This window comes from Aquila chrysaetos, chromosome 23 (genome assembly GCF_900496995.4).
Source record: "Aquila chrysaetos chrysaetos chromosome 23, bAquChr1.4, whole genome shotgun sequence".
NCBI classification, from domain to species: Eukaryota; Metazoa; Chordata; class Aves; order Accipitriformes; family Accipitridae; genus Aquila; species Aquila chrysaetos.
This window is the reverse complement of record NC_044026.1, coordinates 17,320,146-17,835,881: the sequence shown is the minus strand read 5'-3', so window position 1 is coordinate 17,835,881 and position 515,736 is coordinate 17,320,146. Positions and strand designations below refer to the sequence as shown.

The 515,736-nt window shown below is 42.3% G+C and overlaps 2 protein-coding genes across 15 annotated transcripts; one reads left to right on the top strand and one right to left on the bottom strand.

The window, feature by feature from the left end:
• Positions 1 to 907: 907 nt before the first annotated feature.
• Positions 908 to 24,676, bottom strand: MSL3 (MSL complex subunit 3). 5 transcript variants are annotated; one of them, XM_029999004.2, is made up of 15 exons: positions 24,442 to 24,676; positions 23,109 to 23,218; positions 20,372 to 20,454; positions 19,705 to 19,800; positions 19,308 to 19,419; positions 19,031 to 19,131; positions 17,994 to 18,085; positions 17,058 to 17,180; positions 16,426 to 16,586; positions 14,243 to 14,401; positions 13,507 to 13,769; positions 13,016 to 13,125; positions 12,726 to 12,825; positions 12,134 to 12,218; positions 908 to 1,820 (listed from the first exon to the last, which is right to left on the bottom strand). In XM_029999004.2, exons 5-15 carry the CDS (start codon positions 19,310 to 19,312, stop codon positions 1,721 to 1,723), a joined length of 1,299 nt encoding a protein of 432 aa, XP_029854864.1. In that variant the 5' UTR covers positions 19,313 to 19,419; positions 19,705 to 19,800; positions 20,372 to 20,454; positions 23,109 to 23,218; positions 24,442 to 24,676; the 3' UTR covers positions 908 to 1,720. The 5 variants fall into 5 exon arrangements, 4 of the variants coding, with proteins under 4 accessions (XP_029854864.1, XP_029854865.1, XP_029854861.1 ...); XM_029999005.2 differs by lacking the exon at positions 19,308 to 19,419; XR_005931203.1 differs by lacking the exons at positions 19,308 to 19,419; positions 23,109 to 23,218; positions 24,442 to 24,676 and adding exons at positions 10,461 to 10,612; positions 22,453 to 22,651 and having other exon boundaries at positions 1,748 to 1,820.
• A 41,556-nt stretch (positions 24,677 to 66,232) lies between these two features.
• On the top strand, positions 66,233 to 407,254 carry ARHGAP6 (Rho GTPase activating protein 6). Of its 10 annotated transcripts, none has more exons than XM_029999031.2 (14): positions 66,233 to 66,881; positions 82,330 to 82,386; positions 338,329 to 338,488; positions 362,463 to 362,534; positions 373,784 to 374,040; positions 378,045 to 378,240; positions 382,211 to 382,266; positions 386,025 to 386,175; positions 387,275 to 387,423; positions 390,766 to 390,945; positions 396,244 to 396,341; positions 402,527 to 402,789; positions 404,338 to 404,418; positions 405,156 to 407,254. In XM_029999031.2, exons 1-14 carry the CDS (start codon positions 66,372 to 66,374, stop codon positions 405,860 to 405,862), a joined length of 2,937 nt encoding a protein of 978 aa, XP_029854891.1. In that variant the 5' UTR covers positions 66,233 to 66,371; the 3' UTR covers positions 405,863 to 407,254. The 10 variants fall into 10 exon arrangements, with proteins under 10 accessions (XP_029854891.1, XP_029854893.1, XP_029854896.1 ...); XM_029999036.2 differs by lacking the exon at positions 66,233 to 66,881 and adding an exon at positions 78,874 to 79,516; XM_029999033.2 differs by lacking the exon at positions 82,330 to 82,386 and having other exon boundaries at positions 66,234 to 66,881.
• Positions 407,255 to 515,736: the final 108,482 nt, after the last annotated feature.

Genomic DNA, 515,736 nt, shown 5'->3' with positions numbered 1-515,736 from the left:
AAGTAGATTTTGAGGTACTTGGATTCTGCTAGAGATTCAAAACTTCTGTAATTTGAAAAAGACTAAAGCTTACAAATGGGTTTTTTTGGTACAACAGAAATGCATTTAAAAAGAGTAGTACTACTGAAAGGTTATCTTTAGAAATAACGATCACCAAATCTGCATGCATCCATGCCAAACATTAACTAGATTAACAACCACGAAGTTTAACAGACTCTTTACAGCAGCTTTTCTAAAAAGCAGAACCTGAATTGCTAAAAGCAAGGTAACCCTTACCTTTTCAGTTCAAAAGCTTTAACACACCAGCACACTCTGAAAAGTAAGTGACAATGAATGCCAACAGTAGATTTCAGATTTCCTTTGACCTCTTCGACTAAACTTGCCATTTACATTTGAAAGATGACTCCTGCTAACTACAGGTTTCTGCAGATCTGGGAGGAATGTGTTGAGTTTTGCATTAGGGCAAGTGTTCTAATGGAAGTTTTCTGAACTAGGAAGGATTAGAGAGTGATTAATGCAGTAGTCTGTGAGCCTTGAGTCCTATTTTTCTCCCAGTGCTTTTAAAATCTGTGTCTGTCTTGACATAGCAGAGGATTCTGAAGGCCAGAGTTCTAAGTCATAGACAAGGTTCTGATGACAATCAAGACAAGAATTCTATTTCAATTACTGAGTGTGTTGTCAGATTTCTAGGAACTCCATTCTCACTGAATTCCTATTTCCAGAGCTAAAGCATTTAAAACTGTCTAAACAGACATTCTTCAAGTTTGTAGAAGAAAACCCAATGATACTGAAAGGGCTTCTCTCCCTGTGTTGTCAGTGCTCCCACATCTCATTATATGCACATTTAGCAATCTCAGAAATACTAATCAAGCACAAACAAGACATTTTAGACAGTCAAAATCACACATTTACACAGCAGCCACTGTGAACTTTATTAAGAAGTGTTTGCCAGTTAAACTGCCATCACTTTATTGACTTCTCCGCTTACTTGTAGAAAATCAGTTCTTTCATAATGGCTCTGGAAATAATTTACTGCCACGTAAATGTTGAATCACTGGCAATATACGCTCTCCTTGGAACTCTGGCAGCCTTACCATGAAAAGAGCTATATACACCTTTGCAAAATGCAAAGTAAGCAACACATCTTTCATTCAATCAACAAAGTCATTCTTGAGGCAGATGTCATGCTCGCCAAACAGCAAAACCATCTTTACATTAAGCAATCTTTTCTATCACGACAGTTCCACAAAATGAAGTGCAATTTGTGAGGAAAAAAATCCATAAGATACCAGTTATGCATTTTCTTCATGTAACTGTGTAGTCAAGTCTTACTTCTCAGGCTGGAGAGGTTGAGCTAAAATAAAACACAGCATGATGATCTATCTTCATGAAAATGTCCTGTTGCTAATGCATCTGCTTTTGCCTCCTTTCCTCTTTAATTGTCCTATGCAGTCCTATGCATTAGAAGTCAGAACAAGGCTTCTTCATTCATCTGGAGTCAGAGTTATATTCAATCCTCTAAGTAACTCACAACGCAGTCTATACATGTATCTGAAAAGTTCTCCATTTCTAAGTAATCCAACCATCGCAGAAGATATTTCCCTATTTCTTCAACTCCAGAAGTTGCTTTAATTCCTTTTTCATATTCATCTTGTAGCCACGTGGCAAAATAGCATTGTCATGGGCTACATATAGTAGGATTTAGTCTTTATTAAGAGCTTCAGTAGATTGCCCGAGGATTTTTAGTACTGTAGTAGGCTTCACATGCAGCTACATAAGCAGATTCTGGGAAGAAATCATCATGGTATTCCGCTAAAAACCTGAGAAGAAAGCACACCAAAAAAAGAACAGAACATGAAACATTTAAGAGAAAAGCTATTTTCAAATTAATTTTTAAGCTCAGCAAAACCACAGCCTGAGAATTAAGAATTATTATACTTTGAAATTTGGCATACAAAAGACTTGCCCTATTTTTACAAGTTTTACATAGTGAGAAACAGCCCTCCCCTATCATTCTCAAATCCAAATAGCATTAAAAAAAATTTGCACTAGCTCAGTAAAAAAAAAAAAAAATCCAAAAGTTGAAGCTACACTCAGAAAAGAATGCAAAGTACTATCACAAAAGAAAACAAAAAGCGAAAGGATCTTTCTGCAACTTCTGTCAGTCACCTGCTCAGCATACTCTTTTCATTTATGTCAAAACCAGGATTTTCAGTTATCACTATGTCAGTATCTTATACAAGCGGCCAGTAACTATTAAGTCAAACTGTATCTTTTAAGGTAAGTAAAGCTATGATTTGTTCTTCCATGTGCCTATGCATTTAGGGTCTCCACCCGCCATGAGTATCTGATTCAAATATGGCTCTCAAAGACAAATACGCATCTTTTGCAAAACCAGTATTTTATAATGTCTTCCTGCTCTGCTAACATGCAACTCTTTCTTTGGTTTAGGACTGAAAATGAAAATAAACAGTGTTGCTACTAACACCAGTAACAAACAGCTAAAATGACTATAAGCTCTCCGCTCTTTCCTTTGTATACAAACATACCAGGTATACAAATGGGGGCAAAAGGGCAAAACAGTTCTTAAATCCTGAAGTACGCAATCAAGCTGTACTTCAGAAAAAAAACACAGACCTTCAAAAATACCTGGATATTAATGATCAGCATCAATAAACATGGCAAAATGTTAGCTACAGTTTCTCTGAGTTAGAGTAGGAAGCAACAGAAACAACAGCAGTGTCATTTGCAGAATCTGGTTTCTCTCAAGAACCACTGGCTAGGGAGATTACTTCCCTATTGGAAGCTAAAAACACCAGTTTTGCACAGCCAATACTCTGGACACAGAAAATCCAAACTAAAAAAAAAATAAAAATGTACAGGTGAATACAATAAAACCACAATGTTTACCCAACCTTACAGCTATACTGCCTGATCTAGGCATGTCCTTTGATCTTGAGAGCCAAAGCATCAAAGAACATTGCCAAGATTCTCTAGGTAAGGCAATCTAAATTTAATCAGGAATATATTAATTGCTGAGAGCTCATACAGAAAGGTTACAGCAAAAAGCCACATATAAGTGAAAAAAAGTTGATTTCCCCGCCACCACATACTTAAACACAGGCATCAAACAAGTGCTAAACTGGAGGAATAACTGGTTACATCCTACTAATTCTAGGAAAAGCAGTGAGAAATGCAAGCTTTTTTAGAAGAAATCAATGCTTCAATGTGTCACCACTTATTTAGAAGGCACTTTGTCAACTTCCTCTGTACTTGCTTATTTCATAGCAGTTCTATTAACTGTACAGAGGGACTAACTTATTACTTGTACTAACAATTAACAGTACAGAGGGACCTAGGGTGGTTTCTGATGTAAAACATTTCAGGTTTAAGACACCCAAGAGAACTGGCTGGACAACCAATACACATTCAGAAGATGAAACAGCAGCTTGTTTTTGTTTTTAAACGTTACCTAAGGAATTGAGCAGAAAAGGCTCTGTTACATGACCGGTAACAGCGTCTAATCAAGCACATAATTTCTGGCAATATTCAGCTGTGCAGGTACTGCCAAAAGAGAGAAAGATCTCTCTTGTATTTAAAGCACAGATCCAACTGGCTCTGCCACAGAATGACACCACATAAGCTATCATAATAAGTGTGTAAGAACTAAGTAAATTTAAAGTTTCACACAGTCTTCATTCACGCAATCCTAAGTGCATTAAATACCTTAGCATACTTTTTACTTAGAAGTATTCATACTGTGCTAGTTTCTCATTGGTCCAACAGCAGCTTCCAATTTTATTAAATAGCACAAAGCAAAAAAGATTACGTAATTAAGGTTGAGAGATAATTTTAATAAAGCTGCTATGAAAACTATTTTGCTAAATGAAAAAAAATGTTTTTAATATTACACTATGTTAGTTGCATTATACCAATTTCCTATTCACAGAAATAAAGGCATTTAAATAAAAGAAATAAAAACAGCAGTGAAAGATTTTCCCCTGAAAGAACAAAAGACAGTCACAATCAATGCAAACAACTAAGCAGTGAATCCAAATTAGTTAAAACTTTGGCAAAAGAATGAACCAAAAAAAACCAGTTTTATTCTTTTCTTGAACTAAAAACACAGGACAAATCTAAATTAAAACCACCAATATTTGATCAATACACTGTTTGAACCCCACTACTTAGTGATTTACTAGCCCTTGTCATTAAAATCATTGACCTACTTTTCTAGGCTTACCAGGCCATAAATAGCTCTAATACTTTATAAAATGCCTTTTTTCATGAGATAGAGATACCCCTTAGAAAATAAGCCAAAGAAACACAAAAACAATTCACACACTCAGATCCTTCTAATCCTCACTGAAACATGTCGTTCATTTGCACTACACACACACATTACTCTAGGACAACCACTACAAAACAGTACTAAAATTATAGCAACTTAGAAGCTAATAAAATACCCGAGTCACCAACTGCTATGACCTCTATAGTTAGCGACAAATCACTTTCTGGGATACGTGCGGTTGGTATGAAGCTGAGTGTGATAAGGCCTAAGACTTAACAGACTTGAGTCTAACTTTTAACATACTTAGATTGTACAAGATTAAGATGAGCCACAAATGGAATTTAATTAACAATTCTTCATTAACATGCGTTAATGACTTCAAGAGACAAACAGGGAGTAAAAACTACAGGGGCCAAGCAAATTCTTAGTGTGCTGGCTAACATTCTGTAAAACACAGTACCAAGTGCTAGATCATACCAGGCAGTATGTTTTAAAAGAACATCAATAAAACAAAGGAACCTGTAGAGGACATTGGGTAGCTGACAGTTCCAAGAATTTTAAGGGCAAGTAATGGGAAACAGGTTCATTTTCTCTTACAAATTTCCTGACTTTTGCTTAAGATCATCAGTCATAAATGCCAGTTTGGTTCAAGCTAAAGTGACAGCTGGTGAAGATGAGAAATTTTAGCGGAGATGCTTGTGGCACAGCTACAACTAATAAAAAAAAAAATAATAAAAAAAAAAAAAAAAAACCAAAAAAACCCGCAGGCAGAATGCATGCAGTCAAATGTACATCTCTCTTCTTAATGTAAGAGCTGTGAAAAGCAAAATACCCCAGAGCTAGCAGATACAAATTACTTTCAGCAAAGAAGCAGGAGGAAACAGGCAAAAGAACACAAGGTCAGTTTCTGTCCCAATCCCTTGTATATCTGTATACAAAGAGCAGTGGCCCTTCTAAAGCTGCTTTCTATTCAAACTACATCGCAGTGCAGAAAGCTGGCACAGAAATATTAGGAGTCTCATAAGACTCTTAGCTACTGGATATTTCACTAACGCTTTGCTCTTGGAACAGCTGAAATAGCACAAAGACCAATTTCACTGGCACCTGCAAGTCAAGAGCCAAGATTTAAAAATAGAGGGAGCTGTACTTAGCAAGCAGAGCCAATGTTCAGCTATAGATCAGAAAGCACATTGCTATTTATCTATTCAGAAATTGTTTCATTACTTTTAACTTATAAATCTGATAAATTCAGTCACCTGTTGCATTATTGCCTTTTTCATTTTTGTATTTTTTACAGAGTTCATATGCGTACTCTTATGCAATTAAACTGCTTACAAGTAACTGAGTTTTGAGATGCACAGTCCACACAAACATCCTGATGTAAGACTGCACACTTTTTTCTCATCATGAGCATCCACAAAAAGAATACTTACGCTTTACACTCCTGCTCAGAACATACATGTAACAGGACACAATGCAGCTATTTACCTCTCTACCACAGGTTCCTAGAAGAGCAACACTTCAGAAAGGAGTAGAGGGGATGGAGACAAGGGAAACAGACATGTGGGCAACCTAGCTTGAAGAATTCCTATGTTCTGATCTTCAAGTGTAGCAGCCCATAAGCAAGCTTACCTCAGGTGACTCCAAGCAATAGCCTCATAAATATACTACCATCTGGCTGAGAGTTACGCAGGCAGATCTACCAGTAAGAGGCATAGAACTATCGTTATCCACGTTAAAAGGCCACTTGACATATATATGTCAGGAACATTTCTCAACAGAGCCACTGAATTAATATGAGCTTTAAGAGCGTCATCTGGTAGCAAAAATGTCCTTGTCTTGGCAGCATCAACACAACCTATTACCCGAACAGTCTCTGCATGAAAAAACACACTCTTCTAAATGTCAGCTACCATCACATGAATAAACTCCGGGATGTCCTGAAAACTGTGAAAATTATGAAGAAAGGAAAACCTTAATAATTTTAAGAAGGACAACCTCAGCCATAAGGTATAAGAATACAGAGTTAAAATGAAAAGTTTCCAGGAAGGTGACGTCTTAACACACTTTCACTACAGCTCTGAGCTCTAGCAGGTAAGCAGATGCTTTGATGAGATCAGTGGCCTGGGCTAGATGCTGTTTGAAAGGCAACTGTAACGATCTATCTAAAGGAATTTGCTTAAAGAGCGTGATGGGTCCTGACTCTGTGAGTCACCTCATCAAAAGAAATGTCATTTGCAGATTAAGCAGCTATCTCCTTCTCCAAGACTACTACTCAAACGCAGGAGTTGAAAGCTAACAGGCTTAGTTTCACACAAAAGCATATGCCACCACGTGCCCCCACCCCCTCCAACTGATAAGCACGTCTCCACCTGCAAGGCTGTTCAGGGCAAAAGCTCACCAACAGAAGTTCGTCATAACCCCAATGCGGTCAACACAACAAGTGAAGTGAAAAGTTTCAGATGTTTATTCTGATATCCAGTGTCTCAAGAACCATGCCAAAGGAACCAACAGGCTTGTTTTGTTGACCGGACTCCCATCACTCATCCGCATACAGAAACCAAGATCGTTTTCCTTGGCCTTTAAAGACCAAGTGCAGAGAACTCTGAAGATGCCAGGTAATCAGGCTGAGTGAGTGAAAATTAAATGTGGTAACTTCTAGTAGACCTTTTGGGAAAACAGTCCCACAAGAGCTCAATACAGGAGTCCTTGGCTGGTCTTGAGGATGAAGACCTACTTTTGGCAAGGCCAGCATAGATCCCAGAATCAACTCCTAGAGCTGCCTTCTAAAAAAGCTACCATAACACTTAAAATATTTTGGGCAACCTCTCACTTTAGATGCATGATCCAAACCTCTACTATTATGATTAGGAATATGCTCCTCCTTCAAATACCCAGGCATCTGATGATTTGTTAAGTAGAAGGAAGAGAAGCAATCTACATGGTATAGTTTCAGGAAGTATTTTTGGCAAAGCAATCAAACCTTAGTCAAGAACATTAAGCACGCACCACCAGATTCTGCAGACCAACCAGACAACTAAAGACTACTGAAAATAAGAACCTGGACAATACCAGGTATTCACTAAGAAGCTTTCAACAAAAAGGTGCCAAAAGCTTGAGACGACCCAAAATGGCAGTTACCTTTCTACCCATTCAATGAATACAGCAAAGCCCAAATACAAAGGTAATAACGCCCTAAACTAAGGCATATACTGTGCAAGTAGAATTCCTTCATTTCAAAGTCTTCAAAACTTTAAAAAAAAATAGTTCCTTTACCTTTTTGTGCCTCTAAACCCACATTTGTCCATTGACACTCAGAACCCTGATTTTCTCACATTTAGGCTCCAATTCCATAAAGTTTTCTAGTATGTCATAATTGCTATGCTGCACAGGTACTTTTTGTCAAGTAACCAGTTAATCCCAAAACTGAGAGGCAAATAAAAAAGCCCTAATCAATACAAGAAACAGTATTAGCATTGCATTCTTTGTGATCTTCCAAAAAGTTATTTTTAATCAGTTGCCATCTTGCAACTTTATAATAAAGTCGCAATGAGCAGGAACTCCGTCACAAGCAACTTCACCCAAATAAAGATGTTTTCTATCCCATTCACCATGTGCAATGCTTCATTTTTTCATTCTCAGAAAGCCACTAACAACTTCTCATTAACTGCACATTAGCACAGACTAGTGGTCATAATTCACCACTGCAATTACATATCATAAAATGACTACACTCAAAAAACGTTGTGCTATCAAAACCAGAGATCTACTTCTTAAGGATACTTCAAACAACTTGTCATCTTTCTATATACACATTTTATTATCACAGGCCTTTATTCTGGTCACATTCTGATTTGGCTTCCTTCTCATAAAATACTTAACAGTATCAAAATACTTTTCTACCTGTGGAGCAGAGTTGTGCAATAAATACAAGCACGTTGTAAAACATCAAGAAAAAAATGAGATCTAAAATGAAAGAGACAACTTACAGGATATACTGAGTTTGAAGTATCAGTGGGTTTTTAACAAAACTAAAGTCTTTGACCATTAAGAATGTAGTTTTCCATAATCTGGAATACTACATATTGGCCTCATCTAGAAAAGTATATTAGAAATTTTAGAAGCGTTATTTTAGAAATACTTCATCACTTGCTCATTCTTCTGTATTTCATGAAAGCCAAAATAACTATGGCTTTCTGAAGTGCTGTACCATTTTGTTTTGCTTTTTTTCCTAAAACGCAAATGACATTGACTGAAATTACCTCAGTGAAGATGGGTCATGCCTTTCTAAAAACAGACATGTTATAATCTCCTGATTTTTAAGTATCTCCTATTGGTCAACAGTCCTGAGAAGTAACCTCTCTGATCCCAAAACAGTTTTCCAAGTCAAGGCTGCATTCAAATCAATGGAAACAGCAACACAAAAGCTGGCATCTTCTTGCCCATCATTTCTCACCACTTAAGCAGCCTCTGGAGGCATGCTAGGCACCTCACAATTCAGAGAAGTTGTAAAATACAGCACGTACAGCATTTCATTAAAAATAGGGCTGAAATAATGGACTCAGTTAAAAGGCAATACTTTATCTCAAAAACTATCACCAGGTAGGAAGATTTAATCTGGGGTCTTTTGCTAGTAAGATTACCAGTTAGTAGGCACCAGTTACTGTGTTAGCTTCCACTGCTTGCTCCTGAAGACTAAACTCAAATTGTAAGTGAAATTCAGTGAAACCAACTGGTGAGTTTGTCACTAACATCCATTTCAGACTTATTCTTCTGCAAGTATTATGAATTATTTCACAGCTAAATAATTTGAAGTGAAGACTAAGAGTTTTGTACTTAATTTGAGAAACTAATTTTCTTTACTTCTGCAAATTTTATAATTGAGAAATCAACTTTCATGTTCTGCATGAAGAAATTTCCATTACGCACACTTGTAGAAAGCCACACTAAGCACAAAGGGTACAGCTTCTACTTAATATGGAACTTAAAAAGATGTATTTCATACATCCCTTAAAAATGTAAGTTGTCTGGGAAACTGAGATCAATCTTGTCTAGCAGCAATCTGAGGGCATGACTGGAAAACATTACCTATGTAGCATTTCAAAGTGAATTTAATGCATCTATCAAGTACTGAGTAAACTCAATAAAACAAGCTTCTAGAAAAAGTGTTATATTAAATAAGTCTCAGTTTCTCAGCCCACATGAGATTAATAGTACAAATGTTAAATGAAACTGTAAATTTTAGCCATAAACTCATAATACAAAATTAAATCAGTCTCTATGCCAACAACTAAGTCAGTTGTGCACCACATGAAAGTTTCATTTAAAAACACATAAACTACTTACGCTTGGACTACTCTACCTAGAATTCAAAGAAGATTCAGGAAGTTTTACTAATGTGAACAGACAGCTTCAATCCCTTGTCTGCTATTAGAAAAATAAAGAAAAGGAGAGTACTTCAGCTTGTCACTCAAGAGCAATTCACTAAAAGAAATTAGGCAGTCTTAAGTAAACTGGCTGCTATCATCTAATGCACACAGACTGTGTAGGACAGTTCTTACCTTTCAAAAGGTAAGCCAGAACAGAACTGATAGAAAATATTTTTAATTAACATCCATTAATCCTTTCCTTCCCAAAAAGGAAAAGACAGAATGTGAAAATTGAAGAACTAGTACAAGATGTCACCTCAACCTCAAGTTTTCTCTTGTAATGAGAAACAGATAATGCAGAAGTATTTCTGTGATAAAAATCAAGTCTGAACAAGTTTCTAGAAAATATAATTGTTTGAACACTTTCAATGACATATGGGACAAAGAAATACCCAAATGAAACATGTCCTAAAGTCCCATGAATACGTGTTGAAAAAAATCTCATAATTTGCATTGGTTTCTATGTTACTTATTTGAATACACAGTAGCATATCTGGTAAGGAAACTAGTCTACGAACACTATTTATGACAAAGCTACCTAAGATCAAATGCTTCCTACAGCAGTAACTGTAACTTGGAAGCTTTTTCAGGAAGGCTCTCAATTTGACCACTTCTGACAAAACCACAGAAATCATTTCAGCATAGAAACGAAACACCAAGAACAGCATCAGCAAAACATACATGACACTGGCTTAGAAAGCACTTGAAAAAACACACAGCCCTCGAACATTTTGTTGTACCAGATACGCAATATCCACACTATGCTTGCCTTGGGGGGCTCATTTTGGTTTAGCTGTAGTCTGGTCTTGAGGACTGAATGCCCCCTAGTACTGGAGCACACTTCTGGTTAAGTGTTTTCCAAAAGGAATCCAGCTTGTGTACTCAGAGCACTCTGCAATGCAACACAAAGCATGGTAAGTGGGAACTACCGAGAGATTTGCTTCAAAAGCACAGTTCTGTCTGACCTAAAAATGCTGATGTGGAAACATCTTCTAATTTTTTTTTTTTTTTCTTAATTTCTATTTATAGATGACTATACACTTCAATGAGATGAGCAAATGAAAAAATAAGACATATGGATACTACCAGTAGAACTTTCAGTTTAATCACCTCCCTACTTGTATTGGGGGTGGGGGACGTGTTTCCTCCCTCCCTCTATTCCACTCCACCACAGCTCATCCATAGAATGGGTATGAAGAAACTGCATTTAAGATGGTAAGAGCAGAGACCTGCTCTGACCAACACAGAAGAATGTGAACAGGCAGAGGTCTGATAAAAACTGATTTGACCCACAGTGAAGTTAAGCACCCTAAACAATATTCACTTCAAGCAAAAACAGGTTTTCAACAATAAGCACTAATGCTGTCCTGTTTAACTTAAAGGTACTTTGAATACTAACAAGGGTCTGACAAAATAGAGATGTAAAAAGGAATCAGTAACACTTAAAAATTAAACGCTTCAAGAGAGAAATTTTGTATTGTAGAAACTTTGACATTTGAGCCATCTTTTACTCTCAGTAAACAATTAAAGTAAAAGCATTTTAAAGCTTTCATCTCCCTGATCTCTAACAGAACTTTTGATATGCTAGTGCCACATTATGTTACTTTTCAGTATGTGGCTACTTAAGAGTCTTTGGCCAAAATTAAGTTAGGGGTTCCACATTTGTTCCAGATGTTTACCATTTACAACATTTTCTCCTGTAAGTTTTCCTTGGCAAACTTATTTTCCACTGTATTGATGCTGCACAATACAGTTCCACACTAGATATCTAATTACCAGTATAATGTCATGCAGAGATACTAACTACAGTACCTGACAAACAAAGCTGATCATGGTGCAGGTATGACCATACTGACTCCAGCCGTGGAGCCAGTGTGGCCAGAAAGAGTTTGGGTACCTCTACAAGCCACTACATTGCATAACAGAGAAATCTTTCTGTTCAAAGCTCAATTAGAATAGATTTTTCTTTAAAAAAACTACCATAATTGAAAACATGTTCTAAACCACAAGTTTCTTGCCCTGCTAATATTGATGCAACATCAAAACTCTCAGATTATGCTCTCAAAAATAACAATACAGAGTTTGTATCTCTTCATAAAACATGCTTCTTAACCAAGTCACACTTGTCATTCTATACATGCTAGCAAGCAAACTTCTACACTTCAGTTCTCTATCATTGTGTTTATCAAAACTTTAAGTAGGGATTTCAGGTTCCCTTCAATTTGAACTACAGAATCAAAAATCTTCTACTAATCCTTATTCTATTTGTTATTATTAAAATCTTTTATCAATTTTATCATATTCTTGTAGTTCTAGAAAATGAACATCTTATTTTAAAAACCCTTTGTCATTCCAGGACACTTAGATCTATGTAACAATGCAAACACTGCTGTGGTACATTGTGTCACATTACCTCAGAAACATTTCGAAGTGTTTTACTAAAGCCTTTAGGTTTTTGTCAGGAAAGCACATCTTCCCCAGTATTTCTGGTAGCTTTACTGCAAATAAGAGAAATAATGTTTACACCTGTTCTTTTACATGCAACTTCTAATTACTTTTATCCATTACACAGAAAAGAATATAAACATTTCTTCTCCCTGCAGTCTCCACTTTTCTTTGCAAGTTACTCAGTGATCTTTCAAAACCTTACTAAAAAGAAACATGCTGAGAAAGGGAATGCTGCTTGGTTTAATGATGTTTGACAGCGCATTGGAATTAATGCTTGCTTACTTTTGTTAAATGAAGGCTTACAGAGCCAGTAAGACATAAGCAATTTATGAACAGCCTAAGAGTTTTAAACAAATTAATATGTACACTTCTCCAAGAATAAAACTAAATGTGATAAAGCAAACAGAAAATCACATGGTCACAGAAAAAAAAAACCAAACAAAAAAAAACCCAACAAAAAACCACCCCCAAAAAAACCCAAAACCAAAACACCAAACAAACAAACAAAACCCAAATAAAGCAATTTCGATTCAGCACAGAATTTTGCATCAGTTTACCAAACATCCGTAGCAAATGTTGAGATCCATAGATATATGAGGGAGGTGGTGGCTGATCACTTGGTGGATAATTCTCTGGCATCAATTTCCAGGACAAAACCTAAGCATAAGACATGAAAATGTTGGTTATAAAATCTTTATAGCACCATAAATAATTTAGTCTGTGCAGAACTTCAAAATCAAAGATGAAATAAGTAATACAAACAAAACGTTTTCTTACACAGCCCTACTGTGAGGTCAACGAAACCCTTAATCACTGAATCTAGGATAGTAACATAAAAATTTGTTACCTCATTCAATTCATTGTTTCTTCTCCCTTCAAAGCCAGTAAAAACTGCACTCCCCTCTTTGCTAGGAGTCAAAGTTATAGGTGAAGATGATCCACTATGGACAGGGGTTTCTTCAAAAGGGAAGGAAAAACAAAACAAATTAGCCATAAGTTTTATTATCTGTTTTATGGAACTGTAAGCCATTAAACATAACTAAGGCCTGCTGCTATAATGTTTAAAGTCTTAAACACTGGAATTCAATAAATGTTATCCTAAAGCAGGCTCACAGAAAAGCAGCTCCTTGAATTCTGTTGAGAAAGAGAGTACCAAAGTACTAAGAATACTGCTTTGTATTTCTCCCTTCAGTATAAGCTTCAGAGATAAATAATTGATACAAAAAGTAATTAATTCCTACTTCAATCACTCAGTTCACCACCCAGATGACATTAAAAAAAAAAAAGAACAAGACTTAAAATCTTGTTTAGAGCAACAATTTAAAGAGCAAAACCTACTTTTTTCCAGGTGCAAGAAGAGCTTTGGCATAGAAGCTGGGGTCTCAAGATGCCGTCGTTTAGGTTGCGGGGAAGCACTGCTTTCCGATAACCTGTCGCAGTTAGAGCTATGGCGCGTAGAACGTCTCAGCGACTGCAGAATTTCAGGTTCAGCTTTTCGTCTTTTTGGCGTGGCTGGCTCCCCTGTTGTAGGCTGGCTGTCAGTTGACTGAGGCGTTGGTGGATTCAACAGAGGAGGACTTGGGGAAAGCTCCTCCTGATTTCTAGGAAATAAAGGCAGCTTTACAGAAGTGAAGAGATCAGGGCTCTTCTCCCAAAAGAGATCCGTCTAGTTCCATAATCTTGTTAAATACTTACTCAAATGAGACAGTCTCCTCTCAATAACTACCAAAGTGATGAGGCCTCCTTTTAAATACCGTTTTCCGGAAGCAGATTTATTTTCAAATTTAAAAGTTAATGAACACAAATTTACATTTCAATGTAAATTTTTTTCCCCACAAAGTTGCAGCATAACTCTACACCAGTCAGTACAACCCCCTTTTGAAGTTAACCAGACAGAAATTCAGAACCTGAATTCTGAATTCAGGCAAGCAATTCACAGAAAAGTTCAGCATTTTATCAAGACAATTTTTAAGTCAAAGTCTGTGAGAAATCATCCTATTCTGAACACATAACCACATTCTATTGCATTTTCCTCAGGAGATAAGCAGTATTAGACTCCGTATACCCAACCTACCTGTTAGTATTTGTTGAGTTTTCTTTGATGGGAAGAAAGAATTTTGATGAAGTCACCTTCTTAAATTGAGCTTGTTCATAAGGATAGAGCAAAATTAATGGAAGTGTGAAGTCAAAGGTTATTCTCAGCCCATCTACCATCTCTTTACATAGCTCAACACTAGAGGAAAAATAAAAAAGCATTATGAATTTCAAAGTTGCATGTCAAAACTTTTCAGTGTAGTTGTAGGAAATTCCCTTTTAATACAGATCACCAACATCTTAACTATGATACGCTGACTTCATCACTAAGTAATGATAAGTGATGAAAAGCATACTTAAAGAGACAGTGATTGCTGTTGGTAACTTCAAACAAATACAAATTTTAAAAGTCTGCTTAAAAAGGTCAAACAAAATCCTACAATTATTCCATTGTATTACTATTTACTGGATTAATAAAATCTACTTTACGGTAAATGAAGTTAGTTAGTTTTTCGTGGAAGCATTATTTCGTTTTTTCCAAGTTTACTAGGCTCAAAAACAGAAGCACCTGCCAGAAAAAGTAAGTACTTAATAGACTGAATCTCTGTCTAAACGGCATATGCAGAATTTGATCTATAGCCTCTAAGATGCGGTTAAGGCTGTCCTTAAGAGATATCCAGTGAACCAACAAAATCAGACACATTTGCATTGGAGATCAGTTTCCAATGGCCTGCTCCTGGTAACCAAAGCACTACATTTAGAGGCTACTAGGAATTTCAGGTTTGGGCTTGTGTAAAAGACTCACAGTGCTAAGCGGTGACTAGATGTGCTGTTACAAGCAGAACCAAGAACACTGAGTCCAGCCCATCTCCAACACCTCTCACCTCTATGAAGGTATTCATCTCTCATGCCTCAGGTGCATGTATATGTATGCTAACAGTAATTTGATTCTGCTACAATGACCCACGTTAGAAATTCCATACCTCCTATTACCATTCCACACCACTTGCTAAAACTATGCTTTTTTTTTTTTTTTCTGTTTTTAAAACACTATATATAAAATGGGTCAGGGGACCACCACGTGCAGAAATTCTATCCCATCCAAGAAGGTCAATTACCTTCTGTGTTAGTGCAGTAAGGGCAATACAAAAAAGTTGTCAGCTGAATCTCTCCTACTTAACAGATCACTGAAATTATACATAAATTCCTTATTAAAACACCTTCGTTACTGAGAAGGTCATGTAGATACATACACCTTTAAAAATCATAATATGCGTACAACCTTCTGTTTGTATTTCTGATGTCTCATCTAACTTCTTGTTTGGGAGATTATATTACAAAGTAGGAAAGTATCATTAATCTGTCAAATAATGAATGACATCAATATAAACCAAGACACTCACACAGACCAAAATATTGCAAGGAACAGCATAATTATGCACTATTGAAATAGAACATGGTAACAAAAGACAAGATTTCTCTCCAATAAAATACAAAATTTCACCCCAGTGTAGACTTAGGTAAAGAATCAGTCTCATCTAATATTGAGAATCTTTAACATAAAAGAAAAAAAACAACCAACCAAAAAAACCCACACTGCAAACGCAGGGTTAACACACTGCATTTGTAGCGTGGTAGAATATACAGCCTAGCTGAGAAAACAGCAGCTAAGATGCAATCAATTTTAATAAACAGGATTGGTGCTACTACACACATTGTTTCCCTACATATCAACTCCAGGATTTAAGATATGTCAATTGGAGGGGGGAAAAAAAAAAAAAAAAAAAAAAAAAAAATCACTTGCACTTGGAGTTCTCTAGAAGTGTTTATATAAAATTTTTTATCCTTTATAAAATTTGAACCTGTTCAGTTTTATTTAAGCACGGAATTCTCATACCAGATACTCTCTCAGTGGTCAAAAAATTCTTCACGTAGACAATAGCAACACATTCTTCCAAAACAGGTCACAATATTCACAAGAACTTAATTGAGAAAAGGGGATATTGATGCTTTTGCATAATGACTTTTCAGATAACAGGGACTCTCTCGCTGATAAACAAATTGTCAGTGTTACTCTACTATAGGGATCTGTCAAATATTTTAAGGCCCATAAACAGACATACATCACAGTATAAGTTCACAGAAGTGAACAGCCTTGAAACAGAACACAGAATCCAAGGTTATTCTTCTTGTGACAATAGACCTGGACTAAAGATTACTTACTTCTTCTCTGGTGGCACATAATGAAGATTCATATTAGCGTGTGGAGTCATCTGATGGTGCCGAGATCTTTCATTGGCTGAAAAAGCAGCATTAATTGCAAAATGTTTCACATATGACTCCAGGATGGTTATTATATTTGTCTGACAAGGAAGCTTCACTAGCTGAAAAAGAAATAACAAATCAATGTCTTACAAAAACAATTAGTAAGTATACCAAGCTAAAACAGGAGCTTGTAATGTATTGACTAGTTTAGTAAGTCTCTATTGCATGAAGTTATTTCAGGAGTCATTAATTTGAACCCTTAAACTGCATTTTTTGATCAATCCTTTATAAACATCTGGAGAAACAAAAATATGGTCAGGTTAACAAGCTTACTACATTTCCAGCTTCAAAAAATGAATCTGCACTCCAAAACACAATTGTGTACTGAAATGTTACATTCTTAAATATAATGACAAGTCACTGTTTTAGCTATAGAGAATTCTCCTCCCAACACTCTTTTTACTCTTCCTTATACTAAGCTCACCTTTGCAATAAAGTTCAAAAACCCAGGAGCTGTTACATACAAGAACTACTTTTCATGCCCTCCCCACCCCCCCATGCACATTCATTTCATAGCTTTTACTTCATACCCGTTTTCTTCTATTAATATAGTAACAGTCTTCCTCAAGCTTCTTTTTCAAGACTTCAGGAATTTCTATGCTTATTGCTCTTTCTTCCATGTCCCTTTTTGTGTGAGTGTCTTGTTCTTCTTTCTACAACAGATCAGTGCAAGAAACAATATGAATTGGTTGTGCATATGAACATTAGTGAAAAAGAACTTCAATAGGCAGGGTACAATACAACAATCAAGTTTAGTCATGCAAAAAAAATATAAAGTGTAGTAAATATTTAATAGTAGCCTTACTGTAAGCAATTTAACAATACTGCTTTGAAGTCATCTGTGAATTCATTTTTTAAAAGTTTTTTTTTTTAATTTAGCATTCACTTAAGTATTTAACACAGAAGAATGAACAGAAATTTGTTCAGTTTCGCTGCTTCAGATCACCCACACTGTAGTAGTTAGATTTCACAGACCTTCAGAACAACTCTTTACGCTGTACTTTCTTTTCAATAATGGAGAGAAAATAACTGTTTTTTCTTGAAGTTAGTCTTCTACATTTTAAGAACAGAGTTGACATGCCCATTTCACAATAAAATACAAAAGCCAGAAAGATCCTGCTGCTATTAGGATTTGTCCAACCTGCATAGACCAGTAAAATTTTACAGCACCCAAAAATCTGGATAATCTAGGTTGCCAAGTTTTCTCCACATAAGCCTTATGTGTAGAAAGAGAAGAAAAGGAACAAATGTCTATTTTTAGATTAACATCAAAGATTTCTACAAGAATATGATGTCTCCTACAATTTTCAAAAACTCAACTACAGTAAGCACCAGGAGTAAGAAAATTATGCTTTTAATTCCATCTAAATAACCAGCTGTGGCCTGTATTTCATCTACTTCATTTTTTCTGGCATTTCAAATATAGATGTTTAAATTCTATCAAGTTAAGGAGCTCATGAATATACCATTTCTGTTCTCTCTTCTATGTCACTTTCTTCACTCTTTATTTCTTCATCTGTTCCTTCATCACTGTCATCAGAAGAAGAACTACTTATAGCTGTGTAAAAGAGATTTCACATATTTATCTCAAATTATTACATTGCAGAGGTTAAGACCAATTTCAGGCCTCAATGCAAAAAAGACCCAAAACCCCCAAAAAACCAACAAAACAAAACAACTCACAACTAGCTTGTTATATTTAATGAGGATGAATAATTCTAACTGCATTAAACACAAAAGTATTATTTACAGCACACTATAAACTTTTAAAATATGTTAAGACAAGAAGTTTACAGGAAGTGTTCTTGCATCCTCTCTAATCGAAAAACACTCACTTTTAAAAGCTCCCTACATTTCTGAACACTCACAGGTCTTTTCAATTTTTATTGGACTTTAGTTCTGAACAGGGGATTAACATATTAATAATTCAATCAGAAGGTCTGGATCTGTGCAGCAACAGTTACCAGAACATCCGTTAAGTACCAGCCAGTGTTCCTGCTGGTTTTCAAGCTACAAAGAAAAATGCTATGAAATGAAAGAGCTGGCTTCAGAGTGAAATCAGCCAGTCACCTGACAAGAAACAGACCTTTGCGCCAGGCAGACTGGGGAAAAAGACAGTCTTATTGCCCCCTAAAATATGTAGAAACACTAGCAGGGAAAGCATCTTGTTTCCTAACACCAAACAAAGAAAACTGAGGGCTTCTTGCACCTGGTAATACTACACTAAACAAAGTAGCATTAAGCTCTGAAATCACTGATGAGAATAGTTGAGTGGAAGTGACACAAGGAAAAGCCTCTGGAACACAAGAAGAAAGGAGATAACTTAATAGATGCTTAGCAGGAAACATAGTGCTCACTCTTCATAAGACTGCCTCCATATATTTCAAGCAGGACTGTGATACTCTTGTGTCATCCTAATAGCAAGTTACAGCATGCTCTGTATCCCCATCGTCAAAAAGTTAAAGGCATCGTGCCAGCTGTCAAAGAATGAAAACAAGCTCACAGTTTTCGCTACTCTCATCATTTTCTTCGGCAGGAAGGCTTTTTAATACAGAGTCAACACCAGGCAACCTGCAACGTCTCTTCTTTCTTCCCTTTCTTCTCCTACAGAACATAAAATGGTTCACTGAGATTTGGCTAATATTATTTAATTTGTTTATCCTAGCTAATTACATGCAAATGCACAGGAAACATATGTTTGAGTTATTTTCAATAATTAATGTTGAAATAATTTGGACAATGCTTATTTGAGAGTAGATACCTTAACGTCCGTACATTACCTCATATTCGTGTTCTCAAGCAGATCCTCAAGCCATGGCCAACCAATATTAGATTATTGCCTTTGGCTGAAAAATACTTCAGGTTTTCCTAAGTTATTTTTCAAGTACATTTCTTTGGGAAGATGTAGATCCAATACACAGGCATTTCGCAGCAATAGTTAAGAATAACATAGTTATTAAGTGTTAAGTCATTTAGAGTGTCGTTTAATAACAATATGTAGGTATCTACCTTAGTATGAGAAGAGTAGCTCTCTAGAATGCACTGACTATACTGAGTAGATATGTACCATCTACAGCATGAGCTTAAAGGCCAAGCTCACTTGCAGACACCTGGATGTACCTGTTTGAATCTGAAAATGAATCGCTCATTCATTTTGAGACCAAAAGGATTTCTTACATGCGAGCCACAGCCTTCCGTGCCAATTTACGCTGTAATCTGCGGTTTTCGTCTGTATCACGAAGAACATGATCTTCAGCTGCCCATCTATCCCAGCTAAGGATAGGTCAAAAGAAAATTATTAACGGCTATGAATATATGCCACTCATGATTACTAATGAATTAACACACATTAAATCTAAAAAGCACTCTTTTAGTGTCATTCAGAAGCAATACCTGTATCACAAGGTTTGCATCCTTTTGTATTCCCATGGCTTCAACTCTCACGTTGCTATCTAAAACCTCTCAAACCTTGACTTAACATGCAATAGTGTTTGTAGCACCAACACATGCTATAGATCACAAGAGACTGCACTCACGTACTGGCCTTGATAACCAAACAGTCCAGGTCTAGATTTAACATAGCATGAACTCTTTTATTAACGGAAACCTAGGAGCCACAAGTATATGCCAAAGACAGATACCTCAAAGTTTAAACTCACGGCTATCAAACTGATCCACTGAAATTAAGTGATACAGACCAACATGAGCAAGTATATTAAAGGCATTCACAAAACCAAAAATACTCATGCAAACATCAAACTCCTTTGATATTCTGTGCAATGCTTTTCTTTGCAGAATAAAATAGAAGAAATGAAGAAATGAAACCACGCGCCCAGGTTCTTACCTTCTGTTCCAACCGTTAAAATGGATCAGATATTCTGGAATCTTTCTGCCTTTCTCATCTTTTCCAACAACAATATCAACAATCTGAAACAAATATTGAATAGCATGTATTAAAAAGCTTGAGAAAAAGTGAGCTTTCCGGTATTTAGGGAATTTACACACAAAGAAAAAAATGTTTATTTACAGATGTGAAATATACCTATAATTTTTCTAGTAAATATTGGAAGAAGATATGGATTATACTAAATGGTCAGAAAAACTAGCTTTATTATTGAGCACTTTTAAAGTTGGGGACTGCTAACCATCTTTGTCCCGTCCTCAAATGTCCCATGCTTTCAAGACAAAGGGGGACGCAAAACAATGCAGTATCACAATATGGACTGCAGATATACATCTGGGCTGCTAACGTTTTCTCCTGTGTGCTGTCTCTGCATGCCCTCAAAACATGGGACAACAGAGGTTTATATACATATATATATATATAGATATATGTGTGTGTGTGTGTAAACCTCAGAAACGCTGCTCTCTTGAACAACACTGAATCATAGCCACAAAACATTAAAAGGCTTTGTGAATATCTGAGCACTTCTTTTCTTCCTCTCTTTCACACAAGTAAAACGGGCAAGTCTGAAAGGGCCTGCACCTCAAAAGACATGTCAGGTGGATCATTAAGAAGAGCATCAGGACTAGTAATAACAAAGGAATCATTCTGCCTGCACTTGGACCATACATCTCCAGATGCACCCAGCTACAGTAATGCAGCACCTGCTACAGTGATGTTTTAACTTGAGAGTCCAGAATTTAATAACTATTGATGGATTCAAGGACAGTTATGCTGGAGTTTGGGGTACGTGAAAGTAAAGAAGAAAAGGCACTGGTTTTTTTTGCACTCAGGTTACCTCTGTGGCTGGCAATTAAAGCCGTTGGGGTGGTCAGAACATAGGAATACACGTACAAACAAGAGAGCAGCCCAAAATATTGCAGGAAGGTGGGGTTCCTGATCAAAGATGTTTGAAAAACACTGATCTACACAACTAACAACCTTGCAGCAAAAAGCATGAATTTGATCGGGAATCCAGTTGCAATACCTCCCTTTTCACCCCTCTCTGTAACAAAACAGAAAAACAGAGCTCTGTTTGCAAGTTAGGCACAGACGACTTCGGAATGAAAAATTATCTCGCGTCCCGCTGATAACCCAAACCGATGTTATATTTACAAGCTGTAGGATCGCTATCGCTACCCTTAAGGCCAGGCCCCAGAGAGTCGGTCACTCTCACCGCAGCACCCACGGTCCGCCACTCGCTATCCCCTCTCTGTGTGCCCTCCTGCACCGCCGGTGCCGCTCCAACCCTTCCGAACGGCACAAGGGCGGGCAGTAAGGGCTAGGAGAGCAGGGAGGTGGGGTGGGGGGGGACGATAACTCAAGCTACGCTACGAAAGTACAGGGATGAAAGTAAGATTTCAGAATTACTTTGCAGGCGTTCAGCCGAGAACGGAAGGCGGGAACCGAGTCCGACACTTCCCAGAGCCCCTCGGCGGCCTCGCTCATCTACCTGACGCGAGAGGAAGGCCCCGACGGCCCGGGCTCCACCGCCCCTTTGTCACCGGGCAGCGGGACGCCTCCGCCCCGCCGCGGGGGAGGGAAAAAGAAGCCGAGGGGCTCCCACACGACCGCTACGCGCACCCCCGGGGGGGGGGGGGGGGGGGGCGGAGGGCGATGACGGCGGCACAAGGACGGGGAGGAGAGGCCCTGGCGGGGATGGGCACCGCCTCGCTTTGTCTCCCAGCACCGTGACGGCAGGGCGGCGGCGGCGGCGGCCGCCTCCTCGCTCGTTCCCTCCCTCCCTCCTCAGACCGGCGGCCGTTTACCCGCAACAAGTGCTGCGGGCGGAGCCGCCGCCCGCCCGCGAGCGTTAACGGCAGCTGCGGGCCGGGCTCCGCCCCCCCGCGCGCGCGCGCTCCCTCCCTCCCTCTCTCCCCACCCCTCCCCTCCCCTCCCGCCTGCCCGCCCGGCGCGTCTCGCCGCTGCCCCGGCGGCCGGGACGGGCGGGTTAGGGCGGGGTGTCGGCTCGGCCGGGTCACCTTGGCATCATAGAGGACTTTGGCTTTGGTGGGGTCGGGCTCGAAGCAGAGAACTCTCTCCCCACGGTGGAACTTAAATTTCATTCCCCGCGAGGTCATTTGCTCATCATGGCGCAAAGGAGAGGAGCCCCCGCCCCCTCCCGCGGGGGGGGGGTGGGGGGGTGAGGGGGGGAGGTGCTGCGGCCGGCCCCGCCCCTCCCCTGGCCCCGCCCCTCCCCTGCTCCTCAGGCGGAGGCGGGCGGGAAGGAAGGAAGGAGGCGGCGGGGATACCGCGCCCGGTTGTCCCTGCCCCGGGCGGGCGCTGACAGAACCGGGCTGCCCTCCTGTGCCCGCCCCGCTGCCGCCGGTCACGCAGGGCGGGTGGGACGGGTGGCTGGGAACCGGCTGCGGGAGGGAGGGAGCGAGCGGCGGTGAGGGGACACGTCCGTCCGGGCGGGAAGGGCGGCCGCCCGCCGTGAGGGGACACGTCCCTCCGGGCGGGAAGGGCGGCCGCCTGCCCTGGGCTAGGGGAGCCTGGGCTGGGTGAGGTGCTGGCAGGTCACCCGGCTTTGCTGCCCCGCGGTGTGATGGGGAGAGTAAGTGCACCCCGAGAACAGCAGCTGGCCTTCTCTCCGTTACTGCTTCCCCTCGACATCACCACAGTTCCCATTCCTTACCCCGTTTCTTCTCCACTAGAAAAGAACCGCCCTGTACTCCCAAGACGGCTATTTATGCATCATAACCTCCCTCAGGGCTTCTTTTCCTCTCTCTTGTTCTTTCAGCTTTCCTGCAAGAAAATAAACTAGAAATAAATAGGGTGTCGGACTAGAAACTCAGTTACCTAGAGTTTGATTTATCTTTCCAATGTTCAAATTCTTCAAGTCTCAAACAGGATGCAAATAGTGGAAACAAGCAAAATCAATTCACATGTTTCTTGCCCGCGTACTTTATGCTGACCAGTGCTTGGAAGGGACGGGGTTTCAGTCGGGGGAGTACTGCAGTTTCCCACACCATGCTATTAGATGTTCCCTCAGGCCGTTACATTTTTGATGCCAGTTCTGCATTTCTGATTTACACAAGACCATGATAGAGCCAGGAGGCCTGGGCTTAGCCAGCCTTGTAGAAAGACCAGTTAATTTGTGATCATTTAGCATTTCTGAAGTCGCTTTTCTGTAAAAGCTGTTCAGGAGGTGGATGACTCTAAACGGAGAGAGGCAACTGAGCATACCCTAGTCCAGTGCTAATGGGAAGAGAAGTTTAAATCCTCCTTTCTTTCAGTCTCTGAGGCTGATAGCAAAGCTGGAAACTGCCAGGAATGCCATGGGAAAGAACGGGGAGCTGCTAGTGTATTAGCAGAAGGTTTCTGAAGGGAAAAGGCGATAGGGGATGCGCAGAAAACAAGATTCTGAGAGGGTGACTGCTCCCTGGGATAGGATGGACCAAGTACTCAATTTCTTTTGATTCAAAACTTACGTATTTTTTATAGTGGGGGTGGTGGGAAAAACCTGTGAACTTGCTGCTAAGACAGGGTGGAGTAAGAGAAGCCAATTGATCAAAGAGAAAGAGTGTGAGGAAATTAAGGAAGAGTTCCTGAAATTGTTCGGAGCTTACCCCTGCTTAGGTTAAGAAACAGGCTCCAAAAACACATGGGTGCAATGTCAATTGCAGAAATTGTTACTGAAGTTCCTTTTTTATAAAGAAAAGGGAAATGGTGCTGGACACTTGCTGAACAAAGCTGCTTCTGAGGGACTACCATGCTTTAAAAAATGGAAGAAAAAAAAAAAAGCAGAGGAGAGAGAACAACAAAGCTGTGCTTGCGTCCCTGCCTCCAACCTGGCATTAAGAGTACTCATGCAAGAGGAGCCTCCCACCATTTCTGCACAAACAGCCTTATGTACTTCCACACTGCCTCCCAGATTCCCCCTTCCTCTTCCTCCCCACTGGCCTCCACTTCCAGACTCCGCTTCTCGTTCGTCTCGTCTCAGCCTCTCCTAGTTCACCCCTGCCCACCCTTGTGGCTCCCACCCAAAGCTACTCCTCAAGCCTTTTTTGACTCAGATTTCTTCTCGCTTAGGTTTCCTCACACAGATGTACAGCTCTCTGCCATAGTGTTTGAGGTCCCTTTGCTGCCCTGTCTCCTCTCTCCCTGCTCCCACACTCAGATACGTGCACACGTGCATCTGCCCTTATCTCCCTGAGCCACCTTGCCGTAGATGATCCTTGCCAGCAGATCGTGGCCTTGCCAGATCTCCCACCAAGGCTCCTGCTCCAGCAGGATTTTTAAAAACCTCTGTGTGGGCTGCACTTAACTAAGATCCGCCCAGAGGGAGCCCCGAGAGCAGAAAGGCTGCACGTTTATGAAAAACCAGCCCTGTGATAGTGCTACCCAGGCAACGCGTAGGTCTACCAGGAGATTAAATGCAGGACATGGATTTTTCAAAGGTACCGAGTTCTCCATAGCGAGGACTGCCAAATGCCTGAACAAAACCAAAAAAAGAAGAGCAACAGCCACTTGAAAAATGGTAGCTGTGCGCATGCATGTACGTACTGCCAGTGCAACGCCTGTGATGAGTTGTACCTGCCATGTAGTGCATATAAACAAAAGGTCCAGTGCCAGATATATCAGATTTAGCCAAGCTTGAAATATAGTTCCTCGCTCGTATCCAGCAAGTCTGCTACAAGAAGAAATCAAAGGCAGCGGGGCTCTGTCAGGCGCAGCGTCTTTAGGTTCAACGTCCCAAATGCCGAGGAACGGGGAGAGGGGCGAGGGCTGGGAGCGACCGGCAGCAGGGCTCGTTCAACATTTCTGAACCAGACGAGCTGACCCGCCGCATATTTTGAAGAGATTCCCAGGACACTACATCGCTTCCAGGAAAGAAAAGCAGTTTTACAGCTCCTCGGGGAGACAGAGCGGCCTGGGACAGGAGACCCCCAGCCTGCTGTCAAGCTCCCCCTGACAGAAGTGTGCCCCACCAGATCATGAGGGCTGAGGCTTTCTCGAGGAAGCACCCCAACTGCCTGCCTTACTGCAGCCCCCCCCCCCCCCCCCAAAACCACACTGCGGACAGCTCCGCCGTCACGCAGCTTTTATTTAAACAACGCAACCACCGGCGTTTGTGGAAGGGAAAAGGAGCGGGCGCCCTCCCGCCCGGCTCTCCGCCTCACAAGATGGAGGCGGTGCGGGACTCCAAGGCATGCTGGGAGTTGTAGTCCGGCGGCGGGCCGCCGGGGCCGCGGTCGCTCCCTCGCCCCGCGGGGAAGAGGCGGCAGGTTGTCGCTGAGGGGGATATTTGGGGCGGTTTCCTGCCTTTTCCCTTCCTGCGCAGCGGTTTGGGGAAAAACGAGTCTTAGGCTGGGCGGGGAAGAGGGGTGCCCGCGGCAGCAGGCGGTGCCCGGGCCCGTGTGGTGAGGCAGCGGGAAGCCGCGGCTCCGGGCAGGCCGCGGCGCCGTGGGCCCTCCGGCGGGCCGTGGGCCCTCGCCGGGGCCGCGGGCCCTCGCCGGGGGCGGCCGGCGTGAGCCGTGGTGTGCGGCTGGGAAGTCACCGTGATCCTTTGGGTGGCTGCTAGGCGAACGGCCCGGAGCCTGCCTACAGGCTGCTCTGCGCGGGGCTTTCACTGCCGCAACGTGTGTAACCTGCATTTTACCCCCGTGTCTGCTGTCACTAGGCACCAGGTTATACTGGTAACTTCTTTTCCACACCCACAGGCAAAAAACCAAAGTGACGGCACCTTCAAATATGCCTTCAATACCCAGATACGTTTGCGATGTGCAAAACCACACAGACTGATTTTCAAACAGTATTAGCAGTTGAAAATGGTCAATAAAGTTTGTTCAGGTTGCCACGGAAGAGTTTCCAAGGTACTGCTGTTCAAGTTGACTGTTAAGGATGTAGTGACGGTCTTGTACATCTAGAGCACAAATAGCAAAAGTGAACTTACAGAAGCAATTGTAGACACGTGCACACGCATTGCTTGTAGTTAATAGTAAATTATGCAGTAATTATAGGTTGGTCTAAATCACATAAAACCGTAGGATGTAGCTGTATCTCTAAGAAGACGATAAAGGTGCTTCTCAAACACTAGCAGGTCACCAGGCAAAATACGCATATTTGCAAGACACGTACTGGCTCAGGGGTTCACTACCTATTTCATCAATGCTTGCTTTCTGTCTGGAGAAAAAAGTACTACATAAGACATAAGTGAGCCCTATGAATATGATTACATCTCAAATGAAGAAGTCTAGAGGGAGCCTCCCCAACAAAGTCCTGGCTGAAAGGATGCCTAACGCAGTGATCAAAGATGCAATCTTCTGCCGTGTTTGAGATGTTGAGTGTAATAAACAAACAGCTTTGCCTCTAAGAAAGACCAGTTCTCTCAACAGCTTCTCCTGAAGTGAACAAACTGCATTATGCTAAATACTGGCTAACTGCTTGGATCAAAAAGAGGCAAGCCATTTAGCAGAGATCTGTTATATAGGGATATTTTTAATTGTTGAACTTGTAATATCCTAAAGACATACCCAGTTAGTTTGACAAGACATAATATGCATGACTGAGTTAGTTGTTGTTGTTTGAATCCTCACTGATTTTCATTATTTTGCCTGGGATCAGGCAAAATGGCAGGTATATAGTTACCTGGGTCATCTTAGCTGGTCCAGTACTTAGCCCACACACACTGAATGGGAAGGCATATCAGTTGAGGGCAGTAGAGGCAAATGGTGTTTGTATGAACTCCAGCAACCACAGTGTTAGTATGCTTCTCATAAATGCTGGTGAAACTTCAGCTCAGTTACACTTAAGCAATCAATAGGGGGTTTATCCCTGCAATGAATTTTTCTTTAAAATTCCTCTTTCATTCTTTCGGGCTGGAAACCACAAGCAGAAATTTTTAAGCATTCTGAGGGTATTTTGGCTTCATGAGACTCTCATCACATTGCTCAGATTGGAATCCCTTAATATTGTGTAATTTTCTTCCTAAATCTTTATTTAACAGCCGTCACCGGCACAGGTTCTGTTGTATGTTTTGTTTGTTAGAAAACAAAATTATTTGGTTTGGAGTTGATCGGGGGAAGAGAATACATTTGTTTTGGCAGAGTGACATTCTTCCTTTTTGCCCACGCACTTTTGCACAAGTAATTACAGCCACTAGTTTTAGTATTAGCATCATGGAAATTTTCCCACTAGTATTACAGGACACTCGCAGGAAGCAGAGGATGTCTACAGTGAGCAGAGGAGGCAGTTAGAATCAAAGCACAGCTCACAGGAAATAGACAATAACCCTTTGAGATATTTTACTGCATAAAAATCTTGCTGGATTGTGATGCACAGAGAATACAATGTCTGTATATTTAATGAAGTAATAGCCCAGTTGTCCTCTCCCTGAATTTAATAAAAATTAACTTGAGCACCAACATAGTGCTATCCTTGATTCTTTGAGGTAATCCTCAAAAAGCTCAAACGGTAAATGTTTAATAGAGGAACACTTCTCCAGTATCTCTAAATTATATAAACTAATTGCTTCATTTTATTAAGGCAAACCCTGTTCCTTTCAAATCTCCTAAAGTTAATCCCCAGTGCTTATGCTCATTTCAGCTGTTTACATTGGCTTCATAAACCTTCAGCCTAAACGGAGAAAAAGAAGTAAGGATTCTTCCCATGAAACAGCTCTAGAGGGAAATCTAGACATCACTTAAATGAAGCGTATTTCCTGCTTCAACATAATTAAATTGTGAGATCTTAAAAACAAAAAAATCCCCACCCTAATTTACTGTAAAGCTACAGACATCTCTGGGATAAAAAAGGGCTTTGCTTCCATATGCTAAAAATGGGGAGATTATCGTTACCTATGAAGGACATTCATCCTGATGTTCTTGTTTGGGTGTCTGTTTCAAAATGAGAAGTTTCAGCCAAGGCAATTGTCACTTCCATGGACAAAGCTAACATTTGTTCTGCTTAAGGGAAAAAACCAAAATATCTTTGCTAAGACCCTCAAGTATTTCAGCAGGATGGTGGCCTTAGTGTCACAAGCGTTGCCTTCTGCCATCCCTGTGAAAGTAAAACCAGATTCTAGCAACCGGGCTATGTTTATAACACCAAATAAAACAAGTGAAGGACTGCTCTCTGACAAAGTGCCGAGACCAGGCCACATCCACCTTACAAAGCAATCGCTTCCCTTCCGTGGACCTAAGACAGAACTATTAGTATACTTGTGCTTTTTTTGTCGGCTGTTTCTTTTAAGTTCATGAAAAAAAAAAAAGCTTATTGGAGCAATGTTTTCGTAGTATGAAGCTGAGAACATGTACGCCGTGCCCTGGGGAGTCTGGGGGTGGTGAAAAAAGATGATGCTGGGCATGGGAAGGGGAAAGGAAGGTGGCTGATGTGGCGTGTGCTTGGTGCCTGCTGCCCGCTGGAATGGGCTGCGCAAGCACCATCTCCTGGTCTGCACGCTGTCTGCGACAGCACTAGTTGACACGAGCCAAACCTTTTCCAGGACACATGCTTGCAGTTAAGCATAATGGGCAATTAGCAGTCCGGTGCTTAAGCTCGTTTCCAGGCCCTGTTTTTTCTAGTGCTGTAGACATAGCTTTAGAGTCCTTTGGGCAAAAACCATTATACTGCACGTGATCTGTAGAGCTGTCTTTAATTTTAGAAGGTCTCAGGCCAGGGTTCCCTGAAGCAGCTTAAGAAGTTTCTGCTGCTGGCTGTTTTCTCCCGCACCACCGTCAGATGTCCTGGCACAGCTGTGTGCGCAGCAAGGAGGCTGATCTGAAGATGGGTTGAGACCTTATAGCTGTAGCAAAATTGAGCAGAAGCTTGGGCTGAAATACAAACAATATATACTAACAAACATTCTTTAAAAAATATCAAGACTTAAATAACTCCAGGTGGACATCCCAATTACATTTGACTTCAATATTTTTGCCTTGGTTCCTGTCTTGTAAAATGATAATAATACTTCAAGCCACCAGGGAACTAAAGCTAAAACTTTCACACCCTTCTGGTTTAAATGGACCATGAAGTAATCATGGAGTGTGAAACGGTGCTGGCATCATGGCATGAAGCCTGCAGGCGTCCAGGCAGCAGGCTGTACAATCCTTAGGCCTTCGGTTGTATTTGTGTTTTATCTTCAGATTTGCCTTTCATTGGCCCAAGACTCTTGGAAGACTCTGCGCACACTTACTCTGAGAGAAACTTGACCACAGTAGCAGAGTGGGGTCAATGAAGCTGCAGAAGTATTTGAGGGGGAAAAAAAGGATGAAATATTCATAATCACAAGTAATTCAATGGGTGTTCATTAAGGCTTTACAAATGCTCAACCCCATCCGCACGGAATAAATATAAGGAAAATATACCAAATTTTGATGTTTTCCTACAGGGTCTGTCATTATTTTATATTGCTGTGGAGGGCAAAAGATTGCAGGGGACGAAGTAGAAATAAGGTATTTATACATACCACATATCATGGAAATGGATTGCCTGTAGTAGAAAACACACTCTGGGCATTAGAACGGTGCATACTTTTCTTGGGAAAGAAATGGCTCTCTTGGAATGCAAACCTCCCTTATTCTTGGCCTTCGCACTGCGGCATCATAAATAATGCAGTAAGCTGCTGCCCCGAAGTCAGGAGCTTGGAAAGGAAAAAAGAAAATACAGACCCTATGGCTGCCTTGGTGTCCAGAGAGTTGCTGAGCGAGGCAGGGTGTAAGAGGCCATGTGCGATTCGAGTGGGGAGGGAACAGCAGGTCACTGCAGGAGAGCTAGGTGCACGAGCGTTTCGTGGCTGAGCAGACACAGCCTGTGCCAGACAGAGCAGAGGGCACCCCACACCCCCAAACTGAGGGCAAAAGCAGCCGTTTTCTGGATATGTGGAGCACGGCCGGGCCACGCAGCAGCGCGCATCCCCCGGGGCAGAGCGGGTTGCTCAGGGTGTGAGGAGCACAGCCTTAGAAGTCAGCCTTTTCCATTCTGCGGTGCCCACAGCACATAAGAGCGGTTTTTTGGTTTCTTCTTCATAAAGCCACTCCCTGGGTATTGATGCTTGCAGGGAGACAGTCCCTTCATGTAGTCTGCAGAAAAGTCCTCAAGTTCAGGCAGCTACAGAGACTGAGGTGAAATCCTTGACTTTTGGAGGGGACCTCGGGATGTACACATGGCTCTTGTTTTCTTCTTTAATATGACCTCTGTAACACCAGCAATCCTGCGCTTCTCCACCTTCCGTTTCCTATTTTAAAGTTTTTGACTCTTTGCCCTCTTTCACTGTATCATTTTTTGTCCCCCACAACCATTTGGTTTTCCTCAGGTCTTTTTCCCACCCATCTCCCGTTTTTGTGGGGTGTGGAGAGATGAAATGACATTTTGTTTTATAAAGAAATGGGCTGGTATCTCTCCCTGGCATGGAAGATCAGTGACAAGATCTACTTTTTCACTTAAGCCTCTTTTTCATTCCCATTCTGCTTTCCAGATAAGAAGCTTGAGAGCACCTCCCTGAGGCTTTCTAGTAATCCTCAGGAAAGACTCGCAACAAAAGAAATTCCATGTAAACAACTTCCACTCCGCCAGAGCCACAGCTTCTGGTCTCTTCTTGTAGCCTGCAGCTCCCCACACCTCCCGCTCACTTGGTTGGAGCACAGGTTCCCATTAACATTCTTTGGATGTAGGGGGTTTTTGCATGACTCAGAAACGCAAGGGTGGGCACATGCACAGGGTCGAGATTTTTCCTCGTAGCTATAAGAGTATAAATTGGCAATTCATTAAAGGAAATGGTGGCTGATACAAAAAATCTGACCCTGTGCACTTGTACAAAGAGTCAGAAAAGTTGATACGAAGTAGAGGTAAGCGAATTGCACCTTCTCTTGAACTACAAAATCGCCTTTTGCAAAGAGAGTCATGTCCTCATGCTGCCAGACATACTGCATACCTTCACCTGATAGCTGATACAGTAAAGTCTTTCTTTTCGCATGTCCATTCTTTTGCTAAGCTTTATTTTTCATGGTCATCTTATTCCAAAGTACAAAAAAGAGGAGAAACTTTAAAAAATAAATACCTGAGATAACAAGATACGATGGGGTCTTTTATTCACTCACTCAGTAAGGTCACTCAGCCTACACCTTCTGTTCCTCCCTTTGTTTCTGTACCCGTACACTGAACGAATCAGACAAAGCAAAGTTTCGGAGTCAAGGTACAGAGTATCATTGAAATATGATTTAGCATTCTTGAAAGGGTTAGCTGTCTCTAGTACAACAGGATCTGGACTATACAAGTTGTGGGACATCAATGTAAAAATGTTACCAAGGTAACCTTTGGAAGACACAAATAACAATGCCTGCTGTAGTGAAGATATATTTCCTTGGAGCATTCTTGACAGTTTTTCATCTGACATGACGAGTACTTCTGAATTATTTCTAAACCAACTGACATTGCAAAATCCATATTTAGGAAATTGTTTCTTAACTTAATGTACTTTTATTCTTTTCATTAAAGAAAAAATGGTGGAGGTAAGGCCGATTTTGAAGTTTTAAGTTCACATTTTCACATGTTTATAATTTGTCCAGTGGTTTGATATTTTTCATGCTTTATTTGACCCCTGTGCTTTTAAGTGACCTTTTTTTTATCATTCACAAGAGTTTCTTAGGCATCTCCTGAGTTACCAGTTAGACCATGAACATAAATTTCTGTAGTTAAAGCATTTTGGGGATGTGTATTTTCTTTTCTTGCTTGCTTGGATAAACCCAAAATAACTTTGGCTTGAAACTTGGCATGTAGTAACTTTGGAACAGAATGTCATATTTCTGAGGGCTCAGAAAGAAAATTCTCTCTGAAATGGTGAAGCCCTCCATGCTCTTCCCCGCATGACACGTATTTGCAAAGGAGTCCTTTAGTTTGGAGTGGTGGTCCTAGCTTCATGGGAAATAAATAACCATGAATGGCCTTTGCTATCCTCAGAGAGAGAATCTGACTAATGGCTTTTGGAAAAATAAGTGTAGGAAGGGGTGGTGTTCTGGGAGCAGTTATGTGTCTTTCCACATTTTCTTCCTCTCTTCCCAAGCTGAGACAAATTATTGTGGACAGACAATAGCCCTGGCTACGATTATAAAATGAAGGATATTTTTCATGAGGTAGAGGTCTGAGGTGGGCTTATGAGTCGAGGGCTAAGAGTGGTGAGCAGCAGATGGTGTGGGGAAGAATTTGTGGAGTCAAATCCATCTCTGTGAATTGTGCCTTTCTGGTGTGAAACCCCACCCTCTCAGTCCTTCCTTTGCTTCCAGGCTCTGAGTGACTTGGAAACCAGTTCAGAAATATAGTGCACATGTTCCCCATCCCTTCTGCCCACTCAGTCCATCCTAATTAAGTTACAAGGAAGGCTACGCAAACCAGCCTGAAAATGGGAGTGGAAAAATAAAGCTTTTGTTTTCCCCACTCTCTCATTGCCAGAGACTTTCTCCCATTTCTTAGAATACCACCCAACGTTCAATTCATAAAGTTCTCCACAATGAGCTTCCTTCAAGCTTCTCTTAATATTGTTTTCAATGTGTATAAATACTACTGTGAAAAAAAGGCTAAGTGATGAGGAATGACTGTGCAGATTGGTGGCTGGGTCCTTCCCCCGGGAGGTAGGACCTGGACCTACCCCTGCTCCAGTCAGTGTTTAATTATTCACAGAGAATGAAAAGCGTCAAGAGGAAAAATTGTCAGCCTAGCCTCGTCTAGCAGCTGGTGACCACAGCGGTTCCTCAGATATGGGGAGAGGTGGATTCAGATGTCTGAGGTAGAGAAACTACCATAGCCCTGGTCTACCGCACCTTAAGTGAGTTCGCTTCAATGAACTGGGAGTAACAACTCTCTTCCTCTGATAGTTCTGTGATTTTTTTTTCCTTAATGAAACCTATCTAATACCTAATATTTAAATTAATTTCAGAACAACTAAAATTATTTTCCCAGTTAATGGGATTTTTTGGCTTTCTTTTCCTTTGCTCAGTTTTAGGTATAAGCTTTATTATTAAACATTAATAACATAAATGTTCTCACTCTGTTTTATTAGTAAAATTCAGGGGATTGTTTACGCTAAATTAAAGCGATTACTTCTTCTTGTCCATTACTCAGGCTGCTATCACTGGTACACAGAGAATTAAAAATGTATTTTCATACTCTTTCATTACTCTTGAGTAATTCCTTTCTCAACGTATTTATTTTGTGCTAAGTGAATGCATCTCTGTTCTTTTTTGTTTCTTCTGCCTTCTGGTATTAGTCAGTGTGCTCTGGACTAACCAGCCTTTCCCAGGGAAGAATGGTTCAGCTAAAGAATGCACAGTGCAATTTGTTTATTTTACCATTTGCATATACAACTAAACAGAGGTAATGCACCCTGAAAAGAGAAAGCAGGAAAGCTTCTCAGATGGTGGGCTCACCGATGTTCTTTGGTTGTTTTGCTGGAGGCTGAAAATTCAGCAAAACACGTAATTAGACCATGTTTGAAATTCCCTGTTTTGTTGGAAATTAAGCACAAGCTAAACTCAGTTCCTATTCAGCAAAGAGTATTAACACATGCTGAAATATTAGTATCTACTTCAGCGTCTGGCTTAAACTGTGCCTAAATCTTTAAGGTTAAGACAAATTCATCTTTTATAAAGAGAAAGCTTCTTACCTGTCCTTCTTGTCATTATATGTGTGTGCATAATTTGGAGAAATTTAGGTGGAAAATAGGCTATACATATGCCCTGGTTAATCTAGATTTACAGGAACTCTTTGATATGGGTCCATTTAATGGACTCGTTAGACTAAAGGCAGCAGGGGATCCTCGAACCATGGGAAAGAATAAAAAACTTGGCTACAGGACAAAACAAAATACAGAGGGGAAAAATGGATTTTTGCCTCATAAGAAGAAAGAGAAAGCACGGAATTATTTTCTGGTAAAGCCTATTGTTATTACCTGTCTTTTTAATAATGAGTAGATCTTGAGAGAGAAGAGTGAGCTACACGCATTAAACTTGCATTGATCTAGAGCCCCTCGTAGTTGCAGGCAAGTGAGCGGGCCAGTATAAACTGACATTCAGACTCATGAGACTCGTGAAGTTTTGAGGCAACAGCACTTTAAATCACATTTTTATCTGCAGGCATGGCTTTTGACTTTAAAATGGTGCAGATACCTAAATGCCCAACTCAGCAAAATAGTTTGCAATCATCTGCTTGAAAAATAAGTGAGCTGGTAAGATACAGTAAAGGTGCTCAAGAAATGACTGCCTGGAGTTGTACTGCTAACCGATGGATGGCACCAATGAAATGCTTAATTCATCTTTAGCGAAAGCAAGATCTTTTCCATTGGTTCTTTTCCGTAAGCCCTGAGCACAGAGCCCTTCACACCGGTCCCCAGGTGATGCCCTTCTGACCAGCAAACAGCCAGTTCCAGTGGCATCTTCCACTGACAGCATGCATCACTGTGGCTGCTGTAGGAATAAAGGGACCTGGCGTTCAAAAGGGAGGCCAAAACAAAAGCTGAGGAAAATAATGGAAGTCCTGGGATCACCAGTGTGACAACGCTGAGGGTGTCTGCTTTATCACATCCAAAGTCAAGAGGTGAACATCATCCCTGAATACTCTACCGTTTCTCCAGGGAGCCTCTGGGGCTCTTCAGGGCAGGAGAACAGAAATGAGGATGATGCCCAGACTGGAGGGGACAGGACAGTGATGGTGATGTGGGAGGCTTTTGGTGTTCTGCTTCTTTCCGCCACAGGCATCTCAAGACGCCCAGGGGTCAGAACAGCCATGCTAATAGGCACAAAAGACAGCTTGAAAGGTCTTTTGCTCATTTTGTCTGCTTGGGGTTTTTTTCTGTTTGTTTTGGGGTTTGGTGGTGATAGTGGTGGTGGTGGTGGTGGTTTTTTATGCTAGATCTTGTGTGCTTTGCCACGAGGAAGTTTGGTGTTGCCTGCTACGTCTTGTGCTCAGCCTGCCTGTGGGATTCAGTCCCTCGCACTTCTGTCAAGTCCAGGCACGGGCGTGCAAATCTACACTTCCCTCACCTGCCCCGTTGTGCCGGCTGTGTCCTCAGCAATTCATCTCACGCCTCACATGGCAGCAATTTTAAGAAAGCGCGTGCAGATACAGATATAACCACTGCTTTTTTATCGGTTACGTATCTGGGTCTGCACTTGTTTTCTTAATTTCTTATTAAAAAAAAAAAATTTCTGTGGTAAACTAAAAATAGGAAGGGCCCCTTTGTTCTCTCCGGCAAGTGCTTATCAGTCCTGCTTTAATCCATACATAGTGTACTAGGGGCTGGAAAACCGAACTGAAGGTATTCAAGGTATCCCCTGACATCTGATGGCCCTGTATAGGTTGCTTTCTCCTGTCCATAAGTTCAGGCACTGGTGGATACCCTGTGCTTGAACAGCATCAGGGCATATTGGCCTGGATTCCCCTGGGCTTGAGTAAGATGCAGGTTCACTGATTAGAGTAAAAAGAGTCACCAGGAATTAAATGATATGTCCTAATTAAGTCAATCACAAGGAGTGTACCCCTTCAACAAAGCTATATTTAATAGGTGCTGTACTAATTAAGTGGGGAAAGGAGAAATGCAGTCAGTATACAGTCAGTAGGTGCTTTGGGGAGCCCAAGGCCAGGATGAAACTTGTCAAAATCAGTGGACCCAAGTCTGGGGAAAATGTGAAAATCTTCTTTGATGATGATCTTCTTGACAGCCTGCTAGAAAAAAGGAATAGATGAGATATCTTGCAGCCGACTATCAAGTGTATAAGATGTGTTATGCTTATTTTCCTTGCACGGGTCAGTTAAGAATGACTAAAGGTGGCAAACCAGAGGCCTTCAAGTCCCCAGAGGAGTAGAGGTCCTAACCCCTGGTCCAGGTCTGCTCTTGTGATGCCCAGCATCTCAGTGCCAAGGGACCCTGGCGGGGCTGCAGGATTCTCCTTCATCAAGCATCAGACAAAGGCTGCCTTGGGAGTTTGTGACAAAACCTGCAAATCCAGGAGAGCTGCTGTTGGCCAGAATCTTCTTGGTGGGCAGCAGGGACTCATCTGAGTCTTGGGGTCTTCTCAGATTGTAACATAGGAGGAGAGCTGAGAAAGGCTGAATAATCTATGAAGTAGATCATTTCCAGCAGCCTGGAAGATTGCTCTTTCCAGTGCTGACATTGGAAAGACAGGATGTTGGGATTACAGAGATGCTAGTGGGACTAAGTGGCTCATTCCCATCCCATATTAATACGGTATTTGGCATCCAAAGGATGACATTTTGCACTGAGATTCCTGTGTGAACTAAATCACTTTACATGACACTGTTGTTTTTATATTTCTACTTAATTTATTTATTGAAGGCAGTTGTTTATATCAGACTACTCATGCAATGTCCAAACTTCTTTGGATCATGTATACTAAGCCGTTAAGCAGAATAGCCTTGGCTACTAAAAGTGGCGTAGATTTATATCTCGAACATATCTGAGAATACCAAAGACTAGAAAAAAGTTCCTGAGAAATTTCTGAAGTACCTTTTGAAAAGGAGATACAAGAAAAATTACTTATACCTATAGAGCATCATATAAACAGAGCATAATATATAAGAAACATACGGTCTATATATAGAGCATGAACTTAAAAATGAAGACTGAAAGACATTTTACTGATTGAGTTCCAGAAAAACTAACAGATGGGAAAAGACATGGTTATTTAAAGGCTGAGAAACCAGCACAAATACTATTAGACTCTGACTATATTTCAGTGAATAAACAAATGCAGTCCTTACTCCACAATAACATAACATGTGATTCCAATGCTAAACACAGTCCGAGGTAAAGGAAAATGCTTCATCTGATTGTTTTATGGTTATCTCCCACATTTTAACGATACATTGAAGTGAAATCTAAGTGTGGGCAAGGAAAAAAAGAATATACAGCCATTTACAATTTAAAAGAGGCTATGAATTGTTATAGTTTACTTCCAGGGACGTACTGAAGCCCATTCATCTCCTAACAGGCCAGCTGAGGGTACTGCGGTCTCGGCACCTTGCTGGGGATGCTGTCACTGACTGTGGGCACCACAGCTCTACCCGGCCTTCCTGGCAAGAGGCCACCGCCGAGCCCCCTCCTCGTGCGGGGAAGCAGGACTTAGCAGATAACCACAGCTTTCACCTGACTTTTCTGGGACTTCTCTGTGGCACTGTTTTTCTTCTTGTTGGGGGGGGTTGACCCTGGCTGGACGCCAGGTGCCCACCAAAGCCGCTCTATCATTCCCCTCCTCAGCTGGACAGGGGAGAGAAAATATAACAAAAGGCTCGTGGGTCGAGATAAGGACAGGGAGAGATCACTTGCCAATTACCGTCACGGGCAAAACAGACTTGACTTGGGGAAATTAGTTTCATTTATTATCAAGCAAATCAGAGTAGGGTAATGGGAGATAAAAACCAAACCTTCCCCCCCCCAGAACACCTTCCCCCCAGCCCTCCCTCCTGCCCGCCTCAGCCCCACTCCCGGTTCTCTCTCCCTCCTCCCTCCGGCGGCGCAGGGGAACAGGGGATGGGGTCAGTCCGTCATACCTGGTCTCTGCCGCTCCTTCCTCCTCAGGGGGAGGAGGACTCCTCCGCACTCGTTCCTGCTCCGCCGTGGGGGGTCTCCCGCGGGAGACAGTCCTCCACCAACTTCTCCAAGGTGGGTCCTTCCCGCGGGCTGCAGTTCCTCACAAACTTCCCCGGCGTGGGTCCTTCCCACGGGCTGCAGTCCTTCAGGCACAGACTGCTCCAGCGTGGGCTTTACCACAGAGTCCCGGCCATCCTGGGGGGCATCCATCCCCCTGCTCCGGCGTGGGCTCCTCCCCAGCACACCTCCTCCGCCACCGTCTTCACTGACGTTGGTGTCTGCAGTTGTTTCTCTCACATATTCTCACTCCTCTCTCCGGCTGCAGTTGCCGTTGTGCAGTTTTCCCCCCTTCTTAACTCCGTTCTCCCAGAGGCGCTACCACCTTCGCTGATGGGCTCAGCCTGGGCCAGCGGCGGGTCCGGCTCGGAGCCGGCCGGCATTGGCTCCGTCAGACATGGGGAAGCTTCTAGCAGCTTCTCACAGAAGCCCCCCCACTACCAAAATCTTGCCACACAAACCCAATACGCTTGGGCAGTGGTTAGTTTTCCTCATTACAGGAAAGCTCTGTGGACTGTTAACATGGATGCGGTAACGTGTATGAAAATGTCTTCGCTCCAGCTTGGCATTGCCTTGCCATAGCTCAGGTGCCAGGAGTTAAATGATGTTCTGCCCTAAGTTGGGTTCATACAGATGATTTCAGGGTAAAGGCGCAGCACTAAACTGATTATCAGCTTACATTTTATTTGTTAAATATTTACTGCCCACAGCTTACAGCCTCTCTGGAGACAGATGATTACATTTTCCACCCTGTTATGAAAATAAATCTTCTCTCTTCCTCAGGATGCCTTTTCCATTTAAGCAAAATTAAATCTCTGATTTTTTGAGAGACTTGCTGTGGTTAAATCACTGCCCTATATTTCCTTCAGTAGTGATCTCAAATGAGTTTGGCAAGATAACAAAACTTTCTGTAACACACTGGTTAGTCCTCTTAATTAACAGGGCTGAATACAGCCAAAAATACAGTTTCCAAAATATTCAGCCTCAGACCAACACAGTTCTGTGTTGCTTCAGGTGTCATTTAAGCATGCCGTAATATTCCCAGGAACTCCGACTGTCTCTTCGCAGATGATGTTATTACAAATAGGACAGCATTTTTCAAATAGATAATTTCTGGTGCAAATGATTTGCAAAGGTGTCCTTGATTTTTGTGGAGGCATATGCAAACATTCTTCCTGATATTTGGCTTCCTCTATTAAAGAGCCAAGTAAGGGAATGAACAGTGCTTCATATTTTAACAGCAGGAAAAAACACTCTTCTAGGACATGTCCTTTTCATATTTCCAGGTGCAAAGTGTGCCTCTGGTACTGCTGAGAACCTCTGGACCTCTTGCTACACGAACCTCTTGAGAAACCCTGGTGCAGAGATTGCGCAAACATGTTATAGCACCAGTGTTTGGATCCCACCACGCAGAAAACTTCATCTTGTTTAATATTTCCAGCTGAGGGTGGAAAGATATCCTTCCAGCCTGGAATGATTTCTGGGGTATTAGCTAAACATTGGCAAGTTTATGGCCAAACTGAAATGTGGAAATCATGGATTAATGCCCCTTTTGTGCAACTTCTCAGCTCATTACTTAATTCTGAGAAGATGAGGGGTTCCCCTGACCACGCGTGTGTTTTCAGAGGAGACTTCAGCTGCACGACTGTGCTTGTAAGACTGAAACTTTGTATGAAATAGCTTGTTTTATTATCTGCTTAAGCTGTGGTTTGACAAGATGATTTAGGGTGTCTCGTACCTTATCTAACAGGCATGGATTGCAAAGTGCTAGACAAACTCACTCTGCTGGTTTGTACTGGTTCAAAAAATGTAGGTGGGAAGTATGACTTGTTCTAGAGACTTGCATAGTCTGTCTGAATTGTTATTATATAAAGTATATGTAAGGTATTATATAAGGTATTATAACACCTTATTTTGGCTGAGGTATTGTTTGTCCTCCTGTGGCTGGCATAAAACCGACATATGTAACATATTTTGCACTCTGATTCAGAGTACTGCAGAGGTGTTCACATCTGATATCATCACATTTGTGCTGCCAGGTGATCCAATAGCACAGCTTCTGTATCCATGACCATGACTTATGTCACTTTTTACAGAAGAACCTAATCAAAAAATCAGCAAAACTCCCTCTGAAGTCAGGGAGCTTTGGATCAAGTCAGTCTCTCATTTGCTTTGCTCCCCCCCAGGTGGAAACAGACTGGATAACTTAATTGGTTTTAAAAGAATGCTTCATTTCGTAAGAGAATGGCTTTGACTTAATCTCATTCAGTAAAATGCTATAAAAGTGACTTTCCCACAAATAAGGAGCAGTAAATTAGCTTTTAAGAAAAAGCATTCTATATTTAACAGCACCACAACTTAACTAATTTTTAAACTGAGGTACCTGTGGTATTTTTTTGAAAGAAATCTTCAGTGTAGTTACTGTCTTGTTCATGTATTAGCCCTGGGGAGAAGAGGGAAGGAACGTGTGATGTGATGTGATACGTGTCATGAGATCACCCCTGGCTTGAAAATGACCTCAGCCTAAGGCAGATGGCTAAGGCATCTAACAGGAGTATCTGCTTAAGCTACAAAAATTAGACATAGTTCATATTTCTAAGGCTTCAAAATACGGGAGTGTTTCAGTATGGCTGTAGTTTTTGCCCGGCTTAATTACAATGCTCTGTTAGCACAGTCTGCTGCTGGTTTGTTTCTTTTCCCAGTAGCAAGTCTGAATGCACTCCTAGTTCTCTTGACAACGGTCCCGTTCCCAAAGTCATACCCATGACAGGGCTTGTGACTGAAGGAAAAAAATAACAGCTGCTCACAAAGCTGTGTCTCAGACCTTTCAGACCTGTCGTTGGATTCCCAAGATAGGTTTCTCTCCGTTGTCTTTCAAAAGGTGGGCACGTGCCAGGCCGAGCAGGGTTGGCCTTATCAGTCTGGTCACGGAGGCCGGGAGGTTTCAGATCGCGGGTGAAACCACGTTACCTCATCTTTCCAGATGCTCATTCACCTGCTTACACACACGCTTCTGGCTCACAGCGTGAGACATGCTGAAGTCACGAAAAAAGGCTGTAGGCTGCGGTGGGAGTAGTTAACATCGGAAAAACCAGTCAGCAGATGTTTGTGGCGTTTCACATGGGTTCCTGCAGTCTCTGCTTCTCTGGGGCTCGGTGCAGCCCCAGCGCTCCACACCGTTAGATTGTAAGTGAGATTGCAGAGGGGATGAGTCGTTGTTTTGGCTGGGTTTTTTTCTGTCCTGTATCTGCTCCTGTAATGAGGCCACAGTACATACTGGGAATCCTACATGCTAGAGCATACAGTAGCAACTATGATGGCAGGAGAACTAGTTATGTCAGTCAAGTTAACTCCAAGCTATTTTTTCTTTCTGCATAGGCAGTGCTACAACAGCACAGAACTACTCGGAGTTCAGCGTTTGCTCAAGCCAGTCTTAGGCAGTGGCTTTATTACGCTGCGCACGCTGAACATGCATTTTTGCAAGGACAGGTAGTGTTTGGGAGCAGACTGGAGAGCAACAGCAACACAGCGCATTTCTCTGGGGGAGAGAGGCTGCAGCTAATTGACTTCCAGGCACGTGAAACAAAAAGGGCTGCTTTCGGAGGAAGGGGAATTACAGCTTGCCCAACAGAAGTTACAACGATTGAGCAAAAGCAACGGGTTCGACAGAGAGTTTCTAGTTTCATTTCTTGAGCACAGGGGCCAGGGAGCCATAGACCTGAGAGCTGGAAAGTGGAACGGGAAGAATTAAGACAGTTTCAGTAGTATTATGGGCATATGGGACACACCGAAAAAGGAGATTATTGAATGATGGCAGTAGCGATTAACAAAAATTGACTGCAAAATTGAGTATCATTTGCTTCATCCGTCCTCCTTATTCCCATAGTGTATCATCTTACCTTTGAGGTTTCTATTAGGACAAGAGTATTTCTGCCTTTTCTTTGCTGATTAGAGCCATGGAGAGCCTTAAAGGTCAATTTATTTATTTATTGCAAAAACAACACCCTGTTTTTAAGCAGGTCCCAAGCTGCTGAGTTACGAGTGTCAGTGGGTGAGAAGGAAAACAAAACAGCAGCAGGAGCAGGAAAGATTCTCCTAGTTCGAGGGCCGAGTCCGGAGAGGGGCTCCGGAGCAGAGTGGAGGTGGGTGGCAGGGATGCGAGGACCAACAGAGAGTGAAAAGCAAATTCATGGCACTCAAAGGTGTGGGAAGGAAAGAGCAGGTGGGAGGACGTGCAGAGCCTCGGGCGAAGGGAGAGAAGCGGAGGATGCTGCTGTAGGGAGATGGGGGGTAGAGAGGCTCTGGCATACAACATGAGGAGACAGTCATAGGAAACTGGGTGCATGGTGAAGGGCCCAGCCATAAGGCAATGGGAAAAAAAAGTTCATGGGGGTGTTTTTAATCGGACTCATAGTAAAAATTTTTTGAAAAAGCAAGGATAGATAGACAACAGGGGAGGAAAATAGCAAACACCATAGGGACTATGTGTAAAGAATAGAAAACTCAGAAGAAACTTTAGAATAGTTCAGATTTAATAATTAAGCCTGTATTGTAGGCCTGTATTGACAAGGAGCAAATGGTGTCCTTGAAAGGTGCCTTCTCAAATTATGTCTCTTCCTTATCAGTAAGAAATAGGGCTAGGTCTATTAACCCACTCCAGCTTTCTCTAAAAATGTTTTGTTTAATCTGAAAAAAAAACCCCATATAATTTTTCAGAAGAATAAAAAGTCAGCTCAAACAGACTGAGAGTGGTTTTTCTTTTAATCTTTTGGTTTGCTTAAGGAGCTGAAAAATCAGCCTGAGGCTCAGCCAGAGCAGTTACAGGTACTTTGCAAGCTGCAAAAATTCACCCCCTCCCCGGGGCACACTAAAATGCATCTCTTTGCAGGGCAGAGTAGGAGCTCGCACAGAGTTACTCACCAGCACTGCACCATAACTCACGGACACGACTTGGAAATGTGCCTTATTTGCATTGCTCGGCTAAGGATTCGTTCAGCACATCCCGAAGAGAATGACAAAGCGCCTTCGTACCCATGGGCTGCTGCCAAGCTGATCCCCAGGACTGTCCTGAATTACGCCGCTTTGCAGTAGGGACCCTTAAGCCAACAACAGGCATATTTCAGCAACGCGCTAACCGTGACCTCTTGCTTTCAGCAGGCACATCTCTGACGCTGGCGGGAGGCCACGCGAGTGCCATATAGGGCCAGCTTTGCTGATTCACATTAGCCATACATCCTCCCGCACCGGTGAAATCCTCAGCTGACCTGTGAACAACACAAAGGAGGATGGATCTATCCCTAACGCTGTAACTCAGAACTCCTCAGCCTAGTTTTTATGACATTAAAATCTTAGAAAATCTTATCAGCGGTGAACTGCAGGATGGGTCTATATGGCTAAAATTGCACGTTTTCAACTTGAAAGCAAAATGAGTATCTAAATGTAATAGGAAGAAAAAAGATTAGAATTAACAATACATCAAATTAACCAGTTCAATGTATTGTCCATTGGTTGGCCAGGACTCGTTACAGTATTCCTGCTTACACTGAAAATACAAACCTTAGCTGGATGTGAGCATGCAGGCAGTTAATGGAAAGGATGGGCGGATTCTGCATGTTCTTTCTCTTGATTTACAATACCAAACTACTGCACATGCACGCGAAGAAATACAGTTGAATTCTACTTTCCACTTTGGGCAGATACTAACTCACCATTTCCATTCCAAATGTTTATTTATTTTGTTTATCTCTTTCCATCTTTTTCCCAGGATACATGGTTGTCCTCAAAACGAATTCTCCCCCCTAAAGGTCTGCAATGTGTTAGAACTCATTTCTCCAGCCAGAAGGACAAGCTGTGTAATAATTTTCTGCGTTATGAAAACATACCATCTACTAAAAGTTGGTAAAAATCAAAGTACTCATTCGTTATTTTCTCTGTAGTCTGCTGGGAGATCTAAAAGCAATAAATGAAAAGACTATCAGTGCCTCGGGAGGATAATGGGAACTTTTATTGCCCAGGAAAGAGAAGTTTATATTGAAGCTTAGTGGATACCAACCCTGCGCATGTGAAGATGCATCCTGTTTTAAAACAAGACAAATATTTTTCTGATGGTGGGAAATTTTCCTGGGATACAAGAATGATGCGCACCAAGAGAGCAATCAAAAGACACGGTGTCTTACCAAGTGTTTGTGATCTGGTTTTCTGTCCTCACTCTGCTTACCTAGACTGGTCCAACAAGAGGTGCCTTGAGTTTACGTGACAAGCTCTGTGGTGCACTGGTGAGGTCGCAGCTGCCCCCTGCCAAATTTCAGACAGGGGCTGCTGTTGCAGTTAGTGGATGCAACACATCCACAGCTACTAGTAGTGCAGCACCCGAGGTGGATGACTTCGCGAAGGGAGATTCCCTCTCTGCTTGAGAGCTGGGAAAAGTCTCATGGCTCCAAGAGACATTCCTGAATTGCAAACATGGGTTTGAATAAAACAGACACATGCGGCCATTTATTTATTTATGCTTAGACCATGGACATTCATTTAAGACTTGAAAATGAAATTAGCTTTATATTTACATACGTGGTTTTTATGTATTTACATAAACGTAGCTTTATATTTTGGGGGAAAGAGGAGTAAAGGTAGCCAGGCACAATGCTTTGGCCTCCCGTACAGCAGCTGACAGCATTAAACTTAGTCACACGCGGGTCTAATCATCGCCGCAGTTCGGACTGGGGTGACTCGGATCCAGTGCTCTCATGTGCTTAGACTGCTTTGTGAGTAAAGTCCTGGCTCTGTAGCTCACACTACAGAGGTGGACATCTGCCTCGTCCAAAAGCAACAGATCAGCAGCGCTTCCCCTCCTTGGTGTTTCCGTCTCGCTGAGGGCACTGTTTGTAGCGAGCAGTTTACCACCGCGTCGGGACTTGGACTTGCCAGACCTACGTTACCGGGATGCCGCCGTGGCTCTGCGGTACCCAACGCCAGGATCGGCTCAGCCGTCTCTGCACCGAGCATCCGCCTCCCCCGTAGTGACAGTGAAGCTGCTTGGTAGTCTGCCGTGCCAGTGCCACAGTCAGACACGTGCCATGGGTTCAGCTTTCTCTCCTTGGCTTCTCGTCTGCACCTCCAGGGATTTTTCAGGTGTTTCTTTTTGTATCGGTATTGGGAAGGCTTAGTATTATTCTGCTTGCAAGTCTGGATGAGAGAAATTCGGTGCAGCATTACGGAGGCACGATACAGCCTAACTACACCAAATGCCTGCCGAGAGTCAGCGTGTTGCGATCACGGGATGGCTGGTAAAAGTTATGTCTTGGGAAGAGCCAGGACAGTGTCTGAAGGAAACAATCCAACCATCTGGAATCACTTGTATGAGAGCCCATCATTTCTAAATCCCTAAGCGCTAGATCCTACAGGCCGCGCACACCCAAAAATACGATTAGCATTGACGGGGGAAATGGCTGCATCGAAGAATCTTGAAATGAAAGCTTATTTGTGTTAAACACAGATTAAAATCCAAGTTTAAAGCGGCAATCGAGCTTTTTAATTGCTCCTTTCAGCTGTGGTTTTGTAAGAAGTAGAAAATAACTGCACAAGCATTAGTTAATTTAGAAAAGTCTACTCTGAAGGGAGATTTTGCAAAATGCTAGGAATAATAAAACTAAGCCATTTCTACATTGTGCCAGAAAAAACTCCAAGTTAAAAAAAAAAGTCTGGCTCCAAGACGGACCACCAAAATAGAAACTAAGCATAGCGCTACAAATATAGTCCCAGAAATTGCTTCACATCAATTTGGTTATCCTCTAAGTAAAAAAAAAATGAGGAATGATTAAAAATTTCTGATTTAATAATGCTCTGAAAAATCCCACTTGTATTGCAGGCCATCTCCATTAATGTAAAAGCCAAGACTCATTTTTTTTGTTAGCACACACACCTTTATGTGTTAGCAAGTTGCACGGCAAGACGATTATAACGTACTTCCAAGGCTTTGCACTAAATTGAGAGAAACTGTTGTGCAAATTCCTAGGTTAATCCAATTTCCTTTCATGGAGTAAAAAGGAGCCAAAATATCTTAAAATAATTGAGATAGGAAAGGTATTGAAAACCTGTTTTATGGAAACTGCTGTTTTTCTGAGAAAAAAACCCCAAACAGCACAACATTTCCGACGCTGCAACTTGTTAAAATAACTGCTGCTGAACATAAGGGGTCCATCTGCTGAGAAAAATTGGAGTAATTTTTAAATAGTTGCAGTAGGAGCTGTTTCACTTTAAACAAAAGGGGTTTAGAGGTTTTTTTTGGCATAATGCTGAATCTAAGGTCAGGTGGCTAAGCTTTGTTTTAGAAATGCAGGAAGTAGAAGCTTCTACTGTAAAGAGCAGCATGGTGTCTCAGAGGACAAGAGACGCGACACGAACAAACTAAACTCGAGGACGCAGAAGTTGACCTTCTCTTACCTGCTACCTAGCAGAGGTATTTAGAGACGTTGAAAGCACCTGCATCCAGAAGAAATTAGAAGGAGTGCTGGGATATTTTAAAATCATGCAGCCTGGATAGTCTATCTTTAAAGGAAATGCTGAGACATTGCAGAGGGACCTGGCAACTGTGGGACTACCCAGAACAACAGTAGGTAAAATCCAGCGAATATAAAAGCGAAGTAGCACGCACAGAAGGTAAACCATGAGTGTATCTCAGAGGTAAACCATGAGTGTATCTCAGAGGGCTCTCAACAGTTTCTGCTCAGGGCATTGCCACTGACTGTCCCCTGGGAACTGGGAGTAAAAAAAAAAAAAGGAAAAAAAGGAATTCCAGGACAAAGACTGGAGTAGAAACTGCAATAGGAAATATCACAGTGAAGAAATATTCATATGCCACACTCAACAATTTGACCCAGACAACACATCTTTATAATTTCTGACCGTCTCTCAGTATTGACTGTCTTCAGCATAACATGCAGCAAAGTCTGACAGCCTTTGCTGTTTCCTTACTGCTTGAAAGAGGCTTCCAAGTAAAGAGTCTTTCCCGAAGTTTACTGTTGACCGTGTTTTCTCCAGCCTCCCGTAGCTCCGTAGCCACAATTTCCAATGCTTACACACAAATTCGTAAAACTCAGCTTTTCCAGACATCGACTAAATTCCTGCTTCTCCCAGCCCTGGCATCACAGGGAACCGGGGTGGTGGACTGACCCCTTCCACCCACCAAAGCCCCGGCAGCAGGCACGGCAGAGGGGGATGGAGGAGAAGCGGGGAGTCTACAGCCAGCCCCAAACTTCGTCCCTTTTCTGGAGTGCTGTGTAGCTACTAGTGCACGGTGTGCGCGCAGGTGTGTTCCCTACTTCCCCCAAATCCTTAAAATGGACATCATAGATGAAGGTCATTAAATATGAAGACAAGTCTCCCATCCTTAGCTATCGCAAATGGCTCACTCTTCTCCGCTGGCCCACCAGAGTAATGCTGGCTTTTTTACTCTGGTCCTGCCTGTTTTCAAAGGGTGCAGCAACAGAGAGGGGAGGATTAGGTAAATGGCACTCTCTACAGGTTCCTGAATAACTCTAGCCTTCACCTTGAGGTCTGAAATCGCTCTCCTCTTCACAACAGCATTTGTCCCACCGACGGGGCGGGGGGAAACAAATCAGAAGAATAGATCCTTTGCTGCTTGTTCATAAAGTAATTAATCAATACCACCACCGGAAACCTGTGGTGGAACTTCACAGGCATCAAAGCAGCAATACAGAAGTTAATTTAATTGCCAGTAGTTTTGAGCAGAGCAAACTAACAGACGAAGCTGTCTAAAGCTAACATTTCAAAGCTTTCAGGTTCTTGCTTGACCAAGCCCAGCATTTGCAACACTATTTTTAAAACACTCACTACAACGAACAGGCACACGTGCTCAAGGCAACATCCCCATCTCAAGAAAGTCACTTCTGCATTCTGAAAGAAAGGCAAAATATGTTTTACTTTCTTGTGGCTTGCCAGGTTAAGCCACAGAGTCAGCCATCTCACCAGGACACATTTTGTCAAATATTTTTTTCCTCCTAGCACAGCCAAACCATCCCACGCCCATGCCACTCTGCGACGAAACACAGGGCTTGCTGTCCTAGACTGCTGGCAACGCAAGCCGTAGCAAGAAGCAGGTTTATCTTTTCTGGTCCTCCACCACTGTGAGATACAAATCAAGCTATAACCAACATTTCCCACACTAAGCTTAGTAGCATTCATTCCGCTTTTCTTACACGCACAAGGAAACATCTCTACCAGCCCTCCTCACCTTTCTGTTGCTTGGCGAGACCCTCTTGCAGCAGCTTCACAGAACAAGGTGTCAGGACTGATGCTGCAGGAACACCAGAAAAAAAAAAATAAACCAAAAAAAAGAAGTTTCTTCGTCTCCTGTTCCACAGAAACATTCAGAGACTGGGCCGGCAAGATCAGGAGAAGCAAAAAGGCACTGTGTATCTCGGAGCCCAGCAGTTCAGCCGCTGTGAGCCAGGGCAGAACCTGGTGACCTGAGCTCTTGTTCTCAGCTTCTCCACTTTGGGAAGCACTCCCCACTAACAGCTTCCTCGTACGAGAGGCAGGTAAAGGATATGTTTATCCAGTCCTCTCCCTTCTGACGGGGAACAACCGAGGTTACTTACACCTCCGTGCAGTACAGGGCCACAAGCAACTTGTGCTGCTCTCAACAGTGTCGTAACGTGCTAAAAGTTTGCGTTTTCAATGTTTTGAGCGGTGATAAAAAAGAACCCTAATGTTTTTAAATGCTTGCTAACAAAGCTACAGAACGTTTTAAGTAATCTTAACACACTGGTAAATTGTATTGTTTTCTACCTTATTTGTATTGAAAGAGTCAATTTTATTCCTTTTCATTTGCATGCAATCAAAATGTTTAAAATAGAAAATGCATGTTTTAGGAAATGGTGCATAGCAGATACCACCCACTCTCCTCTCAGAAAGCATTTGCAACTGTAGCTTATGTGTTGTTGTTATTTGTTGCACATTCCAGTTATACAATGAAAGTACTTTTTGCGGGGGTTTGGGGGGGTGTTGTTGGTTTTTTTTGGTTTTTTTTAAGCATGGCAAGGCACAAGAAGCAGTGATCTTTTAAGCTCCCTCCCTGAGGGGCACAGCTCCGTAACCAGTTGCATGAAGTGCCCTCACGCCCGGTGGGTCAGCATCACGGGCAGCTTCGCCGGCTGGACGGCGGTAGCGCCTCTGGGAAAAACAGATTTAAGGAGGGGAACCTGCAGTGAGTAGGGAGGTGGGATGTGAGAGCTGGAGCAGGGGCCGAGTGCGGAGTCCTCCTCCCCTGAGGAGGAAGGAGCGGCAGAGACCAGCTGGGATGAACAGACCCCAGCCCCCATTCCCCGTCCGGGGGAGGAGGGAGAGAGAACCGGGAGTGGGGCTGAGGCGGGCAGGAGGGAGGGCTGGGGGGAAGGCGTTCGCAGGCCGGGTTTTACTGCTCAGTGTCCTTGGTTTGGTTTGATTGGTAGTAAGTTAAATTGATGTTGTTCCTTCCCCAAGTTGAGCCTGTCTTTTGCCCGTGCCCATAAGTGGTGAGTGATCCCTCCCTGTCCTTGTCTTCACCCATGAGCTTTTCTGTACATTTTCTCCTCATCCCACCGTGGCCTGGGAGGAGGAGTAAGCGAGCAGCTTTGTGGTGCTTTGTCACCAGCTGGGTTTAAACCACGACACACAGAAAGAAGGAAAATGAAATGCTTCTCCCCCCAACCCAGAGCCCTTCCTTCGAGTCCCTCATTAGCTGCAGTCACACCGAGTGCACCAAGATACACACCTGCATGCCCTGAACAAAGGCACCCTCAGAGATTTCTCCACCTCGCACTGATCTTTATTTTATTCTTAAGAATCTGGAGTTGCTAACATTTGTAATCCTCACACCTCTGTTAAGTACTTCTATAAACTTCATTCCGCAGCTTTAAGGGGGAAAAAAACCTTTTCGCTTAGCACTGCATGGGTCATCCATGGGAGCATATGTATATGGTGGGGAACCACCTGCATGCACGGGTGGTACTTCTTCCTTCCAAGCACCAGCATGAATGACATTTGACTGTTATGGAGTGAAAACAACAGAGGAGATGAGGGAGGTGTGATGGAAGACGAATGCCAGAACACCCAAGCAGAGGGTAGAAACTTTAGGCAGAGGAGGTACAAACTCTTGGCCCATGTTACACACTTTGAGGAGCTGTCTCGCCTCTGTGCCAGGGACATCTATAGGGGAACACGCAGTCCAGGTCCTCTGCCACCACGTTGTCTTGCAGCTTATCAACTAAGCAGCCCCACCAACTAACGCCAGCACACCCGGCCCTTCCACTGCCTACGACTGCCTCTGCAGAACAAGCCACACGCAGTCACAGACTGAGACCTCATATAGCCTCCTAACTTCGTGTAACCTCGTATTTTGGGATAATATAGGGCATTTGTGGACACTTTGAACATCAGCAATGCAGATGGCACTTATAATATCTGAAGCCGGTATAAGCCATATTTCTGTTTTTAAAGACTGCCATTTTAAGTGGCAAGTGGCATTTTCTACACCCGCTGATGTGGGTGCAGATACAATGCTCGTATTACATGGCTCAGAAAATAAAAAAACCTGAAAACTGAACGTGATCCGAGTTTTAGACTTTGCACAGAACCAAAGAAATTAAGCTGAACAGTGACTGAGTTTTGTGGAAAGGATTTTATGGACACAAATGTTTGCAATTAAAAAATTCAAAGAAAACAGAATTTGTTTGGATGTAAACATTCCCCTGCTGCCCTGGAAATACTAACACAGCAACACTGCACTGAGACATTGGGAAGAAGAAAGTGTTCTTTAAAGTAAAGAAAGAGCAACAACCACCAAAAAAGGTAAAAGTACTTCTTCAAATATTTCAAGTTTACAAAAGTGTAAGATATTGTAAACATGTTCCTGCTTTTTAAATCTCAGCTGCTGTTTAGCCGATTGCCCAGTAAACTGACAAACTGCAAAGATGCCAACTGGTTTTGATGAGAATTCCTAGGGGAAAAAAAAAACAACACCAAACAATAAAAAAGATAAAGAGTGCTGTATGCAGAAGATTACATGGATAAAAATTTATGTGCTGTATTGGGCCGGACTAATACACACTGAACTCCGTGATAGGGTAAAAGTCAAACCTGAGTGCCAAAACGAGAGAGGAAAAGTAAGATCTAGCTTTAAGATTTCTCCAGACGAGTTTTCAGGGACATAGGATCTTTGTAGAAAGAACTGCCAAAAGCACTCCCATAGACATTATCAATTGTTGCAGTCCCCGTTAAGCATATGACCTAAAAAAAAGTTTGATAATTTCACTAGGCAACATTTCCACAAACATCTAGGCTGTTAGCACTGACTCACATCCCTTCCCTCAATGGTTACAACAGTCTCCGGGCTTTTGGTTTTGATTTTACCACAGGAGTGGACAGAAAGACCTGTTGCCAATGCCGCCGGCTTCTCAAAAACACAGAAGCCTCGCAAGCCAGCCGGGGAGGCTCCCACGTGCGCTCCCGTCCAGCGACGACACATAAACACATACCAGATTTCTTCATGCTAGACCAGACCAACCTGGCAGAACTACCCCACACGGGGGTGACAGGCTCCGCACGTTCAGACCGTGCGGTCAGACGCTGCCTGATCCCACGGCTGGCCCTCAGGACACGCCTGCTGCCTTCACCAAATTTTTATAAAGAAGAAAACAAGTTGGTGAGATGATGAGAGAAAGAGGAAGATGGGAAAGCAACAGTTTAAGCTTAAATTGGAAGTCACACTGAATAACTGACAGGATCTCAGCAGAGCTCAGAAGTAATACTTTTGCTCAACTGCAGATGCAACAGGCTACCCCACATGCAAAACGTTCTGCTCTCGTCTTTCCTTGAAAGACACATCATTATACTAGTAAGGCTAAAAGAGTAGTAACATTGCCTCATTTTTTCAGATGCTCCAAATATCTCAAATCTAACTAACTGCTGCACACAGGTGGAAGTTAGAAATCCCATTTATTTTACTCTACTTTTGCTGAAGCTCAACTCTAAACTCCCCAGCCACTTCAGCTTGCTCAGACTTACGTGTTTTAGTCTCATCCCTAAGTTGCAACGCATTTTGTGCTGTCAGAGTCACATTACACTGGTTTTAATTTGTTCTTTGTAACAACAATGCGTATCAATCCAGCACATGAAAAAATCACATCTGTGGAAAAAAAAAAAAAAAATCCTGTCTTGCTAGAAATCCCTAAAAATAAACTTACCTGAAATTACTCCCCCAAAGTACATGCTACTTAATTCTAGTCAACTGACAGAAAACAGTTTTTCCATAAGATGCTGGGGTCCTCACAAACAAATCAATCCCCACACATCTTACAAGTATTCCCAACTGGAAATTCCATCAGTCTTGGTGAAAAGCTTTGCCGCAACTTTGTACAAATGCTCAAGATTTTTTGAGAAAAGCGTAAGAAATTGCAGCAACACTGAAGACATCCCCCCATGCTAAGTAATAGGGCTTACAGAAATAGTATAATTCCTGCATATCACCGATTTCCGCTGCAGGTCACAGTTACTGAAAGAGTAACAGAATCGTGATTCATTTCAACGCTAAGCCTCTCACCGACCACGTGCTCTATCTCCACGCATCGCTTCTTTAAAGGGTTATCCTCAGTGTCTGCTTTCAGACAGCAGGCATCTTCAGCATCTCTGTGGTACCTGCCATACCACGTAAACGACAGCAAGTTTAACTTATAATCACCGACAGAAATCTACCCATAAATCAGAGATGAACAGAAGATATGCAATTCTCCACCACCCTTTCAACACAGCCAGCACACTGACTCGACAAGGACAAGACAACATCAGGAGCTGTAAAGGCAAAACCACACAGAAACTAACTGCTGGAATTTGAAGACACCCGTTTGAAGTCTGACACATTTAATAAGAAACTAATGGCCAAAGAAATTTCACGCAGAAGCTTACAGCACAGCAAGGAGTGGGGAAGCACACGTGCAACAATAAACCCGAAGCCAGGATGCACAAGTACCACGCTGAAATTACTGGGTGGCTCAAGGACAGTGATGAAGGCCGAGATTATGAAGAAGGGTTAAAAAAAAAAAAAAAAAAAAAGTGTGTGTGGGGGGGGGGAAGTCCCACATGCCATAAAAACACCACCGCTGATAATTTGAAAGGCAAGTTTCTTTATGAAAGCAGGCAGCAATTTTAAAGCAGCCACTGACACTGGAGAGCAAGGCAGAGCCCCAGCAATTGCCTACAGCAGACACAGACGACAGGGTGGTCCAACCCAGCACCAGTAGCAACCAGGAAACTGGGAGGTGACAGAGTGCCAGGAAGGGCACCAGACTGTGTGAAGGCTGGAGAGAGTAACAAACAAACCCAACGAATTCTTGGCAGAAGGACTCGGCAAAGAACGTTAGGAAGTGTTTCAGACTCCAGCTGGGTACGCTGCTCCCAAACAGGACAAGAGGAACAGAACTGTCGCTGCTCTGAGTCAGTAGGTTAAGACCCGCGCTTGAGCAATCCGTCAGTGGGACTGAGGAGACCAACGTCTGCTCATCCTTCCTCGCTCCACAGCCCCCCTCCCCTCGCCTCCCCCCAAATCCTGCCACCATCACGGCACCTCCTCCGGAGATGCCTCCGGTGGTTCGTACGGAGCAACGATGGTGAAGAAATGCAGCACGGACCAGCGAGTAACCCAAATTCTGGTTTCTTAAGAAAGCAGGACAAGGGAAAAATGGCACAAGTGGTCTGATGATGCATTGAGCTTAAGCTCCTTCTCAAAAATGAAAGGTATTTTTATAACTTGTAATTCCATCTGTAAAAGTGCTCTGTAGTCTACCGTACTGAAGGCAGATACCTCAGCATTCACTGGATCAGAGTCCCAGTCTGGAGGCCATTAAAACACTGGTATTTCAGTACAGTGGCTATTTCATTTTCAGACAGATCGAGGCGTGATACCCGTCGTCGTCTCAACAACTGGCCGAGACGAATAAGCTACGACAACTACAGTTACAACATTATCAAGCCATTATGCAAAATATTGAAAGCAAATTTCAAAGGCTGATTTGTTTTCTGTCGAGAGCTAAGATTTGGTTGTGCTTTAATAACTGAACAACAGAAATATTGTAAAAGGTCAGGTGATGGAAAAAAGCGATTACAAAAGGGGAAGTGACAATATAAGAACGAGGGAGGGGAAAAAAAAGGCTAAGCTTAAGAACAGCATTTATATATAAAAATTTATTTAGGTGAAGTCACAAACAGTTTAATATCAATTTACAAACACTTCATGTTATGCATATTATTGAAACTATCAAGAAAGGTAAAGGAGAGCAGATAATGGCAGCTTTTTCCTGAAACAACTAAAGGCATACCCTTACCATCATGCGCGTTACTGGATCATAGTATTACCTTGACCATACTCCCTAGTATGCAAGGGAAAAGGAAAAGAAAACAAAATACCGAGATGTAGAATGATTAAACTGTGAACCAGTGAATATGATTTTCATGAACACCAGACTACAAAGGTCTAGTCTGATGCTCAGGATCTTAAGTATTCTACGAGGATAAAAACCAAATAATAATTTAGGTCAATTATTATACTTGATCAAGAATTTTGTAATGCACTATTGGGCTAAAACTGATTTCTGGCAACGACAGCAATGGTTAATGCATTTTTCGGAGAAGAACGGAGAGGCGATATCGAGCCTCACAGAATAATTCTGTTGACAACCTGAGTTATTATACCAAGTGTATGATACTGTTTCAAGTCAAATATACATTTATGTTGCAGATACTCTCAGTGAAATGGTAAAAATAACAGCTGTAACAAGACAAGTTATGATTTATTTTTTTTGAAACAAATATAGTACATAGGTTTTTGAAGTGTCCGGTTGTGATCTGCAAAGATCCAGGATTGCACACAAGTTTGCTCAAATGAGAAGGGTTAATCTGCGCATTAAATTGGCTTATACTTTCAAAGTAGTATTTTAGGGCAGGGTTCTCCTCCAGGAGACTGTTCCTGACCTCATTCAACCAATGTTCAATTTATTCACCTTCCTGAATCTTTGCCCTCTTTGGATAGTCTGTGACAAGTGCTGCGCTGCAGGAATTCCTGTTTTCCAGCAAACTGGCTTGCTCTGCAGGTTTGTAGTCCATTGTTACAATTGCTGATTGGGTAAAATGAATTTCCTATGTCTTCTCTAGCACAGCTTGCAACGCAACAGAAGCAGAGGTAAAAGAATGCACTAGAATACCAGAGCTCCACTTAAACACCAACGGAGTCAGGCTGTTGGCACCAATAAGAAATTCTGTATTTAACAAATCTGCAAATATTTAAGATCCAAAGTTAGTCAGTTTTATAAATAAACTCACCCACTTAGTCTGACTGCCATCCCAACTGGCCTTCTGTTTTCATGGAGTCTGGGGAAAAAAAAAAAAAAAAAAAAAAAAAAGAGAATTGTCTGAAGTTATACATACAGACATAAATTTGCAGGAATTTCTCTCAGCTATCCTACATACGCGCCCCTTATCGCACTCAAACTAAAACTAGGGTTTCTCACTTTGTTCTTTCTGTGTAAAGCAAAGTTACAGCTCTTCACTGGCGCCTTAGAAAGGACAGCTAGCTTCAAACACGACACTTTGTTTTCCTTTACTTTGTTTTTCCTGGTTAACCTTCTGTGGAAGCGCAGAACAGAGATACAGGCACTACATCAAGCTGAAATTTAAGGAGCCTTCAAGTGTAAGGGGAAATGAAATCCAGTCAGGCTACCTAATGCTATCCCTTGAAATCATGAAAACAAAATCAGCTCAAACAAACAATCCGGAAGAAAAGGCCTTTGTAAAACACCTCCTCTTCCTCTTGACAGCATGAACGTGGAAAAGCTTAGGTTCTGGCCAAAGCTGTAAGCCCATAAAAAGCTATCCTCTTCCATTTCAAATCTCTGATTCTTTTGCCCAAACGCGAAGTCACGTCTTGCTTCGCTGAAGGAGTTTTACACAACCCAATTAGAGCTTGCAAGGAGCTGGGGAGGTGCAGGGGAAACCCACAGGTCACCTCCAAGAGAGCAACATTTCCTTGCTGCTGCCTTGCCAGTATGATAAACTCATACTTTGTTCTAGGCCTCATCTACATTTAACAGCTGTTCAAACCATTACTTCAGTTAATGACATTTTTAAACAGTTATAAGAGACTATTAGAAAGGCGGCTGAACCCACAGTGAACAACTGCACAACTTTTACTTTTGCTTTTCACCGTGCTGCTGGAACACTATTGTTTTTACAAACATTAAACTTTTGGAATTTTGTAAGTTACTTAGTTAAAATAAACATGTTTAATTTTTCTTTACACGATTTCTGGGGGAAAAAAGAAAAAAAAAATTATCAATGCCACTACTAAAAATGAACTGGGAAATTTCCACGAAACCAAAGGGGATCGAGACCTCCGGTGCCTCAGCAGAAGGCAGCGCGATGCTCTGCACTGACAGGCTGGCTGCTGTGGAAGAAGTTACAAGTCTGGTTAACATGACGAGCTGGAGATCCAGTCTCAGGTGAGCTGAAAGCTCTAAGCCACTGCCCATCTGATGCTCACATAACACCCGCAGCAAAACAAGAACTGAGCTGTTGTGCTTGCAAATGGAGAAACCTAAACAGAGATATCAGAAAAAGTTGCATAAATCTAGAGCGTCAACCACAGAAGGCACCAAGGCCACAACACCTGCACCAGGACCTGTTTATCTACATTACTGCGTGGTGTTTGCTCCCTTTCTTTGTCATAGGTTGGCCCAGAGAAGTCACTTTTGATAGGTACCAAAGTCAGGACTTGGTGTGACACACCAGACGCTTCCAGATGCCCTGAAAAAGGCTCCTCCCTTTCCAGACCAGGCTAACAGGGTCGAACAATTTAGCCACTCCTCTGTGCTGGCAATCCCTGGGAAGCACAGCATCTGATGAGCTAGCAAAAACCCTTCAGGAACGCAGAGGTTCTTCCTACGGTCCTAAAAAAATTGTTTAGAAATAAATAGAGCCAATATAACAGAACCTCCCTACCATCATTCAGCTGGCAGGAAACTCAACATTCAGTGTTTTCTGTGCTGGGGATTTGAGACTCCAGCCACCAGCGTAAGCGAAAGCAGCACAACCCCTGCTACAGGCAGGCAGCCCTTTGCACCCGTGGAGCTCGCCGTCACGGCTCAGGCAGTGGCAAGGGTAGATCTGCCTCTGCGCGTTGCGGCTATACCAATTCAGTGACACTCGATGCCCACGCTGAAAGCCAAAACCTCACCATACACGAAATCCTCCCTGCTTCCCCTAATCACACCCACCACCTTTTCCCACAAACCAGGCCAGAATTTGTGGATTAAATCTACTGAGTCCCAAACCAGGTTAAATCTCCAAATCGCAGTGAATTTGCAAGCTGTAGCCATTCATACTTAAGTTTATCTTTATTCACATCAATTTTCTGGCCTCCCACACAGCCTGCAACTACCACATGCTCCCATAGTAACAGGGGAGCCCGTACTCTTTGTTTTACGTACGCATAACTGTATTGCTGAGAAAGTTAATGCTTTTAAAGACAACTCAGAGGAAAGAAAACAAAGCAAACCAAAACATTTTTCTTCTAACGCCTTGAGGAAAACGCAATTCTATACCAGGGGAGGGAATTAGCGGGGCTCCTAATTTCTGGTGGCCAGAGCGATAAATGCTACAAACAATCATTTGCTGAAAGCGTGCTTTTCGTTTTTTTTTTTTTTCCTCCATCAACGCCCACGCCTCCCACGGCGGGCGGCCAGCTCGGGCCTCGCCAGCGGACGCCACGGCCCTACGGCTAGCACGAGCGAAGAAGGGTCGGCTTCGCGAGGCGGGAGCCGCCGACCCCCTCGAAGGGCAGCCCGGCTGCCCCCTTCTTCTCCTCCTCGTCCTCCCCTCCGAGGGGCCACCGCGCCGGGCCAGGGGAGCGGGGAAACGCGGCGCCGCGGCCCGTCACACCTGGCTTTTCTCCTCCTGCTTGGGACTCTGGGAGGGCGGCGGCGGCGGCGGGGCCGGCGAGGCCTGCGCCTCGCCCTCGGCACGCGGCTGCCTGCTGACGAGCGACTTGAGGGGTGCCATCCACTTCATCCAGAGGTCGAGGTCGACGTCGCCCCAGGGCAGCGTGGGGTCCTTGGCCGCCCGCCGCCGAAAGTCCTCGTCGTAGCTCATCCAGGAGGTGCCCCCGTACGTGGCGTGCAGCTTGCGGATGGTGTCCAGGTACTTGAACATGGCTCCGCAGCGCGCCGGGTGCTTCTCGCACAGCACGCTGGCGTACACCAGGAAGGCCGAGACCCACTGGTCCAGCGTGTCCCCCGGGCGCGGGCCGTGCTCGGGGGCCAGCTCTGTGTGGAGCAAGGAAAAGAGATCAATGAACTCCCCCCGCCAGATCCGCTCCTTGGTGGCCTTGGCCAGCTGGTAGCCCAGCGGCCGCCGCAGCCCCACGTAGGGGGTGGCCGCCGCCGCCGCCGCCTCCTCGCCCTGCCCCGCCGCCGCCGCCGCCCGCCGCCGGGCCCCCGGCCGCGCCGCTCGCCGCCGCCGCCGCCGCCTCGGCGCAGGGGCTGGCCGCCGCCGCCGCCGCCCCCAGCGCGGCCTGCCGCTCCAGCCAGCGCGGGTTCACGTAGACGGTCCGCAGGCGCGGCGCCGACCCCGCCGCCGCCGCCGCCGCCGCCGCCCGCGCCGAGCCTCGGCGCCGGGCTGGAGGCGCAGCACGGCCAGGGCGGCCGGCGCGCCGGAGGGAAGGTCGCTGCCCTCCCGCCGCGGGGCCGGCTGAGCCGCCGCCGGCACCTGGAGCAGCGAGGGAGCCGCCCAGGGCGGGGAGCCGCCCCTAGGCCCGGCCGCCGCCGCCAGCGCCTCTAGGCCCGGGAGGCCGAGCCGCGAACCGGGCGCCACCGCGCCGAGCACCCATCGGGTCTCGGCGAGCCCGCCGCGGTCCCGGGGGCTCCGCGACCTGCCCTCCTCCCGGCGCCCGGCGAGGGCCGTCCCCAGCGTGAGGGGGGCCGCGGTTCCGGCCCGGCGCCGACGGCGGCTCCGCCGCCTCCCACGTGGCATCGGCGCGGCGGCTGCGGGCGAGGGGCGGGGCGGGGGCGGGCGCGGCGGAGGGGCGGAGCGCGGCCGGCCGGGGCGGGGCCGGGCCTGCCTCCCCGCCCTTCCGCCGCTCCGCGCCCCCTCGGCCCCGCCCCCGGGCCCGCCCCCCCCGCCCCGGCCCCGCCTCCCCGTGGGGTTTGCGCGGTTCGGCGGTTCCGTGGCGGGCTCGGGGCGCGGAACGCGCCCGTGTCCCTCTGTCCGCGGATATACGTGTATAAAGATAATACCTATGTGGCTGTATAGCGTGGATACGCACACCCGCGCTGTAGACACACACCGTATACGCACACCACATATATAAAACATACACTATGTAGTGTATCTGTACACGCGCCAGATAACTGCATACGCGCTACCGTGTAGTAGGCATACGTAGCAGTCACTGTTGTCATTGTTGTTGCTTCAGCACAGAGAACATTTGGAGGAGTAGTGACGCTCCGCCGCTTTCCCCTTTAGGTATAAATAAGCCTCTTTTTCCCCCCTCGCAGAAAACGGCTTTTTTTTCTCTAAGGGTGCTACCACACTGATGCAGCTGTCCTAGCTAAGCACTGAGTAGCCAATCTGGGCAAACGCTTGCCAAGACTCCTCAGCGTGTCTCGGCAACTGACCTGCAGGATCCCACCCCCGGTAAGAAACAGGGGAAACTTGTGACTTTACGGGAGACGCAGCCCGACAGGCAATTTCCTTCCTAGTCACGTCAAAACACTTTTCTGTGTTAGCATGGCACAGCCATACGCGTCTTACCGAGGTCGCTGCCAAGACACTCGGTGGCCTCTGTAAAAACAGGACCAGGCCATCGCAGGACTTGGTCACCACCCAGGTGAAGGTCACACACCGCGGGAGCCAAGGCTGGGTGCTGGCTCCTCGTCTGCACTTAAATTACGCACCTACTCCCCAGCTGCTTCCCCAAACGCTTCCGTGGCACTTTCTTCTCTGGAGAAGCAGCTTTGAACGCTATGCTGGAACGCCTATAGATCACTTCCACTGTGATACAGAGAAAAGTTCTGTGAAAAAGCCTAACAGGTCTTCTGTCCTCACAGAAAAAACTGGAAGAGCTAAAATTCAACTATAAGTCTTTTTGTCCAAAAAACTGAATCCCAGGAATTCCAAAATTAGGAAATCTTCTGTAAGAAAAAAGGTAAAAGAGTGGCTTTGCTTTCCTTATGCTTAATAAACTCTGAAGAAATAGTAAGAGTAGCAAAATGGTCCTACTTTCTAATTCACCGTTATTTTCAGAGATGTGTTCATAGGTCTGAATAGACTTTGCTTAATTCTTGAGATGAATACACACATATTTTGATAATTATTTTTTCAATGCTATCAAAACAAGTGCAATTGTGACGAGCTGTTAAACATTTTGACTTTAAATTCTGTCCAGTATCTCCTTCTAATTCCAGATTAACGGGGTATTAATAACACCAGCAATCATTAAAAGTACAGTAACACCATAATTTCTCTAAAATGTGCCCATGCAGCAAGGTTGCTAGTAAGACAGGTGATGCACATTTACACGGTATCTCTGAAAATTTTCAACCATGCTTCTGTTGATGCAGCCCAGGGTGCTGTTAGCCTTCCTCCCTGCCTGGGTTCTCTCCTGGCTCACGTTTGGTCTATCGGCCACGGCGGGACCTGGGTCCTTCCCATCGGAGCTGCACCCCAGCCTGTCAGTGCCTAGCCCACAGAAATGCGGGGGGTTAGTCCACACTAAGTGTGTTTGTCCTAGCTGACTTTTGTTAAGATTTCTGTTTTCCCGTTCATCCAGCCTATCTAGGCCCCTCCGAACAGCAGCCCCGTCCTGGAGTGCATTGACTGTACGCCTTAATTTGATGTTGTCTGCAAACTGGATGAGAGTGCACTCTGCCTCCTCCTCCAGGCTACTGATACAGATATTAAACAGGACGGGTCCCAAGACAGACTTCTGAAGAACTTCACTTGTAACCAGCTTCCAGGTAGAGTATAAACCATGAATCGCTATGATCCAATCGGTTTTTCCCTCACCTAATTGTCCCAACAAGGAAGCTGTAGGGGAGTGTGCCGAAAGCTTCCTATCCACTGCTCTCCCATCATCCATGGATCAAGGCAGGTGATCAGGTTGGTCAGTGTCGTGGTTCAAGCCCAGCTGGTGACAAAGCACCACGAAGCTGCTCGCTCACTCGTCCCCCCCAGCCATGGTGGGATGAGGAGAAAATATAAAGAAACGCTCGTGGGTCGAGACAAGGACAGGGAGGGATCACTCCCACTTACGGTCACGGGCAAAAGACAGGCTCAACTTGGGGAAGAAACAAAATCAATTTCATTTACTGCCAATCCAATCAGAACAAGGATACTGAGAAGTAAAACCTGACCCGAGAACACCTTCCCCCCAGCCCTCCCTCCTGCCCGCCTCAGCCCCACTCCCGGTTCTCTCTCCCTCCTCCCCCCGGCGGCGCAGGGGAACAGGGGATGGGGTCAGTCCGTCATACCTGGTCTCTGCCGCTCCTTCCTCCTCAGGGGGAGGAGGAGTCCTCCGCACTCGTTCCTGCTCCGCCGTGGGGGGTCTCCCGCAGGAGACAGTCCTCCACCAACTGCTCCAGCGCGGGTCCCTTCCCCGGGCTGCAGTCCTTCAGGCACAGCCTGCTCCCGCGCGGGCTTTCCCATGGAGTCCCGGCCATCCTGGGGGGCATCCCCTCCTCTGGCATGGGCTCCTCCATGGGCTGCGGGGGCATCCCCTCCTGCGGCACACCTCCTCCCCTCCTTCCTCCCTGACCTCGGTACCCGCAGAGGGGTTCCTTTCCCATCCCAATCCCCACTCACCGCAGGTTTCCCCTCTTCACTCCGCTCTCCCAGAGGCGCTGCTGCTGTCGCTGAGGGGCTCGGCCTGGGCCAGTGGCGGGTCCGGCTCGGAGCTTCCAGCAGCTTCTCACAGGAGCCGGCCCTGTGGACCCTGCTACCAAAACCCCACCATTCAAACCCAAACCAGTCAGGCACGATTTACCCTTGGTGAACCCATGCTGGGTCTTTCCAGTCACCTTTTTCCCCTCTATATGCTCAGAAATGGCTTCCAAGAGAACTTGCTTTCATGATTTTCCCAAAGTGAAACTCACCAGCCTGTAGCTCTTTGGCTCGTCCTTGCTCTTTTGGAAGATAAGGGGCAACACTTCGCCTTTCTCAGCCATTAGGTACCTCTCCAAATCTCCATGAGCTTTCAAAGATAAAAAGTGGCATTGCAGTGACATCGGCCAGCCCTCTGAGCACCTGGCTGGTTCCCCAGACTTGCACAGGTTGGGATTTCTCAAGAGAAGGTCCCCGACTCAGTCCTTTTCCACCACTAACAGATTCTCTTCTCCTTGAGGAGCAAAGGGCTGGCAGATTCTGTTGGTGAAGATCAAGGCAAAGGTGGCATTGATTGAGTACCTCAAGCCTTGTCTCTGCCTGTTGACACTAAGTGACCTGCTGCTTTCAGCAGAGGTCCTGCGCCTTCCATTTGTATTTTTTCACTGCTCCTGCGGTGGTAGAAGCTGCTCTTGTTGCCCGTTGATATCCTTTGCCGGTTACACCAACAGCTGAGCTTTGGCTTCCCAAGCGCCATGCCTGTAAGCCCAGGGAATGCTTCTACACTTCTAGTCTGTGTGCTAAGACTGAAGATATTTCAGAATGGAACTGATGACTGGAAAGTCGTAATTGTCAAATGCATTCTTCCCTCAAAATGTTTCTCTATTTTTATTGCATTATTGATCCCTATCACTACTGCTCGCTTTCAGAAATATAGACTTGAAAAGTTGGAGAGACCTTTCACGTTGCAGTAAGTCAGCCACGACCGCATAAGGCAGTGACGGGCAGTGAGACAGAACGAAAATAAACATCCTCACCACTGGATTTAAGCTTTCACTGTAAAAAAAATACGACAGTGCGAACTGTCAGGAAAGCCTTTCCAACTCCAGCAGTCAGCACACCCACTGCCTATACCGCTACTCCCAGCTCCAGGGAGGACTGTCCAGTTCCTTGACTGCTTTTGCAGCCTTACGGGCAGCAGTTACATGAACAGCTTTGCTCCAGAAGAGACAGGCTGATGAGCGATATCGGACCAACTGGTATTGTCTGTCTCGCTATTCCTCTGCTTGTATGGCTACACTACCGATATCTTTGGCTGGAGGTTAGTGCTAAGGCTGGAGGACTAGGACTGTCTTTTTGTTCTGTACAGCGCGCCCCAGAGCCCGGGAGCCTAGCTGCATGGGTGATGCTGCCAGGTCTCACAACAGTGCAGTTAATAGTGATAATAAACAGCAACTTAAAAAATAATCAGTAAGTGCTTATATCGCTGTTGCCCCACAAAGATACAGACAGCAGCAAAGACAGGCAGTGAGGTTGTCCACACGAAGCATCTCTAGGCGTATGCTAGCTTTGCTCACTGAATTGCCGCTGTGATGATTCTCCAGGTCTCTGCCTCATGAAATCTATCCTCCAATTTTTCACAAGGGCTCTCATGGAGACAACCAGCTGGGCAATAGTAATACCTGGGCTGAAGTAGGTGGAAATAAGAATGCTTTGTTCCCACTTCATTTAGAGCAGTTACTTGTAAGCTGACGTATGCTCCTAGCACTGCACTTATCTGATCGTTTCCATCTCCTTTCACAGGCTGTGTGTGCGGTGCGTAAGGATCTGAGTCTGCACTTGGAGGTTTGTCGGATGGCAGCTGGCTGTGGCCAAGAGCATCAGCTCTTCTAAGCGGCCAATGTACCTTACTGAGAACAGCAGGAACCATTTCCAGTGGATTTTGGAGGCAGGCGTGATTGTCCTCTCTGCTCCTCATGGGATTACAGCTCTGAATTTCCCCCCTTGCCTTTTTCCCTCCTGTCTTCTTGTCCCTTCACGTTCCGATGATACGTTTGTAGAGGACCAAAGTGAACACTCGGAGCCACATGACTGTACAGCTGTATTGTAGACACGTCTCTCTCAACCAAATTGCTAGCATGGGCACAGAACCACAGAAACAAACTCGGATCATTGTTTTACGCTTCAGACCTTCTTTTTAGTCTCAAGCATGAGACCTTATTGAAGGCATTAATGAGGAGGCAGAATGAAGGTTTAAACAGAAACAGCTGCGACCTCAGCTGTGGAGGAACTAGCAGGCTTTGGAATTAGGCAATAGAATGGTTTATTAAAGTAAGGGGGGAAAGCTCCTTTTCAGACAAAAAAAGAGAAAAAAAAAAACCCTTTGGAAACATTACATAAAACTAGAACACCTCCCTTTAAAAGTGGATGGGCGAGTGTGCCGTTTCTCTCTATGAACCTTAAATAATGCCACAAAGGAAAGAACTGTCTACTCCCTCTATTGATGAAACTAGAAAATGCTGCCATGGAGCACACACGCACCTGCACAGGCTCCAGGATGCCTGGGAGGACAACAAAACCCTGCACTAAGGTTTGAAGAGAAAAGGCAGCATGAGGAGAAAACAACCCTTCTGTTGTGCTCGAGTCCTTTTTTTTTTTTTTTTTTTTTTCCAAAATAGCCAGTCTTTTTCTAAGGAATTTTAAGAGTTGTCTGCAATACTTTTGGGGAGACTGTGGAGATGGTGGTTTCTGAGGTCAAAAGAAGGATGCCCAGGCCCCAGAGAATCATCAGTCTGATGGTGATTTCAACTGAGACAGGGGAGATTCAAGACTTGCACTGGAGCTCTTGCCTAGGTCTCTCCCTAGGTGTCTTCCACTCTCTCCACAGATGAAAGTATAGGTCTGGAAGCAAACCAGGATTTGGCTTCGTGTGTTTTGCTTTTCATCTCGAAAAATGTAACAGCTGTATTCCTCACTGACAAAAGAGCAACAGAGCTGAACCCACCCATGAAGCTAATGGTTAGCTGCAGCTTAATAAAGTTGAAACAGTAAGTAAAGGATGGTGCAGGGCCTCCAGAAAGAACCTTACAAGCATCGCCCTTGAACTGCTTCCAGTGAGGGGAGGACTCAAGCGTTCCCAGCTGGGAGAAGGGGGCAGGAGTCGGATCCCGCAGCTGAGGGACTGCTTCCCCCACTCCAGGTGGGGAAGGAGCTGGCTGCCTGCCTGCCAGCCCTCCTGGGCTGCGTGGTATTCCTCCTCCGCGGATGCTCTGTTCCTGCGTTTCTTTATGGTTTTCGCTTTCCCAAGTTTGTTCCTTTCTCCTGACAAAGGTTTCCTCGTCTATGCTTGGAGAGCGAGCAGAGAAAAAGCCTGCAGAGCATCAAGCAAGTTTAGCTGTTTGCCCTGAGGAGGCTTAGCTTCATCGGTCCCACTCCTTTTTTTCTGCTGCTGCCGCCGTCCCAGCAGAACAGTTACAGGTCTTGGGTTATCCGTGCTGCCCGTGGGACTGGGGTCTCCGTGGGGTTGCTCTGCACAGGCTGGCAGACAGGAGTAGCAGCACGTGAGCTCGAAGTAGGTGTTTGTTGTGGTGAGATATGTAAGACCACCTTCTCAAACTGGCACAAAGAGAGACTTGGGTCTGAACAGAACCGCTGGTCGAGCTCCTCTGAAGAGCCGGTAGCCCTGCAGCCGTGTGCCGGACACTGCGAGCACCCCGCCGACGGCTGGAAGCGTTCCCTGAAGGCAGCGGCTCCCCCCGACGTGGCCGGGGAGGACGCGGGGGTCCCAGACCCAGCACCTGCACTTGGCCGGGTCCGGCCGGGGCTTTCCCCGGCTGCGCCTCCGGAACGATCGCTCCAAAAAACGACTGCCCCTGCCCGCTCGATCCCTCCCCAAAACGCGGCCGCGGGGCTCCGTCGGGGCCGCGGGTGGAGAGGGGACACACACACCCCCCCCCGGCTCCGGCTCTCCCCGCCTCGGGGAGGGAAGGCAGGCGGGCCCGGGGACCCGGCGGGCTGGGGAGGGACGGCGAGCGGCTCCCGGGCGCGTCGCGGCCGAGGGGGGAGTGACTCTGGCAGGCTGCGGCGAGCCGAGATAAAAGCTCCGCCGCTGCCTCCTTCCCTCCCCTTTTCTCTCGTAACTTTTTTTTTTTTTTTTTTTTTTTCTCCTTCTCCCTCCCTTCCCTCTCCCTCCCAGCAAAGTGACCGCGGCGGTGGCGGCGGCAGCAGCCCCGGACGCCGCCATGAGCCCCCCGGTGCCGCCGTCGGGCCGCGCCGCCGGGGGCTGAACCCGGGCGCGGTGTGTGTGTGTGTGTGTGAGGGGACGGGACGGGGCACACGACGCCCCGAGAGCCGGCACCGATCCGGGGGGGGGCAGCGGCCGCCGCGATGTCGGCGCAGAGCCTGCTGAGCAGCGTCTTCTCCTGCTCCTCCCCGGCCGCCGCCGCCGCCCCCGCCGCCAAGAACCTCTCCAAGCGGAGGCTCCGCCAGACGCGCAGCCTCGACCCCGCCATCATCGGCGGCGGCCGGGAGGAAGGCGAAGGCGCGGGCCGGGCGCCGCGGGCGCGGACCACCGGCAGCCCCCCGGGGGAACGCCGCGCTCCTCGGGGAGCCCCGCCGCCGTCCCCCGGCGCTTCTTTCTCCACCCCCAGCACTCCGCTGGAGCGGTCTCCGCCGGGCAGCGCCCTCTTCGACGAGGAGAGCCCCCGCGGGAAGCGGAGCCCCGGGTGGGAGCTGCCTTTCCTGGCGCGCACCCCCTCGGCCTCGGCGTTGAGCGGTCCCGCCGGTCCCGCCAACAGCAGCATCTTCTCCTCGCCCCGCCGCTGGCTGCAGCAGAGGAAGGGGCAGCCCTCGCCGCCCGGGCCTCGCCCCGCCGCCTACGTCGTGTGGAAATCTGAGGTAAGGCCGGACCGGGCGGCCCCACGCGTGTCCGCGGGAGGGCCGGGGTGTCCGCGGTGGGCACGGGGGACGCGTGGCGTCGGTGGGGCGGACGGCGGCGTGCGACGTTGCCTCGACGGGCTCCGTCTCTCGTCGCGCCGGGCGTCGTAAAACCGTCCCCTCCCGGTTTCGCACCTCGTAAACCGGAGCACGCGGCGGGTTCGAACAAGATAGGCGGATGGTTTTTAACGCGCGCACCCGGCGAGCTGTGATTTATTTGACAGCGCACATGTGTCAAAACCACATGAGGAGGGATCGTATTCCAAGAGAAATCCAACTTTGCGACGCAAATGTTTCTTCGTTTAACTTGGATGTCGTCGATCTTGGGCTGCAGATACCGTACCATGTGGACGAATGTATTCAAAGACTGTGGCGTTGTTTCTTGATAGCGATTGCTCGGCGAGCGGGTTAGGCGCAGCCCTTTGTAGCAGAAGAAGAAGAAGAAATTTTTTGTTTGAAGACATTCTCCATCCTGTTCGTGGCAGTGAGGTTTCCCGCTTATAACTGTTCAGTCGTGCCTCCTGGAGCTTTTGCGCTGGGGTCGGAAGGCAGCCTTTTCCTTTTATTTCCATTTCCATTTCAAATGTATTTATTATAAATAGCCAATACTAATTGGATCTATCAACAAAACATCCCCGTTGTTTCAGTGGGATGAAGAAGTCCTTGAAAAAGCGTTACCTTACACAGCGATCTGGGATCCAAAGCCAAACTAGGCACCGTGACTACAAAAGTATTTTTTAAGGGCAACGGCTGCCTCTCGCCCCGAACGAGCCCCCGCATCCTCCCTGTTAGCTTGGGGGATAAAAGTTGCCAACATCTGCCAGTTGGGATGGAGCGTCAGCGCTTGGGTGGTGACTTCAGGCACGATGCTGGCTAATATTGAAAGAGGCGGCAAAGGTTTTTAGTGGTTTTCGAAAGTGGATTATTATTAAGTCTTGTGATCAGAAGGTACTCTTACCAATATTTCATCTTGATGCTTGAATTTTAAGATAGTTAACAATTAGTCATTTCAGAGAACTTTGTGGGAGTTGTAGTGTCCGTGACTTAAAAAACTCCAGGGAGACAGACAGTGGGTAATGACCTTTAGATGCTCGCACTAATTAAGTTGTCTGCTTATCCACTCATGATTTGATAAGGAACATCAAAAAAGTAGAAGATATTTAAGATTTCCTGTGCAGGGTTTCCAAGACTCAGAGCGTGGTCTCTGATCTGCAAATGTAAGCGGGTCTCCCTTTTTTCACTGAATCCACACAAAGGTGTCGGACACTTGGGGCATTTTTTTCAGGTCTGTATGTCATCAAACCGTGTAGCACAGCACATCTTCAGACTGCAAATTCAAAAGAATGATTTTTTTTTTTCCTAATTTGCTGTGTATCTAGCATTTTTAAGTAGCCGAACCTTTTTTTTTGGGGGGGGGGGGGTGTGTGTGTATTATATTACTGATAACATGATTGCAGTATAGTGATGTAATTTATAGTTAAATTTGATTCAGTGCAGTTTCGTGTGATGTTACAGCGCTGTTCTCTGAGAAATTGTTGTTTACTTGGCATTTGAACCTGGGTTAGTATCTTTCATACATTTAAGAAATGGGTGTTTACACTAACAAAGTGTGGTCTTGTATTTTGGAGCCATCTTTCCTATCAGTGAGGCCTGATTTTTACAGTAACTGAGACATATGTGTGAGTGTAGTTTAAAAAAAAAAATCATGTTTACAGTAGGAAAAAAACCCACCAACATGTGATTCTGTTGTAAGAGAACAATTTTGGGAAGGTCTGAGCCCGGTGCTGTCAGGACAAGCGAGTAGCCGTGTCTCTGTGCCAGGTCCCTGTGTCCGGGCCGGGGAGGTGGCCGGGCCACCCCTCTCCACGAGCCCTCGGTTGGGCGCAAGTGTCGTCGCAGTCGCCGTCCCAGCCGTCGCGGTGGTGGGGCTGCGATGCTGCACCTGAAGCCGGGCTCCCGCGGCGAGTCAACATTGTCACTGTGAATTTGTGGCACCGAATGTCAGTTGCCATATAACCTGATACTGGCTGGTTTCAGAGTTTCTATTTTCAAGGTGTTCTACACATATTAACTTAGTTATAACTATCAGCAATGACACGTATAAATCATTTTAATCTATATTTTAAAAGAAACTGCACGTGCATAATTTTGATCGTATTCCCCCTCTTATTGCAGGCATGCATGCTAATGGTCTTCCAGTTTGGTTTTATCTTAAAATACCATTGTTCATAAAGGATTTAGTTGTTTGCTTCCTATTTAATCTTTATTTGAAAAGTACTTGTTCAGTTTTTAGTACTTGTTCACTTGTTCAGTGAAGGATTCTCTGTCTCTGGGGCTTCACCCTAGCTGTGGCAAAGTTGAGTGTGCTAGAGGAGGTGAAAAAACCCACATTTTATTGGGTGAAAAGGAAATAACTGTTTATAATATTGTAACTTTAAAAGGACCCATTATCCAAATTATTGCATTCTCGGTAGGAAATCTGTAGTTCTGGTTTTTTCAACTTAGAAAATGAAATACATCATGACGATGATTTTTCTCAGCTGTAAAAGACAACTAAATAGATGACTGCAAGCTGCAAATGAGCATGGAAGGTTTTGGGTTGAGCACTTTAAAATTCCCACCCTTTTAGCTGGGGAATAAAAGAAGTGTTCATTGCAAAACCTGTTTTCTTTACTTTCATTCCAACACCTTCAGTACAATTGCACTTTTTGGAAAATACTTCTCTAAAGCCACTGTGCAAGCAACAGGGTTATGTGCTAAAAATAATACTTCAGGAGATACAGGTGGGAATTATTTTCTTCCCCCACCTTAATCTCTAAAGCAGTAAAGAGAAATAAAAATGCCATGGAGGTATTCTCTTCAGAACCCCCCAAAATAACAACTTCTGAGCAGGACCTCCTTTGCCTGTCCCGAGCCGCATCTCTGCAGTGATGTCCGGAGGGATGCGGTGAAGATGCGGTTTGCAGCACGCGCTGGCGTGCGAGCTGTGCAAATCCTGCGCCGGGGCAGCCCGCGGCTTCGGGGCAGGAGTACCTTGACCTAGCCGTATTCAGATTTTAAAGCCTGCACTGCACGCTCCCTTACCAGCTGATCTGCGATTTCTGTATATGAGGCCAAAATGTCCGTAACAGCTTTAATATGAGGCCAGGAGAAGGATGGATTGTTTGTTTTACCTTTTTTTTTTTTTACTGTAGTTCTTTGACTTCAGCATTTTCTACCGCAGCCCTGTCGACTGGCCTAGGGAGGGAAAGGTTGCTGCACGGTTCACGCGGCCATTCAGAAATGATTTTTAATGGAATGCCAGAGTGCGCAGGGAATTTCCAGTTTGAGCAGCAGGTCGCACCTAAAGGCTTTACGCAAAGAAAGGTGTTAGGCCTATATTCTTGGATCCACAGATTTTTAGATATGAAGCATCATGTGACAGAGGTGTCTCACTCGCGGGTGATCTGGCTCTGCTTTATCAACATGTAATTTTATGCACAAGAATATTTTACAACCGTAAAGATTATTTTTAGTAGAGCTTTACTTCGCTGACAAGCGTTCCTTCCCTGTCTGTTATCTGCTCATGTAGAGGCTGCTTAAATAAAAAACCTGTTCCTGGGTCTGTGGAAATCAGTGACAACATTTCCAGTGGTTTCAGCAGGGCAAAGCCAAGTGGGGGGGTTTAACTAGGGATACAAGAATTCATCCCCAATTCCTGTCAGATCTCAGCTGTCCCTTTAAGCCATTTTCCTTAAAGAAAATTCACTTCCACTTACAAAATTAAGTCTGTTATGACTACTATGCTTTCATTAAATGCTTCATAAGGTTAAGTGACTCTCTAAGTAAATTAAATATCATGGACAAAGGTGCTAAAAATATGTAGAGATACCTTAATGCCTTGATTCTGCCAACGTTGAGTCATACATTTATGCTTAAGTATGTGAGTAGTCCTGTACAAGTTAAGGATGCAAGTGTTTTACAGTGACTGGCTGGAATTTGTTTGCCATGTGAAAAGTCCAAAATAGCTCAAAACGAATGGATCTGTGTGAAGTCTGAAGTTGTGTTAATTCCTTTGCTTATTTTTCTGTCCTGAAGGCGGCAATGGAAAGCCACAGCATGTGTATAACAAATACGGCAAATCATGTGAATGTATCTGAGTAATCTCTTTGTTATGATAAACCAAATCTACACACTTAAACTTATATGGCCTGAGTATTCTGCTATCCTACTCCATGTGTTAGTGACTCATTAAACGTTAACATCTCCAACTAATAAGTTTTTTTGGGGGGAGAGCTGTTTTTAAAGCAATGGTGGCACAACGTCTGTAGCCTTCCCGCTTGTGTGCCTGGCCGCCGGGAAGCAGGAGGCACCATCCTGAGTTTGCAAGTTGCTCCTCAGCACTGTTGGGTTGCCGCGGGCGGTCGGCTCAGTCCTTCCTCACTTCATCCTCCTCCTGGTGCAGCCTGTGATCAACCGGCTGGCTTGCCCAGGGAGGCGTTCTGTCGAGCACAACGGGGCGAGGGGTTTCCCATGGTGCGGGAGGGAAGGTCGCCCTGGTTCCTCACCAGGTTTTGGGGGAGAAGCCAGGAGTCGTCCTGGTGTCTCCTGAGCTGCCGGCCCGCCAAGCTGTGGCTAGCTGCAAGGATGTTCGAGATGCTCGTCTGCCATATCAGAACAACATGAGGTTAGCTAAATTATTTTATAACTTCTGTTTGAGTCATACGGAGTGATAATTTAGGGCGTGGCAGTCATAAGTAGTGAACGCTCACGACACCATTTTCAGCTGATGGGGACCTTGGGAGGTCAGCTTCCATAAATTCACTTGCTTGATACTTTAAGAGTTTAAATCTATTGGGAAGGCTGTCTCGGATTCCCTCTTTCTGTATCTCCTTGCTTGCCAAAGTCCCGCCCCCCCCCCCCGAGCATCACTGGCTTTTGCAAATTAATTTTAACTCCATTTTTCCAAGTTGCTGTGAATGGCTAGCTTACTTCTTTCTGCTTTCTTACAGCCAGCGCTTGTTTCAAAACTATGCTGATGGAAGGACATAGATGAAAAGTACTTTCAGAGATAAAGGGTAAAGCAAAATTCTTAAAAATTGGGCAAACCAAGAGGTCACATTCCCATGTGGATATATATCTTTGGGTGCTTAAATGAGTATTTTTCTTTGAGGTTAGCAGGACAAGCTGTTTTGGAGAGAGAAAGGACTGATCGCATAATCACGTTTGCAGGAGCAGAACCTGTTCATTGTAAATTTGGAGGAGGGAGAGCTTTTCATTATTTTTCCTTCCCCTATTCAACTGGTAAGCAATGATTGATACATATTCTGAAAATTGTAGGTTACCTACAGAAAAGAGGGAAAGAAGGCAGTTTTGTCCTGTTCATTAGGATGCAAGAAGAAAACGTGAAATAGAAATATATGTACTGCATCACTTTCAAAAGATCTAGCATGAGATACGTAAGGGAAGACATCCTTTCCCCAGTTTTCACTAGGCATTGCACTTCAAGTGGTGCTGATGTGACAGCGTGTTTGTCAAACCAGGGGTTAAGCTGAAGCTTTCGAGGTGTAAAAGCAAAGCTGCTGGGCTTGGAACTGGGGATAGGGCTGAAGGCTGCAATATTTCCCATCGTCTAAAGGTCAGTACTCCCCAATAAACTAATGTAATGCTATACATTCAAATATTTTAATGGAATACCCCCTCAACATTTAGTCTCGTGACAATGTCATATTTATTGCTCTCCACTTGCCATAGTCTTACAGGCTTTATCTTCGCTGAGCTGTTAGCCTCATGTTTTTGACTTCATTGCTCCTGCATTTGCCTGTGTTTGTGTGGCTTGTTATGATGAGATGCTCTAGAATTGTTTCCCCATCAGATGGAAAATTTGTCCGTCTTTGGGTAGGAATCACAGGGAATGCATTAAATTGCTGTCAGCACTAGTTGATCTTTTTGCCATAATGATCTCTGAAGAGTGATGTGTAGCTGAAGGGTGAGCTCAGTGTCCGTTACACTTATCCTTAAGTGCCTTGATACCTAACCCAGACATTTTTCTATAGGGACGGAAGAGAGGTTTGAACATACTCCTGCGCAGAGCCCTGATTAATTGTCCAGGAAGCAAAAAGGGGGTCTAGCATGTTTAAACGGCTTTTTGTTACCTTGTTTTTCTGGTCTTCCTCCAAACATTTAAAAAACTGGACACTCCCCCATCCCCAAAATTGCTAACTTGCATTTTTCTCTTTGAGGGGGGCTTTTTAATGAGATGTGTGAGAACTGTGTATTGGAAGGTTTTTGTTTTTGAAAGTAAAAAACTTTGTGTGCTGTTATTTACCACTGAACTGCACTGCTTCATTTTCTTCCATAAGACACCCTAAAACACTAGACACACAGACTAGTTTCAGCCTAAGTCTGTCCCGTTCAGTGCTGTAAGAGTTCTGTAATTGCAAGATTTGGTGGGCAGAAATCTTGTGGGTGTCGTATGAAGAGGAATGCCATTAAAAATAACTAAATATCTCCAACATTTCTGAATTTGGCAAATGCAGTCTTCCCATTCCCAACTAAATTACGTCTGAAGACATTTGGTGAAAATATGCGAGTTGACAGCTAAGACAGACAGAATTCTCCCCGAGTGTGCATTGCTTAAGTAATGGGAAAGGAACTTGTGAAAATAATAGAAATGAGACCAAAAAGTAATTTTGAGCAGCCTCTAAAATACCAGTGACCCAGACCGCTGTCTTGACTTCAGGATGGAGCTGCGGCACATTTAGCTTTGCAGACTCTCTTTTATGACAGGAACTGCAGCTGTGACAATTTGCAGGTGGAGAACTTTTCAGGAGTCTTTTCACTCTTCTGTGGTGTTGTAGCTGTGTAAGCATATAGGTATTAAGCATGTTTTGTGCGATTTTTTTTCCTTCTGGTTGTAGATACCATAATGGAAACCAGCAGGGAGTTCTGAGCAAGTAGGGCTGAATACTCATGATGGCATAGTAGTAACTAGATTGTGTCAGTGTCAGAGTTGCAGAGTTGAAATCTTAACGTAAAAAGGTAATGAAAATGAGGGTTATAATGGCAATACTATCTTAGTCTCATTAAACATGATATAATGCTGCTCATATTTGATTTTCTGGCTATGTGGCGTAGTATTTGAGAATGTAAGGGTCACTGGAATTAAGCTGATGTCTTAAAACATAGCTTTTGTACATCCTGGGTTACACTGGTTTTTAACTGAACCAGGTGTCTGGATGGTGGGAGAAGTGGCCAAATATTCCATTCAGCTTATGGAAGCTGGAAGGGGGGCAGTGAGAAGGTAAGGGCAAGATTCAGACTTCATTGGAATTTGACGTTGCGACTTATCGTCCAATTTTGCAAGGTATTGAGCTCTCAGACTTCAATCTGACAAGAGTACTCAAGTGTGTGCTTTACTTTTGGCGGGTGAATACTACTAGTCAAAACAGAGTATCCGGTAGGAAGCAAAGCCTTTAGGTATCATTCAGTCGTAGGAATTTTACTTACTTCACCTACCTCTCTTTAAAACTTTTCTATCTGTTGTGCAGATGTTTAAGCTGTGTTTGTTCAAAATAATTTCTGTTTTTTTTATCTATTCTTATCCTGTAGCAATAATACATATCAATGGAAATGTATGCGCAGGCTTTCTGGTTGAGTTTCAGCTTTTCCTAGATGTGTACAGACTGGCTATTTCAAGTTACACGCCTGTTCCACTCCGGGTGTCAGCAAGGAGTTACTAAATCCCCAGGAGAGTTAAGAGTGTTTTTGAAGGATTTGATGAGCTTCCAGTGCTTGACGGTCGCCACATTGTCGTACTGGAACCAGATGTTGGGTACCACATGTTTGTGTTTTTGAAGCTAAGTAGGTTAGGTACTGTGTCTCTGGCCCGTAAAAACAAACATCAGTTTCCCACCCTAAAGCTCTCATCCCTGGGTCATCATCCTCACGATCCTGGCTATGGGAACAGCTTGCGTCAGCCTCCCAAGTTGTGAAACCAGAACTGTCTTTTCCGGATCTTCCTACTCTCTCTCTTCTGTAGCCTCTCAAAGACAAGACCTTCTGATTTACGATATTTATCCATCAGGATTCTTTGACAGTGTAAGGTCAAAAAGAGATTTTTGAGCATTGCACTTAATGAGGATGCACATGAGCACTCAGTCCCATGCAGAAACTCTCCCTGTGGCTGCTGAGAACCTGCTAGGACTTTGGGTAGATCTTGCTTTTCTCTTTCCCCCCCCGTTCATTTATGAGTTCCTGTACCATGTACTTGGACCTTTTCAGGTTGGGCTTGCCTTTTATCCATTTCTGGTTGTCCTTGTTGTGTTTATCTTCAGTTATCCTCCATGGCAAACATTAAAAAGGAAGATAATATGCATTTTTCTTGCTTTCATCCCTTTAGTTCATACTAAAAAAAAACTGCTTTACTGTAGCTGTAGCCTATTATTTGGGTTGGCCGAGTCAAATGTTAATGAGTCCTTTTGTTCTCATAAATTATTTGTCTCATAAATGGACAAAATGGTTTTCAGCAAAGTACAGAGTATGATGCAGACTTTGCTAACAAATGAAAGATTCATTTTTTTATACTGTGATTAAGATTACTTTTGCACTGCCTCAGAGTCACGCTTCTCCAAAGCACTGGCTTCCTGGATTTGGTTTTCAGTGATGGGACTGTACCTCCACTGAATGTCTATAACTGATTTTGTAATAGAAAGACTAATACAAATTTTCCATTGCTATTTTCAGGTTTTATTTGCTTTATCCCTTTGTTTTCTGCCACTGTTGTAATACAGCAAGATGTTTTTTGAGCACTGTCTTTTTCTTTTTTCTCTAAAGGGTAATTTCAGTTGAGTTGCACCCTACTGAGAGTAATGTGGTGAGAAACCAGTTGGCAGTGCTCTGTTCGGTTTTCATTTGCCTCTCTCTCTAAAAGGCTAAAAATATTCCTCCTACAGGAAATGTTTTTCATTCTGTTATGTCTTTTGCTTCCCGTAGGAGGTATTTCTTTTAATTTATTGAATAAACCTTTCTGAATTGTATTCCCATAAGAGTTTAGGCACAATAGAGTCTTTGGGCAAACTGTCCAAGAGATCTCACCATCTTCTGTTTTTAGAAGATATGCAATTGTTTCTTTGTACAGTGCTGTCAAGCTCGGGGACAAGCTGACACTTACATGAAATGGGAGAATTTGAAGCTAAAGAACGTGAATTAACACATCTGCTCTAACTTCTCAAATTTTGTTGTTTTTATCGTACATATCTCATATTTATCCTTCTTAAATCATAAAGAAATCCCTCATCTCTTTTCCCTGCCCTCGATTTTAAAAGGATTCTGGGCAATATTTCGATCTCCATCTCATTACCACAATTTCTTTTGTAAGTAAGTGGATGTGTATATAGGAAGGCTAAATCCTTGTAACATCCTGGTTGGAAGTCAGCTATGTTTAACTGTTAATTTAACGTGGATGACAGTGCAGACTGTTATTTGAAAGGGGTGGTGGGGAAAGAGAGGCTGGGATAGATTACATTTTCATGCTCCAAAATAAGACCCTATCTACTCTATCCTAAATTAGAACAATATGGCTGAGTTTTCTTGTGGCTATTTCATAACATTCCTGCTGACAAAATATGGTGTGCCTTTTGCTCATTGCTTCACTACTGTTTCTCAAGCATGTGTTCGTGTCTGTGCATCTAGTGACAGCTCTTGTAGCAGCCTGCCACAGGGACACGTCTCATAGGTCTTTAGAAGGGGACAGCGTACTCGCAAATGATACACAAAGTGGGCTGCGCCAGAGAGCGGGTACCAAACCATAGCGAGCTGGGAGAATTAGGCGGCCAAATTACTTAAATAAACACAATTAAAGTTTTACTTTTTTCTGGGATAACATGCCTTAAATTCCATATTCACTAAAGGAATGTGATTTAATTGGCAGTCAACCTGTATGGAGGGCTTTAAAGCAACTTTTTAATAGAATAATTAGTAAGATTTACATTGGTAAATTTGCATATTTTAAAAATCTCTGGCACGCTGTCCAAAACGCTTCTTGATCCTTTTCTTTGCTTGAGGTCTGAGCGCATACCATTTCCATGCTCCGTCGAGGCTCAGACGGAACCTCTCTGTTTCATAAACCTCAACAGAGGCAGGATGAATGTGACAGCTGAGCATACTTTTCCTTCTTGGACTGAACTGTGTAACAGAGCCTGCCGCCTGTTTTTTAGCCCAAATGCAGCTAAATTACACCACCTCACATGGATGAGAGGAAAACCCGTTAGATAAGTTAGTGAGCGGTGGAAGGTGCATAATGTGGAGAACAGGATGGCTGCGTAACGGGTTGTATGGGCAAAAAAGGTAACCGGCAGGCCAAGGGAAGTGTCTTCGCCCTCATGAGTCCACATCTGGGCTCCTTTGTACAAGGGAGGTGTTGACAGACTGGAGCGAGTGGAGTGGAGGGCCATCAAGACGGTTAGGGGATGAGAGTGCTTAATGCACAAGGAAAGGCTGAGATTTGTTTCAGCCTGGAGAAGAATAAGGGGGGGGTGTAATTCCACTTTTTACTACCTACATGGGGACTAAGGAGAAGACGGAGCTGGGTGTTGTCAGAGTTGCACAATGACAGTCACAAGTTGCAGCAAGAGGAATTTTGAGTAGATCTAAAGAAAAAACCATTCACAGCAGGAGTGGTTAAGTGTTGAAATGGGTTGCCCAGAGAGGCTCTGGAATCTCTGTCCTTGGAAATTTTCAACCCTTGACAGGGCAAGGCTCCAAGGAACCCAATCAAGTTTTGAAGCTGGCCCTGCTTTGAGCAGGAGATTGGACCAGATGACCTCCACGGTCCCTTCTGACCTAATTTTTTCTGTGATTCTGTGACTTTTGAGTATCATTTCTTTCCACAGTAGAATGAAAACTCTGCTGTCTTCCCTTGTGCTACAACATACCTTTGATGGAACAGAAGCTGCTGGGTTACTGCAGAAAGTATGATGCTCTCCAGCATCAACATTGGAACCAGGCTTATAAGAAAAGTGATTTCCTTCATTGCACCGTTCTACAAAGTCGTTGCTGTGGTACCACTCTGTGAGGCATAGCCTGCCATTACACTGCAGCTACACTGCTGGTGTCTCACAAATGCAAAGAAAGCCAGGGTGGTTTTCTTAAACGTCAGTAAAATTAAAGAAAAAAACCAAACAGCCAAATTCAAGTGTTTCGCAGAGACAGCTTGAGAGTGCTCTAGCAGAACTTCAGCAGGGATTTGGCAGGAAAGTTTCAGTAACTACTTGCCAGGTAGGCTTCCTACCAGCTTGTTTAACCAAGCCTGCCTGCATAATTCCAGCATTAGGGAGCCCAGGGTTTGCAAGGTATCTACCTTCAGGCCAGTGTGCTGTTGGGACAGACCTGCTCTGAAGTTGAGCTCCATCTGCTTTTGTGGGTTATTTCACTTTAGGTTTAAAAATATTGAACATTTGGCAAAACATCGTTATCTTTTCCTGCCCCATTTCATGGTGGTTCAGTGTGCTCATGACAGCCCATATGATGTGCTGCCTAAAACACTTCCATTCCATGCCTGTAGTAAAAGGATGGTACAGAACCATTCCTGTCAGTTCAGCTTTTCTAACTTCCATATTTTGTCATCTTCCTGAGTGTATTATAAAAGTAAAAATAATCTGGGAGAGAAACGGAAGAAGAAGGAAAAAAACTGAAGAAGTATGCAAAAAGGAAAGGAAATCTCCTGCCGAGCTTTGGGCTGGGGATTGCATCAGATACACAGAGAAATAGGTGTGGCAGTAGGACAGTTCAGGCTTTGCCTATATTGTCTTACACAGCAACAGTTTAACCTGATCTTGACCTTACAACTTAGGAGCTTAAGGGTACAGTTATGTAACTGGGATCAGTCAAAGCTAAACTAAACTGGAATAGGCAGATGGGGCCACAGGGCCCGGAAAAAGCTGGTACCAAATTGGCTTCCTGAACTAAATGCTTCCACGCTGCTATTTAAAAGGAGCACAGGTCATAATTTGCTGCCATTTACAAGGCAGTAGTGGGCTTTTTTGAGCTTCTGGAGTACATTGGTCAACATCTGATCTCCTGTGTCTCTTCTCCTTGCTCTTGAGAAACGGTTTTGGCAAGTCTGCATTTACTGGCAGAGGTTTTGTCAAGCAGGTGCAGCCTCCAGCATCGAATATGAAATTGGGCTGATAGAAGGATCTTGCCCACAGTAAAACAAGGCCTTGATGGCTCGGTGTCATAACCTTTTGCGGTCTCAATAAGCGCTCTTCTCCTTGAATGGACAAGAAAATAAAAAGAGAAAAATGGTGACTGTGGATTACAGCTGTGTGGTTCAAATAAAAGGAGATACGGAAGGGGAGAAGACCGAAACAGCGTAAGAAGTGAGTAGCTAAGTAAAACGTCATTAGGGCTGGAAAACAGGATTGCCACTGAAGTGCCACCGCCGCTGGGAAGAGGAGAGCTGTGACTCCAGCTTGGGCCTCCCTGCCCCGTCTTACTCGCGGTGTGACGTCCTGGTTTCCTCCTGGAAAAGCTGCGCCCAAGGTGCCGTCCCGGGGCGGCTCCATGCTTCGGGGGAGAGAAGCTCCCACCTCCAGAGCGGTTTGGTAAGATGAAAGGTGGGTGTTGGACCCAGCGGTGCGTGGTCCTTACTGGCTGCCGTGGTGCATTGCGCTCCCTGAATAGTTCTTGCCATCGTCTCGAGCGATGAGATTTTCTGAAGCCCCTGACTCGCTTTTGAAGATGAACCTCAAGCTCCTAGATAATTTAGATAGTTTTTGAAATCTTGTTTTAGATCTTTCATATCCTTACTTTTTGTTATAGTAATTAGAGCCTCCTTCCTTTCTTCTTCCTTCCCAGAGGAGGAGGTCTGTAATGTTGAGGTCTTCCACACAACTGAATACCATTTTTTAGCAGTGAAAGGGGTCTTATGTCTTGTCCATATGCCTTCTTGAGCTGTTTCTCTTTTTAGTAGCATTTTCAACTTGTCTCTCTAAATATTGTTTGCGTTTTGTTTGTGCTTGTTTTGTGGCAGTTACTGTGTGCTTTAGCACAACTTGCTATATTACATTTGCCTTCTACTACCGTTTTTTGTTTTCAGCTTGTGACAGGCTATCTGCTTGTTTTTTTGTAACATGTCTTGAGGCTGTATCAGTGTGTTATTAAATTTCAAATGTATGCACTTTATTTCTTTAATCAAGTAGCATCCAGCTTATACACTCAGATGGTAAATGGAAATTCTGATTGCTGTAGAGTGCGGGATCTGGCATAAGTGCCAGAATTAAAAAGAGAAGATCTGCTGTTCTTTGATAACTCCTTGGGTCCTTGTGATAGCTGGCCTGGAGGGGACACTGGGGGAGCTATGCTGCAGTGCTGTATTTGTCAATCAGAGCTTCCTCTCTGGGAGTCTTTTGAAAACAAAGCTCCCTGGTGTTTAGATGCTGGGTTCGAGGGCTTGGTTGTTTGGGAATCTCTCTGACAAACTGGCTGGAAGCTGGATATTGTCTTGCTTTCATTGGGGGAAATCCTTCCTGTATCCCGAAGGCTGCTGAAGGCTGCAGCCTCAGCTGAGCCAGCGAGGTGCCACTGCAGGAGGAGTGGGTAGAGATAATGGGGCATGATCCGTATTACCTGTGCTCCACAAACGCCAGCTTTTACACTGTGCCTTCCGAATCCCGATGGCAGGGGTAGGGAACAGAGAGAGCGCTCATTGCTTGACAGGTTGAAGAGCTGTTGTGCCCTGGAAATAGAGACATTGGGAGCAGCGATGAGCAAATCTTTATGGCAGTTGTGGTGGCTACACAGTTTGTTATGGTCTCAGGTTGCAGGACACCTTTCCTAAGTGCTTTGAGCTCTTGGAAACCCTTCTTCTGGACCAAGTCCAGCTACTTGGACTTACCATTCAACATGAGATTTAGCCATAGATCTTTTTTGGAGCTGAAGATAGCAGGCTTAAGATGTCACTTGAATTACAGTTGAAAAGAGAGATTCCTGCAGTGAATTATTTATTCCTGGCCTCCTTACAGTTTTTTGAAATATGCTCCTTTGGTTGAGATAAAGGCATTTGATAACCATATTGCTGTGCTAGAGGGTGACTGGCCGCTTTAATTAAAATAGGACCAAAGCATGTGTAGGAAAGCAGGAGGTCTTCTTGTGCTGGATCTAATTCAGACAGATGGAGTGGAAGCCAAGAAGCAAGGAGAAATATGGTTGGCAACATCTGGGGCAAATCAAAGGAGAGCTGGAAGGGAACAATTAGTTGGGATGTTCCCAAGGAGAATGTGGAAGATGCCTGTAGAAGGTAGATAGCAGGGGGAACTACAGAGGGGCTTGCTTGCTGACCCCTCTTGAAAGAAAATCCAAGGCTAGAGGAGGCTGAAAGCAGAAAAGGAAAGGGGAGTTTGCTTGGCATGTTCCTTGGGGCCAGTGATAAAGGGCCTGGGGAGCAAGGGAAGGGGTCTCCTTCCAGGCTTGAGGACTGGGAATGACGGTGCAGCAGAAGCAGCTGCTGCCGAGCTGTTGAGGGCACAGAACAAGCAGCATGTGGGGAGCGTAATGGGACCTCCCATCAAGTCCAAAGGTTATTTTTTTTTGTTATTTTGGTTATTTTATAACCCAGCCTTTGCAAGCAGAGAGACTGAGGAGCCCTGCTGGGAAGGGCATGAAAGATTTGGGAAGGACTGGGATAGCTGAAGAGAGATCTGGTGACCGCTGAACATAGAGGGAGATGAAACCGGGGTAGTTGTTGTGTTGTGCGCTCAAAGTGCCATGTATATTTTGGGATAAGCGGTTGAGTTGCTGGGGCTTGTCTTATTAGCGAAGATTATTTTGTGCAGTGGTGAAGTGTTCTAATTTGCTTTGCAAGCCTTCATGAAGCCTGGAATTGAACCCCTGAGGAGGGAAATAGTGAATTGCATCTCTACGTTATCACACCTTCTGTGAGGGGTAGTTGCCCTGGAGAGCCAGACTGCAAGTAGTTGATGCGAGGAAAGGGAAGAGTTTAGGAGCACAATAGGGGAAAAGGAAACTAGAGGTGCTTTTGGTATTATGAACTGCAGGGGTATTATTTAATTTTTGTGACAAGATGTATTGCCTGTAAAATATGTATATTTAATGCATATGTTGTTTCTTTCTTCGTAAACTTGCAAATGTTTGCTGTGTTATTTTTTTGCATGGAAGATATTCTTTGTGGCTGGGTCTTTCTCTTCCATGAAGCATTGCCACATGGAAAAATGTTAGTTTAACCATTTCACAACAATCTAAGTACATCTGGAGTCCAAGTTACTAAAAAGCTGTATGTTACTCGTACATTGAAATTTTGTATAATGCCAAGGAAAAGAAAAATCATGTAAAATGTACCATTTCTTAGTAATGTACATCTCTCTGTTGTAAGACAAGGTTTTATTGTCCATCTCTTTCTTTGTTCTGTCAGGAAACGTCTCCCAGCTATGAGATGTGGTTTCCTGGAGATGAGGCACTGCAAAGCAGGGTGAGTGAAGTTCGTAGCGGGTAGAGCTGAGGCTCCTCAGACATGTGTTTGAAAGCCCGGTGTGGTGAGTCAGTGGGATATTGCTTGGCATTCCAGCACAGCAACTCCACGGTTGCGTAGGCCACCACACCAGGGACCACCATGCTTGATTCAGATGACATTAGGTGTCCCTGCGAAACTCCTCCAGATGCCTTTTACTGAGGAGCTTCCAGAACAAGGAGGCATGTGAGCAGTTGTGAGATCAAATAGTTGGAGGTCACTTGCCTCCAGAGAGAACTGGAGGGCTTCTGCCTTTACTTCAGAGTGAGGAATTGGTGATTTATGCTCAACTGGCGCAACATCAATGTGTAGAAAAGGATGTAACATACTGAATTTGGAAGAAATGAAGCATTTTTTTTTTTCCCATGCTTTTTATTAGGATAACTCTGGAAATACTCTGTTTCTGGTTTGCTTTTGTTCTTCCCAGCTTTTTAGGAGATACTTGTACTAAAAGAGTTGAGGCAGTGCTCAAGACCATTGAGGATGAAATTCATTTACCCAGCTTGGAAAAGGATCAGCTGCAGATTTTACTGCAGGGACTAAGAAAGCTTTTGCCCTTTCCTTCTTCCTCCGCTGGTACTATGGATTGGGGCTACATCCACTCTATAGAACAAATGTTTTATTTACAGTATGCACAGTTTAGATGCTTCTTAGAGTGATCTTTTGACTTCCTCCGGAAGAGTGAGACAGAAGCAGTGGGCAGGCGATCGCTGGGTCCTTAGGAGCTGCCTGGGGGTGGCTCGTTGAAGCACCGGGAAGGGACAAGGCTCGAAAAATCAGATCTGCAGATGAGCCTGTGGATTTGATGGCTAATCCACGCAGGAGCATGGGAAGCATCTGCTGTGAGGGCTAGGTCTCTGTGCCACATGGCCCTGCTGAGTAGGGCAGTGGGGTTGGGTGGGATTTGGCAAGTGCTGCTGGGTGTTTCCCTGATGGGGGGAAGAGGATGCAGCATTAGTTATTTCTGGAAACTACACAGCCTAGAGAAATTATATTTAGCTGTTAGATAACTGGTTTAAACGGGGATTATGCCCAAATTAGGGACGAGACAGTAAAGCTGAGTGATAAGAGTATCTGTTGTTTCTTCCCTGACTGTGGGAGGTTGAGGGACAGAAATGGGCATCTGACAGCGTGAAAATCGGCACAGAATCCAGAGGATTCGTGTGGGCATCCCTGCACCACGGGTTGCCTTGCATTGCAGAGGTGACTTTTATATTACCATAGTGTCTTGGTAACCTATTTGTGGGTTAGGACATCACTGTACAAGGTGTTGTATAAACACAAAAGACATTTTTTTTTCTTCCAGAAATTTTACAGAAGAGACAACAGATAGACACAGTTGCACCAGGAATTGTACAGAGACTGTTATGTGATATTTAATGGCCTCGGCAAACAAATGTTTTGCCCTTGCTAAGTTTTAGAGAGTCTTAAGTCATGGGAATAATAGGTTAGTAGTACAGATATTTAGGGGTAATTTCTTCAAGAATGAGGGGAGAAGGCGTGAAGCTCCCAGTACACAAAACTGGGTAACAGAGACCTGACACAGTGGAATGAATGTAGGCAGTAGCTGAGGGTGATGGAGAGGATGGGACTAGTTAGGGGGGGATATGTTTAATGTTTGATTTAATAACAGGCTGAGATGCAATGGAAGGCTACATAGAAAAAAGCAACATCATCAAAGCCAAATAGTCTTTGCAGAGCATTCTGGATGAATATAAGTAGAGCAGCATTGTGTTGGAAAGGCGAGGAAAGAGAATGCCAGAGCCATCGAGAAGATAGAAGTCGGTGTAGGATTTCTAGGTGGGTTTTGTACTGCAAAGGCTGTGTATTGACAATTTGTGTATAAATATAACTTCTAGCTCCTGGCTGAAGGTAGGTGATAGGAAGAATACTGCATATACTGACCTTTGTTGTTTTCCTGCCTCCCTTTGCACAGGCATCAGATTTTCCCTGTGTCCTGGAGAGTATGTCTAGATGCACAGTGCAGTGTGGTGTAAAGATCTCTGGTCTATGCTGGGAAGCCAACGTGGTGCAGGGCTGCTGCGCTGGGTCTGCTGAGGTCCCAAAGTAGTGCAGCCATGATTCCGCAGTGACTAAGCTAAGAAATCTAATAAAACCTAGTAATCTCTTGAGGAGAGGGTGCCAGGTACTGGGAAACTGCAGTAATAATACATGAAAAGTAAATGAATTTAACTATCAGTCTACTTTTATCTCTACAGTATCTAAGTTTGTTTCATTAGCACATGCTATACCTTACTGGGGTATTGGATCATGCTTGTACTGTGAAAGGAGTTTGACACCCTCTACGTGTGATATTACCTGGAGATGAAGCATAAACCCAAGTTCAGCTGTTGCCCCTGTAGTGATTGATACCTCACCACCCCACTTGCCTCCTGTCCCAACTGGAACCTGGCTGGCTCTCTGACAGCCCCTTGCCTGGGGCATTTTTATTCCCCTTCCCAAGAGGTGTCTTACGATCTTCTTTCTTGATCCCCATGAGCAGTGTTGTGACGTGGGGACGGTGCACCTTATCAGTCACTTACCGGACACCTGTGGTGGCTGTGGAGGTACCACCCCTGTGGTGGGTTACTGAAGCCTGGTGGCTGGACAAGAGGCAGAGGCATCATCGTCAGAAAGGGAAGAGGTTATGTCTATGGTTTTAAGTACACAAATTTAAACTCTAGGCAGAAACACCTTTTTTTTTTGGTAAGAGCAGCAAAAAGAAGGTCTTGATGAACAATACCAATAGGCTAAGTAATTCCTTTTGTTTGAAAGTTATTCAGTTTATTCCAAGGACGTTTTGCAATGTTTTCTTTGCACATTAAATGTCTTAATGGAGAGCTGGCATCTTGCTGTGAATTATTAACACTTACCTAACACGTGTTTACATATGTTTGCCTTGAAACTTAGCTCTGTAATGCTATCTGAAAACACTGAGTTTTTGATGCTGTGCTTTAATAAAGGTGCAGATGAGGTAGGAGAAAGTGGCTGCCAGTTGTTCATACATAGCAGTTGTGCTGAGCCTCCTCCAGTGTTGCTAACTCTGAATTTCTGAGTTTCTTGTTTGTTATGCCCACTCAACTACTTCTGAACTGTTACTCTGTCAGCAGCAGTAATTGTAAGCCTCTTCTCTAAATAGTTTCTTTATTATTTCTCTCTGAGAAGGGCAAACCAACCTTCAACCGTATGCAGTACTCTGGAGCGCTTCATTGCCTGGAGCCCCATTCCTGCCCATACCCAGCTGTGGACCGCAGCGGCCGGTGGGGCACACACCAGGGCACAGCTTTTGTCTTCTTCAGCACCTCAGCCCCCTGACAAGGAGAGGGGCACCCCGAAGCGTGACACTATCTTTCATTTGGATGGGTGTCTTCATATTCTCCATTCCATACCTTTTTGGAGACAGACTGTCAAGTTTCCACCTTGTATAATGGTTAATAACGTCTCACAAGGAAGTTGCTGGGCATTATAGCCAAGGTTGCATGGTACAGTTCCTGGTCCTGATCCTGGTGCCCTCCAGAACTGTATCACTGTCCCCAAACCAGGGATGACTTCTGTGAGAACTTGCTTTGATGGGAGGGAAACTTACTTCAGTAAAAATTGGTTTTGCAGTGGCCACTTCTTAGTACTGGGAAAAAAAGAGACAAAAGCACAACAAAACCACCAGAAGCTGAAGACCCATTCTCCATGTACGAGGCCAAATATCTTACTTGGAAATGCAAGTTCAGGAATGTGACTTGAATTATCGGTGACCTTGTCACTTGAGAAGATGAATTGTTAGCTTTTGTCCTGGAAGACGGGTATTTCTGTGCTTTGATTAGATCTTTGTATGAGAAGTTGAGAGCAGAACAGGCAACTTCTAATCTGGGGTTCAATAATTCAGCCTTGTTAGGGCACCGATGGCTTTCACAGAAGTCCTTGCCCTAGTAGTTAGCCATTAGCAAGCGGAATCTAATGATTTACCTTTATCTGAACAAACATCTTGTAAAAGGACAGCACAAAAGATCCAGTGGCAGATGCAGTGAAGCCTGCCCTGACCGCTCTAAATTTGTTGTGTTGGAGGCAAACACACAGAAATCTTCCCTGTGCAGAAGTTGCAGGTGATGGGGCAGTTCTGCATGCCCAGGCTTTGCCACCAAAGGGTTTCTCTGCAGTACTGGTGGCACTGGTGAGACAGCCGAACGTGCCTGGCCGTCCTTGGGTACGTGCCCCCCTGCCCTGCGGGATGTCCCCCGAAGGGCCCGCGTCCACTGCGTGTGCCGTCTCACCTACGGGACCTGGCTTGAAGGTCCCTTCATCGGAGGCGGGTGTGAGTAAGGTACCCGTTACGCTGCTCCTCCACCTTTTTCCCCAGCTGAGTTGTAAAGGTGTACATCGCGTGGTGTTAAAATCAGGAGGAGGTGGCTGGGCTTTGCTTCTGAAGTAGCTTATTTGACTGAAAGAGTGGAAGTAGTAGAGTTCTGGACATCCAGGAAAATGGTAGGTTTGAAATTAGGGAAACGGGAATATGCTTTAAGCATTAAGACATGTAAAAGCACTTTTCACTCCCCTTCTCTTAATTACGTGCAATGCCATAAACAGGACAAGAAAAATGATACTGTTCAGTGAGTGTTTAATGTGTAAGATTTTAAATCTTTTCTTTTTCAATCTTTTCATCTTAAATGGCAGTTATCAAGGTGAATCTTAGAATTAACTACAATATGTATTTCATCTTAATTGATGACTCTCTTTAAACTACTTGAAAAAATAAGAATTTCAATTTTAAAGGCATACAGTTGGCTCTGCTTAAAGGCATGTATATCAGCTTTTGGTTGATTTCTGATCCTGGGCTCCAAGTCTGCTCATAGACGTAGCAGGAGAGAACTGCTCACAGGCAGAATTAATTAATATTTATGGTGCCTTTATCTTGCTAGAATGTGCTAGACTTCAAAGTGCCATGCTTTGATTGTTTTGTAAAAATGCAAGGCACTAGTCTGTAGGAGAAGTATTTCTAGCCAGAAAATCAGAGATTTTTGTAGCAAGTTCTGCTATTTTTATTTTTTTTTTAAACTGGAGAGTTTTGTATGACTGATGAACATGAAGCTTTATCAAGCAGCATGCTGATTTTAATTGGCATGGTTTCTTTATCAGTGGTGGTCTTATTTAAAACATGCCTTAACATCTTATGGAATTAATTAAATATTACTTTGCAAATGGTATGGTGTTTCAACAGATGTGTAAACACCATGCTCCGCCTAACAGGAAAAGGTCACAAATAAGTCAGCTTTAAAATTAGGGTTGGTCATGTAATGCTCATGAAGGAAGTAGGGTCTTTTATACTGAAAAAATAGAGGGTATCCTGGTTCCTATTTTGGGACTGAAGCAGTATCATTTTTTGTCAGGGAATCACAACACATGGTCCATTTTTAATACATGTGTTTATTTTAATAAAATGAAAACTAATATTCAATCAAAAAAGCTATAGTGCAATGCTGTCAGTCAGGACTCTGTTGTGGTCTCCCCTTGACGGTATTTATTTCTGTCTGTGATTGGGGTTTGTTTTTTCAGTTAATTTGCCTTCCCGTAGTAGGGAGGACTGTATTTATTAGATCTTACCATGCCTAATCTAACATGAACACCTGCTGGGAAGCTGTAATACAACATCAACTGCAGTGGTGAGATAAGGACCTGATTTGTTTTTACTTGACACTGTTTCATATTTACTGTATTTCTTTAAAAAACATTTTGGAAATTTTGGTTTGGTGTGCATATTTGTTTAAGCTGTCCCATCAATCACTGCTATGTTTTACTTCCATAGGCAATGCCGTGTCTGACTCCAGTATGTCCCTGCACGAGTCTCTTGATAATCTTTTGTGTAAGACATGATCTGCCTCCTTCCAGACTTCCTACATCCACAGGCTTATTTAATTTTGAGACTTTTTTTCGCTTCACTGTTCTTCTTTGTTCTGTAGATGACTCCGTACTTCATGGCTTAGAAAGATCTTCATAGAGGGACTCATTCATATTGCAAGAGGAGTAAGCAACAATCATTTAGAAAGTGTGTTGCTCCTATGACTTAATCCAATATACTGAACGGGAAAGAAACAACGAATGTGTATGATTATTGTCATATCTGTTATGCTGTTTGCAACCAGTGAATTAACACATGAATACATTTATAAGATGGTATTTGTGACAAAATATTTTTAATTGGTTTTGTATGGGGTATGACATTTCTTTGCTTAGATGCCTTACCACATCTTGGAAGGAGACAGTTGACACGTCGTTCGTGTTAGAAGTAGCATTCAACAGGATATGAATTATTTCGTCCTTATATATATGAGCAGTATTATATTCTGTCCCCCTCTGCTCCCAGGAGAAGGATAAAAACCAGATAAAATTGATATTAAGAGTGTATATTCCATGCATATCCAGAATGACAGAACAAGTCAGTGAACTGAAGATCTGTAGGGCAACACAAATTAATGAGCATATTTTATCTGTAAGTGCTGGGCATTTATATTGATGCTTTATAATCTGATTTATGTGGATGTATGTTTTTAAATATCCCTTGAACTGAAGGACATCACTCATTTTGATGTTTCCCTATAAATATAATTTCATCTATATATGCTGAGATCAGAAACAAATATGCAGCTGAAAAGATAAGATTTAAAAGAACTACACCCATATAACATTGCAAATATATTTCTCACACATGTGTATGTTTCTGTATAGTTTTGTGCATGAATAATTTATGTACGTTCAATAAAGGACAAAAAGTTTCCCACATTTGGCTTTGGCAGGCCGAATAGTATGTGTGAAAACTGGACAAAAATAAAGATTCATTATTGGCCTCACATCTGAGGAAGCTCTAGAGCATAATATTTTCCTCCAAAGTCCTCTTTAAGCTTGTGTTTAGTAAATTTAGTAAAGCACCATATAACTGGTTTTATTATGTGACTTTCACAGGTGCTTTTCATTCTTGCATGTGATTGTGTATCCACTGCTTGTTCCAGCAACATGAATATGTTTAGAGTTATAGAAAAAAATGTGCAGAGCATCATGCTAGAGAAATTTGGGGTGACTGCGTAATTAATGGCTGCTTCCCGCTTGAGTTTAGAGTCAAAGTTGTACGAGCAACTTTATCATCAAAAGTTTCCAGGTTTGAATGCGTACATTTGCAAGTTTTGTGTTCTTGTTAGGTGGCCTTTCATACAGGATTGTGCTTATCAACTGCCAAAATGCTAAGGCTGAAAGAGAAGGATGCTTTTTTTTTATTTAAGCCAGTCCATCCAGGTCAGAATTCTGGGAATGCTCAAAAAATAACAATTACTTTGTTAAATTTCTATCTATGTGTGGAAATGTGGAATTGTTGCAGTTGCTTTTTTTTGGTGTTTTGTTTGGCTTTGTTAATGGTGAGCTGCAAATGAAATGATTAAAATTCCACCCACTTCAGCACAATCTGTATAAACATGGGCCTTCAGAAGGCCAAGGCTCTTTTAGTTTTAATCTGAAAAATTTTCAGTGTCTTTGATATCTTGTTTCCACTCTGCGTCAGATTATTGAGGCCTGCTCCATTAAGGTGATTCAAATGCTTCATGCTTCCCTGGCTAATGATAGCAGTAGGTGAGGTGCCCTCTCCTATTCCCCATCCTCAGTTTCCCTGAGGTCCCCCGTTGGCTTTCAGAGCTCGGTTGAATTGGGGCTCGGCTATTTTTGTGAAAATGCATTCACCCATAACTCTTGAAAATGTGTTTCATTTCTTTAGGATAATTAACTCTGGGTTGCAAACAGCCTTCAGGAGTAAGGAACAGACTCCCAGAGAAAATGCAGTTAATTTGAAGTGATTTGGGGGCTCTCAGCAAAAAAGGTTTCTCAAAACTTTCTTGTCCATCGTGAGTAGGTAAACATGCAAACTTTGCCTCATCACATTGCTTCAATAAATGTAGCTGCAGACATGTGCTGTGGGTAGTCAGACAAGCAAAATTCCCTTTAACCAAGGAAACGAGAAGAAAAGAGGTCACTGGGAATATCGCCAAACTTGTAAAATTTATCTGGAAAATACAAAGGTGTGAATCGCACCTGTAATTTCATTAAAAGTAAATTACAGTAAACTAGAAAAAAAATAATGTATTCAGTTGTCTTTTGTCCTCACATGCTTTTGGCATTCTCCAAGTTTGTTATTTAACCTTTGGGGGAAATTTTCCAGGTGCTAAGGATGTCATATGCTGTCTATAGCTGAGTTATAGCCCCTTGTCTGCTTCTTGTCTGGATCTTCAATTATATTTTTATTAGTAGTCCTTTAAATCATGTTTGAGTTTGCAGTTCAGACTGGTTAGCTGAAGTGACTTTAGTCACTGATTTTAAATGTGTACTTAATTAGTAAGAGAGGGATTTGATTTAAAACTTTTTGGATTGTATTTCATAGTTATTTTTCTTGCAGGATTGATTTGTATTGATTGAGAGCTGTTTCATGTGCTGAGTGTCAATGGTAATATAATCTTTTCCTTAATTTGGTACTTCTTTTGCTATTCAGACTTACAAACTGCGCACATACTCTTTGATATAGATGGTGAATAATGTATGTAGCATGTGGTCATATTTTACTTGTGGTGACGTCTTCTTGGAATTCAGTTCATGAGGCAGAAAATCAGTATTATAAAATTGTTTAAATAACACTGAGTTACATATATGAGAAGCACTGAGAAGTGTGTAAAACCATGTTTTGCTGTTGAAACTAAGGGAATTATCAATCAGTCAAACAACACAATATGTACATTAAAATTGTCATTTTAATTTGGATGAGGAGTGTGCATTTTGAAGCAACTCTGTTGATCATCGTCACTCGTTGAGCTTGGGTCCACATCCTGGAGCAGCCTTGGAGCATGTGGACAGAATTGCTTTTCCATGAAATCAGACTGCAAAATGCACTAGTGCGTGATCAGCCTACATGAGGTACACTGGACGTTTGAAAAGCAAGCTGTGCTTTGCCTCTGCAGTTGAAGGAATTATTAACTTGTTAGAAATCCTGGACAGTATCTGTAGGTAGGACTATGTAGATGTCAGAATGGACTGTTCTTGGTTTCGATGTTTTTCAGATTTTAGAGCTATATCAGCCTCTTCTGCCAAGTTTTTATAGGTTTGGAGGGGAAAAAAATCCTTTCTTGCAATCAGTTCTTCAGCCTTTAAGTGAACTAGTTCTTGAACTGGGCTGAACTGAAGAAAATGCTCTTTATTATTAGCAAAATAGTTTCTGATTGAGCAAACCACTTTGCTCATTTATCACTTTGATGCATCCTACAGGTCCTTAAGCAGTTTGTTCTCCAGTTGAGTGATTTAACTTCCTTGTAAACTTCATCAGCAGATGTGTGCTGTTTGAATTTAGTATCAATTCCTTTAATACAATGAGAAAACTTAGGATTATAGTAAATAAGACTTTCACATTCTAAAAGTTTGTTGTTTATTCTTTTGGGGAAATTTTCTTGGTGCTAAGGATGTCATACACTGTCTGTAGCTGAGTTATAACCACTTGCCTGCTTGTCTGAATAGATCTATTTAGAAATAAAATAACTAAAACCTATAAGTATCCGTCTTGTCAGTCACTTATACTTCTGTTGTTCAGAACCCTTGGATGCAAACCATACCTGGCCCTCATTATTTCTGCTCTTTCTCATCGTCAGCTATCAACAGTATATTTCAGTAATGAGCAAGTACGGGTGTTATTTTGCTAAAATCTTTCCACTCTACAGATGGAATGCAAAAGATGCAAAGAAATCACGCAGCTTTTGTGTATGTTCTTTATCCTCGTGCTCACCCTTCTACTACCTGTCTTGCTTTCTTTTATTCCAAAATGTGTCATGACCACGAGTTTGTCTTTCAGCAGATGGCTAGGACCACCCTAGGCTCAAGAGGTGATCTTGGAGCAAGTGAACCTCTTCTGTGCTCGTCGTACCCGCGTCAGCCGTGAAGTAAGCAAGGAATTGGCAGGGATGGGTGGGATGAAAAGTCATGCTGTGCTGCGTCCTGGTGATGAGTTGTGTGAGCGTGGGTGTTGTGTATGCTCAGAGTTGTCTGTGTCCCCTAAGTCCTTCTGAGACGGCTGGCGTTGGTGCTGGGGAGGACATCGCTGTCTTTCCTGTCCCCAAAATAAAGTGAAGGAATGCTGCGTCTGGGTGCTGTGAAGTAAGAAACATACTTTCTGTGGCTATGGTTCACTGGTCTGCCCTTAGTGCATTTCTGAGACTGGCCCTGTGGGCTAGCAGGGACTGCGGGGAGAAGTGGGGGGCTCTGGTTTGGGTTCATGACTGAGTACTGTGCGTAGCAGAGTGTGAGCCCCAGGCTGGAGCTGGCCAAGCAGGCCGTATAGATTCAACTTTTGTCAAGATAGCCCCTGAGACCACAGCCTGTGCGCTCAGGAGGATGCAAGTCCATGAACTCCTCGTTCCTGTGCTCACCTAGCAAGAGGTTGCAGTTGTCTGTATATGCAACAACTCAAAATAAAGGAAAAATTTCTCTTGTTGCTTTTGGACTGTCTAGGGCCAAGGTAAGCACTGATACTGAAAAATAAAAGAAGGCTTTTCTTTGTTTTAAGTGAGATCTTTGCACAGTCTGTGCTTTTGGCTTACAAGGAAAGAGTACTCCATTTAGTATTTCGTTCTTCTAGATAACTAGTGTACTTGAACAACATGTTAAGCATCACAGCACTTCTGAGTAGGGAGTACTGTCAACTCTTAGCTTATTTTCTCATGTAGTTTGGTCCCCAGTTTGGCTACAGCAGCACAATTTCACAGTGTGTGCATGGAGCTTTAGATCCGTTTATGACAAAGTTTTTCTTTGGCGTATTATGTGCTGTCATTCGATACTACAGTTTTATATTCTTCCCTTCCCCTCCTCCCCTGCCCCTACTGTGATTTTGATATCTGTCAAAGTTGCTCTATGGCTGTTTGCAGTTACTTACCTTTTTCACAACTCTTGTTCAGTATGATTTATATTTTCTTCCAGATTGTTGCGTTACACTTTCAGGTCATTAATCTCTACATTCCCTTCCCAGCGATGTCGTGGAGGATCAGACCTCGGAGGTCTCCTGGAGTTTTCTTTAGCAGAGTCCAAGGTCGTGAGGCTGAATGCAGTGTTTGAATATTCATCCAGCAAGACCTTTGGATATGCAGTGACTTGAACTCAGCTGAGCACTGCTGCTTGCAGCAGTCATGATTGGTCTTTGTTTATTTAACCCAGGCTGTACTTTAAAGAGGTTTTGGTTACAGGCATATTTGGAATCCTATATAGATCACAGTCGCACTGACATCCTTATATTATTTCTGAGTATCTTTATTGCTGCTGAGCAAAAAGGGAGGATCTATTCTTTTCGCATAGTTATGTAATTCATGGCTGTTATTCTAATGGCTTTTAGATCTTATTATTTGGGGAAGTTTTGAGTGAAGTTACACAAGGTCAACATTTCAGAAAAAAGTGAGACTATATTTTATAGCTGAGGGAGTAAGATGTGTGCATTACCAGTTCTGGTAGAATTTAACTTTAGATAAAAATGCCTGTAGTTCTTTTTATTTCAGGAAGAGCTCTCTCCCAAATGTGCCGGGCTAAAAACTGTTTTCTAGATTCTGCGATTAGACAGCTCCAGGACTTGCCAGTGTGTGAACTTTGCCAAACTGCAGACAAGTGATTCTGATAACGCTGCGGGCAGTTTCCCTGTGGCTATTTTGATCCTTGTGACAGAAAGGAAAATAGTAAAAATCACATGTGTTTCTAGTTAAATTTCTTCTGGGATGACATGAACAGTTATAAAAACTAGTTCACGAATATTCACAGGGAAGGAGAAATAGAAACAATAAAAAAGGGGAGTAAAGGGCTGGAGGCACAGGGTTAGGATAGCTTCATCCTAAACCCAGCCTCTGAAGAGACCCTGGTGTGGAAGGGGGGGCCATCTAGCAGGGGGTAGGGAGGTGGATTTTGGATGTCTCCAGGGAGATTTATTGTAGGACGTATTGGGAATGGTCATTCTGCATTTCATACGTATTAAAAAGTGGTTTCTTTAAAAACTATAGATAAATGGGAGAAATCTGCCAGATCTGCAGTGTTTGGCACTGCAGTCTCTCGGGGGCTTTTTCAAGAGGTAGGTGCTTCGAGCAGGTTCGGTGCATGTCTGTAGGTCTGTCGGGTGCAGGGTCTTTCAGTGTAAACCCAAGATGCTTTGGGATGTCAGATAAAGAAATAGGGTTTTGCGGCTCACTTGTGATCATGTTGTCTCTCCAGCTTGCCGGGATGGAGAAGTCCCCGTCCCAGCTGCTCATGGGCTGTTCCCGCCGGTGCTCCAGGTGGCTGGCAGAGCCCCTTCTGGGACCCACGTCTTGTTAAGTCTCAGTTGGCCAGGTTAGCTTCCAGTACTGCGCTCTCTTAATGTGGCTATTTCTGCTGAAAAGGTGTCGGAATACTCCTGGGAGCAGCCGCGCCAGCATTCCAGGGCAGGCGTTAATCTCCAGTGACGGGGAGATGACAGGGAGCCGGGGCAGGGCAGGGGCCATAATCTTTGCATTGCAGAGCGACACACGGCCAAATACCTCAGCATTGGGAAGGTGTTTAATACCCGCTGTCCTTTTATTTCTCATTATACATACCAAATATGTTATCTTCTAAGTTACACGGTGAGAAGTTTTTGTGCTAGAGATGAAACTCATACTATTGCAGTTCAGTTTTGCAATATCCATAAATTCTGCGTGGGATATAAAATCACTTTGCAGTAGGAAGAGTTGCAATATAATTGTAGGCTCCACTGCAGCCACTTGAAACATTTTGAATGTTTATGGCAAAAAGTATTAAGAAATGCAGTATTTCGACATCACTAGAAGTTAGTGCATGCTGCTCAAGAAGCTCTGCACTAGTCAAACCGTGTGCCGTGGAGTTGGTCATTCTGGCTCTGGCTGTGGCTAATGCTCAGTGCTGTAGAAGAAGATGGAAAATTCATAATGCAAGTGTGTGCGCCTGTGTGAATACAATTACAGAAGGAATTAATACGCAGTAACTTCAAAGAGCACTCTACAGCAAGCAGAAAATCACAGTTTAGCTCATGGATTCTTTTGTCCCAAGACATTCGTCCGTGTTGCCTTACAGGGCAGTTTGTCTTCTTCAGCGTATACAGTATAAATGATGCAACCCCAATTTTAGATACTCAGCTAGCCGTGACACACAGCCCTGGGAAATGCTCATTACTCTTTGGCTTCGCTCTTCTTTTTACTTCTTATTTATTCAAACAGATTACATTCCCATTTGGATGGGATTAGCTGTGGTTTGAAAGTATTGCTGCGGTTTGTCCTGTGAAAATGAGTGTAGTATTTAGCTGAGCGATGTCTGTTTCATGACCTGAAACATCTTGGATGGAGCACACAAGAGTGTCAGCAATTGTATCTAACTAGATTTCCTGTCGTATAAAGACATGAGGCACGTTTGGGGACTTCTCATGAACTTTCCCATGGGGAGAACACAGAATTCGGGGGTTTCTTCATAGCTTTTCTTGGAGGCAGATGCAGTTGTTTTCTCCCTCGCTGTTGAGCTTCTGATTAACTTTAATGAATGTATCCAGAACAGGCTAAACCAGTAGTGCCCAACATTTTGCTGTGACAGGGCACACAAGAGCATCCTGCAGAGCGGCCGCATGCGCGTGCCTGTCCCCGGTGTGCCCCCATCCTGTCCCACTGCTTGTACGGCCCAGTGAAACCCATACACAGCTGTTTTTTCAACAGTCAGCAGCGTGACTTTGCCCTCAAACAATTTAACTTTGCATTTTTAGGATTAAAAATAACCAGATAAGTGCAACAGATGTGATTTATATTTAATGCTTATTTGTGCTGGTTAGTATGGCAAATCCCAATTTTCTTAAAGAGACAGGATTATGCAGTTTGGCTTCCAAATTCATTTTTCAAAATGCAAAACAGGGCATTTAAGCCGCTGTGAATAGCTGTGTTGCTGCTATGAACATGAAGTATTTTTCCTAATTTCATTTAACAGTTTTATTTTGGATACAAGTAATTTTGTTAGTGTTGGAAACCCGTACACAATAACATAGCTCTGATGTTGAAGAACTGAAACTCTAATTGACTGGCCTTGTCTCTCTGAAGGCAGAGTGCCGTGTAAACAAGAAAACACAAGCCATAAATGGTGAAAAGCTTACTTTTGAATTTTAACCTCCTGAGCTAGACTACTGAAAATTCGTACTGGGAATCAACCTCAGCTTGAATGCACACCGCTATTTTAGTAGGAAACAATTTTTTTTACCCTCTGTAGTGGAGGTGGTGTTAAAACACGGTGTAACCGCTTTATGCTATGTCTGTGTTTCTTAGCGCAAATTAAATTGTTCCTTGACTCGAATGGAAGTAAAATAAAAATCTGCTTATATTCAAATTGACAGAGTTACAAAATAGGATGGAAACTAAACTAAGCTCATTAGCAATCTCTTCCTTGCTCATTCACCCCTGGGAAGCACCATTCCACCTCCCCAGGGGAGACTTGTGCCCGTCTCAGGCCATCCCTTGGCTAAGGAGGACTTGCTGTACGTGCACTGCTGTTCTCCTGGGCTGATGGCATGTGGTGCGGGTTGATGCCATTAGGCAGGGGGTGAAGCATATTTCTCACATTAGCTTAAGTGGCTTTAATAGAGGACATCAGAGAACACTTACCTTCAGATAAGACATGATGAGCTGTAAGGGGTCCGTGTCTGGGGAAACAAGTTTCTAACCTTCTTCCTAAGCATAGTCTCAGGAAGAATAGGAGGTCTTGTTGCCGCTTCTGTTTTGTGAAGCAGCAGCCACGGATACAAGAAGATGGCAGGTTGTAAACCTGGATTGCAGGTGTACGTCTTCAGTCACGTGAACTCAGGTAATCTCAGTTCTTTTGCTGACTCTGTTTCCTTAACTTACATTTTTAAGTTATGACTTAGACTTCGTTTCACAATACCTGAGTATCTACAGCCTTAAATGGGAAATGTCTGTACCTGTTTACAGTGCTTTATACTGCACGTTAGTAAAAGGACTACCTGTAGTAATCCATGATATTTTTGATGTCCCGATTCAGTCTGTATCTCTCATCTAAGAGTTTTAATTCATGGACCCTGAAGAAACATGTGGCTGGTGTTGAATACAATGAGCAGTGCAGAATTGGGCAGCAGGAACATGAAAATGTTGGTCTGGTGTCTCCTCTTTGCGTTTCTGTGCACTGTGGCCTTTCTGCCAGTAGCAGAATATCTTTTGGTACCTTCAGGATCTTGCTTGTGACGGAGACTGCTCTCATCAGCTGTATCCCATCACGTCCTGGAGTTCCTGCTCTGTAGATGAAAGTCACATTGCATGGTCCTCTGGACTTGATGCAAAGCTCTCTGTAGTCAGTGAGAGACTTCGGTAAACTTTGCGTCAAACCCAGATGGACCTACACCAAAGAACCCTGATTCCCACAAGAAATTAGCATGATGTCAAAACACTCTGTGTTCGCAGCTGACTCCAGCTCCCATGGTATAGCTTATCTCATCCACAGAAAACACTGGGAACCAAAGCTTACTACTTTTTCAAGCTGAACCTAACTGAGGAGAATTTGTTCTTTTTTCTATTTTGAGGCTTTCTATTTTTATACTGCAATGAAAAGCAGTACCTAGTACTTAACAGCGAGCCTCTGATTTCTAAATGCAGTTCACTTTCAGGATCAAGGGACTGGAGACTGGTTCCCAGTTTCGATTTTTCCTAGACTTTTCCAATTCCTTTGAGCCAGTGAATAAATTGTCCCCGTGTTTTCTTGCCTATAACACGTCCTCATTGTACTCCACAGTTGAAACAATTTCTCAGAGAGCAGGAAACAGTTTTCCCAAATGTGTATTTTCTTGATAAGGATGGACTCCTGAACTTTTCCTAGTTACCTATATAAAGATTTTTTTGAGAAACTGGAATTAGTCCAATTCCTTGTTTTATCTACGTTACTCTTTAACAACATTCAGATATACACAATCAAGGTGGTGAAACTGTTTTTCACATGAATCCAGCATTGAAAGAAGGGTGATTCTTTGATCACTTTCTGAGATGCTGAAAGAGGGGACTGTAAGTGTTTTAGCAGTATAAAGTAAGCCAGTGCCTTTTCATGTTGCAAATTGCTGTGTAAAGACAGTTAAAGCCTCCTGTAGTCATTAGGATTCTTCAGCTGGATCTAGGGATATCATGCAGAGCTGCAAAAAGCATTTTATGATTAAGGCTGCTATCTGGTGATGCAGTCTTCCAAAGAACTGTTTGATGCTTTCCAACAACACTTTGCATTTTAAGCTATACCAGTGATTTTTAAAATGCATTCTGAAGGTCTGGTAGCATTTCAAGAGAGTGCACAGGGCAAGGGGGTGCAGAATCAAACAGCAAAATAGAGGGGAGGCTGCTGTGGCTCCGTGTCCCCAGGTCCAGCATGTATCCCCAACAGGCACATGTGAACACTATAGATGTGTGTGTGTGTGCGCGCGCGTGTGTGTGTATGTATATACATGGTTATATATCCACACGGATCAACATAGACAGAGGACACGCAGCAGTCACACAAATATGAGTGGCATAGATGGCCTGATCCTGTTTCTCTGCTCCAGCTGTTTAAGTTGAAAGTAAAATATAGACATCTATATAGCACATCTATAGAGATATATATACAGCATAGGTATGCACATACATGTTCTCAGTCTAGCCTGTCACTGCCCCTGGATCCCAGTCTCCCCAGTTGCTGGCACCGGGGCATGCAAGCCGCCGCGGCGCAGCACCGCTGCAGTTACTGGTACCCCAGCCATGTGGACCTCTTTGCCCATGGTCCAGCTCCAGCTGCTGCACCCAGAGCCCTGTACACACACGTGCAGGCAGAACAGGCTGCCCACGGGGTGATCCCCTCCTGTGACGGCTTGGGGAGCGGTGATCAGTCCTTAAGCAGCCACCCTAACAAAGAGGCTCTGTGGTTGGGCTGCACGTCTCGACTGAGATGTTCCTCTCCTATTTCTTTCCAAACTGGTGGGACAGGCAGCAAACTACTTGTACATGGGTGAGGTGGTGCCTGGAGTTTAGGTGTACAGCATGCTCATTTCCGTAAGGACCCTGTTAAATATTTGTTATAACATCTTTTTTCCTGGAAAGCTGAGTGTAAGTATGATTTCTTTTGATGCTTGAGGACTGGGATTTTCTCCCACTGTCTTCACACTGCTCAGAGAGGCTGGGCTGCATAGGCAGATAGCTTTTGAAAAACTACAGCCCTAACCTTGCACCCCTGTGGCAGATTGCTGGGAGGCTTTCAGGAGGGCTTTGAGCTATTCAGTGGGAAACAAAGAGAGGGAAGGATTTGCCCTGGAAAGATGACTCGGTACCCTGGAAAGAAGGAGGTCTTGGTGTGTGTCATATTACTCTGAGTCAGCTTTATCACTGAGAAGATTTAATGATAAAAGCATGTTTACTCAAAACACAGATTTACAGGAATGGAATGAAGTCACTAAAAAAGTTAAAATTACGAAAACATATTACTAAGGGTGCACTTAAAGCAAATTCTTTCCTGCTTCAGCATTTTAGGTAGCTCGTGAGGCTAATTAGCTCTTTTGCAGCGTGCTCTGCAAAGTAGTTAGAATTAAGTGATGAATCATAGGGGTCTGGCTTCTGGGTGGTTCCCAGAGAAAGCTGCTTTGGGTAATCCCCTCCGTTGCTGGCTCAGGAGGGAATGAGCTGCTGCCTTTCTCCTCCTATGTCCCTGGCCCTGTTCCCTGCGGTGGGCCACGGGCCAGCACGTGGTGATGCTGGGCCAAAGTCACTCACACCCACCATCTCACCACCATGGCTTGATGCGCATTTCTACATACCAGTGCTTTAAGCAGGCATTAAGCTGCTTTCATCAGGTTTTGGTACTCTTAACACAGCGTGTAACTTAAAAGTTTTATTTCATGAGAAATAACAATAATACAATAATAGACTTCCCCCCCACCCCCCCTACTGATTGTATTTGCTATATGCTTTACAGAGAAGCTATCCCAGATCTATAAACACGTGGGAAGAGGGACAGAGCACCTAGGCACTGTGAGCTTTTACTGTCTAATAGATTAAGGGTAACATCTCCTAGGACCCTGCCAGAGTCTGGTTTCTTACTGAGTTTGTTTTGTTTTGCTGCACTGGAAGTGGTCTTTTATGGAATGAAAATATTGAAGTGGGAAAGCTTAAAGAAAAGGAAGTAAGCTTATTAGAAATTTTGAGCTTAGGATCTGTTTTTAAAACTTGGAAGTATTCAACACTTGGTTCAAATTAAAGCACAAGCCCCTAGGCTGAATCTCTGACTAAAACTGAAGGAAAGGATAAAAGGTAGACTGACCTTCAGATGTTAAAAAACATGATTCTTTTTGCATTTAGGGGGAAATTAGAAAGGCCTTCTGTCCAAAGTGGAGTGAAATTAGTTGATCCAAGGTGACCTTTTCAGTTCATTGCACTGGTTGGTTGTCCTGTAGGATGAAATGGCTCTGGGCCAGAATCATGGGGATAATATCACCAGAGAGGTGTATTGGTTCATGTTTAGTAAGATTGTCCTGAGTTGTGAGCCATTAAACTGTTTGTATTTCAAATGTCAACGTTTAGCCTGAAACAGTGAGCAGTCCTGAAATTAGGAAAGTTTTCATTACATAATGACAGGAGTGCTTGCAGATATTTGAAATGGCAACCATCTGCTGCACTGGTATTAACTGTAGTCCTCAGATTTGACCTACCTAGATACTTTCTGCAGCCTAAATGTGTGAGCCTGTGATTATAAATCTTGAAAGTTGGTTGAGTTGTGATAGCTGCTGATGTGCATGGTCTTGCTGCATGGAAGTAAAATAATTCAAGTAGTTTGTTCCACCTGCTGGCTCTTGCTGTAGGTGTCGGCTGGAAGCAATGCATTGACACCAGAGGGATCGATGTTAGAGAGAGGAGAATTGGTCTCATGGCTTCAGTGCTTGCTTGCTTGACTTTTTCTCAACAATTTTTTTCCTTATCTTTAAGAACCATCTTGTATGAACCTCAGCTGAACTGCTGAAAGCTCTAATGTCCTTGGTGGGACTGTCAGGCGGTTCAGTTTTTCTTTTAAAATGCAAGGAGGTTTCCCAGTGACTACTGTGTTGATAGCATTTTTTGAAAACCTTGTAAGGATTTATTTATTTTTTTACCATAGAAAACACTGGACTGAAACGAAGAAGCAGGAACTTGGCCTTTTTTAAAGGCCAAATATTGATTTTTTCTTTCCCTTATTGATAAATGGGCTTTGGCAGTTGGTAATCAATAATTATGACCTTTTGAATGTTTGTGGGATGCTTCACCAGATCCAGAGCAATTAATTGTTTCTAACAGTGATACTTCCTGAATCGGTTTTGGTGGCGGCTAGAGAGGAATATGGATGTTCTCCTGGGCAATGATTAGGCTCCATGGATCTTTCAAATCTGGTAAGACTCCAAAAATGTGTAAAAACTCTGTTTTGTAAATTAAGATCAGAAACTATTATTAGCTTTTGTTTGTAGTTGAAGCATGATGTCATATTTGGCATAGTGCTACAGAAAAACTCCCAGCTTATGGCTCAGATCTGTGCTTTTTCAACTCGGTGTCTTCGGTATCTGCTCTTGAGGCTGCCTGTCTCTCCTAAAGAGAAATGGTTCATGTGATACCAGCTTTTTAGGGGCTGATTCAGTGTTATCACCCTTATGGGAAAAGGGACAGGAGCCTTTGCTTGGAGCTGGTCATGACTGCATGTTTTCCAGCCACCTTATCCTTACATAAAACTGGATTAAACAGCTTTAACTTTTTATGCTGGCATAAAGTCCTCTAAGGCCATTCCAGCTAGACAGCCCTGGGCTTCGTGGGAGAGGCGCACAGAACTTGCTCCTGCATTTTTTGACGTTTTTTCCCATCCTTCTATTTATACTGCTAAATAAGTGTAGTAATTTAGGGTTAAAAAAGGCTTGAGGAAGCACAATATCACAGCAAAAACATATGTTTGGAACTGTAAAGCATCGCAGGAAACAACACTTTTCCAAGTTTCATGAAGTTGCAGTATGTTAATGGCCCTTTTGTAACGTCTTTTCCAGTCTTGCCTGTTCACACAATGAGGATGGGAGCTGCTGAATTTTGGAGTAACTACATTAAGTAAAAGTCACTATAGTTGTGGAGGAATAATTTGATCTGTAGTAAGTCTCTTTTTAGTTATTTGAAGTTTTCCTGAATATTTATTTGAATAAAGCCTTAAATCTGTCAAAAGCTTGAAAACCTCCTGTATATTGTGGCTATTTAAATTTAATTTACTTTTGCTACAATCAGATATAAACAAAATCTATTCATTGGAAAGGCAAGTATAAGGAAAGGGGAATACTATTCTTCATACAGTTAAAAAAACATCCTTTCAAACCAGACACATCATTAGTTCATGAGGACAATCTTAATATTTTTATTAAATTATTATTTCCCTTGTTTCTGAATTCTTTGGCCAAGTATGCATAAGTGCTTAACGAGAGTACTGTAGGGTTTGCAGTTAAAGGTAAAATACATCTTTGTCAGATGACTTTTTTTAATGTTCTGTTTGCTGGCTGAAACATCCTCCTTACCCTTTGTCTGTAGAAATGCTTTCTTCTTCCAAATGTGGAGTTTTATTCTCTGACAAGGTTGAAAAGGATGCAGTAGCTTGAGGGACAGAACAGCCAATATACAGTGTTGGAATAATGTCAGATTGAAAGCCTGGTAACTTGTGAATTAATAGGACTGTAAAGGAAAGCCTCATAATACTAGAAAACAAGCAGTCCCCCATTCCCAAAAGAATTGTACAGCATGTTTATAGACCTGATGTATCCTGAGAGAAGGCGTTTCACACCATTATTGTATTCGGCACAGCAGAAGAAATATTAAAGAAGTAGATACTGAAGAGAGAAATAGAAGGGTAAATATTGCAGAGGTGGAATTAATATTTACAACTGTCTACTCTCTACGTTAAAGCTAGATTTCATGAATGAAGAAGCATAGTTTTATAGGGAAGTGGACAGAAAAGGCAACGCAATTGCCTTCATTATGGCAATAAGGGGCCAAGATATTGTCACTACATAGACAATATGGCTGATGCTGTCAGGTCTCAACCTGAGATGGCTCCTGCAAGACCAACCCGGTTGTCCCTCGTGCATGCTTTGCAGCATTTCTAGTTGGAGGAGCACCGTGCCAAGAACTCGGACCAGCCCTTGGGGCTGCAGGGGTTATGCGTGGACATTTGTCTTGCTGGTGCCCACTGCAGGTTGGATATTCTGGCTGGAGAGCTGACTACAGAGATTGATACAAACCTTCCCTGAACAGTATGACTTACAAAAACCACTTGACAGCCTAGTTATTTAGAAGGCTTTTACTGACATTCACTTAAGATAAACAACATCATTCCTTTGTGGTTTTGCAACTCGTGAGTAATGACACGATGTTGGGCTATTCTGTTTAAAGCCTTTAGACCATAATGGCAGGTATGTGTTGTGTAAGTAACATTTTGTATGGGTTTGTCAAAACTCTAACAGGTGTCTTAAAGGCAGTAACGCTGCCAGAGCACTTTTCCCCCTTTTTTAGAAATCATTACTGTATTGTAGTGTGCCACAAGTAGTGGAAGTGAAACAAATGTTCATCTCCTGAGTGCCTGTAAAAGTACTGCCTCGAATATTCAGCTTAGCCTGGCAAATAGTCCTTATGTGACCTGTGTCTCTTGCTATACTTTCTGCTTTTTTGCACTTGGAGTGAAGCACTTGGTTAACTCTTTCTGTGAAATCTAATTTAATATTAAAGTGTCCAGTTTTCATGGCTCTGCAGAAAGTAACTGCACATGAAGTCCTATGCTACCTCTCAGCATCAGTAGCTCTAGCCTGGACGGTAAGCATCTTATAGCATTACAAGGAATGGGATCAAAACAAAGCAGCACCAAGACAGCTAACAAATGTCACCTCTTCATGCACACAAATATGTTTTATAAATAAATAGGCAGTTTAAAGAGTACACTAGTTGTTACATTAAAAAAACCCCAAATTTTTCCTATGGAAACTTTAAAAGCTAAACACTAGGAGAGGTGGAAGATGTTCTCTGTAGAATTGTGCTCATGCTAACATTATGGTGTTTTAGAGATGGCTTTCCAAATGCAACAGCTGTTTTTTGTGTGTGTAAATGGTCTTGGTTTCTAAATGATGTAGATACTTCAGCAGAGGAAATGAAATAGGAAAACTGTAATGTAAATATTTTTAATCTCAAAAGCGTGTTGCTCCTGCTATCTAATATACATACATACATATATCTCTCTATATATGGATTTCTGAATATGTTGTCAGGTGCTATAGGCTGTTTCCTGAGACTTTGTGAGACCGAGGAGCTGGCAGCTATCTGAGCCTGTTCAGTGCTCTGCTTCACATCCTTCCAGATCAGAAGGCATCGGGATTTATTTTGCTTTGCCTGCGCCAAGCACTAGCAACCTCAACAGGCAGCAAAGAAGGGACAGAAAGTGACAATGCTGAAAGACATTCATGCGGTAGTTCATCTAAATTCCTGCAGTAACTAATTAATCTACTGGGGATTCATCACATTTTGAATATTAAATGCAGACATTTACAGTTGATGTTAAGAAACCGTTTGTCTTACAACCCAGCAGGAATTTTGTTTTGTTTGGTGGCTGTCCTTCCAAAGAGCCAATAAGGGAATCAAGAAAATGGTGCCTGGATCTTTGCTGACTTCGTTCAATCGCATTGCTCTTCGTAAGAGTTGGAAGCAGCTTTGTGTCTGTCACTGACACATGCTTAGTCCAAAATAATTGTGAAAATCTATAGCCTATGGAGCATGTTACCAGCTTTAAAAGACAACTCCTCCACCCGGGTTGAATGTCTACAGAGGGTGTTTCGTGAAATTCACTGTCTTAACTTCTTACTTAAGCAGTCTTCTAGAGGAGCCCCAAGTACGCTGAGATGTTACAGGATGCTTACCACAGTCTGACAAGGCTTTCAATTTTGCCAGCTTCCCAACAGAATATTATGCCACAAGTATCTCTCTCTTTTTCCTTTTTCGCTTTTTTTTCCTGAGGTGCAGTAGCTTCATTTGGAGTAGAGGATGCCTAAGGCTCTTTCATAGTGCTTCAGGCAAATAATCATGTAGTCCAAGTTTCAGCAGTTTATAGTAAATAATTGAATAAAAAAAAATCTAGAAGTGTGATGCTTGCGGGTTAGTTTCCCCCCTTAACTGTGCTTCTTATGTGCTTGTGATGGTGGATTTATATAAAGTAGTTCCAAAAATGACAGTAGCATGTCCTTACCTTATTCCTGGTGCATCTGTTCCCAGTAGGATCTGCTGACCTTTGCTGTCAAAGGAAGTTTGTGCTGTCCTTGTTTTTTTGTGGCAGCATTGCAGAATCAGCTAATATAAAACAGGGAGTTTAATTCATTTTCTGGCTAACACAATGGTGAACTGAAGTTTTTGTAGTTTGCCTTAATTTTCACAGTGTTCAGTCTCTGTTCTCATTTTTGAAAAACTCTTGAATGGCAATTCTTTAGTGCCATTTCATGGTACATATAGTGAAGCAGAAGAGGTCCATTTTCCTACTCCATTGCCCCCCAGGGTATCATTCGCAAATCATGAAGAGGAAGGTTGCATATGAAGGGCTATCCAGAGATGTCCTCACTGGACTACAAACTCTGTAACTGCATCACCTAGAAAGAACTTTTGACTTTCTAAAATTCAGGGTGGATTTAACTGAACTTGAGATTTCTTTGGTTAATTAAATGCATGATGGAGAAAACCTGTAGTGATTATTGCATGATGGATGCCAGAGAATTTTTTTTATATTTATGTTAGATGACAGCAGTTAATTTGATGAAATGCAATCTCCATTGCCACCCTTCTCTCACCATGTTTGCTAAATCTGAGCACATATCTAATTGGTGAGGTTTTGCTCCTTCGCATCTTTTAGCATTGGAATTGGGGTGGCAGGAAATACAGCTGAGGCACTGTTATTTTTGTTCATCATACAGAGTTTATATTTTAAAAATAAATAAAGTTATTTTTACAAAAGGGCAATAATGCGTGTGAACATAATATAGAAAAATCACAGAGGAGACATCAAATCCTTAAATGTTTAATAATCTGCTTTACAAATTAGAAGAGTTACGCCAATTCCCATCCTGTCTGGGACCTTTCTGCAGTGAGACTTTTGAAGACTAAAATGTGTGTTTCGCAATAGACTGGCAGTAGTCAACAGTATATATTCCTGCTTTAGCATTTTTCTTTTTTTCAAATGCAGATACCAAAAGAAACTTTTCCAGCATGTTCTTCAGATTCTTTTCTGCTCTATTCCAGAATATTCTATTAGACCTTAAGGCAAGAACAGAACATGATGATCCAGGCTGACCTCCGGTGAGGCCAGCTGTTCTGTATCTACCCCAGCATCTTGTGGCTGAAATAAAACAACTTGTGATTATTTCTTTTTTAAGTACAAAATTAAATGCATTAGAAGCAAATGAACACTTACACTAATTTTTGTTAGATACGTTGGCTCCAGATATCGGATACTTAACCTGTTTGAAAATTTGGTTCCTTTTTTTCCCTTAGCTTCCTATTTTTCATACTGAATAGAAAATGTGTTATTGTGGACTGGATGAAACCTTACTAAATGTTTGACTTATTTTATTCATAGTAAAAGTAAGAAAGGCATTATAAAAACAGCTGAAAGCCTGAGAGCCTCTGCTCCCCAAAATCCTGTCCTTTGGCTGGCATAGAGGTTTAACTGAGGCAGAAGAGGTATCCCCCTGTCATCTGATAACCATTCCTGGGATGGGAAGATGGTATGTTGAAAACACGAGTGGTCAAGGGAAAAGCATTAGGAAACCAAGCACAAAATCAGAACCAGTACTAGGAACAAGATCAGTAGAGAAAAAATTGCAGTCGAGAGGTTGTTCAGGCTAAGTGTTGGCAGGATAGGGCTGGAAACTGTTACCAAAGAAACTATCTTTTCTTTGATTGTATTGTGTGGAAGGGAAAAGGACGTTGCATGCTTTTTGTAAGAGAGTTGGGCTTTATCAGACAAATGCTCGACCCCATTGTGGTTTCTTTTTCTGACACAAGTAACCTGCAAAAGCAGAATTTTGGCTTTATGGGTCAGAAATGCATAAATGCTTATATGCACTATATGCACACCTGTGAGCACATGTGTAATTTACATTTCTGATACAGCAAATTAACTAGAGTTAGTCGTGAAGGTCAAAATCTAATAAGGTTATCTGCTTCAGCATAAAGTATTTCATTTCAGTACTAAAATGGTAAAGCAGGGCTAGGCATCTAAGCCAATACACATGAAAAAATAATGAATACATTTTGTACTGATTGGCCAGTTCATCTTGCTCAAACTTCCTTGGCTCCAAAAATAAAATAACTGTTGACCTAGTTCTAAAAATATACAGGATCAGGTAATATCTTAATTCTGATTTCTTTTGTTCAAACTTTGAAATGCTGTCACTTGCAGCTGGCAAATATACACTGGTAGGGAACAGCGCCATCGTGAAATGCTGCAGACTGAAAAAATCACCTGCTTGTCCTGGGATGAGTGCCATCGCTGTCTGATGGAAATGTCAAGCTGGTCTCTCAGCCTCCGAATGGGATGCAGATGTTTCCAATGGGAGAGGAATTTACCTGTATAGCATAGGGCTTGATGCGGCAAGAGGTGACACTTAGCGTTTTGCATGTGACTTCTTGTATTCAAACACAGGACTTTTTTTTTGTTGTTTTTGTTTTTCCTTTTTTCTAAAGGCAAACCCACAATCTGGTAAATATTCGAAGAAGATTGCTCATGTACTGGAAGAGATTCAGAGCAGCTGTTTTTTGGCTGATTCAATTTTAAAATAAATATTCCTAACAAAATAATAGAAAAATATATGTAGAATATTGTGCCTTTGGCATTTATGGTACGGTGCACTAAGTTCTCATGAAAGTTATCGTCATCTTTTTTACGTAGTAGTTGGGCATCTAGTCAAAACAATGTATGCTCACAAATAACTAGGCCTGTGCCTGGAATACTCAAGCAATATATGACATTGGCTTTCTTTATTGCCCTTGCTTTGCTGCTTTCTTTTGCTTGGGCACTAGGTTTGTGAGCTGGCTCCAATGTTTGAATCCAATTATTGGATTATTTCTTTCACAGTTATTCCCCCCAGTCCTTTCCACACAATCCTTTGATATATATATTGAAACTGGGCTGCAGTTAATCTTCCAGGATGGACTTACTGAAAAGGGAAATTGAGCATATTGATGTTTTCCCATTTTAAGTCTTTACGCCCTTTTGGATCCCAGCTCGAAGGTGAGAGAGCAAAAGCAAAATACACATCAGTTTATGATAAACATGGTCCTCACAAAATGCTGCAGCCTGCAGATCGGAGGTAGAGGTATTAATCTCTTGCAGTCTCTAAACGCCTTTGCCCTGCTTCAGCAGGCTGCTACCAATAGCCAATTTGTTCTGTAGGATATCGCTAGATGCTTTTTATTCCCTCTGTTGACAACCAGTTCCTACCCTCCATGGATGTGAAAAGGTTCATGGGCCCTGCCCTGTCACTTTGCTTCCACTTGAATCCTCAGATGAAATCAGAACCTTCTTGTAGACCTCATTCCTTGCATATTTGTTTAATTTCATGCTGAACTGACTGTCTTCCTGCTCTGGGCTTTGCTTTGATGCGACCACATTTTGTTTCCATTATTTAAAGTTGCAGAAAACCTATTTCCTGTTTCCTTGTAAATCCTTAATTTAGTACATTTTAATGTATCTGTCCATGTTTCTTTCCTGTGTATGTAATGTCAAATAGAGAAGAAAATCCAGGATGATATAAAGAAAAGCTTTATCAGCGTTAGCATGTGGACAGCTCTGTTATTTCTGGGCAAAGGCCACAAATGAGTTATTCAAGACATGATAAATGGGGGGGAGACTATTGTAAGAAACTTCTTTATAATGCATAACCCACATAAATCACTGTATATGGGCAGAGGAATACTTTCAAGAATTTTAAATTCTTGTCGTGACTAGCATGAATTAAAAATATAAATTTAAGTATATTAGAATGATCAAATTGGTTGAACAAGTTGGCGTACTTTAGAGTGGTTTAGGTGTGATGAAGTCTTACCAAAGCAAGACAGGCTCTGGGAGATGCTTGACTAGGTGGGATTGCTGGCTGACTCCTTTGAGGACCACGTCTCCGTCTCCAGGACAGTTTGTCTTTTGTGAAGCCATCAACTCCAAAGTCCTTGGGTCTGAGGCAGGAGGTGCTCTAACTAGGACTTCCCTGAAGTCCGGGGTTTCTGGCCCCTTTCTCACCTGTATTCTCATTCCCAGCCTTTGTCCTAGCACTCTTAGCGCAATCTGATTAGGCATAGCGTCATTGCATCTATTGCGGCAGTGTTTATTTTGCTGAGCAGACACAAGAAGAATCAAAGAGCTTATGTATTTTTGGCAGAACAACATTTCTAGGTCAGGGTTGATATATAATGTCTTTTATGAGGGTCCAGTCTGGTCAAGAAGGAAAATAAATGCAGGCAAGACCCACAAGGGTTGGTGAGCCAGCACACGTGATTTTTGTCAGCTCTAACAGGGCCTCTCTCATATAATTCAGCCCGGATCACTGGCATATGTTGCCCCTTTGCTCCAGGGTCCCCTGAGACTTGTGATCAACCATACATGTTGCTTCTGCTTTGAGGCCCCACTGTTTCCAAAACTAGATTATTTAGCTTGATGCAGTTTGAGTTTGGAAAACTTCTCCAGTGGCATAAAGGACCACCTTTCAGTCCTGCAGAGATGCCAGCAGTCAGATTTAATTTGGTGATGAACTTGTTTGTAAGAGAGCAGTTACTCTTTCCACTTTTCACCACACCGAGTCGGGTTTGTCCAGTGCCTCCAACCGTAAAATTTTTGTTCCGTGAAGCGAAGGAAAATAACATCTTCCTCTGAGATACTTATTCAAAATAAGTAGCTCATTTGAAGCTCACTGGTGATACGGAATGTTGAGAGAAAATCTGGTGGAGGGATTAATTGTGGTTTGGGGGATGGGATATATTTGACCGTAATTGTGACCTGGTCCTTTAAAGAAAAAAGAAAAAGCTGGGCATGGTTCTGATTTCTAACGTCTAATTTTTCACTGCTGGTAGTGGGTCTGAGTAATCTGTTGTGCCTTAGGAATAAGATCTTAGGTTTATAGCGGATAATTTTGTACAAACATAGTTCAGTAGCTGTCAAAAATGCAAATACATTTTTAGGAATTATAGAGAAGGAATAAAGAACAAACCAGAAACAGAGCTTCTGAAGCAGTTGCCTGATCCATCCTTGCCTCCTCTGCTTTGGTTTGCTTGGGAGCAGTCTCAGGACCCGCAAGCTGGATTCATTTTAGGTGAAACTCGCCCAGAAGATGCACTTCAGAAGCACACCTAACGCGTTCAATGTGCAAATGGACGTTCAGTCTGATCTGTTCCAAAATACCTCCCCCAAAGAGGTATATAGAGTCAGGTCCTCCGCCCTGCAGACCTGTCCCTCTGGTGTTGCACTGCACGCTTGTGCTCCTCTCCAGGTACTGGGCACCTGATACTGGGCCAGGCTAGACTTTTGGTCTGTTCTGGTTGTGTGATCTTAATTTTAACAGAGACATTAATAGAGATATTATTGAAAGAGTGTTACTGAAAAACAATAATGGCCCTATTATTTTTCTTTTTGGGTCATTTGAGAACTAAGGACCTTACCAGGAACAATGTATTTGTTGCATCCCTTTCTGAATGTAAGAAGGAGGAGCATCCATCCTGTTGCTAATACAGTCCACGTCTCATATTAAGAACAAGCTTATCTCTCTCCTGAGAACTAGCTTTACTGATGCTGTTAGTGAAGGCCTCGGAGTGGGATCCCCTGGCTGAGTTGTGCTCCAACTCTATCCATCCTCGAAATTTTCCCTCTGTAACCTTTTCATCTCAGAGGGAGTTTTACGCCTCCTGATGATGGTCCATCTTCATTCTGTACATAACTTGAATATAGTGTCATAGCTAATTGCCACCATCGGCATGCAAACCACAACAGTTCTTTCTACCATGTGTCACAACAGCGACTGAACTTTGGCTCCTTGAAATCTGTCCAAGAGCAGACACCTAACTCAGATCCTTCGAGTTACTCTCTGGCAGTCCCTACCTCTCTCTGCCAACTCCATGTGCCACTTAGAATCACAGGATCACAGAATGGTTTGGGTTGGAAGGACCTTCAAAGATCATCTGGTCCAACCCCCCTGCCATGGGCAGGGACACCTTCCACTAGGTCAGGCTGCTCAGAGCCCCATCCTGGCCTTGAACGGTTCCAGGGATGGGGCATCTACCACCTCTCTGGACAACCTGGGCCAGTGTCTCATTACCTTCATCATAAAAAAATTCTTATGTCCAATCTAAACCTACTCTCTTTCCGTTTAAAACCGTTGCCCCTTGTCCTGTCATTACAAGCCTTACTAAAAAGTCTCTCTTGATCTTTCTTATAAGCCCCCTTTGTATATTGAAAGGCTGCAATAAGGTCTCCCTGGAGCCTTCTCTTCTCCAGGCTGAACAACCCCAACTCTCTCAGCCTTTCTTCACAGGGGAGGTGTTCCAGCCCTTTGATCATTCTTGTGGCCCTGGGCTTGCTGCAACAGGTCCACGTACTGGGGACCCCAGACCTGGATGCAGTACTCCAGGTGGAGTATCATCAGAGTGGAGTAGAGGAGAAGAGCAGAGTAGAGGGGGAAACTTACGCTGCTACCCCTTGGTGACTTGTTTATATCAGTCTCAACTAGCCTGGAGTGGAGGGAGTGCATACATCTTATGTTTTCTGGGCCACAATCTTACCTGAAGTGCCTGGAGAGCAATCCTTGGGGACAGTTAATAACGGGAGCATTTCGAGTTGCTGGCAATTTCTTAATGCGTAACAGCTGTTCAGTTCAAGGCACGTTTTTGGTGCAGTGCCCAAACCACGTGCCATGAGGCCGAAGGAGGGTGTCAGCAGCAGAAGGTGGGCAGCAGTTTGAAATGAAGGGGGATAGGTACAGATTCACAGAATGTTTCGGTAGCCCTGATTGCTCCAGTAATCAAAGAAGTGGACATTTTAAAACAGGACACTATGCAGAAATAGAGAAAAACTTAAGAGAGGACTTTGGCTCCATGCTCTCAAGCAGTCTTTCTTTCTCATCCAGGTATCCTAATGAATTGCCTGCAATGGCCCTGCCTACAAGAGCAGTGAGGTTTTTGCAGGTGCCGGTCCTACTCATCTCAAGGTCATAGACCCTGTACACTAGTGCATCAAACTTGTTTTTTTTATGTAAAAGTGTTTAATTTCCAGATGAATGTCAATGATTAGTAACTAACATGCATATGCCTGTGTAGAAGGAAGGACGCTGGTTTGGTGGTGAGCTGTCACCTCTCTCTCTCCCTTCTCTCTCTTCACTTCTCTCCTTTATGTTCAGGTGTTGGCTGCAGTCCCTAGAACCAGCTGCTATCAGACTGTGGAAGATCTTCTTCTGATGCCAGCAGTAGCATCTGGATGCCTGGCACAGCTCTGAACAGTTGTCTTGATTTCTATTGTGGTCAGCATGCAGCTGGGATTTTTTATCCTGCCTGGATGCTTTTTCTCTTTGGCTCACCTTGAATTATTTGGAATCTATATGTTGCCATCTCATGGGGGGAAACAGGACTCTCTGCAGTTACTTCTCAGTACTTGTGTAGAGGATCCTTGCAGCTGAAATATAGGGAGAATTCCCTTCTGCTTTTGTGTTTGGATGTGCTTCTTGTAGAACCACACTAAAACTTACTCTCAGCCTGAAGCTGTTGCGCACCTGCAGAGCGTATGCTGGGACTGTGAGTATAAAAGGAGAAGCTTTTGTAGAGGTGGTTGCAAATTTTTTACAATATATTATGTATCAGAAGATTGTAATTTATCCAAGCAGAAACATTTTGCAATGTGTGTTTTTTAAAATGGAGTTTCAGCAAGGATCTTTCTTGGGTCTAAGGTAGGATTCCTGCTAGCAAATACAGACATGAAAGCAAAAAAACCCCTCATGAATTACTAGGAATGGACCTCTCCCTCTTCTTCACCTGGGTATGGGGGAGCCAGGTTCAGGCTTCTGCTCTACCAGATTTAGTGCTGTGACAACCTGGCTGCAAATTTGGGGTGTTTCCTATTGTAGCCTTTTACTAGGCCAGCTGAGGTGTTAGCCCCATAGCCCACTGGCTAGCACGTGTGCCTGAGAGACAAGGAGCTACAGGGCTTCCCTGAACCAAGGGATGGATTCGGGACATGGAAGAGGAGGTGTCTGTCCCCAGAATGTTAGAGAGAACTATGTTTTGTCACACTGTGGGGCAAAACTAGGTATCAATGCTGCATTTTTTTTTAAAAGGGTCTTGTTTGTGGTCTGGGCCATACCTAACCACTCATCCTCTTTTCATGCTTGCTTACTCTTTTGCTGTGTATGGGTCTGAGACATCTGGGGTGCAGGTTTCATCATCCTAGAAATACGCTTCCACTGCCCCTTGCTGTGCTGAGACAGATCCTTGCCTGGCAGCAGTTTCCTTGGGCTACAAGCAAACACGCACCCCACAGCAGGAGAAGCCAGAGGATTGCTACCAAATTAGGAGATGGGGTTGCTGGCTAGGTCAGCAGAGATACTGTGGAAATGTAAAAGATAGCTTTCAGATCCGCCAGCTGCTCTGAAGAAGCCTGAAGTAGTTTCTGGAGCAACAGCTATTTTTGGGGACACGGCGAAAGCAAGCAAATGTTTTTGGATTGGCGGGGGCTTCCTTTATTTAGGGCTGGGTGGTTATCACTTCTGGCGCCTTTAGACAGCTTTGTTTAGGAGGAAAAACTGCATTTCATTGTGTTTGAAAATGCGGTCCCCGAACTGCATCAGGAGAGTCCTTTATGGGAAAGCACGAAGGAGCGTGTTGGCACTTGCGGCGTGGCCGCTGCTGGGCTTACAGCCGTGGCCGCGGTGTGAGCTGGGGGTCTGGCAGCCCCTACCTCTGCCTGGCTTGGCTGCTCCCCTGCTGTACCAGCTGGAAGGGAGGGAGAAGGGCTTTGGGCCTCCTCAAACTCTTGCTTCTTTACGGAAGTGGCCAAAAGAGCCGAGTGGAGCCATTCTTGCCCAGGAAAGGCTTTTGCAGGTTATGGCTTTGCGTCCTCCCTACTCCGAGTCATTTGTGGCAGGAGAAAGAAGGGAGAAGCTGAGAGTGAGCAGTTAGGGACAGCTGCTGCTCCTGGCTCCCACTGAGGAGGGACGGGCCAGGGACTGCTTTCCCTTGTCCCCACCAGCCCCTGTCACCCAAAGTCCATCCCAAGCAGCAGTGATCCCCCCGGCCTCCCCATGGCTGTGCTCCTGGGGGCTGGGAGGAAGAAGTAGGGGAGAGCTGGACCCTCCCAGGTGATTTTGGGGTGCAGAGTGAAATAGGGCAGAAGCCTTGTCAGCAGGTTTTCATTATAGCTCCGACCTCTTCAAAATAACAGCTTTATTTGGCTTTTGAACCAAAAAGGTTGCGATACCATTAGTTTATTTTGTGCTAACAGCAAGTCAGCAGTGTTACTCCCAGGACTTCATGTGATCTTGCCTACCTGTGCTAGCTCAGTGTTTCCCTCGCTTGGCAAATACGTTAACTGAAATAATAAGGGAAGATGTGACTGCGGTTACACATGGTGCTTGGCAAGGACTCTTTGTCCTGTACATTAGCCACAGATTTAACCTTCTGCTGTGTGTACCATCAGTTTGTCATTTCCTCCCTTTATTCTGTATTCCAATTTCCCCTCTTTTTTCTTCATCTTCTTTGCCTTTGCCCAGCCTTGTTTCTCCCTATGGTTCAGTGACTGCCATCTATACAAGATCCTGCATCTTTCCCTCAGCATCAGCAAGAGACGAGAGTGTCCACACATACCACATGCAGACATCTATACACAGACGTGCAGCAGGCTCCCTGCCCACTTGGGCAGGTGCACATGCCCAAGTATGTCTTATGGGTTTTGCACCAGTAATTTAACATAAGCCAACTAGCTTTTATTAAATCCACAACTGTCAAATAGGGCACAGGCAAGAACTGCAGACCATATGTTTCTTTTCTTTCACCACATGCTGTTCTGACTGCATCGTGTAAGTAATATGCATATGCCCCTAGTGAAGTTACAGCAAGGTGGGGTGTTTACTAGAAGACAGTCTTTGGATTTGTAGTTTGGACTGATCATACCACAAATAAAAATCTGTAGATCTATTCTATGCGTTTCAATTATCATTACTACAAACGTTTTTTTTTTAGCAGGGGAGGAGTAATTTTTGAGTAATTTGTAATACATTGCTTGTAACTTCAAGACAGGGTATCTGAAACATGTAGCTGTGGTCTAATTCCAGCTCCATCCTAGAAAATATACATTTAGTCAAAGAGGGGACTTCAGATTCCTGGACGTTATCCAGAGTTCAACCCAATGACACTTCAAACACAGGCAGGAAATAGAACAATTTCAGTCCTTTTTCTCTCTAGCAGGCTGAGAAAATACAGTAGGTTCTCCCTTATTTTCATGGACAATTTGCTTTGTGCCATACTTAACCAGCTGTGCTGAAGATACATAGCCAATGTAAAAAAACCCTTAATTTGTAAACTGTCTACATTGGAGAATATCCTTCTCCAAAATAGTGTTACTGTTTTTAGCTCTGTTAGTATTGGTGTATGCAGGATGACTAATGAGAACTGAACATTAGCAACCATCTTAGGCTGCTGCAGTGAATGGTAATTCCTACCTGAAACGTCCCTAAAAACATGCTGTTTGGGGACTTAGTAACATGCTAATAGTGGTGTGTTAAAGAGCATTAGGCCCCACTGACTTTTGTTGAAAAGAGAGACGGACTGGAACAATTTGCTTTATAGCAAAAGTGGAGGAAACTGTACTGCCTCCCACAGACCTGAGTGAGCACACAAGGAGGGCGAATGGCTATGGCAGGTCCTCCCCATTCCTCCCACCTGTTGGTCAAATCTTCATTTCCTTAATTCCGCGGATTTCTGAAATTTGAATTTCCATTTGTTTTCTGACTGAGCATTTCTAATCTCATAAGGTATTTATCAAGTACAGTCTGGACTAGTTATGGGAAACAGAGACAGTATATTGACCACCTTAGTAACTTTTCTGAAGGCAACACTACTCCTTAGTTAACAAGTTTTTCTAAACGAGTCGCTGTTGCAAGATTTGTTTTCCTCATACTAAATGCAAGGTCCATCACAAATCCATCTAACTTCTTGGTCCTTGTTATCAGATCAGAAATGCTGTGGCCATGTGGAGCAAAGCACTCATCCAGTGCTGGCTTATGCTTTTTCAAAATTTGGGGGTTAACCTTGTGCAGACAAGATTTTGTGAGTCAGGTATTGTTCTGGCCTTCTGCAGCCTGCATAAAAGCCTAATGATTTGGCTTATTTAACAAAAATGTAATTGTGTGTCTGTTCCTGGTCTGGATCAAATTTCTGTTGCTGGCTTATCCAGCAATGTGCAGGATGGATATCATGGAACAGGGAACCACGACCAAAGGCTCTTCCTGGGTGTATTTTGATAGTCTTTTTCATGATTAGATTAGGAATGAAAGGGTCCATACTGAAATGTAGATCATCACTAGCAAATTTCAGAGTACATTTGTTAAAATCTATGGCATTCATGAGTATTTAGTGTGCAGGGTCAGGCGGGGAACTCTGCACCTCCAAGACTTCAGCGATAAACCCCTCTGTCCTTGTGACTGCCCGGCCCAGAAAGAGTTGAGATTTCAAGCCATGTGAGCTGACTGTGTGCTGCACTTCTGTGTTTGACAGATATTTTCAGCTACCACAAACAGAATTTAAGAGAAAATACCGATGATCCTAGTGTATCGTCTCACTTTATTGCAAGTGAGAAATGGAAAAGTAATGCTGTTTTCATAGTAATTCAGGCATACTTTCTGACCACTGTGTTACTACTTAATTGTGAATGGTGTGGTTTAGGAATTTCAAAGGGAAAATACAACAGAATGAGAACACTAAGTTTTTAAAATATTTGTCTTGCTATATCACTTTAGCCCAAAGTAGAGTACTGAGCAATGTTATATTTTAAACCATAACATTTTTGCTTTCAGTGCTGCTGTGTAATTGAGCTGCCAGTCTACCTCATTTTACTTCCTTCATACTTTTGTCACTGCTTCCTCAGAAATAGCACAAAATATTCTTTTTCCCTGCTGTGATTAAGATTCATAATCTCAGGAAGATTGCTTTTTTCCTTCCATTTCCACTTCCATGGTAAAGCAGTGACCAATCAAAATCAAGTCATTGTATACCAGCTAAAAAGGTTTAAATTGACAAGAAGAATCAGTCCTAAAAGAAGACAGCTTTGCCATAACATCTGTTTCTTTGAGGGAAAGAATAGTTTCATTTGGGATGGAAAATATGTATTTATGGATATGAAATTGTTCTTTTGCGGTGCTTTGGTGCATTTGCTACATTCCAGCACTGCATTTTATGTTAGTAAAGGCAGTTTAATATCATAAAATATCTGCTTGTGCTAGCTGGTAGATGATTAACCTTCATAATGCATTTCAGATCCCCAAGAGTTTCTCACTGTAGTATATTGCCACACAAATCCCTTTTTTGTTACTTGAACACCTGTGTCATCCAAAATGGGTGAATAGAGGGTTGCTTTAAGCATTAAATTCATGAGGAAAAGGTCTGGAAAGGGGAATGGTTAAAGAATGTTTGTCCAGGCTATGGGAAGCTCTGACAAATGGTTTTGGAGACTTTAGGTGAGATTATTGAATTGTTACAGCCACAAACCAATCTTCTCAAGAGGAGAGGTGGCCATTGTCACGACCGGTGCTGGACAGACCAGGGAGTCGTGCTGAATTCGTAATTCCCTTGGGCTAAATTAAAGTGAAACGACACCAAACGATCAGTTAAACATTTTATTCATGGCAGAAGCAAACTGATCTTGGGAGGTGTAACAGCAGGTGGTGGGGTTTCTCACAACAGGAATTGGTATGGAACTACCTCAGTAAACCGTGTAACCCATGGTAACCATATACATCAGTTCAGGGAAGAAATTAAGGAGAGCCCTCCCGTTGGGTCAGGAGGTTCAGAGCGGACCCTCTTGATTTCTAGACTCCTTCTCACCGAGGAGCCGAGGGGCGGCTGGATCCGCTCCTAGTCCCAGACTTGGTCAACGGTTTATGTCTAAAGGGATGAGGTGTAGGGGTTATGGAAAAGGAAAAATAAAGAGAGAACAAGATAGAGAGAGAAAAAGGAAGAGAGAAAGATTTCCCCGGTCCTGGGTCCAGCGTTGGTTCAGTCAGCCGAGGGGTCCAGTCTCGGTGGGCTTGCAGACCCGGGGCTTCAGTTTGTGCCCTTTTATCATCCTTGCCCCTCCTTCAGGCAGGCACTCGAACTCATTAGGCTAATTAGGTGTCATGAGCAGTTTGTGAGCCTTTGGGCTTGGGGGTCGTTTGGGGAGTAATTTCGCCTTCCCTGCAGACGTGATCTTTGGCCATGCGTGGTGAGCTGCCCTGCTCAGCACATCAGAGCAGGGAGCTGTGCACCCTCCGGCATGGCCTCCCCGTCCCGTTGCTGATGGGTGCTGATCGGCTGCTTTTCCCCGGGGGTTCCTTGCTCTGCAGCGTTAGTTGTTACGCAGAGTTCGTCCTTAAGCAGAACTTGCCCCACCACAATATTTGAGACATTAACTCTTTCAGTCTCTCGCAGCCATGAAAGTAGCTGAGGACTGGCTTTGAGAAGAGAAGACTATTATTGGTCAGACCATCATGGAGAAGAACTTGAGAGCGCTGGTAAGTAAAGCATGGCAAGTTTGGCAGACGTAAGCTTCATGATACTCATTCACAGTGTTGCCTTGGGCCTAAGCATGGGTTGATGCCCATGGATGAGATACAGTATGGTCAGAATAGGCCAGTTGAGGAGACAGAGGCAGAAGATCAAACACAACTACACTGTTAGCTTGTGAGCTAGCCGGGGCACGGGAGAACAGAGGAGCCACATTGGCACTTCATTAAGACTAAGACTTTCAAGTGAAGCATGTAACCTTTCCAGAAATTGTGTATTGCCAGCGAAGTACATATGTTTATTTAAAAGACCTGGCTGTGCTCAATTTTTAATGTATTGATCTTTTTCCTTCTTTCCACTGTTTCTATTTATCTAATAATAGCTTCTTGGGTGGTAAACCCAGGCAAAATAACTCTCAAGCCGTGTAATTACTGATAATGTGGCAGCTAGAGAAGGATTTACACTGTTCTTGTTGGAATGATCTTAACTGAAAGGCAGCAAACTCTGGACATAGGCAGATCAACAAAAAAAGGAAAATTTATTACACTTGGCTGCATTTGTTGTTGTAGTGAGTGGGTGTGAGAGAAATATTTTCATGATTAGCCTCAGATTCAGGGCATGGCATTGGATCAGATGGTTAGTAATACTGTCTATCTTGTTTCTAGTTACTATGCTTACAATGTCAGTTGACTACAATTAATAACTTGTTCCAGGGCATAAAACTTCATTGTTTCCATTTCCATTTTGTTTCAAGTCCTCGCTTCATCATGATCAGGTCACTCGTGGCAGAACTCCTGCAAGGAGCTGGGACCATGTGTCCGTGGGTTTTGTGTGCTGGATTCATGGAGAGGGACAGCCTGCTCTTCCTGCAGAGACATCCTCATGGATGCCGGCAGGGAGGTCAGGGCCGCAATGGGGAGCAGGAGGGCTGCAACGAAGGGAGGAGGGAGACGCCGATCTCCTGTCCTGCTCCGCTGCCAGGTCCCAGATTTCTGGTGGCACCTGCCAGCTACCTGTTTGCAGCACTGACCTCCTCCATGGGGCCTCTGGGTCTCCTCTGTGGATACTTTCCTGAGTATTTAAGTCTCCTGGGTGATGAAAGTTGGCTCTAAGGCATTAGGTTGCAAGAAGGGATGTACTGTGGCTCTGTTTTGCCTTTCGGTGATGCCATAGGATTCACCAACAATCCCATTCATTTTCAGGTAGACGAGGTGTCACTCCTGTAAGCAAAGGGGGAAAATCCTCTTTGAGGGAAAAGAAAGTCAGAGGCGAGCTGTAGTAGAGTTTCTTGCTCTTCATTTTTTTTTAACAGAGATTAGTGAATCAAAAATACATTTGTAAGAAGATAACTCCAGGATTTTGTGCCATACTTCTGTAAAGCTCAGGAAGATGGTAGTGATATGTAGCACACATACATCATCCACTGTTGAAAAGATTGAAGAAAAATCTTGGTATTACTGGAATGATAGAAACTTAATGCCCTGACTCTGTCATGCAAAGATATGTGGAGAAAGCCTATTCAAAAGATTGTGGGAATTCATCAAGCACAAACATCTGTGAAGGCGGCCTTAAATTTTAAGATTAATGGAATTTTTGCAATAGAGAACATTTTAATTACTTAATTTAAATGCTGGTGCGTTGCTGTCAGCATGTCGACTTTGTGCACTGGTGTCACAGTGTTTGAAAACTGCGTCATATATGGAAGTAGCAATTGCCCATGCACGCCCACTATAAAATGCCCTTGGTGGACTAGAACATTTCAGTTGTTTATCACATACAACAGCATTAGGACTGGCTGGCTAAATACAGTAAAACAGGAGAAGAAGGATTTGGGTCTGTAGCTTTCATTTTTCTGAATTGCATAACTGCTTTGTGAAACTAATCTCTTTAAGAACAAAGGATCAAATTCTTATCTCTCAATGTAGCTGGAGTTACCCCCGCAAATCTGGAATGACTCAGGAGACCCTCAATCCCTCAAACCCTCAATCTTTGCATAAGCTTGCACAGCGTGAGCCACCTGCTGTGGTGGAAGCTGTTGGGCTGGAGATGGGAATGGGGAACAGGAGGACCGCATCCTCCAGCAGAGCCTTGCTCAAACTTCTCCAGAGAGAGAGGTGCTGGGTGGCTCACTCGCACTGAGCGCTCAGTTGATAGGTGGAACAGCCAGAAAGACCTAAAAACCTTCAGAGTAGCAGAAGCAATGAGATCAAGGTGAATCAACTTACCTGTCTTGTTGGATCTGCTTTTCTTACTAATTTTCTTGTCTTTTTATCCTTTCTCTCATTTAGCTGGATATATATTATAAATTGTATCTATTGCAACATATATGTGGCTCAGCAGTGAACCTCCTTAAACATTTTATGTCAAGCTAAACTGAGTAACTATTGCTGATTGCATCTATTTTGACTAAACCACACGGCAAAATACTCGATAAGGAAATTGTACATATTGATAAGCAGCAGTAGCAACAAGAAGACGATAAAAACAGATAAGAGGAACCACAAACATCAGAGAGGAAGGTCTCTCTTCCAAGAGAGTCACAGCACCTGCTCCGTCCTTGCCCTCTTTCCTCACTGAGGTCCAGTGCTTGTCTTGGCTCGCAGGAAGCACAGACACCCTCGTGGAGCAAAACCCAGCATCTCCATCAGGAAGCGGTCTTGATGGTGCTTGCAGACTCTGCAGAACCAAGGGGCTTGTGCTTGTGCTTGTGATCGTTGTCCCACGGACAAAACCCTTTTCTGAATAAAGCGCGTGTGGTGCTGAGCAAGAGGGAGCCCTTTTGCCTGGGCCAGGTGCTATGAGGTGCTCTGTAGTCCATGGGACGTGACCCATCAGTAAAGCTGTGGGCATGGCTTTCGCCAAGTGCCAGTTGGACATCTGTGCTAATTGACACTCTGTCTTGGCTTGAAATGCCATCGAGGATGCCTGATAGCCCGCCTCGTGATCTGCTTGTAAATTAGCCTCCCGTCTATTCTGTCCAACCTAAAAAAGACCTGTTTCCTTGGAACAGAGAGTTCCTGCATCATGAGCTTGTTATTCCTTTTACCAAAGTGGTATTGATCTGCTTCAGCCTCTTTTAGTAAAGTCCTTGAAAGTCCATACTTTTCTTTCAAAGGAAGGAAGCAAGCAGTGTTACTCTAAATTTTGCCTTAGCTCATCATACATTTTATGAGCAGGTGGGTTGTCTGCACTGTAATGACTTTCTTCCAGGAACATTCCTTTTTTTTATGTTCAGATGAATTTTTATAATGGAATTTTTTTTCACAGAGTTTTCAGTAATGCTCCTTTATGAAACTTCCACCTGCATGTAAGTCAAATTGTGTAAAACTTATTACAGTGTTCCTATAAATGACTTATAAACTGAAGAAAATTTGCAATGGAGAAATATTTTACTATTGTAACTTTTCTAAACAGCAGGTTTTCAGTAGTATTTTTCTTGCCCCACAAAATAACAACACTGAACACTGATTCTTGAGGCTTTATATCTGGGTGTGCTAATGCTGAAAATGTATCTAAGGCCATAGAAGCCATTTTTGCTGGATATTTTATAACAGCCCAAATAAATAATTAACTAGATTTTCTAATGTCAGAATTTTCTTCTTCATCTGGTTATTCCAGTGTTGATCTTGCATCTTCTAGTACTACTCAATCAGAAATACAAACTTTTGCTGCCAATCTTGATAAAAAAATCATTGCTTCTGAGATATGAAAAAAAATTTTTAGCTTCCAGTTCCACAGATGTGTGCTACAGCTGCTTGCCTTGTAACTTGCCCTTGATTCAGCACAGCAACTTCAATGTGATTATTAATTAGATAGTAAGACATGACTAAAAAAAGTGTCCTTGAAGTAGAGCTTATAGTAAACAGCATATTTTTCCATTTCTTATCTACATAATAACAGTGCCTTGAAAAAACACCAGTACTTTCTAGGCTTGTTGCAGCACTTCAGCTTTCATCTGTTTTGCAAATAGAACTGAAGTGGGTTTTAATGTTGGGGCGGCAGCGCGCTCTTTGTGGGCTACTGCTGTGGTAAAGTCTTTTTAGCCACATGTGCCCAGCATGGAGCTACCCTTGCTCTCCACTTCTGGGCTGGCCTCGCAGGTTATTGGGGTGCATGCTAACTGCAATGGTATTTTTTACAAAGTGAGTAGGTCAGCTGGTAAGGAGAGGCCCATAGGATCATAGAATGGTTTGGGTTGGAAGGGACCTTGAAAGATAATCTAGTCCAACCCCCCTGCCATGGGCAGGGACATGAGGATGCACTGCTGAAGTCAAGGTTGAATCAAATGTTTGGGGACTACACTGCTAACCTGCTTAAGTGCATAAATAAGGTGTAAATTTTTACGTCAGCCAGACCTGTGGAGACCTTTGAAGGCCCTGGTAACGTCACTGTGATGTTGTCCTTTCACCCTTTGGTTTCTGATATTTGGTTCTCGTTCCCCAGTTGCAGCTTTGCAGCCTGCACTTCGGTTGCAGCTGGAGAATCCCACAAATTCAACTTTGTCTATTGCTTCTGTTCCTCAAACTGTGATCTAGCCACTCCACCTACTCCCCAAAACACTGGTATATGAAGTGGTTTTTTTCCAAATGTCATTTTTAGCTTCTTTCCTGCTTATTAATGACTGAAATAGTGGAAAAGACAATCGTTGTCACCACCATTTGTCTCAATTGCAGTTTTTCTTTCTCTGGATACTGTTTTAAAATTTTTTTAAGGAATAATATTTTATCAGACCTGGAAACGGTCCCAGAGATCTCTTAGCTAAGGAGAAAGATGATGACACCGTAAGGAGATCAGGGGCTCAGATCCCACATAAACGCCAGCTCATGGGCACGGAGGTTCCTACTGCTTATCATGTGCCATGTGTTTTTGCCTTTGCCTTCAACATAACCCGCATCTCTGAGCTGGTACGCGCTGTGGTAGCCCAGACCCCCCTCAAGGCTGTCTTTGCTCCAAACAAACTACAGGTGATAGTTTGGAGGTACCTGGTGTCTCAGCATGGTGATCGAATGCAGTGAAGATAGCTTGATTTAAAATATGCTTTTTGTCCATGAATGGGAGGAATAAATAACTAAAACCATATCCAACGTCTTTGAATATCTGTTCTAGTGCTGTCGGGGGCCATATGAACTATTTATAACGTGAGGAGGTTTAAGTCCGTGGTTACTCACTGGGTGTCTTTTCTATACATTTCTGTAGCAATGCTTGGTACTTTTCTTTCCAGTTTACACTTGAATTTGATTTTTTTTATGGGTAATAGTACTTGTTTCAGAGGAAATAAAAATGCGCCGCTTACATTTCTATTCGTAACTTCCTTAGAATGAATAAATTATCTTAATTAGTATCTTAACATAATCTTAATTTTAATTTAATGTAGCATTTAGCTAGAAAATTTACTGTGTCACTTTCCAGGAATAGTTCAGATTTAGGCAATTCGAAAATATTAATAGCTTTTATTGTGTCATGGGAAAAGAAAAAGAAAGCAACAATATTAATGTGCCTGAGTCACTCTGACTGTCTTGTCTATCATATATAGAATATATGATATCATATAAAAGGAATATCCTTTTAATTGAAAAGGAAAAAAATAAATCCCCAGCCCCTATGAAGCAACTCTTTTTCTTTCAAGCTTCCTGTCTAGACTTGTAGTCAGAAAAAATCTCCAGGAACCGGCTCTTCCGTTGCTGTCCCTAGCGCCGGAGCCTGCTCTCTAGGGCTGGGCGATAGGCAGCTCCGCTCAGTCCGTTCAGCAGCATCTCCTGCTTCCATGTGAAGACTCCCAGGAAAACATCACCTTTTTTAATCAGATGTCCACAGGATCCCTGAGGAAAACAGATGGTTTCCTATCTCTGGAGATGTCCCTAGAGCGTTTACATGGCTGAAGAAGAAAAGCGGGAGACGTCAGTTGGTCCTAACGAAGACGTTGCAATGGTATGTGGGCATCTGATAGTCCCTACATGAAGATCCCCAAAGGGCCTCTCATTATGTTGTTTGGTAGTTGGGTTTTTTTCATGTTATTTATGTGGATTGTTTGGGGTTTTTTGCTTAAAATATCAAGGGTAAAACCCTGGCACCCTGCTGCAATCAGTGGGAGGTTTGCCAATGAGTTTAATGGAATTCTGTAAATGTAAAAAGGTTTTATTCCGAAATATTACATTTTATGTTTGTTTTTCAAAGAAGCCCTCCCACTGCCAGAGCTTCGTTCAGTGGCTTGGGCTTTGGCAATGCCCCCTGACCGCCGGGGCTGCCGGAGGGGCCGTGCCAGCCGGCTTGGCTCCTGCACTGCTCAGCCCTGGATTTCCAGCTGGGCTGGGCTGGCTTCTGCACTAGCCGGTGGCCAGACCTAGCGTGAGGGAAGGTGGATCTGGCAAGAGTCGTATTGCGCCGCTAGCTGAAGAGAGCTGGATGGGCTCTACAGCTTAGTGAGAAGCCTGTGAGCAAGCAGGGCCACTGGCTTACAAATGTACGAGCTGGAAAAGCCAAACAGGTTGGCGTAGCCCCTGCAAGCACTTCCAGGCTGTTTGGCTCCCCGTATCCAGTAACCACTGCTTAAACATTGAGAGTCAGAGTAGCGTACCGGCTAAACCCATAAATAATGCAGGTCCTCGCCTTGAGAAGAACTCGTCCATTCATTTTACATTTGAATTTCCTTCGTACGTGTACTTCAGGAGATAGCAGAAGGTAGTGCTGTCATTCCCTGCGTCGTGGAGACCCTTCCCAGGACCACGTCTAGCCCTATGGGTTGTTACTTGTTTGAGCTCTGCTGCTGGTCTTTAGCCCCAGACCTAATGAGGAACCATGACCATGTTCCCTTCACAGCTCCTGACGGAGGTGGAGGTGTTGGCCGCTCTCGGGGAGGTGTGGATGCTCCCCCAGCTCTCCCTTGGGCAGCCTGAAGTGCACCGTTATCTCGAGGAGAGTACATTTGGATTTGTGGGCAGTGCTAACACTTGGGGAGGCAGATCTTTTAAGTTCTCATTTTTGCAACATGCAGCTGATGGAGTGGATTTTGGTAAGTTGTTTTGACATCATAGAGGAGCAAGGAAGCAAGTAGCTGATTTTCCTGTGGCAAAGCACTGGGATGAAAATTTCTGAAGTTTGTAGTATTGGGAATAGCGCAGGCTTTTATCTGTTTCAGATGTGCAACTGAGACACCCTGTCAGGTGGCATAGTGCAGCGAGCGGGGTTTAATCCAGATATAAGGACGTTGGGACTGGAAATGCCCCAGCAAACGGGGCTCCTGCTACACAGCCCAGCAAGTTTCTTGCATCCCAGATCTGATTGTAGGGTATATTAGCTTGTGTTGTAATAGTTCAGTATTTCTTTAATTCTTTGCAGAGACGATGTGAAGGAACACAGTGCTTGTATAATATGCAACTGCTCAGCGGTGGGGGGTGCAGTGTTTTTGAAGGCCATACCCCAGCAGCATCCCTAGGGAAAAGTCGTAACACATCAGATAATGACTGGAGTTAATCTGTAAACAGATAGCATAGGCAGGCAAAACAGATAGGAAATAATTAGGTGTTCCAGAGCTCCTTGGGATAACCACAAAACAGAAGAGAGGAGAAAAAGAGAGCTTTAAAAAAAAAAAAACAAACCCATAATTGGAATGCTGTGAGGTGATGCAAAACCTCAATGTGGAGAAGCGGAGTTTGTGTCCAAACGTGCATATGCAGTGATTTTTTCCTTCGTGTGTTTTGCTCCAGAGCTTTTATTTGTGTGCCATGTTCTTGTCCCTAATAGCCTATCCTGCTTTTGGAACAGGATGAAGGAGGATTTGGTCAGCAACAGCTGATAGTTGTTATTAAACTATGGTTGAGTTTACATGGGACAGGGTACACTGGAAATCAGAGGCTGTTGCGAAGGGGGGAATTATAGATGTGTCTTGGTATAGTGCATTAATGCTGAGCTGGATGACTATGAATTTCACAGATTTGGTGTTTATGGTAGTAATAGTATGAAAATATTCCATGTCTGAATTTCCCATCAAGGCTAACTGGAGAAGATAATTCTTCCAGATGTCTTGTAAATGCAAATTTGTTACTTTTCATAATAATGCTGTTATAGTGTGATCACAGAAGATCGAGGCAGAGCTACAATTCCTGGTGTCGTGGTTTAAGCCCAGCTGGCAACAAAGCACCATGATGCTGCTCGCTCGCTCACTCCTCCCCCTTCTGCCATGGTGGGATGAGGAGAAAATATAAAGAAATGCTCGTGGGTTGAGACATGGACAGGGAGGGATCGCTCCCCACGTATGGGCACGGGCAAAAGACAGGCTCAACTTGGGGAAGGAACAAAATAAATTTACTTTACTACCAATCAAATCAAAACAAGGATATTAGGAAGTAAAACCCGACCTGAGAACGCCTTCCCCCCAGTCCTCCCTCCTGCCCGCCTCAATGGGAAATGGGGGCTGGGGTCGGTTCCTCACACCTGGTCTCTGCCGCTCCTTCCTCCTCAGGGGGAGGAGGACTCCTCCGCACTCGTTCCTGCTCCACCGTGGGGGGTCTCCCGCGGGAGACAGTCCTCCACTGACTGCTCCAGCGTGGGTCCTTCCCGCGGGCTGCAGTTCTTCACAAACTTCCCTGCCGTGGGTCCCTCCCACGGGCTGCAGTCCTTCATGCACAGCCTGCTCCAGCGCGGGCTTTCCCATGGAGTGGTGGCCATCTTGGGGGGCATCTGACTGCTCCAGCACAGGCTTCCCCCCGGGCTGCAGGTGGGCATCTGCTGCCCCGCTCCCCTCCATGGCTGGGGGGGACAGCCTGCCGCCTCACCGCGGGCTGCGGGGGCATCCCCTCCTGCCTTCCTCCCTGACCTCGGTACCCACAGAGGGGTTCCTCTCCCATCCCAATCCCCCACTCCCTGCAGGTTTCCCCTCTTAAATCTGCTCTCCCACAGGTGTTTCCACTGTCCCTGACGGGCTCGGCCTGGGCCAGCGGCGGGTCCGGCTCGGAGCCGGGGGAGCTTCCAGCAGCTCCTCACAGGAGCCGGCCCTGCGGACCCTCACCCGCCACCAAAACCCCACCACACAAACCCAAAACAGCTGGTAAAAAGGGATTTAAACAGACTTCTAACTGAGATAAACCAATTGCATACTCTCTGTAGCCTTTGCGTGTGCCTCCCATCTTTGCAGTTTCTTGCATAAGTCTCACACACACTTCTTTCATTTTTTTCTGCAGTGTTTATTTCCCCGAAAATTCCTTTTGGCTCTTTTCACATCAGGCTTTGCTTCTGACCAAAGACTGTCACAGACTGACTCCTTACAGCCCAAGTCCTGCTGCGGTAGTGTTCTCTATGGAGAAATATTTCTGGGAACATGGAGAGCTCTTGACTCCAGCAGGCTGCAGGATACTAGGAAAGCAAAGTGTGCAATCCATCCTAATACGGTAGTAGTGTATTGGGAACATCTGTTTTGGGCCCGGGATCCCCTTTCACACCAAGATTTCCTTTCTTTACACTTCCGAGAAGGAAAGCAGTGGGGTTGTCCCCTGGCATTCCTGGGAGCTGGCCGAATCAGGAGACAGGGCTAGAGTCGGGATGGAGGCAGAGGGAGATGCCTGCATCAGGTAAGGCCAGGAAACCCATGCAGTTCAATTTTTTTTAAATACGCATCTCAGAGAGAAGGGTAATAGGAAGGAGGTTAAAAGACATTTGTAGGAAAAGGGCTTTTGAAAGCTGAAGGATATTGAGGTTATGACCTGACACATGATTCTAGAGAGGACTCAACTCAAGATGTTGTTTTTTCCTCCTTGTGAGGTCTTGAATGCTTATTATGAAGAGGAAACGTAGACTGATGTCTTCACTAAGAGATCACATAGTGATTCTGGGGCTTCCCAAGAAGTTGGTCTAGTTATTTTATAGGGTCGTAATTGGAAGTGCTGTGCAGAAGGGCTAAAAAGCTTTCATAGCTGCTGAAAGCCTGTACATATTGTTCCAGACTGAAGTGGGATGAAGTTTAGCAATTATTTCCAGTGTCGTCTTCGCTTCCTGAGTGAGAAAGGGGCTTGGAGCAGAGCCCTGATTTTGCTCGGGGCGGCAAGCCTCGTCTGCCTACGTGGTGGACACCATGGTTTCTGCCCATCCTTCCAGCAGTGGTCCCTGCTGGAGTAGCAGGGACATATTCCCTTGGCATTAATGGTGTGGATGGAAATACCGGCAGAGTGCCTATAGCTGTACCATGTGTGGTTTTGTACTGGGGATGTGAGGGGTAATGGGATTTGTACCAGCAGACGTCTGGATGAGGGATGTTGGGCTGGTGCCGGGTTGCTGCGCCAGAGCGCGGTGCCTGGGAGCCCTGGCGAAACTGGTGCCCCGTGCTGCCAGGATGTATGTGCCGCTGGGATGTATGTGATGCTGTCGGTGCGTCCCAGCGGGACTGGACCTGGTTACCACCGTGGCAGCTCCCAGCGGGATACTATGGATGAGTGTCATGGAGCTATTGACGTATCGTCTCTGCTGCCTGTCTCTGGCGCTTCCTCCATCCCGTCCCTTGTACGTAAAAATCAGCCACAGCTGCTGAACGGTGCCCTGATAGGCTTGATCTCTGACTTTCCGCCTTTTAGAGGTGTAATTACGTTTTTGAAATGGTGGCGGTATGTTTTGCTGTTTCCTCCCTTGTGTAGCCCAGCTGCTCTCTTCACCTTTGTTGAAGGTGTGGGTTTCAGGCCAGGCAGCAGAGTTTGTAATTTCCCTTCTCCTGTGGCTTTTCTTTCGTTTCAGGCATTTTATCTTACAGGACATTGAGGTTAGCATTACTATTATTAGAACATTTTCCAAGCTCTCATTTAACAGACCTTCAAAATTAGACAAATAAAGGATGTGTAGTGAGTCAATCAGGCCATCACAAAATGGTTGATAAATGGGCAGTAGCCCAGTACAATCAAACAGGAACACTACAGAACGCAGGAAAATGCTACCTCTCTTCAGAGATATATTGCCAGATGATGTTTCAAAAGAGGTTTTTTTTCCTTAGGATTTTTTTTCAGTGTGAGGACCAGGAGGATCCTGAGCTGAAGTCTGTTCAAACCTCATAAAAATACTTGTCCATACGTGTAATGAACTGGTCTCTGCTTTCAGGCTTCAGTTTTGTTTATATTTTGTAATTATTTGTGGTCCAGCTGTTACTGCTCTGTATAAATAAGAAACTAATGAAATATAATGGAGTTTCTCATCAGCTACCCTCCAGAATGTGTTTGGTTATTCTTGCATGTGCCATCTGTTTTTAACAAGAAGGGCTTGGATTAATCAACCATAACAACTGGTTTAGCAATATTATATTTTCTAAATAGATTGGTATGATAAGTATGATTATATTTGGCAGGAAAAGCTGGTAGATCTTATTCCTGTATACATAGCTTTCTTTTTTCTTCAAAGGAGAGCAATACTTTTTCCTCTGATGAATGTCACTCTTGCTGGAGAAATGTACTAAAGAGGCGAATCATGTTTCATCAGGCGTCCTAAAAATCTCAGACTCCCTATCAAGGTGACTCTGCCATTTCTGAAAGACTTTCTAGAGCAGGCGTCATTTAAGTCCTGTATCATATAATGTATATACAAATTATCACATAATTGTTTCCATATCTTTAGAGTTTCTAGTTGGATGTTGCTCTTTTTCGGTATTTCATGTTTTATTATTGCCCCCCCTTAGCTTTCAAAGATGATGTTAATTTATTTACACTCTTCCTAAACTCAGCTTGAAGCAGATAGGACCCATATGTGAGCTAATAATTCTAGATATAGGCCATGGTTGAGATCTGAATGCTTGTTTCTCTTTTCTCATTCTCCTACAAGCCCACATTAAGTATTTTTGCATGATTCATCATATTAAATAAAATAACCAATTCACTAAGGAGTAGTTAATCTGTGTTAGAGAATTTGGTTGAACATGAAATAACAATGAGGTACACCTTCAGTGAATAACTCCAGCTGGAAAAACAAGGAGACTCATTATTGAAAAGTCAAAGCCTTTGGCATCTTAGAAATGAAATGTTTCCTTTTTTGTGTTGTGAAATAGCACTTGACGCTGAATATAAATACACTTTAATTTTAAAAAGAGTAAAAAGTAGCCCCTAACCTCCTAGAAAAAGGAATGGGGAAGTATGAGTTGATGAAGTGTTTGTTTTAATTTATAGTGATATTGATGATGGGTAGTCATTTCAGGAAGAAAACAGAAACAGTTTCTGTACAAGAAAAATGTATTTTCTGCAATTTTTCAGTTTTCACATGGATTCAGAAAAATCAGTTTATGGCATAACAATACATGTTGCGTCTCAATGCCATAGGGCATCAGAATCATACTGCTCATCACTTTAAGTATATATGTGTAATAAATAATACATATATAAACAGAAACTGTTTAATGTGTAGAATACTTAGTTGTTTCATGGAAGAGCGTCTGTTTCTTCTGTAAGCTAGGACACAACCCCTCAGAAGCTTCCCTGCCTTTTTACGCACAGAGAGACATTTACTCCTTGTGGGCACACCTGCAATGCACGACAGTAATGGAATATGCAATTTTTTGTATACATCCGCTATGCATTCTGGATATTACATTGCTGTTCCTGCCTGTGATTTCTGATGACTGAAGAGTCTCGTCAGATTGTTCTGATTTGATAAACACCATTGAAAGTTTAAATATAATGTTACAGCAGATATTGAGATAATTATGGAAACAAATGTGTTTAAAGTCAGATAAATACATCTATGTTAAAAGATATTTCAATTTGACAGTATTTTGTAGTTTAATAGCATTTTTTTATTATGGCTTTTTATGGTCTCATATGTGAATTGTAGTACAAATACATAAAGTCAGCTCTGAATGATCTGTCGTTTGAGGTCCTGTTTGAATGTGGTCAGGGTGTAGTAGTTTTACTGTACACATAAAACAAAAAGTGCATGGTTTGAGACTTCAGTGATCTGCCGATAAATGGCTTATTGCAATCAGTACGGCTTCATGGATGTGCTACTTGCAGGATACCCTCCATGTACTGAAATATGGAAGTCCTGGGAAAAATGTGTTTACACAGGACAGAAATAGAAAAGGAGTGTATTCATAGCTTGTGCTGGAGAAATAAAACAAACTGTGTCCTGGTAAAAGGACTATATCGTATGATTCACATTTTGGAGAGGAAAAATCAGATAACAAACAGTAATTCCTGTTTTAAATCTCATTGCATTCAAAGTGCACCCAGGTTAATTTTCTGTTAACTTTAACATGTAGTGTTAAAGTGATAATTTCTTTTAAGGATGAGAAAACGTGACCCTAATCTTACTATGACAAATCAGCATACCTTATATACCTATACCCCCCCATATATACGTACATATATATACACACGTACTTAACCTTGCAAAATATTGGAAATCCTATTGAAGTTAATGCTGCTGGCTACTGAGGTAGCCTAGTAACAGTGTTATTCTGATATTTCATTACTTGAGAAACAGTATGGGATCTTTCAAAATCCATCTGGAGTCTCCTACTGCAAGTGAGAAAGGGAATACAGTTCTCACTTTACCATTTCCATATAATTGAGTGCTTTGTTTTGCAACCTTAAGTTTCTCGTCTTAAGGCTTTTTGAAAATGAAAGAAAAACAAGTTTTAAAACAAAACCTTTAATCTGCATAGTAAGAATTAAGTTAAATCCAAATGATAAAACTCAGAGCCTCTCTACCGTATTCCTTTTAATGCTTCAGCGTTTCTGACAAGCTGTGAAGAACTGAACCTCCTGCCTGTGCAGGTTACACATTATTGAAAGCTATTCTGTATTAAAAACGCACAGTCAGTATTTTAAAAACAGCAAATCATATGCAGTACGAAAAGCCAGATTTTTCATCTTTATCCTTTTCTCGTACTTGCTAGGGCTTTTCAGAGATAGAGCAGCCAAAATCCATTGGTACGAAGGCAAATTTATCTTCAGATCGGCCACTTCTGAGGCGTGACTAGTTGTTCCCCCTCTAAAAATCCAGTGGCAGCCCTGCAGAGATGGGACCTGAACTGTATGTCAGTAGCCATGCTGCAGCACCGACAGAAACCGTGTTGCTCTCTGAAAAGAGAAGTTCACGACAGAACTTGGGGCAAGGCAACACAGCTGCTTCTCGGCCAGAGGTTTACTTTTTGCTGACGAAGGCTCACCTCTGGGTGATGCGGTGTGCCAGTGCCGTTTCCATCCCAGCCCCAGGGCCGTCTGCCTCTGCGCTTTGTGCCTCTGTGGTCGTGCCTCGCGCCCGCCTGCGCCTGGGGCAGTGCTGCTTTTGGTTGGAAGAAGCAAAGATTTATGATGCTCGGTTGGTCATGTCTCTTTGTGCATCATTACGCTGAGCTCCCACAAACTGATCTGGTTTGTCCCACTCCAGCTCTTGGGTGGATACGTGTCTTTCAGATGTGTTTAAACGTGAATCTTCACTCCTGCACCTTTTCTAGTTCTTTTCCGTATTTCCTAGGAACCAGTACATGCTGCCATTTTGCTCGTTCACCCCTTTTGGTGGAGCTAATGCCCTTCTGTTACGGCCTCTGCGTGCTTCGGGCAAGACAGAGTCCAAGTGATTTCTCCCCCGGGAATGCTGGCAGCGGGCGGTTAGGGGCTGCAAGCCCTACTCGCTCCTCTTGCTGCTGGCCAAGGTGCAGATCGGGGGGAGTCTGTATCGCAGGCTGCTTACGGCTGCGTTTTGACTCTGAGCTTTGTAGATTTTAAAGCAAGATATTCTAAAACTGGTTACCTAAGCATTTTGACGATGCTCGTCTCTTGTTGCGTTCAGTTTGCCATCAATAGGATGGTATAGAGTGAGATCACTTCCATACATGCAATTGAAGCTACGTAAGAAACAAAACTGCCAGTCGTGTTTCTCTTGAGGAGCCAGCATGCTGACGGAAAAGGAGCATATCATAGTCTGCTTGGCATTCATTACTTCCATAATCTAACCTCCTGCTTTTATTAATTTACATGTTAATTTTCTACTTTGCCACTGATTATGCTCTGTTTTTATGCCTACTTCTCTTCTTAATGTCAGTTTTCTTGCCCTTAAACATGTTTGACACGATTATCCCTTTTCAAAGAGAAGTTCCCATTGCCGTCCCAAAAAGGGAACGTGTTGGCTGTGTAGATCAGGAGGCTTCACGGGCAAATAATTGTGAAGATCAAAGATCCTCACATACCTGGTGATCTTTACAGCAGATGAAGCGTTTCTTGGAGATGATGCTATTTTTGCTTAGTATCAGGCATCAGCGTGTTAATACCATGCTCTGTTTACAGAGACTGTTGTCTTTCCTTCTCTGAACAAAAGCGACTTCCTTTCTGGCTCATCTGTTTCCACCATCACCATCTCTGGGATAGAAACAAATTTTCAGCGAGACTGTGAATAATAAGGAGATGAGTAAGTAAACCACCCAGAAAGAAAATACAGAGAAGACTGCCAAGCAGCCTGATCCTTCTGCCCCGCTGGGGTTGGGTGGTGGAGGGCAAGGGCTGGGGGGGAGAGAGACAGTAGAAGCAGCTCTGCGAGATACCGCTGCCAGCGGAGCAGCCCTTTCTGCCTCCGCAGGCACCCAGTTCAGCCGCTAATGGCACATGGGTTCGTTTCTCACCGTGCCGTTTATGGGGCTGTAACAGGCTGTAACAGGAGTTAATGTATGGGTACAGGCACGGGCGCCGTGGCCGGGAGATGTTAATGCAGGCGGCAGGCTCCCCGTCCGAATGTAAAACATGACCCCCAGGTCTCTCCAGCCCAGGGTTAGCACCAGCAGGTCCTTCACTGTTGCCCAAGGGTTTCCCCTCCTAGTGGGACATTTGTGACCTGCTTTAGAGCAACACAATGAAAATACCTGTACTCTTGCACCTTTTGCAGTAACGTATTTAAACCTCTGAAGTTGTTCTTCACATAAATTGTAAATCATTCAGTTAGAGGCTGTGCGATCTGGTCCTAAAAGCCACAATGGTTTATAAATCGCCATTTGAGGGGGTGAGCTTTTCTCGACCTAAACAGAATTGTCTGTTCCCCAGGAAGAGTGCAGCTCCGGAGGACGCTTTCTCCTCTTCGTGCACCTCTCCCAGTTCTGCTTCCAAGGAAGAACCAGCACAGGCAGGGTCAGGATCTGCGGCTGTCAGGGCAGCAATGCACGTTTTAGGCTTCCAAAATTTGCCTAGCTTCCCAGGTAGAAAAGTATGGTCTTGCACACTGACTAACATCTTGAACCCAGTAGTATCACTGAAGCCAGTGGCATGTTGAAAAAATGATGCTTTTCTGCTAAATCTTTGCAGGATTTGGGACTGTCTGCACCGCTGCTTTCTTGCCCAGACACACATGTGCTGCACGTGGCCTCGTGGTTTGTTAGGCAGTCCCATGTGAAGAAAAGTGATGTAGTATTACCAGCCTGGATTAGTATTGTTCTTCTGTAAGAACTTACTGCCTTGAAATTAGGGACTGTAGTTGAGTACAGATGTCCTCACTTTGTGATGCTCAGTCTCCAGATGTGCTGTGTTGTATTGACACTCTAAATGGCAATAATTTACACTGGGCGAAGGATGCAGAACAATATTTTCTAAAGGGCGTTTCAAATTTTGGAGGCAGTGCTCCCACAGGATGAATTTTAAATAATTACAGCAGTGGCATATGTCAAGTTTTAAATAGAAATCAGTGGGGCTTCTTAGGCTGTCATGAGATCTGGGAGCCTGGTTTTCAGTCTCCCATGTGCACAGCCAGCCTGCCAGCCTAGGAGCTGTCAAGAAGGTAAGAGGGGCTTGGGAAAACAGGCTTATTTCTTCTGACAGGGGATGGGTTTGGCAATTTCTGGTGAAATGTTTCATGCTCAAAAGAACTGTCATGGTCCAAGAAGAAAACATTTTGCCCAAGCAGTTTTTAGCAATGATGGTGGTGGGGTTTTGGGGTTTGTTTTTGGTTGGTTTTTTTTTTTTTTTTTTTTGTTCCTACATGTGGGTTAGCAAAATGTCAGTGAAAACATAGCTAAAAATAGAAGGTACCATTGCTTTGTTGTGCTATTCCTCTTCTTCCTGTTTCTCTGACAGTGTTCAAAGACTGTAACATATAAGGGATACAACAGTTTAGTTGCTTCCCTGCTAAGTGAAAGAGTTAAGTTTAGGGCTACGTTATGTTTGTGGACTGTGCAAAGCGCCTGCAATGCCCTTGTGAATTTGGCTGACAGATTTAATGTTGCCTACATTCCACAGTGACAGAGGCACCAGAATAACCTGAGGAGACATACGTGTGTGCCAGCAGCACCTGCCCCTGCAGTTACGGTGTATGGAGATGGGCGGTTTCTTTTCTGGTGCATTTATTGAGTTGCTTTTTCATCATCTGAGGTTGCTTTAATTTCAGCTTTAAAGTTTTAAAAACCAGAATGAAGGAGGCAAGTTAGGAAAATACGGCTTGATTCAGGGGAAAGGTATTGAACAGGTGATTGACATTACTGAACCATGGGATTGCCTCTGTCTGCCCCTTCCTCCTTCCTTGTCTTCAGATGGTGACAGATTTGGAGAGATGACACCATCCAGACCTCCATGGTATTTCAGTGTCGCTGTGATCTTGCTGCACTGGGTTATTTTTCAAACCTATTTCAAGTCCCCGTTTCTGTTGGTGTGTCCCAGCACTCTGTTCATTTTCCTGCCGTTGTGCATACTGAACAATGACCTTCACACTAAGTCATGCTTCATTTTCGTTAAACTAAGTACACCAAAGCAACAAAATGAAGCCATTTATTTTCACATTCAGGTTTCCCCGAACATGGTGTTTATGAGAAAAATAAGCACCTTTGCAACTGACAAAAAATGAGAATAATTTTCATCCACATTGAACAAGAAAGTGCTATTTTGTATTTATAGACAACTTTTGACTGCTGTCATAACATAACATAATAGTAAATGGTTGAGAAAATAGTACATCAACCAGAAAGTATTCAATCAGTACATCGGTCTGTATTTATAGTTTGTAGGTTTGGCTGATAAAGCTTTTGTATTGTTTTAGTCTTTATGCTCTGTCACATTAATTTATTTCATATTGCTTTCATGGTATATAGTAGCTATCTTTAAATATGTATATAGCTCATTTTTTCTTTCTTTCTTTCTCTGTATGCAAACCTGCTCTTTTTGAACTCGGATAAAATCAGTTGCTCCGCATGCCTTGGCATCTTATGTGAGAATTCTCTCCCTGTTGCTGTGCAGTAGAAGGCTTTTGGACTTTAATTTATTCATAAATATTTCAAAGGTCTTTGCTCTCCTTGTTATCTGTTTGGTTTACACAGATAAAATGCCTAAAATGAAACATTTGGCTGCTGGAGAGAGACTGACTTCCCATCGACGTGGAAATACGCTGGGGGCTCCTGCCAGCTGTCACTGCCGTGGGGTACCTCTTTGGTTTGGGGAACAGCTACAATTAAAACTGCTGAAATGCAGTGAAGTGAACACAGTGAAGAGGGAGAGAGGCTTTGGGTTCTCAGTTTTCTCAACCACATGTGACAGAGGAAAGCTGTTGCTGAGCGAGTGCTGCCCTGCGAAGCAGCTACCTGGGAGGCTTTTGCTTTGTAGGAAAAATAACACTTTCTAGATTGGTGCTTTGTACACTGAAATAGTAGAGGGACAGTGTCTGCTGATAGGAGACAGGGTTTGGCAGCTTGGGTGGGGAGCTTGTGGCACTGCAGGTGTGGAGGAGACAGCAAATGCTTCGCTTTAATGAGCAAATCCAGCCCACTGCCCCTGGGCATCCATCTGTCTCTGGCTCACAGGCACACACAGCCACACTCTTTTACTGTCACACATCTGGTGAGACTGGACATCGCTGGTGACAGCACCGTGCTCCTTGGGGGTGCATACATATGCCCACACCCATGTGCTTTTAATAGCTGTGATTTTGTTTCTTAACTGGCTCTTCACAGCATGTAGAGCTGTGGGGACGAAGACTAAAAGAGCAGGGTTTTGCTCTATTTTATATAGAAAATAACAGGCTGTCCCACAAGGAAAAGAACTAATGAAATCTCTTACTTCCTAAGTCTTGCCCTCCTCCTCCTCAGCTGCTTCACTTGGTCCCCCGATGTTTCTGGCAGTCCTCCTCCCCTCCTGCCCCGTGCAGGTACCGTACTGCTGGCATCGTCCTCGGCCGGGGGGCGAACAGGCAGCGTACCCCGCAGGTCCCCGTCTGATGGCCTGGCTGGCACACGTACGGTGATGGGCAGCCCACCAGGGCAAACGGACTTGCACTGCACTCGTTTTGTGGTTTTTCCCTCTGGGAAACCCTCTGGGCTTCTGCTTGCCGGGCAGGGATGTTACAGAGCCTGCGGGAATGCAACGCATCCTCTGCCAGACCTCTATTCTCCTGTGGGATACGGACAGGAAACAGGGCATTAGCCTTGTTCCCTTAGAAAACTGGCCTGAAAATGGGAGAATCTGTATCAAACCCCCTTTTCTCAGTGTTTTATATGGAGCCTGCCCCAGTTGAAGCTGTAAATGCTTCAGGGCCAAGAGCTCTGCACATGTGAAAAGCGTAGAAGCATTTGGGGCTTGTTGTCACATCTGCGACGGTAGCAATGATGACGAGGGATGCATGAACAGCAGGCAAGGTTGGTATAGTGATTCTGAAGGCAAACCTATAATTAGAGGTGTGGCAGTTTAGAAATTTTTGTGATTTTGTCCAATTAAAACATTTAAAATAGCCATTCCAGCAAGTTAAATAGGGTTTCTTTAGGAGGAAGGACCTAGCAGCACACATTGACTAACACAGTCCATGTCACTGCTGCACAAAGACTCAGGTTTTGTGGGAAGTTTTATTACGGAATAACCCTGATGCTTTCTTTTTTGAAATCTTTAAAAATAATGGCATGCCAGTGTGCTTGAAAGTAGACTGTTTTGATGAAAATCTACAAAGACTTCTTTTCCTATTACTTTTCAATTCTTGGCACAACCTCTGAAGGAAACTAAAACTAACCATATTTGCTTGATTGAGGGTGGGGGCAGAGGTGGAAGAGAAAGCTTTGGGTAGTGAGTAGTATGTTTCGCCATGTTCATCATTTAGGATTTTCCCGCCTGAAAATGAGGCATCCTGATGTTATCCTAAACATTGTGTTTTAAACATACCCAGTGGTAGGGACAAATGGATGTATTTATGTACATCTATCAAACATACGTATTACGTGACCTCACTTCAGCAAAGTATTTTGCTGCTGCTTTGTGCTGAAGGAAAAAGAGACGGTTTGGAACTGCAGCCTAAAAATTGTCAAGTGCCAAAGATCCGAATGTAATTCTGTGGTTTTGTTCACAAAACTTATTTTTAGATCGGCCTGTCTTCTGCTCGCTGGAGAAATAAATCACAAGTCGTTTACAAACAGCAGATAAAGAATTGCAAAACTTCGGGCTGGATGCCCTTAGCACAGGCTGGTGGACCGATTCTCCTGAAAGTATTGTAAACTCTCCTGATTTTTGCTGAGGAGTGGAGAATCTGGCTTTGACTGCAAATGCATTCATCTTGCAATATGCTGGATTCAGCTTCAGGGTTTTTTTCCCTTGCCTTTTCAACTATTTCTTCATTTATTTTTTTCCCCTTTTTGGGGGCTGATTCTTCTTAAATTCCACATAGGTGCTTCTCCGAGTTTTTTTTCAGGTGAAGAGGTTTGTATACCCCAGCCATTCCTACGCATTCAGATCCGCGTCAGCCTTGTGTCGGCGGCACCGATGCTGCTTACCCGCTGTTCCCATGGCCTTGCCTGCGTGTTTGCTCCACACCAGGACCTCTGCAGCTGGAAAAGGCCTTTCCATGGTGCGATGCCATTCCCCTTCATCAACCCCCATTGCCACCTGTCGTAAAGTTACAGGGACTCTTGCCCTGTTTCTTGCCTGTCTTAAGCTCATGCTGACTGGGGGATGTATGCGTGTGAGGTTGCAGCTGTCATCTAAAATGAACAAATAGTGTGTTGGGGCTTGCAGAAAATATCTTGAAAGCTAAGGTCAAATAGAAACTACCTGTAGGTATTTATTTTTAGCTTGTTTTGCTGTGTGAGCGAGTCTCATACAATTGTGCTGTCCCCCGTGAATAATTTCTGATTTTGTGCAAATCCGCCAGGCTTGGAAGAGAAGGAGAAGTTCCTACCAGTTTTGTAGAAGTCAACCTCAGGTAGAAGAGAGGGGTGGATGAGCGCGGCTCCCGGTGCACCTCAGCAGGCAGCTGCTGGCGGCCCCGCGATTCCTCATGGACCCCTTCGCTTGATGCCAAGGTTTTGAGGTCCTAAGCCACGTTTTGGAGTACTTCGGTTTGGCAGCGCTATGCCTACCGAGAGGGATGCCCCAAGCGCGCCCTGGCTGAAGTGTCCCCAGGGCTGGTGTCCCTGCCAGCAGCACGAGGCATGAGGGACGCGAGGGGCTCGGCCCGACCCGGGGTGCACGGGGGGTTCCCAGCAGGCAGGCGCTGCTTTTAGCAGCTGGGAGCTTATCAGAGATGGGATGCGACAGTTGCTTCTGTTTGGCCACGTCTCTTCCTGGATCCTGTTATCAAACTGCGAAGAGTCATTAAACGATGAGTTTAATCTCAAAATTAAGTTACAATTACAGAATGAAAAATATTTCCCCCCACCTCCCCCATCTTCTTCCCCCTCCACTTATGGTGCTCATTAAGGGATGTCATTTTCCTGTAAGCCAAGCGACATCCAGGACAATCTCGGAATGGATCCAGTTACTAAGCGGGCGTTTGCCATTGCAAGGCTGGCTTTTGCGTGCTTTGCGAGTTTTACTGAATATATTTAGTAACTCCAATTGTTTCTGGTAGTGCTTTTTTGTAAGCACCGTTGGGAATGCTTGTAAGTGTAGCTGTGCTGTTTTTAACACCCTAGCATCTCTAGCTCACGCCAGCAGCAATGGAAATCAATAGTGTTGAACGTGAGCCTGGGGTGTTACTGGTTTGTTGGCATGTCCAGAAACTCATATAAAATTCCTTTGGGGTCAAGTCCACAAGATTATTTTGGTGAAACCTGGATGATAATTAACAAACACATTTATTTCAGGCTGAATGAGAAGATTAGTTTCAAGGGGTTTTGTGGTGGTTTTGCATTTCAAGTGTTTTTGCCCTTTATGCAAAGAATATTTTGAAACTAAAGCATTGGGTTGAGGAAGCACACCATTTAATTTTGAAAATTTTGGAGCACATCAGCTGTTTTGGAACTGCTTGTGCATTGACACAAGCATTTCAGCAGTATGAAAATGGACAGGCAAAACATTTTGATGCTGCGACTACATTTGTGCACGTGTGACATGCACTGGAAAGTCCTGAGGGAGCAGTTTCACCTTGTTGTGCCCAAGCCTGGACCCACCAGTTTGGAAGTTCAGCCTTGTAGACCCCTGAGTGAGCAGCTGCTGCCTTAGGGAGTGTTGATTGCGGGGAAAGCCCTGGGGTGGCAGGGGTAGGTAGGTAGCCTGAATCTAAAAGGGTCCCGAGTCCCACATCAGCAGCTGAAGAACAAAGTGGTCAAGTGTAAACTCTCTTCTGAATATGTGCCCAGTGTTCCCAGTGCAGAGACCTCAGCTCAAAAAGGGTGTTTGGTCGCTCGTGACAGCACAGAGCTGCCTCGAGCCTCCTGCAAGGACATCATCCCATGGAGAGCGAGGCTTCTGCTACCTGTGACTTTGATGAGCAGCACGGCTCTTCCCAAATAAACCCAGACCAGAACCAGAGATAGTTTTTGCCTTCTTGAGAACAGATTAATAGGTGTTGCCTCATGCCGCTCTGTACCTTGTCAAGGGAATATCAATTAACGGCCTGCAGCAGAAGATGCATCTGTTTGATGCAAAGAAGGTTTCCTGAGGGAAATGTCACATAGTCTTTCAAGGAAATGATGGTGGGAATTGCGGGAAATACTCTAAAAGTTAAAAAAGAGAGCAGCATCAGCCTCTCCCCGGAGGCACAGTGTAGCATGCCCCTCTCCCCACCCTTCACCACCCAGTGAAGACAGAAAATCAGAGAAAGCCAACACCAGTGTGACCAATCACTGCTGCAGTCTGGAAACGTCAGCGTGGAGGAACTGCTCCATTTCATCTACACCTGCCCACTTCACTTACTTGGTATTTTTTTCCTGTTCCCCAGATTGCTTCCTTTGCTGTTTTAATCACTCTGGAAAAGGTCATTTTGGATGTTATTTAAGAAAAGAATTTAACCTGACACAGGCCAGGACTGAGTAAATGAAATTTCTGTTTGAAAATGGCTGTTAGTGCTGTTCCCTGTCGGCTTCATTTTATCCCCTGTTACTTACTATTAGAAAACACAGCATAAAATGCACTTCTTAGAAAATTCAACTAATGTGTTTGCTTTTTGCTCATTATTATATGTAAATCTTTAACACTGCAGTCCCTTTATTGTTTTACTCTGTACGTTTGATTTCTTAACAGAAAGTTACCATTGAACTGTGCATCGTTGAGACCTGTACACAGCTCGTAATTAAAATGATTCATGTATTAAGTGTGACAGGCTGGTCAGTGCCATGCACGGTGGCGTTGGGAGTGGGAAACTCCATTGAAGCTGGGTATCCATAAACCTTAGCTTTGAGTTTAATTGTTAACGGCAGCATCAGCTTCCAGTTAATGGGCTCAAAAGCTCACCGGCAGAGCAAGCTGTGGTGAGTGTACCTTCCAGACAAGCCAGGAGCAGCAGCAGTCCTTGCTCCTCGGAAGAGCCCTGTCCTTCAGGATGCCACTGGAGTTCCCTTTTTTGCCTCTGTCTTACTAAACAGCTTCATAAAACTTTAACTCATAAGGTATTTCTCCACCAGCTGCTGTTTGCTAAAAGGGCGCAGGTTTAGACCTGCCATAAGTAGGGTTTTTTCTTTTAAATGCCCTTTCCAGTTTGGTAGAGAAAAATGCGTATTCATCTTCTGGGAATTCAGATTCATTTCTTGGGTGACCCTGGCACTGAGAGGAACAGTTGGGGTTCACGGGTGTTTGGTGCCAGTTGAGGTGACCTTGGCTGTCCCAGCTGTTGGCAGTCCGGCATAGGGCCTGTGTCACTCTGCTAGCTCCCTGGGAAGGCTCAGGTATCCTAAAGTGCATTTGAAGTGGCGTTAGATGTTTATGCTTAGGTCCCTGGGTCCCTCCCAAAATGTATGCACACTCCACGATGAGCTGAGTGTTTCAGTGCATCTGATTCCTCTGAGATCACTCTGTTACTAGGGAGGAAGAAAATTAAAGTAAGATGTGATTATTCTAGAAAATTTAGGTTCTTGATTACAAAAGCAGAAGCACGCTCACTGCACAAGGAAACAGAATTCAGTTCTGAATATTTGACTGTAAAGCTCATCAGCAGTTGCTCTGATGCTCAGCTGGCATAGAGGACTGCCTCATCCCATCTCAGAGATCTTTGTGAAACCATCATGCCTCTGTTCTTTTGGAACGGAGCTGCTCTCCGGAGACACCATACTCTCCTCTTGATCAAGATGAAGGCTGCCCTCTCCTACTTCTTACCACACCACTTTTCCTGCCTCTTTCTTGCTTTGCTCCCCTGGGATTCACTTCATCGTCTGTTCCCTGTTGCTTGGAGCTGGCTTCCAAAGCCACAAGATAAGGACAGCTTCTAGGGCTTCGGTCTAAAGTGAAGATGGCAGAAGAGAGAACGCTTACAAAAATTGCATCTTTTGTGATATTCCCTGCTTTCAAGAGTGTCTGCTTTAGATTGTGCTATTTAGTGTTATTCTAAAGTTGCAAACTAAACACCAAGCTACTCGGCTGCACCCGGCCGGGGTGGTGCACCGTACCCTACCATACGAAGCTTAACCTTGGCCTTTGTAGCCTATGGATTAGAGGGACCCTTGGGTCTTTGGGTCCAGCTTCCCACCTCTGCTGGCAATCCTAACGGATGGTTGGTCCAGCGGGCTCTGCGGGTCGCCCTTATGGCACAGGGTGGCGAGGTTTTTTCACCATCCATGACCAAACTGAAGAGTTTTAGTATTTGAAATCTTTAGGCTTGAACAGTACAAATCGTATGTAGGTCTGAGGCTATGCTTTCTCTGGGGAAAAAAAAAAAAAAAAAGCTTTGAATTGCTTGTACTGAAGTTATCGATACCTGTGCGTGCAAGGGTAAAGAGGGCTTTCGCAGGTGGAGGGCTTCCCCAAAGCGAGCAAATGTGTTCAGGAATACCCATGCAAGAGCTGCCTGGCCCATCAAGACCTGGAGCGGTGAGACTTCTCAGAGCCTCACAGAAACACGGGCTGGCGTGCAGAAAGCACACTGCCGGCCTATCTGTGCTGTGGCAGGAGCGGTGTGCCCTCCATCAGACCCGGCGGGTGGGAGACGACCCCTCGGGCTGCCCCGGGAGCGCGAGTGGTCGGTCCTGTGGGGTGGGCGAGACGGTGGGGCCTCTCCCCCCGGCGTGGGGGGGCTCTGCCGCCGGTCTCCAGCCTGGCCCCCCCGGCAGCATCCTCCCACTGGACATGGGGGGGGATTTTAGCCGCAGAGAACGTTTTTGTCTGTCGGGGGGAGCACTTGCAAGAAGGGTGGATCAAAGGACCTTGGTAGCTCCAGATGAATTGCCACACACCTCGTTAATCAGCTAATAAAATGCAATGAATATCCTGCACTTGGAAAGCCAAGTGAGAGGCCTTACAGTCCCTTATACCGTGAATTTCCCACGTTGTCCTCGTTTAACCTTGGTGTGCAATGGCTTTTCTTTTTTTTATTACCTTATTTATAGAGCGAGTATTAGTGCAACCCTTTCTTCTTCAGCAGTTGGTAGCATCCTCAGAAACAACAATCAAGTGCAAATTAAAGAACAGAGACCCATATATTTTTGGAGTTTATTTTACAAACCTATTTGTAATGGCTAGAGAAGAAAACACAATTAATAAGGAAGCAGGGAGTGGAAACTGTGTTCTTTTATCTGAATATTTGTTTTGGCAGTGATCTGGAGTTCTCTGAAACACTGGCTTAATTGTCTCTCAAGTTTGCCAACTGTAATTTTCTCTCCTATTATTAGAAATAAGGACATTTTTTGGTTCACTCAAAGAGATTTATTTTCATAGCAAATGCATTATGTTTATCCTGTTAATGTAAAAATCTAACTTTTTGTTAACATCTTGCATTTAAGTTTATTTTATGGACCCAGGCTCTGAGATTTAACTCTAAGGAGCATTAATGCATCCTGAATCAGACCATGTGTGAGGGGCTGCTTCCCGTGAAGTGATGCCCTCCCTCTGTGGACCCACACACAGCCCCGTCAGCATGTGTAGGGTTTAAGGGAAGGAAGCATAGTCAGACCCTTCTGAGCATGAGCATTTTCCTCTCGTGGAGCAAAACCTACGTCTCCTACACAGGTAAGCTCTGTATCCAATAATAAGCTCCTGGCTCAAAGTGTGCAAGTGCTTGGGCTTAAGTTCTTTGCAGCCCTGTGTACTTGACAGTTGTGCATTAGACTTTTAAAAGTGAAATCGAAAAGCAAGGAAGGAAAGCATTTATTTTACTTTTTTTATGGAACCAATAGCTTTTTTTTTCATATTTTCTCTGAAGTAGCTGACATAGAACTTTTTCCATAATGGAATATTCACATTACTCCCGATATTAAGACTACAACCAATTAAGACTAAACCACCAACTATTGCCTGAGTAGTGATAAAATTACAAATGTTGGTGAGATGATTGCCTTTGCAGAAGGATTTCCTGTGAATAGTAACTCTGCTGCTGATGTTTCGTGTAGAACGTGAAATAAGAAATCTGCAGTGCCTGCCAGAGAGGACAACTTTGCTGTACAGTTTGGACTCTTGGGAAGCTGAAGGACTCATTAGAACTGGCAAACTTTGCAAAGTATTTATATTTGTTTACAAATATTCACAAATGAACAAGCAAAGTAATATCCATGTGTGCTTTATCCAGTCTCTTGAGATCCTTCAAAGGAGAAGGCTTCCTCTGTTCCTCAAGACCTGTTCTGCTTTTGACAGCCATGCTGCAGTGTATGGGAGTGCTGTTTCTTATAAATGTTCCTTATCCATCAGAAAAGAAAACACTCAATTTTGTAATGGGGTAGAGAATCCAGTATTTAAAAAACATCTTTCAATTTATACTGTTTGTTTTTCTGGCAATTCCCTATGACCATTTTGCTTTAGTAATTTCAACATGTTCCCTTTTCTTTTTCGTTCCATCTTTTCCTATATCGTTACCTGCTTAGAAGCAAAATTTAAACTCTCCTTAGTGTTTTTTTCCACATAGAGGCATTTGCAAGTCTGAAGTTAGAGTAACTGGTATCTTTTGCAAGACTAGCATTCTCCCTAAAAGTAGGGTATGAATCTAATTAGCATTTAGCAGTTTTTGTCATGATCTGATTGGTGTAAGTTTCAAACAGCTCTTTGTAATGAGGTTTCCGTATTTATAGTCATATTGCTAACTGAAAATTTTCCTGGGGACTTTGTAATTGTATGCTTGGTAACATTAAATGCTCTTCCTTAATAGCAAAGGACAGATTTTGTTAAACTCAGTGAAAATTTTGTAGTATATATCAGTAATGTGGTGAGGGAAGAGAAATAAATTACAAGAGCATTATAGCTTTTAAATATTACATTTACAGTCCAGAAAAGCAATTAAAACTTAATGAAACAATGAGTTTGGGAGTGTTGCAGTGGATAGGTTGGGTGTCAGTTGCATAATCGTATTATTGCTGCTTCGTAGTGTCCTGTAGTTTAGTAAAGAAGCTGTTCGTAATAGTCTGTGCCCATGTTCCTCGCCCATGGCAAATACGAAGTAATTCGATTTAGTTTAGATTGCAGTGAAAGTACAATAATTTAAGTCATATTACTTTGCATTTATCTAGGTCTAAGCATATGTATAAAGAGGTTACCACACATCTGCTGACACACAGTAACTTCTTAACTCTTGTAATGTGCTCAAGCCCTTAATGCTACCTAGGAAGGGAATCCCTAAAAAAAATTCAAAAACTTGAACTACCTTAAATTCCTCAGTCATTTTGTTTCATCTTTGCAAGGAGTAGAATACCTTACATTTAACCTGAAAGTGGATTTTATAGACTTCAACATTCTTTGTGGTGGATCCGTGTAAACCATCAAATGCGTACTTTTCGGTTTATAGAGGGTATTGAAGCCAGCCATTCCAACTTTTCATTAAGAATGGAGTTGAACTTTTTTGGGGTGGGAGAGGGGGGAATAGTTTGCCAAAAAAAAAGTGGTTTCTGTCATCCTGAAGCTATCTGGAAATTTGGGATGATTGGCTGAATAGGTTTGGATGGAAAAAGCTTTCAGGCTAAAGTGATAATTCTTCTGCTTTTACCAATTACCCTGTGATTAGGAGATGACAACAAAGAATGGCTTCGAGGCCAAAAGGACTCGAGGCCACGTCAATCATCTCTTATGAGAGTAATGTGATCTGCAAAATAAAGGATATTTGGGGGCATATTACTCCTTTAAAACAATAAAATAGACTTACATATTTGGTGAGCCAGAGGAGTAAAGGGTGAGAGTGCCAACGTGCTAGTGGTTAGGGCACTTGCCCAGGATCCAGACCTGGCCCAGAAGGTTATTTATGTACTTATAACAGCTTGTAACTTACAACAGCTTAGCACCTTGCCACTACCACAGCTGCTGCCCTCTCTTCCCTGTGCTGTTAGAAGACATGCCCAGGGAATAGCCAGTTCAGTGCAAATTTAAATATTTGCTTTGACTTGCAGTAAAACTATGGGTTGCTTTCCTTTTTTACTTCAATGAGAAAAGTATTTTTGAAGTATTTTTTTAGAAAATCAGCCTAAATTTTATTTTCCTCCCGTTGAACCACTAAAGTAAAAGACAAGCAAGCAGGTACTCACACGGTCGCAATTCAGATGCATGTTGCCACCAAAGCAGATATCGCGAGATGGGTCCGGTTCCCTGTAGCTTTGACCCAAGTGAGGTCATCTCTTTCAGCTGAAATGTACGGTGATCTTGCCATTCTTGCGTGACACCGCTTGCTGCTTGCTCTGGATGGGTAGACTACCTAAGCTGCAAAGCGGGATGGGTACCCTGTGTAGCAAATCTAGTATTGCGATAGGCTTTTGAAACTTAACTGTGGAAGTAAATTCTAGAGGGTTATAGAGCAGAAATGTTGATGGCAATATGGACACTTTGCTCTGTGTCCATTTAACACCTCTGCTCCACGGCGTCTCCTTGTTTGCGTGGTTGGTCTGGCTGGTAAGAGACTGACCCCGCTGCCGTGGTCGCATCTTTCCATGTGGTTGGAGAGAAGATCTCTGATAGACCTTGACTTTTAACTTAGCTGAAAAAAAGTATAATGAATTAATTTACTAGAAGACGGAGAACTTTATATGAGAGGTAAGGAGCAAATTTTCGGTGAGGATGTACATGTTTTAGTGTCCTATGAAAGGATATGGTGGGATGCCTGTAACTTGAAGTGTTTAAAGCAGGGTTGGCTTTCCAGCTGCCAGAAATTTGAAATGTGCTTTCTGTAGCACTTCTTTTCCTTTAACTGATATGAACAGTTAAAAATTAAAAATTTCAAGAGAAAATATGTGGTTTGTTTTGATAAAATTAAATCATTTTTTGTATAAGTGAGTCATAATAATCTTTAAGTTTTTATTTAATTACTGTATAATTGTGGAACATTTTTATTTATCAGATAATCTCTTTCTAATAGGCAAACTTTCCAGTGAAAATACATTATCTGTTCATGGGAACATGCTTCTATAGTACCTGTAGCCCAGACATAGGGTAGATGCACATTATGAACCAATTAGAATTCAAAACCTCTGATGAAAAATTTTTTTCAAATAATTTATTTTTGTAGAGCTAAGTTTTCAAAGTATGAGTTCCAGAAGGATAAAATGGTTTTCATTGTTCAGTGTTGGTATATGGCATTAAAAGAATGCATGACATTTTAAAGAGAACAACAGGTTCCTTTTAAAAATAGTGTTTAATTCAGGAATAACACTGTCCAGTGAAAGATCACGAGAACAGTAGCAAAGCGCATACTAATGCTGACTTGAATTTATAGACTGTATATTTTATCCTCCTTCCTAATAAACATGGAATGGATTGAGACGAGATACTGGCTGTATTTTATATTTTGTAGACTCTGAGATTATAAGCCTCTGTAGAAAATACTGTTTTCTTAAAAAGAATATCCCACTAAAATCAGGGGATATTTGCAGCGTAAGGCAACCTGTAGTAACCCGTACCCGTGCCTGTCATCAGTGTGAAGTGTGGCTTTCTGAGTAGCAAAGAGGACTTTAAAAAGAGCTCTTGGAGAAAGCCAGCCTCCTGCTTGCTTTTTTGGTTCCCCATCCCATGGGAAAGGCAAAGCCCCGTACAGTTCAGTCAGGGCTGGTCGCAACCTGGGAAGCAAAAGAGAAATCTGTAAATGTCTGTCAAAACTAAAACATTTTGGCAAAAAATTGACGTACATCTTTTAAAGTCTTGTTCAGTTCAGAAACATCACCGTTTTCCTGGCCTACGTGGTATCTGAACTGCCTTTAGTTTTGTCTTTTGTTGGAGAAAAAAGTGACCCTGCCATGTGTCATAGATCTAGAAGGTTGTTTTGTGTGGTGGGAGGGAAAAGGTCACTATGTCCAGCCATCCTCATGCTCTGCGGTGTCCCCTTGGAGGGGAGCGTGGTGTCAGGGACCCTCACTGTTATTGAGAACCTTCTACCGAATGCTGCAGGGCATTGGGAAAAGTTCTTGAGAAACTGGAGGCATTTTTCAAGAAAAATGAGATTTTTCTGAGCTTTTCCATTTACAAAACCTATGCTTTTGGGCTAATGCAACATGTCTTTTGAAGGTTTTATTTTGGATTTTTTTTTTTTTTTCCATGTGGTGTGAATGCAGCTACTCCTGTTCTGGAGATTGCAACCCAGTTCCAGTAGAGGTGCTGGCTTCTAGCTTTCCAGCAACCCTAGCTGCAAGAGTTCATGGGTTTTTTTCCTCTCTCTCTGCAGACTGGTGTAGCAGTGACAGCAGGGAAGAGCTCTGACCCGGTCAGTTTGGGGAAGGTAATTTTGGCAGGGTTGCAGAGCACCGAGGTGCTGTGTGCTCCGACCCAAGGTGCCTCCTTGGTGAAGGGAATTCAAGTAGATATATTCTGCAGGGGAAGCAAGTTGCTCTATTAATAGTAAGATGCCCACAAAAAATCCCTTAGAGTGCATCAGTGACCATATCCAGTGTGACCCTAGAAAGCAAAGCAGTGACAAGTTTAAGTGGGATGAAGAACAGAGACACAGCTCGGCTTTAACCTGGAGAGAGCACTGGAGTGGGCTGACACTCAGTGTGCTCTTGGGGAAGGTCTCTTTCCCCTTTTTTGTTTCTGTTTATAACTTGCATATTTTGTGTTTCTACTCCTGTAAAAGCCACTGTGAAAGCCCAACGCTAAGAGCTCATGTGTTATTAAAGAGGTGCCAGCCTTTGAGAGGGAAGAAAGCTTGTGTGACAGAGAGGGGGAGGAACAGCAGACCACGGTGAGGGTGGGAGAATCTCCCAGTATATGCTTGGGACCCAAAGAAAAAAAAGCACAGGTGACACCTCTGGCAGAAGCCACTGCAGCTGCGGTGTCCTTCTGCCCTCAACGCCAGCCCTCCAGCTGGAAATGATACCGACCACGAAATGCATCTCGGCGCGGCGAACACAGGACTTCCCTCTCCAGGCATTTCTGTACAGAGGACGCTGCATCTGCCGCTGTCCCAGCCGCAGACGCAGCTCTCGCTGCTGGCGGCGGTGGGAGCGGGAGATGCCGTCCCGCGCCGAGCCAGCCCGGCGAACGCTCAGCCCCGCCGCGGCCGCGCACGCTGCCGGCCCGGCCTCACCGCCCTGCGAGGTGCCTCCGCTGCGAGGCCGGGGCTGGGAGCAATTACATGATTTTGCTGAGTGTTTAAAGCAGTTAAAAATAAACACGCTGGGAAAAAAATAAATACACTTACAAAAGACCGCAATTACAGAGACGTTCCCGCTCCTCCTTGCTTTCCTGTTTAAGTACTGATAGGTTATCCGTTTGGGGAGTAGATGAAGAAGAGCAAGGGTGAGGAGCAAATAAAGCAAATTACTCCCAAGTTCAAGACTTAAAAGAAATCTAAGAAGAAGAAATCTTCTCATACCATCTTCTTCTTATAGTGTCTTTCCTCCCAGAAAAACACCAGGACTGTAAAAAAAAGGTGTTGTCAACAAGAACTGTACTTTGTTAGAGGCACACGGAGCAGAGCAAGGCAAATTACTTGCAACTTATTTTTCATCGGATAGTGTTTCTGCTTTTGCAAAATGTCTGCAGAGTTGAAGCTTTTGGTTTTAGTTTTCAGAAAGGAGTTTCTTACTGGCCTCATGCATGGTTTTGCCTTTATTTCAGTGTTGCTGTATTCTGTTCCCAAATTCTGTGGGTGGTGCATCTCCTCAGATTCATGGCTCAGAGCTGTACGTACTACTACCCAAGGCAGCAGAGATACTGGTGTAGCTGGGTGTAAATGCAAATGGACATCAAGCAGCAAAATCCGTCCTCCTAATAAAACTTGATCTTAATCGTTCTACAACTCTTAATTTCATCCCCGTTGCCCTTCGCACTCCCCGGAGCTGGTTGTCTATTTAAAAGGGGTCCACCAGAAGCAGCTTTCCATCCATTGAAGAGGGTAGAGGTGCAAACTCATGGGGAGCAGCTGCCTGTTTTTTTTGGAGTCGGCAGGAGCGTGGCCACCAGCACTTCTCAGACCATCGGGTGCCCCACAGAGCATAGCGGAGGTTGAAAGGCCTGGAGACCTTGGGCAGCCACGTTGTTAGTGGGCTGTTAGTATCAGTCTTAACAGATGATAATATTTGTAATTCTAGTGCGGTACAGTGGCATATAAATACTGCAGTCTTAAATAAAACTAATCCTTCCAAGTCTTAGATATGCACCTGAAGGGCCTCTCTAGACTTAGCAACTCCCTTCTTCGTATTTTCACGGAGTTTTGATTTTTCCTTATGGATTTGGAAGAGTTACATTATTCTGTAGCTGGCAGAAGAAAAGCCAGGGCAGCCTTTCTGGAGAGTGCCACAGGGGACACTTCACAGCACTGCAGAGATCGCTAAAGTAAGTTGAAATACAGTCCGTGGAAAGTGAAGTCCATGGAAAGTCCATGGAAAGTCCATGGAAATTGTAGTCCATAGCAAGTGGGTGAATTGTGTCTTGAGCAGAAAGCCCAAGTCTCCTGTAGAGGCAGGACAGAGGTGCTCCAGGGGGACCTCCAACGGGCAGTCTGACCTCCCTGCAGTAAACCCATGGGGACGCTGTGTTAGGGAGGTGGACACTCCAGTAGGCTTTCAAAACTTGTTGCAGAAGAATAATGAGGAAACGTTGTCTTCGACTTGAGCAGCAGCACCATAGAGGATTTCAGGGAGGTTACCTCACCTTCATCAGTATCTGAAGTATTTCTGTATGTTGTGAGATATATGTATCTAATGCATGTTATACTTGTTATACTTTTAGAACATTATTAAATAATACATTTGCCAAATATTGAATGCACTGAGAAAAGGGCTGAATCCACCTTGTATGGTGTAATAATGCCCATTAAAAGTGAAAAAATATGCTCTTGCTGGCACTGTTGTAAATGCAGGCTAGCTATAACAATTTGTTACAATTACACAAAAGTTAGATGGCTTGTTTGTGTATTATGTCGCATTCCTGCACCAATTCATACTAAAATCATACCCCACCTTCTCATACCCTATGCACTTTCCTTTGTTTGTGGCTACAGCAGTATCTCCCATGCAGGGAAATAAAAAAAATCATCTTACTTTGCAATGTTTTGTACATTAAATAGCAGAAGTTACCGAGAAGGCTCAGAACTTGTCTAGCAATGGCATTAAGCTTCGGCCTTTTTCCTCCCCACAAGCTCTTGGTACCCAAGATGAGTCACTGGTTTTCACTTTATTACATCTGTGGTTTTCTTCTTATCTCCCATTTTTGGATCTCATCAACACTAATGGTGAACAGGAGGATAAACTGGATGTGCTACCTTATTAGTGCTTATAAATTTTAAATTGACTATTACTAACTTTCTGAAGCAGACAATAAAATTTTTCTCATGTGCATTGCATTTTAATAACAGGAATAAAGAAGGATGAGCTTCAGTTTAGCTGTCATGTATTGCTGAATGCTTTGTTTCAGCTGCTTGCAACTGCAGTGGCCCTTTTGTTTAATTCTATAGTAACTGTAAAATGCTGTGAGGGGTGTGGGTTTTTTTCCTAAAACAGAGGGAGCCTGTTTTAGAAGCATGTTAACATCCGCCTTTGGGATTCCATTTTCATTAGGATGCTGAACAGTCTTAGATTTACATCTCTCTTTGCAGATTGCAATTATCTCTTTTAATGACTCTTTTGTATTAAAGAAAAATAAAGGAAATCTTCCAGTACTGTTAAAATGTTTCTAATCTTCCTTAATTTGTAGGAAGATAGCAGCAGAAATCAGTGAAGGCTGAGAGGAAAAAAATGGAGCATCCAGATAAGCTTTCCTGGCTGAAGAAATGTATAAAAAGATAGTAGATTTCACTACCCAGATACAGAAAGGACCAGAGGACGTTCTTTCTTGGTACTGGGAGTGTAGCACACCAATAATAATCATTTCTGGTCCTCTAAAAGCGACTGAAGTCAAGAAGGCTTGCTTGGAAGTGACAGATATTTAGGATCTGCAATATGAGAAGCGTGCTTTTTCATTAGAGGGTTCATACTGCAGACAGGACACTGATCTGTGTCTTACAGAATGGGGACTGTCTTTTCGCTTGATATTTGTTTAAGGCTGCTCAGGTTTTATTTTATTTATTGTATGAAGTTATTGGGAGGAGGGAAGAGATTTATTGTCTTTGACATCAGAGCTTTTACCCTTTGGTGCTGCCATCGCGCAGAGGTCACTCTCCACTGAGGACAGGCTGACGTTAGTTCTTTCCTTAATTCTTAGGCTCTTTTAGGAGTCCTGAATATTTAAGTACAGGCCTTTTCAATCAGCTTGAAGCCAAATAATCACTTCCTTGGTAGGACAAATTTTGTGGAGAGGGGAGCTAGAAAGTGAAGGTTCGTTACGATTGCTCAGTGATATTCACAGCAACCCCTTTTGCCGTGCAGATGAAGAACTGGATGGAGAACTGGAAGGTATTTCATGGAAAAGTTTGCAGAAAAAAACATGGCACATTTTGAAGCTGAATTAATTCTGCAATTTGAACATTTTTAACCAATTCCACAGAGGATACGCTGAAAACTGCTGTCACCAACAGCCTGGTTTTGTGCCTTGCATCCCCAGGATTTCACCCAGCAGCTGTGTGCAGCTCTTTCCAGTAACAGCCTCATTTTTTGTTCCCAGTGGAGTTTAATATCCCTCTGTCTCCAGAAGTGAATGGTGACTTTTTTTGTTTGTTTTTTAAGAGCTGGTTAATCCTAAGTATAACTGCAAAGCTACCTCACCAGTAAAAAAAGGTACCAGTACCTGGCCGCATGCCTGCGTTGGAAGTGACGTACATATTGATGCTAGATTGAGCCTCTCCTTACTCTTGCCTGCACTGCCATAAGGAAGGTGAAAAGAAGGGCAGCAGAGAGAGGGTTGCTTGGAAGGGCTCAGAGTGTGTAATATGCTTACGATTTCTCCAGCAGTGGCCTGCCGGAATGGTCTGCCCGGGTGTGTGACACAGATGACGGAGCTGGTTTGGGTCAGTATTTATTAATGTACTATTTCCTTTGCCAGTCTCAGCAGGGACAACTCCTCGTGCAACGGCTTCAAGTGCTTCCCCAAGGACAGCTTAAGGGAAGAGAGTGGGGAGAAGTTTATCTGCCTTCCGGAATTCAGTATCATAGGTATAAAATACTTGTTTTGTCTCTTGCATTTTATATTTTGGGGTTCAACTCCATTTCACAGATACTCTTTAATTTTAATTTCATTAGATAACATGCTCTTAAATCATTTACCCCGTCTCTGGTCCCTTCCCTTTTCAACCTTTAGTGTTAGAAATTCCTAAAATATCATCAAAGTATTATTTTGGGGTTCTTTTATGTTATCTGGGTTTTGGTCAGTGGCAATAATAATAAAGTAGTCATTTGATTGAATTAAATTCATCATTCCCTGCGTAAGTTAATAAGAATGACCATGCAAAATTTATTATCTAAAAGTCACAGCTTGAAGTTAGGAACTAGCAAGAACATAATGCAAAAACGCTGATCCTTCCAGGGAGTTGCTGATGTTAGATTTTATTATTCTGCTTCCCTTTTTTCCCGTCACGTGATGAACCCTGTTTGTCCTGAGCTTCAAATCCTTTCTAGCGTCCAACAGAAACTTCAAGATGTTGATTTGTTTGGCTTCTCAGGCCCTTTTTAGGAAAACAAAATATTTGGACTCGGGCAGCAGATAAGCACTAACACTATGGTTTTAAAACACTGCGTATTCAGAATTGGTTAACGGGTAATTCTAAGACCTTTGGTATGATGAGGGGGATAAGAGCTTTTTTTAAATGTCGTCTGCTTATATTTTCCTGTAGCTACTTGTAATTGTAAGGACAATTGTGTCTTGTGCTTGTCTTAAATTTCAAATAGTTCTCATTGCTGTCCAGAGAGCTGGTGATGCATCACGGTTTTCTGCATTGTATCAGGATAGGTACTGGCATTTTCACAGCTGAACTGAACTGCCTTGTAATGAGTCGTAGCAGCCTAAGGAAGAAGGCAGGCTGCAGAGCTTGTCTCATCGCCAGGTTTTTTTGTTTACTTTTCGTTAAGATTAAATGCCTGTAAAAATAAGCCAGTGATTGAATCCAGTCCTTAATTTGAAAGGGATGAAATGGAACTGGGACTAGGAAATGTCACGCCTGAATCCCTTAATCACTAAAAATCAAAGCTTTTGATGGTGTCCCTTGCTGAACCTTTTCTCCTCGCTGGAGGCCTGTGTCTTTAAGATAAGGCTGTAGGGAGGCGTTTCGGAGTAACCTGCGCAGAGGGTCGGGGCAAAATCTTTTGTTTGCGTGGAAGAGGGCAAAGTGTTCTGCCACACGGGAGAGGACAGCCAATACTTGGGCTCTTGGTGGGAATAAAGTGCTAATTTAAGCCAAACCCGTACTGCTGTAATGTCACGGACTGGAGGAGCCACTGTGGTGGTGTGTCTGCTGCTCTGGTTCCAGCTGGATATATTGACTTCATTGTGGGAACAGCCATAAAAATCTGTCCCTCCGAAAACATCTCTTCCCCAGGGCTTGCTCTGCATCATGATCTGTTGCTACCTTTCTTGTCCCAAGCCATTCTTTTTTCCCTTCTCCTTGACATAGGTTAGTAGAGATTCGGCTAGTCTAACTCTAGATGTTTGCAATGTAGATGTTTACGTGAGAATTACCCACCCGGTGTCTCTTTGCGGTCAGTCCAGTCGAGACAAGCAGCGCTTTATGTGCCTATTAAAGGATGAGTTGAGTAGTTCCCTGGAAGTGCCGCCTTTGCCTATAAAAAGCATCTAGATGAGCAGCACAGATTTGCTAGGTCGCATCCTACCTGTGTGTCAGTCCCCTGATGAGGACTTCTTAAAAATGGCACTTAATCCAAATGAATGGTTTGGTTTTGGCTTTTTCATCTGGATGTATATTCCAGTAATACTTTATGTAAATAACACGTATTTCACATTTGGTTGTTCCCAGTACTAGAGTTTTGTAAGTGGATGGAAGTGAGGAAGTCCCAGTGCATAAAATCTGCTGGGAAGACTCCATGCTTTCTGTCATCTCTCAGGAAGGGCTTCTGGTTGACCTATAAACTGGTCTAAGAAAACATTTCCATTTCAAGGACTGTCTTTAGATGCCTTATAGTCTAGGAATCATGCTTTCCCTTCAATCAAGTATTATAGCTCTTTTTTATTCTTTAATTCAGAAATCCTTTATGCCTTTTTGTTGTCATAACTGAGTGTGCACTTCTTCTGAAATGAGAAGATCTGTATAGATGCTAGCCGTGACATTTGGTTGAATATTAAAGACCTAATTACAGATCTGTGAGGTCTCTTTGTTTTGGCTGTCACATGCTCAACAGCCCACGTCCCGTCGTCACCTGCCACAGTGTCTGCGCTTCTGGCCACAGCATGGGTTGTGCTGCCAGTGTGCTTTTCCCATGAAGGAATTTATTGTGTAGTCCCAGATTTTTATAAAGGGTGTAGGGAACACCGTTCGGAAGATCTCGCGATGTCACGGAAAGGTAGAAGGCTAGTCGTCGCCTCCCTATGACATATCAGTAATCCCACCTACCGTTGTTAGTATAAAAGGAATTAACTGCGCAATAAAGGACGGAGTTGGCACTCACACCATGTGTGTTATCTGTCTCTTCCCTGGTCCAGGCCGACCAGTGATCTAATCGCGGCACCTTGATATGTAGCACTGCTACAAAAGGGAAATGAGATATGGTGCTATCATCCTGTATCCTCTGGTTTTCTCTGGAGCTATGTCCCAGCAAGCTTCAGGACACCTGGCAGGAAAGGAGTTAATGCATGGGAAAGGGATCACTGCAGACTGGGTGGGTCTGTTTTTCCCCCCTTTAATCTTCGGTATTGCATAAACCTCTCTCCTTGATTTAGAAACTTTAAGCTAGTCCCCTGGCTTTGGGATAATAAACTCTTCCTGGAGAGTGGCAAAAATAAATAAAGTGTGTCCCTTGCTTTTGGAATATGTACAGAACAGTCACTTTTCTTCAAGAAAATATCAACAAAGCCAGTCCACAATCTGGCCAGGATTAATACTAATAATCCATTTCACCTCTGACAGGGTCAGGCTGTGCCCTGGCCCTTGGATTTCAGCCTGGTGCTTTGAATCTTCTCCATGCCGCTCCAGAGAGACACTGGTCTTTCCTCAGATGACTGTTGTGTTACAACCTTGCTTTCATGGGCTTTTAGGGGTCCCACTCCCAGGGCCATTCTTCCAGGCTGGGCCCCATAGGAAGCTGGTGCTAAGGCAAGGAAACAACATCTTTTGCCGTCTTCAAGAGAAAGATTAGACCCTGAGTCAGTCTTGGTGTTTGGCAGTGGTGTTTCAGCTCCGCTAGAAACAACGTTAAATGAGTGTGGAATGAAAGCATGAACGCTAAGATAACACCGTATCTTTGGGGACTCTCCAGGGAGCTTTCTCTGCTCTGAATTTTCTTAAGAAACAACAGAAGAAGGGATACCACATCCTGTCCTTGCATTTTTAGGAAGCAAAAAGTTGACTGGCTTAAGAGCAGCTCTTTCATCGTAGTATATTTTAGTTCAGTCACTTACAAGAACTTGTATGTCATTAAACAGATATTGATGTTAGTGATGGCAGGATGCTGGCAAGAAAATTACCAAATGTTAAATTAATGGTAATCGTGATTAAATCTCCTTGATCCATTGAGGAAGTCTCTTTTAGGTTGCTGGTGAGTACTTTTACTCATTAGTATGGAAGTAGATCTTTTGTGGGTATGTGTGGGTGTTTTTGTTAAATTGAGACACTGAAAGGATATGAGAGGGACACACTTGGACATTTTCCAGACTTAGACTCATCCTCTTCTTTTCACAGAGATTATTCATGAAACTTGAAAGCACACATTTGTCATATAATCACAGTGAAAAATAATTCAAGACCTCTTGCTATCACCCCTTTTCTTTACCATGTTATCTCCCAGAACTTACTCTGAAGAAGTTCTGGTTCTAATTTTAACTCTGAGTTCTCATGACAAAACAAGTTAGTGCTAAAACTATACTCTTTGTAGCAGCTTTCTGGTTATCCCTCATGTTTGCAGGTGAGCTATCATGACAATCCCTGAGTTTCTGAAACCAGTAAAGACATTTTCTCATACAGTATTTATCGCATTTTAAAATCTTGCAGCTGTCCACAAAATGGACTGCCATCAAGAAGAGAGAGAGGAAGCTTGAATTTAAACACTGATTTGCTCATGGAAAATATAAAAACATTTGAGGTCATTTGGGAGAAGAATTATCCACAAAATGATCCCATACTAGAAGGACCCATCTGTTAAGTTCAAGTTGGTTCCACGCTGGAAACATTGCATAAGAAACAGATGCACTTTTTTAACAGATTATCTATCATAGTTTCCATAGTACGTATGATTCCAGGGGGAATTGTGAGCCAAACATCAAAGGATAAATTGCTGAAGAGTTCATTGCCCCAGTAAATCATTTTTGAATACGAGATGTGTACCAAAGCACCTTTAGCTGTTGCGGTGATACTAGTTTCTCCCTGGTGTGAGGGTCCTGGTATTTTACTTCGGTGATTGACCGTGCCTGTAAGGCTCGGCTTGCAAGTGGCCTGTTGCGTTGGGAAGAAACCCTCTTCAGATAGGTGACGTGACAGCTCTTACCCCATCGTTGCAAGAATCAAATGCCATGCTTTGAGGGAACATGGTGTGTCGGCAAGCATCGCATCTTCCCTTTAGCCTCACCACAAGCTGGCTTTTTTGTGTTATTTTCAGAATACTTACGGGGTTTGCACATGAATAGGAAGAGTTGAAAGGAGTGGCACTCTTCAGCAAGCTCTATGGACAAGGTAACTCCTGGGTAAAGCGGCGGTGTTGGCATTTATTGCATTCCTTCCACTCAGGGAGGAGGTGGCCACAATGGCCAGTTGTGTTTGGTGGAAGGCATGTGGTCTGCAATCTAACATGAAACCGTGAGGTCTTGTTTTACATGCTGAAGAGACTGGGCTTTTGCTGGATGGGGGACTGCTGTTTCCTCTCAGATCAGTAAAAGACTTTGTAAGTGATTTTATCTGGGGGCAAATGTAGCTGTAGGAGACTTACTGTCCTGAGAAGAAGGTGTAGCACTGTATCCTCCACTCAGTGGAGGCAGGTGGGAACATAAAATACCTGTAATCCACAAGCTTGTATTTTTTCAGACTTCAGTTTCTGGTGCTGATCAGTGAAACATTTTACTTGTTCCACCTGAACTGCCTAAAAGTCTTTTTGGTTATTCACAACTTCTAAGGACAACTACATAGTAAAACATGAATGTAGTAAAATATGAATTTGTGCTGTATAGAATAGAGATAGTAAACATTAGGCATCTAAGAAGAAAACTTTCAATGATGCAGGTCAAAGGGCATGATAAAGGAGTGTACTGTATATATCCTGCAGATAACATCTGGCAGTATTAGTTTAATTTAGAAAAGTGCAAAGAGGAAAATCCTGCTTTGAAAGAGCTGCAGAATCTGTCTTTATAAAATGATGACAAGAACTGGCCTCTGAATAGGAAATGAACATTGTCTTGAAACAGAGATACTTTATAAGATAAAAGCTTCACAAAAGGGTCATTTCATACTGAAGAGTCACAGATCCCTGGGGTATTTTTCTGTGTTTTGATGTCTGTTTCACAAAATGACAAGATGAAGGGGTTGATATAAAGGCAAGACTTTGTATGTATAGAGTCCTTTATTTCTTGAAAATCATCACTGGTGGATAATTTCTAAAAATAGTGTTACAAGCTACTGAAATGCTACATCAGTTCAACAAAAATGCCTGAGAAAAAGATGATTCTTGAAAAAATCAATTGCAAACTCATCCCTCGTAGTGCTTGAATCCTTGAAAAATGTACTTCACTTTTAAATAAGAGTATCCTAAAATGTGTGCTATTGCCAAAGGATCCTGCTGTTGAGGGACAGACAGTAAGTGCTCTTAGTGTCATCATCCTCTGGGTCAGTGCTTTGTAAATCCATAATCCCCAGCCTCTGATATTTTTTATGTAATTTTTCTTAGTGTTTAATATGACTTTATGTTTGTTTTCTGTCCCACAAACACTTGGTTCCTATGGCAGCTGTTGGGGGGAGTCCTTTAGAGTGTGTTTGATGCAATTTGCTTTTATTAGAGCTGTCTTTCAAAGCTTTCCTCGTGCTGGGATCCCTTTGGGTGGAGTACTGAACTTGGTGTGTATCTGGTAGGATACCCTCTTTGGAGAGTTCACACTCTGAGCAGCACAGAAGAGCAAACTGGTGTGACCATTGTCACAGGGCATCTCTCCAGCCACACTCAGTGAATTTGTGGACTGAGTCATGTTTCTATTCCCTGCTGGTGTCCTGACTGTGGGCTGGCGTGGGTGCTGGCTACAGGCGATGGGAGCTTTTCCTGCTGGCTGGAGATGAAGGGGTTGATACAAAGGCAAGGTCACAGAAACACCGCTTATGCCTTCGCTTGAGATTCTGCTTCTTCATGTCAGTTTTTCTTACTTAGAAAGTGAGGACAACATGAGCCAGAAAGGTTACAGCAGTCAGCTGTCATCCTGAAATGAGTATTTCTGCTTTGTGCTTTCTTACAGAGATATTCAGAAGTTACTCTTGGGGCAAAAAGACATTCTGAGGATAGAAGAACGGATTAATACTAATTTCTCCTTTGCTTTTGGAGTTTTGGTGGTGGGGCACTGTCTCATTTTCTGGCTGCATTCGAGCAGGGCGAGAGGCAGAAAGCTGTTTGTGTGGATCTTGAAGGAAAAATGTCAGTGTGTTGTCTGAAAGGTAGGGCAGAAAAGCCAGTAAGTGGCATAGCAAAAAGGACGCTTAGGCTTGCACAGCTCACGGAGGTGAGCCCGGGAGACTCTTCGCTCTCCCAGTCCCTGTGCCAGACAGTCCCTCTGGCTGGTGCTGTTCAGTTGGCATTACCGAACTGCTGGCACTTGTCATCACAGCAGATGTGGGGGTAGGAACAAGTGATGTTTAGACACATTTAACAGTGACATTTAGATATTCCTAGATGTAAAAGACTCTCACCAAATAACCAATGAACCTGTTAATACTGTCTTATGTGTGGTTTGGTGAATAGTGATAATATTACAGAGGAACTGGAAGTGGTATTTCAAACTGAGGAGAAATGCTTGCAGGGCAGCCTACTCAGTCTAGTCAAACAAAGAACTTTTTGAGGTGGTTAGAAGCAAGCAGTGATTTTTCCCACAAAGAATAGAAAAAAAGGAAGAACAGAAGCATCAATAAAGAAATGTTTAAAAGTCAGAAGCACAGACCCATAGTAAAAACCCACGAGTCCTGCTTAGTTACCACAGAAGAAATGTGCCAATAGTAAAGGTTCTTTAGCTATTTATAAAATAAGGGATTGCATTTGCTCTGCAGAAATGGCAGAGCAGAGAACCAAAATGATCAAATGAAAAATATGCTTCAGCTTTCAGTGCTGTCCATTGAAGGAAAGAGGACTAATGGAAATGAGGCTTGGAAGTGGAAAATAGCACAACCAAGAGGAGGACTACTCAGCTGAGTGATTCAGAGGGTGTTTCTCTCATTATTGCCAGGTTCTTAAAGTAAATGGAACTGTAGATCTGGCAAAAAGGAATTTTAATGAATATCAAGTCAGTCAAGTTGGTGACTGTCCCTGAAGGAACAGAGGGCAGGAAATTTAGTACTCCAATTTGAGAACAGGTAGAAAAATGTAGTCTAGGCAATATGGATTCATTAACTGAGTTTCTGTATGACCTGAGGCTTTGAACGTGTCTTGAAGGAAAGACTAGTTAAAAACATGGAAGGAAATGGAAAATAACCTAACACTTTTCTTTGAAAAGAGCTTATTTTCAAGAAATGGAAATGTAGTAGATCTGATCTTTATTTCAATATTGCCTTGAAAATCCTAGGAAGTGTGGGAGATTGGTGTGCTGTATCTCCATAACCACAGTAAACTGCCTGTTTGTCTATGCAGGCATTAATGGGAATTACATACTGAGCAAGAGGTCAGTCCTATATACTGAGCCAGATGTCTGTCATGGTCCAAAATGAATTCACATTTTTTATTAATGACTTGGAAAGTGGAGTAGAGACTAAGTTTATTCACTACGTGGCCAATGCCAAACTGAGAGAGGAGTTGCTCTGCAAACACTGAAGGATGGCATTAAAATGACTTTGTTTTGGTCTGAAATAAGATACAGGTCAAGTGCAAAATACTTCATTTATTTATCATCAATCAAGGGCACATCCCCATGATGGGGGATAAATTGTTTTGTTGGGCAACAGGTCTGCAGAGGAAGGTGCAGTGATTATCGTTGCCTTGCATTTAATCTGTGGTTCAGAGTGGCATGTGTTGTAAGGGAAGCAAACACCATACCAGCATGTGTAAACAGGACTGCTGCATACAAGACTTGCGAAGTAATCTGCCTACTCTACTTAGCCCTGCTGAGGCTTTAGCAAAAAAGTATTATGTCCATCTTTGGGCATCCCTCATCAAGAATGATGTGGGCCATCTTGAGGTAATTCTGATCTACCAGAAGTTTACAGACTGCTATATATATAAAAAAGTCTGAAAGAACTGGGATTGTTTAATTAACTGAAAAGAAGGTGTGGGGGAGACACTCCAAATTTCCTAAACATAACCACAGGCAAAGAGGCAATATAATTCTCTGTGTCCACAGCAAATAAGACCCCCCAAAGTAGAGTGAAAGGCAGACACGTAAACATCAGTATTTCTGTGATGATAAGGATAGTGAAGCACTGAAATAGATTGCCTAACCTGTACGTGCCTTCCAGGGAGAGCGATATCACAGCTTTGCTAGGTAGCCATGTCGTGGAATAGCTTAGCTGTAGCTGATCCTGGCTGTCAGGATTTTCCATTTATGCCTTCAGTGACTCTTAAGTTCATCTACAGCTGAGCACAAGGGTTTATACATTGATAAGAAATAAGTAGAGAAGGTGACAATGTGCGGTTCTAGAAAGAGGAAGACCGTGTAGATGGACAATGGCTAGAGAGTTTGTTGGTGATGAATTCTACTGTAAAGTGGGATACATCTCCTATACTTTTTAAATCACGCAAAAATGCATGACAGAATTTGCCATAAACTGGCAAGAGAAAGAATCAAAGACTGTATGAAGGCCGCTGTTGCCAGTCTATTTTACATAGAAAATACAGTGATTAATAGCAGTGCAAATTCTCTGGTGTGTACATAGTCCATGTATCCAGAGACCTGAGAGATCTGTAGGATTATTTGCAAATCCCTCAGGTGAGGAAAAAGGCAACTCGGAACTCCTGGCCTGAGTGCATCTTAAACCCAGCCTTTCTCGGAGATGGCAAGAAGTATGTTTCTTGGACAAAGCAGCGCAGCTGCAACTGCACATGAATTAGTCAGTCTAGCTGTTGTAACGAGACATTTTTTCTGCTTGCTAATTTGTACATGATGTGGCACATGGAGCTGAAAATTGCTCATTCTGTATACTCATTAAAATAATGAGCAACATCTTTGCGAGCATGGTGGGTAGCATCGTTTGCATCAGCGTGACCAGAAATGCAGTTGTGGCACCCGTGATACGTGCCAGACAGTACCGGCTCCGGCTCCCGGAGCGCAGCTCCACAGCAGGGCTCTAGCCCATGCTGCTGGGAGTGAGAAATGAGGGGGAGAAACCTTCTCTGCATTTACTGTATGTATACGGACGAGTTCTTTAGTTGACATTGCTTCTTTGATGTGGTTGATACGGTAAGAAGCAGGAAGACGTGTATGTTGGCCAAACCAATGCCCAAATACGTGAATGGAGATGGGCTTATAGAAAGTACCTTCATAAGGCCTGATCCAAAACCCATTTGAGGAAAAGAGGTTCTTCTGTCGGTGACAGATTTGGATTAGATAGTTGCCATTTTCACTTTCCCACTTGGTCTGTTCTTCCAAATCTGTGAAATAAGCATTTTTTTTAAATGGACTGCAAAAAGCATAAGTGTGGAGAACAGTTGGTATTAGATTTTCTTTCTTTTTTTTCCCCCTCCTCTCCCCTTTTTTTTTCATAACCTGGATCACATGACAAAGCTGGGTTAGGACAGGACTGGATGAATAGTTAAATTAGTAGAACTGGGAAGATGGTAACTTTAGGTGGGAGAGGGCGTATGAACTATTGGAAATAGTAAGTGGATAAACTGGATTTGGCAATAATAGAGTGATTCTTGTATTCTTATGGTCACTTTTGAATAAACATTAGTCACATTATGAAAATAACTTTGTTCTTGGTGACGTAAAGAAAATCTGTAACTTGCTGTTATTGAAAGGAACAATCATTATTGGAAAAACTTCATTCCTCCTATCCCAGCCTCCTTTTAGAGGACAAAGACCACAATTTATAGAAGCTAGTCCACAGACGAATAGGAAAAAACTCTGAAGTCTGTGGAAGCGACAAAAATAGGTTAAATGTGGCTGCTGAAAGGAAACAAAATGAGAAGGAAGGATTCCACCCTTGTTTCTGTGGGGAGGTTTGAAATACAAATCTCTCAGGGAAAGACAGATTTGGCTCTTTAATAAAGTTCTTACCCGAAATGTATGTGCTCGTAGAGAGAATACCAGAGCAAAGGAAGAAGTGGGTAGACAGCTTCGTACCACGAACTCCTTCTACAGAGACGATTCTCGTTTTCTAAATGTTTACATTAATTCAGCGGTGTAGAAACCCACTGTGCATTGTGTCTTGAGCTTCCCTTTGCGCATGCATGGGGATAAGCGTGGGCAGCCCTGCACCTCGTGCATGCAAAAGGGGGGGCTGGACAGGAATGCGTGGCTGCCCATCGCTGTGTGGGAGCCAGTTTGGGCACACTCAGGCCTCTCGGTCTGGACTACAAATTCTTTCGAATGGATTTTGCTGCAATAAAAGCACAAGAAGCAAGGTGCTGCGCAACATAAGAGGCCCTAGGCTTAGGAAGGATGGATGGAGGTTTTATTCTCATTACCTGAAGAGGGTAGTACTGAAGACAGGAGACAGTTTCTACCCTGTGGATTATTTTATTCGGGGGGAGTGGGAGTGGAAATGGGAAGCTTGGGGTTTTGTTTGGGTTTTGTTTTCCTGGAAGGTTCAGTCAGGAAAGGTTCTTCTGTGCTCATACTCCCACCCTTGAAGATGTTCAAGCCTAGGGTAAGACCTGGGACAAAAAGTGATAGTGACATGAGAACAGAACTTCGCAATAACATAGTTGTGATATGCCGAAAGTGCAATGTTTGCTGTCCTATCGTAAGTGTGTGCAAGTCCTTCAAGGATGAAAGCCTGATGTGTGTTAGGCCTGGTGTGTGCACATAAAGACAATTTTAGTGATTAACAACCGCGTTTCTGGGGAAAGGAGTGGAGAAAGTGTGTTGAGAAGGATGGGATAACCAAACAAACAGCACTCGGGGATCGTGGTCTAAGACTCACGATCAAACCAGATTAAAATGAAACCCTTAACAACATCAGAAAATCTTGTTAGTTTGTTATCCTGTAATCTAACCCTCTACCTGTTAATATTTATTTATGTGGATTCTTGCATAACAACTAGATTAATCTTTTTATTTCTGACCTCCTACTTTCTAACGTTGTAAAAGGGGTAAAAAAGAGAGATTGTTGAGAGTTGTTCCTGTTCCTCACGTATTTCCTGGTGGTGCTGAGCTGCTGTCTAAACCGTGATCCAAAATGTTTCCCAGCCGAGCGTCCATGCGTGCACAACACTTCCTGCCAAATGAGATGTAACTTCGGTTTGTAGCTTCTTTCCCTGCTCCCTGTGCTTTGGTTTTACTGGAAGGAAACGGGCAGAATGGTCATGGTACATGGATGGCAAAGAATGGGCAATTTGGTGGTGGGGTTTGTGGGATGCTTTGCAGAGCCCAGGTGTCTCGTTCATGTGCAGCAGACAGAATAACATCCACTCTCTTGCTTTTCTCCTCACACCTCCAGCACACTTCATTGAGTAGTAAGCACGTGCCTCACTTCATTGGGACTGCTTAGGTGCTTGAACACCCTGATTTTTGCTAGAGCTCCAATGCTCTTCCACACCCAGAAGCTGTGAGCTATTTTATATCTAATTTTATTCCGTATTTCTTTCTGCTTCACAGATAGTGACCATGTGTTTTACTGTTTATATTAATCCGTCCCTTGGAATTTATTCTTCGTGGAGAGATGTAAATGATTCAGTGTCGCCAATCCCAGTAGAACGAATTAAATGACGCTGAAAGATCCGGTTGCTTTACAGCAATCTTCATTCTGAAACTATCAGACAGGACTATTATCTGGCTAAGAAGGGGCAGTTTTGCACATCAGCAGACTAGTTTAGATGGCTGTCTCAGGAAACTGGTTTAATTCTATAGAATCACATCAGTAAGGTATGTGAGACGTCTACTTCACTGAAACAACTTAATGTAGTCCAATACTGTAGCTCTAGGTAGTAATGCCACCCAGTGGAGAAGAGGAGTATGGTTAGCTTCCGACGGAGACCAAAAAAAATGCAAGTAAGAATTTCTTATTGGTAAAGATGTAAAAACACTCATTTTGAGAAGAAATTAAGACTTTTGTCCCTTTTCTATATTCAGTAATTGTCTTGCTATTTTCTTATTTCTAATTTTTTACAAAGGTAACTGAAATTTTAGTCTGTTTTTTTTTTTGCTAGTCCTTTTGAACTATTATTGAACCTATTATTGAACTAATATCTTGATATTTAATATTTTAAATTGACACAAAAATTGTGCTGAAAATGGAGGTCATATAATATACGAGATTCCCTTATTTCAAAACTTTGCTTTTCCTTTGAATTAGAATAAAAATTAAGATATTTCAAACTTTTATAAAGGAAATTGTTGAAAAAATACTAAGATCAATAAAAATGTTTTGTCTTATGTTGAAATACTTTTTTATCTACTTCATGATTTCTTATATACCAAATGAAATATGTTGAAAAGTTTTAATTCAATTTTACTATTCATAATGTATTTTTCCCAGGATAAAAAGCTCAGTTCACCAGTTCCTGCATACTTAAACTCACGAAAATGTTTTCTGGTGGAAAAGTAGAAAAATATGTGAGAATTTTTTCCCTCGTGATTCATAAATAGAGGGGTTTGAGATCTTGAGATCCTATCAGGAGTGAATTTGTTCTAAAATGACTGATACAGTATAATTAGGAACCTGCAGTCAGATCTGTTTCTTTAGGCATAGTCACATAATATGCCATCAATCCTGAAATTCTTGGGAAACCCAGAGTTAATGACATTCAGAAAGGAAGAAGTTTGGCAAGTTGCACATTTCTGTGAACATACCCGTGCCTGTGTTGCAGCTCACGGAGGGGTGAAGCGTTCTGCAGGTTGCCTGCTGCCTTACTGCTGCCACGCCGTACTTGGCGTGACGTGGTATTACGAAGGCTGCCGAGGCTCCTGCGGTGTCGGGGGCTTGCTGCACGCCGGTCACTGAGGACAGCGAAGGCACCAGAGAAGGAGCGCGGGTGTGTTGACGGTAGCAGTTAGGTTCAATAACTTTGGTTCATCCTTCACTGTTGCCTCCATCTGAAAAGGGCTGGATTTCGGTTTAACGGTGCCTGTTCGGTTTACTACCGAAGTCGCTCAAGCTGTGAGCCCCGGTTGAACCCAAGTAGAGCAGCCCAGCCTGACATCGTTATCGTCCCATTGTTGTTGTCCCATCCCAAAGTGCTGCCTGTGTCCACTGTCCGGTCTCGTGGTGAGAGTTTGTTCAAATCTGCTCACAAGCTGCTGTGAAACAAGTTGATTTTTCAAGTAAGTGATTGCTTGGCAGGTGAAAAGAGATTAAATTACTTTCACTTAATGTTTCTTGGCGATCTTACTGTTTCTGTTGTGTTGCGAGGGAGACAGCATCCATCATGGCTCACAGCCGCACTGTTAGTCATACGCTGGCCTGGGTCAACGCTGCCCAGATTCTGGAAAACTGAATCCTCCCAGGGAACTGCAGCCTTTGCCAACCCAGCCAACCGATGCTGAGGGGCCACTCAGCTCGACGGCTGTGTGTATTCGGCTTGTTGGAGCTGTAGTTGCAGACTCACGAAATACCACCTTACAGCAAGCACATGAGCATTCTGCTGGTCCCTCTGCAACACTCTGGATTTTTCCATCACCGATTTCCCGTGTCCCAGGTTTGATGTGTTCATCCCCATTGCAAACCTGTGGTCCCTCCTGGCCTGGGTGCTGGGGGAGCTCAGGGCAGGGGCAGCGCGAGGCTGCCCTGCCGCCGCCAGCCAGGCACCGGCATGGCCAGAAGGAACCAGCCATGGGCTTCAGTGGGGCATCTTTTGCCTTTAGCTGCTGTTTCAGCTAGCAAACCTGTTCCTGGCCAAACCCTAGGCCTGATGATTTTTTTGGGTCCTCTACTCAAAAAGTTTTTCAGGGTTTTTTTTTTTTTGAGCTCCTTTGGTTCTGTTGCTTATTTTTTCATATTGCCTGTGGCCTCAGAGTCATGCTACATAGCCACCAGCTTTGCTTTTAAAGCTGCTTCCCTAAAGTTAGCAGGTGTATGTGAGGGTTTTTTAAACAAAAAAGCTACAATTTGTTGTATGATTTTTTTTTTTACACATGGGATTAGGGAGAGAAGTGATGACTGGGAGTTAGAAAAAAACACTGCTTTCCTCTGAACGTTGTTGCTGACTGGTTTTTGTGGTAGAATAATGACTAATTTTTCAAAAATGATTCCTTAAAAAGAACTCTGCTGGGCGATTTTACTTATTTCCTGCAGGCTTGTACATGGCATTTTGCTGTGATTCTGAATGGAACGGTGAGACATGATTAGGGCATGGACTGGTAGAGATGTGTTAATGTCAACTGACCAAAAAGCTGAGGTCTGTGCATCAAGAACTGTGTCTTTTACGGTGTGTTTGCTGCTAACATAGGGATCATCAGTTTGAAAACGTTTTGTTTCATCAGTATTGAAGCTGGAGTTTTCAAGAAAGCCAGTGATACAGATGTTAACCTTACTGGACCCAGATTAGAGGAATGTGTGTATGCAGTTACGTAAAATAAAAGGAAACGTCATTCTTGTTTGTTTATGTAGAAGCGTACACAAGTTTATACGTCTCTAACTATAGTAGTTACTGCGGGTGGTGCACAGGACATCTGTGATGCAATGAGTGTTCAGTGATTCACTGATATAGAACATGTGGACGCGTGTGATGACTCACTTTTTCCCTCCCGCTTTCTTTTCTCATTAATCCGAAGCAAAGCTTAACAACTTTAGCAGAATTTAAGGAAAGATTCATACAGGTTCTAATAATTTGAGTGAGATGTATTTGATTGTAAATTAAGTTTCCCTTAAGATTCCCTTAAGGAAAATAACATTCCTTTATTTCCTTAGATAAAGAAAAATGAATGAGACAAAACACTTGAGAATTGCTACAGGGGTTAAGCTTGCAGCAGTGCCAACTTCTGATACTCCACTACAGCAAAGACTGCTAGTTTTTGGGAAAAAAAGATAAAATTAATATGAAGAAAGTTCTGCTCTTCCAAACTAATTTTTCTTCTCCCATTTACAGATATAAACAGATGTTTCTATTTGACCACCTCAGAATTCTCCCATAACAATCAAAATTTAAAAAAGTGTTATTTTAGAAGAAAAAAGTAAAAAAAGTTGGAAGCCACCTTCGGGGAGGAAAAAGCTGGGCACCTGCTGTGCTGTTCAGTGGTGTCTGTTTCAGGCAAAGTTTTTGATGGGCTAGTCCCTCTACAAGGGTTTAGATTTTTCTGTCATTATTTTCCCATGCCCCTTGTTTGATGTACCCATTTGGCTAAAAATGATCGAGTTTTGCTTAGCTTGCTATTTGATGGCGATTCCGATTCAGCTTTTCAGGAAGGAAGAACTGTTTCACAGCCCACACGAGGGAGTGTTGTTCTGCGTGTCTGGCTGCAGCAGCTCTCTCGCTAGCATGGGGCACTTTAGCTCCTTGTTTTTACCCTGTTAAAGGAAAACATTTTCTTCAGCAGTTCTCAATTTTTTCCAGGCTGAAGTAGTTTCTCAATAACCCCAAACCTTTTTTTCGGTGGAGAGTATTCGGAATTTGTTGCTTAATAACGGCCGATCCTGCGTGCTGGCTGTGCAGCTGACACCGTCTTTCCACCCTGTGCCCCAGTCGTGCTGGGAGTGTGTGCGCTGTGGGAGGGCGAGTCGGGGGAAAGCAGGCAGGGCTGGTTTCTGAACTTTCTGCTTCTCTCTTTTCCTGCCTGTGGAAGCACAAGTTCGGTTAGATCTTACCTGCAAAGAGTCCTGTTGCACTACCTCTAGTTCACTAGTTCACATTACAGCGTCCGCTGTGTTGTTAATGTTTGTCAAACCCCATTTATTTTGCACTTTTGATTTCGGTAAGAAATCTTCTCAGAGCATCACCCTTTCTGCTTTATGGGGAGGTGGTTTGTTTAAAAGCTTGCATAGACGAATTCTTTGCAGGTGCATTGTTGGCAGCCCTCAAAGTGGCATCCTATGTGAACTCAATCTGGGTGCTTGGTAGCTGCGTGCTCACGAGTTGCTTGACTCTTTTGTAGTGCTTGAGGCAGCCAGGATGGCCCTTCCCTTTGCAGTAGCAAGCCTTGAGGCTTGCAGGTTTTGAGCTTTGTGACATGAAGTCAGGACTGGAGCTGACGGCCGTGTTTGCGTGTCCCATAGGACAGGTGGGTGCTGGATACTGCCAGGGCTTGTAACTGTTCAGGTGTTAAAATGAAGACTCTGGGGTAGATGCACCCGGAGCAAGATTTTGGGCAATTCATCCAGTATCTGCTTTTCCCTTGAAGAACTGGAACCATGCAGAGAGCGTGGCAGTCACTTGCCAATTGATCCGGAGAGGATCATTATCCATGAGTGATGCTACAGGAGACCCCTGAGTGGACTGTCCTTTTGAAAGCACTATTTTGTGAGTCTCTCCAGTAGTGTGATCTCTCCCTGCAGTGTAATCCAACAGGTGTATTTCAGCTACTTTTCCTAGCTACAGATGGCCTAGCACTTTGTTGGGTAGAAGAAAGTACCTCTGTAGTGATGCGTGGTTTTTAGCCCCCTACTGCCAGCTTTTCCCAAGTGGCTACTATGCTGGACATGGAAATATTTTATCTTTTATTTCGGACAGTATCTTTTCCATGCATTCCTCTTCCATGAAACTTCAGAGGTCATGATTCAAAGGCTTCAAGCGAGGCTGCAAGGAGTTCAAAATCCTTATGTACTTAAGGCACTATCGTGTGGTGATCATACAGAAATCTGTCAGTTTGGCAATGCACTTCAGTTTGGTCTGTGGGAGTTAAGGCAAAGAAAGTATTCTGTTTGACAAGAGTAGTAAATGATCAAGTAACTCTCTCAGCACTCTCTAAATAGCTCCAAATAGTTCCAGGAAACATTCGGTTCATCCCAACTGAGAGATGTGAAATCAGACTTGTGGAGAATTAGCTTCTTGGAGCAGTCTCAGTGGAGCAAACGGTAACACATGGCTTTGTATAGTGATAGGATTAAAACCTACAGAAGAACACAGCTGCTGGGTTGCACCTCTTATTCTAAGATCAAGCACTACACTCCAGTGCCCTGCAAAAGAGAGTAAACACTCCACACTGGAATATCCATTTCAATCAGCCAACTTGCAGATTGTTTCCGCCATACTCAGTCCCACAGGAGATAAAGTCTTCCTTGCCATGACTTGCTTCTCTTCTTGCTAAGTTTAAAATTTTCCAGTTTTTGTGGAACAAATGCCTGTGTTTTCTGAAACCAACAAGTGCATTTTTAACTATATGTCAAAAAACCTTTATATAGTTCTGATCAATCTCCAAATGACAATATGCCAGCTTTCTCCATTCTTTATACCTAACGTCTCCTTTTCCATTTTTCTCTTTTCTTTCCCCATGCAAAAGTATATTACCTGTCTAGCAAAGTGTTTCCTAGCCACGACTGCCCTTGCCATTGAAGTGGCAACACTAATGTATGACGTATTTCCTTAACAAATTGTACTTTTTCTCCCAGAGATGGTCTCTACAACTGCCCCAGATTTCCCAAAGCCTCTTCAGTTCCTGTTCTTGCATATTATCCAGGATTTTGCTCATTAGATGTTGGGCAAACTGCTGCAGACAGTTCCCCTCTGAGCAACAGAAAGTTGGGAAGCATGGGTATGCCATCTAACCGATGATCTTCCAAAACCACCCAGTTGTACAACTTCTCTACATTCAGTCACATCTTTCCGTTGGCCAAGCTTTCAGCAGGAGGCTCCATAAACTAGGAAGGCCGAGTGTAAGTTAGGTCTCTGGTTATGAGAAGGATTTTAACCTTCTGCCCAGCTTCTTAGCAAGAGGCAGCAGTCACTGCCTTGCAGCAAGTCAAATGATCCCGGCAACAGCAGTGGTAATGAATTTATCAACACCTGGATAGTTGCTGGCTGCAGGGATAGATCCCTTCCAGCTGGGGCTCACAACATACTTCTCATGCTGAGGGGTGCTCCCAGGTTAGATTTCTGCCACAGTGTTGGTGTGAGCCAACATGTTCTGCCAAAGTCCTGGCTTGGTACCTCCATTCTTTTGTCACAAACCCTATCACAGCAGTAGCAACATGCCCAAGAAATGCTATAGGTACACGTATGTATTTGTGGAAATTTTTGAGTGAATTTTGTAATGACACCTGTTGGTTCACAGTAATTTCTGTGTATTTCTGCCATTTCTGGGATAATGTCTTTTTCTTATATTGTAGATGTTGGGTAAAAGTTACTGTTCTGATGCTGGGTAGGAAATGCAGGAATATTGGGCAGCAGATTTTATCACGAATGAGAGAAAGACTTTTTTTTAAAAGTACATAATTCAATTCCTGCAGGATATTAGGAGGGGCAAGAGTATAAATAAGTTAAAAAATAGATTAGATAAAAACCAAAATACTTTGAATATAGCTTGTGGCAGTCCTTAAACTTTGCATTGCTGGAACTGAGAGGGAAAGCCAGCGTAAGGATAACTTCACACTTGCCCACTGCGTATATGGTCTTGTTAAATATGTAGTACTGTGAGAGAGGGACTGTCTGAGGTCAAGGCAACCTTTGCTCTGACACACCAGGCCTCAGAGAGGGCTATTCATAGGATAGCAAAGTTATTTTTTAATGCTGTGGTCCTCCTAAAGATATCTTTCAACTTTCAGGTATTGGTACATTTGCGTAGCCTTCTCAATGCCACAGCTGCTCCAAAACAGTTTTAGCATAGAAAGAATTGTAAAGATTTCTGAGGGACACATTGGAGGATGAGTTGCTCTACTGTAGGGGAATTTGGAAAACTGGAAAATGGGTTAAGAATGGAAACTACTTTTAAATTTCACAGTAGGTGCACGAATAGTTGTCCGTAGTGTTTCCCTTCTCAGCATATTTGAGTCTGTCAGTACTGTTGCTTCATATGTTTAACCTTACGAGTAGGTTAGGCATCAATATGACATCAATATCTTGGAAACATTTGGAGATATGCGTGTTGGTCTCACGCATTAGAAACAAAAGGAAAATTGTTCCAGATGTAAGCATTACTACAATAATCTTTACTCTTTGGATTTTAGGGAATGTGAGCTAAGACCCATCCAAATGTCATTAAGCTGTTTCTTTTAATGAGGTTCAATTTACCTGGTCATACTTTCTTCTAGATGGTTGGTTATGTAGTATTATGAAAGCAACATTTTCCTTTCCAGGAAAGTGAACAAAGAATGGGAAATGACTGTTTATGTAGGTAATTGTAACTTGTTTTTCTCATGGAATGGTTATGGCTTCTCAGAAGGAAACTTGAAATAACAGAACAGGAGCATAACAGAATGGCACAGAGAAGATAATTTCTTGTTTATGGAGCGAACAATAACTGTGAAATTTTTGGAGAAAAAAGTTGACAAAAAAATTGATTCTCATACACTAATGACCAATAACAGCTGTACTTTGAATTTGATTTACTGGGAGGGTCTTCACCTAGAAGTCCAATACTGCAGCATCAGATAGACTTACAACAATAGCTGAGTTTGATTAATGGAATTTTTTACCCCGGCATTGAGTTAAAGAGAGGAGGGGACTTCAGTAAATGAAAGAATAAGACCCAGTTCTGTCAGTGACTTGCAACAGAATCCCTAGCATGCCTTTGCTCATAAATAACATCTACATTGTAGCATTATGATAAGACTTAGTTTTGGAAATACCTTATGACTTTGGAAAACTATTAATTTGCATGTATATATATAGTTTTATTTGAAGAAGAGTTACTCCATTGTACAAGGCATGACTCAGACTTCATGTACAATTTTGGTCATCCATATTCAAATACAATGACCTAGGGCTGGAGTGGGTCCAAGTAAGTGCTGCTAAAATCAGGGAGGAGGAAGATCAAAAGATTTTAAATTGCTTAGGCTCACAAAAGAAGGACATTGAGAAGGCGGTAGGATTATCCTTTCTTAGTAGGGACCAAATACTAGGGATGAAATGGAAGAGCACAGCTATTTAAGCTGAAGCTTTAAAGGGCTATGATGTGGCACTGAATAACCTTAGGACAGAAGTTAGAAGGTGGTTTCCAACCATCAAAGCAGCAAGGCTCTGAGACTCTTCAGAATGAAAGTAATGGGAGTAAAGGCAACAGGTTTACAAAGAAAGAGACTTGTCTGCTCAGAAAGCTGTGACTGCAGCCTGACCAAATACTGCCATAGTTGCTAATAACCCAGGACTCGCGGCTCAGAGATGCCTTCCAATCCCTGAACCGCAGGTTTTGTAGCTATCGTCCAAGCCTGTTTTTTTTTTTTTTTTATTTTCACACAACAGCATGAATAGATATCTAGAAAAGCCACCAGCTACAAACAGCATCCACTCCAAATATATGCTTTAAGCAGTCTGTAAGGATTGCCATATCTGTGGCTTCAACTTCAGATGCTGAAGCATCATGATAGCATGCTCTGTAGCAGCACCTCCAGGTGCAAGGCCCTGCTCCCGACTGTCTTGACCATGCATGGTAACTATATAGGAGGCAAAAGCAGTCAAGTGTGCGGTGGAGTGAGGGACAGAGCTTGGGTGTCCCCAGATAGATGGTTACTGAAGCTCTGAAGTCTATTTAGAATAGTGCTCTTTCAAAATGATTGCATGGCGAGCGTGCTTGGAGAGGCCTGCAGAAGGAAGGGCTTACCTAAAGAAGGCGTTGAGTCTGGCTGCCATCAGTTTCAAGAAAAAAGGTGTGTATGGCTACCTGGCACTGGTAAAAATGGTACAAAATCAACACATGGTGATTCTGTTGGGTTTTCTCTTCCTATTTTTTTTTTTTTTTTCATTTAACCACCAATAAAATGTTCCTTTAGTTACACTTAAGGTTTTTTTCTTACAGCTTCCTCTTCTTGATTCTTGACTTTGATTCTTGAAAAATACTGATGTAGGAAATTAATGGTTTTGGTAGAAAGGTAGTGCATTATTGTGACTGAGTGTGAATACTGGTTTTGGATGATTAGCTAACACTGAACAAAGAAACAAAAGAGGCAAGTGAACAACAGGGCAAAAGTAGCTGTAGAGAGCGTCAGAGATTGCAAGGAGGCTCTCATAAGCCAGTCTCCATGGTACACTGCGTACATTTCCATGGCCTTGTTTATACAAAGTATTGAGTAGGCAGCTTAGCTGTTCTCCTTCCTCTCTCTAGGCAGTTCTACTTTAGAGGATTTTAATAACGCAATTACCATTGTAGCTGTTTAGCACACCTACAGATTACCTTGCGTTCCCCCACCTCTTCCCTTACACAGGAGGCATACAGCAGAGTGATACTGGAGAAGAAGAGGGACCACCGTCCAAAGATTTCCCCTCCTTCCCGCTCCTCACAGCAGGAATAGGCCTGACTCCATTTTGATGGAGAGGAGCTGCTTGAAGGGCAGGAAGGGGAGTCGGAGAATGACAAGACTGTTTGCAGGATAGGTACGGTCTTGCAGAAGAGACCGGGTGGGTGAGGGATTAGGAGAGAGGAAGGTGATCGCAGGGGAGCAGTGGGAATGGAAAGGCATCCTCAGCCTCACTCCCACTGACTCCTCTTGATCGTGCTTTCCAGTGTGGACATCGGTGATGCCAGGATGGACAGAGGAGGCAAGTGGTGCAGCTGGACTTAGCCATCCTTCTTCTGCACAGCCTCATGGTATTACTGCCTGTTGTAGGGGAACAGCTGTGACAGACCAGTGCAGACCAGTGACAGACCAGTGCAGACCAGTGACAGACCAGACAGGCCAGTGCACTGACTGGAATATCGTGTTTCGCTACCTGGAGCCAAGGGTCAGCCTGAGAACGTGCCGGGTCTTTCCAGCAGGTCTCAGGTGCCCCCGTTCCTTCATGCACTGTCATGTCCCGACCCAGCAAGAAGCAGCATGCACTAGTTAAAACCAAACTTGAATACAGCTTTTAAAATACATTTCTGTTTGGGAAAGGGGAGGGGTGTGTTAAAGGGCTGTTGAACGTAAAAATCAACAGCATGTCACATGTACTCAGCAGCGGTTCTGTAACTGGGGTCTCGTGCTGCTGGTAGGACCAAAGTCAGACGTGTAGATAAAACCCTTCTTCCCCAGCCATGAGGGAATATGCACCAAAAGGCTGTGCCAGGAACAGAGATGCCTAATCTAAAGGCCTTGAGGTGTTTGTGAGAAGGGTCATGTGAATCTGAAAGTTGGTGGCAAATATCCTGCCCGTGGGACTTGCACTCGCTGAGACATGTTTATGTAGATGGAAGTTGTTTGTCCACATGGCACTCAAATAGCTTTGCTCTCCGTTTCCTTGTAGCAGTAAAAGAAAGAGCTGCACATGGATCACATTCAGGAAGTTGGCCCTCTTTATTTTTTAAAAGCCTAAATATTTAGTTTTCTTTCTGGGTGAAAGAAAACCGGGTGAAATTGCATGAAAGTCCATCTATCAAGAGGAATTAAATGAGTTGACTCATCCTGTTGACGGAGAGGCTAGCTCTGCGGTTACAAACCAAGGCTGAGGCCAGCTCTGTGCTCCAGACCTCTGCCAAGGCAGCTGGGTCACATCTGGGGTGTGAAGCTCTGCGAGCCTCGATACCCATGGCTTTTCCTGGCAGGAACACCTCACGTGCAGGTGATCCCTCTGGCAAAACTGCACACAACCCGCTGGGTGTTTCTCTTGAGGGCTGGAGGTTTCCTACGCAGCAAAACGCGGTGCTGCTGGAATGAGGGTGTCCCAGCCAGAGGCAGGTTTAACGGATCAGCCTTCCCGTGTGAGTAACATGCTTGGGAGGCTCGAAGTAGGGAAGTCTAGAAATCTGCCTTGGCAGATTCCCTGTATGTTCACGGGTAAATTTTAACAGGGCACTTGGGGGGTACATAATAGCTTTCCCATCAGCTTGCGCTTATACACCTGTCCGCCTCGATACTCCACTGATGCGTGATAGGGCTGCAGCACTCAAAAACTCAGTTTGTCAATGAAAAATTGCATTTGTTTTCAGGCATCCGGAGGCGTTAGAGAACAGTCGTAGGTGATTTTGTTTGCCCAGCTTGAAGCACCTTTAAAAAGGCATAGATTACTGCATGTTTTCCAGAAAAGATGGTCTGCAACAAATCACCTCATTTAAAATCCTTCCATTTTTTCTAAAGGCACTAGCGATTTTTGACATCTAATTTAGGCCAGCAATCTTAAGATAGAAAGCACTATAAAAATGCCAACACTTTTAATGTTGTCTGCCACTGGACTTGGATACAGTAGGGTTTATATGCTGTGTCAGATGAAGCAGAATTAGCATTTTATAGTGTTAAACCATGGCTCTTTTCAATGTGGTTGTTCTGTATGTTTCCTTCTTCTTGCCTCCAACAAAAATATTGTAAAGTGTGGGTTGCGAGGGCAGGGTATACAAAAAGTGCTATGAATGCTTTTTCACACTGTTTGAAAGAGAATTGGCTTGAAAACTTAAGCCGCAGAACAGTTTCTTGCTGAATACCGGTTAAAGTGCTGTAGGTTTAGTGTTTGGGGAACACATCTTTGAAATACTTTTGTGAGTTAAAGGATGATGGCAGAGGCCATTGCAAGTTCAAAACCAAAGGAACTTTGGAAACCAAATTTTAAATCCAGAAATTACATGTTGTACTAAAAGTCAAACACATGGCAGAGAAATACCACGTATTAATAATGTACTGAAAAATCAGTATTTTGCCTGTGAATTTGAAAGGTATGAGACAAACCAAAATATAAACACACTGGTTTAAAATAATGACTAAAATAATATTAGCTTTACATAACTAGGGTATGTTTTCTAATTTCAACTGTATTTCAGTCTTACTTGTTTTCTAATTCCTCCTGGAAGACAAAGATTTCATTTGTCTGCTCATATGCTTAGGGAAATGCCTCCTGAAATCCATTGGATGCACCCAACAAATTGTCTTAAAATGGCTGTCTACCAGTCCTCATCCTCAGTTCCTTACCCACTGCATCTCTTTCCTCACATCGCTTCTATTTCATCTCCTTTTACTGTCTTCCCACAGCAGCAGGTAGCCTTTGAGTTCCCGTCCCTGGGCCCTTTCTCCCATCTCACGTTGCCCGGTTGTCGATGCCTCTGCATGGCTCCCCGTTCAGTGGAAGTGCGAGATGAAAAGTAAGTCTTCCTTCAGAGAGCTCTCTCCAGCTTAATTCACAACATATTGTTCATCATCTTCTCTAGCTTTAGGATGAGAAGTCTGATGTATTTTACCTCCTCCAGCTGGGGAAGCAGAGGCCTCACAGAAAATAAAGGTACGGATGGAAATCAGTCCAGTTCCAGCTGCACTGATTTCCAGTAGGTTACCAGGGGGAATTCTGACTAAGCTGAAGTCATGCATAGTCACAATTTTCTCATGAGGTTTACAGCCATGCATAAAATAATAGGCCTTATATAAATACAGTGAATAATACATATTTTAAGAGTATCATAAGAGCAAAATAGTAGTGGCTGATAAATACCAGGATGCCGAATAAATGATAATATCCTTTACATTCCAGTAAAGATCTGAAGTAGTGGTAGAAAAGATTTTGAATGAGAAAATCAAAAGTGTTTGGCAATCTGATTTTTAATTCACTCAGGAAGCATCCATGTTCTTTCAAAATCAGTGGGAGTCCCATACAGCTTTTGCGTCTTTTATTATTGGTATCTTGTATCATGGGTACTGCTTTTTTTGGCCAAAGAGAACCATCTTCTAAGGTCCTAGTTGTATCTCCTTAAACAGTGAGAGGTATGAGAGAGGGGGAGTAATGAGTTAACGTGGGCAGTCGTACCCTTTCAGAAAGAAATTAATTTTTCATTAGGCAGCAGGCCAGCCTGATGTCATGATCTCTCACTGCCCAAGCACTGGATGTTCTTCCATGTTTCATTGTTCCATAACCTTGTGTGGAAGAGTGGCGTTAAAAGGTTCCTAGTGGAGTTCAATAAAAAAAAGTGTGGAACTGAAGAAACTGGCACCGATGTGATCTTTCCTAAGGGAACAAGTCCAGTAGCGAGCTGTGAAGGACACGCTGTTTAGAATAGCCATCTTCTCTGCAGGACTAGGAAGCGTAGACTGATTCCTCTTACATACTCACAAAGATGAACATCTATATTACTGGGAAAGAGGCCTTTAAAATTGATGGTCTCTCCCATTTTAGACTGAACACACATCATTGTCCAAAGACTGTATAACACAGTTGTCTGTTTTCACTGCTCTCTTTCTCCTTAAAGGTTTGTGTGGAAATAGGAGTTTACAATATTTTCTTTATCCACTTGTTCCTCCTTAGTCCCAAGTACTTCCAAAGGAATTGCAACATGCTGGTTTAGGTGCCAGTCTTTCAAACGTTTACGTACCCCTAAATTTAATGCATATGGATAATTGCAGTGAGATAAATTAAACTAGTTCAGTATGTCAAAATCAGCATACGTACATGTACATTTCTTGAAAAATTACGTTGGCTAACTTTTCTGAATATAACAGTTCTGCATGCCAAAAAGGTTTGGTTTTGTTTTTGTTTTTTTTTTAAATATACAATGGAAAATGACAGATACAGTAAAACCTCCAGTTGGGGTTCAGTGTGCTCCAGTAGTTTTGTGGTTGTTTTTCTCATGCAAACTTAATGATCGCTGAAAGCACATTGCTATGGCACTGAATTGTTTGCACTTATCATAGTCATTTTCTGGAAATAGTTTTTTCCAGTTTCTTGCCAGAGATTAGGATCATATGAGGAAAGGAGACTTATTACTCTGCTTGTCGCACAGAAGTGCATTTGCCATGATGCAACAGTGAATCACCTTTTAAGCTTGGCACAAGTGAATAAAACTAAAGCTCAGGGAAAGCAGTGTCTTAAATGTGAGCATGTGCGGGACTGCAAAAATCCTTAACTAAAGTCTGATCTTGGCTCACAGTACTCTTAAGTCACCTTATGAGAGGGTCAGACTGAGAGATCACCTCTGCCAGAAGGGACAGACTCACTCTTTCCTCACTTGATCTTCCCAATTGCATCGTCTTCCCCCTCCTGTCAGGTCTTGGCATTTCTTTATGGTGAACCAGTTCATCTCTCAAATGTAGCCAAAAAAAAAAAACACCCTAAAAGCTGACTTTTTTTTTTAAACCCAGGTTATTCTTCTAGCCTTTTAGAGAGTAGAAGGTGGCACAAATAGAGTTGACTGGAAACTCCTAATTTTGCCTGTGAGGAAATTAAGTTGTCTCAGGCCTCATCACAAAATTGCAGCACTCGAGCTTGTTCTACCAGACAAAGTAGAGTGAGATATGAATTAAGAAGTACCTGTCCCTGGATAGTTTTCTGCATGAGTGTTTGAGCTAGCTTATGTATAATTATACCAGAATAATGCCCCATATAGACTGGTCTGTGCCACTGATAATTCATTAGAATGAAAGAAACCAACTCACATTGCTGATTTCAGGCAGGCTTTGTTGCAAGGCTAGGACAAACAGCTATTTAACCCAAAGCGAACAGGACTTAATTCAGGTATCGGGCTATTAACTGCTACTGAACCCTGAGGTACCATTTTTGGTCACTTTTCACTCAGAATGGTCTGGAAACTCCAAGCTATCCCTTGGGCGTTTCAAAAACTATGACTTCTTACAGCACTTTCAGAGCCTGGAAACTTTCAGTGGTGAGCAGTTTCAGTATAAGGAACAGGAACCCCTTTGAGAATGTAAATTACCAGAACCAAACTTCATTATCACAGAGAAGTAGGAGGTTCAGCCTTGATGTGCCCTTGAGGCCCTGATGTGCACCAGTCACATACAAACTTTGTTTTGTTGAGAATCTGGGATTGTCATGTTAGTCATCAAGGCTAAGCCCATGGGGAAAGCAAAAAGCGAAACTGGCTCTTTCCCCGTGGAATTTGTGGATTACTCATCTTTTTCTCCTTCTGGCAAGGGAGGACACTATATTTGGCTAACCAGGGGCTTATGAACCAGGAGAGTTTTGTGACGAGTGTCCCGGTGGACAGGTCGCCGCGTAGGAGGGACCACTGTGCAGTGCACAGGGCAGTGGCTCTGACTCCACGTCCCTGTTTTTCCCCCGCCGGCAGGTTAACGGATCGTCCCCTTGTTCCACGTCAGGACGCCACGCGATGAGCTGCCTCATCCTGAGCTGCCTTCCCGGTTAAAATGGAGCCAGCGCAAAGCCAGGCTAACATTTTAAATCGAGGTCAGCGTGTTGGTCTGCTTCACTAGCTGACCTCGGTCTGCCTGGGAGAGGTTTTCATGGGGCTTTCCCCTCTGTGGAATGTTCCTCTCGCTTCCCTGGCATCAGTACGGTGGCGGAGCGATTCAGATGAGCTCAGGGATACAGAAAGGAGCTGGCCTGCCCTCTGGGGTGGCTTCTCATGGTCTGTGCAACCAGAAATCAAGCTCAGCATCAGGGCTGGGGGAAGAAGTCCCCCCATGGCTTATCATGAGCCTCTTCCTGCAATTTTAGAGACTTAATGTATGCATTGAAAAAGCAGGATAGCTTTCTGCTGTCCTTATGAGTTACGGCTCGCTGAAGAGCCCTGCCAGCACTGGCACACGTGCAGGAATTGTGGAGAGGAGTGCAGGTGCAGCACCGCGTGGTTCTGGGGAGGGACGAAGAAGCCCCTCGCCTTCAGCCTGGCTCAGCAGCCCCTTAGCAAGTACTTCATGGTGGAGGACACCAGTCATGAAACAGCAGGTGAGAGCACAGGAACAGGGTACATACGATGGTGTCTGGGGGAAAAATATGACCAATGTCATAGCCAGCCACAGTAACAACAGCCTTTCTGGCCTTAAAAATGCCCAAACAACAGAAAGTGTCACCGGAGAGGAGAAGGTGCTTTTTGGCTTAGAGTACGTCAGGGAGGAGTGTATTAGTTGACTACAAGCCCAGCAAGCAATGCCTCAGTTTCGGTAGTGAGTGCAACCTCAACCTTGGGGACCCTTTGGTTTCTGTGCATATGTCTCAGCTGATGAACTCTCGCTTGCTAGTGTAACGCCATTTGCTTTTGATGTTCCAGTTCAGCACGGAGGTATGAGACAATAGGAAAGGGAAAGAAGCCGCACGCCCCAGTTTGATGGTCTGATAAGGGTGGACGGAGAGAGATTGCTCCCAGTCCCAGGCAGACCTCCCAGTTTTGTGTCACCAGGTTATCCAGAGGCCAGCCTAAAGATAATGCTACTGCTGGCCACCCTCCTTCCAGCACGGTTAACATCACCCTTGTGACTGCGGTGCGTTAAAAGGAGGCTGGGGAACAGGAGGAGACGCTCATGGGGATTGTTATAATTAAAATCAGCGAGGAGTTGCATTCACACCTTTTTAATAGGTCTTTGTTGCAGTCTGATTTTCTAAATCTGAACTCACCAGAGTCCTAATTTGAGCTGTTGCAACCTTAGTTATTGGGGTCACGTTTTGAGTACCAAAGTTAGTGTTCAGGGAGCTGGAGAACTGACATTAACGCAGTGGTCCGCTGGCGCAGGCGATTATTGTCTAAGCACCCCAATGTTACGCCGTGTTGGCGCTTGGTGCTGTTTTCATTTTAGCACTGGATCTTCAGAAGTGTAAACTGGCTTGCTAGGAGACACTGCTGGGATGGAGAGCGAATGTTTTTTAAACCCAAGCTCTTGCTTCGGTTTCCTCTCTCTGCGGAGGCTGCTGGGCAGATCCCCGCTCGCGAACGGCGTCACCTGCAAACCTCCAGCAGACGTGTCGCGACGGGCGCCCGGGAGCGAGGGAGGCTTAAACCGGACCTGCTGCTTGGCAGGCTTGTGCTCCTGCCCTCGTTCTTCATCCCGAATGCCGGGGCCCTGCCGGGGCCGGGGGGGTCCCCGTGGTGGGTCAGGGCAGAGCCTGGCAGCCAGGGCCCATCTCACCCCCCCAGGAGCCAGGGGCACCGGGGCAGCCCCAGCCGTGGGCATCGGGCACCTCCATGGGGACGGGGACGGGGACGGGACAGAGCCGGGATGGGACCTGCGGAGCTGGAGACCGGCCCTGCTGTGGCCTCGCTGGGGCAGGGGCTGACGGCCCCGGGGGGCTGGCGTGGGGTCTGAGGTGCTGGGCAGGGTGGGGGGAGCCCCCAGGGAGCTGATATGGGGGTCCCCCCCCAAGCGCTGCAGTCTTCCTGCTGAGAAAAGAAACGTGTCGCGTTCGACTTCTGGAGGCAGCATCTCCTCGTCTTCGGCACAAGGCTAGGAACAAGTCAGTGCGTCTGCAAATCGTTTTACTCGCAGGTTTTGTACCTTTTGGTATGTGCTTCGTTTTAGGATGTTTGTAATTTTACTGCTGTTGTCCTGTCATTCAATGTGGGCTAAATTAGATAAAAGGAAAATTTAACATCAGGTAGAATTGCGTGGCTAGATTTAATGCCAGAAATTTAACGTTAATAATTGTGTCTGCCCATGCCCTACAGGATTAGGTATTTAATAAGGCAATGATTAACCTCACAGAAAACCACTTCTGAATCTACAAATAATAAAAACACAAAAGAAAGTTGAAAAATGTCAGAACCAACCATTCCCTGAAATGAAAGTATGATGATACCTGAGAAATTAATGCTGCACAAAAGCAAAACATCTGCAAAACAGTCCAGCTTCCTTGCTTCTCACAGACCATCGACCTTGCTGTTTTTGGAGGGGTGTTTGTATCGTTACTTTCAGATAACAATAACTGCTTTTTGTGCTCTTCCTTTGTACAGCACTATTAATATAAAGTGACACGGACACCCTTAACTTAATTCCGAAGGGAGCCTGAGGGCCCTGTTTGCGCTGCACCCATCAGACTGCTGTAGTGTCCCTGCGGCCCCGCAGGTGAAGGTTGTGGTGTAGCACCACTTCTTTAACTGGGCTGATACTCTGAGCTCTGCGGACCCACTTACAATAAAACTTTCAGCCACTGTTACAGTATTTTAAAATCAGGTCTGGTTAGGTTGCGATTTCATGATTTAAGGCAGTCAGTGTTCCTTCTGCTTCCTCTGTGTCAGCACCCAGTAAAGACACGGCTGCATACTGAGTTGTTGGATCAGAGAACTGACCCAGCTAAAACTTCATCTTTTGCTCCCTTTTTCCGCTGTGTGAATTTTCAGCAAGTCATTTCCTTTATCACACAGTCACACAATTTTTAGCATTACGATGAGGAGGAGACTGGGAACATGAAGATGGAAGTGGTGGGAAGGTGTGACCATGACTTTAGGAAGCAGTTACACTAAAATTGGATTAAACAAATCAGAAAAACATCTTCATTTGTAGCTGGCATAGATGTGCTTTCAGTGGGAGATAGGCAAACCCATGCACAGAGGTATTCTTTCCCATAGCCAAGCAGACATGCCTGTGTAAGCAACCTCTTGTGAAGAGATTGTTTTGTACACTGATCTCATACTGCTCTGGGAGGGGGGGATAATTGAGAATTACTGCCTCCAAGTATGCAGCTGGAGAGGTGGAGGAACAGAGCGGTAAGAGCACTCAAGTGATACGTCTCTGGTGACTGCTTTTCTAGCAGTGCATGCCTGGTATGTAATTTCCATTGCGTGACCTGCCAGAGGACTGCCAGCAGCATTTCAGTTGGCAGGACAGTTATGCAAAGGGTTAATGAAGCATCAAGACTCGTGTTTTAGGCAGCCAAGAGAGGAGCCTTTTTCTGGTGTGTCCCTTATGCCCTCCCTGTTTCCACTCCACCTCTGAGCACCACTGTTGGCAAGGGAACCTAAGAGCCTATTTAGCAACAGGGAAACAACTGTGAAGTGTCCAAGTTGGAGTAAATCACAGTGCTGCAAACAACACGATTATCATGACCATCATCCTCTTGTACTGAAGAATGACTGAGCCCCGTGGTCACTGCTCGTTCTGTCTCCTCTTCTGCAGATGTCCGAGTTTTCTGTGATCCATGTTTTGGTACGTGGGATGGGAGGCATTCCTGGGCGCTTGCAATCGGGCAGGAGCACACCTGCAAGGTGGCTAAGGGTCAAGAAATGGTGTTGGAGATCACATGGCAGAGGAGGGCAGGGGATGCACAGCCTTATTCTGGAGAGGACTTCTCACAGGGCTCTGCTAGCAAAAGGCATTCCTGTTGTGGCGGAGCAGCATGGTCTCTGTACTGGGAGGAGTTGCCTAACGAAGCAAAGTTAGTTGCCTTCAACCACGATGCAGCAGGCTGAGTAGGTGACATGTCCCACAAGCGGCACTGCACTATGGTGCTTATCTGTGAGATGTTGTCACAGCAGTGAGGAAGTAGGAGTTGGAAGTTAAACATTAATATAATGCTCAACAGTCCATATCCATCAGTATGTGCCAGCATTGACCAGTGGCAGAATTTCAAAGCCTGCTGATGGTAGTGGAGAAATTTCTGGTTATTTGAGTTTGTTTAGGAGCCAGCCCTAAAGGAGGAGTAGAATGTATCTCCCATTTTGTTACCAGGAGGTGATAGGGTATGCTCTTCGGGGAATGGATGCAATATTCTGGGGCATCAACCCTGTTTAAGCCTTGTAAAACAATGGATAAAAGTAAACAGAGGTCGGTCTGCTTGTCCTTGCTGCTACAGAACAGTCACTGGTGGTATACGTTCCTTGTAATTTTATGTATTTAATTTCATATCAGTTATTAATTTTGTCATGTCTACCAAAACCATTTTTGTTTCCCCCTTGAATCATCAGCTTTTAAACTTTTTCTCTCTGATACTGCGGTATGTTACTTCCTCAGGATATGACATGTGTCTGTCCTGGACTATGCTTCTTTTCAGGAAACATCTCATTCCAACTTTCTATGTTTCAGGTTTTTGTAACATTCTTATTGCAAATGGGCTGTGGTACAAATGCAATTGCACTAGCAAGTGCTTAATTTTTCATTCCTAAACTACTTAGAGAGTTTGGTTGGTTGATCTCTTCTTAGCCAGATACTTTCAAACTGATGTGTCTCTGCAGTCAGGAGATTGAGGCTCACCTGGGAGGACAACACTGACTCAAGTGTACAGCTCTTGCTGAGTGTTAGTACTCAAGAGTAGGGGAAGAGGCAGGGTAAGGTTCCCCTCGACAAAGCAGCAAGCACTCACTTGGGGGGAGAAGCCTTATTTCTAGTGCCAGGTTTGTTCCTGTGTCCTCTCAATGACTTCGCAATGCTAAATCTGTCAGCAGTCCTGGAATGACAGGAACTCAAATATCTGCCAGCTGAGGGTTCACTATGAAGAAGAAGATGATGTGAGCCCCCTTGCCCCTGAGTATTGCCTGCCATGGTGTATTCTCATAGATCACAGCGGTGTGGTCCCTCCCGTCATGTAAGGGCTCTTTCCACTGCTCCTTCCCTTCTCCACAAAAAAAGTGCTTATTTGTTGGGACCAGTTGACCATGATGCTCACTCACTGTCGTAACTTCCAGTCTATTTTCCAAACCTCGTGTTCTGACCACCACTGTGTTTTTTAAGGAATAAAAAACAACCACGAATTAGTTGCTTGCCCTTAAAGAGAGGACTTCCCAGGAGCGCATTTAGCGTAGGGAACATCAGTCTTAATTGCCACTGAGCTCTTGGATAAGAGCATTTAGCCATTAGTTGAATAGAAATTGTGTAACTGGGCATCTTGCCTTATGACTTCTGTTGTCAAAGAGGTAATATTTTTTTATTCAATGTCGGGAAGCCCTATTGTATGACAACTCATCCAATTCAGTTTCAAAGCATCATGATGTAATTAAACAAACAAAAGGATTCCCTTCTTTTTTATAAACTTTCTGTGACAGAGAAATTACATTAGAGAGGTAGAGCTGCATAACAAAGAATGTGTGATCCAGGAATGACGGCACCATCTCTTAGTAGTTTTATGTGGTTATGCCTTAATGTCTCTTGGGGTGTGGAGGTACTGTGCTAGTAAGCAGTGAGCATTGCTTGCTGTCTACAACTCAATCCCTTCCTTCCTCTGATCTGCAGGTGGGTTTAGTCTTTTCCAGTCTTTTGGATATTTGGAAACAAGCACATCTAGAGGTTTAGGCTGGCAGTAACCAAGCTCTGAAGGTCTGAAAATCCAGACGTATCCAGCAGTTGAAATGCTTATTCTTTTGGTTGGTTGGTTGGTTGGTTTTTTAATGAAAAACCTGGAATGAAAATCTGTGCCACTGCGTAGGATTTCATGGTCTTACACTCTTCGAAAGTAAGCTGTCAGAAAACCAGTCTTTCTTGTGGTATTTTGTTAAACCCAGTCAGTGCTGAGGCCTGTAGAACCAGAGAAGCAAACCTTACACAAAATGGGAAGTTCATTACGTTTATTTGACCCTCTCATCAATCTTGAGTTCTCTTTACATTCTGTAAATGAGTTAAGCTTGCTTTAATTTCACTTCATTGGTTTCTCTGTTAATGCTTGTTAGCTGGACTACTATGCAATAATATTTTTACTTAGCTTTATTTAAGTTTATCTTTCAGCTGAAGTGGAGTTCTTTTGCCCCTTACTGTTATGGACAAAGTGCTGAAATTTGAAGTTTCAGACTTGTGCTTCATGGTATCTAAAGTTACAAGTACGTCTCCCTACCAGGATATTTTCCAGCTGAAGTAATTCTTGGCGAGGCTGGATGGTCCAGAACATAAAAGGTGGTATGTTGTACAAAACAAAACCTGATTCTATACAGCATCTTCTTTTTTTTCAGTTGTCCCTAGCATGAGTCTGAGAAACTTGGCTGAGATCAGCTTTTACTTAGAAATCATTTACCATGGTAAATTATAATATTTATATCACAAATATTTACACAGGTTTAGTATTTATAATATTTATACAAAAATAAAGCCAGTGAATTAATAGCAAAAAATTAACTTGTAGGAAAAACTAATGATAGATAAATGAGAAAAATTCAGGACCAACAGCTCAGCTTCTTGGGAAGTATTTCTATTTTTGTATTCTGGGATGGAGTTAGTGGAGAGCAAAACGAAGGTGGTATTTCTGAAGGTTTCTGAATGTGGGAGAGGGAAACAGAATCCTCACTTTTTACATTGGATTTTGCCTTCCAAGTTTCTGCACTTTCTGACCAGAGGGATTTGAGAACAGATAGCCCTGTAAACTGTGCTGACGCGGAGCTTTCTGATGAAGTGTCCAAACTTGGGCTGTCCCCTAGCGCTGGCCTCCTCTTCCCTACCCCGTGCTCCAAGCTGCCACCCTCTCCGCTGCGCCCACAAACTGCCCGCGGCCTCGGCGGGCGCTGGGCACGGCTGCAGGACGACCCGTTTCAGAGTGCAATCCCGCAAGCAGGTACATCGGCACCGCGGAGGGTGATGGTGCTCAGCCTTGAGCAGAGGAGGAAAGGAGGCTTCAGGGAGCTGGGGACCAAAATTCCTTATGCCGGCGTTGCTGCCAAAGGATTCATTTTGTAGAGGCTGCAAAGGGTCAGACTTGGCCCTGGTAGCAAGTCTTCTTTTGACAGCCTTCCATGTTGCTTTAACTCAAGACTTTGGGTATAGATTTAGCACACAGAAAGAGAGACCAAGCTCATATTTGGGCAAGTACAGGATGTGCAAAGTGGAAGGTGCCATGGTCCAATCCTCTGACTGACATCATGAGGTTGACCTTCCTAAGATGCACAGGGATCACACTGTTTGCGTCTTATTAGCTTTGCAGTATGTATGCCTCCAAGCCTACATCTGGATAGCCTACATCACCTACAGTTCGGAGGTGAAATAAACCAAGACGTGCCCCTGAGGCCGACTGGCCCATGCTGGCTGGATTCACCACATCACATAGCATTTGACCCTGCATCTCCTCTCACCTTTGGACGTTGAACTTAAGAAGAAAAAAACACAAAGAGAAATAATAACAAAGTGTGTGAAAAAGAGGTGGCTATGTCACAGCCATCCAGAGTATGTTTTTATAGCATAAAACCAAGAATATGCGTGTCATGAGGGTATATAGGGGCCCCCGAGAGTGCAAAGCTTGTGGAGGTACTGCTGGAGGACTGCGCTGGGTCCACCCTGTGCTATGTGTGTCACATGTGGCAATTGGCTCTAGCAGTTTATATTCATGCAAAAGCTTTGACGTGATTAAGAGTTTCTAATTTCCATTTTTGTACATAGTTCTAGCCTGAATTCACAGTGTTTTGTAGCTGCTCAGCAAGACACTCCAGGTGACTCTCTTATTTCAGAGGAGCGTGATTCATCTCAGATGATGAGCAGGATTTACAGTATTGAATATTATTTGGAGCTGGGTTTGGAAATACTTTAAGAAGAGTTTCCTGATTGTGTGTCAAGAATGTACACTAAGTACATAAACATGACCTCCTCCACCTTCACCTTTTTACGTGAAAACAATAGAGCCCTTCAAACAATGTATACTGGGAGATTATTGCACTTCTTGGGTGGCTCAAGTCTTTTACTCAGACACATAGAATAAGTGATATGGCAAGACTTCCTAATGTTGCTAACAGCATTCACAATTTTGTCACCAGAAATCTTTAGAAGGAGGCACATGAATTAAAAATGTTAGCATATCTCATTTGAAATGACATATTGTGTGAGAAAAACTTATTTTCAGCTGCAAACTGACTGCCTAAAGTATTTGTGTGCTGTTAAAGTTCTGCTAGGAAACGGGAAATATTTTCATTCCTAATGTAGATTTTTTCATACTGAGGGTTCAACAGTTTCAGTCTCCCAGACCATTTGCATATTTCTGGTGTACTATCTTAGACAATGCAAGGCCACATGCTGCAAAAGTTGTGTCACTACTGAGGCTCTTTCTTACAGGTAATAAATTACTGCTGACACTCATTATCTCTGAACTGTCAGGAAACCAACTGGCATATCTGGGTGAGATGATTCAGGTTCAACAAGAACAAATTCAGAGAATTCAGGAGTTTTCTTCTTAAGTACAGTAATCTGTTATTAACTATTATTTCAACCTCTGCAGTTGTTTTTTTTTGTGTTTCAGTTCTGTGAGGCATTGAGAAGCATCAGTACCAAAAAGACAATAATAAAAATGGTGATATCTTTACAGCAAGCTTACTTCCCAGGATTTGCAACTCAGTTTTTCAAGATTTATGCAGGTACCTACGGATAATTACCTGAAACTGGTCTCACCAAGAATTTATGCTTTCCTTATTGGTATGTATAAAAACTGCATCTCTTTTGGAAAAAAAAATAATAGCTTTTAACATAGCTTCTTTAGAAGTGGGTGCAAGAGTTAAATGGACATAAGATTAACGTAGGGCCAGGATAACTTTCCAGTCATTCTCCCAAGGAAATGATACCTACATCTCTAATCATCCCACCCAGATCCTCCAGCGGACATCCCTGCTGCATTTTGCTGGCATGACTTTAGGCATTGCCTGAAGTAGGGCAAGATGCTGCTCAGCCAGGCCATCTGAGCACAGACACATCCAGTTGTGTTGTGCCCGTTACAGGGAAAATAGTGTCTGGCAGGGGGACAAGGTAGACAGCTGGGGATAGGAGCACCCAACTGTGATCTGGGCCCACAGGCTCCATTTGCACCAAAAAAAAATTGCATGGTTTCTATTTAAATCTGTTTTTAAATTGTTTTTACAGGCAGTGCAACCGCCTGATGGGTATGCTTATTCCAGTAAAGTTTTAAACTGCTTCACTAGTGCTGGCACTGGTGCTCCTGGCAAACTGGTTGAGAGAGAGAAGCAACATTCTGAAAAAGAATGAAGTGATAGTTTTTCTTCTGTGTGAATTCCTGACTCTCTGTAAGCTCAGGCAGGAGCTGGTGCTAGCAGTGGTGGGCTGAGCGGGGGTGCGCTGCAGCTCTTGGTGGCATTTCTTCATTACCTGTAACGTGGAACTGCACCCTCGATTGGCTTCAATTCACTGCATCTCCTGACTTAGGTAGATCAGTTTACAATACCATCTCTAGCATGTTGCAGAAGATGCTCTGGCAAACCCTGCTCCAGCAGTGTAACAAGTTACTGGTCCCTCACTCCCCGCTCTATCTCCCAACTGGGGATGGCTGCCCTCACAGCAGCAGGAGCAGAAGAAAAGGTCTGTCAGTTGAGTGGAAATGGTCAAATATTGGCATAAAACTACCTTCATCAGCAGTTTTAGCTGAGCAGCCAACATCCTTCCAAATCATCTTTGACACAAGTGTTCCTGCAATGGAAGTAACCACAGCCGAGGTTAAAGCCGTGCACATGCTCGCTTTCTGTGCTCAAACTGGGAGGAGGAGAAGACAGAGAGAAGGGGAAAAGGGCACCGAGGAGTCCTTATTGGAGGACAGGCCGGTTAGCAGATACTTCTACTCTGTTACGGCTCTGGTTGTTCTGGAAAATTACTTAATGAAGTATTTGCCAGAGCTTTTCCTTTAATAAGGTATTTTTTTGATGTATAGTTCTGTAATTGACCTTAATGTTTTTATTACATAGAGAATTGTTATATACAATGAGTCAGATTAGTAGGAAAAAAATCTGAGATTAGTAAGGAATTGACTAATGGGGATATGACAACAATTAGTGCTGAAAGCCGAAATGTTGGCTGGAGGGAAGTTACTAGAGAAATTCCTGTTGGTCTTGGGACCAATTTAGTATAATAGACCTTTGGAATAAAAGAACTGTACTAATGAAATATGCTGATGACTCAAAGCTTGGAGTTGTAATCAACAGAAAGGAGGATTAAGACAGCCCTTTCTTAAAGGGAAGGAAGGAGCTGGATTATCTTGCAAATCAGATGAATGGAAATGGTGTGATATGAGGAACAGAGTGCCTTTTTAAGGAGGTGAGATTAAGAGTTTGGCTTAGAGAAACAAAACCTGAGAGGATTTGATTGCTACCTGTCTGGAGGATAAAAATGAGGGAACACTTAGGACTGTTTCAGTTATAGGGCTGTCTTAGTGTGTAAACAGATGATCTGAAGGAGGACAAGTTCAGACTAGAAATTAGAAAAAATTTCTAACCATCAGAGGAGTAAAATTCTGCAACAGCTTCCCAACGAGAGAAGTGGAGATGCTTACCTAGTTCTGGCTGTGCGCTTCTGTAATTTACAGAAGGTTTTGTGTGATGCGGATGTTTGTGACAGTAGGAGACTGGGCTTGAGATGCAGAATTCAGTATTCTTTTTCCTGGCTGGGAATATCTGGAAAAAACCCCGTTGACGTTATCGTAAGTTCTGTTCATAAGCTACTCAAGCTGCTTACTTCAGAGCATGATCTTCCCTCTTACTTCTGGTAATTTCATTAGGTTGCTAATAAAGCTGACGCTGATTTATCGCTGGCTTTCAAAATTAACAGCCTGCTGCTCTGAACTGAGAAAGGTCACACCTCTCCCAGCTGTAGTTGCAGGTTGTCGGCAGAGCTAGTTCAAACACTGTGCCACCGGTATGCAGTGAGTCAGAGCTTTGCAAGTGCTCTTTGCAGCTCAAAGGGCTAGGGATTTACCCAAGTTCTATCAATAATCTCGTACTTAGGAGATAAAAGATCCCCATTACAGGAGAATGTGCCAGGTGTCCGAATATTGCGAAGCCCGCGTGGCCACCTGGGCTCAGCAGGAGGCTGTTGGCACCGTCCCACTCGAGATGTGCTGACCCCTCTTCATGTAGGGTGGGACATCAAAGATTTGTCAGCTTCAGGCAGAGGCCTTGGATGTAGCAAGGTACTGCCAATTGCCGCGGCAGTAGGGAATAGCCAGTTAAAATAACACGTGGATTAGGTCGGAGAGTATTTAGATATGGTGAACAGCGTGTTTGTTCGGTGCGATTTCCAAGACTGCTCACCAGAGAATTCACAAGTTCCTGGGTCTACCTGTGAGCGCAGTGGCTCAAAGAGGGGATGACAGAGCTTTGGTTATTTAGGAACAAATTCTATTAGTCTTAGTGTTGTTCCTGAATTTATTTTTGTAATTTACTGACATCATAATCTGAGCCCTTTAGCTGTAGCTGGAACCATATCTCTGGGAACTCTGGTGAGCCACTGTTTCCTGTGCAGCCCTTACCTGGCCTCCATTCTATATCTATAGGCTTCTTGTTGTATAGGAAAAAAAGTCTACAAGGGTGGTCTGTGTTTTTTTCCAAGGTTTTTCCAGTCTTTTGAATAGAAGATGTGCTCTGATAGTGATCTCACCCTAAAGATGATCCTCTTGGCTTTCCATTTTTATCATCATTTCCCCACACCTCACACAGAGAATTTCAAAAGGATTTTGCTCGGTCTGACAACTGCGCGCTCCCGCCTGCGCCAAACGGTATCTCTGTGCGTGCATGTGTGTGCATATGTGCTGACCACAATGTTTAAGAGAGCTTTTGGTCAGAGAAATCTTCTGTGTTGGAATCAAAATATCCCTGGAGATGTATGCAATTCTGTTGCAATTCTTATGGAGCTGAAGCCTGCTTTTTCCTCCTACCCATCCAGTGCAGTAGGTAGGCTATGAACAACGCAGGCTGCTTGATATGCTGAGTGACAGCTATCCAGGGAGGTGGCATGACAGCCTGTTATTTCTCAGAAATGTCTATTCAGTGGAATATGTCACATTTCCAGCCTTTCACTCCATTTTAAAATGTAAAAAAAAGACAGAAATACAGATTGCTTATAATTCATGCACACCTCTAAGTCTTGAGATTTTTCTAAGAACTGTAACATGAAAATTAAAGTATTGTATTAGAAAAGATTTTGTTGACTGAAGAAAATGAAACATTCTTAACACTTAGTGAGCTGTTACCTACTACCTGTGCAGCTCCATATCCATATTCACCTGAATGATGCTGTTGAAACTATATACAGTAATGCACTTTAAACAACCATAAATGAAATGAAATACCTTTCAAGTGGTTTAAGTAAATGGAAAGTTCTTTTTCTTTTTTATAATTGATCTGGGACTCTAAATTAATGAACCATCTGTAAATTATATGTTTTCAAATTAAAATTGTGCATAGAATGAAAAGATGAGCACATTGAGAATTTGGTAATCTTTGTTTAAAACCTGTATTTAAGATTATTTCACGGGGGAGTGGTGTTAAAAAAACCAGTCATTTTCTGTTCAAGCCAACTGACTGATCACTCTGATAGTTCAGTTCTCCTTGTATTTCTGGTTACCTGCAGTCCTGGGCAAGGCTCAACTCTGACTTCGCTACGTATGGTCAAGATCATTCTGCTTCTGGATTTTTCTAGATGTATACTGTTTCCTGACTGGGAATTTTGTCAGGGTAACTGTTGTGGATTTTTCTACTCCTCTTTCAAGTGTCTCACAGCCTGAACTGAACTGCCACATGATTGTGTAGCATCAGATTCAGTTAAATCCAGTGTTTTCCCTGAGCCTTGGTCTCAGTGCCATACTTGTGGGTAAATGCAGATAAACTCCACGTATCTGCTTCTCTGTTTACTGATGACTTCATATACTGCTGACTTTACTGATTTTTTAATTTACCACTCCAAAACTTGCCAGGCAGGCCCACATAGACCCAGTGGGTGTGATGCTTTCAGGAAATGCTGGATTTATTGCATCTGCTCTAAGCAGGGGGTATACATGTATACTCAGAAAGTCCTGACTTGTGCAATAACGTTCTTCACAATTGTTTCTTGGTACAAGTGGACTTGTTTTGGGTAAGACCCTGGTTTGCAATGGGATGTTCTTGGAAATTACTAAACTTCCTGGGACACTTCTCCACCTGGTAGTTACTGGACAAGTTACATTATCAAGGTAAAACCAAATACCGTATCCAGTCTGTTACGAAAGCAGTCCTCAGTCAGGCTTCACATGCTCTTCTAGCTGCACAATCTCCTTTACTGTCGCTGCTTCCTCTGGGCTGTAAAGGACTCGCCTTCTTATTCATCACTGTGTTTAAAATGTTAAGTAAATGAAACAGCAGCAAAGTGTACCCAGCAGGAATACCATAGCTTAGAAGACTTTAGCTTCAGTATTTTCAGAGTCATCACTTGACATCGCCGCTGCTGTGGGGCTTTTTGTGCATGTGCACATATGATGTAGCAATTGTAGTGATTAGTGGGCTATTAGCAAAGAAGGATTTTGCTCCAAATGCTCCCTTGAGCATTCTTGTAAATGCATCTCGGTTGTAAGGAAAGAAAGAAAGGACCTGACGAGGCAGACTGAGCTTTGCTGTGCGACCTTAACAACTGTTTTATAGGTAGCAGCTTTATTAAGTTGCTCTGAATTTCTCTGATTTTTCTCTGCAGCTTTTAAGCCCTTCTGATAACTGACAGTTGGTGATGGCTGTCTTGGAATAACTGGCGTGATTTGGCTGTAGAAATATACCTAGTCGCTGTGGGAGAGACAGAGACGTTCTGTTAGAACAGAACTGGGTAGGACCTGGTACATCATGACCTGGGTCCTGCTCAGCAGCACTCAGTGCTGCTGGTATATGAATGATTAATTAATGCTTAATAAGCAACTAGCAAAGACCATGCATGATAAGAAACAGGCCTAAAGTTGTTGTTGCAGTTTTACAAAGCCACAAAAAGTGTGAAGTTTATTCTGTGTGCAGATAGGTGCCTGAAATGTCATGGCAGCTGTCATTCTTCTTTCCTTCTCTGAGAGCTGTAGGTTCAAGATAAGTACAAAGTTTCTGCTTGAAGGGGAGGGAGACTTAAAGAAGGATGACAAAGGGTTTGGGGGTCCACAGATGGTTTACTGTGAGGGGAAACAAAGGACTAGACCATACATCAGGTCTGTTCTATCCAGTATTCGAGGCACTTCAGATACAAGACAGCACTGAGAGCCCTCCGTGGTGGTGTTAGACGCCTTAGCAGGCAGGTGTGCGTTAATGGTTTGTACTGTATCAGTCTGGCTTCCAATTCTTTAACTATTCTTTATGTTAATGCTGGACATGCGTGTTGAATGTCCAGTCCTTTTTCTTACTTTGTTGTTTGCCTCAACGACTTAGTGTGGAAGTAGGCTATAGAGTCTAGGTAATTAGGCACAGTGTTTGCCTTCCCAATTCACACATTTGTGAATTGGCCAACCTCCCTGCCTTCTCCCCCAACCCCCAAAAAACCCCAAAACAAAGGAAATGCATGCATATACAACTATTGCTAGTGCAACAATAACAGACACCAAGATGCTATACAATACTTCACCTCAAAGCAACTCTGTAGGAAATAGTGCTGCAGCATTGTACCAACAGTGTAGCAAAGCTCAATGCAATGCTTTAGGGATCTCATTTATTTTAAAATTAATCCAGTTTCACTTATTGTCCCTCTCACATTCATGAGCACCAATGTGCATGTGTCCCAGTAGTCTGTCTAGTGTTCAGACATGGAGATGTATGCATCCAGGTGGCCTGCTCAGGTTTTCTTGCCATGACAGATAGATCATCTCCTGGGTTCTTTGTAGCTTGGTGACCACGTGCTGGTTTCTGACAGGAATTATTCTCTGTTTTCCTCCTTCTCTCTTGAGCCACCAGGATCTACTCACTGTCCTGTGTCTCCTGACAGCTCCTGGGAGCCCTGCCTGAGAAGTGAGCGTCCTGAGGATGTGCAGGGACTTTGGTGATGGGCTAGCCAAGATGCCACCACCACCTGCCATTCCCACAGCCCTTCCTCTGCTGCTCCTGTGCCAGACATTCCCTTCCATTCCCCATCTGTACAGGTCTTAACGTACCTATTACAGTTCTGTGTGCCTCAAAATACCAGCCTGTCTGCAGTAAGGTGTCCAGCGTTGAGGGATGCTGTCACTCTGTGCAGTTGTGTTATTGCAAACCAGTGATATAGTCAAGATGCATTAAGACTGAGGTAGGACAGCACGATCCTCTTGCCACGCTGGTGCAGACCGCCGGTATGAAGGATGCAAACTCTTGATGCTGCGTTTGTGTCAGCACAGCGGTGCGCAACCCTTAGGACAGTCAAGCTCAAGCTTTGATTATACATTTCACCTTAGGTTTCTCATCGTTCACCTTTCTGACTGATCAGCATTCATTTCCAACCTGTAAATGCAACTCCAGTGTTTTCCTATTTTCTGTATTCAGTGCCGTTGTTTCGTTGCTGTTATGTTTGCAGAAGTTGCTGCTGTGTTCTACTCTTGTGACCTGATCAGGTGAACCTCAAAGACAGCTTCAGGGGAGAGGTCCTGAAAGTTACCTCATAATTATCTGTATTTCCGGGCAGCAAAATAACTTCTTGGAGTTACATATATAGGGAAGAAGATTGGTCTTCTAGCTTTTTATATACTTATCTTGGGTTCATAGAATCATAGAATCATTTAGATTGGAAAAGACCTTTAAGATCATTGAGTCCAACCATTACCCTAGCACTGCCAAGTCCACCACTAAACCATGTCCCTAAATGCCATATCTACATCTTTTAAATACCTCCAGGGATGGTGGCTCAACCACTTCCCTGGGCAGCCTGTTCCAATACTTGACAACCCTTTTGCTGAAGAAATTTTTCACGATATCCAATCTAAACCTGCCCTGGCGCAACTTGAGGCCATCTCCTCTTGTCCTACCACTTGTTACCTGGGAAAAGAGACCGACATGCACCTCGCTACACCCTCCTTTCAGGTGGTTGTAGAGAGCGATAAGGTCTCCCCTGATCATCCTTTTGTCCAGACTAAACAACACTGTAAACATAATTTACTTTGAAATTCTTTGTAGTCTCCCTTGCTTATTCCAAGGAGAGATTTCATCGCTGTGTAGACGAAAGCCAGCAGAGCTAATTCCTGGTGTCAGACTCTGCCTGGTCATTCGTTCTTCCTTTTATAACTGGGCTGATGGTAATGCCAATGTGTATCTGGTCGCAGTAGGATTAGGAGCAAGACTTGGGAGATCAGGCAGCCTTGCCCAGGCTGTGGTTGTGGGTGTCAGGACATGCAGTGGGTTCCAGGTCATCTTTGCTGCTCGGGGTGGAATGATCATTCCCATGGGGACACAGCATTTGCAGCAGTGTGTCCAGCTCAGGATGCAGCTCTGGAGAAATGTGGTGAGTGCTGAAACTTAGTGCGGCCCAATGTGTGAGTCCGCAGGAAACAGAGAGGTAATTTTAAATCATCCTTAGCCATTTAACCCCCTTTCTCTTTCTCGATTGGCAGCTTCAGAGCATTCTGCAATATTTATTATTTTCCTTTGGTCAAGTTGTTGATTTATATTTGTAAAAACATGTTTTATGGTGCAACGTAGGGTTGCACTGAAAAAATCTCAGCCAAACTAACGGTGTGGTTTTAAAACTAAGCAGTCTGAAGTTGGACAGCTGAAGATGTTACTACCCGCAAGGCCTGCTAGAAGGATACCACCCCCCCACCAGCTCTGCTGGGAGAGCAGTCTTTGTGATTATTTCCTAGCCTGCTTTTATCAAAAATCATCTGGATTAGCCAAAGAAGTTTTCCTGGTGGCACAGAATGATATTCTTAATTAAAAAAAAAAAAAAAAAGTTCCTTTATACATATGCACCTGCCCTTGTGTTTCCTCAGATTTGCTTGTAGAGCCAGGTTAGCCAAAAGCCAGGCATTAAGTTAGCTTGAATCGTTCGGGCATGAGTTGGGAAGTCCTTGGCCGAGCAAGTGAGCCCGCAGGGCTGAAGGGGCTGCCACCTCCTGCAGAGGGGCTGGGAAGGACCACGGGGACGGGTGACCTTCCACCAAAGCAGCCCAGTCCAGAGTCCTCCCGAAACCCACTCGCTGCCTTATGTCTCATCCCCACTCGACCTGTTTTTACTAGACTATACTGATTTAGAAAGGGTGTTTTGACACACCTGGTGTAAATGCATTAACCTCTAACTTCTAAAAATAGACACATCCCTCCAGAAACTGGGTGCACAGGTCAGGCCTCAGGCAGTATCTTTTCAACTATAATTTGAAGCACTTGTGTGTCTGCGCACTATATCAGTGTCTTCAGTAAGTTTTTTTCTAAGGATTGAGTGCACAGTGTTTTTGAGGCAATTATGACTGTGTTATCGCTATGGAAATGTCAGACTGATACACCAACTGAAACATTTAGAAAGCAAAGAACTATTTTAATTCGCTAGTGATAAAGCCATTGCTTTTCTTGAGGAGAGTCATGTCCTCTGTGAAAGTGCAAGTGCTGGTTCCCGTGACCCCTTTCTCCTCAGCACGCTTATTCCATCCTCTCCTGGCTGCATGTCCTGTCGCTGTACCCTCTGATCACTCCATCCATCGGGTCCCGTCAGTAGCCGTTTTCCTTTGGGGGCCAGCTCCCTCTGCAAGCCCACAGAAGGAATTGTCAGGAATCTTATTTGGACTTCCCATGGGGGAACAAGTAGCTGAGGTGGCTCCTGGACTAGCTCACAGCAGCATTTATTAGTGTATACCCTTTTTTTTTTTTTTTGGAAGAGCAATACACAGCAAAGAAGTGGTCAACCTTAAACTCGTACAATATCTTCTACAGCTATGGTTACACTCTGATCTTTTGAGAAATCTGCTGTACATCCTTTTGCTTTGTGCAGGGTCTTTCATTTCTGTGCATGGGAGCACTGCACATGGGTCCTGTCCGTCCCCAGCTTATGCTCTGTGCACCTCTGCACCTACCCCTCTAGTTCATAGTCTCTGAGCAGGGAGAACAGCAGCATTATTTGCAAGGTCTGAAATGTTTTATTCTCTGTGTTAGTCATTGGCTAAGTACATATCAAGGTAGCCTTTTGGAAAGACTGGAAAAATCTGTGTGCCTACTGACTGTTCCTAGTGGGCCAAGTTAAATCTTCTCAACTTCTGAATAAGAGGTTACCTGGAAAGTTCACTGTGATCTGGCTGATAGGCTTGGCTGGTATAACTTTAGCATGTCAGCCTGCACTTCTGAAGCAAACAAATATAGTACTTATATGTTGAATAACACAAATCTCCTCCTGAAAAATCCCGTGTATTGAGCAAAACCTTTGTATTAAAGACCCAGTATGTATTCAAGTTTCCAAGACTGTGCCATATTAGAAATCCTCTCTTACTTTTGTTAGATTTCCACATTTGTGAAATCTGCATGAATTTGGAAACTCTTGCAGGAGAGCTGATGGAATGAGAAAGCCGCGTGATGAACTGCTGTACAAACCCCACTGCTTTCGAAGGGGTTTTTCACTCTATCTTTGAGCACTGCGTGCTTGGGAAGGTGGCTGTGTCCAACTTACGCTTTCCTGCTTAACAGCTCTGCTTTCTGTGCTTTGTGCTCACTGGTGATGATTTTGTAGTGATTACTTCTTGTTTACTTTAAGCTCTAAAGTATTTTCTTACTGCTGTTGCATCCGTGGACCTAGCGCAGCGATCGGAACGCGTGCTGCGCTCTGTCAGACACGCTTGGCAGGGCTCAGCTCTGAGTTTTATGCACAGCGATGTTGGAGGATGCTCTCCTCGCAGAGACTATTCAATCCCAGAAGATGGAGTGGCAGCGAAATATGACTTGAGAAGAAAGAAGCCCACCGTTTCAGATCCCATGTTTAATTTGGGAGCTGGCAGTTAGTGAAAGCACCCACTAGCTTGGAAACTGAACAAATGTGCTATGATAATTAGCGAGAAGCAAAGAATATGAGACCCCTGAATATAATTTTAATTAAAATAATTTTTCAGAGAAGAACAGAATTTTAAATCCATGCTATCTCGGCAGCCCTGAGAGGAATATTAGTAGCAATATGAACTAGAAACTCTGACAGTCACCTTTGGATAAAGAACAGCTCAGATTGGTGGGCACAGTCAGATATGCCCTTTCCAGATCCATGTGGAGCTGTAACAAAGTTGCTTCCCTGAAGTTGCTCCCAGAAGTTACTGATTTCTCAGCTGAGTAATTGAAGACCTGAGCACTTACACTTTGCTGTGATGAAATGAGTTTGCTTAATCCCCCGGCTGAGGGGGTGCTGATTTCCAGCTGAGGTGAGATAGCTAACAGCTGTGGCCAGTAGCTTTTAAACAGCTCTCATTTGATTGCTTATAATTGCCTAATTATAGTTTGAGTCAATTAAAAAATATACTTAAACTGTCATTAACTCATGTTGGAGTTGGGGCTGCTGCCTTCTAAATCAACTTTTTAAAATAACAACAACAACAACAACAAAATCATCACATTCCTTTTGTTCTCAAACATAGCTAAATCTGTTTCCATAAGTTGCAATATTGTACGTTAAGTCAGAGCAAAAAGTGCTAAAACATGGAAAACACTGGCATCCAGAACCAAGATCCTGGAGCTGCTTCTCTTTCGTTTCATCAAAAATTGGCAAGTGTATGAAAGAAAATATTTATCTTTGTTGTTTGTGATTCCAAGGGTCCCCTTGCCTACTCCTGCGGACTTTTTCTTCATTTTTGCTGTCAGTCATCAAGGCTGTGACTTTATGAGCCTTTGGTGCCTGACTAGTTGCAGAGGTTGTTTTGTTTCTCCTTTCTAGGGGCCCCTGACTCGGGAGCCTCCAGCTTTGAAGTGTCAGTGCTAGGAGAAAGCCTAAACTTAAACAGCAGTTTTGCCATGTTTTTGTCCAAAGGCACCCTGACAGCTCAGAGGCTCCTCTGCTTATTTGTTATGTACTGACCTGCCCTAAAACCTAGATGTTTGGTTTATGTCACCATTGGTAAAATAAATCCACACATGTTTATCCAATACAATCTTGTTATACTTTAATAATAATTACAGCTTTCCCAGTGTCCTCAAGACTGTTGATACTGTGGAAAGGCACTGATATGACATGGTGAGGTGGTAAGAATTACACTGTAAGAAAACCCCGTAAACATATAAAAACTGTCATTTGTACGACACACGAACTTCATATCCATTGCCTTTTGTAGCTGAAGGCTTGGGTTGTGCAGTTATACTCCTTGAAGAATGTTTGTGTCATTATTTAAATACGTGAATATATATGCGTACGTATATATTTGCATGTATAAATGCAGCCTTTTGACTTGGAGCATACTTCGAGATGACAACAGCTGCGAAGGTCTAAAAAACCATGTAAGCCGTAGCATTCAACTCTTTCGTAATTGTGAATTCAAGTGGCATCTCCGAAAGGCTGTTAGCTCCTGGTTGCTGAGAAGTCCTGGATGAATCACTGCTCTCAGCAGCAGAGCAGTCCAGGTTGGGGAGGTTTTCTGTTTCTGCTGCCTGCGTGGCAGAGGCAGATGTGGGAGCAAGGAGTGAGAAAGAGCAGCTGAGGACCTCGGTGGCTTTCTCTGGGGCTAGACAAAGTCTGTGATGGGAAGAGAATAGACCATACTAAGGAGGATTGGGCTGGTAAGGGGACGGTGGTACCTGAAATACAAGGACACGTTTAGGTCGGTATTTTGCCTCTGTGATAAAAATAGGGAGGGTGGAGGTTGCACAGAGCTGGACACATCCTGTGAACCCAACAGACACATTACTGGGCTGCATCCCACAATACATATCTTTGAAGTAATGCATGTCAAACTGGACAGTAATCGAGGGAAAATTACCATTTACTGGGGATTTAAAAGATGTGGCATTCGTTAATATGCAATGAGCAAGGCTGATGCTGTAGCAAGTACAGTTCCATGGAAAATTGAGTGAATCACTGTAACTGTTAATGGGTTTCCGAGGAATCTCCTCTACACCTGGTAAGAACCTTTCTTTTATTAGTTTGAGACCATCAGAACAGTTTATCTGCCCTGTGGGGGCATATGCTAAGAACATCAAGATAATATCAGGAACACAGAATGAGAAATAATAATTTAGGGACTGAAATGTAATGGCCTCAGGGGAACATGTGGACTGGTGACTGGATAGAGTGGTAAACCAAATATTACTGGGGGTTTTCTTTCCAACTATGCCACAAATGGCTTTGTGGCCATTTAACTTCCCTGTGCATGAGTCTATAATGAAAGTATTAATGTTTGCCTATCTTCAACGTGTGTCAAATATTTGTTAGTGAAAGGCTTTGGGTATTGCAGTGTAAGATACTGAAGATGTGCAAGGTTTATCAGAGTGTCTTAGCCACAAATACCTCCATACACAAAAAGCTAGCATGGGCTTGACCCTGTTTCCTGAATAAAGCAGTGCTTTGTTTTGTTAACACGCTGCCCTTCTTTCATTCAGAAAGATTTTTCCTTACCAAAAGAGTGCTTTTATGAAATTAATATTTATGAATTAGTGTCTTAAATTATATTTATGCCATTCCATCAACCTCATAGTAAAATGAGGATCTGGCAGAAAACATGTTGGTATTGCTTCCGTCTATGTCATTCACTTGGACTACAGGATTTTTGCAACAGGGAATACTATCCCTGACTGTGTGCACACCAAGGATCTTTCTTGAGCTCTTCATGTGTTGCTTTAGTATAGTAACCACGTGGAGGATCAAAACAAAGGGATTACGGGAAGAGAGGGATTTGAAGGTTGATGTCATATCTATTCACACATGTATATAAAGCCTGCATTACTGCTAAATTCTTGGGGCTATTTTTACAGATAAATCATGGGCTATATGTAAGCAAGTTGACGAATAATATTTCTAGCAAGAACAAAAAAGTGAGTGTAACTGCAGTTTTAACTGCAATGGATTGATATCTATTAGTTTCCTTTATACTATAGCAAAAAAAATGGCATCTGTGAAGAGCAGTTAAGAAAACAAAGTAATTTGGATATACAGACATAATAAAAGAGAAGACTAATCTCTTCACATTTGAAAGAAATTCTTGAAAGTGACAGTGGAAGCATTTAGTGAAAGGGCATAGTATTAGTGTGATTGTAAATGTAGCGACTGCTTGTAACTAAACTCAGGTTTAAAAGCTCCTTGTTTTTGCAATTAGCTGTGAAAAAACACAGTGAGGGGAAGGAAATCATGTCTGGACCTTCTTCTGCAGGTGGGTATCTGGGTTTTCTTTCTATGCATGAAACGGTTAAGAACAGAGGATTCGTCATTTCTTTGTCTTCTCATTCAAAGTTTGTCCCTTTATAACTGTGTAATTTAAGAGAGAACAAAATAGATACTAAAGATTGCATAAGATACTAAAAACTTCTTAACCAGTTCAGAAATGAAAGATTTAAGCTCTCTGTTTTCCATTGAGTTTTGGAAGCCACTACAAAAAAGAATTAAGAATATCTGATGTCTGTCCCACAGAAAATGTGGGAGCAAACTCCGTTTTTGCCACCACGTTGACATAAAAAGTAACCCAGCATTTCAATAATAGGTCATGACAGTATGAAACTGTTGTCACAGAGGCCAGATGCAGTTTTTGAGCAGAATTTAGGACGCCCACTGACTTTGCTTGTTTGAAAGCTGAGTATTAATTTATTCTCTCTTAGTAGAGAGAATACACTTATTCTCTCACAAGAAAACACAACAGACTTCCAAACTTACTAATCAGCTGAAAAATGAAAACATAAACTTATAGTTTAGATATGCTTTTTAAATTCCCTCTTTTGTTATTGCCTGACATTGTAAGAGTGTTGCTATTTCTGTCCTGATTTTTTGGGATATGCTCTTCATACCAGTATGATAGAGACCAGCTGAGTATATATGGATGGACACCTGATAGAAGTGAAGAGCTGAAGAATCTTTATTTAAGAATCTGTTGCCTTTACAATTCTGAATGTTTTTTGCAAATCTTTTTATTTAAAAGTCAGAAATTCAAAGCCTTTTGTAAGGGATATACTGTTAGCTAAATAAAGTGTAGGGTTGGCTGAAGTCAAGATGCCTCCATGGCTGTTGTATCCTCTCCTGGTCCCTTACAGCGTCCACCTGCTGCTGAAAACCAGAGCTTTTAGTTTCTGAGTTAAATTTTTGCTCTTCTTTACTGGCTCAGTTTGGAAATGTAATTTAATGTAATGAGTCACAAGCTCAGTTTCATCACGTGAAGATCAGGCAAAACCAGCCATCAATTACGCCGAGGGATTTTGTCCCACTCATCTCTCCAGCTCCCTAGCTCGTTTCCTCGTTTCGGTCAGGGTAAGTCACCTTACGCCGGAGATCTGGAAGCAGCATTTGGGCACGACTAGTTCCCGTGTTCTCTTCGTTATAGGCCTGCTTGGTGTTTAGATTTAAAATAAATTTGCAAATGTTAGCTGAGCCGTGCACCGCTCTGTTGCGTCTGTTTGATAATACCTGCAGGGCGAAGGCTCGAGCAGCATGCCAGAGCCGCAGGTCCCCCCAAAGGATCAGCTTCTGCTTCGGTGGAGCTGTTAATCTCTTGGCAGTAGAGAAGTGCGGTCCTGCTCACTATCAGAGAGAGGGTCCTGGTGCTTTGTCGCACGTGGGTCCAAAGGAGAGGAGGTGTTGATACACTGTTGGAGTCAGCGTGGTGAAAACACCGCAGCGGGGGCATTACGGAATGCATCTAGGACCTGCAGGCATCTTGTTTCCATTACACATTTCAGAAACACAAATTAATAACTTTTTTTTTTTTTTTGCATTGCTTAAGAGGGAAATTATATAACCTTTCTCTGCAATTGTAAATCTCCAAGCATGGCCTAGGTTACACAAGCTAAATGGCCTTCTTAAGGTCTATGTCCTTGACAGTGTACTTGCAGTGCAGTTGTTGATTTAAGCACTTGTGTTTGTCCTGTTTTACAAATGCAAATATTTTCTCAGGTATTTAAAAGCCACATCCCTCTTCTATGTAAAATATATCCATCCCTCACCCTTCTAGTTATACAGAATAAAGCCTTTAAAAAAATTCAGCTTGAGCAGAGCAGCAAACAATAAATAAATCACATATCCAATAATATAGCGAGCAAAGAGCCTCTTAGCCGAATAAATACATCCATCACATTTTTACAGATCATTGCTGCATCAAACTCCTCACTGGTACTCTGCCTTTTCTCTCTCCAGATTCCCACAGAATTTAATAAAATATCAATAGACTTGACATAAAGACCAGAATCCTTTGTGTTTGGGAAATGACACGGGCAAAATTAATGGACCCCAAGAATATGATCATGAGCGTATGTGAGTTTGATCTCAAGTCCCAGAATTGTCCTGGTTTCTGGACGGTGTCTAGCATGGGACAGGTTCCTGAGCAGGAGTGTGCAGTACCGTAGATCTTCCCCGGCATGCTGAGCGGTCAGTGCAAACAAGTGCTGTGTTGTGTGGATGCAGGGATGAAGAAGGTATTCAAGCCACATAACAGACCTCTGCGGATGCTTTTCAGTTGCTGCAATTCAGATGAATAGGCCAAATCAATGTAACATACTGTATGGAGATGGCTGGCATGTTGCTTTGAAAATAAGATCTGTAGCTTTTAAGTACAAATTATTCTGTGCAATGTGAATTGTACATGCCAGGTCTTATTTTAAAGGCACAGCCTGAAAGCATAGCAGCAGGAAAGAAATTAGAATGTCCTCATTCATCTTAGCTTTGAAGTCTAAACAACAATTTAAATATCTGTTACTGATTTGCTACAGAAACATTGGAACACCCAGCAAATGTTTTTATTCCACTTTAGCTGGAAATGCTGATATTTGCCCAGTTGACTCATAGTTCCATGTATGCAAAAGTCTAAGCCAGTGGTATGAATAAAAAATAATAGCAAAGACATAAAATCAATTTACGGCAACACTGGCCATGTTCTGTTTCACTTTCTGAGAATACATGCAAGGAATTCGTGATTTACTAATCAAACATTTCACCTTTAAAATGAGCTTAAAATAAAAGCCAAATATATCATTTTTACTGAAAAAAAGAATACATGCTCTAATTATCTTTCTCTTTAACTCCCCAGAAGTAAGTGTTGTCTCCGCATTGTCTAGGAAATGGGATGCAGAGATGCTGGTGCCCATGTTGCCTCCAGATGCCGCTCGGTTTTGGCACTTTGGGATAAGACGGGGCTGCTTTGGAGGTGCAAGCTGGGACTTCCACACCGTGCGCCACTGCATCCCATAGATGTCCCTGCTTGGATCCGCGCCGGGTTGGGTGCGAACTCTGCGTTGCGTGGCTGTGTGTGGTACGCAGCGAAGCACGGGCTCTCTCTGTCTTCCTCTCCATGCGCCTCTTCTTCTCCTGGGGCCAGCGCGGCCGCCCTGCAGAGCCAGGCAGGGGCAGCTGGGAGTTGCCTCCATCTCCTACCCCTTCCCGGCTCCATGGGCCCCTGTGAACGCTGGACCAGTTGCACCACTGGTCCACTGGGTGCCCAGTGTCCGGGCTGAGGCTGGGCGCAGCAGGTGACAAGGATGCGTTTTCCCCGCGCCCTCGGTTTTCACTGTGCTGAGCCTCGGTCCCCGTCCGCGCTGCCATAGGCACGGGGCTGGCGAGGGAGGGGAACGCATCGTTGGGGAGGAGGCGTTTTTCCCTGTCCTGTCCTTTTTCTTGCACTGTTTTTGCTTTGTGTAATGGGAAGGCAGCTTGCGGCATGCCAGGGGCTGCCAGGACGCTCGACCGGCTCTCGGCGTGCTGGCTGACAACCTCCGCTCTGCTCGGTGCCTTGTCAGACGTCGCGTGGCGACGTGTTTGGAGAGGGCCCGCCACAACGACGTCCTCGTCTTGATTACACCTCTGGTGTCAGCGTGATGCCGACATCCCGTCTGCTGCCAGGGATTTACCGACGGAGATGAAGAGGAGCAACAGCTTTTGGGGTGGCACAGCCCGGCAGCGCTGCTGCAGCCGCCGTGGCGGCTCTGGCCGGGCTCTGCCGGCCTCCGGCGGAGAGAAGCACCCGCGTCTGTGCGTCCGTGCTTCTTTTTCCCCAGTTTAATGAGCTCGTGACCCCTTACGGAGATGCTCCCGTTGCAATGGGTGCTTTTTGCGGTGGCACATGTAGCTTTTGGCACCGCGTGGGCAAGCACGGCTGTGCATATGGAGTATCAGACACATTTGCTTTCTCCTGTTGTGCTCCATTAGGATAAAAAAAAACAAACAAGGAGCGCTTTGGTAATTCTTACATAAAAAGCAGATACCTACAGTTGGTAGCTCATGAGTCTAAATTAACTCTGTGGTAAGACTTGACTGTTCCGAGAAGGGGTCTCGCCGAGGTAGATAGGGCCGGCTCCTTTAGAAACTCCGTCCGCGCCGCAGCGCTGCGACCCGCTGCCAGCGCCGGCTGATAAACACATCAGCTTCTGGCAGGGGAGCGAAAGGGGGGTACGGTTTGAACCATGGACTAGTTTTAACGAAACTGCATCTTTTTTTCTTACTCCTACTCTTTGTACCGTGGTATTGTCATTATATGGAATGGGATTTTTGACCTCTTAAGTGATACACTTGCCGTGCCTATATTCAGTAAAAAGAAAGACATGAAAGTGGATGTGACTGCAACTTCTGTGCAGCTGAGGCCAAATGCAGTATGGCCAGGAGTCTCTTACATCTGTGGTGAAAGAACAAAATTTAGCAAAACATTTTAGAGCGTTAGCAGAAATCTGCAGTTAGAGTACAAAATTCTGCCAGTCAGACTCTTGAAAAATCAATAGCAAGGTATGCACTCATTTTTTTACAGAGAAGGTTACAATTTTCTTACAGTAACAAAATTAGCATTAAGAGCTGGCTTCACGCAGACATTTATATGCTGGCATGAGTCATGAACTTGAAAAGGAGTCTGCCTAGGTAATTAATTTTCTCTGCGTTATTGCAGATCTTGTTATTTGTTCATGTATTCTTTTAAAGGATGGGTTTAAAATTTCTTTTAACCGTAAGACTTTGGGCCAAATTGAATTTTAATAGTACTCTTTAGCATGGCTTCCAATACGGGAGATGGTGGAAATTCAGTTTTAAATTCATCAGAGACTTGTGTTTTAAGACTTGCCTGGCATTGAGTGGATCTGCCACAGAAGACCAACCCATGTGTGTGATCTTTTGCAAGTTGTTCCCTGCTACAGCTACCACCTTTAAAATGGGGCTAATTATATTCATTGTAGAAATGTCCCGGGAGTTGAAAGTCGTCGTGAAGAAGCCTGGTTTCACGATGGCAGAGATTCCCTGAGCAGTGATCTGAAATGTCGCATGTCACAAAGCTGTGATCTTGCAGGGATGGTTGAAATGCCATCATACACGTGTGGAGAGAGCTGAGTCATTTACCTCGTTCTTCTCAGGCTGTGGCAGTAAGGAAAACACGCACAGGCTGGTACCAGCGCTAACTCTCATAGCAACCACCTATTTGCTTCAGACTGACGTCCCTCTGGAAATCTCAGCTAGGGACACTCCTTGAAGTGCTGGGAGCTGACCTGAATCTAAGGCAGCACTGCGGAGCCCTCTTCTCTCCACCCTCATTATTGCTTTTTTTGCCGGTACTGACAGATAAAAGAGAAGAGGTTCAAAATACGGGGCAGAATTAATTGGATCTCACAAGCACCACCTCATCAGGCGGTGTCCAGTTGATGCTGAAGGTAACCTGAACGCTGCTGACAGGCCGACAGATAAACACAGCCCATGCACGTGAGGCAAATGAGAAGTTAGTTTGCATCCCCGCGAACCTCTCTTCTTGACCTGTGTTTTGGTGCGGTCTAGATGCCCATCTAATTGTGCTGGCGCAAAGCTTCTGAAGGTTTTCAGTGGCACTGCCTTATTACTACAGGTGCAAAACGGCATCCGCAAATTGGCAGCGGATTCAAAAATGTGCTCTGTGCTGCTGAGCACGTCACTGATGTACTTACCATGTGAAGCCTCAGGAGTACAATACTGAAATTTTGGGATGTAAGGAGAAACACAGCATGGTAGATTTATGGATTCTTGTGCAAACTATGGCGCCGGTGAATAAAAACACGTCTACAAAAAAAATGCCTATATGAGCAAATTCATCCTTCCGAAAATACATGCTTTAGAGTCCTGAGAGTTGCTGTCTTGGGAGAGTGCTTTTTATTAAACATATTTGTAATGCATGGATGCATATTTTAATGACGTATTTTGGACACCAGGTATTTATCTGTTGGGAAAAGAAGTTATTTTTTTAGCTTACTGAACTCTTGAGTGATCTATTAGTTGCCATCCATAGATAAATATATTCTAAAATGATGATTAATATAGTTTACAAGTGTTACTGTGAGAGTCAGTTTGGAACAGCTTGAATGCCTAATGTGATAAGAAGCTGCAGTCGGTTGCATGATAATGTAATGTTTTTCTTAAGTTCGTGCTGCATAACTTTTCTGGAACTTGCTTTCCTTCAGGGAGAAAACAGGTAGTTTCTGTCCGATACTGCTTTGGCAACAAGAAGACATCAAACTAATCAAACCCTTTGGTTTACATTGGATTTGTTAGCATCAAGCCTCGTTTTACACAAGAAAAGGGTTTGTTTTGGGAGAGAGTTCTGGAAAAAAATCAAAGAGACAGAAGCGCCAAAAGTCAGCAATACTTGTGCTTCCATATGGGGCATGTGCTTCTCCCGCCTGCACCGGGTTTGGGATGGTCCTGCTAGAGTAGACCCATTCCATTTGACCATGTGCTGTGGACATCAAAGGCACAAGAGTTCACCAGCTCCCCGAGACATCCCAGGTGAGCACACTAAATCGTTATATGCACATTTGCTTTCCAGCCTGGTGTGCTTCTGAAGGCACTGCTGCTGGGAAAGGCCTCTGGATGAGTGGCTTGGGTTGTTAAGGAACACCCTTTTGAGAGCAATATGCTCAGAAAAAGGCCTAGAAAAAAAACTATCCCAGCCAATATACGGCTCAGTTGCCAAAGTATGCAGCAAAACCAAGTTAAATAAACTTTGTAATCTGTTTCTACTGCTGATTGATAGCTGCTTACTAGGTGTTGTAATTTTGTCCTTCTCCTTGGGTTTACTCTTCCATTTTTGAGAACTCATTTTTCAGTATTTTTCTTCACCTTAAACGTAACAGGTACGAAAAGAGAAGCCCATGGTGTTCCTTACTTTACTCAGTGTCTGGTTGTTGAAGAAAGGCAGACTTGTGAAACCATCTGGTCAATCTTCCTGGGCAAAAGCCAGACTTCTGTCTGGCCTCACCTGCGGTTACTGTCCTCCTCACAGGCTTAGCATAAGAATATGGTCTCTGTCCCCTCCGTATTAGCTTAAATACCTGATAGAGATGAACATGCAGGAGAACAGCAGGATGATTGAATGTTCCCGGTACTGTGTTGCTAACTGTCTTCGATGATGTCCACCTCTGTATTCCACCAGATACTGTGTTGGGGAAAATACTGTGTGTTCTCTAGCTGCAAAGGCTTAGTGCTGAACCTGCTTGAAATTGCAAATCCTCTTTCGTCTTGGAAATGAAACTGGTGGCATTTTTTCTGAGCCTGTTTCTTTTTTTTTTTTTTTTTTCCTCCAAGGGTAGAGCCTTTTTCTCCAAAGCCCGGGGTGAAAACAGGCAGTAGCTGAAGGTTGAGGAAAATTCCCACTGTTTAAGACAGTGCTTAAATGTTCTTTCAGGACAGAAGAAATGAATTGCATTTTGTTAAAACATCTTAAACCTGGTGGGAATACAGTCTGATTCCTGGCAACTGTGCTTCTCTCTCAAGCTATCGTTTTTAGAGGCTCACCCTTTTTCTGAAATACTTTCTAGGCTAGACACTAATTCCTCTGCTGACTTCTATTTATCTATCTCACTTATTTATTTTCCCTTCCTTTGCTCTGGAGGAAGGGAGTGTCCATTTCAGGTTCTGGTTGCTTTTTCAGTAAACGATGAATTTATGCTGTTTGCGCAGCACCTGGCAGAGAGCGGTCTCCGCTCACGCCTGGGACTCTCCGGCGTCACAGCCGCGCGAAAGGAATCGCGCTGCCCTGGGAATATCACCAGCGCAAGGGGTCGGGGGAAGCCGGCGGCTCCGTGCGTTTCCAGGTCTTTCTGGCTTCCCGGCGGCGTTGGGGAAGCGATCCCGAATTACAATCATTCTCCATCAAGAGGGGAGGAGGAGGGGGCACTGAGGGCGGTGGGCTCCCCTGTGAGGACTGGGGAGAGGTGGGAGCGGGCTGCGGGGAAGCACCACGCACGGGCACTGGCTTTGGGGGGGGACCAGCAGCCGCACAGACATCTCCCACCTGGTCTTGGGCTCGAGGTCCCTCTTAACGTTAAACAAAATCAGCGTTCCGGAGGCTGCGTCTTGGTGTACGGCCGCTGTTGTGTCGGCCTGCTCGGTAAATGCTTTGGGATAGCTTGAATATGAAAAGCGTGAAGAGAAGATTCCTTTTACTGTATGGTAATTTAAGGAAAGCCAGAGTGGTTTCCAAAGGTAGTCAGACAGGGAAAGAATTGCCAATAAAGAAAATTTTGCTTCCAGCTTAGAGGGGAAATTTGCATTGCCCATGTATATATGGAGATATATATGTATGGAAATTAATTCCTTTTGTAATACAAAGGTTTTGTTTGTTCAGCACGCTTTGGTGTCTAACCAACAGCTTTTATTTTAACAACAGAATCGCTCTAAGACATGCACTGAAGTATTGGTCATTTTTGATGGCTGTCTTCTTGCCTCCCGAATGCATCTAGAACCATTCATGGCATTAGTTTGGCAAGAACAAGTTTTGTTTGAGGAGCAGTTTTGAAATCTCTTGAGCTTTTTTGTCTCCAAGTACAGCAGTTTATACTGCAGTTCTGCAGCACATCCATCCTCGGTACTAGCTAGAGGAGAGAGTAAAAATTTCAGTTTAATACAGTTTTGTGGAGCGACCTTTGATGCATGGGCACATTGAATGGAGAGGACAGAAACAAAATGTCAGGAATGATGTGGCAGAGTTTTGGCTAAGTCTGAGTTGAATCTTGGGTTGTTTGGTCTCATTTCTCAACTCCATACTTCTCTTCTTTGGAAGTTACATTAAAAACCTCTCACCTTCCTGCGCTTGCTTTCTCTTCAAAAGGCTATGTGAAGAACTCTGCGTGATGCCAAAAGCAATATTAGTTTTTGGAATCAGCTTTCAGGATGTGCTGAAAGTTGTGTAATCAGCACCTTACCTCTCAGAAAGACTGGGTGCTTTACCCTCCGACATCTCACAGGCGTGCAGGGCCTGGGAAAGTTGTTTTTTTCGGAGAGACCTGACTAGAGAACTAAATGGTCTGGAAGCGTATCAGAAGTTTCTCCACCCTGGGTTCAAAGCTAGGCCCATCTTGACATCAGACTCTTTCTCCAGGCTACAACAATATTTTGGGGAAATGAAAAGGAGTCCAAAGAAACTTTAAAAACATCAGAGTAACTAGAAGAATACAGTAAAAAAATGCTAAATAAGGTTATGGGTTTTGTTAAAACGTAAGCCAAAAGCAGTAATAGCACGGTGATAAGCACCAAAAAAGAAGCATGCACAAGTAGGGGAGTGAACTGTCGGCAGTTCTGCCTAGTCCACGGGAGAGCTGTGATTCCAGGCGATCAGAAGCCATGTTTTGGGCTCTCAGCTTCAAAACCGTGTTCCCTCTAGAGACTACAACAGTGCTGGCCTAAAATAAACGTGCATTCAGAAAGTCCCTTAACATGACCTTGTTGTGTTTTTACCCGCATTTGGTGATTTGAAACAGGAGTGAGTTACCGTAATGTCCTGCCTGAGGGTGTACGGTGGTGCAATGTCAATTTACTTCAAAGTATTGGGCAGAAACTGGAGGGGGGGGGTCTAGAAGTTGCTCCAGGTGTTGTTCAGCTTTCCTTGCTGCAGGCGCTGCACCTTGCATCTGAGCAGCAAGTGGGTGGTGGAGGTCTGTACCCGCTCCATCGCCTCAGTATGTGTGAACTGGAGCTCTGACTCTCAGAGATGTGGTTTCTTTTTAGATGGTTTAAATAATATTTGATTTTAGTTGATATTTATGAAGCATCTTGAAGTCCCCATTAAGATAGATCATTCAGGACTGTGCATGTGTAAGCAACTTGTCTCTCCTTTTCAGCAGCTGCCTAAGCAAGTTTTGCGATTAAACGTTGTATGTTTTGGACTGTGGTTCCACAGCGCGAGTGGTTTGGCAGCAGCGCTGGAGGAATGAGTTCCCGCCCCTGGCACTGCGCTTAAGGTGGTATAAACTGGTGTAGAAGTGGGGTTTGCTGTTGATACAGCTGGGAGCCAGTTCTTGGGCGTCAAGAAGTCCTTAACCCTGGTATCGCCGCTGGCCCACCGGGCTTACGAATTGCTGAATGCCTTTTACAATGCGATACGCATAGCAGAGTAATTACTAAGTGGCCAAACGTGACTTGGAAACAGCTTTTTGTTCAGCAAAGAATCCTCCTCCCATTGCATGGTCCCTCAGAAAAGGCTACTGGGGCCGGGTCACTGGGCCACGCTCCCCAGAGAATGAGCTGGGGCTTGGTGGGACGAGCAGGAAACCAGTACTGGTGCTGAGAGACACCCAGCTGGAACCATTCCCCGCTCCCGGCCCCCGGAGCTCACACCAAGCCAATGTTTGTGCAGGGCTCTAATGAGGAAAAGCAGTGTATTGTTCATTACTCATAATAACAAACTCCTGAGTCTCCAGATAAGCAAAACACTTCAGAATAAGCTAGACCTGGAGATTTGGACTGGAGCGTCCTGAAGGGAGAAGCAGAGCCATTCAGATGATATGATAAGGGCAATACCCACACGTGTTTCTGCTGAGATCTCCTCTTGGTAAATGGTTGAGTAAACAACCCAGGGAGCTGCTGGCCAGTTTGTCTCACTTCAATAGCTAGCATAGCGAAACGCAAATAAAGAGATTATTCTCTAAACGGTCAGATGGTAACAGGTTGATATACTGTGGGGAGCATGGATTTTTAGAAAACAGAGCATGCTTTGCAAAGCTTGTGTATTTTTGAAGCAATCATAAGCTTTTTAGTAAGGTAGTTGATGTGAAATTCAGGGCTGGTATCATCAAATTGAAACCAAGTTTAGGAATTAATGAAGACATTTATGCAAATACCTTTGTGTCAAGGGTAAACCTGTAGTTAATTTTGTTTGTATTTTGCTTTCATGAATGATCTGGAATTTTAAACTAGATGGTTATTGCAGTTTGTGGAAGGTTACAGTTTGGGGGTGCTGAAACTGCCAAAGGCTGTGGAGAGTTCTAGCAAACCCTGCGACTTCCAAGAGGAAATTCGACATCATAAAGTTATGTCAATGAGAGGAAAAAATCCCAAGCCAAACTTTTATCAATCAAAACCCAGAGAAAAAAAGGTTGTATAGTTAACAGTGAGGAAGAGGATCTGGGCATTAATAGATAACAAATTAAACACACCACAGTGTAATTTGCAAAAAGGCAAAGACTGTTCTGGGCAAGGTTTCTAATGTTTCTGCTACATCTGATCCAGGATTACCTCCAGTTCTTCCCTATAGGGGCTTAGTTTTATATTCTCCTCAGACTTTTACATAAAGCTTGCAGAATCATGAAGCACAGTTTACAGATAATGTATGTTAAAGTTTAGTTTCAAGTTGTATACGGGGCGGGGGGGAGTTGGGAGTTATTTGGATTATTACAGGTCACGGTAATGGTTCTCAGTTGTATTTATCCTTTGTTTTCCTTTTAAGTCCTCAGAGTGATCACTTCTCTCTGAACAACATAGGCAACACCAGGAATACTCCATGGAAGAACACAGAACAAATAAAAAGCCTCTTCAGTGAACAAATGATAAGGATAGCCCAAAAAGTTAGGAAAAATGACTTTAGGCTCAAGGCCAGCTTTCATGAGAAGGCAGGTAGAGTTGGAAATAAACAGTGTAAGAGGAGGGCCAGGAATACTTTAAAATTATTTTAAAACATAACGTTGGTATTTTTAAAAGTAGTAACAGAAAGAAAAGAATTACTGCAGGTGACGAAAGAAACAAGCCAACAGAAAAAGGGTGACTCAAACTATGTATTAGGGAAAATATGTAAGACCAGTCAGAAAAAAGGAAGTATTTGCATCACCCATGGAGTTTGGTGTGCTCAAAACAAGCTTAGCACTCAGAGTGCATCTAAGAAAACATTATTTTGTATGGAAAAAATGGGCTTTATTGAAATACAATATTGTCTCAAAAAGTGCTTGCCACCCTCAAAAAATAACTTTTTGTCAGGAGACTCCCTTAAATTAAAAAAAAAAAAAAAAATTAAATGGTGAGATTTTCTACTGGTAATTTACATGAGGGGCAGGAACAGAAGCAAAATTTTGTGTGAAGGTAAAGGTTTTTCCAGCCAGCTCCCTGTCTTGCTTTGCTTGGGTGAGCAAGACTTGTCTGTGTAGTGATGCTAAGGCTTGGTGAGGTGGAGATCACAGCCGCGGGGCTGTCGGGAAATCAGGCACCCAAGAGGGCAGAATACCTCACCCTCTGAGCTTCCATCGTCCCCCGCTGCAGGGATGCCCGGGACCAAACTGCGATGTTAAAGCCGTCCCCAACCGTGGCAGCAAGAGGGAAGAGAACACCCAGGAGCCCTGGTCCCTGCGGGGAGCCTCCCTTCTCCTCCGGAAAGCATCTTTCTTCCTCGCCGCTCCGAAATGTGTGGAGGGAGAGCGGTCTCCATCCCCTATGGCTCTTTGAAACTGTTTTCCCTGCAGGAGAGGGAAAGTTCTGCAGTTTTCTGCCTTCCCTTCGCCTCGCTGCCCTGGGCTCCTGGGAAGGGTGGAGGAAAATGTGTCAGTGGAAAACAAGGAGTAAAGCTGTGGAGCGCGTTGTACAGCTTTTCTGAATCCTTAGCGTTTAGGCAGAACAAAAATAGCTTTAAAGAGAAACAGGCAGGCTTGAGTTCAGATTCGCATCTTCAGCAGAGTGCACGATTACCTGACTTACAAACTCTGCAGTGTGATGGGTTAAGGAAATTCCCTTTTGCTTCTGGACGACGAGCCTGAACAATCTAAATTTAGTGGTCAATTCTAAAATTACCAAACAATTAGGTTTCCTTCCTAGTCTGTGCTCATAAATGGCAGTGGCCAAGACGTGCATGGGTGTTGCATGTCAGAGCAGCAGTAAATGAGCGGGGCTCTCCGGGAGAGCGAGCAGAGGCTTCTGCGACAATTTTGCGAGCACTTGGCAGGCGAGGGAGCGGAGAGGGTGGTGACAGCGGGGGAATGCGGGGACCGCCGGTGGCCTCCGGGGAAGGGCACGGACGAGGCTGTGGCTTTGTGTTAACCTTTCAAAGCAGCGAGCATTTCTCAAGAGAGCCTATCTGCCTTTTTTGCTAAATATAGGACTGCCTTTCTCCTTCCCGGTCGGTAAGTGTGCTCCGTGGGCTGTGGGTGCCAAAGCTGTCTGCAGACTCTGTCCTTTCTTTTCCTCCTGCCCTCCTCGTGTCTTCTGTGACCAGCTCTGTAACGTGCTTGTAAAAGCTTTGCCACTCCTAATTATCCCGCTGTCGTTCCCCGGCGTGGAGCTTGCTCCAGGGAAGGCGACGTGTCTCAGGGAAGCGGGAGGGTGCCCGGCACAGGGCTCAGGTGGGATTCGGGGCTCAGGTGGGATTCGCAGGCAGCGGGTGATGTTTCTGGTGGGTGGGAGTGTCTGTCAAACAACGCTCCACCTGGCTTTGCTTGTCCTCATCACCGATAAATTCAAATGAAAGTCAGGAGAGCCATGCTCCAGAAGGTCTTGTTCTCGTAACGGGTGTGTCTGTACATCAAAGGACCGTGTTTCACCTTCATGCTTTAACACAGGTATTTCTGAGCCTCCACACCAATCCTCTGGCCCCAAGTTCAGGAAAGCATCCCTCTTCAAGGGGACTCTTGAGCACCTGCTTTCATTTGCAGATCTGTTTTTATGGCATCCTCGTTTCTAGAGTCAAAGGCAGGTTAATGTCCCGTGGAATTGGGGCTCGGGTGAACGGCAGTACTGAAACCTGTGACTACATCCCTTGCAGCTTAGGGAGACCTAAAGGCCTCTTCTGCAGAGAAACTTCATCCATCTAAACCTGAACCTTCATGCAAAAGCTTAAGCTAATAGATCAGGTGAAGTTTAAATCGAATCTGAAATCTAAAATGTATTCATTTAAAATTAATATTTCTTTTTAATATTTATTCCTATTTCTTGTTTGAGTAAAAAATGTCATCTTTACTGATTGCATTTGGTCGAAAAGCAACTGACTTTGCAGCCATTGTATTTTTCCTGCTCTATGTTTCTTTTTGAAGGCATTCAGCTTCATGGATGTCTTTTTTCTTCCCCTTTTCAGGCTTTATTTTGTGAGCAACTCTTTATAGAGGAGTTCAGCATTCGTAGACCTCTGCTAGTGGCATGGTGAGAGTGCTAGTGATAGCACTGCGTTTTCCCCTAAGGGACTCATTGATTATAGATGAGGTGGCAAACTCCCAGGAGATGTAGGTACATCAGTATAAGAACTGGCATTCTGGCTGAGATGAAGAGGATCCCTAACACCATAATGCTGTTTTCTATGGTAGACAGGAATGATGATTAAAGAAAGTGTAGAAGACAATAGAAGAATTAAGAACTAATTGCAAGATATAAGGTATGTTTTCCCATTATCGATGGTTAGTGATTTAGGGTCTTCCTGAACTAGACAATAATCTGAGCGATTTTGTTTAATAGCCACTGATGGCTGGGAACTTGTCTATTTAGTTTTCGAACCCATTTTCACTCCTGGCTCTCACAGTTGTGACAGTGAATTCCACAGTGGAGTTACGTATGGCACAGAAAGATACTTCCTAATGCTGATAGGGCCTGTCCTTTTGTAGAAAGGGAAAACAACAGGTAAGGTAACCTCTTTTAGGAGTAATAAGCCCTGAATATGCAGGGGTTTAGGAGAGGGAACGTACAGTTGCACAAAACGTTTAATTACTCCAGTTTAATTGCAGGCCACTTTTGAAAGGCAACCCGCAGTCATCCATTCCTTCTGCTTCCCCTGCACCAGGTACAGCAGTTGAGCTATGGGCACACCAGCCGCCTAAGTTTGAACAGAACATCGTTTATTAACTGCAAGGAGGACGATGGGCTTGTTCCTATTGTGCTTGAGTAGGAGGAGCCTCGTAAATGTAGTTCTCTAATCTGTTTCCCTGACCTCACTTGTAAAAAAAAATCCCACCAACTAGGCTACAAATGGTAGCTACAAGTTTTCCTCCTGTTATTGCTCTTCAGATCTTAAATTGAGATTTTTCCATTACAACACAAGGCATTAATGTACTGCTGTTTTGTATAATGCACAGTGCTTACCCGCATTTGGCAGCGCCTTTATGTTCCAGTGCTGTGGGGAAGAAGTAAGAATTTACTTGCAGACGAAGCGACAGACACTGTCAAGTTCACTTAGGTATTTGGACTTAACTTCTGAATTTAAATCAAAAGAACATTGATTCACTTAGTTTCTTTTCCTTTGTATATATCTCATGTTATTTAATTACAGTAATACCAATTTTGCCATAATGGTATTGGTCATTTAATAATACTCAACTGAAAATAAATGTGACAATTAAAACATGAAAAGATCCTGAGTCAGCTAAAAAAGCCACAAAGCTCAGACCTTAAAAGATTGGCAGGTTCTCATAGAGATTTATTTCTTATATCTTAATAGAGATTTATTTCTTATATCTATTTACAAAATTCAATCTGATTTTTTTAAAACTGAGGGAGGGGAACATCTGAGTTTCCCTTCCCCCACTTAAAAAGTCCGCAAAGCTTTGTTAAGAAAATAAACAGAAAAGGCTCCGAGTAACGCGTGAGCTCCAGAGGAATGCTGTGGTCCAGCTGCAGCCGAGGCTGAGGGACATCGGTGGCTCCAGTTGTTTGTTTGCTGCAGACACAGAGTGCTCTCCTCCCTTCTGCTGAGAGTTCCTCTGCATTTGTTTTGGTTGGATTCCCACCGAAAATGGTAGAGTGTAGGTCCGTGTGCCATGACAGCCCTCGAGCAGCAGAACTGCCACGTTCTTCTTAGCCTCCATCAAGCGGCCACCATGGTTTGGGCTCTGGTACCTCCCGCAGCATTTCTTGTGCTGCACCTGTGGGCACCTCACCGTGCAAAGTGGAACACTCTGCTCGTTGGATGGTATTTCAGGGGTGAATCCAGAGGAACTGATAAAAGGCCTTGATAGAAGGACAGAGGGGGCAATGTGGAAGGTTTTCCCGTGTGGAGTTCTGCCATGGTTTTCTGTCCAGTTGAAATAATATGCCTGAGAGATGGCTTCTCCATCTGAGACCCTTAGCTGGACCTGAGGTCATCCTGGAGGTAGCAGATACAGCTTTGATATAGCAGATATAGCACCCAGAGGTGTGTAGCTTTCTCTGCCTTTGGTTCAGGAGCAGTTTTCCACAAGAGAGCAGGAGGAATCCCATAGCTACCATTCCCAGGAGTCACTGTGTGATTCACCACACTGCCCTAAGGCTTTGTAAAGAATCACAGGGAAAAAAATCAAGTGACACTTACATTTAGACAAACATTTAAGCATGTACAGAGCTTTAAAAGTGTGAACAGTCTTTGCACTACAAACATACTCAAAGCTGTGCGAGTAGTTAGCTGCTACCTTGAATCACAGCCATTGTCAGCAGCCTGTGATTAAATAAAGAGGGAGATTTGTATTGCACTCTGGATGTTTCACAACGGTTTTGAATTAAAGTAACACAATACCAAGAGCATTCATTCAGAATTCAGTAGGGTGACTATAGCAGTCTAAAAACCATCCCATTTATCTGAATAATCCAGATAATAGACAGACATATAAAGGCATCATCTTCTGGCTCCCTCTAGGCTGATGGAACAGGTCACCGCAACCATCTGTTCTTCACTGGACTGTGCTGGTAGGTCTCAGAGGCACCAGCGGACCAGGGTGTGTAAAAGCTGGCTGCTTATGGTTCAACCAAGAAATCAGTCAAATCAGACTACCAGTGTAAACCATTCAAGCAAGCCAACATACTTTTGCTTAAAATGATATAAGGACCAGCATAAAAATTTTCCTCTCTGTGGACCCATGGGATCAGTAATTTCTGTTAGGACAGTGATGATTCACCCAGGATCACAAGAGAACTTCTTGTGCTGCTACAGCTGGGAGCCTGAGGGAGCAGAAGAGTCTGTCACGGGTGATTTTCAGCCATAACTTTGTTGTTTTGTGTCTGTTGTTGGAGTGTTCATCTGTAGAACACCACCAGGCTAGGGCACAATCAGCAGCAAAATACTGCTGCCTTCTTTCTCACAAGTACCAACAAAAAGTGAAAACCCATTTTTCCCATCTCAGACAACCTGCCTGTGTCTCTCCTCACGTGAACATTGCTTTCCTTTTCCTTGGAGTCTCTTGTGGGCTTGTAGCCAGTCTCTCCAATCCTTGTGGGACAGTTCAAGTGCCGTAATTCCATCGTAAGGCCAACAGCGGAGTTGTGCGGGCGCAGGGACTGATCCGCACCCTTGGCTGTGAGTAGAGCTAAGCCAGCAGGGATTGCTCAGGGTCGACTGGGTCCCCAGCTGTGTGTGCAATTTAGTGCTGTCCCAGAGAGGAGCGGTGGGAGCTTCTGGCTATTGTGTCTTCATCTCGGAGAGCTGCTCCACCAGGCGTTGGAGCCTGCTCCAAAAGGCCCTTGGGTTGGGGGCATTGGTCGCGTGAAGGCTCTTGGTCACCTGAAGGTGTCCGTTTCCAGCTAATGATCAAGAAGTTTGGTCATCCCTGTTGTATTGCCGTATCAGTTTCGTCATTCTTTATTTGCTAACACTATCTTTTCGCACATTCTCTGTCACTGAAAGATTTAGCAAATTCAGTAACAAACCTTTACCTCTAGTGAGTACACTATATCATAATTTAGTGGAAAAAACCTGAATTGCTCTGCAAATTTCAGCTTAGTACCGATGGTGGATGGAGAGATGTTATAGATGAAACCGGGGGAGGAACATTTTCCCATTTCACTGCCAGGCACACGTATACCTAAAGGGGAAGCTACAGATTCTTTCATTCCTGACTTTGATATCTGTCTTTGAGAACTTCAGTCTGAGTTTTATGAGTAAACTTTTACATGACATTTCATTGAAACATCATCATTAAACTGAGGTCTTAAATACGAGATATTGCTTGGGCTATCGAGTTTACAAATTACAGCTTTATGTACACTGAAAATTGGAGAACCCTGTTATTACAGACAGCATGATATTCTTATAAAGCTGTTATAGATGGCCATAGCAATTTTGAATAGAAATGGAAATAAAACCTATCCATTTGATCCCTGTAATTGCATCCACATCAGGACTGCAGCTACATGCGTAAAAACTTACGCTTCTAAATTGATTTTGCAATACAGCAACTTTCTATGAGACTTGAGTTAAAGTAGACATGTAGGAAAAGGAAGGCACGAGCACTGCTGGTTGGGAAGAAGGAGAAGGAAATACCTGAAACCCCTGTTTCCTTTTCTCCATCTAGCTGTTTCTAGCTCAGGGACCAGAGCAGCAGACTGTGAAGCAGGGCGGTGAAAGAAATGAAAGAGTTAAAAGTGAGTTTGAGAGAAGCAGGGGCAGTGTAGATCTGTGAAAGGAAAATGCTTCCCAAAATGGATCAAAAATAACAAATACAAAATGTACTGAATGAACTTTTGTTTTTGCTTAAGATTAACTGAAATTTTTTAGAAGAGAAAAAAACACTCTCTCTAACAACACGAACCCTGTGTATATTTACCTGAGGCTTATAGAAATAGCTCGTATGACAAGTCTGGCTCCATAAACTCCACCTAAGAAGCCTGGATCAGCAAAATTCAATCTGGAAGCTGTCTATAAATTTATGAAACCTGTCTGAGGTTTCTAAGTTAACTAATAAAGTCATCTTTTGTTCATAAAAAGATATAACATTTTTATAAACTAATACTGAAGTCCATGGAAATTAATTTTCAGCACTCAGTGCTTTAGCTAACTTTTGTTTTAAGTCTACCAATAAAGAAATGCTAACTCAAGACCAGACACATAAAATGAGAGCTATTTGTAAATATGTTTAATTAATTTTTTGATATCTTTTTGTCTTTCTTTACTCACTGGAGACTTTCAGCAGTTTCATGCTTCAAATAAATCTCAAGTAAGAAGTTAAAGCAAGCAGCCAGCTGCTCTAATGCCTAGCAAATAGTGCTTTTCTGCATGTTTTACTAACAGATGAACAGGCGATCCCATTTATAGAGCATACTACATGTTGACAGAGCGCATTACTTCATTTTGCCGTATTGGCAATTTGAGATCTTAACAAAACAATGCTGAGGTCGCTCTCATTCTGTATTGCCATCCTTGGAATGCAGCTTGGGTTTTCATTAACTCTGTCACTACGAGGTACTGCAGATAGAGGCAGATTTTATGGGGGGGGGTAATAAACATTAGAGAGCAGAAAGTTGTAAACAGCTTAAATTCTTTGTCCTGTGCGGATGAATTCCTTTCCTTAACACTCTGGTGTTCTCAGCATCTTGTGGACACTTGGTCTAATTGGAGGTGAATGGGTGGATAGCTCGCAAGGGCTTTGATACCTCCCAGCTGTTGTGTGGGGAGAAGTGGTCTCAAACTCCTGCAGCCAGTGAATATAAGCTTCAATATAAACAGTAAAAGTTTGGAGATTCAGCCCGGCGCTTGGCTCGCAGCGTTCTGGCTCTGCTTAGGAGCACAAATCGTGTACAGGACCACTTCCAAGATTTCCCCTCCATTTTTCAGTCAAGGGAGAAGGACAAAAAGGGGAAAAAAGAGCACAGCTCTGCTTCACTGCTGCATTATTCCCGCTTTCCCCTATGCTGGCTTCATTGAAATCACCGGTATTATCAAGCTAGAGTAAAACTGCAGTGAATCTTCCCAAGGCCTTTTCTGTACATACATTTTTGTGAGTCTTACCAGGACAGTTAAAGCAATACAAGTCACTTGAGAAGAATTTAACTACAAAGGAACTGCGTGACCTTATTGCAGAAGGGAAGCAGGCTTGTGGGGGATTCTTCAGGAATAGCTGTAGTGCTTTCAATTCATAGCTTACCTTTTTCCAAAACAATTGCCTGAGAACAGGCCAGCATTTTTATACAACCCAGCCTTTCCCAAGCTATTTAGCCCAGGGGGGATCTTCCCCTCCCAGATTAGCATCAGTGTCATTGCTCCTGCTGAGGCTATGCCACCTCTGGATCCCTGGATCTGGGAGGCTGTGGGCTGTGCCCTGCTTTCACCTTCCTCCCGCCCCTGCAAAGGGAATAGCCCCATTTTGGGATATGCTGGAATAACTGCGTCCAAGCTACGAGGGATTCAGTATACTTACATCAGTAAAGGATCCTGCAGGTTAAAACAACGCGGCTGTGCAAGAAGAGAAACTGCTTGGACGACGATGCATGTGTTATATGAATCGTGCTTTCATGTTCCTGTTGCTTTTTTAAAATCACTTTCTCAACAGTGCTTGCACTCAGGGCTTCAGTTTCCAGGTAACAGGGAGCACCAGACGCCCAAGCGCTGGGTGATTTAGCCTTTCGCTGAATGCAACTGGGAAGCAGTTGGGAGCACTAACATATTATAACCCTTCAGTTAAATTCAGCTCTTTTGGCTTGAGGACTAATTTGTGAGAGTGAGATGCCATCTTTACAGCACAGCAGTCACGTCTGGTGCAACTGTCGTCATGACTGCTGCAGGGGAGAACAAAAGTGCAATAAATACACCTCTTGCTGTATGTTTACTGGGCTGTGTTTTCAGTAATGTGTGCTGCTCGGTACAGAGTTAGTCCATGAATCCTCTTGGGTAAGGTAGTAATCTGTTTTGCCTGGACATAGAAGACAGGCCTTCTTTCAAATCCCTTCCCCAAGGTCCAACCTGCGTGCATTTTGGTTTATATTTTGGGAACACGTGACCGTTGAAACAGGCTATCCAGCCAGCTGGACAAAAGGTATTTAACATAGTCATTCTTTCCTTTGGGTAGCACAGCTTGTTGTAGAGCTCTGTACCTGGATGTGTCCGCAACGGCAGCTTCTACAGGTGGGCACACATAGTCAGTGTATTCAGCTGGGTCTGGAAATGTATTCAGCAGATCAAACATGGTATCTGCTTTAGACTGACATGTCCCAAACTCTTTTGACTCTACTGTCTGTATAGACTATGTCTTCAGTGACTATAATGGGGACCAAGACACCTAACTCGTGCATAGACACCGACACGTAGCTATCTGAATCTGAAGATGAATCCCACCTGGAACACCTGGACATGGTTGCTGTGTTTTTTTTCCCTACCTACTTTACAATGTTTTCCAGCTTAGGGTGAGAGTCATCCAGAGCGTTGAAAATTCTGCATTTCCCCATCTCTCCTTTGAGTGCTGAAGTCCATTCTCTCATGTTCTCTCTCACTTGTCATGACAGGTCAGGGGAACTTTTATGCCTGAATCATTAGGTGATTGAAGTTTACTAGAAAACAAATACGCTTTGATGCTTCTGCAGCCTTGAGGCGAGCATCATTGGAAACAACGATGGACTTATAGCCAGGGAAAATGATGCTTGAATAAAACTCATTACCGCTTGAAGCCTTCAGAACTCCATACAGTGAAATTGTAACCATACACTGTAATTGTAACCATACCTGTTCTTCAGAGCGAAAACAGACCGTGAATGTAAATTGCTAGAGCACACTGTAAAAATACTCATTGTTAACTCAGTGGACGGCCATATATACAGGTCTAAAATACCTCGTAAGGAACTCTGTGTGTGAGGTTATTGCATGTGATTCCATTTTATAAATAAAAAAGAAGAAAGGTTTCAAAAGCCATTAATCACAGTAATGAGTAGAAATTTGCTGCAGTGGAAAAAGCCAATTTGCTGGCCTTCAAGTAATTCAGTTGCAACTCCTTGCATGTACTTCTAATCAATCCAGGAAAACTATCCCTGGGTTACAGGCAGGCTGCACGGAGACTCCGGGTTTTGACTGTGAGAAAATCCTGCCGGGCTGTCCCACAGCCCAAGGCCCGGGACTGACTCAGAGTGTGTATCTTTGGTTAAAAGTCCACTGAGTGATCCAAACCAAGATACGGTAATCCTGAAAATGCCGGGTTCCCGTTTCTAATCTGGGCTGCCTGGCGTAACTGCTCTGCGGCATCGCCAGAGATGGCATGGCCCTGCAGCTTGCCAGTGCCAAGACCTCAGGGCGTCAGAGGACTGTGGCAAATCCTAATTCCATAGCAATTCCCAGGCTGGCTTTCTGGCTTCCCAGGCTGCCTGCCCTGGAGCTGAGGTGTACTGGGATGCCTCCCAGGGACTGTCACTCAGGGCAGTTTGCATGAGCGCTCCCCTGGGGCTCAGAGCAAAGGGGAATTTTTGTCAGGCTCATTGCTAACCAAGCAGACTACTTCATGATTTGTCTTCTTCTGGCTCAAAAAAAGCGTAAGAATTTACAGTTCACAAGAAGTTTTAAAATGTTGGCTTCAGACTCAATCGGATGAAAGTCAAATTTTGAAAAGCAAAGTTCCTTCTTGACTGGAACACTAGCTTTTCAACCAGCTCCAGTGAATACTATGGATAATATTATTATACCCTGACTCTTAATTTACAGCTGAAATCCAGAACACAAGAACACAAGGACCATCTGCTTACATGATCCCAAAATTATTGATAACTGCAAAAACACAATGTTTGTAACCACTTCACATATAGCCTGAAACCTATTAAACCCATGACTTCATCTGAAGAGGTTTGTTAACATTATGGATATTATTATTGTTGGTCACAAGAGGCTTGGTCTTGTTCCAGCCTTGAAATAAATACTTTTACGCTGCAAAACTGGTTTATGAATTACAACGTTAAATCAAAATGTACAGTAGTCACGTTACTTCTTGGGAGGTTTTATTTTGTAGTTATTACTCTGCACACTAAATGGGTTTTAACAATCCTATACTGCCCATGAAACAATTCTGAATAAACTTTAGGTTTGTGAAAGAACCCTTCCCCCTCCTGAATTCTTGTCAAATACCCAGATGGTAAATTTAGATAGAAGCCCATCCTTCTATCCATTGTTGGTAAGCATTCCTCTTTCTAGTCAGCATGAGCAAATCATGTATTTGTAGCCGATTTGTTTCAAGTTAGTGTTTTTTAAATTTTTTTAATATAGCTGCAATTTCTGTAAAAGTCATATGTAATGAAATAAAATTGTGCTTTTCTCCCTCTCCAGTTCTCGGAAGACATTTTAGGGAGAAGGATAATTGCTAGTGAGAGCTCAGCCCAGTAATGCAGTTTACAGTGAACGTGAGTTGCAAGGAGATAAACAACGAAGGAAATACATGGAGATCTACCCACTTTCAGGAACTAGAAAAATCTTCAACTGAATTGTTGTGTTCCCAGATGTGTATCATTTACAGAGATGAGACTTCACTGAGATTTTTGGCTTGTATACTTAAGCCCCTTAAGCTGTTTTGAAACTCTAAGCCTGGAAGTTATGTTTGCTTCCATTTTTTTCCTTCTCCCCCCCCCCGCCCCGCTTCATTCTTTTTCCCTCATTCCTGTCTGCCTTTTTAGCTTGTTCTGTCAGCAAGGAAAACCAAACATAAAAAAAAAATAATTAGGCCTGAAACTCTGTCATTTATCTTCACACGAAGCAGTGAGTGGTCCCATTTATTTAAATTGCAGCCTTTGAGGACAGAAAAAGATGGCAGGATAACTGGTAGTTTCTTCTGCAGCTTTAAAACCTAAATGAATTCTAGTGACCCACACTAATTTTTGTTGAAAAACTATTCTACGTTATGTGGTAGGGTTATATTTTTGATTTACAAGTTAGTAGTTTAAAGATACTCCAGTGAATTTTTTCTCATGCTGGAGATAGAGACCAATGTGCAAACATAAGGGATGCGAAGTAATTTAACCACCTTCTAAAATACACGTCTTTTAGATTAAATTGCTTTGCCAAGCTGCTGATAACTGATAGTGCAGTAATGTGCATAATCGCATACAGAGCATCATTGGCCTATAAATTATACAGTATGTATACAGTGGCCTATAAATTAAAGCGTAGTGATGTATTGGATGAAAAAATTATGAATGTGGTAACTAGAATTAAATCCCTGAGTGAAATGCCAGTGACACACCAGTGCTAACACACTCCTGGATGCGTGCTAACACACTTTCATTAGGGAAAAGGTTTCCCTTGTGATTGTTCCATGAGTTGTCCATTTCTTATACCTACCAAGTGCTTATCAGAAGAGCTGGTTTTGGCCCTGGGGCACGTTGTCTCCAGTCTCACCTTCCCCTGGGGCTGCTCTTGCGTGGTACCAGGTGGTTCTCCATCGCGCAGCAGCAGCTCCAGCAGCTCCAGCTGACCACAGGCAGCGGGCATGGGGAAGAGTGGAGGGGAGGGTCCTCCTCTAGATGCTTACTGATGCCATCCCTAGAAAAAACTGCTCCTCCTGCCCCTCTGCACGGCACAGTTTACACGTTTGAGTTAGTAATCTGGAGTCCGGTTTGCCTTCTCGGGCTTCCCAGAGTTGGGCAGTGCGGGAGCGTTACGTGGGTGCGCACAGGGTGCAGTTCCTCTCAGCGTGCACCACCTGGTGCAAGCACAAGACGGGTGTTTGTGCCTGGGGAACACGGGCGGTTTTGGATCTGCTCCCGAGGAATAAAGCGCTCACTTCCTCTCCGCTGCTACGAGCAACACTTTGGCGAGTGCTCCTTGAGAGCTGTAACGGTGTCATGCTCTTCTAGTACATTAGATCTCCTATAAAGGGGTTTCAGACATCTAGGAAATTACAGGAAATTTTAAAATAGGATTTCTTTTGTCCAAGAAGATTTATGTCACTGTTGTGAAAAAGCATGTCCATGAGTGAGACGGCACTTCATTCTTCATGGGCATTAAGTTCTATTTCCTTTAGTTCTGTTACACACTGGTGAGAAACTATCAACATATTTTGACTGGTAGCAAATGAATACTTAAAAAAAAGCTAGTTCTGAACAAAGGATTTTTGCAGTGTATTATTCCTAAATTCTGATTCCTTAGTTTCTGTGTTTTGTTCATAAAGCTTTACATATTTGATTTACTTGTCTGTCATCTTTTCTCGCTCTTCTTTTTGGGAAATAGACTTAAACTGTAACTTGTAATGACCGAACGAGCATTTGGCCAGAATAAGAGAAGTGCTAATTCCCCGAGGAAGAAGTGTGCTGCCAGTATCACTCTTGGCCCTGGTTCAGCAGCCACAGAGGCAAGGCTTTCCCAGATTTGGAGTTAGCTCTCTGTGGAAGTTGCATTCATGTGCTGTTAGAAAGGTCAAACAAAACAAGACCTTCATGCTTGCTTGAAGCTTTTTCACCTGAAGACATCGACTATTTTTTCACCCAGTAAGTACAGTAGCCCCTGCTCTCCGGAATGAAAAGAATCAAGACTGAAACTATTATGGACTTTTCTGAAAGTCAAAGTGAGATTTAAAGGCTGATCCCATAGCTTGGCTCCCAGGCGGGCTTCCCCTCACTTAGCTGCAGATGCCTGAAGGGCAGACATCTGAACTAATTGTCATGGACTCCCAGTGGAGTGAAGTAGGCACTGCAATTTATGTGACCTATTTTAGAAGCCGGCTTGGAATGACATAAATTGTCCGCCAGATGTGTCTGTTTCTTCCCATGGACTAGGGGAGCCTAGGATGATAAGCCAACATGTACGTTGTAGGTGTTTACAGTTAGGTGAGACAAATCCATTATTGCCGTAACTGCAAGCTGGCTTCCCTCCCGTAACAGGGTGGATTTGGAAACTTTTTCCTACCTCATCTGATGTGACATCAGACAGCTTGAGTCACTAGTTCCAGGAGTCGTGGCAGAGAAGTAAAGTCACTTACTTCTCCCCAATTTCATAATTGTGTGCTCTCTGCAACCGCATAGCTACTTTCCTTTGTTTAAGAGCAATTAGTGTTGAGAAAGCACTCGGTTCATAGAGTAATATTGGAAAAACAAAACCTGGCTTCATTAATGATAAGCACAGTAAAATTCAATTACCTACTCATTGCCCAGCTGCTGTGTTGGAGGCAACTAAATTTTAGCTGAAATGTTGTTCATTCTCCATTGCTGTTGTCAACAACAAATGATAAATAGGAGAAAAGGAGCGAAGGTTTTACTGTAAACTACGTCTGCAGGTGTAAAGCGTACATTACAGCCTCTTAAAGCACTGTAAGGAACAACCACAATGGGAACCATGGAAAGCATTAAAAAAAAATGAAGGAAGCAGTACCTCATACAACAGAAACAATTTAAAATGAATTACTGAAAAATTTCCAGTTTATATTGTTTTTTTCTTGACTGAGTAGCCTTGGAGTAAATGTGCAGGAAATTAACTGTTACGCTTTGTATCACCTGTTAAGAGAAGCTGACCTGGAAGGTTTACACTTCCCAAAGTGAGCCGCATGCATCCCTTGGGTACCCATTATCAGGTAAATAAAGGAGGAAGGAAATTTGGAAGGAACACCAAGGAGGAGTCATAAATGAATGTGAATAACGAAGGAATGTGTAAGGGGAAGAGGTAGTCAGAACTGCTGTGAAAGCTCCGTATGTTAATCCCAGCTGCTAAGTGGCTTAAAAGAGGGACAGCTGATTGCAAGCAACTGAGTAGTACAGCTCGGTCAGTTACTGCTCGTTGCAGACCAGGAGTGTGCTCCAAATCCCGTGCAATTTGAAGTCAGATAGACTCCTTTGCCACCATAGATACAGTATAAGCGAGCTTTCTAGTCACAGCCACAGTAACTTGCTTTCAAAATCCAGAAAGCTTTTGTTTTAAGGTCCGGCCTTTGAAAACCTTTTGTAATTAGCAATTAGTTTTAAATTTTGTTTACTAGGTACATAAAAATCTTGAACTGTACTATGAAATTTCCGATAGCTGCAACTTACCAATCCTTTAAGATTTTATAAATGAAAATACTTAAAAAATCTTTTCTCCTTAATTTTCATATTGTGTGAACAGAAAAAACCCACATCTAGTAAGCCTGCATTTTTCTGGGTTGACACCCCCCCCCAACCTGTAAGTTTTTGCCCATAACTCCTTGTCATCGTAAAAAGTCCTACAACATTTTCCTGCGTGCATATTCTTTATTTTTAACCTCAGCTGCACCAATGTAAGAACCTGTCACTATTGCAAAGGTACTTCCACACACGCTCCTCTTCTGCCCCCAGTATCCTGCTCCCAACTAAACAACCTCCCGCTTTCCTTTGTGCCAGCTCTGGCACTCATCTCCTCCCTCGGAGAGCTGATTCAGCCTGCTAAATGGGAAGAAAACTGCGCGCTCCGTTTGCTGTACTGGTTTGCGCAAGCACGGGGGCAGAGGGAAGGGATGCGGCGCAGCGTGCGGCTGGGAGCGGGGGATGAAGAGGGTTATGGCAGCCGGACTCTCCTTTACGGTGGCAATGAATTCCTAGGTCAGACAAGTTCAACCTGCAAAATCTCACCTTTAGTCCTTCCCCTCTCTGGCTTCTCCCTCTGGGGCATTCCTCACCTTCCTGGCTTTACGGTTTTCTCCCTTTTCCTAAACTACTCTGTTTCCTCCAAGTTTTGCATCTCTCCTTTCGCTAGTCTTTTTCTTCTGTACCTTCCACTTGGGGGTTTCTGGTCTCCTCCATACTATTCTTTTCCCTGTGGGGTGTTTATTGAAACACGCCCCCCCCCCCCCCCCATGTTTTAATCCCAGCCTTTTCGGGTGTTCAGCATTTCTTTTTGCATTGATCATTTTCAGAAGATACAGCTAAAAAGAAGGTGGTGATGTTACAGAGCTTGAGGGTAGAAATACTATACGCCTCTCCCCAATCTTCTTCGCCTGCTTTCTGTTTCTTTCTGTGGTCAAATGCCATACCTGCAGAGCAGAGGAAAAACAACGTTTGGAGTCAGAGCATATGCAGAGTTCTTGGGCTGAAAACATCTCCTTGAGATAAATAAAAAGGAGAACTGCAGAAGGGAAAATCAGGCACTGGGATGCGCTTTTTTTTAAACTTTTTTCAGTTTTGCCTGCCTGCCTGGAGGTCCTGATGATTTGAAATGTTTGATATGTAAAGTTTTTTTCTGTTGGGCACTGCTTTCCAACACATGCTCTGCAACTGCTCAAGTATCTACCCTGCCTCATTTTCCAGGAAGGGGAATAGCACAGATTGTTCACCCGAGAGACAAAAATGGACTTTATTGGTAAATGCAGATATTGTATTCTTTGTCCATGCCAAGTTAACTGAAAATTACCTTCCTGTCCGTGGGAACTCTTAATTTCCTCTGCAATAGGAATTAAGATCCATGGAAGATCCATAACTGGAAGCTCATTGGGTACAGTACATCATCATCATCAGAGCACATAAAAACTTTGGCTCAACCGATTTATCTTTCCAGCATTTATTTTGAGTTATTTTACCAATTTTTTCCCCAAAAACCCTTTTCTTTTTCCCCCGGAAGAATTATGTTATCTTTGTTTATAGATAACACAACGCACTGGTAACACGTTTGCCTAGATTGTAGGTCGGAAACAGTAAAACTCATTAATTTTATATACGTCACGCGGCACTAGAATAAGGCCACTTCCTCAGAGAACGACTGAGAGTAACTGGGGGAGTTACCGTGCGAACAAAGATTTGCGCAAAGCAATGAAAAATTATTAGAAAGATGGAAGAGGGCTCAGGAAATCATCTCGCCTGTCCCTAGCCTCACTCCGCTGAGGTCACGCCTAACTGGGGGAGGTTTATGTGGTTTTAAACGCTTGATGGAGACGCCGTAGCCTCTCTGGGCAAGCCATACAGAAGTCGCTACTAATTATAACACAGCAGAATGCAATTTTCCTTCAGAACGTGCTTCATCTTCTACAGCTGGTATAAAACACGCATTCGCAGAATAACGGAATAGGCCGCGGAGTAGCGTTTCATTTTTCAGCGCCTGCGCGCCTCAGAACGGTGAGCCGGTCCTCCCAAATCACCCGTGACAAAAACCTGCGTTAGGAAGTCGGCTTTATTTGTTCCTCTCTCCTCAACCTCGAGGTCCTCGCTTGCAGGACCGGCCCCCCCCCGCCCCGCCTCAGCTCCAGGCGCTGCCGGGGCCCGGCGCGGGCTGCTCGGAGGCTTCGCCCGGGGCCGGAGGGGATGAGGGACGGGACAGCCGGAGCCGCCGCTCCCGGGCGGTGCCCTCCGGTTGTTGGGGACCGTCCGAGCCGGGCACGGAGCCCCCCCCCCCCCCGGTCCCTCTCCTCCCCTCAGCGCCCCGGCAGCCCCGCAGGAGGGCTCCCTCCCGCCTTCCCGCCTTCCCGCCGCCGCGCAGGTGCGGCCGGGCTGAGGGGCGGCGGGGAGGGAAGGCGGGCGGGAGGGCGGCCCCGCCGCGGAGGAGTCACCGGCGCTGGGCGGGAGGACTGAAACCGCCGCCTCCTCCTCCTCCTCCTCCTCCCCGGCTCCGCCGAGGCGATCTGCCGGCTGCGGCGGCGGGGCGGGGCGGGGTGAGGTGGGACAGCCGGGGGCGGGCTGCGAGGCAGAAGTTGTGAGGAGGGACGCTGGCGGACGGAGGCTGCCGGGCGGGAGCCCCGCGCTGCCGCCGCCGCTCTGTGTGAGGGCAGAGCAGCGCCGCTGCAGCCGCCGCCGCCGCTGCTGTGTGGGGAAGAACGGCTCCTCCGCCCGCCCGCCCTCATGGGGGACTCGGTGTTCAGCGAGAAGCCGGCGCTGCGCTACGCGGTGAGTGCCGGGGCCGGTGGGGCGGGAAGGGGCTCCGCGGGGCTGCCGTGGGACGGGGAGGGGGGGGGCTCGGCCGGCGGGGCCGTGAGGGACGGTGCCGCCCACGCGCGTGTGTGTGGGGGGGTGTGTTCGCCCGGGGATAACGTGAAAATGTTTAAAAACCGTGACTAAAAGAAGAGGGCGGTGGGATGGCAGTCGCGGGGAAGCCGGCGGTGCAGCCGCTCGCCGTGAGGCAGCGTGGAGGCGGGGGGGGAGCAGCAGGGCGAGCTCGGGTAAGGAGACCGGGGGGACCGGGGGGGTCCCGAGAGCCTCGTCCGGCGCGTTCGTCCCTCTTGTCGCAGGCGGAGCGGGGGGACGGAGCCCCAGGACCAGCGGTGCTCTCGGGCGCCGGTCCCGGCACCCCTCCCGCTGCTGCTTCAGACAGTAACACCGGCGTTTAGTATTTATTTGCCTTGCAAGAGGTTGTGCCGTTGAGAAGCCGCTTCCTTTCCACCGGCCTTATTAGGAGCATTTTCTCGGTTGCTCGGGCAGAAAAAAAAAAAAAAAAACAACCAGAAGAAAAAAGCCGCGTAAAACCAGCCAGCTGCCTCTTCTCCCGAAGTCATAAATAAGTGCTAGGACGAGGAATAGCATGCGAGGTCTGACGCTGCTCTCGTTTATGCTCCTGTAAATAATGGATAGTTTTATTGCTGTTGATGAAGTTATGTGGGGACTGTCAGTCAGAGCAGGCTGGCTTCTCTGGTCCTGGTGAGCACGGCTGCTGGCGCTGCCAGGATGGGCTGGGAAGCGTATCACTCGGGATACGCTGCGATGCACTTTTCTCACCCGGTTCCCTTTGATTCCTTCAGTACTGGCCATTAAATTACGTTTCTTTTCATGCTTATTTTTGAAATCTTATGTGAGCAGTTCAGAGTAGAAGAGGTTGTTTGGATTTTTTTTTTTTTTTTTTTTTTGAGGGGGGTAATGTCTGTCTTTGTAAATACTCTTATAACCACTCAACTGTAGATATTGGTGCATTCACCTACTGTAATAAGTACTACAGCTTTTAGAGGTAATGGCATGTTGGCTAAAATAGTTATATAGAAGCAAGTACATTTTATATCATGTATGAGTAGCGATAGTGATTTCACCGGGAAACTAGTTATCGTGCATCAAATGAATTGAAGCCTCTTTTAATAAGGTAATTGCCTCGTTCATATTTAAATACATAGGAGAGACCAGTGATAGTCACGTCACATGCTAGCTCCATGAAACTTTTATTACTTCCTGTGATTGTGCTTGTCAGTCTACCATTAACTACTAGTTACAAACACATTATTGTTTCTGTCAATTGGGTATCAGTCCATTTTCTTGCCCGCAGCCAGCAGCAGATAGTGCATTAAGTTCAGGTCAGCAGGCATGCAAAGGAAAACACAGGATGGCCAGCCATCGTGGATGACCATTACCACTGTTGCAAAACCACTGCTCTTTGCAATATATTGCAGCAAAGGGGAAACTGTGCACCTGAGAATAATACTTTAAAATACTTTTGCTAATTCAAGATATATTTCAATAATAAGCTAACAATACATAGATATATCTAGGAGGTAAGTGATTTTTTTTTTTTTTTTTTTTGCATGTGATGTTACTGGTTTGTTTGGAGAATATGGATCTGGATGCTGTGTATTGTCCGTGCATATGCTTAATGTGAAGTCTATGAATAGCCTAATTGAAAACAAATGCTTGTTGACCTGAAGATAAGCTAAGATTTCAGAGCTTTGTTGGATTGAGGCCTTAGTAATTACTGCTTAAATGTAACTTAGTACCATTGTTGGTAACTTTGAATAATTGCATGGTGTAAATACAAATCAAGTTCTTGGATTGTATTGGTAACTGTGAAATAAAAAATATACAGTGTTATAGTATTTAATAGCAATTAATTTATTGGCAGAAGAAATTATAGTGATTTCTGTGGTGAGCTTTTCTTCTGCTTTTCAGGACTGATGATTAAAGTTGCATGATTTTCATAAAAGTGCATAAGGAAGGATCTGCATTAGCACCTTGGTTCAGACCAGCAGTGTGCTTTTGAAGGGAATCTCCAGTCTTCCCCTCTCATGTGCCTTGGTACATGTCTCGGGGCAGTCCTGGAGCGTGGGAAACAGTGTTTGTTCGGGTGATGCTGAATTGGGGGATGTGCTGCTGGTGCTGCCCAGTGCCTGGAGGGTATTTGAGCCTCAGGACCAAGCTAGAGTCAGCTTGAGTGTAAACTGAAATTCACATGGTTTGGACATTGGGTCCTCTATACCAGCTCCTTAGCTCTGCAGTGTGCTACTGCCATGCAACATGATAATGTAGCCATAAATAACAGGGATGCCATTGCGAGTCTGAAGCTTCGTAGTGTATTTGCAAGCATAGCTTATACAAACAAAGACTTAATAATGTAAGACTCTAACATCTGTGGGGATGGTCACATTAACCTATAGCGCGTTTGATCCGGCGTATATTAAGTGTGAGTAGGATGACTGATAATTACATCGCAGTTACCCTTTGAACTCAGCATTGGTGTTGACTCACCAAAAAGGTCCAGTAGGCAAAAAAAAAAGGGGGGGGGGAGAGGGTTACACTTGCACTGAGTCACGGAAATGAACTTTTTTTTTCCTCCTAACATCTTTTCACCAGCCCAAAGACCTCTTTTCCCTTTTTGATATTTATATCTATATAGTATTTTTATGAAGACTTGTAGAAAGTTAAATAATATCTCATTCTCACTGTATGTTGTCTGGCCAGGCTGTACCCTTTAATTTTTAGACATAGGTTAGTTTTACCTGCCCACTAATCATCCGGCTGAATTCACTCTGATTTACAAGCTATTTTTGGTATTGTGGCATTTATAACTGATACCAAGATCTCCAAATGTTCCAGGAACATTTTTCAAATTAATTCATTAAGAGGGATGGTCTCCTTCCTGACTGGGGATTTCTTCCTGTTGGTTCCTACATTCATGTGGTTTGGCTTTTTTTTTTTTTTTTTTTTAACTTTAGCAGCAGTTACAGTGGGAATTAAAAGCTGCTTCATGTATTTTGTCTAAAACACCAGAAAGCAATATTGTACTTAAAGAGATCCATTGGTAACTTGAAGTGTAGTTTTTTACCTATGTGAAGAAAAAATTCTTTATTTATGTGACTCAGAATAGCCTTGGGTGTTGCCCAACCAAGCAGCCCCTCAGTGGTCCAAAGCAAGGAAGCTTTGTTCTTCTTCAAGGAAGCTTGAAGTATGATCTGGTTTGGATATAGCCATTTTAATCTTGGTGTAGCATCTTTAATCTTGTTTTGTCTTGAAACATTTACCAGAAGGGATTTCCCTGAAGGGAAAGGATGTTTGCCCTGATGAGGAAACTCTGGCTGTCTTTAACCAGGGAATATGAGCAAATGGGGAGGAGCTGGGATTTGGAAGTGGCTGCCATGACCTGTGGGGTACTGCAGGGGATTAATCTGAAGAGAAGATGCAATATTCTCCCTTGGGGCTAAAAAACAGGAGTTCTGGCAGCCGGAGCCGAGGGGATGTGTGGGGCCCTGGAGGACGCAACTATGAGTTGGTTTAAGCCTCTGAATCTATCGCTGATAATGAGGTCGCTTCCAATTCAGATGTCAAAGAGTATTTTGGGAAGAGAAGAGTTTTTCCTTGCCTCCAGCAGTATTTGGGGCATTGTCTTATCTTGTGTGTTGGCTCAGCCTGCTCCCGGCTGACCCTTTGCTGGTGCGGTGGGCGGACTTGCTGCTTGCTCTTACCATCTTAAATCCATCAGTCTGCGTGGGAGTATGGAGGAAACAAAAGAAACAGTTTGCAGGGGAAGCTATAACACTAGTGAACTGCAGAATGCCTTCTGGAGCGGAGAGGGAGTTAAAAAGAGGATAACAGACATTTTCCTCCAACATTCTAGTTGTAGTAGTGCTAGTTGTTACTGTAACAATTAGATTACAGAATAGTTCAAAGCGGAATAGTGAGATTGGTGGTGACACTGTAAAACTGTAAGCCAGAACTGTAAAAATGTCCTTGTGAGGAGGACCCAAGCACTGACATCCTCCTGTGGGCTTGCTTGCGTTTTGCAAGAATCCACTTTTAAGAAGAGTTGCTTGCCTTTCTGATTTCAAGACACATTGCCTGATGACTTGAGCCTTCAGCCACTCACGCATGGATTTTCGCAGCAAAATTCCGTGCTGCAAGCAGACCACATTTACTGCCGTGTTTGTAGTAAATCCTACAAGTAATTTATCTTACAGGACTAGTAAGTTTGCTGCCTTCACCTAGACCATTTGTCTGGTTTCTCTCTCTTCCCAATGGGCTCGCCAGCAAGAAGCAGTGCGGGAGCAGACCAGACTGGTGCATATCCCGATCAACTGTAACGTACATTTGCAGTCAGGTTTGGTGAGGTGGAGGGCAGGCTGTGGGATTCAGGTAGTGCTTGCCATGAGAATAAGTTCTTGCCCACCAGGCTCTAAAACTTAAACATCTTTGCTCCACAGGAGGTAGCTGCTTATTTTCTTGTATTCTGAGTACTCAAAGGCAGAGTTAACTCGTTCAGAAAGATTAAATCGCTCTGTAGGTGTTGTTTTCAGATTAGGAAATTGTGAAGAAAGCTTCCAACTTGATCAGATAAGCAAGCTACGGAAGAGGCAATTAGCGGCAGAGGAGTGGTTAAATGTCAAATTTCTGGCATCTGACTCTTGGATTTTTTCATCAGGGACTTATGCTGACCTCACGCATGTTGGATGTTTTGCTGGAGGAATATGATTTCCGATGGCTCTTGAGCCCAATCCTTCATTCTTCATTTGGGTGAAATTCCTAGTGACAGTGATGATTCATGCTTACACTTCTGCAGCATTTGAAAGTGCTTTTATAGCTAATCTCTAAAGAGCGTATATAAATATAGGAAACGAGCACTATTTGTCGCTCAATAGTGAACACCAAGGCCAAGCTTTGATTGGGATTGATGGAATCTGAAGTGAGTCCAGCCAGCTTTTATCTGCTGCGCGAAGCGGCTGTGAGTTAACGCTGAAGAGCCGGGATGAGGGGAAGACAGGAAGCGAAGAGCTCTTGTGTGTGTCGCAGGCTTTTAAAAAGTTGCAGAAAGTAGATTTCAGTTCAGATCAGGTCATCATTTGTCAGAGCGCTTCAGCTCTGGATGTATTCCTGGGGCTCTCTACAGACACATGGATATGAAAGTCCTTCCTCTCGTGCGTGCAAGAGAGAAGATGGGTGCAGATGCAGACTGAGTTTGGCAAGGCTTGCTAGGTCAGATGCAGAGCCACACTGAGGTGGTCCTATTAGTCTGCCCCCAGGTTTGGGCCAGGACTAGAGGTGGCCTAAAGTGTGGAGAAAGTGGCCATCACGTGTATAGACAGCAGGAGGTAAAGCTTCCCTTTCATTTGATTTCTCTGCCTGTCTTTACATAGTATAATCTATCACTGCAGCGCTGTACAGTTCTTGTAATAGTACTTACAAAGATGCTGTTTAATAAAACTCTATGTGAATGGAGCTTCAGGGGTTTTATTCGAAGAGGCACACAATCATTTGGCTTTGATGTGGTGGTATGCTTCCCTGGTACAGTTTACGCTGACTGTGCTTCTCCAAGAGGAGATTTCATCAAGGAGCAATAGTCCTTCGTAAAGCTGCTGGATGGATGAGGTTTTAGGCTCACAACACTGAGGAAGTCTGCCTGAGCAGCAAGGTCATGCATGGCTAAAATGAGCAACCTGTGCCTGGAAGGAAGGTTAGCCATGCAGATGAAGTCCAAAATGAGAACTGAGGATTTCAGTCTCTGTCATGTCCTTTTTTGGTGATTTTTGAGCAAGGCTCTTCTCTGGTCCTTTTTTATTATTTATTTTTCAGCAGAAATACTTATCTTCCTAAAAGAACTGGCATGTGGAAACGCATGCTAACTTTTAGAAGTTGTTCAGATGTGAAGGTGGTGTGATACAGAGCTACCTTGAAGTAAAAATGTTGGTCTCCATGTGGTCGATACTCCCCTCACAGGCTTATGGTTTGTATTTCAGTTCTGTTTCCTAGAACCTTCTTGAAATTTGCAGGTGTATTTTTAAATTTCTTTCAGCCTGAAGAGTGAAGCCATGTAAATGGAAGATGATTGAGGTCGCAGATGTATTTAGATAGTTGGTTCTACTTTTATTTATCTTCAGTTGCTAATCAGTTACCTTTTATGCCTGAGTGTCTGCGAAGTACTGTGAAGGAGGAGGCTACTTGGTTGAGACATTTGTTTCTATTGACTTAAAAATAGTAAAGTAGTTTTGCTGGCCACAGCTCTTCAAAATTTCATTTATTTAGAATTTAAATTTTAAATAAAAATGATACCTAAGAAAAAAATCTGTTTTACATGTCATGCTTTTAGAGTCTTTTGGACACCTTTGAACTTCTTTGATTTGTCTGCTAAGTACCTCTGTCATTCACTGAGTAGTATACCTGTGCAAGGGCTATTTGCTGCTCTTGTTCTAATGGAATACCTATACCTGTAGCAGAAATACAGCTGAACTCTCAGTGGCTTGGAAAAGATGTACTCAAGAGTTCAAATTTCACACTAGTCCTGCCTTTCCACGACATTTGAGAATATAAAAAGCCATTTCACTCCATGCAGTGAAATTGGCTTTTTCTTGTCTAGGGAATAAAGGAGGTGTGCATGCATTGTACTGCCTGCAAAAAGAATCTGACAACCTTTCTGTAGCAAGCCTTGGCTGATGAATCCACATGGTTCACACTGAGTTTCTCTAAAAGGGTGTCAAATCTTAATGCTCCCTTGGGAGATACCTGGGTCTTAACGGGCATGGCTGACTCAAAAAGAAAAATAAGTAATGTTTTTCTTTCTAATGATTACTATCTAAGCGTTGTCGACAGTGCACAGTTAAAAGGATTTCCTGAATATATCCTTTCCTAAATCAAAAACTGTTAGGAGTTGGTAATGGCGGAATTGAGTATTACAACAGTACTTAAATAGATGGTAGTAGTTTTCAGTTGCTAAGGGCAACGTAAGTAAAGTCTGGGTTTGTTCAGCTAGGGTGCCCTCAGGTATGCAGGAAGAGTAAGTGCTGATCGTAACTACCTGTAAGATAGTCTGCTGTTATTTCATACTTGGATGCTTTACATTTTTTGAAGCAGGTGAACGAATCTTTGGAAATGATACTGGAAGCTGTTTGATATTTCATCATACAGTTGAATTGTTTACTTTTAACTAACATCTTATATTTTTGTGCGTTACTTTATCTGAATCTGATTATCAATCACCTTTGCTATGCTGCCATGAGGGTAGATGATCCTATGATTTTATGACTGCTACTGTGCTGTGTAATTCCACTAGGTTAGAGCCAGTCTTCACGGTTTTTGTTTACTGTAGATGATAAGATTTTTTTTTTTTAAATCAAGCATCTTGAATGGCTAAGTATGTCTATAGATACCTGGTGTGTAGCACCCAAACTACAAACTAGTGTTTGTATCTCCTGAAACTTGTAGCTATTTTCTTTCTGTGTTGATAAGGGTGTAATATTTGCAAAGTTTTACATATTTAGAAAGTTGATTGCATTGTCTGCGTTGTCAGATTTGATTTAGAGACCTAAATTAGGTGGTGTTTAATGTTGATTATTTTCTCCTTTTGCCTGTTAGTTTGTAAAAGCTCCTGTTATGTTCATCTATATGTGACTTGGCGTATGGATTCAGTATCCTTGCAGGCTGAAATTCTCATTTGAGTAGATTACTGTATTTTTTCCAGTCTGGTCCTATTAATAAATATCCTGAGGCTTGCAAAGCACTTTGTTGTTTGAACACAAGCTGTGGAAAAGAAGCTGAAGATCATCCTTTGATAGATGGATATTAAGCTTGCTTAAAAACTTGGAAATGTATTTATACTTTCCAGGTGGGGTCTTGAATGAGCATAGTATATAGTGCTATCTGTATGAAAACCAAACCAAACCCATAAACAAATTGTGTGGGAAGAAAACCATAGGTACTTGCAGCCTGGTCCTGTTCTTGCTGAAATATGTCCCGGCTCTTGAAACAGATGTTGAGTCCAGCTTTGTGCAGAGGCCACACCCTCTGTTTCCCTTGGCAAATTGTCTCGCATTCCAGCGACCCTCTGGGCAAAACATCCTTTAATTGGTACTGTGGCCCTAAATGTTTCCTTTTTTCCTCTGTGGTAAATTGTTCATGTCCTATATCATTGTAGGCTGTCATTAATATTTACATACTGTGATTCTGTACCCCTTTAATGTCAGCTTTTGTAGCTGCACATACTGAAAGTTGGAAATATTCCCCATTTCTATGAAAGTTAGCTTAAATAAAAGCGGGTGATTTATTTTAGTGCAGAGTATGATACTGAGGAACGTGTGGCAGAACATTGGAGATTTTGTTGGTTTGCAAGCAGAGATCTCTATGAGTAACTGGGGAACTCCCTGATTAGCTGGTTGCTTCCTCTCCCAGATAACTGCTTCTGTGGTCTTTCCTTGCGAGTGCTTTTGTACTCGGGTTCATAGCCTGTTCCAGCATCTGAGCACATCTGGACAAATGGTAGAAACAGGTGGTAGGAGAGAAAGAGCATGACTTGGCTTTTTGCTGGAGGGTGGATATCTTTCAGAGTTGCAGCTGCTGAATCTCTTGCTTCTTGTGCTGTCTGCAGTGTCTTGCAAATGTAGGGGTAGGAGCGATGATCAGGGGCTTTTGTTTCAGCCCAGGAGAAGTAAAACATGAACCTCAGGAGCTGCCCCTCCAGTGAGGGATGAGAGATGTTCAGGTGTTGAGAAGATTTACCTATCCTGATGATGTATTTTCACTGGAGTTATGTCTGGCATACACCTGTGTAGCTCTCAGCATCATTTTGGTGGCAGGCAGGGCATCTTAACACTTCTGTTCAGCTCAGGAATAGGAGATGACCCTTTTTAGTAGGGAGCTGCTGACCCTATGTCCTCATAACCTCAGAGTTGAATTGCTGTGGTGCTGCCGGCCTGGGACGACTGTTGGAGGAACACCGGAGACTGCTGCTAGTGGAGATGTAGCACCACGTAACAGCTGAGCATTGCATCCCTCGCTTCTGCTTCTGTGTGATGTACAAAAAGCCTAAACCATCCAGGAGCAAATGGCAAAAGATTTCACCTACTCCCACGCGATGTCACGCGAGGCCATGAGTCAATCCTGTTCTCAGCATGTCCTGGCAGTTCTGGGTTTAAAGCCACTGGGTTTTCCAGAGGCAGTTCATAGTCCTTCTTCAGCAGAAAATGAACTCCTGCTCAGTTTGTTGAGCTTTGGGGCGCACAGTTTTTTCTTTCAGGCGGGGATTTTGCTGGTGCATCGTTCTGGCAGGTAGCTCGTTCTGGGCTGCTTTGTTTTCATGTGGCTGGCTGAGCCTGCAGTTGGATGTTCTGGCTGCAAGAAATGAAGTTGCTAGTGATGAGCTTTGTTTTCAGAGTTAGTGAGGAGCATCAGTATGAATTCTTCTATAAATATTTATGGCTTTTTTCTTTTTTTTGCATGTCCTTGTCCTTAAATGTATTCAAGAGGTCTGATTTAGATTGACATAAATCTGAAAGCCAGTCTAGAGGCCACAGGAAAATACAATAATTAAATGCAGAGTTGAGAAATCTATTGTCTCCTTACCTATCTTCTTCCAGAATGCACTGCATTTTAGTCAGGATTTTCCATGCATGACTGCACAGCCCGTGTGAAGCAATGTCAAATTCTGTATTTATGGGAATTTAAGATGATAAAAATGTTGCAACAGGGCAGAGTTAATTTCGGTCAGAATAACAGAGGAGAAAAAGGGCAGAAAAGAGCTGTCCTTCTGTGTAGGACTGTGCAGTCCTTTTCCGTAATTGTACATTACTCTGGCAAATGTTTTTGTTACTAAATTTAACAAGGAGATTGTGAGTTGCTTACATTTATGTGCAGAAGAGATGCTGTTGTCCGTTCTGATTGCTGACCGGTTGATGATTTACCTTCTGGCTAACTATTTTGGGGGGAGGAATTCTCCCTGCTGTGAGTTCTTTAATGGAGAATAGTTGTCCCAGTACAGGTGGGCATCAGAAGTGGTCCTTGCAATTCGTTAATTATCTGATAGTGCTGTTCTCTTTGAAAGCATTCCTTGATATGAGAAATTTGTGAGTCTCCATTTATTGAGTCTTTTTGCATGAACTTGGAGAATTTGTTTGTTGTCAGTGATGCTGAACAGAATCATATATTTTACTTCTGGAGAGGTTACGTAATGGCTGGAGAGTATTTAAATCCTTCAGTACTAGAACAGCATTTCTGGCTATAAATTAAAGTTGTCATAGTGTGCCTACTAGACTGTAAATTAGACTGAACTGGATTCAACATTGTGGCCCTTGCTGCAGTGGGATGAATTTGGGGTTTCCCATACTGTGTGTGTGTCACACCATTTTGTATCACTTTTCATCTATGCATTTCCATCATCCATTTAAAGTCATTTAATTCTGTATTTGCATTGGTGCAGGCTTTCTAAAACCCAGGTAAGCAAGACCTATTTTTGTGCCTTTAAATATGTCATAGTGGCATTCAGACATCTTCCGTGAAGTGGTAGGAAAAAATGACACTTAGGATTCTCAAATTTATTGTCTTTCAATGACTTTTAGGTCTGCAGAGCTGAATTTGATAAGATGCCTTTGCTAGGAGCCAGTCCTGTACATTTAGCCAGCAGAAGCCTTGGGCTGTGTTGTTTGTTTGGGTTTTTTTTTTTCTTTCTCATGGTGTTGCCAATACAAAATACCCAGTAATTGTTACTGTGCAGGAAAACTTTTAATGCTGTTGCAGCGAATTTTCTCTCTACAGGGCTGAAAAAGGTGAAGGGCAGTATTTCTGCCCCTAGAGTAAATGGAGAATAATTGGAACGCACATGGAAAGCACATCTGATGAGTAGCAAGCTGCTGGGGTTTTTTTTGGCAAGAAATATTACTGCCAGGAAGCCCTTACAGTTACTATCTATGAGTATAAATATGGTACCTGTTACCTTAACTTGCATGTAACATTAAGCAGAGTTTACTTATATCTTACTTTTGGCTTATTTTGTACCAGTTGTTTAAATCACTTGCTCTTTCTGTAGAATTCATGCCTGAAAAAGGAATTGCAACTGAAGAAACATCATTGAATTCCTTTCCTTTAGTAACGTGTTCCTGAGGATGTTTTTTTGTTTATTGCTTTTTTTAAAGTTCTCAAATCCTGTCTCTTGCAAGAAAGTGAGAAAATGAACCATTGTAAAATACAGATGCTCTGTAGGTCATCCACAACAATTTCATAAAAACTGTGCAGAGCACATTATCAGCCCAACTGATGCTGTATTGTTTCTGGTGGAATATTTACACTTTCTAATCAGTTTTCTAGTCTTCACTACATCTTTGGTGTTAAAATAAATATAATGCAATTGGCTGGTGATAATTATTTACTTTAATGTGTGAGGTTTTGCAACTTAGAATGTCCCTTTCACTAAAAGTCACAGGACATAGCAGGGTTTCATATTTAATTTGGTAACACACGTTCTCCAAGATAGGCTTGTTAGAACTGAGGTCTTCATGTGGTTCATTGGATTGTCTGTGTTAGTCTTGTGCGTTTGAGACACTTGTAGGTTTGATCTCTTATCTAACACTGTTCCTCTCTTAAGGGCGCAAGGCCAGGCTAAGTCAAGGTTTCCTTTTACTTGGATGAATGTTTTGTTTACAGTGTATATTACAAGTGCTCTATCTGAAGTTTTCTGAAATGCTGCAACTTTGCTCACACTGAGGTCTGGAGTAAAACACAATTCATCTTCGCTGAAAGCAGATTTCAGTCATTGCTTCTGAAAATCCCAGCATTTGCATGGCTGCTTGACAAGGGTGAGGATGGTTTCGGTATTCTCAGAAACTTATGTAGTCTTTGTTTAAAATAAGTTTTTATCCATTTTCTCTTTCCATTTCCATTTATACATGGCCTCTCTTCTGCTGCATCGTTCTGAGTGTACAGCTCCATGCACTCCCTTCTGCCCCCCAGCACAAAAAAAAATAATCTTATGTGGTATCTCTTTCTTCCACGCAGGCATCTGAATCATTTGTTAGAAATTATTAGGTTAACTTATATCTCTGAGGTTTGTTTTAGGTTCTGTGGAAGCTCAGGGGATTTTTGAATCTGGTGGGGTTTTTGTTGGTTTGTTTGTTTTGGTAAGTAGTTCAGCCAATAACATATAATGAAAACTCATTGTGGAATAATCACTCGTTTTCCTTCCCTAAAGTGCCTTGTGTACTGTTGTTATGTCCTATATAATTATTACAGTTGAAAATGTGGGATTTTGTCAAACACCTTTTATCAGTATTTTTAGTTCTCAGGAATTCAGTAATTCTCCTGAGATCAGAAGAAAGTTGAATCCTATTTCTGTTCCTGATTTCATTAAAACAGCATGTCCTATAAATTTCCTTTAAAATCGTGGACAATTGTACTGCAAAACTTTGGAGTTCTTTGTGTGAACTGATACAGTGGTGTATTCTGTACTAGAGAGACTAGCGTTAAAAATGTGTTTCTTGCTTTAAAAGGCAAATCACAAACATTTATTTTCTCTTTGGCAATCAGCACACAGGTGGAGTTGAACATTTGAAAGCAAACTGTTGACTGAAACATATCTTGTAATCTTAGAGCTATTTTGGTTAACTACAAATCAGAAACAGAGTGTACCCTGTTTGAGCAACCATGCCAGATCCTTAGGGTAACCTTTATGTTGCCCCTTCTCTTTTCTGAGCATGTCAGTTCCATAGTTTTTAACAAAACCAGATTTATAAACTGATAGGAGCAGAGCTTGTACATAGCTTGTTCTGTAAAGTGTTTAATGCATCTTGGCGCATTCAGAGGTAATAGTGTTGGGAGTGTGTACATATGTCGTTGGTTTTTGCAAATAACTTTGTTATGTTCTTGGTGATTCATCTTGCTATTTTCTGACATGATACTCCCTACCCCTACCCCCAACTAGTGGTAATACTATTCAGTTTTCTGTTAACTCGGTAGAATTGATACTTATCTGTTAAGGATGCAAAACCAAGTGGGAAAAGAGGAGGTCGCATTTATTCCGGGCTAAGTATCTGCAGTAAATGGAGTTACAATGAGGAATTTCTGTGTCTCACTATTCATATTCTTTAATTCTGCTTGAACGGGCCTCTAGCTATCTTTGTGGATCCATTTTTAAAGCAAGCTTGAATGCAGATTAAACAGGGTGACTGGAGCAAGGCAACAATAAATACTCTGACTCATCACAGTGCATATTTAGGTGTTTAGACAGATACTTAACTCTAAGTGCAGTTTCTCAATCTGGCTCCAAATAAGCAGATAAAGAAACAGACCTTTTTGATTTCATTGATCAGGCAAATGAGGTTACTTTTATATGAGCTTTCTTTCAGTCTCCTCAGGGCTTCTCTGCTTGTAGCAGAAGTGGGAAAACAAATGGCTGCGTATTCCCTATCGCCCATTATCGTTACGTCTTATGGTGAAGTTTCTTTGCATTTGGGATTGTCCTTTCTGTCCCTGTTGTGCTGCATGCAGTTCAGATGGTCCCATCCCAACGAGTGGTGCTTTCAGCCTCGATGATGGGTATAAATCAGCAAATCTAGTGAAGACTGAAGGTCAGGACTATTCCTGCCCTCCTGCATTGACCTGCTCTGAGCTACAGGAGCGTTCTCATTTGTTTCAAACAGGGGAAGTAACATGGTGTTTGGGTGGGCACTCTAGATGCAATCTTACTGATGGTTTAGCTGGGTATCTTCCTGAGCTCCGTCCTGCCCATAGCAGCCAGTTGTTGCAAGACCACCACCTCTTCAGCCAGCGTGTGCCAGTGTTTGACGCATGCTCTGTCTGAGTGAGTGTAACGCTTTAAAACAGCCCCTTGTATAGAAGCTGTGCTGATGCTCAAAAAAGGGCTGAAAAACCCTATCCTCTTGTGTTTGGTGAATCCTGAGCCTTTTCAACTAATTACCAATGGCTTGGTTTTTCATTAATGCTGGTGGTTGTTAGCTCCCAAAGACTTCAGCTGCAGCTTTGTTTGCTCAACATCACTGAAGAGCAACACTCGGAGATTGAGTTATACATTCATATACATCTTTCTGGCTTATAAACAACCCTGCTGAGACATCCATGTAAGTGAAGGCCAAGCCAGGACATGACCTACCTTCCCTCCATGTTAGTGAGGAGCAATGCTCAAAAGATGTTTCCCTAGGAAAAGAGAGCCTTGCAATCACAAGCATGTCTGATTTGTATGTTCTCTTGTGTATATGTATCACAATGTATCAGTTAAACATCTGTGAGCTTTTTAATGTTATGTTTGTATGTACTGTTCTTTTATTTCTTCTCTGCTGGAAGTATTTCACTTGAGGTTATCCGCAGGATTACCCAATCACCACATTATGATGGGTCTTTAACAAATGTTGTCGGCATTGGCACCACACAAGACAGCGAGCAAGGCTTGCTGGTTGGCCTCTTGAGGGTGTAACAGAAAACTCTTTCTCTTGCTAGAAGATGCTTAAGTTACCTTGCCGAGATCAAGTTCAGTTATCTGTTTTGAAATGTTTTCTTTATGAGTACAGGCATTTCTTGTATCTTGTGAAAAAGACCAGCGTGCCATGTAAGGCTAGATTTGCTGGCGTAATACCTAATTGTGACTACGGACTGTTGTGATATTTTCAGGGTTGGTGTTAGTGAGACCTCACCTGTGAGTTTTGGACAATTACTTATCAGAAATCCTTTTCCTTGAAACCACTCTCTTTTCAGTGGCAGCTTTTGTCTTTCCACAAAAATAATTTCAAATAAAAAGACGGAAGAAAAAAAGAAAGTTGCAGTTTCGACAGCCACAGAAGTAATTGCATTAGTTCTGGGAATGAAAAATATACCAACTTGGAGAAAAATTTAAGTGCCAAGATACATGTATTGGTAAAGCATAGGTGAACTTACAGTAATAACATTGATGTGCTTGACTTTTACTCACAGCTGTGCTTACAGAAGGGTGCCTCTTTTGCAGCACATAGGCTGGATCTGATGCATAAAAACAATTTATCCAGAAGTTTTTCAGGTCGTATGATAGTTTTGACAGCCTGCTTTCTGATGCCGCCTTTTGATGCTTGTGTACCTCTTCCCTACTTCAGGATCAAAACTGTGTCTGCTGTTTGACCTGGTGCTGGGGAGAGTCTGTGATGATCCTACAGGCCACCTCTTAGTCCTGTTTTTTTATATTTGTGTCAGGAGTGTTTGGTAGTTTCCTGGCTCACTCACACTTCCCGTAGGTTTATACCCTCTTAAATGTATTTAAATTACTTCCTAAATGACCTCTGAAACAGGTGCTTCTAGTCTTAATAAATCTATGTAGGTGTAACCTGAGCACCAAGGAAAATTGTACAATGGGGAAAAAAGAAAAAGAATAGTTTTTCTTGAGCTGCTTTAAATATCCGCATGCCCCCCATTGCTTTGGTACACATCTTTCTCCCATTTGTAGTAGGCTTAGATTGTTTTTAGCACTCGCACTTTACTCTATTTCCTGGAGACTGATGCGATTTAGCACTGCAGAGGGACCAGAGGAAATGATCTCTTGACTGAGTCTATTAATTATTGTTCCCCTGAGAATCTGTTCCTTCTTCAGAAAGAATCGCAATAGCAAACAGAAAAAACACTCTGGAAACAAATTAGGGCAATTATTACTCGTGTGTTTGGCAAATTAGGGAACTGATCCTTTTCCTGAAGGTTTCAAAGAAGCATATTTGTTGTGTTTTGATGTAACCTTTAATAAGAAAATCAGTCTTTGAGCCTGTACTTCTTCATACTTGCTTGAAGCTTGAGAGTGATTTCTTTGGAAGGAAGATATTTGGCAAGTTTAGCAAAATTCCTCTTGGCCAATATCTAGGAATGTAAGACACGGGGGACCTCCTGGATGGTGGATCCCTGCCCCTTTCTGTTGCACACAGCTACGTGTAATCCCTTACATAAACACAGCACGCTCTGTGTCTCAGAAGTAGGGATTTTTTTCAGTTCACTCCTTCAGCTGAAGGGCTCTTCCAGAGCTCTGTGACTGATAGTCATCTTTTCATATTGGCCTAAATTTATTCTTGGGGCAACATGAGATTTTTAGCTTAAACTGCACTTTTGCTGCCTTGGTATTTATCCAAGTTTTTCCCCCTTCATTTTGTTTTGGCTGAGGAAGGGGAGCTGGCTCTTTGCTGTGATGGACATCTTTATTCTGTGACTCTACCTGAAAACTGTCCTTTGCGCTTGTTGCTTTCTTCAGGTGTGGACTTCATGCACGGTGGAAACAAATGGCTGGCTGGGAAAGCAGAGTGACAGGAGCTCATATCGTGGCCTGAAGTCAAAGAGAAAATGTCCTCCGTCCCGATCCCTCCCCCACCCCAACTATAAATGGAGCCCGAGCTTAGCAGTTGACATCAACTTTGCAGCGTTCTTCATTTAGATGAATACCGCCCTTGGTGACCTTTTCAACTCACGGCTTTTTTTTCTTTTATTTCCCATCTTTTAAATAGATGCCCTAATGAGGTTTAGCCTGCGGTTCCTCGGAGGAAGCATCCCCTCAGAGGCTGGGACCTGCTGTCTCCGCAGGCCGAGGGGACGCGGGAAGCTGCTCACGTACCTCGTCTTTCTCGCTCTGCTGGAGTTTCTCTTGAAGCGCGTTTTGCATGGCTCCTGATTTCGGGGACAGAAGAGGGAGAGGTTCAGTTGGGAGACAGCAAACGGTAGATAGAGGGGATGAAAAAGGAAGGAAAAGGGCAAAGTACTGATGAGAGAAAGAGGGGGAAGGGTATAGCTGAGGAGACCCTGCTGCCCTTGAGTTTGGAAGCCAGCCTGCAGCCTGAGTGCTGATCCCCTGCAGCCCCCCGACCTTGCACCAGTACCCCTGGCATGGCCGGGGCTGTAAAAACTCCTGGCACTTGGCGTAGCAACTATGCAAGAAGCTCCTAGATGCCTCCCTACCACATTAAACCATAGTAAGTGAAGCAGATGTTCATTACTCTGGGGAAATCTTTTGCTCATATGGACAGATTTCTTTTGTTTGCACCAGTACTACTGTGACAGTAACTGATCTTCGTGTGGATAGCTTAATTTGAAGGAAGCCTCCAACTTTTACATTTGCCTAGCAATAGTTATGGATACATTGTCCATGGGGAAATCGGGCATCTGCCTGGAATGTAACATATGTATTTGACAAAGATTACTACAACTTGAAAGAAATAATGTGAACTTTGCCAGTCCCCTTCCTTTCCCTAATTCATTTGCTTCACTGGTGCTAGTCTTTCTGTTTTGCCAAACTTGAGAAAACAGAAAATACAAGATTAAAAAGACATACAACAGTACATACTGTTTAAAGAAAATCTGTTGCAAACTGAGTTAATTTAAAAACTACATACATTTTCCATTCATATTGGCGCTATTCCTCTCTTACATGGCTACACTTAAGATTTAAAATTATTATCTTTGTGCTAAGCTCTGGCCCTTTGTGCTGTGCATGCTCACCAGGGATATGTTGCATTTTCTGGGAGAAATGTAATTTGTACTTGTAAAATTTTAAGGATGACATTACATTAAGTAAAGGGGAATTTTTGCATGTCATAAATCTGAATGGGAAAGAAGAGGAACAGATCTATGTATGCCTCATTGTTTAAAGTGTTAAGTGTGCCAGCTCTCTTCTACATCTTTTTCCCCAGGGCTGTAAAGTTTTAGTAGCACTTAACAAAATGTTCAAAGGAAATGCATGCCAATATGATTTTAAGGACAGCATAAGGCATTTTGAAGTAGTGACTCATGCAAAGTGTTAATAAATACAACAGCACTCAAATTGCTTAAAGGTGCCTTTGTTACACTACAAAGGTTAGAGGTGCTTCTGAAATGCCAAATCAAGATTAAATTGTCTTGAAGCTTGTCCATCTGTAAACATCTGTCTAATGTAGATAAGAATCTTCTGTTAGGTCAGATTGGCTAGTTCTTTGACATTTTGGGGCAAAAGGGGTCCACAAACTTGAGAAGTTTTAAAAAGCTTAGCAGAGTTTATGAAGTTTTCAATTTTTCTGTCAGTACCATGTCTAGGAGTACTTTAAAAATGGATTCTGAGTGAGTTTTGTATGAAATAAGCACCAATGTTAAGTTGTGCTTTCCAACATGTTCACATGGTGCCAGAATGGTGTGGGGGTGGTGAGAAGGTTATTCCAGTTACTGGTGGCCTGGAAGGCCTCCTGCTTGATGGGGTCAAGCAAAGACCCATGCACTTGCCCTTGTCCTGCTTTACGTTTCCTGGGCAGGTTTAAGATGTGACGTGCGGTGGGATGGTGTTAGGAGTCTGCCATAGATGCCAAGTTCAGCTTTGGTCTAGGAGTCCTTAATGTTGCTAGAGAAAGAAATACTACTGGGAGATACACGTCTCTGGGAAACTTTTATTTCTTGGAGAAGATACTATTAATAATGATAGGAAGGATATTTCTGGATGTAGTAGTCAACATATTTCTTCTCCTAATAGTTATTGAATGAAAAGATCAGTCTGTTTCAGGCTTAGCTTTGGTATGTAGGAATGACCTTGTGGAAGAACTGACTGTGAAAACAGTCCTGGGACAAATGCTTACCACTTAATCCATTTCAAATAGGAAGTTGAACAAAATACAATCAGAAATTAAGGGAATTAATTAACTAAACTAAAGAGGTCAGGGGAGACATAATTTAAAAAAAAAAAACCCAAAGCGCCCAAACTGTCAAAACCACTCATAAAATGTTTTACTGGAAATGCAAATGTAGGATTAACTGCTTCAGAATAAAGGGTAGGCAGAGATCCTGCAAAGAAGGCTGTGGCTTGGAGGTTAAAGGCTTCTGTGAAAATTGTCAAAAATCAAGCTGAACTCTTTACAGAGGACACTGATGCAATTAAAAGGTGTTTTTCAGACGTAAGAACAAGGACTGAAATGAAGCCATGATGCATTGAAATGTACCTTAAAAATAATCTGGGTATGATCTCATATATCATATTAGATATATTTTCTATCTCCACTCTCAATAGAGTGATTACATTGAAGGTGCTATATTAAAACCAAAATAATTTGTATAAATGTGGGCCTGAAAAATAGAATCTCTGATTTAAGAATAAAACTTAAGTGTCTGATCTTCCTGGATCTTGAGAACCGTATGATAGCTATCCCTAAATGACCGTAAGAATGCCACAAGGTTGAAAGCCCTCTGTATATTTTCTCCCCCCTAGCTATATTGATTGTTCTTGTAAAATATATTACTCTCTCTGCAAGTCTTGCTTTGGCTGTGTCATTAGATGACATCTTGAAATATCGTAGGGGACTGACACATAAAATTTAAAATCTGGTCTCAAGCATTTTTGATAGATCATCATTTCGGAGGTGCTCACGTATGACTGGAGAATAACAAATATATTTCTTACTGTTGAGAAGCGGCAAAAATTTGACTCGGGGACCTATAGATTGATTATTCTGACATCTGTTGTGTGAAAGACTATAGAACAAGGAAGTCATTATTAAAGACAAGGAATAATGATGAATGGAAGATGAGAGGAGAATGAAGCATAATTTTACCTTAGCCAGATTGTGCCAGAATAATTTGATGGTTCTTTTTAATAGTTGTTGCATTTCTGAGAAGTGTGTGGGTTTTTTGTTTTTTTTTTTTTTTTCTTCCCTAAAACACAAGCCTTGTACAATATATCAGGTGTTAGATTTTTGGTAGAGAAAGGGAAGTGTTTATACCATTGCAAAGAGCACTGGTGCAGTTTCACTGGGAATCTGAGTACGTTTCCAGTGCCCCATGTTCAAGACAGCTAAATTAAGGTCTGGAGGAATTGTAAGAAAACATTTAAGGAAATAGAGGTACTATCATCTTGAGGACTAGAGGAGAATAACTTTGCTTAGCCTAGTGAAAGGGAAGGTGAGAAGGGTGTGATTATTGTCAATGAATATATCAAAGGAATAAACAGAAAAGAATTCTTTCTGTTAAAGTACAGCAGTGACAACAAATGAATCATAAACTAGGCGCAAATAAATTCAGGTTAGCAATTAGGAGGCTGCTTCTATGGAAGCAGGGTGTTTCTCGAACAACCTCTCAGATGATGCTCACCTTTCTCCTCTCATGTTCTCTTATCAAAAGTGTTGTCTGGAATAGGAAATACCTGTTCCGCCCAGGACTTGTGGTGTCCACAAGAAGTATTGGTTTTCACAGAAGAACTATTTTAGATTAAAAAGATTCGCATTGAGGAATTTGTGGTGGTTTCTGTGTGCAAGGACTATTAGTATTATATGTGTCTGTTCAAAGGCTCATATTCCACTCTGAATAAATGAAAAATGGAGCCTTGAGTAGCTATGGAGACAAAATGTGCTGGAGGACATAAAAACTGAAAAAGTTATAAGATATTTTCATCTCTAGACTTTTTTTATTGAATGGAGTGTACTTATGATAGGGGCAGATCACTTTATAAGATATAAAATCCTATGTACCAATTGGTCTTCTGGGCTTTACAGTACATGAATATCATGAAGGCAGGAAATGCAGAACTTAAGCAAACAAAGATTGGTAGTCAAGTGCATTAAGAAAATGAAGACTGAGCCTTAGTGCAACTGGGGCAGAAAAATAGCTTGTAGTTTTAGTGCAGTGATTTAATCCAATTCCATTTTTCCCACTTTCCTTTTTTTACCATTTGTAGGGTACTTTAAATTTTATTTATTTATTTATCTATTTATTTTAAGGTTTCTGCCAAGTGGAAGAAATGTCACTCGGCCATCCCTTCCCCTCTGGTGAGGAATGAGATGGTGGTTTTGTCCCCATGTGTATGGGGACGGAGTGTGGTTTGATTCTCGTAGAGGGATAGAGAAGAGCCCTGGGAAGCGCTAGCAAGCCAGTCCAGCAAATATGTGAGGGTTGGTTTTGGTTTGGTTTCTTTTTTTTTCTTTTTTTTTTTTTTTTAAAGACAGAAGCTATGCAGCCTTAAAAGGACTTGTTTAAATTTTTGTGTGTGTGTGCTGAATATGTCAAGTTTGTAAGGAGCCAGCGATTCTCGCATCCTTTTAAAGTGAAAATTATAGAATACTTCACATACTGTTTCTCACCAAACTGCAGATTCGATCTCTTGCTACAAGTAGAATCATAAAACTGAATTTAGTGAGAAACAGTGTGTGGACTGTTTTCATAATTTGCTGTTTAAAAATGGGTTGGGAGGCCAGGATCTGCTGGTTTCTAACAACCTTGACATAGTGCACTCAGAAGGAACCCCCTTTCCTCCCCCTCACCCTGCAAACCTAAACAAGCCCTTTTAAGGCTATAAGAAAAGGATGGCTGATAGCTAAGGATATAGGTGCTATATAAATCATTAAAGAAGTGAATTAAATAATATGAGGAGGACTGGAGTGAAATGGAAACCACAAATGGCAGCAGAAATGCAAAGCTCCATAGAGATTAGCTGGAGGTTTGCTGCATTTCATGGCTTCTTTGCCTTAAAATTGGTTCAGATGGTTGGGGAGTGTATGGTATATTCCTGTTGCATACACGTAGCTGAGCTAGGGTCTCAAAGAAGGATCGGAAGAGTGTTAATTGGCTTCCATGAATTGCTAAAGAATGCAGCGATTGAGGCTTTTGGTGTGTATGGTTTTCTAATGGGGAACTGAGTGGTAGAGAGCTCATTTGCCTGTCATTTTTCAGAGTGCTTCCTTAGCTTATGGTTATTTTGTAGCACGCAAATCCTGTGAGCCTTTGAACAAAGTGAAAAATGCGATTGCTGGTTTAGGACAACTTCATTCTTTCCTGTGTGCGTTATATGTCTGGCGCTTCCCATTTCGAGCTCTTGTGATTAGGTTGCACGCTACACCTAACTTTCCTCCTACCAGGCACTGTGCTTCACTACCCATCACTGGATTTAATGCCGTCCCTCTTCAATGTGTGGATTTATTATGAAATGTGTGTTGGGTTAATGGGCGTGAGGTACTTGGCTTGCAAGCTGATACAGCAATCTTGTTTTAGTTTTCTCATTCTAAACTTTATTAATTTAGGTATTAGCATGGATTTAATGCAGTATCACTTAGATTAGCAAAACGTTAAAATCATTCCTGTAAGTCAAATGCCTTAATGCATCTTCTCATCTGTGAAACTCCTCTGGAATGGCCTTGGCTTAGCCAAGGCTGTTCTCTAGCATTGGTAGCAGGCTGTGAGCTGTGATCTGCTATGAATAAATGTAATGCAGTAAAGTCTAGCCTGATAAAATTTTTGGCATTACTCCTATCATATGTGGAACTTTAAAAACATACTTGATTTCTGTGTGGCTTGTAGCGTACCTCTGTCTGCAGGACTGTGATCCTAATCCCTTTAACACGAATGGGAGTTCTTTCTTCTCTCAAAGGAGTCAGCTGAAAAAGTCTGCAGTCTCTTCCCCCCCCCCCCCCCCCCCTCAAATATTGCTGGTATGTCAGACACTCCAGCACTGCTTTAAGCATTCTCAGGTGTCTGCCTCATTTTACCTCTGGAAATGGCTTTATTACCAGACTTTGAATAGTGGCTCTTTAACTGGGCATTGACTTCATTTGTAGTCCTCATGAAAAGGAAGGCAGAACAACCTTTGCTACTTTATAGGATTCCTCAGTATTTTATTACTAATAATTATTAATGTGCCACACCACTGTACAGGCAGTACAGGATGCAGCTAAATCCAGTTGTGGATAAATGCTTGCCAAATGTGACAAGTTCATTCTCTTTACCTCTTAGTAAGGAACACTAGGCTGGTTGAAGGCATAAACGTTCATTCCATCTTTTCATGTTCTCTTCTCTTTAACATTGAGTAGACTTCCATAGCTGATGCTGTTTTGACATCAGTGAAAGTCATGTGTTGCATTTGTCATGGAGTATGCAGCTAACTAATTCAGCACATTTGAATCCCTTTCTGTGGGAAAATGTGGTCAGGAGACAACGAGTTGGGACAGAGCTTTTGTAAAAAGCATCCTGGCAAGAGGGTAAGGCAAGAGACTTGATTAGGGCAGCACCGTTCCCGGTTGAGTCTCGGCATTGGATAGATGCCAATATTTGCAGGTTTTGAATGGAGCTGCCCATCAATAACCTTGAGTCTAAAGGGAAAACACCACTACACTCCAGAGGAATTTCAAGGCAGTGAGATGAACAAAAGCTCCTCGAAGGAAGAAATGGTCTGGCTTATCTTTATTGTTTTGTGACTTTAGAAAACATCAGTTTTTATTTTGAGAATTGCTTTCTTTGATTTGCAGTAAAAGACCAGACTGATTCCTTGGATTTCTTCCCTAGCCACACAGTTTTGGGCAACTTCACATTCGGATTTGTATCTAAATTCTTTGAGTCAGCCTCATCATTGGCATGAAATAGTGAAATAAAATCTAAGTGTGATGGATTTCTTTTAAACGGAAAGGTTTATTAGCTTATTAATTTCTTGGGTAGTTTGGTAATGAGTTACTCAGGCAAATGTTTTTATTACATTCTTTTTTTCTTCATGTTTTGTTTGTCCCCAAAAGGAGAGCTCTTGCTTTTGACAGCGATTTTTATTGGCTGCATTTAGATGGAGTATAAGTGTGCAGCCAGTATGCTTTCTTATGCTGCATAATGGAAAAGCGTGTGGTGTTATTCTGAATTATGAAGAAATTTGTTTTCATAATAACTTTGAATAGTCTGTGGGGTGTAATTATTTGTCACAATAGGTACTTTTTTATTTCAATGAGGTACTAATTAGCATGTTAATACTCTTTAAATATCCAAGACTTGACAGTGAAGGTTTGGGGAAAACAACATGGACTAATTTGTTTTTCTGAATGATATTTTGCCACATATTTTATCAGCTGGTTGGTAAACTATTGTAGATAAAAGTTTCTGTTTATCTGACAGAAGAAGTTTTATGGGTTTAAAAAGAGTTTTTCCTTCCTTTGGGAAGGGTGGAGAATGAAAGTAATAACTCACTCGAGTCTACTGATAAACTTCAATGAATGGCATTGTCAGCTTAAAAACAATATTTCTCTATATGCATTCCTGCCAGCTTTACAAGTACTATCTAATATGACTGATACCAGGGAAAGATTAGAAGTTACCTTTTTTTCTTTATTTTTTACATGATTAGAGAATAGTTAAGATTGGAAGGGTACCTCTGGAGATCATCTAGTCCAACCCCCTGCTCAGAGCGGGGTCAGCTACAGCAGGTTGCTCAGGGCTGTGCCCAGTCGTGTTTTGGGTATCTCCAGAGACGGAGACTACACAGCCTGTCTCGGCAACCTGTTCCAGTGTTTGACCACCCTCACAGTAAAAGTCTTTCTTATGTTTAAGTGGAATTTCAGTCTGTGCCCACTGTTTCTTGTCCTGTCACTGGGCTCCACAGAGAAGAGTCTGTACTTCCCACCCCCACCCTCTGCCCCAGGTATTTCTGCACATTGGTAAGACCCCCGCTAAGGCTTCTCATCTGTGGCTCTCTCAGCCTTCCCTTGTATGAGAGATCCTCCCGTCCCTTACTCATCTTTGTGGCCCTTTGCTGGAGGACTTGCTCCAGTAAGTCCCTGTCTCTTGTACTGGGGAGCCCAGAACTGGACCCCGTGTTGCAGGTCTGTCTCAGCCACGCTGAGTAGAGGGGAAGGATCCTCTCCGTTGACCTGCTGGTGACACTTTTCCTAATGCAGCTTATGCAGCTTAGGAAGCCGTTGGCCGCCTTTGCTGTGAGGGCGCATTGCTGGCTCAAGTTCAGCTTGTTGTCCATCAGAACCAGGACCTTTTCTGCAAAGTTGTTTTCCAGGCTGGCAGCCCTGCTATATTTGACTTGCATGCTGGACAGTTCTTGCGTTACGCCCAAGTGTTCCTAGAGGTCTAGCAGGTCTGCTGTGATGTGGGCCTGACAGGCAACCTTGTCATAAAGTTTGTGTACCTTTGTGCAGCATGCCTGCGCTGTCCTACGGGCAGCATAGGCAATCTGCATACCCATTAACTCGTGCAGGATTCGGCATCTGTAGCTGGCTTATGGGCCTCATGATGGCTACTTGACATAACTGCAGTGATCTGCAGTCCCAGCATTGAAATCAACACTGTGTGCTCAGTTTGTGCACACGGTGTAGACAAGAATACACAAGCTTGGTTCTGCACTAAGCTTTCTCTATTGTGGATACCTTAGTGTCTTGTCTTACACTAAAAAGTGAGCTAGTATCCAAAGGGTTTTGACACAAGGAGAATTGGTCTTGTTTTCAAAAGCCAGTGTAGATCTGTTGTTATTATATAACTGCTTTCCCTGAGTGGTTTATAGATGCAAGTCTTCTCTCTTTTTAGTGTGGACCTTTCACTCATATTAAGGAAAAAAACCCCACAAACTTGCTTGTAAACTAACAGAAATTAGTAAGATTCAGGAGCAGATGTAGTACCTGTAACTTAGCTTCCTCTCTAAGTTGTGCTGGATTGTGGCTCATCACTCTTTGTGTTTTTCATGTTTATGAAATAAAGGAAGCTGGAAAGCTTTATGCGTGTTTTAGGGCCAAGAAATCCTGCATGCTGGACATAAAAGGCATCTTGTGAAATCTAAAGCAAGGGAATTGAAGATGGTCTCTAACATTTTCTTTGCAACTTTACACCACAATGCTTTTAAAAAGGTATTAAATATTTATTTGTCAGATGCAAAGATGCAATTCTACCTTTCTAAATGCAGAAGACTGTCAGAATTATTATCCTGGTTTTCTAGTCAACATTTTTCTTCCTCTAAGTAAGGAAAACTTCTTATCCCTATAATGCCAATACATGAAAGAATTAATTGCTTTAATAGGCAAACACTCAAAAGTACTGAAGCCTTGGAGCCCAGCCTTTAAGAGAAAGATGTCAAAAGAACAATTCAGTTTGGGGTTTTTTTTGCATTTTTTTTTATTGTATAACCTTGTATCAGTGATGAAAACAGCTAATATTGCCTCTGTATTTGGAGCCAAAGTACTTAAATGAATATGAAAGTCCAATGTAAAACTTTTTTCCCCTGACTTGCTGCCAGCAGATATTTTTTTATCTCAGAGGTGTACAGCATTTAAAAGCTTTAGTCATTTTTAGGCTCATAGTGGTGTTGTAGTCCTGAAAAATGCATGTTGCCCTGAATTAGGAGGATGAAAACACCAAAGTGGTTGCTTGGTTTGCTCAAATGTTCACCAGCGTAACAAAGAATTGAAGTTGCCTTTAGCTGTTCATCAACAGGCAGTCTTACACAGTAGCAACTAGGTAAGGAATAGGCAAGAGAAATGCCTGAGTCTATACATTAACAATTAGATGTATTCAATAACTCTTCTGGAAAATAACAGTTTGGTCCAAAAAACAGATGGACTTTGAAATGAGAGTTAAATATTTACATTGGTAGTAAGATCCCATGGAAGACTGATAGTGTCTTCTAACCACAGACTGTTGTGATGAGCCATGTGTACCTGTAGTGAAGAAGAGCGTAGCTGTTGAAAGAGAATGAACTGGTTCTGAAGTCCTGAAGTAGCTGAGATAAAACGAGCTGGACCAACCATCTCAACTCAGTGAAAGGAACAGGGGGAAGAAGGAGCAGAGTGCTGAGCCCTTTAGCAGAAAAGGGAGAATGCGTTTTCTCTTGTCTTGGATGCTCCTCAGGACCAGCCAGTTAGCCATATATTTCTGTTTTATAGGCTGAGGTGCTTTGTCATCTCTTCATAGCCCTGTTCTGGGCTGTGAATGTACACTCTTGGAGGTGCACAAGAACAAGGAATGTGCCTGGACTATATATGCTGATGTAGAAATGATTAATGATTTAGGAGACTCTTTTTCTAACAGTGGCTGTTTCTGCTTAAGCTCAGCAGTATTCATTGCATGTGATGTTCACAAAGTTTTTGGACTGAGCTGCTAGTACTTCTTGGTACTCCACAGAGGAATCTTTACAAGATCTGGACTGAGCTAAGTACCAGTGTATGAAGCCTGGTCATAAACATATAGATCTATGAAATGGGAAAAGGATGTGTTGGAGGAGAACAGTTTCATTCCTGTTTCCTTTTAAAGGTTTCTGTTCCCATTAAAAGGTTTTCCCCACTGCTGTCCTGTGTGTGAAGACAGTTGTTTCTGATATGCAGACTTCAAATTTCTCCTTACTGTTAAAATACTAGGCCTGTGGATACCTCACTCTCCACCTCTTTTACAGTCCTCTGGCACCTTTAGTTCCACTGGAGCTCATTACAGCTCTTGCCAACTCTGTGTGCAAGACCCCTTGGTGTAGAGCACAGATGTTCTTCGTAACTGAGGCAGTAGCCTCAGTAGCTTAAGTATTCACTTAAGCTCACTTCTGTTGCTTAGTGTTCACTGAACCTGCAGAAAGTCTTTCAAGAAGCTGTCTTCTGCTAATGAGGGAGAACTCTGCATATATGATCTTCTCTACACGTTAACCTGATCTGTCCTTTAACTCCTTGGAGCTAGAACTAATGACACGCTTTCTAGCTGGGAAAGAATGAGTTTCTGTTTGACTATCAGTAGCTAGCAATGTCACGTTGTTAATGTTTGGGGACATTAACGTTTTGTTACATTGCTAAACACAAATATGCCACTGGATATTTGGAATCTCACAGAGGCTGATTTTGTTGTAGTACCACTGTCCTCTTGGAATTTAAAATGAGAAAGCTCCCAGGTCTGTCCCTTTTGTGGGGCTGCTCCCCTGAGTCCGTGGCTGTTTTCCCCAGTCCATCAGAGAATCTCTTAGTCAGAATGAAATTAATATTAGAGATGACCTACTAACTCTACCACCGTATCTTTACAGGAGACTCTATACCTCTCTTTTTCCACAGTTACCCCTGTCTCAGTGAAGGTGACGAAGGCTGATTGCCACGTACACAAAATCCACCTTAGTCTGGCAGTGTATGTGATTATTCTTACACAGGGTGTATTTATAATGTAACAGGACCAGGCTCAGTGTGTCACTACATGAAAGAAAGGCTCTTCTGGCATACATCAGTTAAATCATCCAGATGGCAGAAGCTACTTCTGTTGGATTTTTTCAGATTCTGCTTTAGGAATTGCCTCTTCACTGCTAATACTGAGAAGTAAGGTGTGGGGCCTTTTGAGGGGTAGCAGTCAGCATGTGCTTTATGCGTGGTAAGTGGCCAAGTGTGTGCTGCTGTACTTGCATGTTACCTGGCACAGTTAAGTGTGGGAGGGGTAACTTCTTGCTGAGACATTTCTGAGGTGAGAACCTAGCACAATAGAAGCCCCTTGTAAGCGTACGATGGCAGTATAAATTTTTGTTAGTGTTAACTAACTGGAGGGTTTGAGGTGGGGCGTTGAAAAGGCAGAATGCTTTCTACTTGTGATGTGTCACCTGGGGTGAAGAGATTGGCCCCATCTGTTGTCATTTAAGATAATCACTATTTGTTCTTCAGGCAGTGTGATGTTTTCTGTCAAGTGGTATTATTGTATCTGCTTTTGACTTCCATTACTTAAAATTTTCTTAGAAGGTACAAAACAGCTCTTGTCATGCATCTGTGTTTTCTTTGGTAAAGGTGTTGGAGCCCAGCCCTTTGTCATCTTCACATTTAACTTTGAGAAGACATCACTGATAACAGTCATGTTAGGGAAGACAATGAGGAGATTTGGTCACTAAAAAAATTATCTGAAGGATCCTCGTCATACTAAATTTTTGCATGTAATAAGAAGGTCTCTTTATATTGACCCAGTTGAGCACCACGACTGTGTCCAGCAAGAATCCTGCCCATGCCTGACTTGCCTGTGGGCCAGGAGGGCTGTTCCTCCCTGGTAAGAAGAGGGGTTGATGTTATAGTTCTGTGTCACACAGGGGAGGTGCTCATGGAGGAAGCGTGGATGCAGTCCCACGATGCGTTGGGCTGTTGATGTAATTTGGTTTATGCTGAGAGAAAAACTTATTACAGTCTAGTAGGACAGCAAACCACAATCAAAACAGTTACATTAGTACACAATGTGAAGAAGCTCATTTAATCCTCAGGCAAGTTTCAGAGGTCAGGTCCTTTCATCCCATTGCCTTGTCTTGGCAGAGGCCCAGCACCAAGGGAGAGTCCTGTCCTCACTCTGTAATTCCTCCTCCAGACAGCCTCCCCAGGCAAGAAGAGGCTCTCTCTCGGCCGTATTATCTCCCTGGACCTGGTAAATGCACGCACAGAGCAACTATGCTGGAAATGTGTGTTGCTTAATTGTCTTTTAAAGCAGTTCTTGATGACCTGGTTCCCTTCAGGCCCCCCAGTCTCCTCCCATTGTAGCTGGGGTTGTGTACGTGTGAGGGTTTAGGGAGCTGGGACATGTGGAGGCTGCTGCGGTTGGCGAGGGAGGAGGGGAGAGATGTGTAGGTTTCCAGATAGGTACAACGAGATGGCACCACACACGAGTGGGAGGTGAGGGGGCTGATTTACTGGTGTACGGGATTTAAAGGGAAAAGGAGAGCTAGCAGGCCGAGAAAATGGCAGACTGTGGTATGTATGGGCAAATGTAAAGCAAGACCTGAGAAAAGAGAGAAGGGCAGAAGGATGTGGTCGGTCTGAAGCTGCTCTGCTTGCTCAAGAGAAATGCAGGCGATCTCCTTTGGTACAGTTTGAGGATAGCTGAGGGATGACCACAAGCTTATTTAGGCCAGTGCTGTCAGAAGTGCTTGTAAATCATGTGTCTTCCACCTGATTTTTAGGATGTTCTACATGCGTGTTGCTCTGTAACTTGAAAAATGAGAGAAAAATGGGGAAAATCCAGCTATACGCTAGCCCTGGAGTTTTCACAAGCAGGGAAGCAGAAAGCATTGGCTCTAATAAAACCTGCGTCTTCTCAGAGTAACTTCCCTAACAGTGGTGCACTCAATTGCCCAGTTATGTTCCTCATGAATGTGACATTCAAAATATTTACAAGAGCTGCTGCCTTGGAATGTCTCACTTAGCTTTGGGGTGGTGGGGACTAGCGGCTGCAGTGGCCTCTGCCTTCTTGCTGCCGGGTGGGGTGGCTGCAGGGAGTCTCCATCTCATCCTGAGGTTTGTTTTCCAAGGAGTTTATTTAACGCTTGTCAATTATTTATGATGTTCAAGGCAGCTTTTACGGGAAAGTCACATTAATTCACGCAAAGTGTGCTGTAGGCATATATGGTTGAAAAGACAGAGAACTGTGTGGATTGAAAAGGTAAAGATTTATTTGAAGATGGGACACTGCTCTCATTTCCCAGAATACTCATAATGAAGGATACAGGGTTACATTAAATGGGTTGGCACGAAGAAATAAAAAGCTCTTTTAGGCTTGGTCTTGAGAGAGATGGAAAGTTCTTGTTAAGCATTAAGCATCCGGGGAACCTCTCGCGTTTCAGGTACTCAGATCTTTGCAGGGTTGAACATTTGGAGACCTTTTTTTATTTTGTTTCATTCGCATCCAGTTGCCAAGTTCTCTAATACCTCTTGACAGAGAGACACAGGAGCTAGCTAGCACATATGGAAAGATATGTTCAAAAATCAATGATAGTTTTGTTGCTATATGTTCTTTTATATCTTGTAGCTTTTTTTTTTTAAGAAAATGACTGAGAACCTGGCAGTGGCAGTTTCTGTGCTTCTGTCAGAACATTCCCATCAGTGCATTATTTTGGTGACATGCTGTATAACTTTTGAAACCTCAAATTAAGGGAGAATACTAGAAGAAAAGTGATTAAACATCCTTAGTTGCTCTGAAGTACCTACAATGTGGTTCTGTTGCATTATTTATGAGATAAGAATATTTAATTTTTAGTCTCCTTCAGGAAAAAAAAAAACAAAGAAAGATTGTGCAAGGTTAAAATAAATAACAGAAACAAGGCTTTTTGAGAGGTTTGATGGACTCTGTCTCAGGTAGAAGATTATTTTATCATATGGATGTGTTCTGCTGCGTTTTCCGTTACATATGATGTAAAAGGTTTGGTTGTCACTTGCAATAACATTCCTTTACATTTCTCTGACTGTGTAAAGCAGCTAATAGTGGTACAAAACATATGCTCTGAATCCAGTGTAAGTGACACAGAGACCTAAAACAGCATTCCTGAAGAGTTTACGTTTTTGAAATGTAAGCAAGTTACATCAAAATAAACTCAAATGTTAGTTTGCTGTATATCAGCTATTAAGTAGTTTCTGTCTATTACAATGAAAAGTGGCATGTTCTTTTGTCATTAAAGGGTGACGTAATTCATATTCATTATGGGGGTTGCAGTGTGAGCCCAGGCTTCTCAGCTGTAATCTTACTGCAGAGTTTACCCAGTGGCAATGCTGCAGCAGCTGCTTGGTCTGCCTGTGTTTCAAGCTAAGAAGAAATCAGACAACTACTAATGAATGCTGTTTGAGTAAGAAGAGTGGAAGCAGTGTAATAGTGGGATTAGTGGAGAGGTTAATGCATCTGTTTTCAAAGTAATTGTCCTTCTTTGTTAATATATTGCTAGGATTTAGTATGGGCATAAAGGAAGTGAGGAAGAAGACACATCAAAGAGAGTCAAGAAGTCTAAGAGGAGGAAATGAGGAAAGGAGAATGTAGAGCCCGTCCAGGCAGATTAGATGGATTAGAAGAAAAGTATTTTAGGGAAAGGGACAAGATCAATGAGGAGCAGGTCAAGTGACTCCTGAGAAAGATGCCTGAATAAGCAGTAGAGCAAGTGGGTCATGTTTTGATAGGTGACCAGGAGATTTTGTAGATCAGGAAGTCAATCTTTATTGAATGGAAGAAGTGAGTAATGGTTAACTATGGTGATAAAGGATGTGGGTTATATTGTTCATTTTTATCTACCATGAAAGTATTTACTTGGGAAGTTCTGGAGTATCAGCATTAAAGATTAAGATAAAATCCTGTGTGACTGAACTCAGTGTGTGGAGTCCCACTGACTTCAGTAGAATATTTCTACTCGTAAGTTTTCGGTATCTTATTAACCAAATAGACAGCATGAAGTATTCCTGAAGAGTTCTTTTAAAAAGTTGGCATTTTAAGATCTGGAGCTATATAAGGATTGCTTCTTTAACATGTACAATTCTAAGCATTCTAGTTCATTGTTTAAAACAGGCATCAAAGAAACCCCAGACATTAATTTTCTGTAGAGAATAATGGCATTACGACGAATCATAGCTGTCCTAACTTACAGTCTGTTGGACTTACTTAAGTTGAGGTGGAATCTCCCATCCTGGGGCCAGCGTAACATGTCAGGAGAAATGGGTATTCTTCCTTCTCTTTTACTGACACTTTGTGGCACGTTGCTTCTCAGTGGTTTGAGTTTGCCTTTTTTTCTGTTGAGTTGGAGAATGTCTGGCATTATCCTTATTTATTTCAATTATTAAAGATCAACAGTTTGCTTTATTACTGTTTTTCTAGATGATGCATGCAAGTGACTTTGAGAGATGCCTTTCTAATACGGTTGAGATGCAATAAAGCATTAGAACAGTAGTCACTCCAAACTGAACAAAGATCTGCCATTTCTGCCCTGCTGTGTTACGGTTAACTAGATTTAAGATTCCTATTGCTGGATAATACTTTTCCAGTGAAATCTCTTAGTGAAGCTGTCAGACACATTGATGAAATGAGTGCATTTCTTATGAAGTTTTCTATAATCCTTCCCCAAGTTTGTATCAATGTGCTGTGTATTTATGAAAGGTGCTTATAAAAAAAATCAGTAAATATGTATGTTTGTATGCAGATCAGGATAATTAGTGGGCTATGGATGAAAGAAAAAAATGAATGGCAGATGAATTCTTGTGGATGCCTACTTGGCCCTCCTTTTTGGTGGAATTATTGAGCATCTGGTGACAGGAGGGGAACAAAGTTATTGGAGGTTGTAACTTTGTTAGAAGAACATAAGAAAACCCTCCTGTGTTGTATTCTTTCTTGAAATAACTGTTATAGTCTTTCATTTACACATATATAATTTAAAGTCTGTAATATACACATTTTCCAAAAGCATTCATTTTTAAAATTGCCTTGGAAACTCATCAGTCTAATGAATGTAGTTGATATGTTATAATTCTTCTTCTTCATGCTATCTTACTTTCATCTTGTTGCTTTTCTTTGTAACCTGTTGACAGATTAAAATAAACACTTAGCTAATAACAAGCTTTTTTTTATTTTTTTCATATAAAAGCTTATAATGGGTCGTGGCTTGGAGACACTTTGTCCTTGTCTGTGCCAAACTCAACAGCAACCAAAAAAAGCCCCTAACAACAAAAAGACCCAAGCATGATTAAGGATTTTGCAAACCACGGTGAGATACAGCAGATAGATGGGAAAATCTGTTAATAACTTAAATTCTATCCTTTTGTCTTACACTATGGTAAATGATGTGAGAAGTGGAAAAAGTCCTTGAATTTTTTTGAAACAGCAAAGAATTGCATGTATTATGGTGGCATTCTTTGAACTTATTTTGCCTCTAATTTTTGTTATAACTTTTCAGCTGAGCTGTGAAGTGGGGCAGCTGACCTAACATGCACCATACTGAGAGAGAGGGAAAACGCTTAAAGAATATTTTATATCCTTGTACAACATTTCTGTTCCAGTAGAATATAATAAAATATTTAATAAAGTGGAAGAAAGTTGGAAATACAATTCATAACAGGAGGACTTGGCTTTAAAAACTTGAAATATTTGCTGTTTATAATTTGCCTTCCTTGGTTGCCAATACAATTATTTTCAATAATCTCAGTCCTTTCTCAATACATTATGTTGTGAAAAAGCAACTACTGAAGGACAAGCTGATGCAGAAAGTTCAGACTGAACTGGTAATTTTCATTCAGGGACACAGTAAAAAAATCACATTTGAATTGTAAATGGTTCCCACGTGTATAAATAAAAATAGAGAACAGTCATTCTGAATTCAGCTTTCGTGTCACATTAATAAAAAAACAAAACAGAAGCTCAGCTGAGTAACTGTATTGGGAAATACTTTTAAGATGAATAAATCTCAATCTGTTGCATACCATAAGTGTTCTGTATAGTTTGTTTCATATCGATTCCTTCTTGTTTTGCAAGTGGTTAAGCTTTGCTGTTTTCTACCTGCTTCTGCAGGAGGCATTTTTGGGTCTTCTGCCTTGCTGTCCCGTGTGTTTTATGAAGATGGTAAATTAGCTCACAGCGCTCAGTTGCTTCTCCTGCCGATCCCATCTTCAGATCCACCTGGAGTCTCCCATGAGACCCGCGGGATGCGAGTGCGAGGCGGTGATGCTGACAAACACCTTGCCCCCCGCGCAGGCACCCTGAGCACCCAGCTCTGGCGTAACCAGCCTCCCGCTCGCTCTTCTACACGTGGCAGTTTCCACGTTGGCACTCGTATCCTGAGGAGGGCGAGCGGGCCAAGAGCTAGCGTGACACAAGCCTCTCCTGGATGATGAGCGTAGTCCTTCAGCGCTCTCAAGTGATGTATTTAGGACACCTGCATCTGCTGCTGCTCAGGGGCTGGTTTGAGCAGCCCCTTGCTCGGCGTGCCGGCGGCTGTGAAAGCGATCAGTTGTAACTCCCCTTACTTGTGCTTCCCAGCGGGATGCTCTTGCTTCTGTTACAAGCATTGAGGGTTCAAGAGTGAAGCCTCAGGACTGACTGTCCTTTTTGCAAACCTGGCCCTTGAAATGTATATTTTCCCAGTTGCTAGCTACGTTGGCTTTTACTGAGGTGAATGAGAACTGTGGGCGGTGAGCGCTCCCAACAGAACTGGGCGCTTACTGAAAAAAGGAGCCATTTGGCTCAGGCATGAGAAACGGTAGAGGTTCAGGTGCTGCAGGTGGCTTTCTGACCTCTCGTACTCCTCCAGCTCACCAAGGGTATTTCCTACTCTTCATTGCTGGATGGACTTTTTTTACACTTGTCACCATGTAAAGTATATGTTTACAGCTCTTAAGTTTGTAAACATGTATTGCTACGAAGTTATTAGCATCTCTTCTACTTTGCTTCTGCTTGTTGTTCCAAGGTGCTTTTACCAAGGACTATTATAATAAATTATAAACTGTTAAATAATTGTTTAGGAATGCTCTGACTTGAGCTTATTATACATGTGAGGGCTAGTTTAATTTTTGTTGGTAAATGGAAACTATTTTCCTCAGCAGTCTGGGACTCTGAACAGCTGAAGGATCTGCAAACAGATTCATCAGGGTGAAAGTAGTAAAACCAGTGCTGCTTGGGCTCCTCTCCTCCCTTCGGTGTGGGAAACATGACGTTTTCTAACCAGATAGTGGGAATGTTTTCTTCTGCAGGCCTGAGTCACTTGCGAGGAATGCTAAGATTAATGCAGAAGATTAATTTTCTCACTGCCGCCTTCTCTATAGCAAAAATGGAAGCTTGCTTGCCTATGAATTTTTCTCTCATTTCCAGCAAAATTTCAGGTAGTCTGAGCATTTTTACTACAGATTCAAACTCAATTTTGCTCTGTAAAAATTTGTCCTTGCCTTTTAGTGACAATGAGCACGGAAAGTCAAAGCATGTCTCTTTCAGACGTAGCTTTTTTAGAGTACAGCAATTAATCTTCCTGTTAGCTCTGATGCATTTTGTGCACTGCTGGAAAATACAGAAAACCTTCTGTTCTCACAGTGCTGTGAACAGGAGTTTTTACTTTATCAGATTTCCCTAGATATAGAATATCAATTTAATTCAATTTTGTCCACTTTCAACATAATATTAATTATACCTAATCTGTAACAGCATCTGGTCTGAAATGGCTTTTATATTTAGTACTGGATTCTCTAAAAGAGATTATGCTCGCTGTCTTCTTTATAAGCATTAAGAATTATTGAAAGAATTAGTCTTAAGTACTAAAATTAAAATAGAAAAAGAGATAAAGGATACCTTCCCAGATTGCTCCAGAGTAAGCACCACTGTCTATATATTGAATCTAATCAAAGGCTCGTGGCTCACAGTGGGCCAGTTTTTAATGCACTTGGTTTCACTGTGGCACACATTGCACAGATGTTCCCACTGAATTTGAGCAAAAAAGACTTAAGACTTTGTCTGAAATGAATAAACTAACTGTTGAAGTAATTTCAGCAAAAGCAGTAATACGAAAATGAGTTAATGTTCGCATGACCAATGCATCTTCATTTATATCTTCATAAGATTTAATATATGTAGTTGAAAGCCATTGTAAGTTGAAGGAGTGCAAATGGCTTTTTCTCTGTAGCTTTTAAATAACAACATGCTCCATGTACTGTCCCTAAAGGAGCAGGGGCAAAGCTCCAGGTACCTTCCTTTGCACTTTGGTCCGGGCATTAGTTTCCAGCACTAACTGTAACAGCTTTGTTGTGCTCTAACCACTGCTGCTGCTTTCGAAGCTGCGGGGGAAATGCCTGGCTTTCCTCCTACCCTCCCTGTGTCCCAGTGCCGCTCCTCGGAGAGGAGGGAGAGAAGGTGGTGCAGAGGTGACAACGCTGGCTCTGGGCCAACCAGCGTCTTTCTGTCTCTTTTTTTATTAAAAGGAAATCAGTCTGGAGGGACTAGGAGGAAGAAATGGAGGTGTGTCACACGAATATGTGTGTAACTTGGTATGGTTGTGTGCAGGTACCACTGCTATGCATCATGTGGCTGTGTGCCTGCTAATGCCTATCGCTTATGTTCTCTTCGATGCTCATATGGTTGGAGAAGTAATTATTCCAATCAAGACTACAAAAAAAAAAAAAAATTAAAGATAATTTCCATTTTAGATAGGTTGCTTTCTCAGAAAAGCTTGTTTGTCACGAACATGTGCAAAATCCTACTCCACTGATGTCATTGAAATTTCTGCCATGTTCTTCATTTAGGATAGACGTTTACTCAGGGTTCCTGTAGTATTAAGGGGCAGAGATTATCTTGCAGTAAATGTCCCATTCTGCTCTTTGATGGCATTCTGGTTCTCCACTGTGGTGAGTAGATCATGGGGGGAGCAGGGAGATAACATTAAAACTCTTGGATGTTTGTCATTTAATTGAATCAATGAGAAGACCTAATTAGTAATTGAAAAGAGAATTAAAATTTGACAGGCTGCTAAGTTTTGTATAGCACATTGTCATTCTTTTCCAGTAGTACTTTTTTTTTTTAATTATTCATGACTCTTTTTGGCCTTTTTTTCTTTTATGCCTTCCTGCATCTGATTGCTCATTTTAATTCTTATTTTCTAATGCCTTGAATTTTTCTTCATCTGTTGTTGACACCCTATTTCATTCTTTCGTCTCCTTGTTTACATTTTCTGCTTTTCCTCCGTAGGTCTCATACTCTGACTCTTTCCTGCACAATCTCATATTGGGTACTCATTAATTTCCCATGAATTGTTCACTTCAGGTATTCAATGCTTGCTTCTACAATTCTTCATGATCCTTCTTTGTTTCTTTCATGTTATACTAGAATCAAGACTGGTCGTTATTCTTATCTGCCAAAATAGTTTTCTGAGACCCTTGTACCGTTAAGTAGAAACAAAGGTGAGCATGTATTTTGGTGTGCATAACAAGGCTAGGAATGAATTTTAAGTGTGAAAGATAAAATCTTCCTCTTGACTCCAAGAGATGCAGATTTCTTTTGAGATCTTTATTTAGATAGCCTTGTTATTTCTGATTATCTGTATTCAGGTCACCATTTCCATTTTCCCCACGTTAATATGTTTTCAACTTAGGTCTCGTTTTCTGATCAATGAAAAAGTCCAGATAACATGGATGAAAACTCCCATTTAGTCTAAATGGGAGGGAAATTGGTCTTAGTGAGACTAATTGGAAATATTTGAAGCACCACACAGATCTTAACAAGCTAACATGTCACATTAAACTCAAGAGGAAACAGATTGAACCACAAACTGCAAAGGACTTCCTGAGCATCTAAGGCCTTTTTCAAAGACATTTGTTTTATTTATAGTGTGTGTTACCTCAGTATGTTTCTAAACAGACAAGAAAGGGGAATTAGAGTCATAAGAGTACAGAAATGTACTTGAAATTTAGCATGAAAAGCTTCATACTGCGTTCCATCCTGTTTCACAACAGTTGCTGTAAAGCATCTGGAGAAGAGAAAGGATTAAGCCCTGGGTCTTGAACGACGCACTCATACTTGCGCAGTGAGTAGCAGGGTGCTGTCTGCATCTGAGATTGGTGGTGGACTTCTATTCCTGCCTCTACAAATGGTTGCTTTCTGACCTTAAACAATTTCCTTGGGGCTAAATTAAAATAAGGAAGGAAGTGTCAAGCTGCAAAGTCGTAATGTGGACTTTGGATATACTTGGCTTTTTCTGGAGGGGAAAACACAGCCTTGAGTATGTGCCTCACCTCATTATGCAATGGGAAGGAAGAAGCAGGTGCCATAACAGACCTGCCACTGTGCCAGACAGAGCCCCACAAGACCCAGGGGTCACCGTTCTCCAGTGTGGCCTGGCAGGAGGTCCAAACTCCAGTTTCTTGGAAAAGTTACAAGCCAGTAGGCTAGAGAACTCCCTAAGACTGGAGAGTAGTCTGGTAGTGGGGTTGGTATGGTTTTGGTTTGGGGTTTTTTTTTCATGGTGGTGGTTGGTTGGGGTTGGTTTGTTTGTTTGTTTGTTGGTTTGGTTTGGGTTTTTTTCCAGAAATATATTCCCACATCTGTGTAGTATTCTGGCCATGAGGTTTTTCTATAAAAGAGCCTGTTTCCATGTTTTTGACTGAAAGCCGTGGTCATCTCTCTGTCCTGTAAGCACGTGGCCTTTTAGAGGTATCTCTGGGAGACCACCTTCTGAACTTTCCCCCTTTTGAACCACTGCTCCGTGGACCTTAGGGTGGTGTGGTGGGGCTGAGGTACGGAGCATTGATTAGACTGAATTTCATTGGTCATGCCAGAAGGGCTGCAGATGCTTGGGCAGTTTCCCTGGCCTAAATTTAAACACCTCTGTACAGTCCCTGTTAGGCATCTAACCCACACCTCTTGCCTTGGTCTTCCCGCATGTAAATTGGAGCAATTATTGAAAGCTAGATACTTCACACAAATGTGGGTTGGTCCTCTCTGCTGCTTTGTGGATTCAGTATGCTGTGTATGTTGCTACAAACATAACTTGCAAACTAACCATAGTTGATTTGTTCTTAATAGTCACATCTCAAACCACGTAAGGTATTGTTCCCTCTTGATTTCTAATACTCAGCATGGAAGAGAGCAGAGATGTTAATTTTTAAAATAAAATCAAGCATAGTCATTCTTTATGCTCTCAAAATCTAGTAAGAAACAAAGGTTTACCTTCTTCTGATTTTCTCTTTATAGGATCTTGACAAAACTGGTATTCCTTAGACTGAACTTTTCTACATTATCAATATGACTTTTCAAGGTCTTGCACTCTTTCATACACTAAACTACAGTAACATGGCCTTGGGACCATCAGTAGCAATTGGGACCACTTTATCACCAGTGTTTCTTGTTATTTACTACGTAAAATCTTTACCCAGAGGATGTGGACTACTTCTACAGGGACTATTGCAATTTGTGATGTCTCTAACCCTTTCTGTGGAGTGCTGCTTTTGGAACGTGTCAAAAGACTGTTAAAAATACTGTGAAAAAGCCAAGGCACCAAAAATCAGAATGTTTCTGTCTTGCTTTGCTAGACTGAATCTGCAAAATAAATACCTTCAAGAGCCATATGAAAGAAGTTGTGAACCTGAGTTGGGCTCTGTTTAGGCCTTGTGGAAAGGCTTTCCTTCCATCATGCCTTTTTGCCAGTTAAGACATTAGTAGAAAAACTTTGATAAACAAGGTGTGAAAGCAGAACAAATGAGTGTGGTCCTGCTCCTGTTAACCTTTGCTGAAAGGTTGATGCGAGCTTCCTTTGGGTTGTCTGCTTGTGCATATACGACAGGGAGAGAAGGTACGGGTCTATACTGGGGTGCTGTAGCAGCTCCACCCTGCTGGGTAGCTCCCACTTAACTCTTTTCTCACCAGCTAAGTTAATTTGATTTACTGACATTCCTAGGTACCCTTTAAATGTGGCATCATGGTCAGTTTGGGATTCTACTTTCTGGATTTTTGTTTTCTTGATTGATGTACAGGCGGACCCAAGTGTCTCTGAAGTGAATAGTGGTTTGGGGTACCTCAATTTTTGGATGACCAACTCAAGCAACTGATATTTTTGAAGGATAGGGGCTCATCAGCAATCCACCTCAAAGAGCCTCACAAAGTGAGTGGTTGTAATCTAATTCTGAGGCAGCATGTTTATACAAAAAGCCATACTCCATGTCATAGCAAGATTATCATTTGGCTCATTCCTGGAGACTTACTCACTGTTAAGATTCGGGAGGGGGACACCAGAAACAACACAGGTGATCTACCAAAGCAGCAAGCTCTTCTGTTATATGAGCAACTAGAACAGACTGCAGCTTTGAAGTCGTACAAACGTTTCCTCTAGAGGTGTAGAAATGTGTAAAGTATAGCAGATCCCAATTTTTGACCAGGACTCTTATATTTATACATCTACCCAGAAGGGATTTTGACTGGTTTGCTCTTATGTTTGCAAAACATAAGTAGGATGTACTTAAGTATTTTTTTATTATTTATGGTGGTAGTTATAATTTCTGGGTTGCATATTCTTTAACATTCAGTGAGGAGCTAAATTTACATCCTTGGCCAGTTGTCACACGTTGCTACATATTAAAACTATTTGTTAGATGAGCATTGATTTGAACAGAACAAGTCCCTTGCTCAGAGTAGCCCTGCTCATGCTAAAGCTGTGCCTTAGCTTCAGGAAACCCAATATAATTAAATGCCAATAGAAATTGTTCACTCGGCAATAGCTCAAGTGCTTTATTGCAACGAGGCCTTGATTTCTTTCATGCCAGGGTAATGTTAGAGCAACACTTGATTTATCCTGAATTTACAGGACCGTGACAGATCATAATCTAGTTCCTGGGCATTAGAATACTTCCCTGAAAAATAAGAGGAGTGTAGTTCACTTTTTATAATTATACTGTTGTTTTTATGGCTAATAGAATATTCTCCATATGTAATTGAGTATAGTCCTGTGGGAGCTGGATAGTTAATATTAGGCAAAATTAAAAACACTAGAAAGGCAAAAAGCCTGAGTCCACTTTATGAAGAACATAGGGCAGTACTGCATACATAATATGAATGGGAAAATCCCCTGCTTTGTAGATTCAGTAGGATGTATATATTTCCAAATGTGATTTTGTTGGTTTGGTGGGTTTTTTGGGTTTTTTTTTTTTTTTTTTTTTTTTTGTTTTTTTTTAATAAGAAAATAAATCCTCTCATTCTCAAGCTACATTTCAGAGATGGTAGGATTTTTTCTTACTATTTTCCTCTTTTTTTTCAACCCCCCTCACACCCAACATTTAGCTGTAGTCTTGAATCTAAACAGTACTCTTTGGATTTTTGTACTTGGATTTAGTGTTATTGAATAAAAACTCACAATATTCCCAGTGAGAAGCAAACAGAAGATGCAGTATCTCAAGCTGCAGTGTAATTTGGTTACTGAAGATTCTGATGTGCATCTGCTTGGTTAAGCAATAAGGATATTTATTCTAATGCATAAACCAGGTGGTAAGTGAAGCAAATGTCTTGTATACAAAAATCTTTACACTGTTACTTACTCATTTCAGAATAAAGGAATTTGCACGTTACTCAGCTGTTTGTTCTTCCAGAAGATTCAGCAGCACTTCTCTTACAGAGTTCAGTGCTAGATACAATAAATTTATATTCATCAGCTCCATTGTGCAAAATTGTACAGATATGGCAGTTAAAATAGCATGATAGTGCTGAGCAATTAGCTTCTCATTTGCTTAACTGAGGATGGGATTCAAGCTTCATGTTCTGAGTGCCTTTCAATCTGGTGTATATATGATTAATGTTGGTGAGTCACTTCTGATGGGAATTTTAGCTTTTTCTCACATGACAAGATAGGGAGACTTTCTGCTCCTCCCACCACCAGTTTAAAAGCACTGCAAAAGACAGAAAGGAGGAGGTAATTTTTCAGATTTTCAGAGTTGCACCCTATTAAAGGAAGTGAGGAGATAGCCAGCCCATTGGCATTTGCTGCACAGGTGTCTGCAAACCAACTAGGACAGCTGAGATTGGAATAAAAGTGTAAGTAGATTGTTACTCTCTTGAGAAACCATCTATTCTCACTCTTTATTTAAATTCAGAATTTAGCTGGGAAGACTAGTCCAGAAGAAGGGGAAGGAGGATTTGGAAAGGAAATAATTCTGAAGCTGCAGGAAGGTAAACCATGAAGTGAATCCTGTAGGGGTTTGTCATAGGAACTAGCAGAGCTCTGGAGACCTGGTTATCCTTGCTGAAATTAAGCTGGGGAAAATATAATGCTTTATCTACATAGGTTAGCTCAAAAGCTTGCTGTAGCTGAATGTGAAATAATGTAGGCATGTCAAATAATGTAGGCATGTCCATGGAACTTTCCCTGTGATTTTAGAAAATGTTTTTTCTCTGTTTATGTATGTGTGTCTCTGCATAAAGAATATAATATGTAGTTTGAGTATGAGATTCAGTTTCCACAAAATGCATTGAATGGGGCAAAATGGCTTCAGTATTGAGGAAGTTTAAAGGGTTCCAGTTCACCTGTACCTAGAGGCCAGATACTTGGAAATGCCTAAGCATGTAAATGTATGAAAAGTCCTCAGTAGCATTTTGCAGTGTTTAAACAGACTGCTGAGTTAATAACTACTGATGGCAGTAGGGCTCAGGCAACTGACTTGGTTCTGTTTTAGAAAGCCCTGCTAGACCTCTATGTGTAATTTTAGACTTCTAAGTAATATTAAAATATGGTCTGATACTTAAATGTATATGCTTCACCTAAAATTCGAAGTCTACCCCACATCATTTGTGACATTGAGTATAGACCTCCTGTGCTTTGTGGTTTTAGCTTATGTGTCCGTATCGTCTGTTTTGTTAAACTGCAGCTATGAGATAGGACAGGGCAGGATCACTTGACGCTAACCTCTGCTACTGTAGGCAAGTGTATCATCTAATTCTTGTCATTATGGTAGTGATATTCACTATAGAGAACATCACTGACTATTTGGTGACCTCTGTGAATTTAGTCTTGTATCTTCTGTCTAATATCTTTTGGACTAGTATGTATTTCAAAACTGACTCAGCAGAAAGCATATGGCTACAATGAATATAAACGCCAATTATCACGACATTAGTTATGGTGCTGCTGGTTTGGGTTCACGTTATTGTTGGGTTTATATGTCTAATTCATGCTGTTCATGTTCACGTCATGGAGAAAAAATGACATTCAATTTGTATTACTAGCAGGTTGGAAAAAAAAATTAACTCTTGGGGAAAAAAAAAAAAGTATTGTCTAAACCACACAGTGCCAACACTTTTGAAGGTGACTTCCATAAAAAGAAAAAAGACTTGAGAATGGTTCTGTAATTTATTGTATCAGAGATTGACTCCTTCCCTTCTTCCGTCCTCTGTTCCTCACAGCTCTTGGAGGTCTGTTTGCTTTTCAGAAGTATAATGACATGCTCTGTGTGGCTGAAAAAGCTTATTTCTGCCCTAGGCTGAGAGCAGGAAGAGGATGCATGCTCTGGTAGTGTGCTGCTAATGTGCTGAGCTGAACACCGAGGGAGAAAACAGGTCTTTACAAAGATATAAAATGAAAAGATTTTATAAAGTCTTCATTAGTTCTAATGTTTGTTTTCAGTATTCTCTGTAGTAATTTTTTTGTTTTCTGAAGAAATCTATAGCTTCGTCACAAATTGCTTTACGCTGTTGGTTTTCATAATTCATTTTTGATTGAAAATCTCCTACTGCAGACAGAAGATGTTCAGGTCAAGCTCCTGGCTGCTATTAAATGCACACTAAATACTAAGCATGCATGCTGGGTGGGTATTTGCACTTATCCATCAAGCAAGGATAAACTGTTAGCAACCCTGCAAAGAATTGCTAAATATTCTGTAAGGCTGCCATCTCTGAGTTCAGACAGTACATAGAGCGTGGCTCTGAATAGATTTTTAAAAAGGCAAGACCAGAGAAAAAGTTAGGAGTGGGTAAAGAAAAGCAGAGCGTTGTATGTGTGGGCGAGGAGGAGAGTGTTTCTCCTGTACTCTGGCTTATCTCTTCCCTTCTCCATATGGCCTTTTCCCTATTTCCCGTGCATCTCTGTCACACAAGGTTTGAAGCGACCCTCCTGTTGCACTCTGGGGAATAGTATGTGGATCAGGAGGGGTCAGTTAACGATGACACTTACTGGGGATCAACCAGCACAGGGCCACCTCTGGACCAGGTTTGCACCATGGGCTGCTGTCTTTGAATTCACAGCTGTTGCCACGCAGCCTGCTGAAGGACATCCACCCGGCTGCGCCCTGATGGCATCTTAAGATCCCCACAGTGCATTCTTGCATCCATTCTAACTGAATGGCACATGGAAAAATACACCTTTTTGATCATCAGCTCTTACTGTAACACCTACAAACTACTATGACAGCCACTTTCTAAATACTCTGAGTGGAACACAGTGTTTTTGTTATTCTTCTGAAAAGGGATTGGAAAAACGACTTGGTACATTGCTTTCTCTGAATTCCCATTTTCTGTACAGCAGTCTGAGCCTGTGCACAGACACCTTTGTTTTTATGGTGTACCTTTTCAAATCTACATATCCTCTGAATACACAAAAGAAATTTATCTTTCTGCCTTTTTTTCACATCATCCTATATATTATATAAGGTATGTTGAGAAAGCAATTATAAAAGGAAGATTGAATAGCAGATCTTGTTTTGCAGCCACTCGCAAAGCTTAGAGTCAGGTCTGTTTTCATCCTGGCTATTATTTCCCGTGTGATGCTGAACAGCCATGAAGAGCCTTTCTAGCATTCACCATTTTTGTCAACTCTGATTTGTTGAATGGGCAGCTCCTCTAATAGCGGTTCCAAATGTTTTGTGATTTTGTGCCTGGTGGCGTGATGTAGCTCTAACGGTGATCCCAGTGGGAACAAATGAGGAGAAGAGTCTGTAAATTCCCATTAAGCTGTAGTCACATCTGCCAGGTTTCTGAAGGCCAGCCATTGCTCTTGCTGGTCTAGTGAAGATAGGAATGCCTTTAGCTGGTGGCTTGTAGGAGGCTCCCTTAGGGGCTCAGAAGTATCTGGTGAATCAAAGAAGGGCAGCCAGAGCTGCGGGAAAATGTGGGCTCTTTTGAGATGCCTGTAGGAAACTCAATACAGATCAAGGCAACCAGAAAAGTAAAATGGTAATATCTTATTTTTTATTTTTTGAAATGTCACTTTTCTATGCTGTCCATCGAGCTCCATTTACTAATCTTCAAAAAAGGATTATGCTGCATAGTAAATGGTCAGTGTACAACACTTAAAAATAACTAAGTGATGCCATCTGCTGTCTTAAAATCTTATTAAATATTACATTTGATGACTGAATTGTTATCCTAAGAAGAAATGGGAAGAGCCTACACTGAGTATAATGTCAGAGCTGTGACATGCTATGTGATCCGTATCAAAGTTATGCAATCTAAGTATTGACTGTGATTAAATACAGTAGACTGTACAATGTCAGAAGGAAGCATGATGCTAGTGTCAATGCAAAATAACTCCTCGGTGAAGCTACTTTGCAAATAACTAGAGATTTTTTTCAGGCTGCTTTGTTTTTTATATTTCTGAGAGGAAGATGTAGCATCCTGTGGAATAGAGGGTAGGTTGGAAGGACATGGCACACCATCCCTTTAAAATGTATGTTTATTAAAATTTGTTTGTTGTAATGTGAAGAATGTCACTACATATCTATATTTAGTACAACTTGTTATCCACAATGACTTTTAGGTGCTTTGTGGTAAGAGTTAACCTGACCTTGGACTTCAAAGAAGTTGAGAACCACATTTGTGTAAGATATTACTCAAAGAGAATTCAACCATCATCTCAAAAAGGTAGAACAGATCAAATTTAGCTTAGTATATACATTCAACTGTTAAATGTTATGAAGTGAAGTTGACTATGGACTATGATGTTCAGCCTTGAAATGGTAGCTCATTCAGAGAATATGGAATGGTTATTTATTTTCATATATGTATATGCATTGTTAGGTTGGTTGGGGTTTTGACAGCAGCAGGAGGTAAGGATGTATTTTCTTCAGATGCAGCTATGCAAGGCTGCTGTTCACAGGTTGCCACTGAATAAAACCCAGTGAAACATTGTAGGCTGATCTGAAGGTCCTGCAGTCAGCAGTGTTTAGCAGGTGTAAAGGGGTGCGAAACCAGAGAGACAGAATTTAACTCTTTCTCCCTTTGTTCTCTCTTTTTGTAATGGTCTGTGAAGCACTGAGATAACCTCAGCTTCCTGTACTCTGTTTTCACCTTAGTGAAAATAGTCTGAACTCTGTGAAGTAGACTATAGATTCCAGTATTGCAGCAACTTGTAACTTCTTTTTTCTGATTTCATATGCTTTATTTAGTGTGGCATGAATAAGGGTATGTTTGGACATAAATGTATGTAGAACCACAGTCTGATAATGAAATATGTAATTTCTTGTGGTTGTTGGTTTGTTTGGTGGGTTTTGTTTTTTTGGTTTTTTTCCCCCCAAGTATCAAAACTGCAGTAATAGGTATTTCTGCTTTATGTTAAAAGATACACAATCTGTACTTTATTATGCTTTTACGTAGCTTAATTTTCACGGCAAACCTCATGCAATTTGTAAATATCCATTTTCAGATCTAGTACACTAGAACTCTCCTATTCAAACACTATAAATAACAGAAGACCTTCAGTTGCTTCCTCCCTGAGTACTTGGGAGCATATCCACAAGATTCACAAATGACCAAACCAACAGCGAATTAATTCCACAAGTAATGATCCCTAGAAAAGTCTTATTTTCCAGCTGCCTTTTAAATCAAAAGGTCTGCAAATGAGTATAGCTCAGTCCATGCTTTGGCAGAGAGGAAACTATGCATGTTTTTACATCCTTCTTGTAGCTTGCCATACCTCTTTGTTTTAAATTTCTGTAAAATTCCTTCCTCTGCAGCCAGACTGTCCAATGTGGAGCATCCAGAAATCATGAGATGGATTGAAAAATACAGAGGTAGATTTAAAAAATACGTACTTGTTGCTTCTTTTGATTTTTGTTTTCTAAACATTCACATATTTCCAAACTTCTCTGCGCAACTCTGAGGGCTCAAACCCTGTTTTAAGAGGCAAAATAAGATGTGAAATTGAGATTTCCATGTAATCATGGGTTGGGCTTAAAAACAGAGGAGCTTCACTGCAGTTCACAAGAGTTCGCTGCAAAATGGCAAAGTGTCTGTCAACCAAAAGCTGTGACAGTATAGAACTGTGATTGCACTTATATGCAAATCTGCTGTTGTTAATGTAGCCCCAAGTGGGCATGAACTGTAAACTGTGTGTTAGGCCTTAACTGGGACAGTCTCCAAACAAATGGAGGGGGGGGGGAGGATGTAATTTGTATAATAGAATCTGTGAGTTCCTATTACATTTCCAGGGCAAATGTTACACTCACAATTAGAGTATCAATAACGATGTCAGGAAATGTTATGCCCTTGGCTGTAGAAAACCTTACCTGAAGACAACAGTAGATTTAAATAAAGCTCTTGATAAAAGCAGGAGATTTTATTCCTCATGAAAACTCAAGGAACTCTTGAGACGATGTTTCAAAGAAGTTGAAAAAATGTACTCGATGTTCTAATCAGGGAATGATGACTGGCTGTTAGCAAAGATTTTCTGGAAGTGTCTAGGCTTTTGGATAATGCGTGTCTTCTACCACTCCAGGCTGGCTGTATGTAAAACTGAACTTCTTCGTATCTCCAAGATAATGTAGTGTTAGGGTGGCCAGAGTGCTCGTGATTCTGTAAGGTGATGTGGACAGTGGAGTATGGATTAAAAGGTACAGATGATGGGGAGGAATGACCAAGAGGCAGACAAGATGGTAGAATGAAAGAATAAAAGGAAAACCAGGCCATCAAAATTGGCCTCTCTTCAGTCTGCCCACTAAGGCTTTCTTATGCTACGCTAATCTTGACAATAACAAAGTGCTTCATAAATTCCAAATGTAAACGCAAAGGATTTCTTTCTCTCATTCCCTGGTGCAGTTTTTACTTTTATGACTCTTGTTCTTTTCCAGCTGAGTGCTATTTCCAGGGAAGCCAATTCATGCATTTTAGAAGTGAGCAGTGCTTCGGGAACTCTAAGATCTGACTGAAAAAATACAAAACCTCAAGTGAAGTACTGCCATGAAGACCTAGAAATGCAAGGAGCCATGCATATGATCAGTATTCATCTCCATTCTTGCTATTCCTGTTACAGGAACAGAAGCACAATACCTCATCTGCTTTTTGGTTTTGATGCTGAATTGCCAGAGAATGTCTGAGTGTAAACTCCAAATTATCAGCAGCTTTTCTTAGGCTTTGAAGTGCTACTCTGAGCACTGTGTCATGGGACAGGGCTGCTTTGTCTTGCTGCAAACCTCAGGCCTGTCCGAAAGACATCATCATGGCATACTTGCGGTGGTCTAACACCTGGCAGGAAGACGACTGAGTTGAACGTGGTTGAAAATCATTATTTTTTTATCTTTGAGCAGTAATGCTCATTGCAGAATTTTGATCTCTGAACTGGAAAAGATCATCTGTTACGGACCTATGTACTAGGTGCCAAAATGCAATTTCTCTGGTAACTACCAACAAAAGTGCAGCAGTAGTATAGGGGATGCTTAGATTACATGCTTGGCTGAATAAATAACTGGTCAGGATCATGGGGAAGATTGCTGGGTCAAAACATTTTTTTCTCTTTTCTGTTTTCTTTCTCAGTGCGATACCAGAATATTTAATTTTACACACAATGTTTTTCTGCAGCCCAAGGTTTGGGTGATGAATTCCAGCTTTTCAAGAGAGTCTGGTGCTTGTGGGGTAGGTTGCAAGTCTAGTGTAAGATTTTATTGACTTGGAAAGATTTTCTTTAGTCCCTTCCGCATTATCCTGTTTTATTACCTCAGGTTATTTCTATAAGCCTGCTTTGTGAAAATTCTGTTGCATTGAGTTTCCTTATATGATGTAACAATTTAAATAAATACTCTGGTGTGATACGTTAGATCAAAGTTAGGATTCAATCTATACTTGAGATGATTTGCAGTTTAAAAACGAGTTCCATGCATAGTTTGTTGTCAGTTTAGAAAATAATAGAGTTATTTCCACTCACTAGGCCAAGCAGATAGAGATATTAGGCCAATAAGCCACATTTGCTTGTTTTTTTAAAGTACAAATCTTGCATGAAGATAACTTTTTGCGCTTGTTAGAGCGAAACTCAGGCAGCTGTGACTTTTAAATAACATTAGATATTCTTCTGAGGAGCAATAATACTTTTTCCAGTTCCATAATTTTCTATTGTTTCCTTTCCTTTTGCTTCTTGCTTGAATTTCATGACACAGTAAAACACTAGCTTGTTTGAATTAAGCAAATATATCTATAGGCACTCTTACTTCCTTACTCTCTTAAACTGGGTGTAGTAAAAAGAGGATGATTGCCTGAGTTGTACTGTTCTTTCCTTTCCTTTCCTTCCCTGCAACATTGCAAAATATTTCAATAGTTCAGCAGTGCATGTGCGGTTGCTTTTAAGGGGAGGTGTGTGTGGGGAATCACCTTTGGCTGCAGCATTTAATTCGTCTGGTTTGTATGTGCAATGCTTTATAGGAACCATTAACAGTAGCTCTTTGGAGAGTGTAAATTACAAGTAACTGGGTATTTATAAAGTTTCAGAAAATGTCCTTCGACCCATGTGTATTGTAAGGTATTTCTTAATGTGTTTAAGTAGTTGCTGTCGTTTGTTAAATTGCCAAGCATTTCCTTGTAGTTTGTATCATCAGATCTGGACTCCATCCAGCATTGGTAGTTCACACTTGTAATGCTTTTGAGTTCGAGACTTGCATGTGTGCTGTGGAATATAAAGGCCAGAGATTGACAGTGGCTGTGGTGGGGTGCCTTGGGGGAGAAGTTAGAGCTGATGTATGCCATCAGCTTAAGGGCGGCGGGAGGGGAGAAGTAGTCACAAACCAAACCAAAAACCTACCCTGTTAAATTTAGACTCACTTTCTCTATTTCTAGTTGCACCGGTGTTTTCAAGCATAATTTCTTTTTGTCATCTGTATAGTGTCTTTTGTTCACTATTTAGCTACTTGCCAAATCTACAACATGCTGGAAGACTGGAAGAGGGACAGTTAAGCAGCATGCTGGCTATGACAGGAGAAGCATCAAGTAGATCCAGGTTGAGTCAGTTCAGGATTTAGCAGCTTGGTAGCTTTAGCAGTTTTGACTTGCAGATCTGTCCTCATATCTACAGTATCATAACTTAAAATTTCGGGAAGAGAAGATAAAAAGCAATTAATCTTTTGTCTCTCCACATTACTAACTTTCTAATGGCATATTTAGAACTGCTAGTAAGAGCAGCCCAAAGAAGTTTGGTGGCGTTAAGCATAGAGTAATTTATAATTTAATATTATAAATTTAAATTGGTCTAGCTATGATATGATCGGATGGCCACAGCCTTAGTTTATTATGTGATACAGGGTGTGTATGCAGAATTAGCACCCTGCTGAGAGAATGAGTCTTTAAAATCCCAGATCATTGCATGATAAATCTTCCTGCCGCAGCCCTTGCTGTCCCTGCGCTCTATCTCGTTTCAGTCACTTCAGGTTTGTGAAGGCTCAGGGGCAGAGTGGAGTTTTACAGATTCCTGCTGACCCAGGATCTTGAGGGAAATGTAGAGTCCCCAAATGTGGGAACAGAACCTGCAAGAATCTGTAAACTTGGCCACAGAGAGAAAATGACCACATCCATTAAAACATGAGATAATATATCTCCCACGCACTGAAAAAAAAAAAACAAACCCCAAATGCAAACCCAGACTATGTGAAAGCATTATCTAGTATGTCTAAAAACAGCACTGTATGTGTTTCTATTTTAAGATTATTTAACATAAATTGATGTTATCTAACACCACATGTCTCCACTGAGGGAGTGTCATCCTGAGTGCACAGAACATGCACATTGACTTGAAAGAATAAACAACTGTTCTTTGCCATTTTCTCTGAAAAGCGAAGAGAGGGAAGAGGGAATGCAATTTCCTTTGCTACCTTTAAGTCCTTCCCCAGGTCAAGCATGTGTCATAAGCAAGCAAACATGCAAAAAGAATTTTTTTTTTATTGGAACAAACTGGGGAAAGGATGAGCTCAAGCCTTGCAGGCATCTCAGCTTCTGAAACCTCTCGCTGCTTTGCATCACAAATACTCCTAATGTTCAGGATTTTGCACTTTATGATGCTCACCTGGAAACCTCTCAATGGTACTTCTCTGTTAAGCCTTGGGGTGAGGTGGCCTTCTTGGGGAGCTGCATGGGTATGAATCTCCTCGCTGAAATCCAGAAGGTTGAGGGTGGATGAAAAATAGTCAACACAATACCCTGGTCTTAGTAAGCACCACGGTTCCTACTTTTCCAGTTTCCCTTGCACCTGGCAAGGGCACAGAGGCTATTTTTGAGCTGTCTAGACTATTATTCTAAAAAGAATCTCTTCTTTTTCCTTTTCTGGTTATTGGTCATCAGGAAGAAGGGAGGTAGCAAGTCTATTTGTGAATTTGCCCACATGCTGAGCCCACAATAAATGTTTTACAAAGAATGTTTATAGAACTGTTGCAAGAGCACATCCCTTCAAGAGCTATGCATTTATAAAACTGACTTGCCTGCAGTTTCATCAGTCCAGAAGGCCGACTACCAAAGTAAATTTTTACATGACATTTTGTATTAAGGTAAGATCTCCCCGGCGCGCACCCCCCCCCCACCCCCCTCCCCCCATTTAGCTTTAAAAAGTTTATACATGGACACAAAGATAAATGCAAATGTGCAGCTGAGTCATTTAAAGTTCACATTTCTGATAATTGATTATCGGAATTATTGATTATTCCAATGATTGATTATTTCTCCTGTGGGCACAGCTTGTTTGCTCTGTTGTCTTCCTGACTCTTTAGGTGAGACCCTTCATGTTAGAGACAGACGCTGGGACAGGTGAATAACTCAGCAGGCATCAGTGTATCTGCCTGCTGGCTCTGAAACGTGGGTGGAAGGATGCTGCTGTGCTTCTCACAGTTTCCCTCTTGGCTGCTCTTTCCTGTTGCCACTGAAAATCTTGCTACTGCTTCTCCTTCTTCTGAAGATGCTTTTCCCTACTGTTGACTTTTCCTCTTTTTTTTTCCTTCTTTTTTTTTTTTTCCTTCTCCCCCCAGAGAAGAATTTAGGACTGTTCTAGATTTGTTATGTGAGAGTATATATGTGTTCATACATTCAGCACTATGAAAGGTTGGTTATGAAATGCAATAGCTTTTTAGACAATCGGATACAGTAAAAGAGAGAACCCTTCTCACAAATGTGACCCTGTTGTCAGCTGAGACCATCATAGCTTTTCATTAAATGGGGTTGCTTCATCAAAGCTAACTGGGGTTGGAAGTCACTGTGGATTGCTGCTTTCCGGGTACTCAGAAACCTCTGGGAGTTGATTTGTGCTAGCGTGGAAAATCTAACTAAAATGACAGTAATCATCCAGTTCTGAACAGAACAGGGAAGCAGTGGTAGATGGCGTTGGCTGGGGACATGATAAATAGAACACCTTCTTGCTTTTCCCGCTAAGCTTTGCCTGTCACATTGGCTGGTAGAGCCTCACTCTTTTCTTCTGCTGTCCCGTCTGCTCAGCTGTGTCCAGCTGCTGCTTTTCTTGTTCCTGCTCTGGCAGGGTGTTTACAGACAGACCAGACTCTGCTCCGCTGTCTCTGCTGATAGCTCTGTCTGATAGAATTGGTCATGTTTAGACAGGAAATTTAGCTCAAGTGTAATGCTAGGCTAGTGTGTCTCAGAACTTGCCTGCTTCATGGCTTCTGAGATTAGTGAGTCTTGTATAGAAACTCATGGCATGTCTCCAGCCAGATGTGAAAAATGCTCTAAAATTTTATTCCTTGCAGCAGAAACTGTTATTATTACTACTACTATTATTGTTAAGCGTTTGGACAACCCACTTGTAATGACCTGATCCATGACAGTAATTCAGATAGTAACTATAACTTCAATAGCAATTGAAATGTGAAGAGCAGTAGGTGCCAACAGCAGCTAAGAGTCCGAAGGGGAAGGGAATAACTGGAAATATATTATCCCTTTAAACATTTACAGATGTATTTTGTATAACATGCTGTATATATATATATGTATATGCAGACATAGTTTAACAAAACCTTATTTTTGTACAGAACACGTTAACTGTGAGTTAATCCAATGTCCATTCGGGGTGACTTGGTTACAGACAAGCAACTGAAATAGCAGTTTTGCCTAAGTTTTTAAAATAATGTTATTTCTGGAAATAGGCTTTTTGCTCATTTCTCACAAGCAGCTATTTTTCTGATGCTCTGGTGCTTATCTGTGCGTGTGTGTGTGTGTTGGCAAGATAGAGCAATGTTCATGCATCTGACTGGTAAGTTTCTATTGAATTTTATTTACAATATATTGCTTCTGAGGTTCATTTTTAAGAAAAGGCAGGACTTACTATGTATCATATCTAGTTTCACAGTGAATTTAAGACTGCTGGAATCATGCTTAGTTAAGGGCATTTGATAAAGTCATTTCCTCTTTGAACTCTGGAAGATTTCTTCCCAGAACAAAGCTGGGATATGTTACATTTTTTTGAGTATGTACACAAACAGGAGTCCACATCCTGACATCGCAAGTGACATCACAGCTTGATATTAATTATATGTTAGTATAGTGATGGTGCTGTTTCATCTTCCTTTCTCCTTTCATGTTTAACGAATGCTAATCATCCTTGAATATCTCAAGATTGCTTGTCAGTTGTTCATTTCTAATTGCTCACATTGCTCACCTGGATATTTTCTGCATTGGTCAAATTCTGCATTCAGGTAAGCAGGTAACAGTGTTAATTACTCAGTAACATTCTGATAGCTAAGATCTGTAAAAGATAGTGAGGGATTTTCCATTTTTTTTTTTTTTTTTTTTTTTTTTTAAGGTGTATTATTCCTTTTGGTTAAATGCATTGTGAGCCAAACCTAGTTCAGAAATGTCTCCAAGACCATATCTCCTCCTTCTATTCCAAGCCTACTGTCCTCTCTCTGCCCTTTCTCCTCCTAACTGTCAAGGTATTTGCCACCAGATTCAGGTTCTGCAACTCAGTTGTGCTGATCTTTTGTCTTTTCCAAAGCTTGTTACGGAGCCTTCCATTGCATGACCAGCAGTGTTTCCGTCACAGTAACAAAGTGTAGGCATTTCTCCATGGGTAAATACCCAGTGATTCGGTGGGGGACACCAACACCTTGGTCGTGGGACAGGAACGTGCCTGGCTGTAGGACGGGGTGGGTGCTGAGGCAGCCCTTACTTTGTGACCGGGCACTCCACGCACTTACCTGCGCAGGTGTGCACTACGGACTCAATGGGGAAGGAGCTGGCACTTTGTCATGTAAAAGGTGTTCCCACCGGCCGTGTGGCTGAGAAGGGACTGTGGAGCCTCCAGAAGACAGAGCAGCTTTAAAAAAAACAGGGTAAGTAATCCAGGCAAACGTTTGGGCGGGCTGGATCCCGGCTGTTGTAGCTTGAGCTTCCCTGCTCTTCCATGCAGTATTACAAACACGGGCAAATCCATACATAAATGTCATGGTATAACAGAAGCTATAGTCAGCCTTCTGTCTTCTCACAGTACCAAATTAAATTTGACTGGGGAAATTCTCTGTTGATTAAGGCTGATATTTGGGAATTGATATTATAGTTATGTCCTAACCGTAGCTCAGAGCTGGATTCCTTCCTCTAAAGAGAAAGAATTGACTTAATTCACCATTACTGTTCTTTAGTTCTTCAATAAATATTCAAGATCTTGCCGTCTCATAGTGGTTTCCTCCATCATAATGTTGACTTTATTATTAAAATGTGATTATACTGCACTTTTTTGAAATACAGGTTTTTATTTTAATTTTTTTTCTTTTTTTTTTTTAATTCTGGAAGTTCCTGATAAACGCTTCTGTATTCCAATGGTAGTTGATGTCTGCAAGAGGATGTCTGTCAGACTTCATATGCATGCTACTCTGCTTGCAACTACAAAAATGCTTTCTTTTGATTGAAACTATATTCTTTACTATAAAAATTCTTAAGCTGGTAAGGGGGGGTGTTTTGGTTTTTTGTGGTTTTGTTGCCCACCCTTCCCCCTGACTGCCTCTGAAGGAGATGGAGTAGAAGCTATTTGTGCAATTGCAGTGCATCACCTTTAAAGAACAGTAGCTCCTCATATAAATGGAGAGAATGAGAATCCAAAGAATGAAAGAAAAAAAAATCCATATTTCTCAAGAAATTGACTTTCTTTGCTTTTTTGGTACCATCACAGGTGGTCATGTGGGAAAATCCATCCTGGTTTAAGCTTTCTTATGTTTCCTTGCCCTGTCCTGAAGCTGTTTACTCCTCTTTAATGCTGTAAAACGTTTTGGTTAGAAACCTTAAAAAACAAACAAACAAACAAAAAAACCACCAAAAAACCCAAAAAAGAATAACCTAAGGGCTTGTGCTATAGTGTATGACTCATCATGCTTTTTTTGGGAGGAGGAACTTGCTGTATCCTGGTACATATTCAGAAGTAGCCAAGCTACTAGGCTGAGACATTTGAGGGTTTTTTTTTTTTCTCCTTCTATCAGACCAAACTTCCTGTCTCAGGAAATGGGTATGAACTTCTTTCTCTCTCCCTTAGACCCTGTTTTGTTTCATCTGAAGGGGGCTGAGTTTCTAGTAATCAGCTCTAGGAGTGGGATATGTGGGATAAGAGGTCTTTTTTGGTTTGTAGCTAAAGCAGAACTCAGAAGAAAATGTTATCAAATATTTGCTTGTTCTGAAGAACAGGTTCACTTTGTTATTTACAGGCAGACTGAGATAATATCTCGCAAATTAAAAATGGGAAGTTTTAAAAACGTTAAAGAGAAGTATTTTAAAATCTACCTCTGTAGCCAAGTTAGGTGGTTCCTCTTCCACATCCTATAATTTCTGTTTTTAAAGTGTCACCTTGTTTATATGTGGGTAAAACTTGGCTTGAATATGTGTCCCTTTACAATAACTTTTAGTGAAATACTCTAGTATTTGATGAAGCAGAGCTACTTGTACATTATCGTTATTCTAAAACAAAAGAATTCAGATTAAATAGGTGTGGTACTGAAAGTAAGATAATCTTACAACAGAAAATACTACTGGAGCAGCAAAAATGGGTGACACAACTCAGTGTAACATGAAACAGAAAGCTGTAGATAATAGAGGAAATATTTAAGGGTATATTAAGAAGCCTCTTAATGGCTGGTGCTGTCAGCTGGCTATCATCTTTAAAATGCTATATTTGAAGAGGTTTGTGTAATCTGCACAATTTTGTGTTGGAATAATAAAAACAGTTAAAGTGGCTGTAATACTAGCTATGTTTCACTTTTTTGTGGAGTGTTTTAGTGTTTGGTTTTTTGGGGGCGTTGGTTTGGGGTTTTGTTGTTGTTGTTGCATTGTTGTTTGTTTGTTTGTTTGTTTTTTAGAATGGGCTGGAGTCCCAAATGCTGTCTAGGCATGAGCTAGAGCTATCAACCACTGCAAGAATTGTCACTCAGGGTGGCTTAAGTAACACCCAAATGCTCATATCCTATACAATATCCCACTCTTGAGGTGGAGCCTTAGTAATCAGCAGAAGGTGCTGAACACTGATGAGCAAAGACATTTCCCATTTTGTATGGCTGTGGCAAGGAGAACACATCTTCCTGTAATCCTTGGTTTTAGGCAAATTATGATGAACTGCCTCTGTCTATGTAGCATGCATAATTTGCATTTTGTGGTTGTGTCTCTTGTGAGTGTACAGCGCACGTAAGCTTCTCCCTGAGCTGAAACTTGAATATATGTGCAAGTAGTCAGTGAGCAGCATTCTGAAAGTCCTTTCTCCCAAACACATGCAAGATGAGTCACAGACAAACGAAGATGGAAGGTGAATACGAAGGCAGAAAGGATCCAGGTGGTATCAGCCCATATGTCATTCTAGCAGAGAAGGTGCGTGCTTGTACATTCTGCTGGAGCAGTTTAATATCTGCCTGCAGCTGTATGACCTATTGTACATTCTGCTGGAGCAGTTTAATATCTGCCTGCAGCTGTATGACCTATACTTTATGGGTGTTGCAGACAATACACCATAATGAGTAGTGTGAATGCTTCCACTTCTCTTTTAATGTAGATCAATGAGGTGACTTGAATCAACTGAAGAACGAAGCATAGATGTTAAATCACAGCTAGCTCAACTATGATTTACCAGCTGTGAAGTGGTGATGAATTTCTAGGGTCAGTAACTTCTCAATCCAGTCCACCCACATCCGTGAAAGCATGCCTGCATATGGCTTCGTAACAGCATGGATATTTTTCATGTTTAGGATGAAGATCCCTCGTGAGATTCCCAACTGATCTTAGCTGGTGAATTAACGGGATAGAATTGCTTGCTTTGCTTTATAGTTAAGCAACTTGTAGCTGAGGAGGCCCTACTCTGTCGCACCGTTTTCAGATGTAAATCTCACAGTTCTGGTTTGGGAACCTTCATGCAAATTACAGCAGCCCTTGTTTATAGCTCTGCAGTTCTTTGTTTCAGCTCTAAGTCTGGCACTCAAAATGTCGCAAGGTGGCCTTGAGCTGCTGGCTGCGGTGTGTTTCTTCATTCTGTGCAGAAGATCTGCAGATGCAAAGTGGTGGTAAAAAGCAAATGGTATCTTGCATCTCCTTCAGGAGTGTTCATTAGCATAGCAGCCTGAGGCCTTGTCATGCAAGTGCATGAGTCTGGATAAATTACAGGGTACCATGGAAATAGGGATGTGGTGAAAGAGAAGCAGTATCAGTGGAAGTGTGAAAGGAAGACCGAGCAGAGGAAAACAAAGCTGCTTAGAGTGTCTGCTCAGACACAAGATGCGAAAGAGAGACCAGAAGAACAACTAGGGTATGGGAACAGTCCAACAATCTTTAAGTGCAGCAAAAAAATGTCAGCGGGTCTGGGATTTTTGATAGGAAGATCAGCCACTAATACCTACTTTCAGCTACTGTTCGTGGTGGGCAGAGCTGGGCATGAGCAGGGACATCCATCAGCGCTCCTCACTTTAATTGCAGGGAGTGATTGCTGTCAACTTGAGGAACAGATCGGTTCAATGCTTGCAATGCAAACTGGTGGTTGCGTGTCACTGCTCCCAGGAGTCAAGTGACCTTGTTTATGCTGTGTAGCTGGGCCAGTATGCAGCTGTTTCTACTGTAAACGCTCACAGAAAGCTGGTTTCAGGGTATGCTTGTGCATATTACTTTGCAATTAATTTTGTATGGACACACACGCTAACCCCTCCTCCCATAGTTGCCTAAGTGCTTTCTGCTGCTGTAGGCAGGGCAAGTTCATTGTACATTGTCAGTTCATTTTTGCCCTGTCAAAGAAACAAGTGCGTTGGTAGAAAGGAACGAAGGTGATGGTTATGGCACTGAAGAAACAAACTGCAAGGTGAAGTGACTGGGTAGGTGGGACCTTTCTAGAAGAACCAAAAAGAATTTTATGTGGAACCATTAATCCCCCAGTTTACAAGACACTTCACAGGAAAATTATGATAAAAGTACTATGGTAGGAAAAGCTAAGTATATCCAAGTCTGAAATGGTTTTGGAACGGTGGAATTTGTATATATTCCTGAATACAATCTGTGCAATACTGCGATGCTCTCTTTCCTAGGCAGCAATTAAGAATAATCATACCGTTAGTTATGAGAACAGATTTGTTTGCGTTAGTAGTTTCTAAAACCAAAACCATTTAGGTATGAAAATATTTTAAGCCTAAAATTCTGGTTAGACATAGAATGGAGCTGCTGGGGATTGAGAGAGGTAAGAAGGTGGGTAGGACCTCTCTTCTACTGTACAAACATCCTGCCCTGGGTAGTGTCCTTGAACATGTAAGAGCTTCCCAGGGATCTTTGCTCATCATTTATATTGGCATGCTGCACAAAGGGGAGGGACATGTTTTCACTTTCTCATGAGATTTTCTTCAGTAGTGTATGATTTGTAATTTCTGACAGCTTTCTGAAGGGCTCTTTTGATGCTAATGGTTTCCCCTCATTTATTTGTTTGTTTGTTTGTTTGTTTTGTTTTAGCCTATTCAAATCTGTCCAGTGGAGGAGAATTTCAGCCAGTTGAGAGAAGGCTTGTTCTCCTTGGAGACAGAGCAGGGATCCCCTAGGAATGACTGAAGTGGTGGTTGTGGATGGTTGTGGAGAGGGGGTTGTCTCTTTAGGTGTTGGGTAGGAGACCTGTCTTTGACTTTGCCTTTCCTGATCTAGAGATGTTGCAACGTGTGTTACGTGATGTTGTCCCCATTGCGTGTGCCTTTCCCATGAGGGAAGGAATGAGAGAGGGAGTGACACCTGACGGACGTGTAGGCATTTTGCTTAATGCGGGAAGATGTTGTGGTGAAATAAGCTGCATGGAGTAACGTTCTTCATAATGCAGAGAAGGAAGGTGGAAAAAGGAAGAGGGGAAAGAAAAAAAAAGGTAGAGGCAGGGGGAAAAAAAAAAAAAAGAATTTTAACAATTTCAGGTAATTGTCTTTACAGAAGCGTACCTTGGAGCAAAAGCCCTGCGAAGGATTTGTCAGCTCCTTGGAGAGCCTCTTTCTTTTTAAACAACACGAAAGTGCCAGAAAGCTGTCCTCTGGATGGGAGAGGACTGCATTATATGTGAGTGTTTTGGATAAGTTCTGTATCTTGGAGGAAGAGGAACCAGAGTGTGGTTTGACAGTTGCTACAGCAACTAACGTTTTTTTAATGGAAGGCAAGGATAAATGATGGTATAAAGTCTTGTGTAACTGACGTACCTTCCCCCGCTTCCTGCCAATTTTCCAGTGTAGTAAAACAATAAGTAATTTATGAGTTCGGCTGAGAAATGGCTCTTCGTTTGCCCAGCTCAGCCACATTTGCGAGACTGCATGATCTTTATGGAGACAGCAGAGAAGAAATTATTTACATACCAGAAAGCAAGGATTCAAGCATCTCTGAAAAGTATACTTTTCAAGGGATAAATGCATTCCTTGTTTTGCCTGAAGAAATTTTGTTAGATGTGGATATCACTGGACTGAGCCTTCTTCATCTCGTAGCTTCCTTTCTTCTCATTCTCTCCCTTCCTCCCCGCCGTGATTATTTTTTTTCAAAATTGTTTTAAACTCTCTTTGGTTACCGTGGAGTTATTTTTTAATGTAGGAATGATGATGTATTATAGAGCAAATGAAAGATGATGCAAACTTGTGGCAGGAGGGGAATTCTGCTGGCCCTCCCCGCAGCAGTGTTGCAGAACCAGCCCTGGCATAGATGTGCTCCAGTAACTGCTGCCCAGGGAGAGAATTCAACCCTCGTAATTTTTTAGGACCCAGCTGGCTGCTAACGTCTGAGAGGAATGATACCAGAGCAGAAACCACACATCACATCCCAGAGTATATGCACACTCACTTTAAGATCAAAAAATTGTCTTAACCTGAGCTTTCATTCACCAATTTAAGGTTACATATTTAAATTTAATAGTGGTTTCAGTTTTACTAGAGAAATTTGGGGGCATTTTACAGATGGATTTTAGGGGAAGACAGTTCGGCTAATACTCTGTGTTTCTTGAAATCTCACTGGAAGTCTTAGGCTGCAAAGGGTCACTTATATAGCACTTTGCCTCCCCCTTGGGCTCTCTATGTTAGATCAGAATTCATTAATGCTGAGTTAAGGTTACCGATTTTAATTAAAGAGTAGGTATGAAACCGTTAAGCATCTTTATAAAATGAAACATAAATATGAACAATTACAGAATCTTAAATATAAGGTTTTACAATTTTTACACCACTTTTGAAGCCTTGTTTTCATGAACTGAATATGTTTACCTAGCTCTTTAGAAGTAAAATTTGTTACAGATGTCCTTGCTAATATTTTGAGCATTAACAACTCATAACCAGGGCTCCTAGGTTTGAATCCTGTGTTTCATTTCGCAGTTAAAAAAAAAAAAAAATTACCTTCGATACAATTCATGACAATTTTACACTGTGCACTTACTAAAAATTATGACTGAACTAAGAACCGGTTTTCAAGTGAATGACACTGAGGTATTTAACTGGAATAAGTTCATTGCTCTTGAGTTGCTGAGAAGCAGTGCATGAAGCATGCACATTTTTTTGCACGGATGAGAAAGTAATAAACATTTGCTACCAATTTTATGCATTTTTAAACTCAGCAGAGGACTAGTTACTACCTTCTTGCCATTCAGTAAGCCATTTTGTGGGTTTGTGTGAGATGAGAGAGGTAACTGAAGTATTCGAAGTAAAGGGAAGACTGACAGAAAGCTCTCTCTTTAGACTTTTGTGTGTTAGTGACCAGTATTTATTCCAAGAGAAATTTCCAACGTTTGAAACCTGTGACATGAATGTCTTCCTCCCCATAGCATCCTGTCTGTTCTTATTTTCCTCCTACAACCCTCTCCTCCTGCATCCTTCCCCAGACGTTGAGATGGCTCATCATTTTTCTTTCTCCAACTCATTGACTTGCCCCAGTGACACAACCCCATCTCCAAATCTCTTTTACGCTCACCCCTTCAGGCTCCCTCAGGGTCACCCTGCTGCAAGTTCTCCTTTACATCTCACCATCTTTCCCTCAGTGATACAAACCTCCTCTCATCTCTCCCATCTTAAGCAGCATGTTCCACTCTTGATTCTCTGTGCTATGCCGACTGCTGCCCATCTCCCTTCTTGTTTTCATGTCAAGTTCATTGATTCAGCTACTTGGAAGTTATTTTTCTTCGGTTCTGTCTGGAATTCTTCCAGGCTGGCTCTCATCCCTTCCACTGCATCTGACTGCCCTCATCCAGCATCCCATGACTACCAAATAGCACTGCGTTAGTAGAGGGACACCAGCAGAACTTCTTGTACTTGATCGATGTGCATAGTTTCTGCTCTTTAACTCAGACAAAATGGAAATCTTTCAGCGCCGCTGAACTGTTACTGTGTAGGTGAAAGGAAGATACTTGATTTCCTAGGAAACAGATAAGGGCACCAGTGACATGAACAACTGTATGTAACAGAAAATGCTAACATTTTTATACCTATGTCGTTTTGAAATAGGCAAACATTTGTTGAGATAATGTGATGGTCAGGGAGTGATTACAAACACAGTATGCGAACCTCCCATACCTTTGAAGGTAATGGTATCTCCCCTCACCTGTATTTAACTATGTTTCAGATAAGCCTCCCACTTAATACTGTGGATTGTGCCCTGGCATGGGAGAACGTGCAGGTATTTATTTGATTTTTTTTCCGTAACTGGGTATGCTGTTGCTTTTTGATACAATTCTTGGGCTTCTGATTCTTGGGTGCTCGGCTGGGGTGTGCTAACGCTGGTGGCAGCTGTAGGAAGGCAGCACATGTTTGTAAATGGTGTGAACGACTAAACTTTGAGATGTAGAGTGATTGGAGTATTTCAGTGTCTCATTTAGCCAACCACTTCAGACTTTTCTTTAGATATACCACAGTTGCTCACCTGAAGAAGTGTTGGTATAATCTGAAAGCAAAAGGAAGTTATTTGCAGTTTGTCAGACTGATTGGTCATCACTGGCATCAGTTAAAAATTTAGGAATGTTGAGACAGAAGTATATGAGGATATTCAGAGAGACCTTATCCAGTTTAATTTAGTAACCTAACCTAGTGCTAGTTAAAAGCCTTTCAGGCATGGATATTACACATGCATTTTTGCCCTACGAAACATAAAGGAAGAGCACTTATTCTCTCTTTTTACTTTTTTTTTTTGCCCCAGATCAAAAATGACAGGAAGTTATTTGCAGTTTTCTTGAAAATGAATTCTTGCTAAATGGCTAGAAAGAGCTACTATGAAGTATTTTGAAAGTAGCATTAAACCAAAGATTTTTCTTTCTTTATACTGATGGAATTACAGACCAAAGGAGTTGAACTGAAGCCAGTTTATGCAATTGATGATAGTATTTTATTGTCAAAAAGCAGCACTCCTGTCTTCATCTTCAGCGTTTTTAAAGACAGAAAACTGTCATTTGGGAAATTGAACAGAATGAGTCTGTGTTTTCCAGCAAATGGTTCTCTGTGATTCTCCAATGAAAACAAATGCTCTGCTGTTAATGATAGGAGGCTACATATGCAAAATTGTCCATAAACATTAAATTTAGTGGGCAAGATTCTGTGTCTTTGAAAGGGAAGCTGACCTGGCTCAGATTTACCTCGTTATGATAGGATGGCTTTTTTCTCTAAGGTTTTGAAGATATGTTAGCACTTATTTTTCTGTAAGGTGGGTGCATGAGGTCACCTGAGGCACCACTGCATTTTATAAGGTAGAAGGAAAATCTGATTTAGTTTGTACTGATTTTACTGAGTTAACAAGTTCATGTGATTCCTCTGGAGAGATGCATAAAATTTTAGGCGTGACTGGGTTTCCATGCTGTAGTTTAGTGTTAATGCATCCCTAAATGCACAGATTTAAATTGAAGGGTAAAAAGGTTGTTATATTCAAAACAAAACCAACCAAAAAAAGCAAAAGCAGTGAGAGTATGTGCAGGCTGTAGGGCCCAGCTCTATAGCAGTGAATCTAACAGCATCAACTGGGAGAGACGTCTTCTGGCTGGCTCTGTGCAGGCCACCCTGTCCAAGGCTGAGCCTAACATCGAAGAGAGATGCTAAACCCTCGGCAGGCAGGAGAGGGAGGGAGCTGAGCGAGCGGTCGGGGAGGCGATGCTGAAGGTGTCAGTGCAAACGCTGACCGGCTGGGAAGGCTCAGAGGGACGCCGAGCTCCGCAGACCATGCGGACGGCTTCTCCCGGGCGGACGCTGGTGAGTACGACCCCTTCCTAACTGGCTTCCTTATCTAAGGAGTGAGGCTTCGTGCAGTGGGCTCCTTATCTCGTGGCTAGCAGAGAGGTCGTGCTGTGAGGCTGCGGCGAGGAGGACGTGCCTTCCCCGAGGACTCCCTCGAGCATCCCTTGATCACATCCTAGGAAGAAACACCCCCTTGGCAGTGTCGGGGTCGTGCCGTGGCCACCCTCCTGCGTGGGGGCTCCTGATGGAGAGGCCCGGGGAGTGCCTGGTACGTGGGAATGCAGCGTGGGATGCCGGAGCACGGCGCTGTATCGCCGGAGCCTCTGGAGGAAGCTCTTATATAGCGTGTGAAACCTGGCGAGTCAATGAGTAAGCTGTAGCCTTACGTAAGAGTGTAGTTAAAGACTTAGCTGCAGATAAGGGGTGGCTGAGATATGTTGACTTTTGTTATCAAATAATTGATGCTCTGCTAAAAGGAGTTGGGTTTGAATTTGTTGAATCAGCTGTAGTCGTAGCCCGAGAGTGGAACTTCTGAGAGCTCCAGCCCTGTTTGGACCAGTTGCAGTAGGTCTTGTTATCCAGGACCCGATCCAGTATATGGAGAGTTATGGAGTGTTATCTCTGTTGCCTAATGTCTGCATATGATAACTTTTGGTGATGCGAGACTGCCAAAAAAAAGATGGAAAGAAGTTCTGGTAGCTTTCTAAGAAAGGCACTCAGCTCTTTAAAGGAAGAAGCTCTCTTTGATATATGATATCGCTGAGTGTTAAATGCAGTCCAACCTTGCAGCACAAAGGGCTGCAATATTTCTTAACCCAAACACATTTGGAGAGTTTTCAGTGAGGCCTGGCCTTTGTTTCTAAGTATTTATATGATCTACGTTGCCACGGGTATTGATAGTTGCATTCCATTTTACAAGGAGGTGTATTTAGCATTTAATGTAAAAACAGCACTTGCGTAGGGGCTGTTACTTCTTTACAGAAGTGCTTATTTATGCTCACGGGTCTGACAAATCTTTCATCCTCCTTTGCCTTTCTGCCATTTCCCATGCATTGTGGCTAAGCAGCGGGTTTCTCACTGCCACCTTGCCTGTGCTGCGGTGGTAAGATGTCTGGACTGTGCGCACCTGAAGTCTCAGACTGAAAGAATTTCCGTAGCTCTCGCTGCTCTGTGTGCTGCCTAGGTGGTTACAAATCTATCCATCTGTTTATGAATATATAACATCTCCGTTAGGAGAAGCTGGTGTTTACACTCACTCGCTGGGAATTCTGTTAGCAAAACCAGATAGACCAAAATAAGGAGAGGAGCATCAACAGCTGTACTTTTAAAGCTCACTGATGAACAAACCCAGCTTCTGCGACCTAAATTTACAAGTGCAACCCTCCTAACACAAGTTATGGAAAAATAGCAGCCACTTTTTCACCCATTCCTAGATGTATTTGCCATGGAGCAGCTGCATTGGCAAAGCCAAATTCTGTCGCATTGTCAAAATATTCATTTTTTTTCCAAAATAATTATTGTTACTTTATCACACTGTTGTGAACTCATGTGATTGATTGGGGTGGTAGCTTCTTCAGAGGTGAAAATCAAGCTGGGCTGTAACAGGGTGTAGCAGCTCTCAGCTTTTGAGGGCTTCCGTACTGCCAGGGCGTTGCTTTTTCTGCAGAAGCAAGGGAGGCCATGGAAAAGCCTTTGCTGTTTGCAATGAGATTCCTTTTCTCAGAGGTGTGGGTCAAAGCTAATTCAAGGCTACCTCCTTTCTGAAGCAGGGAAGTTGTGTTGTTGAGAGTGTAGGTTCCCTCAGCAGGCAGTTGTCCTCCTGGGCTGGAGGAAGGAAAGCTTGGAAATACGACGACCAAAGACTTGCCCTCTCTTCCCAGCACATAGAACACAGAGCACCTCCGCCTGGAAATGAAAGCAATTTGGGAGACATTGTTGTACCAAGATGCCTGGGTGTCTGTAGAGTTGTATTGGTTTTTCCCGAAGAGTAACAGCGTATCCTTCCTGGTGATGGCCATCCCACCTAACTTCTTTAGCTTATCTTTAGACCAAATTAAACTGTACAGTTTGTTGATGGTTAAACTCTGCTAATGGGTATGTTATATAGGAGATCAATTTAGAACAGAAGCTGGAGCTTTTTTTCTGGTAGTTAAGTCTGCAGGAGCTTTCACCGACTTAAGATTTTACAGCTAGATAATAATCCCATGCAGTTACCGTGCCATTACAGAACAGCTGCTTGGCAGTGGAGTGATCTGTCTGTACACACTGGACCTCAGAAATGGGTAGGCAGGTTGTGGCTGGCAGGTTGGAGAAAGCTAAACTGAAAAGCTGTTAGTTAATGGCATTACAAAGAAAATCTTGATTTTTCTGTGCATGTTGTCAATCTAGAGGCTTATTAATGTGGTCTCATCGTGGTTTAAGACTTCGGCCACTTGTGGATCATCCACCTCAGGCTGTAGATGTGCTCACAAGGATGTAATAACAAGAGCTGTTTACCTGTAGAGATGCAGTGCTGCAATGCCTGTATCTGTTGTCTTTCAGGATCTATCAGCCAGATTATCAGGTTTGCAAAACAATAACAAATCTGGCACGTTGGCAGAGGTGGTGGCAGGGGTGATGGATTTCCTCGGCTCTGACGGCCTGAACACACGGGATGGTGGGTAGCTTGGGAGGGGAACGCTTGTGTGCCCTCCTGCCGGTCTCTACTCTTCCTCTGGGTGGCTTGCAAGACACTCTAGTCCAAAATAAATTTTAAGCACCACCGTCACAGAGTTGCCTCAGACCTGCTTTGTGTCCCAAGGTTTACTTTTCCAATTTAGTATGCTATTCCTTGAAATGTCAGCCACCTCCGGCGTTATCCCGCCTAAAGTTGTAAAGTTTTCTCTCTCTCTTAGCTTGGGAGGCAGGGAGGTTTTGGGATCATTCCAGGCTTTTCTGAAGCGGCTTTTTCCACTGTCAGGCGGGGTCTGGCACCGAGTCAGCCGCTGCTTCCTGGTTCTCACCCTTCCCTTGCAGGCAGACGGATGACCTGCCTTAAGGGAGCAACCTTTCTTGGAAGGTGAAATCGGGCACATAAATTAAACACTGACCGTAAACATTAGCCGCCTACGTACCTATGAACGTATTAAGCCCATGTTAGCACTCCCCCAGTGCAGTGTTCATTGATCAGTTTAATTAGTATTTGCGCAGTGCTTTGAAGACGATAGTGATATGTACATTTCTGTTATTATTATAGATTAGCATATTACACCAAGCTAGAAACATTACTGAGATAATTTATCCATATTCTGGGGAGAGAGGTGTGTGTTTATTAGGAGAGCTCAGTGAGGCACAGAACATGTCTGTGACAGTTCAGAAGAGGAAAACTTTGATAACTGACTGGGAGTCTTTTTAGACATATCTTGCCCTGCACTGAGGAGGAATGAAGATATTAATTCATCTGTCTTCCTCCGTTTGTGGGTCGTAAGGTCAACTAATTTTTCCTCCTTCCCTGTTTCTTCTCTGGGAGACTTCTCTCTCATTTTCTTTTGTGAGTGCTGGAGTGCCACCAGTTTTATCTTGCCCAAGTATCTGTGGAAGAGGATAAAGGAAGACACCCTTTAAGTAACTGGGTCCATCCTGGGCTGCTCAGGAATGGAAGAAGTACCTTATCTGTCTCTGCAAAACATGATCAAGGGGAGCTTGATCTGTATACCTCGGCATTCACCAGGGCTGGGGGAATTCCACCTAGAGTTTCCTGTTCCATCCTCATCCTTGCTCTTCATGTTTGTGATCTATTCTGCCCACTCCATTTAGTCTTTACCATTAATTTTTTTTTCCCTGGTGCCATGCTTAACTTGGTCTGAGTTCATGCTTTGCATAACTACATGTGAGAGAAAATGTGATCTGTTAATAACAGCAGGCATGCTTTTTGATCATGGTATGTGCATATCCATTAACTTAAGGAGAAGCTTGCTTGGGCCTAAAATAACACTTACTCAACAGACATAAAATTATAAGACTAAGTCATGTGAAATAAGAGCCTGTGTCTGGAAATCTCCATGGCCCTGACCTTACCAATGGTTCTCTTCATAAAAATGTCGCGCTTAGGTGGACCATTGCTGACTTCTGGGCTGCCCACGTGGTTGGGGAAGGTTTGGGAGGGGAGCCTGTATGACGGGAGGAACCAGGAGGGTGGCTGACCTTGTAGTCAAGGTCTATTAATTGCCTTTTTCAAAGCAGTATGTTCCAGTTGGGCTCTTAGTGTTTGCTGTAACTCTGGGCTGCTCTCTTTCTCAGCTGCAGGGGAGTGATTTGTACCTTAGAGGCCTTCAAAATCATTCCTCTCTCTTCATTAATCAAGGACTTAATCAGTTTACAGGGCTCTAAGTGGACTTTAAGCCCTAAGTTTTTAAGTTTGTGGAAATTTTCCACTCTTTAATGCACGATAACATGCAGATCCACTCAAGTTAATGGCACAATAATTCTCTCGGGAGATCATTTTCTGATTGATCTTATTGCAGGTAAAATTGTCTATGGACAACTAGTATCTGATGGGATCCCTTTGCTCCTGCTTGGCAAAGAGATGCAGCCTCCCAGGGCGGCTGCATTCCACAAACAGCTCTGAGTTGCTGGGAATCCCTATGGGGCCCCAAAAATTTCTTAACTGGGTTGTTTTTCAGAGAATGTTTTTCAGTCATTTTACATGGCTTTGATGGTAGAATAAAAGTGATGGAAAAAAAATACCTGAGCCACTTCATGCTGTTCTTTTTCGTCATGTTATGATATTTGAAACGTACCAATTTGGTTGATTTTAGCTGTGAGGAAGAGAAATTTCCCATGGATGCTTTAGACTTGAGAATACTTGTACTTTACTTTGCTGGAATTTTTAGGCAACAATAATAAATAGTCTTTGCATGTGAACTTGTATCAAGAGAAACTAGAAATATTAATCCCTTGGGGGAAATCATAACTGTTTTGCTTTCTAGATGAATTTCAATTAATTTCATGTGGTCTCACATTGATTTTCATTCTTTTGATAAGCTCTCCTTCTCTGTTTTATTCTTGCTTTACACCAATGTCCCTTTGCTTTCCCCAAAGTTTCATATACCTTTTTCTCTTGTCTCTAGTGGGATATTTGGTACTTCTCACTATCTCAGGCTGCCTTGATTCTGTATCTTTGGAAATTCCCCTCCATCTTCTCTCAGGTTGCTAGTGTGATGCCCCCTGCAATCTGCTGGAGGCTCCCCCTAATTCTTTTCTTGTCATTCTCTTACCTCTGTGTTTTCTTTCCCAGCCTGTGCCTTTTAGTCTCTTAGAGGATTTTTTTCCAGTTAATGGTCTCCTGCAAAAGCCAATTGGCTGTGGCTAAAGAAATTAAGGTCTTTTCAGGCGTTGCTTATCTGTGCCTTGATTTCCCGCAGTGCCCTATGGCAAATATGTTACGTGTTTATAGAAGTTATCTTTTGCTCTAGCAGTAAGTCGGTAGCTGTAGGAAGAAGGAGGAGCTCGGTAAGATGCAGGTGATTTTTCTTAACTTCCTTGAGTTGTCTGCTCCATGCAAATATGTTATGCTGGTATGCCTTCTTCCTCTATGAAAGGCTGTATAGCAAAGGTAGAGGAGAGGGGAATAGGCCTTAAATCCAGGTGTGTCATTTTCTATCTGAAAAAGGAATGCGAAGCTAGCGGGTATGTTGCTTGATGGCAAGTTGAGCTCATCTTTTGTTTTTCCTTAGTTATACGTTAGGAAATGAGGGAATAATTCTCTGTCAGGTGGGAGCTAGCAAACTGGGAAATGTTGCTTTCAAAATTTAAAAATGGTAAATACATGGGGGAGGACTTCTGGAACAAGTGGCATTGGAATAGTGGGCTGCATTTCTATAGAAGTAGACTATATGTGAAGGAAAAAGATTGTTTGCACTTATTCTTTTCATGTCTCTTTTTCAGGGTAATCATAAAAATGGACCTTTCTGAAACCATAAATGGCAGCTATAAAATCATTGCAAGGTGGTAACATACGGGTATCTAACTGATAACTGATTTGCTCTTACAAAATCTCCATCTTAGGGGACAGGTTTTCAGAAGTGTGGATTCAGAGATACGCATTTTTTGTGTTTGCAAATGGTTAATGTGCCAACATGCTTCCCAGTTGGCTGTGGTTCTGAGTTGTCACTTGTGGCCTTGGAAATCTCCTAGTGAGCCAACAGGTAAGAAGATGTAAAGATCCCTCAGAATGTTGATATGCAAGATTTTCGTTGTCCTTTGGGTCCACTGGCCTATGTGCAAAGGGCTTTTGCCTCAGTCTTTTTTCTGGTCTCATTCAAATGATCTAGTTTTATATCTTCCTTTTTCTGATGCCAGTTCCTGATTCTCATTTCTCTCAAAGACTCACTTTGGTTCTCAGAAGCAAATGAGGGCAATTAGCCTGATCTTAATTTGCAGATTACCTTTAAGAACAGATTAAACTGAACAGTTTCCACTTGAATTCAGTGTTCTTGCTTCTACTTGTGCTTAAAGGTCAGTAACTTTTTAATCAGTGTTCAAAGTTGTGTCTGTCCAATACTGCTTATTGGTCCCACTCTCTTTCACCATACTTTTCCCTTCGTTTTTTAAATTGTCTTCCTCCATCTTTGCTTTCTTTTATTTTTCACTGCTTTGCTCAATTTCCTACATTTCATGGAACTGAACTCCATCTCCACCAAGGCCGTTGGGGCAGCCCCGTGTGCTCCGTCCCGGCAGAGGGAAGGCTGCGCCATGCCGCTCTGCTCCGCAAGAGGCGAAGCGTCGTGCTGGCAGTGCTGCTGCTCGTGCAGGACTTGAGTTGGCAACTCAGCATAGCACTGTGCCGGGCCACGTAGGCGGATGAAGTCAATTTGAGGTAGCTTGACTACCTCCCAATGGCTTTAGGCAACCTGCAGAGGAAGCCCGAGTAATTCCTTGTGGAAAGGAGATTTCGCTTCCCCCGTTTCTGCTGCATTTTTCCTCATGTGAACTGTGTCTCCTGTGTTTTGTGTATAGATGTTCATGGCTGTAAGCTGTTCTTTGAGATCCAGGGGGAGATACAGCACCAATTCAAGGGAGGCGAGTAGAAGTTTAAACTCTTCTGTTTGTGTCATGTTACATGGTGGGGCAATCCCATGGGGTGGAGTTACAGACGAATTGACGTGCGTGATCCGCGGTGCTGCAGCAACGCATGATCCGCGGTGCTGCAGCAGCTTCTTTCCAGTTCTCCATATTTCTTCCCTGTGGGACTTTGAGATGAGCTGTGTGTAGCTTCCTAGGGCTGGAGTGGACACTAAGGAGTTATCTAATAATGGGGCTCTGCAAAATGTCCAGTGTTGTAGATAAAATCCTTTCTTTTTTAAATAGCAACACTTGCCATACAGTTATTTGGAAATGTTCAATACCAGTTACTCTTTCCTAGTGCAAGCATCTATGCAGAAGGACATTGTCAAGATGCAGAAGAAAAATCTCAGTGTATGGGCAGCATAATGCAAAGATGGGGTTTTGCTTTGATTAGAAAAGCAAATGATTGGTTGGTTTGGAGTCAACTAAAGCTTTTTTTTTTCCCCTTCTTTTTCTAGGTGGTTATTGTTATTCTTAAATTTCTTTGGTTTTTAAAATGGGAAAAAAGGGTAAAATTATTGGGGTTTTTTTTTTTTTTTGGCCATGCATTCCAAAGGTATAGAATATTTTGGATGAGAAGATTAAGTGGGTTTGATAGTTGAATTCTGACTTTCTGTTGGCTTCAGGAGATGCTGCCTTGACCATTAAGCTAACAAGAGCTAATCATTCCTAGGTCTAGCATCATGCATAAAGGAGATGAGAACAGAAGAAATTATGCCTTCGAGAGGGGTTTTGGCAGTGATGCTGAGGAGGGCCAGAGCCTGATGCCTCTGCCTAAAGCCAAGACCTAAAGCCAGGCGGTATAAGGCGGCTCATGTTGACGCTGCTGACAGCAACGCCTCTAGCAAGTTTGTCGTGGAGACAGCTAGCTCAGGTTGAACCCTCCTCACTTCTAGGTGGTTTTGTTCGTGTTGAATGAAGCAAAATGGAAGCGTAGAGATCTTTTTGAGGGACTGGAAGTACAGTCTCTGCAGTCTCGGGGATGTCTGCGTAGCGTGGCCGAGGTGTGGGTGCCCGGTGAGCCCAACCCCGGGCAGCAGCAGAGCCGGGAGCCGAGCGCCCGGGGTGTACCTAGCCCAGGCTCAGCCTGCGCTCGCTGTTGGGACACGTTTTGGGGATTTCTTAGAGGCCAGGGCTCATCGCTGTTGGCTGAATCACTGCTTTGCTGCCGTCAGCTCTGCTGTCTTTCTCCGAGAGAACTCCGGCAGCGTTTTTGCTGTCAAAGCGGGCTGACAGGCAGCGTGGTGCTGGCTTCCCCCAGTCAGTCCAGGGAGGGGATTTTTTTTTTTTTAACTGAAAAAATTGAAGCCTCTTTCTTTGTTTTCCTGACTCTTTGGGAAAGTGAATTCTGACAAGTATGTGGTGTAAATCCTCCCCCAGCAAGCCAGCTTAGTGACTGTCTTCACTGCGTTGGTAGCAAATACCCCTCTCCTACCTTTCCCTTAGGTATGTCTGTTGAGGATGCAGGTATAGCCTGTGATCTGTCACTGTGCCTTTAATAGAGGTAACTTTTAAGGTATAAGCCTGTCAAATTTAATTTAAGGATATTATAGCTAATAACTCCCTCTGTGAGTGTGCCTTTTTACAGGAGTGTAAATGGTTTAGACTCTTGTGACACGGAGTGAGTGAAGTCAGTGATTTTAATAAAATATTTTTTATGAAGTTCTCAGTTCTCTCAGGAAAAAAAAATGTATTCTTTCTTATCTCATTAGTAACGGAAGGAGTAAGATATGGCCTTGTGTTCTCAGATGATTTGTAAAAACAAAACTAGAAACAGTCCACGGAGATTTAATTATCTATGTTTTTTACTAGAAGCGCAGGGTACTTTGCAATGGTGTCATGTTCTCACCGTCTAACGTAAAATTAAATCACAGTACGAGTTCATTGTGTGTATTAGGTATGTCTCTATTTTAAGTACTTTTTTGCAGATTAAAGTTGTAAGATTGCCTTTATAATTTGGTATATCATAGCTTTTCAAACCACAGTGTGACCATTTTTCGGGATAACATGTTTATTCTGTTCAATCACTGTGCTAATTTTGGTACAAAGTGTAACACCTCAAGCTCATCTTTTAAATCCCAAGCTCAACAGAAAACATTGTTGGCTTGTTTTGGTTTGTTTTAAAGCATTTTTATTCTCTGCTAATTACACACTTTTGTTTTTCCAGTTAGAGTGCTCACTGAGAAGGAGGGTTAACAGAGGCATGCACTGCTGACTACAGGAGATGGATTGATTTTTTGAAAGCAAGTGAAAATGCCTAAAATGCTTTAGCTTTTTTTTTTTTCTGATTTCCTGGTCTCTCTAATCCTGGAAGAGAAGGAAAAGAATGAAATTAAAACCAGCCTTACGAAGAGCTCTCATACAGTGATGATGGGGTTTGTGTTTTGTCTCTTTTCCAGTGGTGATAAGAAATGAGTTCTAAGATACCGAAAGAATGAGGATTGCAGCTTTTTCCCAAGTAAAAGCATTAGTGAGCTTTAAGTATAAAACGGGGAGAAAAGCAGTGAGCTAAAAACTGTGGAAGCTTGTTGCACTGTTAGAAGAAGCTGTTATAATCTTCCTGCCTTCTGAATCACATAGTGAGCACGTACTATATTGCATACTTGGTTTCTTTTAAACATAAAAGGGCATGTTGTTAACTCTTATCTGTTGCAAAGGCCATGATGTTAGTATGTTTATATTTTCCTGTAGGATGCGAGGTCCTGTAAAGTGTAGTCTTCCCTTTGTACAGCATTGCACAGTTTGTTAATATACTTTTCTTCCTCTGAAATTCCATGTAACTTTGTGAAGCTTTGACAGGACAGACTCGAGGCTGTATTGATATGATAAATCTGCAGTAAGAGATCTGATCTGACAGTCATCTGCCTGGTTTAATTACAGATTTGTTTAAAATTTGATCTTTTGCTCCAATCTGACAGAAGCTAAGCTGATAGAAACCAATTCCAACCTGACAAGAGTGTGGCTGCACAGAGAGATACATTGATTTAACTAACACTCTCTCTGGCCATAATGGCTGAGGGGAGAGGAATAAAAAATAACGATAATAAAAAAGCTTTCTTATGATTTCCTCTTGCTTTTTCTAGTCGGTGGACTGCCGTGTCTCCAGAGGCATGTCCAGGAGTAGACGGGGCAGTGGATTCATGGGGGACGTGCGCAGGTGGGGATTCCCCAGCTGCTGGGGTCGCATCGGTTGGCTGGGATTTACGGGATGCTGAGGCTGCTCGGGCAGGTTTGGTTGTTCACCCACCTGCGGTTGTGCTGTTTGAGCTGGCATTGGCAGGCTTGGTTGGTGCTGTGCTGCTGATAAAACTGGATACAGCCTGGGGATTTGCGTCAGCTGGTGCCAGAGTGCCATAAAGAGCGTGTGTTGGAGAGGTGGTAGGTTCCACATTTGTGGATGTTGCTGGACTGCTGGCAATGTTGGTTCGTGATGTAACCAGCTCCCATTGAATCGTAGCCGCAGGATGGATGCACAGATGGAGAAAGACACCAACTTTATTGTGTTCTTGCCGTTAACATGTATACCCTGGTGGTACATAGAGGCTCTCAGGGATGGCCCCTGTTATGCTATTCAGACCATATAATAAAAGCTCTTGGACCATAGTTTGTCCTTCATGTGATTCGATGGTCTGCATCTTTTCAAACCACAAAAGAAAACTATTGTATTCTCCAAAATAGGGAGCATATTCTTTTATTATATACCCCCTTCCCCAAGTGGGAGGATAACATAATACAAGCACAATGGAAGAAACGTGCAAAATAGTTACTCACGTGGGATGTCTAAGGGAAAAGTGTCTATACACCACAGTACAGTGCCATATCTGTCCATGCAGAGTATTGCCTCATATATTGTCTTCCCTTGTGTTTGAATTTCAGCTATGGAGCATGCAAGGAAGCGGTTCTATTGCTTCCTTCTAACTTCTGTCCCCATGAGGGTACTTGTGTTTTTTGCTTTCTAGGTGCCTTGATGCAGCCCTTTTAAATGCTTGGCATTTGGGTGTTTGTGTAACAAATGTAAGTGCTAGTGCAGGAGTAATATGCCTCTAGGTACGTCAATATCTATGCTAGTCTGTCAGTGATGGAGATTTTGAGGATTGTGTATACCGAGAAAAGCAGAAGAAAATTGAAATGCGATACCTGGGCTCTCATCAGGCTCTGGTACCATTTCAAAGGTGTTAATACCTTTCAAAGAAGATATTCCTTCCTCGAGGTAAGAAAAGGAGACAACAGTAATCCATAAGTATGTCAGCTTAGTATATTTCCTTGGCTAAGAACAGATGGCAAAGCCAAGCATTGCTTTGATTGTGCTGTTACAATCCGAGTTGTAATACCTATGATGACATCATTTTCTAGAGAAGTTTTTCAGTATCCTGAGTGCTGAACAGCATGCAGCAGTACAAGAAGACAGAAAATTTGAGTAAAATCATTCCTTGAAAAAACGCTCAAACTTTGTGTGACAAAACATGCAAAGTTTGATTAATTTATGGCAAATCAAAGATGCAGATCTTAAAACCACAGGGTCTACTAGGATGTCTTTCAGGTGAGCCAAGAGTCTGGAAGCCCTGAAGTTTCTAGTCTAGCATTGCCTACATAGAGACACTGGCCCAAAGTCACAAATTTTGAGAAGTCCTGAATTTGCTAAGTGAAACTAAGGCAGACAGAGGCTTTCTGGTAAACGTTTTTTTTTTTTTTTGCCTATCTTTTTCCCCAACCCAGAACCTCCTTCTGGAACACATTTTGAAAGTTTTGTCGTGGACCTGATATGAGCTGAAACTAAGTTTTCAAACCATTACCATTTCATGAGAATGAAAACCTCTGTGTTTCCAGTTCTGTTCCAGCTTTGCTGCTGCAGTCCACAAGGTTAAAACTTAAAGCCATCTGGTCTTGGAGGACTGGGAAATATTTTTGTACTAGCTAAAACACTAAAGCAGGAAAAAAAGCAGATATCATAGTTTCCAAAATCTGTGATTCTCTTTTCCTAATGTAATGATCAAGTTTTTTCTTACGTAGATAACCTTTTCCAAATATTCAACGCTTCTGAGCTTTCTGATTAGGTACAGGCAAATGTACTCCCTAAAACTGGACAAGATTTTTGTTTTCTGTTTTTCCCCCTTCACTTCAAGGATACCATGGACTTTTATGACTGCAGAGTTGCCTGAATACAAATGCGTGAACATCTCCCATGTTTAGGCAAATTCCTTTGTCATACAATATAGCAAACCCTGAAATTTACTGCATGAACTTCCATGTTCAAAACAACTTTTGGACTGATAAACTGGGACTGGCACTTGAAGGCATTCCTTATAGTTGATGTGGTTTCATCTTCTGAACTTGCTTTGAAGTAAATCTTCTCTGTCTGAAGACCCTGTGGGTCAGGTTCACTTTGCAGTGCTCTGCTTTTACGTCACTGGGAGCTGCGTGACACTGATGGAATGCAATAATGAATCACTTTCTTCCTGCTACCAGGTATTTTAAAGTGAATGAGTATGTCAGAAGGATGAAAATGTTTTACCTCCTAGCTGAAGCTGATAAAACCAGGATGTGTTGGGTGGCGGGTAGCTGGAAAAGGAAACTGTAAGATGTATTTTGTTTATCTTGGTGTTATGAAGTAAAATTACTCTGAAGTAACATAGGACTTGGCCTGGGTCTTGCTGTGGCAGTTTTTGAGTTCATGTAACGAATATAGTGGTGACAGATTTGTCTCGCTGAGTTACTGGTAAGCCATTATGGGTAGGATTTTTTGAGCATGAGCTTTCTCATCTACCAGTTAAACTTATAAGGCAATTGTCTTGTACCTCACTGTAGTCAATAAAGAGGGAGCACCTCTTTAGGTCAAAGGATGCAAGGATGGGTGAGATGAGCTGCTAAATAGCTCAAGTTCAGCCATACAAAACCCAGCCTACTTCTATGATTCAAGAGAATAGTTGTACACAATAGATAGCAAAACTTCTTAAGCTAAGCATGTACTTAACTGTTTTGCTGACTGGCAGATTTGCCTTCTGTCTGAAGTCGTTAGGAGCTTATTTTTACATGAAGCATTAGCCATCAAAACAGTATTGCTATCTCTACTTAATTCCTGCGGAAAGATTAATAAGATTGGAGGAGTTTGGAAAAGAAATCCTGCCCTTTGGCCCGGAGTGGCTGCCAACTCCAGCACATCACGCCATGGCACACCAAATAGTATTCCAGGTCTCAGGAGGGCACGTTTTTATCTACAGTACTAATCTTTTTCCTTTACTATTCACGAAAGTAGGATGACAATCTTCTGAAAGCAGTAATGGCACAGAGCTGTCAAATGCCGTGTGTTAACTCTGAGACTAAGCTGGGTGTCTCTTCGCTAGCGCTGCCCTACGCGTGCCGGACACGTCTGCGCGGTGCCGCGTTGTGGCTCTTTTCCAACTCCGTGACGGCTGGCTCGGCCAGCATCGTGCCCGCGATGCCGTGGTGAACGGTGTGGGGTGGAGGTGGGTCCTCGCTGGAGGGGACCCTCCCTGCTGGAGGACACCTCTCAGCACCAAGGCTCCTTCCCCGGCCGGTGGCACCGTCTCATGGATCAGACAAGGCATTCCCAAGAGGTCTGCTAGAATTAACCTCAGTCAGAGTGTTTAGCGCGTAGACCAGCTAAATCTTCATTCTCTCCTTTGGAATTTTCACTTTATAGTTCTGTATAGGTATGGTTGCTGTTGCATTGCAAAGGAAGAAGAGTATTCACTGTCAGGCTTAAAAAATTGCTGTTGTAGTCACGACGTGACTGTAATACTCACTGGCGCAGCAAATGTTGTACCTAGGAGGCAAGTGGTCAAGATCCAGCCCTCCGTTTTCCTCCAATTTTAGTATTTGTAACAAGAGGAAAAAAAATACTGCTTTGGCTATCATTATATCAGAAGAAAACAATGCTCATATATTAGCATCTGAATTAAAATAAACAGTCTGTAGCTATCAAGGACAAATCTTCTACAGTCTATTTGGAAATTTGGATCATTTATTATTAAGCATTTTGTGGGAACAGCAAATTAGTGATAAAGTTCCTTTGGATTTGGGAATTTAGCTTGAGACAGAATGCAAATGTTTGAACTTTTTTTGGTTTTTCTCCATTGTTTCTGCAATCTCGGAGGGCAGTTCCCTTTAATTTTGAAGCCCGGTTCATAAGTACCAAGAGCAAAAGGACTAAATGTCATTTAAAAGTAATGTAGCAATACTTGCCAACAGCACAGCTTTAGCAGATTCTGAGAGAGGAATGTGGGAGCAGTCATAGCCTTAAAAAAACAATAGGTTTTAGCAACTGGAGAATCTGCAAAAATATTTGAGAGCTGTGCATGATCCCTTCTTGCTGTGTTGAGTTTTTGCTCTCATGGTTTTTTGGGGGTTGGGGTTTTTTTCTTTGAGAAACCTCACAGGAGACTTTCAAGAAAAAAATTGATAAAAATATTTACTTAAGAGCTGCCTTGAAGACCACTCCCTCGCTAGAGTTAAAATTTTCTTTTCTGCTTTTCCTGGCTGTTTTATCTATCTTAATGTAATTTTGTTCACAGAGTATAGAATTTTGTGCCAAATTTATAATTCACGTATCATTTATTATTATAATGGTGTGGTGTGTTTGTCTTGCTAAAAGTATTATCTGAAGTGACCTCTCTGCAAAAGTGTGCATCAAAGTTAAGGAGGTCACACTTTCCAAGTGCTGCCATCAGCAGAGCTTAAAACTGGGAGGAGTTGATATTTATACTGCAGGAATGTGTCCTGTTCTCATTGCATTAAGAAATAATAGGTTTTCAGTAAAAAGATTTCTCAGATTCAAAATTCAGTATTGGAGGAGGAGGATTAGTATCTGTTTGCACACAGTTTTAAGCAATCGCAGAACTGTCACCCGCGCCTTACCCAGAGAGTGAGCACCCAGATCTCCATACAGGGGACATCCTCGCTCACCCAAGTGAAGAGGAGGAAGAGACTGGAGGGGTGAATTCCTGCATTTGGATCATATTCTGAAAGGCTTTTCATTTCCCAGCACTTAATGACTTCATGCCTTTAAAAATAAGGCCCTGAGGTCTTCCATCATTCATATCATCACAGTTGGGAGTTGAAGAAAACTAAGGTATTTTGCTTTTCTTACAATAAGCCAATTTAGGTCATGTCCTGTGCTAGTAGTACTATGTCAGGTCATGAAAACAAGCTTAACTTAGCTGTGTGGTTTGATAATATTCAGAAATAACTTCAGAAAACAAAATTGTATGACTAAAATTTCAATTTCGATCTATAAAGCTCTTGACTTCTGAAGCATTTAGGTATGTATTTCGCCAGCCAGACGTGGTGTTTCTGCTGTCCTGGTGTGAAGTTTCAGGACAAAAGAATCCAAGGTTTTCATGGTGATAGAAGTTAGGCTAATGCACTAATTTTTAACTGATGTTTTCATTTTTATTACCATTAACATTATTAAAGTTTCAGTGAGGAAGAACATTGCAGATATGCTGAGAAAGGCATAGTAGGTTACAACTGTTTTTTCATACCATGAAAAATAAAATGCAGTAGTAGTGTAAATCAACCCAAATATTTTCTATGGCTTATAATTTCCATGTTCTGTGAGCATTCTTTGATTAGAAGTTGATGTTGATGTTCTGCATTAAGTAGGAGAAGAAAGGGATGAATAGTAGTTTGGATAGTAGTTAGCTGAGGTAAAATCACAGAGTGAAAAATGCTCATCTGCATTAACTGACAGGGAAATGACAAGGACTTTTTTTTGCTGGCACAACTAAACTCTAAAGAAAATCCTTATCCAGCCTAAAGTTCCTGCTCTGCTCCACTTACACAGAGCCTGTTAGTGTTTTAAACACCCTTGATCCCCTTTTGCTTCCTTGTGGAGGTAAGTGAGAATAACCCTTCTGATGTTGCTTCTCAAGGAGTAATGTGATCACCTTCTATCCTGCCAAGGAGTGGGGGGAATAGCTCTTTTCCTTTGGAAAGATCATTTTCTCTGGGCTGAAGGAAAAAGCTTAAATAGGCAGCAACAGCTCCTTCTTATGCTTCTGAAAATAGGAAAATAAATCTGGTCGGTCACAGGCCTGCTTATTTCATTTGCCTTTCAGAAGTTGAGGAAAATGTCAAACCATTCTCTTGTCCCAGGACAACAGGAGAGAGGGACTCAGAGACAGTGGGATCTCCTCTTGGGAACTGGGAGACTGTAGCCATCAGGGACCCCATCGTGTCAGACAAGTCCTTCGTGGTTTTTTGGTTTTTTTTTTTGTTCTGGTATCAGAAGAATTGTGCAGGCATGAAAATAGAAAAAAAATAATATACTGAGCTGAAAAATCTGGTTTAAAATGTGCAATGAGTAGAGCACTGCTACCATGCTTTTGCAGAGCTAAGGACTGCCAACAGCCAAATTTGTTGCAAGTCGAATACAACGGGATGGCCAAAGGAAAGATATTCTTTGTATTTTGAGAGATTTACTGATTTGGCTGTCATCAAACAGCACACGTCATCTTGTGCGTAACTGCTTGGACATAAAGTCCCACTGACTGTGGTGTGTGTTGGCGAGTGGGTGAAAGAAGTACTTACCACTGTCTGCAAATAATACTAGTAGCTTCATCTGTCTTTAACTGGAGCGTACAATTTAGAGAGGCAACCCCATTGCCTGCTTTATAAGAAAACAGCATCAAATGATAACAAATGTATAAATCAGCTTTGTAGAAACAGACTTTCCTGATTTGGGATACATTGAGTCTTCTGTCATTTGACCTTAATCTAGATGTAGCTTAGGTGAAGCTTGGTGCCAGTTTTGAGTAGTACGACCTTGTCAGCAGGACTGAGAGTACCTTGGAAAGACTTGCCTCACATGGGTAAATGTTAATTAATGGTATAGCACTGCTATTGATGATAAATGTTAGTTATTTTTTGTCGTTAGTTAAAACTTTGCTACTGCATGGTATACACAAAAGTTCACTCTCACGGAAATGTTTCACATAGCTTGGGCAGGAAAAACAAAACACAAAGTGTAATATTACCTTTTTTGTACAAGTTTGAAGAATTGACCTGATCAGTCATGGGCAAGAATGTCTTTTTGCATTCCCAAGGTCAGGCAGTAGGCAGCACAAGTCTAGCACAATCGTGGAAGCAGAAGGAAAACCAAGGAGATGCTTCTCTCTCTCTCCTCTTGCTTTACTCTCGACAGTACCTTCACATCTTCTCTCACTTAGGGCATATTGCAGAGTGTGAGTAACTTTCTTAGAGATACGTAAATGCCCTGACTGCAGGTGTATCTGCCTTTCTGCCTCCTCCTCTGCTCTCTTTGGCCATGTCTACATGGAGAGATTGAACCATGTCGGAGAGCATCCTCCGGTGCCGGGGCTCGATCATCTGTGCTGTCGGGTTATCGCCAATGTCTCTGATGTAGCTTAGGTCCAGACCAACTGTCTGAAACAGTTCCTGAGTGTAGAGTTAGCACAGGCCAGGGATTATTCATGACAGACCGTTCGGACGTGGCCACTTTGGAGAGGGAGGCAGTTTAATTGTGTGGATTAAGGCCGTTCCCTGCCAGCTGGGTCACTGCCAGGGCTTGAGCCTAGGCACCTGTAGTTTGCAAATATAAATTTCAGCATCTGGTTCTGGGCTTGTAGTTTCTCCAGCCTGAACTGAAATCACAGAACTCCTCAGCTCTCAGCCTGAGCCCTGAGTGAGAGTACCTATGGTCTTGGTCAACTGTCCTTACCAGCAGTGATAAGCCACGCTATCAGGAGCATCACAGGGCTGCTGAAGCTTAGCAGGTGGCTGAGCTAAGGTAGCTAACCATATGTGCGCTCTTTGACTGGCAAAATGCTTTGTAAATATATTAATTCAAAACTTTCATCATGTTCATGAGCTAGCACATGGTGTCATTCATTAACTGCAAGTTAACAGTGCTAACACAGATAGTAATTGCACTGCTGTTGATGTGTTGTCACTTGTTCAGCTGCCTAACCTCGATTACACGCGTGCCCCCTGACTCCAGAAGTGTATGTCTTCTCCCTTCGCGTGCGTAGCTGCTGCTGTACCACCAGGCCAAGGTCGCTGCTCGGCTCCCAGCCCCAGACCGTACGTGCGACCTGCCTCCACGCCGGCCCCCTCCCTGCGAAGAAACCTGCGGGGTGGTCGGACGGGAGCCTTGTGAGAGCCCGCAGCGTCCCCATCAGCACTGTCTAGAGCAAGGCAGGCGCCCTGGTGTGTCCCACTAAGTGTAGCGACAGCCTTACATAAAATGTAAGTAAAATATTTGTAAACTGTAAGCACCCGCCATTGATGTACGTGAAGCCGTGCTTGCTTTTCAGTCAGGATTGACACCTTGGGGACGGCGGGGTCTGTCTCCACCAGCACTTACACACCTTCCTAAAATCTTCAGAGAGCAGTGCCGTACAAACGAGAACAGTTGGGGACATTCGCTATCGCGGTAGCACTACGACGGTGAGGTTAGCTGTTAACCCACGGGAAAACCCTCCACCTTGTAAAAGACCAGGTAACCGCATCCTACATACCTCTCTATGCTCGGGCCTGGTTGCCACCTTTCTGTGGAAACTTGTTAAATATGTAGCAAAATAAAACAGGTAATCATTTGTTACAATGTGTTACAAGTTTCAGTAGGTTTATTTTTGTTGTTTTACTTTTGTTTGCTTATGCATTAGCAGGGTACAGCGCGAGTTTTGCAGGCTGCCCAAGCTCATCTAGGGGCATACAGTAAGTCAGCCTGGGTGGGAAGTGGGGGGCATAGGCGAAAGTTACAAGGTCCTCATCCTTGTAATAGTCTTTTTTTCCTGGTTTTCAACCTGTAACAACTGAGTATTCTCATTCCATTAATACTATTTTGATAATTAACTCTTCTAAATATTTTCTGTTTTTTTTCTCAAACTGCCATTGCATTACAGATATGAATATGCATGCTAACACACATCTACTTCCAAATTTTACGTTGATATACCTGCTGACAAAAAATCCTTACAGCTTCTGCAGAGCCCCAGCTGTGTCTGTGTGCCGCACTGGTTTCCCTTGAGCTGTTTTAGTGGGGAGGCAGAGTCCAAGATTTAGAAAACAGGTCTAGATCCAACACAGCCCATAAGATGGCTTAGATGAATGTTTCTTGGCTTGTGGAGTTTGAAAATCTATGGTGGCTGTCAGCAGAGCCAATAAAATCTCCATCCTTGGCTTTAGGTAGTAACACAATGCTATTGGCCAGGTAGAGTATCTGTTCTCTGGAGTTTATCTTCTGTGCAGAAGATTCGTATCTGTACAAAAGATATCTTCTATACAAAGAACAGTCTGTGAGAAGGTCTGTAGCCTCTCTGAGAGTGAAGGAGCAGATTCTGACCACGACAGGACAAATGCTAACTGATTTAATAGCTTTATTAATTCAAACTCGATTGAGCAAATTTGGTGGTAAGGTCAGTGGGAAACAAACACTCTGTAATTTTTTACATTCAAAATCTGGGTCCTAAGTTATGAAATAAGATGCTCAAATAAAAACATGCTGTAACATCCTGATTAATAATGTGTTTTCTTCAACAGCAGTGTACTACAAGCTGACCTTTCAAGCATTTTGTTATAAAAAATGTCCCTGTATTTATTTCAAGCATAATTGTGCTGATTTTATGCCAGCATGATGTAAACCTAAGCAGCTGTAGGTACACAGATCAGTAGAGTATCAAAAGCTTTTTGTGCATCTTGTGTTAGGAAGGGCAAAGAAAAACATTTTACAAACATTATTTATTTATTTTTATTTTGGGGTTTGCAAAGGCAGTCGGTGGTGTTGTCTAGAACAGGTCTGTGTGGCCAGCCCAGGGCTACATTATACAATAGAATAGGTGTCTGCTGTGAGAGGCTGTGCTTTTTGATGACAGAAGTGTTTGGGAGCAGGATAGAGTCATCCCTCGGGGCGCAGCCTGGCCGGTGGGATACAGATGGACAGCCATTTTCTGGAACAGCCTCAAATAATTCGCCACAGCTTAGACAACTCATGGGTTAAAAGAGAACACACAGTTTACGAGGGGTGATCATCTTTAAAATCATACTGCATTTGAAATACCGTATGTGCTGTAATACAGAAGCGGTATTAAGCAGAAGATAAATGACAGTCCTTTTCCCTCCTCATCCTTCTGATTTATTGTCGTATTCTTTTGTGATGTTAATAGGTGTTTAGTTTCTCATTTGTTTTGTACAGCAGTAGTTTTCCTTTTGTGCAGTCCTGCAGGGCAGAAGGGGGAGTAGTGACCACAAAGCAGTAGGACTGGAGAAGAACATTGAAGAAAAATAGGAAAACATAGTTAGAAAACTAAAACTCCCAAGGATGGAGATGAGTGCCTTTAAGGGGAAGGACACTGGGTTGAGCTGAAGGCTGTGGCTCCAGACCCACCTTGGTCAGCTCTCCTGCTGGAGAGGAGCTGTTTGTCTCTTGCAGGGACAGTGACAATGTGGTGGGATGGATGGTTAGCTCACCGCTAAGTTCAGTAACATTTATCACATGTTAGTTCCTATTGCAGAACATGAGGCAAACTTAAATTGGTTGTGCGAGGTGATACGGTTGAAATGATTAGCTAGACTGGAACATATCCCGGCTTTCTTTTCCGGTGAGATAAATGAGCTGAATCAGTGTCTCTTCCCTCTCCTTTCCCCTTTGTTCTGCCCCCTCCTGCCTTCTCTCTCTCCTAGGTTTCTGAGAAAGTTTTTATCTAGGTAGTCCAAAGTTTTAAAAGCTGTTTATCATCCACAGTCTGAAATGCTTCTTATCCTCTCACCCATGGTACAGTGCAAAAACAAGTAGGCACATTTTGTAAAGACATCTTTAACAGGAGACATGATGGATGGCTCTTAGAATTACTTCTGTAACTACCAGAAAGAAGAATTGAAAATAAATGAGAACCTGAGACATGCGGTCAAGCTTTAGTAGTTGGCATCTTAGTTTTTCTCCTTAGAGCTTAAGGCTTGGGTACAGGAGTTTACTCCTCTCTTTTTTATGCAACTATTTGTATAGAACAACTAATCCAAGTAGAACTTGTTGATTCTCATTGGGAGCAATGCTAGGAAACAATATAAAAAAAACTCTTTAAGATTTACTAGGTTGGTAGAAAATCTTTATTGGCTTTGGAATACTGTATAATAAACTTGGTCCTCATAGATAGACATTTCAGATGTCAGAAATGAAAGTTTCAATGTGCTTTTAAAGACTGAATATTGCTTTATTGTGTGCTTTTCTGCATGTCTGTAAAAGACTATCTGGGAAGGAAAGAGTGAAATTAATTTCCAGAGAGAAGTGTTTCAGGATACTGGGCATTTTTCCACTGAACATCTCTGTGGAAATCTGGAAAAAGTGTTATTTCAGTTCTCTACTAGAAAATAATGCTCTAACTGTACTTCTCTTTCCCACCATCAATAAACTTGAGAAAATTCTTCTGTAATTATTAACTAGTAAAAAAAATGGAGCTTGTTTTGGAAAGTGCAACTTAAGAGTTTATTTGCTTTTAAACAGAGTGCTGTTGGAAGTGTGAACTGTGGATGGTATTTGTACTATTGTCTTCTGTTTTGCTTTCAGATAGAAGGCAGTTTTAACATTTTGGAAAAGATGTGGGAGGAGGACAACATTAACTATATCATCGCAATCTGTGGATGCTCTTTGCATTTCTCCATTGCATGCTTCTCTATGTAGTCCACTGTAGCCTGACTACCTTCTGTATAGGACAGGCTGGCAATAACCAAGTCCCTAATGGACTTGAAAGAGCTGGGGCTCTTTTCCTGTTTTGAGTTACGGATTTTTTTTTGAGAGAAGACAGTAAAAGGCAGTGAAGTTTAAGATACTATTAATTTATATTGGTTTTTAATACTCACTGTTAGTTACATAACACCACAATGCATTGCAACGCTAAGTTCAACACATCAGTGTTTGTGATGAGTATATTATTGCTTCATCTGGCATTTTATGCTCTGTACTGCAGGGGGAAAAAAAAAAAAGCGTGATCCTACTTTCAGTGACGTTACTGCAAATCTGCCATTCATTTTTGTGGGAGTTCACGTCCTTAGTAACAGAACTCATTGGGACGATTTTCAGGGTAAGTTTTTGTAGTGCTGAAAACTGTTCTCATAGAGGTTGGCACCAAATTAGTTGAAAACCAGTAGTCGTATAATTAAAAATTGCAACTGACTGTTGTTTGTTTCGTAATAGCACAGCGTGTGCCCAGTTCCTAGGGGAAAAGACTCTTGCAGCAGCTGAAAAATGCAGCCTGTGATCTCCTTCTTCCCAGGGACGCTCCACCCAGCTCCATCGCTATAAATGGCAATTGGACTTGAGGGAATTACAGCAGGCAATGAACTAAGCAAAGGCAGGTTTCTCTGCAGCCGACATTTTCACTGCTGGGCATGAAATTAATAAAATGAAGAATGACCTTGAGCTATTTTCTGAAAGTTGCGAGGGCCGCGGCTTCATCTGGGGCATGGTCTGTGTTCTGTAAGGATGGGTTGGTGCAGTGATGGTGGTGCAGCTGAGCTTGGTCAAAGCTACTTGTTTCAGGGGACCACAGGAGGGGCTGCAGCTGAACGAACGCGAAGGGAGGAAGTGGGGAAAAAGGCATTTCTGGAGCTCCATTCTTATCTCTGTAAACCAAATGAAATGAATTGCTTCCCCAAAAGTTCCTGTTTCTCCCCGCTGGTTGGAAGTGGTACTTGGAGTGTCTAGTTAGATAGAGATGCCTGTATTTTGAAAGCAATCCCACTATCGGTCTGGTCTACCCCATAGCTCATCTGTCAGCATTTGAAACATCCGTAATTACTTGGCACTTTTGCTGTTGTTGGCTTTAATTACTCTGTCGAAAGGAAAGGGTAAAACTTCACGAAGTCTAAGGGTTTCCTCAGGGATAAGCTAATTCATTCTATAATAAATGATGCATGAGTAATAATAGTAAAAGTAATAACAGCAGTAACATGTTTTTTCATTAATTCTGTGCTGTGTGAGAAGTCATGGAGGAAAAACATATTTAATGTTTATTCAGTGGAGAGTTTGAATGGAGAAGTTTAAGGGAAGTAGCCTCCTATAGAATAATAAACATGAAGTTACACATTTAACAGATGCTTCATTCTTTGTTATTCCCTCAGTTTCCATCTGAAAGCATTATTGGGTATTTGTATCTGTCTTTACCAAAACATCCCTGTATACAGTGTCTATAATTTATTCAGCCAGGCTCCTGTATTTCATTGATTGTGTCAGTCCTGTAAGATAATGAATGCTTCTGGATGACCCAGAGCAGTATTAGGAGAAAATACTACTAAGGCAAATTTCAATTTGCATTGCACGGATAACTAGGGACTCAAATACAGAAGGTCAGACAGGTATGAGAGCAATCGGGACGGTGTTATTTTAGTTATCTGCCACCAGAAGAAATGTGCTGGCTCCGTCCTGCCGCAGCCCAGTTACCTCTGGGGAAGGAGCAGTTTGGGGAGCTGCCCGTGGTTTTCCTAATGCCAGGAATTCTAGCTGCATGCTTCAGAGGAAGAACTACTAGGGTCCTGAGAAAAGCAGAGTGATGAAAATGAGTTTAAAACCATCAGATGGAATTAAAACATGCATCTGAGTTCCTCTTCTCAGGTTCTTACTTTCCAAAAGTGCAGAGAGCACACCTGCAGGCTTCTCTCTGCACGGCTGGAGCTTTATGTATTCCTTATGTATTCCTTGCGTAGAGACATACACTGAGATCTGCCTGTACTTTTACATACCTCCTGGAGATAAAGTTTTAAAGCAAATACCAAATATCACAAAGTTAAGTTGTAAAAATACTGTGAAATCTGAGAGTGTTACAAATGCCTTTAAAATCAATGTCATCTTTTAGAAATGTACCCAGTTTTCAACTCGGCCCCTGGAAAGTCATTCTTGTAGCTGAGGATATTTATTCTGTTCCATTTTTTGAATGGGATGCAGCTGTTGAATTCTTCAGACCTGAGTAAAGGCTCTTAAAGAGCTTTATTTATATCAGGTTTTTTTCTGTCCTTCTCTGGTTCTGAACAAATAGCCACAACTTCAGCTAATGGAAATTGTCATAGTGCAGCTAAGCTTGTGAAGTCCTGCTGCTTTGCCAGGGTGACTTTTCTGAAGATCTGGACCCTTATGTGAGAACGTATGTGTAATTATATTAAAGTGTGTGAGTGTAACTTCCAAAGGAGGTTAGCACATGGCAGACCCCCTCGGCACAGCAGCTCCTGGAGGAGGTGCCTGGGGATCTGGGGAACAAAGAGCACGTCTAAGGTGATCAACTAAAAATCACCCATAGACTGTTAGAAGCATGTTGTAATGATACTGAAGTGTATAGTCGCTCTTATTTCAAAATACAGGCTTATGGCTTGAGTTTCCCTTGAATAAACTTTGTGATTTTTAACGAGCTGTATCAAATAATCCCCTTTAGGTCATCAGAGGGCATAATGCAGATAAGAACTTTTTAGATCTCGTAAACCTCAAAATGAATTTGCTCTCCGTTGCCAGAAATCTTTGACAGTAAGCTGAAATGCTGTGATATTTCGATGTCAGTAGAGTTTGATAAAAGTTCAAAAGCAATATGCTGTGCTGCTACGTGTCTGTGGGATGGGGAGCTCTTCGTATGGCAATAGTGTGAGACCCAGCAGCAAACGTAACCTGGCAAGCAATTGTTGATTTTTACAAGGATATTACAGTGAAAGCTCTTTTAACTTCCTGTGTCTGCATGCCTTTTTTTAGCAAGAGCTTCATACTGGGTCTTAAAACCCACACTCTTGGTTCCTCCTCTTTTCACTAAGCACTTTCCTCAATCAATAATGAAAAGTAAAATTCAAAGAGGTTTATGTGGCTGTTTCAGCTGACTAATGTATATTTTAATTACAGTATTAATAATGCCCATAAAAGGAGGTGAACAGCTGCTGTGGCCACTTAACACAGACAGATTAAAATAATTGGATCAGGGATGTCTGCTAGATTGCCATTAAATATTTATAATAGGAGCAGAAAGCATTTGGTCGTCACCAACGAAAGCATATGGGGCGAAGGGAGGGGAAGAGAAGAAATAGAAGAGAGGGGTAAGAAGAGGACATTGGAAAGCTTTCATGCTGTTCATTCATCTAAAAATAGGTTTTCAGTCTGCCTCTGAGTTTGTTTATGTTTGTCTTTCATTTGGAGACTGTGGATGGAGACATGTCTTTTCAAATGCTTTGGGAAGAGGGCCTGTGCTCTTTAAGCTTTAAGTTTCAGAAAGAGGACTTGGAGCCTTGGTTGCACGTGTGGGGAGCTGCTGCGAGCTTCTCCCTGGCTGCGCTGCTCCGTCTGAGAGCTGGACAAGGTCCTTGCTGCACCCTCTTCTCACCAAATACTCTTTAAAATCTAGTGCATCATTTTCCAAAGCATCATTTGAATCTGTAGTTCTGTGTATGCTCTGCTTTCTGCTGGCGAGAAATCTAAACATGCCCAAAGATGGGAGTTTGCCCTTGTGATTCAATGACTGGTGAGGTGTGGGCTGTACCTAATGCTGCTCGTCACACGTCGATTTTAGAACTTCAATAAAGGGAAAATCTGCTGTAGTGCTTTCATAAAAGAAAAGCTGTAAAGTGGGGTTTTCAGGATATTGCAGTGACTCAGAATATGTTTGACTGCTTTCGAAAGTCTTCGAGGAAAAAAATAGAGCATCTTCTTCTCCTGCTATGAAGAGATTGCAGCAACAGCAGCACCAGCATGTCTGAGCAAACCCAGCTTTGGGTCCTCCAGGATCACCTTTCAACTCTCCATCAGCTTACCAAAGTCTCTGCAACTCCTCCCAAGGTTTTCCTTTTCTAGAAACAGGGATGATGCTGCACATTCTCTCTTAATCTATCTTGCTGTATGGGCTTTTATTAGAGCCTAATATAACTTGTCAGAGTACTTACGTCATCTCTTTTGGAGTCATCAGTTCCTGGTAATAGGTAACACTTAAAATCATGAGATAAAAAAACCAACTTAAATATATTTAATTGGTTTTTATTTGCTTTCTGCTTTTTAGAGTTTGTGAGGCACAGGCAGACAGTCTCTGGAGCAGACAAGGGTGGTTTGTGTTTACTGGACCAGACAGCTCAGGTATAATTAAAGTGTCTTTTTTGCATATGCAACTTGCTACCACTTCTGTATTTTCACAGGTCTTAGGATCACATCAAGCATAAACCTAATAAAGGTTGTTGTACTTCTCTTATTTTTGTTTCTGAGTGACTGTATCACCTGAGCTTAATGTGTATAACTTTGCATGACTGTGGATGTCCAGTCTGTCTCTGGGGCTCCCCAGTATAGTTCAAAAGGAATCCAGGAAAGGCTAAAGTAATCAGCATTTTTCAGTTACTTTTTGTGGAAATACAAAAATTGAATGTTTTTTTATTCAAAATAGCTCTGCCGTGTCTCCTGGAAGCTATTCTGCAGGGGGTTTTTATACCCCAGGTTCTTTTTAACGAGCCGTAAGGGATTTTCATGGTGCGGTGCCATCCCTGGAGGTGAAGGAAGGAGTCTGCCACAGGAACCCCTGCTCACGAGGGGAAAGGCAGCCAAGCATGCAAGGCGCTTCAATTGCGGCTCCCGTGAGGCACAGCAGAGCGTTTTAGACTGAAAACATCTTTTAGCTGCAAACTTTTTTGAACTTTTTGACCAAATCATCATTTTTTTCCACAGAAAACATATCTTTCATGAGGATTTTTTTAAGACAAAACCCTGATTTTTTTTCCACTGAAAAAATGAGATATTAGGTCAATTCTGTTTCTGAAGCTATTTTTGACAGTCCCGTGAGGCTTTTGTGGCCAGCATTGGTCATTGGTGTAACAAGAAATCAGCCAGAGGAATTCTCAGCTGCCTGCTAATTTGGTTCTCCTAACCCTGCGCCTCGCCAGAGTGAGAGTCAAGTTCTTGGAATTTTGCATAATTAAGAAACAAATTAAAAGTCCCATACTGCTAATCTGTGAATGACGAAGTTACAGTATCAGAATCACTTTACCAGTTTCTCCATGAGAGTTTAGGCCAAGCTTATTTTAAAGTTTTAAGGTGAATATTTTTGACTGCACTGGGAAGAAAAGAGTCCAAAGTAAACAACAGAAGTTCATTTTCTTCCATTTTGTTGCTGATAGGGTGTATGTTATATAACCTCTTCATAAACTGTGAACATGTTGTATTATAACATTCCATCCTGAATAGCATATTTGTAAATATAAAGCTGTGTATTACTGAAAAAAGTAGTTTGAAATGGGAAAAAATAATTCCCCAGATGTACTGGTAGCTAATAGAAATGATATAAAAATAAGATCATCTAGGTGTAGGCAGCATACCCCAAAGGACCCTGGTTTTTTTGCAGAGAACACTGTTAGCTACTAAATAACCTAAAGAACTGCAGTTCAAAGCAGAACTCAACAAGAAATGCTGGACGACTCAGTTTCTGAGAAGAAAACCCTTCCTGTCAACCTATAGTTCCAATAAATAGTTCCAATATAGTTCCACGTGTTTTATCCAAGGTAAAGGAACATAACCTTGTCTGGAGCTCATAAATACAAGGGGGACAGGCTAGTTGGATTCTTCACAGGCACTCTATTTTATCTTTCTGCTGACCACCAAAAAAGGTTGGTGGTTTTTAGATTCTTTTCTTGCAGGGCAGCTGCTGTGCAGAGCCTGGAAATGGCAGTTCCTTCATCGCACGGTTCGAGTGAGTGGGTTCATGAAGGAGCACATCTCCATTTCCAGTTATATAAATAGCAAGAGTTTTGCTCATTAGAGGAAACTCATGGAATAATGGCAGAAGGGGTATATGGGCTGAAGCAGCTTATTTTTAAAGAAAGATTGCAAGAACTACAAATGTATAGCATGATTACGAGATGACTCGCAGGACGTTGATCTCTGGCTACAGTATTTTGACGGGGAGAGATAAATCGAACTTCAGTGCCCTGGGTTTGTGTTGGGATGTAAGCACAATCAATGACGGTACTTTTCTGAGAAGGCTGTTTAGCTCTCTTTGCAGCTAAGACAGGGGGTTTTTTTCCCTTGGAAATCTTGTATGGTATGATGCTTAGCGTGCAACACGCTGGCTGTCCTTAGCACTGCTCAGCCCTGGGTAGTGAAGTGGAAAGAGGCTGGAAATGGAGGTGAGGAGCTGCATGACTGGAAGACTTGATGTCTGATCTAAGAGGCACTGAAAATGCTGAGGCCTGTGCATTGATTTCCCTGGGCTTTGCCTAAGGCTCCGGAATTAGGGACATCCAATGTCTGTGTTTGCTGCTACCAGGCAGGCGCTGGTGGCCAAGATGTTGAGCCGGGAAGGGCTGCGTGCGTTTCCGAGCTGTGAGCGCAGGCTCTTGTACCCTGGCAGGTGGGAGGGTCTTCAGCCTACCTTGATTTAGAGGTGCATGAAGCATCTAGGTGGATATATGGGGGGGGAAAAAAAAAAAAATTTACATAATCTCCCTTGCCGTTACCATGAACTCTAGCCCATGGTTTCTCCTGTTCTGTGAGCAATCTGTTGAAGTGCTAAGTCGTGCCAGCTGAGAAACAAAGTTGTCGCTCTGAATGATGACTTGGTGAAATGCCACATAGGGCAGAGCTGCCATCAAAATCATTGGTGATTCACTGTTTGTTTTTCACAAATTTCCTACGCTCCCTGCCCACGCACTATAGATGACAGCATTGTGTACAGGGACTGTGAACATGACAGACATTATTTATGAAGCAGCGCCTTTATCAAGGATTTTTTTTCCCTAGCAAACTGTGTAAAATGCTCAGTCTCTGTGTTGCTGTTGTCAAAACCATGTTATAATTATAGCTGGCCGGCCTGCCTGCTTGAGTAGAAAGTTTTCAAAGGTGTTTTCAAAAGCTCCAAACTAACTGCTTGAGAAGGTTAGGCAGAAACCGCTGAGTGCTCCTCGCTGTGCTCCAAGGTGCTATAGCAGGCTGCATCCAGCACTCTTTCAGTTACTCCTGATAGGGAGAGTTTGGGCAGTTACAGTTGGTTTTGAGCTTGCACAGCCACAGGGGAGAAGGATTTCTGAGGGGAGACCTGCCCCTTCCTCACCACTCCTTGCACTGTCTCGGGATTCTCCTCCAGAGTAAGAAGCAGGGAACTCGGTCACGACTTGTCCGTGAGACTGGGCTTTCCCCTGGGCTGGGCTGTCAGCTTGCTTTGAAGCGGAGAAATGAAAAGATCATTTTTTCCCCCTTTAGATTCATGACATCTGGCAGCAAAAGGTATCCTGGGAGTCGCAGCTGCTCCAGCTGGGCTCGCTCTCAGACGCTCGGTACACGGCTTCAGGTCAATGATGTTATTCTTACCTTATTCTTATTTTACAAAATGGCATAGTTGGATCCAGGTCCTTAATTCAAATCTGGTTTGATCAAATACTAAAGGACACTGAAGATGCAAGAGAATTTAGTTGATGGGTAAGGAAACTGAATGATCTCGTATGTAGCGGGCTAGAGATAAGTGTGATGGAGAACATGTGCTGAATGTGGTGCTCATGGTGACATTGGGTTTAATTTTTTTATGCTTTAGCTAAGTTTGAAAAAAGAGAACAGCTTCGATTCAGTGGAGGAAAAAGCTGGCACTGTTGACCGCTTACCAGGCTCTGGAGATCCATTGACAAACTGAGAGCCCTCAAATACTGTTTACTTTCAGACCAGTTTCATGACCTTGCCCGTTTTCATAGTTGGACTGAGAGGAATGAAACTATGGAATGAGAAGTGGCATTAACATTTTGAAACCAAACTGCATAATTAGGCTGATTTGTATTTGAGCGGCTTTGTCAGGTGGCTTGCTTTGAAGTCCGTGGTGACACGTTTATCCTTTTTTGTATGCTCTCTGCGTGAAGGGGATATAACCCAGGCAGTTGTGACAAAATAAGCTGAGGGTTAAAGGGGTTTTGAAAGCTGATGGCATGACAGCTGCAGCTGCATAGGTTCAGTTTGGCAAATAACAGTTTCTGTAAGCATCAGGTTTTATGGCTGTGACTGTGTTATTGTTGCATTTTTAAATTCGAGTTAGCTGTGTAGAAAAAAGTAGAGACCAAGAGCTGTTCATCTTCTGGCTCGGTCCATGAGGAGCTTGTAACTCTAGCAATTGTTTCTGTTTTTCATAACAGTGGGAACTTTATGGGCTATTTTTCCTTTTCTCTGTCCAAAGTAAATGTGCTGCTTAAAAACAAAGAAAGAAGTCGTGGACTGTCTGGCAGGCACACAGTTTGGACTTGGGGTGCCTCAGGTTGCAGGGGCAGTTTACAAAATGGACCTTTCTCCTGAAAATTCATGTTGCAGCACAGTGGTTTTATTTGTGTGGATCCATTTTATGTTTCTTGCTTTGGAATGCCACATTTTTAATGACACTTCTTGCTTTGGAATGCCACATTTTTAATGAGCCTTCATGTTAATAGACAGTGGTGAGCATCAACATGCTCTTCAGTGGTCTTTCCAGGTAGGTACAGTGATCCATCAATCCAACCTATAGCTATATATCCATTCAGAGCAGTTCGTATAGTTCCAGCATAGCTGAGGTGGTTTCTTGAAAAATATTTAAACTCTTGTTTGGTTTTTAACTTAATGGCAAATCAGGAGATTCATGTGTGCAAACAGGATATTTTTTCTAAGAAATGCTGAAGTAGTGCTTCTCAATAAGCTGAAATATTGTCCTTTGCTGTGCATTGCAAGAAGAGAGCATGCACGGTTTCAATACATAGAAAACAGAGGAAAAGTAATTACCTAGATGAAAAGTAATGATAATACTAGTGAGTGCAAAGCCACCTCTTTGTACTCACAATATTTTCCCTAATTATTAGGCTTCCTGTATTTTCTGAACTTTTCCATAGAGAATGGTCTTTGCAGGGTCTTCAGAAGAGCGACAGTCATCAAAACAGCTGCTGATGTGGGTGGAATTTGATATCCCAGATCTTAAAAAAAAAACAAAACAAAGCAAGAAACACAGTCCCCATAAACCAGAGCAGATTGGCAGGGCACTGCAAATCACTTAGTGATACAGACTTCTCCCAGGCTGCCTGACATCGGTGTGTGTGACAGGGTAGTGTTTGCACGTGTGAACATAGTGTGAGAGTGATAAAACCAAAATGGAAGTGTAGAGTGATTATGTAGCAAATGAATTGAGAACTCCTAATCCCTAAAAGCTAATTGCTTACTTTCTGCATGTTTGAAATGCGCCTGTCCCTGCCTCCTAGAAGCATGCGTACTCTGTGTCGCTAACACCTGCAACACTGCTGGCTGGCAATATAAGCTCATGACTCAAAGAAAAATTCCTTAAATAAGAAAAAGGTTCCTACAACGCTTTTCTTTCAGCCCAGGTTGTGAAAGAGAGGATGTGCATGAGGGAGCACGCACGGTCACAGTACAGAGTGAGTGGGTAGTCACTGTTGGAGGTGTCCAAGTCAGCTCTGAGAGCAGCCATTCGCATAATGAGTTTGCAGGTCAGTCTGGAGGGAGCTGAGAATCTCTAGCAAGGTTCGATATAGTAGTGAGGGTAGATGTTACAGTCGTCAGTAGCCTCCTGATTAGGGTATTTGCCTGAGGTGGAGTAAAGGCTGGTTCAAGCTCTTGCTCTAAGCCAGGTAGTACAGACCTCTTCCTGAGTCCTCTGTGTCTTAGCTGGGTAACTGAGAGCTCTCACTCTGCTTCCAAATGTAAATATTTGGAGATGTCTTGCATTTTGTTCCTATCAACTAAATCACACCCATGCCGAGTCCCCCCCTCAAAGAAGAAAAAAACCCTAGAATTGTTTTCCAACCAGACGTGGTATGGAGGCAGTCAGAATGGCTGTTTTCCACATGTGCAACAGATCTCATTTTCCTTAGACCCAAACCCCTTTCTGTAAGTAATACCAGTTTATAGAAAATACTGGTTTGAACTGCTTGAAACAATAAGAATAGGGGTTTGTATTGAATTAAAAGCTTTACTATTAGTCAAATCCCAGTTCTTGGAGTCATGGAATTAATTATTTTATTTTACTTCATGATGAAATTCTGACAGTATGCTCGAGTCAGGTAATGTAATCTACATGTATCTTAAAGGCTTAAAATCCAGGAGGTAAACTGAAGTACTCAAAGATATATTTTTAGCCTTGTATACAATACTCAGGCTGATAGAATTTTTGCATGCTTGGAAATGACAGTGTGTGCTCTTTCTTTCAAATAGTAGATCATTTACTTCTCTCTAAAATGTTGCAATTTTTCTTTTATACTGAACATAATAGAAATAGATGCCACTCCTAACTGTTCAAAGCATTGGCTGCAGTCACATTAATACTTACTATTGGTTGCAGAAATGGTTAACTTCTGTGCTGTGCTAGCAGAGGTCCTTATTGTTTAACTGGGGTATTATGTACTACTTCAGGACCAGTAAAGCTACAAATAGGACATATGATTATCTTTGTGTAATCCAAATTGTTCAAATGCATTTCACATATATGGCCTTATATTTTCATATGCTTAACATTAGTCTCATTAGGCTTAGGAGGAAGAGCACTATTTCATATTCAAAATCTCATTGGAAATGTTTAGATTTAGTAAGAGTGTAATGTGACTGGATGTCATTTGTGGCATGAATGCATACTGCAGGTTGCAGTACGCAGCAAAGGTTGTCCTCGGGACGGAGCCCACCTTTTCCATGACTTACGGCACAGGAAAACTCAAAGAGGACACGAGAGGACGTGCCATTCTTCGGTGTATCGGGGGCGGTGGTTCCTCATTCGGCTTCACGAGCAGCTGAACACGGAGAGCTGTTGGGAGCACGTTTGTGCTGGTTGCAGAAGCTGGAGTGGGGTCTATTTAAGGCAGCTTTGCCACTAAAAATAATACTTATGCAGCTATTGTATTTGATTTTGGGTCAGCTGCCATTAGCTTGGAGAGTTCATGTTATTCCTGCTGAAGCAGGAAACTATTTTAACACTTCAGAAAAACATAGGACCAACCTCTCAAAATACACAGTACGCGAACTGATAAATGGGATAGGAATTCTCCTCTGAACCCAGGCTATCCCAGATCTCTTGTGTTGAGATTGATAAAAAGGCTGGCTTTTGTAGTATAGCCCATTACAGTGGTCTCAGATGGTTTAATTATTGCAGTTCAGCTTGTTACTGCATGCAGTCATGGTTATGACAGCTGTGCTTGTACTTTCAACCCACAGCAAAATTCAGAGTATTGCAGTATGGCTTAACTCTCTTTTACTGACAAAAATACACAAAAATCTGTTTACACAATGACTGAAAAAACTTCAACTGTAATTTTACAGTTGCATCTAGACTTTTAAGGTGTTGTGTCTTCTCTGTTTTGGCACCTCCAGAAAAAGTACTCGGCCCCTTCTGGCTCTAATTGTGGTGGTTCTGCATAAATTCCTCCAAAAATATTGATATTTGCTGAAGTAATGTATTCAGAAAATCTGAACATGTATTTTGATGCATTTTCATGGAGTTTTCTAACTTCTGCATGTTTGTTTTTAGGATGTATAAAAAGTTCAGTACAGAGTGGGTATGTTAGGGATGAATATTGGCTAGGCAATAACTTTGTACATCATTCATATTAGTTAATGTCAGAAAAGGAATGAAATACATCTCCATAACACATCAGTTTTTTTAAGAGAATGCTTTTAAAATATTCTAAACATGAAATTGTATCCCGAGGCATTTGGAAAACTTGGAGAGGTTGATCATAGAAGAACAGGAAATATTTTCCCCTTTATTTTAGCAATTTTAATACTGCTGTAAAAGCATGCTCGTTCTTCCGCTCCCTGTTTATTCTTAGACTAAAGTTAGAAGGGCTTTTTTTTTCCGCCTGATAAATGGAAATCATCATTGTAATATTCTGAAATGTGTATCTTTACCTGGGCACAGGTTCATGCTGTCTTGCTAGATGAAGTATTTCTGCTGTGGGGGTGAATTCTGCCTCCCCTGTGGGGAATACCGGCTTTCCAGTGTCCCACAGGGGTTGTCTTACAGTACCGAGCCCAAGTACACGGGTTTCCAGCCTTGGGAATGAGACGGGATGCTAGCTAGGAGCGAGGAAGTGTCTGTCTTTGGCAACGCCATGGTTATATTAAATACCATTTAAATAGTTTGATATCTAAATGATTGTTTTGTAAGGTGTGATCTCTTTGACAAAACTAACAGCTTTTTTGTACATACATTATTTAATACAGATAAGTACAATATAGCACAAGATAAGGCAACTTTAGTGCAAGGCTCCAAACTGTAACACAGGATCATCTGGGCTGTGCTTATTCTTTTCCTAGTGGAGACATTGTATTAATAATTTTGCCACTGACGTCAAGGGGAACAGGATGTCACCCTAGATAACGACCTTAATGAAGTCAGTTTCTTAATGAAGATTAATTGTTGGGGCCCCATGCTTTGTGCATCCATGTTCAGATATCTTCCTCTGAATGCTTCCATGTCTCACAGCAAGTCTTTTGCTTCTTTGTATTTAGTATTTAGATGCCGGTTCATTAATCTGAAAGATGTGTCGTCTTTTGTGGTACTAGCAGTCCCTTGGGAGCAGCTGTGTGATGCCTGCTGTGTTTGGAGACGCCAGAGCATCCCAGGCTGCAGTAGTTTGTAATGCCAGCTGGAAACCAGCGTGCTGCCTGCCACTCTAGCTGTGCTGGCTATGGAGAAGCATCTGGAAATAGGGTGGCAGAGAGAGTCAGGCCGTAGCACACTCATACCATCCAGTTGTTTCCTAACTCTTTGTTAATCTACAGGTGGTTTTGCAGGATGGCATTAGGAAAGGACTAGACATTCAGTCCTTAACTGCATATAGAGCTAAAATGGGTATTTAACGTGATTTATTTCCCCCTTCTTATTTCTTATCCTGTCAGGAACAGTATTCTGTACACTGATTTCATATGATAGAGTGTATAGCTGCACTGCAGTGACTGGCTTTCACAGCAGTGCTGGTTTTGGTTCATACTAGCAGCAACACCAGGAAAGTGAGGAAGAGAGAGATTACCTGCACTGACAGTCAAATTGTGAGGGTTTATGCCTGAGAAATCTGGAAATAATTTTAGAGGGAGTTGAAATAAATGACCAAGGTAAGAGAAAGGTTTGTAAAGTGGCAATGATGTGTGGTTTCGTGAAGCTTAAAGAAGTAATTAAGCAAACAGAATTAAGACATTGTAATGCTATATTTACCATGTTATTAGCAATATAATATTTTCATGAATTCTTTTATGGTGGAGACTCATCTAAATACGAGCACATAGCTAAGTGTTGCTAAGGTAGGATAAAAACAAGTAGGCATAATTGGTTTTGATCTTAGTGCTTTCAAATGGATTTGAGCAAAAGACTAATGAAAAGTAGACAGCTAATCTGATAATGGCATTTACCTAAATGAGTACAGACTAAAGTCATTAACAATAATGCAGCAAGATAAAAATTGCTTTCTCCATCTTGCATTAAAATTTGTCTTATCTAAAACCACTGTGTGTGTGCGTTCTTATTTCCCACCCTGGGCACGATCCACATTACTCACTAAGGCTTAAAACTCTGCAGAGATCAACAGAGGTCGATCAACAGAGGTCAATCATCGCCCGTCGATTTGCGTCTACATTCAGGATTCCTTGCAGTAGTTGTCAGCTAGTTTCTGTACTGTATAACGGACAGAAGAATGAGACTTCACTAAAAGGCATCTGAAAGTCTGTGTGTTGGAGGCTCAGGAGAAAGAGGTCAGGTACACAAGAATAGCCTACACATGCTTAAGAGTAATTTAAGCACATAGTGTTACTTAAGTCAGGATGTACCACTTAATGTTTATTTTGGAGCCACTGAACATCCAACCCATTAAAAAAAATGCTCAAAAAAATATTAGTAAAGCTGCAGTCTGCATCTTATTAAAAATGTCCTTATGACCGTGGATGAGAAATACGGGTAAAGTGGACAGATTCTTCAAAGGCACAAGATCGAGTTAACCAGTCATCTCCCTTGCTGAGTCAACTGCTCTGGTATTTTAGTTAGTTACCCGATAAGTGAACTGCTCGGTTGAGTGGAGGAAAGATGTTAGATGTTAGTGGGAGGGCCAGAGAGAAAATGCAGCTGAAGCTGGAGACTTGAGAGGGAAAAGAAGTGACTGACTGGTAGAAGAAACCAGAGAAGGCTTTTGGTCTGGTTTAAGGTTTCATAAAAATCGGTTATGAAAGGACCCTTGCAGTTAGCAGTTTGTGTCCTATCAGGCTGATCTTTATCCCAGAGCAGCATTTCTGTTTGCACTCTTCTCTGTTTGTTTTTGTGGTGGGGTTTTTTTTGTTTGTTTGTTTTGGGGTTTTTTCATCTTGGTGATGAAGGAGCCATTTGCAGTTCATATTCTGACCTACAATCCTACAATCTAAATAATAGAGAAAAAGCTGTGTATGTATGTCTGAATACATCTGCAGGGCATGAACTTCAACAACCAAGTCACTCTGATTTGGTGCTTAAAGATCATCTGCTCCTCTTAAGCTTCTGCAAGGAGCTATGTTAGGCTGATGTTGAAGTAGGCTAATGAAATGGGCTGCCTCATACGGAGAGAGAAACAGAAAATATTCTCCAAGTCTGTCCTGCCCTTTTCCTCCTTTGGTTGCCCCACACAGTGGAGAATAGCTTTAGGCAGATGTGACTGATGTAATTGTGCCAGCACCCATTCGCCAAGAGAGCTCAACTTTTCTGGACCTCTCCCAAGCCTGGTTGATTTTGCAGTAATGTGCAGGGTGTATGTAAGATTGTACAGTGCTTTAGAAGGAAGGTGAGGCTGTTAATGTACTTTGTGTCATGCAAAGCGTAGAAGTCTGTGAATACCTTAAATTATCAAATACTGTGTTTTGGCTTATAGAGGACAGTGATATTTATTTGCTAAATAAAACAGACTGTTTCAAGGAAACATTTCTTGAGCTTCTCACTTTTTTTGCATATTAGGAGATTCCACTGGCCCCTAACACATGATCTTCCAAAAATATTTTAGTTAATTAGTCATGTGTGCTATTAGCATAGTAAAAACCTATGTTAAAGTGACCTAGCAGAGATTTTATCAAACCCATCAGTGTAAAAGAGGAATGTCTTCTTTAGTGCACAGCAACTGGACAGAGTAATTCCACATTCTTTATCACTGCTCAGTGACCTGTCCTGATGCTGGAAGGTGCAGAGCTTGCACCCCACTGTTTTTAGCTAGTCAGGGCCAGCCCAGTAAGTGCCAGGGACATACTGGGAGCTTGCAGACTGCCAGAATAAAAAACCTGGTTGGAAGGAACAGCCCTTATAATCTTGTGGGGGGCTTTCTTTTGCTTGGTTTTAAACCCTTGACCCCCTATAAAAAAAATGAGGCGAGGTGCTCCCATATTAAGGTAAAATTAGCCCAGGTAGGATTCCTGAGCCAGTGCTGAGCTGGCTGCTCTGCTCATATAAAGCAGCATGACTCTGTGCAAAGAGGCTTACTGAGGTCCCTAAAGCAGAATATTAATGCAAGGCTGTACCAGAGCTAGCGAGCCCTGTCTCTCTGAGTTCCAACTGGTTTGGCTGGGCTAACAGTTGAGCTGCAGCATTGCATTGCAGTGGTACAGCTCACTGCTTGCTTGTAGTTACAGAGCTACCTCAGAGATAAGGCAGAGGATGTGGAGTTAACCTCCAGAGTTAGATTTGCCCTTAGTAATTTTTATCTGAAAAAGAGCAATACTTCATATGTCCATGCAACATTCAGTTAAGGAATATGTATTTCACTTGTGGTAATTCCTAAAAGCCCCACGCACCCCTTCGTTTTTGTGCTCTACAGGGAAGAGGACATGTCCTAAAAAGTTTACAGTCTTCAATATTCTGTTACCTCAACATTTTCTAATGGGTATCCTTTTTGCTTCCCATTCCTGTTTCAGAATTAAATATCTCTGAAATTTTTTATGGTAGACATATTGGTGATATTTTTGTTTATGAAAGTGCTTATCTCAGAGAAATAGATATGATAAAATCCCCCCAAACTCTACTATAAAGACCTGTATTTCTCTGTCTGCAGCATTTTGACTGTACAAGATTTTGTACGTTACATGTTCATGAGGATTGAAATGCATACTTCTGTACTTGTAAAGTTTCTTTTGCATTATCAGGGTTGGAAAGGAATTAGTTTCTTAGTATACATTGTCTGGTTGTGGACTCTGTTCTCGATCACTTTTATCTATAAATGACAACAGCTTTTTAAAAAAATGTAAACGTTTACTTGCAGTTTTGCAAATAAGGTTTATGTGACTCTTGCGGCATTGGTTTTGCTTGAGTTAAGCTAGTCAGCTTGTCTTGTGTCACTGTGCAAACCTTTAGTTTGAGATTACTAAATCTAGCTAATCAACAGTAAGGTACTAGAAGAGCAAGGAGATGAAGAGGCAAAAAATGAAGGAACAAATTCCAGTAGTCAAATACTGGGCTAGCGCAGAAGTTTGTGTATGTGGCCCAGGTATATATAAATACCAGAAAGATATTGAGCATAGTACATGCATTGGGTGTACAGATGTGCAGTTGTTCACGTTGAAGTAACAGCTTTATCTATTATGGTTGCCTCATGACTTACAAAAAAAGCTATGAAAAAAGGCTTCCTTGATGAACTCAAACATACTTCATACATCATAAGAAATGGTGTTTAATGTGTAGTTCCTTTGATCTGTATTGCTAGATAGTGCTGCATATTTGTGAATGATTTTTGTCTCATGTATGTGTGAATACACACACAGAGTCATAGGTATGCATATATAGGTGTGTATATGTGTGTATACACAAATGTATATACAGGTTCTACGTGTGTACATATATATACATACACAGGCAAAACATGGAAGTGTGCACAAAGATGTTTACATACAACAGGATGCACGACTACTAAGTAAAGTCAAATTTTACTGATTTTTTATAATAAGGAGCTTCAGCCAATGTCTTTTAAAGTCAATGGGCATCCTTTGACTGCAGATGTGTGTGCAGAATAGATGAATTAGAAGTGAATGATGAAAATACGAGCATGCAGTAAAGGTACAGATATTGAAATTTAAACTGAAAATGGGCACTTAACATGAGAGTGAAGTTCATTAATTGTAAGTGTGCCATGTTGTGATGAAGGGCAAGTTGGTGGATTTGTCTTTACAGCTCAGCTGATGTACATCAGAGTTTTTCCATTCTCTACAGCTGCATCAGGTTAGGCCTACTGACAAGCTTGATGCTTATTTTTTGACATGGTTAGAATGAAAAACAAATTCTTCTTTCTCTTCCTGTAGTGCTAAAATGTGCTCTTTGATGATGCTTTGGTGAATTCTGAAATTCTTGCTTGAAGTTAATTGTCAGCCTTTAAGACTGCCTGTGTACTTGCATTTCTCTTTGACTGATGATTACTTCTCTCACCCAAGCTAAATACTAGCTAAGAGAATAGTTTTTTGTATGTGTTATCACAGGTGGGAGATAGAACAGCTAAAGCTTTTGATTTGCTTTCCAAGCATAATTGGTACCTTACAGAGACATAGCATATCTCCTGTTGTTTTCCTGTATAAATTTTAACACATACGTTGTTATTATGGCTCTTCAAAAACATGAAACAGCTTGTCCTTTAGTCAATCTTGGTCTAAACATAATATCGTCATAAGGAGGGGATAGGATGTGTCAGAAAAGAGAAGGGGCTCTGCCTGTGTGCTCTCTGAACAGCCTGGTGGAGTGGGATTAGCAAGTTGAGGGAGATAAGATGCATGTTGTCCACGGACATGTGGAGGTCTGCATGTCTGACTGACTGTGTGGGGAAAGGAACGAAGTGACGACAGAGTACTGTACAAAGAAGGCAAACTGGGAAAAGCAGACAAGGGCTTTTTTTCCCTGCTTTGTGCTTTTGGTTACTGGAATCCTAATGTTTTTGCAACAATACTTGGTTAAATGGTTTCAGACAGAATTGACTTTTTGTTTTGCATGTCTGTGCTCCTTTTAAGGAATGCTGCTCTTAGGAAAACAAAGATATTTGAAAGGTTAGAGATGTCCAAGAAAATGGCCTTTTAGAAAAGAGGACCTGTGTTGCTTTTCCTAGCAGTAAAAGAGATGGTCTGTTTATTAAACTGTGCATATCATATGATGCTTCATATTTTTCCATTTGATTTCCTGTAGGGTGATTTCACTTGGAACAGCATGTCAGGGCGCAGCGTTCGGCTGAAGTCAGTTCCCGTTCAAAGCCTCTCGGAGCTGGAGCGTGCTCGGCTGCAGGAAGTGGCTTTTTATCAGTTGCAGCAGGACTGTGACCTGGGCTGTCAGATTACTATCCCTAAAGGTAAGGGCTTGATAAACCGTCTCTGTTTAGACTGCTAAGCCACTGACTTCATATCACAGCAATAAAAGGGAGAAAACACTAGATTGTTTATTCCACAGACATTGTCTTCTATTTCATTTTTGCTTAACCATAGTAACTACATAAAAAACAACTAGTAAAGTTGTTTGTCTGCTGCGTCCAATTTGGGCCACCTGGGGTGGGATCGTCTGATCAAGGACAGATGTCTACAGGGTAGATAATCTAAATCAGACCTATTCATGCTAGGATGTCTTGATGTTCAGTTGAGAGAAAAAGGCTTTTCTTACACTTCCTGATATCCAAAAGTACGTGTCAGTGTAGGTCAGACAGATCATGCCATAGAATTGGCTTTTTCACTCTGTATTGTATTGGCTCTGGAGGAAGCCAAGTATCACTAGTTCAGACAGACAGTGAAAACACCTGCATCAATAAGATGAATCCTACCCAAGTTTTCCTAGACAGTGGTGCTTATTTCCTAGAAAACAAGTTAATCTTCAGCATAAAACATTGAACTCCTAAGGAACAGGAGATTAATTGAAAAGGAGAAGCTCAGCTATCAGAATCCTAATGCAGGATACATGCAGGTAGTAGACCTGTACTTAGGTTGCTGTGGAAGAGATCTAAACATCACTAAAAGTAACGTGAAAGTTTCCATTGTTTCCTGTAGGCTGGAGATCAAGCCTAGCAAAGACAGCTGTTGTACAATCATCTGCAAATCTGGTTTTCCTGTTGTTTCTTTCCAATTGTTGTTTACTTATTTAAGGAATAACAAGGGACCACTGAATTCTCACCTTTGGCTATGAGCAGAGGTGCTGTGTGGTAGCACATACGCAGTGATGCCACAGGACTAGTTTTTTAATGAATCAAAGTTAAGCAGAAAAAAGTTGTCCAGTCTATGAAAACAATGGTGTGGAAAAGAACAAATGTGAAAGACATCAGCTTGCACAGTCATCAACTTTTTAGGATCTGCAGAAAACTCCTGCCAAAAACAACGAAGTCCAACTTACCAATTACAGCAGGGCATCAGTTTGTAGCAAGATGGATATGATCAACTTCTTCAAGCCCCACCACAGTGCCTCTGGTCCCTCAAAAATTGTTCCATCAATATGAAAACAATTCTACAGGGCATTCATAGGAGGAACTGGATACCCAAGGGCACCGCAATATTTTCTGGCAGTCTGAACAGTGGGAGATGAATATATATATGGAGCTAATACCACCCAAGACAATAGAGTATACATATTCATAGAAAAATAGAATAGTTTGGGTTGGAAAGGACCTTTAAACGTCATCTCGTCCAACCTCCCTGCAATGAGCAGGGACACCTTTCACTAGATCAGGTTGCTCAGAGCCCTGTCCAACCTGACCCTGAGTGTTTCCAGGGATGGGGCATCTACACCTCTCTGGGCAACCTGGGCCAGGGTTTCACTACCCTCGCTGTAAAAAATTTCTTCCTTATATCTAGTCTAAATCTACCCTCTTTGAGTTTAAAACCATTATCCCTTGTCCTATCGTAATAGGCCCTGCTAAAAAGTTCGTCCCCATCTTTCTTATAAGCCCCCTTTAAGTACTGGCAGGCTGCAATAAGGTCTCTCCAGAGCCTCCTCTTCTCCAGGCTGATCAACCCCAACTCTCTCAGCCTTTTTTCATAGGAGAGGTGTTCCAGCCCTCTGATCTTTTTTGTGTCCCTCCTCTGGACCCGCTCCGACAGGTCCATGTCTCTCCTGTGCTGAGGACCCCAGATCTGGACGCAGTACTGCAGGTGGGCTCTCACCAGAGCGGAGCAGAGGGGCAGAATCACCTCCCTCGACCTGCCGGCCACAGTTCTTTTGGTGCAGCCCAGGACATGGTTGGCTTTCTGGGCTGCAAGTGCACGTTGCCGGCTCATGTCCAGCTTTTCATCCACCAGTGCCCCCAAGTCCTTCTCTGCAGGGCTGCTCTCACTCCCTTCAGCCCCCAGCCTGTACTGATACAGGGGGTTGCCCCAACCCTGGTGCAGGACCTTGCACTTGGCCACATTGAATGTCATGAGGTTCACATGGGCCCACTTCTTGAGCTTGTCCAGGTCCCTCTGGGTGACATCCTGTCCCTCAGGTGTGTCAACCGCACCACTCAGCTTGGTGTCATCTGCGAACTTGCTGAGGGTGCACTCGATCCCATTGTCTGTGTCAGTGATGAAGATATTAAACAGTACTGGTCCCAGTACGGACCCCTGAGGGACACCACTTGTCACTGATCTCTATCTGGACATTGAGCCATATTGGGAAACTTTGAGCTTTGGAGAGTGAATACTATGTTTGTGTTCTCCTTGCTGTTTCCTGCTGGGACTTCCATGAAAGGCCAACCATCTGCGAAAACCAGGGTCTCTTCCAGTCAACCCACCCCTCCTCTGCAAGATCCTTTGGAGTCACAGGCAACTTGGCACAGTGCTGCCAGGGCTTGCAGACTAGGAACTGTTGAATCTTTCAGGTTCAGATCACACACAGTTTTTATTTTCACAGTGTGTATATACACAGGTAAATATATAATGATTAATTAATTTTGGATATATTGAGTCTGAAAAGTGTAATTTTAAGCATAAAAACTAAATAAGAATAATATAAGTTCTGGTGAAGCAACTTAAAATAAAAGAAACTTCAGGAAGTCAGGAATCCGGGTTCCCATTTCATCTCTACTGCTGGGCCCATCGTTTCATGTATCTTTTGCTTCAGTTTGGATGAGAAATAAATTAACTATTCAGTTCTGCTATTCAGGTTAGATGTACCAGTGAGATTATAGAGAAGAGGCAAATTATTTCACATCTGCTTACTTGCTCTGAATGATCAGATCATGAATTTTTCTGTGTTCTAAGGTATGCAAGGTGAATGAATAGCCAGTGCCATTGAGTTTTAAAATGTTGTAGTACCATCTGTCGAAGGAAAAGGAGGTAATAGCTAGACTTCAGGTACATCTAGTATTTAACTGTCCATCCTTTTTCTAAGTTAGCACCAATTTTGGCATATTGGAATAGGTATAAATAATAATCGTTCTGTCACTCCATCGTGCTACATCTATGCTGGCACTTTGGTAGGAGAGTAAGAATCTACTGTATTCTTAAATTACTACAGGTTGGTTTAGGCCCTTTGCAGAGACACTCTGAAGTCCACCTTGTGTTCCCATCACTCTTGAATGGTGTGGAATGAAAATGTATGGTAAGAGGGTCTGTACCTGTGTAGCCATCCAGTGATTTGCTAACATCACAGGACTGTGTAAATGGAGAATTTAAAGTTTTAGCAGTGAGGCTGCTGTGTTTAACTGGCTTGAGCGCTTTGGTCATAACTCTATCACAGCCATTTGTGCCTCAAGTTAAAAACAGACTGAAGGCTGTTAATCATTTTCTATTTAAAAAAAAAAAAGTGACATGTAGAGCTAATACTGTCTGTTTGAGAAAGCTGGAGGAGCTCTCTAGGATTGGAGACATCCAAGCACAGAAAAATATGCTTTACAGCTCTTTTCTACTTCAGAGAATACCGCATGAAAATATTAAGGAGCAGAGAGGTTAGTGGGACAATCTATGGATTAGAAAATATAGGAAGCTGCTTTAAAAGTTGGGATTCTTTGTGGTTCTTTGACTGTTCTTCAAAACTTGTGAGTGAATGACATTAGAACATACTCGTGCCTGCTGGGCATTTGCTTCCTGCAGGCATTGGAGTAATTACATTTACTGGCATGGGTATTGTGGAAAGTAAAAATTCATTGTTCTTTGGTAACAAGTGTTTGTGCCAAACATGCTTGCATGGAAGTTAAGTGAGAGTACAGAAGCATCTGCCTTATCTTTACAATCTTTACAATCACAATCAGGCCTTATTGGTTGCTGCTTCATAAAGTTTCAGTCCTCCCATGCTCAGAAGCCCCCTTTGTCACAGTAAGTGCAGTTAGTTAACACTTTTAGGGCACATCTGGCTATTCCCACACTTGCAGAGGAATGAGTAGAATGTAATACCTCATATGCAATCCCTCTCCTCCGCTGTGTTGCAGCCATTAGCGTTAATGAAGCACATTACTGACATGTCTTAGTTAAATATCTTGTGGTCACAGAGAGGGGACCACCTCCCACAGGAATTTATTTAACCAGCATGTCATTTAAAATACGCTATGATTGCACTGCAGTAGGCAATTAGAATGAATTCAAATTGATCAAGACTTACTATTTTTATATGTATGACAGAGATGTTTGAGGTTTGTTTCTTGTTCTCTTGTTTTTTCTGCCTCATATCTGTCTTTCAGATTCTGTAATCAACATCTTTCTCAGCTCCCATGTCACTCCCTTATCTGCCACCAGTAACTATAGCAAGAATCATTTATCCTCTCTGGGTCAATGTGTTAAGTTGCAAGAGGCTATCATTTCCGAGCAGAGCATTACACAGTTTCTCCATCAACGCAATTACTCTGTGAAAGATTTTTAATTTGTTGCTTGATGCTGTGAATGGCACAACAGTACGATTCTGGTGAAACTTCTTTACAGCTGCTGTTTAGAATATACTGTGTTTTTCTCAATTTCAAGGAAGTCAATCTTCTCTTTATAATGGGAGGATAAAAAGACCTGTGATGAATTTCATTTCAGATGTGCATACATTTTGGCGACTTTCCAGTTGTGTATGTCTTTGTATGCAAGTAGTGAGGAAAGAAATGAACCTTTTACACCATGTCTTCACAAAAAAAAATTGGTAACTCAAGTCAGATAGCTTTTTTCAAAGTAAAACCAGGATCAAAGCAGGAGAGGAGCTCCCTTTTTTCTCCTCTGTTCATAGGCTCCAGGTAGCTCTTGAGCAGAAGAGGTATTGAATGAGGCTTGTTTGGAGCGGTTTCCTAAATACCTCATGGTTGTAACTTTCCTCTCTTTCGCAGTCCTGTCCCACTTCACTGAGCCTGTGTTTGGGAGCACTGGTAGGCACTGCAAGGCTTTATCAGTTAGAGCAAAAGGAATTAGGGCTGGAGCCCTAATTCAACTCCTCGGGCATCTGGCTGGGTTTTAAGGTATGATGTGAACCTATCATTAGGGACTTGAAGAGGGCTTGGGAGTCGGGGCTCACAGTTGCAGTTTTGACCTCTTTATTCAAGAAGAGACTGTGACTGCTCATGTTCTTGCCAGCCCCCAACAGGATATGCTGCTGTCTTCCCAGCTTTGGAACGGGGCTGGAGGAGTTGTGGAGGGAAAGGATAAATGAGAAAAAGAAATGCTCAATGCTAGTTCTGAATATTGCTTAGATAAGTGTGCATTTACCAGTAGGGCATGCAAATATAAATGGCTGAGCTGCTTTTTGTGGTTGCTAATTAAGAAGATAAGTAAGGGGGAGATACAGGGATGATTAGGAAGTAATGAAGCTTGTGTAAATACAAGTGTGGAAAAAAGAAAAGAGAAGATGAGAGGATCACTAGAAAATAAATGCTATCTGCAAACTGTTGAATCTGCATGGCCTATATTCTGAGACATCTATAGGCACTGATTTCATGTGAAAATTGGGGAAATATCTATCGAGAAGTGGGAAAAATATGTAGGTATGTTTTGGGTTTGTGTGGCAGGGTTTTGGCGGCAGGGTAGGGTCCGCAGGGCCGGCTCCTATGAGAAGCTGCTGGAAGCTCCCCCGGCTCCGAGCCGGACCCGCCGCTGGCCCAGGCCGAGCCCGTCAGGGACAGTGGAAACACCTGTGGGAGAGCAGATTTAAGAGGGGAAACCTGCAGGGAGTGGGGGATTGGGATGGGAGAGGAACCCCTCTGTGGGTACCGAGGGCAGGGAGGAAGGCAGGAGGGGATGCCCCCGCAGCCCGCGGTGAGGCGGCAGGCTGTCCCCCCCAGCCATGGAGGGGAGCGGAGGCCGCCCAAGATGGCCGGGGCTCTGTGGTAAAGCCCGCGCGGGAGCAGGCTGTGCCTGAAGGACTGCAGCCCGTGGGAAGGACCCGCGCTGGAGCAGTTTGTGAGGAACTGCAGCCCGCGGGAAGGACCCACGTTGGAGAAGTTGGTGGAGGACTGTCTCCTGCGGGAGACACCCCACGGCAGAGCAGGAACGAGTGCGGAGGAGTCCTCCTCCCCCTGAGGAGGAAAGAGCGGCAGAGACCAGGTGTGAGGAACCGACCCCAGCCCCCATTCCCCGAGGAGGGAGAGAGAACCGGGAGTGGGGCTGAGGTGGGAAGGAGGGGGGGTGGGGGGGGAAGGTGTTCCAAGATTCACTTTTACTTCTCATTATCCTTATTTTGATTTGATTGGTAGTAAATGAAATTGATGTTGTTTCTTCCCCAAGTTGAGCCTGTCTTTTGTCTGTGCCCATAAGTGGTGAGTGATCCCTCCCTGTACTTGTCTCGACCCACGAGCCTGCCTTTATATTTTCTCCTCATCCCACCATGGCCGGTGACGAGGAGTGAGCAAGCGGCTGCGTGGTGCTTTGTTACCAGCTGGGCTTAAACCACGACAAGGTACTACCAGTGTTCAGAGAAATGGACATGCTGTGGCTGAATTGGTACCGAAAGCTTGACCATCCCATGAAAGTCCTCAAAAGTATTTTTTGAAATTGGCTTAGAGGTGATTTAGCATGTGATTAAGCTCATCAAACTGTAAGCTGACCAAAGACTTGTAAACAGTGGTTCATGCTAAATGACGGTGCATCTCAGTGAAAATAAGGGCCAAACTGGATACTCAGCAGATATTTAGAAGTTTGCAATTCTGTCTGTTTGCTGCTTTTTTCTTTGACCTAGAAAATTGTCCAGATTGAACTATTAGGCCTGGATTTCTCATATACTAATTTCTTGTTTCTTCTTTGAAAACTCATGTGTTGGAAGGGAAGGACAATGCAGGGATGTGGATACAGGAGGAACGGGTAAGATCTGTACATCTTCCAGGCCCAGTTCTCTACAGCACTGTGTGTCCTGGGGCTGCCATGTGCCACAGAGCCAGCTCCTCCTCACCTCTGTGAAAGAGGCCTCTCTGCTGTCATTAAAATGGTGTGAAAACCACTGTCAGCCGAGTCCAGCTATCTTTGTTATTCGTATAGGTTGGGTGAAGTCCTGACTTTTCATCTGAGTTTTGACCTCTCCTGATGTTGATGTTCGTGATAGGTACCGCACTCCTGAGGAGCTTTCGTTGATCTCGGTAGTGCAGGAGCATAGGAGCAATGTATGTTTTCTCATGGATTTGTTTACCTGTACAATGACAAGCAGAAATTTGGCCCATGTCTCTAGTAACTCAGATAGAAATGGCATCTTTGCTTCTACTCTTGGCAGCAAGTTTTTGACTTCTGATCTACCTCTTTGTATAGAAATAGCCACATTCAAATCCCCATATATCAATGATGTTTTGTGTTTTATGGATTTTCTTATTTGTTGTAACCTTGTCCTTTGTGACAGCACAAGTTGGGACGTGTTTTCTTGATAGTGTCGACAAAGAATAATGGAGAATAGTTGATATTTTCACATGAATAAATCTCTTGCAGTTCCAGAAGTCGTTCAGTTATGTTTCTCACTGGTAATACTGTCCTATGCTGTAGCCACACAGGCAACATTGCTGCACAGTAAGTGTCTTGGTATAATTAGGTAAACTGCATTATTACTGCATTAATAATCTAGTTGCCTGCATTGCATTGTCCTGGGATGCAAAAGAAGCATGTCATGTATGTGTCTGTGCAGCAAAATAGAAAAATCATGTGCTGTTATTACACCAAATGTAATCTCTAAAACTCTGGGGAAGGCTTGTGGCTAGTAGAGGACTTAGAGTTATGAGCGTGTCAAGTCTTGTGGGCTAGGAATTTCCTCCAGGGAGTTTCCATCCTCCTTTCTCTTGCCTCTTCCATAGCCAAATACAGATGGGCTTCTTGATAAAGGGGAAGAACTGATGCCTCAAGTTGGGTCTGAGAAAACAATTTAGCAGGTGCTGTTGACTACTCAAAAGTGTATATGATATTCTGCCGTTGAATTTCTTTGAGAAGTTATAGGTATTGCTACTCATGTCTGTTTAATACTGCTTTTACTTTTATAAAGCAGAGGTGTCACCAGTAGTGCTTGTTACCACAGCACTGCCCAAGATCACTTTTAGAAGAAAACATTCTACTTATTCTTGCCCAACCTTGGCTTCTAGAGCTGGGATAGAGCGTTGGCAGGAACCCCGTGGGAAGAGGGTGAAGACATTGGCCCAGTGGGGAAGCAAGGGATCTTAATAGATGATGGGGAAGAAGCAGATATGATTTTCTTCTTTTACACAAAATTGCTGTAACCTATTCACAGGCTTTATATTTGTGTTATAAAAGCATGCTCCACGTTGCCACTTGTGATTGATTATTTTGCTTTTTGTGGGTAGATAGTCATTTGTTATTGATTCATATGCTGCCTCCTGCTTTGGGAGCACAGGCTGCCTGCCTTGCAGTGTCAGCTTCTGCAGGAAGAAGAAACAGTAAGCAGGTAATCATACTGATCGGTACCCATTTTTCTCGCACAGTGATTGTGCACTGGTTCAAGCATAGCAACTGAGAGCACACAGACCAAACTGCTCCCTTTTTCTCTCCCCACCTTGTTAGTTGTCAGACAACAGTGGTGTTTCTGAGAGTTACCAGGCTAAACTAGCAAGGTGGTGTAAAGACATGTGTATTGCCATTGCCTGCAGAGTGCAACTCGGACTCAAAACTGACTTCAGACACCAAAGAGAGAGAACAGCCACACAGAGCGCATATCTGCTTGTGTGTTAGCTTTGTTTTGATTTGTTTTGACAAGCTTGGGGCAGCCTATGATTATTCATTAAGACATCAAACAAAAGTTGTGAAGCTTTTTCATATGTATCAGCCTGGAGACTATTGTTTTACAGCTGCAGCTGATTATTGCAGCTGCATGTTTGAAATTACCTACTGGAAAGAAGTGCCTTTCATGGGCTGATAATAAAAAAAATAGAGGCATGTTTATTTTTCTTCTGAAAGGTGGTTGTTGCAGTAGTTACAACTAGGACAACTACCTGTGTTTATATTGCACTCATACATAAGAGCTCCAGCTATGAATCAAGGCTCTGTTTTGATGTAGACAACTGTGCAGTGGTTTTGGCCACCAGAACTTAGTCTCAGCACACACTGGGGGCAAGGGAACAGTGAGTGAGACTGAGGATGTGTGTGGATGGGTTAACCGCTGGGGGGCTTTTCAATACAGGAGAAGTGGTGACCAGCAGAATGAAACCTGGCTGATATGATCATTGCCCCTCAGTTCCAGAAAGGTTCAAGAAATCAAAAGACCTGCTTCTGAGAGAGCTGCCCCTTGCCCCACTGATTTGTGAATTTAAGTATCCCCTGAATCCTATAAGAAGTATATGGGCTCAAAGAGTGGATCATTTTATAGCTGTGTTTAATCTTAGCTTAGCAGACCTATCAGCTTAAGGTAGCATCAGCAGATCTATCAGTTTAAGCTTGCAGAATTGATGAGGCCTCTTGATATTCTAATGTTCATCCTGAACTAGATGACACATTCAAAGTAACTCTTGAAGGTGGGGAAGGAGAAGATACTAAAAGGACTCAGAAGGACCAGGAATCCGAAAGGGTTCTTGTGATGAAGAAAGTTGTGGGACTAGTCAATTATGAGGCACTGAGGTAGAGGAAAACTAGGTATTCCCTTTTATTCTCCAAAAAAGGGGAAAGAAATGAATATTTATGTTGAATTCTCGTATTAAAGTTTGTAAATATTAATTTAACGTGGATGGAGTAGAATTTCAGTCAGCAAGGAGAATATATTATCTAGGTTTTGCACAGACCTATACAGAATCTCATTGTTTTGCATATTAGACATTTTTGGTTCTAACCTCCTAAATTATTTCAGGCCAGAATTTCAGATGTGAGAAGGTTGATACGGGAGCTTTTATTTGTGTGTGCAGTAGATCGGATTTGAGAGGCTTGGGCTCACTCAGTTTAGAAGTTCTACCAGGCAAGAACCCTAGAAGTATCTTATTTTTCATATGTCATTCTTTTCTTATCATTAATAATAACAAATCCCAGTATTAACCCATGTTTCAGTAGAGTATTACAGGGATGCTATCAAACTTCATTTTTTGTAGGAAGACTGTTAGCACAAGAGTTCAGTCGCGTATCTTCAAATTGACGTGGTGAAATGTCTTTGTTCCAATCTCATCTTCAAAATACAAGATTGATGTACCTAAGATTGAATATTGAGGTTGTGTGTTGGCCCAGGAGTATTAACAGATCAGATGCAACAGATTGTAGTACATGCAGTAGGCTGGGCTAAGGCCAGAACATCCATCTCTGATGAATTATCTTGCTTTTGTTGGCTTGGGTCACAACCTTAACGTTATGTTGATGTAGTGTTTTGGTTTTAACATGCACCACGTACCAAAGTATATTTATGCTTTGGTACAAGTGTAGCATATGTTTACTTTGTACCTTTGGGTTTATTTTAATGTTTCTCAAATATTTTGGAGAGAAAATCCAAAAGTGAGCCGCAGAATTTGTCTTCACTTTCCAGAACTGACAATAAACATGTTACCTAGCTATTTTAGCAAGTGTACCAAATGTAATAAAAGAGATTAACTGCCTTTACTAAGACGACTGTTTCCTGCGTTACTGTGTTGATGCCACCTATGACAAGAATGTATATCCACACAATTTCTTACCGTTAACAGCAATTAGGTCATACACAGTGGTCACTACACAGTAGTTTCAGTAATTACAGCACATGTTCCACTTTCTGAGGGAATTGATTTTTTTAGACTTACTGGGACATTTGGGGAGAGAGAAGGTAATCCTTAATTTTATTGCCAAATCTAGTTTTCAGTTCATTCGATTAGTTGTAATGAATATGATCGAAGGTTGGGTTTAGAAACCTAAATGCAGTCTGGTTATTTAAGGGAAGATACTGCTTATGTTGTTTGAACATGTGCTGTTGTACGGTTTTGCATGCAAGTTTTTTAGCCAGTTCCACCAGGTGTGTGACGCTGTGCGTCTGCTCACATGAAGTGAGCATTAGTCTCCTGTACAACTTGCCTTAGTAAAGTGAATTTGAAGGAGCGGGGCTGGATAAATGTGTGATTACAGACTGAGCGATGAGTCAACCCCATCTCTGCAATGAAAGAAAACATACATAGTTGGGCTTTCTGAATTTTTATTGTTCATTGGTGCACTTTGCCCCCAATACGTTCCAGTTAAGCTCTGAATAAAAACTGGAATTCAGAGTTACGCGTTCTCTGCTTCTTGTTTATTTTGGCAGGGGGTAGTTTTTTGGATCTGTTTTTTGCTTACGTAACTCATCATTGTATTTCATTATTCATTTTCCTTAACACCAAGAGTGAATATGATTTTTATCTGGACTTGCATTTTTGTGAGGGCTCCAAACTGCTCGTTGTTTTTAATCACTGACCATGTTATATACTTTGTAGGCTGTTGTAACAGTGGAAGGCATCTAAGTAAACTGTAGCCTATACTTTGTGGAGCTGTGGGATTACAGACGGGATGCTTTTGAGTTGGCATCAGTATATCTTTTAAGCGAAGAGGCTTATTACCACCCGTCCTAATGCCAACCTCTGCCAATTCTTCTCATATAAATACTCTCTCTAACATGATCCTGTGAGTCCATGGATTTTCTTTCAATATAGCAGTGTTCATGAAGATTGTATTATAGACAAGCAAAACTGGGAGCTAAATTCTGCTCCTTTATACTACATTAGTAAATCTTGGATATACTGTATCAGGCTTGCCATATCAGACTTGGTCAGAGATGAAAACTGTGTATCTTGTTGATTTTTAGATGGAAGCTTCTGCCCCCACCTCCAAATTCAGGCTTTTCATGGATTTTTCTGAGGATTTTTTTTTTTCCTCCTGGGAAAATAAAAACAATATTCCTCAGTCTGGAAAAAATAAAATGAAATTGACTTAATGTTTTAAGCTGGGAGAAGTCTCAGCTGCTGCTGGGTAGAGGTTGTAAGAGCACGCAGCCTTGCACTCTGCTACACAGGAGTTTGTCAAACTGAAGGTGATAGAAGGTTTTCTAGGCAGGGAGATAAGCAAGCCAAAAAAGTATTCTTCTTTTTTTTTTTTTCTTTTTTTTCCTTCCCCTCCCAATAGGGAAATTTGTAGAAATTTCTTGTTGTGATTTTTTTTTTTCCCCCGAATTTGACTTTTTGCCACCACTGAGACAAAAACAAAATGGAAATACATGAAGCTTGCAAGAATGTAATTTTTCTAATGGTAGAACAGGGGAAATAATTTATTATCTTCAAAACTTAAGAAAGTTTTTAGTGATCTGTTCCTTTTTAAAATTTTGCTATGAGGCAGGTTTTTTATAAAAGACTGTATGTAATGCTCAGCAAGTTGATTTCCAAGATTTTCTTGTATCACGTAGCAGGTTTTACATGTCTGTTTACAACAGGAAGACTTTATTCAGCATATCTATTCCATCAGTTAGAGACAAGCTAATAGTTTTAAAAGCAAATGTTTTTACTCACTACAAACAAAAAAGTTTGCCTTTTTAATAATTAGCTTCTATTTTGGTAAATAGCTAGGAGCTTTGATCAAGAAGCAGCATGCGTTTTTTTTCAGTGCTATATGAATACAGAACAGAAGTAGAAAATGCTAAGCTTCTTGGTGAAATCAATGACAGCATTAATGTGAACATGGAAAAATCAGTGCATAATGTGACACCTTTAAAGGAAAGATTTGTGTAACTTCCAAGAATCTACCTGTTGTGTAGGCGTGTTTTTTGAAGGCGGAGGAAGGGAATGGGGACAGGGATGGATGTTGAAGGAATGTTTTGCTGCGGAGCTCATTGAACAGGAGTGCTGAAAGGCAGGAGTCTTTCAGTGGGTGTCACAATGATGGGAAGAGATCTTGCTGAAACTCCAAAGATAAATAGGGAAATATTGTGATCCACATGTCCATATACAAATGTCATGAGACACAGTTACTGGAGATGGAATCATGACCAGAGGTCTTCATTATTAGGGCAGTTGCTTATTTAGATGCTGACTGTTGTGCGTTTAGGGTACTGCTCTTACAAATCCAGATGTGGAGACTGCTGCATGCGTACATTTGACATGCAGTCCTGTTGAGCTTAGACATTATTTCTGAGACATACAAAAATTCCTATCCAATGTAATTTCCTTAATAGCACACTTGAAATAGCTATTGACTATAAGTACGTATAAATACATTCAGTATTTTGCCTGTATTAGTGTGCCACATGGAAATCTCAGCTTCCGTTTTGAAATGTTACTCGTGACCATTGGCTGTATTGAAAAGTTCAAACACATGGCCTGAGTGAACCAGTGTTAGGAAGCAAAATGCATATACAGAGGCTCTCAAACACTGTGTTTTGCAAAATTAGGTGTATTTGATTCTTTTTGTTTGTTTTCTATATCTTTGTGAGAACACTAGTGTAACAGAGGTATTCTTGATTGTGTTCTGCCACATCTGTCCCTAGTACTTGATGTAGTACCGGCCCTTTGTTTCTGAACACTCAACTAGGCTATCCTGTGCTTTGCAAATAATCCACCTAAGTGTGTTGTGATTCTATAATGACTTAAGATTTTGTGCTTTATTACCATTCCAAGTCAAAGAATAAATACCAAAAAATATATCCCATGTGAGAAGCTTTTGAACGTTTATTAAGAATACTGACATTGCAGCCTACTAATTTCCATGTTCTACTTGCCTTCGGCAGAGCTTTGCTTTAATATGTGTATTCTTCGGGTGTACATCTTTTAAATTTCAGTTGAAAATCAGGTTTATTTCTGTTATGTGTATTGCTCCTTTCAAAAGTGCATTAGGGAAGTATTTCTGATGAGGTTTTCTTCTTGCCTTAGGTTGAAGGGTTAGTTTCTAAAGTTTCTTCAAAGGCATGGTTTCAGTGGAGTTGTTGTGGTTGGTGCCAGAAGTGTAAGATATGTCTCTCAATACTGATTAGGAAAGATAAGGTGACTACAGATTGATTTATTTTATCAGAGCTGTGGTACTATATATATCTTTGTATTAGGCTTTTATACTGAAAAGGCTACCTCGAGATTTAATGGAGACCTAATCTCCTGCTGAAGGTTTTTAAAAATAGATTAGACAAATGTCTGTGTGACTATTTCTGTGCAGGAAGTCGACCCAAGTGTTCTCTGCAGAGCTCATCGTGGCTTTTATCTATGTGGTTTACATTTTCAACACCTGTTCCTGTTTATTAATAAAAAAAGTATGTAAGTTAGATGATTGATGATAGAGAGGACATAATTATTACAATGAAACATTATTAGAAAGGCAATCCATTGGTCATTTTTCAAAAGGAGAGCATCTCAATTATTGGGGCCATCAACCTGTCCAGCGAGAGACCTTCTGTACTCGGATTTCACTTCCTTGCACTAAAAGGTCCCCTCTCATTTCATTTCTTCATCAAGGCTCTGAGCAGGAATATTGTGGACTAGTTTAGTTAGTCCTGGAGGGAGCAAGTTATGAAGACCGTTTTATTTTCTTGCACAGCTCCTTCTTTAAGGTGAAAGTCTGAGGAAAGACTTGTATGAAGGGTTCATAACAACAAAGCGATGGTCAGAAGACAGTGGGGACCTGGATGCCCCAAACCACCACTGTGACCACCGGCAGGTGCCCTGAATTCCAGAGAGCTGGGGGAATTTCCTCTTCGTTTGAAGAGCTCGACCCGTGCTCGTGCCGAGAGCAACCCTGGGGGAAAGCTCTAAGGGAGATGTAAAGAAACTTGGTTGCTGCTTCACCTGCCATTTACAGGCGTGCAAGCCAGTTTACCAACACACAAAAAGTTCAATGCCGGCTAAATGCTGGCAATTTAATGTCTGATCTGCCCCTAGCCCACCCCGTGCTGTGGGAATTAAAGGCAGTTCTCCTCCTTATCAAATCAAGAGTCACTTTGACTAGAAAAGGCATCACACTACTCTCCCCCCTCCATATTATAAAATGACTATTTAGGTAACCAATGCCAGGAGACAGTCAATTTTCCCCTGCCCCCAGTGGGCTAAAGGCAGTTTTAGAGCTGTTACTTGCATTTTTCCTATCTCAAACTACAGTATCAAGGCTCCTGTTTGTTGTTTGTTTGGGGTTTGGTGTTCTGATTTTTTTTAAGTACAGCTAAGATAATTTCTACTGCTGTAGTTGTTTTGATGTAGTAGCATAGACAGGTTTTGACCTATTTTACAGTCAGTTTTCCCAAAGCAGGGGATGTTCAGTCGTTCTCCAAGCTTTTAAACCTCTGCTCATCATCGTGGTTTCTGAGTACCTTCCGTGTAGAGAGAAGGGCATCAGCAAAGTCCCTGAGGTACCACAATCTGTTTAAGTTAGGATCTTACTTACCTTTTGAGTGCAGGGAAACTCCTGACATGCTACAGATACTGCTACAATGTGAAAAAATACAGTGTCTATATTTTATTTTGCACCTGCTACTTCACATTACTGTTCTGTGAATCCTGTCATCAGTCTCAGTATAGCAAATACTGCCTTGAAGTATAGAACGAGTGGTTCCCTCCAATTTCAGTACACCTGAAGACATTTTTTACTTCCAATATTGACACGAGGCATGTGCTCCATCAAAAGACCTTTCTGGAGAAAAATGTATAGCAAGTTAACCTTTGGCCCACTCTGTTTGTTTGGGGTTTGTTGTTGTTGTTTTGTTTTATTTTATTAGACTACTGTGATTTGGGACTTCCTATGACACAGGAAATCCTGTGTTAATGTAGGCACTGAAGCAAGCAGAGCTTTGTATTAGTTGAGAATCTGACTGTCTATGCACAGGGAAGTCAGACCTGGCATCCTGCATCTTTAGCTGTTCTCCCTTTCCAGGGATCCACCTGCTTTTTGGTACTCTCCAGTGACAGCCACAGAAGGGCATACCAGGGCATTTGGCCCTTCCTTTGTAATCCTCTAAAGGCTGCCAGGTAGCTTCATGTGCTTGTTTGGGTAAGTTATTTCCATCATCCCTTCTATATATGGCAGCAGCAGCAGTTTCCCTCATCCTAGCATAAAAAAAGGTTTGAGCAACTGTTTATTTTCCTGTCAAAATGAGCTGGTTTCCTTAGGTCCAGCTAAAGATTTAGCAAATACCAATAAGCTCCAAAACAGTTATAGTTTTAGTGTTCTGATTTTTCATTTCCTCTGTAGAACTCACTGAATATCATGTTCCTCACAGTTCATGTAGTATGGCCATTTTAAATGTATGGGTAGGTTAAAAACGTATTTAAATGATGTAAAGCTGTCTATTTTTTTTCACTCCAGTAATGCCAAAATAGCTGAAAATATTTTTTTTTTCAACTTTACGAACACAATTGTCTGTAGTCAAGAGTCTAAATGTGAAAAGATTAAAGAATACATTAAAAAATCAAAAGGGAAGATAGGGAACTTTATTCTTGGTTTTGGTGTGGTGGTTTGAAAAATTCTGAAATAATTAAAAATTCTGATCTTTTAGGGGTATGTACACATGGCATGCACGAACTGAAGGCAGGCATCCTCTTTGTATTCTCTTAAGGGTTGCTTTTGGTACAGCTGTTCATCTGTTGGACCAGCAGCTTCCTGCAGAGCCGGAGGGCAGTGGCCTGGGGCAGGGCTGGAAAGCGGCTCCTTCCCAGCTCTTCTCCTCGCAGGGGTGGGCTCTGCTGACAGCCCCCTCCCTCCGGCTGTGGCTTCTGCAGCCCTGACCTGGCTCCAGAGCCCGAATCCCGTATCCCCGATCTACGACGGTTTAGCTCTCACCCTTAGACTACGTTGCCCCTGCGTTTGCCCCCCAGTTAACACAAGTCCCTCACAACAGAGAATCATGGAAGAACATGTTTGAAAATGCCAAAGTAGTTACTCGTATTTCAACATATATACTTGATACACTAGGGAAGGCGTAGGCAAGTGGAACTGAAATGTTGTGTTTTCTTATGATTCCTCTATGCACAGGAATTGACTATCTGAATTAGAACATTGCCCAAAGTAAGGTTTTTTTTGTGGAGAGGGGTTCATACCTATCTCATTACAATTACAGTCTATATCTGTGTCCTGCTGTTTTCCAACATGTAACATGTTTTGTTCAGCAAGTTGGGACATGACTCTTTCTGATAGGAATAGACCTTGAGAATAAGGTTCAATAGAAACGGTGTATTTTTCACTTGTAACAGATTTGATTCTGGTTTGGAACTATACTTTTTAGATGCGTTTTCATAAAAGACAGGATAGTCTACTGATAATATGCTCAGCTGGTGTAAATTGATATATCACCTTTGCCTTTAGAATAGATGTGCAGCATCAAAACTCTATTAATACCTGGCAAGCAAATTATGGAGGGTTGGGGTCTTTTTTGATTGTGTGTTTTTTTAATTTGTATCAGAATCACAAAAGGTTATTGTAAAGTGTCATTTGATTAATAAAACTCAGGTCCCTGTAGGGATGCAGCTTTCTTTTGAAGCAGGTGAGGTTTCCAGCAGTTTTGCCTTCTAGGCAGGTTCCACAGCAACTTATGAATACTTCCTAGATAAATAAATTAATTCATATACCAGTATGACCGAATTCTTACAGTTCCACAGTAAAGAGACTGTGTATAATGCAGGATTTAAACTTCCAGCAGCTGCATCACTTAAACTTGCACATTTGGACTTTGTAATTCCTCCATGTTTCATTTTAACAATCAGTAATGCCTTAGCCTAAAGGGATTGAAGCCCATATCCAAAGAAGATGCACTGACCAGGTTACCAAAGAGTCTGATGGGATGAGGAAGAAGAGAATGAAAAGCATACTTCTGTCTGATGGTTGCGGGTTTTCTCAAGTGGTGGTATTGTATACACTGTGTATTGCTGAGAATGTAATTTCCTGCACAGTCGGCTTTCCCACACCTCACCCAGTTTCTCAGGGTTGCCCTGAGAAGGGTTTGGGTCAGGCAGGGCTCCTGCCCGGAGGGCTCCAACACTCCGGCTCCCGTTTCGTCCCGCCTGCGCGCAGCCCGTGGCGAGCTGCAGCCCTTCTCCCGAAGAACGGGCTTTGACTTCAGCTCTGCCCTTTTCACGCTGTTTCTTCTGCCATAAACGCATTCAGTGGGAACTTCCCAGAGAGGGAAATGCTGAAGCTTGTTTGCTGCATCGGAGAAAGCAGCATGTAAGAGGGAAGCTGCCTCCGGGCGCGTTTGTGGTGCCTGTGGCGGGCAGCCCGAACCCGGCTCCGTGAGCTGAGGTGAGCACGTGTGAGCTGGCTGCCACCTGGAAGGTCACGGTTGCAGCTGAGGGAGGCACTTGAACAAATAATGGCTTTTTTTCCATCAGCTGCAGGCTGTCGAGCACAAAGGAGTGCTGATTTAAGTCAGAGTGAAATAAAGAGAGCAATGTAGACCATAAGGAGAAGCAGTGGGAGAAACAGGGATGTAGTCCAAGGCTTCTGAAGGAATATAAGAATCTGCATCGCTGATGGAGATCTCCTTGTGCGTGTACTGCTGAGGATAGGTGAAAGGGAGCAAGAGAGTGGTGGGAAATATCTGTAGGCTCAGCCCTTCTGTTTTCATGTTGTTTTATGTGCCAAAATCTGTAGCCCCTGCTTCTCTGGTTGCAATTGTTTACCTTTTGTCTGTGCTGCAGCTGGCAGTGCTTTGGAAGTTACTGCGTGGGGACAGGGCATTTCAACAACAAGTTAATCTAAGTAAGTATTTCAGAATGGACATTTATAGTCACAGAAATGGCTAAGTAAAACCAGCACCATCGTCTTCAGTCGAGCAGCTCCAAGTGTGCCTTCAGAAGCAAATTTGCTTTGTATAGTGACCCAAAGAAGCAACTTCAACCACAAACACAGTGCAGCTCTCAATGAATGAAGCACATTCTCGTCTTTATTGTGCTCTGTCAACAGGATTTAGCAGTGTTTTCCGATTCCAGAGGCTCTATTACTTGCAGTACTGCGCAAGCAAGAGAGACTGTAGCTTGACGTTCAGCTCACAGGCTGAGTGCGGGAGGCTGGCGGCTGGGAAATGTGTCACCCTCGATGAGTGAAGTAAACCAACAAGTCCTCAAGAGAGGTCAGACTTGGTGCTTTGTGGTGCCATTGGTAGTAATTTTCAAGACAAAATGGATTATGCTTTTAGAAAATACATTCTATATTTTTTTCTTTAAATGCAATTAGTTCCAATTACTAATGCCTATTAAGGGAAAATGGCCATTAATATAAATACTATGAAGAAGTATTTTAGAAATCTCACAACTTTTTCATCCGTTTCTGTTTTGGTGAATGAGCTATGGGTATGATACTCATCTCTCACATAAGTCCTCTCCTTATACTGTGTGAAAATAACCCGTAATTGTAGAACACGACGAATTTTCTTCCCTAAATGGACAAGAAACACAATTCTCGTAAGCAAAGGAAGTTGCCAATAGATGGGGAGGGGAGTTCTTTTTACTCAGTAACCCCATAAGCAACAGAAGATCTCTTTTGTCAAAAACCCACTGAGTTAAATTAGTTTAAAGTCTCTGTTTGAATTTATGAATTTTGCTTTTTATTAATGAATAAAGTGTCCTTGCATGTAAGTAACACAGAAGGAACATCCATTCTTACAGATAATCCACAAGCCCATGTATAAGGAAGGAAAATGCTCAAGAATCATATTTTTGTTATAGGTTCAATTCAAGCTTATTGACAGGGTACTTTCCATGATCTGAAGCCTAATACTATTATAGTGTCTTAAAAATGACTTGGAAAGCTTAGGTGCTGTTGTACCTCTTACTGCATTTATATTAATTATGAAAAACATACTGGATTAGGGCTTCACAGTATAGTGACTATTAAGTGACATAATATGAAACTGGTGGCCAAGAGTTCGTGAATGTTAACTCCAGCTGTGCCACTATCATCTTGAACAAATGCCCTGTACCTAATTTGTGATGCTTTTACTTATGCTGAGCAATACCTGTAGCTACCAAATAGATTTGTTGATTTCCATAACTTTAAAATGAGTAAAGCAGTACTGGAAGTGAGTAATAGTAACAGGATTCAGCCTGCACTCTCTCTTTGAGTCATATGTGGTGTTGGTAGGTGGTCTTGTGCAAAGCAACATTAAAAAAAAATTACATTAAAAAAATTTTAAAAATCAAATTAAAATTAATTTTAAAAAATACAAAGTTCTTTCTTTCCTTTTTTTAACTTTTAGAGCTGAAATTTATATATCCTCAGCATGAAAATGGCTGCTTATTACCTAATTTGTAGAACCATGGTTTCACTTAGAGTGAAATTTAGGCCCTGAAATGGGCTGTATAAAACCTGGGATTTGAGAGTGTAACTGCTGATTAAATGGTGTTAGTGGTGACACTGCAGGTGAATTTCAACCTTAACCCAAAATTTCAAAAATAATAATCTCAGAATTCAAACTCCTCAATTCTTGTCCAAAGTCGGTGTATCAGTGCAAATACTCTTGTATTCTGTAGCCTGTGGTTCACTGACAGAGTCCTAAAAAGATGACCTAATTTTTCAAATAGAAAAGTCTTTTTGGCATTAACTGAACCTGGAAGTGCTCACCACTTTGGAAAAACAGGTCATGTAGCAATTTAATATGCACTCAGGAGTTTGATTCTAGACTTTTGGTCTTTTAAATATTCATCATGCTAGTCTTAATATATAGATGCCCAGAGAGTGATGTATGTATTGCAGTGGAAAATGCAGTGAACACATAAATTAGGAAGCATTGAACAAACCAAGTTCATCTCTGAAAAAAACCTGATGTGTACAGCTGTCTGGGCGGGTGTTTGTCAGAAAAAACAGAATGGGTTAACAAAGAAAAAAAAAAAGCATCTTCTTTCACTTTGACAGTTGTTGTCTTTTGAGTACTACTCATCTTGCTAATATTCTTGAGTGGAATCTGTTGGAGGAGCAATATATTGTTGATCTATAGAAACATGACATTAAGTGATAACTATATACACAAAAGGCTGGATAAAAGCCCAACAGCATTCATCACTTTGTGGTTTAAACATTTCCAAACTGCGAATTAAAATAGCAGGCCATATTTAATAGCATTTGGGGCTGATACAATACTGTTTATGCATAATTTTTGCTAATTAATTTTAAAATGTACAGTAGGTATTATGCATGGGTAATAATGCTTTGCCTGTTTCCCAAGAATGCTTTGGATATTATATTCTCAAAACACGCTGCAAATGGTAAGTACTAAGCGTTATTATTATGAATTGGGTTCATTTAAGGCATAAAACTGCTAGAGTTGCATAAGTCTTTAAGCACATTATGAATATTTCAGCAGTATTCATGCGTGATGTAACCTAAATCAACAGTCATTTCAAAACATATTTATTTTTACGGAATATAGATTGTAATTAATCACGTCTTTTGCTGGGGCGGATGAGAACTGGAACTGACCTCAGAGCTCTTGGGAGATCCCCTGGGCTTTAGCTTTTCACTGAGATTCCTCTCAGTCTTATTTCATGTGCAACTCTTTTTTTCTCTTGCCATGGGGTAAACTGTAAATCTAAATGGTCGTAGCTCCACTGCCTTCAGTGGAACTGCACCCATTTGCCCAAGGTAAGTGTCTCTCTTCTATCGCTCTGCGATCTCTTTCTTTGCTCGGGAGTGCACAGAGTGGACTCTTTCCTGTATTTTCTGATTTGTCCATCTCCAGAACTGCTTCCTGCTTCTTACATTCCTCTGGGCCTGAGCATCACTTGTATCCAAAATTCAAGATTTGCAGAGACAAATGGACAAATGTTGTCTCAGCCTGTCATTTACTGAGGAATTACTTCACCGATGGAGTTGAAAGAATCACCCATTAAGAACAAGGTTCATGAGAAAGCATTGATAGTTTGGCCCTAGAAGTTGTAAACCTGTTCTCCATGTGGATATGAGTGCCATTTGTTCCTGTGTTCAATATTGTATAGCACTCATTTTTTGTGTATTTCTGTTGTATTTCACTTTGTAGCACTAAGACACTCCAGAACTTGCCATTGTGTAGGTATAATACCAAAACACTATATTTTACGTCCAGTTTCGACTTTTGTTCTCATTTTTATGTCTCAGTAGACTTCAGGGGAATGTCAGAATATCAATAAATGGGTCTTTGGAGAATAAGGCTCTAAGACTCCAAAGAAATGTAAGTCATTTATCAAAAGGCTACTGTGAAGCAGTAATTTGAATTTATAATATGAAAAATAATTTGAAAATTATTTTATATGTATAAAGCCAGAACACAACGGTAGTAGGGAACCCTATGAAAACAAGCAGTACTGTCAGGTGTATATAGGCAGGCTACCGACTATTCATATTGCCAAGAGGTGAAAGAAGAATTTCTGTAATAAACTCAGTCTTATCAACTGGAAATGTCAGAAGGTGTGAAAAGACTGGGCATATTAATCAATCAAAGTATGACTTTGAGTTATGAACTTGTCATGCGGCTACAAAAAAGGAAAATCTAATCATAGACCATATCAGGCAATGAATTACCACCATTACATTGCTGAACTCTCATCCGGAATACCTTATCCATTCTAGTCAGCCTTATTTCAGAGAGATGAATTCTTACCGGAGCAGGTGCGGAAAAAGGAGAATTAATATAACCAACAAATGACAATCTACCTCAAGAGGCAGTAACTGAGTATTACAGTTAAGTGAGTGTTGGGAGCAAATATACTCTAAATAAATGCACAGTGCAAGTGTGTGAGTGGAGTGAGTACATCAAACCACAGTTACGTAAGTTAAAAAGAAATGTTAATTTTAAAGTAAAAGGATATTAACTGGCTATGAAAAAGTCAGAATTTGTCCAGCTGTCTGTTAAGTAATGTTCTGGGCATGGCTTTCAACAGGAGTTGAAGGAAAACTATGGGGAAACAGCTTGTGTTCTCTCACAACCCCTACTTGCAAAGATGAGAGTTAATTGACAAAGATCCAATTCACTCCTCTGTGGTATGTTCCCTACGGTGAAAGACCACTTAAGACACTGGCTTACATAACTAGAAAAATGTGTCGAGGCAGATTATTTGGTGACCTTCTTACCATAAAGGTGAAACACAGATAGGATGTGTTCGGTTTTGAGTTTTTGCCATATTACAAAACCAGTAAGGCAAAGGTATGTGTTCATTGACCTTTAGCTAGAGTGGTGCCTATGTTAGCGTTAGTATTAGTCCTTATGTTAAACCCTTTATATTGCTTTGGAACTTAAAAAATTCAAAAGGTACAAGTTAAAGCAGGCCCATGTCTTAATCCCTGGTATTTGTTGAGACCTAATAAACAAAATGCATTTTTGTTGGCTTTTCATTATAAAAGATGCTGCTGAAGGAAATAATGATAGCCAATCTTTTTACATAATTGGTTCAAGAATGAACCTGCCTACACTGTTGCTTAAACTCTTTGGTCCTTAATACCTTAGTGAAAACTTGGATGATGTATAGGGTGTCAGAACAATAATTTCTCTGCGACTAGTCCATGTGAACCAATCTGGACATGCTGTGCCAAACTGCAAGCTCACAGTGTGAGTTCAGATCAGATGGGTTGTGTGAAGGTGGTCAGCTATCACCCAAGCGGTATGACTGGTATGCAGAATTTATCCTGGAGGTTAGTAATCCTCCCTCTCCAAATACTACCTTCAGCTCCACACCTGAATCACAGTCTTGTGACAATGGATGGGGGCTAACCAGTACCTTTTAGGTTTATGGTACCTTGCTATCAAGAGCGTCCAGCAACAAACCTCCATTGTTAAGTCTTCAAAATTAGCTTTCCATTCTGCCACGTGGGCTGTGTGACCACTCACGTACATGTGCCCAGCAGCATGCAGAGGGGTATGTTTTGGTTCACCCATACAACCTCGGCATTTGGGTGAACAAAGCAGCACTCCTTTGGCCTGAAGGACTGTGACAGACCCTAGCCTTTGTGAAATGTACCCCACACCCTTCCTGACTCCAAGTGCCATGGCCATCTCGCTCCGTGTTCCTACAGCTTGTGCAGTAGTTTGTTCAGCATTCTTTATCTTCACTTCCTTTTTTTTTTTCTTTTTTCTTCTTACAGATGGACAAAAGAGGAAGAAATCATTAAGAAAGAAACTGGACTCATTAGGAAAGGAGAAGAACAGAGACAAAGGTAAAAAAAATGAGTACATAGTTACTGACTGGGTCTTAGTTTTGCATATGAGATCTCTTTAGTCTTAAATGAATACTTTCCGGAGTAGGAGAATGTTACTGAGCTGAGGTACTGCCTAGGTATTTATTTCCAAGTTGAAAAATACATCTTATCTTTTCTATTTGTCATTTGTATAACCCAGATCTCTTCAACTGAAAGCTTATTCCTGGGAGAAAAGGAGGAGTTAAAGGACTGCATCTGTTCTTCACTGTTCTTTCTCCCCATTTTCACCATCCAGTGCAGAGTGCAGTCTGGAAAACACGATCCAGTTGTTTACCTGCATTTGCACTCTCCTCTTTCAGTTTGTAAAGCACATAAACCCAGCCCTGCCCAAGCAAGTCAGTTGGTTTGCTTTTCTTTTTTTAACCTTATGAAAATAGCCGTTGTTTAAAATATATAAATGCTTCAGTGCTACTGATCAGTTGGATTTTAATAGACTCCATGTGACATGGATTTACAGATATGGTTGTACTCTTTTGTTTGGACACTAATCAGCTTTATGGGCTGGGTCCTAATCCACTGGACTTGACCTGTAATTTGCAGCCATTTGAACTAAGTCTAGACATTGAGACCTGAAAAGTGTGTCTGACATTGCATTTTTATGCATGTAAGTAATTGTGCATCTAATTTTGTGTTCCCTCCTGGAAAAGAAGTTCTGGAACAGTGGTAGTAAAACTCAGCATCAACACCCCGGTTTCACAAACACACGTACAAACACACAAATTTATAACAAGAGAAGTGATTTGGTTACTCTGATGTTATTGCCTGTAATCTAGTTTGGCAGAAGGATGGAACTTTGAAATTCCATTGAAAAAATGAATGTCCCCATTTCAAAGTTACTTTGAATGTTTGTCAGGCAGAAAATGTTTTGTTTGGTGACTTCATATATGGGATTATTATGTTCTTGGTTTAAAAATTGCTGTGGAAAATATTTGCATTAATCTTTCTAAAACTGAAAGTCGCCTGACACATTTGTTTGGATAAATCCAGTGGCCTCTCATGTTGCATTGCAAGTACCAAATTTTTCATTTGTTATGACAATTACTTGATGTAGGACTGAGCCCACATGCAGAAGGAGTCTTTAAGGAAGAGGTTTAATGATTTGATAGCCAGTTTTGGGGAAAAATCTGTCTTGTACTGCTCCTGTCAATGCATTACATTTGGCTGCAGTGTAATTAATCAGTCATTATGTTGCTTAGTTTCTTCGGTTTTTTTCCCATAGATCTCCATGCAGTTAAAAGTGCAAAGCAATGTGGTTCTGTGCAAAACCTTCCCTGCTTTTTAGTGCATTTGCCAGATACTGATCTTCATAGCAGTCTGTGGGGTGCTCTTCTGCATCGGAAATGGCTAACCACTTGCTGCCTTTTTTTTTTTTTTTTTAAAATGTTCTGTCTCTCACAAATTTTTGATGCACTGAGAGCTTTTATCTTTCCCCCCCATATGGGTAGCACAACTTTGGTAGTCTCCTTTGGAAGTTTCTATTTAGAAGCTCTTCTGAGAGTTTAAATATATTTTATCTTTTTGTTCTGACATTTTTCATTGCATGAGGAGAATTTAGCAGTAATAAATTGATTTGATAATTCACCAAAGACCAAATTTGCCTGTGTCAACCAAACCCGGTGGATCTTTGCAATTGCACTTCCAGAACTCCTCCAATGCCTCTTTGGTGCAGTGCCTTGAGAAGTGATGGCTTCCTTTGCTGATGCATACAGATGCTTAACCCAGAGTTGGTTTTTATTGCTCTAAATTATTTATGGCCAAAGATATTTCAAACAATATTTTTTCTTACATTGGCTTGTACTCTTTTGTAATTTTCTTATAGCCTTGTTTTATTTCAGCTGACCTCTGTTTTCTGATAATTACCCAACTGTACTGGTTGAGGACTTACTGATAATATTATTTTCTGCTATTACATTTCTGTTCCGGGATTTTTTTGTGTGTCTGCCGTGCACGATAGCTTTTATACTCTATTCATTTAGTAACTTTGGGGATATACTTTCTGTTTTTATTCCAGTGGATTTTTCTGAGTGCGCTTTGCCAGTTAGGGCTCAGTAGTTGCCCACAGCAAAGGTCAGCACTTTGTACTTATTCATCCTTGTATATATTTATCTACTTCCTGGTTTTCAGCATTGCTCATATCTTCTGGTTAACTATACCCAAGCATTTTTAAAAATCACTATGCTGATTCTCTTAATTTTAATTCCTTTTTTTCTTTATTCTTTTAACTTCAGGCATTTCAAGCATGTACCCCTCTGCTTTTATCCTCCTTCTCCCATCTTCCACTGCCTTATTCTCATTTATAGAGATGTCTTACACACTCTCTCCATGTATAAAATATTATAGGAGCACCCCCCTGAGGAGAAAATACCCCAGCACTACTCAAACAGCAGAATCTATATTTCTCTCCTTCCTTCAGGACGTCTGTATTGACAGGGGTGTCGGGTTGGTCAGTAAGGGTACAGAGGGCCAGGAAATTGGAAGGACTCAGGTTCCCAACCAGGTCGTGTCAGCAGAGTGAAAAGAAAGCCATGTTGGCTCTTATTTGTTGCCAACAGAAAACATGAGGCAAAACCAGCCCAGACAGCAGGAGACGGTGCCCTGTTTCTCAGGGTTTCTGTCCATGGTTGTTTCTGGTGTACTCTTCTCTGCCCTTCTGAGTTGTTAAAGATCACCTACCCCACAGATACTTGCTGAGCAGAATCTTAATCCATGACGGCAGAGGGGATGAGCAAGCAGGAGGGTGCTGGACTGTGCAATGGGCGGTTAGCCTGGCACAGCTGGGGACCGGCGGCTGTTTTCCTGTGGGAACACCTTCCCTGAACTGTGGTCTCTGTGTCACCCGAAGTCAGAGTTCACCTGCCTCGGCGTCTGTATCACAGCGAGCTGCAAGCATTAGCCTGGTCCATTCCATGGTGGTTTTTTTAACGAGCATTTCTACCATGTATTTTATAAAGAGAGTATCTTCCGTTTCTGAGGAGCTGGTCCGAAACAAACACTCCTCACTCTGGACATGGTTGTGCTCACACAAAAGGCCAGGAGCACACACTTACCCATATGGGCAGGTCCCTAGTCCTCAGGCCCAAAAGGAATGCCTTCCTTCTGTTTCTTTTGGGGGGTTTGTGGGGTTTCTTTTTTTTCATAACTAGTCCTGCTGCACCATTGTAAGAATGAAACGGCGAGACCAGGCTGTAGGATGTCAGAGGCGAAGCGGGGAAGCTGATTTCCAGAACACTTTATGCAGACGAGTTGCAGTTGCCTTAATGCAAACAGCATTTCTGTCCCTTCAGCATCACTTCTGTAAGCACAGTTGCAGTTTGAAGAGTATGTAATTAATTGCAAACATTTTGAGTTTCCTATATCTCAGCCTGGGAGACCCCACATACCAGGACAAGTAACAGCTGAGGGGCCCGTGTTGTTAGGTCTTGTCTGGAGTACATGCCACCTGAAAAGTCTTTTTTTGACTAGATAAGCTCCTGAAGGTTAATCCTGATGATCACGCATCACGGTGTGATCCTGTGTGTGGGCTGCAGCCAAAGATCACCGAGATGTGCCTGGCGCAGGAAACCACAGAGGTGGAAAAAAAAGGCACTGTGCTGATCAGCAGGGACACACAACAGAGGCCATGCTGCAGGGTGCACAAGGCATGAACCTTGTGCAGCTTGTAGTGTGTGCAGTCAGGGTTGTGCCTTTGTGTGTAGGTAGTTCCTGAGAAAGAGCAGGGAGGACTTGTGTCCTTGGTCTTGCCTGACAAAACCTCTCCTTTAGCACTGATGTGCACTGAACTGCCCTAGGATGTAGACTTCTGGAGTTGTTCTCTCTGGGGAGGTACCACCTCTCTCCGATTTGTGCCCAAAACTGTTCTCCCTCACCTCACGGAACCAGGTGTCTGTGCTTAAAAAAACATAACCGAAAGGACATGGTACTCTTTTCTTCTAGGACTGTTTGGAGATTTAATCACTTGTATTTTAGGACTCAGTCCAATCTGTGGAGTTTTTACTCTCCTAACGTCAGTTTTTATTTAGACGGATCAGTCAATGAGCCTGTCTATCTGTTAAGTGAGAGTTTCAGCAAACTGTTATACTTCTGAAGGCCAACAAAGACACTAAAGTAGAATTGAATGCACTTTAAAGGAGATATCTTTATTTTGTCCTTTTTGACAGGTACATCTGTCATCATCTCATTAAAAGGGGAAAAATTCTAAAACAAGTGTTTTTTCAATTGCTTTTACATCTCTGAGTGACTCAAAAGACCAGGATATAGCAAAACTTGCCGGATGTAAACAGATGAAACAGGAGAGCAGCACTCCACCCAGATATTTAAGCAGTATTTTCAGCTTCCATCGTTCAGTGTCTTTGCTTTTCTCTACTCAGCCTCCTTGTTATTAATGGCCATCATGACTCTCAATCGTGCTGTCTACATATGTCTCCAAACATTTGCTTTAGCTGCTAACAAACAGTACTCAGGCTGGAGGAGCAGTAAAATGTCAGTGCTGCTTGGAATAAGAAATTCTTGGGATGCTCTGCATGCTGGCGGCTGGGTACTGTTCCCTTACAAATTCACTGCTAATTTTGACGGCAGCAGAAGTGGAGCCTTTTGTCCATCTCCTGCCAGCGATACGGGGGTCAGCGTAAGCATGCCTACTTGGAAAGTACACACAGGCATTCCTGAGAGAGTTGCCTCCCAGAAAGGATTTCTCCTAGAAGATTTTATCAGTAAACCAGTTCCATTTTGCCTTGGTTCCAGTAAACCCTACAGGTGAACTGAGAGACCTGCTCAGAAATAATAATCACTTGTTACGTGATTTGTTGAGCAACTGAGACTCATCCCTTTTGCTGGTGTTCCTGTGTGGAATGTAAATACTTGACAGGTTCATCTGTGGGGCCTTTGCAGAACTGCTTTATATGCTGGAGTTTCTGAGAAAGGCCTTCCTGGTAACTCTGTAGCATATGGAGATCCAGCAGATGTTTGACTTTTCTTTAGTTCAAAATTCTTGAAAACATCTTCCATGTTTATTTCCCAGCCATACTCAGTAAATTCAGAGGTATTTCGTAACATTTGCATTTGTTCTTCAGTAATTCAACCTACCATGATGTTAGAATGCCAGCTAAAGGAGAGAGCTTAGCACAGCTTAAGGAGAGAGCTGAATAGATGAAGTTTCTTTTTTATTATTGTTTATCAGAAACGTGTTTTTCTCAAGCCTTTCCAGCACCCCACTGTGCTTTTTTAAAAACTTCAGAAATGTTTCTCATGCTCTCTGGGCATACAAAAGGTTGTTTTAAGGAACACTCTGTCATAATTCATACTAAAGTCCACCAAAGGACCTCTCAGTTTTGGTTTTTTTTTTTTTTTAAACAAACACCTACCCACAGAAAAAGTCTGAGCAATTGCAAAGGCCTTATATCACTCCTTGAAGGTCAGTGAGCTCTGACTAGCTGGAGAAGGGACTTTCAGCCACAGAACTGATGCTGTGAGAACATTGTCTTATCTCAAGTCTTCTGGAGTCGGTGCATGGTTTTGACAAACCTTCAGATGGAGGGAGTTTTGCCATTCCAATTATGGATCGAGGCTTCCATTTTCCTTATTTCCTTCCTTCCATCACTCCCTCTACGGATCCAAAGTAATTAATTTCGGTTAGCAAAACAGAGTTACCCAGTCTTGCTAGCGGCGGAGGTTGACTTAAAGACTGCTTTAAGTCCATTTAAATATCCCTTTTAAAGCATATTATTCTCTGAGCTGTCTCCCACTCTGTTGCTATCACTTAGATAGAGGTAGTACAAGCACCTCATTAGATCTTGGTCACAAGGTTTTAGCAGCTCAAAAACAGCACTTAAGCTGTACTTAAGAAAAAAAAAAAACCAAGAAAGTGCTAGGGAGACTATCCAAAGTTGCTGTATTGTATGCTGTTCTCTTTATTGACATTGAAAGCCTCACTAGGGTCTAGAGTATAGACCTCACTGGTTCTTAATAGGCTGCTATGGTTTGTGGGATGGAAACCACAATTTTCACCAGCAGAAACTTCAGAGAAGTCATTGAACCTATACTTGGACAGGGTGGCATGAGGCCAAGTAAGCTAACCGTATGGGTCAACATCCTGGATATTATCATTTGATTAGCAAAGAAAAGGATTTCTGGTCACTGAAACTCTTATTTGATTTGGCTTGGAGTTTTTCTGTGACATGCTGCTTTTTATTAGAAAATGCTGATTTGCCATCACAGAAAGATATCTTGGGAACATACGAGTTTTGATCAAAATTTTCTTAAGAAATTTTCCATAGCTGCAAGATGGATTTTCTGGTAAAAGAAATTGTGCACTTCTCCAAAATAGCACATTGTCTCCTGTGCCAGTAAACACTAAAAACCAGAATGGATCTAAAGTCAATTCCTTATATGCTGCTGTTCGGGCTAAGGATATGAGTCTGTGTTTCCACACCGATTGCCCAGTCTGCCAGGTTGTTTCACATTTTTACATGGTGCTTTCTGCAAAATTTCTACCCACTTTGATGATTAAATAAGTGAACAGTTTTTTTTTGGTTTTACAGTCATTTAGTATATGTACAACAGACCAAAGTTTGAGACCCTGCTCTAAGGAACGTTTCTTCATACAAATTAAACATCTCTAACAGTAGGGATCTCCAGCCTACAGCAGGAGCTTTTAGCTTGATTGTGAGATCAGAGCCTCAAACCTACACATCTTACATCTGAGTCCCTGCCCTTTCTCCCTCATCAGTGGGTTGCTAAATACTTTGCATGACTACAACTCTTTTTTTTTTTTTTTTTTTTTAATGAATCTGAAATGTCAAAAGGGCTAGCATTCACTCTAATGGACATGACATTACTTGTCCAACAAGAAAATTGTTGGGATTGAATACTTCTGAAGAGTGGTGGGCAAAATATGCTCACCACCACCACCCCCCCTCCACGGCGCACACACACAGGAGTTTTGGTGGGAACTTGAGGTTGTAGCCAGTTTGCGGAGGGTGCAACCAATTCTCTTAATTTCAACAAATGAGCAAAAAGTTACTGCTTTTGCCAATTCCTTAACATAATTACCACTGCCAGCCAGCATCACTTCCATCTGTATTTAGTCTGAAAATCAGCCAGTTGGTTTTCATCCAGTTCCCCATCTCTGCCAGACATTGAGAAATCGGGGAAGCAGTTCATGTCCTCTGAGAAGGAGGCCTACAGCAAAGCAGCCTAGAGCAGAGGTTCAGTGTCCTTTCAGTGCTACACAGGCGTGTTGAGCAAGAGCAATTAAAAACCTGGCATTCAACACCTGAGGGTTTTCAAGGAGGAGCAACACCTACCTCAAAATACCAGCCTTTACATAACCAAGTCAGGGAGAGGGTCATTTTAATGAAAATCTTTCAATGAAGCAGTGCTCAGATCTTATCTCATGCTGTTCTTGTCCCAGTTGGTCCTAATGCTGTAGGATCAATGGCATCAGCGTCCTGTTGGGCATCACTGTGCTACATACTGCTGTCCCATCCCAATTGGAAGTACGAGTGTCTGTGAGCCAAAACCAGAGAAATATTTCATGTTCAGGATTTCAGTTGGCTCCGTGGCTTTTCTCAGGAAAGGTTGTGAAAGGACAGATAAATAGGGATGCTGGAGATATAACAACGTACCTGGTTAGACAGGCAGAAAGGGAGATGTGTTGCTGTTATGGGTTTGTGTGGTGGGGTTTTGGTAGCAGGGAACGAGCTGCAGGGGCAGCTCCTGAGAGAAGCGACACCAAGTTGGGAGGCAGGGTTGATCTGCTGGAGGGTAGGAAGGCTCTACAGAGGGATCTGGACAGGCTGGATTGATGGGCCAAGGACAATTGTATGAGGTTCAACAAGGCTCAGTGCTGGGTCCTGCACTTGGGTCACAACAACCCCACGCAGCGCTACAGGCCTGGAAAAGTGGCTGGAAAGCTGCCCGGCGGAAAAGGACCTGGGGGTGCTGGTCGACAGCCGGCCGAATATGAGCCAGCAGTGTGCCCAGGTGGCCAAGGCGGCCAACGGCATCCTGGCCTGCATCAGAAATGGTGTGGCCAGCAGGAGCAGGGAGGTGATCGTCCCCTGTACTGGGCACTGGTGAGGCCGCACCTCGAGTCCTGTGTTCAGTTTTGGGCCCCTCACCACAGGACAGACATTGAGGTGCTGGAGCGTGTCCAGAGAAGGGCAACGGAGCTGGTGAGGGGCCTGGAGCACCAGTCCGATGAGGAGCGGCTGAGGGAGCTGGGGCTGGTTGGTCTGGAGAAAAGGAGGCTGAGGGGAGACCTCATCGCTCTCTACAACTACCTGAAGGGGGTTGTAGTGAGGTGGGTGCTGGTTTCTTCTGTCAAGTAACTAGTGATAGGACGAGAGGAAATGGCCTCCTCGGCCAAGTTGCGTCAGGGGAGGTTTAGGTTGGAGATGAGGAAAAATTTCTTCACCGAAAGGGTTGTCAGACATTGCAACAGGCTGCCCGGGGAAGTGATGGAGTCACCATCCCTGGAGGTGTTCAAAAAACATGTAGACAAGGCACTTCAGAACATGGTTTAGTGGGCATGGTTGATGGTTGGACTCGATGATCTTGAAGGTCTTTTCCAACCTAAACAATTCTATGATTCTATGAAACTGCTTGAAGCTCCCCCGGCTCCGAGCCGGACCCGCCGCTGGCCCAGGCCGAGCCCGTCAGGGACAGTGGAAACACCTGTGGGAGAGCAGATTTAAGAGGGGAAACCTGCAGGGAGTGGGGGATTGGGATGGGAGAGGAACCCCTCTGTGGGTACCGAGGGCAGGGAGGAAGGCAGGAGGGGATGCCCCCGCAGCCCGCGGTGAGGCGGCAGGCTGTCCCCCCCCAGCCATGGAGGGGACCGGGGGAGCAGATGCCCCCCTGCAGCCCGGGGAGAGAGGAGCCCACGCCGGAGCAGGGGGATGGATGCCCCCCAAGATGGCCGGGGCTCCGTGGGGAAGCCCGTGCTGGAGCAGGCTGTGACTGAAGGACTGCAGCCCGGGGAAGGGACCCACATTGGAGAAGTTCATGAAGGGGCTGTCTCCCGTGGGAGACACCCCACGGCGGAGCAGGGGCTGAGTGCGGAGTCCTCCTCCCCCTGAGGAGGAAGGAGCGGCAGAGACCAGGTGTGAGGAACCGACCCCAGCCCCCATTCCCCGAGGAGGGAGAGAGAACCGGGAGTGGAGTTGAGCCGGGCAGGAGGGAGGGCTGGGGGGAAGGCGTTCAAAGGTTTGGTTTTACTTCTCATTATCCTTGTTTTGATTTGATTTGTAGTAGATTAAATTGATGTTGTTTCTTCCCCAAGTTGAGCCTGTTTTTTGCCCGTGACCACAAGTGGTGAGTGATCCCTCCCTGTCCTTGTCTCGACCCACGAGCCTGCCTTTGTATTTTCTCCTCATCCCACCATGGCCAGGGGGGACGAGTGAGCGAGCAGCTTCGTGGTGCTTTGTTACTGGCTGGGCTTTAACCATGACAGTTGCATATGTGTATTTCAAGTTCGTTGTCTTAAATGTTAATGGGAAGATAATTCAGAACAGTAAAAAATTTTAGTACTAATACTCTTGTCATTTTATAGGCACACTCTGCTGGGTACAGGAGGGATGGGTCTAACTCTGGACTCCTGCAAATGGCAATCCCTGCATTGCTTGATACCCATGTGATTATGTTCTTTCTTGTCCTAAATTAAATACAGATGGTTTTAGATGTCATTCTACTCACAGGTCACCTCCAGACTTGCTTGATATGTGAGGCTCTGCTTCCTGATTTAGTTTTGTCTGGCCACCAAAGTTAGTTCATGTCTTAACATTTCATACTTCTGAAGAGCAGTAATGTTTCACAACAGATCAGAACAACGGGCCCTTGTCTCTTTAGTAGGATAGGCTAGTAGTATCCTCATTCAAGATTCATAAAATATAATCTTCTTTTCAATGCCTTACTTTAGTCTTAATGATAATGTAAGCCTAGATAAAATTTGAAAGTGTCATCAAAGATACAGTCAGACTTTTAAGTCCCAGGAGGAACTTTGGCCTTTAATCATTTAGACGACTGTGGCAAAAGAGAAGGATAAGGATTTTTTTTGTTTGCTTTTTTGTTGTTGTTGTTCCTTTTTTCATACTAAAAAAAAAATGTTGCCTGTAATCGTTGGTGCTTTATTTATTCATGATACAGGCAGGTCTGAAACTGGAACCTAGTAGAAGTTGCACCCATTTTCACCAGGATGAATAGAGTCAATAGCTATTTTTTCATTCAATTGGAGCACAAAACAGTTGTAGTTGGCAGTCTGGCCCAATGGTTTTGGTTCTACTAATCTCAGATAGGTCTAGATTTGAAACTTAATGACAAGAATTTCAGTGTTAGTTGTTGTTGGCTGATTCACTGTAGAATATTTTTCTATTTTGTAAAATAGTTCAGCATTTTACTTTGAGACCTGAAGTATATGCTGGTTTTGTACATTATAGTTATATTGACGTGGGATGGGATTATGTTCTTTTCGTTAATTGAGAGAAACCTGTATTCTCCTGTATTTCTATGTGTCCATACGTATTTTTGTACTGTTACAAAGAACCTTTATACTGATATACCACTATTAAACTGGTTTAATCTTACTACTACGTTAAAGCAGTAAAACCATATCCTTTAAAGCTTAGTCTGAATGGTGGGTGCACTTACAAGCTCCCTGTACAGGTAGGCACATACCCGCCTGACCTGTAATGAGTCCCATGCACGTACCTGTACCCCTTGACTCTGGTGCCCTGGAGCATTTGTGAGAAAGAAACCTGGTGAAGGGGTCTGAAACATGACAGAGCTGTGGCACGGGCCAGCTAGGCTCCCCAGTCTCAGGATTAGGTTACCAGTGCCCCTGATGTCTCTGCACCATCTAGATGTAGCCAGAAGTGCCTGACTTCCAGTTGCTTTCAGTGGAAGTTAAGATCTTAATTAGGTCTGCTCCCAAGTGATTTTCTAAGATTCTGTGTGGTGTATCTTGCATGATCCAACTGGAAACAAGATTCAGATACCATGGGCTACAATTAACCTGGCACATTTCCACTATTATTTTATTGTTTGAATATTGTTGTTGTTGTTATTATGCAGTCCAATACCTCATTGGAATTATTATATATTTAAAGGGACTTCAGATTGGTTTTCTTTTTAGCAGCTTAATACTTAATTCTTTTTGTACTAAATAAATCTCAGATGTTCAGTAAATATTAATTTTGTTGTTGTTCTTGCAGAATTTATTCCCCAGGCTTTTGGAATGCCCTTGTCCCAAGTGATTGCTAATGACCGGGCATACAAGCTCAAGCAAGACTCTCAGAGAGAAGAGCAAAAAGATGTTTCAGATTTTGTGGCCTTTCTCTTGCCGTTCGGAACTAAAAGGCAGAACAAAGAACTTTCAAGCAGTAACTCATCTCTTAGCTCAACCTCAGAAACACCGAACGAATCCACTTCTCCTAACACACCCGAGCCAGCACCACGAGCACGGAGGCGTGTAAGTAGACCCATCGCAATGTGGTGCATGCCAGTAGGTCCAGAGGGTCTAGCTGGAGCAGGAAAAAACCCTGTTGTGTCTGTGGATTGTGGAATATTTTCTTCTGTCATGTTCGAACAGTGATTTTTTTTTTTCAGGTGGAAGCCGGCCTGGTCAATAGCAAAAAATTCTAACTGTAGTGGAAATCTTCTTTCTCTGGTGCTGTTGGGAAAAGATCATACGGACTGTGCAAATCTGTTACAGATCGCAAAGTGGCAGAGAGATTATTTAGAAGTCTTCCTGTTCACTCCCTTTATCTACCTTCTTCTGTCTAGGTCTTTTAGATTTAACAAATTCCATCTGTCTTCAACCTAATTTTTTCAGCTGGGGAAGACTAAACCTATGTGATTGATATTTATATGTATACTTATGTTAATCTAGCTCCACAAACTTGGAAATAAATCTAATTATTAAGCCCTATCCTAGTATTAGTAAAAAACCCCTGTGGTCTTAATTCTGATCATGTCCTTGATGGTAAGTAAGAAGTCGTCAGAGTAAATTTGTACCAGGCTCTTTGAAGGACATTTCTGTATACAGGCTATGAAGATGCCTTTGGCAGCAGAGCACAGTGCAGTGGTTTGGGTTGAACATTAATCCTGCATGTAAGATAGGTACCTGGTAGACCATTTGTTTGCAGGGTTCTGTTCTTTATAAATTTTATGCTCTGAGATTTCCAGTATTGCAGCTAGTAACAGTAGTAGATTTTGTTGTTGTTATTGTTGTTGTTACCATGGGATAGAGGTTCTAGAATTACTGCTTTTGAATTTCATTTGCAATGGAGGGAGGAAAAAATGCGTAATAAAATACTTCCAATAAAAACTCCTGTTAAGTAATCTGAGAGAGAATTTGGGGTACAAGAACAGACCCTGGGCAATAAAGTATTTTCTTAGGATTCTCACCGTCTTTCATCCCTAGATAAAAACCTACTTCAGAGAAATGCTATGTAGAGCTCTTCAAGCCATGGTGTTAAAGAGGAGTAGAACTGGAGTTAACTGCAAATTAAAGGGCAATTGGAGAGCCCCATGACCTGCCTTCTTTCCCTCTAGCTGTCAGGTGAAGCTTGAAGTCTACATTCTGTCTGCAGATAGCTGAGGGCATGATATTTGAAGCTGTTTCATTCTTATATACCCATAATGCACATCTATTGGCCTGTCCAGACCATATGAACAGGCAGCTGAGGCTTTCAGTAAAAGGGATATAAGGTAATGCTGGCTGCAGAGCTCACGGTATGAGTGCTGTGGTTATCTCTCCTCCAAGAGCTAGACAGAAATCACTTGCTGCATTTTCGGTGTAGGATTTTTGCCCAGCAGTTGGAAGTTGAGACCCTGGTCATCCAGCAAGGCATTTTCTGTGTGCTTATTATAGACAATATTCTGACTCTCTGTTAATATATTATTTTTATATATATATATTATGCAGTCAAAATTTATTCAAGTATCAGGAGCTCAGTCATACTGCTTTACTACTCAAACAGCATAACATATAGAGTGAAAATGGATCTGCCATGGATAGTACTTGATCCCATGCATACTCTGTAATATTGCTCATCTTTTCAAAAGAGAAAAGCCTTCTATAACCCTTAAAAAGCAAAGAAAAGCTTCATCTGACCTTCATTCCACACCTGTCCCTCTGGGCTTCATTTTCTTTTTGCACTTTCCATCTCCTCTTTAATCTCCACTTTTCTGCGTGTTTTTGTGTGCTTAGCTTAAGACTTGCCCAGTTTATTTAGATTTTGACCTTGTCATAGTGGCATAGGGACTGGTATCCATTATATGCAAAGGTAATGCCTAGTAGATGAAACTTGATTTTTCTTTGGTTGCTGGGCATTGCAGTCCAGGTAGCACTGTGTCTGTGTCAGTAGTCCTGGAGTAGTGGAGTAGCAATGTGCATGATCTCCTGCATTGTTCCTCAGCAGTTGTATAGGTCTGGCTGAGCCCAAACTAATAGGTCTGGCTGACTTTGAGCTGGATCCATGGAGTATATTGGTAGTGTTTTCCTGTGCACTTTGAAATTTAAAATCAGAGCTGGCCTGGACTTGGTATTGCCAAGCAGTGCTGCACTTCAGCCACTGAACTCAAGGTCACTCTTCGTAAAGCCAGCTCAATGCCCCAGTTAATCCACAATTTTGATAAAATGCCCAAGGATAATGGCAAACTGACTGTATTTACATCTATTTTAGGGATCTGAATCCGACTTAAGTGACTCTGTGATAACAATGATTCATGAGGTGAGGATGCTTTGCAGGCAGGGAAGGGCCAGTGAAGACAAGGTATAAAGGAGGGCACCTGTCGTGCAGGAGCTGCTTGGGAGCTGCTGCTGTGAGGATGGTGTTAGGATTTTCAGTGTCAGTCGGCTAATTCTAATGTCTGAAACCCGAAACTCTTAAAAACAAAATAGAAAAATTGTTCAGTTGGAATTTTGCACACATGGATCATAGCCAGAGATTCTTGTTTGGTTTGGGGGTTGTTTTTGTTTGCTTTTGGCAGGAAACGGTAAAGGGAATCAAGCAAATGTACTTCTGAGAGACATCAGAAATCAAGGTCAAAGTTGCATTCTAAAGGGTCTAGTAATTGTTTAGAGATGTGGGTCCAAAAAAATCTAAAAACTTCACTGTGTTTTATTCTTAAGTCTTCCATGAGTTATAATAAACAGAACTATACCTGATAAGTTAGATGCTTTTTTTAAAAAAGATATTATGAACTAAAAATTTTTAAATTCATTTGAAATCTCAGTGGACTTTGTATGAGTTGCCTATGAATCGGAAATCTTTGTAAAGTTCAGTTGTCTAGCCTGATGGAAGAAAATAATTCTAGAGCTTGAAATTCCCTAGCAGTTGTACAATTCTCATTTAATAGACATAGAGATCTCACCAGCAGCCTGTGAAATACCTGTCAGCAGAATAGCGTGCTTTTAAGAAATTAGAGTTGTCAACAAAGTTTTGAATGGGAATTTACATTTTCTTCATTATTTCTTTGGATGACATGCCGGATCCTTGTACAATACCTTTTATGTTATGGTAAAATGTATCCTTTGTTTCAGAAAGAAAGAAAATAATTTACAATAGATATTTCTAATGAGAATTAAAACCAAAATTTTTCTTTTTGTTTATGATTATTATTTATAAGCCTAGATGTCCCCTAAAATGTTTTTGCCTGGTTACTTTAATAAGAATTGAGGGAAACGGTCATTTTGAAGTGACAGTAATCTTGTGGTTGAAAAAAAAAATCTTAGTTTTCAAGTGTGAACATTGAAAGATGCCATAAACCTCCTGCTGCTTGTGCTGCTTTATGCTTTACAGACTGCTTGAACTTCTGTGCCTGCTGTAATCAAAACATAGTTTTCAAAGCTTTCATTGGAATTGTAATGATTTTAAAATATTAAGATAAATGAAGTAGAATTATCTAAAAAATACTACCCCTCTACTTCTCTGGTGTGTCTTTGTTCTGTGATAACATGGGATTATTTCAATCTCTGCCGTTGTATGTTTGTGTTATTAGTTAACTGTATTTGGTGTACGGTTGTAAATCTATTTGCATCATTTTCACTGATACAATGGCCCAATCTGCAGAGGAAGTAGGGAATCGGGTTTAAAAATGTGTATATATCTCCATGCACATAAATATTGTACTGCTGAGGTGCACACACAGACCATGATTCATCCTTGTCCTGCAGTATGTGCAGGCTTACAACAATAAAAAGGTATGCTGAGTGAGTGAAAAGAATTTAGTTTTTTCAATACCTAATTTGTATTCATTGTAGTATGGTAATAATAGCATTGGTACCATTGTGATTTTCCCATCCATTACACTGGTATTATAACTTCATTAATTTACAAAAACTGTGTAGCAAATTATATTTTTATATTAGTTTGTTTAAAATGCAGGTGGGCAAAAGTATTAGGTAAGGTCCTGTGGTGTTTAGATTTCTCCAGCCGTACTGATTGTTCATGTGTGTGTATTTTACAGGGCGCGATGTCTGTGGACTCTATTACAGATCTTGATGACAATCAGTCACGATTGTTAGAGGCTCTCCAGCTCTCTTTGCCAGCAGAAGCCCAGAGCAAGAAAGAAAAGGCAAGAGATAAGAAACTAAGCCTGAACCCTATTTACAGGCAGGTTCCTCGGCTTGTAGATAGTTGCTGCCAGCACTTGGAAAAGCATGGTAAGAATATTTCCTTTTCCCAGGAGTGGCAGATATATTTTTACTGTAATATAAATAAATGTGTATTTTGAGAAGCAAGCATATACTTCAAATTGCAAGGACATCTTTGAAAGTCAGATGCTTTCCCTCCTATTTTGCCTCTTGCTAAAGGTACTGCCTCACAAATAATTACTTAGATGGTATCTTACCTAAGGATCTATGCTACAAGCTCGCAAACTGGCCCATACAGCAGGGGGGAAGAGACGTTTCTTGGAGGTCATTCATCTCGTACTGGAGTGCTCAGCTCTGCAGGAATGGCTCTTCACAACCCAAGGGTTTACCCATACCTTGAGAATGAAAGTCTGAAATGTGCCAGTCAGCCTGGAGCCATTCTTCAAAACGACTTAAGGTGTAAGAGCTCAATTAACTGTTTATACTACAGTGCAGGACTTAACTAGAAACAGCATTTGAAGATAGAGGCTCAGAGAAAGAAAAAAAAATTCCATACTAAATTATATTAAGCTTCAAGAAGCTTTTTCCAGTTCACTACAAGGCTTACAAGCTGACTACTCAGTTTGTCCCTGGCTTGAGTCCCCCGACCAGCCTCAGGCTTGGGCCTGCTCTCTCCGAAGGGAGTTATAAACTCCTGCCAATATTCTTCTCATGTCTTCATGGTCATCCAGACACAAACCTCCCACCAGCTTTATGTAATGCAGAAACAATAGTTAATCAAGGTATCTGTTCAACATCTCTCCCAATGTATCTTAGTCTTGTAAAGATTTTTAATGAGAATTGAAATAACTTGGCCACAGCAAGATGGAGTTATCACATGGCCAGATAATAAACAAACCGTTAAGTAATGGTGACTGCAACGCCAAATGATGCATTTGATGCCTCATTTGACCAGAAAGAAATAATTTACTGACTCTGAATGAAAGGCTTTTGCAGATGAGGGACTGCAATTTAAATAATAATGCTGAGCTTTTACAATACATAATTGAAAACCATGTTGCTTACAAATATATAAAGGAAAACTGGGAAAGAGAGTCATTGTTAGCCTTTTACACAAATTAGATACCGTGGCTGACAAATAAGTGTAGGGATGATTAAGTTTGAGATTAATTACTTCCATCCCTTTAAGCAAGGGTAGCTGAGTTTGGAGAACATAAAAGTGTCTGAGTCGCCCAAAAAACCCATCCTGCTGAGTATCCTTTGGATACTGTGATTTTATGTCACTTGAACATCTGTGATAAATTTTTTAATCCAGTTAACCCACTGTCATAACAAAGATTCTTTTCTATACAACGTTTGTTACTAAAATATTTGCTTTACATTAAAGTTTCCTTTTCAAGAAAATTTATGATTTTTTTTTTGGGGTGCATTTTCTAAGAGTGCACTGTAGTACCTCAGAACACAATAATCTGAGATAATTTGGGGCAAATATTGATGTTCTTCAATTTCCAATTTAATCTGCCATCCACAAAACAGTCATCAGGATTGGTTGACTTTGAGAAATGTAAAGATTGCAGAAGACAGACACTACTATTTGCTTGTTGGCTTTAGCAATAATAGAGGACTTTCTGTTTTAGCAACAATCCTGTAGCAGCACCATTCCAGGCTGTATGATGGACTAGGTTTCTGATTCTGAAAACACTTGCCTGTATTTGTAAGTCCTTTAGGCCAATTTTTCAGCAGCAAATCACCTAGGGCGTTCTCACAAATGCTTTAAATGCTCATTTTGAACAGTATATGATAAAAAATAGTTATGTTTTTAGCCATAAAAGCCCCTGGCCTTGTTCACCCTCCCTGTTTTCCCTGGAATCATGTCCCAGAGTTGTAAAGGCTTGACTTCCTGCAGACCTGCAGTGTGAAACAAATACTGTATGTTTGTGCAGGAACTGGTAACCAGCGTCCAGTTTGTGCCCAGTATGAATATCTCCATCTCAGATGTTTCCCTGCCAATGTTCCTGGGTTTACTAAATGTTATTTCATCAATGTAATTTTCTGTTACGCAAAGATAGAAGAATATTTGAAGAGACGTGTCATGTTGAGACTAGAAACTAAAAAGCAGAATCCTATCTGAATTTCTCTGATGAAAATCTGCAGCTCCAAACACCACTGCAAAGCTACACATCTCTAGCAAGCAAGTGTAGCCTCATGGCTATCAAAAGGCATTTGTTTTGCAGGGTTATTTTACATCTCCTGTATGTCAGTAGTGAAAATGAATGTTGCAGAGTAGCCTTTGTTAGACCATAAACTTTTCAAAGCTTATAGATAATTTAATCCTTTTTGCAAAAAATGTCTACCTGTGTAAAATGATATTATGTGCACAGCTGCCTAAGTCTCTAAGATTTCCCCTCTCATTCTCATTGCTAAAGACCATCTAAATGCATCTCTAAGGTGCATTTACTCTCAAATTTTTCAGTTTCTGTTACTTGGAAAAGTATGTCCATTCGACAACCATGTTATCATTTGTTTGATATTCTGGTAGTACAGAATCATAGAATTGTTTAGGTTGGAAAAGACCTTTAAGATCATCGAGTCCAACCATCAACCCGGCACCACCATGCCCACTAAACCATGTCCTGAAGTGCCACATCTATGCATTTTTTGAACACCTCCAGGGATGGTGACTCCAACACTTCCCTGGGCAGCCTGTTGCAATGTCTGACAACCCTTTCGGTGAAGAAATTTTTCCTCATCTCCAACCTAAACCTCCCCTGGCGCAACTTGAGGCCATTTCCTCTCGTCCTATCACTAGTTACTTGACAGAAGAGACCAGCACCCACCTCACTACACCCTCCTTTCAGGTGGTTGTAGAGAGCGATGAGGTCTCCCCTCAGCCTCCTCTTCTCCAGACCAACCAGCCCCAGCTCCCTCAGCCGCTCCTCATCAGACTTGTGCTCCAGGCCCCTCACCAGCTCGGTTGCCCTTCTCTGGACACGCTCCAGCACCTCCATGTCTGTCCTGTGGTGAGGGGCCAAAACTGAACATGGTATTCGAGGTGCGGCCTCACCAGTGCCCAGTACAGGGGACGATCACCTCCCTGCTCCTGCTGGCCACACCATTTCTGATGCGGGCCAGGATGCCGTTGGCCGCCTTGGCCACCTGGGCACACTGCTGGCTCATATCCAGCCGGCTGTCGACCAGCACCCCCAGGTACTTTTCCGCCGGGCAGCTTTCCAGCCCCTCTTCCCCAAGCCTGTAGCGCTGCGTGGGGTTGTTGTGACCCAAGTGCAGGACCCGGCACTTGGCCTTGGCAGTATCTACAGGGCTAGAAGAAGGTTTGAACTGATTTCTTATGGAATAGCAGGCAACACCGATTTCCAAATCACTTTAAGTCTAAATGACACAAGAGGTACACCTTCAGCTCTTTGCCTGAAGTACAACAGTACTTCTTTACAGCTTTCCCTCTATATAGTAGCCGTTCCTACCCTCTAAACTGCACGCAACTGCCAGGTAGAGTTCCTCGCTCTCGCAATCAGCCTGAGTGCTGTACTTATGTCCTTCTGAAGGAAACTCTCAGCTTTGTCTTGACAGGTTCTGTAGAGCCAGTGGGTAACCCCAAACATCAACTGCTTCCTGTATCCAAAGACACAGCTCAGTGCCCAACTATTTAGTTATTGCCTGTTTGCTTTGTTGTCGGTCCTGGAAGTGCCACCTCCAGATGCTGAGCAGTGCTTCACTCTCTGCACACCTCTGTTCCTCACAGAGTAGCAGTGGCACTACCAAAATGGCATCACAAGAAATGTCACGGAGATGCCATTTTGCAGGTTAGGTGATGTGAGGTCCTTAAAAGCTACAGTCAATGGCTTCTTAGTCCAAGACAACTGAGTTTTGCCTCAGCGTGGTAAGTACAGGTTTGTAGAGAAATACATTGTGCTTTTTTTATTGTTTTAAGTACGCACATAGCCCAGATTGCTTTGGTTCAATGCAATTTTCAGCAGAAAATTAAACAATAAAATGGTTGTCTGATGTGCTATACTTGCAGGTCTCCAGACCGTAGGAATATTCAGAGTTGGAAGCTCAAAAAAGAGAGTGAGACAGGTGAGTGGATATGGATAGGCTTTTCCGTCATCAGCTATGATACAAACCAACCTGATTCCTTTCTGTTAAGTGATTTCCTCCCCATCTGTCACCTGGTGAAATTCAGGCTTTCTGGGTCAGTGACGTTATTGGTTTTTTTAATGGCTCATAACAGGCCATTTCCAGTCATCTTTTACATCTGGTGAAATCCTTGTCAGGTTCTCAGCAGGTTAACAGTCTCTGTATGTTTTGCTCTGCAGAAGTAGCACAGGATTGGAGATCCAAATAGACTACAGTGATGAAATTTTCCAAAGGTTACACTGTAGGGAAAAAAAAAAAAAACAAAATCTTGGCTGCTAGTTTCATCTCAGAAACAGCTGAAGCTCCCAAAGTAAACCCAAACTGTAAATTTTTTTTTTTGAAAACTCACAGTATGAGAAAATATGCAAGTACAGAACAATCTCTTTGACCCTCAAATTGCTGCTCCCAAATACCACCTTTCTTTTACCCCTGTTAAACTTGAAGGTCAGAGCAGACCCATCCAAGTCCTAGTCTCAGCCAAATGTTGAAAAAGCAAAAATGGTGTACAGTTAGGTTCCAGAGAAAGTCAGAAGTGGCTGTTTCCTCAGCCCTAGATACTGCATTGCTATTCCCAAAAGTTGGGAATACACGTTGAATTAGAGCAGTAGAGAATAGTGCTTAATGGTTGCATGATGCTTACGGGGGGGATAAAAAGTTACAGGAAAATACCCCTGCCAGGGAGCATAAGACGAAAAAGACCAAATGGAAAAAAGCAAAAGAAAACTTGGCTGCATCTGATCCCAGAAATAATAGTTTTTTGTTGCAAAAACTACACAGTATAATGTTTGGCGCTCTGGAATGTTACCTTGAATAGCTAAATTGACTTGATTCTGAGTGGTTGGACAGTATAGCCTACTGATTTGTAGCTTATTCTCTAGCAGTTTCTATTGCTGAGTGGCTGGTGTAACACAAAGCTAAAAACATTCACAGTCTACAGAGGCAGTTGTTAGATCAACACTAAACTAGATAAAGTATTGAAAAGTAAGTTGCCTGTCATTTGCATTATAAGCTTCAATGTCAAAACATGTATTATCATTCAGGGATGAGTACAATTGCATCATACCTCTGGGGAAAAAGGAGAGGGCTTGTATCATGTACTTCTAAACTAAGCCTTACTTCGAACATCACTGACTTTCACTAGTTTTTCTTTTAATGTCCTTTCAAAAGCTGAGGAAATCAAGAGATTTGGGTATTTATGTATTCTATTACATGGACTAATTTATTGAACTAGGTGAACTAATATATAATATATTTCATTAAACAACATGGAAGCATCAGCTTGGCCCTTGCAGTTACAATAATAAATGCTGTCAACATGAACACGTGGGAAAGTCTGGATTCAATTAAAATTCCACTCATTTTCTGAACCATGGAAAGCCAAACCCAGTACTCGGATTTTGGTGTGCTTTTGCAGCTGTTCATTAGTTTTTCTTGTGTAGAAAGTAGGCACAGTTTTGTTTCCTTTCCTCCCCCAGTTAGAAAATGTCCTATTTCAACTGTAGTTTGTTGCAATAAATACATGAGTAAGTAAACGCATGTGCCAGCAGGGTTTTTGGTTGGTGAGCACGAAGAGAGAATCGAGAACGAGAGCGTCTATTAACAAACCACCTCCTTCACGTTCAGTGGGGTGTAGGACAAAGATTCCTGAGCTAGTGTTGACTCAAGGTGGTAGCTCTGGTACATCAGGATGCCAGCTACCAGCTTGTGCCCAGAAACGATACAGATGCTTGAGCAGAGCATCGTTGCCGAGCTTAGGGTGGGCAGCCCTCTATGTTGGGCCTGGTGCCTTGGCGGCAGCTCTGCAGGCGAAGCAGCGGCCAGACCCTGAGGTTGAACACGGCTGGAGCTCTGCTCTCCCGTCCCCTCTCCCAGCACGGGTGTCCTCAGCTCTCGGGTCTTAAGCTCCGGTGGATGCTGTGGTTCGCCAGATGTGTCTTGCAAAAGTCTGAAAGTATTCCCTGTGAATGACGTCTGAGACCTAAAGTTTAAACTTAGAAATACACAGTTTTTCACAGCCATGATACTTGGGCCCGAAATGTGGCCATGTTTCACCAGTGATTATCTGATATTGGGCTGATTAGGACATCTCTCCAGGCCTCACAGGGTATCGGATCAGAAGTGCCGTATTCAAGACTCTAACAGCAATTTCTGAGTTAGACAGCTATTTGGTTAGTCTGTATTCCTGATGCAGTGCTAATCTGTTTCCTCAGCTGCTTTTGGGCAGTAAGTGCAGAAGCAATCTTGTGGATAGAGGTAATTTATGGTGCTCCACAGGGATGTTCTGCATTTGCCACCATTCTGAAGGGTAGAACTGAGCTGGTAATGAAATCCTCAAGTTGGAACTGGAAAATCTTGGACCACAAATCAGCAGGGGGGAGCATAATACTAGATAAAGAACAAAATCTGGTCTTCATAGCATAATTATTCATTATTAGTAATGACATATTAATGTTAAAAGTAGTCTTAATAAATTAGAAAGGAGGCTGTAGTTTTTACAGAATACCTCTCACACCCATTATGAAAGCACAATTTCAGCTGAAAATACGGGATTTTCTACATTCCTCCACACTATACACACGCAAGATAGATTTGCTTGTGATCAAGATTTGCCACAGATCATCACAGACATGTAGTTTGCTTGTGACTTACCACCTTTCTTCTTTTCGATATGTCTGTAATAATCCTGGTAAAGAAAGCTGATACCTCAAATGTCATCGTTTAGTAAGATTTAGATAAAATTATTCTCTGAGAAGATATATGTGAGATCATGGTACCTCATAATATTAGCAAAGATACAAAATTTTCCTAGGAAATAGTTTTAAAACATCTTGACTATTTTCAAAGTGAAAAGAGAGTAAAAGGTGGAGCGCTCAGCCTGAAGAAAGTATTCTGCTCTTGGTCCTGGGAAATCTGTCCAGAAAGGCAGGCATTTATCTTTTTGTAAGGCATATTGGATGTGGGAGAGGGATTTCTTCTGCCTTTGGGAAGTGTGATGCCTTTGAATTATACAGAGTTTGTCTGAGGACTGCAGCTGGAAAAAAATAGCAATACCTCGTAATGGTATTAGCTTGCTGTTTGTTAACTCTGTAATGATGATCACTTAGTGAATATAACTAAATTAGGAAGGCAGAACAAGATGTGTGTGGACAAATGCCATGAAGTCTTGGTGAACCTGGCTGCTTGCTGCTTATGCTTAAATAGTCTTAAATCACAAGAGAAATGTGAGTTTGGTGGATATTAACATTGTCTTATTACTAATGTTTTTGTACAAAAATGTCAATGTTACGAAATGTAATTTTAGTCTTTCTGGCCCTAAAATCTAGAGATAATGTGGTAAGGTGGTATAAGAAAGCCTTTCTTGAAGTTTTCCTTATTCTCCCTGGTTTCTGCCTTTGATATTAATCTTACATTTCTGCAAAAATTATATTTACTTGGGCACATTTTTTCATAAAAGAGTGCCATATATTAGCTGGAAAGAAAGAATTGTATTTTATTACAGTCTGGTACAAACCTTAAGTTACATGTCATGGAACAAGCACCAATTAGACATGAATTAGATCTTTGACCTTACCAAAAATTAGTCATGTCCAATCTGGAAACTGAAAATGAGTAAATCTACATCTTAAAAGATTTTCTGTGTTGGGATGTACAAATTGGGACAATAAGTGACTGTGGTTTTGTGTCATGATCTTTTTCAGTTACGTGAAGAGTTTGACCGGGGCATAGATGTTGTATTAGACGAAGAGCACAGCATTCATGATGTTGCTGCTTTGTTAAAGGAATTTCTGCGTGACATGCCTGACCCGCTTCTCACCAGGGAACTTTATACACCTTTCATCAACACTCTCTGTGAGCACTACACCATCTTGATTTACCTATTTTCAAAAGCTTACCTGTTTGAATTCTTTGATGTCTACTAACCATATTCTTTTTTTCTGCACATTTAATACTCTAGCCTTGATTTGCTCCAAATATTTGTATAGTATAAATTTGCTGAGGTCTTTCCTTGGTTTTCATGCTGTGTTAGTATAGCCCAGAAAACTAGAACAGCAAAGATTTCACTTCGTGTATCTATTTTTGCATTTGTAGATAGGATGTGATTCATGTTGTCTATTAAATCCTGACGCTGTCATTGGTTCAGCAGTAGCTGATGACAAGACTCCCATTTGACTCCTGGTATCTTAGCACCATTAATGCTTTTAATTCCGGTCTGGCTTCAAAAACCTAGCTTCAGAAGCTCAAGTTTCATCATAGTTAATGGTCCTCAAAGCCATCATATTAAGTACTCCCAAATGTGTTGCCTAAGACCTGAGTGCAGAGTCTTCCAGATTTGGGAAAAAGTAAAGTTGGACCCTTCAAGCTTAATCTGTTGCCTGGTATATGTTCTTCAGATTCTTTCCAGCCGTCATGTCTGAGATCCTGCCTCTGTCTCACCTTTGTCACTGGCTACCATTGCATTTTAGATGGTTAAAGTGATGGTGGTTCCAGAACATCCTTTATATCCCTAGTTGCTTTCCCAATCTCCCAGTACCTCTGCAAGATGTGAAATTGTAAGAAAACCTATTTAAAATGGCTAAAGCATAAACCTGACTGGAATGCTTCCCAGTGGTGCCCTGTATATACCAGCAGCTATACCTAAATAAAGCAGAATTTTTGTGTCCAGTGAGTGACGGAATGTGCAACATGGATTTTGCGCTCTCATAGGCTGAGAAAAGATCCTATGAACCTGTGAGCAAAAAGTTGACCAACCAAGACAAAAATCCCCTAACAATATTTGTTACACTTTTGATATTTCCTTAGAGTTTTCTCTTTCTTCTGACATTGTAATGAAAATGATCCTTAAAAAAAGCTATTCTTACGCCTTCCTTTGGTCTGGGAACAGTATATTTGGTCTGCTTTTAGGTTAGTTGGAGTGATTTTCTTAGAATGTATCTTTTCCCCCTCTTAGTATTAGAGCCAGATGAACAGCTAAGCACCTTACAGCTTCTCATTTATCTTCTACCTCCCTGTAACTGCGATACCTTGCACCGGCTGCTGCAGTTCCTCTCCACAGTGGCTGGCCACGCAGAAGACACCACAGACAAAGATGGCCAAGAGGTAAGTCGCGGTCACTCGTGTCCTTTGACTTTGCTTAATTCATGATCTGAAAAGAGATCTTCAAAGCTGTGAAACAAACACGATGGTGGCGAACCCCTGAAAGATGGGAGAGATCTCACATTCTTGCCTGCGCATTTGCCATTTAGCTGTTGACTATGTTCTTAGGGCTGTGAAAGTTTAATTTTTATATGACTTAATCAGTAAAGCATCTGCCACTTCCTTTGGGAGATTCACAGCATGATCGACCTTGTTGTTAAGAACGTCTAATGTTACCCATCCTTCTTCCCCGCCTTGTTTTATCCTATTATATTCTATGGAAAAAATATTCACATAGAAAATTGTCAGGCATTCAAGAGTATGCTTTTTCATTCTCTTTTCACTTCTGTTGTTGCTTTCTTTTATGACCTTTGGACATAGCAGTTCACTTCTTGGTTCTCTTAGCTTCCTTGTGTGCACTGGGTAGTGAAGAATGAAAAATAAAGCACAGGAACTCCAGCTGTGTCCTTGTAACTGACAGACCTAATCACTAGTTGGAGTCAGGGTCCATCTTTTCCTGTTTTCCTTCTGGCCTCCTTAGTTGCATTCTGGACCAAATTCAGTGGAGAGGTTGGAGTGCACCCACACCACAGAGACAAGAACACCCATAGCCATGTGGCTGAGCTGTACTTCTGAGTATTCACATGTGTGCATCTACACCATTGACACTAGAGAAGATCTCAAAATCCAGGCTTCCCATTTTCTACCAGGAGAATGCTTGAACTAGTGAGCTGCTCTGCAAAAGGCGGCAACTCTGTTAACTTCGAATGAGGTGGATACGGTCTGTCACTGCTTGACAAAATTGTGCCGGTTGATCTGTGGGAAGGACTTCTCTGTCCTCTGAACTGCAGCAGAGACTACTTCTGAGGTTACTTCTGAGACTCTTCTGAAACTCCTAGAGAATTTTGTCTTCCAGATGGAAAACTCTGCTAACTTCTGTCAAATTTGGGCACCTTTTGCAGTTGGCTGCTTTTAACAATTGGCACTTTGAGACTGAGTTTTGTCAAATTTCTGCCGCAAGTCCTAACTTCCAGTGTGCTGTATGTGACTTCGAGGCCTATTTCACTTTTAAATCCACTTTAGATGCTATTATTTTTGTCCTCAGCAAGGAGTTGATAAAAAACTATACCACTGTGATGGAAAGCCTTTAAAAAGAGCAGCCTGTAACAATTTTACTGTGCTTAAAAACATGTGTAAGCCAGCTAAGGTCGTGGTCCCCCTGGTCCTGCAAAGAGTTCTCTGTTCATTCAGAAATGATCCCAAGAGAATCTTATTGCAGGGCTAGAGGATGCTGCTTAAGAGAGTTGCTTTGGCCCAACAGTTGTATTAAAGGCATTTTCATTCCTCTTAACAGTACATCAGCTCTGCTACAGGTATTTTGGCAAGGCAAATTTATGTAAGCTATCCTGGCAGTGTTGTAAGCATCGGGAATATTATGTGCAATTGGATACCTTTTATAGATAATACAGTATTCTGCTCACAATTATTTAAGCTATTCATGAATAATTAAGTGAATAAAGACGTAGAGGGCAAGAGAAGGTATTTTAGCAGACTGTTTGCTATCACTGGAGGGAAAACAGCCAAGTGTTGGCACACAGGCCCTCTTCACAATTTCTTTCAAAAGCCCTTCTCTCATGAAGATGAAGATGGATGACTAACTTCATTAAAATTACTCATTCAGTTAATTTCAGTGGATAAGTTTGCAACATTTTTTAAGGGATGCCCCGAGGCTGCCCTGAAGACTCACTGTTTGTACAAACAGCCTGCACATGCAGATCCAGGCACAGCCAGAGGCTGCCCCTGGCACACTTGAGGCACCGCATGCCTGTGCATCCTTGGTGGTTCAGTACTCTGACGGTGTTTAAAAAGCAGGTCACCCGAAAAACAACCGGGTGCGTGGTGGTGCACAAATAAGGGAGCGTGCTGTACTCACAGTCGTGCTGGGATGAGTCTCTGAACAAAGAGTCAACAAGTTTGTTATGATTGCCCATGCACCTACTTAGTGCAGATGTCTTTCCAAGATTACACAGTGGTCCCACCGACAAAAGGAAAAGCTCTTTTTACTATCATCTCTATGCTGTCTAGTGGAGCTCTGTAAAAAATAAAACTAGGTGCAGTCAGTGCACAGGTGTTAAGTTTGACTGGAGTATTCAGTAAATGACCAGCTACAAAAAAAAAAAAAAATTAAAATACTACTTTGAAAAGATTTGTTTTGTACCACTCATTTCTTGAAATGCTATTTTGACTGCCTGGTTTTGGTGCCTCTTCCTGTCCTTTTTTTAAAATTAATTAGTTCAAATGTAACTGAAACAAATGAAAAATAACTCTTATGATATTTTTTTTGTTCTTTAAAAAAAAAACTGCAAGAAATACTGGGTCAACAGCTGAAACTCACTTACAGTCTTATGTAGTCAAACTGCTGGCATCTTCTTCTGCATTCCCAGAATAGCAACCAAGTGGAGACACAGAGAGGAAGCACATGACCCCTGCTTTTTGCTCTGTTAAAAGAATAGAAGAGGAAAAAAGTAGTCGAATCACAAATATGGCAATGAAAATTTTGATTTCATAAGCTATATGACATATTTTTCAGATAATTTCTGTCTAGTCTAGTATGTATTCCTAGCTGCCTACTGTGTCCAAAGTCAGGTTACTATTGCTTCTTTGAGCACAGAGTTATAGAAGTAGGAAAAAAAATAAAAAAAACCCAACAAAACAAAACAATCCACCCAACAAGTAAACATTTAGCATGTTCTAGGAAACAATCAAAAAGACAGGGAAATACTAATAAAAATAATGAGCATGCTCCTTAATTATCTAAACCGTTTAAACATGGAAAGGTGTGTTTTTCCTCACTGTATCTGTTTCAAATCATGAGTGCTACTTGAGAAAGCTAACAGTTTTCATTATTTGGTCCTAAGAGACAGTGATATGCCAAGGTGGTGAAGTAGGAGGGAGGTTTGCCTGAGTTCAGGGGTAGTATACCACTGCCGAGCTTCCAGGGCATTAAGGGCAGGCAGCACTTCCACCTTCTACTCTTCCAATCCATTTGAAAATATATCCAGAAAATCCAGAGTGCTTGTTGCAGAGATGTCCAAACAAGGTGTTTCAACGTTTCTAAAAATTGTTCATTTTTTATTTGACTAGCACTTGGTTTTGGTTTTCATGAATGAAGCATCTGCCAAATCGGCGGGGGGGGGGGGGAGTATGTTGGGGGAGTGGGAGGAGGGGTGTTCAGATGTGTGTATATACATATCTGTATACATTAGACCCTGGGGGACCCCACCTCATTTATATTCTGTTTTCTAGATTACTGGGAACAAAATGACATCACTTAACCTGGCTACCATCTTTGGTCCTAACTTGTTGCACAAGCAGAAATCTACAGACAAAGAATTCTCAGTTCAGAGCTCAGCTCGAGCTGAAGAGAGTACTGCTATCATAGCTGTCGTACAAAAGATGATTGAAAACTATGAAGCCCTTTTCATGGTAGGTGGTTGTTTCTTCACATTACTCCTATGCATTTTTAAGTTAAATGAGGAAATACCTGGCTTGTATTAAAGTAGACTAGGATGACATAAACTGTGGAAACTGCATTAAATTAGGGTCAATTATTATTGGCAGAAAAAGTAGTCTTCTATCAAGGAGAATGCTTTGCAGTAAGCAGTAGTATTAAAAATGTGTACTTATATCTTACCTGGAATGGTTTCTATGTAGATAAGAGTATCTTCCTTAGAAGATTTCTGTCTGTGGAAATGATGAGGTTGGCTATTCAGTTGTATACTAAAGAACGCACCAGCGTTGCTCATTAGTTTTGAAGACAAGACTGAAAATGACTTTCCACCTCTCAGTTTTGGAAGTCAGGGAGCCAATTTTTCTGCAGGGAGCAAGAGATCATTGGTTAATTTAAGGAACAGCCTCCCCTACCAAAGACTTTCTTGCTGGTTGGATGGGGAGGAAGGACAAAGCTTTCTTATTTGTCAGTTGGGTAAGAGGAGTAAAGAATAAATCTGTGTAGGTCCTGAGTTCCTTTCTGTTCTCTTGCGGAAGCGAGGAGGTCCTTCATAAAACGGATGATGACCTTGGACTTGGACATGTTGTTTACTTAAGATGCAGCTTAGTTAAATCACATTCCTCATGCCTAGCAGTTACCTGGACAGTTCATTCTGTGGCTTTATCTTTTTGTCTACCAAGTTACAGGTCAGCTCAGGATGACTTGTGCCTGAGAGCACCCTGCTCTGGGGTAGCAGGGGCCAGTCAGACCTCGTGGTGGGCACTATCCTGTCTTCATTTCAGTAGGCATACATCTTAACAAAACCAGTAGTCTTGGAAAGGTGAAAATAGCTCTGGTGGTTCTGTCTTGAAACTAAGCTGCACTGGATGTTACACTGAGGGGACAGGTTCCCAAAGCAAGAGGAACAACACTCTGGAAACCTCCTTTAGTGCTCCAGCAAAGCTGGGTGCTGAATACCTTGATGGGAGAAGATGGACAAGCCTGGACTGTGGGCATGTGGGACTGATGGCCACATAGTACCGTAAGGGGAAGGTGTCTACCAGATTCCAGTAGGGAGAAGAGCCTGAGAAAGCAGTCACGAGCCCTGCCTATCAGTGTTAGCCTCACATGAACTTCTTTGTGGTTTTCTCGTTTTTTCCCTCACACTGTATTGCCTTTCATTACATCCTTTGCTTTATTTTTAATCTTGTTCCAGTGAGACACTCAGCAATCTTTTTTTTTTTTTTTAATGCTTTTCACAGTTTGAGGAAACTTTAGGTGCTATTTTTCCTTCCACAGCAGGAAAAGAAAGTGACAGAGCTGGACTGTTGTGCGAAGGTCTGCTGGCCCAGAGCGTGGACAGCACTAGCAAGTTTAAAATAATACTAGAATAAGAATACTTGCATTACTTGAAGTTTTCTTATTGTTGTTTCTCTTTAAGAACATTTTACAGCACAGCCACATCTCAGTAGATAATACTTAGGCACACATTCCGACTTTCAACGTGGAAAGGGTGGGGCTTAGGGTGAGCCTAACCTACATATGGTCTCTTTTAATTGTGACGGATTTATTCCTTTATCTCTTCAGTGCTTGCATTTTCATCTGAAGGTTAAATGGGGGAGGGGAGGGGAGGGGGGGTCGTGTTCTTTTGTTTTCCAGAGTAGCTTTTCAGATTGTTGAGGGAGTTTAGAATCAGATTTCAAAATGAGAGGCTAGCTGCATGTGAAAGAAAGACAAACCTATCTCGGATGCTCTCCTAAAAGCTGGAATATGTTGATGTGAAATTTATAGAAATGTCTAACAGCATCTCTGAGTGCTTTCACTCTTCCCATTGCTGTAGTTTAACAAACAACATGGCAGGTTCTGCCTGTTTTCTGGAGTAATGTCTAGACTCACAAGTGATACTTGATCTGTAGGATTGTGTCAAACTGCTCATAGTTAGTGTTTTATAAAGCTTCTGCCAGGGTTTATTTTTGTCTTTTTCATGTTTTCAGCAGCAGCACAGAGAGAGACTCTTTGTATTCTGAAGATAATTAGCCCAGTGCATCATTTGGTAATATATGCATTGAAAGGAAAAGACTTGTACGTGTAATTGCAATAAAACTCTGATCATTTGAAATCAGGCAGCAGCAGTTTGTTTTCCAAACCCATAGGAGTGGGGCCAAACCAGAACTGCTGTTTATACTTGACATTTATGCTACTTACAAAAAGGAAAACATCTGGACTCAAGAATTCAGCTACAGCTATAACATACAGTGTATTGCTGCTAAGGTGTTTCTGTGTTTGGTTTGGGTTTTTTTTCTGTTATTTTTGTATATGGGGAGGTTCTAAAACTCTGATTGGCTTCAGCGTTGAAACTGGAACATTTGTGAAATAAAACGTAGGAAACCAGGATGTGTTGTGACACCCAGACCACAGTATCAGAATGATTCTGCTGGGTGGTCAGGAAGGTTCTGTTTGTCAGAACAACCCGGGATACTGGGGACTGTTTTTATTAAGCAATTGTCATTGACATCAGTAATACGCAAACATAGATTTCGTACAGAATACGGATTCTGACCTTTCTTCATTGATGTTAGGGCCTTTCATATCCAATTCTTATCCATTTCAGTGAATATTAGGGATGCATTAAAACATTTTATGGGAATGTACAAAAGACTGTTCTTTGCCAGTCTCTGAACTATGCCCAGCAGCTAAATACGGGAAGACACAACTCAACCACTCTTCATCTCATTGGCTTTGACTTGTCGTGGAGGACGGAGAAGAGCAGCTTGGTCATGCATTTTCATCTCCTAGCGCCCAAATCCAGCCCTGCCACAAAGAAGCACTACATAGTGTCTGAAATTTCTTATTTTTACTGTTAGAGGCTACTGTGGCCTCCCCACTGCAGAGGCAGGCACGCGCTGCCTCTCTGTGCCACATCAGTAGCAAGGGACAGCACAAAGGAGACACTTCAAGGGTCCCTCCACCCTTCTGTGTCTTAATAGCTGTGACTCTTATGTAGCACCCAGCCCCAAAATCTCAGAATATCTCCTCCTCTACTGAAAGTCCTAACAACCCTGGAGCCCTCTGATCCGTCCCAGTGTGTGCCCAACAGCTGTTGCTTCAGCAGTGCCTTGGCTTCCCTTCTGTCCCTGAATTTCAAGTTCTCATCCATCTACTCAGCCACAACTGCCAGTTAAACAATTAATTCAATAATAGTTATTGCAGGTCTCTAACATCTTCCTGAGATACCAACATAGTAGTTCTCTGTAAGTGTAAGTTTATAATTACATGCATATCATTTCTACACTTGCAAGTTAGTTAACTAAACTGAAGTAAATTTCTGCACAGGAGGAAACCCAAAACCCAGTAGATAGCTGCAAGGAGACCATCAGTACAAATCCAGTTGAAGGATCATAGATTAACATGCCCTCATTCACTCAGATAAAAGTCCTATAACTCAATAGAACTGTTAGGTTTGGGGTTTGCAGATGCTTTCAGTTGGAACTGAACTTCCTGTTGGAACTTTTTCAGATTCATTTTTATGGAATGAAAGACTGCATTGTTTTGGGGTTTGTTGGTTTTTTTTTTTAAATAATGGAAAACATATTTTTATTTTTCTGACAAAGTCCTCTCAGTAGATTCTTACAAGTTTATCAACTTGATATAAAGCTGAATAGTGAGTTACATACAGAAAGACATGGATTCTCCTTTACCCTTAAACTTTATTTGGAGTTTATTCTACTGTATAGACAGGCTGTCTAAACAGAGAAGTTACAGCACACCAGGTTTCCAAAAATGTATTCCTATAAAGAGAAGATAATTTATTTAAAGACTGGTGTATCAATGACTATCAGTAAGATATTTTTCCAGCATAGAGGCTAAATACAATTTTTAAAAAAGGAGTATGTGGTCACACAAGTTTTTCATAGAGATTTTGGATCAGTTTGAATTAAATGATGCGTATCTTCATTTATTTTCAAATTATTTCCTTTTTTAACGAAACATGCCTTTTCTGTAACTTGACTCCCTAAATACCTCCCAAACTGAGGTATTCCCCTGAGGAATCTATTAGTAATTCTATTCCTATTTCCCAGGAAATGTCAGGGAGAACAAATGGCCCATGCAGTGTGACCTGAAGGTCAAGAGATTCAGGCTCTGACAAATTGCATCCAGAAGCATATTGCACAGTTGATGACCCCTTGCTGTGATTGTCTTGCCTTCAGCTCCATCCGTCATGAGTGAACCTGGGCTGTTAGTTCAAGTTTCTCAGATGGTTTCATCTGTTTCAGTGCTTTGAAGGCCGAGTTGAAAGTTCCACTGTGATGTGGACAAACTCACTTAAGGATTGATAAGACTCATGTAAAATGCAGGTGGAAACACAAAGTTTACTTGGGCAGGTTTTGGAGTGCTATTCCTGCTACCTGCCCAGGAGATGTTGCTATATCCTGCAGCAGCTGAAGCTGTCAAGTGTTTTGAAGGTTCATCTCCCTATAAAGTACACTAGAGAGAGTTAACAAATCAGAAGGCCAAACTCGAAAGAAGGTGACACAAATTCTGGCTGAGCCTGTTGCTACTATGCAAAGTCCAGAGTGGCTGGAGATCCAGCAGGACCCACTTGTAAACCTGAGTTATGGACAGATGAACTCTGTAATTACTCAAGTTCTGATTGAGCATAAGCAGGAATGTAAATGCTTCTAGATCCCAGGATTTGGCCATATGGATACCTGAATGCTAAATGTTTATAAGACTTCATTTAGAAAAATGTTTACCTTTGGCAGCTCTCACTGAAACGAAGCAACTGAAGAACTTCATAGATAGAACAGTTGCCGCAAAATTTCCATATGAGAAGGACATAAGTAAATCAAATGCCACAGAACATATGAAGAAACATTCTCCTTCCTGTGTAATTACATTTCACGTTGTTTCTAAAAGCAGAGAAGTACAGTTGCTTGCAATGGAAATTTGTAAATGTCCCCAGATCTTTGAATGGGGATGTAAGGTGAGGACCTTAAACTGGAGCTTTCGAGATTGCGATACATGAGTAATCCCACTGTTGTTATCAGATCTAATACTGGAAAACAGTGGGTTATTCAACAGTAATCAGCATTTGGCGTTGTACAAAGTCATCTTTAGTCTTATTTCACCTGTTGTTACATGAAATTTCTCTTTTAAGTGGAAGCTTCTGAGTATTTGTTTTATATACTCTCTGTAAATGTACTTGTAGTTGGTCTTTTAGATTAAGCATAGTACCAAAATCAGTGTATGTGAAAGGATATTAATCTCCCAACTATTTTTTGCTGTCTTCATAGGTTCCCCCTGACCTACAGAATGAAGTGCTTATTAGCCTATTAGAGACTGACCCAGATGTTGTGGACTATTTGTTGAGGAGGAAAGCTTCCCAGTCATCGTGAGTAATCTGTTTTTTCATCATCCCTGTTTCTGCTGGGAATTTCTATCTCCCACTGGAAGTGTTCAAAAGGTTCTGGTTTTTCCACAGCTCTTCTGCACTGTCTACAGTGGAGTAGAAATATCCTCCCCATTACACAGACTCTGCCAAAGAAATTATGACTCTTGTACAGTGTTTTCTAAAGACAAATCTTGTTTCCCGATTCAGAGGAAAGATTGCATTCTGCTGCAGAGAACAGAATGACATGTACATAAAAATATTCAGTGCACTATTATCTGACAGGGTGTATTCTAGTGATCTGCTGGTTCATGTCTTGGGTTTATTGTAGTCTTCAGTAACAGGAGGTGTGTATTACACTATCCTTGAAACACACCCTAGAGTGCCTTAACACAATCACGGCTAGCCGTTTGAACCGTTCGTTGTTCTTTTCCTATTGTATACACATAGGACGTTGTAAGCAAGTCAACTGCCGCAACAGCAGGTTTATGGAGACTCTTTGGATATTATTTAATTGTATGCTTTGTGAAAGATCTGAAGAGAAAAAAAATCACACTGGTCACTATTGCAGTTATGATGCATAATATATTCCAACTTTGTGTATGGTGTATAGATGCCTATACCTGTGTGCCTTAATGCTATGAGTTTGTACCTTCAGATTAACAGGATTCCTGGCTTTCTCATGGGACACACAGTCATTGCCTTTATTCTAATGAATCCCAATATGTCAAACCCAAAAATCACAAAATTTGACAATTTTGCTTTAAGTAATTTTTAAAAGGTTTCCTAGACTCTAAACTCTCTGGGATAGATTGGACTTTGTCTTCCTGTGTGTGTGGAAAGTGCCTAGTGCATTCAGAATATAATTAAAATTGAATTTGTACAGTCAGTTAGCTATGATTTTTTTTCTCTGCCTCTGATCATTGTATAGTTGGAGGTAATGTCATAGTGCGCCTGGCTTTAAAGGAAGAGGTATAAAAGAAATAGTATAGTTAACGCATGGAGGAAAAAGCTTTCTTTAATTATAAAAATTAAAAACAAAAAATACGTGCAGAATATATTATGTGTTGTAAAAGATTTTATTAGTTTGTTGACTTAGCGACATGAACACATAACATGCAGTAGCAAATTATCACAGATCATCTGATTTGTGGTAATTGTCTCTGTGTGTTTTCTTAGTGTACCACAGACATGAAATAATTTCAGTTAGTTTGTCTGACTGACAAGTAACCATGTGTATATTTAGATCACAATAAATGCAGGATAATTAGAGGTACATTAGCTGACTTGTACACTTGTTTCACATTTGCTGTGAGCCAAGACCACAATTAGGAAAGACAGTGCAAATCACATGACATATGATAAAGTCTGGAGAGACTTCTTTCTTTAAGCCCTCAGTTTGGAATGATCATGTTATTTCTAACTCAAGCTAATAAAAACCTTCATGCTGGATTTCACCGTCTGTATAATATAAAGGCATAAAATTGTATCTCACATGTGGCTACACATATCAATTGAGCATAAATTTGTCGCAAATCATTGTGGATGTTGACAGATTATTGTTAGATCCTGTTTCCTTTAAGTTAATTGACCTTTCCTTGAGCTTCCTTACTTTTCAGCCAGCACACACACCTACAGGAGAAAATGGATCTTTTGTGCAAAGCTGGTCACAACTGACAAAAGGAGCTTTGTAAGAAAAGGTTATGAAACCAAATAGGAACATACAGCTACACTAGTACCAATTTATTGCATTTTCAGTAATGGGCAGGTGAAGTATCACTGAGATAAGAAAAACTTACTATCTGTCATTTTTCTTCTACTCTGCTATCATGTAAGTGATTTATTCTTAATGTTAATGAGATATGTTTTCACTGTGATTGCAACTTCTTGGTTAAGATATTCCAGGCAATTAGAGGGAATGTTGCTTGTGTTATTGCTAGGGGTGTGATGCTCTTAAGAGATTAATCTATTTCAGAACATAATCTCAGTTTTGAGGCTACATGTCTGTTGGTTATTTTTCCTGTAAGAAATGTGAGGCAGCAGACAAGGAGATGTTTGTCTTGATTTGATAAAAATGAGCCTCCAAAATACATCCTTACTACTCTTGGAAATTTCCTTGGTCAAGATCCAAATTTGGATCCGTGGAACAGAAAACTTTATATATTCTTGAGACAATCTTCATCAGAAGAGTTAGTTGGCTGCATAGCATAGTGTATGGAATCAACTTCAAGACTTTAATGTCATATTAATTGCTCTGAAGGTCCTGCTTCTATAATTGCCCTCACATCTCTGCTTTTGATGTCATTACAAATGCTTTCTTGGCTCTGATCTAACAGAGGAAACACAATCTCTTTTCCTCCCCGGAGGAGGACAAATCAGATGTTCCTCATCTTTTAGTTCTCTTAAGAGCTGAGCATCATGAATAGTGTGTCAGGGAGTTCATGGAAGTTGTTCATGGTAAAGCACTAATTACCATTGGGAGCAATTATGAAGTGTGCTTTTGTGGATGACTTCCCAACTTTTTTATATGTTGGCTTGATGGCAATGGAATTTGGGGTTTCCAGCTGTAAGATGAAGCATCTTTAAACTAACACAAAAATAAAATCTGTTTCTTATGATTATTTATTGCTTATCATGGTTAGTAGTCCTGTTAGAGTGAATATGTTTCGAAGTTATAGAATTTTCGAATTATTTTGGATGGTGATGATGGGTTTTAATCCATCCTAACCTGTGGCACAAAGATGAAGCCATAAAATAGGCCATACAGTATGTATAAATGCAATTTTCAAAGCTGCAGAGGCTCCCTGAATCATTGAGTCCTCTACCCTGTTACAGCAGCAAGCATGTCATAATCCCATAATAATCTGTTTTGTTGGTGGCACCTGTGTTGCTCAAATATGTGTGGAAATTACTGCTGCATGCTGCCAAGCCATCACACTCCGTATGATTTGCCTCTTGTAAGACAGAATTGTTTTCCCACTCAGAAGCTTGAAGGTATAACAGAAAAGGATTTCTGCCAAAACCAGAAAGGGATTTCCTGTTTTGATGACCTTGATGCCAGTAGAAAAGTAGGAATATCCCCAGTAGAAGTATTTATTATTATTAACGTTTTTCCAGTTCATCCATGCAAGTAGACTCTGGTGGATAACATCAGTTCAGAAGGATGCCAGTTAGAAAGGAAACCCCAAGACTCCTTCATAGCGTAGTTGATTTTTGTTTTGGAATCTGAAATAGTATTTTTGAGCACATGTGGCATAGGTTCCTTCTGCAGCTTTCAAATCTTTCAGTTTGTACATAACCACTTTTTAATCTTTCCCTTAACATAGTTCGTAACCACTAGAAGGTACTTTACTTGCCTTCCCATTGCTCACATTTGATAGTACATAATCTTCTATTATTCTCTGTGGAGATCATAATTTGCCCTTACTAATAGACTGCATGTAGGCGAGTAGGTATCTTGCGCAGTATTTACATTTGCCTCCCAATTTAGTTTTTCCCCAGTGTGTGGGTAGAGAATCTTAGAGCTATCCAGGTGAAGATTAATTTTGAATTTTAGTAAGCATCTGTTTGCTACTGAACTCAAACCACAAAGCAAACAGATGCAAAAGTTTTGTTTTAAGGAATATGTGAGAATTGATTCTATATTTGGAAAGATGCAAGCCAAAGTCTTTTGCAGGTTGTGTTTTGTTTTGTTCTGTTCATGAAGAGCATGGTAAAGCTGCAGATGTATGAGCTCAATTTCCAACTTTAAAGTATTCAATCCATTTTGATGGTTTCTTGTAGTAAGATTGGCAGAGTCCACAGGCATTTTCTTTGATTTTTGAAACTATTTTTTCTAAACAAATTTGAAAGTGATATTTTTATATATATATATATATATATATATAAAATTGCATGGGCTTACTAGCAGAAACTGTACATGAGTTTAGAAAGTTGAACATTTGGATCTTTCCAAAGACTTGACAGTTTCCATTCAAGTAAATTTTTATCAGGAGCTCTGTCTTGAGAAGAGATAGACTATAACAGATCATTCAAGGTAAGACATGAAATCAGTGTTTCACAAAGCTCAAGTTTATGTTCCCACATTCTTTCATTGCCATTTCCCTTTCCCCTATTCCTTGTGTTACCTTGCCATGGCTGAGTGGTGGCGTACCTCTCTCTTTGCCCTGTGCAACATAGCTAGGTTTTGATCCTGCAAAGATTTACATGCGATAAGCCTTATTGGTGTCACCGTTAGTGCTAAGTGTGTCTGTATGCTAGCAGGGTGAGGTTTAGATGACGTTCAGCCTAGAAAGCTGGAGAGAAAGACATTTGGTCATAGGAAACCTACAGATACCAACATTTCTCCCCTTTTCTCTCAGGTCCTTCTGGTTCTTCTAAAATTCCCAAGACATTGCTTAAATCTCATCTTAACTCACACTCACTGCACAAGCTTTTTTAGAACTTAGAAGGGCAGAAAGAAAGGAGTAAGGGACAAAAAAGAGAAAAAAGATTTGTGATAGAATTGTACATACTTAAAAGACCATAATTCTTCAGTGTGTGGCTGCTTGTAGATTAATTTACATTGGACTCATCTTCAGATGAGAAGTTGATATGGGAAGTTACATAATTGTGGCATGATTTACTTTTTTTTTATTGACTCCCCAGCATTACCATACCAACCACACTGGGAAGCCTGGGACAGTGCTACTTTGCCAAATGGCAGCTCTGGTTTTTTGACTTGGACCCAGTTAAGGTTCAGGATCAGTTCAGTGATGGATTTCTTGCTGGGAGTTACCAAAGAGTAAACTTAGTTAATTCATTCCTAACACTTTGTTGTTGCTTTTATACTAGAAAAAAAGAATATGGAATACTGAATAACATAATAATCATGATGTTGAGTGTATATATTTTATGTTTTGGTACATGCAATATATAATTGGCTGAGGAAAAAAAACCAGCAGCTTGAAAGTGGTGTTAAGTTTTGTCGTTATTTCTGTACTAGTATTTAGTGTGCTGTGGCTAGCCTGTCTTATTACTGTGTGTTTTCCTTATTTTCTTTCTTCAGTTTTATTTTATTTGTCTGGAAAGAGGGTTCTTGTTCCATAACAAGTAATGTGCTTTGGGTGCTCTCTCAGTTCAAGCTCTCTTTGGATTTGATTCTGAGAAGGGCTGACCATGCTCAGTGCAGTTCATTTACAAGATTGAGCCTCTGTCGTATCACATTCAATTAGAGCAGATATTAACGTGAGGTCACTGAGAGAAGCGTTTGACTCGAGAAGCAAACAAGATGCATCTAAGAAACAAAGATCAAGGTGCAGAGAAATGAAAAATGAGTAATGGAAATATAAATTAGGGAGGACCAATAGGAAAAAACTTATGTTTGTTTACAGAGTATAGCTACATATTCTTTGGGAGGTTCGGTGACTCATGGACTGCCTCCGATCTGTGTAGTGAATTGTAATAGTTCAAGAAATCTCCCTCAATGTTCCCAACACGTTTCAAAAATGAGACTTGTCTCTCTGAGCCTTGGCTGTACTTTGGGGGGGGGGGGGGGGGGGGGGGTGTTTGCCTTTTTTTGTCAAAATTAAATGCAGGCCATGCTGTTGGTGATGTAAAGGTGAAAGGGTAAAAGAAGTTGTAGAAGTTACCAGGAGAGTCAGTTATTTGCTGCCCCCATCAGAAGTACAGTAGATACATCTGCTTGTCCCCTGTAGAATATTTACCTTCTGACAGCTCTAGAAGAGGATCTTTCTCACAGTGTGAGAGGCGAGCTATGGTTTTGATTTCCCTGACTGTGTAGTACTTCAGAATGGAAGAAGTGATTTTAGCATGCTGCTTAGCATCAAACTAATCTTCCCTATCATGCCTACAGATTTATTGTTGCAACAAGCTAAATTGTCAAGGTAACATAAGGAATTGATTCACTATTTAATTTCCTGTGGTGAACTGTATGGTTGTGTGGTTTTTGTTGTTTTCCGTCTTGACAGCAACATCTTTTGATTTTTAGTGGCCTCTGCTGGCCACTTCATGGCAGAAGTTTTACTCATGGAAAATTCACCTCTGTACTGCTTCTGATGTGTTTTCATTTCAGCAGCTGTGATCATACTCCTGTATTTGATTTCATTTGTATGATGTCAAACTGCACCTGTACCTGTGAACATAAAGCATTTTTCATTAACAGTAGTTTGTTTATCAAAATTTCTCAGGAGCCCTGAGATGCTGCGGTCAGAAGGTTCCTACTCCACAGGAGGAAGACATTCTTCCACAGACTCCAACAAAGCTTCAAGCGGAGATGTCTCGCCTTATGACAACAACTCCCCGGTACTGTCTGAGCGCTCGCCGATAGCAACGCAAGAAGAAGTTGCCCGCAGCCCAGAGAAGCTGTACAAGGTACCTGAACAGTACACGCTGGTTGGACATTTGCAGCCTAAGACAAAGGAGAATTCTTCTGCATCACAGGCTGGAAAAGGTAGAGTACATCCTGCTCGTGTTCCTCCGCCTCAGTGACTGATGGGGGTTTCTGAAGTAATTGGAAAGTGTCATTTTTGTATTATCAGCTACGAGGATTTGAGGAGCAATAGTGTAAATAACCTTAGAAGAAATGACTGACCAACATCCTTTTTTAGTGTTGAGCCCAAAGGGTCTGTGCTCAGTCCTCCTCGTTAGCTCAGCCAGCCGTCAGGGATGCATTTCCAAAAACTTGGAGCTATTATTTAGGAAAACAGAACTACGTATGTCCTGCTTTTCAGCCTGTCTGTGACAGTGTGGCAAAGACTGATTTCTAGTCCTGCTCTGTAGGACTGTAATACCCGCGAGGTTATGGTCCAGACTTTGGAAAAATCTGAGACTTTAAGACATGAAGCTACAAATTTTCTCCAATTGAAAAGAATGACCTCAACACCCTCTCACTGGAGAACACAGCTGAGCTGCACAGCTTTACATCTGCTACCAATTACACACCTAACAAAACTAGTGCAGGGATCCATAATTTCCATAGCTGTCTAGGGAGTGCACACCTGAATGATCTCTTTGGTAAAGAACTGTGGTTTAAACTGATAGCTCACCAGCACTTCAAGATGCTTTTCATTGAAAAATATTTATTTTAAAAAATCCACATTCATGAAGTGTGTATTTAGTGAGCCAAATTTTAAGAACTTTCAATGCTTAGGGATGCAGATAACTGTTTGGTGATATTTTTAAAACCATTTCATTTCAGAGGTACCGGTTAGGCACTTAATTCCCTTTGGAATTAATGGCATTTAGACTATTATCTCAATTATATGCTTTATAAATGCCAGTGGGCATTTATCTTCCGTATTCAGCATGTAAATCTCTGAGTAGGTTTCAAAATTTGGTCAGATTTCTACTAAGTTATGAACAGGAAATTACATGAAGTTTTATCATATTAACCATCTTTTGGACTTTAATACGCATCACAACGATACTGGACCATGACAAATTAGGAAATTCCTTTACTGCCAGATGGAATCAGAAAAAGGCATGAATCAGTTACAATGCAGCACAACGCCTGATGGGCACATTTCCTGAAATCTCTATTCTGTGACAGCACTTCCGTGTAAGACCGAAGCGATGCCGCAGGTTGATAGAGCGTGCCTTACAGTGATCCCTGGGGCTGGGGCTGCCTGAGGGAGCTTTGCCATTCTTTCCCATAAAAAGCACATGAACTACCTTCTGTTGGCCAAATCTTCCCGTTCTTGTGCAAATTCTCCGACTGACTTCAGTAAGGCAGAGGACTTAAGGGAAATTCCACTCTCCCAGCAAACCCAGGCATCCTGCCCATACAGAGCTTACTGAATCCCATTACAGGATTCGAGCCTGAAACAGCAAGTAACTGTCGACAGATACGTTTGAGATGTTTGTGTTAGGTGCACGGTAAGCCAGATGCTAACAACTCTGATACCTTACGTAAGGTTTTACCATTCCATTTGTATGTTTCTAAATAATGGTTTTAAGAGGATTGATTCATCATCTTCGTTCTGCTTTTACTGCTATTTAGATGTCTCTGAAGATCATTTTGATATCTGGGGCACCTGGCATTCAACACTGAAAAGTGGCTGCAAAGATCCAGCTATGACAGGTCAGTTATTTCTCAAGTTTTAAGCCCAAATCTAGCAAAGACATAAACAATTTCTTGGTTTTGAGAAATCACAGTGAAACCAGTAGGAGAATTCACGTTGTGCAAAGTTGAACTTTTAAAAGGTGACTGTTCAATAAAATAGAGAAGCACAGTGGTTATACAAATGTGGCAACATCTGAAACTGTCGCAAGATGATTTTAAAAGTAGTTTTTAAATTACTTCAAAAAATAGTTTTATATTCTTCTAAAAGTCCTTGGAAGGGAGACGCGCGGTGGGGAGTTGAGAGCGGCTGCCGCGGTGGCACAAGCAGAGGCTGTGAGGTTGGCAACCCTGGGTGCTGACCCTGCCGCTGGCCGGTGCGGTCCCAACAAGTCCCTGGCCCATCCTGCCTTTGTTTTTCTCCCTTCTGCACCCACCTCACAGAAGAATTGAGAGACTAAAGTGCCCACATCCTTTTCAAGCATTTGAAAGATGTTAACTGCTGCAAGGCTTTATGTCGGAGCAAAGTATTAGAGTCGTCGGGTAATGTATTAGACATGGTTCAGATAGATGTAGGGCTGCTGCTCTGTGTCCTGAAGGTTCGGCCGGCGGTGGGGCTGATACACCTTCAGTCGCACAGCCTGCTGATAAAACCCCCCATCCCTCTTCTACGGTGTGATGCAGGGGAAAAGCAGTAACTCGTTAAATGCCATGTAAATGATTACGCAGACTGACGCCTTTCCGTCTCTGGCCTCCAGGTTCTTACGGGAACATTTACGAAAGCAGCTTGCTGCGACCTGGACAGTGCTCTCTTTCCCAGGGGAACCTCGCCATGTCTTCTCCTCGGTGGCGGGGCAGCTCCTCCGAGTTGGACACCGGCAGGCAGGTCATGCGGAGGAGCCAGACGACTGCTGCCATTCCGGAGTGTCAGCTGCATCCCGCGGCGTCTCGGGTGTGCGGTAACGCACAAATCGAAGTCGGCGGTAGGAGTTCGGACCTGTCACACTCAAAGTCGGAGCAGCACTTGACTTTAAGCAGCGTGGAGGACCTCAGCGAGCGTGACTCCAACGCGGGTTGTTCGCAAAGCACAGCCAAGCCCTCCTATAGAAAAGAGCGGCCGCCACCCCCCTACCCAGGCCCAGCAAAAACGAGCTCTGCGTTGTCACAGCGATCAAGCGTTTCTTCAACGTTGCACTCTTTGTGGAGACTTCAACGCCAAGAAAAAAGTTCAGGGACCAGAGGAGCTGGAGGACCGCCAGCCAAAGCCCCTGACCAGGCCACCTCCAGGCAGGAGCGGCCGGCCCCGCACACGCAAGCGGCTCACATCTACTCCACGGCACCTCACAGTCAGAACAGTAAAAATGTTTCAGAGGCGGACTGGCACGACTGGCAAAGGGAGAGGTGGCAAATTTGGGAGCTGTTATCGGCCGATAACCCCGATGCCCTCCCAGAAACGCTTGTATGATCAGACTCTGCAGAACTGCTACTCACACCTATGCCTCCGACTCATAGGAAAACAACGGTGACATTGGAAAACGGGGAGGGCTTGTTTGTTTTATAAAAACTGAATTGCGTATACTTTTTTTAAACTTTGTTCACTTTAATTTCTTAACAGCACTGTCAAGCAGTCCATTTACAAATACAGTATGTTCCTGTTTTTCAGCAAGCTTTTGAGAAAAAACAAGATGAAAATTTTAGTCTAATAACTCGGTATGCATACGCTGTTTATAAGATAAAACTGTTGCTTTGATGTTGCTAAAAATGTATTTATATATCTGCAGTTTTGATGATTGTATATTCTGTAATGGGTATTGTACGATAATCATATATTAAGTTTTCATATACAGATGTCAATCAATCATGACTGCTTTTTTTAAAATCACTGCACTTACATTACCGTGATATGCATTGGAATTCTATAGAAAGTGCACAAGCTGGTTTCTGTGCTTATATAAAAAAAAAAACCTGTTAAAGGGGGAAGTTGTCCTTCTTTTCACTGCCTATTGAAAAACACTAAAATAGAGTGGAACGTGAAAAGCCATATATTTTATAAGGGTAGTAGTGAGCTTAGAAGGGAAAATACCAAATATTTTTTTTCTTATAAATATATTTGCAAACAAAATTAAAATTTGATACAAGATTGTAAAAATATTTTTTTAGATTCTGGTAGGAAGCAGCTCAAAGAATCAACTAAGAGCAAGGCCGTGCCTGAACCAACTAAGGATGTAGTGCAAAGGTCTGCCCTCCCATTCTAGAGGAAAACCAATGTTATGTATACAGGATATAATATATATATTTATAAATGTATGATTTTATGTATTGTTCTAAAACAATAAACTGGAATCCAAATTTTAGAAAACGAAACCCAATAAATTGAGGTGTGTAACAAATGAGAAAGAATATGGCTTTTCCTTTGAAATAACAAAGCTTCAGCATTAAGAAGGTTAGAGAAAGGGAAAAAAAATGCAGACAGACACATGAAGGGGAGTCACACAGTTTCAGAAATGAACATGATGTTTGGAGAAGTTCACAGCTGCATTTCTATAAATATTGTGCCAAAGTCTGGGTCAACAGTACTTCTTCAATAACTGTATGTTGCATTGTTAAATGTTGCTGTTTTATACACGTTCTGGTGGTTTTAAGTTGCAAAATTGTTTATGGCCAGCAGGTGGCAATGTACTTCAGTATTCTAGAGAAAATTCTTTTTATCACTTGATAAGGGAAAGTGTATCATATCAAAAGAATTTTATAAAACATATTAGTCTTAATTTTAATGAAGTTGAAGACTTATTCAGTGATGTTGTCTTTAAGTTCTATCTTGTGCCATAACGATGGAATAAAAAGCTAAGCAAAATAATGAGCATATTTTTGCTCCTTTTTTTTGAAGTAAGGTTCCTGTAAAAATGGATGTGCTTTTATTACATTCTTGAGTATCTCTGTCACAAACATCTAACAGGCTTGGGAGCTTAAGGACCGCTTTCAGGTATGACTTAAATGTACAAGATCTGAGGTTTTACTTGGGTTTTAGACTTAAAATCCATCTTATAAAGAGTCTGCCCATCGTATTTCCATTTCCCAAGTAAAGTTATAAGATAAAAGCACCAACCCAAGTTGAAAGGGGCAGGATTTGGCCTTTGATTGTTGTAGCGCTGTCAGGCTGGTCAGCTCTTTTTCCGAATACTGCATTCAGAATAAATCTCAGCTCTCTTCTTCTGGTGGTTGCAAGGCGCTTCCAAATACTGTCTTGATATGAGACTTGATAGGAAAAGGTTCTTGCATGTAGCTTGCTGCAGCAGCCCTGTGTCAATTTATTACCAAAAAAAACCCCACCCCAAATTAAAAAGATAGTGGACTATAAGGAAGGACAAAAAGGAGCTCTCACAAGCAATCTTCACTATTTGATCTTGTCTCAGTATTATCCCAGGCTTGATCCAGATTTGCTACAGGGAATTAAAGCTCCCTCATAGTCCTCAAAACCAGGCGTAGTGTAAATCCTGCTGCAGAAGATACTCTGTTCAGTAGATGTCCATCTCTTCATTAGAAATCCCTTTCTAAGTACAGAAGCACCCACACATTTTTAGTGAAAGATGTCTAATGATTACTCAGCCTCATAAGGAGCTTGCTTTTCGCCAGTACCGCTCTCTGTATGTATGTGTATGTTACCATCTATATGGAGTGTATGCGAAAACGGACAACAAAAACCAAGACCACTGCTGGAATACAACCTCGTCTGCACACATTTCAATATACAATTGCTTCGAAGAAAAGAGATACAGAATAAATTCCGATGAATTAAAGTAATGCTTGCCAAGATTACGTCATTTCTGTCTGTTGTTTTCATTTGAAGAGGACAGAGCAAAATTATCACGAGGTTGAGGATGTAGTAATTTTTAGTTGTACCAGGCTGAAATCAGCGACGTAATTTCTTTTGATGTCTTTTTTATATCTCACAAGAAATGTAGCCGTGAAAGATTGTTTCTAGTTTTATGTTAGCTGATAGATCTGTGGGGGCTATTCCATTTTAGATCTCTGCAATGTTTTTCTTCCTATAACATACGCTCCTGTCCAGCCTTAATATTCCTCTTACAGGGAAGGTCCGTAGCGTGGGGATATCAAAGCCTTTTCTCTGACTCTCCCTTGGGAACAGGATTCCTGTCGTAGCAAAAGGATCATGGGCCTCTGCCTCATGAAGAGCATGGTAGAGGTGGTCTCCTCTGGAGGTCTCGAGGCCTCAGGGCAAACTCCCGCAGCTCCGTTCCCTCCCATCGCTTCCTATGGCACCCCGCCGGTTCGTACCTGGGATCGAAGAACCACCTCTTTCCCGTGACGGTCGGCACTACCTCCTCTCGGAGGGCGGCTCAGCTGCGAGGACGGGTGTGCTGCGCTCGCAGGGGAACCGGGAGAGGCGAGACGTGGGTGCCCCAAGGATGAGGTGCCTGCGGGTCGCCCATGGGGCAGGGGTTGCTCTTCTCTCTTCTGTTGCAGAAACAAAAAACTGAGAGGAACTAGCGCAGCTCTAGCTACAACCCGATGTGGTGGGGAACCTCTGAGCCAAGGGAAAAACGGGAAGGCTCAGACTTTAAAATACTCCTTTAAAAATTACCGTTGCTGCTGTCTTTTAAAACAAGATGCGGTTACACAGTTGACTCACCCATGCCAAGACGACGCTCCGCTGCTGAGGGGTAAGTTGCACCTTCTCCCTCCTCCCCAGCCTCCCATCCCGTCCCTTACACCAGTGCTTGGAATGGTGGGAGCAATCCCGGGGCTTGTTGCTGCGGCTGAAACCTGCCCCGTACGAGGAACACGTAAAATTCAGGTAGCTCGGGGTCTTTCACAACTGGTAGGCGCGGGGAAGAGAAGGGACAGGGTCAGAGCTGGGGGAGAGGCGGAGGGTGGGACTGGCCACCCCTGTGGCAGCAATCTCCAGTTAGTTCTGTTAAAGCTGTTCGTGCAACTGCGGGGCTTGCTGCTTCAATGTGTAGGCGAGAGCCTGGCCAAGCACTTGAGAGCGGCTCTGTGTTTAAGCCAAGCAAAACTGCCGGCTTGGGTGCTTGAAATCTCTCAAGTGCTCTGCCGTCTGCATCGGGAGCCCAGGCTGCGATCACGGCGTAGATGAATGCCGCTCAGAACTTCTCCGCTGTTGAAATGACGTGGTTCAATGGGCTGGGATTTGTGGTTGTGTGGTCAGAGGGGGTGGGGGGGCTGTTTTGTTACTGGTTTTGTTGTTTCACAGGCATTGGTTGAGGTCAAAAACCTCAATTCCAGCCTTTCTGGAGCACCATCTTGTTCTGTGGCACTGGTCTGGCAGAGGGTCAGGGACTTTTCTCCTCTGGGAAACACATGTGATGTCTGAGCCGCACCTTGCTCCCTCCCTCTTTCCTTCTTTTTGCATTCATTCCCCAAAAAAGAAGAGAGTAGCTTCAGTGCGCGATGCCGTAACCTCACAGAACTGCAAAGCGGTGGAAATGGTTCTCAGTTGCGTTAAAGAGTATCTTGACATCAGTAAGCCCTTTTACAACATCACTGAGAATAGCGAGCTACTGCTGCGCTGCAGTCGCTTCAGGGGAAGGCGTCTCGGCGTCCAGGCGGTGCTGGAGACCGCAGAGCTATTCAAGGCATGTAGACACCCAGAGTGCTGGGTCATAAAATGCACCCTCTCTGAGAATAGCATTCATCTAATTTTCCTGAAGTTTAAAGCATCTCCAAAGGTGGTATCTACATCTGGAAAAGTCATTCACAAACTCCCTTTTTATGCAGTGGAGAGAGAGGGGTATTTCTGTGCCACCATCCATGCAGCCTACTTGAGTCTTTCTTTGAAGGATGGTTCCTTTGAAGGGCTGGTCGCTAGACGAGCCCGTTTCTTTCCACTGCCTATATAAAGGAAGCCTAAATAAGTTGCCCGAGTAGAGATCTATAGTAACCCTGCAAGTTTGGCTGAATGAATCCCACCCTAAGGGTCTGGTAAAATAGAAAATGGACGGTGATGCCGGCAACAGTAAGAAGGAGCGTTTAATGACACCGTTGTCTAATGCCAACAAATTATTACAGCCTGGGGAAAGGAAAGGAAGATGTTCAGCCTACCTTTCCAGCATCTGGGAAAAGTGAAACTTATCCGGAGGCCTCGGTGATGTTGTGATGTTCCCAGGGCTCTCGGGCAAACCTGGGGCTGGTGGGGCTGGCAGAGACAGTGCTGCTCCTGGGGGCCTGGGAAGGCAGCTGGCAGAAGGAGACGGCATGCTCAGCTCTGCTGGGTGCTGTAAGAAATCCAGGCTTTTTGGAAAGTGAGGGAGAGAGACACTGCCTGGTCTGGAATTGCAATTTTTGTTGTTGTTGTTTGGTTTTTTTTTTAAAAATGGGATTTTTTTTGCTCACTGAAAACTCTGTTTCCAACTGATCTGAAAGTGTTCATGAACAGGACCAGGATTCAATTAATTTGTTCAGCAAATTAAAAAATTAATATGGGATTTATGAAAGGAACCCGATTTGGGCATTTTAGAAATATAGGGAGGAGGGGGTTGTGCTGAATCCCAAGCAGCACTGGCAAACGGAGACAGATAAAATCTTCCTTGTGAAAGACAGGGGTTAATCTTCTTTCCTCTGCTGCTGAGTAAGCAAATGTATTTGCCACTGGAGTTTTAGGCTCACAGAGGGAGGGAGGGAAGAGCAGAGCTGTTTTTATCCACTTCTCTGCAGAACAGCATTTGGGAAGGGGTAAAAGAGCACGTTAGAGCAGGCGAGAGCAGTATCTCCAGCTGGGTGGTTGCCGCACTCTGTGGATGATGACTTGAGCTGCAGACTCTGGACGTTCTTCTAATGATTATTTCAACTTTTAAACAAAACGGAACAATTTTTTAACTGTGTCTCTGTTAAACAATGGGGACATGAGGGGATGCCTCAGATCACCATTTCCTTTTGCTGGGCTCGCTCTTTTCCATTTCCCTATGTCCCCTTCCAACCACAGCTATGAGCTTTAATTAAAAAAAAAAATAATAATTTTAAAAGGGCTTGGAAAACAAAAGCATTTGCTTCAGACTCTGGGGTGGAAAAAAGAATCAGACCTGGGAAAAAGATGAGAAAATATCTGGCCCCATCCTCCTCCCTGCACGTGTGCTGGGGGGGCTGACCGCTGCTCGCCGGGAGGGAGCGATGCCGGATGGCGGACGGGTGTTGAGCTGTGGGGCTTCACACTCAGGCTCCAGGAGGAGAGGAAGGTGAGCGTGGATGTGCCCAGGGCCACGCAGGCAGCGGGCAAGGCGCCGACACCAGCCTCGTGAAGCTCTCCTTGCTGTCGGGACGTGGGGACATCCCTGCTGCTCTGGCCAGATGGGACCCTGTAAAGCTGAACCGCCCCTGCCCAGACCGGGTGGCTTATAGACACAGAAACCACAGCTCCCAGCTGGTAATCACCAACAGACTGGTCCCTGCTTGGGCGCTTTACCTCTCTAGTCAGGAAGGAAGATTTCTTACTGCATCGTCTCCATAAAATTCCAAATTTGGTCTACTTTGAAAAAAGGGCTACCGAAAAATCAAAGCTTCCTTTAGAGTTTAAAAACTCTTCAATCATGAAGAGAAAAGATCACCTCAGCCCTGGTTACTATTTTCAACCTCACAGAGGTGAGTAGGCAAGTATCCTTCCAGAAAGGAAGGAAGCAAGGAAGGAAGGAAGGAAAGAAAGAAAGAAGTTTGGACTGAAAAGCACTTTCTAATGCAGAAAATAACAAATGCATGCGGTAGCCTGCCAAGTAGGGTTACTGAAGTAAAAACACACTGTTCACTCAAGGACAAGAATCATATGATCACTTTGGGGAGATTGAGTGTTGAATATGGAAGAGGCATCTGGCTTTTCTCCTAAAAAAAGGTTTAAAAGGGTGAGATGCTGAACAAACTCGTCCTTACACCCACAGGCTATTTCTGTAGCTCCCAATAGCCAGCTAAAGGTTACCCGCTATGCTTTTGCCCAGAGTGGTATCGACATCATGTAGCTGTGGCCTGATTTCTGACAGCAGGGAGAGCTGGAGCCCCGAAAGACCTCAGAACTGTAAAGAGGCACTTCTGAAATCCTTCTAAAAAATGAAAAAGAGCCGGCTCCAGTGTTATCAGCCACTTTGCAGTCTGTGAAAAAAGCAGTGAGGTTAAAAAAAAAAAAAAAAAAAAAGAGAGAAGGGAGAGCTCTGGAGTAGCAGCCTCATCCCACGGGGGCTGTCGGTGAGTGAACGTTATTTTAGAAGAACCTATTGCTGCTAACTCTGTGAGCTGACAGTGATAAAGGAGTGGTAGGACCTGGGGAGCTGGAAGACTCCCCTGTAAAAGGAACAAGCCCTCTAATAAAAAAATGAAGAAAGAAAGAGGGAGGGAGAAAGTTTGCAAAGGAGCCTGAGTGCTGTTTTCCCATGGCTGCCACTGACAGACTGGTTTCTGAACCTTCAGGCTTTCCCATCCCTCAAGAGTCAAGATTTGCAGCTAGAAACATCCAGGATCAGTGTGGTGGTGTAGAGGGGGGGTCTGGGAGTGGGAGCACCAGAGGGAACCCGGGAGGTGTGGTGAGGCCCTGCTAGCCGGTGTGTCTTGTCCCCTGTGCCACTGCGAGTACTTGTGCCTGTTCCTCGGTGCTGGTGAGAAGACGGGTTTGAGAACGTGTGTGAGCTCTGAGCTTTGCTGCAATGGCATTGCTACACGAGCGCTGGGACAGAGTCATACCGCCTTTTGTTCTGCTTCTGGCCTTATTGCTCCTGCATTCTTCCTTGTGCGCCAGCCCAGACTGAAGAAGTGACCTTCGCTATGTCCCTCCTTCACAGTATTTTCCTGCCATCTGGCCATTTGAATGATAGTCCTGGGATATACCAGGCGTATTGAAGCTCAGGGCGTCTATCATCTGGTTCTCCCATTCCCCTGTTTAGGGAAGGGGACCAAGGGCAGCGCAGCAGCCGCACGTCGCTCATCAACGGACCACACGCGGCTTTCAGGTCCTGCCTTCCTCAGCCCTCTCCCATTTTCTTTTATCCATCCACCCGGGAAGGGAATGCTCAGGCTGGGTCGTGCGGTGGGGGAGGCCTGTGCTGGCAGACTGGATCTGCCCAGGGAGTTACGAAGCAGGGGGTGTTTTGGGGGCTTCGAGGCTGTGCTGTTTGCAATGGTTTTGCTCCAGCTGCGGTGGTCGGTCTAAGGGCTGAACCCGTCGGGGTCAGTGTTTGCACCTGCGTGGAGCCTGGAGGTCAGGGCGGCAGAAGTTCTGTAGTACCTGGAGCCCGGCTGCTGGCCTGATTTCTGCGGGGAGGGTGAGCCGAGCAGTCGGTGCCTTTCCCCGAGGAGAGGGAAGCACACCTGAGGACGGTGCTGCCCAGCACTCGGCATCTGCGCTGAAGCCTCTGTGCCCTGGGACCCTTGGACGGTTGTGAGGGACTGGAAGAGTTAATGTCTCAAACATTGCGGGGCTGGCTGGACCCAGGACCGGTTTTCTTCTTTCTCTCTCCTTTTCCACAATCCCTACACCTCATCCCTTTAGACATAAACCGTTGACCAAGTCTGGGACTCAGAGCGGATCCAGCCGCCCCTCGGCCCCTCGGTGAGAAGGAGTCTAGAAATCAAGAGGGTCCGCTCTGAACCTCCTGACCCAACGGGAGGGCTCTCCCTGATTTCTTCCCTGAACTGATGTGTATGGTTACCACAGGTTACACGGTTTACTGAGGTCCTTTCATGCCAATTCCTGTTGAGAGAAACCCCGCCACCCGCTGTTACGCCTCCCAAGATCAGGCTGCTTCTGCCCTGAGTAAGATGTTTTAAGTGATCATTTGGTGTCATTTCACCTTAATTTAGCCCGAGGGAATTCCACACTCACCATGACTCCTCCCTGGTCTGTCCAGCACGGGTCATGACAACGGTTGTTCAGCACTGGAGATTAGGTTGCCTGAGCTGTTCTGGCTTGTGTTGCACTGAAACACCAAAACCCCAAGGGTTGGGGCGTGTGGGTATGGCCTATGGTGGTTTGCGGTACGGGGAGCTTGGGAAAGCTTGAGGTGTGAGCTCCCAACAACACGTTTTCTGCTTGGAGTAAATAGGAAGCCTCAGGCTCTGGGGCTGCCCGTTGGGCACCTTCAGACACCAAACAAGGGTCTCCCGTGAGAGCTGGACAAGCTGAGCCGGGAGCCTTAGAAAGGCAGCAGTATTACCCCTGGAAAATAAGTCCTTGCTAGTTGGTAGCAGAAGTTTCTGTTTCCCTCCTATTGCAGGAATAATGGGAAAGTGCCGTAAAGACAAAGGGAAGGGGCTGAAAAGAAAGGAAGGATTCCAGAAAAACACCTGTTCGTAAGGGAGATTCCTTGCGCCTGCCGCTGCCCGCGAGAAGACGTTCGATCACTGCAGGTAAGCCCTGAGCATCGGAGTTACACCCACGTCACGCTGGGATGGGGCAGGGCAGTGTTCAGCTCCCTGCCGCCCGGGCTCTGTCTGAGATGCCTGTCCTATTTGTGGTTGTTATGGGGGTCTTGGTTTTATTTAATCTTTTTCTGCTCTGCCCCTCGGTCCCGCTGATCTTCATATGCACATGGACCATTGGATCTGCCTTGTGTCTGAAACAGGGAGCAGAAGTCTGTACGCCCCTGTGAGGAGAGCTGTTCAGAAGCTTTTTGGTTTAATATTCATACTAGCCTTGGGCGATTTTCTACTCTGTGCTTTAGGGAGTAGGCAGGGAGAACATGTAGCTGTCCTTTCCTCCGATAACAAGGGATTAGCACACAGATAAGGAACATCAGGGATGCAGATGACAATGGAAGAACAAAAGTAACCAGGAAAAGAGAAAGCCCTTCTATCCCTTTTCACAGAAAAGAGTAATAAAAAAAATCTTCTGTGACCGTTCTTCCTTCAAACAAGTGAACAATACCCAGTGTCAATTCTGATCAGTCCCCACCCGGTGGACTGGGACAGAACTGAGTGCAGTATAAGGCAAGGAAAGAAATCTGGGCACCAAAGACAGTAAAGCCACGTTATTAATTTAGCACAGCTTTGCAGTCAAAAGTTTGTTTGCCATGTTCTGCTGTATCAGAGCTCATTTCATAATTGTAAAATGTAGGTAACTTCTCCCTGGTTGCGGAGGTATGTCACAACATCCACAGTAAACCACTGTGAACCTCTCAAAGCTAACACGAGCTAGATAAGATCAGAGTTTTCAGGACATGATTTGTATTTACAGTTTAATAATGAGTTCCATCCCCCTCCGCTTTCTTTTTTTTTTTAATACCTAGTGTTACTATAAACTTGTCTAGGCACAGCAAGGAGGGTATTTCTCTGCAATGCTGCATATTAGAAAAGGGTAGCAGAGTCTACTGCATGTCCAGTGTAGGGCTAGGCTTGGACTCAGTGTTCAAAGCCGAAAGCTGACTCACGCTGACCCTCAGGTTTAAGTTTACCTCTGAACAAATCTTAAGAGGTTTCTTCGGTGGGAGGGAGAGGGAGGAAAAAAATGTGAACCACAATCACGATGCCTTTGCCACTTGGCAAATGTCCACTTCACACCTTTGCAGGCAGCTTGGTGGGTTTGCTATAGTCTCCTCAACAGCCGTAGAGACAGCCCTCCCTGGCAGCAAGCACCTCTCAGCCGTAACTGCTACCACGAGGAGCGCACCTAACTTTCGCCCCGACGGCAGCGCTCCGTGCCAGCCGTGCGTGGCTGGAGCAGAGGCGATGCCGACTCTCCTGCCAGGCCCCGGGGCTCCCTCTCTCCACGGCTCTGATGATACACCGCTGCGGCACACCCCGCGCTGCCCGCAAGTTTTGCCCAGGATGAGACTGGACGAGGAGGTGGGTGGGCAGGGTACGAGCTCCAGGAGTTTCCCATCCTCAGCCCAGCTCCGGGCAGGATCGTGGGGTGGCTGCGCACCCAGCTCTCGCTGCCAACCCGCAGGCTTTGCTGTGTAACTGTGTTGGATCCGGTGATGGGAGAAGTCTTTGTAGAGCAGAGATGAGATTATACCGTAAAGATTAGTATCGTATAACTGTTGTACACCCATCATATATACTTGTTTCCAGTCACCCAGCAGGAGATGTTTATTTGGCAGGCATACGCAAAGACGCTAGCAGGACAACTGAAGCAGACCTTTCCACTCGGAAAGTTTCTGTTCACCGCACAACTGCGTTGATGTTAATCCATTATAATTGAATCAGCGAGAGCTGTGCTGAATGTCTTGATTCTTCCACCCAGCAAACGGGTTGCAGGGCTGAGTTCCTCATGGCTGGAGCCCAAATCCTGCCAACCTTCTCCCATGTGCAATAGGTGTTCAATGAGGGGGGGAGAAAAAGGCTTTTCTTAAATATATCCATATGGGCCTTGCCTTTCAACTTTTTCGTCTAGGTGCATATCTTTTTATTCAGTAAACTAAGACACAGGTCATGTAGCTAGGCCAGCTGAAAACTCAAATATTTATCTGTTGCATGTCAGAACTTGTGGACCTTTTCTTTAAAGTATGCGAATTTGGGGCCAGGTTCCCACAAAGGGATTAACCAGAGAAAGAGTCTCATTGCCCAGTTCTCTCTGCGAGTCTGGGTGCTAAGCTTCCGTTCATGTTTTCTGAATGTTATACTCTTGTAGATACAGCAGGACAGACATAAAACTAGTTTTGTTTGCAGAACCTTTTCTAAGGACGTTAAGTTCTGCTTCAGTTCTTATGTTGTCATGTTTAACATCAGGTCCACTCTGAAATGAACACTGAATGATCGGGCTGCCAAAGAGAGTCAGTTCGTTTAGCAATCCATGTTAACAGGATGGCATCGCAAGCCAGATCAGACTCACGTAATATTGACCATTTCATTTGACTGAATATGAGAAACTGCCATTTGGAGAACTGAGATTGTAGCTGTCGGAAGGAAATGTATAAAGCGAGTGTGTGTGCCGTGAGAGAAACAGTACCAAGACCTTTGTGCGCTCTTCAGGCAGTGTCTGAAGTGCTTGATAACTTTATAAGTACAACGTCCCAAGAAATGCCCTCATAGCTCACATCTAACATAAAGTGTGTTCATTAGAATTACTTTATTTTAAGCATCAGTTCCTGGAGATTATAGGAGGCACGTAGGGATACTGCATGTATTACCACAAGGCAAAGCCTTGTGCAGTCCCGGGTGTGGCTGGGATGCTTTCCCTGGGCTGTGGAAGAGCGGCTGGGGAAAAGCAGCACTGGAGGTGTCCTTTCACCTCTTCTCTCATCCTAAGCGCAAGGTGCGTCCCCTCCTAATGCCTGTTCTCAGACGCAGGGGCGATTGTAAATTGTTTCTCAGCATTTGCCTTAGTATTGAATGGGAGATACTCAAAGGAGGGAATGAGGTGGGCTCAGGTGAAGTCCCTGTGGTGTGATGAAGTAGTTCAGAAAGGACTTATTACACCATGGAGGTTCAGGCAGTACAAAACAAAAATTCACAAAAATCCCCTTTCAGAATTATTATTAACTGACATCACTGCACTAGCTACCCAAAATGCCTGGGTTTTACTTCATTTTTCTCACAAGACAGACCTTTTTATAAGCAAAATCCCCAGCTTTGGTAGCACCGCCGTTCTGCTCTTATCCCTAAGTGCAGCATGACGTCTCGGGCATCACCTGGGGCAGCTCAGTCACACACTGGTAACTTGTTCTGTCACGGCCTGGGGAGGCCACCATGTCCAGAGCACTGGGATGAAGGAAGCATCTCTCCTTTGGGAAGGCACTGGCTGGGAAGGCAGACTTGGTTGCTATTCTTCGTTAGTGGTTCCCGAGACCCTCACTATCACGGGAGACGAGCACGCGTGGGAGCGCATGTGGTAGAGCAGAAGGTTCAGCTGCAACCTTGCACAAGTGATCCCATCACCTTCTGTCTCACCCAAGTAGGAAGTTGCCCTGTCTGTTTTGCAGTGTAAAACATTAAGATGAATATTCCAAAGCAGCCCATTACTATGTCAGGAAGCTCTAGGATTTTAAAGAGGGTGATGTGTTATGGCTTTCAGTTAGGCTGTAATTTCCTCCAGGTTTTGTATTGGCCAGCAAAACCACATCAAAAGGAATGAAGCCTTGAAGGCTTTCAAGCGGTCTGTTAGTACTGCTTAGCGAGAATCCAGCAGAACACGTGAATATTAATCACAGCTAGGTTTCAGCAGGGATAAAGGAAGGAAAAGAGATTGCCAGTAAGCAGCTCAAATCCTAGCATTTTCAAGGAGAGCTCCTAGGCAATGTTAAGTCTTCTCAGCATACGGAGGGTTGGAACAGATCTAAACGGCTCTTTGGTAACACCTGAGGTCTGGCTAAGCAAGGCAGGGCCTCTGCTGCTTCAGCTGTGCCTTGGGTGGGTGCAATTATGCACGCAGGTGTTTTAGCACTTGTCCTACTTGCAAGTCATTAGTTGCCATGCACATGTGGGAGTTCTCCACCCGGAGTGGTTGTGATCTGTCCACACGCAGATGCAGTCAGACCTTGCTGGTTTTGCTGTGATGAAAAGGGAGAATCGAGTGGGTGAGGAATACAATGTCACCTCGAGGAGCTGCTGGGGAGAAATGAGGCTAGACAGTTACCTTGAGTGCCTGGGTTTACAAAGCATGGTGCCTGAAGCACAAGACATAGCTTCAGGTCCCTCACTTTGCGCAGACCTGTGAGGGGACAGCGGGGCCTTTGTAATTCGTGGATGGTGCTTGAGATTCAGCAAACTAAGCTTTGTCTCCCGCAGGCTGACTGGGAGTTAAGTGCTAAAATACTACAAGCTGTATGAGGGGCCATTTTGTACCTGGGCGAGCCATGCACTGTCCTGTTCCACCCAGGATGAGCTCCACGTGGGGAGGACAGAGGGGCGAGCAGAGAGCACTCTCACAGCACAGTTCAGTGGCAAGGGACCTCCAGAGGTCATCTGGTCCAAGCCCTTGCTCAAAGCTTGCTCAGGGCTGTGTCGCGTCAAGGTCTGGGACAGGGATTTCAAAACCTCTCTGGGCAACCTGTTCCAGTGCTTGACTACGGTCGTGATGGAAAAGTTTCTTCCTTATATCTTGTTGGGATTTCCCTGCTGCAGCTTGGGACCATTCTCACCCTGTTGCTGTGCATCTCTGGGAAGAATCTGACTCCGCAGGAGCATCCGTACCCCTGCAGTGCCAGGGAATATAAGTGAATCCCAGCTGAGCAGTCACCCGCTGGCTGCACTGTGTTGGGGCTGGGGAAACGACACTTTCTGAAGGGGTCTTGCTACTGCATAGAAGAACAGCTGCAAAAATGAAGGTAAGTCCCAGAAATTCTACATCATGAGCTGTCACTGCTTGTCCAGGTCTTTATAACTGTGCGAGGAAAAAAATGACCACTCTTCCTTCTGCTTGTAGATGCCCAATACCAGTATTCACACTAAACTGACAATACATATTTATTTATTTATTTTTTCTCCAGTAGTTGTCTGGTTGACCCTCTAGCACTCCAAGCACTGTCTGAGGTGATCACCGCAAGCTGTGGTCATGGGACACTGGGAACACAAAAGAAACTTCCTTGATTGGCTGTTGCTCATCTTTCTTCAGGTCTTCTTTTACCCAGGCTTTTTGAACATAGCACTTTACCAGTAGTTTTCCCTAAGAAGCTTGCTATTAATGGTAGATTTCTAGGGCTCATAAAGGAGGAGATGCTTCCGGGAGACATCATTAGGGATACGTAGGGTGTATCCAGATTATGCAATGGAGAATTGGGAAAAGACTCACAAGCTAAACAGTTTACCTTGTAGATCTACAAGACACAGCACAGCTCTTTGTGGAAATACTAGATCAGGTCCAGCTGGCAACAATTCTAGTTCCACAGCCAACTACAGTAGTTTGGAGATTTTTGCATTGAATCCCCTTTTGTGCCATGGGCATACCTATGCTTAACCTACCTGGACAAATTAGCATTTTATTTTCTTTCAGAGCCCACCTCTATCGAAGGAATCCTCGCTTGCCCTTTTCCGGTGCTTAACATCAATGCAGCAACTGAGGGCCTTCTGCATTGTGTTTTCTGGCTTCATCTGGCATGGTTAAATGATAATCCAGTTACTTCTTGCTGCCCTGACTGACAGTGGCACGTGTGCCCATGACAGGGAACCCCAGCACCCCTCACTGATGTAGCCAGACACAGGAATGACACCCAAACGCTTTGCTGCTGAAGTGCAGTCCCTCCAGAGTACCACTCGTTTTGGTACCTGGGTGCACAGGAAGGTGCTGGGTGAAGGGTGAAGTCCTTTGCTCTCAGAAGAACATGACTCCTATTGGGCCCCAAACTATTTTGTGTGTGAAACACCTCCTCCTGGGGCTGGAGTGACAGGCAGTTGCCTCCCTCCCTCCAACCCCATCACATTGTACCAACGACAGTTGCTGCAGCCTTTGCCTAGCATTTCCATCCATCTGTTCTCACAAAAACGTTTCTAAATATTTCCGTGTTTTCTCTGTTCTATATGTTCTGTACGTCTTTATTTTCCTGTTCTGTCCTGTTGTATACTTCATGCTTTCCACACCTCTACATTTCTTGGGCACAAACTCCTCAGAAGCCTTCACACTGCGCAGAGTGGAGCTCTCCGTTGGGGCCATCCTGTGCTCGGCAGAATGAAACGAGGATGGTGAGATGGAGGGTAAGGGTTTTATGGGAGACAGGAGATACAGTGCATGTATGTGTCACTGCTGTGAGGGACAGGGGTGGAATACGAACGTCCTTTCTGCACAGGGACCAGGCAGGGACTGCCGTGCCAGAGAGGAGAAGAGGAAGTTTCCCCCCGCATCCTTCTGTCTCTAGAACTGCCCCTTCTTGAGCCCATTTTAAGAAATCCTACCCAGAGGGTCTATATTATCTTCCTTACTCTCCAAAGCCATGCACTACTTGGCAAGATCAGTAACACTCTCAGTCCCAGGATATTAGTTGCAGGTTTATTTTCTGGAACTGTATCAAAAGTTCTTGTTAAAGATATTAACTATGAATTGTTGTTCTTTATTAGGACCAAGAAATATTTTATTTACTAGATGGAAAACTACTCTGACTCAAGAGATAAATGCTCTTATGGAGTGCTGCTTTTGTATAGGCAAGCCTGGAGGGATGGGCTGGCAGATTCTTTTTAATCCCTTTGGAAGCGGGGTTGGGGAGAGGGATTATTTTCTTCAAGGAAAAATGCAGATTTGGCATCCTAAAGCTATTTGTCTGAACTTGCTGGGTAGCATGTATTCTGTTGTTTTATGCTAGATGAATAGAAGGGAGTCAGGCATCTCTGTAACTTACTCAATAGCCAGTCCAGCAGGAATGTGGAAGACCCAGTTTTGAAAACTTTCTCTTCCTGAGCAGGGTTTTCGCCTCCTTCCCTGCCCTCCCAGCTCCCCTAAGAACAGGGTATGAACTACAAGGCTTAAGGGTATTTGCAGGCAGATCTTCCTCAGGGTGACTTGGTAGTGCTGTGCCAAGTGTTATTAACATGCAGATACTCATTGGAAAAAAGTATGCGACAGGACATGCACTGAGAGGTGAGACGTGCTGGGAGTGGGAGACGCGATCCAACTCCTACTCAAGGCAACAGCCCAGTGTTTTCCACAAAGCTCTGCGGTGTGAACAAGGGGGTGAGGGAGCTGTGCCTGGCTGACCCTTATCACTTGAAGAGCGAGGCAGGTAGAAGGCAGATGATAAAAATTAAATAACCTTACCTAGAGAATGGGATTGAACCTAAATTTTCCATGCCTCGGGTAAATGTCCTCAGCATTCGGCTGAAGGAGAGTGTATTTGGGGGAGCACCAGTACTGACTGAAATGTTTGGTTTAGGTCCTGCCAAGTGGTTGCTTGATTTGGAATGAAATGTGGGATTATTTCCAAGAAAACAAAAACAAAATTTTCAGTGATCTGCTCTTTATTTATTTAGGCCAGCTCTTGAACCGAAAATATCCATTCCACGGCACATGATGCTGCCTAAGAGCGAAGTGCTCGTTCATACGCAAGACGGACAACAGCTCTCCAGGTTGCCGTGCCAGGGTTTCCCAAGCATCTTCAGGAGGACAGAGATGCTCTTTGTGCTTTGCATGAGAAATAAGTTCTTGCAGGTAAAGAAAAAAATATCTTCTCTCTCTTTCTTCCCCTCATCTCAGATGTTTCGGACCATGCTGAAGTAGGGCTTATTCCTATAGGTGCAGCCATCTATTCCAGTGAATTTTGAATTGGTTCCTTGCTAAATAATCTGAAAGAATTCAAGAAAGCAGAAAAGCATGACCATAGGCAAAGGAAGAGCTTGTATTCCTCTTGCTTGTTCTCATGGTCACTTGCTGCAGATGACGATTCAAAATACACATAATTTACTTTATGCTTGGCTTACTGCAGTCATTTTGATGTCCCAAGGTTTATACATAATACGTAAGAAATCTCAGAGGACAATGAAATGTTTTGCTGCTTTGGAGTGGAAACAACTGAACTCCCTCTAGGATTTTGAAACAAGGCCACGTGAAACACCAGGCTTTTATTTGCAAAGTTGGCCATGTAAATTTGTGCTGAAAACTGAGACTTTCTGCCAGGTGTGTCTTTAACTTGTCTGGGTACCTTGGTAGCTAGCCGGAGCGTCTGCTCTTTCCTTACCTCCACGTAGCACAGTGCATGCACTGTTCAACCCTCTTCTTGCCAGAAGAGCAAAACTTAAGGTGTGCTTGTGTGAAACCTGTCTGCACCATCAGAAAAAACTGCTGCTTTGTACCTGGAATAATTGGTGGAGACTGCTCCAGAGCCCATTGCCCCATTGCCCTGCTTGCCCAGGGGCCTCGTGTCTGCTCAGGGCAGTGGTCAAAGGCATCTGTCAGCCAGGAGGTTTAATCCTTCTCCTCTGAGCACCTTCCACTGTGGGTTTCCAGCTTGGAAAAGCCTTTTTTCTCCTTTTTCCTCAGCTCGTGCTGATGGTAAAGCTAGTTAGACTGAACACTCTCTGGCTTTGGCTTATAAGACACATGAGTCTTAACGAGCTAATGTCTACTTTACACTGCATTTCCCATATCTTTTTTTTATGATTCACTTATGCTTTCTGGTGAATAAATTGGTATAACACATAATTTATAGAATGAATTTAAAGAGATGCATTGTTTTTTCTTATAATACTGTCAGAGTACTGTCGCAGTCAGGATTAGGTCCTTTCTCCCACAAGGACTTAAAATCCTTATAAAGTTCCACGTGTTTTTTCCCCTCTTAGGTCACTAAGTATGGTGTGGATTATTCCTGTATTTATCTTCTAGTAAAGCAAACTCTTGCAATTTCCCTCTCTTTAGTAGTTGACTGGATTTCTAAATTTAAGGGACTGGAAATGTCCTAGCAAATGAACTAGGAAATGAACAGTGAACTAGGAAAATGCTTTGAACTTCAGGAATACATACAGTTGGTGAAGGATCTATTTATTCATTTACCCTCATTCTCTCCTGTCATCAGGGGTTTGGCAGAATGGGCAGAATTTTGCATAGAAAGTGCTTAGCATAGCTTCCCTCTGAGGACTGGTCCTGTGGAGGGTTATAATGGTAGAAGGAAAGCAAAAAAAAAGAAAAAAGCAAGGGCCACCTACCCATGTGCTTTGCCAAGGTGGAAGGTGTCTGCAGTGGAAGACGAAATCCACTATATACCTCTGAACCGATTTCTTGAGGTACTGTCTGACTTCTCCCCTTATGCAGGATCAGATGTATGCTGGCTTTTAAACTGACAAAAATCACATTAAGTTTGGGTTTTAAAGTTAACAACAAGGAAAAAAAGTGCTGTTTTGTGTAATATTAACAAGTGGAAACAAACATTTTGAGTAACTCTGTCAGTTATAATTTTTTTCCAGTGGAGAAATCTTTCCTCCAAGAATGAATTTCAAGGGAGGGCGGGAATCGCACCTAGCAGTGGGAACGCTGGTGCAAGTCCCTGTTCCTTATGACTCTGATCAGAAATTTTGAGTTAGCGCTCCCAGACTCTTCGTGTGTTACCTCACTGCTGGACTACTCGGTGGCAGAGGAATGTTTCAGATGTACGTTTAGGCTTTTTTTCGGTCTTTCCTCCCCCGCCATAAGCGTCCCCTCCTTCACCCGCCCACAGCGGCCCTGACGCACCAGCACTGAACCCAAAGACCCCGTCTCCCTACAAACCTTGTGGATCTTTACCAAGATGAGGGAAGAGGACAAAGTCCTGTGCTGGCTTACGTGGTGCGCACAGCCTTTGAAGTTAATATCCTTGCACCTGGTGTAACTGCTGAAGAGTCTGACCTGCAGTAGTATTGTTTACTAAACCTTACAGTTTTGGGGTCAAAATGCTTGGACAGAACCTCTAAAAAAAGAAAAAAAAAGTAAACATGGCTTGGTTTCTGCCTGAGAACTTTCGCCGCAGCCCGCAGGAGCTTGTCACAGGCTGAGGGAGCAGTTATGATCAGTGTCCATCAGGATTTTCAAAGAGGTGCCCCTGGTTCTTATGGAAATCAGCAGTGAAATTTCAGATTTCAGAGAAGTGTGATCCTACTTATTCCTGCTTTTCCCCTTCCTTTGACTGCTAATGCTACATGCTTCTGAGGGTTTTGAATTAAGTATTTTCTAAGCAGAGTATCTCTCCTTCATGCTGTACACTTGGCTTGGAAAAGATTTCTACCTTTTTCTTCCATCTTCTTTTTTTTTTTTCAGGACATGCTCAGCATTATGTCATTTGGGCTGCATACCAATAACAACAAATACATAGGGAGTAAACTACATTATTCTATGTCACAGCAAGAACAGGAGTGTTGCTGTAAAGCATAGTACCAAGGAAAACTTGAGGCTCTGTGCTGAGATAATTGAATGGACCCTGAACATAATCCTATTAAGAAATTGATTATGAAAACCTGAACCGAAATTGCGAACAGGGCGCTCTGTATGACATATCTTGTCCCATCCAGATTAAGGACCAGCTGAATCCTACAACCAATTTAGAGAAAAGCAATTGCAAAGCCCTACAGAAGGTAACTGCATATTCTATTTGCAGTTTAAATTAAAGATGGAGACCCAGTCATGCGGACAGGCGTAAGTAAATTCTTGGAGTTGATATGAGTTACTCTGTTGAATGACTTTATCCGGAGGATTATATAGATTATTTATTCTATGGATTTTTACATTGGTTTGGCTCTACTACAATAACAAAGACTTGACTGTTTAATTTTAATTTAAGTATCTATATTCCATTTGTTAAGCAAACACAGCATAGCTTCTGCTTTGTAACCCTGTGTGGTTTTATATTTCTATATACACACACGGAGCTGAAGAAGCCAAACTTACCTTTGGCATCCACGTTTGAGGGAGCTTTGGTATTTTATTCACTAAACGTGGGCCTGAGATCCATTTAATTTCTCTCACTTTTTTTCCATAGACCATTTGCAAGCGGTGATTGTGCTAACTCCTTCCCCCCAGAAACATATTCTTGAACACTCAATTCAGGTGAACATTTGGATGGCATGAAATGAGGATGTAAGTGGCCTGTGTGAGCCTAATTTCCATGCTGAGCATTAGGGAGGAGAGAAGGGGTAGGAAAAAGACCCAAATGAAGCTTAAAGAGTGTGTGTAATTAAACATCTTTTTCCTTTATTTTTTTCCCTATGGTGTGCAAATTTTTTATGTAATGCCATCTGTGCGGTTGCTCTGTCTTGGAGTTTCTAAAGCTTTTATTTCTACTTCCTCAGGTAGGGTTCAGGAAGAGTATAGACGTCCGTTTGGTTGTTCTGGCACACCTGAACAGTGGGCCAGGTCTTGGCATGGTTAGGTGTGTTCAGCGACAAAAGCAGAAAATGAAGCCTTGGGTTCATCTGAACATTTCTGCGTGGCCTAATTCACACAGAGCTCTATTTGCAGTTTTGGTTCATAGTAATTTTCTTAATAAGATTGTCTTTGGGGTTCATTCAATTATCCAGCCTGGAAGAAATCATGGGAGACTCAGCATGGAGGACAAGGTCCACTTTGGAGCCTTCACAGACATAAGCTGCTGCTGCTTCTTCATTCCTGCAGGGAAGCTAAACTCGCACTGAAACTTCTGGGAATGATACACAGGGGCAGGAGACAGAATGGCTTTTCTCTAAAATTTTTTACCATTTCCAGTTTGTCTGCTCAAAGTGGTGAAGAGAGGGAAGGCCTGTGGTACTGACTTTCAGGGGACTTGTATTAGAGACAGGGATGTGTTGCCCTAATATTACAGATCCTGAAAACCTAGAGGGAAAATATTAATGCAGGCTTTGACCGACTATTCCCTCTGTCTTGAGGGGCATTATTGCCCTGCACAGCAGAGGACCCATGTTATACTAATCAGAACCACTAAGAGTCAGGCATTTCCTTTGTCCAAACAAGATAAAAAAGCAAGAGACATCTTTTTTAGCATCCTGGCAGTTGTATTGCCAGCTTCCTAAATGAAACCAAAATAAATTCCTGGGGCCAATTCTTTCAGAGAATCGCCAATTTTCTACAACAACCTCAACCTCAGAATTTAAGTAATGCTCGGATTGATGCAACAGAAGCAATGCATCAGTCATCTCCCACTTTCTGTAGCATCCTTGCTGTATATACTCGTACTACAGACTCCAGTTGAGTCTTTGCTGTTCTAAGTACCATGGAAGTATAGACGGATAGATAGATACATACATACATACCTACCTACAGACACACATAGATAGAAAAGTCTCTGCTCCATACAGATAATATCAAAGGATGGGCTGCATTAAAACTGTATTATTTTTTATTTATAGAATGCAAGAAGGAGGGAAGAAGACAGCAAACATGGTCATACAGACACTTCAAATGATCCAGCTGAGACATAGCACGCTACAGACCATTTGCAACAGTAAAAATGTTCAAATTTCTACCTTTAAAAACTCTCATATCTTTAAGTTTTAATTTGGGCAAAAACTTTCAGAGAAAGTTTTAGAAGGAAAGATTTTAGGATGGAATTTTAGAATGGCTTATAATACAAAATAATTTACATGTAACTTTGTTGCTAAAGTGCTTTTATTACTGGATTTCTGTTATGCTTTTATTACTGGGCAGTAACAGATTCTTAAGATTTCTGTAAAATTGGGTCAGTCTCATCAGGCTTCAACAAACTCTTTTGTTCTTTGAACAGAGAAATTCAGCATTAGCTAAACTTTTCAGAACATGGATGTTTTTTCCAGTAGGATGTACACACTGATGATGAGAGTGTAAGTGGTATAAAAAATACATGCAATCTTTGCATGGCAATCAAGCCTCTGAAATGCCAAAGTTTGTACCTCAGCCACAGGTGAGTGGATTAGGTAAAATGGAAACAGCCTCAGGGTTTATAACAAGGTAAAACATCAAGCAGAAAATGTTAGTGATTAAAAATGAAAAAAACATTTGCACTTTAATTCTTCTCTGATATTAAGAATGCTAAAAAATCACCAGAGAGTCTGCCTTTGTTGAGGTTTTAGGCCCCATAAGCAGACTAGGCTTTGTTCCAGATGGGGTTACAGATTTCTCAAATTTACTAAACTTTTCAGGGATTAACTAGACCTAAAAAACTTCTGACCTGCTTGAGGTTCGCTCATGAGCGAGCTGCCTCCCTTTGACATTTGCTAGGCATAATACCAGAGAGAAAACAGCCACGTGGTTAGTCATCTAACGATGGAGAGGTCCTGGGGAGGAGGATGACCCACCTGCACAAACCAGAAGAGCCAGAAGGAAGCCTGTGGGGCCTCTGCAGACCGGTGCCCTAAGGTGCTTTACATTTAATTGCTGTTCCTCATACCTACCTGTCGAAGAGAGTGCCGGAAATTGTCACTCATCAGTTTTAGCGAAAACCCTTGACTTCTAACATTCCAAGTTTTATTAGCATTATTAGAGTACCTTAAACAACTTAAAGCATTCATTGACTGATTAAGGATAAAACTTCCTCTGTAGTTTCAATAGGAAAACATTAATTGCACTGAAGTACAAAGTAGTTTCAAGCAAAAGTGGTGGCTATTTTAACACATAGCATATCTGCACATTGTTCCCACTCAGTAAGCCGGAGCTCCTTGGTCTTCAGCTGCCCGAAAAAAAGTGCAAGTCCAAGTGACTGGAAAATTAGTGTGTACAGCCACTGTCACCTAAGCGAGGTCTGTGCTTGTAGCTGCCCTGTTACAGCATACCAGCCTTTGGAAGAAGGAGTGCTGAAAACAATAGCTAAAGCTCATGCCAAAAATACTTCTGATAGAAAGCAATTTTTTGAAGTGTTAAGCTGGCTTTGAAGCCTGTGGATTGATTTATTTTTTTTAAGAGTGTTCTGCTAGGAATAGCACTCGAGGAAAAAATACCTTTACTAAGCTACTCTGCCCTTAGAGCTGCAAGCGAGTTCGGTTCTTCGACTTAATATATGCTACTTTTAATCACATTTTTGGTAAACCAGCCTGGAAGTGGAGGGAGGGAGAAGGGGAGATCATTGTTTGCTTCTGAGCCCTGGTGTCTGCTAGAAATTATTAATGTTTGTTTCACAACGGGGTGTGAATTACTTGGTTGCAGTCAAGCATTGTTTGGAAATATATTTTGGAATGTTTCCTTTATGAAAGGTTTTTATTTGCTTAGGATTGATGATTCTGTATTTCTTTCAGCTGTTCACATGTTCTGTGGCTACAGTATTGCTCACTTTTATAGTAATGGGTTCAACTAATGACCAGATATTTGTTTCAAACTACATCTTGAACCACGGTGAAAACCTAACTCCTGAAAGCTGCATTAAACCAGGATCTCATACATTGTGCATTCTGCTAACAGCGGTCCTGGGATTTAACTTTTAATAGAAATCTTCCATTATTTCCTGGAAATAATTAAATAAAAGGTGGTCCTAAATTTTTGCAAGTGTGGTGAACATATTTTCAAATGTGATGATTGGGATTGAACTGTTTTGAATCTTTTTAATATGTTGGAAGACAGCAGTTGTTTTTTCCATTTTGTCTGACCATACTTGAATAGATACATAAAATGGATCTGAGTTCATTAGTGCTGGATGATCTGGGAGACTAAGGCTTACTTTTGGCAGTGGAGGGGAAAGTGGGGTTTTCTTTTAAAAGTGTTGATTAGAACTGGATCACTTTCAGATGGATCAATTTAATCCAAATATTACCACCACCACTCCCAATTTGTTAGAGGGAGGAATGTGCCTGTGGGAAGGACATAGAGGTGGTTGGACTGGTACAAGCATTAGCATTGGAGTGTCCTTCTCACACAGTGCCAAGACTTGAAGGACCAAGCTGAACAGCAAAACTCAAGACTCGGGCTTCTGGCTCAAAGTTACAGTGCTGGGTACCCAGAATCTACTGCTAATGGGACTGTATTTGTGGCTTGGTAAGCACTTTTGAAGACAAATTTTGATTTTGGGACTTCATAGAATCATAGAATGGTTTGGGTTGGAAGCGACCTTAAAGATCATTTAGTTCCAACCCCCCTGCCATGGCCAGGGACACCTTCCACTAGACCAGGTTGCTCCAAGCCCCATCCAACCCGGCCTTGAACGCTTCCAGGGATGGGGCATCCACAGCCTCTCTGGGCAACCTGTTCCAGTGCCTCACCACCCTCACAGTGAAGAATTTATTCTGAATATCTAATCTAAATCTACCCTGTTTCAGTTTAAAACCATTACCCCTTGTCCTATCACTACGTGCCCTTGTAAAAAGTCCTTCCACATCTTTCTTGTAGGTCCCCTTTAGGTACGGGAAGGCTGCTATGTCTCCCCAGAGCCTTGTCTTCTCCAGGCTGACCAACCCCAACTCTCTCAGCCTGTCTTCACAGGAGAGGTGTTCCAGCCCTCTGCTTATCTTTGTGGCCCTCCTCTGGATTCACTCCAACAGATCCATGTCTTTCTTATGTTGGGGGCCTGTTGTGGTTTAACCCCAGCCAGCAACCAAGCACCACACACCTACTCGCTCACCCCCGCCCCCGCCAGTGGGATGGGGCAGAGAATTGAAAGGAAAAAGGTAAAACTCATGGGTTGAGATAAGAACAGTTTAATAGGACAGAAAGGAAGAAAATAATGATAATAATATTAATAATTAAATGACAATAATAATAATAAAAGAATCAGAATATACAAAACAAGTGATGCACAATGCAGTTGCTCACCACTCGCCAACTGATGCCCAGTTAGTTCCTGAGCAGCGATCCACAGCCCTCCTGGGCCAACTCCCCCAGTTTATATACTGGGCATGACGTCACACAGTATGGAATATCCCTTTGGCCAGTTTGGGTCAGCTGTCCTGGCTGTGTCCTCTCCCAACTTCTTGTGCCCCTCCAGCCTTCTTGCTGGCTGGGCATGAGAAGCTGAAAAATCCTTGACTTAGTATAAACACTACTGAGCAACACCTGAAAACATCAGTGTGTTATCAACATTCTTCTCATACTGAACCCAAAACACAACACTATACCAGCCACTAGGAAGAAAATTAACTCTATCCCAGCTGAGACCAGGACAGGGCCCCAGAGCTGAATGCAGGACTCCAAGCGGGGTCCCACCAGAGCAGCTGGTGATGTGTAGCCTTTGTGTCACACTTACCATCTTTCATTGTGTTCATTATGTGGAGACATAGAGATACAGCTTAGAAAAGACCTCCTGAATCACCTAGTCCAGCCCACTGCTAACTTAGCCATATCATCTATAGCTGAGAAATTTGTCTTTACAGACTTGAGTTCTGGTCCCCCTATTTTTGAAAGGCTGCTCCATAGCTTTGCTTTGTAGATGATTAGAGGCCCTTCTCCAATTACATGTGAATATCGTCAGTCAGAATTGCCCTTGCAATTGGTTTGCAGCATCTGTAGCTTCTTACACCTGTGCAGAAGAGGCTCTTTTTGTGATCTGAAAGCTCTTTATATACTTTAGCTTCAGTATAAATGCCTGCTCCAGACAAGTGCAGCTGCAAAATGGCATCTGGGTTTGCTTCCTTCTTTCACCATTTTTCAGCTTGCTGCGTTCTGTGTTCTTCCTATAAAAAAATAAAAGGACTTAGGGCTGAAGTATGTCAGGAAGCTATCCCTGTAGAAAGAAGAGTTCTTCCTTGACGTTTCTTATTTGCACATTATTTCTCTTATTTTTCATTTTGCTTTTCCTCAGGTTTATTTGATGTGTTTGTTTTGGACTTTGGAAGGTAAGTGTAGACCTTTGCGTCCACAGTCTCAGTAAAGTTTACAGTAGACCACTAGAGTACTATGGTAGGAGACCACAGTAGTCCATCCCCTGCTTATATTCTGCTTTGCAAACTGGAAGTCTTGCTCTCCTTCCTCTCACCTCTCCACACTCTCAGGAAGAGCAGATGAATCTGGGAATAAGTGGGATTGTTGCATTCCTCTGACTAGTCTGTTATTTTAACTACGCTGAATGGTTCCTTTAGCAAATACCATCTTGGTTTTGCTGCAAGTCAATCTGTTAATCAGAGACGATGGAATTCAGCGTAGAAGACAAACCTAGGCAGTCCTGGAGTCCTATACATTCCCCAGGCGCTCGGCTTGTCTGTCAGGGCTCCTGCGTGTTCTGCAGCACCGTGGCGCACTTTCCCTCTGGGCGGCTGGCCTCAGGTGCTTGTTTCCTCTCCGAAGGAATCCACCTTTGTATTATTTTGCATCTCCTGTACGAGATTTTTATTTTCGGATGCAGAGGCCAGGCTGGAGGGTGCGCAATTCCGTGTTCTGACAAGTGGAGCGGGGCAGCTCGCCACGCACGGCCGGCGGCCATACAGAGTGTTCGTGTGAGGAAGGGGCTGGCGGCCGCCCGAGGGACCCTTCCCGCCCATCAGCCCCCAACGGCGCCTGCGCCCACGGCCGAGAGTCACGTACGTCCTGACGGGGCGACAGTCACGTACGTCGTGACGGGGCGACAGTCACGTACGTCCTGGCGGGCGGCGCGCGGAAGCCCCAGAGCGGCGATTGACGCGAGAAAAGGCGGGAACCGGGCGAGGAAAGACGCCGGCGTGAGGAGCCCTGTGCGCCCGCTCGCCCCGACTGGGCCTCTAGGCTGGCCGGACCCACGACCGAATTTCTTCTTTTTCTCTCTTTTTTTATAACCCCTACACCTCATCCCTTTAGACATAAACCGTTGACCAAGTCTGGGACTAGGAGCGGATCCAGCCGCCCCTCGGCCCCTCGGTGAGAAGGAGTCTAGAAATCAAGAGGGTCCGCTCTGAACCTCCTGACCCAACGGGAGGGCTCTCCCTGATTTCTTCCCTGAACTGATCCCCAAATAAGCAAGGCATGTAGTGTATGTTTGGTGATGTATGGTTAGCATGTGTTATACAGTTTACTGACGTAGTTTCCTACTAATTCTTGCTGTGAGTGAACGAAAGTTGAGTTTTGTGAGTTAAAGGATCCCTGGTGTCGTTTCACCTTAATCCTGACCTGGGAATGAGCGAACCTGACTTGTCATCCTGAGAAACTGGGGCATGACAGATGTCCAGAGGTCAAACAGAATAGTGTCATGTGTCCCTTTTCCTGCCTCCTGTGATGATAATCTCTAAGAAAGAGAATTTTAGTTGGTGCTACTGTGACAGTGAAGGATCAATGGCATCTTATTAGAGATGAGATTGGATTCAGAGTTTATAGATGTGCTTCCAGTTTCTGCTTAAGGGAAACCCTTCAAAAATAACTTCTATTTTGTAGGAAAAAAACCATTCTCAGTAATACTTTGTTTTCTGATCCTGGTACATTTTGCACTGTGTATAGCTTGGGACTGTTTATATATATATAACATTGCCAGGTCTCAGTTGAAAATGATATTTTAGAAGCGTGGAGAGAACTGGCAGGCATCAGATACTACAAATCTTACATGTACAGCATTTCTCAGTTTTCTTCAATGGAGAGTGAGCCAAATATTGCTGTGCTGCCTGGTGATACTGCAGTTTTATACCAATCACCACTGTGAAATAAATACAGTTACGCTTATGCCTGTGGGTTTTAGTGAGTATATATTTGATAGGTTGTTTTCTGAAAGACCTGATTCTGTTACTTTTGAAGTCAGTTGGGATTTTACAAACATCTTTTGTGCCCAAACATACAGCATGCTTAGCTAGCCAGTCAATGACTTACTCTCTGCTCAACTAAGGTGCAGATTTGATTAATTTCCCCCCCCCCCCCAGTTGGACATTATCTATTCCAGTTTTCTCTGACACTGTAACATAAATTGATTTTTTTTTTTCTTCTGAGTTCTTCTGGAAGTGGTTTAAAATTAAATTGGAAGTTGATGCCATCAATGATAAGAAAAGCAGAGCTAATCAACACCGTGCATACCCAGCTACTCAGCTGCTATCCTGCTTCCTTGCCAGGCTTTGGGAAGCCTCAGGGTGTATCAGATTGGAGCTTAACTTCTTCCGCCCTTCCCGTTTATCATCATTTAGCAAAGTAATTCTCACCAGCCACCTAGAGCAGTGGGCGAAGGAACCATCAGCTGATGATGGTCCCATGATTTTCCTGTGTCAGTCCAGATGACAGTGTTCCTAAAGCTGAATTAATTGGGATTGTTTCCTGCCGGTGTCCCTGGGGGCAAATGGAGCTGGGTGTGCTCTGAAATCATTCCCTTCCCAGCCCCCCTCCCTGCAGGCAATGGTTGGGAAGAAAGGGAGCAGATTTGATGGGCACGAGAGCTATTTCCCATTAGGGGGCAAACTTAAACAGCAAGATTTTGGAACGAAGTGTGTGTTATTTGGACTGCTCAAAGTTGTTAAACAGGGGAGAGAAACAGCTGGTTGTGACTCCCCCATTTTTTATATGATGAGATCAGTTTTCAGAGAGGAGAACGAATATGAGTGCCCTATGCTGTAATCACTGGATATAAGCACTGGCAGGACCCCCAAACCTTTAGTCTCTCTGGATGCTCAGAGGTACAAGTGAGAAGGGAAGGTCTATCTCAATGAACAGCAGCACTGTGTCTTAGTTTTCATAGTCTCTCTTTCATAAAGACAAAATTTAGGTATATCCAGTTTGTAAATTAGGACACCTACATTTAGTTGTCTACATATAGGTGTCCCCATGTGGGCAAAGTGTTCTCAACAGAGATTAGAGAGCTGTTCAGGAGATCAGTTACAGCTCTAGACTTTTAGTTCAGGTGATTTGAGCATGGTGGGACCTCAAGCACCCAGCTCATATGGGGACACCTACATATAGTCATATGTAGGTGCCTTTAGCTGAATCCTACCCTTTACATCTACTGTCTGCTTCGCTGGATTTTTTTGTTTAGGGCAACAATACTTACATTCTTCCGTCAGAAGTCAAAGAGGACCTCAACAATTCAACAGGGGCTGGCACCAAATCCTTGCAGCAGCTCGAATGAAGGCAGTAGTACTGCCCACCTTCCTCTTGCCATCCTGGCAAAGGCGGATGGACTTTTCATGTTCCTTGAAGAATCTGGGCTAGTGGTGCAAACTGGTGGTGGGAGAAGAGCAAAGGTATCAGCTGCTGCCAAAGCTTAGCACAAGGAAAGTAGAAGGGTACCTGCCGCCATCTCTCCAAAGAGCCTGACATCCACCCACCTTTATGAAGATAAGCTGCTTCCTGTATTTCTAATTAATCAGAATTAACTGCCTTTAATAGTATTCTTTCTCCAGCAAGATTTTATCTTGAAAAAAATCTTGTCATCTGTCCAGCTGGTGTTAATGAACATGCAAGTTTTGGCTCAGGGCTGGTGTCAGCCAAGTGAGATGAGCTGAGTCAATATCCGTATTAGTGAAATGAATCCAGTAACATTTAAATCAGATGTTTTCTCCCTCCCTCCCCTTTGCATTCAGGCCGTGTTTCACCAGTGTACTGTACTTGGCACCTGAATAAACACTTGCAAATATTTATAATTCCCCACCTTCTCATAGGGGGCTTTCTGAGATCTTTCCCACAACTCTCCCATATAAAACAGTTGAATCCCTCTTCTTTCTTAATATAAACATGGAGGTAATGTGCCCCTTGTCACAGCAGACATCTGTTATATGTATAGTAGTTATTCTGTAGCTCATGGATTAATCATTGTGCTGCATCTCATTTTGCATTGCAATCTGCAAATTACAATGACTCCTTGAAGAGACAGAAAACAGGTTTGTTCTTTGTATTATTAATAAACTCTACATCACTCCCATATTTGTAACTAGTTTTATGTAATTTGTTCCATTTTCCAGATGACAAATATTGGCTGCTAAAGACACTTTACTAAGATGGGCCTTGCTAATTGCCATGAATGAAGCTTGAACTGAACATTAATTAACTATTTCTGTAAAGGGCTCATCACAGCAAAACCTTCTGCACTTGTGTAAATTTATATTTAACATCCTATGACAAATGCATGCCTTTCAACAATTGGTTTCCAGCTCTTGACAAATGTTTCTATTTCATTCTGTAAGTTATGAGTTCAGTCACCGCATCAAAAATAGCCATAGCTTAGATTTGCATTAAGACAAATTACTCTTGAAGTGCATTTCCAGTCTTTTGGGAATCAGCATGCTTTCTCTAAAATGAGGATCTTCCTCCCATTTTTCCTGAATGTATATGTTTTTATATAACAAAAGAATTAAAAATATCCATGAGGGCACTGCAGTAATTCATATGTAGGGGGGTGATGCAGTACAAGAATTTGTTCCAAACCAGTGTCTCTTTCTCTGTGCTTTTTTTGGATTAGGCTTAAAGTTTCCTTCACTGGAAAATAATTGGTTACACTTGGGACCCGTTCTTGCATTGCCACCCTTCAAAGCTCTTTGATATCAAGGAGAGCTTGGGGGAATGCAGGGTCAGCTCTTTTGTGACCACCTTCATCAGCAATTTTATTCTTTAGGATGGAAATTTGGTGTTCCCAACATAATACTAAATGGATTTATTTTATGTCTGCAGTATCTCATAATGGTGCATACTGGAGACGCCAGTGGCATTACCTTGATGATGAAGCACCAGAATGAAGAGTTAATCTGGTCCCTTGGTCTTCCTCCTTCCTCCAGCAGTACTGATAGCAAACCTTGCAAAGGATGGTGGTCTTAGGAGATGCGGGTGTAAACAGCAGCGATCCACACTGTTTATAACAGTTCTCTCTTCGTGCTCTGAAAAGTGAGCTGGCTCCTGCAATTGCTTGGATCATGCTACAAAGATTGCTTCTCTATGGCTAAACGTATTTTACAGTCTCCTACTATATGTTAGGATTTTAGTTTCCATATATACAAGCAAGTGGTTCCTTCTGCAAATATTTGAAAGCTAAGCTGAAAGATGTGGTGAGCACTCCACCCAATTTCTGGTATGCAGCTAAACAAAATTTTAGGCTATTTAGATGTTGAATAATTGCTAGGAGGACAATACACCCATCTAGCAGGAGTGTGAAAGGACTGAAAATAAAATTACAACTGCCCATGAAATCAAATATTACGGGTGAGTTCTTTGTTTGCTTTTCACAGCATAGCTTTTTTAAAGTCTTGACTTCAGAACAAAGAAGCTTAGCCTGGAAAGAAGAGTTCAAGTGTGATTTCCAGAGATACCTCTAGAGTATTCCTTTAAATATATATATGTATGTTTGTTTATTTTTTTTCTATGGGCTTTTGTCTGACAATTAATTTCCCTTTGCATTTGGTTTGCATTAGAGCATGTGCTCAAGCAATTGTTCTTGGAGAAGAGTTGTGCAAATATATATCAATTTAATCTATTTGTGCTAATAGAAATGATTCTCTGATTTTCTTGGCCCTGTTGAGTTTATGCCATGTACATCCACTTTACTTTCCTCTTTCCAGTATTGTCCATGGTTTATCGTCATTAGTCTCAGGTTTTATAATACTTTTTCCTTCATATGGCTTGAATTTTGTGCAAAGCCTGGGACCGCATACATTGGGAACTAGCCTGGAATTCAGGAGAAGCAGGGTTGCTTTTCTTCTCTGTGATTTTGAGCCTTTGTGACTGCAGGCAAGTCCTTCAGTGCCTCTGACTCCTCCTGCATTTTTGTAGTGTTAGAATCTGAGAGCAAGCTCCTCAGGGACTCTGGCTTTGTGCCCACACGGTGGCTTGAGAAATCTCTCTGTGAGTGTCTAGGTGCCATCATGGTTCCCCAAAGGTGTATGCCTTAGGAGAAAAGTTTTCATCAGAAATAGGAGGATATATTTTTAGTGCTTTTTCATGACCTGCTAAATCCATTTACAGGCTTGTTGTATGGCCACAAATGTTTTTGCAGCTACACAGAGGGAAAGATGCATTCTCCTTCTTGGAATGGGCTCCCGCATAGACTTCACTTCTGCAGAGACACTTGTATGCTCCTTTCCTTTCAGGGCTGTCTCATTTATTGTCTGGGCTGTGTGTTTGTTTGCAAATCTGATTCTTGCTGTATAGATGCAGAGACTCTGACTCCTTACGGGTAGAGGAAAACACAGCCAGCATATTCTGCCTTGGGGTCTACAGAGTGCCAGGTTTGGGTCAGTCAACACCGTCTTCAGTAGCTGGATCTGCTGGACCTTTAACTACAAGCTCATGCTGCCCACTTCTTGAAACAATTCTGCAATTGGTAGTTAATCCTGTAGATTACACCCCCATTATCATTAGACTGTTTAACCCAGCACCCTTAACCTTACGTGTTAGGCTGGCTGCAGCTAATGACTGGTCCCTCTGCTGAGCTCAGCTCTGGTGTGAAAAGGTGGGTGAGGCTGGCTACTCCTGTTCATGCTCTGAAATTATGCGTCTGCTCATTAGGTAAAGTTTTTGGGTGCTGTTGCTTGGGTGTCTGACAGCTGAGAAAGCTGCCTCAAATCTGCAGTGATTTGTAAACACAGGCTGGCAGATGCATTCAGTTAAAATCTAATTCCAGGCTTACCATTGAAAGGCTTTCTTCCATCTAGCAGCACCACCGAGCTCTCATCCAGACTGAAGCTGAGCCAGCTGTCTGTCTTCCAGGTACTTATCTTCTGAGGTGCTGAAACATCTTATGGGTTTCACTGCCTTCTGTGTCATGGGAACCCCAGTAAAAGCAAATGACTGGAGGAGAGCTTGCCTTTCTAGCATTTCCAGGCACGGCAATGAGACAAGTTCATGGAAGAAAACCCCACCCAGGCCTATTAAACATTAAGATCCTGATGCAACCATTGGCTCAGGAAGTCCTAGATTGTGCAGTGCCAGGAACTGGTAGAATATACAAGGGAAATATCTCTGTCTGCTTGCCCTGTTCTCTTACTCTGTTCCAAAATATTCACTACTTTGAAATCAGCTTCTGAATTAAATGGATCTTCGGTGTGGTCCTGTAGAGCTGGACTTCTCTTCTTAACTTCTTAGTGTTTCCCATATATTTGAAAGCATTGTGTGGTCTCCACAGAAAGTTGGCAAGGGACCCAGATCACAAGCTTGACAAAATGTGTGCATTGTATGACATTTAATATGAGCATTTTAGTAATCTCTAGTGGACCAAAGGAGTAATCCGGACTGGGTGGAGGCAGTCAGCCAGCAGGGCTGACTAAGGAGAGTAGGAGAGAGACTCTAAACATTAAGTCGACCAGTCCCATCAGTGCTCCTATTTAGGTCACGTGTTCCTGGATGGCTATGTGCAAACTGGGGCTGGAAAAATCCTGCTGAATAGTCAGAAAAACTGAGCTAGATAGATTGTCAAGGGGCACTTGAATCAGCAGGAAAATCAGACTCCAGAATATAGGAGGCAGCTGGGGAGGTAGGGATGTCTCTCTGAATTCAAGGTCCCAGGACCTACAGCAAGGAGAGGCAAGATACTTCTTGCGGAGTCGAGATGAAACAGCCAGGCAGGAGCTTCCTTAAGCATGGCTGAGGATTTTCTTTGAGTTATGATTTACTGAATTACCTTTTCTTTCTGTGCTTGTATCTAAAACCCCTTCTTTAGATCTTGCAAAGTAGACAGTCCTGCTAAAAATGCCTATCCATTTGTCATTAAACCTGGGTTGAAGTGAGTGAAGGTGATGCTGGTAAGCTTGGGGTATGCTGTTGCCATGGAGGTAGTAGATCAGAGTAAAGAAGCGTACAGGTAAGGTAAAGGGTTTGTTAAAGGAATTCAGGGATCATAGTCTGCTTCCACTAAATCAGCAAAGTATGGGCTTAGTTCTGACAGATGCTCCTCCTTCCTTCAAGAAGGGAAGTAGTGGGGGGACTCCAAGACTATCCCAAAGTAAGAGTCTTACACTGAGGAGAAGAGGTGCCATTAGCATCTTGCATCTGACAGCACTTCTAATATATGTTCTAGATCATGCCATGCCTTGAGATACAGCACAAGTAACAAATATGGGGCAAATCACCTTTTTTCTTGGACCATCCCTATGTGTAATGGGGGGCAGAATAATATCCTCAACTAAAGGCAGGCTAGAAAGAGAAATATACTAAAATAAGATGAGCTGGTCAGAGAAGATTGGCAACAATGGCAATAGAATTATTTTAGCTAATTGTAGAGGAAAAAGCAAAACTAACTTAAGGTTTCATCCTGCTCTTTGGCTCTGAGGCAGAATTCAGTCCTGCTTCACTTCTGTCATCTGAGGAGTTGTAGGCCACACTGATCAACCAGCAGTAATTCATGGTTGTCAGAATGGATCAAATTGATAGTTTATTAATAAAGATAACAATTCGGTGTTACAGTCCTATTATTGCTTGTTTGCTGTTCTTTTCTAAATTAAAAAAACCCACATAGATATTAAGCTTGGCAACAGTTTTGTCTTTTGAGTGTGTAGTGTACACTCCATACTACAGTGTGTACTTAATTATAGCACTTAGTCATATATTGTGGTAATAAAGGGAACATTTTCAATAATAGCACCTCACATACTGGGTAGTCCGGTTGAGTGCATGGACACGAATTGTTGAATAAGTTACCATTAAATGTGAGTAGCAGTCAGTGGCAGACACTGCTTCTGAGATACTGAGCGTTTTCCTTAAGTAGCTGGTATTACTGAATGCTTGACAGTTCCACTGTATGATAGTTTTCATGAATTTCCTGCCTTTGAAATTCCAAATGGGCCACTTCAATCTCTATAGAGACGTTAATTTTACATCTGCCTTTTTTTTTTCCCGTAGAGCTGGATTTTTTAATTAACACTAAATAAATAATATTTACAAAGTGTTATAAACAATAGCCATGAAATCCAGTGGGTAACTGGTTTGAACCTCAGCTGTCCGTTTCCTTTTTACATCACTGGGGGCAACCCTGTCTGTGCTTTGTTGCGTATGACCTCTTCTGCCCATCCCTTCTGCTCACATACACCTCTCTCCTCCCAATCAGACCATTGCGATTCCAGTCAAATAGCAGTCTATTAGGTCCCAGTTTCTCAAAGCATACAGTAATTTCCCATCAACATCAAAGCAAATTACTCTGATTTAGTTTCTCTTTAGAAAAGGAAGTGTTCCTTTATTTTCCCGCTGGAACTCGTTCATCCTTGCTAGGTGTTGCTGCAGATATCATTCCCTCCTTACAACTTCCTTTTTTTTTCCTTGAGAGTTGTGAATTTCAGTCAGGAAGTTTTATTTGTCATTCTGAAGGAATGTATTATGTCAGCGCAGCTCTCGCTCTTGTGCTTTTCTAATGTAATTGGAATAAATTAATTTGGCCACACACGAAATAGTTTTACGAATTAGCTTTGAAAAATTAGAAGGGCTATGACAGAGCAAACAAATAAATTTATCATATTTTGTGGCATTAAGGTCTCGCTTTCATATCAAAACATATAGCTTCCAGAATACTCATCTCAGAGCTTTAAATTAATTTCTGGTTTTGTACGCTTCAGTTGAACTGCTTCAGGGCAAATTTCTCCCTTCATACATTGCTAGACACCAATTCACAGATGGACTTCAAATGCCAGTAACTATAACGGGAAGTGAATATTAGGCATTTTTTCATAGAAAGAAAGAAGTCACAAAAATATTAAATGAAAACTCATCTCCCTCCAGACTTGAGTTGAAAAGTGAGCTTTCTACAAATTTCTAAAATTTCTTTCTAAGATTTCTAGATTACTCTTAAAATAGAAGAGGAAGAGGGTGAAAACTTTGAAGAGGAATTGTCAAGCTCTTTAGAAATCACCGACAATTTAAAAAACAATTTCCTTCTCATAATTACGCATTTTCATCTGTTTTTTTTTCGCTCTTACTCACAATTAGCTTAGATTTATGTTTTTGAGACTTCCTTAACTGTGTTTCCTGTCTGGGTTTGGAGAGAAGAGATTTAATGAGGCAAAATGGCTGATGATTTGATGTTAACCATCATTATCAGCATTTGTTAACCCCAGTTTCATAGGCGTTTATGTCCAATTGCGAAAGCTACCCAGCTTGACTGAAAAAATCATTCAAACTATCCTCTTGCATGGTCTGATGCTGATCTGGTAGATTACTGATGCAAAATGTGAGTTCAAAGTGCAGGTTTAGATGTAAATTGGTAATTTCCAAAGGTTAGGTTACTGAGGTTTTCTAAGGAGCCCAGTGTGGGAATTTGGACTTGTTCTCACTACGGGTGAGGACTTACTGGACCTATGGTCTTGGCTTGGGCCCATATCCAGCAAAGATGGCAATGAGAAACCGTGAAATATAACTTTAATCCAGTTCTTAAAAAACTTACAAAAAAAATTAATTAATGTGTGTTTCTGGGTTTTGGCTGGAGAGATTCTAACAGATTTCTGCATAGATTTGTCTTTAGTGTTTTGAATCAATTTTATCTCCCAGATCCTTTCAATAAAATCAAAGTGCAAGAGTATTCAGTGTGGGTTTGCTTATACTCTGTTTTAATTAATAACAATGAAAGCTGGGAGGGGACAGAGGGCAAAGGAGTTGGTTTGGGTTTTTTTTCATACCTGATGTTGCAGGCTGAAGATACAAGCTATGAAGAAAGAAGGTAAATATAGTTTTGGCAGCTTCTTCTATTTAATTTATTGGCCAAATTTCCCAGTAAGTAGGATTTCTACCGCTTCTAATTAATTAGAAATACTAATAGTAAAATGTTTCTCAGCTTCCTTATTTTGAAATAAAATCTGAAAGTAACAAGTTTTGGGGTAATTAGCAAAAAAAAAAAAATTTTTAGCCAGGAATAATGTAATGCCTGGCGAAAATTGAAATCACAGTTCACCTAGGTTTATTTTTTTTAACTAACTCATCAGGATGTACAGAGTTCTCCTGCATTCCCCTGCCTGCGCAGCAGCCAGCTGTGGGGATTTTGCTGGCTATCCCCAGGCTCACAAAGACAGGCACGTAGCGGCTCAAGCTGTGTGTGAGAAAGGGCACATAGGAAGAAGTTACAAAGCCCTTTGCAGATAATGACCATTTTTTCTGATTTACAACTAAATAGTCTGGTTTGGTTAGTATTAATCTTAACAATGAATAATTTGTACTGAAGTGCAGTGTGAAAAGCAAACACCACTGCAGTTCTAAGGGTTTTTTTTTTTAGTGTTACTGCTAGAAGATTTAAAGGCTTAAGGAGGGCACCAGGAACTGTTGGGATTTCTTCATATAACTATTACATGATTTGGGATGCATCTTTTAATCTCTGCTCTACAAGGAAAGACTCGAAAATCTAGTCTAGTGGGAACTAGAAAGGTGTAGAGCAAACCTTCCCTGTCACTGCCCTTCCTTCTGCCCCTGTCACTCCCTCTCAGTTGGATGAGATCATGGCTCACGCACCAGCTTGCGATCCAAGCTCAGAGAAGATACCTGGGTTTACATGATCCCCGTCAAGTCTTTTCTCCCGTGATCTTGGGGGCAGTCTTCTTGCCCAAGCACAGAAGTAGTATTTCTCCTGTTGATATGGAGTATCCACCCATGGGTTTTTTGCCTCTGTAACTACTGTGCATCCATAGTTCTATGCTGGAATCTTGTAAAAGGAAAGTAATAACAATTATGAATAGCCGTTTCCTCAAAGGGACTCCCCGATGCTTAGATACACACTGAAAAGGACTTGAAGATCCATGGGTCACACGTGGCTCTGCTTGCGTTTTGCGATGCTGGGCAGGGTTTGACAGCTCACCCTGGTACCCGGTGCCAGGGAGTTGGGACTGTGGGTGTTAATTAGTGTACACCGATGCTGGAAACCATTCCACTAGGCACCGTACCACGGCCGTGTGAGATGGGCTGCCTCTTTTCTCACAGTAGGAACAGACAAGTTATCCAGAGGGCAGGGACTTGGAGAGAGCAGTTTATATGACCAGATGGAGCCACTGTGATAATCTGGTATGAGCTTCCAGATAATTTAATAAGAATTGGCAAGAGCAGGATGTCAGTTCCTTGATGGTTTTTTGATGAGGGGAGAGAGTGGTGAGGTGTTAATTAAGAGGGAATTAGCTCTCCTTAGCTCTGGATGTACATGTTCAATGATGTGCTTTTCCTTCTTTGTTCTAGACACGGAGCATTGTACTACTGACCTTTAATTTGAGAAATATTTGAGAACCGGAAAGCCAGAGGAGGAAAGCAGATGCCAGGGTATCCACGGTAGTGGTGCAGGCAGTCCATCTAAATTTGCTAACTGGAAAACTCGGTCTTGCTGCCTGACCCCTCTGCGGTGGTGGAGTCACAGCTCAACACCACGGAGTGCTAAGGTGCCTGTGTTAGTAAGGCTGGTGTCTTCTATTTTGGATCCTGGTAAAGCTGATAAGGTTTAAATACGAAGTCACAGTACAAGTGTCCGGGGCACATTAGGGTCGGCTTTTTAAAATAGATATCCACAGCTGAAACACAGTGCTACCCTCTCTCAAATCTCTCTTTGGGGCCCGATCATACCCATGACATGTATTCTTCCTTCAGTCAGGGACCAAATATATACGAGGGGTGCCAGAGTGGTGAGAGCTCAAACTGCAGGAAGCGAGGGCAGGTGAAGGTCATCAAGGGTTTGACGGAGAAGAGCAGATTCCTGAGCTCCTTGTTCAGGGGCTCGCTGTGGGAGCAGGGCTGTGCCACCGTACTGCCAGGGCGGCCAGGGAGAGCCACTCAGAGAAGCCACTTTTCTTCAGGCATTGCCAAAAATGATAGAAAAAATAGCAAACATCTGGAAGAGGAGCAATCTGAGAATTTGCTTCCTCTTAATAAAATTATCTCTTCATCTGCCTGTGCGTTTCTGTGAGACTGCCGTTCCTCTGCAGAGCCGTCGCCTGAATGAACAGTTGAATACCCGCTTGTTCACTCAGCACTCACACACTGAAAAGCACGGTGGAAGTGCTAAATGCTTTTCTTTTTAACTGCTGAGCCTGTTTAAACTAGTAAAACTCTTCAATGTATTTTTTGTTTGGTAAAAAGGTGGTCATATAAAATTATCAAAATTGGAATAATTAGAAAATTGCAGAGAAAGGTCTTTAGGACTTATAACTCCAAAGTGTAGGCAATAGAACTGTAATTTATAGGCTGACACACCAGTCCAGCTATAGGCAACTCCAGCAGTTGATTTACTACTCATTAAAATAAGTGCACCGCTATCAGACTAATTATAGCATGGAGCTATGTAGCAAACTAAACCCAGACAGTAAGTCAGGATGCCTTCTGATTGAAGTAGATCCACAGGCCACCGCAGCCTGGAAATCCTCCTGCATTTTAACCTGTTGTCTCCCTAGATATATTTGTAATGCTGTTTACTTTGTAGAGCTTTCTTTTGCTCTCTTTCCCCTGCCTCAATTTCCCCAAAAATATCATTGTGTCTCAAATAGGGAGTTACCAAAGGTGCTTCGGATGCAGCAGCTGCTGCTTTTGTTTTCTGCTCTTGGAGAATGCAACCCCATCCTGGTGACTCCCACTCTTATTATTAGAGCATAGATTTCAGCTGCTGTCTGACCATGTGAGGACAAAAAAAGAAGAGATTACTTTTTTTTGCCCCCCCTTGTGCCCTATTATAAAGGGAAAGACTGGATCCCATTTTAGAAATAATTGCTGCTATGTTGAAATTGTGATTAGGGCCATGGTTGTGTGTTAAACTGTTTTAGGTGAACAGATGACTCAGGTGATCCTGATACCTTCCTGGAAATGTCAGTTTTTGTGAAAGGTAACCAAATTTTGACTTTTCTTGCAGGTCTGTGGGTTAATTTGTCTGCCTGTCTGCGTTCATGTTCCTGTAAATAGAAGTAAGTCAGGTGCTACTACTCATTTTAACTATGTACATATATAAAATAGCCAACAGTTTTGTCTCAAGACCCTTTTCAGTTAATGAGGCTTAACTAAACTTTTGGGAAAAGTGCTGTATTTTATTGTCTTACGGCAGCCAGTGTGTGGCAGGCAGGCTTGGTGGGCCCTGCTCCGGAGAAAGGGGCGTCCCTGGCTGCAGCACTGGTGTCAGCAAGTCACTCCACTCTTCTTCAGAGCAAGTTGTACATGCTCTCTGTTCAGAGGGATTTCTTCTGAGGATAGAAGCAAGCTGGCCTTTGGCTTCCCTCTATAATAAAAGGCTGCGAGCGTTTTCCAGCATGTGTTCGCATCTTGGCTCTTAGCCAGGTACCACACAAGCATCTTCACTTCAAGATGCAAGCTAGGCTTGCTAAATTTTGGAGTCCTAACCTGAACTTCACTGCCTTCAGCTACCTCTTAATCATATCTTGATTTGTATGTTTTCCTAGAGAAGACATTTCCAAAGATAAAACAGATTTGGCAGCAAAAGAAAAAAAAAAGGGGGGGAGAAAAGCTCTAAGATCACGCATCTGGAAAAAGCTTTCTAATCCATCTTGACACATCTGTTGCTTTAGAAGAAAAAAATCTCCTGGCTGCACTTGGGCCCTGCAGCTATGTGTGTTGGGGGCCTGGCTGTATAATTTGTGGAGCACAATAATTCTATAATTATATTGCTAATTGTGTGCTACCACTTTTTTATAATAACCGAGTGAAGTGATTTATAACTTAACAGTTTTACGGGAGCTTAGACAGACTGTTAACTGAAAATGAGCACTTGCAATGTAGCTCCTAATAACTGCTATTGTTCAGGGCGTGCTATCAAGCTGCCTGAATGCCTTGCTAGGAGGTGTAGCCTTGCGGAAGTATTTCAGACTGAAAATCTCAGCAGTACAGTGCCTTTCCAGTCTTGCCTGTAGGTATATAAAAAATTACAGGAGGGAGGATGAGAGAAAGGTTAAGAGTAACAGGAAACTAAGTCTAAGCAATACCCACAAAGAACTCCAAAAAAATGCGAATAGTAGGAAGAAACTGAATTTCAAAATGGAAGATGTATTTGTAGTGAAAAGTAGAGGAACTGGATTTTGGGGAGGCTGAAGTCCTTCTTTTTCAGTAATGAGGAGGAATTGGCAGCTTAGGGATTAGACAGGATCTTCTTTCACAATACTTAGAGGATCTAGCAATCGTGAACTGGGTTGCAGAGACAAGATACTTACCTCCTTTTCATGGTGCTTTAGATGATTGCTTTTTCCAAGCTGAATTTGTGTTTGGAGAGCCACAGCTGCTTTCTCTGTCTCTGGAGACAGTTTATCTGGGTGCTAGCAAAGCCGCTTTTGCTTCCCAAGGTTGCTTTGCTTGGCTGGAACAGAAAGGAGTAGCTGCACTGAATTGTTCAGGCAACACATGGTATTGGTGGTTTTATTCTTCCAAATGTTCTTCCAGAGGGAGAGGTACTGTATTTTACAGAAATAAAGGGGTAAAAAAAGAAAAATTGAAAAAAAAAACCCTTTCATGCTTAATTACATGGAAATTCGACGTGTAAAAAGAAGCATAAATTGGCCTTTTTTTTTTACCTTTCCCCCAAAATAGAATATTCTGCTATCTGAGTTGGTGTGTTAAGTGCATAGCAATAACTGCCTGTTGCAATTTTTGACTGCATACTGCTTGCCCTGGGAGTATTTTAACTTTTGAAATTCAAGTTGCGGTATGAAAAGAGCAATTCTTTCAACTCTATGTATTAAAAGATGAAACACATCCTACATTCTTCCCTCATTCCTGCAAGTGTAGTTTTATTGTAATGGTTCATTCAGGAATTCAGCTTTTGGAGCTGACAATTTACTACCTTTGGCTTAGATTTTTACTGCTTGCAAAGCTGAGTGTATAGGCTTATCATTTCAGAAATAACATGACCTAGGTTATGGGATCATTATGAAAGATTCTTCATTAAGAATCATACAAGATTCATGGAATTATTTTATTTCAAGGGATTTTTTTTCCTTATTTCTCCCTGGAGAAATTTTCAAGCCAGTTGGTTCTGATATGATATAAAATATATACAGTACTAATTTTGTACTCAAAGCTGCTTGACATAAAGATCAGTAGATAAACCAGCATATGCTTTTATAGGGAAAACATTTGAATTTGCAGACCATATTAAAGTGAATATGTTTCAAAAATTAAATCACAGTATGTGTGTGATTACATGTGCAATTTAAGTGTTCTGCAAAATATGATACCAGACACATTATCTAACTCAATCTCTATGAGTCGTTTTGGCATGTTCAGAATTTGCCTAATAGACTGAAGTCAATAGATAAGAATAACTTGTTCAGCATGTCCAGACAAAGTAGTTAAAAAAGAAAGAAGGGGAAGAAAAATTAAAGCAGTGGAAACATTTTAAGTAAGGGACAGGAACCTGGAATATGAGAAGTGAAACAGAGTATGTGAATATAAGTGATAGTTTGGTATTCATTCTTTTTATTGTTCCAATTAAAATAGTTCAGATCTGCTGCTGCTTCTCTCAAAATCTGTGACAAGGTCTCGGTTTTCATTAGTAGGCTATGAGCATAAAACTTCTAATATACATGTCCAGCCTATCAATAGTTATTTTTTCTTTTTCAGTGTGATGAAGCTATTGACTTTGGGCTTTTACTCGTGAGAACTGCACAGTCTATGATGAACACGTGCCATTACTATTACTAGGGAAGCATGTAAAGTTCTGCTGATAGGAAGGTAGCAGATGATTTTCTGCTAAACTGGATTTTGATTTTGTCATTTCACTTACTGATCAAAATACTAAGATAGGTACAGCCTTTCAGAGCTCTAGTGAAATGCACTGCATTAATTCACAACATTTGCCTTTGTTTCTCATAATGTTATCCTGCTAATAATCAAAACTTCTTTTAAAGCTTGTCTCCTGCAGTGTTCCCTTGCACAGTTTAATGTAGAATCTCCATTCATAAGCTTCACTGTTTTGCATTGTTTAATCTGCTTTAATATTTGACTTTACTGTATGCTGTTCTGTAGACCTTACAGCTACAAACTGAAGTACACATCCAAGCTGAAAGCCAGGGGAAAGGAAATTAAAAAAACTAAGAATATAGACTAGCTCCTTCTTCTTGCTTATGCATTTCTCCATCTGTGAAATGGATATACTACTACTTGCTTTGGATCTCTGGGTGAAATTTTTAAGTGAAAGATTACCAGTATTGTCTTTTGCTCCATATTCTTGCTCATGGCTCTGCTTTCTACTTCAAAGTAACAAGTTACATGAGATGCCTCTGGAGGTAAATTTTGGTAGATATCTTTTCAAGCAATTTAAGAAACGATTAGAAAGTTGTCTGAGCTAAATATGTACAGAAAATTGATCAACAATAAGCTTTGTTTTTGTGAGATATAAAATACTTTATAGGGTATTGTTCTGTAAAATACACATCTCCTACTATTACAACTATTTATTCCTGTTACGTCTTTTTGTTTTATAATGGGCTTTAATATATGGACTTCTGCTAGTCAATAAGGGTTTTGTAAAGACAGGCATATAAAATTGTAAACATTCTCAGTTTGTTTAAAATATGTACTGAAAATGTATTAATATATTCCAATCTTAGAATACATACATTTGATATGGGCATTCAAAAGGCACTTGTTGGAGAAAATAATTCCTTAGAGATTATAAAAGCATTAAAGAAATGAAATTCCATTTCTTTCATGAGATGAATTCTACAAAAAGGCAAAAATACATTTACCAATATTGAATAGCCACAGCAAACCCACCTGCAACATTACTATGCATGTACTTTTCCCACACAACCTGGGCATGTATGGTCCTGCACAAACACCATCTTAAATGCAGCAAGACACGGGGATCTTTTGCAAAGACACAAGCCTCCCTTAGTCTAGTCGATCGGCTGGGCTTCCTTAGCTGAAAGGCTTGTGGGAGCAGCTTCTGCACACTATGATTCAGGGCCATAAAGTTAAATACCTGTTGTGAACAAGTGCCGCTCTTCTGCGTCTACACCTATAGTCAGCGAAGGGATGCAGGACCTGAAGTGAGCTTTGAGGAATAATTCCCATAATTCGAGCTGGATCGCCCTTTGTCCACAGTGCCCGAGTCTTAAGCTCAGGCAGTCTGGGTGAAGGCTGACCAGTTTAATTTCACCATATCGGTGGCTAACCTTTCCCAATTGCTGAGTCTTTTATAGATATGTAAGGTATCTTCTAGATCATACTCCTACCCCTTTCAGAAAGGTACTCAGTTGAACATCACTATGCATGTGTGCGGTGTATGAGGCTGGGTTCCTATGTGCATTATTTAGAATTTTCTGAATCTGCCCATTTGTGACAATTCAGGGATCCTTTGGAAGAAAAGATATGAAAAGTTCTTTTGCATCAATATCAGAATATACAATTCCATTAGCCTTCAAAAATACTTTATGCAGGTATCAACCTCGACAACATGTCAGAGCAGAGTTGGAGTTTCTGAACTAATTTTTAGAGCTGTTTTCAAAGTATAACCCTTCTGCAGTGCACAAACCCTTTAAAATCCTCAGTCGGCTGAACTATAGTTGCCTGTCAGACATAAGGGATATGGGGCTGTTACAACTAACTAGGATTAGCTCCTGTCTTTCTCATCAGTCAAATTTCTGATACTGGTTAAAAAGTACATTTTGCAACATTACATTTTGTGGAAAATATGGCCACAAAACTGGATGCTGAATAAATTTAGTCCTTTGGATGTACTCTCTGCACCTTAACAAAATACATCACAGTGAGTTAATAATTACTATTTTTATACTGTGTTATTTTATGGAAAGTATCTCTCACCAGCAGGAAAGTACAAGGACTTCTAGGAATCACTAGGGTATAATGAAATTTGCCAAAAATGTAAACTAATACAGATTTTCTTATGAACCATGAAAATATTATGTTTAAACTAAAACCGTAACCTTTAGCCTTTGTATGAGAACAGCAAAAAAATATGAACAGGGATTTAAAAAAAAATGTGTGTGTATATAGACATCTGAGGTCTCAGGCCCTATTTTTCCATTGAATAAATAGGGCCTGAGACCTCAGATGTCTAGAAAATACCAGCCAACTAAACCAACATCAGAAGATCAATGAATGATCTGTGAGTAAGTAGAAAACTTCTAGTCTGATTAAATCTGCAAAAAGACTCTGAACAGTGGGGTCCCCTCTTTTTGCTTCTCCAGTGCCTTAATGTGCATTTAATTGCAGCAAGATACCTTTCACCTCCATAAGGGCATTTTTTCTGAGATTTTTCCATTCTGCTCTTACTTCTTCCACTCTGTAAGTCAACAGACTTCAGCCAACATACCAGCAATACTCTGATAACAAAGGTGGTCTACCCAGCAAGCAGCACCCAGCAACACAGTATTGGGACAAAAGAAGTATTCCTCCTGAAGAGACAAAAATAGTAAATTCCCAGGATGCTACTTGCTGGGGAGTCAGTGTTGAAATATGCCAGGAGAGCATTTCAACTTCCTAGACAGAAGTTCAACTGTGGGGGTGTGCAATCAAACCAGGAACCCTACGAAGAACAAAGATAATAAAAAAAGAGAGAGATCTTTTCAGTGATTTTTTTTTTCTTGATAAATTCAGTTGTGGCTCAGTTAAAACCATTTACTGAATCCATATTAATAATTAGTTTTGGCAACAATATGAGAACCAAGATTAGTTTTCTCATTTTGAAGTTTAAAGAAAAAAAGAACCATTTTTGAGGATCAGACACAAAATCCAGAACAGTGTTGAATATTTTAAAAATGGAATGGTGTGACTTCTCTATTGTAAAACTTGTTTCCCTTTCAGAATAGAACAATTTTTTTTTTGTTTTTGTCGCTGAAGGGGGTACAAGGGTTAAATAACGTGAAAGAAGAAAAGGATTAAATGAATGTTCTGCCTGACCTCAAGCATTTTTTTCCGGCTTTGGTTCAATAACCCAACTAAAATATCCCTTGTTAACACAATTCTAAGTACAAGGTACCTTAACAACAATTCCCAGGAGATGTTGTAACACCTTTGTCAAATTCAGTTTAATGTCAAAGTGGCTGAGAACATGTTCATTCTATGAAAAAAGAGGTATTTCAACATTTCCATCCTAATTTTGGAAGAAAACAAATGTTGAAATATTAGAATTTCCCCCAGGATGAAAATTCTAATATTTTGCTCGGCTCTAGTTTCCAATAACTCTTACACTTTAATTTTGTAATATTTAACTTAATGTTTCCCATGTGAGTATTATAGCACTAGTGGGTAAAACTTTAGTCACCTCACAGATTAGGCATGCAAAGGAAAACAGTTCGTATATGTAGAGGGACAGATTTCTCCCTTCACAAGTGCCTTCCTCTTGTTTCCCCTGCTGATGAGATGTCAGTTTATTACAGACTTGATGAATGGAGTTTCCTTTCTCAGGAAACAGTAGTCAGGCCTATGGAAGCATTTATGTAACAACATACGTTCCCTCCGTGGAACGTTCCTTATTATCCCTTCCCTTGGCTACCCAGTCAGGGACAGCCTGAAGGGAAACGGTGAAGTGCGGCTGCTGGGACATTTGTGGGAAACAAAACTTAGCAGTCCTGGTCATAAGAGTTGTGAAGCCACAACCGACCCCCGCTTGCACCTCTGTGGTGTGCTGAGTGAGATACCTTCTGTGCAGTTAATCCCTACGCGCTCAGAAAGTCTGATGTAGCCTGCTTTTCGTGCCTGGGTAGGGAAACCATACACGCACATGCATTGAGCCTGATTTCATTGCATGCATCACGTAAAATCTCTCTTTAGGGCATGAGGTTGCTTCCTACCAGGTCGGGTCCCAAACAGCCCAGGTCTACAGTTGCTTCTGGTACTGGGCACCTCCAAACCAACCAACCAAAACAAATTGCAACATGAAGTAGATCTAGTTCCTGTTCAAAGTTAGTGCAAAATAATAGGAGCTCCTCCATAGCATACGCTTCCCTAGATCTCAAAATACTTTACAGATTAGCTTGATCTCACTACTTCAGTTTTACAGGTTGGAAAACCGAGGTGTTGACACAGTTACAGCTACCAAATCACACATCAAGTTCTGTAGCAGAATTAGGCCTGGAGCCTGTGACACCAGACTCCAGGTCTTACACTTCGATGTTTGACCATGGTCATCAACAGGTATTTCACTGGATGTGTGTTAGCAGGTCTTGGTCTTAATTCTGTTTTCCTTTCTTAAATACATCAAACCAGTGCCTGCCTGCTGTTGCTGCTGCTGGAACAGCTCTCCACTGCTGCTCAGCTGTCTTTCCTTATAAGTTCTTCCACCATCATTTATGAAAGAGGGTGTCTCTTCAACTTGATAGATAAAAAGGGAGGGGAGGAAGCAAGGGGTGAATCCAGCTACTCAAATAATCCTTTACGGCATGACAGGTTAGACTGGCTCAAGATTAGACAGTAATAAAGCCTCTCTCTTTCTGCCCTTGCAACAGCTAAACCAGAGGAGAATACCTGGCTTAATCCTTTCAGTGTATTAACTCAAAATAGTATATACCATGTTTTCTGCTGGTTGTTGGGGCTTGTCTTCTTTCAACTCGGGCTTCTTGTTTCCATGCTTGAATTTGCTGTTTCTTCAATGCTCCATTGAGACTTTCTGATAGAAAGTATGGTGCTAGGTCAAAATACTGCTATAGATCAGACGCAGTCAACCTTATTAAAGGGTTGTGCTGGCATATTGATATGCTAGTTTCTTGTCCTCCCTTTCCCAGCAGAGCCTAAGGAAATGCTTGATGTTACAGACTGGCGTATTTTCATTTTGGTGGGTTTCAGAATTATCACATCCTTTGTTCTGTACCTCAGCTGGTCACTTACCACTTCACTAGCTGCCGCTCCCACGGCTGGAGTAGAGCTCTCCAGCCCTGACTCTTGGTAACCTCGCTGTGGTGTACTGCTCCGGCTGCCACTGGTGGTGGTAAAGGAGGAGACTACCACAGACATTTGCTTTTAAGAGTACAAAATGAGGACCAATATACTTTATTACTCTTTCTTCCACCTGTCTGCATAACAATCAATTTATTTCCTCATACCCACCTATCTCCATTTCTTGTCACAGTCTTATGACTAAACTAGCATGAATTACAATGCAGCTTTTTTCTTACAAGGATCCATTTTTGAAGGTATACTAAAAAAAAAAAAATCTTTCTCTCTTTTCTTCATTGGTTAGAAGGTCTGAATTTTATTTAAATACATGTCTTTGTTATTATTAGCTTTTTATGATAAAATACATGACCTTTGCTGAAATCTATGATAGCTCAGCACCTGATATGTTCATGTGTTAGTGATAGCGCTGGAAAGAAGGAAAAAGAAGTGAAGAGGAAATGTCCTGCACTGATGTTCTTGTTCTCTTCTTGTCTGTTCTCATTTGGCTTTGAGTAGTTTCTTTTTTTTAAATCTGTGTGCTATTCCTAGTTTACTGTCTCAGTGACTCATCATAAGAATCCTTTTCAGGATCATTTCCTAAAAAGTGGCCCCATGTATTTATGATATGTTAAGCCTTACTGATCATCTCACTTGTCCTTATTCAAGCCAGAACCTATATGTTGTCAGCTAATCCGTATATGCAAACACTCCAGAATAAACTGTCAAAAAGAACAACTAAAGACAAGTACTGTAGTTCATGGGCTCTGGTGCCTGCTATTCATCTCATTTATTTGGCTTTCTCTGCACTTTTGGACTGCTTATGTGTTTTGAATTAATAAAATATTAGATTAAAATATGTAAACAGCTTGTGGAAGTGGGATTGGGATCCAAAACTCCTTCCCATCAAAGGTCAATCCCCCTGCTGCTGGGCTGCAGAATCATGGTGGGTTCTTTTGTTGGGTCTCCCCTTGCCCAATATGTGCCTTTTATCCTGGTGTATGTGAAGGATGGAAAGTTGTCAGTCTGTCTGTCTCTCTTCCCAACCAAGGAATGTCTGGTTATGACTGTCTCTAGCAAAATATGAGTTGTGGCTTAAAAAAGCTGAAACGGAGAAGTGCTCTAACCGTGTCTTGCAAAGATGTAGGCACCAGTACTGCTGACTTTATTACAATAATGAGAGTATTTTTAAGGGGTAAGTCAATGCTCCCATGCCCAAAGACATGTTCTGGGGGAGCTCAGTTCTTGCTGGAATTTCAGACTGTAGTCCTATATATGCATGAGACTTCAGAAAAGTCAACCTGCACAGCATGTTGGCTGTGTGAGTATTGCTTCTGAGCATCAATTTCTTCCTCCTTCCTTTATGCTCTAAGTACCTAACTTAGCTTTGTTAGGTGTAGCCCAGGAGCAAAAACTACCGATATGGTAATGCCTGAGGTGGCCCTCGTACAGATATGAACCTCAGCTTCCACACAGACCATTCTTGTACTGCTAGGAACATCCTTTAATGTCACTCTTAATGAGGAGCGTCTTATGAAGCAGTTAGATTAAGTACAACTTCAAGTAGAAGCAATTTTTTTTTTTTTTTAAAAAGCTCAAATCTACAAGCTTGGGTACAGTTATGATTAACTCATTACCTGGAGAAAACTACTGAAGGTAGGTGTTAAAATACGTACTGCAGTTTATACAAACAAATATATTGTTCATGCTAATATATATTATGTGATAAGATACAATGATGGTACTAAAATAAAAAGCTGTAACAGCAAACCTAGAAAATACCTTAAAATATTTATAACCAAAATGGAAAATTATGTCATTGTCAGTTAAATGTTCCTAAATTTTCAAATTATTCTTCCAGTACATTATGCTTCTTGGCAAATGTAGCCAAAGAGACAGATCCAAGAAGTTCAGGTTTCTAGTAATATAATAAATAATGAGTTTTTCCATCTTCCCAACATTCAATGCAGCAAGCTACTTTTCAGGAAAATATTCCTAGGGTGTACATAGCCAGGAAGGACACTAAACTGATGTTGGTGGTGAGGCAGAGTGAAGGTTGTTTCCATGCCACACTTCTAAGTATTTCAGGTTTATTTTATCTCAGAACTTTCCATATGTCCTAATGGCTCTTCGATTCTCAGTATTTTAGTTTTTGTTTTCAAAGCTTTTTGTCTGCAAGTTCATTTCCTGTGCATCATTCATTGTTAGCTTTCTGTGTTTTTAGTACGCTTTATCACGATTCATCTATCAAATATGATTCTTGAAATACTAAACCATTCCTGAGAACTTCATGTACTGAAAGTGCGTCTTTTATTTCTGTTTTCTAAAAAACAAATGCAGCTCAGTTGACCTCTAGTACAATTCTGTGTGAAAATCAAAGCCTTCCACGTATTGCTGATGTTGGTTTTTTAAGGAAAAGTAAGTAGAAGCATAGGATCAAAAAAAAAAAGAAAATATTTTTCTTAATGACTTGATATTAGTTGGTTTTATGAGTGCCTTTGATAAAATCTGAAAAAAATGTATTTTGAGTCAGTTAAGACACTGAAGTTGCACAAATCCCTAAAAGATTTTTTAAATCTCTTTTTCCTCCAAGTTTTCTTGCAAAAGCTGAACTCTCCATTTCCCTGTTCCATTGTATCTGACATGTAGCATCATCACAGTCGGCTCATGAAGCTGTCAGGAGAAGTCTCTTGAGACGTCTTTTATGATGTCAAGATGATGCCAGAGGGAATGTCTATGCAAGTTCAGCTGCTATAGGTAAAACAAATAAAGCTTGCTTTAAATGATATTTTGTTTGAAACCAACCAACCATAGCAAGGAGATTCTGGGTTAATGCCTCTAGAACCCAACCTAGCTCTTCTTAGCCCATTATGAAGAGCTATTACATCCTATTAGTGAATATGACAATGGGAGGTGACACTGCTGAATCTTTGACTTTGCTATAGATTTGTTAAAGGCTATAATGAGACGATTTTTCTGTTGTTTTCTTATCTGTCAAGTAAGGAAAGGAAGCTGCATAAATGCAAGCAGATGATATGTGTTCTTAAGTGCTAGGTAGTAAATACTGTATGATTAAAAATTAATACCACAGTTGTGGTAACACAGAACAGTGATCTGCACTGAACAGAATATTTGTTCCTTCCCGAGCTAAGGAAGGCTGGATGAATTTATTACATATGTCTTGCCAAATTTATCTAACCTGTTCTCAGGAAGTACAGTGATAGAGATCTCTGATTTTCCTTAGGCAATCTTTCACAAGTGCTTCACAGTACCTGCCATCTAACCTGAACCTCATTTGCTTCAGTTTAAAACCCTTTACTTCTGGTTCTGTGCATGATGAACTTGCTGAACAGATTTTTTTTAATATTTCACAAATCAAAGATTTTACAAAGAAGATACTTTTATTTTGTAGATTGATTGGAAATTTCAAACATTGCTTACATTAATTATAGCTCTGACACATCCACCTGTTTTGTCAATCTGAACAAGCTTAGACAAAACAATCTTTGTTAAATCTTTTTATTTTCTTTCCTCTGTATGATTTAGTAATACAGTTTTCAGTATTATTTTTTTTCTTATTAAGCTTAGTGTTGCTACAATGAAGATAAATGTTTATGCAAAAAGATTAGTGATCTATTTTGCTTGGGAGATGATGTGTGATAATTGACCAATCCAATAGAAAGCTGTTCATAATCATGGACCAAATTCCAAAATCCCTCTCTTTACACTTGAATGCTTCATTTCAGACATTCAGTGTTACACACACGAGGAAATACTGTGGTTTTGAGGAGAGGATTTCTGAGAGGGCCTCACTCACTGATAGCATTCAGGCTCAGGAATTCAATATTGACCCTGTCAATACAAGTGTGCTGAATTGCTTTACAGTCGTGAGCAGAAATTCCATCTGTTCCTCCTTTGTGGTAGGAATGATAATATTAAGAATAAAAATATTGCTGTAGTCAGAACGGGACTGCTTTTTTTAAAAAAAAAAATATATAAAAAGACATCCCATTTAATTCTCCATTCTAAGGACTGGAACCCGTGGTTTTTGTTCTGACCCTTCAGATTCCCAGTACAGCTCCACAAAGACTTTCTTTGAATTTTACTGAAAGTAAGAGCTGGCTTGTTTGCAGTTTAACTCTTGAGGAGGCACACGGCGTGGGGGTAAGCAAACAGGGCTGTAGGGATTGACTTAGACAGAGGTTCCTCCAGACATGCTACTGCTTTTTCTTCAGAGATAAAAACCAAGAGATTACAGATCAACAGTAAACTTCCTTAAGGTGAGGCCCATGGTCTAATGACTCTTTTTGTTTTACAAGGCCCTGGGTGTGTTTGGGAAGGGAAGCTATTAAGACAGCTGAGGTTTGGTGATTGTGTTTGGTGCTTGTATGGGACAAAGGGATCCTTTGATTCCTGCTCACTTCTATCCTCTCAGTCTCCTTGGAGGGGCCGTGCTAGGAACTCATTAAAGGACCAGATGTACTTAAACCCCTTTGCAAACGGTTTTGTTGTTGTCGTTGCTGCTGCTGCGTCTTAAAAGCTGGGTCCCTTCTGGGGCCCCCAAGTTTGGCCCAGCTGGGGAGCCTCAGGGGAGACGTGGCCGAGTGGTCGGGTGCTCGGTGAGCTGCTGGGAAAAGGAGTAGGTGGAAGTGAAGCTGTAGGGCTCCCTAGATGACGCGGTTGCCTAAGGCAGTGGGATACAGAGATGAAGAGGAATGAGGAAATGGTGGCTGCTGCCTGCCTGTGGTGTTCTTGCTGAAGAACGGCTATTCGAGGAGGATCTGCTCACCAAACGCCTGGTGATGCCGGTGCTGTTGCAGAGGGAAGACCCAAGGGGACTGGGCGCTGCCGGAGGGGTGGTCACTGGTGCCCGTCTTTGGTCGGGCAGCAGGATCCACAGGCCCAACTGATGGGACCCTCCTGGCTCTGGCTCTCTTCTCCCTGTGGTACAAGGAGGACTTTTCTGACAGCTTCTTCCCCAGTTGTGCCAGCGCTGCTGGAAATGCAGGGGTGTAGGAACGGGCGGCGTGAGGGGTGACCGAGGGAAGGAAGGGGGCCGTTACTGGAGGAAGGAGATGCTTGCTTTGGTGAGGATGGGCAGGATGGTGAGGATGAAGAGAGGGAGGGAATCAGCACGTCTAATGTGTGTGGGAGGGTAAGGGCAGCCTAATTACAGCACAAAGGTCTTTCTGGCCATAGCAGGAGGTGAGGGCTGTCCCTGTGCTGTACTAAAGAGGAATACTTTGTTGGATGGTTGGGCTGGCAGATGTGGGAGAGATGGAGGTCTCTGTCCCCACTATTCCCCAGTGCTGGTAAACTTCCTTTCCCCTTCCTGAATACCCACCGCTATTGCCCTGGCTCCCAGCCCCTGCAGGCCTACTGATTTTTCCCAAAGCCATTCAGCGATGCAGATGCTTGTGAGGAGCTTCCAGCAGCTCCAGACCAGTTGTTCCTCTGCCTGCCAGGTTCACACACACGTAGCTTTGTCGGAGAAGTGGAAAATGACAGAAAATTCTCCTGCTCCATGTGAAGGAGCTGGGTATTTCAGCTTGGTCCCCATACTGTGGGACTCCTCTTGTAGGAGCTTGCTGTCTTCAGACAGGCCTTGGGAGGTGCAACTGGGCAGGAGTGGGGCCAGGCTGGAAGCATCCTTGGGGATCCTGGGAGGTGGAGGTGCAGCAGCCCCTTCCCACCTCCCCTGCGATCCCCTTGACCACATCTCCTAGGGCAAGATCTCGCTAACACATCCTAGCTAAGTGCTGGGCTCTGCTGAAAGGTGAGGAGACATGCAGCTGTCAGTCTTGTGCCCTCTTCAATGCCCCCACTGAGTAAAAAGTTGCTGCGATGGATGCAGCCCGTTTGTTACCAGTATTGAATTGATCGGTGCTGGTGGTGTAGGGAGAAGGATCTAGAGGGAAGGATAGCTGTGTATTTTGTTTTGATCCTGTGACCTGTGCCTCAACTTGCATTACACTCTTGCAGCTTTTTCCATGCCTGAGTGAACTGGGAGGGTTTATTGTTTCAAGAAAATACACAGGTGATCCTTGGGCTGAGCACTCGAGGCAGGTGTGTTCAGTGTGTGCTAATGCGGTGAGGTGCAGCAATGTTTGCACTAGCATGAAACATCATGGCTTGGGCACTACAAGCAGCACAGCTATGCTAACAGTTCTCTGGGGTGTAGGTAGCAAAGAAAACCAAGTGTGGTAGTGCATGCTACTACACCCAGACACCGGCTGTCCAGTCCAGAGCCTGCTCAAGTGCGTCTGGATAACACTGCATCATGCCATGAAAGTATCCCTGTTCTTTCACAAGGAAGAAAGATGATTTGAAGGAAAAAAGAGGATTAATAGGTGGTAGAACAAAATCTTAAAGAAAATTTTGGATGAGAATAGAGAAGTGGAGACATAACTGGTAAGCAAAGAAGAGAAAAGATACAGAAAAGTTATGAAAGTGTTGAGCAGACAAATTAACATGGAGACTGAAATGCACAAAAGGAGGGAAGAGGTATTCTCTAGATGTCCTGCAGCTTAGACTACATGAAGCAGAATAGGGCATAAAAGTGATTTCTAGGGTAACATGCACATTACACAATATCTTGATTACTGGAATGGTGTTTGTAGTCCAACTATTGATGTCTCCTGGGCTCTCTTTGGCCTGTCAGCCCATATTTGAGGTTACTTCTGCATATGTTGTCCATGAACAGGTGGCAGCCTTCATCCTCATGCTCCACACAGACTGAAGTGCGTTAAAAGCTATTCCTTCCTTGTAATTTTGAATTTATTCATGAAATGAACATGAAATGAAACAAGAAATCCAGACCAGACTTCTCTGCAGTTCACAAAACTCTCTTCCAAATATAGCTGAACATGCAGGTTAGACTAACACTCACTTTCCTATTCCTTTTTTCCAAGCAATTTGTAACATAGCAAAAGAAGCACAACATTTTTATTGGGATTATCACATGCTCTCTTGTTAGGTTTTTGGGCAAATGCTTTCAACTAGTGTAATATAATTTAAGCAGATACACCTATAATAATAAAGAAATCCTTACCAAAAGTGATGGTTACCGTGAGCACACCGTACATCTGCCCATCTCTAAGAAGAATTACCAATTAGACCAGATGGCTAAAAGATAAATAATGATTCAGGAACACTGAGAAAGAAATCAAATACATTAATAACCATGCTTCAGTCTTCTCCAAGAGCAAAATGACACACTGTGAATGCATGTTTATCTAATCTTCTGTAGTAATAATAATTCTCTGTCCAGGCATTCTTCCTTTCAAGCATATGGTATATCAGGCTTTTCTTTCCAGCAGCAGAGTCCCTAGTGGAAGGACTGCGTTGCTGTCACAGTACTAATACAGACATGTAAGACAGGAGTATGAGAAAAGCTTGTTTGAAATAGTTGGAGACAGGTGCTGATAAGCATTGTCAATCGTGTTCCTGTCTTTAGTTCTTTGTGTAATGGATATTCTTTCTTTTAAAAAATACTTAATTATTTGGGCTAGAAATGTGTATTTGACTGTAGAGAGTTCTGGTAAGTATTACTTGGAGTGAAGGTACAAATAAAGTATATTCAGTTTCTGTAAGCAGAATCATATGTACCTTCCAAAGTATCCTTCATCTTATGGCTCTTCATCTATGAGTTGCTGAAGGATATCTGTGAACAGCTAGCTAAACCAGCCTTCTTATTATGAAAGAACACAGGAACTTCTCTTTTTTTCCCCTTTGTTGTTAGGAGCAGAATGAAGTAATTCACGTAGTCCAGTCTTAGATTTTTTACTAACGTTTTACCCTTTTACCTTGCCTAATGATAACTTTCCTCTTATTTTAAGCTGGAAGATGAGAAACTGCTCTTGTTTTGGTACAAGCAGGATTTACTTGATTATTTTTTTCCTGAATTTTTTGCAGCTTGTGGGTTTGTGCAGAGCCTGAGGAAAGGGGCTGAGTGGGTAAAGAAAACATACTTCAACATTTTGTGTTCCTCATGAGCAAATTAATCACAGTTACAATTAAATATGCAATGACATTTGCAAAGATGTACAGTATAGATGGATAGAACCTAACTCATTCTCAGCAGACTTGTTCTACATGAAATGTAAATACTAAAAGAGAATAGGACTTCTTTTTCCCTCTGGTGTCCCTCAAGACTCCTTGCTAAAGTCTTCTCCAACATACTATGGGCCTGATCCTGATATGCTCATGTGAAATTGATTATTATACTCTCTTAGTAAAAAAGGAACTTGAAATGCAAATGTAAATAACTTACGCCAATATTAAGCAATGTTGTGATGCCAAAGCAGTGTAAAGAGGCCTCAATGTAAATGAAAATCAGACTCTGTATGTTTATGTGAATTACACATCTGCAAAATATCTATAATATAGAATATAGCAGTTGTTTAATTTTTACCTAATTAGAGAGGCTTGAAAACATCTGGTAGTTGACACCAATCCATTTTTTCCATTGTATCCTTTCTTGGTAAGTTGGGAACGGAATACAATATATCCCATGAGATGCTCTTTAGTTTATGACAGGTGTGCATTTCCTAGCTGGTCATTGCATGACACTATTTGTTTCCCACAGATACAGCTGGAAATACATTTATTTGGCAGTGAGGAATTGCAAGGGAAAGACAAACTGGTTTAGGAGGAAACTTACATCAGAGATGTAGATATATAATGTTTGCACAGAAATCTCAATGTGGCATTTCATAACTTTCACAGGCATTTTACTTGCAACCAAAATACCATAAATTTAATAAAGAGGGTTGGTGCATAATTTCCAATGTTAGTATAAGAAGTAAAATGAAATGTTGTCGTCAAACTATAATGACCCCCCTAGCATACATAACTATTTTTATTTAAGCTGTGAGTGAGTTACTCCTGTTGTGCTTTCTACCACTTGGAGTAAGGGGAACAGTGAAGTTGGCCAACTTCTGGCCAAGGGGTGGTTTGGGCTACGTGTGGGGTCCATAGGCATGGACCAGAGAATTGAGCTTTCTCCTCCTTCCTCTTCGTAGGAGATGTGGGAGCCACTGGGGCTGCATGAGAGAGACTGGGGGAAGAGCTTAACCTAACTCACCATGGAGACTCTCATCTTCTGATTAAAGAGCGAGCAGCTCTAGCAGTGTTGCTCACAGAGTGTGCTTTGCTTTAGCAATAGCATCGGTCTGGCACTTAGTCTAGACTAGTAAACTCAACGGGGCCAGACCATTACCTGGCCCTGAGGCCAATATACGTGGAGCAGCTCATAGCTACGCTATTAAACTCTTACCCTCCAAAACAGTCATGCAGACCACCTATTAGCAATGGACCCAAGTTAACTTCCAAATTGTGCCTGGAAATAGTTTGAGAGTGTTCCCTGTAGCATAAGTCAAATCCATACCAGAAGGGAATGATACACACAGCCAAATTATAGTGCCTGGGAGCATCCCCTTGTGTCATTTACCGGTATAGGCATAGTCCAAGTGTTCCTGTTTAATTTCTGGACTTTCCCTAGAAAAGCATATGAGGACAAGTACAAATCTGTGAAAATTTCTAGTTTACCTAAACTTCATGGCATAAAAAAGGCAATTCCTCTAGTCCAAGACTTTTTTCTTGTAACACTTCTGTTTTTTTTTTTCAACAGGAAGCTATCTTTTATAAAAGCTTCCACAAATTTTTTAGAATGGAAAATGTCATGTAGCCCCTTGCCATATAAAAAGATGTAGGACGTGTGTGTGTGTTAACCCCATATAAGTGCCTCATGAAGTATATGCAGTCGCATCACAGGTGGGGTGATCCTACCGCTGTGCAGCCCAGGCTCCCTCCTTGGCCTCAACCAAAGGAAACTACTATGTTTAGGATTTTTCCCCTCAGACGCATGAAGGAAGATGATTGATTTTCTGTATTGGATTTGGCACAAAAAAAAAAAATCTGTCAAAGCTGTGTAATTGGGAAGGGATTTTTTTTTTTCCCCATATGGAATATAGAAGCACCTTCACTGCTGGTGGAAACAGGCCCAATTCAAATGCTGCTGGATATAGAGAAGTGAGGTTGGTGTGGGGTTTTTATAATTATTTTTCTCTGAATTGTTTGTGTTTTCTCTCGCTTTGGATTTATTATTTTTTTGAATTTAAGCTTCTGTCATTCCTCTGAAGTTGTTTCTTGCCCTGACCAAACCTCTCTCCTCTGCCCCCAAAAAAACAGTGCTTAATCTGATGACATTGTCAAAACAGATTTATGGATTTGTTTACTAACCAGGATTCTGAAATGGATGAAACAAGTTTGCCTCTGGGAATGGATATGACTGGTGCTGTTTTCCGAGAGCTGATTTTTGTCGCAATTTTTTGAAATGGATTGCTAATAGAAAATGATTTGTAACTAATGGAAATTGAGGGTAAAAAGCTGTGTTCTTATATAAGTTCTGAAAATGGTAGCCTGGCATTTTTAAAGCCGAGAGGTGAAATGTAGCTGCTCTGCGAAAAGCATTTCCTCTTTTCTTTTTGGCATGTTTTCACTTATATCCAGGGTGGTCCTGAGGATTTGTGGGCTCAGGGAGAACAGGACAGATTTCTCGTCAAATATTCCTTTCCCTCCCATTTCCCTCTTCTTTCTTTGTTTCTTCTTTTATATATATATATATATTTATTTTTTGCATTTTTCCACTCTCTCCTATTGTGACCAGGTCTGAAGAGTAGCATCTCAAACATTTGGTTAAGGATATGTCCTGTATCCATACGAGGCACCACACGCAACCCTCAGCCCCATCAGAAAACGGACTGTTGGCACAAAATGTCTTGGGCTGGTGTGTGGGAGCAGCTGGCGGCAGCTCCCCGGGGGCTCACAGCTTTGCCGGAGGGCTCTGCTGCTGCTGTTCCCCATATGCCCCCTCCGCCTGCCCCGGGGGGAAGGGGCGTTCTGCTTTGTTTTCCCCCTTCAGGGGACAGGGAGCCCACCGGAGGGATGAGGCTTTCTTTCCTTCTGCCCCGTTCCTTGCAACTCCACTGATATTGGTTGTTTCGCTTATTTTGTGTGGTTGGCTCATTGCTTCTCAGAATTGCCCTTACAGCTTTAGATTCAGTGCAGTTGTGTTTTCAAGTCTCTGACTGAATCTTCTCCCAACTGCTTTTCTCAGTCACTGCAGTCTAATATTCCCTGGTTTTTACATTGAAAATTTAAGGCCTTGTTTCTTCCAAAATACACATATTAATGCTATTAAAACCCCCCAGACCTTAAAACCTACTCAATGACTTCAGAAAATGAAGGTTTTTATCCATTGTGGGAGGAAAAAAAAAAAAACCTTGCCACTTCCATTTAATAGTATCACAGCCAAACGCAATGATGTGAGAGAGCACATTGGCATTGAAATAGCCCTCGCTGAGGAGAAGCACATTCCAGAGGAAATTGATTTTCATGTCACCAACTTACGCATATTTTGAAAATTAGGTTCTGAGCCACAGGGTTCACAGCTGATTTATTTGTCTTTACTTTTTGCTAAACTTGTTCAAATGGATTTTTAGTGAACTAACAAGTTGCCTCTGACACGGACTGAGGAAAGGTTCATGCAAAGAATGTATAGTGCGGCGCGGCGTGTAAGTGGAGGTCCAGACAGCCTTGTGGAATGCATAAGAACAGTTGATGGCAGCGTATGACTAAAGTCCAGCAAAAAACTCTGGGATTCGTAAAGCCTAAAGCCGGAAGGCGATAATGTGGTCTGCTCTCTGTATTTCACAAGCCGCTACACTTCATCCCGTTATCCATGTTGAACTCAGTGTTTCCTGTTTAAGTTAAACATGCCTTCCAAAAAGGCATCCGGTTTTGATCTGAAATGAAGCAAGGTTTGCTTTGATAGCTTTTTTTTGATGATTGACAAAGTCCAAACAAACGATTACTTTTAATTTAACTTTATCTGGCATCAGCTTCTGACCACTGAGGATTATGCTCTTCGATTAATGAGCCTGCTATTTTTCCCCATGACGTACCGGTGCTGCAGCCGTGTCACCTGTCAGTCTTCTCCTTGGTAAGCTCAGTCCTTATGTCTGCATCTTGGAGATATTTTCTATACCTCAGACCCTTTCTTTTGTACCTTGAAAGAATTCTTTCAACAGCCTTTTAGAGATACAAAGTGTGGACTGTAGCCAGCATCTTAATATGTTACTGTGTGTCTCCTGGTAGTTACGTCAATTAAGAAAATCAGTTCTTTGGCATAACATACAAAAGTTGAATGCATTAAATGAATAATCTCCATATATATTAATGTAAGAGTATGAATCCAGTCAGTTTCAAGTGAAACTTCCAGCTGATGACAGCTTGCCTCCTGTCCCATCAGTATGTATATGGCTGGTACTAGTTTTGCAGGATTCTGTAACCATTTTAGCCTATGCCAGAAAGAATTTTTTCATGAAACTGCTACAAGCTTTAAATTAAAAATTTCTGTTCACCACATACTGTGAAATGTGCTCGTCATGTTCTCATGAGCAGTCATAAGGTGTTTGGAATTCTACTGGTTCTTTTTTTGAAAAAAGAAGATTGTTCTAGTCTAAATTGGTTTTTGTTTGTGTTTTCTTTGATAACGTGCTTTAGTGAAGGAGTGAGAGAAGAGGAGAAAAGCCTAGGAGAAGGTACAGATAACTCCTTAACTGGTTGTTTCCTCTCAGGCTGGAAACTGGTGATAATAAAAGTGTCATTCCCATGCTGAGGACCTTCTGTTAGCTCAGATGACTTCAGCCTTGTGGAATCTCCTGCACCTCCTGGCAGCCCAAGGGAGATAACGCTCCTCACCGAAGAACTCCTTTGCCTTGCCTTGCTTTCCTTAGCTGGCATGGCTTTGCTTATCAGAACCGTTCCACTTAAGAATGTGTGCATCCGTGGGACATAAACTTGGCAATGGTTTGTATTGCACACGGTCAGTGCTTTTCCCTGTCATTACTGGTCTCCTAATTGTGTCTGGAATTCTGCAAATGTGAGGAATTCAGGCTAGATATGGCCTGGATTTTTCACGGCAGTTGCACTTTGACCCTTTTTAGGAGATGATTGAAGGGGACTTCTAGAGTTATTAGTTTTCTTTATCCCTCCCCAGCCCCCTCCTCCAAAGAAGGCCCCCTCCAGACTATTCAGTGCAAGATGTCTGCTTGCACATTGGAGTTAGTGCTAGGAGAGCATGCCAGTGATTCTGTGAGTAATGTATTCATCGCAGTTATTAAAGAAACCAGACTTTTTGTGAAATAAATATTGTAGAGCTAGGGATAACTTGCTAAGTGTTGCGTTTCTTCCATGAGGATGGGTAGGAGAGAGATTTTTTAGCAGTTCATGTCTGTGTGCCCACTCCCACTTGGAGTCTGCTCTTTATTTTTATCAGCATGTTGTATTCTGCATGTGCCAAATCGCTGTTTCTTTGTCACTTACAGGTAAAGTTCAATCTTCTGGCGACTTGTGTATTGCAGCTCTTGCGGGAATGTTTGTAAAACTAGTTCGCTTGGGTTTTAGCTCTTTTCTGTGATTGAGGTCATGAACTAGGCAGAGGTTCATGACACACATCCCATCATGTGCTCAGTGACGCTACTCGGAGAGCCACAGGGGTGGTGTGTGACCTGTTCAGAAAAATATGTGCCTGGAAACTAGCAAAAGGTGCTTAGGATATTTGTGTCCTAACATCTTGGGTCCATTACTTCCTAAGTTATGTATATGACCACTCAGATTGTAAGTTTAGTGATTTTGAAAAGAGGAAGTTACTATTTCTGTCATGTTTAGGAAGAGGCTTCTAGAAATGTGCTTGCAGATCTCAGTGTATGACAATATGTTTTCATTAATACTCAGTTTTAATTTCACTGAACTGAGCTGCCGAGGGCTGATGTGTGAAGTGACCCTGATTCTGCAGAGGCTGGAGAAACTCAGGAGATACTTGGTGCTCCCAATTGCCATGTACTTCTGAATGAGCTTGGTAATTTGGGTTCCCTACCTTTCACCTCATGGCTCTCAATATAAGAACTAGAAGAAACCTATTTGTTCATTAGTCATATGTTAGCCTCACTCTGTAGTTTTCTTCCGTGAAATGCATATTGGAGCTAAAATGGTTAAATTAGTACAACTTTGTGCTGTCCTCATTTGGTATAGCAGTGATCTGAGTGGATTACCTGTAAGTAAGTAACTAAGTGCTGAGTAATCCATGTCTCAAACTGCCATAATATAGCCAGTAATAAACAGCATCATAAAACTGACATTGCTTAGCCAATGTTTTTCTTTAGACTTAAATGATGTTTTGTATATGCTTAAAAGAGAGAATTCCTCCTATTAGAAAGTCTGGGAGAAGCCACCTGGAAAGTAAACTGATCTACAAGTGCATGTTTTGAGCCTAGGGTAGCTAAATCATTTTAAAAGACAGAGGGAGAAATAGGGTAGAAAAAATAAACGTGTATAACTCCTCTGCCTTGTATATTTTGCAAGCAATATCCAGAGGGACAGCTTTGACCTTAAAGTGAGGTTCACTTACAGCACCATGGATTTATCTTTCCTGATAGTTAATACTGTTAATATTTATGAAGAGTGGGTTGCTTATCCAGAACATTTGCTTCCTTTCTAAATAAATCATAGCATTAAAGAGCCAGTCTTTTAACACTCAGAGTGATGGAGCGTTGTTCTGGATACAATACAAATGCTTTTTTTTTCCATAGCTGAAAAGGAAATATGTATTTTCAGTTTGACTCTAATCTGTTTGCATTACAGTAGCATTTGAAATCTCAGGCTGGAACCTCCCATTAGAATGAACTTCGTTGTATGAAAAAACACTATTTAAATATTTAATATAGTATTAGTTAAATTCTGGTAGCAGGCAGTTACAGATGACTGTACATATGTACATAAAGAAGAGCAAAATCATTTGCTCAAAGTCATAAAGTAACAAGTATTGGCAGAACTCAGACATTTAGATTTATTATCCGGTCCCTTGCACCTAGACCCAGTTGCTGATTAACTGATGTTATAAATATACATCTCTCTAGGAGAGTATTTGATGAACTTCCTCTCTGATAGCCAGGCTACAATAGCTGAAAGGGGCTTTTTTTAGGTACATGCAAACAAGTACCAAAAGTATTAAAAATGCAGGCCATGGAGCAGATCTTTGGAGTTTCATGCAGTTCACTGAAATCTCAGAAAACACAGCTTTAATAAGGGGCTTACTGCTGTATAACCTCAGGAATGAAAAACCAAGCACTCCATAGCTAGCTCTGCTAGTGTTCCCTTTTAAGATATTGACTAGTTTATTTATAGTTACTTTGCTTTTTGTAACAGGAATAATGTCAATGACAAATGAATATTATAAGAAAAACGTACTGGCTTTAGAACTCTTTAAAGATAGACTTATATTGGGTGTTCAGCGTTATAAATAGCAAGTTGGTTTCCTATGGGGAGAATTTACTTCGCATAAACATTTTTCATGTTTTTAATAAATTGAGAATATATGGTTTTGGGGTTGCATCCAGCTTAGAATGAAAATACAGAGAGGAAAAATGTGATGGAAAGGAGTAATGAAAGCACAGGAGAAAGATGAAGGAATGACAGCAGCAACACGAGAAAGAATGAGAGACACCCTGTTGGGCAGAAAAGGACAAACCTGAGTCAACTGGACAAATTTATTTATCTAGCTATCTATCGATTTATTTATTTAGCTGAGAGCTGTATAGCCTTTTCATAGGCACAATATATAAATCAGAAATGAAATATGTCAGAGGTTATATGAAATGAGTTTGCAGGCCATATCTGGCCAATGCACCATTGTTTCCCCATTTTTGACCTAGATTAAAACCTGCCTACTAAAAGTATCCACATTTCTTACAGGAGGGAAAGCAAGGTTGTGTTGTACACTCTGCACCGTCTGGGTAGCATGCATTCCTCCCCTCTGCTTGGCCTTCTTGCTGTGGTACATATCACAGGTTTCTCCCTCGCTGGAAAACCAATGTTTGTGTTGGATGGAACTCAGGACAGGGAACTGTGTATGTAGGCATTAATTGTAGGACTCAGGTTCATAAACTCTCCCTGTTAGAAAATTAAACACAGGTTTCAATTTTTGCAAAGCTGCTATTTCCTCCACACCTATTTTCTTATTGCAAGAGATTTGTACCAATTTTCTGTGGATTAATGGGTGTCAGTCCACATTTAACAGCAATACGGTAAGTCAGAGTCTTTCAGGCCTTTTAAAAACGTCCTTGTTTGTTTCCACAGCTTCGACGGTTGCTCCTAAAATTCTCTGAAGCAGAGCAGAAACAGCAATATCATCCTGGCGTTTCACCGCAGCGTTTGCTGACGCTCGTTGACTTACGAAAGCCTGAACACAAAGACTGTTACAGGACAGTGGACAAGATGGAGTTACAGCAGGTCCTTTCTCGAATGGTGCCCACGGGGGACGGCATGGGAAGGGCAGCAGCGGGAGCCACGAGGACTGCAGCCGTGGCTGCGTCGGAGAGGCTTGGCATGCTGCAGAACAAAGAAGAGCTAATGCCGTGTTTGGCCACGCGATGAGTTGTCAGCGCGTCTCCGGCTCGTTCAAGCTTGTGAACGGGTGTTTTATATGCAACTCTGTTGGGTTAGTAAAGCAAAAGGAAGGCAAACACTGGGGACTTTGGATGAGGCTGGGTAAAACCCTAAAAGGAGAGCTGCTGGCAACCTATGGTTTACTTTGGACATCCTCACTAATTCTTCTTAATTCTTCTAGTGTGTAGTAGAGAGGTGGTTGTTAGGGAGGTGCATTTCAAGCCACCATATTAACTGAGGTGGTGCTGCAGTCTCTTCTATAAAGCACGTTGCTGTGGAAAAGTTGATACATGAACTGAGGAAACTGTCATTATGCTACTAAAGCTAAGCATGCCAGCTTTTGATTTTACGTTATAATTGGCGTGTCACTGTAAATAAGGACAGAAGAAATTTAGGTTAAAAAGATCCACAAAACTGATTTTTTTTTCTTCCTTTCCTATACTGTCTGAATCAATTCTTGTCACATAGATGTGTAATTCATCTTCCTTTTAATCAAGTGCAAATTATAAACTGAAAGTCAAGGTATTAAGCTCTTTTCTCAAACTGCTGAGGTGATTAGGTTCCAATTTGATGTTTTAATTTCCCATCTCAGGAGTTTTACTGTTTAGCCTTAGGAGGAATGCCTTGAGAGAGTTAGCTCTATAATTCCCTAGACTCTCACAATACCATTCGCAAGTCTGAATAACCCCAGACACTACGCTGGCTTCCAGCTTGTGCTTTTGACAGCTATTTTTAGGCTGTCCTATTTCTGCCTTTGAACCCTAGCCCAACTGAGATCCAGACTGAAAAAGCTGAAGCCGCTAATCAGTATTTTGCCTCCTGTGAGTGTAGATGATCCATCTATAGTTTGTGGCTTTATGCATAGTGCTACCCCCGCGGAAGGAGTCGGAGCTTGGCACGCAGTGCTCGTCATCAGCCTTTTCCAGAGACCCAGTTCTTTCCGTGCGTTGTCGGGGTGGCCGCCAGCGCTGTCACCTCCAGCGTCTTGTGCCTTGTGGCACCCAGGCAAGGTCTGGTGACCTGTGGCTCCCACGACGGGCGTTCTCAGCCTCCCAACTGAGGCATTGTCACCACCTCGCTCCAGTTTGGTAAAGTTTAAGGCTTGGATCCTTAATTTGGGGTGAGTGATGGTTGTAAACACCTTCCACTACTCCCAAGATCTGGTATTTTTGTTTGGTTTTTTTCCTGAATTACGCTGTAGAGACTCAAGCCTACTTTGATGCCTCATCGTCAAAGAAGGAAATCTTATCAGGAAGGCAGCAGTGGTGGTTGTCTTTTCGCCACTCGCTCAAACCTGAAACCGCAGGTTCGCTGCCCCTGCTGTGGGGCTGTCTGACAAAAAGGATGCCGGACTTCACAGAGCCCCTGGAGCAACGCCGATCCACTCCCTTCCAGCACCCTGGGAAAGGCGGAGAGTGTCTGCCTTGTGGCCTCTGCGTAACTGCTGAGTGTCATCTGGTGTGAACTATGGAAATGGGGACACTTCTGAGTCTGGTCCGGCTGGAACCTGGAGGGAAAGTGGAGGCTGCTGATACCTGACGAAGCAGAAACACTGCTTAAACCAAGAAGGGAAACCTGTAGAAGGGAACCTCATTTTTTTAAATTACTGCTGAAGTACTTGACATATGGTGATTTTTTTCAGACAGTTCAGGCAAAGGAAACAATATCATGAAAGGTGGAATGGCACAAAAAATTAAGAACAAGCGATACGCTTTTAAGTACTGATCAAAACCCTGACAACAGTTTGTAAATGATTTAAAATGAGGAGTCAGACTACTGCATCTGCAAGAGCTAAATTGAATCTTGGGTAACAGACCAAGTGGGGCTGGAATCAGGATTAGTAACAGGAGGCTATATCTAAGTTAGCCAGAAAGGTGGTGTAACAGGAGCTCATCTGCCGATGTTGCAATGTGATGCCTGTACTGTGCATCGTTTGCAAGTTTTGCTTCGATCTAGCTGTCGTCTGGGCCTTTCGACTGAACGTCCATTAGCACATTGAGGGCACTGCCAGTTTTGTTTCATCTGCGAGGAGTTCGGTGTGTACGCTCCCATCACCCAAACCAAACGCGGGGAGTGGAGACACTGGGAGACTCGCTGCAGAAATGCACTGTGTCAGGGTGTTGGTTCAGAGTAGAAAGCGTGCTGGGGCTTTAGTGAGAGGTAGAGATTAGTACCTGTCAAGCAAAATAAGTCCCTGTAATACAGTTCATGGGCAGGACTCTGCGCTGGGTCACAGAGCATCTTGGTGGGGTGGAGCAGGCAGGGCGTCCGGGGTGCTAGTCCCAGGCTCCACACAAAACCAGTGCAGGTGCTGAGACAACGCAAGCCAAGATGATGCTCAGTGTTTGGAAAAACAAGCTAAGACTCCACCAAATTCTATCATTTTGCAAGGTCCAGGCAAAGATCCTTCTCTTGGAAAGAAATATTATCTGCCTGTTAGTAATCTTGAGCTCTGGAGAGCATTGTGCAAGATGCTGGACATTTTCAGTTCAAGTGCAGAAGCCAAAGCTATGGCACAGTGATATTAACACTAAACAGCTCCAGTCCATCTTGTTTCCCTCTCCTGTCCCCACCTAAAGCAAAGACAGAGAAAAATAAGTGTATAAACCCAAGGGCTTTCACCATTTCACAAAGAAGAGAGAAACTAAGGAGGACAGGTTTTGGTAGCATGGAGTCCCAAAACTCTGAGGGAAGTATTTGAGGAAGATTGTTGTGGAAAGGTGAACTCTTTCTTTACTGCACAATAAATAGTGAAAAAGGCCAGCTACTACATAACTGGTCCACTTTTAAAAATTAAATTTCTTCTAATCCTCAAAAAAAGGCTGAAAAGAATGGCTATTCTTTCTTATTATAGGAAAAGATGGTAATGAGCAAGTTCCTTTAGCCCTATCTAACAAGTTGGCAGAAGGTGAAGTTGAAATTAGTTAAATACTGATGGGAACTACTCTGAGGTTGCACAGTTACACTACCAAATGGTACCTGGGAAGTGTGGGCTGTTGTTGGCTAACTTTTCTTTTTTTTTAAAAAAGCTAAAATCAAGAATAGCTGCACTGCCTAAAAACTGGTGATAGAAGCAGTGGGGTCAGTTATTTAGAACTAAATGAACTATTGACATCTCCCCATGTGCTTACACACAGACTAGCTATGCCTGGAGTTTGATATGATGTTGTATCCTCCCAGCTGCTGCTCCTGTGTGAAAACGTTGTGGTAGATACCTGTGATAGAAAATAATGTGAAAAGCAGGGGTGCTGCAAGAGGTGGTGATGTTGAGCCCAGATTACTGTGCTCGGGATAACACTTTTTCCACACCCCTGTGTTTAGCTGTTTTGCCTAGCAAGGTGCGAGAGAGAAAACTGCTCCATCAAAGTGATTTCACAGAGCCGGAGCACATTGTTTATGAGAAGTAATGGGCTCTTACAGCTCCAATGTCTGTAGGGAAACCCGCAAGTCCCCACAATTCACAGCAGAGTAGTAGGTCTCCTCGGGACTATAGGATGCCATGGAAGGAGACCAGCCTCTGCTCCAGGAGCAAAGCGGCTGAATCCACTGCGGTGAACTGAGGATACCACTTCCAATTTTGGAACAAGCTCGGTTGATGCTGGAGTAGGGGATCACGCACCATACCCCGTTGCACTGTGCAGACACATCCTTTAGGTACTGACCCTTTCAGGATAACTATGGAAATACCGTGCTTAGTCACGCCGCTGAACTTCCACTTGGACTGAAATAGCAGAGCCTAAGGTTAAAGGCAGAACTCTATGGGTCCAAGCTAAAATTCGCTGAAAGTCCCAGGTCAGAAATGAACTAAAGCATCAGGATTGAACTGATTTAGCTGATGCTCTGGCAGACTTCTACAGGAGAGCTGCTTAATGGAAAAAAGAGCGTAAGGCCACGTGTGCCGGTTACAAAGGGTCACTGAGTTATATGGTATATTGGGTATCTGTCTCATCACGTCTTGTGCACTTTGTTGATGTTATCAAAGACCTTTATGGTGGGGTGTAGATGTATGTAGACCTAAAGTATATTGCTGTGTTTGTAAGTGGAGGTAACCATGCACGACACAAGACAAATGCTGTGTACTACTGTGTGTGCTCAGCAAATAGCTAGGATTCCTTAGGGGTTTTAGGAGACGGCTACATTCCCCTGTGTTTTTGACAACAGTATGCTAACAAAAAGAAAAAAAGAGAAATAAGAGGTTTAAAACTGTCACTTACAGACTTGAAAGTGTCACCTGATGAAGCATTACAGATTTTCCTGGAAGCCTTTCATGGCTTTATTCAAATTTCATACTGGCCATACCAAATTAAGCAAAAAGGAAATAAAATTTTAAAGGGAGCCATCTTTCAGTAGGATATGCTGAATGTTCTACTGAATGGAGAGACTATTCTTCTCCCTTGTTTTAATTTAGCAGGGGAAAACCTGATATTCCTGCACTTATTCGTGCAAATAAGTGAGGTAGCCTGTAGCTAGGAATCTTCCAACAGAACTTTGCAGCGAAACAAATCGCTAAACCAACGTATCCAGAATATTTGTTCTGGCAATAATATTGATTTGACTAAAGCTCAGTAAATCTGCCTTAGATTTCCAAGGAAACTATTCCTAGATTTCTGTTAGTTTTATCCTGATACAGGGAATACACACATTGGTATTTTAAGCAGATGTCTTTGAGGTTTTTGTCCACTTGCTCAGCGAAAATAACTTTTTCAGTGATGTTGTTAGTGATGTCTGTGACAAAGTCATTTTCTCTGAGCAGCTATAAATGCGATCCATGAAAATTCTTTTGGTCCAAATTAGGTACTGAATAATGCATATTTATAAATAATGCAGACAGATAAGGGAGGAATTAAAAATATATTCAGAGGCCTGTCAAAGGGAAAAGAGCTTTTTTCTCCTTAATGAGTTGGAGTGAAGTTGATAGTAACCCTATAACGTGAGATGTAACAGGGTTACAATGACACAGGACATAACTAGAAACAAGGAGTAAAAATGAAACAAAACTGCCAACAGAAGCTCTAATTTCTAAATTTCCAGACATCATCTCATTTGACATGCACACAAAATAGCCAGTTTTAAACGGTGATGTTATTATTTGTTGTGCAGAGCTGTAATATTTTCCGCTCATGCCTCTTTGGTAGTTTCACCTTTTTTCTTCTATGCTGTTTCTGAGATTGAAAAAGAAGTGTAGCAACATCCTAAATATTTCAGCATAGTGAAATAATATTATGATTTGAAAGTTGAAACTCACGTGGTTTTGAATTCGGAAATCCTGGGGATTCAGAATTGTAGTTTGTGAAGTTGTCTTATATGCTATACTGGTTATTATGAGAGCTTTTATTTTTCTTTAGTATTATATTTCACTGATTAAGAGATTCCTTCACTTGATACATTAGAGAAGGAGTAAAATTAAATTACCTTAACTCACTGAATTTAGAGATGTACCTATCATGATGCCAGTGTTCCAGGTTTTCTAGCTTTCTTTTTCGTTGACTATGAAGTTGATATTGAAGAATTTTTCAAATGTTGATGGCCAAGTCTTTTCTTGTGTGAGGCTTCTTACTGTGGAGCCCCATTTTGAGAGGCTGATTTTTGTGACAAGCTGATATTGGGGAAACTAATTTCTGACAGGCACTTCAGACATTACAAACTGAAAGAGTTTTCTTCAATCAGTCTCCTACTAATCTTTCAAAGCTGTGTCTAGACTTTTCTGCTGGGGCATGCCGTGCATGTCCTGGGGTTCTGGTCCATGCATTGCTACAGATCTTGCCTGACCTGCGTATTTGGGTTTCCTTTCTGTGGAGAGTGGGGAATGATGTTGTGTGTTCAGGTTTTGTCCTGACAGGGAATTGGCTGGGGCATAGAGCCAAATGCAAAGCAGGGAAACATTCTCAAGTTCCCTGATGCGATACAGCCTGAGACCTGATCTATGAGAGCAAGTATTTATCCCATATATATACGTGTCTTTGACGTGAGGTCATTAATGAGCAGCAGAGGATTATACGGTCTGGCATTTCCATTTGTTTTTGCGTTGTTAGAAATCCTGAGATAGTGGTTCCTTCAAATTACCCAAAATTCTCTAATGTTTTTCATATTTAAGCAACTAAGATAGGAGATTATAGCTTTTGAGGTACCAAGTGACTTGTCTGAAATGAAATTAAAGCTGCTTTCCTAGCTGTTAAATCATGTGGAGTGTCTAACTCAAGCATGCTTTCTTTTAAAATGTCGGTCATTTTATTAAAAAATTGTGATGTAAATAGGCTGAATGGAAACAGTAGATTAAATTTGCTTGTAAAGTCGTCTAAGAGGCCGGAATCCCCTGCCCGTGTAGAACATACAATCTTTACTGTTATTGCAGGCATTATAAAAGAGCGTAGTTTTTGATAGCACTAATAGCTCTACTGCCTGCCCTCTCCTGCTGGGGATCAAAAGGTCACCTTTGTGAGCCTCTTAGACCAGGGAAAAGCCATGCTAGTTTTTGTGGTCCAGTATACATTATGGTTTACAAGACACTATGGTATACAGAGAAAAGTCATGCCAAGGATCACACGTGGCCCTTCTGACCTCTCAACTCAAATGAGTAAGCATGTAAGCTCCCTTTAAAGCTGAATGATTTGGAACAGGCTCTAGCATGAATCTGGAATGAGCATTTAATTGTTCTTCCTCCGCTGTGAGATGCATAAACTCTGCCACACTTCCTATAGGAGTGTACATTATGTAACAAAACATGATTTTGATACTTTCATGGAAAAGACCATGACTTTTTGCTGTTGACCACAGCTTTTTACCATTGGGTTTCTCAGTGGGTGAAATACTGGCTGGTTTGAAGCTAGTGGAAGGTCTCTGTTTAACCTCAGTGAATTTTATGCATGGTAGAATTTATCCCTAATGAAACAATTTTGTCAAATTTATCAGTCAGTTGGAATTAAAACATGAGAATTGTATGTAGTGTTAATTTAGTTTACATCGTATAGAACATGAAAAGGCAACAAGGGGAACATAATTCTGCTAAGTCCCAAATAGCCAAAGAGGACAGCAGACAGTTCACCTGATTCTGCATACCCAAGGTGATAAGTTATGATAGAGTTGTCATCCCACCATACCCTCCATACATTCTCTTGACTAATTTACAGCTATAAATTTATATTCTGAAGTCTTCATCTTACAATATCATTATGATCTGGATGTAATACTTGAGACCCCTACTTTTCTTGCTCCTTGCTAGGTATCTGTCAGCCAACATAGACTGATCTGCATGGCAAGTCCCTGTTCCTAATGGATTACCTTAGCAAAGCAGTTCAAGCGCTTCAATTAAATCAATAATTCAGGTGCCTCTTGTTCTTACTTGCCAAGCAGAGCTTGAGCTGAGTCTTGGTGGACAATGGAAACTGATATTCTGTGAAGAATCCCCATCCAGGATCTGCCTAACCCAGCTTATACCCAAACGTGATGCACCTTTTTTCTCTTGCTATCTCCCCCTGAGCAACTCAATCAAGTCTTTCATACCTAATCCTGCTTAAAAACCAGAAACTAAGCCATGTGGCACCTGAGACCCCGCAGGTGTTTTGGAAGAATCTCTCGCTACTGCCACGTGGGTGGAGCACTGCACAAAAAAATGCAGTTGTAGCCATCTTTTGAACATTTGGCAGGGTGGGGAATGCCTATTTCACATGGTGCCTAGACTATACACCTGGAAAATGAGGGACCTGTGCTCTTGAGTCCTGCCTTTTCTGGGAGAGTATCCCATCTATGGATCTTCTCTCCGGGATAACCTGCCTGTGGGACTACACGGAAAGTCATGCGGGCAGGCAGGGAAAGCCAGCACTGCCTCTGCAGCTGAATGGCCAGGGTGACTTTTTTGGAAGAAGGACAGTCAGTCCTTGCTTAGGACTATTTCCTTGGAGGCAGAAGAGGGAGAAGAGTCTGTCACGACAGGGTAATTGTGCGGCTTTCCCGCCTTTGATATCAGGCCTCCATTATTCAAAAAGATCTTGACCACTGTGCGCGGCATTGTGTAGGCCGTAAGGATAAACTTTATGTCCTGGATAAGACTGGTACTACAGAAATACTCTTATGGCATCACTTTTGCTTGGTTACATATGGGTGGCTCCTTACTCAAAGTGGCTCATTTTTGGCTCAGCCTCTGAGGCACCCAGGTGCTAACTTTGGACTTTTCGATTCCTGACTGGAGATGAAGTCCCTGAAAGGTTCAAGGTCCGCAGCACCTAACTGGTAGGTGTGAAAGCCAGTTTACTGGGTTATGTTCTCTCTTGGAGCCACTCTGTAGCATCCTGATAGATGCTGGTTAGGGCTGAGCCAGCCTGTTTGGGCTCACTCCATTTGAAACTGTTTCCAGCAGCCCGGGGTGTAAGAGCAGGCCCAAGTAAACTAATACTGTATTTTTCAGTGATGGAAGTGTGCAACAGGATGGGCAAATATCACGTCTCCAAACCGGTCTTAACAAAGTTCCAGCAGAGCTACCTTAGAAATACTGCCAACAATTTCTTAAATGTAAATATTTCATTTAAAAATACGTGCACCTTGGTTCCTTTTACTTCTGTTTTCAGTGATGGTTAGGTACACAAGATTAATTTGTTTGACTAATTTTCCTGTTACAATGGTATAATCTAATCCAGGTAAAGATACACAACTGTTCAAAGCTTTTAACATTTGCTTTCAATGTTAACTCTCCAGCTGTGATTAGAAAAATAATTCTTTCAGAAATCTGATCTGCATTGCTTCCTTTTGTACTGCTTTTGGCTTCTTTCAGCTCTCTTCCAAACCTGCAGTAATGGCATTCCTCTGTTATTCATATTTGCTTTCACAAATCCTAGCTAAAGAATGCAAGCAAGCAAGCAAGCTCTCTTTTAAATCAGCAGTGATTTGAACTGAATGGAACAAAAATACCATCCTGCTACATTCTTTCATGAAGTGCTTTCATTTAGCTCTTGTTAATTAAAACCATCAAACTTCTGAAATTGTACTCATGTTGAAAATGTAGTTTTCTTTCACTAAGTATTATTAAGAATAACCTCCAGGAATAAGAAAAAAAAAATAATTAAGCCTTCAAAATAGCATGGTTTACTTTGTTTAACACAGGAAGATGGTAGTTCTAGTATTTTGCTTGATATCATTCTGTAAAGGAAATATTTTTCAGTCAAAACCACTTCTAGACTATCTTAAGGCAAATAACCAGGAACATTCATAACCTACTCTTGCACATTATTTCAAAACAAGTTTAAACAGGACAGAACAGTGCATTAAATGCATCACAGCTGTTACATATACTCTTAAGTTTTGATTTACTTCTGTTACAGTAAAAACAGTTTTTTATAAATGAATGTTTCATGCTCTTCATTCTAATGTATGACATACAGTAAGATTCACATTTGCCTTAAATGATGGTTTTGCCACTGTGAATCCTGATCACAGCTGTTGAACAGTGACTCCAGAGCAGATAATTTCAGCAAAGACAATATAAAATCCATGACAGCTTCATATTCAAATTGAATCCTTGTTTGGAGGCTCCTAAAATAAAGACTTTCAAGTTTTTCATCATGAAATACAGTACTTCGGTGTTCTAAATTCTGGTTACATCTACAAGTCATAAATGTCAACCCAAATGGGCTTTGGGAAGAGGACATCTTAAAATGATGTTACTGTGTGTAACTGCTGCTTAAGAGAGAGAAATAAAGTGCAAGCTGCAAGACTTGCTAATTTGCTCTAAAATAAATAAACCCAATGAACTTAGGAAATGGTGACATAAATTTGTTTCAAGAAAACGTGGATGACAAAATGTCTTATGTTTAACTTGTATTGCATAGTCTCTTTCTATTAGAGATACTGGTTTGTTGTCCTCACCCTCAATTTTTTTTTTTTTTTTTTGGTCACGGTGTAATAAGTTAAAAAAATGCCTTTAGACGTCTCTTTGGATAACTCTTAAATTCTTTCTTCCCTTTCCTTACTTCTTGTTTAATTTTAATATTTTAATTAGAAGAACAATAAACTCCTTTAGTAAAGCTCTGGAATAGTCCAAATCAAGAGCTTAAGAATAGCACAGTTAAGACTTCTACAGCTTTCAGAAATTATAATTATGCAGGGCAATAATGCTTTCTGGTCAGATTAGTGTTTTTATGGTTATTGTTGGCTTTATTTTGTCTCTTTCTTATGGTCTTGTGAAAATAGAAGAACCTAATTTGGATTTAGTGTTTTTATTTTTTTGGAAAATGCTAAAATTTGAAACTCAGCAAAACATTTAGAAAACGTGTCTTCTGTTCAATGTCAGAAGGTTTCCTTAGCCCCTTTTGAATTTTTTTTTTGTGATAGATTGTAAGGATTAAAATTATATATGTATGTATAAAAAGGTACTTGAAAATATTGATGTGCATAATAAAGGTCTGATTTTGTTACGTTGACTTACATATTGGGGAGTACACTTTCTCCCATGTTTTGTTCTGCTGATACCAGATGGAACTTTTTGAAGGGTGGAATATTATCAAGCATAATCAGGCATTTGAGAGTCAATGAAAAATAATTTAAAAGCCTTAAACCAGAAATAGTCTCTCAACTTTCTAGGAAAAAATTTTGCCACAGGTATATTCACCAAGTATATAAGCTTGGAGATATATTTTACTGAAATTATCTCCTTATAAGTATACTTCCTCCATGCCTTCCACTTCTTTTTTTTTTATTCTAAAGCACAGAAGGTTCTGTCAATTCAGGCACTATATTTTAACATATCTATTTAGAAAGAAATTTCATTTTTTTTAACTAGTGTCTCCTTATACGGGTATATTACTAAGGAGAAGCATCTGTCTATGAAAACTGTAGAAAAGAGATGTAGGCTGTAATCCTACAAAGACAGTGTGCATGAAGACAATAGAACTACTGATGAATATGAAGTTAAATGTGCATTTAATATTTTGCAGTAATAACTTTAAAGGAAGTATGGAAGGCATGCTATTGTAGCAGCTAATATCATACAAAATAGTTTTTCATTGCTTCGGAAGCCCTCTGTTGTGTAATAATCTGTGCTTTGGCACAAAGGAGAATGTGTGCACCAGTATGCGCTCCAGAAGAGGAGGAAGATCACATAAAATCTCATATTTTGCAATGTCTAAACGCATAGGTTGCTTGCTCTTTTTTGCCTATTTCAGAAATTGAAGTAGCTTATTTTCTCTTCTAGGATATGTGCCAATCTAACACTTCAAGTGACTAGGTATTTCTTATGTGTCCCAAGGCGAAGCGCTGGAAATGGAGGTTATGAAAGAAGCAATGGAGTAATATCCTGATGCCTTTGAAACTGAAAGAGCAGGATTTTGCACAAGATTTTAAAAGGCTTATAGTACTTACTGGTATTACAATGAATATCTCAGTTGTATCTAAAATAATATCCCAGATCAAAGTACCATTGTTAGAGGCTGTTCAAATTTATAGGGTGGGGGAGTCTGAGAAGAGTTGAGACAAGACGAAAACAGAAGTGAAGTCGTGGATAAGTTTATTCTGGCAAGCAGCTGAGGAATATAGCAGAGAAGTAGTTTACATATAAACTTTTTAAACTAGAAATGTATTTTAAAAGTTATTTTGTGAGAACGTGCACTTGTAACCAAAAATGATATGTTAGAGAGTTGCTTTACAAGTTCTAATATTTTCAAATAATTGTGTTAAAAATATATATTTGGTTTTTCCACCAGTAGCTGTGTTTTGATAAATCAAGCTTTGACAAATATTATGAAAACTTTGGAAAGATAACTGAAAAAAAATATTTTTGGATAAAAGAAAACAACTTTATAGTTGATGATAATAACTTTTCACTAGTCCCTAGATGTTTGACTTAGTTCAGGCTTTGGATCTAAACAGCTCAAATGCCTGAAAGCTGGATCTAGGTCTTACAGATATAGGTGTAACTAGGAGAATTTTCTCCTTGAAACGTACAGGAAAATGTATAAAAATATGTAAAGAGGTGCACTGGGTTAGAAGTGTATCATAAATCCACTAGTCCTACACTTCCTTATGCTATCATAAGTATGAAGTAAGCCAAGAGAATTAAATTAATTTATTAGAGACTCCTACTGCAGTAGAAGAATTTTGTCTCGTTTTTGTTTTTATCATTTTTCCTGTTGCAAATCCTAAAATGTTTGGACTGGGACTTAATTTCCATGCTGTCCACATGTAACAAAAAAGGCCTTCCAGAATAACTATTCCTCTCTGGTATTTCATGTGACAGGAGGGAAAGAAAAGACCCTCTATGCAATGCTGAGCTTAAAAATAAACTTTTCATGTTTGCAAATAAGTGAAAGCACAATGGGATCCTGTGTTTCAATCTCGTGTGTGTATTCATCATGGATGCTTAATTATGAAGCATAGAACTAAAGCCGAACTGTGTACCCCTGGTTACAGGACCCAGGGGATGACTGGATTCACTGCTTGGTAACTTGTTCCTCAGGGGCCAATTAAAAGCACACCAGGTAAAGTTAAATAAAAAAATATATAACTCCTGTATACTACGGATTTTACTTATTGCTGGAAACTGGCATCAAGAGAACCTCGGTAAACTGTTCTTTTTATTACCTGCTTTATACGAAACATTTAGCAATACCTGTAAATTCCCATTTATGTCACCATTTATTGTCAGAAATACAACTGGAGGAAATTTTTAAATACATAGTTTTTCTACATCCTTGTGAAAGAAGAAGAGGTATGATCTTAGCTGAGAAACTGCACTCTTACAGCCTCTACAAGAAAATATTCCATGTCTTTCTCTGCTAATGTTCATGTAGAGCACCATATGAAGGAATTTCAGATTTTGTTTATGTCAGTAATTTAATCTTAAAGTCATAACAGCATGTTTATTTTAGCTCTGCTGGCGATGAATTCTTTCTGCTTTCAGATAAATCACAGTTAAGAGAGTTGTTGAATAATTCATCAATATCATTTTAAACACTTTAGTATATCAGATCTCAGAAAATATACCTAGAAAATGAACAGGAGAAGCATGAAGCACCCATAATGTATTGCAAATGTATGTGCATGAAAAATATGGGCTTTGTCTCTTTTTTCATTTTTATCTAGTATTATGCTGGTGTGGTTGCTTGAGTTTAATAGGAGTAGCTCCCAGTTTGCAATGGTGCAAATGGTAAAAGAAACAGGAATATGATCTGATATGCATGGATGAAATGGAAAACACAGGAGCAGATATACCCATTGCAGTAATGTATTGGCTCATGTTTAAACATAAATGACTGTATCAACAAGCAAACAGTCATTAATAAGCAGCTGCTAACCCCGTTGGAGATTTTATCATATGCATGAGTACTTTTTGCTAATGAGAAAATGCTTCGTTTATCAAAGTAATGTTGGTTTCATAGAGATGTAATTCCAAGTTTCTTGTGTTGTACTGGGAATACCAAAGGAAGTAAAGAATAAATTAACTGGTATTAGTATACTTGAACAGATTTAGAAAAAAATGTGAAGAAGTCTGCACTCTAGTAGGACTGGAAAAGTCTTTAGCTGAGAAACATATTGTTTGTGGAGGGTTTGCTAACAAACTTGTGAAAAAACCAATAAATATTCAGTAGGAAAAAGGGCAGGAACACTGATTATCTGGAAAACCCTATCATTTACACTTTTGGTCAATAAAAACAGTCTGAACTACTCATTTAAGTACACTCTGTAGGTAATCGGGAAAAACAAGCATTTCCAAAGGGCTGTACATCCTATCTCAAGCATAGATGTTTAATGTAAGGGATATGAATTACTGTCTGCAAGTTCTCCTGTCTCTCTGGTAGATAGGAGAGTTGCTTCCACGAGGGTCCCATGTCCCTGCAGCACACACACATGTTTGTTCGTCATTAACACTAAGTAACTTACTGTGGTACCGTACAAAGCACACAAAAGACAAGTAACAAAGAATGTGAAAGCGATGACTAAATTAATAAGTAGATATCAAAATGAAATCCATATTACATGACCTTCCAACAGTCCGAGTTTGCAAATATTAAGTGGTGTTTATTGTTGCATATAAGACACCCATTACCCCAGCAGAACAAAGGAGCTCTATATGAATATCGTTTCCCTTTAAGGTCTTATAAATCTGATGCTCTGAGACATCTGGACACTCACAAAAATTCCTGAGCTTGTAAACTTGGAAGGTCAGGCTGAAAACTTATCCCCAGATACTATGGCAAATCTGGAAACAACAAAGCAAGCAGTTAATTTTTAAATGGTTCAGGTTTTGTTTTTCTTTTATTTATTTATTTAATTGTTAATTCAGCTTGTTGGCAGAACTCTATGCTTAAAATTTGGAAAACAAATAGAGATACACAAACTAGTAACTGGCGGTCCTGGGTTCAGCTGGGATGGAGTTAATTTTCATGGGAAGCTGGGTGGGGACACAGCCAGGACAGCTGACCCTAACGAGCCAAGGGGATAGTCCATACCACGGGATGTCATGCTCAGTATATAAGTGGGGAGCAGGCTGGGGGGAGGTATGATATGGTACGGTAGCAGGGGAAGCGGCAGAATGTCAGGTTCTGGCAGGTGAGCAATTGCATTGTGTAGCACTTCTTTTGTATCTTCTTTTATTAGTAGTATTGTTTTATTGTAACTTCTCTCCTTGTGTTGTCCCAGTAAGCTGTCCTTATCTCAACCTGTAAGGTTCTATCATTTTTCTTCCTTCTTTCTGACTCTCCTCCCCATCCCACCAGAGGGGGTGAGAAGGCGGGGAGGAGTAGTGAGTGAGCGGCTTCATGGTGCTTTGTTACCGGCTAGGCTTAAACCATGATAGTCCTTTTTGGTGCCCAATGTGGGGCAGGAGGAGTAATTGGAGATAAGGATAGTAATTGGGAGAGGTAACAGGCAAAATGTGGACTGAACAATGTTAGTGGAATATTCATGGAGATTTCAGTTATTGTAATCGTTTGTGGAGAGGTGGATTGTGTGTATGTTGTCCACTTCTGTTTGGTATCATGATTTATAATGATCTGGAAAATGAGCCGTTACCCACAGATCTGGATGAAGTCCAGTGCACGCTGCCCATGTGGCAGAACTTTCTACAAAGTGCACCACCATTGTATGCCAACTCCTTGGCAGTCACGTCCTGGAAAGAAGGCAAGGGACAAAGGGTGGATGAAGTGGCCGTCCAACTCTGGCAATATGAAGGAACTCAGTCTCCCTCCCTACAGGCCTGTGTCTCAGCTGTTGAGGAATTGTCCTGGGAGTTCCAGCAATTCAAAGCGGGTATGTCCTCCTCCCCACCTGCATGGGCCCGCATCTCGGCTATTAGGAGTACGCGTTCCTCTGCTCGAGAGAGAAGAGATAGAAGGTGCACACCACAGGGTACGCTGTGGTCTTACCTGCGTGACTATGGAGAGGACATGAAGTGAGATGGAACACCTACCTCAACCCTAGATGCACAGGTATGTGAGTTGTGAGGAAAAGCAATCGGAAAAGAGGATTCCTCCTGGAAAAATACCGCTCCAGTTTCCAGTGGGCAGTTCCCTAGACAGAGTAGAAGGGCTGATCTCATTTCTGATCCTCTTGAAGGGACTTCTGATTCACATTTGCAAAAAGTGAGTAATGAATACTACGGCCAGGATTAGAGGGGCCCTGCCTCCAGCCAGGTGGGGGAAAGGGACAACTGGGTTTACTGGACTGTGTGGATTCGATGGCCTGGCATGTCAGACCCACAGGGGTATAAGGCTCTAGTGGACACTGGTGAACAACGTACCCTAATGCCATCAAGCTATAAAGGGGCAGAACCCGTCTGTATTTCTGGTGTGACAGGGGGATCCCAAGAGCTAACTACATTGGAAACTGAAGTGAGTCTAACTGGGAATGAGTGGCATGAACACCCCGTTGTGACTGGCCCAGAGGCCCCGTGCATCCTTGGCATAAACTACCTCAGGAGAGGGTATTTCAAGGACCCAAAAGTGTTCTGGTGGGCCTTTGGTATAGCTGCACTGGAGATGGACGAAATTGAAGAGCTGTCCACCTTGCCCGGCCTCTCTGAGGACCGTTTGGTTGTGGGGTTGCTGAAGGTTGAAGAACAACGGGTGCCAATTGCTACCACAGCGGTGCACCGGCAGCAATGTCGCACCAGCCGAGACTCTCCAATTCCCATCCATAAGCTGATTTGTCGACTGGAGAGCCAAGGAGCGATCAGCAAAACTTGCTCACCCTTTCATAGTCCCATATGGTCAGTGTGGAAATCTAATGGAGAGTGGAGACTAAATAGACTATCGTGGCCTGAATGAAGTCACGCCACTGCCAAGTGCTGCTGTGCCAGGTATCTTGGAAATTCAATATGAACTGGAGTCAAAGGCAGCCAAGTGATATGCCACAATTGTTACTGCTGATGCGTTTTTCTCAATCCCTTTGGCAGCGGAGTGCAGGCCACAGTTTGCTTTCACTTGGAGGGGCGTCCAGTACACCTGGAATCGAATGCCCCAGGGGTGGAAACACGGCCCCACCATTTGCCACGGACTGATCCAGACTGCACTGGAACAGGGTGAAGCTCCAGAACACCTGCAGTGCGTCGATGACCTCATTGTAGGGGGCAACACAGCAGAAGTGTTTGAGAAATCCAAATCCTTCTGCAAGCTGCTGTTGCCGTAAAACAAAGTAAGGTCAAGGGACCTGCACAGGAGATCCAGTTTTTAGGAATAAAATGGCAAGATGGATGTCATCACATCCCAATGGATGTGATCACCAAAATAGCAGCTATGTCTCCACTGACTAATAAAAAGGAAACACAGGCTTTCTTAGGTGTTGTGGGTTTTTGAAGAATGCATATTCCAAATTACAGTCTGATCGTAAGCCCTCTCTATCAAGTGACCCAGAAGAAGAATGATTTCAAATGGGGCCCTGAACAATGACAAGCCTTTGAACAAATTAAGTGGGAGATTGTTCATGCAGTAGACCTTGGGCCAGTTTGAGCAGGACAAGATGTTAAAAATGTGCTTTATAAAGCAGCTGGGGAGAATGGCCCTACCTGGAGTCTCTGGTGGAAAGCACTGGGTAGACCTGAGGCCGATCCCTGGGGTTTTGGAGTTGGGGCTACAGAGGATCCGAGGCTCGCTATACTCCAACTGAAGAAGAGATATTGGCAGCATATGAAGGAGTTTGACCTGCCTTAGAAGTGATTGGTACTGAAACACAGCTCCTCTTAGCACCCCGCCTGCCAGTGCACTCATTTTGTGTTTTCTTTTATTAGTACTATTGTTATTATCGTAACTTCTCTCCTTGTGTTGTCCCAGTAAGCTGTCCTTATCTCAACCCATGAGGTTCTACTTTTTTTTTTTTTTTTTTTTTGTCCTTTCTAATTCTCCTCCCTATCCCACCGCAGGGGGCGAGGAGTGAACAAGCAGCCTTGTGCTTTGTTACCAGCTGGGCTTAAACCACGACACTGGCCTTTGTGTTTACAGCCAAACTGAAAATACGTGAATAATGTGTGAGTATCTGAAGTCTTGAAATAGTCTTATGGAAGTCAGTAGTTGTTGTAATTTCATAATTCTTTATTACAGCCTATGGCTGGCATTTTGCTATGTGTATTATATTCGTTCTTGACTTCTTAAAGTCAGTCAACTCCAAAGCTTTCAAAATAAGTGTTGAGTTTGGAGAGGGTCTTTATTAAAAAAAGTCTCATCAAGGTCTTACAGAAGTTTGTGGAATCATCAACTAATGAGAGATGATCTTTGCAAAAGTCAGACAAGCTTGGGCTTCATATTGATTGCCACTTTTGGTTAAAGAGCAGTGTTAGCTGGTACGTGAATTCCAAAGAAGCCTTAGTGTGAAATATTTCATTCTCTGTTTGTGCTATTTATAGCTACTGACTGAGCTAGTGCATAGTATCATAGGAAATATTATTAGAGAAAGAAAGGTTTAAATATAAGAAAAAGGAAACACTCCTAGGAAGAGGTACTTCTGTTGCCATTGTGTCTGAGCTGATTTAAACATTACTGCCTTGGAAAAAAAGATGTGGAATACTAGATTGTTTCTGGTAAGTCTTATTGTTTGGTTCCCTATCAGTTGTTTACAGCTAAATTCTCTCTGAAGCATCTCCTGCTATGCTGCTGTAAATTTGGACCAAACCTGAAATGTTGAAAAAGGCTTTTTTTTTACCACAAAGAAGATTTTATGTGTCATATGGAAAAAATTGTACTTCATATTGTCAAATAACCATATAAGCATAAAAATCTCCTATATGTAGACTTCTAGGCATCTCTAGCACATACCTAAAAATGAGTTTCATTGAGGTAACTGATATGAAATACTAAACATTTCCAGAACTCTTATCAATAATATGGGAAAATAGCAATCTAGTGGTACTAGTTATGTTTTGCATATTAGTTAACAACATTGTGAAAATTACTGCTTTCCTAAGAGCATTGACATCTAAATGTGGCTTGCTTTAGGATAATAATTCTACTGTTACATGACAGAATTTCTGCCAGTGATTTCAGTAGTAGGAGAGGCAGTTGACACAAGCTGGAACATGGGAAATCCTGGTTCTGAGGATACAAATTTTTATCCTGAGAGTGGTTAGGCACTTGAACAGGCTGCCCAGAGTGTCTGTGAAAATACTATTCTTGGGGATATTCATTGACTGAAAGCCTTGAGCAAGCTCATCAGGTTGGACCTGCTTTGTGCAGGAGTATTCAAACATTGTCTGAACACATGGGACTGAAACCCCAAATGATGGCTGCTAGGAAATGTTCACTGTGAGATGAGCTGTCTGAGAAAAGGCTGCTCATGGCTGCCCTGTCAATACAGGTAAGACCTTGTTAATGATAAAAAAAAAAAAAAAATTCAGCTAAGGAGATGATTTATATTTATCACTACATGAGCTTTCCTAATGAAGACAAATCATCAAAGGGGTAAATCTGATTCCATGATTTTTGGAAAACAAGATGATTTGCTGAGATAGCATAACAATGCTGGATACCAGAGATCTATTTGGGCATAATTAGTTTTCCTACGCATTTGAGTATCCCGTGGGGCACCCTAATGTATACACGCTCCTGTGCAGTTGATAGTTATTATACAGGATATATGGGAGTATGAGAGGTCCTTGCACTTTGGGATAGCCATTGAAAGCTGGGGTACCCTAGTGTATATCCTCATCACAGATGGCACTCGATACTTCAGGAGTAACTGAGTCAAGCTCTTGGCAGTCTTAATTCAGACCAAAATTCAGACCATTGCCAGGCAGTGCCAGTCAGAAAATGTGCTTTGTTGGAAATGACTCGCTAATACAATGCAAAATGATGTATCCAAAACACCACAGGATTTCAGGGGCAATTGTAACCTGCCTGCCCAGCAAACTGGCTTTGGAGAATCGCTCCTTTTGCATTATCTGGCAGAACTGTTGCCAGATAGATCTCAAAAAAAAAAAAAAAAAAAAAAAAAAGTGACCAGCCTTGGCATGCCCACACAGTCAGCCTGTCTTAGACACGTAGACCAGTCCCTCTGGCTGTGTGGCGCCTTGTCACTGCTCTTGGTGAGACATCGTGGTGTGAAGCCAGTGGCTGAAGAAGGCAGGCAGTGGCAGGTCCCTGGCCAGTGCTTCCAAGATACCAGTCTCTAAGGGAGAAGCCTGAAAGTCCTGTTGTTAACTTGGATTCAGCTTCCAGCCCTGCCTAAAAACCTTGATAATCCTGGCTGGAGACAGATGAGAGTTTTTTGAGCCCGCCCCCCCCCCCCCATTATAGACTTGAGACTGGGAACAGCTGAAGGAAGCTAGACAACTTAGGCATTTCCACATTTAACAAGAAAGCCAGTTTCACAGAGCAGCTGTGCAGAATATTAAAGGCTAGATTCCTTCCAAAATGTCATGTTTCACTGTTCCTGATGTGAAAATCTGGATGAAACTGACAATAAACCTGATTTTGTTGTTGTTGTTTTGTTTTCTTTTGGGTTTGATTCAGATGGAAACAATATTATTATTAATATTATTTTCAAGCAGGAAACTGTTTGCTGATCAGCTCTGTCTCCAGGTAGTCTTCAATTTAATTTTCTAAAATCATGCTCGGTCCCAGTTCCTTTGGGTTAGTCCTGAGACATACAAATTACTTTACCAGACTATAACGATCTACTTTTCTCTGGGAAAGAAAAAAACACCCAAACAAAACAAAAAAACTAAAAGTGTCTGTCTGAAGGAAGTGTAACAAATTGCTAAAGTCTTCTACAGTCTCTCCTTTTGGAAGAATCACTGTCCTAAATTGCCTTTGGGGTTTTGTTCGTGTTTTGCTAAATGTGTGCTCTCTTCAAATATCAAAACATCTAGTTCTGCCTGTTGTGCTCAGCTCAGACTCTTCAGAGGTTTAGTAAATGGATCTGGTTTCTTGTCTCCCCTCTCTACAGGGAATGGAAACAAATCCTTGTCACTAAGCATGACTTCTTTGGCTAGGTTTTCATCAGTCCCTGGCCTGGTACAAAAGATATATGACATATAATTTTAGAAGCATCTAGATGTTAGAAAAGCACCAATGTTTGGGTGTAGCACCGGGAGTACTCAAAAGAGGTAACGAGAGAAGGTGGAAGCCTGTGGGAAGGACGATAAACTTTGGAAAAGCAGCAGACTGATGGCTACTCTTTGGAACAGTTTGAGGATGCTGAAGGATGAAAATAATTGACAGCTAAGCCAAATATTAATTTTAAAATAGTAAGGAACTATGGAGTTCATGTCCATTGAGTGCATGCTTTATATTCTTTAAGGCCTGCTCTCCATGCCTGAGCGCCGGCCTCGTGGCCACGGTGTGTGTGCTGTGAAGGTGTGTGTAAGCACTTTGGAGCAGGGAAAGACTTGTCCTGGAAAAGCAGCACTGCCTCTATCACTCCATATAATAATTATATGGTTTTAAACATTTTTTTTCTGCAATTCACGGTTAAACAGTCCGAGTATTTTACCTTCCAGGAAGCCTCCGTAAAGGGAAATCTTGCAGGCTGCAAGTAGAGTCTTTCTGAGAGCCTTACTTATAGCAGGAGTTCCTAACTTCACAGCCAGTTTAACCTTTTCCCAGTATTCAGATAAACTGTAGACACTTTACTCTTCCTTGTCGTCCTTCTTTCTTCTTATGTCACTCCATCAGACTATGTTATTTTCTTCTAATAAGAGCTATTGGCAAGGCACAACAGATTATCAGCCAAAGCCTTAACATTTAGTCTAACTCCTGTCCATGATTTAAAGCTGCATTTCACTTCTTAAGGAGGAATTTACTGAATGTCAGCCTATCATTCAGATGCTATCTAACATTCGTGTGAATGACAGTTGTAACATGAACGTGAACTACGTGAAACTTAGTGAAAGTGAACTAATTAGCAGCATTGTCGCTGTGTACATGAATCATGACCGTTATCTATTAAACATATGTTTTCTGAAGATGCTCTAAATTTGGGTTACCTGTGGGATTCTCCGCTGTTGCAGAATTGCTCCCTCTTACATCCTAATGTGCAGCTCCAGAAGCTGAATTCTACTGAGCAATGCAAAACTGAATTTACATTTAAGATATACAATTGCTTTTTTCCATCATCACTGAGTTTTACACTGTTTGTGTTGATAATATAGTCTGTGATGGTCCAGAGGCACAGGAACCACATGAAACAGAAGGCATTACTGAAGTGACCTCTTAGATGAGCATTACTCTTAAAGAAGCTGTTGGTGTTGGACTCTCTGCTGAAGGCAACGAACTGTAAAAGGATTTCCTGCTGTATAAGATGAAGCACGTTAGAAGTATGTTAAAGCAACAGGAGTGCTTCTTTTTCAAAACTATCATGGAGCAATTCCATCTCTCTGTTCTTGTTTCGAGTTAGCTGGCAAATGCTGTTTGAAATATCGCAGTATTTCCACTGTATGCAGCTGCTGTCAGGTAGGTCAGCTACTGAATGAACAGGAGAAAAAAATCCTGCCTGCACTATTTAACTTGAAGCATTGGGACAAAGTCAACAGCATGGCTTTAATTTTTTGTTATTTTCCCTGTCTCTTTGTAGCTTCCACATGGCATAGTCTCTGCTTTGCTTCATGCTGAAATGCACAGGAGTGTTTATTGTTTTGTTGGCCAGGTCAGGGTTAGGATTAACAAAGGCTAACACTAGACTACCAGAAAAATGGCTAGAAATATTTTGCAGAAGTGTAGATTTCCTTCCTTCATCAAAATTAAAAAATTCTGCTAGATGTTAATTTTGACATTAGGGATTTCTAGACCCAATCTTTTTCTTTCTGCTCATAGATGGGTTTCTAGCCATTGTTTAGACTCTGAATCCGTATTTTTTTCTTGTTTGTTGACACCTGTGAAGATCTGGGTTCTACTTGGTTTAACTTCTGATTGATGTAACGTTGTTCTTTCTGTGAAGAAATAACCATCTATTTGCCCTGAAAGCAACATCTATAACTTATGTACTTCACTTAGAACAAATTGTTTGGGTTAATTTCCCCAATTTTTAAAATTGAATCCAAATTTAACAGCAGCTGCTTATAGCAGGTGACTATTAAAATTCAGCCTGAGGTCAGCTATTAGTTCATAGGTCCCTGTAAAGTCACAGCTAGTCACAGCACTAGAAATACGCCTGTTTTTTCAAAGCTGCGCAGATGGTGGTGAGGTCTGTCGGCCAGCTCAGTGACCTTTATGAAATTCAGCCTTATGACAGGCTTCATTTGTCTTCTTGATCCCCAAGTGCTCCATTTGCACCTTTCTTCAATCTTCTTTTCCATTTCTCCACCCTGTGATAGCTGAATGCGGAGAGATTTCTTTCATAGCACCACTGGAAAAAAAAAAAATGTGTAAGCATCCTATTTAAAATAGAATTGCAACTCTGCCTTATACTGACAAAGGCAAGGAAATTCGAAGCAGGAGCTATCTTGTTCCTTGTTAGTGTACAGGTGCTGGTGTGGCATGCCAGAAACAGTCAGCTTCTGTGTGAACATGGTGCTTTCAGGTTGGAAGAGTATCCTTTAGAGACTGGAATACAGTGTCAGTGATGGCAGCAGAGCCACAATCACAAAAAAAAAAAAAAAAAACCACCAAACAAAAAAACCCAAAAAACCAACAACAAAACAAAACAAAAAAACAGCAAAAGGAAAATCAAATTCACTGAAACACAGTTTCTTTTTCATCCAAAGTGCCTATATACACTAAATGTTTTCAGATGAATGGCTGAGTTGGCACTCAGCTCACATCACCCAGCTCTTGTGCTTTTCTAGCAATAATCCTTATGTAATTACACATTTGACATGTGAAAACTGCCAATGTGGTTTGACACTGCTTAACAATGTGTAATCTTTCATGCTACAATCTGTAATTTTCTTAGCTGTATGAGAGACTATATGCTGTCAACTCTCTGCAGTTTGGGTTCATTGGAACTGACAGGCTGCATATTTGTTAGCTTATTTTTGCTTACTCAACATGGAACTGTATATTGAATTCAGGTTCTGATTACGTGAACTTGAGAGGCAATTTCTACAGTTAGAATACTGTTAATTCACTCTTGCTGTTGTAAATCTTCAGAATGGATGGACTGGGATTACTGTTGCATATGGAAGACAGCCTACTGGTCTCTGATTTTCCATCAAAAGCAGATTACCGTTTCCAATTTTAGATATCTGTTCTTCAGATGATTTCCTTATAAATAATGAAGAAATGTTGTAAGCATTATAAAATAAAGGGAGCTTTGAACTGGAGACAATTTCAGAGTGTCTGACTCTCAGTCTTAATCAACGAATTATATATGGGAGTTTCCAGACTCAGAATCCACTTTGCTATGATTTGTACATAGAATTATGAATGAGAGCAAGAAAACAGGCATTTGAGATGTGGCTTGAGTTTTCTTTGATCTTTTCCTCACACATGGAAATGTAATCATCTGACTAAAATAGAAGCACAGATTCTAGAATGGTAGGAGGGGAAAACATTTAAGATCATACAACATAGTGTGATGGGTCCATTATTGACATTGTTTTCGGAGGTTTGCAGACAGCTCTTATATTTAGAAGACAAAAAAGCAGTGCCTTAATGGATGCACTGAACATACGTTAAGAGTCGTTTGATAAAAGGTAATAGTTAGCATACCTTACTGCTTACTACTAACTTCTTCCCATGGTGAGTCATTACAGAGCCTATCTTTCTGTACAAAATGTATTCTTGTGTTTTAACTTTGGGGGGGGGGTAAATTACTCTATAAAGAGAAGAGACCATGTGACATTCCCAACTTCATATCTGTTCTGAACCATCATAATAATTAGATGAATACCGTGAATGTATGCCTTTTAGGCTGCACACCATAATTACAGAACAGTTTGTTTTGCTAACGGCTTTTAAAGGTTTTTGCGAAACATCCTCTTCTGCTAGTTTTTTGTTTCTACTTCCATGAGTACCTGTGAAACACTCTTTTTATATACCTATTTTATATGCTTTATTTTTCAGTATCTTGAGTATTGCATAGGTAGTTCAGCTGCATGTTTCATGAGGCTGACAAATAATGGTGAATAATCTGTGTCTAGGTAGCAAGCGGGTTGTACAGACATTGTTTGATATATGCATGTAATCGTTGTACGAATTGAAAAGTTCTCTGCTAATCCATCCAGGTTCAAAAATTGTTTTCACATAAGAACTAAGCCTCTTTAGAGACTTTAATATGTTGTAATGAGTAAAAGACTAGTTGGAAAACTGTCAAATCATTTGTGAAGGTTTCCTAGAAATAAGAGGATGTAAGTGAAGAAGAAAACTAAATTCAGAAAATTAAGTTAGAGCTCTGAGTTCCACAAAGGTTCAACAGTTGTCCAGTTTTTTAAACTTTACTTTCTTCCTTCTATTTGATTTGCTGCTACACACTTTGCTATTCTTTCTCTTCTCATATTCCATTTTTTTCAGAAGGTTAAAAGAAAAGGGAAATAAGTACTTCAGTTTCATACAGCGTTTAAGCTATTCCTTTGGGAATACATTTCAGGATGGGATCTGAGTTCTTGGATTTTTTTTTTTCCCCTCTATGCATTGTTTTTACTTTACTACTTTGTGTTTTCTGTATGCTTACATTTTATGTGAGCACTGAAATCTTCCTCTTATAGTATATTACGAAATTTTCCACCAATTAGTTGTATGAATGAACTATTGCACTTTCATTCCAAGTTTATTGAAATTAAGGGAATTTTTTTGGATCAGTCCTGCAGTGACTATAGTGTGAACTCCCTCATGAACAAATATTCACAGGCTAACTCTCAAACATTTTCTTATATTGAAGCAAGGTTAATGTAGAAATTAATACTGTAGCTCACACAAGGCCACTTGGGTTGTGTTATTAGTTGTATCAGATACTTAAACTTAGTCCCAAGCCCTTCAGTCTGGAGAAATGACACTTTGGTACTGACATCAAATTATAGTACTAAATGACTTTATTGTCATGTCCCCACTGAGATGCCATCATCCTTCTTACAGTCCTGGCATCTCTGTGTTTGAAAAGCAACGGTTCAATAAAAATAATTAGAGAGGTGGAGAATGATTGAGTGACATCTATACTATATGTACCCACACGAACACATCATTTCCTGGCTCTTGGAGCAGCAGAGGAAAATGTAATGTTCCAACTGTATGTCGCTATGGCTGGCTGGTTCTTTGCCAAAGACGGATCTAGTTGCATGGATTTCAAACACGCTGCCACTTTTGGGTTGGAAATAAAGCCCTAAAAATCAATAATTGGGCTTCAATATTAAGTTGTGTACAGTAATTTCATTGTGGTTTTATTAGATCAGTAAAATACCCGCTGTGGGACAGTATCACAAGGAACTAATTCATGTACCAAGCTTAAAGTCTAATATATGCCTAAGAGTTTAGAGAAAGGGATTTGAAAGAGGTGAAGGAGCTATATAGAGGTTTTAGTGTTTAAAAGAGTTTTCTAATGAGAAAAGAGTAACAAGAAACTGAAGTCAAATAAAGCAGATATTGTAAGATTTGAAGTTTCAGATTACCTTCATTTGCTTTGTAAATTGCTGAGGAAACAAGCTCCTGGGACGCTTTCTCTAATATGCCCCTCCTCAGCCTGTGTCTCTTTCCTCCCATCCGTGCTGTACATACAGAACTGAACAATTAATGATGTTGAGAATTCTTAAGCTTATTTCAATTAAATTTGAACCACCATTTGATTAAAACATGTGTGATTGTGTTTGTTTTAAAACGTTGTCGTATGTCTGCCACCTTTACTCATGCTGAGTAAAGTCTGCCTGCAATTTGTGAGTTTTTGAACAAGTGAATCTTTGTGGTGTTCTCTCATCAGCAGTTCGGATTCTGTTCTCGTTTTCGTTTGTGTGCAATCTGCCGAGCGACTTTCCGCAATAGACATGGGATTTGGAATCATCCTGGTGTTTGATATTACACTGTAGTTGTATCACTGTGCTTGGAAATCAGAATTTGAGCCTCAATCAGGAAATGAAACTCTTAACCAGAAGTTGTTCCCACAGACCACAGTTCTTTCAGAATAATAATCATGTTGGTCAAAGATGTGCAGAAGTAAGTTGTGTCACTGGCATAGCTGGGTTGGCAGAAGTCCCTAATGTACTCACAGCTATGCCAGCAACACAGTAGGTTTTTTTAATTGTATGAGAGAAAGGGAAGATTTATTTATATTGCTACAAATTGGAGCTTTGCCTTATAACGTGTCAAAATGCAGTTGTACATTGTGTCTGAAAGGAATAGTCCTATAACAATAAAGCACTTTTTAAAACAAAAAGAAGCCTTAAAGAACACATTACTGCTAATCGTTGCCTGATGAAATAGATGGTGTATCAGGGCTTTTATGGTGCGGTAGCAGTGGTAACAACCAACACGGAATATGAGGACCAAGTGGAAAGGAAGTAGCGTGAGTAACACTGGTTTTGGTTTATGTTCATCTATCAAAAGAGTTAGTCAAAACTGAAAGAAATTTAACTCTAAATTCTGAGAATTATTTGAAAAGTGGCAAAAGAGGCTGTACAGAATATTTGTGAACAGTTTCACAGTCTTGATGTTTTTTATCACAAATATTTAACACTTCACAGAGTTGAGTTTAAAATTATGTAAGATTAATTACTAATTTTCCACTAAATTTCCCTTGGTGCTATTTTTGTTATTCCTTTTGTTCTCATAACCAAAAGATACAGAAAGACCAACAAATTCTGATGATAGTGAAGTGCAAATTTGTGGCATGAAGTATGTAACTATAGTGCAACAGGTGGGGGGAGTCTTGAACCCCAGAACAACATAGGTACTACTGCTTTGACAAAAATCATGATAAAATTGCTGTTCGCTTTCTGTGCAGTCACACATCTCAATGTTTCTGTATATTATGAACTTCCTATAATAATTCTGTATACAGGAAACTAAATCATTGAGGACAAATATGCAAATAGCTGTGGAAACACTATCAGCACATTCCGGATACAGTCTTTGATATTCATAATTTGTTTTCAATATCTTTCTCTTTGGTAGAAAAATCCACAGGGCTTGCTTTTGTCTGTGCCAGATGCCTCTCAGATGAGAAGAGTTAGTTGCCAAATAGCTCACCATGCAGTAGAAATGGCAACTGAAAGTGATTATACCCAACATATGGTCCAAAGGCAGACATCTGCTAACAAAGATTAGGGATACTGTGGCAGATTCTCACTTGTTCTAATGAGCCAAATAATCTTGAACATAAGTCCATTAGAACAAATGAGAGTAGCCATCAATGGATTTTGCATCAGACCTGCCTCCTCCTGCCTCTCCCCGTACACTCCTCTGCTTTGCCAGCTTGGGCACGCAATGGTGTCATGGGAGGTATGGGCATATTTGCCAGAAATATTCCATAAACCCATTTTAATTAGTTATGAAGTAGTAAGAATAGCACCTCAGTGAAAAGGCAAACCTAACGGTTTTAGTGAAATGCAGTAAGACCTTAAGGTAGGCACCTGGAGATTGTAAGTAGTATACAGGGAGGACAAAGGCAAGTCCATCGTTTTTCCTGTCTGGGGATTACATATGTTCTTTGTCCCTCTTCAGTCTCATCATTGGAGAGGCAGCACTCTTCCACATCTATTAGCAATGTGGTCTCCTTAATTGTTAAGGGAGAAGTGAAGCTCACTCGCAGTTACAGACTTGAGGATTCAGGGCCCTGCGGAAAGAGCTGAGTTAAGTCCCTACATGACGCGCGTCTATCTCAGTCTATCACGAGATGCCAAGCTTATTAAATGCTGGGGAACCAGGCACCGAAGTCGCGATCGTAGCGGCCCGCAAGACTCCATCGCCTCGTGGGGCAGGGGTGGCAGAACAGGGGTGCTGGCGGACGGAGCGGCTTGAAGTGGCATAAGGGAAGGGTGAGGGCTCGTCGCCGAGGGGCTCTCTACTGACGGGTACATCGAGGGCGAATGCCAGGGAAAGGGAATTGGCTTTGGACACCGTATGTGTGCTTTGGGGGCCACGAGTTGTAAGCTAAGAGTAAGAGCGGTAGTAGCCGGAGGTGGGGAGGCGAGAGGTGCTGGCAGAGGGGAAAGTAAAAAAAAAAAAAGACAACGCCACATTTGTGAGAGCGACAGTAGCGATGAAGCAAGGTAGTATCGATTGTATTGATCACACCGAATGAGGCTGGTAAATGGGGTAAAATTGGGTAAGGAAGTTTGGTAAGTAGGGTGGTTAGTAGTACTTGCTGAGCAGTGAAAATGCTGCTGTAGCATAATCTCACTTTGAAACAGATACCTACTTTTGAGACCCTCAAAATTAGGAAGAAACTCGAGGCAGAGAGAAGCTGCGCAGCTGTGGTATTATCAGTCCTTTGGAGAAGGAAGAATATGAAGGACTATCTTCTACACTCTTTATTTTCAAGTAGAAGATTACTTTTCCACCAGATCATATTGATGTTAAGATACTCCATGCTTTTTTCACGTACTTAAAAAGAACAAATCAATTGATTAAGAAAGCCTATGCGCCATGCTGAGGCATGAGGGATGGTATTAAAACACCGAGTGTTTGTAAGAATGTGTGTGATATGTATACAAATCCATGAGATGTATGTATATTAATCTATATTGTGCTACATATGCAGACTCAGTGTATATATCTAGACAGAACTATAGATACAGATATGGATGTGTGTGTATCCATCTATAACTGAAATACATACAACCTTATTAGGCTTCCTCCTGTTTTAGGGAGAATATTCTGAAGTGTCCCCACGCGTGCAGCAGAGTTCAGGTCCTCTCCGGCTTTATGAGAAAGGAACCTCCATTATGCAAGCTGTTTTTGCTGAGTCTCAGGAGTGTTACTTGATACGTTTTCAATATAGTTTTAAAAGTATGATGGAAGTGTTCCAGTAAAGAGGTGCAACATTAAATATAAGATTATTAACATCATTCCTTTTGGCTAGGCAGGTAGAAGGTGTACGTACTTTCTAACTTTTCAGGCATTTAAAATAACATATCTATAAAGTTTTAAATTTAAGTAATTTAAAGTTATGACTTAAGAGAGGTAGGGGTAAGTGCCTGATTATTTATCAGTTTTCTACATACTTCTTTTTGATCTCATAACCTAAGAAGGAGGCTAAGGATCATAAAGTTTGTTCAAATTAAAATGTTTTAATTAGTTGATGTTTAAATGAATTGGGAATCTATGAGAAGCAGCTGCCTAACCCATCTACTGTCTAGCAAAAAATTACAGATGCCTGAGCAAGGGTTAAAATTTTGCTGGTTGACTTATGGAAGATACACAGTTTTCCTTTTAGCTTTAAAAATCAATGTGCAAGATTGTTTAGATATTAACATTTCAGAAGTTGACATGTCATGTTTTGTCTTCTGATTGAAGATTATTTTCCTGCCATCTGGTCTGGAGATGACATTTTGTTATTTCCCTCATGTAAAGCAGTAGCACAATGGAATTCAGACTTCTCTGGAGTCAGAATCACCTATCCTAATTTCAGGTTGCCAAGTATCTGGGTGTATGCCAGCTTACGGATCTTTTTTTTCCAAGTGAAACAAAGAAAGTGGACACTTCTGCTTGGCAAACACTTAAACAGTTTGTACTTATGCTTGGCCCCCTATAGAAAATTAGAAGTTAATTTTCCTTGGTATGCTTGTTCAGATGCCTGCTGGGTTCTGATTGGATAGTCAAGCCAGGGGTTAAACTGAGGTGAGAGTCTTTAATCCACAATTTGCCTGCGTTTGTGTGTTCTGGCAGATTGTATAAAGGAACATCTTCAAGATATTTCAGTGTGCAAAACCTCTTTGCATTTTTTTCCTATTTCTGTTCAAGCTTAAAAACAAACAACACAGTGCAATGTTTTGGGCACCCTTTAATATGTTAAATAAGGAACGCTGAGGCATCAAAGGGAGCTGATCGGGTGAGAGCGATCCTCAATATACCTCCAGAATTAGGGCTGGGGTTTGGTAGTTTCATTTAGGTGAATATAGTGTCTATATTCTGCTGAAATTCTCCTCTTGCCTCCTTCACCCATCCGCGAGGCTGTCTTTTGTTTCTATTATTCTTATATGAAGGAAAATAACTTTGTAAACAGAGAAAAAACTAATATATGCAGTGTCACATGTAATGTAGCCGTATCATCTCCCTGCAAGTGTATGAATTGCGATGGTAGGTGGTGACAAACAAGGGAATTACCCATCCTTTGGGTAGTTAGTCGTTTCTTGTTGCCACTGACTTATTTTCAAATCATTTGAAGACACATTTCTACTTGTAAATTGTTCTCCTAAAATGTATTCATGAGTCAATGTCTTAAATTAGGCCTTAATGGAAAAATGGATGAAGCATTAGATAATTCTTTCCTCCCCTAGTCATGCAAATAAAGTTAATAAGTGCTGTCTTTCAGCCTTTCTTTTTCTGTTTACTTCAAGCTGCTAATTAGTTGCAGTGATCAGAATTGTATTCTTTTGACTGTAATAAATGGAATTCCAATGAGGAAGACTGAAGCTGTCCTAAAAATAAACTGTGCCCTAGTAACTTTCAACCAGTGTATAGAGTTGTCAAGCTGTTTGCAAGGGGATGCTTGCAGCACTTCAGTGGTTTTGTATCATTCTACGCCTGACATAGGGAAATAGTGTAGCTTTAGTACCGTAATTGTAAAAGGTGAGCCAGAAGAGTTACCTGGGTAGAGCCTGTGCAATAAATAGGAGGTTTTTAAAAGTATGTTGTGATGAAGAATACTTACAACTGCATAAAGTGTTAAAAAAAAAGAAATCTTTTAATTGCGTTATAAAGCAAACTACGTGCATGAGTAAAAAGTTATAGCTTTATCACTTCAGAAATCTTGTGTCATTTAGGTTGCCAAACGATGTGGTCAAATACTATATTTAGATGCTCCCTTTTTTAAGAAAGAAAATGACTGATTGAGGAACCCTACTCTGCTCTCCTGCTGAGCTTGAGTACAGAGCAAAAGCACTCTCCACCAAAACAGTTAATGGATTACTTCACAAAGTTTGCAAAGCTGGTGAACCACAAACTTGGACTAATTACTCTTGACATGTTCAAGGACATATCTTACTTTTCTGTCTTAGTAAGGCTTGATGTTTTACTGCACTTTTGTAATGTGCTTAAAGCAATTGTTAATAACAGTGTGGCTCTACTGAGAATATCAACAGTGGAGTCCTCAGCATACATTTAATTTAAAGATTGTTATGCTGTGATATTATTATTGATACCTATATCAAAGTATTCATGGTAAAAAAGCCACAGAAGTGATTTAATAGATTTGTATCTAGTAAAACTTCTGTAAGAAGTCATATAGCTAGTTATTTCTAGCAAAAGCATTTCACTTGTTTTCTCCAAATTTCCATTTTCCCTACAGGTCTTATTCATTCAGAGCATTTCTTCTTCTCCTTGGTAGCGATATTGTGACCTACTTTTGTATAATTGTCACAAGCATGGCAAAAGTTGAGTGAGTTTGCTTGGTCAGTTCAATCCTTTATAATCTTTTCTCAGATTCTAATTAATGTCAACTGGCATCTGGAAAGAAATTTAGTGTAACCAAGCTTTGGTTTATTGACACCTGTGAGGAGATCTAGAAATAGGTTAAATATGAGCTCTTAACAGGTATGTAGTCTTTTAATTGACTCTCTTCCATTAATTTCAGCTGAATGCATTTCAGCAATTAAATTTACCAAAGGCATATGAGGAATGACTGGCACAGGTCAAGTCATCTGCTAATTTCTAACTCACTTTTCAAAACTTAAAGCCTGTATACAGTATAAATTCACTGCTGGTGTTTATCTTTAGGAGATACTCTGGAAGGTATACATGAGCTTGTATTCCTGCCTGTACCACCCTAGCATTCACACTGTGCTTCTCCAGATTCACTTTCACAGGGTGGTGGCCAGAGCTTGACTTGAAAAATCCCCCTCTGCCTTAGCAAATGTACCTGTTTCAGCTACTCATTCTCTAGTCAGTTCACTGTACGCTAACACTGCATGAGAATTAGTAGCTGAAATATAGTCAGTTTTCCAGTGGCCCAACCTGTAAATTCCTGGGTTTGTGTTTTCTGTTCCTTTTCCATACTTTCTCTCACTTCTGGTAGTGACAGGCTCTGTTAGCTGTTTAACGCTTTGCTGCACCGTAGGCTACTGGTGGATCCTGTTGTGTCTAGCCAACCATTGCTTCCTCATCTAACAAGGCAGTTTTCAGCTCCCAGTGTACAGGTAGGCAAGAGGGAAGATTTGGGGTGAATATCTGGAAGAAACATTGCAAGCAGAGTGAGGGGGGGCGGGGAGCAGAAGGACTGTTCACTCCTGCAATGCAATTTCCAGCCAACTCATGTGACTGCTCATGGGCTTGAAATACAACCAAGCACCCCAAGCAATTACGTGCAAAAGCAAGGTACACAAAACAGGCATGTAGAAACAGCCCCACTCCATAGCCTAACATGCACATTTTGATGAAATTATTGCCATTATTCCAATCACGGAACCTGACACCCTAGACAAACGTACTGCTATGAGTGACTTCTTTCCCAGGTATGAAGAGGGAGAGGAAGGCCTCGAATGAGTCCAAAGAAGCAATTGAGGTGGGGCATTTATCCTCACTGCATAAAAACTGTTGAAACATCTATTCTGTGAGTAGTAATTTAAGGACATACCTATAAAAATAGAACTGTGGCTTTGTCTACCTGTGAACTACATGGCCATCATGACTGGACCAACATCTGCCAGCAATAAAGTCAAAGACTTAAGTTCAGTCTTGACAAAACTCTTTTCAAGAACATTAATTGTATGACTTTGGGCATGGAAAGGACTATTAATTTTTGAGAAGTCTCTTACTTGTTTGCTTTTTTTGTTTCATTTTTGCCTTCTGTTTGTTTGGGTTCTCTTCACAGAGACTTTCAAATACTTTCTACAGAGAATCTCCTAATGGAATTATTGAAACCATTTTGGTTTGGTCCTTTTTTTCCTATCACCACTGTCACAGAGGGAGGTAAGAGGCAGGAGAGAAGGGACTGCCTGTTGGTTAGTCAATGACACTTCAGAAGCTTATCAGTGGTTGTCTGGGTCCTTTGGAGAAATCCTTCTTACTGTTGAATCTGTCATGTTAGTTGATAGAGAAAACGTTGCTGGTCCACCCACGTTTTTGCTAATCTCCTTGCTGATCCTTCCACTCACAGACATATCATGGCTGACAAGCTCTTATAGTCCTCCAGTCACATCAATAATGGTGACCGCCACTCTCTTTTCCACTCTGGGACCTTCAAAAGCTGTATCATTGATGAGTTATCCAGCTTGACAGTATTATGGAACACCAGCTGGCAAAAGAGGGTCTGATATGAGTTTTGAGTTAGCCACATAAAAAAGGTTTGTGCTTTTTAAAAAAAAAAGTGAGAGATAGGGGATGATGACATGTCTTTCTGATGTGATTAAGCTTCCTACTCATTTTTGTTGCAGAGTTGGACCGGGCAGTTATGGTTGTATGGGAAAGGCTGGCATACCAAAATGATAAAGGTTACAAACTGTGGCCTTGTCATGAAAAAATAAGGTAGAGACGATTTGATTTCTTGCACACACACACACACACACACACAAAACCGTACTGAACTTCCCATTGGTTATCAGCAGAGGAGCCTGAGGATATATATAGCTTCTGTGCACAGGACAGCAGGAACAGAAGAACAAAACCTCCAGCAGTAGCAGAATGGAAGAAGAGAGGCACATGAGCAGTGCTGCAGGGAAACTGAGATCGAGGAACTGCTGCAGGCATGGAAACACCACGACGCACAGAACTTGCGGATAGTAAAAGCTCAGGAAATTTTTGGAAGAGAAGCAGTCTGAGAACTGCTGCCTTTCAACGACAATGCTAAGAGGTTGCAGCACTGGTGCCAACTCGCTGCTCTGATCTGACTTCTAACTAGGCCTTTGCCGATGTTGCGTGCAGGATCAGGCAATGAGGATGTTACCTTGTGCAGGATGAAGTACAGCTTCGAGAAGTTTCAGGCACACTTTCATTGCCTCTTGCAACAGAGGTCCCTTTCCAAATGCGTCGGGACGAATCCTACCACACAATTTCTCCATTCTGTCACCCTAACCTGCTGACCAATCAGGTCAAGGATTTGTTAGGGATTCCCCAGACTTGGGCAGGTGACGGAACCCCAAACTACCAAGAAAAGACAGTTAAAATTAAATATTAATTTGTTGAGTAAACTCTTACCCACTTCTATCTGCAAAAGCAATAAGGCCCAAGATGGCCGACAGGAATTAGCAGTCCCCTCGCTGTAGAAGTAATCATTTAAAGAAGCATGATTCTAAAACTCTGTACTATGGTACTATTATAACATGACCCACGGTATTTAACAGTCGTGAGCAGGGGTATTAGCACTTGATTACTCATCAAATTCTCAAGTGTTTATTTATTTGTGATTTCTGTCTCCAACTGCTTAGTAAAGCACTTAAAATTTTTATATTATGACTAATAGATCATTGTCTGTGCAGGCTCTACTCTTCATAAAATTGCTCACTTTTAGCATGCAGGTGTTACGGGAGGTGCCGCAATCCACCTATACGTCGTTGGCAATGTTGGCATCCAGATGATGGTAAAGGTAGCAGCACCTTGCCTCCAACTTTCTAAATGTGCACACCTCTACCATTCTGCATCCACCAGGGATATAGCCAGAGGGTTTGTCTGATTCCATGTTGTCTGCATTCATCTTCACGAACTGGGGCAGAGAAAAGCCTGAAGAAATCCAGGATAAGATGATGGAGTTGGGAAAGGGGTTAACTATGTTTTGCCCATATCTCCTGGTACTTTTAGTTAACAACACTGGCAACGGTTACTCCCTTTATGTTCTTCATTTTTGAAGCAGTACGAGTATCCTCAAGTTCTTGCCAATCTGCAATTTGTCTGCGTGCTGGAGACATATGAGAAAATCACTATCTTCCTGTCAAGTGATGTCTGTCGCTCAGCCTCCCTCTGCTTGGAGTCAGTATGTCTGCTTAATGTAACGAATGAATTCAGCCACTTTGTCCTCATCTTCTGCCGCATTCCCTTTGGTGGAAATCGGCTAAACAGCTCAAACATTGGCAACTGTTGGCAACTTTTCTTTTATGTCCCAGGCCTGAATCAGATTCCCTGCCGTGTTTAGTAAGTTTTGTCTCATGGTTTCTCTTCCATATGTGGTAAAGAAAGGAAAATATTATGAAACCGTGGATACTACGTATATATATTTATCCTTTAAAAAAATGAATGCATCATGTATTAGTGCATAAACGGCACAATAAACTTGTCTGTCTCATGCCTAGTAGGCACAGTATAGGAAATGGTATGATGAGATTCCTCTCCATAAACCAATTTAATTTAGCTCCTTCCTGAAAGAATCAATATTGTGTCTGAAAGTAAAGTTTAGTCTTCATAACTTTTTTAGTATGTTACATCATACTTTAGATTGCTGATAGTCATTTTTCTTATCTGGGAGTTCTTGTGACATGGACAGAAAGAACAGAGATGTCTAACTTCACTGTATTGAAACATCGTGCTTTGATAACATTTTTGCATCTCCAGTAGGTCAAAATTGAATGCAGTAGGGAAGACGGAGTGTTGTAACCCTTTTCAGACAACTGAAGTTAGTTGTTCCTTCGTATTATTTTTAAATGTCTAATAAGATTTCCCCATTTTCTCAAGATGGTGTAACAGTAGAAAAGCACTATTATATCTGAAGAGTTGGGGGTTTTTTTTCTGAGTGAATGAAGTTTGCTAGCATTATTTGGGAAATATGCGCTTTCATATTTCCATCAAAATAATATACCTCTGGTATTGCTGTCTCATATTACAGGTATTTCAGATTTACTTACTTGGCAAAAAGTATACCTATAGCATCTGCTTAATAGAGTAATGAGTTATATCAAATATATGCGCACTACCCCAAACAAGCCTATTTCAAGAGCTGCTGAAAATCTTTAAAGTTATGTTTTAACGAAAGGCACAGTTCTCAAATTATTGGGAGGGGGGAAGCATGTAAACTAAAGAAAACAATATCTTGACTCAAGTGTCTACCAAAGCCATCAGTGGCTTCTATTAACAAATCATCTTTGCATGTTCTGAGGAACAGCGGCAATTATCAGGAACTGAGGGTCCCCAGCAAACGTAGAAGCAGAAGTGTTTTGGAAGAGGTCCTGCTGTTACCACCATTTGTGCTTTTTAGCACTTGCATGTTTCGATTCTCGTCAAATGCTGACTTCAGACTCAGCAACTGAAATAATTGCTAAACTAGAGCACAGTAGGTTTCTTGGCTGTATCGCTGGAGCTTACCTGTGAAGGGGCCAAAAGGATTGTACTCAACTAGTACGGCCGAGGGGAGGCTTAAAGGCTTAAAGGCGAATGAAGACACATACTCTTGAAATGCAGTTCTGCGAGTACGAAGATGCATGTCAGAGCGTAACCTAAAGTCAAAGGACCTGCCATGTTTCAGCTTGGTCTGAAGCTCTTAATCCTACCTCCAGTCTGCTGATGCACAGAGGAACGTGAGTTCAGGTTATGGGAGTGATGAGACGGAGGAGATGTGTTCGGATAGCCTGGGCAGCGGTTCGGGTTATATTTTGTTGCACCTTTTCAACACTTACTTCAGTTACACTGATTAAGACTATTAAATGGATTATGTTGGTATAAAATTAGTAGTATCCCAATATTCACGCACCAATTATACCACTTCATGTATCTCTACTTGTAGTATCTCTGGCCCTTGTGATCTCAAAAGTTCTCTGCAGCTGAATTGATTTCCTCTGAATTTTGTGGTGGTGGAAAATTTTTCTAAGTACAGTGTTGGGAACAATACGAAAAATTTAAAGATTTTGGTAGCTTTTTGCTTTGGAGTGTTATATGTGTAACACAGCTGTACTTCATTCTTTTTCATCACCTGTTTGGGAAATGCATTTATATTTATTTTTTTTGTTAAAAAACAGTGGTTTGACTTTGGAGCAGGAAAACAGCTACATTTACTATGGAAAATATCTTCTGGTGGGAATGATGCCTATAAAGATTTCATAACGTTTTCATTGTCTGAAGATCTAGTACAATGCCATGTTCAGGCAATACTTTCTATGTAATTCCATGTTAAAATGTCTCAACACTGTAAACATCTCCCCACTAGGGAGGAAAAAATGGCATTGCATAACAAAATTAGATTCATAGACAAACTTCCTTAAAAAGGTCAGGGAGTTTAGATCTACCTTTCATTTAGGTGGATACCAGGTAAAACATAGCAGCTGATGATACTTGAAAAGACCACCTGAACCAATTAGTAAACTAGGACTTTGCCGCCAATCAGTTTGACTAGAAAAAACTGACTTAATGGGAGTCAGAGCAGAATATGCTTGGATTTGTTTACACAGTGGCCCAGAGTTCTGTATTATTTGTACTGTGAGAAAAAGGGTTTTTTTAACCCGAAGTACATCTCTGCCCTGAAAACTGCAAGAGCAATGCTGTTGAAAAGCATATCTATTGTACCATTTGCTCTCAGTTCTGGTTTTCCTTCTTTTGCTTCAGGATATGAAGAAAAGATGTTGTGACCATAGATGCAGATTTACTGGTGGGAACCAGGGGCTTTTGTCTTTCTTTTAGTATTACCTCTTGTGCCCTCTGCCTTTTTTATGACTAGAGACATTGTTAAGTTCCCAAGAGGAATTTGACCATTTGCTCAAGAGATCTAAGTAATGCAGAAATTTGCATATTGGCTGCCCAGCACATGTGCAAAGAATTGGCTTTGTCCAGACTTTGTTAAACATGCAGGCTGGCTACCTATGCCATTCAGTAATCACCCATGCCTGTAGTTTTTCTAATTCGTGTACCTTCCTTGGCTGCCTGAGATATTCCAGGTGGAAATCCATGCGAGATGAGGTCCAGGATCCTATGTCCCTTGACACAACCCTTCTCCTTCCCTCTGCCATTCAGGCTGTGACCGCGCTTGCCCCGGTCATTGGCACAGACTATCAGCAGGAAGGAAGAACGATCCCCTCAGCTTTTCCAGGCTGTCTGTCTGTGTCCCAAATGCACATTTCCTATCCACCACCACCACCTTGTAGCATATGCGCTTTTTCTTCCTCAGTGTTTCTTGATGTGGTCACCCTCACAAGGGCCCCCGGTGCCAAATACTGCAGCTGTTTGGAATGATCTTTTGGATACATGGGAAACCCGAGAGTATGAAGGACTGGTTTTAAATCTGGCAAACAAATCAAAGGGGTATCTGCAAATGCCCCAGACCTGCACTTTGTCCCATCAGCTATAAAAAATAAGTACCTAAGTTACAAGGAAATATACATGAAAATCAGTTTTCTTCTCTAGACTCTTGGTTGTTGCTGTCCATTTTGTTGCCTCCAAACCATAATGGGACTACAGGAATTGATTGTGTATCAATATTATTTAGTTTCTATATGAATAGATCGTATGAATCGGCAAGGAGCAGCAGGCCAAAAATTCAGCCTTGCTATAGATCTTTTGTGCCACTCTCGTGATCCCTAGAGGCTGGAAGAGTTCATTGAAGCAAAAGTAATTTAATGTAGTGGGTCTCCTCCAACTTTGTCAAGGACTTAATCTCTGGCTGGCCTAGGGCAAAGGGGAATGCCCCAAAAGTGTAAAGCCAAGTTAAGATGGAGTGTAACCAATGTCTTACCCTCTCTAAATGAAATTCATTTTTATGCAGCAATATCTAAATGCTAAGAGTGATCAGAATGATATGTTTTACTGAAGTGCTCTTACAGGGCTCTGTGTAGCAATAGGATTCAGACTGTGTCAAGAAATTTACTCTGTATATTGTCTCTGAATACTTAAACAGTTTTCTTAAAATACATTTTAGCAGCTAGGTTGTTCAGCTTAATAACTGGTAAAGGAAATTAAAAGGCTGTTTCCATGGTTTACAAAAACACATCCTATAAATAGATTTTCCTACTGCAAAAGCCTATGTCAATTAATTCTTCCAATTAAGCCTCAATAACATATACTCCATGAGAATTTGCATTTGTGCATTATGCATGGGAATTACGTATAGTAATTTAATGGACTATAATAGTCCTCAGCCTACCCTGGAATCAAAGCTGTGTCCTTTTTCTTCCCCTGTGTTTATTGGCAGCTTTTGATTCCATCAATCACACCGAGGCAATGTCAACTTTGAAGAGGCACTGTGGGTTACCATGAGTATTATTTTGGCATGTTTGGAGTAGTCTCAGACAGAGTTCTCTGCTAGCTATTCTGGTCGATCTTTTTTTCTTCTCGTAGCTCTTCATGGTTCCATCTTCAGCCCTTATTAGTCTTTTGTTGTTTTTTCAACGCTGGTATCTAGGTTACAGTAGCCTTTTAAAATATTAGATGTACCATGCAGATGACAAGGCTTCCTTTCTGAGCTGTCCCTTCCAAATTTGATTTGGTTCCTGCAGTTTCTGAGCTGCCCTAAAGACTTGTTTCTGAATATGGGCCAAAAACTGCACAATATTTTGCTTTAGTGAGTTTTTTGACAAAACATAAGCTTTATGTGTGGAACCCACTATCATGCCGGACTAGCTTTTTCTTTGCAGTCCCTTTGAGGATAATTTTTCCATTTCCTGTCACTACAGATTGCACTCTTGGAGGCAGTTTTAAATCAGTAACGTCTTTGATGTTTTTCTTTTACCATGCCAGGAACATTCCCAGAGTGACACTGATGCTCTCCCAGGCTGTCCAAATGTGTATTCATGGCAGGCTTCCGCTAAGCTGCTGTAACACCCTCCTGCTCTGTTTGCTAGCTTGCCAGATGTGAATAAGCTCCAGTTAATTGAAAATACCAGATTTTGAATAGGTTGCAGTTAATTCAAAATGCTATGGCCAGATTGTATGTGTGTCTAAACATTATGTTGCTAAATTTTAACCATTGCATGACTCTTCTGTGAAAACCAAATGACACAAACTTTTCTCAGATGCTTTGAACTTTTTCTTCTCGGGCTTCCAGTGCCCTTAAAGAAAAATGCTCAGTGGATCTTTCCAAAGCAAGCTGAATGCATCTGACATAACTGGAAGTCAGGTAGAGTAAATGGACTAGTTGTTTATAAATGACAGCTGAAAATGAGGTGCTAACATCCTGAATTGTGCTCTGTCACTGCTGTGGAGTTGCATACCTATGGATGGGAGGAATTAATTTTCTGTCTGTCACTGTAAGAGCTTCTTTTCTTTTGCTTGTGCCCTCCAGCATGTTAAGCTGGAATTTAGACTTTTTGCTCAATGGAACTTTTGTGGTTTGGGCAAAAACAAACTAGAAAAAAGATTTAGTTTTGTTGTCATTGCTTGTACATCATATACTTCGCGGTATTTCTATTCCATCCGTTTTGAAGGTGAGTGAGGCTGTTTGTGAAAACCAGGTGTGAATACTGGTTATGCATTCTCCCAGGTGTCCTAGTCCCCTGAGTAACCCCATTATTCAGGGTTGTTGTTGTCAGAACAACTGGTTATAGAAAGAGAGAAAACTTCAGGTCAGCAATGAGGTGCAAAAAAAAGAATTTCTCATTCATCTTAAGCTGTAGCTTCTGGATGCAGCAACTCTGTAATTCAGATGTGGCATTTTCCCCCCAAAATACCAGGAAACATAGTATTTTTGTTATGGAAATTGATCTTTTTCTGCATCTAGGTATTAATTATGGATCTTTTCCTATGCCTGTCTCTTTGGGACATGTCTGCACTGTTTCTTTCCTCTCCTGAAAGAGATTTGATGGGCTGGCAGTACTGGCTTTGTGATCTGTTGTAGGGAACTGGGCAGTGGGGATGTCTTCACTATTTATGTTTCATTCTATTTCTTCATAACAGTTCCTTTGTCTAGGGACATTCGTACTAGCAGTATGCATTCATACCAGCTAGCCAGTGTTTAAAAGGGACAGACAGAGTTTATAACAACAAAAGCAATAAGACATTTTGGGGTAAGAAACCTGAAGAGCATTCAAACAAGAGCTCACAGGTTCACAAAATCAGAAGTCTCGCATGTCAGTGCTGATGATGTAGAAGGAGAATTATCCAAACACTATGGCTTACAAAACTGCAAATACTGGGCTCTTCTGGCTCTTCAGTAAAAGCTTTCCGTGTCTAGGATTTTGAATAGTCATGCTACATTGGGATCTCTGCATGTGCTAAAGTTATACCATTTTCTGCCTTCCATGATGCTACTTGAATTACTGACACAGCTATAAATATTCGGAAAGGATGTTGTGAAGAATTTGGAAAAGCCTGTGCTTTTCAGTATAACTGGATGAATCTATTAATATCATATGATTCAGGCAGAAAACCTGAGTTACCTTGCTGACAGCAAGGAGGCTCCAGGCAGGAGGGTGCGTGCTAAGGCCATACGAGTAGCTGGAAATGGCAGGTGGAATGACTAAAGCTATTAGACCAACCAGGCTGACATCAGACCTAGACAGAAGGGTGAAAATCAGAATGCTGATGGGGATTTAATTATTTCAAATTTAAAAGATGGAAATGAGTCAACCAGCTTTTATGGCGTGTTGGTCTGGTTTCATTCCTCTGATGAGATAAGTTTGGTTCATTAAAGCAATTGTTTACATACCACAGAAACTGCCTTTCGTAAAGCACTGAACTGCATGTTATTGTGATTAGAAGTCAACACTATCTGATATTGATTAAGTGCAAATTAAATGGATTTAGGCACTTGGTAGCTGGTATATATCAAAGTGGTGTCATGCAAGATTTATCATTGAATAGCAGTATTTCAAACGGGATTTTGCAGAGATCAGTTCCAGGTCAGCGCTATTAAATACCGTTTTATAAATTACTGGAAAAGTAAATAGAAAAGCAGTGCAAATAAAATTTATGGATGACATAAAGTGTGTCAAAATATTGAGAATAGAGCAGCCAAGCTAAGCAATCTGGATTTCTCGAACTGGCAGGATGCAAGCAAAAGCTGACTTCAGATGTCAGGATTCCTGCCTGTAGCCTTGCATGAGAAGCTGCATAGGCTGGAGTTGCAGCACTGCTCCTGTGCCACACGGTCCTCTTCCCTGGCATGCTTAATTGGCTGAGCAGAATGACGTGCTGACACTGCTTCTGCGACCTGAGTCCGTATCCCTTCCCTGGCTGATGCTACATGCTATGTTGGGTCTCTCTAGCTACACAGTTCTCCTATGAGTGTGGTTAGAGACCAGTAGAAGTGGTGCCACAAGCAAGGTGGAAGTTAGCAGTTGGTTTCAGAACGCTTTCTATCAGCAGAGTATGAAATTTATATTTCAAGGTCTGAAATTAGGTCTTCACTGTTAGTTGTCATTTATCTACCAGCACTAACCCTCAAGAAAAGCAAGAGAACACAACGGTTCATATCCTGTAAAATTCACTATAGGAAGCTAAGTCTGCAGAGATTACACTAGTTGCACAAACAGAGAGGGAGAAAAAGGAACTTTGGGCTGAAGGTTGATACACTATTTTCCAGGAGCAGTATGAGCTAAGGATGTAGTATTATAAAATTAAAATGTTTGGGATTGCCGGGGTCTCTAACAACTTTAATATAATTCTGTACATGTATATACATAATTATATGTGTATGTCTATCTGCCTGTTCTCTCTATCACACAACTGATATCAAATTTTACAAAGAACAGAAGGAATTTCAGAGACTTCAGGCCAATTACTGGCTTGTGCAGTCATTTACTTCAGGGTAGGTCCATACGGCCACTGGAAGGAGGGGCCACAGTTCTCGTTCCCACTACATCTTTTGTGTTGGCACCATCATGTATACTGCTCCATGGTGAGGGCAGGGCAAGGAATGGTTCTTTCTAAAGCAAATCCAACTAGAAAAGGTATCTTTCAGCTCGATTGCTTCCCTGACTCGTCTCGTTGCAAGGCCATTTGGGCTCTGGTTCTGGTTCCAGGTAAGCACAAGGGAGGCACTGCTGCTTCACGGCAGTGCTGCAGACTTGTGTTGGATCGGGGGCCTTGAATAATCTCCCTACATACTCAAATTCAGTTTTGCAATTCTGCTTGTCATTGTCGCCATTTGCTGCTGCTCTCCTTCTTTACATGTGGGGTTTCCAAACCTGTGGGTTACTTACTCATCCAATCCTTTTTTGCACTCCTGTTCCTCTTGAGGTTGATAGTTTTATTTCCCCAGTGGAAGGTGGCTTCCAAGGGACCAAAGCTGTCCTAGACATTGTTAAGGAGGCATAAAAGCTTCACAGAGAGAATGCAGTGGTTTCTTCATCTGTTTTGTGCCATTGTTGAAATATTCTAGCATAACAGAGAGATTAAACCAGAAATGGATCATCTATTTTTCTTTCAGGCTAGTTATACACTTTTGAGTTCTCCTTCTCACACCTGGCAAATCACTCAGTCAAAAAGAGTGAAAAATGGATGGTTTGACTCCCCAGAGCAAATGTAGTCCAAGTGAATTACTGTATGGTACACAGCATGAAGGTATCGCATGAAAACTCCCCAAACCACGTGAAACAAATACCTACTTACTTTAAATACACATTTTAAGAGATGGCCATGAGGAAAGCCTGACTAGCACTACAGCTGACTTCTCCTTATGTACAGGAAGGTTTACAATTCACATTTGCTGAAAGATTTAATCCAGCATTACTAACACCTATTCGTGGTGCTGTGTATCAGAGGAACAACTTGCAATAATGCCTTGCACAAGTAACAAAATATTGAGACGGGCAAAACCAGAGTGATGTTTATAGGCCCAAAAGCTGGCAGCAATGACACCTGAAAATGCCAGTGAGAGCCATGTACTCCAAGTGAAGAGAAGCACCTGGTCTGCTGAGAGATGGTTGTTGATGCAAAGCCCGGGACATTCCTGTTAGCATCTCTAAGATTCATTAGAAGTACATAAAGAGAGTGACCTCTCTTGGAAAATGAAGCAAAGCATTTAATAGCAATATAGTCGTTTTGCTTGCCAAGCTGTTGCATTACACGTTCCCTTTTCCTTTTGGGAATAAAATATTGATCCACCTGAAACACTTCTAGAAAACCTTGAATAATTGCCCCACAGAGACCCGAGGGAGGCAGGTGTCGGGCGCAGAGCTTGTTTTTAATGCGTGGGGGCAGCACGGAGGACCTGGCTCCCCGCGCTGTGAGAACTGATAAGGGGAAGAGCAGCAACTGTGGAAGAGGAGCTGATTTCACATCATCCCATCCCTCCCTGAGCTGCTGCCTGGGACCTCACCTGCCCTCTTTGGAGGCTCGGTTCTCTTCTGGTGCCCCACCACCTGTAACCGCGCTGACGTCCTCCCGAAGAAGCCGAGCATCGTGCTGGCCGTGACTGACAGGGGCACAGCTTTCCAGGGCAGCCGGGGGGTGGAAAAAAATACAGATCCGAGGGACGTCATTACTGCTGCTGCAGGTGGTGGAAAATAAACAGCTGAGCCCCAGAGAAAGGTCTTTTCTTCAGCTGCTTGCGACATTGAATGAGGTGGGGCAAATTTAAATCTAATAATCTGGTTGTAGCCTTTCTCCTTCCTGGTGTAAATAGGTGAGTTAAGCAGAAAATGAAGCTAGGAAGAGAGGAGAAGGCTGAGAAAAAATGAGGAAAGAGCAGGTTGATTGCAGTGGGAAGCAAGGGTAAATACGTGGCTTCTGGCCTCCCCAGGCGTGCTTTCCACCAAGGTGTAAATTCCAGTAACAGGCGTGTAGTCTGTGAAGTCATTCTGGGGAGAAATTAAAGTACTCATAACTGGACAGTTAGGAAGTACTACTATTAACAGGTTTAAAGACCTCTAACTAGCTCTACCTGATGGGCAACTGGGGGAGCAGACTGGGGCGCTGGCTGAGCCGGCGGCAGGATTTTCGTTCTTGGCACGCTGGGGAGCTTTCACACCCACAGCTCCCACCGCAAGAGCTGCTCCTCACCTGCCCCGCGGACGCCGGGCACTGGCTGAAGGAGCTGGGGACGGCTGGCGCTTAGCTGGTGACACGGGTTGTCTCAGCTGTCTTGTCAGTGCTTCAGTGGCTTTGACCAAGTTGCTTTTTATTTCTACAGAAACCTACCTGGTTCCGTACATGTATTCTGTAGGCACCAGTGACTCTGTTCACAGGTGGAGTGAGACTGTTTCATGCACTGTGGTCTGAAATGGGGTCTGTTTTATGAGATTTCATCACTGGACTTGAAGGTGGCAGGGCAGTGGGCAAGGAGCTGCAGTGAAGGTGGACCAGCACTCTGATGATGGAAACAACTTCTTTCGGTGGCATCTAAATTATAGTGGCCTATTACTGTGCTACCTAATGCACAGTGTGCTGAAGTGACTCTTGTGTTTCATGATAAAATGCAGCGTTTCTCCTCCTGTGTCTTGAGGTAGGTAGCTTTTTCCATTGCTCATATATGACTTCCATGCCCCTCTTGTCACTCTACAGGCATTATTGGTGCTCTTGTTTATGCAAAGAGATTTTTCCAACATTTAGTCTATAGTGAACCACTCAGGAATTGCATTATATTTTTTTATCATCTAGTCCTGCAGCCTTCCCATAAAATCCAACCACAGCACGGAGATATGTATAGTACATTTTAAACTCTATAAAGTCTTCCATATGTAAAACAAATTAAGC

What these genes read in the sequence shown, in the direction of transcription:
- MSL3 (XM_029999001.2), bottom strand. Translation starts at nt 22,551, where the DNA reads ATGACCTCGCGGGGAATGAAATTTAAGTTCCACCGTGGGGAGAGAGTT. An exon ending in TAGAAGAGAGAACAGAAATG is followed by an intron (nt 17,181 to 17,993) that starts GTATATTCATGA and finishes GATCTGTTGTAG; the next exon opens with AAAGAAGAACAAGACACTCA. An exon ending in AACTCAACAAATACTAACAG is followed by an intron (nt 13,770 to 14,242) that starts GTAGGTTGGGTA and finishes TTTATTTCCTAG; the next exon opens with AAATCAGGAGGAGCTTTCCC.
- ARHGAP6 (XM_029999031.2), top strand. Translation starts at nt 66,372, where the DNA reads ATGTCGGCGCAGAGCCTGCTGAGCAGCGTCTTCTCCTGCTCCTCCCCG. An exon ending in CCAGCACTTGGAAAAGCATG is followed by an intron (nt 378,241 to 382,210) that starts GTAAGAATATTT and finishes CTATACTTGCAG; the next exon opens with GTCTCCAGACCGTAGGAATA. An exon ending in TGCATCACAGGCTGGAAAAG is followed by an intron (nt 402,790 to 404,337) that starts GTAGAGTACATC and finishes ACTGCTATTTAG; the next exon opens with ATGTCTCTGAAGATCATTTT.